This window comes from Schistocerca gregaria, chromosome 6 (genome assembly GCF_023897955.1).
Source record: "Schistocerca gregaria isolate iqSchGreg1 chromosome 6, iqSchGreg1.2, whole genome shotgun sequence".
NCBI lineage: Eukaryota > Metazoa > Arthropoda > Insecta > Orthoptera > Acrididae > Schistocerca > Schistocerca gregaria.
In genome coordinates, this window is record NC_064925.1 from 462,355,694 (window position 1) to 462,932,409 (window position 576,716).

At 43.7% G+C, this 576,716-nt stretch overlaps 1 protein-coding gene, 1 long non-coding RNA gene and 1 other non-coding gene across 9 annotated transcripts; 1 reads left to right on the plus strand and 2 right to left on the minus strand.

Annotated features, from left to right (window-relative positions):
* Positions 1 to 9,536: 9,536 nt before the first annotated feature.
* Positions 9,537 to 461,855, minus strand: LOC126277991 (A disintegrin and metalloproteinase with thrombospondin motifs 1). 7 transcript variants are annotated; one of them, XM_049977657.1, is made up of 17 exons: positions 461,166 to 461,718; positions 356,628 to 356,806; positions 221,331 to 221,394; positions 180,436 to 180,644; positions 137,288 to 137,386; positions 71,298 to 71,574; positions 60,760 to 60,886; positions 57,841 to 57,970; positions 56,997 to 57,139; positions 47,690 to 47,745; positions 38,767 to 38,893; positions 33,191 to 33,355; positions 24,475 to 24,601; positions 20,237 to 20,341; positions 19,767 to 19,921; positions 13,276 to 13,883; positions 9,537 to 10,657 (listed from the first exon to the last, which is right to left on the minus strand). In XM_049977657.1, the coding sequence occupies exons 2-17, from the start codon at positions 356,748 to 356,750 to the stop codon at positions 10,491 to 10,493; spliced, it is 2,682 nt and encodes an 893-aa protein (XP_049833614.1). In that variant the 5' UTR covers positions 356,751 to 356,806; positions 461,166 to 461,718; the 3' UTR covers positions 9,537 to 10,490. The 7 variants fall into 7 exon arrangements, with proteins under 7 accessions (XP_049833614.1, XP_049833616.1, XP_049833615.1 ...); XM_049977659.1 differs by lacking the exon at positions 47,690 to 47,745 and adding an exon at positions 48,182 to 48,234; XM_049977658.1 differs by lacking the exon at positions 461,166 to 461,718 and adding an exon at positions 454,945 to 455,050.
* On the plus strand, positions 44,041 to 53,889 carry LOC126277992 (uncharacterized). The gene is made up of 3 exons (XR_007550631.1): positions 44,041 to 44,215; positions 45,503 to 45,639; positions 53,147 to 53,889. It is a non-coding gene; the product is annotated as an uncharacterized LOC126277992 (long non-coding RNA).
* Positions 94,248 to 94,319, minus strand: Trnaq-uug (transfer RNA glutamine (anticodon UUG)). The gene has a single exon. It is a non-coding gene; the product is annotated as a tRNA-Gln (tRNA).
* Positions 461,856 to 576,716: the final 114,861 nt, after the last annotated feature.

The window sequence follows — 576,716 nt, forward strand, 5'->3', positions numbered from 1 at the left end:
ACTGCACCACTAGACATTAGTTTTGATAATCCAGTGCACTCATCACAGCTAGTGTTTATATCCTTGGTGACATTGGTTCTCTGGGCATTAAAATGGATTGCGAGGGCTTTTTCAGTGCCTGACATTCGTCCCCTACTGCAGGAGACATCAAAAGAGACTATGAAGATACATTTTATTTTCAAATTAAACTTATTCAGATGGGCAAACTCTGAGTTACATAAGATTGTGGAGTCGCACCACGTGTCATGGAGCGAGTTCAGCAGAACTCGAAGCTTGTGTGTTCTAATCATGTTGAGTTGTTATGAAATTTTCATTTGTAGAAGCTGTAGGTGAGTACATCAATTTAATCAGTTATCAAATGATCAAACATAATAGGACTATCACTTTCTGCTTGAAAAAGTCAACTAATGCAGTTTTATGGAGTGATTAGAAGTGGAGGTAGGGTGGATTGCAATTGAGATTCATTGGAAGAGCCCTCAAGAAATGCAGTCCAAGAGCCCTCAGGAAATGCAGTCCATTAAAAAAACTGAGGTAACTTATGAAACACTCTTTTGAGCAATACTTGAAAACTGCTCTTCAGTCTGGAAGCTCGACCTGACAGGATTGATAGAGGAACTGCAGAACATACAAAGAAAAGCATGATGTTTCATCATCGATTCATTTAGTAAGTGTGAAAGCGTCATGGAGATGCTTGGCCAACTCCAGTGGCAGATGCTGCAAGGGAGGCATTCCGCATCACAGCATGGTCTACTGTTCATTAGAGAGATTTGACTCACATGGAGGCATACCAGTGATCATTCTTCCCGTGACAATTAGAAAAAGGGGAAAGTGACACTGGTACACAAGGTACCCTTCACCACACACTGAAAAGTGGCTTGCAGAGTGTAGAAGTAGATGTAGAAGAATTGGTGCTGTTTGCTTTAACTAGCACTAACCTAAGACCAACAGCTTGTCTAATTTCAGTCCTCCTCCATTTCTGTTAAAGTTGTTATGTTTTTGAATTTCTACGTCTCCCTATACATCCTGGCATAATAATGATAAAACTTTATTATTAGAGAATCAAATTTGGTGGTTCCTTGATCACAGAGCATAATCTGCTACTTCCGACTGGCTTTTCCACGTTGCCCAGTTGACAGTTGCTTCTTGTGCATAGTACAAGATTTTTTTCCCCCCCTTGTGGAATAATGAGGGTATCTGAGATGTTTACACAAGTAAAAAAGAATTTGTTCACTACAAAGAAATTATAACACATATGGAAAAGAGAAGTCAGAACTAATGAAGATCAACAGGGGGGTGGGACAAGGGTGTAAACATTTTTAGACTGTGGAAAAGGGAAGTTATACAAGGTGTGAGGTTAATACCAGGGCACAAATACTAAACTTTTTGGAGATGATCAAGTAATAATTTAGAAGACAGCAAATGACCTCCAGTTTTCAATAATCACTTAAATCAAATCTACAGGGTGTACATAAAGTCCAGGAACACTTTCAATTATTTATTGCACAAGAACTAAACATTGTACAAATGTCACACATATTGCATTTTGAAGAGAAACTCTGAAAGTTTTTTTTTTTTTTTTTTTACAAATATTCGATAGGCGAACAATGAGTGACCCGGCAGACATCAATACAGTAATCAAATTGTTGCCATACCCATCCCCCCATGACATTGTGGACTGTGGCAGTTGCTTCCCCTATTCTCCCCTGGAGCTCGGCTACATCACATGGTAGAGGTGGTATATACACCAGATCTTTAATGTGTCCCCACAGAAAAAAGTCACACAGAGTGAGATCTGGTGATTGGGGACGCCATTTCATGAAACAGCTGTCCCGTTCTGTAGCACGGTCGATCCATCAATGTGACAGCTCAGTGTTCAGGTACCCATGAAATTCACAATGAAAATGGGGTGGAGCTAAAAATTAAGTGATCAACAATGCCATCCCCAAGCTCATTCAATTGTTGCAACTGTGATCAAAACTTGAAACGGTTGTCTTTGTTGTTGTTACTGAGCTTCTGCACTAGCTTCAACTTGAATGGTTTCATAGACAGCTTCTGTGTCACAGGACTTTCCACACTGTCATTGGAGCCATTTTGAATTCACAGGATTCACGACACACCAATTTCTGTGGACTCCTTATGACTGTCTCTTGTATGCCCTCAGCATTCACTTCACTCACACTGGGATGTATGCTTCTCTTTGCTGGGCACAAGCAACCCGCCATAACAAATATGTTGTGCCAGTGGTAAATGGCCTTCCTTGTTGGTGGTTTCTCACCATACTTGGTTCTAAACATCCGTTGAACAGCTGTAGCACACTTGTATTTGTCAAACACCAACACACAGAAAGCTCACTCCGCACTTGAACTCGCCATGTTTGCGACTAGCGATGACTATCAGCAAATTACCAAACTACGCTGTGGTGGTATATATGGAGGGAAAAAAAGGCCTTTCAGTGTTTCTCTTCAAAATGACATATGTATGATTTCCGTACAATGTTTGGTTCTTGTACAATAAATAACTGAAAGTGTTCCTGGACTTTATGAACACCCTGTAGAACCATTATCACCTAAAAATTTAAGTAGAAAGAAAACTAAAGTAATTGCCTTCAAAGAATAACTTCCTGCATAAACTAAAATAGTATTGGGTGAACAGGGCAGTCAAGAGAACAGGTGCAATATTTTCATCCGTGAGGCTGCAATATTAGCCATGAAAATGAAAATAACATCAGTAATAAATTATGAGAGTGTCAGATGATATGTGGCACACCTTACGCATAATGCTGGGCAACAGGACAAGCAAGGATACTAAGCAAACATTTTACAAAGCAATGTTTACTCTATTCTAATATATGGAAGCAAATCTTGGATGTCCACTAGCAAAGACAATGGAAGAGCACAGTCAGCTTGAATGAAATTCTTCAGGGAAGTTAAAATAGTGCATACAGAGATCAAACACCAAACAATATTATAAGATAAGAACTAGCAGATTTTATACACTACTGCTGTGCCTGGCTCACAGATTCTTTTACCCTGGCTCACCAATGCCTCAATTACTCCTCTTTTCTGTACGAGATGATTTGAGTAAGTGGGTTTTCTGTACACTTTTTGCTCTAGTTCCATCAGTTTTTGTGAGTATATGTACATTGAAAACTGAAATGGAATCATCTTTCTCTTTTTCCATTAAGAACTTTGTAGACTGAGGATACCTCCAGCAGCAGGCGGCAAAATTTTATGCATAGAAATGTACTACTCAAACCAACATCACCCAAGATACATCAGTTTTGGCAACCATTTGTTAGAAAGCTTACAAAAATCATTGTATTACTGAAAAGTAGTAACTCTTCTAACTATAATGGTATTTTGACAAGGTACCAAAACTTCTGGTTACCCAACTTTACTCCTGTTGAGTCACTTTCATAAGCATTTGTTCAGTCAAGGCCTATTTCCTGAAAGACATAAGTAAGGGGCAGTATCCCTCATTTACAAAAGTGTAGGTAAGCAAATGACATGTAAAAAGTTTACAACAGAATACTGAAAGACCTCTCTGATTATGCATGTTATTAGCAGCTCAGTTTGGTTTCTGTGAACGCTTCTCTATTGAGAAAGATCTCACTAACTTGGCTTGCACTGAACTAAACAGGAAAAATTAGCCTGTGAGCATTTGCTGTAATATTAATGAGGCCTTTTATTGTGCACACACACTGATGTGATAAAAGTCATGGGATACCTCCTAACGTCAAGTCAGACCTCCTTTTGCTCAATGTAGTGCAGCAACTCTACATGGCATGAACACAAGTCATTGGAATTCTCCTGCAGAAGTATTGAGCCGTGCTGCCTCTATCCATAGTTGATGCCTGAAATTTGGTGCTCTCGGCACACTCTTTACACTTTGGGTCTTGGAATATTGAATTCCCTAACAATCTCCAAAATGAAATGTCTCCCGCATCTTGCACCTACTACCATTCCATGTTCGAAGTCTGTTAATTCTCATCATGTGGCAATAATCCCATCAGAAATCTTTTCACATGAATCACTTGAGTACAAATGACAGCTCTGCCGAGGCATGCCCTTTTATACCTTGTGCACATGATACTACTGCCATCTGTATATGTGTGTAACACTATCCCATGACTTTTGTTACCTCAGTGTAGATAACAAAGTTCAGTTGTATTGAATTATAGGCATTACTGTTGCAAACCTAGAAGGGTTACATTGACAAATATACAAAAGGAATCAGACTAAATTTGGAGTGGGGAGATATTAAAAGTGAAATACGGTGTCTTGCAAAATTCCTATGCTTATTGGTCTAAGTAAGTTTATTTACCTGGGGAAATGAAGAGCTCTTCAAAAATTGTGATGTATGCTGGTGACAGTATTATACTGATAAATGGCTGAAAAGTATCCATATCAGATACATTCAGGAGAATAATGGACAAGGCTTACAAGTGATTCACAGCAAACAGGTTAACCGTTAATCTTATGTCGATTCATACATGCACTTCAAATTATATCAAAATGTTTATCAGGACCATGGGCGGAGATCAGAGGGCACTCACTGGATGAAGTATCTTGACATCCAGATGGATAGTAGACTGAGGTGGCACCAGCATTGTAAAGAGTTAACTAAAAAGCTGATTTCTGTCTACTTTGCACTTAGAAATCTCTCTCACTGTGGTGACCTTCAGACAGGATTGTTAGTATTGTTTGCATACTTTCACTCAGTATTGTTACAGCATAGTCTTTTCAGGCAGTGCCGTTAATGTTATAAAGATATTTATTTGATACACATGTGCTGTAAGAATTTTGTGTAAAGTTGGTAACCGAATATCTTACAGAAGCCTCTTCAAGGACTTAAGGCACTCATGCACTTATGTGCCATTACAAATATTCCCTACTGGCATTTGCACTTAGTGTGAAGAGCGAATTTAGTATGAACTGAACAATTTAAAACCATGCCACTAGAAGCAAAAATAATTTTCAGATAAGCTATGCATCCTATCTAGAGCTCAGAATGGAGCTTTATATTCAGCGTCAAAAGTCTGTAACAGGTTGCTTACAGACAGACAGACAGGAAATGAAAATCCCCAACATTTAGGAACAAGAGTGAAAGAGTACCTCATTACCCTCTCCTATCCATGGCAAACTATGATGATAGCTGTCGAAAAAAGTTTCAGTGTATGTTTGTTGGCTTTCCAGAAAATAAGTCATTTCTCACTAAGCATTAAGTGCATATAACCTTCAACAACTTGTCACAAACTGTAAATACTGCTAAACTCCACTGTGGACAAATGATTATTTTTATTTTTTAAAGCAACACAACTCATGTGGCAAGCAATTGTTTGTTATGAAAAACAAGAATTTTATAAATGTGTGCCTTAGACACAATCCCCATTCAAGACCTAGTACATCCTGAGGTATTGATTTATGACCATTGTTTCCTGTTCTTTTTAGAATCCTTTACTGTCTCTTTAAATTTGACCCTACGTGACTGGTATGCCCCATATTCATAAGGAATAAGGAGAAGGGATTGGTTAGTTTTAATAATCCAAACATGCTAATATTGTCAGAGGCTGCCTGACAACAGTCCAGAAATTACCCTAACCAGTAGTAATTCTTTCAGTATGGCTAAGGAAGTAGCAGTGTAGTGGAGCAGGTGATGATTTGGGAGAATACTTGCCTCACCACACATACACACAGTTGATTTGTATCATTTTCTTCTTCTTCTTCTTCTTCTTCTCCTCCTTCTCCTCCCACCACCCCACCCCCACCCCTCCCCCTCGTTCCATGCTCCTTACTTCTTCAAAGGTCTTTCTGAGTTGTCAGAAAAACATTCTCAGCCGAGTCGGAGATTTTATCTGCCCAGGGTATGGGTTATGTTGCATTCTCCTTACAATCATTTCATCATCACTACTGCTCAAGTCTACCCCCATGAACCATGGACCTTGCCGTTGGTGGGGAGGCTTGCGTGCCTCAGCGATACAGATGGCCGTACCGTAGGTGCAACCACAACGGAGGGGTATCTGTTGAGAGGCCAGACAAACGTGTGGTTCCTGAAGAGGGGCAGCAGCCTTTTCAGTAGTTGCAGGGGCAACAGTCTGGATGATTGACTGATCTGGCCTTGCAGCATTAACCAAAACGGCCTTGCTGTGCTGGTACTGCAAACGGCTGAAAGCAAGGGGAAACTACAGCCGTAATTTTTCCCGAGGACATGCAGCTTTACTGTATGATTAAATGATGATGGCATCCTCTTCGGTAAAATATTCCGGAGGTAAAATAGTCCCCCATTCGGATCTCCGGGCGGGGACTACTCAGGAGGATGTCGTTATCAGGAGAAAGAAAACTGGCGTTCTACGGATCGGAGCGTGGAATGTCAGATCCCTTAATCGGGCAGGTAGGTTAGAAAATTTAAAAAGGGAAATGGATAGGTTAAAGTTAGATATAGTGGGAATTAGTGAAGTTCGGTGGCAGGAGGAACAAGACTTCTGGTCAGGTGACTACAGGGTTATAAACACAAAATCAAATAGGGGTAATGCAGGAGTAGGTTTAATAATGAATAGGAAAATAGGAATGCAGGTAAGCTACTACAAACAGCATAGTGAACGAATTATAGTGGCCAAGATAGATACGAAGCCCACACCTACTACAGTAGTACAAGTTTATATGCCAACTAGCTCTGCAGATGATGAAGAAATTGAAGAAATGTACGATGAAATAAAAGAAATCATTCAGATAGTGAAGGGAGACGAAAATTTAATAGTAATGGGTGACTGGAATTCGAGTGTAGGAAAAGGGAGAGAAGGAGACATAGTAGGTGAATATGGATTGGGGCTAAGAAATGAAAGAGGAAGCCACCTAGTAGAATTTTGCACAGAGCACAACTTAATCATAGCTAACACTTGGTTTAAGAATCATGAAAGAAGGTTGTATACGTGGAAGAACCCCGGAGATACTAAAAGGTATCAGATAGATTATATAATGGTAAGACAGAGATTTAGGAACCAGGTTTTAAGTTGTAAGACATTTCCAGGGGCAGATGTGGACTCTGACCACAATCTATTGGTTATGACCTGTAGAGTAAAACTGAAGAAACTGCAAAAATGTGGGAAATTAAGGAGATGGGACCTGGATAAACTGAAAGAACCAGAGGTTGTACAGAGTTTCAGAGAGAGCATAAGGGAACAATTGACAGGAATAGGGGAAAGAAATACAGTAGAAGAAGAATGGGTAGCTCTGAGGGATGTAGTAGTGAAGGCAGCAGAGGATAAAGTAGGTACAAAGATGAGGGCTGCTAGAAATCCTTGGGTAACAGAAGAAATATTGAATTTAATTGATGAAAGGAGAAAATATAAAAATGCAGTAAATGAAGCAGGCAAAAAGGAATACAAACGTCTCAAAAATGAGATCGACAGGAAGTGCAAAATGGCTAAACAGGGATGGCTAGAGGACAAATGTAAGGATGTAGAAGCTTATCTCACTAGGGGTAAGATAGATACTGCCGACAGGAAAATTAAAGAGACCTTTGGAGAGAAGAGAACCACGTGTATGAATATCAAGAGCTCAGATGGAAGCCCAGTTCTAAGCAAAGAAGGGAAGGCAGAAAGGTGGAAGGAGTATATAGAAGGTTTATACAAGGGTGATGTACTTGAGGACAATATTATGGAAATAGAAGAGGATGTAGATGAAGACGAAATGGGAGATACGATACTGTGTGAAGAGTTTGACAGAGCACTGAAAGACCTGAGTCGAAACAAGGCCCCCGGAGTAGACAACATTCCATTAGAACTACTGACGGCCTTGGGAGAGCCAGTCATGACAAAACTCTACCAGCTGGTGAGCAAGATGTATGAGACAGGCGAAATACCCTCAGACTTCAAGAAGAATATAATAATTCCAATCCCAAAGAAAGCAGGTGCTGACAGATGTGAAAATTACCGAACTATCAGTTTAATAAGCCGCGGCTGCAAAATACTAACGCGAATTCTTTACAGACGAATGGAAAAACTGGTAGATGCAGACCTCGGGGAGGATCAGTTTGGATTCCATCGAAATGTTGGAACACGTGAGGCAATACTGACCTTACGACTTATCTTAGAAGAAAGATTAAGAAAAGGCAAACCTATGTTTCTAGCATTTGTAGACTTAGAGAAAGCTTTTGACAATGTTGACTGGAATACTCTTTTTCAAATTCTAAAGGTGGCAGGGGTAAAATACAGGGAGCGAAAGGCTATTTATAATTTGTACAGAAACCAGATGGCAGTAATAAGAGTCGAGGGGCATGAAAGGGAAGCAGTGGTTGGGAAAGGAGTGAGACAGGGTTGTAGCCTCTCCCCGATGTTATTCAATCTGTATATTGAGCAAGCAGTAAAGGAAACAAAAGAAAAATTTGGAGTAGGTATTAAAATTCATGGAGACGAAGTAAAAACTTTGAGGTTCGCCGATGACATTGTAATTCTGTCAGAGACGGCAAAGGACTTGGAAGAGCAGTTGAACGGAATGGACAGTGTCTTGAAAGGAGGATATAAGATGAACATTAACAAAAGCAAAACGAGGATAAAGGAATGTAGTCAAATTAAATCGGGTGATGCTGAGGGAATTAGATTAGGAAATGAGACACTTAAAATAGTAAAGGAGTTTTGCTATTTAGGAAGTAAAATAACTGATGATGGTCGAAGTAGAGAGGATATAAAATGTAGACTGGCAATGGCAAGGAAAGCGTTTCTGAAGAAGAGAAATTTGTTAACATCGAATATAGATTTATGTATCAGGAAGTCGTTTCTGAAAGTATTTGTTTGGAGTGTAGCCATGTATGGAAGTGAAACATGGACGATAACTAGTTTGGACAAGAAGAGAATAGAAGCTTTCGAAATGTGGTGCTACAGAAGAATACTGAAGATAAGGTGGATAGATCACGTAACTAATGAGGAGGTATTGAATAGGATTGGGGAGAAGAGAAGTTTGTGGCACAACTTGACTAGAAGAAGGGATCGGTTGGTAGGACATGTTTTGAGGCATCAAGGGATCACAAATTTAGCATTGGAGGGCAGCGTGGAGGGTAAAAATCGTAGAGGGAGACCGAGAGATGAGTACACTAAGCAGATTCAGAAGGATGTAGGTTGCAGTAGGTACTGGGAGATGAAGCAGCTTGCACAGGATAGAGTAGCATGGAGAGCTGCATCAAACCAGTCTCAGGACTGAAGACAACAACAACAATGCTCAAGTTACTGAAGTGGCATCAAATAAAAGGACTAGCAGTAGACAGCCTAGCCACCCCAGATGGGGTCTGCCGGCCAATAATGTCCTATGTTCATTCATTTTATGTTTAAAGAAATTTGATTGTTATGTAATCTGGTGTGTAAATAAAACTATTTAGTAACTTAAATGTTTCGGTCAGCATCACAGGAGCTATGTTTTAAGTCCTGGAAATCTAATTTGTCCAAAGGTTTTAGTCACAAAATTTTGTATATGGATAGGAGACAGGAATACTCTTATACATTTATACACATTTATTAAGGCAGTGAAGATAATTAATTCATCATACATAATGAAATTTCTTAATTTTATTTCTTAGGCCTTTCAATTTAAACAAAGTACATTCACACAGCATAAATCATAGCTCTTCTGAATACACTGTACATTAGCACTCATAAATAAATGATGCTAAACACTACAACACAGTTTTTATGAACTATATTCTGAGTGTGTCAGAAAACAGTCTTTCAAAATACTTTTTCAGCATTTTATCAATTTAAAGTGAAATCTGTATCACACAATATCAGAACTGACAATATTTTGTACAATAACTTGTGTTTTGTATCCTGATTTACATAACTAGAGACATCAACAGCACTCTCTTGAAGCTGATTGACAGTGCTGAAAGCAGACAAAATGCACAGCACAGTCACCATTGACACCTCTATTGATGTGAGTGAAAATAAATCACAGGCATATCACAATGACTTTACATATTTGTAAATCATAAATTAAATTTCTTCTTTTCTCTTTCTGTGCACACATTGGCTAGTCTTGTAAACAGTTATTTGTGTCTTTCAGTGTCACTATGACACAACTTAGAACACTACATCATTGTCATAAAATGAGATCACTCATATGTCCAACTTCTTATTTCAAAGTTCACTAATACTTCAGTTTATACAGACACTGTTATGAATCTATACACATAAATGCTCATGGCAGTCCTATTGTCTTTTGTATCAAATGAGAAACACAAATCTACTTCATGAACAAATTCCAGAGGTGACTGATTTTTGCCCACATTAAGATGTTCCAATGAAACTATTTTGAGAAATATTACTTCACTGGCTACTTGGGAAATTCTTGTACGTACATCTCTTAAGCAAAATTTCTCTAATTGACACAGAAATAAATTATGTTACCCGTGAATGACGTCTGCTTGAATCAAGCACACTAGTCACTGACTTAGTTTTTGTTTTACAGTCACAACCTCTTGATTTAGTCACGTATTGTGACACCTCAGCTTCTTGTGTATTCTTGTCGGCAGATTGTTTTATGTGATGCACAGCAGCTTTCCCGAAGGTACTGGTGTGAACAGTATTGATAACCATAACGTGTGAGGAACTCATGGCATGTAAGACTTCCACTTAAATTTGTAACTTTGTCAATACATTCAGTGTCTCCCACTGGAAACAGAATGATAAAACATTTATTAAATAAATTTTATGGAAAAAGAGCACATACACTATTCTAAAAAGGAAAGAGTATTTCAAAACTATTTAAGTAAAAATGCTGTACAGAAAGTAGTTTGTAAATACTTAATGATAAAAATTACTTTTTTATTTTTTCAACATAAAACCTGTTCTTTTTCTTAAACATAAAGTTTCATGCTGCAATTAATAAAATAAAATAAAATAAAATAAAATTCTTAAAACCCATTTACCACAGAATTATAATGGTTATTACAAAGTTAGCATCTGTTTGATGCAAAAAGCATTATGTAATGTTATCAGGAATGCTGCCTCCGTCACCATTTTATTTATATTAGTAATCAATTATGCAAGTACATTAAGAAAAAGTGTTAGTTATTTTCAGTGTAGTCAGTTATGACAGAATTAAAATATTGTAGTCACATCACAGAGACAGATTTAACAGAGGTCATTACTTATCTCTCTCTCTATTTCTACAGTATATTGGTGCTTCTTGGCAGCAGAAAGGACTATTGGGTATCTTACTAGATAAAACTTCTGAAATTGACAATTTTTTGATATCTGAAGCAACATCATCAGGTGATATACCCAAGAATCCTTTCTTCAGTTTTAGTTCTAACAGCTTCTTCCCCCTTTTAAGACCATTATTAATTCTCATCTGTTCTGGAGCTTGCTTCCTTCTGACTCATAAATTCATGATAAAGAAAGGATGTTAGAAATGTTCTTCAGATTCAGCATATTTTGTGTTACACAAACTGCCTTCTACAGAATAAAGCTTTTCCTGTGATATGTTAAGTTGTAAATTACTGGTTAACTCTGTTATCCTCTTAGTTCTGAGTCACTATGTTATAATTGTCATGCATTCATATATTACCACCAATAATAGGTGTTTTGTCTGGACTATGACCTAAAGACTTTCTGCAAAGTGCTCCAGTTTCCCTGCTTGGCTTGTTAATAATTCTCAGGTAGGCTACAAGGCCTTTTAAGATATTGCCTAAGCTACTATTTAGTCTACAGGAGCTTTCTGTTTCAGTGAAATTTCTGGCAGAAGTTAATTAGTGTCACAGCTACATGGAAAGTGAAAATATACCTTCCAGTAAAGCTAGCATCTTCCACTTACAGAGGTAATACATTGCTTATAATTGGTCATACATATTACATAGTAGAGCCATTACTATTATATCTACATACTCTAACTTTTCAGGACATAACTGTATACTCAAAACAAGCTATTAAATGAAAACTCATATAATATTGGTACCAGATTCTGCCATTTTATTTAACGTACATTTTCTATTTGTGCAACTTTCTTTTGTTTAGTTCTATTTATATTTGCGTGCCTTCTGCTGTATTGTACTGCTTCTTCTTTCAGTCAAGTTCATATGTCAATAATTCTCATTCCTTTTTCCAAAACTTTCTCTTCTCTCCTCATTTCTCCTTCTACAACATTTTGTTTATTCATAATACCTCTTCCCTGTGCATAGTCATGGCCCATCATTTTCTGTAATCTTCACTAGTGCTGAACTGTTGCTTCTATATTCCACATCTTTTTGGACAATTGAAGTTTGTAATCAGATATGACTCACTTCTTTGTCACAACACTAAACATGAACATTTCAATTTCCTCTACACTTCTGTCTTTATAAAGAAGATGCACCAATTTAAAAACTTGGTGATTTATTATCTGCTTTGTATTCTTTTCGCCATCTTAATGCTTCTTCCTGTTACAGCTAGTAGTAATCTGTTTCATCTCTACAGACTTAGTCATTAACATGATGTTTAATCCTACTCTTCCTTCTTTTCCTTAGTCTTGAATTAATTAATTGACAGGAACCAATTTTGCTCCAAAGAAGGAATGGGCACATCCTTCACCACTTTATCTGCAAACTCTGTCTTAAGCTGTTACACTTCTTCCATCTTTAAAATTCTGAGCCACCTCTGTGCTTGTATGATAAACCTCCATATTTCTCTATTCACGGAAGTCTGGAGTTCAGCTTTCAGGTGTTTACTCTTTGTAACATCAACTGTAACATTAAATGTGAGTATGCTGATTTTTGATGCATCATGTAAGTCACTTGCTAAGTTTAAAAATTTATCAAAATCATAACATTGTAATTTTTTGTTAAAGCCCAAATAATTTATCAGCATGTTAATTGTGTCCACATGCTGTTTTTAAATCACTGCTAAACAGTTACGTGAATATAATGTCTAGTTTAGCTTTGGAAAACAAATCTTCATGTGAAGGGCTGCATGGCTGGAATAGTAAATTTCATGCTGATAAAAAGAGTGTGAAGAGTATGGTTATTTGATCAAATTTTTAATTTTTGTATGAATTGTAGGCTCCACAAGCTTCATATTTAATTTTTATCTTTATTTGATAATTTAAAACATTCATACTGAAGCATAAATAGTAGCATTTACAGAGAACTGAGAAAAGGTTGTGCAACTTGTAATACTTATTTATTGCTTTCTGTTTAAAGCTTTATTTTTATGTAGTTTGTCACAGTGTGAAGGAAGTTCTTTCTGACAGTTGATCCAAAGCGAGAGACTTGGAAGAAGATGTTTGCTTTCTCCGTCATTTCTCATTGACTTACCATGTGTTAAATTTGGTGCCTGATCATTCGTACTGTTGCTAACTATCTGATGGTAACTACTTGCAGCAAAACTGAAGTATGGAGGATATTTATTGGTTGTTGTTACTGGGTTCTGATAGATGAAGTTCCCATGGTTTTTGAATGCAGAAAAATAAGTAGGCCTTGTTGTGGTGGAGGTAGTTGTTGTAGACGTGTGATAACTGTATGATGTGCTTGAATAAGATTGGTAATAGCTGTTAAGATTGTGTGGGTTCCTGTTAGTGTCTGTGTATTTATTGTCACTGTTGTAAGGATTTGGGGTTGTACTTGACCCAAATTTTGATCTGTAGTAATCACCATATGTACTTTTACTTGAACCATAATTGTGAAAAGTACCAAAACTGTAAGTGCTTCTTGGTGTTGTAGTGAAGAACTGGTAGAAGTTATTCACAGTTTTTGTTGTTGGTGTAGTATAATTTGTTACCGATTTTGTTGTATGATAATAGTTGTAATTTTGTTGGCTGTTAGTAGAAGTCGTCTTTTGAGTATAGAATGGGTATTTCTGGCTGACAGTGGGAGGGAGAGGTGTGGATGAACTCCCCGTGCTCCAGATATCTTGCCAGGCTGACCTGTATGTGCATGATCCATGTATTAAATTAGAACATTCCAGACAAATACAAATGTTATTGTGTTCCACAATTATTATTCATTAATGAACTGTAATAATTTTAAATTGATTACTGATGCTTATAAACATGTAATCCAATATACAAAGTAAAATATAACAAATGAATTAAAAACATTACAGTTATTCACAATAAAAATAGATCTTTTTACAGGTAAAAGAAAACATTATGTCTACCAAATGACATTTAACGCCTGCTCAGATGACAGAGTTTGTCGCCTTTCTTGCAATTTACCATTACTTCTAATAGTTGGTATTTTCTTTTTTTTACCACTTCTAAGCAGAGTTTCATACTATTCTCTCTTCAATTTAATTCTGTCAAGCTGCTACATGACAGGCTATAAAGTTCCAATTACTATAAGTTGAGATCAAAAGAAACTATTTAGATGATGTAAACACGTTTGTGAGTATAAAATTGCTTAGCAAAATTCATTATTATGAATATTGCCCTTACTAACTTCTTTGAGGATTCCCGTAAAATTATGATTAAACATTAAGTTAATTCCCTTGCTTTTGAAATGCTATCTGAAGTGATAGGATTTAACTCTTCATAGGCACCAGGGCAACTGCTTAAAGGCAAGTACATTATTTTCAAACAAAGGTGTCCAGCAAGCAATGCACCTCGTCATTTATCATTACTGTGATATTATTATACGAAAAATGGCTGTTTAAATGTATCTCCAAGAAAAATATTGCTTTTGTTATATTTCTGCCACATAGAACACAATCAATATTGTGGTTTCAAAAGTTAATTAAAAAATTATTGCTCATCTGTTTTCTACAGGAGTGAAAACTGTTCAATTTTATAATGTGTGGGTTACAAATCTCTAAGCCTTTCATGCATGGTCAGTTAAGAACAGAATACAATATACAGAATAATCACTTGCGATATACAGAATAATTGCTCGTCACAACCAATGTGTAGCAAAAATACTGTAATGAACTACATTATGTGGATCATCCAAGTACAAAGTTGTTGGATAAGTTTTGGCAATGGTTATGTATGAATGCTGCCTGAATGTATGCCCAAAGGAAGAAATTTAATGATGTAAGATGAAGTAAATTGAGTTTTATCTCAGCTTACAACACATCTGAATCAGCACTGAGAAAGCACATGGTTTAGAGACCATCAGGAATTTGTATTTAAAAGGTAAATATCTGCCTACCTGAAGGATGTAAGCTTCACAACCACTACTCACTTTGAATGACAATCAGTTTTATAACATGTTGGGTGTAGTTTAGTATTGAATAAGAATGAGACAAACACTCTTCTTATTAAATAATGTGCAAGAGACATTCATTTTCTCACAACAGTATTGTATTATTACATGTGATTGCTCATTTCCCAGATATTGATATAGTCGGTTAATCTTTCTACTATTGTTGACACTAACTTCACAGTCTCGACAGGGATAAACCCATGCCTTTACTGAAACATGAACAGAATTCCACTGTTAGTATCATATTCGATACCCAAACAGCGGTGTGTAAAATAGAAATATGGTGCCTCAGTGAGCAATGGAGGTGAATTACAGCTACAGACAATAAAAATTCCTTTCAAGGCCCTCAAGTGGTGTATTGTCAACTCCTTTCTGCCAATATAAACAAGATGAACTTCATTCAGTTTTTCTCCATCTATAAAGATGCGGGGGCATATAGTAATGGACAGTTACAGATACTAAATACATATAAATTCTCATGTCTCCATTTATCCTCCAAACTACATTGGGAGCATATAATTCACACCACAAAGACAATGAACTTGGCTTCTAAAGCTCCAGAAATAATTTATTTTGATTTTTGCAAATATGCCAATAACATTAATATGAGGGCCATTCAATAATTTAACAGAGAAACATAACTTGTGAAGGCAACACCTGACAGGAAACTAAAACTTCTGTGTTAGTTGGCATCATTGCAAAGTGTGTTATAATATAAGTTAACATGCATGTGGTTAAAAACTAGATGTAAGAAAACAATTGCAAATACATGGTCCAGTCACACTAATGTGACCACCACCTACATTCGACATCAATGTACGATAACCACTCGAAGTCGGCACATATCAGCACTAGCAGTGGAGGAGGTATAAAGCGTGTTGGTGGGGCGGGGGGATGGGGGACACAGAAAAAGTGTAGTAATAGTTGTATTGTGGACATGGAGTGATTTATCTGCCACCCAAAAGGGCATGATTAGCAGCTTTCAGGCAAAGGAGCATTTCCAAAACAGCAAGTTTGCGTTTGAGTATCGCTGTGGTTAAAGTACACTGTGCATGACAAAATGGCACCATCCAAAACCATTACCGAGGCAACTGTGGTGCACCATAGGCCATGGATGACACAGATGAATATGGCTTCTGAGATGTGTATGGGTGAATAGAGGTGAAACTCTGAGCAACTGATCACCCATATGAGCCAAGTGTCTCTTCAACTAAAGTTCAGCGAATTTTGCTGCGTATGGACCCCCGTAGCAGGTTCCTGGTTCAAGCACCCATGCTGACTGCTATTCATCAATGCCAAAGGCGGGAATTTGCAGGGCAGTACTGCAGTTGGACATCTGCTGAGTGTCGACAGATGGCCTCTTCAGATGAATCATGTTTTGTGCTCCATCAGACATATGGCCACTGGCAAGTATGGCATGAAACATCTAAAAGCAAACACCCTGCATGCTTTATAGTCTGGGGAATGTTCTCATGGCATTTTGTGGGTGATCTTGTCATTCTGGCAGGCACAGTACAACAACACAAGTATGCATGTATCCTTGGGGACCATATCCACCCATACATGCAATTTATTTCTCTTCGGCACGATTGCATCTACCAGTAGGACAATGTAATGTGTCATACAGCTGACAGTGTACGTGTGTTATAAAAGAGCACCAGGATGAATTTACTGTACACCTTGGCTATCAAACTCCCAAAATTTAAACCCAATCAAGAATTTGCACCATGGTTCCTTAACCGAGAAACCTAGTGCAGCTGGCCACAGCACTGGAGTCGGCATGAATCCTCATCCCTGGTGGTACCTTCCAGAACCTCAGTGACTCTATTCCTGCAAGTCTAGCAGCAGTCTGCACTGCAAAAGGTGGGTATTCAGGCTTTTGACAGGTGCTTACATTAATGTGAGTGGACAGTGTAGTAAATAATGAATGCCATGAAACAGAAAAGAAAATTTGACCAAGAAATGTAAAAGTAAACAATTAAGGAAACCTAAATGATATACAGGACGTATCATAAGTAATGGTGCAAAAGCATACAATACATGATCCTAGAAGTAAAAAAGTCTCTGTGAACATTGGCTCTAAAATAGTTTAAGAGCTACGAGCACTTCTTTGTCTTCGATACTGTGGAACAAATCTCTTTTACTGCAAGCTCTTTGTTTCCTATATCTTGGGACAAAGTGATATGGACCAAAACAAGAAAAAAGTCCAGTAAATGTGAGCTATAAAGCGTATACCTTAAGAGCTGTGGGTACTCGCTCACCTTCGCTACTTTGAAACATATCTCTTCTACTGAACACGTGCTCATAGCTCTTAAAGTATGCACTTTAGAGCCCATGTTTACTGGACTTTTTTCCTTGTTTTGGTCCATAGTGTGCCCTCTCAAAATATGGAAAGCAAAGAGCTTGCAGTAGAAGAGATTTGTTTCACAGGATTAAGGATGAAGAAGTGCGCATAGCTCTTAATGTATGTGTTTTAGAGCCCATGTTTACTGAGAATTGTTTGTATCTAGTATCATGTACTTTCAACTATATGCATTTACACCATTAATTATGATGCACCTCATATTTAGGTTTTTTTTATTTTTTCTTGAAGAGCGGCAATAGAAAATGAACAGAAGTCCAAAACTGATTGTAGCAACATAAAGGAAATTAAAAAAATTACAGTCAATCTTTGTGGTTTCTGCTCATAAGGATTATCAGAAATGGAATGCCAATACTGTGTTTGAAATAAAATTGAATTATTGGTCATTTATTATGTTGAGATACGTTGTACACGTAAACTTTTGTAACAATAATACTGACATGTTCCATGTCCAGGATGGTATCATTTTATGGATATGTGGAACACATGTACAGTAAACAACATAAGAAATAAATAATTATAGATATAAACTTCACAAAACGTTCATATCTCACTGTATGAAAAACCATTACTAATGTCTGTCTCTTGTGTAATCACACATTAGGGAAAACCCTGAAATACAGTAAATCCATTACAACTCTTTAAGCCAGATTAGAAACATTAAGTACTCAATAATATAACTGTTAGTAATGATACACTGTTCCACACTAATTACTAACCTGTACCAATTATTGACTGTATATACAGAGTGACAGATATAAAGAAACACCACTTCCAAAGCTTTGTTTCAGTCCTGACAATATGATGCAATGAAAAACTATTAAATACATTCAAATTTGGGAGTATTACTTAAGCACTTTTAAATTGGAGTACTGTATATGAATGATATTCCTGTGTACATCCCTTAAAAAATTAAGGATTGGTGTTGACGAGGATTACATAAATGCCCTGTTTGTAGTGTACTGATCTTTGTAATGTGTATATCTCTGTCTAGCAAAATAATAAAGCTGTAAAACAATATATGGTGTCCTGACAGTTAATATAAAAAATGTAAAATGATGACAAAATCTGGGAGCATGTAACTGGTGGTGAAGAGGTGAAGGAATCTGCTGCAAGAAGGAAAAAGATGAAATTACATCAGCTTCTTTCCTGTCCTTGAAATGAGGTATGAGCAAACACAGCCCATAACAGGATGGCCTATAGTCATGTAACCTCATCACTCATAACTGAATAGTAAACTTTCTTCCTCGCAGGGGTCTTTTAACTGACATGACAAATATTGTGAGCTACATGCACAGACTTAGTAGTGACACCTTTTTAACATTATATATCGGAATGCCAGCGGCACCTTTTACTGTTTGTTGAACTACAATCTTTGACTGTTACTCCATAGCAGTAATATGAGAAAGCACACTATTGACAAGTCCTTGTATGAAATGCTTTGACTGTTTGTATATGACATCAATTCAAGGTATGCTGATGGAGATGGATACAAAAATGCATTTATGCAACTTGAAAAGGAAACAAAGGTATAAAAGAACAGCAGAATACAGCTCAATTTGGCAATTGATGAAGGAGAGCCCCCATTATGGAAGTAAGAGTAGAGAGAGATGGAACAGTGTTTACCTTAATTCTCTGGATCCTGGATGGAAGATATATCACTCAGTCAAGCAATTGGTCATTCCACTGAAAGTCGACCAGGGTGGGATGGACCAAGGTGCTTTTGGGGTGTTGAGGGTTAAATAAATACTTTGTTACTGTTTTATTAATCTTTATGATATGTATATCTCTCACTAGTAACATAATAAAGCTATAAAATGGTATGTGGTGTCCTGTCAGTTACTGTTATCATATGTAAAAGTTTTTAACATATCATCCACAATTGCACTGTGCACTCTGTTTAATAATACTACTTCTGGATGTATGCAAACTAAATGACCAATCAAGCATTTCAGATGATTACTTTTTTACAGTTTTGCATACTTCACATCTACTGTTGGCAATCACTATTTCATTTGCAAGGAAGTGGTGTTCTTTTTTTGTCTTCAATGATTGTTTATGTATACTGTTTTCTAATATTTTTATGGGTGAAATGATTTTACTCTTCCAACACCAACCATAAATCACTTTGTGGATGGAATATTGTACTCTAACCTCTATTCACATAAGGCCCACATTTTGATACAGGTGTTTCAATCTAAGCAATTTACAGCAGTTTCCTTAATGTGCAATTGAAGAGACATACCTCTGTGTTGTCGCATTAGGAAGAGCAGCATAAACAGGTCTCGACTGAGTTGCAGCAGAATCTGAATCACTTCGCCTGATATAGGAAGCAGTATTTTGAGAATAGTCAGGTATGATATTTTCATGTTCAGCTACACAGCGTCCATTCAAGCAGTACTGAAATTTTCAAACATAAAAAAAGTTTATGTAATAAATCAAATATATTAAACTGAAATAAAATAAATGTTATCATGCAGAATTGCAGGAAGTTCCTTAAATTGGAAATACTTGAAAAAATACTAGGCCCTAAAGTTCCTGTAGCATATTTATTTGTTTATTAGAAGTGTTGTGTTCTCTTACAAATAGAGTATTGTAGGTTTCCTTTAACTGTTATAATCCCTTTACATTTGATCAAAAGACTTTGACTATAAGTACAGTGTTTGAAACAAATACTCATGCGATCTAATGGTACCAGTAGATGAGTAAAAGTACCTGTCCATCGCCACAAGATGAACCTTCAGCTGCAGGCCTGTAGGCTACACAGTAGCCAGAGCCAGAATCGAAACAGAACAGCTGTGCACAAACTCGATCATCTTTCTGCAACACAATTTTATTGCAGTTAGCATTAGTGTATTTTGCTTGTAATCAATGTCATAAAAACAGAAAATTAAACAAACTTGATTATTTAACTGCTGAAGCAGTGTCCTTATACATTCTTTCAGTATTTTCTGTTTTCACTTACAGTGCTTTAGGCTTCCAACGTTAAACAAAACCAATAAAATTCAAAACCCTTTGTTACTATTACATATAACTTTTTGCTCACACACCACGTCTCTCCCAACACAGAATTCCAAATCCCGTGCCACTTTCCTTGATGTTGATCTCGTACGCACTGAAGGCCAGTTACACACTTCTGTCCACATTAAACCTACCAACAAACAACAGTACTTCAATTTTGACAGTTGCCATCCTTTCCACATCCAACGTTCCCTCCCATACAGTCTTGGCATCCGAGGCAAACGTATTTCTTTGGATGCAGATTCTTCACAACAATACACCACCATTCTCATCTCAGCCTTCACTGCATATATTGACCCCACTAGCCTAGTTCAAAGACAGATTTCCCGAGCCATCGTATCCAATCCTGGTAATTCTGATGCCTCCAAAACACATCTTCAGAGCACACCATTGGTCATTCAGTATTATCCTGATCTGGAATGTGTTAATCAACTACTTCGACAGGGCCATGACTTCCCCTAAAATCATGCCCTGAAATGAGATCCATTATGTCTGAAATTTTGCCCAGCACACCTAGAATAGCTTTCCATCACCCTCCCTATCTCCACAATATTCTTGTCAGACCCTATGCTCCTTCTGCACCCATCTCCCTACCCTATGGCTCCCACCCCTGTGACCGTCCGCACTGCAAGACTTGCCCTGTTCACCCTCCTACCATCATCAATAACAGCCCTGTAACCGGCACATCATATACCATCCAAGAGAGAACCACCTGGAAAACAACACGTCACATACCACCTGTTATTTAAACACTGTTTGGCCTTCTACAACAGCATGACTACCACCAAATTATCAATTAGGATGAATGGGCATAGGCAGAGGGTGTATACTGGTAACTTGCAATATCACGTTGCAGAGCATGCTGTACAAAATGACATTCGTGACCTCAGTGCCTGTTACACCACACGTGCCATCTGGATTCTTACCCCAGGCACCAGTTTCTCAGAATTTGACAGGTGGGAACTAGCACTACAACATGTCTTTGGTTCTCACCTTTCACCTGACCCTATTTTATGTTAATTTCTTCCTCTTCGCTTCACTCCGTTTTAGTTTTCACATCTTTCATTGACTTTCCCGGCTATTTTTCATCCCCCCCTCCCACTTCTGATACTTACAATCCACTTAGCTTTTCACTCTTATTAACTCATGCATGTTGGTTAAGCAGTAATCTCTCTCTGCATATTACCCTGTCTTACACCTTTAAGCTCTCAAGTTTTCATATCTAGTCCGATGCAGTCCCCAACAATCAATCTTTTCTTCTCATCCCATATGGTCACTCCTCCCCTGAGCCGTGGTTCTCAGTCACTTTCCCAAAATCTACCCCTTTTTCTAGACCTCTCCAGTCCTTTTACTTCACCCCTCTTCCCTCTCCTTCAACCCTTCTGCTTGAAGAAGGAGTCACTGGCTCCAAAAGCTTGAAAATTACAACCTTCTTTTATGTGTGTGTTCTGCCACTGCTTGGTGAGTAGATTTTTTATCTATTCAGTTACAACATTTGGGTGACTCCTATATCTGAAAATATGTATGAACACATGAAATTGTAAGCTAGGTATAGCCGAATAAGGTAGTATATTTGTCGAGACACTGGCCTCAGTTTTGAGAGGATGGAGGCTCATGTTTTGTCTCTCCATATTGATTACTCTTTTTCCTAAATTACTTTTGGCCAATGCTGTGATCATTCCTTCAATAAAGCTATGGCCAGCCACCAGTCTTCTTCCCAGACCTCTCCAGTCCTTTTACCTCACCCCTCTTCCTTCTCCTTCAACCCTTCTGCCTGAAGAAGAAGAAGTCATTGGCTCCAAAAGCCAGATTGATGTATGTCATTTGTCTGTATGTGTGGCTTGTTTTTTCTTGTATTAAGCTGACAAATCCTATGTCATTGTAAAATGATGCTTGGATGAAGAAATTATTAATATCAATATTTTTATTTCATTTGTATGTTATTTAGTCTTGCACCCAACTGTTTCTGTTTGGACAGCTGTTACACAGATGTTGTTCAACTGTCTCAAATATTGTTAATATTAATTTATGCTATTGATATGTCAGAAAAAATACACTGTTCTTCTTGAATAAAGACATTAAGTACTTTCTTCATTTTTCTTGAGGTGAGATGCACACTTTTTATTTACTCCTGCAGTTTTATTTTTAATATGCACTCCCATAGTCACTAAAAATGCTGGAGATTGCATTGGAATCCTGAATTATTCTCTTAGCAAAAGCTACAATTTACTTATTTACAGGACCAACATAACTTAACAAGAACATATGCAGTTTTGAGCTAGCTACAGTTTGTCTACTACCAAATCTTGTATTCAGTCATATTATGTCTGTGATGTCAAAACAGCAAACACAAATTATTGAATTACTTCAGCTGTCTTGGTTACAGAAGTACCCACCATACGAGAACCAACAATTTGCCCACATTAAGAATCACTTAGGTCCAACATAATGCACCCACAACTACACTGAATACTGTTCTGACCATGACTGACACTTGCATAGCATTGAGGACATGGCACAGGTGCTATCTGCGGTCAAATACAACAGCACAACCTGCAGGCCTGGCTAGCACCTGCCATAAATTTAATAACACATACATTTATAAATCTTGCCTAGAACAGCATATGGAAGCATGGGCAACAGGAGTAGAGTTTCATCATAAATCATTCATAATAGTAAGTGTATATTGACTGCTAGCAGGTAATTTCAATCTATTCACAAGTCACTTTGAGGATCTGTTGGCTTATTCAACAACAAAAAAGAAAGAACTAATGGTTGCCAGTGGTTTAAATGTAGATTTTCTGGATAAACTCTTCCAGCAAGAGCTTAACGCCATTAGTAGTATTGTCATTCAAATTAATTCATACTGTTAACTTTCCAACTAAAATAGCTAAGGGCTCAAAAGTGGCCATTGATGTAAATGCTATAGATCATTACAAAATATACTGCAAAATATTGAAGATAGTAATATGGACATGAAAGCAAATGCATTATCAGAAAAGGGTAGTCACATCATATAACAAAAATAAAGACAATGTGGAATATAGTGAAGGAAGAGACTGGTAGAACCAGAGATGAAGAGAAGCACATAGCATTAAAAGTAAATGATACCCGGATAACAGATGTGTGCAGTGTTTGTGAACTTTTCAATAAGCACTTCATAACTGCTACTGAAGAGATAGAGTACTCAGATTCAGTAGATGTGGATGTAATGTGCTGTTCCAGTCTCTTCTGTACCTAAGGTCCATCACCGTTCCCTTTGGATCCCTACGTAATTCGGTGCTCTTCGATACACACTATCGAACAGCGGAGGTGTGGTACTCAAGGTCAACTTTAGGTTACAATATCTCTGGATGTAATTAACATTTTACAATGCAACAAATGGCACTGATTACGCATTTGTTTATATGTTCAGATGTGCTAACAAAACTAACGTGGTTCCATTAAAAAAAAAAAAAAAAACAACGTAGGTTTGTGTTAAGAAACATACTTCTGTGCATTTTTGTATGGTTTGTATTAAACAATTACACTAGCCCCTCTCCTCACGTTCGGTCTTTGGAATCAGTTCATCAGTATTTGATGTGGTTTACGAAATATATACAGTAGTAACGTTAGTTGACTCACCCTGTATATCACATTTAATTTAGAAGTCATTCCATAATTATCAGTAAGAGTATATATTAGTACCAGTCATAATTTATTGTTAGTAAATTTTTACAGTAGCCTACAGTGGCTGCTTCTGTCAGTAAATGTATAACTTGACTCAGTCTACATCTCTGAAAGGTCGCTACCATCGTGCGATTTACACAACATCTTGTACGCATATAAATGAATGAATGGAATAACTATATTTAATAATTACAAAAATTAATGTTAGCTTATATTTATTTGATATAATAACTATTTGGTCCATTTATATTTAAACAACTTACAAAACAAGCACTAGTTCCTCTGTCCTTTCGGCACTGTGCATCAAGTGTTAATAACTTTCCAGGCAACACTCGAGGCAAAGACTCATCTTCATGAGGAGAGTTGTAGAGGCATGTTGCAGTATCTCCACTGAACATAAAATAAATAACAAAATTGAAATTGCTTATATGGCAACACTGAGCTCTACAGTTATGAACATAAGCAAATTATTGATGTGTTCTGTTTTATAGGCTCTGCATTTAATTTCTTTAATAACATAGAATGATACAATACTGAAAAGACTCTGCAGGGATTATATTATGATTTAGATCCTTGGATAGTTGTAGGACCTAAAAGTAATATATGTGGCTTCATAGGAAAACAATTTGTACTACTGCCTTTTCCATGTTTTGATGAAACATTATTTAGGTTTTATAGTAACTGCTTTTGGACCCACTTTCAGACTTACTTTATTAAGGTTCTCCCATTTGTTGTTGAACTTCATTTGCAATAGTGGCTGACAATAGAGTCTACAATGTTATCAGCAAGAACAAGGTGACTCAGGTTTCTTCTGTTAACATATATTATTTCTCTTTACTAATTTAGGAATTTGAAATCTTCTTCTAGGGCTACTGAGAATACTTCTGATAGTATGGAATCTCCTTTCAAATCTGAATTTCCCAGTATAACGGTGGGTAACAGAAGATATAGCTCTGATACAAATATATTCCTTAGTATATTAACATGGGTTGAAGCAATGCTTTGTTTATAAGTAGCTGTCAGGACACTTTTAGCTCAATGTGAGTCACGAGCTCTTTCACATCCTGCAAATCGAAGGCAGAGTCATGATTCACAAAAATTGCCTTGGGGTAATCCCAGTCCTAATGATGATATGGTAGAGGATGGAAATCACCAACAAGTGGTTTGTTATCAAAACCTCTAATGAAATGTAGAAGCACAATACAACTGAAAATCTATTAATGGTATACAGACACAAAGACAGAGATTATCAATGATGAATTATAGTGTTCTAGTGGTCGATGTTCACCATAGCCTCATTTTGTAGTTTAGTTGTTCACTTGCAGATGATCTATTGCATTTTATCCACTTTTAAAGCCAACTCCTTTCTTTGCTTCATAAAAATCCTATGCAGTAGGACTATTAGCCTCCTCTTGACAATGTATAAGACTTTCACTGAAATAATCAACCCACTGCAGGAAAAATGTACTATTAATTACTTATGCTTCTGCAGCCAGTGTCAAGATGATTAAAATTCTTCTGGCTGTTGTGCTGTGTCATTGTGTAAAACAACAGTCACTCTATTTCCACACACTCCAGGGAGGAAACATGATTACCAGAAGCCAAGTGCTAATTTGCAGACAGACGCTGACCTTCAACAAGTCTAATATTTCACAAATAGCTTCTTTCCTATGCTCTCCCTCTCATTACAACTAACCTGTTATATTCTAGGTCCAATCAAGTTCCAGAAATGTGACATATTGACACTGACAGTGTGCAATAAACTGGGGAGCCTTACCACCACCAGTAAAACCATCACCTTTGACCCCTACTGACATGAATTCGGATTAATTTATTTTTCGATGATTCCTGGTCCTGATGACCAACGGCATGGTGGACATGTAATATGATCTACCCATGTCTCTGTTGTACACCTCACAAGTGATTCTGCATGGTCCTTCAGTGTTCTGTTAATGTGTTATGAATTTTACATTTACGAACAATGATGCCGCACAGCACGGTAATGGCTAGGTTACTGTTGCTATAGTATGTGGTCCTAAAGTAGAAAAAGTACCAGGGCTAGAATCGTTTAGCAGTCTTGATTTTATTGCCTATCATACATTTCAAATTTGTGAGGCTTTGCCCTGAGGGAGGCCATTGCAATATGACCAAAATGTCACTTTTATGGTTTAAACTTTAATGTATTTCATACTTTATACAATCAGATGGAACAACATCCAGAGGAATTTTTAATCATTTTGTATTTGTATACCAGGCTTTTCAATTCTTTTCAAAACATTGGTACCAATATCTTTTGGTCTATAAAACTGTTTCAAAATTTGTTAAAATATTTAACACAAAAGAGGAAAGATGTTACCTGGAGGTCTTAAAGGGATTACCCTGCTTTGAATGCATCCACAATCTCTGACTACTACACAGGCACTAATATAACATATTTCATGAATGTATTAGGCATTCAGTCTAAAATATGCCAATCAGTCGTTGCAGAGCTTTGTAGCTGAAGTGCTGTGGTGATTGAGTTCTATTTGCGTATCTACACAATATTTTAGTGCTTCCCCAGAGAGTAACATTACATGAAAAACACCCCATTCCAATGTTTCACTGAATCGGAACAGAAAATACAGTTTGATAGTAAATAAAACAAAATGTGTTATGCACATTCCTCAGCCATACAGTTTCTGTAGTCTGTATTTGTTCACTCAAAGAGAAAATAGGGATCCTTAAAAACACCCTCAACCCAATGGATTTTCGTCAGCTAAGAATATTCCTATGAATTGTTGTTTTCAACTGCCAACACTGCCGGGAGCAACAGAAATACATGTACTGCTGGCAGCAGCACCAACAGGCAACAATGTCATGGATGAGCACCCCCTGCCATAGGCTCCAGTGATACAACACACCATTGAAAAGGTAAAAGCCAGCATACAAAAAGCAGTTCTCTTGTCTCACCCAGTCTGTAATGTGCTGTTAACAGTGGTGGTAGATGCTATGCAGCATGTGATCAGTGTAGCTCTCAATCAGTATTTTGGAAGGCTTAATATTTTTTTCTCGTGCAAACTACTGAGGCACATACCAATGGGAGTGCATATGGCGAAGAGCTGCTGGCCATATATGAAACTGTGGGTCACTTCTACTCTTATGTAGAAGCCAGACCATTTGTACCCCATTAGGACAACAAACCAATTATGTTTGTTTTCAGGAAACTCAAGGAAGTTTCCTCTTCCCAACAATTTTATCAACTCTAGTTCACTTGTCTATTTAAGACAGGGTTAAGATAACATAATGGTCTAGTTCACTTGTCTATTTAAGACAGGGTTAAGATAACATAATGGGGGCAGAAAATGTAATGATAGATTTTTTTTTTTTTTCAGGATTGGTGCCATTTCTTGTACAAGAAATCACAACTGGGTTTCTGCAAGACAAACCACAAATAAATAGCAACAGGAGTATTCATAAAGCAAATCAACTGACCTCCTGCTTGAACAAGTACAGTTAACAGGTACCAAAGACCTTATTTGGTGCGATGTGTCTTGACCCTAACCCAGACCATTTGTGCCTGAAGTTTTGCATAAAGCAATGTTTGACAGTATTTGTAACCTTGCCCATTCCAATGTAAAAGTCACTGTTAAGCTAATGACAAAGAAATTTGTATGGCCCAGAATTTACAAAAAGATTGTTGCCAGTAGTTGAGAACAAATCACCAGAATATAAACACATATGCTGCCAAAAAATCCTAAGTTCACATCACAGAGAGACATCTATGATCAGCAGTACATTTCAAACTCTGCATATGTTTTAAGCTATTCATAAGTCACAGTTATTTCACAAAACCAATTTCACCTCTATCCAATAATTTAGACAATATTTGAAAAGGACAATTGCTACTCACAATATAGCAGAGATGCTGACAATCTTTCTGTTGTGCCTATCTGCAACTCTGCTGAATGTTAAGTACCTACTGTCCTTTTCATAATATTGTTACATTCCATCCTGGAATTTCCAAAGTTAAAAGAAAATCGTAAATGTTCATTGAAATTTTTTTTGAACAAATGTGGAACACAAGTGTATCATTGAAACAGTCTCCCTGTTATTCAACACGCTTTTTTGCCCCACCTGCTGCATCTCTTCATCAGAATGAAAGAGTGATCCAAACATGGGGCAGTTTCTAAGTGTGAGGTCTGGTGAATATGGTGGATGTGGTATGGTATCAAAGTGAGGGTCATCAGTGCTGCTGTGGCACCCATCTTATGTATTTCATGAATGATGTGATGTCCTGAGCCATGACCAATGTTCAGATTCGTGGGTATTTCATCCACCATCACATGGCAGATTTCCATCACAGAGCTTCAACTGCTGCATTAGACTCTGGTGTCACAATGCAGTGTGCCTGACCCAGGTGCTGAGTGGCTTGTCACAGAAGTCACACCATTTCTGAACTTTCTGCTCTACTCATACACTTATTGTAGTGACATACATGCGCCACCATACTGGACCTCCATTCTCTGATGGCTTTCAAAGCATTTTGTACCTTCCATACTCAGAAAATGTATGACAAAATGCTGTTCTTCCTTGGTGCATGCTGCAAGTGGAACAACCATTTTGAACTGGTATTATGGCTGTGTTCCACTTGTCAGTAGCATGCTGCTCCCTGTCTGTAGCATGGTGCCACCTGCAGGGCATTCGTTAAATAACTGATGACAGTACTGCTAACTTACAGAGCAATGGTGTGATATATTGATTTTTAATTACACTTTACAAGTTTCCACTTGAGTCCCCCTCATATACCATTGAATTTATTACAAGCAACACTATTATAGAGATACTGGAAGTAGAGATCAGTGGTGACACGCTGGTTGAGCCTTTGGGTGTGACATTCCTGGGCATCCAGGTGGATAACAAACTGTGTTGGCACCATCAGGTAAATTAAGCAAAAAGCTCAGTTCTGCCTGCTTTGCACTTACAAATATTTCTCATTGTTTTGGCCTGCAGATGGAATTGTTAGCATACTTTCATTCAATATTGTCTTCTGAGGCAAAGCAGCCAAGGTCAGATAAGCAGATATTCTACAGAAGTGGGCAGTAAGAATACTGTATAAAGTTGATGACTCGACATCTTGCAAAAGACTCTTCAGTGGCCTACAGCCTACACATCCCTCCTCAGAATGGAGTTTTCCAACCTGGTGAAAATATCTGTAACAGGTTGCCAGTAGACTTCAGGCAGGAAACTGAAAATTCTGAGTATTAAAAAATCAACTGAAAGAATAATTTATTCGCCACATCTATAATTTATCAGAAAATCTGCACCTGTGGATGCAAATTCTGTATAGCTCTAATGCTTTCATTAAACATTTCTTGACTTCAACTACATCTATAATCTACAAAACACTATAAGGTGAATGGCGGAGAGTACATCCCATTCATGTATGGAGCAGAGGAAGAATGATTGTTTCAATGCCTCTGTGCTTATCCTCATGGTCCCTGAGTGAGTGATATATGAGGGGTTGTAGTAAATCACTAGAGTAATCATTTAAAGCTATTTATTGCAACTTTTTTAGCAGACTTTTTGGGATAGTTTCTCCAGTATCTCTGTGACACTTTCCCATGGATTAAACAAACCTGTGACCATTCATGCTGCCCCTCTTTGTATACATTCAATATACCCTGATAGTCTAATCTGGTACGGGTCTCACACACTTGAGCAGTATCCTAGGACGGGTCACATGAGTGATTTGTAAGCAGTCTCGTTAGTAGACTGATGGTATTTCCCTAGTGTTCTACCAATAAACTGAAGACTACCACCTGCTTTAGCCACGACTGAACCTATGTGATTATTCCATTTCATATCCCTACAAAGTGTTACACCCACATATTTATATGAGTTGGCTGATACCAACAGTGACTCACTGATATTATAGTCACAGTATGCTATATTTTTTTGATTTTGTGAAGTGCACAATTTTACACTTCTGAATATTTACAGCATGTTGCCAATCTCTGCACTATGTTGAAATCTTATCAAGATCTCACTGAATATTTATGCAGATTTTCTCAAATCCATTTTTGGAATCCATGCTGATTTGCATTGAGGAGGTCATTCTTTTCAAGATACTGCATTATGTTTGAGCTCAGAATATGTTCTTAGATTCTAGAAGAAATTTATGTCAAGGATGGGATGGCAGTTTTGTGGATCACTCCTACTACCCTTCTTGTAGACAGGTGTGATCTGTTCTTTTTTTCCAAGAACTGGGAATGGTTTTTTGTTTGAGGGATCTTCAATAATTTATAGTTAGAAAAGGGGCTAACATAGATGCAAATTCAGGACAGAATCTGAAAGGGATTCCATCAGGGCCTGGAGAATTTGATCAATTTTGATGATTTCAACTGTTTCTCAACACCACTGACACTAATATGTATTTCATTCATATTTGCAGTGGTCTGAGGATTAAATTGGGGCAACTATCCTGTGTTTTCCATTGTAAAGGAACATTTGAAAATGGAGTTAAACATTTCAGCTTTTGCTTGCTACCTTCAATTTCAGTTCCTATCTCATTCACTAATCACTGGACACTTACTTTGGTGCCAATAATGACCTTTACAAATGACCAGAATTTCTTTGGACTTTGTGAAAGATCATTTGACAATATTCTGCTATATTAGTCACTGAAGCCATCACACATTGCTCTCTTGACAGTCAAATGCTTTTCATTCAACATCTCTCTATCTATACCCCCTACACCTATTGTGTAGCAATCACTGTTTCTTTAGAAGATTCTTTACAGTGACTGTATTCCATAGAGATTCCCTCCCATTAAGAACTGTTCTTCTGGGAACAAATCTATCCAGTGCATGGGCAACTATTCTTTTAAACTTGAGCCAGAGTTCTTCTACATACTCCTAACCTGTGCTGAAAGTTTCAAGTTCCTCATTGAGATAAGACATTACTGATTTTTTATCTAGTTTACTGAACTTGTATATTTTTCTGCTTGTTTTAGTTGTCCTTTGTACTTTGGTAATCACTGTTGCCACAACTGCATCATGGCCACTGATATCAGTTTCGATATGGACATCCTGAAAGAAGTCAGGCCTATTTGTTGCCATTAGATCTAATATATTTTCATAATGAGTAGGGTTCCCAACTATCTCTTCTAGGTAGTTTTCAGAGAAGGCATTTAGCAAAGTTTCACAAGATGTCTTAACATGCCCACCACTAACAAAATTGTAATTTTTCCAATTAATTGTTGGATGAATAATGTCTCCACCAATGATTACAGTATGACTGGTGAACTTCGTAAAAGTGAACAGAGGTTTTCTCTGAAGTTTTCGGTTTCATCAGAAGAAGAGTGTGGTGGGTGATAGAAGAATCCAATTATCATTTTAAGCCCAGCCCTGATACTGAGTCTCGCCCAAACAATCTCACAAGCAGCTTAAATTTCTATCTCGGTGTGTTCGAGTTTTTTGTGCACTGTCACATAAACACTGCCTCAATTTCAATTTGCCTATCCTTTTGATACACACTTAAATTTTCCTCAAAAATCTCACTGCTATCAATTTCAATTTTCAACTAGCTTTCTGTACTTAGTATTATGTGAGCTCCACTGTTTTTAATGAGTGCTTCAAGCACTGGCACTTTGTTACAAATGCTTCAGCAGTTTACCATTAGGATTTTAATAATCTCTCCTGCGGGCAGCATTTGTTTCAGTCTTATCTTATACTTCTGGGTTTCCTACAGCCATTGTTATCTGGATTGGAGGAGTCGCCTAATCTAAAAACCTTTGTATGCAGCCCACACGCAGCCAGCTATCTGACTAGCAGCCTCTGATTTGTAGTCCATAGCTGACCTATTTAGGGGAACCCTACAGTTCTAAACACTATGGTACAAGTCCAGGAAGTGGCAGCCTGGCTTGTCACAGAACTTTTGAATTCTCTGGTTCAGTCTTTCCACTCAACTCAGAACCAAAGGCCCACGATCAGTTCTGGGGATGATGCTGCAAATTGTGAGCTTCAATGAAACTCCACACGCAAAGCTGGTCTTCTCGACCTTCTCTGCCTCTCACTGGAATGACCCAATAATGACTTCGGAGCCAAAACAACAGGCATCATTTGTTCCAATGTGCACCATAATCTGCAGTTGGTTGCGCCCTGTTCCCTCAATGGCTGCTGGAATAGCCTGTTTAACATGTTGAATGAGGTCCCCAGGCATACACAGTGAGTGCATCTGGTGTCCTGTTCTGCCCCTTGCTGGCATTTTCCTAAGAGGTACCAACATTCGCCATGCATCTGAACTGCTGTCAGTTAATAGATCCATACCTTTTTGCATTTGCCTCCTCCAGACACCCATCAAAACAGGTTTACCCAAAACAGGTGAAGTGAGTCTCACTGGCTCAGTTTGAGTTTCAGTGAAATACAGCACCTCAAACTTGTTGGTTATGGGGGTCAGTACAACACCATCAGTCCTCCCTGGTCCCTGTCCATCCTGTACAGGATGCCTAGATCTACCATTGATGCGCCACTCGCAATCAAGTGGACAGGTTATGGCAGATTCTGTACTTTCTGCAGAGGAGACAGGATCCACAGGAGAGGAATGTACTTGAGTTACCTCTGGTACAAGTATCACAGGTACATGACTCTCTGGAGCTCTTCCAACACACCAAATTGCAGCAGCTGTCAATTGTAGTCAGGGCCATTTTCAGCTGCTTACTAACGTCAACCAACTCATCCCGTCTTTGAGGACAGCATCCACAGTGGGGCTTCATTTTGGTTGGTGCAATGTATTACAAGGCACTGAACAAATAATTTTAAAGTAAGCCTGCTGATTATCTTTTAATCTATTCAATGCTTTGCCAGTATAAAGACATGTAATAGTGGTCTGTGTAAAGTGAAATAAATGCTTTGTGCAGCTGTATTCAGGAACAATTTTCTAAAGATTTTCAGTTTTAATTCACAAAGTGACTCAGCTGTTTCTAGTTCCTAAACAACTCACTTCAGAAAATGGTGAAAAGATGCAACGCTGCACGATGACCACCGGAATCCTTTTTCAGTGTGTCTCAAATCACTCATGATGTAGCCATCCTCCCATCGGCACTTCTCTGCTCCAGGACCACCAAGGTAGCTTGGAGGGGGTGAACCATCGTGAACTGCTCCCAGCCTGCAAATGGCGTAATATGAAAGAAAAATTCAGAGCAACTTATCTACATACACACTCCGAAAAACTGTCTGAAGTATTATTTTCATTTCTTATTTTGCTTTTTATATTTTAATAATTATGAAGAAGAAACTACAGTAGATATGAGTTATATATAGTTATAAAGGCCTCTTTTTTCATGTTCTTGCTTATACCCAGTCTTTAATGGCCTCATCAGCTACGAAATGTTAAATCTTAAACTTTCTCATTTTCTATTTTTTAATGAACTCCACATTTAATCACAGTGTAGTACATACCTCTTGAACAGAGAATAGTTTTGGGTAGATGAAAGAAAGCAAAATCCAATCTTATTTACAAAAAGACTAGCAGAACAGATTCAATAACATATTCCAAGTTCAACAGTCAATCTTTCTCACAGACAGCCAGCAGAACTTGTACTATGCACATGATATAACTGGAAGCTTATGAAAGACAAATATATTCACATAGCTAGTTTTTCAAATGAACTGATTTTTTTTAGAATCAAAATGCAGCATTTAATTTTGGACAGAAACTTAAGAGACAGAAGAACTACCATTGGCTGCATTGAAAGAAGTATGTAAGACTGCCAGTGTTCATTTTACGAAATTCTGTGATTAGTCTGGAAGGGACATAAAATGCAGTAACAAAATGCATAGCTTTCCTTAAAACCATTTAAGGTTGTGAAATGTAAGTTCTAAAAATGGTGGTAGGAGAAAGATTCTACCAGAGCCCTTCCTTACCATAAAGATTAGTGTACAGCATTTGAATTTCTATTTTGGCTGTGTCTGCTAAAAATACTGTGAGTAGTCAGAAATGGTAACAGGCACGTCAGGCTGCAAATCAAACAAAATATTTCCAGTGAAGTGTGATAGTGAGAGTCTGCTTGGGCTTTGTGATGAGTAATTGCCCTGTGTAATAGGATAACTTGCTAAGAATAGAGATCAATAATGGATGAGATAGCAGATCAAAATGAAGTTGAATAGTTAGTATCAAACAAGTTGTTGAGATAAAAATTATGGAATGAAAGGAAACCAGCTGAAAAGTACTGGAATAAGAATGTGTTACTCAAAAAAGACTGAAGATCATCCTCATCTGACTGACTGCACCAAATGGAAAAGTTGAATTACTTGGTGGACAGTTTTAACAATAAATGCAGATTTCTCACATATATGTGATAAAGAAAATGATATTACAGGAATAGAGATAGAAGGACAAAAAAGTAGTAAAAAACTATTCTATCTTTTGGATCTGTCAGTTTCTTCCTTTGGGAGGAAAGGATGATAGATTGGTGAGGCAGGGGGGAGTGGGGGAGAGGCAGGGGGGGGGGGGGGGGGGGTTGGCTGGATAGGAGGGGCAGGGCACTTAGAACACAGGAGGACAGGAAACTACCAGTTGTGTGGACTTGATAAAGGTCACTGCAAAAGTATACAGACAACTTCAGTAACATTTCATCCCACTGCAGTGTAAAAATAGTGTAATGTTGCACACTTTATTACATATTAATATAAATGCAAGATGGCCAAAATAAAACTGGTCTAGAAAATGTATATAAGCCTGACAAGGAAAGAGCTACCTCATTTAATTAGTGTAGCCTGCTACTCTCATATGCAATGGTGTCTGTGCCAGTTCCTGATAGCCACTTTTCTGAATAAATTCTAATGGTCACTTTTCTGCACAGATTATGTTGCCACAAAATTGTACTTTGAGTACCCAGTTTGTGTGCCACTATGCAAAATTTGAGAATGACTGTAAGCTGTTCCAACAATGCGCTCTTGTAATTTTCAACAATACGATACTTTTATGAAGGGTGGAAAGGTTTTGATTAATCTGTTTGACACAATATCTGTTATGTCAGCCAGACAATAAAATTAAAGATGTCCAAGGAATGACTTTTTACAATTTCAAAATACAGCTCAGTGAGTTCCCTCGGCAATTATATTTGGCATTATGGGATTCTTCTCTGTGTGACCATGACCAGGAAATACAGACAATAAAAGTAACTGTTCTCAGTAACAGCAAGTAAGAGTAATTGTACATTAGCTTATCACAGGAGAAAATCTGAAAGTTCTAAGTACAAAATAACATAATCTTAAATGAAAACTCAAAATAGCATCCTAATGTAAATTCACAATACAATAAAATGAGAAAATTGCAAAAGGTAGTAACTATCACAATAATTAAACAATTTACTGAACAGAAAGTGGCTGAAGGCTGGGCAAGAGAAATTTAATGATGCTAAGAAATTGGAAAACTGGCACAAAGCCACCATAATGAAAAATTTCTAAGTGGGATACAAATAGTGGATGGACCACTCAATACCTAAACTATATTATTAGTAGTTACTTTTACCACTTACAGTAGTTATAATTATAATTAAAAATTAAACAGGCTTTCTATAAAGGGGGTTTGTCTGTAAAATCTAAAAAGCTGGTACACCCCACATCTAAGTAGAATAAGAATCTTAATTCTACTCTGACATGATAGATCCAAGCACAATAATGCTGACAAGGAAATGTATATGAAAGTGAAAAAAAATTACAGGTCTGAAATCAAGGCAGCTAAGTGCAAAACAAATGATACATATATACTGAACTCAGTGAATAAATGCAAATCTGCATGAGAAATTATTAAAACAGAAACTAACTGTGGTGATAAAGTATACCAGACACCAGTTCCATCTCATATTCTAAATGAAAATTTTGTCAGTCTTCAATCAGATAACAGCATACTGTAGAATGTAAGTAAGGCATAGGCACTGCTGCCGGCAAACAGACAGCTTTCACTGGATTTGGGTAACTGAGAAGATGGTAAATGAATCAATAGATAAGCTCAGTAATTCTAGAGCAGATGATTACTATGGTCTCTCAAATTATGTTATTAAGTATATCAGAAATGAAATTGTAATGCCACTGACTAAAATAATCAACAAAAATTTTAATGAAGGTAATTATCCAAGATGTTTAAAAATATCTGTAGTTAAACCAGTACATAAGAAAGGAGATACAGCACCTCCAGATAACTATCGACCATCATTTATACCCATAATATCAAAAATAATAGAATACTGCATGCATAAACAGATGAGTCAATATTGTGATACACTCCCCTCCTCACAGTATGGTTTCAGACCCAGCTTCTCTATAGTCAAAGCAGTTGAGAGTATTGTAGCAAAAATATACAATTGTTTTGAAAACAAAGATATAACCTGTGCAACACTATTGAACCTCAGGAAAGGTTTTGATATGGTGTCCCACATTATTCTCATAAAAAAGCTCTACCACTATGGAGTGAGAGAGAATGCTCTGTGTCTAAGGCAGTTGTACTTGGTCAATAGAAAACAGTTAAGGTAAATAATCAAATGTCAGAATGCCTCCCAGTTGTAAAGGGCACACCTCAAGGATCTGTTCTTGGACCTTTCCTTTTCATTATTTATATAAATGGTTTATCTGCAGTTGTATCATGTGATGCAGTGCTATATGCTGATGACACAACACTCATCACATGTGATGCCCAATCTTGAAAATGTGCAACACAGCATGGCAGTGACAATGGAGAGGTGCACTACTTGGTTTGAGGCAGTTGTACTGAAGACGAATGATAGTAAAACTGAAGCTATTGTATTTAATCTGAATGCTCCTAGTCATCATAACAAAACAGGAAAATTATAAGGATTTCCTATAGATAATAAGCTCAGCTGGGATACTCTCACAGGGAGGATATGTGGCAAATTCGCACATGCCATATATCTGCTGTATAAGCTGAGGAGCAGTGTCAGTAAAGAACTTACGTTATATGCATATATTGCATTCTTCCATTCACACCTGAGCTATGGAATACTATTATGGGACAATTCCATAGGCTCAAAATTAGTGTTTAAATGGCAAAAGAAAGCCATAAGGTGCATAGTAGGACTTAGCCCATAAGAATCATGTTGAGATTATTTTAAGAAACTAAATATAATGACTGTGGCTCATCTGTATATTTACAACTGTCTTGTTTTCATTAAAGAGAATGTGAGTAAATTTGACTTAAGGAGAACAGTTCATGATCATAACATAAGAAGTGGACATACAATTAATATGCCATATGCTAGGCTTGCAAAGACACATAACAGTTACAAATAACTTGGTCCTGTCTACTTCAGCAAATTACCTGAAAATGCCTACACAGTGCTGGTAAATAAATTTAAAACTAGTCTTTTGAGGTGCATGAAAAGTAAAGTAATTTACCCTGCTCAAGAGTTGCTTGAGTATGTGACAAATGACCCACTTTCCTTATGAGAATTAAAAATTAACTGCAAACTATATATATATGCCACACTGTGCAACTATTTCATTACTATTTCATGTATTTATTGTTGATTAACTGTTTTATTATTAATTTGTCATTCACTGAACAATGTAGTTCATTTATCTTTTAACTGATCTGTTAGGAAACTTCTCGCTGTTATTGACATTTGCACAACTATGTGTTGCATCCAGCTTGGATTATTATATTGTAGTTAATAACATTTGTCATGTTGAAGTTTATATTATTATTATTGTGTTAACACTGAATGTAAATATGCTCAATGGTGTAATAAAATATTTGTATAACCCCACCACATTCTAAATAATATACTGTAGTATTAATATTAAATATGGTTCAGAGAATTACAATAGTTTGGTAATACAAACAACTATTCACTAGTTGTCCAGGTGAATAATCAACTGGTGTGTGGGTATGTGTGGCTATCTTAGTGCAGACCAAAAATGGGGTGCATATATTTTCAGAATTAATTGTCCAGGACCTCAGAAATGGAAAAACAGAACTTGGAAATGCAATTAGGCAAGGGTAAAGGCTTCCTAATGGAGGAGCTGAATGTATTGGACTATTTACTTTTTAGTCTCTAGCTCAAATTTTTGACTTAAATAGTGTACACAGTCTATTATTAGCACATATTTAGAATTTTGGCTGTTACAAATTTGTATAAACAATTTTTGTTTTTGTTCCCAAGATTTCAAGTAACTTTCCTTCCCTTCACATGCACCTCTTTCTGAATTTTTTAAAATTTTGTTCTAAAAAGTAACTGCTCTTAAAGTACTGCAGCTTGAGATTTGCAACTTTATTGATCCTCCAAGCATTCCATTTCATTTGTGCACTTGTATGTCTTGTTGTTATTCTTTCTGTTTTCATCAGTTTCTTAAAATTTATAGTTTCATTTCCAGTTCACATCTGTAGATATTTAAAAAAAAATTATATCTATATTCAGCATGTAGCCATATTTAAAAATTAAGTTGTGATGTGTATGTAAAATGACTTGTTCCACATCATTACGATTTATTGTGCCAAAGATCCATGGAATATGAAACTAACTAACTATATTCAACCTTTCAATAATGCTAGGTACTTACAAGTGTCCAACTTCATGTGCACCAACAATGATTCCTGAGAAGCCACCGGTATCTTCAATAATGGCCACACTGTTAACTTTCTCAAGCCTCTTGTTCACAACACAAGCACCACCAACATAAGCGAAACCTAAATAAAGTAAAATAATGAAATTAAGTCTTGCAAAATGTCCTCAGATGTATTTTAAGTTATACACACAAGGTGTCAGCTAAAATCTTACTTACTGCCTCATACCTAACTATAGTATGTTATCATCAAAATATCATAAATTTCCTTTCAGATTAAGTCATGAGCAGTGAGCAGAATGAACTGAACACAATCAAGGAGGTTTCAATTTTTTTATTGTGTTATAACTATTTATTCCTCAAAAGATGAAAAGATTATAATATACACATACTTGATTATGCTTGTTAAATAAATGAAATCATTTTTAATATTGTATGGCAGAAAGAGATTGCCTCATGATTTACATTAGTGTGTGTCTGAAATAAAGGATGAAAATCAGTGGACCAATATAATGCAGGTAACAAGGAGGAGAGTATAACTGTGGCACATATTATGTTGTATCCAAGTCACAGGTGTCTTATTCATATGATCATCTCTTTCTTAATGTCAGCACATAGAAAGAAGGTAGATGAAATAAAAAATGAATTTGGAAACATTGAGTATGTAGTGTTTATACAGGGTGTTTCAAAAATGACCGGTATATTTGAAATGGCAATAAAAACTAAACGAGCAGCGATAGAAATACACCGTTTGTTGCAATATGCTTGGGACAACAGTACATTTTCAGGAGGACAAACTTTCAAAATTACAGTAGTTACAATTTTCAACAACAGATGGCGCTGCAAGTGATGTGAAAGATATAGAAGACAACACAGTCTGTGGGTGCGCCATTCTGTACGTTGTCTTTTTGCTGTAAGCGTGTGCTGTTCACAATGTGCAAGTGTGCTTTGGACAACATGGTTTATTCCTTAGAACAGAGGATAATTTCTGGTGTTGGAATTCCACCGCCTAGAACACAATGTTGTTGCAACAAGACGAAGTTTTCAACGGAGGTTTAATGTAACCAAAGGACCGAAAAGTGATACAATAAAGGATCTGTTTGAAAAATTTCAACGGACTGGGAAAGTGACGGATGAACGTGCTGGAAAGGTAGGGTGACCGCGTACGGCAACCACAGAGGGCAACGCGCAGCTAGTGCAGCAGGTGATCCAACAGCGGCCTCGGGTTTCCGTTCGCCGTGTTGCAGCTGCAGTCCGAATGACGCCAACGTCCACGTATCGTCTCATGCGCCAGAGTTTACACCTCTATCCATACAAAATTCAAACGCGGCAACCCCTCAGCACCGCTACCATTGCTGCATGAGAGACGTCCGCTAACGATATAGTGCACAGGATTGATGACGGCGATATGCATGTGGGCAGCATTTGGTTTACTTACGAAGCTTATTTTTACTTGGACGGCTTCGTCAATAAACAGAACTGGCGCATATGGGGAACCGAAAAGCCCCATGTTGCAGTCCCATCAGCCCTGCATCCTCAAAAAGTATTGGTCTGGGCCGCCATTTCTTCCAAAGTAATCATTGGACCATTTTTCAGATCTGAAACAATTGCTGCATCACGCTATCTGGACATTCTTCGTGAATTTGTGGCAGTACAAACTGCCTTAGACGACACTGCGAACACCTCGTGGTTTATGCAAGATGGTGCCCGGCCACATCGCACGGCCGACGTCTTTAATTTCCTGAATGAATATTTCGATGATTGTATGATTGCTTTGGGCTATCCGAAACATACAGGAGGCGGCGTGGATTGGCCTCCCTATTCGCCAGACATGAACCTCTGTGACTTCTTTCTGTGGGGACACTTGAAAGACCAGGTGTACCGCCAGAATCCAGAAACAATTGAACAGTTGAAGCAGTACATCTCATCTGCATGTGAAGCCATTCTGCCAGACACGTTGTCAAAGGTTTCGGGTAATTTCATTCAGAGACTACGCCATATTATCGCTACGCATGGTGGATGTGTGGAAAATATTGTACTATAGAGTTTCCCAGACCGCGGCGCCATGTGTTGTTGACAAATGTAACTACTGTAATTTCGAAAGTTTGTCTGCCTGAAAATGTACTGTTGTCCCAAGCATATTGCAACAAACGGTGTATTTCTATCGCTGCTCGTTTAGTTTGTCTTGCCGTTTCAAATATACCGGTCATTATTGAAACACCCTGTATAACTGATTGTTTGTGATGGACTCAGAACTGAAAATGGTTGTATACACTGATTCAGGCTATTTTACAATAGATTTGCAATTGCAATGACACATAAACTTATTAAACAGAAAAAAATGTTACTCTCTCTGGAAAGCATTTTTCTGTAATTAATTGCTTGCAGTATAAGAGATGTAATAAATACTGTATAAATGTAACAATAACAATATGATGAATTTGAAAAATGTAATAAGAAAAAATTGAAATACAATAAACAATAAACAATAAATATGGGTAGCTTAAAGTGGAGAAAGATGTGGATAGAAACCTGATTTTTAAGAGCATTTTGGTAAGACATCATATATAAAAACATATGATATGTTGGAGAAATTCTGAAAAATCTGGAGAATTATGCCACATTTATGATGTCGTACTATCATAGTAAGGGTTACAGAGCATTGTGCAAGATATTTCCCTCAATTAACATCAATGCTGGGAAAATCTTTGTTACCATATTAATAATGAGTGAAGTAAAAGCTGAAAGTGTAGATAGTTTTGACTTTAGCTGTGAAAATATCATTCTACTAGAGAAGGAACTGCATATAGAATTTTGAAAGGTAAGCATATCATTATGTCAATGAGAGACACAAATCTTTTTTTTTTATCTTTACATTCTTTCTTCCATCACCAGCCTTTCACTTAGCCAGTTTTGTAAGAACTTTTCTCTAAGAAATTCATTAAGACATTTTGCATTTATATTCTATTCATCTTGATTGATTTTGAATACTCCCCTCACCCTGTCCATTCTTTTTTGTAGTCTCAGATTTTGAAGAAAAACTGCTACATTCAGTATCTGCATGACCCACTGAGTATGTTCATGATATTCTGTTCACTGTTTGTAACTTTGAATGTAAACTACATGTCTATACTCATCTCTAAAATTGTTTATTGAAATTCTGTAGCTGTTCTGAAGTATTATATACAAAACTTTCCCATCAACAGATCACAGAAAATAGCTTTATCTCAATTAAAAAATACCTCTGGAAAAAAGTAATTTGACATATGATTACATTGTTTTATGGCAGTTTCTGTTGGTTTAATATCTCAATGTTTAATTGCAGATTTGAACACACATGAAAACTGATACCTTTATTTTCACATTACAAATCAAACAAATAAATAGGGTTAGTTTTTTAAAACAAACTTCACTACAAACCAACAATAGAATGGCAGTACTTGAAAGATGCATATTATTTGTTATATTGTTAAAATATGTTAAATGGAAATTTTGTTAATTGTTAATATTTAAGCCACGCAACTTTAATATCCAAAATCTTTAGTGGTTACTTTCTTGTTTGCATATATTGACATAATATATAAAATTCTACTGAACTACTTGAAAATATATTTATTAGTTTAGAATTTATAAGGAAAAATGCTTTTTGATCAATAGTTTCTCTTTCGAAATTCAGATGTTTTGCACTGGTTTGTTACCTAACGTACAACTTATACTATATTGGTAAATTTGTTCCTTAAGATACACTAACATAATTCATTTCCAAAACTCACATTTTTGCCCCAATAACAGAACAAGTAACAAACAACTGTGGCCATATGATGGTAAATATAAACTGGAAGCTTTAATGAAATAGTCAGTAGCCTAAACAAGGGGGTCTTGAACCAAAATTTGTATAATTCTTTATGAGCTTCAGGTTGTTGCACACATTATCTACTCTTATTTATTTATTTCTTTTTCTGGAAAGCCCATAGTGCTCATGATGCTACGAACTGAAAACTTTTATTATTATTATTATTATTATTATTATTATTATTATTATTATTATTATTATTATTTAACACTCAAGAGTAGAGATGATCATCCAATAGCAAAACATGTTGCTGAGTGCAAAATGTTCAGTTTGATTTGTCTCCTTCACAATCCTTCCCATCTAGATTCTTACCCAAACACCAGCTTCTCTGATTTACCTAGATAGAAATAGCCTTGCAACACTTCCTTCAATTGCATAATCCTCATGGGGCCAGTATACACTTTCCCCTGCCCCACAACCACATTCATCCTTGTCCCATCAGCCTGACTTAACTCATCCTGCACCCACACCTCTTTCTCCGAAGGCTCCTTTTTCTGCTGTTCAGTCTTCTTTTACCAATCTACTTCTCCGTGTCACTGTGCATTGTGTGCAACACCACCTACTTGTGGCCAGTACAAGCTCACCACCTGCTACCTCTCCCTCCCAACTGTCAGCAACCCTTCCCCAATCCTCGGTTCAGTATTATTTGAAGAGTTATTATCTTTACTCTTTAAATCACTCATATGTCCATGCCCAATGCTTTTAGTGTTATAATTCATTTCAATTTTTCCTCACATGAGGAAGCAATTTACAACATTTTAAGAAGTGTATTTTCCCCCTTTTGTATCTTCAGACTTCTTAGTCTTTATTTTTTCTTTTTTTCTTTTTTTTAATGCGTTATATTAAAAAGTTTTTTATTTTAATAATTATTTAATTTAATTGTGGTACAGTAAATGGCAGACAAAACAAATGGAATCTGGTACAGGTGTATGTGGATGTGCATTTGTTGATGTGTACACTGGGTAAAATCAATAACATGCTCAAAGTGTAAAAGTGTACCTGACTGAGAGAACAATTTTATGTGGATCCTATTGTGAATGACAGCCGTTTCATACACCACAGAGAATCAAAGTGCCTGTGAAAAAAATTGTTGCTGCTGGCCCTTGGTCCAAAGTGACTGCATGACCCAGTTGAAGACCCAAAAAAATATAATCAATTAATATGTTGGGGAAAGTTTATATAGTCACAAAATTAATGTTATTTATCTGTGAAGGGAGCAGCATACATACACAAATTAATTATAGATAATAAATAAAAGAGGACAAGAGCTACAGATGTGTACTGTGCTGATTATCTAAATATGTTGGAAAAATTATGGGTTGTTTCCTTTGACAATTATGGGAAAAATAGACTTTTTCCTTGTACAAACTATTACTTACAGAATTCAATGGAAAAAAAGAAAGCCATCCTTGAATAAAGCTTGAGGGTGTTTACCTAGACACTAATTCTGAGAGTAACATGGAGGCAAGTTCAGTTATTCAGTTGAACAAGCATTTAAGTGCTTATCTCTGACCTATTGATGTAAGGGACATGTAAGTCAGCAGTAATGGTGTAACCCATCATGTCTGCAGTGCAATCACATGGACTTTGGAGGTAGTATTACTCATTATTCACATTTTACAAGCATTTTTCCTGCATTAATATTCTGAATAATTTGTTTGAAATGTTTATTAAATAACAATGCAAACAAGAAGACAACCTCATGCAAGGTTAAACACAACTTTTATTTCCACAATAGCATTTAAGAAAGCCATTTTAATATGTTAAATATTTTTTTAAAAAGTCATGGAGTATCAATAAGAAATGAAACCAGACAAAACTGTCACACCCATAAAAAATAGTTGCAATCAGCTCAAAAGACATGATCAGAATTTTCTTTTCTTTTACTAAAGAGAAAAAAAAGATAACTGTGTGGAAAGATGATATGAATCCACACAGAATACATAATTGAATTTAATGAAACCATCTGCTTTCTACTGATTATAAAGAACACATTATAGGTTTTCATATCCAGACTTGAACATCTTTACTTTCCTGACATTTTCCCTGGCTTCTTGGAAAGTAAAATTGCTTCAGATTGCTTAACAGTCAGCAGTTACATCATTTAGACAATGATCATTATTTGCATGGGTGTGGTTGTTTTATCTGTCTTTTATTTTTCTATTAACAATTTAGTTGACAGTAGAAAAAGTGAATCTTACCTTATACTTAATGTCCTCATGCCATGTGTGAACAAATAAAAATAAGAAATTACAGTAATTTAATAATTTATAAACAAATCTAAGTCAGTCAGTCTGTAATACATTCTCTGTCCATGTGTTGGTTAAGAATTATCATGGTTTTTTTTTTATTGGGAAGGGAAAACATTTTCAGCATGAAATGGACACAATCATTCTACCTTTCTTTCCTTAAAGTTAGAATGTCTGTTACTCACAGGAGCAAAAATCACAATGCATACTCATTATCTCTTGGCCCAAATTTTGAGAAGCAGGAACTGCAGTCAGTTTAACAAATGCAAAAGTTGACTGAATGATTAACTCCACTTGATGTGTAATTAGTATTTTTGCGCTTTTCAGCATTGTCACATTTGTTTCAAGACCAAAAAAAAAAAAAATATTTAGGTGATTTTTGCTACTCCTCAAACAGCCAATGGAACTCCTTTGTAGTCACAATTTTGTGAACCCTCTCAGTACCAGTAATGATGTGATGAATTGCCACTGAAGTAGCTGGAACATTTGACTACTTCCATTTTTTGACAATTATGCTCAATTTTTAAATTCATTTGCTTTAAAAACTATTTCTGTTTGAACATACATTTTAATAGCATGAAATTTTTAAAAACATGTTTTGTTGCATTAGAGTGATAATTATGTTGCACAGTGTGAAAGAGAAGAAATGAAGAGATCTTCCATGAGAAAGGGCAGTGTTCTTTCCTATGTAAATGCATATTGTGATTTATCAAGGCAGTGCAAGAATACATCCCATATATTAAATGAAACTGACAGAAAAAATGGAAGGTGAGTTAATCATGCAGAAAAGTGATGGCAGGTCCTTGAGGAATGAGATGCACAAAAGAATATTGGTACCTCATTAGATCACCCCATAATATTAGTTGATCAGCTGTGTGCTTGGCAGCCTGGAATGGGATGCACTCCGCACCCAAAGAACAACTGAGGAGCTACGTGGAGGAGAAACAGAAGTTTAAGTTTGGATAAGTTGACAATAACAGCTAGGAGAGTGATGTGCTAATCAAATGCTAATCCGAGTGGCATCCAATAACACAGTTGGTAGAGGATGACACAGCTCATGGTTCCCACAGCCCAGCTGCACAGTAATGATCTCAAAACATCCTTCAATTCACTGTTTATAAGTATTTCAAATTTAGCAGTTTCCTTCCATGCTCTATGGTGTCAGTGAGATGTAAAGATTTTTTACAGGCAGCTTACAATTACCCATACCATTGACAGTCCTCAGCTTTAACAAATCATCGAGCAATTCAGGCAGCACTGTATTGGTTCCCACATTTCTAGTCGTGTTAGCATCTTACCTGGATACATAAATTGGAAATTTCCTTTGTAATTGTGGTGTTGCTGTTTTTGTGACTACTGGTACAGAGAATAGGTGGGCTCTAGTTTCTGAATAACTGAAAAACTTGCACAAATTATTTAGGAATAAAAGAGATGACCCACTGAAAGGCAGAAGCGCTGCGTTGTCAGTAGGTACACAAACAAAAGGTACAGAGCTCTGCTAGCTTTCAGAATGAACTCCCTTTTTCAAGCTTGTTTTTCTACAAGCTTGAAAAACAAAGTTCATTCTGAAAGCTCTCAATGCTCTGTTCTCTTTGTGTGTGTACTTATCGATGACACAATGCTCCTGCCTTTCAGTGAGTCATCTCCGGTATTCCTAAATAATTCATAATTCTCAATCAGAACTTTCCATAGATATTGAAAAACATGTACAACATTCTTCCAGGGCCTTGTTCAAATTTGATTATTTCAGATACTTTCCAGTACAAGAAATATGGCTGCATTATTTAATCCTGAATGGCATTCTAGCTGATGAGCAGGTTAAGATTACTGTCTTTCTGCAGGTCATGAGCTTCTAACTTAATAACCAGCTTAGATATGAGGAGTGATGAGATATTAATCACATACAAATTTGTGAAAACATTTACTGGAGCTTAGTAAAAGGTGAATGTGATAGGAAACAGCTATGGTAGATTCGAAATTTCCCAGGGATTATTCAACAGTTAAAGTATCCTGATCAGTATATAATGGTTGATAGTTCACACTTCATTTCAGACATGTTGAGTAACAAGTTTCTTCAGTCTCTCTCTATTTTTTTTCAATGAGGTACAGCAAAAATTTAGTTACTATTAGCACAATACAATTGTATAAGTCTTCTGAAGATATTTTCATGGGTATTTTCCATGCTCATTTTGGGTATTAAAATTTAAAGAAGGAGATCTGCCATCACTTTTCATTATGATACAATGTCTTTGTCTTTTAATTACGTTTTACATAATTTTGGTTCTTTCTTTGAAGAAGAAATATTGTTAAGTGTTCAGATGTGAAGAAAGTTTCAGTGTGGAAATGTCAAAATAAATTTTAGGCCCAAGGTATTTTACAGTCTTATTTATTGAAATTTTACATTTTTAATGATTTATTGTTAAATTATTTAGTCTTCTGTTGTTTGTCTCGGGGAATATAAATGGTGATGATAGCACAGCACATTTTTTGCACATACAGGCATTATATTCTCAGGCTGCAATCTAAAAAGAAGTGACAGCAGTGGCACAAAGTTTCATTATCTGTCACTTTGGCAGTTACTTGAAGTTTTGTAGCTATCTTATAACAGATTCCATTTATATGCATTAATAATGAATTAAAGTTTACTTTTGTAAATTTGTTCTGAAAGTAAGATATTACATTTTTTATAAATTACTCACAATTAATGAAATAGCAAATATGATATATATGTGCTCTGCATCATCACCATTTTGTTTACAGAAGACTAGCCATGCAAAGTGAAATCTTGATTGTATTAAGGTCAGTCACTCAAACCTACCTGCGGTACCTCTGTTGCACACGTCATTAGCAAATTGTCTCCTGCACATGTCTAATCTGTAATTATAATAAAAGTGAAATTGTCTAAAATATAAACAGTTTTTTAAATTCATTCAGAGGACAAAACATCTTTAGAAATAACACAGTCACAAAGATATTAAACATATGTGAGGGTGTGCAAAAGATTACTGTGACTTTCTAAATGTAGCTTGTTACAATGTCTTGCCTAATTTGCTTGTTATAAGAAATTTTCTGCAAATCCAGAATGGGACCACCAGCTCTGCACATTACAACCAAACACCACAGCATGTTAAAATGGGGATACACAGATAAAAAAAAAAGAGAAACAATCAAATGAACATTGAAAACTGCAATTACTTGCTCTCATAATCATATCCCATCACCATCTGCTTCCCTTCACATTTTGTACAGACATACTATGAAGCTATATACAAAAGATGTTTCTGGAGGACGTTGAATGACAATCACGTACCGGCTGTTCCTTTGGTACAACGTCCTCCTTTCCTCCGTCGACACATATCATACCTACAGAGCAAGGAATATGTTACAGAACAAATTGAACATTTAATGAACAACAATAATTTTTAATAAAGTACTTCAGAATTCAGATAGTTTATTCTTGAAGGTGATGATCAACTGCTACATTTACAGCCAATTTTAGAATTCTATAATGAGGAGATGAAATAAAATTTTGTGAAAAGATGTAGAACTTTAAGTATTTTGTGTGTATGACTGAAGCTTTATTTCACTTCTATTCGGTGATGCAAAATAGTTATTTAAGTTTTCTATAAGAATTCGTTACTTTCATTTTATTTCCTATTTTACTATGTTTTCTTTCTCTATTTTTTTCAATTCTCAAGACAGATTGTTGTATACCAGTTATGATGTTGCCTGACTTCAATGTCTTCATACATGTCTTAGTAACATACACTCACATCCAAAAAAAAAAAAAAAAAAAACCCCAGAACATCTTGAACAACTAGTGATGGACGTTCATATTTGCATTTCAGTCAACTCAGTTCAGCATGGGTCCTGTTGCCTAGTAGGCACAGGGTCTGCCATGATGGCATTGACGTGTATAAAGCACAAACATTGTCCAGTGATATAGCCATACATGCTGCATTCACTTGGTTCCAAAGTTCATCTGTGGTTGTTGGCATTGGGTCACAGCACTGCACTCATCATTTCACCATATAACACACATTTTTGATTGGCAATAAGTCTGGAGATTTGGCAGGCCAGGGCAAAAGGCTGACATCCTGTGGCACCAGAAGGCACGTGCTTGTGCAGCAACATGGGGTCGTGCATTGCCTTGCTGGAAAATGATGTCTGGGGTGTTGGACAGAAAGGGTATGGCTATGGGTCACAGGATGTCATTCACATAGGTCACACTGGTCACACTAGCCTGGACACGCACCAGCCGTGATTTGTGGTTATACCCAATAGCACCCCACACCATAAGGCCTTGCGTTGGCACTGTATGTCTTGTGCGAATGCAGTCGTTGTGATGCTGCTTCCCCTGTCTGAGGTGGACCAAAATGCAGCCATCATTTTCAAATGAACAGAACCTGGATTCATCTGAGAAAACTACCTGATGCCACTCCTGTCCCCAGAGATGTTCGTCCATACCGTTGACGTCTAGCATGTTTCTGACATTCGTCAAAAGTAGGCGGAGAACTGGGCGACGCACATATAACCCGTGCCATAATAAACAGCAACAGACTATCACCCCTGAAAAAAGTGAACACTGTGTTACATTATTTCACTGTTGTGCCAAAACTGAGGATGATACAGATCTGTCTTGCAATGTTATTTGGATGGGGTGTTGATCTTCTCAGGGGATGGCCTGGATGGTGCAACCCGACCCATTTCATTGTGTTCTAGGGCTTTGCATGAACCATTTGGTGCATCCCTGTCACACTGCTGAAACACTTTGCCCCACACAAGTAGCAATTTCTGGGATGGATGACTCTCATTCTCTCATGCCAATAATGCGCCCTCTTTCAAACTCACTGATTTGATGGTACGGTTCACACATATGTCTGTGAGGCATCCTGCACATCTTCTCAAGTCACACTGATCCATTGCCTTTGATTTATAGCAACAATGAGGGATGCAAGCACATTTTACCAGTAGGTCGTGTTGCACCACGATATTGATGTTGCCCCTCTACCTGCAAGCCAGCATGGTTCAAATGCTAATCGTTTCTGCAGAATATACTAATGTGCATGTCCTGTGAATATGAATGTTCTATTTCTAGTCATTCAAGGTGTCCTGTCTTTTTTCTGAACATGAGTGTATTTGTTACATGTGGATTGTCATATTTGTTGTACAGTTTATCTTCACGTTATCATGAATATCAAGTGCAAAATGGAAATGTAAGAAATAATTTCAATGGAGGAACAAGGCCAATATTGATATCATCATGCAATGTTCCCAGCATTGAATGGCTCTGAATGAAAATGTTCACCCTTGAACAAGTGTGCAGTAATATGAAGCGTTTATGGAAGGACAAAAATGGTGCTGGAACTTATATGAAATTCTGATCCCTTTCTGTAGCTATTGGTAGCCAGTGCATTAATATGTGCACACTTCATGGAAACACTGCCAGCTGCTTTCACTTTCCTTTCTTGGTCTTCATCAGTATAAATCTTGCTACTTGTGAGGAAATACTGTTGATTAGTTTAACGGTCAGCTTGAAGTAGTTTTTTATGCTATAGTTTTTCTCAGTGTTGCTAATCCTCCATGTAACAGAATAATCTCTCTCAAGATGCAAAATACTGAATAAATGGAAAAACAGGAACTGCAGGTGTAATACAGGCTTTGAGATTGCTGAGATGGTGCTCTTCGTACCCACTTTTAAACTAGAATAAAAAGGGTAAGTAACCATTTACCAATTTTTTGTTATTTACTTTTCTTGTGTAGTTTTCATTTAAAATTACTGGAAGTAAGTGGATCATAAGTGATAATTAAATAGTTGTCAGGTCCACTGGTTCAGCCAAGGGGGTTACTGATTGTACTTTACAGAATTGTTTCTAGAGCAGACGGACTGCTTGTATTGCCATTTTGCACCATTTTAATGCAACAGATTATTTGTTGCAGTTGAAACATGCAGATTTTTAAAGCATTACTTGACTGACACCAGTACCCAGCTAAGTTTGCCATCTAAATTTTATCATAAAGCTGTGAATGTGCTTAGCACACTGGCTACCATGAGCTTGACCACAGATGACATTAAAAGTTGTAATTGCAACTTAATGGTAATTGAAGTGACCAAAGACTTTTTCGTGATTTAAATTTTTACATTTAAATTTTTCATTGTTAAACCACAATTCAGTGCACTATTAGCTGCAGTGATTTTACATGCAGTGCACAGAGAAAGCTGTGTATGAATTTTGTTCAATAGAAACTTCCTTGATAATTACAATCTGAAAAGTGTGTGTTGTAAGCTTCTAAAGCAGTTGAAAAATATTCCATATTTTATTACATGCATCAGTTGGTGCACTTTTCAAGCAATAATGAGTGTTTTAATTACATAACAGTTTTCTTTTTAATAACATGTGCAAATAATAAAAAAAATACAATAAGAAAAAAATGTATAAAACAAGGGAAAGGAGAGAAGATGAATTTGTACTGGAAAAATATAAGAGGAACTGAGGTTGTTACATGATCCTAGCTGGGGGAAAAAAAAAAAAAAAAAAAAAAAAAAAAAAAAAAAAAAAAAAAAAAAAAAATTCCCACACGTACAAGTGTGTGTGTGTACTCCTACTACAAAAAGAGCAAGAGCCTGAAAGCTAGTGTTAACTGTTTTTTTATTATTGTTGTCACACACTATGCACCAATCCTCTGTAGGTAAGTGTTTGCCTTTCCCTTATTTTATGTGTTTTTCAATGGATGAATTTCCATTATTAACAAGAAAAAAATGAATATTTAAAGACAACAGGCTACAAGCATAACTATTCTTTTAAAGTATTACAACAATGGCATGCAAATGAGCAGATACAGTATACATCTATATGAGTAATGCAATAAATGAACTATTACATTTCTGTTTGGATCTCTTTACTTCTTCTGCACAATTATTAGCACTATTGCCTTTAATTCTCTCTCTTCATGCCAGTATGGCAACTTAATGTACTTTCCAATGGAAAAAAATGCTCCTACACTTCCCCCACTACAGCTGCTGTAAGGGGAGTCTGCCCCAAGTACCCATAATCTGAACATTTCTTTAGTCAGTTGTTTAAAACCTCTGTCATATTGTCTGTATACCACTACATATGTACATATATGTCCATACCATTGTGAAGTGCATGGCAGATGGTACTTCCCACTGTAGCAAGTGTTAGGATGTCTTCCCGTTCCATGTAGCAGCATTGAAACAATACCTGCTTAAATGTATCTGTGCATACTGTAATTAGTCTAATTTTATCTTTGCAGTCCCTGTAGAAGTGATATGTAGAGGCAGTGATGTAGAATAGATTCCTCACTGTGAATCAACTTCCCAACATGCACTTTGATGAAAGTTTTAAAATGAAGTCCAGCTATCCAGTTATGATGTAACCACTGGCGAACACACTACAATGTCCCATTGTACTACTTTCTTTAAATCCTCATTTCTTTTTGCTGCAAATACAGAATTACATTTATGTTAAGTTTTGCTATATCTAAATACTGTGCTTCTCTACAAGTTATCAGACCTTCAGAGATAGTTTAGTACCATCCTTCTAAAATTCCTCCATTACATAAAGTTCAGTTCTGTCAAAAGATGTAATTTCTATGGAGATTCTTGTTATTTCCTAAATGTAGTATAAAAAATAATTCAAAAACTGACTTTGTGACCCCTAACTTGTCAAAACTGGCAGAGTTGAAAATTAAATGAGAGAGAATAATCAAATTTTTAATCACTGGAAGTAAACATATGTGATTAGTGGTACTTCATAAGTTAAATGTACTGTTACAGTTGCCTAGCTGTTTTTATAATCTAATACAAACATAGCCAGAATGTTACGTGAGTGCATCGAAAGCAGTGAACCTATTGACTGCCCTATATCAGTTACTACATAGAATACAAATTTTATGAATACCATAAGCAAGAAATAACAGTTCTGTCTATATGACTGCCTATTGACAGAAAGACATTAAAAGGAAATTTATGAAAATAGAAAATACGCAAAACACACATATTTACATTCTCTCTCTCTCTCTCTCTCTCTCTCTCTCTCTCACACACACACACACACACACACACACACACACACACACAAATTGAAACAGTTTCATAACATATAAATAAAAATGGAAGTGAAATAAAAATCTATAATAATATGAAACAATGAAAGAGGGTAATTTGCTGTTACAATATCAACTCACATAGAGAAAGTTTCATATGTTTGTGACCGTAGTTGGTACAACTAAGCAAGTTTCTTTGTTTTTGCAGTTATGGGGCCACAGAAGAAATTTAAGAGATTTATTTGCAAACCTGAGAAATTAGAAGTTACAGTAAAGCAAAGACTGGAAATACAAGGGCAGATGAGCCAAAGGACACAGTTGAGGAAAAATACATGAATACTAAGCAGTGGAGGGAGGAACACCAAGAAAGTGAAAAATGTGAAACCAACAGAAACCGGAAAACTGCAATAGAGAGAGAAAAAAATTTACCTATAAAAGAATTTAAGGAATGTGAGTATTATGGATAAAAAGTCATTTCACTTTTTTTCTCTGTTCTCAACCCTCTCTGTACTGATTGAGGACCTGCAAGGTTAAGAAACTGCACCTCTATTTATAAAAACTGTGTTGTTGATCCTCATGCTGCCATCTTTTGTAAAGGTTTTCTGTTGTTTCAGACAAATGCACAAATTGTTCCTTCAACATTTAATCTCTTTTGTCATTCAAATAGACAGCACTCCACCTCTAACAATCTGGAATGTGACATAACATTAAACTGTAACCTCAGTGCCATCTTTCCTCGTGTCATCAGTTTTCAGTTCTCAGTTTTTCCTCCCTTATGTGCAGATTTTGCAATCACATCTGTTGCTAATATTTAATCATCTACTTCTCTTTAGACAGGAAAAAAGTTTACCAAGCACTAACAAGTACTGAACCCACTGATCAACTGGCACCTAGCATGCAGATATTTTTCATACATTTTTTTAAAGGAAGCTTTTTTAAAATATAAATATTTTTTAAATATAAAAGTTAGTTATCATAAAGGATCACATTACACATGTCTCATAAATGATGTTTCTATGTCTTCCCTCATTTCTCATTAGCTCACAGACATTTCTTTTCTTCTTGTTTTTTTCCCCCCCCTTTTGTTCTGTTTCTGCCTTTCACTTTTATCCTATGTTACTGAGGTAGCCTTGGATTTTTAAGTCCATATGTTTTGTCAGCAGGACGTATTTAGGTACCAAATCATAATTATAGGTTTTCCTTTTTCTTCCACTTTAATCAAGCCACTGATATGGACAGCTACTGAATAAATTAATTTTAATAGAGAGACTTGTGGTCTCTTACTTTATCCACATACATAACAGCATACAACTTTAGAACATACATAATTAACTTTTTACTCTTCACTAATGCATGCAAGAACATTCGATAAAAGAAACTTAAGTGAAAGCACTGAACTGAAGTCATTAAGGCAAAGATAAAAAACTCAGCATGTCAGAGAGTTCACACATACTTCATTATATTCTCACAACACTCAGGTATTACTGTCACACAGGCCCTCACCTGCAGTGCAGAGCACCTGGAATGTCCTGGTACTTAAACTTGATTTTGCGACAGGCTCTAGTGTCAGTCAGGTGTTGTGGCAACAGTGATGCTATTGGCTGCAGCACAAGAATGTTGTGCAGGGTTGGTCAGGGTTAGGGAGTTATTTATTGTCCTGTGACTCTGGACTGATTGTGGTGTGACATGTTTGGTGAGGAATTCAGGACTGTCAAGGGCAGAATCCACACTGGTTAGGCACATTCAATGGATACTTTCAAGGGTGTGCCATTGTATAGGATGTACATGGTGCAATCCTCTCTACTCAACACCAGGAAAGGGGCAGTGTTCAGTAGCTGTAGTGGACATCTGACTGAGTCTGTACATAGTTTCACACGTGAACAATTGTGCAAGACTTTGTGCACAAACACCAGACAGTTTCCACAGTGAGAAGGAAGCAGGCAGTGGGTATTGGTGCAGTGGTATTTTAATTGCTCCACTAAATGTGGAAGTTCCACTGTGTCACTAAGGCACTATTTAGTTTGCTGGAGGATGTAGAGGGTTGCCATAACACCATTTTGGCCACAGACACACCAATATCAAGTTTGTACGTCATTCAGAGGGCTAAAAAGACTAAGGGAAGTGCCTTTGTCCACTTTTCTTGGTGGTACTCTAGCAAGCCTTTAAGGTACTATGACACCATTCTACTACAACTTTACTAGTGAGGTTTTATCTGGTTGTGTGGTGTTGATGAAAGCCACACAGTATGGCTAGTTCCTGGAACAGCCAATTCTGTCTAGCAACCTTAATCATTTTTACTGTGCAGAGCACAGCCGAAACACACAATCTAGTACATATAACTGTTGTTGATGTAATAGATGTCAGTCATCAGGGTTGCCTCACCATTTACATATGTCTACAGCCATGAAAATGTGCCTGTATCTGTATCCATCCAAAAGTGGAAAAGGTCTGACAAGGTTGATGTGAACATGCGTGAATCTAGTTGATGCACCTTAGAAGTTACTGTTGGCACAGGATGCAGAAACAGTCACACATGCATATGTCTTTCTCCATGCTGCTCAAGTGAATGAACAACATCTGTAAAAAGTACACCAACGGCTATTTGATCATGGAATAACAGTCTGTAAGGAATCTGACCATGGCATTGGGCACCAAATGAGATAAGCTGTGGAGCTATCTTGTGTAACTACTGTGAAATGTATGGGTGTCATTTGTTCTGAGAGATGTCACACTATGTCTTCAACATGGAGTTGGTCACAGGAATGTGGTGAAGGCATAGCCCTGTAGGTGGGTCATTCAACATTTGTTGTAACTGTGGATCAATGGCTTGCTCTACAGTGAGCACACCACACGACAAATACAAAAAAAAGTAGTTGGGCACCAAATTTTCAGCAGCTTTTTTTTTGGTATTTAATATCTGTTGAAACTGGCTTATGAACTCAGTAGGTTGAAACTGCCTAGGTGAGCACTTGTCACTAATGTTCTTGAATGCTGAAGTGATGGGTTTGTTATCCATAAAAATAGTCACCAGTCAAGCTTCTATTTGAGATCGCAAGTATCTAACTGCTCATAGACTTCTAACAGCTGTCTATTGGATGCACTCCACTTCTGTTGGGCTGGCTGCAACTTTTTAGAATACAACTCAGTTGGCTGCCAGTGTCAGTCCACTTGTTGATAGAGTGTTGCTCCGATTGCTGACTGACTTGCATCAACAATTATAGCTGGGTTTGCTTGAGATACTGAGTGGGCGAGCAACACTGCATGATTTAAACTCGCTTGGAGGTTGTGGAACGCCTTGTCCATTCCAAGTGTCCACTTATAAGGTCTGTGTCCAGTGGAATCAAGGCCCACAAGTGGATTTGTAAGTGGTGTCTGTACAGCCACAATTAAGGGGAGGTGAAGGTGGTAAAGATTCATCGTACTCAGGAATCATATCAATTGCTGATAATCTGCTGGCCTCAGTAGAGGTTGTAGTGTTGTAATCTTCTCTGCCAATAAATAAATCCCATCAGTCAAAAGAGTAAGGCCCAGAAAGGACTTCCCAATGATACACTTGTTTTAGTTTAATGCTATTCCATGCTCCATAGTTTGCGAATAAACTTATGAACAAGGTCATTGGCCATCAGATCAAAATAATGATATTATGTATTTATTTTAACCTCCTATGTATGGTTTCTTTTTTCCTTTCTTTTTTCCCAAATATAACAACTTGAGGTAAATCTGTGTAAAGTCCAATCCATTCACTGATACTGATGTACTACTCAACATGTTCTTTTTCTTTTGTCCATCAAATGTGTACCATCCAATTTCCCCACACTCCTTGCATGATTCTTTTGACAGTTACACATTACTGGTTTTACCATACATGAGTACAGCAATGATAACTTGGTTTATTACTTGAAAAGAAATCTTAAAAAACAAATGAAATTTAAACAGAACATAGTAAGATCATTGATATATTATTTAGCATGCAGTAAGACAAATTTTACATCGGTCATGCATTTCAAAAGAGGGAGTAAAATGTGCTTTTCTTCGGAGAGAATGTAAATTCTACTTACTTTGTGACAGCAACAGCAATATCATAGACAGGCAATCTCCTTTCTCGGAACAGGTACTTGCCCATATCTGTGAGAGCAGCTGCAGAGTCAATGGCATCACGACCCACACGGTTTCTCTCCAGGTATGGTGTTGCATCACGGCCCTGTGATAATAGAACATGGTAGGGTACCTTTCTGTGCAAGTAGGGAGCATAAAATCTTTCTGCCATAATAAACTGAGACTCTGGCAAGTACCTCCACTGCCGGTTTGGGATAAAGATCTGAAGACTGTCGCAGCCATTTACTTATTTCTTCTTCTTCCTTTTCTTCTTCAATAATAGATGGGTTTACAATATTATTATTGTGAGTTTGATGCATTTCTTTTTAGTTTGAAGATCTGTGAATTTTATTATCTGTTATTTATTAACAAATGTGTAATCTGTGAGAGCCACTAACAACAGTGCACTCACATCACTAAGAAGGGGTCTTCTAAAAACTGCTGAGCTCGTGAGTTTTATTTTTCATTAGTTTGCTTCATATGAAAAACCTGAAGTGTGTATGAATATTATTAAAATTATTTCAACAGGATATCTTTACATCTCTATTAGACCAATTATTTGCAACTGTTACTTTTGATGGAAAATTTTAATTTCTTAGAGTATTACATTGTAAAATATTATTGTTATATTGTCAGACATGAAATGCTAGCGAATATCTGTGGGATATTCATATAATATACACATCATAATGTGAAAAAAATAATGAATGTTATAAATGAACAACATTGAATTAGACTTCTTAACAGTCCCACAACTTTCACAACATATTTCTTTAAGGAAAGAAATGAAGAACTTTCCTCACTTACCCTAGATATAATAATTCCAGCAATGCTGATCCGTATCTTTGGTCCCTTCAGTAATTTGTATCGTAAATCTACTCCATTCCAGAAAGAAACGAAATATCTCTTAATCTGCACATTATCGCCACCATGTAACCTGTGAAATAATTGGTTTTTGAATAATGTATTTATAATCAATGTAAATTAGGACTAAAAGCTAGGGCAAGAGCAAATATGCAGTAGCCTATCTATAGTTATGGCAATTCACATAATGATTATTTTAAAAATCATATGCCCACTGAAAGTCAAAAACAGTTTTAGCTGAAAGGTCTAAAAGATGATGACTGTGATTTTGAACAAAGTGGTTTACTAAAATATTTCACTAGTATTAAAAATAATTTACTGTGTTCACTGTGTGTACAAATACTATAAATAAACATCTTATACACAGAACAAAACAGTTGCTGATTTGTGAAAGCTGCACTTTCTTTTGTTAAATTGTGCAATAGCTGTTTTTGCTACTGCTTTCTGCTTGAGAGTACACTATAAAACATGATCTTAGTTTGAAGAATGATCTTGTTTGTGCAATTTTTAAAAGCAGTTATGATGTGCATGTTTTGTTCAAATGGTTTATGTCTATTGAGAATGTAAGCTCATCCAATGCTGGTGTGGGATTACAAAGATCTCCAACAAAATTTTCAGCAGTTAATGAATGAGTGACAGCATAAATATGGCTGTAGTGAAATAACAGATGAAAACATTCGCAAATGCACAATATGGTATTGGACAGTCAGTGCTTAAACACACTCATATATGAAATAGATGACAGCATAAGGATTTTACTTAAAGAAAGGGAAGAGGGAAAAGGCCTTGATCTCCTTACTGTTTTGAAGCAGCCCACCACTATTTCCACTCCTCTACCAATTTTTTAATCTCCAAGTAGCACTGACATTCCTCAATAGTTTGTTTAGATATTCCACAAATACGTCTTGCCTGCAGTTTCTTCTGTTAACACAAAAGTTATAACTTGATGTTTTATCACATGCTATCATGTTAGGTTTTTGTCCAAATATTCCTTTCCTCCCTGAACCTATGAAGAACTTCCCCATTTCTTATCTATGAGTTCACTTATTCTTCAGCACCCTTTTATTACACTAAAATTCGGTTCTCAAGAAGACAGAATGATTGGCCAGTACTTAACTTCAGTTGGTGAAATTCCAGTACTGCTTTCCTCTCCAAGGAAGGAAATAATAATTCTGAAAGCTACGAATGTTTTTCTATTTTTAAATGTGTTTAAAAGCAGTATGAAATTTAAACTCCTAAGGGTAAGTCCTGGTGAGCCATTCCATCTCCTTGTAATGTTACAGTTTTCCTGAGATTATCCATCTCATTGTGATATGCCTTGACTTATTTTCCCCCACACAAGTGAATCACGGACTGTGGTAAAATCAAAGGTATATTATCAAAAAACAGTCCATTTGATTTTACATTTAAGAATGCATTACGAGAAATCTACGCGCAAGTTGCATTTGCTGAAAGCTGATTAAAAACAAATGTGCAACTGAGGTACTTAACAAAGGTTGTATCATTCTGAAAGCTAATCCAAATGATTTTGTGCACCAGTTTGTTGCTTTGTGTGCTTTTCCTTTCCGATTGCCTTGAAAAGGTTAAAACAATAGCCAGCAAATACTGTACTAGTCTTCTGGGCTAACTGGATGAAAAATACCTGAGAAAGAGCCTAGTGGATTTCATCAGAACCACAAAGCTGCTATTTCAATGGGATAACTGGGGGAAATACACTACAAGTTGGTGGAAAATTCATACTGGTCACCAGATTTGGTACCACATGTGTGTCTACTATTTCCAAATTCAATGAAATTGGTATCTGGATAAACTTTTTAATAAGATGAAGAGGTTATTCAAGTTGTGGATTAGGGTTACACAACTTCTCATAATAGCACTTCAGAGAGGGAATCTATGCAGTGAAGAAAGTGCATTTAAACCATGTTGAAAAACAGGTTCATTTTTTGCCTAAAAAACATGGTCCTTCACTATTAAGCTAAACCCCTTCCAGCTTGTTTTTTGTTTATGAAAGAGGTTTTAGACAAGTATTACTACATATATCTTCAGTCATTAGCTGATTACGGTAGGATAAATACAGCCCTGTCAGCAGTACAAGAATTAATATCCAACTAGAATCACTGGTTGAGAACTATGAATTATTTAAGAATAAAAGAGATGACTCACTGAAAGGCAGAAGCCACTCTTTCCAGGGAAGAGCTGGCAGTCGACTGAGCACAATGTAGGGAGACAGGCATGTGCATGTGAGTGATGGTGTGTGTGTTTGTGTGCATGTTTTTCCTACAAGCTTGAAAAACAAAGTTCATGGTGAAAGCTAGCAAAAAGAAGCTCTGTACCTCTTGTTAGTGTACCTATCAAAGTTGCAGCACTTCTGCCTTTCAGTGAATCATCTCTTTTATCCATAAATAATTCACAACTAGAAACACTGACATGACTGGCAGACTCATATTCTTCTTGTACAAGATATTTCAGAGGTAAAAGGCAGTTAAGTCAGATAGAAAGAGCAGACCTGTGACACCCTCTGGGGTTACGGTGTCACTAGATGTTAGTATGGAAGGGCACGCATTTATCACATTGCTCTCCTGGCCATTAGTATCAACTTTCCCAAACTGTAACTACTACCTCTTCTTTAAACAGATCTTAATTTGGTTCAGCACCCTCTATGGAAGCCCTCCAACAAAGGAAAAACAGATTCAAAACTGAGCCCAATTGTTCACTGTCATAAACTGTTAGGCTGATCGACAACCTACTGAGACGCTTTGTAGCACAAAAACACAAATGAAACAGAAGGGGCTCTGAAAACTTGATTCAGCCATCAGATAACACTATAGAGTTTGAGTTAAGAACTAAATACTTGGAACTCACCTGTACCCATCATAGTCTACAATGACTAGAATCTCTGGGTAGATCACATAAGGAGCTTCCCTCTTGCTGACCGACCGTGTCGTGCGCCTATGGTATCGTTTTGCCAGTCGGTCGGGCTCCATAAATGCTGCAACAAATTGAAGAAAAAGTTTTTAAATCATGGAGCTTCTGTAATGTGTTGATGGATTAAATGTAAATACCTGTGCAATTCTTAATAAATTAAATGTCATATTTTGAGTGAAAGTAAATGAATTATACTAAACTCTCACTAATCCAGCCATTCCTTGCATATATTTATGCTGTGTCAGTGGAAATGTCCGATTATTGAGAGTGTCTTAAAATTAGCATAGACATATAAGGATTAACACTCACTATGAAATATGTCCCAAATTTTTAGTTTTGATATGATGATACACAATGGCAGTAAGCTTCAGCAGACATCTGCTTTACAAACATTACGTTGGTACTGTGTGTTTCTGATTGTTGTATAATGTACTCCAGGAAGATATCTGCAGCTTCAGCACTAGCAGTGAGAGATATCCTCATGTTCTCTCCTCCTGTGTCCTCTTCTTCATCACTTTCATGATAACTTTCCTGTATGCTTTTAATTATCTCTTTGTCTCATAAAGTTTGGTCATAAATTGTTCATCCAACACTGAACTTAGCAGCAATAGCTTTATGTAAAGAATCTCAATTCAACTTATATATATATGTAGATGTAGAATTCAACTTACCTCTAATTTCAAGTTACTGCTTGAGATCTAGCACGACATGTTTCCTTTTGGAAGCCATGATACTGAAGCAAAGCCACAATTTTGAACATGTGTACATTGTTTACATTTTAATTAACTAACATCATAGTTACACATTAAAATTCATTACTGCGTGTGTCATTTCTGCTTGAGTGAACATAAGCTGGTTCTTGGCCAGATTACTGAGAGGCCAGACTACAGAGGGCCAGACTAGTGAGAGTTGGACATCACAGTGCCTTACTTGATGGAAGGTGTTTCATGAGATCTGAGTGGCATCAAGTGATGTGAGAAAGTTCACTTTGTAAATAAGAAGTACCAGTAGGCCCACGTCAGGCAAAGTTCAGCTTACTGGACTGCTACATGGAGTAATGTCAAGATACTTGTCGTAAAACCAAGACTCAATTTTTCCAGCATCATGAAGCTAGTGTGACACAAAATTCTGACAGCTGAATTATGATGCAGTCTTAGCTTGGTCTCTCAAACAGTTGACTGTTCGCCCGTTTTCTTGCCCTGCTACTTCAGGGTCTTGTAACAAACTCAGCCAGGATGTGAAAAATCCAATATGTGTATAATAGATGAGCACCACTAACTAAGCTGATTTAACTAATAGATTTATTTCCAACTACAAAGCTAGGTAGGGTTTTGTTCTCATTGTTTTTGAGCTCCACTGCTACCTGGGACACTAAAAATTAAAACAAATGAAGAAGACAAAAAATCTGAGGGCAAAAGACCAAGAACTGCCAGAATTTTAGTTGCTGTCCATGTCTTCTTACATACTTTTGATCTTTTCATGTTTGTTTATCTGGTGTAAGAAACAACAGTCTGCTCCAGTTTTGTTAGTGCCTGTAGACGACAATGGCCATATCCAGAACATAATCCAAAAGCTGACATTTTTAACATTCTTTTTCACGGTGTCTGTCTATGACTTAATTCCTCTTCTATGTGGTGAGTAGCAATCTGTCCTTTCCCAACTGTTGTTACTATATAAATTCTTTGCAGATGAAGATCTAAGTTATATAAAAATGAAATAATAAATATGTAAAATGTTTCATAAATCAGTTAGACCATTGTTTATCCAATACTCTGAATTTAAATTTCAAGAGACAAAACTGGCAACATGGAAAAAGACAAAAGACAAAATTTTAAAAAATTCTGAGTGTTTGACACATGAGTGTGATGAATGAATGGCCAGCATGAAATTCCCCTTGTTCCTAGTGCTGTACTAATGTTTCAAATTGTTGTCTATGAATAAGTTATGTTTGTTGCCAACAAAAATAATCAGTTATAGATGTACAAAAAGAGGGCACTTAATATTTTTAAATTTCTTAACAGTCAGGGACTGTATGCTTTTGATTTTGCATTACACATATGTCTAACAACTGAATTGTAAATACAATATTCTAATCGTTTTGCTTTTGTTATCCCAAAAAATAATGCCATACCTTACAATTAACTCAAAATAGCTATGGTAAACTATTTTTCTTGTCTCTATGCTAGCTGAATGTGGTATAATCGTCACTGAAAAAGTCATGTTGTTTAATTTATTTGTTCAGTACCACACTTTATATGTGAAGACCATGATGAATTATGGTATAGATGCATTCCTAAAAACTTAACACAGCCTGCTTCTTTCAGTTCTTGGTTTCTATGATTAATGTGGGTTTCATTTGTCTTAGAATTTTTGGGTTTAAACTACAGTAAATGTGTCTTTCCAATATTCAGTCCATGTAGGTAGAACCAGTTTTCTAAACTGTCTAAGAGATTTGTGATAGTTGAGGGAATTTGTTCCAAACCATTGCTTTCGACAAGGGCAGAAGTATCATCAGCAAATAAAACTGAGTTTAAATTTATGCTGAAGAGCAAGTCATTTATATAAAATAGAAATAAAATTGGAGCCAGAATTGAATGTTGTGGAAGGTCTTATTAAGTAAGCATGTATCCAGAGAAGAAATTTCCCATGATTGATGATATAACTACCCTTTGTTTTCTGTTTGTGAGATATGATCTAAACTCCTATAAAGCACAATCCTCAATTCCATATCATTCCATTTCATATGGGAGCAAATGCTTTTGTGAGGTGCAGAATAATTCTTCATCTTTTCCCTATTTGTCTAATGTGCATTTGCTTTTTTGAGAGCTATATAAATTATCTGAAGTTATGTATGCTCTTTCTATATTTTTTTAAAATTTGCATTACCACCACTTTTTCAAATATTTTTGAAAATATTGGAAGAATGGAGTTTGGGCAGTTGTTCCCCACGTCTTCTCTTGAGTCTTTTTTAAACAAAGGTACTCCTCTGCATACTTTAAGAGATCTGGGAAGTGACCTTCTTCAAGTGATTTATTAATTATTGAGCAAAAGGGGTGAGCTGTTATCCTGACAACTGTTTTAACTGCTTTGGTAGGTACACCATCTCACCTTGCAAAATTTTTGTTTTTCAGTTGTAATATAGTTTTCTCTACATCTTTGGCTGAAATTTTCTCGAAATCGTTAAAGTATTCATCTGCCTTCTGACCTAAATGTACTTTCTCTGTATTAGCATCTGCATCTACATCTAATTTCACTACATTTATAAAAAGTTATTGAATGATTCTAACATTTGAGCAGGATTTGTTACACTTTCATTTCCCATGTTAATTTTGGAAATATCTTTGCTGTCAGTTGTAATTCACATTTATGATTTTACAACAGACCATGCTGCCTTTGGTTTTTATCTATTGGTCAAGATGTAATAGTTAATCACTATTTCTTTTGTTTTTACACTACCCTTTTAAATACAGTTTTATACTGTTTGACATTATTAATGAAAATAGGGTGTTTGCTGTATTTCAGTTCCTTATGTAGTTGCCTTTTTCTCTCACTGGATATTTTTATTTTAGCAGTGATACAGTTTAGCGTAGTTGACATTTTTGTGTGGTGTACTCTAAGTGGAAATATATCACTAAATACACTTAAATTTTTTTCTAAAAATATGTTAAAATTCACAGGTATTGGGATATCATTTTCAACTTACGACTTCACATCTTCTAAATTAGAGCAGGACAGTTGTAAAGTTTCAACAGTAAAACGTCTTGCTAAAAGTTTTTGTAGTGTTTGGTTCATTTGCACTAGTTATTTCAATAAATAGAGCAGAATGGGATGAAAGTCCTAAGTCTACACATAGCTTCCTTGCATCATCAAATTATTATTAGTTAAAATATTATCAATGCTGGTTCCTGTATTTTCATTTTCTCTTGTGGCTTTCATGAAGGCTGCCAGTCACTGGTTTCATGTGATAAATTTATATTGAAATTAGGAGTTATTCAAACCCTTCTCTTTTTCTCATTGTAACTTTCTGTAAAAGAGCCATCAACTTTGGTAAAATTAATTTTGTTGCCTCTACACCTGGGATTCTGTATATTGATACAATAACGGACATATACATCAAGGTATATCAGTCAGCTACATATCTCTAGCACTCCAATCAAAGTGCGTAACTTACGATCCTTCTGTATGTGGATGGGAGTCACAGGGCATTCTCACATTCTTAGGATAAAATTAGAGACCGAAAGATCTCCTCACATTGTCTTCGACCAACGCTCCATGCAGCTGACCAGAAGTAGACCGCTACATTCCATGTTTCGTGTAGGAACAGTGTGAACCGAGGCTGTAACTGCTGTCGCGCACCCATCCAAGACCACAAGATGTCTCCAGATGCGTGAATTTCGAGGATAGCACCCCTTATCGCTGTACAGTAGATATGAAACTCTGATGATACAAAAGACAGTTAAGAACAAGAAACGGGTGGTTTTTATGCATGATAGAGTTCCAGGCAGATGGTGTTTGCTGCGTTTTACGTAAATCAGCTGCGATAACAATTCTAAAGTATTTTTCTTGTGTCTTGGGTCAGTACCAAGAAGGTATTGGTAAGAGAGAACATAAACACATTCACCCCTACGGCTACAATGTTCTGCAAAACACACTATAATGTTAGATCGTTGCGGTTTATGACCTATTAGTCGGATGGAATGCAACACTGTTACTATCCCAGTGTAAGAAATATATTCCCTGCGTATGACATACATTCTCCTTGCAGGTTTCTTTACGATAAACTATGGTGATAAACTGTAAAAATGAAAAACTATTTCCTTAAAACATCGATTCCTTATGATACATGTACAATACAGCTTTACAGAAGTGTATAGCCCCCACTATTCACATCCGATCACGGTTCAGAAATTATACTATGCTTGCGTCAGTCCTATATAAAAAGATCGTTAGTAACGGGGAATGCCTCTTACAAAGAGAGGGACAAACGCGTAGCAGCGGTGTTTGACATGTGAAATTACACGTCGGTCCTCCACTAACTCAGTAAACACGACATTGTCAAGAAGATGATTGTAGTACCTCAAATACATCTATCACTAACTTGGAATCACCGTAGTTATGAAACTGAAGACTCGTTTTTATGCCCAAGATGCGGCAGGGGAATGGAGCACGGCGCATAAATCTTCCTTCGTCTAGAGGAATGCGTCGAAACAGGATGGAAGTCCTCTGATGACAGAGAGGTTTGCTGTTAACGATTGCGAGTAGGCGGTGCTCTGCGTCACGCACAGAAAACACAACTGGCGCATCCCGACAGAGGAACGGAAAAATATGGTCAAAAGACTGCAGCAACATGTCCCTCTCTCTCTAAAATGCATCATCAGTCTACCATTAAATCCTGCCTCGTTACAGCTCCATCTCACCCTATCACTCCATCCACTCTCTGTCATCCTTTAACGCAAATGCAAGTAAGTTTAGAGGCAGATGGTTCTCTCTTTTTCCAGAAAAGCATCGAAGATAGCAGTCAACTCGCGCGTCTCACTATTACCTCAATAAGCATACATTAGAATGCTGCCTCGACGAAAAATAAAAGATTGTATCCCCGCTTTCCGTTGCTTCCATCTCACCGTTTTCCCGCATTCCTCTAACTGTCGTAGACTCGGTCCTATATACAAGAACTGTTCTGCACCAATCAGAAGACATGTAAATACTCCCCCAATTTCCCCGCATTTCGGTGTATTTTCACTTAATTTATACGTATTTTCCGTAATTTTATTGATTTTATGTGCTTCTATCCATGCGATCACGACGTCACTTATCGTTCCGTGTTCCAAAATTGCTTGTAAATGTAGTACAGCTGCCAACACCTAGCTCAAACGCACTCTTTTTTTTTCTGGTCGGGAGGCATAGTATAGCACTGTACTCGAATGCAACCAGTCACCTCCAACCGCATATTCTACAGTTGCAGCACGTTTGCTATGTTTTCTGCATGTATGTATCTGTGCATGGGCCGCGAATGGCTCCCAGGTCCCACAGTTGACCCGAGTAAGCGTTTGCGTGTGAATCCGCCGAGCGCTATATCTGGAGTGATGGGATGCCGATCCACAATATACCACGTCCGGAACAGAATTTTAAGGTGGATCCGTCGCGCATTATATGGGATGCGGATCCACAAGAAGTCACATGCGGAATTGGGCTCGAAGGTGGATCAATCACGCTTTACGTCAGGAGACGTGTTCTATATTCGAAGCTGGATCCACCAGCGGAAACGTCATGGGAGCCTTCTGCGGCCATGCACGGATACAGACATAAGAAAAACAGAGCAAACGTGCTGCAATTAGGCCCGATCTTTGTGATTAATTACGTATTAAGGATCGATATTTGCGTCAGTTTCGAGCGGTATTGCGAAAGTTTTTCCCAGTAGGGTAACACCAGTTGTATGGTAGCGTCAGTTTTTGAGTTGTATTGCGATTTTAAGCCGTCCTTGTGTAGCACTATGCGCGTGGTTGTGTAATTATACCCGATCTTTGTAATTAATTACGTAATTAGGATCGATCACTGCGTCAGTTTCGCGGCCAAAGTAAATAAAGTACACTAATCTAACCTTCCTCTCCCGCATCTGGACAGTTTCCATGTGTTAGGGGGTGCACTTGGGCTTCCCATCCAGAAGAATCACGGTTCGAGTCCCAGAAAGGGCAAGGCCATTTTTTCATTTCCTGTCAATTCCAAGCGCCTCTGGTGGTTTAATTGTGTTGCGGGGGGGGGGGGGGCTTTCTACCCAGGTGGACCAGGGTTCAAGTCCCGGAAAGGATACCGCCAATTTTAATTTCCCCCCAATTCCCAGGTGGGGAGGGGGGTGGGGATGTCAGCACAGCCCTGGGACAAAGAAATTCCCACCAAAATTTAAAATTTCCGCCAATAGGGTAGGTTGAGGGGAGGGGGTGGTGGTGGGGGAAGGGGGAGCAGGGGCTGGGACACACGAGTAGCTGAGAAAACACGTGACGTCATCTGGGGTCGGGGGTGGGCATAGTCAGGGGCAGGAGTGGGTGGGGCTGGGCGGGGGCAGGGATGCTTAATTGATCAATTTAATTAATTTCATATCAATTTGATATCAAAAGTAAGCTACAAACCCCACTACCCTACTACTCACGCTCCACACCATTACAGAGCCTCCACCAGCTTGAGCAATCCCCTGCTGACGTGTAGGGTCCACTGGATTCATGAGGTTGTCTCCACACCCGTGACTCTATACGCTAGATACAAATTGAAACGAGACTCGTCCGACCAGGCAACGTGTTTCCAGTCATTAACAATCCAACGTTGGTGTTGACGGGCTCAGGCGAGGTGTAAAGCTTTGTGTCGTGCAGTCATCAAAGGTACACGAGTGGGCCTTCAGCCCATATCGAAGATGTCTCATTGAATGGTTCGCACGCTGACACTTGTTGATAGCCCTGCAATGAAATCTGCAGCAATTTGCGGAAGGGTTTCACTTGTGCCACGTTCAACGGTTCTGTACAGTCGTCGTCGGTCGCGTTCTTGCAGGATCTTTCTCCGGCCACAGCGATGTCGGATTGATGTTGTACCAGATTCCTGATATTCGCGTTATACTCGTGGAATGGTTGTATGGGAAAATCTCCACTTCATCACTATCTCGGAGGTTCTGTGTCCCATCGCTCGTGCGCAGATTATAGCACCACATTCAAAAACACTTAATTATAGATAATCTGCCATCGTAGTAGCGATGTTGTTGTGTACATAGTTTCATGTAGTCAGCGCGTACACAACTTTCCCACTAGAGCGCTCCCCGCTAAGCACAACAGCGCAGGCGCAGTGCTCGTCCGTCCGTCTCCGCACTACGACATGGCACTGCCATAGAGACGGACCAAATTCTGCTTCCGCCGATCCGTGTATTAATATGTAACGCAGCCAGTGAGATTGCTGCTCCTCGCGGATCACATTCGCGCAGTGATACATGAATGCGCGAGGTATTATAACAAGTGTACAGACCTCCGATTAGTCAAAAAAATGTTTCAAATGGCTCTGAGCACTATGGGACTTAATATCTGTGGTCATCAGTCCCCTAGAACTTAGAACTACTTAAACCTAACTAACCTAAGGACATCACACAACACTCAGCCATCACGAGGCAGAGAAAATCCCTGACCCCGTCGGGAATCGAACCCGGGAACCCGGGCGTGGGAATCGAGAACGCTACCGCACGACCACGAGATGCGGGCTCCGATTAGTCAGTCTGCATTTGTCTTCACCAGTCTGTACGAGTTCTACATTTGTCTGTACCAGTCTATAGTCAAGTTTCAGTCTGCGCCTAATAAGATTACCATATTCCTGTAATAGCCATGAAGATAAATGTATAGACACTTTTGTCAAGTATCAGAGATATATGCGAGAATAAGATTAACGTACCAATACCAAAGGAACTTCAGATTGTCAATTGTAAATAACATCCAGAACCAAGTTAAGTAAATTTTATTATTTTAATAAATGTGTGTGAAAATTAATCAAGTTCTGTTTAAAGTTGGTCACCGTCAATCTGCTACTCTAAGCGTGCAAGCGGCATTTCTATCGTCTGACCTAACGGCAGAAGATAAACGCGCCACGATAAGACCACGAGACATATTGTTGACAATCGCCTACTTCGTTAGAGCGACAAGTAAAATAATCTGATGGTGTGTGTACTGAAGGTCTTACAGTCCGCACACCACAGATGTCCAATCTAACAACTGCACCAGACACTTGTCTTATATAGGCGTTTCCGACCGCAGCGCCGTATTCTACCTGTTTATATATGCCTGTATTTGAATACGCATGCCTATACCAGTTTTTTTGGCGCTTCGGTGTATCTGATAATGGGGGGAAGTGTGGTGGTGTTGCTGGTTGGAGGGAGAAACACTGTACATTGTTTTCCTTTAATGGTGGGCCATAGTGTACCTGAGATTCCTTCTCGGTCACTTACCGAGCGAGTTGGCACAGTGTTTATCCCACTGGATTTGCCTTCGGGAGGACGACGGTTCAAATTCCCTGCCCAATCTTCCAGATTAAGGTTTTTTTGTGATATACCTATATCTACATCTACATCTACATCTACATCTACATCTACATCTATACTCCGCAAGCCACCCAACAGTGCGTAGCCGAGGGCACTTTACGTGCCACTGTCATTACCTCCCTTTCCTGTTCTGGTCGCATATGGTTCGCGGGAAGAACGACTGTCTGAAAGCCTCCGTGCACTCTTTAATCTCTCTAATTTTACATTCGTGATCTCCTCGGGAGGTATAAGTAGGGGCAAGCAATATATTCGATACCTCATACAGAAACGCACCCTCTCGGAACCTGGTGAGCAAGCTACACCGCGATGCAGAGCGCCTCCCTTGCAGAGTCTGCCACTTGAGTTTGCTAAACACCTCCGTAACGCTATCATGCTTACCAAATAACCCTGTGGCGAAACGCGCCGCTCCTCCTTGGATCCTCCCCATCTCCTCCGTCAACCCGATCTGGTACGGATCCCACACTGACGAGCAATACTCAAGTACAGGTCGAACGAGTGTTTTGTAAACCACCTCCTTTGTTGATGGACTACATTTTCTAAGGACTCTCCCAATGAATCTCAACCTGGTACCCGCCTTACCAACAATTAATTTTATATGATCATTCCACTTCAAATCATTCCGCACGCATACTCCCAGATATTTTACAGAAGTAACTGCTACCAGTGTTTGTTCCGCTATCATATAATCATACCATAAAGGATCCTTCTTTCTATGTATTCGCAATACATTACATTTGTCTATGTTAAGGGTCAGTTGCCACTCCCTGCACCAAGTGCCTATCCGCTGCAGATCTTCCTGCATTTCGCTACAATTTTCTAATGCTGCAACTTCTCTGTTACTACAGCAGCATCCGCGAAAAGCCGCATGGAACTTACGACACTATCTACTAGGTCATTTATATATATTGTGAAAAGCAATGGTCCCATAACACTCCCCAGTGGCACGCCAGAGGTTACTTTAACGTCTGTAGACGTCTCTCCATTGAGAACAACATGCTGTGTTCTGTTTGCTAAAAACTCTTCAATCCAGCCACACAGCTGGTCTGCTATTCCGAAGGCTCTTACTTTGTTTATCAGGCGACAGTGCGGAACTGTATCGAACGCCTTCCGGAAGTCAAGAAAAATAGCGTCTACCTGGGAGCCTGTATCTAATATTTTCTGGGTCTCATGAACAAATAAAGCGAGTTGGGTCTCACACGATCGCTGTTTCCGGAATCCATGCTGATTCCTACAGAGTAGATTCCGGGTTTCCGGGTATCGCTCGAATCAAGTGCCGGGATGGTTCCTTTGAAACGGCACGGCCGATTTCCTTCCTCATCCTTCCGTAATCCGAGCTTTTGCTCCGTCGCTGATGACGTGGTTGCCGACGAAACGTTAAAGCCCAAGCTTGCTTCCCTCAGCTGCGGCAGCTTACCGTAGTCAGAGAGGTCGTCGCGGTGGTGTCCCCCGGCGCGTCGGTACACGATGTGCGGGTGGACGCCGGCGGCGGCGAGCTCCCGGGCAGCGCGCGGGGAGCGGTCTGCGGTGGCGTTGGCGCCCAGCGGGAAGCCCGACGCGACGGCCACGTCGTCCTGCAGGTCCTCGCCTTCGGCGTCCAGGAACATCTCGTCGTCGTCGACGGAAGGGCCGAGGTGCTGCCGCACCGCCGCCGGCACCGGCTTCACCACCAGGTCGTGCCCGATCGTCCCCTCCTGTCAAAACAGAACGTCGAGAATGAAGCAGAGCGCGGCTGAACACCGTAGAATGTGGCTGCCTGCTGTACCACTTTAACTACCGCGGTCGGAGAAAAAGTTGTTTGCTGTGCCGAATTAAAACGTAGGGCCGGGTCGGGGATTTTCTCCGCCCGGGGACTAGGTGTTTGTGTTGTCCTCATCATCTCATCATCATTCGGAAAGTGACGAGACTGGAATTGGAAAGATTGGGAAACTGTACGGGCGCTGATGAGCACGATGTCGAGTGCCCCACAAACCAACATCATCATCATCATCATCTAAAACAGTCCGCCCCCATAGCTGAGTGGTGCCGGCACGGTAGCTCAGCGTGTTCGGTCAGAGGGTCAGCTGCCCTCTGTAATAAAAAAACTGAGTTAATCGATCAGCAACGAACTTAAACGGATGTCTTACGACGTCCGCCCCGAGCAGATGCAACGAACAAAAGCGAACAAAAGGAGATTAAAAAAAAAAGTGGTCAGCGCGACAGACTGTCAATCCTAAGGGCCCGGGTTCGATGCCCGGCTGGGTGGGAGATTTTCTCCGCTCGGGGACTGGGGTGTCCTAATCATAATCCTTTCATCCGCATCGACGCGCAAGTCGACAAAGTGGCGTCAAATCGAAAGACTTGCACCAGGCGAGCGGTCTACCCGACGGGAGGCCCTCGTCACACGCCATTATTATCATCATCTAAAACGTAGAAAATCAAGTTACACAAATTTCAGTTATGACATACACCTGTAGTCTGGCTTTATCAGACAATCTCACTTTTCATAAAAACAATAGATCAGAAGCCAAACTTGGCCTGGAGAAGCTTCACGAAATGTCACAGAAAACTGGCCTACGAATCTCCTACGAAAGAACTCAATACGTGGAAAGGAAGCCTGCAGATAACTTACCAGGAAGTGTCACAAGTTACGCACTTTAATTATAGGGGAGAGATCATCCAACCATCTAGATTGAACTCAATAGCCAACCAAGAAAGAATCTCAAAATAACATAAAGCATGTAAGCTCACCTGCAGTCACTACAATAAAAACTATATCAATGCAAAACTATGGCATTACAACAAAGTTGCTCTACTAGAAGCACTCTACGCTGGTCAAACAAAAATAAGAGATATTGAAAATCAGGAAAGCGGAATCTGAGGAAAATATTCGGGCTAGCTTTTCGTGAACGAATTTGGAGAATGTGGCCGGCGAGAGAGATCAACAGACAGAAACAACAGCAGACAGCTTTAGGAAACGAAGGATGAAATTTTAAGGACAATTCCTGAGGATGAACAGAAACGAGATCACAAGCCGAATCTGCTAGATGGCAAACACTAGTAAAAATAAGACAACATGAATCATTGATACAGAAATGGGAAACGCAGAGGATAACTTAAGCAATCGAGTACAGGTCAGAAACACTATAAAAAATATACACTTACACGGAAAACCACAAGCGAACAGAAAATAAACCGTCGGAAGAAGGCAAGAGAGAATAAATATAGCAAGCGAATGAGGAGAATTTGGGAAGAACGAAGGAACAAGGCAAGATCGTGATTAAGGTGTACACGCTCTCTCGAACTCATTTGCTGTGGTGGCCGCTGGCGCAGCCATCGAGTTAAAAGGGAGAACTCGGCTTCAGTAGTTATTAAGGATACTTAAAAAAGTTTCATCCGACTTTGCAAGACCATATCTTCTACATGAATGAAGATCGAAAATTTTGCATCGAAAGTAAAAGTTTGGCTTGGTCCCGGTCGTAATTTTCCGGTAGGGTCTCCTCTATTTCCTCCACTTGCCCCGTAAATGTTACATGAATCATGCCCTGGAAATGTTGGAGATCTGACATTTTCCACAGCTGCGATAACGGAAGATTGTCATTTTCTGCGGGGGGGTGGGAGGTGGGAGGGGCATGGCGGAGGACATTGGTTACGTGTCTCCACTAGCAGCATCTGTGGTCGAACTGCGACGCATCAACAACAGCAGCGAATGCTGTAACTTCAGGCATGATCTCATAAATGTTGGACGAGGCTGACTATGGGTGTTAGTCGTGCGTCCAGTAGAGAGCACATTAAACATTTGTGAAAGTTAATTGAAATCTATGATCTCTAAACTTTGTTATAAAAGGCTTCCACTCCTCCCAGAATTGTATGTGCACGCATGTAAAAGATATGCCCTCGTAAAAGGAAGGTTCACTTCAGAATAAAAATTTTGTAGCCCTATGCATAACGATTCTGCATATAAGACTTCGTAGAAGACGCTTGGTTATGCACCACAGCTGGACGTCCATTGAGTGGCGACAAGTGGCCTTTCCAGATGATTCACCTTTCGTACTCCATCGGACTGAAAGCAAACTTTCTGCAACAGTCGTCGGAAGGGCCAGGGCCGGTGGAGTGAGTGTTATGGCCTGGGAAATGTTTTCGTGACCTTCCCTGGATGATCTCGTAATTTTGGAAGTCATAATAGATCAACACAAGAATGCATCTATTCTTGGGGAACATGTCCACCCCTACATACAGTTTTTTATTCCTCGCCATGATGGCATCTACCATTAATGTGTGTAACAGATTACAGTGTATATGCGTGGTTCGGAGAGCACAAGGATGAGTTTGCCGTACTCCCCTCGTCAGTAAACTCCCCTGATTTAACCAAATTGAGAATCTGTGGGGCTGCCTCGATCGGGACTTTCGCGCCGTGGATTCTCAACTGAGAAACCTACGGCAGCTGGCCAACTTACTACAGTCGGCACGGCTCTACATCCCTGTCGACACCGTCCAAAACCTCATCGACACACTTGCTGCATGTTTCGGAGCGGTCCATTTCCACTCATGTAGGAAATATAATCTTATGAAATCGGAGGAGTTTTTCTGGAACACCGTATTGTCCACTTCAAATTTAGTTGTAACTGCAATGATATGAGTACCCCTATCTGCATACAGGCGTTGAAAGTCAACGGGGACAGTTGAAAATGTGTGCCACGACCGGGACTCGAACTCAGGATCTCCTGCTGACATGGCAGACGCTCTGTCGATCTGAGCCACCGAGGACACAGAGGATAGTGCGAATCCAGGAACTTATCTCTGGCACGCCTTCCGTGAGACACACATTTCCAACTTATTGTCCCACACTACATTCATAGTGGCCCTGCCCATTCTACTCATTACTCGCAGCTTTTTGCCGATTCCCGTAAGATTTCGGGCACTGTGCACCCGCACAGCAGAAGAAGATGGTCAAATGACCGGTGAACCTTAACTAAACAGGGTGTTACAAAAGGTACGGCCAAACTTTCAGGAAACATTCCTCACACACAAATAAAGAAAAGATGTTATGTGGACATGTGTCCGGAAACGCTTAATTTCCATGTTAGAGCTCATTTTAGTTTCGTCAGTACGTACTGCACTTCCTCCATTCACCGCCATGATTTCATACGGGATGCTCTACCTGTGCTGCTGGAACACGTGCCTTTACAAGTACGACACAACATGTGGTTCATGCACGATGGAACTCCTGCACATTACAGTCGAAGTGTTCGTACGCTTCTCAACAACAGATTCGGTGACCGATGGAATGGTAGAGGCGGACCAATTCCATGGCCTCCACGCTCTCCTGACCTCAACCCTCTTGACTTTCATTTATGGGGGCATTTGAAAGCTCTTGTCTACGCAACCCCGGTATCAAATGTAGAGTCTCCTCGTGCTCGTATTGTGGACGGCTGTGACACAATATGCCATTCTCCAGGGCTGCATCAACGCATCAGGGATTCCATGCGACGGAGGGTGGATGCATGTATCCTCGCTAACGGAGGACATTTTGAACATTTCCTGTAACAAAGTGTTTGAAGTCACGCTGGCACGTTCTGTTGCTGCGTGTTTCCATTCCATGATTAATGTGATTTGAAGAGAAGTAATCAAATGAGCTCTAACATGGAAAGTAAGCGTTTCCGGACACATGTCCACATAACATATTTTCTTTCTTTGTGTGTGAGGAATGCTTCCTGAAAATTTGGCCGTACCTTTTTGTAACACCCTGTATATATATTAGAGGTAACTCACCAAGTGCATTGTCTTTGGCGATCTCTAAACTCATGAGCTCATCCTCTCTGACGTGAAAATAAAGAACTATGACTGACGCCCGAACAATAGGGAACTAACACGTACTGAGACTAGAAAATAGTCCATTCATAATGGCTAGGCACTTGCCAAAATTTGGATTTGCCAAATAAAACCTACAGAAAAGGACGACTGATTGCTGCGCTCTATAATTTATATAAAAAAGACAATTCTGTTGCACCACATTTGAAAAGCGTCTATTCCCTTCTGGTCTGAATCGCTTGCAGCCCACGTTTCTCTTCCGTTACAGTCCATACAAATGCCTTCAGAAAATACTTTCTAACATTTAAATTTATATTATAAGTTAACAGATTTCCCTTTCTAAGAAATGCTTTTCTTGTTATAGCCGGTCTGCATTTTGTATTCACTCTATTTTGGCAATCCAGTTAGTTTGCTGCTCAAATGGCAAAATTCTTCTAACTTTTAATGTTTCATTTCCTAATCTCATTCTCTCGACGTCGCCTGATTTAATTCGATTACGTTCCATTATCCTTCTTTTACTTTGGTTGAAGTTCATCTTATAACGCCATTTCAAGATACTAACCATTCTGTTCAGCTGCTCTTCCAAGTCCTTTGATGTCTCGGACAGAATCGTAATGTCACCGGCAAATCTTAAATTTTTTAAATATTTTCCTTCCTGAATTTAAATTCTCTTTCCAGATCTTCCCTAGGTTTCCTTTACTGCTTGGTCTGCGTGGTAGTACATTTATACCACTATTAAATGCCTAGATATATGTCTACCCGATCATGAATTTCACCTCCAATAAGAAGTGGTGGGAACTGCCCTTATTTCCTGGACAGTGTATTCGAAGTGCTCAACGCGTTGTGAGCCGAGGAAACCCGTACGGTTTATTTTGATCACTGTATGATATTTTATTTTTAGTGGCGGGAAAGATTAAATTAATACCAAGACTACAGTTACCGGATAACTAAAGACCGAGGATAATACTTCAACTCTTTCGGACGTAACTTGTTCGGTACTCTCGTAAGTTTACAGGGCCCGTGAGCGATGAAAACGTATCTGCGAAGTGTATTATGTGAGGCGAAGAAAAGAAAATTTAGTGTAATAATAACCTGACCTAGAGTGAATCATCTCGAAAGATTTCTGGGTGACATTAGATTAGTACAACTGGAGCTATATTATGAGCACACTGTTCTGAAATTATGTAAGTTAAAAAAGAAAAATGTGTGCTGATGTAACTCCGTCATACAGCAAGCCGCCGGGCATTCAAACAGATGTTATCAAACTCAAAAATTGTACAGACGGGAAAGGATCATAAACTGAGCAGTATGAACTGAATATTTCATGGTGTACGAGTTTATGTATGAGCAGTGCACTGGAAACACTTATCTGTATACTGGTTATGTTTCATAAGGTGCAGCTATGTGCTTGCCTCAATAGCCATGTCTGGGGCGATGAAAATCCATTTGTATGAGAGTGGTTTGAAAAGTTCTCGGAATCACCAAGAGAGGTTAGCGCTAGCGCAACGAGTTGTTCACGTGAGATTCATTAGACTGTTGCCTGTAAACACGTGCCATGTCAGTGCTCTTGGAAGAAAACTGTGGCAATGACGTGGCTCTGTTGTTGTTCCCCCGTAGTGCTTTGCGAAGATCGAGATCCGAGCAGTGATTAAGTACTTCGTAAAGAAAAGTATGAAAGCAAAGGACATTCATTCCGATTTCCAAAGTACATTGGGGGACTCAGCACCTTCATATTTAACTGTTGTTCAGTGGACAAATGAATTTCAATTTGGTCGGGAGAGTTTAGATACTGATCCACGCAGTGGTCCCCAAGATGAGTCACTATCCCAGAATGGCCATGGAGGATCGCCCATTGAAAAATGCGTGAATTTGTTCACACTTGCCAAATGTTATCTGAAAGGGCATATCACGTTTTAACTGAAGAATTAGAAATGAAAAAATTATCTGCAAGATGGGTGCCGCGACACTTGACGCATGATCAAAAGCATGTACCGTCGCCATGGCAAAATTACATGAACTGAGGTATGAATTGTTGCCACACCCGCCTTTTCACTTGATATGGCTTTGTCAGACTTCCGTCTCTTCCCAGAACTTTGTGGACAGAGATTCACTTCAAACGAAGAACTGATACCTGGAGTTGACAACTATTTTGCAAGCCTCGAGGAAACTCATTTTTGAGATGGGATCAAGACACTGAAACATCGTTGGACGAAGTGCGTTAATCTACAAGGAGACTACATTGAAAAATGAAAACGTTTCAGTGATGTAAGTACATTTTTCTATTATGCTCCGAAAACTTTTCAAACCACCCTCATATTAATATCGGTAAGCATCTAAACAGTAGATACCTTCAATGTTCCATTGGAAGCGAGGTCCTGTCCTATGGCTAGTGCGGTACCCATGTCTCCTTCCTGTGGTTTATTTTCTCTATGAGGCTAGATGAAGTCGATGGAGTAAGAAACATCAGTAGAAAGCGAATGAGGACTTGTTGCTAGAGTTCTAGCCGCCTGTCGCATTGTGTAGCAGATTACAGCGATGTTTGGAAGAGCGCGATTAAATTTTTCGCGCCGTCGTAATGCATACATTTTGAGACGCGTTTCATTTGTTACTTATAAGGCGTGTATGTTAGTTTAGAATTAAATATTTATTACCAACTATTAGTTTCTGTTTTCAAAGTATTTAGCTTTTAATTCTCGGCAGCCAGAAGTATGTTAACTCCAAAGCTTTGGGTCGCCCAGAGTATGATCTTTTCTTTCCTTTTCAACCATTGCTTCTGGAGACACCGCATTCATCCGAGACGCACTCGTGCTCGCGACCTCCGGTTGTTTACGTCGCTTCTGCTAGACAACGGAAACCGGCACTACTTGATATTCTCTTTTTTCCTTCCATTACGCAGTCGTCTTCAGACAAGATGCGTGCCGTTGTGTTTTACCGCGACGACCCGCTGCTTATTATCTGTTGCCGCTGTCGGCAAGATGCAGATTCTTGTGGCTCCGTGTCAAGGCTGCTGGCCCATCATCGCCTTCACCCGCAGGCTGCGACCTTCAGTCCCGTTTCCTCATCTAATGACATTACAAACGACACCGAAAGCAGATTAATTTACGGAACATAGCGATGGCGTTTTTTATCTTTTTGCCCCTTCTCCTGACAGACAGAAGATGAAACGAATCTGCAGCCTCATCTCTCCAAATATGAATACTGTGCAAAATGACGATGTTTTGCTTTCAGTGTCTTGCGAATTGAAGAGTGCTGGTTAGAGGTGAACACCAGGACACATAAGAAGTGAGGCTCATTATTGGCCGGCTGGTGTGGTCGAGCGGTTCTAGGCGGTTCAGTCTGGAACCCCGCTTGCCGCTATAGTCGCAGGTTCGAATCCTGCCTTGGGCATGGATGTGTGTGATGTCCTTAGGTTAGTTAGGTTTAAGTAGTTCTAAGTTCTAGGGGACTGATGACCTGAGAAGTTGAGTCCCATAGTGCTCAGAGCCAACTCATTATTGAAAGCACTCCTACCTTTACGTCATTACATTTAGCACGATACTCGACTGAGTGCATTAAAATTTAAAAAAAAATTGTTTCAAATGGCTCTAAGTACTATGGGACTTAACATCAGTCCCCTAGACTTAGAACTACTGAAACCTAACTAACCTTAGGACATCACACACATCCATGCCCGAGGCAGGATTCGAACCAGCGAGTGTAGCAGCAACGCGGTTCCGGACTGAAGCGCTTAGAACCGCTCGACCACCCCGGCCGGCTATTGATATAAGGATCGTAACTTCTACGGGTTCCAGAAAAATAAAGAGCAAAGGCTAATAACACCTGGTCACAGGATAGGGAGTAATTCTGAGGCGAGAAGAAGAGTCAAACCAGGGACTGTATTGTTTTCTGGTGTCCGGTGCAAATTGACGGTGATGTAGAAGGGAATCACGGGGTGGTTGGTGAAGAGCTAGCGACTCCAGTGCAGTGGATAATATCAACAAAGAACCCTACCTCTCATGTTTCTCTACCCGAAGAATCTCTGACTTAAGCATCCATATGGGTATTTCATTTACGGCAGAGACAAACTGCCGGTTATCAGTAGAAGACTGTTCCAAAATATATACTCCCGCCTCATATAGCAGGATTGCTGCCGTGAAGCGCTGGCACGTGTCCAGCAAATGACCCCATTACCTTAGGAGGACGTCGTGGGAACGCCAGGTGAGAGGCGAGGTGAGGCGCATCCCAGCCGTTGCGCAACTCCCCCAGTGAAGGGGACGGAGTGCTGCGGCCGCAAGGTTACTCCTGTTGCGGCCACGGGGAGAGCCGGCTGCCCGCACCTCGTCTACTTACTTTGCCTGGCTCTGTAAGCTTATGAGCAGGCGTTTAGTGCACTGCCTAGCCGCTCACTGTCTCGTAGGAGCGTCCCAGACCCTGGTGTTTCAGCTGTGCATGGGCGTACTCAGCAGGTGGGGGTGGGAGGGTGGGGGTGGGGGGAAGGGGAGGGGAGATATCTGCCCGCTCCCTTTCCCACCTAGGAAAATATGATCTTCACAGACCGAATCCAGCACCTCTCGTCTCCGCCACACATACAGACGTACCAGTTCAGTATATGTGACAAGTGTTCCCTGAGCCATATGTCGTCAAATCCCGAAATTATTTCGCCATTCACTGTGAAACTAATATGACATCAATACGGAGTTTGCTGATGACATAACACCGGTCGCCGAAAGTGAACAGCAATGTATCATCATTCAGCTAGAACGTGTTCTGTATCATACAATCCACACAAGAAAGAAAGAAAAAGCTAAAGTAATGGTGTGAGCAACAGGTGGATATACACTATTTGATCAGAAGTATCCGGACATATGTTAGCTGATGTCAATATTACGTGCGCCCACACTTCGCCCTTATGAGTACTAGTATTCTGTTGGAAACACTTTCAGTGAGGTATCTGAATGTCTTTGGAAGAATGGAAACCCATTATTCCTCAAGAGCCGAAACCAGGGAAGTCAGCGATTATTTATTTATTTATTTATGACCCTTCTCCCTTTGACTTCATCAATGTATGCATTCGACTCACATATTCACCACACCTCCTCCTCCCTTCCCTCCCCCGTGTCCACCTCTTCCTCCCTCTATCTGCCCTTCTCATCCCCCCATCTCTATTGTCTTTCTCCTCCTGCCCACTCTCTCTGTCTCTTCATCTCCTCCTCCCCCTCTCTTTGTCCACTTCCTCCACTCTCTCTCACTGGCCATGCCCTTCTCCACCCCCTCCCCCTCTGACCATACCGTCCTCTCACTCTCTCTTTCAATCACTACCTCCCCTCTTCCTTTTCCGCTTGCCCACTACCCCTTTACACCTCTCACCTCCCTCATACATCTCTCCCTCTACCCCAGTCCCTTTGCATTTCCTCCTGCCTCTTCCTCTGTCCATCACCTCCTCTGTCCATCTCAATCTGTCCCCAGGCCATACTGATCGGCATGTTTAGCCTCTGCAATACAGTTCAGTGAAGCAATCTGATTCTACTTCCACATCACACCTATCACACATGGTAAGCTAAACACCAGGGGTTGAAATTCATTTATTTGCTCTTGACATACAGCATACCATGCGAAGCAGGTCGATAAAGCAAATCGATACTATTCCACCACAACACGCCTGTTGTGCAGGTCAGCTTACATGTCGTAGCCTGGGAAATCGTGAAATGTAGGTGTCCAGTAACGTTTATACTGTGACCACACAACTAGACTCTTGTGCAAAGCAACCTATAAGTCAGAAGCTGGAAAAATACGTTTTTGCCTGTATCCCCCGCCCCTATTGGAGGAAGGAGGCTATAAATGCCACAGTGCTGATACTCGTGAGACCTGCTGTTTCTGTGCCAAATTTGGTTGAGAGCGATTGAGAGGTTTGGGAGGTGTTCCCAGACATGCACAAATACCCTTTGCTAGAGGTGTTGCTCTTTACTCCACCTCGAGAGTCATTTAGCACTGATTACAGAAACGTCTGGCTTATGATAAGCTGCTCGACCATTGTACCAATTTTTTTTAATCCATCTATACAAAGTCATTGTGCAAGCTGAACTGCTGTTAGCACTTTGTAACTCATGAGTGATTCCTTCTGCTGATTTCATGTGATTTTAAACAACCACCCTCCACAATGCTCGATCGTCCCTAGTCTTCACTACATGAGAGTGTTCGTTGTTGGTTTACCTATGGTTGTTCCTTTGCCTTACCACCTCATTTTTTATTAGGGCTGACATATCTCTAAAGGATTCGTTACTGACGTGACATCCATTGATCACTACACATTCGAAGTCACTCAGGTCTTCTAACTGACCCACTGTGCTGTTACTGCATCTCTATTGAAAATGCAATAGTTCTCACGTCCTTTTATACTGGATGGTCTGTATCTCATATCATCTGGTGGAGATTTCTGCATTACATAGGGCTGTTTGATACTTTTCATCAAATACTATATTTGAGTAGTAAATGTTAAACTTGGATAGAGCACTCGCCTCAGTAAACGTAAACAATATAACTCGAAAACACAAGGAAATCACATGGTTCAAATGGCTCTGAGCACTATGGGACTTAACATCTGTGGTCATCAGTTCCCTAGAACTTAGAACTACTTAAACCTAACTAACCTAAGGACATCACACACATCCATTCCCGAGGCAGGATTCGAACCTGCGACCGTAGCAGTCGCGCGGTTCCGAACTGGGCGCCTTAACCGGATATTACATGTTTATCCATCTCTCTCCCTTGTTCTATTCGTGTCGTGCGGTATGGGCAAACTGTATATAGAGCACAAACATCCATCTTGTGAAGTTACAAGTGATCAGTTGAAGGAAAAAAGAATATGGATTGACCAAATACAACTAGAGTGAGATCAAAATGTAAAATTTGGACCAGAACTTGTTGACACAGAGCATATTGAATACCATCGAATACCATAAATCGAAGAGGGAAAGGTTAGGAGAACCCTTCTGGCATTCCGTGAAGTTATATTTCGAGACCAAGGAAATAGTTAAGTCGGCGTACATTTACAGTGCGTCACGGGAGGAACGATCAATATTCAGGAATATGACAGGAACGATCATTCGAAGCAAAACTGTATAGTAAACATGGACTCTAAAATATATACTTTGAGCATTTCTTCATTTTCGATACCGCGAGACAAAACTCTTTTACTGCAAAGCTCTTTGCTTTCCATATTTTGGGAGGATGTACAATGGACCAAAACAAGAAAAAAGTTGTCTAGTAAATATCGGCTTTAAAATATCTACCGCCGGCCGCGGTGGTCTCGCGGTTCTAGGCGCGCAGTCCGGAACCGTGCGACTGCTACGGTCGCAGGTTCGAATCCTGCCTCGGGCATGGATGTGTGTGATGTCCTTAGGTTAGTTAGGTTTAAGTAGTTCTAAGTTCTAGGGGACTGATGACCACAGCAGTTGAGTCCCATAGTGCTCAGAGCCATTTTTGAAAATATCTACCAAAGCTACGAGCCCTTGTTCAGTAGAAGAGACGCGTTTCTCAGTATCAAAGAAGAAGATGTGCTCATACTGCTTAAGGGATCATTTTAGAGCTCATGTTTACTTGACTTTTATGCTTCGAATGATGATTCCTGTCGTATCCCTGAATACTGATTGTTCCTTTTGGAACATCTGTAAAGCAAGCGAATCACCTTAAGTTGCGCGGTGGAGAGTACTTCCGGCACCAATATTATTTCATTCGTGTCCTTTTCGAGCCTATAATGGTGCGGGGGAATAAAATCATTCAGTAAAACTCTATTTTGCGAGATACCAGACGCTCTTGTAGCGTCTGCCACCGGAATTTGATGAACATCTCCGCTACGTTCTCGCGCATAGGAACGATCCCATGACGAAACGCGACGCTCTTCATTCTACCTTTTCTATATGCTCTATTAAGGCAACGTGATAAGCGTCGTGACTGACGAGCAACTCAAGAATCGGTCGAATAAGTGTTTGGTACGTCATATCTTTCGTGGATGAATTTCATTTCCCTAAGATTCTAATTGATCTCAGCTTAGCATCAGCTTTTCCCGCAGCTAATTTTATACTCTCGCCCCACTTTACATTGCTCCAGATAACTAGCTATTCCTTACTCTCTCAGGGAGTAGAGAAAATAAGTCTTCCATGGACGATGACAAGGATGACTGAGTTAGTATAAATGATTAAATTCAGAACTATGCAGCTATTCAAGCTTTATTTCCTTCTCTTCGTAGAAGACTTTCTGACTCTCCTGGATAATTGCGAATAGAATAAGGTCGAAATCTCAAAAGAGACTAATTATGAGATCTGCAGTCTCATGAATGAAGGCAAGGCAGTAGAAGTTTAACGTCTCGTCGACGTGAAATCATGCCGGCTTTCACCTGAAATTATCTGGGCAAAAAATGGCCGGACGGTGCCTCACACACTGCTCTTCCAGAATATGTGCGTAAGCATGCAACTCTCCAAGGCGAGGTCGCAGCGGTTATGTGGTATTACCTGTTCACTTAAAGGGAAAGCAGCAGGCAGCCACGTAATTACGCGTAATCGCATTGGAGATTGTGCACTCCTGCCTTCTTTATTTCTCGAGGACCCTCCGTTTAACGTGTATTTAGAGTCGCTATCGAATTACAATTTAAAGCACATACAAATTTTAATCACAGCGTAAAATTTAAATAGCAAAACAAAGAAAAAAGAACTTGGGGCAAACCCAGGATCGAAAAATGAGTGTTTGGATCTGTCGCAATCGATATAACTGCAGCAAATACAACTATTGATAATATTGCCACTGTTGTTACCGCCACCAGTACTACTACTGCGGCCATGCTGTTTACTATTATCTACCTCCTCCTCGGTCATTGTTATTCTTCTTCCGTCACGCTGTTCTGTGTGAACAATTTTACTGCTGGGGTAAAATTTTCCCAGGATAGGACATCGGCCTCTGGCCAGGAATGGGGTTGCCATTTTGAGGACTCTAAACGTATCTGATTTTTCTGTTCGTGTTTTCTTCCTTTATTATTATTATTATTATTTCAGTTACTATTATCACTAGGTTGCAGATTATGTTGCGAGAGTATGCGCTTCTGACGTCGCCCATTTCGTATACACCATCCATGCAAAAAGCTCCGAGACTGATTTTATTTGTGCCATGTTACAGACGTCAGCGCAGTAGCTACTGTGGGAAGAACTAAGCATTGTGAACAACAGATGTACATTTGATCAGTCAGTTGTGAGCAGGAAGTGTTAAGTAGCTGATGTGCAACTGTAGTGTGTTAATGATGTTGTGGCAATGGAGCAATATCTTTGAATCCAGTGTTCAAGACATTCTGCAGAATTTTTGTTTGGACGAGCAGTTTGTCCTATTACTTTTCGCTGTTTTTGCTGTACAAAGTAACTTACGCTCCAAGCCTTTCCGTTAGTATATGATTACTCTCATTGGACAAGAAAGGCATTTTATGAGAAATGTACTCAACAAAATGTTAATGGGACTGACGTTGTTCTTTCTTCGTTTTCGGCCATCTCTGGACCACGTGATGGTGTCGTCTTTCCTGATTTTCGGTCTTTCCAATATTCCTTCATTCTGTCATTGTGTTCTTTTCTTCTTTCACTTGTCCATACAGAGATTTGCTTTCTGACAGAGATAAAAACTGTTCATAAGCATAACTAACAACTGCCGTAATATTAGCCATCAGCCACAGAAGGCTTATTCTTAAAACGTTTTTCATTTACACAGCGGATAGTACTAAACGAGAAATGGCAGCAACAAAACTATTGGTTGGAGGGGCAAGTAAGTTACGTAGCATATTCCCTCCACCTATTTTGTTTGGCTCCTCCACCGTAAATTTTTGGAAATTTGTGGTAATGCCGGCCGCGGTGGCCGAGTGGTTCTAGGCACTTCAGTCTGGAACCGCGCAACTGCTACGGTCGCAGGTTCGAATCCTGCCTCGGCCATGGATGTGTGTGATGTCCTAAGGTTAGTTCTAGGAGACTGATGACCTCAGATGTTAAGTCCCATATTGCTCAGAGCTATTTGAACCATTTTGTGGTAAGGTCTTATGAGACCAAATTGCTAAGGTCATCGGTCCCTAACCTTTCGCACTACTTAATGTAACTTAAACTAACTTAAGCTAAGGACAACACACACACACCGATGCCCGAGAGAGGACTCGAACCTCCGACGGAGGGAGCCGCATGGACCGCGCAAGACGCCCCAGACCGTGCGGCTACCCCGCCGTCACGTCGGCAGAAAGACCCAAAAATGGGGTCTTCAGTCTAATGGCGAACTTGCTTCTGCATCTGCCAGCTACAGGCTCAGATCCTGCAATACTGCAGCGAATTAGCAGGAAGAACTCCATTGTTGAACATGAACGAGCTTTGTAGGCGGGCAGCTGTGTGAACCGAGGGCGCTGTTGCCACATGAACCACTTCAGCGAGAGACGTCTGGTGAACAACTACTTTGACGAAATGACCCTGCGACAAAGCGTGCGTTTACTGTCGTGGATCGAGGAAAAGACATCTTCTCATGGGCGGAGGATAAGCACAAGAGGGTTAGGAGAAATCGTGTGCGTCTCTTCGTTATTCTTAAACCGCCTTGCTTTCTTGATTTTTTGGTGGGATTTAGCGCCCCCTCTGTGCCTGCATCCTTGGCGCGGGCTATCCAGCCACGTCCACGGTACTCCCGTGATGGTATATGTGAATATAATAATTGGGAACCCGGGGGCGGGGAGGCTTTGTCAGGAAAAATAAGTCCATAAAGAAATAAAAAAAAAAAAAGCAATGGCAACCTGACACCTCGTTGCAGCCTGTTAACGTCATGCGCTGTCGTTACTTGAGCTGCCGAGACACCGTTACTGCACGCTTTTAGCTCGGGGCGTGGCGAGCAAGAAGTGTCGCAGTTTGTGAGTGTCGGGGCGCGCAATGCAGACAGCGGAACCGCGCGGCGAGGCCGCCCCCACAGGCCACTGCTTGGCGATCAGCTGAGTAACGGTGCCTCAGGAAAGTGAGAGTGGGGCGAGTGGAGGGGGGAGGGGGAAATGTCAGCGGCGCGGCGGACCGGTTGTCTGCCTTCGGGCCAGCAGACGGAGTCGCCGGTCGCATCCACTGCAGGCGTGTGTGTGTGTATGTGTGTGTGTGTGTGTGATGAGCCGCGGTGAAAGGCGGCATCGCACGCCACTGCCGTGACGGCCGCAGAGCGCTCTATAGGGGGCTTTCTTTGTGTACCCGTCCATACCGGTATTAGCACTGCCCAGTTGCTTTTCTTACACTGTCAGCTACGCAGTGGCGATGTTAGAAACTCTAGAGATTTCTCTGATCGTGCACCGCTGAGTATCTGCAAGCCACATACTTTTGTGATGCTTGGGGCAGGCGTGAATGTAAAGCGAGAAGGGCAGGGAGATGGACGTTGCCCTCCTTCCAAAATTCATTTCAATAGGCGCGTTTAATAAGTCACGGTTGCAAAATACTGAAACAAATTCTTTACAGGCGAATGGAGAAACTGGTAGAAGCTGACCACGGGCAAGATCTGTTTGGATTCCGTAGAAATGTTGGAACATGCGAAGCAATACTGACCATACGACTTATCTTAGAAGTAGGTTAAGAAAAGGCAAACCTACTTGTAGACTTAGACCTACTTGTAGACTTAGAGAAAGCTTTTAACAAACTGGCGGTTTTTTTAGGTCTTTGTAAAGTCACTTTGGCTCGCCACGGATTCCTCTTCATCTCAGAACAGCACTTGCAGCCTACGTCCTCAATTACTCCTGTCTTCCTATACAGTTTTTACCGTCTGCAGTTCCCTCTGGTACCACAGAAGTTATTCCACGATGTCTTCACAGATGTCGTATTACCATGCCCCTTCTCTTTGTCAGTGTTTTCCACATACGTCTATAACATTACATCTCAGTCGCTTCGATTCTCTTATTTTCGGATTTCCTCACAGTCCACGATTCACTGCCACACAGTGCTGTGTTCCGAAAGCTCATTCTCAGTAATTTCTTCCTTAGATTTAGGCCGATCGTGCTAGACTTCTTCTGGCCAGGAATCCCGTCTACGCCTGCGCTGGTCGGTTTTTTGTGCCCTCCTTGCTTAGTTCCGTGATGTGGTTTTTGCTTCCAAGGTAATAGATTTCATTAAGTTCGTCTACTTCGTGGTCCCAATTTTGTTGCTAAGCGTGTCCCTAATTTTATTTCTGCTATTCCTCGTTACTCTCATCTGTCTTTCGTCTTTGCAGTCCATATTCTGTATTCATTCGACGGTTCATTCCATTCAATATGTACTGTAGTTCTTCCTTATTTTCAGTGGTAATAGCAATGTGATAATCGAATATTATCAATGACATCCTTCACCCCGAACTTTAATTCCCGTCTTGAATCTTTCTTTTACTTCCGTCGCTGCTTCTTCGATGTATACCGGGTGATCAAAAAGTCAGTATAAATTTAAAAACTTAATAAACCACGGAATAATGTATATAGAGAGGTAAAAATTGACACACATACTTGGAATGACATGGGGTTTTATTAGAAACAAATAAAAAAAATATTGCTAGTCGCGTGAAAGATCTCTTGCGCGCGTCGTTTGGTGATGATCGTGTGCTCAGCCGCCACTTTCGTCATGCTTGGCCTCCCAGGTCCCCAGACCAGTCCGTGCGATTATTGGCTTTGGGGTTACCTGAAGTCGCAAGTGTACCGTGATCGACCGACATCTCTAGCGCTGCTGAAAGACAACACCCGACGCCAATGCCTCACCATAACTCCGGACACGCTTTACAGTGCTGTTCACAACGTTATTCCTCGACTACAGCTATTGTTGAGAAATGATGGTGGACATAGTGAGCATTTCGGGTGTAAAGAACATCATCTTTGCTTTGCCTTACTTTGTTATGCTAATTATTGGTATTCTGATCAGATGAAGCGCCATCTGTCGGACATTTTTTGAACTTCGATATTTTTTTGCTTCTAATAAAACCCCATTTCATTCCAAGCATATGTGTCAATTTGTACCTCTCTATTTACATTATTCCGTGATTTATTCAGTTTCCAAATTTATACTGACTTTTTGATCACCCGGTAGATTGAACAGAAGGGTCGAAAACTGCATCCCTGTCTTACATCCTCTTTAATAACAGCAGTTCGTTTTTGGCCTACCATTCTTATTATTCCCTGTTGTCTTCTGTACATTTGTGTATTATCCGTCTTTCGCTATAGGTTACTTCTATTTCTCCCAGAATTTTGAAGATCTTTCACCATTTCACTTTGTCTATTGCTTTTTCCACGTCGACAATCCTGTGAACGATGAGGCGACTTAGCATGTCAGAAACCTGTTATTAATTTTTTTTTTAGAAATAGTTGAAATACTCCCGTCTGGGAAACGGTTTCAAACGTATCATGTCATACCTCGAAAATTGTTGAATTCATTGCAGTACATTTTTCGTTTATTACCAACGTTCACTCGCCAATTGCCTCTCCACAGTTTCCTATCGCATTGCGTTTGCTATTTATAAGCTTTTCCATTTTCTCAGTATTTAATTTGTAACAAATCTCCTATAAAAATAAAGAATTCTGGAATTCTAATCATATAATGTCTCTAAGCGTGTGCGAAATTTGTTCTTAATTTCAATAAAAGCTGCAGTTATATTTTTTCTTGGAATACGCAAAAATATTAGCTCCCGGAAAAGTTCGCACTTTGAGAACTCGGAGGCACAATGCTTTCGCAGCGAAAGTGGCAACACGGTGGGAGCCGACAGAAAGCTATGTTTATGGCTGGTGGAAGCAGTCCAGTCCCGCAGTTTAAATAGAACTGCAGCTCTCGCTTCACCTTATTACATCTTCGCGTCGGCATGCGAGAAGTTAGTGAGTTGTGTGAATGCTTTCGACGTGCTAATTTGCAGTACTTTTAGTCGTGTCCTGTTTTTGAGATAATGTATTCGTTTGCCAACATGGGAAATGGCAAAGGAAACAACGCCACTGCGTAATTCATTTAAACTTAATAAATTGGAAATGGAAGCTCCACAATAAAAGAAAGCGAGAAGGTGCTTACACATAACTGGTGGACAACGAACGGGTGTTCTCCAGTTGAAGCTATGCTCATAACCCAAGCTGAAGACCTCAAGAGTGTACTATGGCGTCTGTGCAGGAAAACACATACAGGCAAACCTGTACAGGTGCACCTTACAGGTAAACTGGAAAGTGTAGGGGCCATTTCGAGACTCTCCAACCCTCTTGCAGTCATAACACACACGAACACTCTCTCTCTCTCTCTCTCTCTCTCTCTCTCTCTCTCTCTCTCTCTATCGAACACGCATGCACTGTTGTCAAACGAGTTTGCAAATATCAGCCTAACGCATGAAAAGAATATAATGACACAACTGAATTTTTCCTCTTCTGTCAATAAACATGCCAGCGCCTTTTGCACACAGTGAAACACTTTGTTGTAGGTTTTTATTCACGGAGTAGAGTTGTTGCCTTGTAAAGCAGAAGCAAGCAGTAGGAGTACTCCATACTTCGACAGATGATAATATGGACCACAACAATAAAAGAATGTCGTTAAGCATGGACTCTAACATTTGCCCATCTTCGATATTGTGAAACACATCTCTTCTACTGCAAGCTGTTTTCAGTTACGAACGACCCACAGAATGCAGTAAACAAATGACATACTTCTCTTTTACTGTCAATGTCTACAGTATGCAGGAACGTCTATTAGTGTTGTTACTGTAAACCGTATTATGAATACAGTTATGGATAACTACAGCGCATATGTTGATTCGAATGCCGGCCGCGGTGGTCTCGCGGTTCTAGGCGCTCAGTCCGGAACCACGCGACTGCTACGGTCGCAGGTTCGGATACTGCCTCGGACATGGATGTGTGTGATGTCCTTAGGTTAGTTAGGTTTAAGTAGTTCTAAGTTCTAGGGGACTGATGACCACAGATGTTAAGTCCCATAGTGCTCAGAGCCATTTGAACCATTTTTGATTTGTATGGAATCAGTCTGTGTTTTGATTCGTTTATGAAATGCTTCTACATTGTAGTTTTATCTTTCCACTTGCCGACCTAATTCGTTACTATGCATGAACAGCGTAAAGGATACAGGCTCTCCAGAAAGAAATAAAATCAATAAAATCGTCAACGTATAGGATACAGGCTCCCCAGAAAGACACTTCGATTGTATTGAAGTGTCTCTCTGGGGAGCCTGTATTCTCTACATTGTAGATTTTATTTATTTATCCATTTATTTCACCTGGCATTACGGCGTTATCAAAGTTGTGTTTTTTGCTGTTATAGTTCTTAAATCAATTTCATAAAACACGTACTTCTCAAATTTTAGGAAAGTGCTTTTCACATGATATATTTTTATGAATTGCTATTTCATGAAATTTATGCTAATGAGACGTACTACGCACTGATGTAAACTACTTACTATGACTATATTAAAGCATTTCATATATTTTATTATTGTTATTATTATCATGATCATCATCATCATCATTTCATCATTTGGTCGGCTCCTGTGCTATTGGGAGTGGTCTTGGTCTGACCTTTGAACTGTCTTCCCCAACCATTTAACTAGGGTACAGTCGTGGACGTTACTGCGAAGCGCAGTGTATCTCGGTATTTGTCACACTGGCAAATCACTGCTAAGATAGAGGCAGCGATAAGTAGTGAGAAAGAAAATATTATCCTAGAACGAACTGGGGATTAAATCCAGTGCTTTTGAGGTCATAATCTGGCAGTTGCCCACTCAACCACAAATTATACATCTCTTAATTAAATTCACTAAGTGGATTTCCTAAGGTGCCCTGCAGTTGTCATGAAGTATCTCTCAGTGTTTTAGATTCACGAATTCTGTCTTCCTACGCTTTTTATATCAATTTCAGCTGTTATCGGAACATTACATTTTTAATGTTTTATTGAGACAGCATTCTACAAAATTAAAATTACTAAGGTCCCACCGAGAGTTGAACTCGGATTGCTGGACGCAAAGTCCAGAGTGCTAACCATTACACCATTTTTTTTAACCACTGAAAAAAGCATGGAAAATTGTTCTTTCTTTTCCCTCTCTAACTGTTGAAATTCAGTCATTAGTTTCCTTTCTTCCTTCAGTATTTGATGCTCTTGTGTAATTAGCTGAACATAACGATCCGCTCCTCTCGTTCTATTATCCATGGCAGCATCTATATCCTTCAGTTGGCTTTGAATTTCTGTTACAGCTTTATTTGCTTCTCTTTTCCTTTCCTGTGCAGCTATAAATTTTTCTTCAGCTTCAAGTACCCTAGTTTGTGCTCGCCTGACATCATCCATTCCAGTTACTTGTTCATACCACTTCACTAAGTCTGTTAATTTACGTTCAACAGACTTTCATGCTTCTCTGTTACTTCACTGATCGCTGGTTGAGTGTTTGATAAAGTTTTTTTTAAAAAACTATTGGTCTTCTTGCCTTTATCCTGAATAATTCGCTGACAATAGTACCTCTACAAAGAGCGCCAGCCATACCTAATTTTTCTGTATATCCAGGTATAAAACAGCTGTATGAAGGTTAGTAAAATATTTACACACAGAACTACGGTGTCTGTCTGATTTGGGTAAGGCACATGACGCACGTAGAAGCTATAAGAAATTTACTAGGCAAATTACAATTTTATGCTGTCTTTTGCACCTGACTCGGTTGGATTACGTTATGGTTCTATACCTAGTGCCCACTCTCCAGTGCTATATGAAATGCTATTGCGGTCCATTACCGGTTTTTATTAATATATGGAGCTTCAAATATAAGCAGTTTTATGACACGCCCTTTCTCCAAGTCAAACATTATTTACAGTGTCTCAAAAATGGTTGGCTCAAATGGCTCTGAGCACTATGCGACTTAACTTCTGAGGTCATCAGTCGCCTAGAACTTAGAACTAATTAAACCTAACTAACCTAAGGACATCACACACATCCATGCCCGAGGCAGGATTCGAACCTGTGACCGTAGTGGTCGCTAGGCACCAGACTGTAGCTCCTCGAACCGTACGGTCACGCCGTTCGCTTACAATGTCTCATTATTGCCCATGTCACTATCACATGTGATGCAACTCTTATCACCATGGGACCACGATGAGTTGTAGCATCTCGATACAAGATCTAACTATCTACAATGAAGTAGCGGTGGCTACTATAAGTTGAGACAGCTAGAAAGAATGCGGGCTTAACAGACAAGTACACGCGACTGGCGCTAGATGGATAAGCGATTGTAGCCTGATTAGGAATCATTCAGCAGACTGTTCACTTGTGTTGTAACCCTCACATCTTTGCACAGGACGTGAAAACAAATCGGACGTGGGAATGCCCTCTGCATAACCGGTTCGGATTGTGGAAGGGCGCTGCGGGCGACGTCTCGTAGGAGCCGCTCCTGCTGGCTACCTTCCTGAGACAGTAACAGCGGCACTCTGGTTGCCTAGCATCTGTAGACGCCGAGAAAGGGGAGAACCACTACATCGTCGATAGGATACGCAGTTACTGTAGTGGTTATCCTGCGTCTTTCGCAGAGTACGAATTAAAAATGGAAATCAACAATTTCGATTGTGAGCTTTGCAAACGTTTCATAGCTTCGTAAACTGTTTATTCCCCAGAGTTATTGTTTAATTATTGAGAAGTGTTACACATTCAGTATTTTACTATTTACGTTCGTGACAATGCATCGTACTGAGAAGAACACAATGCACGAAGAACGCCGGTGGCGCCATCCACAATTAAATCCACTAAACACACAATACACAGCGGTATGATCATCTAATGATGTACTCAATAGTGGTTTCTTTTTGTAACTGTTTTAGACAGCACGCCCTAGAGCCGTCCTACATATTCTCGTCTCGTTTTTAACAGAGGAAAATCGATTCACAAAATTATCGGTTTTATTTGTTTACAATTTTGAAATAAACATAAAACTGTTCATAGGGAATCATTCACGGTTCCGTCATTGGCAATGCCCATAAAGTTTGCGCCACAATCATTCTTAGTTCTAACACTGATAATAAGTTATTCATATCTATGGGACTAACTGTGGTGAAGAATGCACCACCTTCCGCGACAGTCTGCACGGTGTTCAAAATGTAATCTGTTTACAGTCTGAAGATGAGTGTGTAAGGAGTGAAGCTATTTCATACAGGAACAATTTTTCAGCAACATAAATAGCTACTTAGTTATTTTTCTGGTAGAATTATCATCTGACAACACAACAGCGATCACCTCTGCAGTCACGAAGATGAATTTAGTGAAACTTCTTTCATTTGATATTGTTTTCTCCATCCAAGAGAATTAGGAATCCAGGTGTCGATTTATTTCAGAGTGGGAGATCCGACAAAAATTCATAGTCGCAGTAAAATGTACAAACGAAAATCAGCATTCTGGGATATTGTAAGAACTTCATCTAAAGTAACGTATAAAGTTTTACTAAATGCATTTTTTAATGCGCTTAGCAACTAACATTTGGTATACCTCTGTGTTTGCAATCCACGAAATCAGATTTCAGTTCGCTTTATGTATGAGTTTCAGCTGTTATCGGCACATTATATTTTGGTTTTGTTATTAAGACTGCAGTAAACAAATTTAAAATTCTGCAGGTCCCACCGAGATTTGAACTCGGATCGCTGGATTCAAAGTCCAGAGTGCTAACCATTACACCATGGGACCGCGATGAGTTTCAGTTACTTCATACAAGATGTACTGTGCACTACTATCGCCTGAGTCAGCTGTAACGAAAAGATAAGGAGAACTTAACAGAAACGTACATCCGACTCGGTCAACGGTCACTCCGATAAAATAAACCACACTAGCTATCAGAAAACAACCTTTAAATCACTCACATTAAATAATGAAGAGTGAAACTACCGTTAGAGAATTTAATCAATGATAATAAAAAGGGAAACACTACAAACTAATATACATTCGAACAGACATAGACTGCAGGTTTTTTTAAACACCACCATACAGGTTTTCTGTTCAAACCGACCGCAAGAAACAAAATGCTGTGCTGCGCTTCGAAGATGCACGGTTTCGTTTTCTTTCTCGCAGTCGGATCTAACTACAATAGGTGGGCATTTAAACGATTACACAAACTGTTTCTCTCACATATATCGTTTGTCCGTATATAACATGATTTTAAACAAAAATTGTACACTCAACAGTGTATTGTTTTCTTTTCTTCCTCGCAGTCGGTTTTAACAGAACACCTGTATATTACGATAATTGTATTTATAGTTTATCGGCTAACGATTAGAATAGAATGTACAGTCTTACTACGCAACCTCAATACTCTGGAGTTCTATAGTTGTATTGTGTACAAAAATTAAAGAATATCTTAAATAACAAAAACTATAAGACAAAAGCAAATGAGTCTATTTCGTTTGTATTCTATACGATGTGTTGTAATTTCAAGTTCTATTGTTCCGTACACAGTAACATACCACAGTCCACTATTATTTCATACATTTATGTGAAATGTCAGGGGTCTTCACCATGGCCACCAATTAAAAGCAGGTACAGCGTCTTACATCTCTAGTGATACCCATAAAAGTTTGCTTTGTACAAAAGCTGTAATTTAGCATGTTTCTATATGAAAATAAATAAAGCAGCACCGATATTTGTTGGCTGCAACATTCAGTGTCAAATACACTTCATAAAAATTAAAAATGTTTTGTTTCCCAGGTACTTGATGTAGATTTAATAAAAATTTCGCGATCATAAATTTTCACATAAAATGTATAATCTCTTGAACTTTTCAGAAACAACATTTTTGTATTCCAGTATGTAGGTAATCTCTTTGCTTTCTTTGTCTCATCTGTCATATGATTACTGAGTCTTTCCATCACAGAACAGCCCTAACTTCCTGCAATATTATTTTCTGGAAAGACAGCAGAGTATTAATAAAATGGAGATAGCGTGACGTACTGCATATGCACTAAGTGGATTCTGTATAGCGCAGTTTCTTTACATATTGTCCTAGGATAGAATCTTTTCTTACACATTTAAAACAAATATCTGTTAATGTTGTGGTCTTAACCCACATACATCTCTGAATGCTTTCTGTGTTAAAGCTTTGGTCTCCCTCTACAATTTTTACGCCTACCCTTCATTCCATAAGCAAATTGACAATCCCTTGACGCCTCAGTTTTGATAGGGTTGGCTGGCCCAGGATCTCAATAATTCTGAAGATATGCCATTTACCCCAGGGGACTTTTTTCCTTTAGGTCTTACAGGGCTCTGCCAAACTCGTTTCGCAGTATCATATCTCCCATCTTATTTTCATCTACTTTCTTTTATCTTTTTAAATATTGTCCAGAGATTTGTTCCCTTATAAGGACACTCTCTATACTCCTTCAACGTTTCAACTTTCACTTCTGTACTTAATACTGGCATTTCAGTTGACCTCTTGATGTTTATCCAGCTGTATATCGTTTCTCCAAAGGCCTCTTTGAGTTTCCTATAGGCGGTACCTATCTTCCCGCAGGTATACTGTACATGCTTCTACATCTTGCATTTATTCTCTAACCATTCCTGTTTAAATGTCTATATTCCATTTCGTCTGCTTCATTCGCTGCATTTTTATATTTTCTCCTTTCGTCAGTTAAATTCAATATGTTCTATGGTATCCATGGATTTCTGCTGGGCTTTATTTTGTTTTACCTTTGTGATCCTATGCTGCATTCGCTATTTCATCTCTCAAAGCTACCCATTCATCTTCTGTTACATTCCTTTTCCCTGTTTCAGTCCAACGTTCCATAGTGCTGTCTCGTAGATTCTCATATACGTCTTTTTCCTTCAGTTTATTTAGGTTTAATTTCCAATTTTTTTGCAATTTCTTCTGTATTGATCTGCAATTCATAATAAATTATGGTCGAAATCTGCCGAAATTTATAAGGAAAGAAAACGCATCATATTTTAATCTAGAACGGTTTGAGATCTCCCCGACTTTGGAAATGTAACAACGTGGAAAATGTTGCAAGCAGCCATAGTTGCTGTATGGGACTAATTTATACAACTGTAACAGTGTGCGACTTAAATCCATCTTCAGACAAAGCATTACATATCGCTTAGAAGATAACTACTGGTATCTGTTAAATTCGTGTTTCTGTGCTTGTAGTCAGTAACATCTGTCCAACGGAATAAAAACGACAGGTCGCACCGAGATTTGATGTCGGATCGCTGGATTCAGAATCCAGTGTGCTAACCATTGCATTCTTACATATATTTTTCCCGTTTTTATGTCTAACCACCAAGGGAGGAGCATTTTATTCCCTTGTTTTGTGTTGATTTTGCAATACGAGACTTGCTGCTTGATGTTACTTTCGATGAGATTTGACCAAAGTTAGCTAAATCTCCCGTGAAATAAAACCACTTCGTATACCTCTTCAAAGGCTCCGCGTACAAGGAACACTAATAATATCGCTTCATCTCTCCCACTGCCGATTGTTATGTACTCGGACTTAATTCTGTCGACAGTGGATTACAACAGACAGAATAAGGTCACTCCCAAACATATATTTGTACTTGATTGTCAGTAACATCAAAAATTTCGTTTTGAAGCATGACGATCATTGTGAGCAGGGCATGTTTTTGTGGACACCGCTTGTGGTTGCATGTCGTACAGTAGTGTTAATTGGAAAAGTTTCGAGAATGTTCTGGGTTTGCTGTAGGCGTCATGAATCAAAATGGACAGGGAGCTACTGTTCTGCTCTCAACATTAGCACGTGATGAGGAAAGACAATATCTCTGTCACCGACCTTGTTATTATGTGCTGCGTGAAACTAGAAAGGCGAGAAAAACGTTTATCTAACTTCGGCTGCTTTTGCTGGTGCATTACTGAACGGATGCGTTCACTCTCAAAATATCCGGCTCAGAAGGCCCTAACAGCGATGATGGAAATAGTAAGGGACGGTGAGGCGGTGATGCAAGCGACGAAGTTTTTATCTGCCAATAAACAGCTGTCGCGAAAAGTTTTGATGTCCAAATGATTCGCGACGAATGAAAATTTGTGATAATAGCAAATTTCGCTTCACATAACTTATGGAAGAGGACAGAAGAAGTATCCAAGGATGCTGTACTCAGTTCGTGTAACAGCCGAAATTACCTGTCTTGTACGAGAGTTAAAGTAAAAAAGGAAGAAGCGTGGGAAGGAATGTTAACGTCCCGTGGACGAAGACAAGGAAGGAAATCAGCCGAAAATCTCCAAAGGCGCAATGCCGCCATTCGCCTTAGCCACCTAGGAAAATTACAGCAAAATGTCCGGACGGGTATTTGAACAGCTGTCATCCCAGAAACAAGTCCAGTGTGTTACCACTGCACCATTCCGCTCGGTGGTAGCTACAGTGAGAACATTGCCAGGCAGCTCATGTGTACAAGCAGAAGCTAGATTTTTACGCATTAAAAAAAAGTCCAGAGCCTTAACTGCAAGATTTTTCTGCCTGAAATGTTGATCACTCGTGCAACCTGCGATAAACGTCAACATAAATTTCTCGCACTGTTCCCCGTCAAGGCGTGGCTTGCCCTCCGCCATTAGACACACGGCAGACGCGACTAATGCCCAGGAACAGAGATGCCAAGTCTGGTGCTGCGAAATGCCACGTCACACAGCGGCCTGAGCTTCAGGCAATTACGAGGCACTGCCGCCGCGCAGGGAGAGCCATTTATGGGACGAGCTGTGGGAACTTTCCCTCCCAGAGGTCACAGATGTGCCACTGCCGCGTCTGTCGTGAGAGCAATTCCCTTGCGATTATTACTTGATTCGAAAAATCCATTCGTCCATATCGCTGTCTCCTGTGTTACCATTTTGTCGTTACCAATCTTTTTCTTAGCAGTGGCCTCTCCACTAGCAGACGGCAGATTTCTGTTGCTATTTAAATCGTTGATTCTGTAGAGCTTCACTACACGCTTCACAACTTAATCGTTTCTATATATATATATATATATATATATATATATATATATATATATATATTTTTTTTTCAATTTGTGGAAAGGCGAGACCATGTTTGCGCATATGCTCAGTAGCGCTTTGGAAATGACTTGCATGTTCTAGCCAACAACTGATTTGTGAACTGCAACTTAATGCATCTTTTACTAATACAAAAACCTGTTAAACGCAGTTTGTACAATACATTGAAGAGTACGCATATATTAGTTGGACCATTGTTGACTGGCAACCGTTATACATTTGCGTAAAACATCAGAATAGTTTACTGAGAAAGATAAAGTTGGGAGTTTTAAACTTTTTATTGCCATCGTAATAGTGGGGAGATCCCAAGACGCCTGTAACTGTGTATGTAACCGTTTTGAAATGTACAACGAAATTTTGTTTGATTTACTACAGTCCGAAACAGAGTAGGTAATATCTGAAAACATAATCATGTTAGACATGGAATAGAAGAAAAACAATCAATAGAAAATATTTCCAGCCACTGATTGGAACTGAGGTACAATATTGAGCTGGAGAAAACACTAAATACACTAGAAACAAATGGAGGAATCACGTTGGACTTAGAGAACGACACCTCAATAGTGACACTAGGTTGCGACTCACATGGTCGGAGAAATTAGGTATCTTGTTTTATCACATTGATGGCGTTTCAGAAATCGTACTTGACACTGGTATAGGCTAAAATCAGTAGTGTAGTGCTATGGGCGGGTTTTAGCGTGGTCTGACCTGTATTTCTTACAGAATTCAATGAAACCTATGGACCATGGCAGTACTGACCATATTAAAATTTTCCTAGCTATTGTGCTTTGACTGCACACAACTTTCATTTCGTGGACGTGAGGAGAGTAGAGTGTGTGGCAGAAGGGCGGGGGCAAGGGAGCGGCGGACATGGGGCCTGCATGTCATGGCTCGTAATCAACTGAAGTAAATTGTCGTTGCAGTATAGTAGTGTACTCCTGCCTAGATTTGTGGTTGACCAATTCCTGTCGTCTCTCCGCACGATCTATTCTCGTTCCAGGTCTTGCCAAACAGCAGTTTCCTAGCTGCAAAGTGTGTTTCGGTGCAGGCGATTTCTTAACAGCGACAGTATTTACAGTTTCTGCTACTAATAAGTAAATGTGTAGAATCAGGACAAATATGTGTACTATTAAAGTTTGGTCTTGGCGTCAAATGCCGGCCGGTGTGGGCGAAAATTTGGAGTAGCAGTCCTTCAGATAGCGATCGTTGATGATACTTTCTTCGTATGGTCTCAGGGAGAAAAAGATCTCTCAGAATTTCTACATTTTCTGATTGATATTAATTCTAATATAAACCCGCCCGGATAGCCGCGCGCGTTAAAGTGCCGCTTGCGGGACGGGGAGATGGTCGGCCCCAGATTGAATCCGCCAGGCGGATAACGACGATGGTCGGTGTGCCGGCCGGTCTGCATGTGGTTTTTAGGCGGTTTCCACCCAATACTAGGCGAATACTGGGCCGGTAACCAAGTCCCGCCTCAGTTATTACGATTTGCATACATTTAGAAAACATTCACGTGAATTACGCTACGCGCAGACTGTTGGGGTACTATATTCCATCCTGAGGGGTAACTGGGTGGCGTTGGGAACGGAATCTGGTTACCCCTTAAACTGACCATGCCAAATGTGTTCATAACCATGCCGACCCTGCGCTGAGGAGGGACAAAGGCGAAAGATAAAGCAGAAAAAAAGAAGATATTAATGCTAATACAAAGTTAATCGTGGAAAAAGAGAAAGAAGGTCAGATTTCATTTTGGATGTACAGGTACTTTGAAAACCCGACGGAACTATAGGGCCCAAAGTCTTCAGAAAGCTCACTCACTTGGATAGATACCTTCATAGAACTTTCTACCACAGAAAAAAAAAAAAATAATTCTCTGGGATTTATCGGCCGGGATATCCCCGTCGGGGTTCGGTCGCCGTATTGCGCGTCTTTTTAGTTGATGCCACAACGGCGACTTGCGAGTCAATGATGATGAGAATGGTGATGAAGGACGTACAACACCGTCACCTGACGGGAATCGAACCCGGGCCCCCTTGCGTGGTGGGCGGTAAAGCTACCGCTGCGCTACGGAGGCGGACATTCCTACCATTATCCTACGCAGTAAAGAGGAGTGATAAACTTTATTGATGGACCGTGCTAAGGAAATATGTCCTTGCAGGGTGAGCTCGATCATTTGAGAACGGGTACTCCGACAAAGACATAAAAAGGGCACTACACACTAAAAGATCTGGAGCTTCTAATGAAAAAGAACCATGTAAAGGGAAAGTTTTTCCTCTACAAAACGGTCACAGATCATATCAGCAGAATGCTCACAAGACATGGTACTGATCAGTGTTTAAACCAACAAGAAAGGTTCCGGAATATTTGAACACCGCTAAGGACTTATGCCCCGAGATTGCCACAGCAGGAGTATATAAAATCCCTTGTACATATTGTCAAATGTACAGAGGAACTACAAAAAGAAGCAAAAACATACGCCTTAAGGAAAACAAGAGCTGTTGTCGTTTGGGAAATAAAGATGAATCCTTGGTAGAAGATTGTCCACACGGACCAGGGAACAACCAAATTAGTTTCTCTAAATCTATAGTTCTATCAAGATTTAATCAATGCCATGCTAGGATGTAAAGAGAGGTCATGGAAACTCAAAAGCACAAAAAAGCATTAACAGGAAAAAGCGTCATTGAAATCAGACAAATTGCGGGCCTTAATACTACATGAAGACTTGCGCGGAAAACGGGCTAACTCTCAAATGTAAAATCTTAGAGATAAGTGTTGCAATCTGTTGCTGTGTGTGAGACCATGTCAATTTTGTTAGTTTCCGTACCCAGCAACAGATAGCAACACTTACCTCTAAGACTTTACATTTGAGGGCTACTCCGTTTTTCCGCACATGCCTTCAAATAAAACAAACAACGCCAACTCTACCCCATTCTAAGCTTCTCAACACACATCACTGTTGATCTTCTCTGGTGATGTGCTTGACCTCTCTGGCGAACTGTCATGACTCTACTTCTTCAGTTTGTTGAAACAGAGGAGGCTGCAAGATCTTCAGGGGCAGGCTTCATCCTGCCTGATCGCTACTCCTCCTTCACCCACTTCTCCGAGACGTGATAAATGTGCTCCCAGTCCTGAAGGCTGAAGATCGGATTGGCGCTGATTATCCGTAGTTCCTTCCGCGACACCATATCGTACAACATGCTACGAATGTGGCAGAGGTCGTACTGTTCGGGCGGAAGGGGAGGCGTGGGGGGGGGGGGGGGGGGGGGTGTCCCCTGGTGCGTAACACGCATTGGCCCGACTCCGTGATCTTCAGGCATCGGCCTGATGACTTCACGAAGTGACCGCTGTGCTGGTACGTGTAAACAGCTCGGCTTGCTGAAGTTGTTTGAGACTGGAGCTGCTCCCTGAGTCGTTAGAGCCTCTGATGGTGTTTTCAGCATTGTAAGACGAAACGTTAAGCAGAGGAATGAGCCTCGGACCACTGCCTGATGCCCATATAACTAAAATTATCAGTAATCAGTGCAAGACTGATGGCTTACTGTATATCGGAAATTACGTAAGGTTTCGGGTTTACTAGCTTCACTGTCATAGAGACAACAATCTTAACCGCCGCACAGTGTGACCACAAGTGTTTGACAAACGGACTTGACGTAGCCTACAACCACACGTGGCAATCGACGAGTTAGTTAGTCGCCGATTCGAATGCGGAGTGTCAAGGAGCCATTTCTAGTAGGACTGTGCATAGAACAAAGAACCACATTGGCTTCTGCAGTCGACGGCCGAACATCACATCCTGTGCCTCCTCATGACTTTAAGAAATGTATAAGAAGGCAAGAAGGAAAACTGATGTTTACAGGACCGTCGAAGTCGAGGCTGCTAGAAAGAGAGCACGAGCTCAGACTTTCAAAGGAACCACCCGGGCGTTCGCCTCAAGCGATTTAAATAGACAACGGACATTAAAATCTGGACGGCAGGACGGGGATCTAAACCTGATCCTCCCGACAGTGATTCCGTTTTCCGAGCTATTGTGCCACTTTTCTCACATATCGTGTACTCGGACCGACTATTCTTAAAGGGTCTATAGCTAGAAGCGGTAGCAGCATTTTATGCTGATAAGTACGTTCCTTTAGGCGTCACGGAGAGCTGGTAATACACAATCTACCGGAGAGTTTATCTCGGCCCATCAATCATCGCTTACGCCGTCAGGGCATGACCTCGAGTCAGTTTCACATTTCTTGCGTCACAGTCAGCGCTGTAAATGCCTTCCCGAAAGACAAACCTCCTTTTTTTCTTAGTTTGTTATATCTTGTGTTGCATAAGCCGGAAGAAGGTATTCCGCGAGAGTCGAGGCGACCCATGCGTTAGAGGGTCTTCTTTTGAGGATAGCTTGTTGCCCGCGCCAAATGTCAGGCGGTGCAGATAGCCCGGAAGTTTGCGAATGTGCCACTTCGTGCCACGCCGTTGTCGCCTGCATGGCACGCTGTAGGAACACAATGGCGATTCACAAATTATCGTCCTAAAAATCGTAACACCGAGGCACATAAAAACAACAAGAATCTGACGATACACGAGCAACACAGAAACTGTACGTCACTATAAAATATAAATCAAAACAATAATTATCCGTGTCATTAACTTTTTTGTTTTCTACCACGACGTGACTTGAGGGCGTACACCTGATCTCCATATGTATCAGCGAATTACATTACTTCTTTTTTGCTAGATGTAAGCAGTTGTCTGTTTTGAGTTTCATTTCGCAAGAAATAAGGTATGATCAGCAGTTGTCAACGTATACTTATAAATATACATTTTCATCTTTAGCCGTGCCGCAAACACAAACTAATAGCATAATCAGTCCAGAGATTGTGCAGAAGTAGAAATATAGTGCCTTATAAGTCAGAGATTAATTACCAGCTTTCATTGCGAATGAAAGATACAGATAAGAAATAATGAGTTTAACTCTTTACAACGTTTTTGCTTAAGAATGTTATTACGGCCTTCAGGCCAAAAGCAAAATGAAATGTTAAATCAAAAACTAAAAGTAGAAAAAATAAAAACTTTCAGCTAAATTACTTGTTAATGTAACGGTTTGTGGATTTCGGATTTTGTTTCATTATTTATTTCTCTTAGAAATAGATAGTATTTTTTGATCATAACAGAAAATTTGGGCGCTACCTATCAGTGACAACGCATGATCTTTTTAAGGAACTTGTGAAACATGTACAGTAACTTTTACTGCTAACTATCTTTGAGTGACTAAATGACTCGCTGAACTCCAGACCAATATATGAACAAGTAAATATACGGAAATGTAGGTTTATAAGTTTTTTGCATTAACGATATTCTTAAGGAAAAAGATTCTAAAGTGTTAAACCTTTCTATATTTGTTATCTATATCTTTCATTCGCAATGTAAGCTGGTAATGAATGCTTTGTGACTTATAGGGAACTGTACTTCTATATCCGCACTGTGGATTGTTTGTGTTACTAGTTCGTATTTGTGGGACGTCGAAAAATTAAAAGTAATATTTATGATGACACTCAGCGTTCTTCCTGCTGGGACATATTGTGCGTAGCTTTATTATAAATCAGATTTGTAATTTCACTGTCATATTACATTAACAAGTGCTGATTATTCCTTATTTATAGCGAAATGAAACTCAAAACAGATAACTGGCTACATACAGCAAACAAGAATGTAATGTAATGCACTGATCCCCTGAAGACGAGGGTATAGGCACTTGAAACGCTTCATGGCAGAAAATAAAAGGTGACTGAGATAATTGCTTTAATTTATCTTTTACGTCACAAACAGTTTCCAAACCACAATCCAACGTAAACGATATAAAGCAGTTCATGGCTTCTGGCTGAACTAATATACGTTTGTACCTTGCACGTTGTCGTACGGTGGATGGCAGAGGGCACGAATATACCGAATCAGCCCCCCCCCCCCCACCCGTTTTCTTCCCCTATTTCATTAGCGAATGTTTCGTGGGAAGAAAAGATGACGACATCCCCCGTATAAGCCCTTCCCGCATTTCCCTGATTTTAGGCTCGTGGTCAATACATGAAATGTATTTTGAAGAAGTAACTTTTTTTGTTTTTCAGAATGAGTGGTTCACTCTGCAGTTGCGGTGTAGGAGAGAGGTACTAGCAGAAGTGAGGTTACGAGGGCGGGCCGTGGGTCTTGCCTGGATGTCTCGGCCGAGAGCAAAGATTTAGAGATCAATTATGCCGTGCATCATTGTGATTTTCCACACCATAATACCTGAACCACCAAAAAAAATCACGTTTTCAATGCTCCTGGGTGCATTACATATGTTTTCGTTTTGATTCCCTGCCTGGCATACAGTTTTAATCTGCCAGCAAGTTTCAACGTGCCTTTTTCTACTCGTTTTGGGTCTCGGTCGAGAAATTTCTTAAAGGCTCCCCGCAATGCACAGTGCTTCTGTTGTCATGTCTACCACTAAGTTTGTTGAGAATTTCTCTCAGGCTGACTAAACGAAGCCGTGACGAAGTTGTTCGTTGAATATTTTCCGTTTCCTCCGTTATTTCAGCTTGCTAACACATATAGATTTAAGTGTCCATTATCGACTAAAATCTCTCTGGACACTTGACGATTGTTGCTAACATAAGTGTTTGGTCATAAGTTGTAAAGCAAACGAGATGAGATTTTTACATTACATAACATTTACTGTTGAGGATCAGTCACCAAACTTCACGTCAGGCGCTGAACATCCGCAAGAGTCTCAAAAGAGTTACATACGCTACCCACAAGTCATTTACACGCTTCTCTGAACGGCAGTCGGGCAGTGCAGCACTTTGAAGTAAGCTAGGTGCTACCCTTACCTCTGGCGAGGCTCTCCTATTGTGAATGACATACGGAGTTTAGTTTGCTAGGGCGTCGCTCAGTCCAGTCGCTCATCTGTTTGGATGTTCCGTCTGCGCGTAACTCGTTGACTAGACGACGGTGCATGACGGAACCGAAGGTTTTCCCGAAGTCAAGTGATTCGGTAACAACCTAAGCTCCGTAATACGCTGTCCTCTGGATCTCGAGATTTTCATACAATCGGTATTTGCAGAAACCATGTTGGTTTATACGTAGGAGACATTTGGACTTCAGAACAGTCGTCATACACGGGCACAAAATGTGTTCCGTTATTCTAAAACACAAAGAATGTAGGCTGCAGCAGTTGCACAGGATAGACCAGTGTGGAGAATTGCATCAAGCTACCGTTCGGACTGAAACCAGCAAAAATTACAATTTTAGAAAACACAGGTCCATAACTGTACGGGTCCTTTGATCCTTCTTACACATGGAAAAGAGTTTCGCCTTTCTCTAGCCACGTGACACGCTTCATTACTTCAGCGACGTACCATAAATGCTTCCGATTTAGCGCCCAGTTCTTTCGCATGTCGATACCAAATCTAACGGGTTATCCATCAATCCCAATGGTCTGCCCTCTGATCCGATTCTCAGTTCTGTGCTCGTTATACGTATGTGTGCCATTTTTCGAAGATGTGCACCGATCGTAGCTAGGAACTGTTTTCTGATCTTATTCGCTGAAAGAACTTCGAAAGACTGAATTTACGATTTCAGCTTTCATTTTACTTAGGACCAAAGCTGTTCGTGGTTTTTTGACAGTTCAGCAAGTAAGATATTGGTTTAGCAATCACCGAACGCTTCTCGCATTGCTATCTTTATGCTTGTTTTTAGTTCGTGGAGCTCTTGTTTCTCACAAGAATTCCGTTTCGTTTGAATCTACCGTGCAGTTATCACTCCTTTCGTAGTAAATTCCTAATGACAGTATTGAACCATGGTATGTCCTTTTCATTCCTCACTACGTTCCACGGTACAGACGTACCTACAACATGACCAGAAGCTGACTAAATTTGGGTCGAACACCTTCCACATTAATGTTTTGAATAGGCCGTCGTTGACAGGATTAACGTACTGCTCCATGGTATTAGAAATAAGAAACCATACAGAATATTTCCGTGTTGTGTAATCATCATATCTAATATTATTTCATATTTTGGAAGAGGTGCCAGTGTGTGAAGCTTAGCAAGTTACTGCTTATACAATGAGGCGAAAAAAATCATTGGATTTCTCCTAATATCGTGTCGGACCTCCTTTTGCTCGGCGTAGTGCACCAACTCAACGTGGCACGGACTCAAAAAGTCGTTGGAAGTCCCCTTCAAAAATACTGAGCCATGTTGCCTTTATAGCCGTCCATAATTGTGGGAGTGTTATCGGTGCAGGATTTTGTGCACGCACTGACCTCTCAATTATACCCCATAAATGAACGATGGGATTCATGTCGGTCGATCTGGGTGGCCAAATAATTCGTTTGAAATGTCCAGAATGTTCTTCAACCAAATCGTGAACAGTTGTTGCTCTCTGACATAGAGCATTTCATCCGTAAAAATTCGGTCGTTATTTGGGAACCTGACGTCATAGACGGCTGAAAATGGCCTCCAAGTAGCCGAACATAACCATTTACAGTCAATCATCGGTTCATTTGGGCCAGAGGACCCAGTCCATTCCAAACAAACACAGCCCACACCATTATGCAGCCGCAACCAGCTTGCACAGTGCCGTGTTGACAACTTGGCTCCATGGCTTCGTGGGGTCTGCACCATACTCGAAACCTACCATCAGCTCTCACCAACTGAAATCCGGGCTCCTCTGATCAGGCCACGGTTTTCCAATCGTCTAGGGTCCAACAGATATGGTTACGAGCCCAAGACAGGCGCTGCAGGGGATGTCGTGCTGTTAGCAAAGGCTCTCGTGACTGTCGTCCTGCTGCCGTAGCTCATTAACGCCAAATTCCACCGCATTGTTCTAACGGATAGATTCGTCGTACGTCCCACATTTATTTCGGTGGTTATTTCACGTCTGTATCTTGTCTGTCAGCACTGACAACTCTACGAAAAAGCCTCTGCTCTGTGTTGTTAAGAGAAGACCGTCGGCCACTGCTTTGTCCGTAGTGAGAGGTAATGCCTGAAATTTGGTATTCTCACCGCGCTCTTGACACTGTAAATATCGGAATATTGAATTCCTTAACGATTTCCGAAATGAAATGTCTCATGCGTCTAGCTCCAATTACCATTCCGCATTCAAAATCTGTTAATTCCCGTCGTGCGGCCATAATCGCATCGCCTGAGTGCAGATGACAACTCCGCCAAATGCAGGGCCCTTTTATACCTTGTGTACGCGAAACTAACGCCATGTCTGTATGTGCATATCGCTTTCCCATGACTTTTGTCGTCCCAGTGTACAACCTCATGAGGATCCTAAGCTGACCGAAATCGGTTGTTTAATAAAGTAAAGGTGTAAACATATAATGAAGTTTCTCTAGTAACTGTTTTGTTCGAATGTTCAAGTCATTTCCAGCCTACTTTTTTACACTAATTAAGCAGAAATAGCTTTCTGTGTTCCTTAAGTTTTAGTTCAACTCCAGTGATCAACGATGCTACGACAGCCTTATGTTAGCTGTAACTGATTAATATCTTTATGTTCACGATCGTGTCAACATCTTATCCTTTACTATACTCTTCGGTGGTTTTGAAATACAGACTAGTGATCGAAGAAAAAGTGCTTACGCCCAGGTTTAGGAACGAAAATTGTGCTTGACTGCAAAATATTTTATTCAGAAAATTTCGTCCCTTGCCACTCGGTAATTCTAGTGTCAGGTCATTTCTAGCAAATTATCAGAGCCATCACGAGGATTCCTTTTAATACTACGGTACCATCAGTCTGCAAGTAAATTTTCCTGGCTGTTCCTCTTAAATCCAGGAAGAAAAATCGTTGCATTAGTTTCCTCAATGCACAGGAGAGTTTTTTAAAAACATGTTTGGTTTCTCCTACTACCTTTCTGTTCTTAGCTAGCAAGAGTGATCTGCGGAAGCGCTTTATCCTACTGCTTCCGAATTACTTCCGTAACGTCTCTGATGCAATTACCGACAAGTTCACGATCGCAAAGCGGAATAAGCAATTACAGAACTTTCGGCCCTCCAGCGACTGACAGTTTTAGCGTGTTGTTAATCTTGCACACCGTAATTTCTCTTTCTCATTTTAAAATAAAGACCCGACTGTCATCAAGACTTCAGGAAAAAAAAGAAAATCATTGAACAGGTGGGTGATTTTCACTTGGTAAATAAAGAGTCTTTTCCCTTCAGAGAAGAGTTAGAGATACCTTCACATTCTTACTAGGGAACCTGGAAAGGTGCCAAATGGTAATGGGTAAAATGTTAAAAACATAAATTATTCTTTGGTCTGCCTCTATCAGAAAGCTTCAGAATTCATCTTCCAAGAAGGTCACTGAATACGAAAGACCTCTGCTTGGATTTGCAAAATTACCACAGAAACTCTATTCTGATTTTCGTAATTTAAAGATTTGTGGTTTTGTCTACAGCGCTGAAGAAGCAATTAAAAAGGGAGAGAGACAGAACAGAGTAAGAATTTACGGTGTACTAAGAGAACGTTGGCAGTGATTTCGGTCGCTGATGGTAATTGTGAAGGCAGAATGTGTATTATTTCCAGTCGTATTTGAGTAATATGGTGCATACAACATACTTCGTCAGGGTTTTTTCTTATATCTGTCTAACTTAAGCGCTGCAACGGAGCCGTACTGTGATCTTGTGGTTCAGAATCGCCCTTTTCAGCATACGATTTTTCGATGGATTGAGGGCTGATGTACCAACATCCTTAGTTAAAATTCATCAGTAAGTGGAGATGACGGCCGTGTTAAATGCTTACGTGACCGTCTACTGCCCCCAACTGTACGTTTTACGGTGTCATCTCTACCACATGTTGATCTTGCCTGACCGCTGTCGGAATGTCATAACTTTTTTTTTAACGCTGAAAAGGATGGATGTGTCCTAACACCTCCGGAATTCACCAAATAGCTTTCGATGCTTTGTTTGGGTGTAGTTTCCTAAAGCCATATAAAAAGTGAAGAACCAGTACTATAACTTTCTTTTGTTATTTCGTGGCTTGTCTGCAATTTTACTTGTACAGTTTTTACAAAAATGCTTCCATAATTTATCTTCCGGTGTCAACGATCGTAGCGTTAAGGTTAAGAATAGCAGCTCGTGGGAAGGAATTCGTGCCTTCAAAAAATACTCTGCCAAAATATTTATTTCAACAGTGCTAAACCTACACTATTATCTTTATAAATTGTAAGAATGCAAATCTATTTACTATTGTGTAAGCATGCTATGTCAATTTATTGTCACAAAGGCCGAACTTGTCAGTTAATATGGATTGTGAAGTATTTTCTAGTTTATATTCCTGTTCACATAAGAAGCTAATATGTATGTTACTGACATGCATAACGTATGCGGAAGTGTGCTACACTCAGAAATCTTTAGAGAAATTAATAGTACTAGACTTGCTGTATAACCTGGTACTAAGTCGGCCTGTAGTGGTCGCCTTCCATTAGGTGATAACTTTAGTTAGCAGACATTACTGTCACAGTAGCATACATTAATAGCATTGTGTAATTTTAGGCAACAAGCTGTCGATTATATAAAATCATTGAAACGATATTTATCTTCACAGAGTCACCTGTGTTTTTGTAGAGACACTGATGCATGATTGTTTTTTATGCTGCTTGCCCTGCGAAAGTAGTGTCTGTGGAAAGCAGCGATGCCTCCCAACATCAAATGACTCAAATGGTTCAATGGCTCTAAGCACTATGGGATTTAACATATGAGGTTATCAGTCCCCTAGACTTAGAACTATTTAAACCTAACCAACATGAGGACATCACACACATCCATGCCCGAAGCAGGATTCGAACCTGCGACCGTAGCAGCAGCGTGGTTCCGGACTGAAACGCCTAGAACCGCTCGGTCACAGCGGCCGGCCTCCCAACATCCCCCACGCGAATTACGAAGTTACATTGTGCATATAGTACTTACTGATCTGGAGAATTACAGACGCAGCACAATTTTTATATGACAATACCACAGAAGAAAATCTCGATGAACGTCTGTCATACTCTAGGTTCACGTTACATATTTGAAGTCACATTACACGTACTTCCATTGACAGGGAATTCGTTAGAGACGAGGTGTAGTTGTGAAAAGGAGACTTCAAGAAAAGAATTAGTAGCGACTGAAGTAAGAAATTATCATGTTATATGCTGCAGCTATATTTGTATCGAACGTTTAGCTCAGGGCATTTAACCCGGGAACTGAAAACTTGTGATTGCGGGAATGAATGCAGAGCGTTTATCGCCTCGCCGTTTCACTCCGGAAGTAGATTTGCGCTAGGGATTCGCGCCGTAACTACCGCCGATCTCACAGAATTCCGGAGAGACGACTTCCGACCACGAGTCAGAGAGACCGGAACGGCAGCTGCAGCCCTAGTGGCAATTAGAAAGCCGTGAGGCGGCGCGGCACCTTAATGATGTCATTAAGGGCAGACGAACAGCGCGGATCTGAGGCGACGCGCTGGCCGAAACTGCTCCTCCGCAGAAGCTGCGACAAGGGGAGGGGGAATAAAAACACACAAGCAACTAAAGTGGCGCCACTGCTCGCGGCGAACCACAGCGGCACTGCAGCTGCATATGTGAAAACCTATTTGTCGTCGGCGTCACTAAAGTGGTGCCACTTTCAGCAGTGACGTCATTAGAATTCCCCCACCTATGAATATGCTTCCTAGTGGTTGTATTTCTAAACTTCAGGATTCTATCTTGTGGTCCGTTCGATTTCAATCTGTTTTGAGTTTCTTAGTGAAAAAAATGTGTAAACATGACAATTAGGGACATTTACGCTGTGTCTGTGAATGTACGAAGAGGTACTTGATATTACTGTTTAATTTCCCGTAGGAGTAAAAGGTAACGTGTGTATGGTGGAGGGGGGGGGCGGGGGGGGGGGGCGCGGGGCATACATGATATTTAATAATCTGTTCATATACCCCAGAATCCGGAAGGACTGAGCTGCGCGATCAAGTCCTGAAGAGCACTCAATAGTGAACCGATCGCCGTATCATCCTATGTCATTCATAATGGGATGCGGTATGGAGGGGCAAGGGGCCAGCACACCGTATTCCCGGCCGTTGTCGACGTTCCTTGCTTGAAGCCGTACCTATCAGTTAGGCAGCTCCTCAGTTGGCATCACAGGCTGAGTGCTCCCCTTCCAGTCCTCCCACCAAGGAAAAGTCCCTGGCAGTACTACCGGGAATCGAAGCCGGATCTTCCGAGTGAGAGACGGTCGTGTTGACCGGTCGGCTAGGGGGCGGACTTATGGATGAATTAATAAATTCAAAAAATGTCGATCAAAAGGGGATAGTCCTACGACCAAGCACCGTAGAAGTTGAACATTCTATGCTGGAAATAGCCCCAGTTGTGAAAGTAAAAATTAGAACTATTCGCCATGCTTGCATTAAAGAATACAGTAAAATTTTAAAATCTTGGTACAGCGGTGCGTCTACAGACGATATTTAAAACTGTTGGCGCTTGCAAGTGCGTGTTTTGCTCTCATTTTATTACTGTATGAAATCAGTCGGATCCAACATCTGAGTTTTTCCTTGAATTTAACTGTTACTTCAGCTCGAATGACATATCCTGCTGTATAACGTGAGCACGTGTCCGAGTCACCTCATCTGACCCCGCTGTCTGGAACTTGTGGCACCATGTGTGAGCTTACGATAGCTCACGGTGCCACTGCAGTATCCTAAGAGCCGCGGAATTAATTTAGCTGCGTGTGTGAAAGCAGCTTAGTATGCTAACACCTATGGAAATTGTAAGATCCAGAAAGAATTATCCGAATGAACCCCAAATATATAGCAATGTGCAGATAAAGTCCAGTTTCCACAGGTCCAGCATTGAAAACTTGCATATCCATATCCACACCACCACCTGTCGCAGCCAGTGTACATGTGGAAGATCCCTACTCGCATAATGGCATAAATGCACGACAGACAGAAAAATTAACACCCATTTGACATATTGCTAGCTTGTCACTTCTCTGGTCTGCCCGTTCACCCGTCATATCGCCCATCAACAGGTCCGGGATATGGTTTGTCGGCAACTAGTTTATTGCGGCCCTCCAACAGCTGTTTATGCTTTGTGGCCTCCTACGCGAACTGCCTAGGTCTTATTTCAGTGACACGACATGCAGAGGCTCTGGATGCAGCACGTCGGAGCTGCACACTATAGAAAATCCTCAAAGTTAAAGATCATTCTCACTTCCGTAGTTCTAAACATCTAGATTTTGTAAGGTGCCTAATCGGCCGCAAGAAGTTCATTTCAGTCATATATTAACGGAAAAAATCGCAACACCAAAAAATAATTAACGTACAGTAATGAAAATTGGGAAATACATTTGTCTAGGTAACATGTTTAAGTGATTGACATTGCAAGAACACAGGTTAATGAAGCGTGACACAAGCCATTGCAAATTTGAAATGGTGGTTCATTAATAGCCGTTGTAACCGCCAGAATTTTGAATGCAAGCCTGCAGACATACATGCATTGTGTTGTTCTGGTGTCAGATGTCATTTTGTGAGATGGAGTTTCATGCTTGTTGACTTGGCCGGTCCATGCAGTGACGGTTAATGCTGGTTGTGGATGACGCTGGAGTTGTCATATACTGATGTCCATGTGTGTTCGGTTGGAGGTAGATCTGACGATTCAGCAGGCCAAGCTGGGTTACAATAGCGGAATGTGGAAGAGTGTTATCCTGCTGGAAAACATCCCCTGGAATGCTCTTCGTGAATGGCAACACAACAGGTCGAATTACCAGACGGATGTACAAATTTGCAGTCAGGGTGCGTGGGATAACCACAAGAGTGCTGCTGCTGTCATACGAAGTTGCACCGCAGGCCATAACTTGAAGTACAGGCACAGTGCGTCTAGACCGCATGCAGATCGGTTGCGGGTCCTCACCTGGCTTCCTTCTAACCAAGACACGACCATCAATGGCACCAAGGCAGATCCAGCTTTCATCAGAAAACACAACAGACCTCCGCCCTGCCCTCCAATGAGATCTCGGTTGACACCACTGAAGTCGCAAATGGCAGTGGTTTGGGGTTAGTGGAATGCACGCTACAGGGCGTCTGGCTCTGAGCTACCATTGAAATAACAGATTTGTAACAGTTCGTTGTGTGACTGCGGTGCCAGCTGCTGCTGCTGCAGGTGCAGTACGATGCGCTAGCGCCATACGTCGAACACGATTGTCTTCCTTCTTGGTAGTGTCACGTGGCCGCCCGGTGCCCGGTCATCTTGCGTCTCACTTTCTCTTGACCATTGCTGACAGCAGTCTTGTACAGTCGCTACATTCCTGCCAAGTCCTTCTGCAGTACCGCAAAAGTGACATCCAGCTGTTTGCAGCCCTTTACATAACCTCGTTCAAAGTCAGTGAGGTGTTAATAATGGTATCTTTAACGTTTTAAAGGCGTTCGTGACTAACATCAACTCACCACGTCCAACCTCAAAGGCAACTAACGCTCACCACCGTTACAGCCTGTATTTAATGCAAACCTGATTTGCATCATCATTGTGCCACTACTGCCGCCACTCTCATGCGACTGGCGCGAGATTTTAATAGATATCATTTTTTAGTTGTAGAAGCACACCTACCAACTCCTCCTTGGCGCTGCGATTTTTTTTCCCGTCAGTGTACGTTTGCTTCTTAGTGGTACAGAAAAATGGTTCAAATGGCTCTGAACACTATGGGACTTAACATCTATCGTCATCAGTCCCCTAGAACTTAGAACTACTTAAACCTAACTAATCTAAGGACAGCACACAACACCCAGTCATCACGAGGCAGAGAAAATCCCTGAACCCGCCGGGAATCGAAGCCGGGAACTCGGGCGCGGGAATCGAGAACGCTATCGCACGACCACGAGCTGCGGACTAGTGGTACAGTTCAGACAAACTTCACTGCACATTTTATATGTAACCTCAGTGACGTTTCCTTGCGTAGCTAGGTGTTTCTCAGTGGCACTGATATTCCGAAAGTCTCTTCTTTGAAATCATGGTCACGGTGGACGGTGATGCATGTGCGAATTAACTGAGAGTAGCAGGAGACAGTGTGTTCACATATGGTAATTAAGTCGCACAGCATGTGACAAATATTAACATGGCAATTATGAGATATTTATGTAGTAGTCATGCAGGTAACATCTTCGGGCTAATGTGCTAATATGATTGGAGTGGAATTTACGGAATACGAAACTTGTAACAATAATGGACCCACAAACCGTAGCGTTTTATTGCCTGCAAAAATTTCTACATCTACATCTACATGGATACTCTGAAAATCGCATTTCAGTGCCTGGCAGAGGATGAATCGAACCATCTTCACGATTCTCTATTATTCCAGTCTCATACAGCGCACGGAAAGTACGAACGCCTATATCTTTTCGTGCGAGCTCTGATTTCCCTTATTGGACCATGGTGATCGTTTCTCCCTATGTAGGTCGGCGCCAACAAAATATTTTCGAAATTCGGAGCAGAAAGTTGATGATTGGAATTGCGGGAGAAGATTCCTCCGCAACGAAACACGCGTTTGTTTTAATGATGTCCATCCCAAATCCTGTATCATTTCAGTGACACTCTCTCCCATATTTCTTTATGAGTCCGTGGTATTCAAAAAAAGCTGGTATCACTCATGATTTTGGAACGTATCTCCAAAACAACATATCTGTAATGTTCACACTTAAGCTGCTATGGTTATGCATGTGTTGCCATAATGGGTGTAGATTTACTAATCGGTATTCTCAGGAGACATACAGCATGCGTAATCTACAACCTTATTTCTGGCCAAGAACCAGTACTCTCTTCTGAAGATACGAAATCGGCCTCGTAAAGTCTACAGTTTTGTAAATTGTGAACTATGTTATCCAGAATATGTGCTTTGGTCTCATACTCTTACAGAATCAACTCCCGAAACGATCGCTTTCTTGCAAAGAATGGACAACTCTACAAGTTCGTTGTGCGGAAAACTCCGACTACTTACGTGAATGGCGGAAGATTCGTCGGTGTTATACCATAGGGCAGAACACTCGTTGAGCTTGTACAAATTTCTCTTAAATCTCCTCGGAAGTAGGCAATCGAGTTCTGGTGGTAGAATTTCGTGACAAAAGAAAAAGCGCAAAGGGAGAAGCGATTGGGGTAAGCAGCAAACCTCTTTGCAGCGTCTTTCGTGGAGAGAGCCGGTAACGGTGATGATTCAGCTTGGGACTCCCCTCGATACTATTCGTGAGATGTTGACTATTGTTGCCAGCTACACACGTGATACAGAAACTCTCAAGACACGTGAAAGGTAAGACATGTAAGTGGGTTCAAGACAGGCTTGGATCAACCCGTGAGCTACGTGGCACTAATTATACCTCTTCTTAAAAATATTTGCGACAGAAATCATTACTCTTTGTTCTCCTGACGCAAATATAAAATTAAAACTCTAATGAGGCGAGCAGAACAACGGGGAAGTACGTCTAGGGGAATAAAATAAGAGCCAGAGAGCGCGGCGCGTGACATCACACGTTTCCTGCAGGCGCCGGCGGCCTGAGAAAGCGCTAACATTATGAATGCGGCCCCGCTGTCGCAACCCGACGATGCGCTCACGCGCTTTCGCTTCACGGCCGTCGCTTTTGCGCCGGCGCGGGGCTCTCTGAATGTCATTAGGTATCAATGCTGCGACGTAGCCGCCGGCACCTTTCGTCACAAGAAGGGGAGTGAAACTGACGTAAACATTGCAGGAAGTAGCCCAGGAGCCTCACAGGCTGCAGAAGGAATTAGGCCTTCGACATACAGTACTTTCTTCCGTATTCCCAAGAAACCTATATTTTGATTTTGGACTGATTTTTCTAGTCGATTTGTTTTCTGGAAGACATGTGTGTCAAATCCAACCCAAAATGGGACCATTAGGGTTTATAAAACACTGTTCTCCAAACAGCTACGTGTATTGTTGTCTGAGCGTAGTCGGGTTCAGTAGATAAGGTTCTACTGTCAGAAGTTGGAGCTCCTTTACAGTTTCACGAATGTGGTTTATCTATAATTTTATTAGTCATTTTTCCGATTCCTTTCAGCGAACTTACTGCTGTCCTCTTCAGTTGTTCCACATCCTCAGTGGATCTTTCGATTCGAAAGAAAAGGAAGGAGATTTAATATCCTGGTTGGGGAGGGATAGAGGGTCAAGTCACACGTGTCTTTTTTTTTAAAGGAACCATCTTCAGTAATTTAGAGAAACCACGGGTAATCTAAATGTGCATGATCGCCCTGGGACTTGAACCGCCTTCGTCTCAAGTCGAATGTTTTAACCAGTGCGGCACTTCGCTTGATCTTTAACGATGCAGGAATTCGACTAAAGCGACGCTACTGAGACGACACATTTGTAGTCCAGAATTGTTATGAGGGCTGGGTCCACAGCCTCAACGTGGCAATTATTGACTGTAGTTAGTCCTCACACGGCTTTTAAGATATTTAATCTTAAATATATTGTACTCCAGACGCCATGTTGGCTGCACAAGCGATTCATTTCGGTGTATACAGTGGCTGTAGTTTTTATTTTTATTCAAGCCGATTGCTGCTATGATGTTTCCCACATGGCTCGTGCTCACGTGTGTGTGGAAGCGCGGGTACACATACCTATACCGCCATATATATTTAGATTCAGACTGCAGATAACTGTGTTCCAGCATGTCATGGCTTAACGTTGCACAATGATCATTAACATACCCCTATGCTTGGAAATGACAAAATACTGAAAATACAGGCTATCTGCAGAATGACTGCATTCAGTATTTTAACCATTAGCGGTCTACGTGGAGCAATGAATATTTGCGACTAGTTAGGAAAGGGTGCCGTACCAGAAATTAAATACGCCTACCTGTCGCTCGTGAGCGGTGTGCTGCCAGCTCATGTCCAAACCTGAATCACTGAATGCACCGTTTTTATGCCACTTATCCCGTGGAGAGAGGTCTCTGGTATATGGAAAGAAGCCTGATGTACACTCCTGGAAATGGAAAAAAGAACACATTGACACCGGTGTGTCAGACCCACCATACTTGCTCCGGACACTGCGAGAGGGCTGTACAAGCAATGATCACACGCACGGCACAGCGGACACACCAGGAACCGCGGTGTTGGCCGTCGAATGGCGCTAGCTGCGCAGCATTTGTGCACCGCCGCCGTCAGTGTCAGCCAGTTTGCCGTGGCATACGGAGCTCCATCGCAGTCTTTAACACTGGTAGCATGCCGCGACAGCGTTGACGTGAACCGTATGTGCAGTTGACGGACTTTGAGCGAGGGCGTATAGTGGGCATGCGGGAGGCCGGGTGGACGTACCGCCGAATTGCTCAACACGTGGGGCGTGAGGTCTCCACAGTACATCGATGTTGTCGCCAGTGGTCGGCGGAAGGTGCAGGTGCCCGTCGACCTGGGACCGGACCGCAGCGACGCACGGATGCACGCCAAGACCGTAGGATCCTACGCAGTGCCGTAGGGGACCGCACCGCCACTTCCCAGCAAATTAGGGTCACTGTTGCTCCTGGGGTATCGGCGAGGACCATTCGCAACCATCTCCATGAAGCCGGGCTACGGTCCCGCACACCGTTAGGCCGTCTTCCGCTCACGCTCCAACATCGTGCAGCCAGCCTCCAGTGGTGTCGCGATAGGCGTGAATGGAGGGACGAATGGAGACGTGTCGTCTTCAGCGATGAGAGTCGCTTCTGCGTTGGTGCCAATGATGGTCGTATGCGTGTTTGGCGCCGTGCAGGTGAGCGCCACAATCAGGACTGCATACGACCGAGGCACACAGGGCCAACACCCGGCATCAAGGTGTGGGGAGCGATCTCCTACACTGGCCGTACACCTCTGGTGATCGTCGAGGGGACACTGAATAGTGCACGGTACATCCAAACCGTCATCGAACCCATCGTTCTACCATTCCTAGACCGGCAAGGGAACTTGCTGTTCCAACAGGACATTGCACGTCCGCATGTATCCCATGCCACCCAACGTGCTCTAGAAGGTGTAAGTCAACTACCCTGGCCAGCAAGATCTCCGGATCTGTCCCCCATTGAGCATGCTTGGGACTGGATGAAGCGTCATCTCACGCGGTCTGCACGTCGAGCACGAACGCTGGTCCAACTGAGGCGCCAGGTGGAAATGGCATGGCAAGCCGTTCCACAGGACTACATCCAGCATCTCTACGATCGTCTCCATGGGAGAATAGCAGCCTGCATTGCTGCGAAAGGTGGATATATACTGTACTAGTGCCGACATTGTGCATGCTCTGTTGCCTGTGTCTATGTGCCTGTGGTTCTGTCAGTGTGATCATGTGATGTATCTGACCCCAGGAATGTGTCAATAAAGTTTCCCCTTCCTGGGACAATGAATTCACGGTGTTCTTATTTCAATTTCCAGGAGTGTATTTTTTATCCTAGTGCAAAACAATGAAATGAGTCATTGTTATAAAAATATTACAATAATATTATGGTATTATAACCTAAGCCATAAATTTCAAGTCTTGTGTATTGAATCTGAAGAGTCTGTGAAAATACTCTTCAATGCAGTATTAGCAAATGCCCAAGAGGAAATTTTTAAATTGTCTTAAAGTCCGTCACACATTTAACATGCTCTTGCAGGCTGTTAGATATGCTTGCCCATGTATCTGACTACATTCCATGTTAAGGGCTTGGAGACTTTGTAGAGGTTGTGTATTCGTAGTCATAGAGTATTAGCAGTAGTAGTGGTGGTAGTAGTAGCAGTAGTACCTGCAATTGTATTATACAGGTTGAACCAGAACGCCATCGACAAACTTCAGGGGTACTTTGATGTGAGGGACTACAGTCTCCGGCCTAAGTACGATTCACTCGAGTTGTCAACCCATTTCTGTGAAAATACCTTCACAACAGCGAAAGATCCAATAATATTCAATCATCAAAACGTAAAGGACAGAACACAGAGGAAGGAAATAATCCTCAGATGGTGCAAACGTAGTGTGATGTGGCTGCCATCACTGCAGGAAATGTTCAGTGTAACGTCATCCATTTCACACCGTAAATACATACGTAAGGTGCATATCGGCCAGTTCTTCATCAATAAGCCTAACCGTGCTGCTATTTATCACTGTTGACATACAACTATCGCTCCCAGAAAAATATACTCGAAACGGAACTGAGCAGTACTGCAAGCAAACTTGAGGGCGAAGAATAAAATGTGCGATACTCGCGTCAGCAGCAAGCACCTTGGATGAATTGTATGTGATTGTTTCCGAACAGAACACACTGTGCAGAGCATTGATATCTGCACTGTTCTGCAGATGTTTTCACTGCGATATAGAGACAAAGCTCATTGTGGCAAGAAACCAAACGCAGTGCAATAACTATGTAACGAGGCGCCACAGATCACGGGCTCTGATAACAGATTAGTCAGAAGGTATCCCTGAACAACTTTTGAAAGTTTGTCGTTATAGTTCTGGTCCACCTTGTATATTCATGGTTTTCGCTATTTTTTGAGATAACAGAAATACTTACAATGAGAAAGGATTTTAGTGCACACATATTTAATGAAATGGTTGTCAAGATGTTTGAAGATATCTCTGCAGGATGTTCTAAAACTAACACCAAATATAATTCGTATAACACACTTCTATATGTTGAAAATATTAGCCTCGTATTTTGAGTTAAAAGTAACTCAGTGAATACAAATATGCAGAATAAGCTAGTTCCTTCATTTTCAAATTGTATGAAGTAATAGTCAGTGATCTATCTGTAGCTCCAGATCCCCCGCCCCTATCCTTTTTCAGACATTTGCAGTCTATTTTTTGTGCTTCTTTGTTTCTGTACACAATTCTTTTAGCTTGTCCAAAAATCTTGTACAAAATCGGTTGTACTGATTCTTATCCAAGTTTCCAAAATCTGCCCTTCAACTAAACACTATTTATGTACTTCTAACTTTGCACGGGGCTCTGTTTGGCAAAATCTCGTTAAATCGAGCCGTCTGTACAGCCATTGTAGATATACCCTATTTTTTAACCTTTTAAAATTATTGTTTTATCCACTTGGGTCTTGACTGAATATTTGAAATGACAATGCCGCTCTGTTGTCTGAACATTTCAAAAACCGAGACCACAGTATGAATAAATATCAGTACCTAGTAGAGTCTACAGGTATACGACACTGCCGCGAATACATGCTTACATCAATATAGTCGATCTGATTAGAAACGTGAAACACAGACCAGCTGTCAGTAATTAATAGAGATTCATGGCGGCATTTTGTACGTACTTAAAAAAATTCATGGTCGCTAGAAAAGATACCGAATGCGTTGTCAACGAAGATAACGATTAATCGAGACGCGATCGATAAAACATAAATGCGGCGCGTTTCAGGAGTTACGGCAACTCTGACCTTTTACACGGCCACCGGATGCCTTTTATGTTACGTTAGAGCGAAGGGTACGATAACGGTGGGCTGCTTATGCCTTAAATATTCGACCGCTTTCCATAGCAAGGCCGGTTACTCCCAGCAGATCATAAAAGAAGAAGTAAATATCAAGTTGTCTGCGCGTTCGCCATAGATGGAGTGCCGTAATATGATCACGGGAGCTCCATAGAGCAGAAGGGTTGACGCTGAAGCAGGGAACATGTTCCTTTGAGAGCATGAAGAGGTACTTCATTAAGGTGGTACCACAAAAATTAAAGAAAATAGAAGGAATGGAAGATATGGGAACATGATGTTCATAGATCACTGAAAGTGGTCTTTGAAGGACACCACTGCAAGTGAATTTATTAGAAGGGATGTTGTGACAGTAGTGTGTCATTCTACAGAGCAGAACCGAGAGGTATTCATTGCAGCAAGACGCCACTAAAGATGTCGAACAGTTATTTGTTTCGATGAAATATTGTGGGACCTGCACAGCGTTATCAAGTGATAAACCCGAGAAGTATATTTGCAATAGATCCTCCGCGAAATCCTAAAAAGTCATATGCTTTAATTTAGTTCAATAGTCTTCGTGCGCAGTCATATTCAGGTTCCATCGTCCTGTACAGAGTGCACTCTTAGTTATTTTTTTAAAGTGCTTGCGTGCTTTGGGGCAGCATCTGTAGAAATAGGTGTAGAAGTTTGCTTTTGAACACGGTGAACGACGCCGAGTGAATACTGTTTAGATTATCGTGAACTGGCCAACAGACGTGGGACTCAGAACTAACGCTGAAAGCATTCCAGACAAAGCAGATTTCTGGTATTGCCGAAATGTCTGTTTTACCCTTGCACATGAGTCTGGAGCTGTTGCAGAAATGTTTTTATCGTGATTAGTATTCACACCATGCAATAACTACGGCAGAAGTCTCGAGAACAATTCTTGTAATGTGTAGATCACGAGAGTTGTTGTAAGCGTTCTATCATCAAGTAAAATCATGTAGAGGTTGACAAAGCGAAGTGATGCGGTCAAGATGCTAGACTACAGATTGTCAGAGGATGTTGTTAACTGGCGAGTAAGTCGTAGTTTCCGAATAGCATGCTGTCTTCGTTTATCTCCGGTATTTCCGTAGGAGGCGGCGAGTGAATCCGAAGCTGGATGAGTAAAGGGCGGATGTGATCATTTAAAGAAAAGCTGCGGACGGACTTAAACACTGTTTATCTGAGTATACCTTCCGTGGCGCGCAGACAAGTGCAAATCGTATTGTATTTGTAACGAGAAAGTAAATTATTATTTCATATAGACCGATGGCGCGAACAGACACTAGTAAAAATATATTCAATGGTGTTATTCCGCTCACAGTTGAGTAAGTACAGGGTGAGGCAAATAAAAGTGGCCCAGAGAACGGAGTTCCAGGGTACAAAGAAACGCAGAAGAGGAAAGGAAATACAATACTAACTTGACAACAGCAGTATTTGAAAGTGAGCACCATTTATCTCTTGGTACTTTTGGGGTCTGTTCAGCAAGTTGCCGAAGGCGGATCGAAGCTGGACTGCTGGAGCTGCTGCAGTCTAATCCAAAATGTTCTGCTGCAGTTGTTGAACACTATGAGGGTTGTTGCCATGTACTTTAGACTTGAGGGCTCCCCACACAAAGTAATCGCACATTGACCGATCAGGTGACCTGGGTGGCCAGTTGGCTCCGCAACCAGACTGACATATTTTGTAGGCGTCTTTACGTGCTCATGGTGTGCTCAGAATTGAAAAGAGCGACATGCAGCGACTGAAGAGCATACTAGAGATACTGCCCAACATATCTATGGAAAACTTCATCGGATTTTCACAATGGTTTCCATTTCGCGACCGATAGGAACTCGAATAGCCCTCGTTTACGGAAGTTCAGCGACGAATCAGTATATTCGTGACATTACGAGTTGTTTACAGATAGTAAAATTCGGAATTGTATGGAAAAATAAACAACAGACACCTCCTAGGAGATCCTCAAGCTCTATAATATAATAACAGTCTATATTTCCATTACTAGCTTGTATCGGTCGCCGGAAAGTTAAAGATTGGCGTGGATGGGAAGTGCAAAGTGCAGTTCATCCTCGTACAGGCCCGTAAGAATATCGATAACTTTCTGTCCTAGGTCCGATATAAAGTAAGGCCTGTTGTTTACAGAGTTAGTTATCTAACTACGTAACTGTTCTGTGCGGTGGTAGTGCGTGTCAGCTATCGAGAAGGAGGTCTCGCTCGTTAAACGATAATTGGCGGTGCTATCGACGGTCGCTTGACTGCTTTATTAGCGTGCGGCGCTGACAGAATACGCAAGCAGACAGATCAGCAGGCGAGGCGGCTACGGTGATAGTGCGGGAGGAAGAGCGCCAGCCATGAACCGGCGTCTGGGGCGAAGGACGCCGCCTCACATCCCAATGGTCGGCCTTCTCTTCCTCACGGCGACACTGCCGCCTTCGAGCAGCAGTCACACAGCTTGTCTCACGCTTACCTGCCGCTTCACCTCTCGCCACTGTCTCGGTTGTCCACTGTCCCCATGACCGAGACAAAAATCTGCATTTGCATCTGTCCCTGTAGAAGCAGCTTAGAGGTGGTTCCATGAACCCTCCGCCAGCCACTTAATTGTGAAATGCCTGTAGATGTGTTATTTTTGTTAAATTACTGCATACTGTATCGGAATGGCAGCAGGTACATTGTATGGATGTATATTGAAGACATGCGTGGAAAAAAGAGCAAACCCACAAATTTAAAAACTTAGACATAAGGGTTGCCATGTGTTGCTGGGTACGGGAACTATCAAAATTATCCCCGTATGATATTTAGGGGTGGGATCAATGTCAATTCTGATAGTTCCCGTACCCAGCAATAGGTGGCAACTCTTATCTCTAAGTTTTTACATTTGAGGATTAGCCCTTTTTTCCGCGCGTGTCTTCAATATACATCCATAAAATGTACCTGGTGTCTTCTATTGTGCTTCTATGCATACGAACTTGGTTGTGTAGACTAGTTTAGGGCAATAAGGTCCTCTCCAACAACAGACTTTATATTTTATTATTACATTATTTATGAAACGTGCTGTTTCTGTTACAATAAATCTTAATTGTGTATGGAATCCAACACTTAAGAAGTTTAGTAACACATAACAGAATCAACTATGATAGAATCAGCTCTTTCCCTTCCCAGTTCATTCTCGTATTTCGGCCTGAATGACATCTCCCTGGCACTTTATCACTTCGATCTTTTTTGTGACACCTACGTAGCCCGCAATAAACTGTTATCAAAACCTTTCGCGACCAAGTCCGCGATATTTTAATTGCAGGTCTTTACCTGTCGACTGCCTGCCCTGTCCTTGCCAAACTAGACCCGTGCGCATGTAAATGCCTATGTGCATGAATGCTCAATAAGACGAAGTTTCATTTTATTCATCTCATGAGTAGCAAAAATTGTTTTCGCTCAATCAAACACAGCAGTATAAGCGACTATGCCTCCCGACAACTGTTTATATCTATCGAGCAGCACGATACTTTCATTTTCAAATTTATAATATTTTTATTTTATCAGATTACATTTTTAAAAGTAGCATACCGTATTTTTTGTATTCTATAGAAGAAGAACGGAACTGTGTTTTGATGTGACTATCCAGATATCGGATGGTGTGATTTCCAGCTGAATGTAAGTTGAGGTTTAATGTCCCGTTCGCAATAAAGCCATTAGAGATGGCGCTCGCTTGAAGAAGCATTAGGCAGGAATGTGCTCGTGCTCCTTCCGAAGGAACCAATCTAGAATTCGCCTGAAGTGATTTAAGGGAACAACGGGAAACCTAAATACGGATGCTCACAAGGGAATCTGAATCCCGATGCTCCTCTAACGCGTATTCGTTGCATAAATTCTGCGTCTCTTCCCTTGGTGGTCTGTAGTAGAACTAAACCAAATTGTATGGTCAGAAAAATCTAAATACAGCTCCATAGTGTTGTCTCAAGTATAAGCAAATATATCTTCTTTTTAGAGACAAATTTACTTTTTATTTGTGAATATTGAGATCAGTTAACGCAAAATCCTGTTTACGTTCTCTTTTAACACTTCTGTGGAATCGTAAAACATACCTGCAATGCACTGCAGTAGGTGGAACTCAAAATTTCTGTTACACCCATGACACTTCTTATCCCTGTAGCGCAGTATTCTGTTTCGTAAAATCTGTTTTACTGTACTTTCAAAAAGTAAAGTAATCAGGTTTCCAAGAACGCGTAATTCAATTATTTTACACAAACACTGTATTACCTGACAGATACTTCTATTTGTGTGGCCTGAAATCCCAAAGTAACCAATTTATGCTAATAATACCAACGAACAAAATAAATTAAATTGCTCTAAAAAAACGAATACACAGGGAGAGCAAAAAATGTGGTATGGTGGACATTTGAGATTATTTTACTCACTCTATTATACGAAGTGTTGAATGCGTAGCAACGCGCTGTCGACACGCTTGTCAGAGAGTACCTGGGGTTTAGGCAACACGCTTCACACATGCGGCAGGCTGGCTGCGGGACCTGTAGGCTTGCTGCGACAGCATGCGTCCTTCAACGTCTGTTGCACGGCGTTTCCAGGTGTTAAGCAGATACGTCGAATTTGCACGTCCCCAGGTGATAACCCGTTGCCACAGCAGTGCTTACGCAAGACGCACTCTTTGTAGCAAGAGTAGGTTTGTGGAGGACTAATTAACCATAATTTATGCAGCTCTACGTAAGTTATTTGACGAAATAACAGTCAATACCTAATGTCCACCTAGAGTAGTCATCGTCCATCAGTTGGACCTCGTGATGCGCGTCGTGCTGGCGAGAGGTTCGTACTAAGAACTAAAACAGTAGAGGATGGATAACAGCCTCTAACATAGCGCGTGACGTTTATCGTTCGCCAGGGGTAAAATACTATAATTTACGAGATCGGAGGATGAACCGCCCTTCGGCAGTCTGCAACTACATGTCAAGATGCTATCGCCCTCAGGTTATGTCACATTCCACTGCCGCTTCTTGTTGCTCACAGTTCTCCCACTCGTCTCAACGCTACTGTGCCAAGGTTTCTAAATGTCGCGAGATGGTCATTTTGTGACCTTTTCTAGACTCATGTCTGTTAACCCCGTAATCTTTCGATAAATATTAGTGAGTTCTTTTAGTACAAAATATTTGTTTACTTAAGTAAATTTAACTCTTTGCGCTCAGTATACTTATATTTCAGTTAAAGAAATCAAATTTTTCTTCCCAGTGATATAGTTATAGTACGGCCCTTTCCATCCACCCGCGTCCTCATGACAAACCTCGATATATCAGTGTGACCATTCACTGTTTGAAGTATCCCAGTAAGCAGGAACATGAGCACAAAACGAAGTCTCCGTCCTTGGACTCCAACTGTTAAAGGAACGCAGCGAGGGGCAGCTGCACCGTCGCAGATTATGCCTCGATGCTATGGGAACAACAGACTCTGAAAATGAACGATAGGCAATCATAAAGTTTTAATTATCACCTTGAAAAAATAAAGTTTAGTACCTTCATTATTTACTTGTTTACGGGCATATATCGAGGTTCTAGTACTCTCTGAAATCTCTGCACAACACTACCGTAGCAAATGATTAGAAGAACCAAAACAAAATGGCGCAGATCATTGATAAAAGCAACTATTGTACGGTGATCGGTTTGTCGCAGTTGAAGGGATCAACACTGCAAGTCTGATGGATTTGTACGTAAAAAATGCACCATTATGTGACACAGTGGTTATGTGGCGCAAAGGCTTATAGTGAGGTCTGTTATGTCTGAATGACAAAGAACCAAGTGGAAGACCATATCTCAGTTAAGCACCGGGAATCGCAGGCTAAGTGGAGGTCCTGATTCTCAAAAACTGACAAAAAGAGGAATTCAGACGTTGATCAGTTTCTAACGTCTTTCGCGACATGTTGAACACGACTAGGTCGCCGCCTGCTATTTTACGCAACTGCTCGCACCCGCTGAGAGAGGCCGCCGAAATGCTGGAGCTGTGTCAGGCCAATCTAGAGGACTTCTTTAGCCGCTGAATGACCGTGGACGAGTGCTGAGTGTATCACTACGACCCGCGACAAGGAAGGAAAGCAAGCAGGGCGAAAATGCGGATTCGCCACCGCGAACCATCATTGGGCAAGATGATGAGTATTTTTTGACACTGCCATGGTGTGGTGCTAACAGTGTTTGTCAGGGCAAGAATTTACTACCAATACCTTTTGATCAGATTATAGAAGGCTGTCAAGGTGAAGTGATGCAGGAATAGCACAAGATTCTTTTGTTTGTACGGCAATAGTCTAGCTCATTTTGTACAGGACACAGCCACACATACCGATTTTTCTGCACTATCAAATCTTGCCTCATCCAACGTATTCTCTTGATTCGGCAAACAGCGATTTCTTCCTGTTTCCTAGGACAAATAAACCACTGCATCGTAGACGTTTACAAAATTTTCAAAGTGAAACGTTTGCTGAGCAGCCAAAACGCAGACTTGTACAGCTAAGGTCTCCGTCGAGTTCACATCCGCTTGCGTCTTCGTGGAATTTTGAAGGGATGGTCAGGAGCCAAAGGCAGGATGCGGCTTACTCGGATGGCTTAGCTGAAAGACCATTCCTTAAACAGTTTTAATTTCTCTCAAAACTTCAAACAGATTTTCATTTTAGATCACCTTGTTAGAAGCTAATACACACGGTTTATAGCTCAAGTGCTCGTCGGATTCTTCCATTTGTATTTGAAACAATCTCTATCAGCCGCGGCACATTACGTTTCTCCTTTCCCTTCTTGACATAGTCCCATGAGATGGTTCTCAACAATTTTCCACAGTCGTTAACTACTCACAGATGCTTCTAGAATTACTCCAGAAACAGAGACGTATGAAGAAAGGTATTCATTTCCTTTAGTAATGATTCCAACAAAGTGGTATCCTGCTTATGGAATTAGTCTATCCTTAGCTAATGATATAGATCGTGCGGTTCACACACTGCTAATTTTGCGTCTCTACGTCGACAAGAAACGTTTCATTATTATAGTATTCTCTTGTAGGTACAATGTTATTTTCCTAAGGCTTAATTTCAAGTCCACAAGGGAAATGAAGACCTCAAGTTTATTCAAGATGTAAAAAAGCACTTTGCATTTCAGACTAAGACACAAGAGAAGTCCTTGATGAATCGCGGAAACAATGTTTACGAATAAGTAAGATGAGGAGAAGCAGAAAAAGAAAAACACCCGAGGTGAGTTTTTGTCGCGTGCAACATTCCAGCGTAAACTGCAGTGGTTGGTATGTGAGACGGTCGCCGCTTTCCGCTCAGTGGCGAAGCGGCAGGAAGCGCGATTGTTTTGTTGTCTGTGGGAAGAGACTCAGACTGGTGCACGTTTCTCAGAACAAGCCTAAGTTCGTTAACCGTGGAGTAACCTGCAGGAAAGTGGCGGTCGTTGAGCTAGTCATCACCAGCCACTGGCAGGCTCGCGCCCGCGGTTCTCACTCATGACAGCGCGAATTGACCAAAGTTTCCTGCGTAATGGTAGGGAGCCTGTGCAGTACGACAGGCGCTGTCGAAGATGTAAATTTACAGGGGATTCTGTAGCGTAAGTCTGTTATCGTTTTCTAGCGAAGCGTTAGTAACTCATATCCCTCCGTAGTTTATCTACGTTGTCCTTCCTTTCGCGAAGTACTTTATTTCTGACGCTGTCAGGAGGGCCTGACTGACTAACTTCGCCTTACGAATGAAGAAAAATATTGTAGCTACTGCTTATTTGGACATGTTAGTCATCCCCTCAGAGAGCACACTCACCGCTTTGAAGCGCTGCAGATGGTGTACAATGGTAGCAGTCGGCCCCCGCTGACGTATGTTACGGCAGTGAAGCGGTGAATATCTAATATTCAGTTGCATGGAATCAGCGCAGTAAGGAGGGATCGAGACATGGAGACGCGACACAGTAGCAGAGATGAGCTGTCACTTATGAACTTGCCGTTGACAATACCGTGGAGTTGGTGTACTAACGAAGGTTGTCCAAAGTGTCAACGAGGAATGGTGTACCACTGTAAAATAACTTACCAACACTGTTCGCAAAAAGATCCTAGCACACAGGGACCGTAGACAAACGTCACGCCTTGTCAGTGACAATCGGTTTGAAACCCGACAGTAACTGCTGCCGTCGTTGGCTGCAGGTCCATCTCAATTAGTTTTAAAGAGGACTTTTCAGAGGGAATTGCATGGCATGGGCATTTAGAGTCGGGACTTAACATCTGAGGTCATCGGTCCCCTAGAACTTACAACTACTTAAACGTAACTAACCTAAGGACATCACACATATCCATGCCCGAGGCAGGATTCAAAACTGCTACCGTAGTGGTCGCGCGCTTCCAGACTGAAACGCCTAGAACAGCTCGGCCACACCGGCCGGCCCGTGACTATGATCCAAGATGTTCATTTCAGTATTCTCGGTGACGAAGTGTTGCTATTGCTTCTGCAGCTTAAATATGAGTTTGTTGTGGTCACTCCCGACTTCCAAAATGACGACAGTCGAGTTCACAGGTTTGCTGGCTCGAGGAACATTCAGACGCCCAATCATACCTTGACTGGCAAGGCAAATCATTCTACCTTATTCCCACAGAAAATTGTTAAATATGTCTTTAATGGCCAGAGGATGCTCAGATTATGACGGAAACTGTTTTTCAAATTAAAAATAAGTGTAGCTGTGTGTTCCATCTTACAGTTCCTAGCCTATACTAAAACTGTCCAATACTGCGTACACAAAATATTTCCCATAGAAAGTGCGTAGGACTATTTAGAACGGTGCTTGAAACATAGCAGTCAAAATCGCCGCAATTAGAAGAACTGGAAATGACACGCTAGAAGAAATGTTTGACTCTCTTTCTCGCCGATCTGATGGCATTATCGAGTCTGTAGTCTTTGGTACACGAAACCTGGGAGCGACTGATTTTTTGTCCGTCGCGCTTATGTCAATTTGCGAATCGTGGCACTACACTAATACATGGTCAATTCACATTAATGTGACCACAGCCTGTGTTCGAGCCGGCAGAGATGGCCGAGCGGTTCTAGGCGCTACAGTATGGAACCGCGCGACCGCTACGGTCGCAGGTTCGAATCCTGCCTCGGGCATGGACGTTTGTGATGTCCTTAGGTTAGTTAGGTTTAAGTAGTTCTAAGTTCTAGGGGACTTATGACCTCAGCATTTGAGTCCCATAGTGCTCAGAGCCAATTTAACAGATACGGCCCAGTTAAACAGTCCCCAACAACACCGACCCACACATTAACGAAGAACCGCACTTGATGAGCGCTAGTAACTGAGGCATGTGGGTTATCCTCACTCCAAACATGCGAATTGTGCATGTTGAAGACTTCACGCCCGAACGTTGCTCCATCGGTAAACAACACAGAGGATGGAAACGTAGGATGCATTTCACAGTGTCCCAGGTACCACTGCGAAAACTGTGCTCTGGGTGGATAATCAACTGGTTCCAGGTGGTGGACACGCTGTAAGTGAAATGGACGTAACAATTGCTCTCGAAGGACTGTTCTTACATTAGTCTGATTCGTCCCCATGTTACGTACAATTGCACGAGTGCTGATTGAAGGATCCCGCTCCACGTGCTGCAAGACAGCTTCCTCAAATTGCAGCGTTCTTACCGTGCGACGGCGTCCCTGTCCAGGTAATCTGCTAAATGACCCGATCTCACGCAGACGTTGGTACACAGCAGCAAAGGTCGCATGATGCGGGATACGACGATTAGGATATTGTTGTTGATAAACCAGCTGTGCGGCTCGTCCGTTGTGGTGCGGTACGTGGTACGCACGAAGCACGTCAGTGTACTCACTGCAGGTGTATCGCTCCATTAGTAAACAGAGAAAATGCACTACTACACTGGTGGACAGCAGTTGCCTACAACTGAAGAGCGTAATACTCCCTCTAACAACTGAAGATCGTAATACGGCCTCTAACAAATGAAGAGCGTAATACGGCCTCCGCCGGTTTAAATAACCCTCATAGGAAAAAATGATATTAGGAAAAATATTTGTTTTGATATCCCCTACAACCTCCTAGAGTTTGTCGGTTTAAATACTTTTCAGCCTGTATAATGGAAGGGTTTTTTAAATATGTAGAAGCCTTGACTGAAGAGCCCACCTTTCGCCTGCTTGTTGGGGAATCGATTTGATGGAACGTAAAGAAGCCGGGCTCCGGTGACAGTTTAAGCGCGCTGGGCCGCCGCGGTATGCTTTCTCCAGCGCCGCGGCCTCGTCGCGGCTGCAGGTGTAAAGTGTCGCCGCTTCCTGCGACCGCAGCGCCGGCCACAGCCGCCTTGACCCGAAAATACGCCAGGCACTGGGGCAAGATGATCCAGCAGACTGGCCGCCTGCTCTCCTTCGTATGTCACGGGCGCCCGATGGGGGTAGTTCGACGCGCAGGTGTTGGGCGGTAACACAGGAGCCCCGTCCGCCGGAACGACTGTGTCACCTAACATCTGCAGCTACGGTGCTTTTCTAAACTAGCCAACCTCGGGGTTCGACTGCAACGGTGCCAAGAAGACAAACTGTGCCTATGAACACATTTCCTACGATGTCCTAATACTGAATTGCACACTGTTCTGTTACCTGACGTACAACACATCTGCAAATGCAAGTTTGCATTTCATTTCTAGAAGGCATCACTTAATACTTCAGGGCTGAGATGGCGTAGTCCGAACATAAGACTCTCACTTGACGTTTCGCCTTCGACTGCGGAAGGCATCCTCCGAGGACAATCGGCGAACTGCAACGAGAGCACGAGTGAGCGCCGTATACAGGGCGTTACAAAAAGGTACGGCCTAACTTTCAGGAAACATTCCGCACACACAAAGAAAGAAAATATGTTATGTGGACAAGTGTCCGGAAGCGCTTACTTTCCATGTTAGAGCTCATTTTATTATTTCTCTTCAAATCACATTAATCATGGAACACACAGCAACAGAACATACCAACGTGACTTCTAACACTTTGTTATAGGAAATGTTAGAAATGTCCTCCGTTAGCGAGGACACATGCATCCACCCTCCGTCGCATGGAACCCCTGATGCGGTGATGCAGCCCTGGAGAATGGCGTATTGTATCACAGCCGTCCACAATACGAGCACGAAGAGTCTCTACATTTGGTACCGGTGTTGCGTAGACAAGAGCTTTCAAATGCCCCCGTAAATGAAAGTCAAGAGGGTTGAGGTCAGGAGAGCGTGGAGGCAGTGGAATGGTCCGCCTCTACCAATCCATCGCTCACCGAATCTGTTGTTGAGAAGCGTACGAACACTTCGACTGAAATGTGCACGAGCTCCATCGTGCATGAACCACATGTTGTGTCGTACTTGTAAAGGCACATGTTCTAGCAGCACAGGTAGAGTATCGCGCATGAAATCATGATAGCGTGCTCCATTGAGCGTAGGCGGAAGAACATGGGGCCCAATCAAGACATCACCAACAATGTCTGCCCAAACGTTCACAGAAAATCTGTGTTGATGACGTGAGCACAGAAGTCAACATTACCTTCCTTCAATTGGGCCAACTGGCGGTGAATCGAGGAAGTACAGTACATACTGACGAAACTAAAATGAGCTCTAACATGGAAATTAAGCGTTTCCGAACACATGTCCACATAATATCTTTTCTTTATTTGTGTGTGAGGAATGTTTCCTGAAAGTTTGGCCGTACCTTTTTGTAACTCCCTGTATATAAACCATCCAGAGTGCGCCGCTGTCAATCACGTGACGTCGGCTGTGCTATGATCTCTGGTACTGCCAACTTTCTCAATTGAAATTAATCGATAGTCACGCTGTTGCTGCAATGTTGACATCCATATATTATCGAGCTTAATGCCTTCATCTTTTCTATTAAAATTATTGCAGTGTTTGGCAATCTTAATGGTCTCATTTGTGGAAAGGTCTATATAGGCACAACAAACAGAAGCGTGAACACCCGCCTGTGTGAACATAAAAGGAACTGCCGCCTCGGACATATTGATAAATTGGCTGTGTTTCAGGAAGGTGATCATGAAATAAAGTTTAGTGAGACGACCGTCATAGCAAAGACGTCGCATTATATTTACGCAATTGTACTGAGAGGCCATTAAGATTGCCAAACATTGCAATAATTTTAACAGAAAAGATGAAGGCATTAAGCTGGATAAGATATGGATGTCAACATTGCAGCAACAGCGTGACTATCGATTAATTTCAGTTGAGAAAGTTGGCAATATCAGAGATCATAACACAGCCGACGTCAAGCGATTGACGGCGGCGCCCTCTGGATGGCTTATATATATGGCGCTCACTCGCGCTCTCGTTGCAGTTCGCCGATTGTCCTCGGAGGATGCCTTCCGTCGTCAAAGGCGAAACATCAGGGGAGAGTCTTACGTATGGACCACGGCATCTCAGCCCGGAAGTGTTAAGTGATGACGACACCTGCCGTAAAAGTCTTCATTCTATGATTAATTCTAGAAGGACTTCTCCATTGAACATTCCACTGAACATTTCACGGACAGAGAATTAAAGCAACAGAATGAAAACATTTGACAAACTACGATTTTGTATGCGTCTAAGTCATTGTCCGTTTTTAAGGTATAATGAGTACGCAGAACATTTTGTGTTTTAATAATAGGAAGAAGAAGTGTCATGTTAGATAGCTCACGCAGTGCTCATAACGAATCTACATGTGGGCGGGGGCCATGTTACCGCTTGTTATAAGAGTACAGCGTCTTTATCAGTTGCACTCTTTGATGAAGCATGCAGTGGCCGGCGAGTCTTACTTTCAAGTTTTCGATATTACGACACTTCTTTTCTGGCGGGCCGGCCGGAGTGGCCGAGCGGTTCTAGGCGCTACAGTTTGGAACCGCGCTACCGCTACGGTCGCAGGTTCGAATCCTGCTTCAGGCATGGATGTGTGTGATGTCCTTAGGTTAGTTAGGTTTAAGTAGTTCTAAGCTCTAGGGGACTGATGAACTGAGAAGTTAAGTCCCATAGTGGTGAGAGCCATTTGAACCATTTTTTTTCTGGGGCACTGTCCGAGTCGGGCCGACAATACTGACAGCAGCCAAAACACGGAGCCAGCAGTGGTGCAGAGGCAGAAATTGAGATAGGCCGCGTGAACATCTGATCATAGCGTCGCGGGGAATGAACGCGTGAAAATTAAAGCCGGAAGTGTTTAAGTAGTTATATCGAGCTGTTTATTATTTGATATAAAAAGGCTGATTAGAAAATCAAGAACCGGATAAAGCTTCACATTGAGCAGAAGCAAATTTATGGGGCAGATAACAGGTTAAGCAAATCGTGTGAACAGCAGTTGTTAGTGCGGATGCCGGCTCGAGGAATGACTTACAGCCAAACTTACGATACTTATAATCATATGCGTACTGAACCATCATGAACGAACTGTGTCTTTTCTGGATTAAATGCACTTTGATTTGTGAATAGTATCAATGTGAATGAGAATGTTGTAGTTAAACGTGTTCTATCGTTTCAAGATGAATAAACTATGTCAGTGGACATCGTCTTTTGTCGTAGAGCATCCTTGTCATCGCTGATTATTAATTTTTTGTGCCATTTAATTATAGGCACATAACGCTCAGTAGGCACACAATTTCATCATTTTTCCGGACGTGATCTCTTTGTATGTTGTCTCCCTGGGAACGATCCAAGTGCCTTCACATTAAATGTCCTGCGGTATTACGTGAAAAATGGAGGGAGAGCGTGCATCGTGCTCCACGAGGTTCAATATTGGGACATACATGACGACACAATCACAATCCTTTCAACTCGAGTGAAGACTTGATTATTTTAAACGACCTTGCAATCAGCAATACCTGGAGTTACCTCATATTCCAAAAACTAGAACAGGTGGTAAAATTATGATGTGAAAGAGCATTGCCACATAAGACGAAAGGAAGTTGTCGGCACAGCGGTAAAGATGGCAGTGCGCAGTGCGAGAAAGTAATTACGACCAGGTTCTGCACGTAGACCTACTCCACATGGGCGGCTACAAATTAGAACCAGTTGCAACAGTAAACTGCGTGTTTCATACCAGTACATGGGGCGTCGCTATGCGGAAATTATCACGAACATTCCACCACGGCCATGAAATGGCTGTGGCGTGTATCGCAGTAGCTTTCACGGTACTATGTTTCGTTTTCGCTTAAAGCAAGTCAGATCTAGGCAGCACCTTCATCTACTGTAGAGGACTGAACCACTCCTGTGCGAGTGCGGGCACCAAAGCATATCAGCATCGCGTGTCCTCGGCAGTCACAAGAAACAATTGGTACACCCACAGCGTGTAGTGAAGTGTGGACAACAGAAGCCCAGTAGTATGAAGACTTCATCAGCAACAAATGTTATGGTGTTAAGCAATGGATTCCTACTTCCGGAATGAGTCTTCCACTCTGCAGCGGAGTGTGTCCTGTTTTGAAACTTCCCGCCAGATTAACACTGTATGCCGAACAGGGATCGCGTATTTCTTGGAGAGTGATGTTACTTAATGAGCAATCCAGGCTCTGAACGACCCGTCCACAGAGCTTCAATTCCACTTGTACATTTCTCCTACTTTCCAAATTACATGCCGGCCGTGGTGGTCTAGCGGTTCTAGGCGCTCAGTCCGGAACCGCGCGACTGCTACGGTCGCAGGTTCGAATCCTGCCTCGGGCATGGATGTGTGTGATGTTCTTAGGTTAGTTAGGTTTAAGTAGTTCTATGTTCTAGGGGACTGATGACCACAGATGTTAAGTCCCATAGGGCTCAGAGCCATTTGAACCATTTGAACCAAATTACATACAAATTGTCTTGCGTTCTGCACTGTAATAATGCTGTTGGAAGGAAGACTACATGGCGGAGAAATGGTTTAGGCACAGCCTATTGTTTTTTTTGTCTTTTACTGCAGAATGAAACTTTCACCCTGTCGCAAAGTGTGTTATGGTGCACTGACAGAATGTAAGCCATGAATGACGGGGCTCGTGCGTCAGTCGCTATATATATATATATATATAAAAGACTACCTTAAGTTTTCATCTGCCAGGGCGTTTCACATGGCCAACGGCCGTGTCGCAGTGGTAAGGGCGGTTGCCGTCAAATCACCGATGTTAAGCGCTTTCTCGCTGGGCTACCTCTTGGATGGGTGGCCATCCAATAGGTAGCGTATGTAGCGTATGTACTCCGCACTATACTTTTCAGTGCATGACCGAGGGTACTTCGTTACAATATTATGGATTTTCTGTTCATTCCATTTGTGTATTGAGGAAGGAAAAAAAGACTGTCTATATATCTCTGTGGTCACCTAATCTCTTTCATCTTATTCGTGATGCCTACACGAGATATTCGGTGCTGACGGCTTAATGATCGCATGTTCTTTTAGATTCATTTTCTTTACACTGATGCGACAGGATTTCGCGATAATTGCACCGTCTTTCTTGTAAGGACTCCTATTTAAGTTCCGGGCCATCCCTGTCAGACTTTAATACGGGTTATACCTACCTGTTACGATCCTAGCAGCGATTCTCTTAGTTCGTTCGATGTTTGTTGTCATGAGTCCTGATATCGCTGGAACAATACTCTTAGAATTGGACGCTCTAGCTTATTTTACTGATTTCCTTTACAGAAACATTTCTCAATTTCAGAATCATTACAACAAAACTAAGTCTTCCCTTCGCTTTTACCTCTAAATACTTACACGATGTGTTGTGCTGAATTTTTTCCACTAGTATTCTTGTTCATTCTCTTTGTTACGGACATTATGTGTGTGTGTGTGTGTGTGTGTGTGTGTGTGTGTGTGTGTGTGTGTGTGTGTGTACGTGTATGCGTTTGTGAGCAGGTGTTATGCTTATCTCTGGAATGTAATTTGTGTAATACATTATGTTCGATCTTGATCTATTAATGGCATGGTGAATGGGTGATGTCCGAGGACCAAGAATGAAGATAAAAAATCTCACATAACGTAACTGATGTTAGCTTCCATCCGGCCGGGCTACCTGTTCCTTTCATTTCAGTTATAACGTGCACATGTGTCGTCGTCCCGTGGTAGACATCACAAAGACGACGGCGCAGTTCTGGTACCGTTGGAAGTTTGGAATTAAGTCATTAATGATTTCGTTTGCTCGCAGCAGCTCATTATTAGGGCTCGGTGCGGATATTAAAACTACGCCCGCGTGTTGCCATTACAGTGCTGTTCCCCTTGGAAGCACGATGTGAAGCTCGCCGGCCAATAGCGGGCTGTACTCACCAGCAGGAGTTTGCCGTCGGCGGCGTCCCGTCGCAGCAGAAGCGCCGCCTGGTTGTCCTCATCTTGGAACACGTCTCCCAGCGGCTCCTCATCCGCGTCCTGAAACGTGAACGGCACACCGTTACTACAAGAATAGCTGGAGAATAAAACTAGACAGTAGCGTTCAGGGAACTTCAGCCTAAATGTCCCCTAGAACTTAGAACTACTTAAACCTAACTAACCTAAGGACAACACACACATCTATGTCCGAGGTAGGATTCGAACCTGCGACCGTAGCGGTCGCGCGGTTCCAGACTGAAGCGCCTAGAACCGCTCGGCCACACCGGCCGGCAGCAGTGACATCTGCAGCAATTTGAGGAAGGGTTGCATTTCCGTCACGTTGAACGATTCTCTTCAGTCGTCGTTGACCCCATTATTGCAGGATCTTTTTCCGGCCGTAGCGACATAGGAGATTTGATGTTTTACCGGATTTCTGATGTTCATGGTACACTCTCGAAGTGGTCGTACGGGAAAATCCTCACTTTATCGCTACCTCGGAGATGCTGTGTTCCATCACTCGTGCGCCGACTGTAGCACCAAGTTCAAACTCACTTAAATCTTGATAAGCTGCCACTGTAGCAGCAGTAACTGATCTAAGAACTGCGCCGGAGACTGGTTGTTTTATGTAGGCATTGCCGACCGCAGCGCCGTATTCTGCCTATTTACATATCTCTAGATTTGAATACGAATGCCTATACCAGTTTCTTTGGCACTTCGGTGTAAAACTTCATGACTTTACTGACAAGGGAACTTCCCCATCGCACCCCCGTCAGATTTAGTTATAAGTTGGCACAGTGCATAGGCCTTGAAAAACTGAACACAGATAAATCGAGTAAACAGGAAGAAGTTGTGTGGAACTATGAAAAACATAAGCAAAATATACAAACTGTGTAGTTTATGCACAAGATAGGAAACATCAGGGACAGAGTGAACGCAAGAGCGCCGTGGTCCCATGGTTAGCGTGAGCAACTGCGGAACGAGAGGTCCGTGGTTCAAATCTTCCCTCGAGTGAACGCCGGCACGGTACCTCAGCGTGTTCGGTCAGATGGCTTAGCTACCCTCTGTAATAAAAAAACCATGAGTGAATGGATCAATAACGAACTTCAACGGGCGTCAGGTGACGTCCGCCACGAAATTGAAACGAACAATAACGAAAAAAATGATTATAAAAAAGAGTGAAAAGTTTAATTTTTTATTTTCAGACAACTATTATCTGTCCGTCCGTCCGTCTGATGCGAGGTAACTGCGCCGTATTATGGGGACGCTACACCTAAACAAATATCGAAACAGAACATGTTTTGACGGAGCACAGGGAAAACTGTTTAACTGTGAAACTGTTGCATTCATTTGTTGCAGTTTATGTGACAAACTGTTATGTTTTCATCACTTTTTTGGAAGTGATTATCACATCCACAAGAAAACCTAAATCGGGCAAGGTAGAAGAATCTTTTTACCCATTCGCCAAGTGTACAAGTTAGGTGGGTCGACAACATATTCCTGTCATGTGACGCACATGCCGTCACCAGTGTCGTACAGAATATATCAGACGTGTTTTCCTGCGGAGGAATCGTTTGACCTATGACCTTCCGATCAAATGTTTTCGGTTCCCATTGGTGAGGCACGTCCTTTCGTCTACTAATCGCACGGTTTTACGGTGCGGTCGCAAAAGAGACACTAAACTTACTGTAGTGAACAGAGACGTCAATGAACAAACGGACAAATCATAACTTCGCGAAAATAAAGAAGCTAAATTTTTCACTCGAGGGAAGACTTGAACCAAGGACCTCTCGGTCTGCATCTGCTCTCGCTTACCACGGGACCACGCCGCTCCTGAGCTCATACTCTCCTTGATGTTGTCTATCTTGCCCATGGACTACTCAGTTTGTACACTCCTGGAAAAGGAAAAAAGAACACATTGACACCGGTGTGTCAGACCCACCATACTTGCTCCGGACACTGCGAGAGGGCTGTACAAGCAATGATCACACGCACAGCACAGCGGACACACCAGGAAACGCGGTGTTGGCCGTCGAATGGCGCTAGCTTCGCAGCATTTGTGCACCGCCGCCGTCAGTGTCAGCCAGTTTGCCGTGGCATACGGAGCTCCATCGCAGTCTTTAACACTGGTAGCATGCCGCGACAGCGTGGGTGTGAACCGTATGAGCAGTTGACGGACTTTGAGCGAGGGCGTATAGTGGGCATGCGGGAGGCCTGGTGGACGTACCGCCGAATTGCTCAACACGTGGGGCGTGAGGTCTCCACAGTACATCGATGTTGTCGCCAGTGGTCGGCGGAAGGTGCACGTGCCCGTCGACCTGGGACCGGACCGCAGCGACGCACGGATGCACGCCAAGACCGTAGGATCCTATGCAGTGCCGTAGGGGACCGCACCGCCTCTTCCCAGCAAATTAGGGACACTGTTGCTCCTGGGGTATCGGCGAGGACCATTCGCAACCGTCTTCATGAAGCTGGGCTACGGTCCCGCACACCGTTAGGCCGTCTTCCGCTCACGCCCCAACATCGTGCAGCCCGCCTCCAGTGGTGTCGCGACAGGCGTGAATGGAGGGACGAATGGAGACGTGTCGTCTTCAGCGATGAGAGTCGCTTCTGCCTTAGTGCCAATGATGGTCGTATGCGTGTTTGGCGCCGTGCAGGTGAGCGCCACAATCAGGACTGCATACGACCGAGGCACAAAGGCCAACACCCGGCATCATGGCGTGGGGAGCGATCTCCTACACTGGCCGTACACCTCTGGTGATCATCGAGGGGACACTGAATAGTGCACGGTACATCTAAACCGTCATCGAACCCATCGCTCTACCATTCCTAGACCGGCAAGGGAACTTGCTGTTCCGACAGGACAATGCACGTCCGCATGTATCCCGTGCCACCCAACCTGCTCTAGAAGGTGTAAGTCAACTACCCTGGCCAGCAAGATCTTCGGATCTGTCCCCCATTGAGCATGCTTGGGACTGGATGAAGCGTCATCTCACGCGGTCTGCACGTCCAGCACGAACGCTGGTCCAACTGAGGCGCCAGGTGGAAATGGCATGGCAAGCCGTTCCACAGGACTACATCCAGCATCTCTACGATCGTCTCCATGGGAGAATAGCAGCCTGCATTGCTGCGAAAGGTGGATATACACTGTACTAGTGCCGACATTGTGCATGCTCTGTTGCCTGTGTCTATGTGCCTGTGGTTCTGTCAGTGTGATCATGTGATGTATCTGACCCCAGGAATGTGTCAATAAAGTTTCCCCTTCCTGGGACAATGAATTCACGGTGTTCTTATTTCAATTTCCAGGAGTGTATATTTTGCATATTTTATTCATAGTTCCACACAACTTCTCCCTTCTTTCTCGATTGATCTGTGTTCAGTTTTTCAAGGCCTATCCACTGTGCCAACTTATAACTAAATCTGAGGGGGGTGCGATGGGGAGGTTCCCTTGTAAGTACAAGGTGACAACTAGAGAGGTTCTCTCGCGCGTGGTTTTGCGGATTCCGACGTTTGCTTCGTTACTTCATTACGGAAGTGAAGAGTCTCACGTGAGCGGGCGGAGCGACGACAACCCGACAGCGCCGCGCTCGCGCAGCCGTCGGCTGCCTTTTCGCCGCCTCCTCGCCTCGTCCCCCTGTCCGCACCAGCGCCTGCGCGCAACCTCCCCTGCGTTTGTTTCGCCCGAAGCCTGACAGGCGACGGCCAACTGGGCGGGTGCCGCCGTCATCGCGATACCACGCCGCTACCCGGACTGCCGTGCCGTGCCGCAGACATAACTTTTTTGTTTTAACGGTTCCTTTTGAAGGCTGCGCCGGCCGTCACGTGTCTGCTCTACAGCGCCGCGACCGGTCCTATTAGCAGTTATCGCTATCCGCTACGATCTGCAAATACGGTTTTCGCCCTTGCGGCGAAGTAATTTTTGTTTCCTCTTCAAACACAGTGGAGAACAAGTAATGCTACACTACAGACAAGGAAATCGTTCGATCCCAAAAAGCTCTTATTTTTTTCGAGATGCCAGTAGAGACTACGATTGTTTAATGACTAGCCCCGGAAACTTACTTAAGTTAGATAATAAAATAAATTTTCATCGATTAATGAGAAACATTATACGAGCTGATTAGTGGAAGACAAGAGAAGTCAGAAGCCTTCATCATGGGCACAACTACCTAAAGCGTAAAAACAATTAATAATGAAACAATAGTATTCAGTATCTGACAAAACGCGGCTCTTCCCGCCGTCTTTTACATCGGACTAGTTTTATTCGTACGAAACATTTTGCGTTACAGCTTCATCAAATAAGAGTAATGATTGTAAAGCGTAGTTACATTGAAGCGCCAAAGAAACTGGTATTAAAATACAGAGTTGTGAGAACAGGCAGAATACGGCGCTGCGGTCGGCAACGCCTATTTAAGACAACAGGTGCCATGCGCAGTTGTTAGATCGATTACTACTGCTAGAATGGCAGCTCATCAAGATTTAAGTCAGTTTGAACGTGGTATTATAGTCGGCGGACGAGTGATGGTACACACCATCTCGGAGGCACCGATGAAGTGGAGATTTTCCCGTACGACAATTTCACGAGTGTACCCTGAATAGCAGAAATCCAGTGAAACATCAAATCTCCGACGTCGCTGCGGCCGGAAAAAGATCCTGCAAGAACGGGACCAACGACGATTCAAGAGAATCGTTAAACCTGACAGAGGTGTGACCCTTCCGCGAATTGCTGCGGATTTAAATGCTGGGCCATGAACAAGTGTCAGCGTGCGAACCGTTCAACGAAACATCATCGATATGGTGTGAGTTCCCTCCAGCACTACTTCAGACAGCAGTCGAGTCCACTCCATATCGTGTTGCGACACTTTGCGTGCTCGTGGGTCCCTACACGATATGAGCAGGTGTAGCAATTTCTTTGGCTCTTCAGTGTAGTAATAATAACAGTAAATTGACAGGGACAAAAAAAACCGAAGGAGATCAGAAGCTTGTACAGTCCTAAATGAGCTCGTTCGCTCTAAAATCTGAACATATAATTTGATTTCTATTCTTCGTTCAGTCAAGGATCTGAAGAAGTGCGTCTCATTTCCGAAGGGTGAAACTTACATTTTATAATACCTTATCTCAACGATTTCAGGATTAACACGGGATAACATAGGCAAAAAAATCTATGATGATTGTTGAGAAAACTAACTCATCTTAGCGTCTGCATGTTCACGTTTAGTTGTGGCGTATCTGAAGTAGTCAACTTTTCGTTACCTTCCCTTTGTTAGTCGTTTTTAGCACTACATATGTTATATACAGTCAGTTCCACAAGAAAGTGTACGCCGTTACCTACATGAAATAAAAGACAATATTATAAATATATGTTTACATGAAAATACATATTATAACTAATTGGATAATTACCTAATAATTAATGCAATTGCCGCCATTATCCATTATAGCAGCTTAGCCCTCTCTCAGGTAAATTATCCACGTTTCCATCCTCTAAATATCGTTTGACCCACTTCGCAACGAATGCCTTTGACTTTCTAAGAATGTTAGCAGCAACTCCATATGAGAGCTTTGGTGCCTTTTGATGATTTACAAGGAACACTGTCTCGTGACGTTTCAGGTACTTTCCACTCACTTTAAACTGCAACCTATAAAACAAAACATTCAACTGTCACACTATTTATCTCTACGCCGTGCAAAAGCGTATTGATTACAGATTAGAGACCACTACCAGAGATGTCGCTGCGAACGTTACATTCGAAATTATGGCGTACACCTTATTGTGGAACTAACAGTTTTATAACATGTTCGGAATAGCTCAGTAAATCGTGACAGTGTGAAATTGCAAAGAAATATGTTTTTTAGTTGTTGTTGTTGTGGTCTTCAGTCTTGAGACTGGTTTGATGCAGCTCTCCATGCCACTTTATCCTGTACAAGCTTCTTCATCTCCCAGTACTTTCTGCAACATACATCCTTCTGAATCTGCTTAGTGTATTCATCTCTTGGTCTTCCTCTACGACTTTTACCCTCCACGCTGCCCTCCAATGCTAAATTTGTGATCCCTTGATGCCTCAGAACATGTCCTACCAACCGGTCCCTCCTTTTTGTCAAGCTCTGCCACAAACTCCTCTTCTCCCCAATTCTATTCAATACCTCCTCATTAGTTATGCTATCTACCCATCTAATCTTCAGCATTCTTCTGTAGCACCACATTTCGAAAGCGTCTATTCTCTTCTTGTCCAAACTATTTATCGTCCATGTTTCACTTCCATACATGGCTACAGTCCATACAAATACTTTCAGAAACGACTTCCTGATACTTAAATCTATACTCGATGTTAATAAATTTCTCTTGTTCAGAAACGCTTTCCTTGCCATTGCCAGTCTACATTTTATGTCCTCTCTATTTCGAGCATCATCAGTTATTTTGCTCCCCAAATAGCAAAACTCCTTTACTACTTTAAGTGTCTTGTTTCCTAATCTAATTCCCTCAGCATCACCCTACTTAATTCGACTACATTCCATTATCCTCGTTTTGCTTTTGTTGATGTTCATCTTATATCCTCCTTTCAAGACACTGTCCATTCCATTAAACTGCTCTTCTAAGTCTCTGACATAATTACAATGTCATTGGCGAACCTCGAAGTTTTTATTTCTTCTCCATGGATTATAATACCTACTCCGAGCTTTTCTTTTGTTTCCTTTACTGCTTGCTCAATATACTGATTGAATAACTTCGGGGAGAGGCTACAATCCTTTCTCACTTCCTTCCCAACCGCTGCTTCCCTTTCATGCCCCTCGACTCTTATAACTGCCATCTGGTTTCTGTACAAATTGTAATTAGCCTTCGGTCCCTGTATTTTACCCGTGCCACCGTCAGAATGTTTTTTAGTAATATCTCAATATTATCGAGATTATGTGGTACAACCGTTAAATGCTGCAAAACAGAAACTTTCAAGGCGTTCACGAATAAAGAATTTCGATTTAATACGATTGAATCGTATTTCAATAGGCACTGAACACTGAAGAAAAACTATTGTAGAACACAATTAACAACTGCACAAGGCGAAGATCGGCAATGAAAAACTCAAGTAGAATGCAATTAACATCGACCACGTACGGTTGAAAAGGCACATTTTAGTGTCAAGTGGCCTAATAACCTCCAATTGCAGTTTACTACATGTAGCTTGTTCTGGCTTAACCACAAGCGCCGGCACGAAGATGAAGAACGCAAGAGCAGAGAAGGCTGTGACATGACGTCAGCCAATAGTTCGCTCACTAGGACCGCACCACATTAGGAGCGGCCTCTATCCGAAAAGAATACAAGCGCTGCTCCTGCCAGCCTTGGCCGGACTGTAGAAGACGGGCACTAGTAGATCCGGACTAAAAGAGTGCACCAGAAGAACTCTTACTTCTGATCCGTATCCATTAATTGCATGGATATTCTATATAGCGAAAGACATTATTTGCATGTCACCAATAGTTTGCGACACGACATTGTAAATCAAAGTTAGGTATTGTCAGTCTACTTTATTGTAATTAAAACCATTAATGTGATTTGCTTGAATTGTTGTATAGCTATCTATTGTGTACATAGTTCCACGTAGTCAGCGCGACACAACTTTCCCGCTAGAGCGCGCCCCACTAAGCACAACAGCGTAGGCGCTGCGCTCGTCCATCTCCGCACTACGAGATGGCGCTGCCATAGAGACGGACCAAATTCTACTTCCGCTGATCCGCGTGTATTATATGTAACTCAGCCAATGAGAATTGCTGCTAACGTAGAACCTTTCCTCCTCGCAGATCACACTCGCGCAGTGATACATGAACACTCAAGGTATTATAATGAGTGTACAGACCTCCGATTAGTCAGTCTGCATTTGTCTGCACCAGTCTGCATTAGTGTGTACCAGTCTGTATGAGTTCTACATTTGTCTGTACCAGTCTATAGTCAAGTTTCAGTCTACGCCTAATAAGATTACCATATTCCTGTACATAGCCATGAAGATAAATGTATAGACACTTTTGTCAAGTATCAGAGATATATGTGAGAATAAGATTAACGTACCAGTACCAAACGAACATCAGATTGCCAATTGTAAATAGCATCCAGAACCAAGTTAAGTAATTTTTATGCTTGTTATTATTTTAGTAAATGTGTGTGAAAATTAATCAAGTTCTGTTTAAAGTTGGTCTCCGTCAATCTACTACTCTATTGTCTGACCAAACGGCAGAAGGTAAACGCGCCACGATAAGACCACGAGACATATTGCTGACACTCGCCTACTTCGTTAGAGCGACAGGTCAAATAATCTGATAGTGTGTGTACCGAAGGTCTTACAATACACACGCCACAGTATCCGAGAAAGCAGCATCCATTAGGCACCCTATAAGAGATGAGTGGGCAGGACCTCACATAGCTCTACTTTTTTTCCATTGCGTAGCCTAGTAGAGAGAATGTCTTACAGTTTCTTAAGGTATGACAAGTGTTTTTTTTTACGGTTTGGGCTGTCATTTTTGCACAGGCAAGCATAGTACCAACAACAGTGCTACTTCGTAAAACTGACGACTGTTTATCAATATGGTTCCGCATGGGAGAGAAGCTAATTTACTCATTGACAGTGGATTACAGCCTCAAGTATACCTATGGTACGTTAGAGAAAGGGACCTCATGCACAGAACATGCCTTGTTGATTTACACATTTCCTACTCGTGGAACAGGTACGAATTCGAATAAATGATTGTGGACTTTCAGTTCTTTAGAGTCAACAGTCTCATTTGTTTCACTTCTTCCTGCTGTGAACGAGAGTTAGAAGAACTTCAACAGCGTGTGTTATACAGCGCTGATCTGCCAGAGCGACTTCTTGCAGATACCTGCTACAGAGAAACCAGTTACGCCTCGATCAAAGGTGCAGATCCGCGCAGGACGAAGAAAACGACTGGCCATTCCCTGTGCAAGCTGTTTAGATGTAATCTTTTCAACTGTGGTTCCAATCTCGAAACGTGAACCAGGCAACGCATACGGCGTTGACAGTTGCTTTTCGTGGTCTATTTTTTCACAAAGAGTTTCAAAAAACAAAAAATAAATGGTCCTTGTCTTTCTTTCGATCTGCTTGTAGTAACTTCAGGGTGTTAAACAGTTACTGTAAGTCCTTGACGAAGGAAGTGCTGCGCCATATGATCATGAGCCTTACAATATAGTTTTGTTTTTTGTAGCATGTACTGCAAATTTCTCACCGTCTCCTCTTATACTGATGCTGTGTTTTTTTTATGCAGAGAAGAAACTGAATGGCAGCTGTACGTGATAGAATACCTCGATGTGGTAAGCGAAACACAACGGAAATCTACTCGACATCATGGATGTGATGAGTAATAGTAGTTCTTTTCGTTCAAGTAATGATAAATTAAGTTACTCGATTTTACAGTATGGTTGTGGATCTGTGAATATTCGTCGTCTAACTATAGTATGCATCCAGGGAACTCTTAACTTGCACATAACATGAAAAGAGAATAAGAAGAGAGCGTACAGGTCCCAAAGTGACAGTTCTGTAGAGACATTAGAAGATAAGACGAACCATAATTTTACAGAGATCCAAACTCAGGAGTCCCCCATAGTTCGGAAACTGAGCTGCAGGAGCTTCTTAGCACAGTATGTAATGCAGTAATAAACAAGTGGAATGTAACACGATGGCAAGCCTCTGGTACTATAACGTGCAAACTGTTCCTCCAACAAGATCGTTGTTTCAGGTTAGACATGCAACAGATGATGTATAACGTCAGCGGTGAAGAGTTTTCATCGCGGAAACATCCCCTGTCACCTTCACAGGGAAAACATTAAGAGACACACTAACCTGGTCGTGATATTCAACATGATACGTTGATTTAACTAATATATTCTTTTCGAGAGAGTTGTATGGCGAACAGCAGTCACTTTGTGTAAGAGTAAGCATTTTGAAACATCAGTTTCCCTCTAATATTAAGGCTATCAACGAAACATAAAAGGCAAAATCTTGCAAAATTATAATGGACTCTTAGAGGTAACATTAATGAATAATTGTCAGTTAGCCCCCTCCATATTCCCAACCACACATAAAGAATATGCTGTGATATCAAGTTACCAATCCGAGTAACACTACATTAAAATCTAAGACGCGTTAGAAAGAAGGATGACCGTAGTTTAACGCCCCGTCGACGACGTGGTCATTAGCGAAGGACCCAGACTTGTATGGGGAAGGATGACGGCCTTGTCCTTTTCAAACGAACCCTCGCGATACTGTAAATGGAGCCAACTAATGAAATGGGGCGAAAGTTTGGTTATCTTCAAATAGGTCGAGTTTCAAGTACCCAGGTCCCGTGTTAGCGATGCTACTTTCGAGGCATTAGCACTAATACCAGTAACTGCACTATTCGGCTGCTGATGAAATTAACCGATGGGTAACATTCAGCTGTAAAGAATACTGTGGTACAACCGATGGCATATTATTTTGGTAACCGTATTCTGCCCAGAAGGCACTGATCACGTAGCGTGGCATCAAGAACCCAGTCAGTGCTCTGTGGAACAGCGGAGGAAGCGGTGATTCACAGCACAGGGCGTGGCTGTCAGTGGACAGATTCCTTGCGATCGGTAGTCTGTTTCCCAGATCGTGATATGTCGACGGTAAATTTCAGCGGACGCAGACAATCAGTTTAAGTCGATTTCAAAATTTACACTGGTGTTTCTGAAACATCCTAGACAGTAGCACGGTTCAGGTATTGAGACAACTGTTTGTATTCCAACATGAAGTGTTGCTCCTGACAGCGAAACAAAGAAACTACGTCGTGACACGAACAGAAAAAAATGCTTGCCCTCCTCAAATTAGCGACCTGAACCGCGTAGTGTATCTTTGCGAGGAAACAGAATATCGCTCGAGTAGAAAATCACCTGATCCAAAATACCGACTAGAAATACTTGTGGGAGAAGAATGGAAGTAAATATCGCCTGCGGCGTGTGAGAATTCAGGGAAATCCTTACTCGAAGATGAAACGGTGCAATAGCAGCAGAAGGATGCTACATGTTGTTTTAGTTACGTAGGCGACATCTTTGCCACCAATCAATGTCCGAACCATTTGGTCACAAAGTGTATGTCTGTCAAATAAATGACGAAATCGTCAACTGCATGTCTATACAGACAAGGGTTCATTAATCAGAAGTAAGCTTAGCCATGGTTAAGCAATGCAAAGAAAAATATTATTGCTAAACGGGGAATTAACTATAAGACGAAGATAACAGTGGCTGATTGTTGTATTTCTGAAAATAGGATGAGGGTATGTTATTTTTCATGTCGGGCAATAACAGTACGGTAAGGTATCTTCATTTTGTTTCTATTGCCGTTCCAGTTCACTTCAGGATCATGCCATAATCACTCTATTAACCTCGCCATGATCGATTCGTACCCTTGTTCTTATATCTTTTTCTAACGCGTACCGGTCTATGCTACATAAAATTCACGAAAAAATTAACATGCTACCACATATACCAGGTTGATTTAAGCAGAAAGTATGACTAGATTTGATTCGGTTGACTCTATTTCAATTTATTGCGTGTTAAACAGGTTCATGTTGAGGGGAAAGGGTGGAGTGTTTGTGTGGACACGGCGACTCGGCGTTACACAAGCAGCCGCCGTTTTTCTGACCGCTCCGATTCGTTAACGCGATTTCTTTCGGTTTTTATGTCAGATACGAACCCCTTTCACTCGGCCTGCCGCAGCGAATGTTGTCGCTCTCGACGCGGCGTACGAGTGGAAGTTATCGGACGAAAGCATAGACAAACAGCGTCAACCTAGTTTTGCTCAAGGACAAACTGTGGCTGACATTTGAAAGAGTTTCTTTCAAATATAATTTATGAATAACTTATCGAAAGATTAGTGGTAAATGTTCTAATATGTCTGCTTATAACGAATCTCCAGATTACACAACAGTTATGGAATCCTTTAATTAAGAACTCAAAGTTATTTATCATTAATTATAGCATACCGTTTAAGCCCAAGTTTCTCCAATAAGTAATTACCTCTCCGTAGGGGCAAGGGTGAGTCTATTTACTTTAACGAGTCTTGCTGTGGAAACTATTAAAAAACCGCTACAGTGTAGAAAATCTGAAGCAGACAGTATTGCATAACGTACTCTGCAGCTTTAATTAATCTTCATCATCGAGCCGTGTGACACCGTGGTTAAGACACTCAACTTCCATTCGACGATTCAAATTACCATCCTGCCATCCAGATCTAAGCTTGCCGTGGGTTCCCTAAGTAAGTCAAGACAAATGGAGGTTTATTTCTTTTGAAAATATCACTCTAGAATTCCTTCCCCAACGCAAGCTTGCGCGCCTTCTCTAATGGCCTCGTCTTCGATAGGAAGTTAAACCGAAATATGCCTTCCTTCCTGCCTTACCTTAAGCTCTACATCTACTTTTCTACTCTGCGAATCACACATAAGTGCCTGGTAGGCGGTTCATCGAACCACCTTCACAATAATTCTCTATTATTCCACTCCCCAACAGCGCGCGGAAGAAACAGATACCAATATCTCTATATGTCGAGCTCTGATTTCCCTTGTTTATTATTATGTTCGTTTCTCCTTATGTAGGTCGGCGTCATCAAAGTTGGCGGAGAAAGTTGGTGATTGAAATTTCGTGAGAAGATCGTGCTGCAACGAGAAACGCTTTTATTTTAGTGAATTCCACCCCAAATCTTGTGTCATGTCCGTAACAGTCTCTCCCCTATTTCTCAGTAATATAAAACGTTTTGCCCTTCTTTGAACTTTCTCGATCTACTCCGTTAATCATATCTGATAAGGATCCCAGACCACGCAGCAGTACTCCATAAGAGGACGGACAAGCGTAGTGCAGGTAGTCTCTTTAGCAGCTCTTTTGCATCTTCAGAGTTTTCTGCCAGCAGAGCGCAGTCTTTCGTTCTCCTCCCCCACGACATTTTCTCTGTGTTATTTCCAATTTAAGTTGTTCGTAATTGTAATACTTAGGTATTTAGTTAATTTGCGGCCTTTAGATTTGATAGCTTTGTCTTGTAACCGACGTTTAACGCATTCCTGTTAGCACTCATATGGATGACGTCACAGTTTCCTTATTTAGAATCAATTGCCAATTTTCGCACCTTACAGGTATCATATCTAAATCGTTTTGCATTTGGTTTTGGTCTTCTGATGACTTTACTAGACGATAAAAGACAAAATCATCATAAAAAAATAAGACGGCCGCTCGTATTGTCTTCTTAAATCGTTTATATAGATAATGAACAGTAGAGGGCCTTTGACACTACCTCGCGGGAACGTCAGAAACACTTCCGTTTTATTCGATGACTTTTCGCCAGTTGCTACGAACTGTGGCGTCTGTGACAGAAAATCGAATAACTGAGACGATATTCCACAAGCACGCAATCTGATTACAAACCCCTTGTGAGGTAAGGTGTAAAAAGCCTTCTGGAAATCTAGGAGTAGCGAATCAAGATATTGTTTACACTACGTTACTGCCAAATGTTTCCTGAATAGGTAAGGCTTTAGCTCTCTTAATAATGACGCAAAACCGGCCGAATTGAAGGTTCCAAAGACGCTGCTATTATTATTTAAATTTAGCGACATTAAAACGGAACTCGTTGAATTTTATGAACAAGACAGTGAACGAGGGCGTGATGAAAAGTAATGCTTCCGCATTTTTAATGTGAAAACTCTTAAAGCATTTTAAATAACGAAACCATTATTAATATTCTACAGCTTCATTCCTTATGTCTACATATTAATCCTCAAGATAGTCAACCCGGCGACGAATACATTCCTCTCAGCGAGAGAACAGTTTGTTGATACCGTTACTGTAGAATGTTTGACTTTGTTGACGGAGTTACTACCTCACCTCTGCCTTCATCGCTTCAGCGCTATGAAAGTGAAGTCCTCGAAGGTGTTCTTTAAATTTAAGAAGCAAATGAAAATCGGAGTGGGCAAGTCGGCACTGTATGGAGGATGATCGATGACAGTGAATCTAAGGTGTCGGATTGTTGCAGACGTCGCAGCACTCTTATGTGGTCTGAACGAGAGGGTGCTTCATGTGTGGACGAAATCCTCGAATTCGAAACCCGTACTCAGTTACCCATGCATCGACATAGTTTCATGTGACATGCCATCTTACACGCTACAACTCGGAACCTCCTACCGACAGATGGCTGCAAATGTGTAGACATCAGGAATATAGATGTAGAATATCAATCCCGTTCGTTTTGTTTAACGAGCCTTAAGGGTTTTCACGCAAAAAATTCGGAGCCATTACTTTTCAGCACGCCCTTTACATCACTTTTAAAAAAATTAACTGTAATTATCGGTTTCGGCTAGTTATGTGATCTTCAGATCTAAAACGCAGGGCGGTTGCCACCACCAGCTACAGCTGGTGTGCGTCTTTACAACCCAACAGCGTTTCAAAGTTTACTAAACTTCTCAGGTTTTCTGTTTATGTCACTTCTACTACCAAAAATAATTTTTCACCGTGCATCTGACAACGCGCTGCCATTTTCTGACGCTCATATGATAATTGTCATCATGTGTAATGCGTACTTCTTTGAAGCGCAGGCGTCAGTATTTCACTTCAACTAAGCGATACACTTTCTGCTTATCGATAAAATTATGGACACCTGAAGTTGGTAGTATGTTGGCGAAATACGTCGTCGCAAATTATTTTCGGTTATAGTTGTAGCTCAAGGAAAAGACTTTTGAAGTTTTGTTAATTATTGTTATTAATATTTAATGGTTGGTCGTTTAAAGAGCACGTTGAGCCATTTGTTAGCTGCAGCCTTCTTATTCTTTTCATCTTCCCAAAATTTCTTCATCCTCCTTTCGGTCCGTTCTTTGAGCGAGAGCATATGAGAATTGGTCTCATGTCTATAGTTAGTCCGAGTAGTTTCCTGTAGGTCATCAGCGACTTCTGTGAGAGGCTTTTAGTGTCGGCTAGCTATAATTGGTTTGTCGAATCCAATTTGTCGTGTGGCATATTATAGATTCTCCATTCGTGCTTTCAGACTTCCGTCCGTAACCAAATACTATGGTCAGATAATACACTTTTCTGCCCTTTATTTAATCTATGTATCGCTTTAAACCATTGAGTGCAAATAGTTTTTCAATATCTGTCGTTCTATTTTGTCAGTGACGTTGACTTCCACGATTTCTGATAACCTCGCAGTAGGGCAGAGTGCTTCTGGGAAAACTACATGTCCGATAACGGCAAAATTTGTCTTTGGTGGACACGAATTTCCGGTTGTAACTGTTCTGGGAGATTATGTAGACTTAATGCAGTATTTGTGTACAGATTTTTTTAGCTACTTTATCACAGTCAGTTTTTCCAGTAATTTCATTTGAGAACTGTTATTATTATTATTATCTACGGCCTGGCCCGATAGTCGCTCGCGTTAGCACACCGCTTCTGGGATGTTCGGAAGTGCGCCGGGCCCGGATCGAATTCGCTCGAATGATTAACTACGAAAGACTGTGTGCCGGTCAGCCTGGATGTGGTTTTTAGGCGATTTCGCACATCAGACTTAGTGAATACCGGGCTGGTACCCAGGTCTCGCCCCAGATGCACGATTTGGAAACATTCAGATGACGTTCGCACGTCTAACATGGATTACACTGGACGCAGACAGACGAGGCACAGGAATTCCGACCCAGGTGGAAAAAGGGTTGGCGATAGGAAGGGAATTCAGCCACCCTGTAGCACTATCATTGCAAATCCGAAAGTTAACATACCGACCTCGTGAAGCTAGGGGATAAAGGCCAGGAAAGAGAAGAACCGAGATTAATATTATCTGCGGAATGGCTTGTCCATCGCATTAAACAATGAACAGTTCCAGAGATAGGCCATCAACGTCAACATTTTGCGGCCACGTTTCTGTATTTCTCTTTCAGAGGCTTGGTAGTAATAGAACTGTCCGACTGTTTTAGAGAAGTACGTTGCCCGGTACCAGTTGTCGAGTTCTGCTGATAGGCAGTATGCAGTAACGCTGGGGATTTCCGTATTTGGTGCTCATAAAATTTAAATACGCCGGCCAGCGGTTCCACCGCATTTAGGTTGACGAGATAGCATCTATCGCTCGCTGAATGTAAGGAGCGGAACAGCCCGCAGGGACGCAGAGATATGTGTAGCGCAGTTACAAGAAGTCGCCGATCTGCGCGCGGTGTGGACTGACTCCAGCTGCCCGCTGCTAGGGTGGGCTACTGAGCAACTGACTTCGTAGGAATTCTTTTATATCTTGGGGAATATTCGACCCGTTCCAACTCTCCGCCTGTATGTAAATATACACTATGAGGAACCGGTGCCTTTTATTCCTGTGCCGCAAATCCAGTTCCTGCCTTTTTAATATCCCTGTCTTCCGTATCAGAGGTAGGAGCATTAAGGTGACGAGCAAGTAATCTCACATAAGAAATCAGCACGAGGAAAACAGTGAGGATCGACGATCTCATTAGCAACGAGGCACTACTATGAGTGAGCTTGATAAATATTATTAACTGCAATCTCAGAGGTTAGTTAATAGTTAGTTACGTGTGACACAGATCAAATTCGCAATAAATGTAAGGACGTGGGACGTGCCAACAGAACAAACGTAGAACAGTTATACATTGAAGCGCTAGAGAAACTGGTATAGGCATGCGTATTCAAATACAGAGATATGTAAACAGGCAGAACACGGCGCTGCGGTCAGCAACGCCTAAATAAGACAGCAGGTATCTGGTGCAGTTGTTAGATCGGTTACTGCTGCTAAAATGGCAAGTTATCAAGATTTAAGTGAGTCTGAACGTGGTGTTATAGTCGGTGCACGAGCGATGGGACGCAGCATCTCAGAGGTAGCGATGAAGTGGAGATTTTCCCGTACGACCATTTCACGAGTGTACCGTCAATATCAGAAATCCGGTAAAACATCAAATCCCCGACATCACTGCGGCCGGACAAGAACGGGACCAGCGACGACCGAATAAAATAGCTCAACGTGCCAGAAGTGGAAACCTCCCTCAGATTGTTGCAGATTTCAATGCTGGGCCATGAACAAGTGTCGCGTACGAACCATTCAACGAAACATCATCGACATGGGCTTTCGGAGCCGAAGGCCTATTCGTGTACCCTTAATGACTACACGACACAAAGCTTTACGCCTCGCCTGGGCCTGTAAACACCGACATTGGACTGTTGATGACTGAAAACATGTTGCCTGGTCGGTAGAGTCTCGTTTCACATTGTATCGGCCGCATGGACGTGTACGGGTGTGGAGACAGTCTCATGAACCCATGGACCCTGCAAGTCAGCAGGAGACTGTTCAAGCTGGTGGAGGCTCTGTAATGGTGTGCAGCGTGTTCAGCTGGAGTATATGGGACGCCTAATACGTCTAGATACGACTTTGACAGGTGAAACTTCTTGCGTCCTGTCTGATCACCTGCATCCATTAATGTACATTGTGCATTCTGACGGACTTGGCAATTCCAGCAGGACAACGCGACACCCACCACGTCCAGAATTGCCACAGAGTGGCTCCAGGAACACTCTTCTGAGCTTAAACACTTCCGCTGGCCACAAACTCTCCAGACATGAACATTACTGAGAATATCTGGGCTGCCTTGCAACGTGCTGTTCAGAAGAGATCTTCACCCCTTCGTACTCTCACGGATTTATGGACTGTCCTGCAGGATTCATGGTGCCAGTTCCCTCCTGCACTACTTCAGACATTAGTCGAGTTCATGTCACGTGGTGTTCCGGCACTTCTGCGTGAGCCCTACACAATATTAGGCAATTGTGCCAGTTCCTTTCGCTCTTAAGTGTATATAGCTAAAAAATAAGTAAATAATAATATTTATGTTGGTACATCTACAGTTTTTCCTTTAAAAGGACTGACTGTCTCTACACAAGAATTGCTCCAAGTTATAGGGGAAGTTATTAAGGAGAAACGTCTGTAATCTATATTTGAAAACAATTCTGCCATCAATCAGATATTTTATTTCTATGGATAGAGTATCAACGAGTTGTATAGCTGTATAATTCGCTCTATTCTGTATCAGTGCTAGATTCATTAAAAGGGACTTAGAGCATTTTTTCTTTTTCTGCTGTACTTGTGAATATCTTTGCTCTTCTCAAACTTAGGTGGGCTGGTGATAACAAATTTCGTAGGTGAATAAATGCAGTGTGAGATTGTGGTTAATATTCCAAGCTGCTTAAAGAGATACCTCCAAAATGCATGTCCTTGACGTCCACACATAATTATAATTTATCTCTTTCGTGCAATGAATACTTTTTGATTACACAAGTAGTTACCTTGAATATTATCTAGTAAGATAACAATGAATTAAATTACGCTAAATATGTTAACTTACTGACTGCCATATCCCCAAAGTTGGCAATTATTCTGACGGTAAAAGCAGCCAGACCTACACATTGTAGCAGGTCCACTATATGATATTTCCAGTTTCCGTCAATAAGGACACCTAGGAACTGACAGTTTTCTATTCTATTTAGTATTTCTTGTTGGTAGACTAGGTTAACGGGAGGTGGGTTATTTATGACAGTATAAAACTTATTGTTTATAGTTAAATTATATATGAGAAAGTTTTATCCAGTAAAAATTTTGATATTCTCCAAGTAAACACCTTGGTACATATAGTGGTAGCTATCTCTTAATGTAAACAAATAAGTGTTGTGCTCTTTACGAGACGTGAAAGTGCAATATTCATTGCTTACAGGATTATGAGGCACAAAGAGTGTCAGTCATGTCATATAAATACCTGGCCGAAACCATTTTATGATAGATGAAATGCAACGTTGACATAAGCTTGGTACTGTTGGGTCACTGGAATATTACAGTTTCTCTTCGGAAGAGGTCACTTACAAACAGAGTTTAAACCTAGTATGGCAAGCTCTCTCTTTCTTTCTCTCTCTCTCTCTCTCTCTCTCTCTCTCTCTCTCTCTCTCTCTCTCCCTTAATTTTGATTTACACGTGTTGATGCTTAGCGTTTATCCTGTCGAGCAGGATCTACTGTTTTCATCATATGGAAAATTTATTTAGTGTTTATTTTATTGCCAGACCCTCTTCCTCTCACCATTCGTGAATACTGTGATTCCCGTAGGGTAGGATATCGAAAGTACACAAAGAAGGACGCTGCGAATGGCGCCAGGTTTGTTTGACTGGTGGACGAGCACAGCGATGGCGAAAAATCTCAGCTTTTCAGCACTAGAAGAGCGAAACTGAATATCTCACGAACGCTAGGTATGGAAACTGCAAGAAACAGATTTTAAGGTGGAACTAGAACTACGCTTCACTCCCTGCTCATCGATCTCGTAGACAGTGAAGAAAAATAAGAGTGGTGTCAGTTCGCAAGAAGTCGTCCAACTAGTAATTTTTCATACGCCCCACCTGTGAATGCAATGGGAAGAAACGAAAAAAGAAAAGTATTTTTTGGCGTCTTCCGTTGCACACTTTATAGAGATTTCAAACGGAGATCCATATGCAGAACGGCACGAGGATGGGGAAGGACCTAGTCAGTTTTGAACGACATATCCCAACATCCAGTTTCTTTACAAATATTTTAATGATTGCTTCTCCTAGGCTTGTATAAGGAAAAATTACTTCCACAGAAACACCACATCTGCGTTTATAATTTTGTTATACACGTGTTAGTGCTTAGCGCGTCGTCAGGAAATAAAACATTTTATTTACATCTGGACTATATTATTTCATTAGCAATTGTAAACAACGTGTATTATTCGCTGATAACGAGAAAAGTCCTAAACAAGTCGGATGACAAAATTATGTAAATGTAGCTGAGAGGTGTCTCTTTGGAAATGAGGCGTCGTTCATGACATTTTCTCATGGTATCCGACAAAAACAAGCAATTTCAAAAACCAGTTTATGGATGCTACAGGAAACGAATACTTTGAAAACCTGACAGAGATTTGAATCATGGCTCTCCCGAAAATGAGTTTAATATGTTGAGCAGTGCGTCACCTCATTTCGACGTGAAATAAGTGCATAGTAACGGAAATGGTAGTTTGTGGTTCACGTGATACTCCGCAGATGGAGGACAACCGACATAAACACTTCACGTAACATGAGTCGCTGTATCCCGCGACTATATTCTCCACCGAACGATGTGTGTATTATTCGCTGATAACGAGAAAAGTCCTAAACAAGTCGGATGACAAAATTATGTAAATATAGGTGAGAGGTGTCTCTTTGGAAATGAGGCGTCGTTCATGACATTTTCTCGCGGTATCCGAGAAAAACAAGCGATTTCAAAAAGCAGTTTATGGATGCTACAGGAAACGAATACTTTGAAAACCTGACAGAGATTTGAATCATGGCTCTCCCGAAAATGAGTTTAATATGTTGAGCAGTGCGTCACCTCATTTCGACGTGAAATCAGTGCATAGTAACGGAAATGGTAGTTTGTGGTTCACGTGATACTCCGCAGATGGAGGACAACCGACATAAACACTTCACGTAACACGAGTCGCTGTATCCCGCGACTATATTCTCCACCGAACGATGTCAGGAAGGAATATGTTCTATACCGCGATTTAAAATATAAAATTTATTTCTTGTATATGCCACGGCGTAAAGTTAATTTTCATTTTCCGCGATGATCTTTGTTGCCGTTCGTTATTCATATTCACATGTTCGTGAACTTTTACAGCGTCGTTTTGTGGAAAAGTTGTTGAAAGCGGTATTTAGATGTGATCTAACATACTAATTAATGATTTCTCCTTATTGCGTCAACTGCCAAAAATATATCTGGTAAGTTCCTAAAAACATTGGCGTTCGAACAAACACCAAGTCAGATGCTGTGTGACGGCGATTTTGCATCAGTCGGGTCGATGATATCGCTTGGAATAAGAACAGAGTATAAAGCACACCGAGGAAATAGACCACTGTTTGAAGAAACATTTAAATATGCAACGGAAGGATACGACCGTGCGGACTATCTTCGCAAACATACGATTGATTCTACGTTTATTTCACGAATAGAACCCAGTTCGCTACACTGGCTAGCAAGTACTCTAAAGAAACGTCGGGTGTTGCCCAAGGAAGCGTCATATAGATGTAACGTTCTCAATATACACTCCTGGAAATGGAAAAAAGAACACATTGACACCGGTGTGTCAGACCCACCATACTTGCTCCGGACACTGCGAGAGGGCTGTACAAGCAATGATCACACGCACGGCACAGCGGACACACCAGGAACCGCGGTGTTGGCCGTCGAATGGCGCTAGCTGCGCAGCATTTGTGCACCGCCGCCGTCAGTGTCAGCCAGTTTGCCGTGGCATACGGAGCTCCATCGCAGTCTTTAACACTGGTAGCATGCCGCGACAGCGTTGACGTGAACCGTATGTGCAGTTGACGGACTTTGAGCGAGGGCGTATAGTGGGCATGCGGGAGGCCGGGTGGACGTACCGCCGAATTGCTCAACACGTGGGGCGTGAGGTCTCCACAGTACATCGATGTTGTCGCCAGTGGTCGGCGGAAGGTGCACGTGCCCGTCAACCTGGGACCGGACCGCAGCGACGCACGGATGCACGCCAAGACCGTAGGATCCTACGCAGTGCCGTAGGGGACCGCACCGCCACTTAGCAGCAAATTAGGGACACTGTTGCTCCTGGGGTATCGGCGAGGACCATTCGCAACCGTCTCCATGAAGCTGGGCTACGGTCCCGCACACCGTTAGGCCGTCTTCCGCTCACGCCCCAACATCGTGCAGCCCGCCTCCAGTGGTGTCGCGACAGGCGTGAATGGAGGGACGAATGGAGACGTGTCGTCTTCAGCGATGAGAGTGGCTTCTGCCTTGGTGCCAATGATGGTCGTATGCGTGTTTGGCGCCGTGCAGGTGAGCGCCACAATCAGGACTGCATACGACCGAGGCACACAGGGCCAACACCAGGCATCATGGCGTGGGGAGCGATCTCCTACACTGGCCGTACGCCTCTGGTGATCGTCGAGGGGACACTGAATAGGGCATGGTACATCCAGACCGTCATCGAACCCATCGTTCTACCATTCCTAGACTGGCAAGGGAACTTGCTGTTCCAACAGGACAATGCACGTCCGCATGTATCCCGTGCCACCCAACGTGCTCTAGAAGGTGTAAGTCAACTACCCTGGCCAGCAAGATCTCCGGATCTGTCCCCCATTGAGCATGTTTGGGACTGGATGAAGCGTCGTCTCACGCGGTCTGCACGTCCAGCATGAACGCTGGTCCAACTGAGGCGCCAGGTGGAAATGGCATGGCAAGCCGTTCCACAGGACTACATCCAGCATCTCTACGATCGTCTCCATGGGAGAACAGGAGCCTGCATTGCTGCGAAAGGTGGATATACACTGTAGTAGTGCCGACATTGTGCATGCTCTGTTGCCTGTGTCTATGTGCCTGTGGTTCTGTCAGTGTGATCATGTGATGTATCTGACCCCAGGAATGTGTCAATAAAGTTTCCCCTTCCTGGGACAATGAACTCACGGTGTTCTTATTTCAATTTCCAGGAGTGTACAAAAACGATAAGCCAGATATCATTGGCAGCATTGTAATGGTTCAAATGGTTCAAATGGCTCTGAGCAGTATGCGACTTAACTTCTGAGGGTATCAGTCGCGTAGAACTTAGAACTAATTAAACCTAACTAACCTAAGGACATCACACACATCCATGCCCGAGGCAGGATTCGAACATGCAACCGTAGCGGTCGCTCGGCTCCAGACTGGAGCGCCTAGAACCGCACGGCCACCCCGGCCGGCGCAGCATTGTAATATTATTCACTGACGAGGCTGTTGTGACAAGAAGTTGTTGCTGTCCGCCGATCGTAAAGATGTAGAAAGACTTGGGCGAAATTTCCACTTGGTGTAATGAATGGCAACTTTTTCTAAATGGGGAAAAATGTAAGTTAACGCCTGTAACAAAGAAAAAGGTTCGTATGGTATCCGCTGAGAGCATTAGTGTTCAGCGGTTTGAACACAGCACATCGCACAAGGATTTAGTGACAGCGTTAAGAAGCGATATGAGATGCAACAATCGCGTAAAATGAGAATTACAAAAGGCGAATGGAAGACAGATTCGTTGGAAGGGCTCTAGGAATGTGCGGTGCATTTTTAATGCAAACCGCATGCATGAAACTAAGACGACTAATTCTAGTCTGTATCAGGTAGGCGTAACAACAGATGTGGAACGGTTTCAGAGAGGTGCTGCTAGGATCATAACAGCCCGGTACAGTCCGCAATGAAATGTGACAAGAACATATGGGGAACTTAAATGAGAAGAAAGGCGACGTACGCTTTGTGAAACCGTGAGAAGCAAGTTTGAAGAACGTGTATCCGAGGGAGACTGTACGGCCGTTCTGCTGCCATCATCTTGTATGTTGCATAAGGAATAAGATATGGGAGATTAAGTCGCTTATAGAAGCTTGTATCCTTCGCGGTTCTAGGCGCTCAGTCCGGAACCGCGCGACTGCTACGGTCGCAGGTTCGAATCGTGCTTCGGGCATGGATGTGTGTGACGTCCTTAGGTTAGTTAGGTTTAAGTAGTTCTAAGTTCTAGGGGACTGAAGACCACAGATCTTAAGTCCCATAGTGCTCAGAGCCATTGTCCAATTTTTGAAGCTTATAGACAGTCATTATTCCCTTCCTCAATACGCAGATAGAGTAGTTCAGGTAATCGCCAGTATTGGGGGAGGCATCCTCTGCCATGCACTGTACAGTAGTTTGTGGAGTGTAGATGTAGATGTAGAAGTGAATGAGGGAACACCTATAGCTTCGCTCAGCAGAGTCACGACCTGACACCGTTAACGCCTCTATATCAAAGCAAACAACTTTAAGCACTCTTCCACAAGCGGCAGTAACGAAGCGGTAACGAGCAGACGATGTAAACCAGAAGACGTCGCTTAGGGCAATGGACGGTGACAGCGCTGTGGTACAGGAAGTCCGCGACAAGTCGGGTACGGGGCCACCACCGTTTCCCAACGAGCTGTGTGCGGTGCGTGTCCGTGCGCGAGAAACGAGGTCAACCCTCGCCGGCCAACGTGTGCCCTGGAGCGAGTAAGCGCTTGCCTTCAGCCCACACCGCAGCGGAAGTCGTTCCGCCTCGAAGGACGGCCGAAAAATTTCCCTTAGCTATTCCGTACACCCATAATAATTGGTCGGCGCCGGATATGGAATTTAATCAAGGCTGCCTCAACACGAAGAGGGAGACCCAATATGAACAAAGACAACTAAGATTTCAGTCACCTCTCAGAGCAGGTGGAGCTGGAGACTGGAACAGTACTGGCGCTGATGACGTCAGTGGACGTTACTGAGGACATTGCCCCCATCGTGTCCGGGTCATGTTGATAACCTAACGGATTCGGCGAATGTCACGACGTTCGCGTACTTTTCGAGTACAAGGAATAAGAAGTCTTCGAAACATTGCGTTTTGTTAGTTGTTCGCCTGTTTTCTGAATCATAAATGCGATCTCTCTCTGGATATGATTTCAGACTTGTAAGTTTACAAATGTAAAATTTTTCTCAGAGTAAAATATTGGTATAGGGTGACTATTTATGCGATGATCTTTTATAAAAATGTTAGGGTGTTTTTATCTTTTTTCAGTGGTATCTCTCTCCATCACACACACACACACACACACACACACACACACACACATAGACACACACACTATGGTATTACATAGGAGCAATCAAGCAGACATGAATTCGGGTTTGTTGCAAGTTAATTTTACTACACTCCTGGAAATTGAAATAAGAACACCGTGAATTCATTGTCCCAGGGAGGGGAAACTTTATTGACACATTCCTGGGGTCAGATACAACACATGATCACACTGACAGAACCACAGGCACATAGACACAGGCAACAGAGCATGCACAATGTCGGCACTAGTACAGTGTATATCCACCTTTCGCAGCAATGCAGGCTGCTATTCTCCCATGGAGACGATCGTATAGATGCTGGATGTAGTCCTGTGGAACGGCTTGCCATGCCATTTCCACCTGGCGCCTCAGTTGGACCAGCGTTCGTGCTGGACGTGCAGACCGCGTGAGACGACGCTTCATCCAGTCCCAAACATGCTCAATGGGGGACAGATCCGGAGATCTTGCTGGCCAGGGTAGTTGACTTACACCTTCTAGAGCACGTTGGGTGGCACGGGATACATGCGGACGTGCATTGTCCTGTTGGAACAGCAAGTTCCCTTGCCGGTCTAGGAATGGTAGAACGATGGGTTCGATGACGGTTTCGATGTACGGTGCACTGTTCAGTGTCCCCTCGACGATCACCATACGTGTACGGCCAGTGTAGGAGATCGCTCCCCACGCCATGATGCCGGGTGTTGCCCCTGTGTGCCTCGGTCGTATGCAGTCCTGATTGTGGCGCTCACCTGCACGGCGCCAAACACGCATACGACCATCATTGGCACCAAGGCAGAAGCCACTCTCATCGCTGAAGACGACACGTCTCCATTCGTCCCTCCATTCACGCCTGTCGCGACACCACTGGAGGCGGGCTGCACGATGTTGGGGCGTGAGCGGAAGACGGCCTAACGGTGTGCGGGACCGTAGCCCAGCTTCATGGAGACGGTTGCGAATGGTGTTCGCCGATACCCCAGGAGCAACAGTGTCCCTAATTTGCTGGGAAGAGGCGGTGCGGTCCCCTACGGCACTGCGTAGGATCCTACGGTCTTGGCGTGCATCCGTGCGTCTCTGCGGTCCGGTCCCAGGTTGACGGGCACGTGCACCTTGCGCCGACCACTGGCGACAACATCGATGTACTGTGGAGACCTCACGCCCCACATGTTGAGCAATTCGGAGGTACGTCCACTCGGCCTCCCGCATGCCCACTATATGCCCTTGCTCAAAGTCCGTCAACTGCACATACGGTTCACGTCCACGCTGTTGCGGCATGCTACCAGTGTTAAAGACTGCGATGGAGCTCCGTATGCCACGGCAAACTGGCTGACACTGACGGCGGCGGTGCACAAATGCTGCGCAGCTAGCGCCATTCGACGGCCAACACCGCGGTTCCTGGTGTGTCCGCTGTGCCGTGCGTGTGATCATTGCTTCTACAGCCCTCTCGCAGTGTCCGGAGCAAGTATGGTGGGTCTGACACACCGGTGTCAATGTGTTCTTTTTTCCATTTCCAGGAGTGTATTAGCTTCTTCGCATTTCTAAGTAAATGTTCAAAAATTTTTTGGCTGAATACCTCTCTCCATTTGGTGTCACACTAAGACTGAGTGATGGATATAAAAAGTAATTTCTCCTTCTGTTTTTATATTTATGAATGTTATTGTCGTTAATTAACTTCATAAAGTAGCAAGTGTAATCTGAGGTGACTGTCAGTAAGCCCAGCTGTTTCATCAAGTCTACGAGTGGTTAAAAAGTAGCCAATGCATATTACTACTGAATACTTGGTTTTTCGCGCCAACATTGTTTGATCCCTCATATCTTCCAAATAGATAACCACTTCGTCTTCTATCAAGTAAACAGACAACTCTTTCCTTTAGAGGACATCAGTATGCTCGCTCCGCCTGTACGCTCCCTCTCCTCTGCATTTAACTGCACCATTCATTTTGCACACCTAGAGTTGACGAAACCCTTATATGAAACGAAACGTCCTGACAGATTAGGACTGTGTGCTAAACGGGGACTCGAAACTCGGACCACTGGCTTCCGCAGACAAAGTGAGATACTGGCGGAAGTAGAGCTAGCGAGAGGGTCGTGAGTCGTGCTGGGATAGCTCAGTCGATGAGCACTTGCTCGCGGAAGACAGTGACCTATGGTACGATTCCATCCCGGCACACAGTTTTAATCTGCAAGGATGTTTCAATTCAACCATACTCGATTATGAAAACTCTTGTTATCTGTGTCAGACTTATCAACCAACATAAACTGCAGGCTCCTAACTAAGGTACGAGCATATGGGATCGGTTCCCAAGTATGTGAGTGGCTCGAAGACTTCTTAAGTAATAGAACCCAGTATGTTGTCCTCGATGGTGAGTGTTCATCGGAGGTGAGGGTATTATCTGGTATGTCCGCTGTTGCTTTCTATCTACATAAATGATCTTTTGGATAGGGTGGATAGCAATGTGCGGCTGTTTGCTGATGATGCTGTGGTGTACGGGAAGGTGTCGTCGTCGAGTGACTGTAGGAGGATACAAGATGACTTGGAGAGGATTTGTGATTGGTGTAAGCAATGGCAGCTAACTCTAAATATAGATAAATGTAAATTAATTAAGACGAATAGGAAAAAGAATCCTGTTATGTTTGAGTACTCCATTAGTAGTGTAGTGCTTGACACAGTCACGTCGATTACATATTTGGGCGTAACATTGCAGAGCGATATGAAGTGGGACAAGCATGTAATGGCAGTTGTGGGGAAAGCGGATAGTCGTCTTCAGTTCATAGGTAGAATTTTGGGAAGATGTGGTTCATCTGTAAAGGAGACCGCTTATAAAACACTAATACGACCTATTCTTGAGTACTGCTCGAGCGTTGGGGATCCCTGTCAGGTCGGATTGAGGGAGGACATAGAAGCAATTCAGAGGCGGGCTGCTAGATTTGTTACTGGTAGGTTTGATCATCACGCGTGTGTTACGGAAATGCTTCAGGAGCTCGGGTGGGAGTCTCTGGAGAAAAGGAGGCGTTCTTTCCGTGAATCGCTACTGAGGAAATTTAGAGAACCAGCATTTGAGGCTGACTGCAGTACAATTATACTGCCGCCAACTTAAATTTCACGGAAAGACCACAAAGATAAGATAAGAGAGATTAGGGCTCGTACAGAGGCATATAGGCAGTCATTTTTCCCTCGTTCTGTTTGGGAGTGGAACAGGGAGAGAAGATGCTAGTTGTGGTACGAGGTACCCTCCGCCACGCACCGTATGGTGGCTTGCGGGGTATGTATGTAGATGTAGATGAAACCAAGAATTCTTCATTTCCAGTTAATCCGTGTCCGTTCGAATATGATACAATTATTTCTGGTCACTTCCCTTTGCTACGTAAACGTAGAAGCGAAGAGGCGGTTATGTACATTGCTAGTGGAATCGATACTTGAACAACTACTTGCTGTAGAAGTACTGTCCGCAGTGACGCGAAAACGTGAAACGCGCGGCAGGAGCGAGTTGGAGGCTACCCGGAGCAGGGGCGAGAGAGCTGGGGCTTCCGCTAGAGATTACGCCCGCATACGCTGGGGCGCCGCGGTGTCGAAACGCGGCCACATTCCGGTTCCGGCTCGTCCCAGAGCCGGCGACATTATTCTCTGTTGTTTCCTGTATGCTAACTGCCGTCTCACCCACTCACCCTGACGCAACCACCCGGGCACTGGAATTTCCGTAGAGAAACTACTTACGCGCTCGTGGTTTCCACACGACCTGACGTAGTGTTTCGACCACTGAAACTTGTATGCCCTATTACGATTTACGAAGGAGACTGCAAAAGGGGTATCGTATGTTACGGACTATAAGACGCACTTTTTTTTCGGAAAATTGAGTCTTAAATTCAGAACGTCTTATACTCGCCATTAGTATAAAAATGTCCAGTGTTTGATTTAAAATTCACGCCGGTCTTAAAAATGGCCATATATTCGATGCCGCGTGAAACCTATCTCTATGTGGCAACATTGTATTCGACTGGCCGCAGCAGCAGTGCACCGATGCTAAAATCAGTGTGGAACTAAGCCAAGTAGCGAATGTGGACGAAACTACTCTGATAGTTGATGTGCCGAGTAACAGAGGTTGCCGTGAAAGGCGCTGAAACTGTAACTATAAAAAACAAGTGGACACGAAACATTGCACTACATTGTTGTTCTTTCATGTTGTCTTGATGGTACAAAACTTAATCCAATGATTATTTTCAAGCGCAAAACAATGCCAAAACCTTCTGAAATTCCGCTATGTGTTGTTCACGTACCGGGTGATCAAAAAGTCAGTATAAATTTCAAAACTTAATAAACCACGGAATAATGTAGGTAGAGAGGTAAAAATTGACACACATGCTTTGAGTGACATGGGGTTTTATTGGAACCAACCCATATTGCTAGACGCGTGAAAGATCTCTTGCGCCCGTCGTTTGGTGGTGATCGTGTGCTCAGCCGCCACTTTAGTCATGATTGGCCTCCCAGGTCCCCAGACCTCAGTCCGTGCGATTATTGGCTTTTTGGGTTACCTGAACTCGCAAGTGTACCGTGATCGACCGACATCTCTAGCGCTGCTGAAAGACAACACCCGACGCCAATGCCTCACCATAACTCCGGACACGCTTTACAGTGCTGTTCACAACATTATTCCTCGACTACAGCTATTGTTGAGGAATGATGGTGGACGTATTGAGCATTTCGGTTGTAAAGAACATCATCTTTGCTTTGTCTTACTTTGTTATGCTAATTATTGGTATTCTGATCAGATGAAGCGCCATCTGTCGGACGTTTTTTGAACTTATGTATTTTTTTTGTTCTGATAAAACCCCCTGTCATTCCAATCATATGTGTCAATTTGAGAGATTCTGTTGTTTCTGTGCTTGCCTTGTAATAATGGGCAAAACATTACGTCCATTGCAAAACATAAAATACTTTTCTTTTAAAATGTTGTAAGCAACATGTTATACTGATGTTTGAAGATGGCGGCAACGTAGGGTGTCAATATGCAACACACAGAAAAACCTCCACGGCACTGTATTTCCTCCTAAGAACGTAACATTCAATTGTCTGGATGTCATCGCAAAAAAGAAGTCAGTGAATCATGGGCTATTGTGGGCAGTGAGCAGTACGGCGATATTTTGCCGGTTTACTAAGCGTACTGGAGACCCTCAGAAAGCCCACTTGAGAAAAAAAAGTCCACCACTAGATAAGTGTATTATTAACGAAGTCGGTACAGACATGCAAGGTATCTGCACGAACGCTCCTTTGTTTACCGATTTGTGCATTGCAGGAGACACTTCCATGCAACAACTGCAAGGTGCAACAAAGTAAATTTAATATAGGGGGTTCACACTCAACGTCTATGACATTAGGCAATCCGCGCAGAGTGGCCGCGCTGCTATAGGCCCCTTGTCAAGGATTGCGCAGCCCCTCCCGCTGGAGGTTCGAGTCCTCCCTGGGGCATAGGTGTGTGTGTTGTTCTTGGCATAAGTTAGTTTAGCTAGCGTGTAAGTCTAGGGACCGACGACCTCAGCAGTTTGGTCTCTTAGGAATTCACACACATTTTTGTCATTAGGCAAGGTAGGGACATTTTAAAGCCATTATGACTATATTTCGACCGTGACTGTATCAAAAATTATGAAAAAGTTTATTTAAATAACCGCTACCAGTCACAAAATTTGTTACTACTGAATTATTTATTGAGCAACATGTTTCGGGGAATACCCCATCTTCAGGCTCAAAGGCCTTACAAAAACATATTTTAACATTAAAGTCATATTAAAGCCTTTTATAAGAGCTTTTATAAGAGCTAAGGCTTTAATATGACTTTAATGTTAAAATATGTTTTTGTAAGGCCTTTGAGCCTGAAGATGGGGTATTCCCCGAAACATGTTGCTCAATAAATAATTCAGTAGTAACAAATTTTGTGACTGGTAGCGGTTATTTAAATAAACTTTTTCATAGGGACATTTTTCTGTGATCTTGAAACATAGTATGTAGTGTCAGAAAAACGAGGTGCCATGTCAAAGTCGGTACATCACGAAGGAACCACGAGTAAGAACACTCCCTGCTTGACGCAGCAGCGATTGAGAGACGTCCGCGGAGACGCCCCTGAAGAGTTTCCATGCGCCGCCGCTGCCGGAAGCTTGCTTACGTCAGACAGCAACGCCGCTGACCTCTCTCGGTAATCATCGCCAACGATAACAATATCGTCTTAGTTCATCATCTCCGAAACGACTTAAACAACTATTACCCAGAACAGTGTACCGAAGTCTACTGTCAGTTGTACCTTGAGATGCGACTATGATTCTGCATTTTATAAGGTGACAACATTTAGTGTTCAGCGATGGTAACAAATACAGATTCTCATTACTTTGACCATGGATTGTTTGCAGGATAAGTATTTTATATTTTTCATATAAAAATAAAGTGATCTAACGTTTTTTTTTGGTATTATAGTATCCGCTAGATTTCCTCCAGAAGTAAATCTAGACTTGCAACGACACATTACAGAGCCAGCGAGGGTGTCACAAGTGCTTTTTCGTCTGTCACTACACAATAAATGCAGCATTCATCAAAACTGCGTATAGTTTCAAGTGTCATTTTGATAATATGTATTGTCTTGTTATCGAATCATATGCAACAATAGTAGATGTCTCGATAGAGCGTGTATCACAAGGCGCACGGTTAGAGTCTTTTAATAGTGTGATGGGTGTACGTTGGGCATTCAGTCTGCCCTACAGTGCTGTCATTAACTATCAGTTCTGATGCCAAACAATACCGACAGGAAACTAATCTGAACGATCACGCCAACGATGACGTCAGGGCACCTATGAAACAGGGTGGTGTTTGCCGGGTAGTGCAAATCCACAGTCACTGTGTGCACAGCCACAAACGGCGCAGTATGGCACATAAAGACGTCTACCAGGCTCTCTGCGATGGAGGGACATAGGGAGAATGGAAGCAGGAGAGTCGCAAATTGGTGTGAAACGTTCTGTTGTTTCTCGTATGTGGCGACAGGTTTATAGAGACTGGAACTGTATTCCGAAGACTAAAGCAGAGCCGAGCACGCATGACATCAGAACAGAGGACCATTATTTGAAGTGCTTGTTTCAGTAGTGGTACAAGTCCATTTTTCTTCATATTGAGATACAGAGTCCTAAAGATAAATGAGCGCTGATAAATCTGCACTTGAGATACCAGAAATATTCAAGCATATGGCTTCTTAGTAGAGATGAAACTTTCTTTCTGTTTGTTTGGACCATTAATTTCAGAAGCATTATAGGCAGAAAAGTGGAGGTAATGGACTTGTACCACTATTCATTTCGTTGTAAGAAAACGATGGTACCAACTTACTACTGCACAGCAATTGGCATCTGACTTCGCTGCTCCCACCGGACTTGTTGTATCGAGGCAAACGGTGTCAGCAGGCTTTGGCAGAGCGGCCTTTATTGCCAGACACCTGCTGTATATGTACCTGTGACGCATCTTCACAGAAGGGAACGTCTAGAGTGGAGCCATCAACATGTCACCTCGACGGTCGAGCAGTGGGTTCAAAAATGGTTCAAATGACTCTGAACACTATGGGACTTAATATCTGTGGTCATCAGTCCTCTAGAACTTAGAACTACTTAAACCTAACTAACCTAAGGACGTAACACACATCCATGCCCGAGGCAAGATTCGAACATCCGACCGTAGCGGTCACGCGGTTCCAGACTGAAGCGCCTAGAACCGCACGACCACAACGGCCGGCCGAACAGTGGGCCAATGTTATTTTCGCATGTGAGTCCCAATTTAGTCTGGAGAGTGATTCCTGATGTATTCGCATCTGAAGGGCACGTGGAAAGTGATTTCTGGAGCCAAATATTGTGGAAAGAGACCGATATGGAGGAGGATCGCTAATGATATGGGCAGGGATTATGTTGATCACTCGAGTAAGTCTTCATGAACTTACAGGTTAGAATCAGGAAGGTTTAATAGCTGTCAGGTATCGTGACGGATTAATGGGCGTTATTGCCTCCACATCTTTGTGAGGCCTGTACTGTAGCCAGAGGTGGTCACACTTCATACTGAGCACATTAACCAGTGCTGACGTGGGGTTGTTGCGAGGTACTGTGGGCTCAGACTTCGTACTGATGGACGATAATGCTCGACTTCATAGAGCATGAGTGGTTGATGTTTCCTTGGAAACGGAAGAAACTGCACGCACGGAATCCTATAGCGAATGACTTAGATGCACTAGGGACACGGGTTGCACCACGTCAGCATCCACCATCCACTCTCTTAAGATTTGCGAGCATCTCTGCAGGAAGGATGGGCGTTATTGCCTCAACAAGAGATTGATGACATCATTTACGGCATACCTCATCGTTGTGAGGCCTGTACTGATGCCAGAGGTGGTCACACTCCGTACTGAACACATTAACCAGTTGTCGGAATATGTGTTTAAACCAGTTAAATTGGGAAAAAACGAACAACATTTTTGTCTACCGTTACCCATGTTGCAGTTGTTTCATCATATCAGCAGGAGGCGGAAACGATCTTCTTGAATCATAACAAAAAGAACGCGTGGTGATTAACGGGAACAGTGATGCACACAAAGAAAGAGGGTTCAAATGGCTCTGACCACTATGGGACTCAACATCTGTGGTCATAAGTCCCCTAGAACTTAGAACTACTGAAGCCTAACTAACCTAAGGACATCACACACACCCATGCCCGAGGCAGGATTCGAACCTGCGACCGTAGCAGCCCCGCGATTCCAGACTGCAGCGCCAGAACCGCAAGGCCACCGCGAAGAAAGAGGGAGTTTATAAATACACTACTGGCCATTAAAATTGCTACACGAAGAAGAAATGCAGATGATAAACGGGTATTCATTGGACAAATATATTATACTAGAATTGACATGTGGTTATATTTTCACGCAGTTTGGGTGCACAGATTCTGAGAAATCAGTACCCAGAACAATAACCTCTGGCCGTAATGAAGGCCTTGATACGCCTGGTCATAGAGTCAAACAGAGCTTGGATGGCGTGTACAGGTACAGCTGCCCATGCAGCTTTAACACGATACCACAGTTCATCAAGAGTAGTGACTGGCGCATTGTGACGAGCCAGTTGCTCGGCCACCATGGACCAGACGTTTTCAATTGGTGAGAGACCTGGAGTATGTGCTGGTCAGAGCAGCAGTCGAACATTTTCTGTATCCAGAAAGGCCCGTACAGGAACTGCAACATGTGGTCGTGCATTATCCTGCTGAAATGTAGGGTTTCGCAGGGATCGGATGAAGGGTAGAGCCATGGGTCGTAACACATGTGAAATGCAATGTCCACTGTTCAAAGTGCCGTCAATGTGAAGAAGAGGTGACCGAGACGTGTAACCAATGGCACACCCATACCATTACGCCGAGTGATACGCGAGTATGGTGATGACGAATACACGCTTCCAATGTGCGTTCATCACGATGTCGCCAAAGACGGATGAGACTATCATGATGCTGTAAACAGAATCTGGAGTCATCCGAAAAAATGACGTTTTGGTATTCGTGCACCCATGTTCGTCGTTGAGTGCACCATCGCATGCGCTCCTGTCTGTGATGCAGCGTCAAGGGTAACCGCAGCCATGGTCTCCGAGCTGATAGTGCATGCTGCTGCAAACGTCGTCGAACTGTTCGTGCAGATGGTTGTCGTCTTGCAAACGTCCCCATCTGTTGACTCAGGGATCGAGACGTGGCTGCAAGATCCGTTGCAGCAATGCGGATAAGATGCCTCTCACCTCGACTGCTAGTGATACGAGGCCGTTGGGATCCAGCAGGGCGTTCCGTATTACCCACTTGAACTAACCGATTCCATATTCTGCTAACAGTCATTGTCAAGTCAATGTCGCGATGCGATAAACCGCAAACGCGATAGGCTACAATCCGACCTTTATCAAAGTTGGAAACGTGATGGTACGCATTTCTCCTCCTTACACGAGGCATCACAACAACGTTTCACCAGGCAACGCCGGTTAACTGCTGTTTGTGCATGAGAAATAGGTTGGAAAGATTCATCATGTGAGCACGCTGTAGGTGTCGCCACAGGCGCCAACCTTGTGTCAATGCTCTGAAAAGCTAATCATTTGCATATCACAGCATCTTCTTCCTATCGATTAAATTTTGCGTCTGTAGGGCGTCATTTTCGTGGTGTAGCAATTTTAATGGCCAGTAGTGTAGATTATATAGGAATGGCCGCCTAGTCTTAGCAGCGATGTACACGGAGAAAGTGGTAGTTTATAAGTTGACCGAATAACTGTGAGTGGTTTGTATCTTCAGATATGTAAGAAACTGCTGTTCTGTTACACAGTCGCCGTCTCGTAATGCCTGTTTCTGGCGCACGTTCTCGGCCCTACGTAAGACTACAGTGGTGGACAGCTGGACCGTCACCGGTCCGGAGCGTGGTCAGTGGCTTCACCCGGAAGGCGGCCGGCCTAGCTGAGCGCCGGGGCGAGGAGACGCTCGCTTTTTCCTGCGGCCAGAAGAAACGGCTACCGGCCGGCGCCGCACTGACCAAATCGATTTCGATTTCGGTTCGGTTCGGTTTCGCGAGCGGCGTCAGCGCAGCGCAGCGGCGCCAGTGAAAGCTGAGCTGCGCCGTGCTTTACGCTAGCAGGCGGTGCCAGGCGCCGAGTGGAGGCGAGGCGGGTGCGGACGGAGCAGGCAGCGGGGCGTGAAAACGTCGCCGGCGCCGTCGCCGGCGTCGCAGCCCGGCAGGAGCACTGGGTCGCGGAAGTTGCGGAGCCTGGCCACGGAGCTCTTCCTGCCGGCGAACCCCGGCTTCCGCGCGCTGCCGTGTCTGCCGGAAGGAAGGAAGGGCGGGAGGGAGGGAGGAACACTGCAACTTCACGTCACCTTAATGACCGCATCATAAGGGACGGTCGAAGAAAGACTCTGCACACCTGTGCACTCTTAGCTATACAACACTCAAACAGCGATAGATGTAGGATCTTTCAAAAACATTCATCCGAAGTCCCCGTACCTAATACGGCGCAGGAAACCCGTTCGCATTCAAAACACCTTCCAGGCTTTTCGTAAAAAAGCTGTGCGATTTTCAAGCCGCATTTGTGCCATTATTCCGGCAGAATAGTGACAAGATCGGATGTTGTTGTTGTTGTTGTGGTCTTCAGTCCTGAGACTGGTTTGATGCAGCTCTCCATGCTACTCTATCCTGTGCAAGCTGCTTCATTTCCCAGTACGTACTTCAGCCTACATCCGTCTGAATTTGCTTAGTGTATTCAGCTCTTGGTCTCCGTCTACGATTTTTACCCTCCACGCTTCCCTCCAATACTAAATTGGTGATCCCTTGATGCATCAGAACATGTCCTATCAACCGATCCCTTCTTCTAGTCAAGTTGTGCTACAAACTCCTCTTCTCCCCAAACCCATTCAATACCTCCTCATTAGTTATGTGATCTACCCATCTAATCTTCAGCATTCTACTGTAGCACCACATTTCGAAAGGTTTTATTCTCTTCTTGTCCAAACTATTTATCGTCCACGTTTCACTTCCATACATGGCTACACTCCATACAAATACTTTCAGAAACGACACCCTGACACTTAAATCTATACTCGATGTTAACAAATTCTTTCTTCTTCAGAAACTTTTTCCTTTCCATTGCCAGTCTACATTTTATATCCTCTCTACTTCGACCATCATCAGTTATTTTGTTCCCCAAATAGCAAAACTCCTTTACTACTGCAAGTGTATCATTCCCTAATCTAATTCCCTCAGCGTCACCCGATTTAATTCGAGTACATTCCATTATCCTCGTTTTGCTTTTGTTGATGTTCATCTTACATCCTCCTTTAAAGACACTGTCAATTCCGTTCAACTGCTCTTCCAGATCCTTTGCATTTTCTGACAGAATTACAATGTCATTGGTGAACCTCAAAGTTTTTATTTCTTCTCAATGGATTTTAATGCCTACTCCGAACTTTTCTTTTGTTTCCTTTACTGTTCTCTCAATATACAGTTTGAATAACGTCGGGTAGGCTACAACCCTGTCAAACTCCCTTCCCAACCACTGCTTCCCTTTCATGTCCCTCAATTCTTACAACTGCCATCCTGTTTCTGTAGAAATTGTAAATAGCCTTTCGCTCCCTGTATTTTACCCCTGCCACCTCCAGAATTTGAAAGAGAGTTTTCCAGATTCCAGTCAACGTTGTCAGAAGCTTTCTCTAAGTATATAAACGTAGGTTTGCCTTTCCGTAAAGCCAGCCGGTTTGGCCGTGCGTTTCTAGGCGCTTCAGTCTGGAACCCCGTGACCGCTACGGTCGTAGGTTATAATCCTGCCTCGGGCATGGATGTGTGTGATGTCCTTAGGTTGGTTAGGTTTAAGTAGTCCTAAGTTCTAGGGGACTGATGACCACAGATGTTAAGTCCCACAGTGCTCAGAGCCATTTGAACCATCTGAACCTTTCCTTAATCTATTTTCTAAGATGAGTCGTATTGTCAGTATTGCCTCATGTGTTCCAACATTTCTACGGAATCCAAACTGATCTTCCCCGAGGTCGGCTTCTACCAGTTTTTCCATTTGTCAGTAAAGAATTTGCGTTAGTATTTTTCAGCCGTGACTTATTAAACTGATAGTTTGGTAATTTTCACATCTGTCAACACCTGCTTTGTTTGGGATTCGAGTTATTATAGTCTTCTTTAAGTCTGAGGGTATTTCGCCTCTCTCATCGATCTTGCTCACCAGATGATAGAGTTTTGTTACGCCTGTCTCTCCCAAGGTTGTCAGTAGTTCTAATGGAATGTTGTATACTCCGGGATAACGGTGATGAATGTGGGTAGCGATCACACGTCATTTTCTCGAATGTAGACCCCAAATGTTCAATAACACTGACAAGCGTTGACCGTGGTGGCCAGGGGAGATGAGACGATTCATCCTTGTTCTCACAAAACCAGTCCTGGACGACGCGAACAGTGTGAACAGGGCCTTGTAGCCTCGGAACACAGCATCACCAGTGGGGAACAAACACTGTACCGCCGGATGGATCTGATCTGCCAAAATTGTCGCATAACACTTGGCAGTAATGCGACCTTGCAAACTAGCCATGGTGTCTGTGGTACACCAGGATATCGCTGCCCAGATCATTACCGACACTACTCTTGGGACATAAACTCGGCCAGAAGTTGGAAACAGTGTAAAACAAGAATCAACCGATCAAATGACGTTCTTGTGTTGCTCCATAGCCCAGGTTTTAATGGCTTCGGCACCACGTGTTGCTGTTACGGGTATGAGCATCACCGATGTGATGTTTTGGAATTCCAACTCGCCCGGCTTATGGAGATCTATTCACGTTGTTTTTGTGCCGACAGGGTTCCCGAGTGCGTCCTTCGGTTGTGTAGTCACTTTTGCAGCTGCCGTCCTCTTATTTTTTTTGTCTCAAACGTCACTATCACTCAAGACACACATTTGCCCACGTTGTGAGTTGGCAGAAGATTTTTTGCCGTTTTCCTTGTATGAGGTATAAATCTCCGACACGGGGCCTCTTGAAACACCACAACGCTCCGGCCACCTTGATTACGGAAGCACCCACCATACAAGTAGCTACAATTTGCCCACGTTCTAAGTCACTGAGCTCGAACATAATGCACTCACAACTTCACGGAACACGGTTCCGAGCACGACCTTCACTTGGAACGTATTCACAGGTGCCGTTCGTGGTCAAATGCAACAACGCTCCCTGCAGGCTTGGCTAGCATCTGAATTTGTGTTCATACGTGCGTTTCTGGCGGTGTTTCCATTTTATTGTTGAACCCCTTTATCTTCTACATGAATGAAGATGGAAACATGTGTTAAATTTTCAATTATGACGAAATGTTTTTTAAAAAAGTTGTCGTTCACAGTTCTTATAAACCTTAGCATTAAAGCGAAGGTTTAGAAGAACTGTCAAACTCACTGGTTTCGATCAAAGGCCATTTTATAGCAGCTCCAAACCTTGTGTACGCACAGTCCGTCGCCTTCCTGCAAATTTGTCATTCTGAGAGCACCCCCGAAACGGGCTTCAAATGTTGTGTGATGTGCTCGATGTCGGTACTTGTTTTGCTACAGCCGTGCTGCCTCTCGACCGTTTTCATATGCTTGGCCGTTCACAGACACCATCTCGGCTTGTTCCCGACATGAATACCGTACCATTCTGTTGCTTACATTACGCCGCGTCAATCACAGAGCCTGCAATACACAAGAAAGACATGGCACTTGGTAAGAGCCCCTTTCATTCGTCAGCGCCATCTGCCATGGCAACGAAGCATTTCCGGACACATGTTCATAGGACCTTTTTTCCTCCATTTTCAGTCAGGAATCCGTCCCTGCAGTTTGCCGGTTTTATTAATATTCATCCTGTATACAGCCGACGTAACAATACCAACAGGACTCAAAGACAAGATGGCCCTGTATGCCGACCACACCGGTTTCTTGTATCATGCCCAACTGACGCCCGGGTAATGAATCAGCACATAGCCACCGTACAACAACGGATGGAAAAGTGGCACATACGCCTAAATCAATCAAAGTCGCAAATAACGTCACTGTATACTGAAATCTATTCTAGTATAAACCCACAAAAAAACAAAACGGAGCAGTCAGTTTATTGACGGAGAGTGTAAGAGCTCAAAACACGGCAAAATAGGTAACACCAAACATAAAATCGCGGCCGCAAACAACAAAATAGCCAAAATCATACTAATACAACATTGAATAGGGTGGGGGGAGGAGGAGGAGGAGTAGGAGGAGGAGGAGGTACACCCATGAGGATGCACATATACAAAACGTTTGTGACGCCTATCCTGGAATACACTGCGCAGACGTGCTTAGGTCACGAAGCACGAGTAGCACTGATGATGGTTCAATGGTTCAAATGGCTCTGAGAACTATGGGACTTAACATCTGAGGTAATCAGTCTTCTAGAACTTAGAACTACTTAAACCTAACCAACTTAAGGACATCACACAGCCGGCCGGGGTGGCCGAGCGGTTCTAGGCGCTTCAGTCTAGAACCGCGCGACCGTTACGGTCGTAGGTTCGAATCCTGCCTCGGGCATGGATGTGTCCGTAATGAAATGTGACAAGAAAGTATGGGGAACTTAAATGGGAAGAAAGGCGACGTACGCTTTGTGAAACCGTGAGGAGCAAGTTTGAAGAACGTGTATCCGAGAGAGGCTGTACGGCCGTTCTGCTGCCCTCATCTTGTATGTTGCATAAGGAATAAGATATGGTAGATTAAGTCGCTTATAGAAGCTTGTATCCTTCGCGGTTCTAGGCGCTCAGTCCGGAACCGCGCGACTGCTACGGTCGCAAGTTCGAATCCTGCCTCGGGCATGGATGTGTGCGATGTCCTTAGGTTAGTTAGGTTTAAGTAGTGCTAAGTTCTAGGGAACTGATGACCTCAGATGTTAACTCCCATAGTGCTCAGAGCCATTTGAACCATTTTTGACATCACACACATCCATTCCCGAGACAGGATTCGAACCTGCGACCGTAGCGGTCCCGCGGTTCCAGACTGAAGCGCCTAGACCGCTCGGCCACAGCGGCCGGCATCACGGATGATGTCAGAAGATGAGAGAATTGTGCGTAGTGCAGGAGAACTCCGATACGAGCCAACAACATGCCTACAAACGGCACTAAACTTCGAAACTATCCTCGACAGGTCGATTAAGCAGGCGGAGAAATTCTGGGTAGATAGACTGATGTACAACGAAACAGTAGCTAAGCTATTAACAGAATCTTCACTGCAACTGCCAAGAGCGAGGGTCAAATAGTCATCATCTCAATAGTAGTCAATAACAAGGAGCCAAGGGAAAGCGACTAAATCATGCAAACAGCCAACATATCGAATATGCCAGCATATCTACAACAACTACTAAAGGCAGAGCAAAAATAAGCTGTATGAAAAGCACTAAGAACAAAATACAAAAATAAAGAGAAATGGAATCAATGCACCCAATATCAGATGAATTTTTTAGGAGGGTTTATCTCGGCTATAAGTGGAATTCCGGGGTTGTGCTCTTCCCCTCACGTAGAAACCTAAGCTAACCCTAACAAGCTATCCGAATTGAAAATACATTGCGTCCCGATAGCGAGCTAACCCTCCAGAGGTCGTTGAAGCCTCCACGACCCTACTGGTGGAGTGAAAGATTTTTGGGGAGGGACGGCTGGAGAAGCGTCGGACAGACGGTTCGTGTGAGGAGGTGGCGGCGGGCGCCAGCCGCAAGTGGGACGCGGCGGTTGCATCTGCCGCTGCCGCTGCCGCCGCGGCGCGACAAAAGTGAAACTCGTTACAATGCGCTGCCAGGCAGTGTCATAAGCCGCGGCGGCGCGCTCGCCGCTTTCGCAACGGCCTTTTCTTGCCTCCTCTGCTCTGCTCTGCTGGGTGCTGGGCGGCGTGGCGTGGATGTCAGAGTAGACACCCAGCAGGCACACCCTACAACGGGGCCGCGGCTCGCCGAAAGGAAACATCCGTGTTGCGCCGTGCTTATTGTGTCGCACGCATTATGAGTGTAACAGAACCGGTGTATATGCCGATTTTTCTGCTTCTGTCACTGTTGTTGTTCTGGTCCTCAGTCCTGAGACTGGTTTGATGCAGCTCTCCATGCTAATCTATCCTGTGCAAGCTTCTTCATCTCCCAGTACCTACTGCAACCTACATCCTTCTGAATTTGCTTAGTGTATTCATCTCTTGGTCTCCTTCTACGATTTTACCCTCCACGCTGCCCTCTAATACTAAATTGGCGCTCCCTTGATGCCTCAGAACACGTCCTACTAATCGATACCTTCTTCTAGTCAAGTTGTACCACAAATTTCTCTTCTGTAACGCCACATTTCGAAAGCGTCTATTCTCTTCTTGTCTATAATATTTATCGTCCATGTTTCACTTCCATACATGGCTACACTCCATAAAAATACTTTGAGAAACGACATCCTGACAGCCGGCCGCGGTGGTCTCGCGGTTCTAGGCCTGCAGTCCGGAACCGTGCGATTGCTACGGTCGCGGGTTCGAATCCTGCCTCGGGCATGGATGTGTGTGATGTCCTTAGGTTAGTTAGGTTTAAGTAGTTCTAAGTTCTAGGGGACTAATGACCACAGCAGTTGAGTCCCATAGTGCTCAAAGCCATTTTTTGACTTCCTGACACTTAAACGTATACTCGATGTTAATAAATTTCTCTTCTTCATAAACGCTTTGCTTGCCAGTCTACATTTTATATCCTCTCTACTTCGACCACCATCAGTTATTTTGCTGCCCAAATAGCAAAACTCCTTTACTACTTTAAGTGTCTCATTTCGTAATCTAATTCCCTCAGCATCACTCGATTTAATTCGAGTACAATCCATTATCCTCGTTTTGCTTTTGTTCAAATAGTTCAAATGGCTCTGAGCACTATGGGACTCAACTGCTGTGGTCATTAGTCCCTTAGAACTTAGAACTACTTAAACCTTAGTAACCTAAGGACATCACACACATCCATGCCCGAGGCAGGATTCGAACCTGCGACCGTAGCAGTCGCACGGTTCCGGACTGCGCGCCTAGAACCGCGAGACCATCGGGGCCGGCTGCTTTTGTTGATGTTCATCTTATATCCTCCTTTCAAGACACTGTCCATTTAGTTCAACTGCTCTTCCAGATCCTTTGCTGTCTCCGACAGAATTACAATGTCATCGGCGAACCTCAAAGTTTTTATTTCTTCTTCATGGATTTTGGTACCTACTCCGAATTTTTCTTTTATTTCCTTTACTGCTTGCTCAATATACAGATTGAATAACATCGGGGAGAGGCTACAACCCTATCTCACTCCCTTCCCAACCACTGCTTCCCTTTCACGTCCCTTGACTCTTATAACTGCCATCTGGTTTCTGTAAAAATTGTAAATAGCCCTTCGCTCGCTGTATTTTACCCCTTCCAACTTCACAATTCGAAAGAGAGTATTCCAGTCAACAATGTCAAAAGCTTCCTCTAAGTCTACAAATGCTAGAAACGAAGGTTTGCTTTTCCTTAATCTATCTTCTAAGATAAGTCGTAGGGTCAGTATTGCCTCACGTGTTCCAATATTTTTACGGAATCCAAACTGATCTTCCCCGAGGTAGGCTTCTACCAGTTTTTCCATTCTTTTGTAAAGAATTCGTGTTAGTATTTTGCGGCAGTTGCTTATTAAAGTGATAGTTCGAGTCCAAAAATAGTAATTCTTAAATTCGCGAATCACACATCGTCAGTTTGGCAAGCAGTTGACCAGGAAGTGGACCCTGGCACATGCGCGTTCACTCTTACCAAAGGGCACACCCGTTATACGCGTCTCAACATGTGCGATTCGCGCCTAATCGTGTCACGTCACGCGTGCTACACGATTCTCAATTTGCGTTAGCGTTAGTGTCAGACTGTGGCGGAAGATGGCGCGGCGCGGCGCGGCGTGTGTTTACCTGCGGCAGCTCGGTGTAGGTGACGTCGGCGGACCCGTTGCCGGCGGTGGCCTCCCAGACGCGCAGCCGGCCCGCGCTCAGCAGGCCGGAGTGCGGCCGCAGGTGCAGCCGCAGCGGGCGGCCGAACGCCGCCAGCAGCACGCGGTGCTCGCCGGCCGCGGGGGCGGGCAGCGGCCGCTTCCACACGCGCACCACCTCGTACTCGGGCACTGCAACCGACACAGAGGGCGCGCAGCGTCAGCACCGTCCACACTCCAGCAGTCTCTCCCTCACCTACACTACCGGCTATTAACATTGCTACACCACGAAGATGACGTGCTACAGTTACGAAATTCAACCGACAGGACGACATTGCTGTGATATGCAAATGATTAGCTTTTCAGAGCATTCACACAAGGTTGGCGCCAGTGGCGACACCTAGAACGAGGTGACATGAGGAAAGTCTCCAAACGATTTCTCATACACAAACAGCAGTTAACCGGCGTTGCCTCGTGAAACGTTGTTGTGATGCCTCGTGTAAGGAGAAGAAATGCGTACCATCACGTTTCCGACTTTAATAAGGTCGGATTGTAGCCTATGGCGATTGCGGTTTATAGTATCGCGACATTGCTGCTCGCGTTGCTCTATATCCAGTGACTGTTAGCAGAATATGGAATCGGTGGATTCAGGACGGCAATACGGAACACCGTGCTGGATCCAAACAGCCTCGAACCACTAGCAGTCGAGATGACAGGCGACTTATCTGCATGGCTGTAACGGATCGTGCAGCCACGCCTCGATCCCTGATGGGGACGTTTGCAAGACAACAACCATCTGCACGAACAGTTCGACGACGTTTGCAGCAGCATGGACTATCAGCTCGGAGACCATGGCTGCGGTTACCCTTGACGCTGCAGCCGGCCAGAGCGACCGAGCGGTTCTGGGCGCTACAGTCTGGAACCGCGCGACCGCTAGGGTCGCAGGTTCGAACCCTGCCTCGGGCATGGAGTGTGTTATGTCCTTAGGTTAGTTAACTTTAAGTAGTTCTAAGTTCTAGGGGACTGATGACCACAGCAGTTAAGTCCCATAGTGCTCAGAGCCGTTTGAACCATTTTCAACCTTGACGCTGCATCACAGACAGGAGGGCTGCGATGGTGTACTCAACGACGAACCTGGGTGCACGAATGGTAAAAAATCAGTTTTTCAGATGAATCCAGGTTCTGTTTACAGCATCATGATGGTCGGATCGGTGTTTGGCGACATCCCGGTGAACGCACATTGGAAGAGTGTATTCGTCATCGCCGTACTGATGTATCACCTGGCGTGATGGTACGGGGTGCTATTGGTTACACGTCTCGGTCACCTCTTGTTCGCATTGACTGCACTTTGAACAGAGGACGTTACATTTCAGATGTTTTACGACCCGTGGCTCTACCCTTTATTTGATTCCTGCGAAACTATACATTTCAGCAGGATAATGCACGACCTCATGTTGCAGGCCCTGTACGGGCCTTTCTGGATACAGATAATGTTCGACTGCTGCCCTGGCCAGCACGTTCTCCAGATCTCTTAGCAATTCAAAACGTCTAGTCAATGGTGGCCGAGCAACTGGCTCGCCACAATACGCCAGTCACTACTCTTTATGAACTGTGGTATCGTGTTGAAGCGGTATGGGCAGCTGTACCTGTATACGCCATCCAAGCTCTGTTTGACTCAATGCCCAGGTTTATCAGGGCTGTTATTACGGCCAGAGATGGTTGTTCTGGGTACTGATTTCTCAGGATCTATGCACCCAAACTGCGTGAAAATGTAATCACATGTCAGTTCTAGTATAATATATCTCTCCAATGAACACCCGTTTATCATCTGCATTTCTTCCTGGTGTAGCAATTTTTATGGCCAGTAGTGTAGTTGTAACCGGGGACAAGTCACATGTGGAGTTCCACAAAGTTCTATTCTAGGTCCACTAGCGTTAGTCATACAGGGTGGTCAGAAACAATCTGAAAAGCTTGTAAGGTTGTTGGGGGTTATGCTGGACTCAAAAATAATTGTTAAGAAAAAAAGTAGGTATTTTGCACCGTTTCCGAAGTTAGCCAATCACACGATTGCGCGCAAATTCATGGGGCCCACCAGACACGGTGTTGCCAAACGTATTCTTTTAGTTTCGTAAAATCAAAAAAGAGAGCAATACAATAATTGGACTTCGGACCTCAGTAAGGCACCAACCTGAACCAAATGCTGAATTGCCTCGCGCTCCATCGTCTACGCTATCTGGCGGACCGCTCGAAATTTCGGGCGCAGACGTCTGATATCCTTATTCAGTGCTAGTTAACTATGAAACGGCGCAACATATCCACTTTGTTTCTTAACGATTATTTCTCAGCTCAGCCTACTCTGCAACACCCTTACAAACGTTTCTCTTTCTGACCGCCCTTTATATTTAAACGACTTCTGGACTGATATACAGCAAGCAGTATTACTTCTTTTCGTAGATAGCACAAGTACTGTAATCAGTCCAACCATACATAGTACGGTAAATAATGTTCTTAAAATTGTTGTTGACTGATTTTCTGCAAATGATCTCTTTCAGTTTCAGAAAAGACACGACATATTCAGTTCTACACCTCCAGAGTTGCTACACTGATCATAAATCTGGTAAGGAAGCAATGAGAAGGGTGAAAACTTCAAAATTTTTGGCTTCTGTAGTGACGAGGATTTAAATTGGAGGAAAACGCCATTTCTGTACTCCTAAAACAACTCGCTTCAATCATATTTGCACTTCGAAACACTGCAGATCTTGTGGAGGGACAAATCAGCAAATGGTAACCAGCTCTGTATTTGCCTGAAGGAATGTGGAAAAGCGGATAGAGCCACGTTTAGTGTAAGGAAACTATTGTTCTATGAGCATATCCATAGAATGAATCCTAACAAAATCAAATGGTTCAAATGGCTCTGAGCACTATGGGACTTAACTGCTGTGGTCATCAGTCCCCTAGAACTTAGAACTACTTAAACCTAACTAACCTAAGGACATCACACACATCCATGCCCGAGGCAAGATTCGAACCTGCGACCGTAGCAGTCGCGCGGTTCCGGACTGAGCGCCTAGAACCGCTAGACCACCGCGGAATCCTAACAGACTTGTAACTGTACATTTTGAAAAAGTGCAAGGAGACCTAGAAGAAGAAAATAATGACACAAAAATACTAGTATGAAGAAGTAAAATTTCGAAGACAGTTCCAATACAGCAGGGAAGAGAATGGGCTGTAGAAATGAGGAAAGAACAGACTAATAAGTGAAAGTGTTTTGCAGAAAGCGTAAAACTAATTTAGTGACTTCAATTTTGCCCTCAGCTGGGCTGTAATGCAAGAACAATAATAACTTTGTTGATTCCTGTATTGGATTGTCAGATCGCTATTGTTGAGTTTCAAATAATTACTTAATTTTGCTATGTGTTTATCCAACTACAGCAAGCAGCCGGACAAACATACACGGTTAGAACGATAACGAAAGGCAACGCCTTCTCACAATCGTGTGAAACCAATCATTTTCTGGTAAATTACAGCTATCAAGGAATCCTCGCAAGTGACAAGGTGTGATATAAAGAAATCTACTCACTGCCACCGCTTGTTACCTTACAAACATTTTACATGCCAGTAATCGATCGATAAACCAGTACCTACTGAAAAGTACCCAGTTAGTTGATAGATATTTGATTTATAAATTCTAGATATGTCTTCGTTCGTACCGTTCGCGAATGGCACTGTCTATGTTTCTATGGTATGTCGTCGTCGTCAGATGCCCATATATACAAGACGGCTGACATATCCAGTAGCTTTCTTAATTTGTTTTGGTAGTTATGTGACACTTTTGGCTGTGCAGCTATACTATACGTTTTAGGTTCTACGTTTGATGAGGTACAGCATCGCTCCCTCTTATACTCGACCGACGTAGCCATTTTCTAGATATATACTTTTGTCCCTGCTTATTTTGTACCTTCGCGTTTTCCTTGTTGTGCAAATACAGTAATTATGATGTAAAAAGTAGGCGCGCCACACCCATAATAACATGGCAAGACCTTTGTTGACCGCAGAGTTACTTTAGGAGTGCGAGCAAGTTTCTCGTAATGCTACTCCAGTAAACTTGTTTGTCAGGTTACGGAGTATGTTTTCGTTTCTGGGAGCTGGCGCTAGACGCATTGTGAAAAATAGACTGTAAACGCTTTTAGCAATAGTCGTCTCAGGGAAACAGAGATACAGTAGATCGAATATTTCATTAGTTTGTAAATGTGACAGGAGCTGTAATCCACTAAAGACTGAAAATTAATCTTGCAATAATGGAAGTGTTTGTCGTCACTGAGGTTAGAAATCCACAAAAATAATTACAAAGGATGACCTAAAACTGATTGTCAAAAGCGATCATTGTAGAGCTTACATCGTGCCCGAAATACATAACTATTGGCCGTAGTGTCAACATTTCAGTTCAATAATGCAACCAATAAATTGAAGGATACTTTCTTATATTCGAGGCTATTTTCTTTAGCTAATAAGTTGCTGAATCAATGAGTGATAAAATTTGCATAAAATTATCTTTGTGTCCCTAGATAAGAGAGATACAGACAGAAATCATACCATATTTGTCAGATACGAAAATATTTTTGTTGTAATTCCCATTCAGTTTATATTTATTAATTTTCACTAATTTGTGATCTTCCTTGCGTTATATTTGTGGTACGGTCCTTGGTGTATACAGCTTCCTTGGCCAAGAGCACGTCCGATTTGTTCTCCATCTTTGTCCAGCTAAGTTCTTAAGCCAATGAGTTGGGTAATGACAGGAAGATGATATCTAATCTTTCTTTGAAATGTGCGACGAGCGTCGTTACATAAATATCGTGCCTAATGAACTGTTAATCATAGAATTTACTGTAGAAGGAAACATTCAGGTGCTACGACAGTTCTAAGATAATCTACCGTAGCATAGCAGAAAAACAATATTTTGTGCCAAATTCCTTTGGATTCAGTGCCGGTATTCTTTGACTTCAGCTGAATATCACGAGATTTTTTAATCTATTGCGAGACTGTTCACAACAGCGAAGAGATTTTTATATATATTTGACACGTCACTAAATACTGTGGAGAAAGACTTCGTTTTCGTTTTGATAAGAATCTGTAACTTAGATAATTTTGTGGTTCATCCTCAACTAGTACAAGGAACTTCGTTTGTTTACGTTCACTGACGCAGGTAAGTCTCGTTCAGTTGCCACTAACGAAGTGAGCTTTTCTATGATGGGATGGGCTAGAACGGGGTCATAAAGCATCGTGTGACCAAACGATGAGCTTCTTCAGTACAAACGCAACGATGTAGACGTACAGCGACGTTTTTAGCCTGTTTACTTCCGTTAGTTGATTTTTTACTAAAATTTTACAAAATATATGTACAGTGTACTTTCTGTAAGGTATCAAGCCACAAAGCGATCTGTAACGTGAGTGGGTAGCAAATTCCTCAAGATGGGATCACCTTACTGTTGACTTCATGAAGTTCAAAAGTAGAATTTTTTTGGAAATTTGTGGTAAGCTAAATAGAACCAAACTGCTGAGGTCATCGGTTCCTAGGCTTACACACTACTTATTCTAACAATCGCTCCCTCTCATGTCCACCTGACATGCAGCAATGATGCACCCAACCCCTACCTTTCAAGCTACTGATGATAATAGTGACGCTGATCAACGATCGTCCACTAGACGGGGGACCGTCTCCGTACTGAGTTAAATACATGCATTAAACTTCCAGGATACGACAAGGTACGAAAATGGAAACCCCATTTGTGACACTTGTGAACAAGCTGCAGAAGTAATTAAAGACAGAGCGAAGAACAGGATTTCAACGATCGGAGAAAAATAGTATGTTCTAGGAAGATATCCTAGGAGGATATAAGATTTGAAAAACGTTCTTCCTACCAAAATCGAAACATTTACACAGCAAAACTGGATCATTCGCAAGTTTACCGATACCGTTTTGAAATGAAAAATGGCAATCAAATGGATTAAGTCAACACGAGACGTCAGTTTGATGAATATAGATGAAGGAAAAATTTATGAAACTGTGGAATCAAGTGACAACAGACGTGGGTGCCTAGCTACCTGCGACAGCTATTCGGTGCTAGCCAGGAAGGCGCTTTGCCTCATCGCCGATCAGGAGCTCAAAGAACGGGAACTGCGCTCGTCTATCGGCGCCGAAGGCGAGGAAGCTGCCAAGGCCTGCGCGAGGTCGCAGTGGCTGGAAGGGCGCGAGCGGCGCTGGAAAATGCTAACGCCTCTGGTGCGGCCCAGCTCCAGAAAGACACCTGCTGGCTGGCCCCGTTCAGTTCGTCGACTCTTTGCCGAACTCCCTACGCAGTCCAGGCGAGCATAGCAATACCATCTGCACATCTAACGTGGTTCAGATGAGATCGCGAAGGCGAAAGAGTAAAGGGTGCCACGAAGGCAATGGATGAACGAGCCAAAACTGTGCAGCACACCGTAACATGAAAACATGGGAAGACGTCGATTGTGATTTAGGGCGGACGTCAGGCCACTCCTGCTGATGCGAGGCGCTTGCCTTCGTGAGGACGACGGTTCAAATCCTCATCCGGCTATCCAGATTTACATTTTCCGTGATTTCCCCAAATCGCTTAAGCCAAATGTCGAGATGGTTCCTTTGAAAAGAACACGGCCGATTTCCTTCCCAAAAATGGTTCAAATGGCTCTGAGCACTATGGGACTTAACATCTGAGGTCATCAGTCCCCTAGAACTTAGAACTACTTAAACCTAACTAACCTAAGGACATCACACACAGCCATGCCCGAGGCAGGATTCGAACCTGCGTCCGTAGCTGTCGCGCGGCTCCAGACTGTAGCGCTTAGAACCGCTTGGCCACTCCGGCCGGCGATTTCCTTCCCCTGTTCTTCCGTAATCCCGACACTTCCACCTCTAATGACTTAGCTATCGACGGGACGTTATACTGTAACATTCCATCACATGGGATAGCAAAAGTGAACAAGCTGTGAAAAATCAAATTGACTCTAAAGACACATCTTTCGCTCAGAATGTTGATCCAACATAGTACGTCGTGAAAGTACAGTGTTTGATATTTTCTAGAGAACAGTGGCATACAGTATTGTAGTTGTTACTAAAACGGCTACAGGGACGTTAAGGGACCACATTAACATCTAGAGAGTATTATATCTTTATTTTCTAAAAATACTGATTTGGTCCAATAGCTGTATGTCGGTTTTTTAAAACTGGTGTCTAAGGTGTTACAGTAAACCAAGTTTCATCTGAGAATATCACAAGAGTCAGCCGCCGATGATTCCAGCCATATTTTTCAGCACGCCTCTGTTGTGAGGTGTTGGATGGAAACCAGTGGATGATAGCGTACGGATTTCTAACACCCAATCGTGCAAATGTCACACTCAAATCGGTAGCACACGTTGTAGAACGAGTATCAATCAAAACACCGATTTAGTTCGTGCTATGTGCTGTCGTTCGGTAGAACATACGTAAATGGTAATTAAAAATAGCACCAGAACTGCGACCGGGCGAGGTGGCGCAGTGATTAGCACACTGGACTCGCTTTCGGGAGGACGGAGGTTCAAAACCGCGTCCGGCCATCCTAGTTTAGGTTTATCTTGATATTACTAAATCGTTTCAGGCAAATGTCGTGATGGTTCCTTTGAAAGGGCACGGCCGACTCCTTCCCCATCCTTCTCTAGTCCGATATGACCGATGACCTCGCTGTTTGGTCCCCTCGCCCAAATCAACCAATCAACCAGAACTACGAAGGACAGTAAAAGGGTATCGTTGAGCGATTGTTTGTTCGATGTCCCGTGAAAGAGTTGGTAGAGCGTGCGGTCGTTGTGTCATAGGTCCCTCGTTGAGACCTCACTGATGATAATTTTTTTAACAGTTTACGAGTGACACTGCTACATGAGAGAACATTTTCCTGACATGTAAAAGAATTTTTCTGAGTTCGTAGCAACGCAGTTTTGACAGTCTGCTTTCGCTTCGGTAGTTGACCGTTATGTACTTATGATTGATCTTATTATTTCTGGTATCGATCTGACTGTAGGACATCTGGGGGTTTGGGTGTAAGCACACTGCTCCGTGCTTCAGTCGTCGTGAAATGCGTGGTAGACTTCCATGATGGACCATTGACGTCACAGTCCCTTTGATTAAAGCAAGTTACACCAGACATAGATAATACGTATTTCCATTTTCTTAGCACTCGCAACATTGATGATACTTTGATCCGCTTCAATCCTGAAAGCGGCAGTTCCACAATCATTATTACACAGTGAATCCTTCAGCGTTATTATGCAGTGTGTAAACCAATTTCACAATACAACTATTTCCACTTTCAGTAGTCTCTTACAACTGCAGGTGGCAACGTATTTTCCCTGATTGGTACTCTCTGGCAAACCGCTGGCACAGACCGCTCCTCGCGAAAGATCGTAGTACGGGCGCTAAAGAGATTGCCGTTGTGCACCCAAAACGGGGCATCATCGCTATCGAAAAGCTTATAGGAAATGAGCGATGAGGGCGGCAAGTGGCCCTGTTCGTAATGATGCAGACTGATATATTCCTTAGCCTTGAATGAACGAACTTGTTAAGCGAGCAGACAAGAAGTCCTTGATGGGGAAGTGCACTCATTAATCATCATCTTAGGTTTCCCACTGGTATAAAATAATATAAATGCACAGGCTAATGTTATGTATATCTTAACCCTTAAGGAAAACTGCTCGTGAGAATGTATTAAGCAACCAAAACATTCTTTTCATAGCACTTTATGTTTAACGTATCAAATAACCTTTACACGTCAGGCTCTCCATATCTACACGAGTACATAAATGCTAGCAGGATTAACTTGCAAATCATAAAATAAGATGCTAACCTTTGTCTAGATATATATTTGTCTTGACACAATATTTTACTTATCAGTCTTTCAGAATGTAAATAACTCATTCTTGCAGAATAGTGGAGACAGATGTAAAAGCGTTATTGGTTTTCTGAAGTCACTCATCACAGGCTGTATATCGCACTCTAATACGCCTGGAGTTGCGAGAGGCCGACATTCAGTGTTGTTGCACCATTAGCGATGCAGATATGTTGATGTATGCTGCTGACACGTCTAGCGGTTCGCAGTCTGAAATGAGATCAGAATAACCGGCAGTACTTAGCAATTCAGGAAGCTATCGTCAGACTCCTTTACATGTGTGACGTAACAGCACAGCGTTCTCTCCGCTAACGAACGAGGGCAAGCTTGTGACATCACTTTGCCATCAGTTCTGCAGTCGCATACTTCCTAATTTCCCGATGAACTTCAGTGACAGAGATAAAATACGTAACTTATTGTAAATAACGAGAAATTAAGTAATAATCGCTTGTGACTAGTTAGTTATGGTACTGTTCGTCAGAACACAGCAAGGCTAGAAAGTTAACACAGTGACTTTTTCCTGTTCGATATTTGTCTCGCATATCTTTGACACTTATCACTTCATTTCTTAGACAGCAAAGAAAGAATGGGACTGTAAAGATGGATTTCACTGGGGAAACATTTTAACATTTAGTGCAAGCGATTTTCGAGAATAACGTAAAAATAAACCGAGCAGAGGACACTATGATTGAAGTTTGTGACTTTCGAACGACACCAATGTTCACTGTCCGTCCCTGGAATTTATTTTAAGAAGTATATACAGTAACTAACACTAATGGTTTTGCTTGTTATAATTGCTTTGGTGTCTCCCTTATCTTTGAAATGAAACACAGTTAAGAAAGTAATTTTATAGAAAGTTTTTCTTTGCAAACAAGGCATCGATTGTCAGTAATACTTTTATTAGATCATAGGACCAGCTGCACCAGAGTTTCTCCACGACCAGTATCGGTCCTCAAGCTATTTCCCAGCGTTTACACCTGAACAACAGGAGCACTTCTGTTAGTTGGCATGCACCACAAAAACACTGGCTTGCTAAGCTGCGAAACTTGAAAATGAGGTAAGGGTCGAAGCCGGCCATGGAGAATTTTCATGCAGCTGGCCCTGCGAATCAATAAAAAACCGCTAAGAAAAAAACATAGCCATGGCGGGCAAACTGCGGCGGAGAAATATGAATGGTAAAATAGTAAATAATCATTCAACAATTAAGGTTCGAAATTTGACTGTAAACCTTTAGTCTGATAGGTAATATTAAATACATGTGTTAACCTGTGTAATTCGTAATGAATACGTCATATTTAATAACGTGCTTCTGCCTCTTGCGTTGATAGTTCGGTTGTTACATGATTTCACTATGACAAGAACTTTAAGACACTGTAGATATTGGTCACATGGATTTACCGAATTAGAAAGTACCGAAATTGAGTTGAAATACGTTTATGTCTTATCTTGCTCGACATCCTCTACCATTATTTGTGAAACTGCAGCACGTGGAAGGAGCAATATTACGGATGTGCAGTTTCAGTGACTGTGTGCTACTGAAATTTCCCGACTCACTGTAACGACGAGAACGCTAGCGTGGTTACGCAAGAGCGACCAGAGCGCCCACCGATTACAGGAATTAATGGCGGCTAAGAGTGGAAGCTACGACCAGTGCAAGGTTAGCTTCCTGTTCACAAGGGTGATCCTTGAATCAGACGGCACCGCAGAAGCAACTGACGCAGTGTAAGTGTTGAGACGTTATTAGCCGCTGGTCTCTCATCTGTATGGGATTTATTCGCGCTCCAGTTATGAAACGTACTCAGCTGAGGTTTGTGCACATGAGCAACATTTCTTCCTTCTTTCCGCTTTATTCTGTACGTCTCTCGCATGTCAACTGCGTGCTTAACTAAAAATAGATAAAACGATTGTCGGAAGACCAATAGATTTATATGCTTCTCTTCGGTTTTCCCTCTGGCTTCTCTCTCGTCGTCAACAACAACACAGAGACTAGAGTAAAATTACAAACGTACTCATGTCTATCTCGTCCATTCAACTGATATGTTGAAATCACTCTCTCGCTTCCCGTAAGATATGTGCCACTGTGTGCGAAGAAGGAGTATGTCCACAGTTAGTGATTAGAATTATTCAGCATTTGGTTTAACGTTCCGCTGGTGACGATGTCGGTAGGCACCGATCAATGACATTTTCAAAGCAACCATGTCGGAGTCCGCGGTTGAGGGAAACGACGGAAAACTGAAATATGGATGACAAGATAGGGCTTTGAATCGCTGGCGTTGTGAATGCGAGTGTAATATTCTACAGTAGTAATCACGTACCGTCCCATGAGGAATGGTCGATGTACAGAGATATGATATTAATAAGTACAAAAATCTGGTAAATATGGGCTCTAAAATGCGTTCCTTTAGAGTTAGGAGCAAATTTTTATCTTCGACACTGTGAAACGTCTATTGAGCAAGACTTTTTTTTTCATTTTGGTCTATACTACCCCCTCCAAAAATGTGCAAAACAATTAGCTTGCAGTAGAGGAGACTTGTTTTACAGTAGCGAAGATGAGCAAGTGCTCACAGCTGTTAAGGTATGCACTTTAGAGCCCATGTTTACTAGACTGTTCTGTTTTGAATTATAGTTCCTGTCGTATCCGTGAACACTGGCGATTCCTCCTGGGATTGGATTGTTTTGGGGGAAGAGACCAAATATCGAGGTCATCGGTCTCATCGGATTAGGGAAGGCCTGACAAGGAAGTCGGCCGTGCCCTTTCAAAGGAGCCATTCCGGCATTTGCCTGGAGTGATGTAGGGAAATCACGGAAATCTAAATCAGGAGGAACGGACGCGGGATTGAACCGTCGTCCTCCCGAATGCGAATCCAGTAATTCCTCCTGGGTAGCTCTGCACAATAACAGAAGTAAATAGCCCTGTTCTTCGTATTAGGTTTTTGTAATCTTATAACAGAAGCCGCAAGATACAAGAGCTTCTACTGAAATATTAGACTCCACAAAACTTCGTAAAAATGGAAAAAAAGAAAAATATATTTAGTGCATCGTCGACAGCAAGCTTATCAAAGACGGGTTTCTAAATCGGTTCACAAGGTAGGAAGAATGGTTAAGGTTTAACAGGTCGTCGACAATAAAGTCATTAGTGACTGAGAAAACGTTTGGATTTTTACAACGATGGGGAATGAAATCGCTAGTGTTCCTACCGCATTAACTATTACCGCAATCACTTTAAGCGAATCTGTCTAAAATTCATTTAAGCTCTGATAGGGGGGAGGGTGAAGAAGGGATTGGGGCGTGTTCTGTTACACGGAACCAGTCCGACATTTCCCTGAAGCGACTTGGGAAAACTATGGTAAACCTACACTTTGGTGGTCGGACGAGGACTTGTTCCGCCATTCTCCCGAACGCCAGTCCATTGTCTTACCATGGCGGCATCTCCCTCGGTCTTTCCATTTATGTGGCTGTGCTTGCCCTTAGGGGTATTGTATGTTAACCGGGGACCTAGAAACGACGGAGAGGTTCCGTCCCCGCTGCAGCCGCAGTGGTCCACAACCCCACGACGACTACCGCAGTCCACTTCAACCCTTCGCCGCCCCACACCGAAGCCAGGGTTATTGTGCGATTAGGCCCCCGATGGACCCCCCCCCCCCCCCAGGGAACGTCGCACACCACACGAGTGTAACCCCTATGTTTGCATGGTAGAGTAATGGTGGTGTACGCGTACGTGGAGAACTTGTTTGCGCAGCAATCGCCGACAGAATGTAACTGAGGCGGAATAAGGGGAACCAGCGCGCATTCGCCGAGGCAGATGGAAAACCGCTTAAAAACCATCCACAGACTGGCCGCTTCACCGGACCTCGACACAAATCCGCCGGACGGATTCGTGCCCGGGACCAGGTGCTCCTTCCCGCCCGGCCAACCGGGCGGGCGCCCTTAGGGGTACCCCAGCCAAAAATATCTTCTTGTAGGTGTCTTCTGAACGGTTCGCCAGGAATTTTTTTTCAGCTAAATGCAGTACTTAGTGCGCTCAGGCGGTTTTTGTCAAATCTGAATGCGGTGGACTACAGGAAGTAGAAAATCGCCTTAGTTCCAGAGTTTCCAGTCACTCTGTGGTCAGTGACTGCTAGTGTTATCCGACGGCGGAGCTCCGTGGGCCTGGTGACGCGGCCCGCCGCAGGATTACGTGCGCCGAGCCGAGCCGGCGGCCACGCCCCCTGTCGTGATCCGGCTATACCGTTATACGTGCACCGCGGTACAGTGCCGCACCAGCGCCCTCAACAGAGCGGCGCCGCTTAAAGCAAGCCGTCCCAGCTGCCGATACTGCCAGGACTCGTACACTGCAGCGTATTTGCTGATGACGAGTCGGTACAGATCTAAATCCGCAAAAACATGTTAAGTGCGTGGCCGAGGGTAGTTTCCACTGTAGCTTCCAGTAAAGCTTCCCCTCCATTTTGATGCACAGACGGAAAACGGGACGCGTTACTACTTACGTGACTCTGTGCAGCTGATATTAGTGTCAGATTTACAACCTCTTCCATAGGCGGTACGTGGCGAGCTGCTCTAGAATTTTTCTCCATTCCTCGTATCTGTTTTCCTGTGACCGGCGTTGCGTGGGTAGCCAGTACCAACGAGGTAGGTTCCGATCATCATATACACTACGTCCCGCTCCTTGGACTCTAACAGGTGGCGCATGGATTGTAGCTGATTGATTTGATTTAACCAAGGAGACGAAACAGCAGTGGTCCCAGCCACCTGTAGCCCACAAAGAATCTAAGTTTATTGTTTGGCATCGCCCTGTCATTTTAGAAAAGCGAACCAATGCCCCTTTGCTAGTTCCCTGGCACCGAAATTTCTTCCCTAATTAATGATCCAAATGTTTTGTGTCTTTTGGTCTCCACTGCTTCAAAATGGTTCAAATGGCTCTGAGCACAATGGGACTTAACATCTGAGGTCATCAGTCCCCTAGAACTTAGAACTACTTAAACCTAACTAACCTAAGGACATCACACACATCCATTCCCGAGGCAGGATTCGAACCTGCGGCCGTAGCAGTTGCGCGGTTCCAGACTGAAGCGCCTAGAACCGCTTCATATTTCGAGAGTAAATGTGGTGTGGTTTTGTTCCCAGTGCCACATAGTCTTCACACCGGGGTTTCTTTCTCTGTTGCTGTAGAGAGAAAGTGTGTCTTCGTGTTTCGATGGCCAGTCGCTAGACCTACCGTGAGGTTACACTGCCGTCTGTTCAAGCCAAGAATTACAGAACTCTTTAAACGTAGTTTCATTATCATTAGTTCGTCATGTTTTATTTCTTTTTGAGTTTTAGTACAGTGTTGTACAGGTTCCCTCCTGATCCAGCTACGTAGTTTAGATTTTACCGTTGCCTTAGTGATGGTTAAGACAGGTTCTGATCCAACAAATGGAGCCAGAGCCTCTGCCTGGTCAGCCTATCCGATGGATCGTTACCATTAATTCCTGAGTGTCAGGGCCCCACAATAAGTTTACCCTATTGCTTTACCCTAGCCTCGCCAGGTTTTCACGGCTTTCTGCAAGGATCTTTGACCTCCGTGCGATGACTGATAGAGATCTCAGATGTCTGACTCATTGGAGATGTTACGCTGCTTGTAATACATACTTACATCCTACTCCGCTCATGATGTGACAGCTAGTTCTCTTCTCCTGGGATACCGTAGCCAGTTTTCCTAGAGAGACTGCGTTCTCTATACGAGGCTGCGCCGCGTATGTCCTGGTCCTAGCACCTTCGACTGTTTTCGATCCTCCAGTAAAGGAGACTACGTCACCTGAACGGTATTGTGGTCTTTCTTCCAAATGGTTCAAATGGTTCTGAGCACTATAGGACTTAACTTGTGACGTCATCAGTCCCCTAGAACTTAGAACTAATTAAACCTAACTAACCTAAGGACATCGCACACATCCATGTCCGAGGCAGGATTCGAACCTGCGACTGCAGCGATCGCGCGGTTCCAGACTGTAGCGCCTAGAACCACTGGACCACCCTGGCCGGCCTTTCTTCCAGTTTCAGTCAAACTGGACAAGCTATTTTAAATTTTTGTTTATTTATCAGCTTCTATGTTACCACACGAGGTACTTGGTCGTGGAACGAGTGAGTATATAGGCTTCAGAATGTTGATTAGAAAATCAGACAAAAGAATTAAAGAATTAAAACACGAAAAAACAGAGTATGGGAATAAATCATACTGCGAATAGGAACTCCCTTTTACAATAGATAGCGTATTACACAAGAAATCTTACATCTCGAGTTTAAATATGTGAGGTTTATCACTCAGTTATTTCCTGTTATGTTGGAAGCCTATTGGAAGTGCAGAGGCGAGACTTAAATTTATTTTTAAGTAAATTGTCTCGAGTTCGGAAGACAGGATTTCGAATCCCCATCCGGCTGTACAGCTTTAGTAAAATGTTCCCTGGCTTCCAGTCGCGTCATGAGGTTACAATGCCACGACTTTTCGACTAAGTTCTCTTTGACCACTGTCTATTGGAATGACTGCCGATTGCCTGCGATAGCACTTAAAACTGTTGCCGGTTGTGACGTTACTGGTGCCCTCGGAATCGCCGTATATGGGCACACATGCATTTCACGTCCGATGCTCCCGCTTCAACCTCACGACCGCAGATTTTAATTATCGTGTCCCAGATGTTGTCAATGAGAGGCATGATAAAGATGTAGCCAAATTTGACGTGGTCACCATTCATTTTCTGCAACTGCAAGATGTTTCAGAGTACCGTGCACGATAAAACCTTTCTGAGTTGTTCTACAGCGCGCACTATTTGTCCGACGTGTTTTCTGACACCTGGGTTCGCAAGACATGTCGCACCTTCAACTGGTCTCAGTAATTGCCGGATGCATGAAGATGCACTTGACTACTTGTTTATTTAGCAGGTGGCTTATCTTCTTCTGCGACAGTGCGATTAAAGAAACCAACAAATAAAAATCACTGAAAACACTTTTAATAGAGGCGGTGGCCTAATGCTCAGCTCGGTGAATGTGACGTTGAAGTAGGTGCATCGAGCGCCGAGTCAACGTATGCCAACATCTAGCTACACGGCTGGCGTGGGGCCAACTGGCGTGGGGCCAACGAGAAGTACGGGACCTGTGGTGTACGTCACAGCACGTGACACTACAGGTCTTGGCGAGTTGCAGCAACCGTCTCCAGTGGGGAGCGAGTTACTCTGTAAGCCTGCTTTAATGCTTCTCACCTGCGCGTTTAAATAGTCTCACGCTCTCATTAACTCCGCCTTCAGGCCACAAGTGGCCTACCGGGACCATCCGACCGCCGTGTTATTCTCACAGGAGGATGCGGATTGGGGGAGGGGGGGGGGGGGGTGGCGTGGGGTCAGCACACCGCTTTCCCGGTCTTTTGATGGTATTCTTGACCGAAGCCGCTACTATTCGGTCGAGTAGCTCCTCAATTGGCATCACGACGCTGAGTGCACGCCGAAAAATGGCAACAGCGCATGGCGGCTGCATGGTCACCCATCCCAACAACGCTTAACTTCGGTGATCTCACGGGAACCGGTGTATCCACTGCTGCAAGGCCGTTGCCCACGCTCTCATTAACACATGACAAAATAAGGACATTATTGGGTATCTTTTCAATGTGTACTGATTTCCCGCTTGGAGCCGGACGGGGCCGGCGCTCGCCGCCATGCATGTCGGGTAAGACAACTTGAGCGACGCCACAAGTTCGTTGCGGGGTCCTTATTTCGTGCGGTCCCCGGGCTGGCACTAGTGACGTCGCAGCCTGCAGCAAGATTGTATGAGGCCGTACCAGCAGCAGTCATTCCATTTGACAACGGTCTAGGAGTACTTGGTCAAAAGCATGCGGTATTTCCACGACGCGACTGGAGGCCGATAACATTTTGTTCAAAGTTACCGCCGCCAAACTCTGCATTCTTACATCCGGATTTACATTTTCCATGGTTCCACTAGACTGCAGACATCGAGAAGGTTCCTTTGGAAAGGGCGCTGCCGATTTCCTGTCCTGTCCTTCCCAGATCCAGTCGTAAGCTCCGTTGACCTCGTCGTCGACGGACGTTAAGCCCTAACTTCCTACCATCCTTCGGAAAAGAGTACACTTCTGGCCATTAAAATAGCTACACCACCAAGATGACGTCCGAGAGACGCGAAATTTAACCGACAGGAAGAAGATGCTGTGATATGCAAATGATTAGCTTTTCAGAGCATTCACACAAGGTTGGCGCCGGTGGCGACACATACAACGTGCTGACATGAGGGAAGTTTCCAATCGATTTCTTACACACAAACCAGTTGACTGGCGTTGCTTGGTCAAACGTTGTTGTGAGGCATCGTGTAAGGAGGAGAAATGCGTACCGTCACGTTTCCGACTTTGATAAAGGTCGGATTGTACCCTATCGCGATTGCGGTTTATCGTATCTCGACATTGCTGCTCGCATTGGTCAAGATCCAACGACTGTTAGCAGAATATGGAATCGGAGGGTAATACGGAACGCCGTGCTGGATCCCAACGGCCTCGTATCACTAGCAGTCGAGATGACAGGCATCTGATCCGCATGGCTGTAACGGATCGTGCAGCCACGTCTCGATCCCTGAGTCAACAGATGGGGACGTTTGCAACACAACAACCATCTGCACGAACATTTGGACGACGTTTGCAGCAGCATTAATTATCAGAACGGAGACCATGGTTACCCTTGACGCTGCACCACAGACAGGAGCGCCTGCGATGATGTACTCAACGACGAACCTGGGTGCACGAATGGCAAAACGTCATTTTTTTTCGGATGAATCCAGGTTCTCTTTACAGCATCATGATGGTGGCATCGGTGTTTGGCGACATTGCGGTGGACGTACGTTGGAAGCGTGAATTCGTCATCGCCATACTGACGTATCACCAGGCGTGATGGTATGGGGTGCCATTGGTTACACGTCTCAGTCACCTCTTGTTCGCATTGACGGCATTTTGAACAGTGGACGTTACATTTCAGATGTGTTACGACCCGTGGCTCTACCCTTCATTCGATCCCTGCGAAACGCTACATTTAAGCAGGATAATGCACGACCGCAGGTTGCAGGTCCCGTACGGGCTTTTCTGGATACAGAAAATGTTCGACTGCTGCCCTGGCGAGCACATTCTTCAGATCTCTCACCAATTGAAAACGTCTCGTCAGTGGCGGCCGAGCAACTTGATGAACTGTCGTATCGTGTTGAAGCTGCTGGGTACTGATTTGTCAGGATCTATGCACCCAAATTGCGTGAAAATGTAATCACATGTCAGTTCTTGTATAATATATTTGTCCAATGAATACCTGTTTATCAACTGCATTTCTCCTTGGTGTAACAATTTTAGTGGCCAGTAGTGTAAAAGCTGCACTGCTGCAGCTATGCTAAGGATAGATGCAATGGAAGAAAAAGATGAAATCGTTTATTTTTCCTTTCAAGAGCCAGGGATACCAGTAAATCAGGAACAATGCGACATCTTATCTCTCATCAGTTCCTTCCGTTCCTTCGCACGATGTTACGCGACCGTATAAAATATACTGCTAATTTTGTCGTTGTTTTCCGGCGATAGATTCCTCCGTGGCGACCGTGACGAGGCTCTGGTAATTAGCCGCTTCAGCTTATCTTGCCGTGGCGTGCCGGCAGTAGCGAGGAGGCGACGTCTGCTTCCGCCGTTTCGGGTCAGGGCCGGCTGCACTCCCACGTATTTGCATTCGGAGGTCCGCATTTCCGCGGCGTCTTCCCTTTGGACCCTCGCTCCAGCTTCGACCTTCAGCTGCTGAGCCGCCAACGGTGTCGAATGCTGTCAGATTTCGTTTCTAACGCAATCATGACAGTATTCTTACTGTACCCCCGACTGTGACTTGAACGTTTGAAATGAAGGAACTAATTTTTCTGTCACCCAAAGACGACTTATCTCAGCGGCCTAATGGCAATTTTCCGTTAATCTCGACAGTAACGCATTCGGCTCAGGTACATTCCCCATTTAAAAAAATACTCTAACATTCTAACCCAGCAGTCTCCAGGACCAACATGACGTGTGACTGATACAAACCCGTAAAAGCTTAGTTTCGAAGAAGTGTTGTAGCAAACTAAAATCAGTATTATCACTGAAGATATACGCTTCTTGTGGAAGAAATTACGAGGGTAATCCCAAATGTAAGGTCCCCCATTTTTTTTATAAGTACATAGACCTGTTTATTTCCACAATGGTTTACATCAGTTTACAGCTTGAACATTTAGCTATTTTTCGACATAATCACCACATTTCTGTCGATGCATTTTTGTAGACGCTGCGGCAATTTTTGTATGCCCGTCTCATACCAGCTCACCGCCATGTTGTTCAGAAAGTTATGAACCTCTTCTTTCACCTCGTCGTCGGAGCTGAATCGCTTTGCGGCCAAATGTTCTTTTAACCTAGGGAACAACTGATACTCTCTGGGCGCCAAGTCAGAACAAGAGGGTGGGTGGGTGATTATGTTTCACTGAAACTGTTGCAGGAGAGCTACGGTTTGCCTAGGGATGTGTGGGCGAGCGTTGTCATGGAGAATGTGTACGGCCTTGCTCAACATTCCTCTCCTTCGGTTCTGAATTGCCCGTTTCAGTTTTTTCAGAGTCTCACAGTACCTGTCAGTGTTAATTGTGGTCCCAGCGATTCAGATCCGACGACGAGGTGATAGAAGAGGTTCATAACTTTCTGGGCAGCATGGCAGAGCGATGGTATGACATGGGCATACAAAAACTGCCACAGCGTCTATAAAAATGCATCGACAGAAATGGTGATTATGTCGAAAAATAGCTAAATGTTCAAGCTGTAAACTGATGTAAAACATTGTAGAAATAAACAGGTCTATGTACTTATAAAAAATAGGAGACCCTACTTTTGGGATTACCCTCGTATCACTGGTTACGGTGATTTTGTTTACTTTTTTTGCTTAACAGTCGTAGGACTTAATTGATACTTCGAATAACCACCTTATGGCGATAATGTCATTCTTTACCTTTCAGAGGTAGCGAATTTCAGCCCTGTAATGATTGCTTATAACAGCCCAGATGGTCGAATTGTTCCCTCTTCTCAAGGAAAAGCTAACTGAGTTTACGGAAACAATACTCAGTAGTATTTATCTAGATACTGCAAAGACTGTACCTCAGGATCACGGGCGTGTACCGGAAATGGTCCGCATATGTCGGCACTACACGCTGAAGAGACAAGAAATTGGTAAAAAAAAGAGAAGCGTCCGGAAATGGGTTAACGAAAGAATCGAATTCTCACGCCGTCCTTAAGGAGACGGTGAGGTGATAGCTTCGTGGTACAACTTATTAAAGAAGAAACAGGTTGATAGAACACATTCTGAGACGTAAAGGAATAGTTAATTTTGGAACAGAGGGAAGTTGGTGTGAGTGTGTGTAGAGGGATTATAAAAGAAGAGTAATACTTCAGTACAGGAAGGAAGTTGAAACGGATGTGGGTACAGTTGTAACGCAGTGAGAAGTATAGGTTAGTGTCGAGAGCTGCATCAAACCTGTTTCCGTAGCGAATACCACACCAACAAGTACTTGCGACCTCCCTCATCCCTGGACCCTTATACTACTAAAACGAACCTTATGAATCATGCAGCAAATACCAGGGTAGTTAAACGTTAACGCAGGATAATTACACGTAACTGCTGCCGTCCTTTATGTTTACGAGATTCTCTAAGGAATCATATTGGGTCGTAAGCTTTTTGAACCAGGTAAACGTTATTTAGACCACAACAATTCCGTACACATTAACAAAACAAATATGGCTGTCATCGTCTTTTAAATATGATTGCGTCATTACCAGACTAATGCTCCTATGAAAGAATAGGAGAACATGCTTAGCTTATCCCAGTAACGCTCGACACCGCTACCAGTTTCAAACTCCTGATTGCCTAAAAAATGAACCACAGTGTGAAGCGTGTAAAACCTTTATGTTTCAAGATGAGACGTTCTAATTATGTTGGTTTCATCAGTTTCGGATAGTTCGCTTGTACATTAATGAGAAAGTCAAAACAAAAACTGACACTTTTTCTTCAAAGTTAGTTTTCCTACTAAATTATGCGTCATACAATGATATACACTGAAGAGCGAAAGAAAGTGGAACACCTGCCTAATATCGTGCAGGGCCTCCTCGAGCACGCAGAAACGCCGCAACACTACGTGGCATGAACTCGACAAATATCTGAAGCAGTGCTGGAGGGAACTGACACCAGGAATCCTGCAAGGCTGTTCATCAATCCGTAAGAGTAAGAAAGGGTGAGGTTCTCTTCTGAACAGCACGTTGCAAGGCATCGCAGATATTCTCAATAGTGTTCATGTCTGGCGAGTTTCGTGGCCAACGGAAGTGCTTAAACACAAAAGAGTGTTCCTGGAGCCCCTCTGTAGCATTTCTGGACGTGTGGGGTGGAATTGCCCAAGTCCATCGAAATGCACAATGGGCATCAATGGATGCAGGTGATCGGACAGGATGCTTACGTACTTTTCACCTGTGAGAGTCGGAAATAGACGTATCAGGGGACCCATATCACTCCAACTGCACACGTCCCACACCATCACAGAGCCTCCACCCTGCTGACATGCAGGGTGCATGGATTCATGAGGTTATCTTCTTACCCGTATCCGTCCATTCGCTCGATACAATTTGAAACGAGAATTGTCCGACCAGGCAACATGTTTCCAGTCATCAAAAGTCCAATGTCGGTGTCGACGGGCCCAGGCGAGGCGTAAAGCTGTGTGTCGTGCAGTCATCAAAGGTACACGAGTGGGTTTTCGACTCGGAAAGCAGATATCAATGATGTTCTGTCGAATGGCTCGCACGCTGACATTTGTTGATGGCATAGCATCGAAATCTGCAGCAATTTGCGGACGGGTTGCATTTCTGTCACACTGAACGATTATCTTCAGTCGCCTTTGGTTCCATTCTTGCAGGATCTTTTTCCGGCCGCAGATTTGATGTTTTACCGAATTCCTGATATTCACGATAGACGCGTGAAGTGGTCGCACAGTAAAATCCCCACTTCATCACTATCTTGGAGATGCTGTGTCCAATCGCTCGTACGCCGACTATAACACCACGTTCAGACTCATTTAAATCTTGATAATCTGCCATTTCAGCAGCAGTAATCGCTCTAACAAGTGCGCCAGACACTTGTTGTCTTAGGTAGGCGTTACCCACCGAAACGCCATCTTCTGCCCGTTTTCATATGTCTGTATTTGAATACACATGCCTATACCAGTTTCTTCGGCGCTTCAGTCTAATTTTGTAGGTATTTTCAATGGTATAGGCCTATGCGGGTATTGTCAGTGAAATCTGTGGCGAATAGAGTTAGTAATAAATATATAATAATAGATTATGACATCATGCTTGATGCTAAAGTTTCACCGCATCAACAAGAAACATGAAATAAGTGCTAAATTGTTTTCGTCTCATTACTTGCTGGTGCTGTAAGGGAAAAAAGTTTATAAATTGTTTGATAGTATGTTCAAAGTTCGTTGGAAGTCGCTGAGTGCCCCCATTATCAAGCACTGGACGAGTGTAGTCTGGGTAATTTTCGCACCGTGCGTTACGCTACCTGAAGACAAGTGCGTGGTCCCTAACTTCAAAACTTGACTTATTGTGTTAAATCATTAACGTAAGATTATACCTCTCAATGAACAGATTATGGCAGCATTTTGTTTTGCTTAACAGTTATATGGAACTCTGAAAATCGTATTTTTGGTGCACCTGTAATCCGTTAGATAGGGAACATGGAACTGGAACCGGTTTTAGTCGTTTATTAATGTAAGGACTTGTTGCAGAAAATGAGCGTTTATTGTAGTGAAGACTGAATGGACGTCGGGCGCCTGTTGCGGCGCTCAGTGGTGGATGTTGACGGTTGCAGGCGGACGACGTTTTGCTGCTGCCGCGACCGCGAACCGTGACGGCTTACGGCAGTCCACGTCGCGTCGCGTCACGTCACGTGAAGTCACGCCTGGCTTTCGCTGCGCACGCGACTCGATTTGTTCCGTCCGCAGTTCGTGACGTGACGCGCTGCCCCGAGCCACTCCCGCTATCACGTGCGCACGCATGCGCACACTTCTGCGGACTGTACCGTGTAGAAGAGGTAGAGGGGGACACACCGTTGAGTGCTAAAGAGAGGAACAAGCGACGATTAACGTAAACTAAGCGGTAGAGAATGTCCCAAGAATTCACCGGAAATTGCAGTCGAAGTCTACCAGTGTATCCGCCATAATCTGTCTTCTGTGACGTCCCTAGCCGGCCGGGGTGGCCGAGCAATTCTAGGCGCTTTAGTCTGGAACCGCGCGACCGCTACGGTCTCAGGTTCGAATCCTGCCTCGGGCATGGATGTGTGTGATGTCCTTAGGTTAGTTAGGTTTAAGTAGTTCTAAGTCTAGGGGACTGATGAGCTCAAATGTTGAGTCCCATAGTGCTCAGAGCTATTTGAAACTTTTTTTTTTTTTTTTTTTTTTTGACGTCCCTTGCTGGCGATCAACCAAGGCAAAGCGACCAGGCAAAAAATTAATCATCTCCGAGACACACCCCGCTAATACCCTGAAATATCGTCTCTAGCCTCGCTAATGGCCTAAGTCGGGGAGGAAGGGAATTCGTAAGTTTCTTCAGGCATGCCACTTGTAGGCACTAACTGATGGTTAGATCCTGCAGAGGTACGAAACGGTGAGGATGTTGACTGCGACGTTTCACACGCTGCTAAGAACAGTTCCAGACATTTTGTATTGCCTTATTTAGAGAGTCAGTCGAGACACTATAGGTTCAAATGGCTCTGAGCGCTATGGGACTTAACATCTGAGGTCATCAGTCCCCTAGAACTTAGATCTTCTTAGACCTAACTAACCTAAAGACATCACACACATCCATGCACGAGGCAGAATTCGAACCTGCGACCGTAGTAGTCGCGTGGTTCCGGACTGAAGCGCCTAGAACCGCTCGGCCACCGCGCCGGCACACTGTAGGTTGTGTGACTGTACTTCAAACCGGGAACGTAGGCATGCACCCCTGTGAGCAGAGGTGCCATCGTCTTGAAAGGCAGTAATCACAGATTACTCATCTTGAACACGTGGCCACCGAGAATGTTAACATTTTGGTGGTTCACGTTCACGGAAATATGAAAGTGTGAGCCCATGCCGACCGCTGTGGGCGAGCGGTTCTAGCCGGTTCAGTCCGGAACCGCTCTGCTGCTACGTCGAAGGTTCGAATCCTCCCTCGGGCATGGATGTGTGTGATGTCCTTAGGTTAGTTAGGTTTAAGTAGTTCTAAGTCTAGGGGACTGATGACCTCAGATGTTAAGTCCCATATTGCTCAGAGCCATTTGAACCATTTTTGAATTCTTATTCATACCGGGGGTTCTGACAGCCATTCTTCGGCGCAGCCCGGCAGCAGAGCGGAGCAGAGCCCGGTTGCCGCGGCCGGTCCTTGGGGGCCGCCCTAGCCCGCGGCACGCCCCACAGCCGCAACCAAGGCCGCGCTCTACCGTTATGCCGCCGCGGCCGGCAGCACAGCGCGCTGTACTTAACGCCCACCCGCCTACCTGCCGACTGCACTGCTTGCTGGTCGCCACAGGGCTACTGCCTCCAGTCACAGGGTGGCTGCGATCCGCACCAAACGAGAGCCAGCTCCGGAAGCGGCCGCGTCTATCGCGGCTCGTGAGACGCCGAGTAATCACTAGTTTCCATGCACCTCAACTCAGAAGAACGCATTCACGTCCTTCTTCCTATTAGGCCTACGGACTTGACGGAGAAACTGCAGCAGTCGACGTTTACCACTTTCCAGTAATACAACTTGTGTCCAAAATTAAATCATCATACCTCTACTTCCTTAATTCACGATATAATCAGACCGTCAATCAGGTGTCCGTGCGATCATGTCTTGCACGGAAGATAGCATTCCGGTGAACGGACAACCACCCCAAAAGCGGCGTCAAAGAGGGTAGTACACTACTGGCCATTAAAATTCCTACACAAAGATGAAATGCAGATGATAAACAGGTATTTATTGGACAAATATACTAGAACTGACATGTGATAACATTTTCACGCGATTTGGGTGCATAGATCATCAGAAATCAGTACCCATAACAGCCATCTCTGGCCTTAATAACGGCCTTGATACGCCTGGGCATTGAGTCAAACAGAGCTTGGATGACGTGTACAGGTACAGCTTCCCATGCAGCTTTAACACGATACCACAGTACATCAAGAGTAGTCATTGGCGTATTGTGATGAGCCAGTTGCTCGGCCACCATTGACCAGACGTTTTCATTTGGTGAGAGATCTGGAGAATGTGCTGGCCAGGGCAGCAGTCGAACATTTTCTGTATCCAGGAAGGCCCGTACAGGACCTGCAACATGCGATCGTGCATTATCCTGCTGAAATGTATAGTTTCGCAGGAATCGAATAAAGGGTAGAGCCACGGGTCGTAAAACATCTGAAATGTAACGTCGTCTGTTCAAAGTGCAGTCAATGCGAACAAGAGGTGACGGAGACGTGTAACCAATTGCACCCCATACCATCACGCCTGGTGATGCGCCATTATGGCGATAACGAATACACGCTTCCAATGTGCGTTCACCACGGTGTCGCCAAACACGGATCCGACCATCCCGATGCTGTAAACAGAACCCAGATTCATCCGAAAAAATGACGTTTTGCCAATCGTGCACCCACGTTCGTCGTTGAGTACACCGTCGCAGGCGCTTCTGTCTGTGATGCAGCGTCAAGGGTAACCGCAGCCATGGTCTCCGATCTGATAGTCCACGCTGCTGCAAACGTCGTCGAACTGTTCGTGCAGATGGTTGTTGTCTTGCAAACGTCCCCATCTGTTGACTCAGGGATCGAGACGTGGCTGCACGATCCGTTACAGCCATGCGGATCAGATGCCTATCATCTCGGCTGCTAGTGATAAGAGGCCGTTAGGATCCAGCAAGGCATTCCGTATTACCCTCCTGAACCCAGCGATTCCATATTCTGCTAACAGTCACTGGATCTCGACCAACGCGAGCAGCAACGTCGAGATACGATAAACCGCAATCGCGATAGGGTTCAATCCGACCTTATCAAAGTCGGAAACGTGACGGTCCGCATTTCTCCTCCTTACACGAGGCATCACAATAACGTTTCACCAGGCAACGTCGGCCATCTGCTGTTTGTGTATGAGAAATCGGTTGGAAACTTTCCTCAAGTCAGCACGTTGTAGGTGTCGCCACCGGTGCCAACCTTGTGTGAAGCTCTGAAAAGATAATCATTTGCTTATCACAGCATCTTCTTCCTGTCGGTTAAATTTCGCGTCTGTATCACGTCATCTTCGTGGCGTAGCAATTTTAATGGACCGTAGTGTATTTACCGGGTAGTCCCACATCCACAGTCGCCGTGCACACAGCCACAGACGGCGGAGTATGGGAAAGAGAGTACGTCTACGAGATACTCTGCGGTGGAGGGCCATAGGAAGAAGGAAGCAGGGCAGTCGCAAAACTGATTGATGTAGCTCTGTGGCTAAATGTCAATCGTTCTGTTGTTTCTCGGAGGTGGCCACAGCTTGTAGATACCGAAACTGTATCCCGAAGACCAGGACAGGGCAGACAACGTCTTGCTGTAGGGCCATGACTGTACCCCCTTAGTACTGCACGGCAACTGGCATCTGACCTCGCAGCATCCACTGGACGTGTTATATCGATGCAGACGGCGTACAGAAGGCTTCGCCAGAGTGGTGTTTGTTGCAATCGACTTCGGCACCTTCAGAACGGATGGTTGAAATGTCTCTGATACAGGAGGAGAAAATTGTTTAACTTCCCGTCGACGAGGTCATTTGAGACGGAGCAAAAGCTCGGGTTAGGGAAGTGTGGAGTAGGAAAGCGGCTATGTCTTTTTGAAGGAACCATCCCGGCATAGGCCTCAAGTGGTTTCGGGAAATCACAGAAAATCTAGATCAGGATGACCGGAAGCAGGTTTGAACCGTTCTTCTCCCGAATGCGAATCTAGTGTGCTAACATCTACGCTACGCCGCTCGGTGTATTCTTGATGGATTTGTTTCTCAGATGACATCCAATGACTAGCCAGTGAGCTTTTCTTACCTACTCATTCTTTTCTTACTGCTTGTCTACTCGTCACACAATAATCTTCGCATCCTTTTATAATCACGCACCGAACTATTGTGACATATGGTGATCATTTCCCCATTACCTAAGGATTTACGCATATATTTGGTCAGATAGAGTATACGCAATTACACAGCAAAAATTACTTTCACTACAAGGAATTGCTGACGTAGATTCCAACACATGAAAATACCATCTTTGCATAGAAAAGCGTAATCCATTGTTAATCGGCCTTGTGAAACTACTATGGTAAAAAAAAAACTCCCAAAAGAAAGTAAAATGAAGTAGTCGATCACTTAGTGAAGGCAGCCGCTAGAAACCACCTCCATTAGACTTAAGGACTACGTTTTGTAGAAGAGCAACACGCTAATGAGAAGATGAATGTCGAGAATGGAAACATAGAGAATCGAAATATTATGGACGAAAACACCCGAATATATCTCAAAAACTGTGGTTCCACGCTGTCAACGCGAATAACAGGTTTATAAGTTGGATACAACTCATGGAAATTTAATCATGTATCACTCTCCAGACATATTTACATTGTCAAACAATCCTTTTTGTGAATGTGATGGAGGAAGAACTATATGAAAGAAATTTATCACATTTAATTAGCATATTTCCATCCACACGAACCAGAAAACGGATTTCGTACAATTAGTTAGACATAACCGTTTAATATGGCAATACTATCTCATCAGAACGCTGCATTAAAAAAATAATGACTTTTATATATCAGTATCATTGCTACGTCTTGTCATAGTAAATTCTTACAAGACTAAGAGAAAGCAGAGTGGCCCTCGCTGATAATGTGAAACTTAACTTGATCTTCTCGTTCAAGTGATCAGAACGCTGTAAATAACGAATATCGCTTTACTGCCGTGTTAGGTGACTTCCAGAAAGCCGTAAAATCAGTTCCGCGTCGTAGCCTCGTTAACAAAATCCATGTTTATGGAACCTTGGAATAACTAGGTGATTGCCCTCAAAACTTCCCAGCAAACAGAATACAGAACGCTATTCCCAATGTGTAAACATCGTTACAAGCGCGAGTAGCGCCTATAGTGTTCACATTATATAGGCCGTTAAAAATATCCAAAACAACACAATATGTCCAGTGAACATGGTCTCTAAAATGCATACGTTAAGAGCTATAAGTACTGTTTCATCTTCGCTTTTGTGAAACACTATTCTACTCTACACAATGTAGTAAACAAATCTATTATTGTCCATCGATACATCACGCAGTAAAGATCTATTCGTTTTGGTCCATAGTACCGCCTCTTAAAATATGGCGTATTTAACATGTTGTATACAAGTATGCAATGTAATGCACGAAACCTGGACAGCCCGAATGTTTTGCAGACCATTCCACTTGTCGAAACGAAGTTTGCAGCAAAGTAGTACCCAAAGGCATAAGTAGCTAGTTGTACTGCTAACAATTTTTCTTCCTTATCTACCGAGTTGTTGAAGCAACACTGTTTTTGATTAAATGATGTACTTCCTGTTGTTAAACCATTGCATAAAAAAGGGGATAGGTCTGATGCTAACAACTACTGCCCAATATCACTTCTGGCAGCTTTATCCAGAATTATTGAAAAAGTAATGTATTCACGAGTAGCATCACATATTTGTAAAAATGTATTAACAAAATGTCAACTTGGTTTTCGGAAAGGCTTTTCAATAGAAAATGCTATATACGATTTCACTGATCAAATGTTAAATGCACTGAATAACCGAACATCACCCACTGGGATATTTTGTGATCTCTCAAAGGCTTTTGACTGAGTGAATCACGAAATTCTTATAGATAAGCTTAAGTATTGTGGTATGAGTGGAACAATGCACAAATGGTTTAATTCATACATAAGTGGAAGAATGTAGAAGGTTGAAATTAACTGTGCAGAAAGTCTGTAAAAATCAGCAGAGTCCTCTAACTTGGAAGGTATCAAGAATGGTATCCCACAGGGTTCAGTCTTGGGTCCCTTATTATTCTTAATATATATTAACGACTTGTCACTCTATATTCATGAAGATGCAAAGCTAGTTCTTTTTGCTGATGATACGAGTGTAGTAATCACATCCAATTAGCAAGAATCAGCTGAGGAAATTGTAAATAATGTCTTTCAGAAAATTGTTAAGTGGTTCTCTGCAAATGGACTGTCACTAAATTTCGAGAAAACACAGTTTATACAATTCTGTACAGTAAATGGCATAACACCATTGATAAATATAGACTATGAACAGAAGTCTGTTACTAAGGCAGAATACTCAAAATTTCTGGGTGTATGCATTGATGAGAAATTGAATTGGAAGAAACACATCGATGATCTGCTGAAACGGTTAGGTTCAGCTACTTATGCTGTTACGGCTATTGCAAATTTTGGTGATAAACATATCAGTAAATTAGCCTATTAAGCCTACTTTCATTTACTGCTTTCATATATTTCTCTATGGCTATTTTCATTTACTGATGTTTTTCTTAGTGTACTGTTACAAGACTAGTTACACTTGTTTTTAGCCACTAACAGATTGGTTTCTGGCTCCCCACACAAATTGTTGAGCCAGCACTGATTTGCAAATTACAGTTACTGTACTAATTTTATTGCATTTGTGTGCTATAACTAGCAACTGATTACAACTATTCACACTATGCAGATTCAGGGACCACCTGTTTCTTTTGTATTCTGCCTAATATAAAGAAAGGAATGAGGCCTGAGAAAACAAGTGGTAATAAAAATAGAGAATATAGTTATTACAAAACCATTTCAGTGACAGTAGTTCCCAATAATTAAGCTGATATCAGAAGCCCCATGTCCAAGTTAGTAGTGCTACACCATGGTTCATCAGTTACCTGTAATGATCATTTTTCTGATTTAAAATAGAAATAGTAAGTGATACTGAAAGCCACTTGTCGCAAAAACGGTTAATATTCCTTCTGTGTTATTCATGTCACACCACAAGTACATTTGCTTGCTGAAGTGTGCTACTACCTCTTGTCCTATAACAAAAAAAATTGAATTCCAGTATCAAGTAGCGATAGTTAACTTTCTTTGTGGCCAGTGCTAGCTCTCGGTATAACTTTGGCGACCGATTTCTTTTACATAATTGTAGCTTACTTGTAACTAATAGAACCTTGGTTCAAATGCCGTTTGTTCTGCTACTGCTTCCTTTCAATTGAAATATTTCGGGAAACGAAGTTTAGTCCGATGCCTCATTCATAGCACACAGTCATGGTCAAATTAAAATCCTTTCACGGGAGTAACTTTATAGGCGAATTGCTAATTTAGTAGTAGCTCATAGTAGGAAAGGAAAAGACAAGAGCTACAAGTATTTGTGCTACAAGTTTCCCTCATTTAACTAAGTTACCGTTCAGCTTTAAAAGGTTCCATTACCGGTAAGATTAGAGTACAGTGTATCAATAAAGCACTAGGGCAAACGTTCCAAAGTTGTGGATTCAAACGAAATGTGTCTATCGCACGGACAGCTATATGTATCAGGTTTGCCTGTTGGACAGTGGTAAAACTTATCCGTCTTAATACCCAAAAGCAAAATACCAAATGCAGTTAATACGAATATAAGGTTTGAATAAGTTAGATTATATGCAAATGACACAATTAATTGCACGTTTCTCGATTTAAAAAAAATGAAAATGTCCAAGCGGATCTTATTCAGTGAGTAAATAAATGAAATAAAAATTCTGTGGGCAGGCGTCGTTCACTGAAGCGCCAAAGAAACTGGTGTAGGCATGCGTATTCGAATACAGAGAAACGCACACAGGCAGAATACGGCTCTGCGTCGGCAACTCCTAATTAAGAGAACAAGTGTCTGCAGCAGTCCTTAGATCGGTTACTGCTGCTACAATGACAGTTTATCGAGATTTATAGTCGGCGCACGAGTGTTGGGGCACAGCATCTACGATGTGGCGATGAAGTGGGGATTTTCCCGTACGACCATTTCACGAGAGTATCGTGAATATCAGGAATCCCGTAAAAAATCAAATCTTCGTCATCGGTGCGGCTGGAAAAGCATACCGCAAGAACGGGACCAACGATGGCTGGACAGAATCGTTCAACGTGACAGCAGTGAAATCCTTCCGCAAATTGCTGGAGATGTCAATTCTGGCCATCAACAAATGTCAGCGTGCGAACCAGTCAAAGAAACATCATAGATATGGGCTTTCGGAGCAGGAGGCCCACTCGTGTACTCTTGATGACTGCATGACACAAAGCTTTACGCCTCGCCTGGGCTCGTCAGCACCGACACTGGACTGTAGATGACTGGAAACATGTTGCCTGATCGGACGAGTCTCCTTTCAAATTGTATCAAGCCGATGGACGTATACGGGTATGGAGACAACCTCATGAATCCATGGACGCTGCATGCCAGCAGGGGAACGTTCAAGCTCGTGGAGGCTCTGTAATGGTGTGGGGCATATGCAGTTGGAGTGCTATGGGACCCTTGATACATCTAGGTACGATTCTGACAGGTGAGACGTACGTAAGCGTCCAGTCTGATCACCTGCATCCAGTCATGACCATTGTGCATTCCGACGGAGTTGGGGAATTGCAGCAGGACAAGGCAACACCCCACATGTCCATAATTGCTACAGAGTGGCTCCAAAAAAATTGTCCTGAGTTTAAACACTCCCGTTGGCCACCAAACTGCCCAGACATGAACATTATTGAGCGTATCTGGGATGCCTTGCAACGTGCTGAGGTCTTCACCCCCCTGCCCCCTCCCCCGTACTCCTACGGAATTCATGGTGTCAGTTCCCTCCAGCTCTACTTCAGACATTAGTCCAGTCCATGTCACGTCGTGTTACAGAACTTCTGCATGTTCGCGGGGGTCCTATTCGATATTAGGAAGGTGTAGCAGTTTCTTTGGCTCTTCAGTGTACTTCTGTCTCTCATCCGCAGCTCACCGTTTCCGTCTTACAAAAGAGTCCTGTCAGTGATGTTAAAATCAAGGCAGGTGACAAGAAAAGATGTCTTGTACCTAGGAAACTACGTACTGTTTACGATGCCTGCACTGACTTGTTTACATTACGAACGTATTCTGGGACCGCTCCGTCCAATTTCCTAAACTCTGCAACTCCTCGCTCTATCGCTTTGTATGTAATACGGCCAAAGTTTTTGTAAATTTTCAAAGACATCTAGCAAAGATATGTCTTCAGCGTTCGTTATAACGAAGCCAAAATAAATATTTGATTTACTGTTCACTTTTAAAGTACAGTATATGTCTAACTTGCTTGCGGGTTTTGCTTATAGTCTGGCACTTGGAGTCAGTTTTTGAGCCGGAAGAAATAACTTTTATGGCTTAAAGAGTCTCACATGATATACTTAAAGGTTTTGTAAGGAACGAAAATAAAAGCTGGCTTGAGTGCAGGTTTAAAATGTACACAGAAAATAAGGGAGAGTAGCTAACATCTATGAGGTGTGTTACATATATAATCCTTCCCGTTTGAGAAAGCTGACCGTCGTTAAGTGTAAGCAGTTGCAAAATGTGGACTGGTACAACGAGACTGCAGAGCGATGAAGCAAAATCGTTTCTAGAACCTGTCTGCTTTGATTAGGTGTCTGTGGGGTGTTCTACTGAGCGATCCATGCTGAGAAGCATCTTTAAATTTGACACCATAACGGATCACGATAATACTACAACGGAGAGCAATTGTTACTGATATATTACAAAACAGCCTTCGGCACTGTTAAAGATGCTATGACTGTGTGCAGTTAGGTAAGGTCAGTACATTTCATAACAGCTGCTAGACTTTCGGCCACCTTTCACTCACAACAACAACGTGTGACTTTACTACTACCGCGAAATTACGAAGGACTTTTTAACTTTATTGTAAAATACGTCCAGCATAAGCAAGGTGTGATGTTCAGATTGTACCACAGTAATAATTGCTATGTTCTGGTAAAAATGAAAGGTAATTACCCAGCCAGGTTCAAGTTGCCTATCTTTGCAGACGTTTCTCCAGACACTCGGTGCAGCAATTTTGAAATAATGCGTTCTATGAGTACTCGTGAGTAAGAAAATTCATTGTCGATGAAGCAACATTGTCGGTGATTGTCAGGAAGGGTCGCGCCCTGTGAGAAGCAACCTGTTGTGACCTTGGACTCCGAGAAGGTGCGCTGAAGGCCCACGGTTTTCGATATCTGAAGCAATTTGAGAAGCGTTTCTGTCTTTTTCCCAACAAGTCGCCCGATGAAATATTTCAATAGTTGGAGGATGTTTCAAAGTGCTGTATTCTACCAGCCACTATGAACAGTAGCTAAGCAGAACATTGTGCGCAGGCGGAACCTGAATGCCGAGGACAACGTGGTGGACATGTGGGTGACCCTGCAGACCAGTTGTAAGTAGGCTGTTTAGGTTTTTATGTTGGTAACGCCATGTAGCGCTCTATATGAAAATCACTGACTGTGCTGTGTGCAGCCTGTGGCTGGTTTGCATTGTTGGAATTTGCTATTGTAGTGTTGGGCAGTTGGATGCGAACAGCGCGTAGCGTTGCGAAGTTGGAGGTGAGCCACCAGCAGTGGTGGATGTGGGGAGAGAAATGGCAGAATTTTGAGAGCGGAAGATCTGAACGTGTGTCCACCAGAAAGAGTAAATTTCTAATACTGGATATCATGAACTGATATTTATATTATGACTTTGGAACATTATTAAGGTAAATACATTGTTTGTTCTCTATCAAAATCTTTCATTTGCTGACTATGCCTATCAGTAGCTAGTGCCTTCAGTAGTTAGAATCTTTTATTTAGCTGGCAGTATTGGCGCCCGCTGTATTGCAGTAGTTCGAGTAACGAAGATTTTTGTGACGTAAGCAATTCATGAAAGGTATAGGTTGTTGTTAGTCAGGGCCATTCTTTTGTAGGGATTTTTGAAAGTCAGATTGCGTTGCGCTAAAAATATTGTTTTTCAGTTTAGTGTTGATCAGATTAAGTAAAGAGAGTAATGTCTGAGTACGTTCAGTTTTGCTCAGCTGTTTGAAAAGCAAATAACGTAAGAGTTTTTCCAGCACAGTAATTCATAAATTTTTCTAAGGGGACGTTTCACAGTTAACCGTGCATATACAATGAAGCAGTGAAAATGTTCATTTATAGGAGTCTAAAGGTATTAGTTTAATACGCCAGTCACAGAATACGAAACGTGAAGAGTGTAGACAACTGAACGGTAGGGAAAATGCAGTACAAGTGAGATACCTAACTAAAACTGTCAGTGTCCAGAAAACGCTTGTCTTTGTTTGGTGTGTGTAGGTGAATTCAGCAGGAGATTCTTTGACTCAGACCGTAACATAAACTATAAATCTGAGACATAGTACAGTAACGTGGATGCCCCACAACAACGCTGTTTATCCTCATTATCCTTATTGGGAATGTTTGAAGGTTAGTGCTTAACGTCCTATCTACGTCGATCGGATTAGCGCCAGACAACTCAGATAACTGTTAGATAACCATTTAAACGCGCACCTGATTATTATTATCATTATTATTATCGTATGCAACAGAAAAGTAAAAGAAAACTGTGATACTAAATTACACTACCTGATCAAAAGTATTGAGACTCCTATTAGCGAAGATTAATACGGGTGTGTCCGCCCCTCACTCTTATGACGGCTTGAATTCTGCTGTGACGCTCTTAATGAGGTGTCCTGATGTCTTGAGGAATGGTAGCCCATTATCCCTCAAAAACCGAAATCAGAGAAGGTAGTGACATTGGGCGCTGGGATGTTGAAAAGTCGATGTTCTGACTCATGCCAAAAGCGGATGTCAAATCAAATATCTTTCAGCCATTAATTTTCAACCTTATTTTATTTGGCAACCTGACTTACGTGTAGGAAGAATTTATGTTGGTTGTGATCAAAGCAGGAACCAGCAATGCTGATATTAGTAGATGTTTGCTACAGTGATCACTTCAACCATCACCTGCTGATGATGCCTCAAGAATGGCCAATTAAGGGCATGTGGAGTATGCGTGATGGAGTGTCTGAGGCCGACTGCCGTCTCTCCCCCCCACCTCCCCCCTCCTCCAGACATTTGTCTGGTTCATTCGGTAGTCCGTCGTGTTGCACAGCTTCAAAAGTTGCGGTGGGCGCAGGTGAGTTACAATGAGGAATAAGATGTCTGTTTTATACTTGCTGATGAAGTCTTTCAGTTCATGTCTCTTGTTTTATACGCCATTGTCGTTAAAATAGATACAGAAAGGGTTCCATCCTGTGAGCTCGAATCGCCATCGTTGGGCTCAAAGATCCTTATCGCTCCCTCAAAGAGAACAAGGAAATTTGGGATGGTGTCTGGAGAGGCGCAGATTTTGTGGAAGGTCTCCTTGGTGATATCGATGGTTTTGACAACAGCAGTGTCTTGAAAAAATCTGTAAAGCTGGAGAGGATGGCCAGTATCATCTGAAGATTGAAGACTGATGGTTGGGCCTGCAAAGGGAAGGTTGCGGTTGTGTGGAATTCCTGATGGTGATGTGTGTCGATGTTGCTGCTGGGTACTTCGTCAGGAGTGGTGGATAATGGTTAGTATCATTCGGAGGGGTGGTGCTGCAGTGGCTGTTGTTTGTTGTTGTTGTCCTTCAATTGCCCGGCCTTGTGCTGTATATGTTCGGAAGACTTACTGAAATGTGGGTCAGCCTCTCCAGATGGCGGGATGATCGCCCTGGCATCTTACACAGTGTGATTTCTGTACCAGTGGTTTGGTACAGTTCTTCGAGGGGTGAAGACCAATGCATTTGACACACCGTAGCTGACAATAGTTGGAAGTGTGGAGGAACTGCTGACACAGTTTTCACTGGGGCGGTTCTCCCTTGGGGCGATATGTTTCCATTTGGACTGTGGTGTCCAAGATGGCTTTGATGTCATAAATCGATGACTTGTCATTTTCTGTTACAATTATTTTACTCTTCAGACATCGTATAATAATAACGGCGTGGCTTCCCTACAGTTAGGGAATGGGACGGAATAGCTAGACTTACATGTCGAGAGCAGGTTATCGAGCATGCCGTTTGTACACATAAACATATACATCCACAAACACACTAGGCTTTCATATTTTTCCTTGGAAAATATTGCCTCAGAATTAAAAAAAATAGTTTCTGTTCCTCAGTTCTGACCAAAGTTTTCCCTCGAAAGGCATATGCTAGGACTGGAAAAATCCTTCTCAAATATTCCCAGTTAGGACTTCCTTTGCCCACTATAAGCTTGCCCGGTATTTGGCTGCAAAGTCCCTTACTCTCCAACGAGTCAATATTCGAACAAAAATTCCTGTATACGTTACACAGACATTACACACACATACACATAGGCACTCGATTTTAATTTTTGACTGATACAATCAAGAACTTTGTCATAGGAACAAAAATAGTTGCACATGTGCTGTTACGAGCAAAGCTTCCGCAAGGTTTCCCTACGTCATCCAGCGATTGCTGAAACTGGTAATTCTCTCCAAAATGTTCTTAGTTAGGAACTCCTTTGTTCCACTCCCAGTTTACTGCGATTTGGCTTGAAAAACAAAGTTCCACGACAGCCTCCCCTGCTCTCAGTAGAAGGGAAAGGAATATGTAAATAATATCTGGTTGTCTTCAGCGATTTTCTGGCACTTACTTAAGGCCTGTCCGACAGGAAATGTGTCTGAAGTTCGTAAGTTTTCTGCATTCATTCCTAAGTACAGTTGACTTAAGTTTGATATTCGTTCAAGCACTTGCGCCGAGCTACTGGGCGGAAAGACTGAGAGAAATTTTCTCGGAGAAACGACATGTGATGGGTGAAGCACGAATAGAGATATATCAAAGGTGACGGCAGCCGGGACTGAGAGTCGTGACAAGCTCGTACGCTAGCGCCATGCTGCCGACAGACTGCAGGTAATTGAGCGGCCTGATCTTGATTTCGATCTCGTGCCGAGTATTACACGGGCAGCCAACGACGACGCAAAGGTTAGCGTGCCAGTCTTAATGAGTCAGTGACCGAGAGCAATATGTCGGCACATTTACAGATGGCAGGAGCCGTACAGATTTGTGCGACACGCTGTCTGCAGAATTATTGCGGTGGCCGATCCCAATATCGGCCTTACTCTGTTACGAATTCTGTCAGCACCCCTCGTTTGTGCGCAACAGAGAATAGTCTTGGTACTAAGAGCAAAACTACGGATTTTAATAAAGTGTATTGGAACAGTTTCGTCTGGTGTCAGCAATTCAGAGGATGTGCGAAAACACGTAATTTGTACTTGGTGCGATGGAGAAACTGTAAGATCTGGTCACAATAAACCAAGGAATCAGACAAGTGAATAGTTTTTACTGTATTTCGTATCTACATCGACGATATTAGTCGCAGATAGAGTTTTGAAGTAGACAATGATGGGGTGCAGATATATTATTTCTCAGTATTAAAATTAGTGACGATCTTTCACTGGTTTTCTAGAAACGAAAGTGGTCAGCAGATAGGAGCTAATGAATTGAATAAAAAATGGCTCTACGCACTATGGGACTTAACTTCTGAGGTCATCAGTCCCCTAGAACTTAGAACTACTTAAACCTAACTAACCTAAGGACGTCACACACATCCATGCCCGAGGCAGGATTCGAACCTGCGACCGTAGCGGTAGCGCGGTTCCAAACTGTAGCGCCTAGAACGGCTCGGCCACCCCGGACGGCTGAATTGAATAAATACGATCCGAATTTTGTTGTTTTTGTGGCCCTGAGTTCGAAGACTGGTTTATGCAGGTCACAAGATGATATATCCTGTGCAAGTATCTTCATTTCTGCGCAGCTACTGCAACTTACATCCATGTATGCCTTATTGTGTAGTCAAGCCATGGTCTTCCTCTACATTATTTATCCCACACGCTTTCCTCTGTTAGGACATTAACTTTTCATTGATGCCTCGCGATGCCACAAGTCAATGTATCCCTTCTTTTAGTCAGGTTGTGCAATAAATTTATTTTCTCCCCGATTAGATTCAATACCTCTTCTTTTGATATTCTGTCTGTAGAATGCTAAATGTTGACTCTCAACTCGGACTGAAAATGAAATGTCGTGGGGCTAGGGGCCTCCCGTCGGGTAGACCGTTTGCCTGGTGCAGGTCTTTCGATTTGACGCCACTTCGGTGACCTGCTCGTTGATGGGGATGAAATGATAATGATTAGGACAACACAACACCCAGTCCCTGAGCGCAGAAAATCTCCTTCCCAACCGGGAATCGAACCCGGGCCCTTAGGATTGACAGTCCGTCACGCTGACCACTCAGCTACCGGGGGCGGACCGAACTCAGACTAAATCTACGTTAAGAATAAAATAAAGGACGCATCAATTACTTCACATATAGTGCCTGTGATAGAACCATACAAAAGAAGGTGAACAAGTTTAGTAACAATTTCGGAAAAAACAGCAGATATATGAAGAATAAAACCTACGAATGTTTTATAAGAATTTTCTCTGGCACGCTGTTATATGGAAGTGAATCCGACGTTGTAAAGGAGAAGCAAGAAATGCACATCCAAGAGTACACAGATGAGTTTCTAAGTATAGTCAAGGCATGTGAAAAACCAGACTTATTCCGAAATGTTGAAGTTGGTAATGAATTAAACGAACATACGTAGCGTAAAAAAAAAAGTTGCAAGGAAACAACAGCAGTTGGAATGAACTTTTATAAAGTTTGGATCCAGATAGTTTACCCGTAAAAATAAAAAATTGCAAACCAGAAGCAAAACGAGCCGTGGAAGACCGATGAAAATATAATTATATATTTTTTCATTTTAATTAGAAATCGCAGTCGTCACAAGAGAGTCCGTATCGAATGAAGTGTAACTGTACTTCTCGTTATGGACTGAAGTTCCAGAAACAATAAGTAAGCCTGTGTCTGAGTCGGAGAGGATCAAAGTACACTCTTGGAAATTGAAATAAGAACACCATGAATTCATTGTCCCAGGAAGGGGAAACTTTATTGACACATTCCTGGGGTCAGATACATCACATGATCACACTGACAGAACCACAGGCACATAGACACAGGCAACAGAGCATGCACAATGTCGGCACTAGTACAGTGTACATCCACCTTTCGCAGCAATGCAGGCTGCTATTCTCCCATGGAGACGATCGTAGAGATGCTGGATGTAGTCCTGTGGAACGGCTTGCCATGCCATTTCCACCTGGCGCCTCAGTTGGACCAGCGTTCGTGCTGGACGTGCAGACCGCGTGAGATGACGCTTCATCCAGTCCCAAGCATGCTCAATGGGGGACAGATCCGGAGATCTTGCTGGCCAGGGTAGTTGACTTACACCTTCTAGAGCACGTTGGGTGGCACGGGATACATGCGGACGTGCATTGTCCTGTTGGAACAGCAAGTTCCCTTGCCGATCTAGGAATGGTAGAACGATGGGTTCGATGACGGTTTGGATGTACCGTGCACTATTCAGTGTCCCCTCGACGATCACCAGAGGTGTACGGCAAGTGTAGGAGATCGCTCCCCACACCATGAATCCGGGTGTTGGCCCTGTGTGCCTCGGTCGTATGGAGTCCTGATTGTGGCGCTCACCTGCACGGCGCCAAACACGCATACGACCATCATTGGCACCAAGGCAGAAGCGACTCTCATCGCTAAAGACGACACGTCTCCATTCGTCCCTCCATTCACGCCTGTCGCGACACCACTGGAGGCGGGCTGCAAGATGTTGGGGCGTGAGCGGAAGACGGCCTAACGGTGTGCGGGACCGTAGCCCAGCTTCATGGAGATGGTTGCGAATGGTCCTCGCCGATACCCCAGGAGCAACAGTGTCCCTAATTTGCTGGGAAGTGGCGGTGCGGTCCCCTACGGCACTGCGTAGGATCCTACGGTCTTGGCATGCATCCGTGCGTCGCTGCGGTCCGGTCCCAGGTCGACGGGCACGTGCACCTTCCGCCGACCACTGGCGACAACATCGATGTACTGTGGAGACCTCACGCCCCACGTGTTGAGAAATTCGGAGGTACGTCCACCCGGCCTCCCGCATGCCCACTATACGCCCTCGCTCAAAGTCCGTCAACTGCACATACGGTTCACGTCCACGCTGTCGCGGCATGCTACCAGTGTTAAAGACTGCGATGGAGCTCCGTATGCCACGGCAAACTAGCTGACACTGACGGCGGCGGTGCACAAATGCTGCGCAGCTAGCGCCATTCGACGGCCAACACCGCGGTTCCTGGTGTGTCCGCTGTGCCGTGCGTGTGATCATTGCTTGTACAGCCCTCTCGCAGTGTCCGGAGCAAGTATGGTGGGTCTGACACACCGGTGTCAATGTGTTCTTTTTTCCATTTTCAGGAGTGTATATTCCCCTGGGAAATGTTATCGAAGTTCAAATTCCATTCTACACGAGCAGACCATTGTGCCACCTTAACGACAGCGGAGGAGGTTTTGGATTTCTCTTCGGTTTTTTATATAAATCAGAACGAAGCTTCTGAACCATCGACGAAATTTGAAAATAAATTAACCATCCTATCTCCCATTCAAAAATCCAGTTACTCAAACCCACGACGAAGCGCAGTGAACTGTGAGATTTACCTACATCCTCACTTCATGCTTACATATATGCATTACTAAAAATTTCACCAAGTCTGAAATTAGGCGCTTAAACGTAACACTTGTTCCATAGGCACTTGAAGATAAAGGACCGTAGTAAAAAGTGGATGTATTTTCGAAAATTTGTTATTGCTTTATTGAAGCAGTAAGTAATTTCGCCTTTCTTACGCAACACATTGTAAATAAATCACAACAAAGGATATTTGTCGAGCTGTCTCAGTATTAGGAAGAAATGCAGTATCCGGTCGCTTACCTTCATCGTGGGACTCCACGTGGAACACGGACCGCAGCATGTCCTTATCCATATGGTGGTGTATCTGAAACAGCAAAGAAAGCCACATTGTTAGCCTATTTCAATCACGTGTTACACAGCCGATCTTTGCTCGTAGCTTCTGTTAATAATAAGTCGTTGCTCGGGTTAAGAGAATTTACAGTCTCTGCATTTTGGTGCTTGGAATGCCAGTCTTATTGAGGATTTTGATCCACAGTTGTGGATTCACATGTAATTTATTCGCTCATAATCTGTAAGGCCATTATAGGTCATAATATTTTATTTATTTATTTATTTTTTTTTTTTTTTTACTCTAGAAGTGACGGGGCCGGCACAGATTCATTCCTTTATAACAATAATGTTAACAGCACCATATATCACCAAACTCTGCTGCTGATACGATTCAACCACGGTCCATTGCAAATTTAGAGATGCCAATTATCATAAACATATTTCGCTGAAGGCCCTACTTAATTGGGCTTTAATTGCTCTAAGATTTTTATAAATACCCAAGACCTACTTTTGCTCTTGGTGCTTACCGATGTTAATGTCTGTGCCGTAATGGTCTTACCCATCTATAAAGCGGGCGGATAACAGAAGTGACTGCTGGTGAACTCTGTGCAGCACAGAGGCTGAAGACAGGCAGCTTCTTTGAGCAACATCGGCCAAGTACCCACGCCACCAGTTCTTCAGAACCTTGGGAACACGATGCAGGAAGTGAACTAAGCAATGACACGGCAATTTTTGTACTGTAAGGCAAAGCGGCTTTACTTTTTCGGTGTTGTAGAAAGCTACAACGGAGATTGCAGTTTTTTACTTCTCGGAAGAAACGTGTTGTGGACTTTGTGAACAGGAAAAATGACATGAAAAGAAGATCAGTCATTACGTGTCGATAGAAAATCTCATTTTTACTGTTTGCTTGAGAAAGGAATTAGTGTATTCTTTTTAATAACGCGGGAGTTATTCAGTAGGACAATACCTGGAACGCTACTTACCGAGATGAAACTGATTACTGCAGAATTTGCATTGGAAGTTTAAGGATTATTTTTTAATCACGATGCCAAAGCCACTTTTGGGCTAAAAATTACTTTGAGCGGTTGAATCAAGCATTATGTTTTTGTCGTCCAACCGAGGGCATTGCTTGCCAAACTTCAGTAATACTTAATTGAAGAGAAATTGTACTAATTCCTGCAAAGAACGCAAATGATAGGAAACGTGGCTTATTATAAGCCGAAAAATGCGAGGCGCGAGAGTAAAAGCAAGTTCTTTCGACTGCAACTTCTGCTAGCACCGAGGGAAAAAAGTCGACTTCAAAATATGTAACAAGAAACAATAAACACCATGAGTAAATTATACACCACATTCGTAAAAATAATCTTTTTTTGATCTAAAAGGATCGAATTGTAGAAACGTATTATGTATGCAGTACGTACAGAGCCGGCGCTTATGATGCTATGCCAATAAAAGCGAAACACGTTTGGTGTAACAGTCTCTTAAACTGCAGCACACTTTCATTTATACCTATGCTCTGCAAGCCACAATCGTTGCGGAGGGTACTCTGTGTAGCGTTGTCCCTTCCCCGCTCTCCTGTTCCAGTTGCCAATGGTTCGCGGGAAGAACGGGCGTTATTAAGCCTCCGTGTGTGTTTGAACCTCTTTAATATCGCCTCCATGTTCTTTCCGCGAGATGTACGTACGAGCAAGCAATATACGGGTTGACTCTTCCGGGACTTTACGCTCTCGGAACTTTCACAGTTATCTACAATGCGATGGAGAAGGCTTCTGTAGCAGCGTTTGCCACCTGAGTTGGGCTAGTACTCGTATTTCTGCAGCACTTAAGCGCTTGCTAAATGAACCTGTAACGAAACGCGTTGCTCTTCTTACATCTTTTTGTTCTGTCAGTCCTGTCTGGTACGCATCCCCAGACTGGCGAGAAATACTGAAGTATTGGTCGAACGGAGGTTTTGTGTTACCTCCTTTGTGGGTGGACTACACTTCCAATGGATCTAAGTCTGACATTTGCCTTCCTTGCGATTAGGTTTATGTGGAGGTTCCACTTTAAACTGCACCGTACGCATCCTCCTCGGCCTTTTATGGTGTGACTGTTCCAGTGATTATACTAAAATGGTTCTTTCTGCCTATTTATAGACAATACTGACACCTGCACCAAACGTCGATCCGCTGCAGGTCTTCTTGCCTTTTGCTGCAACTTACTAGCGTTGCGACTTCTCTGCATGCAGCAGCATCATCCGCGAAATGCGCCATGGAAATTCCGACGTTATCCACAAGGTCATTTACTTATATTAGGAAAAGTAATGGGCCTGCAAAACTCGCTTTGGCTACGCCAGAAGCTACTTTTACTTCTGAAGTTTTCTTCCCGTTGAAAATGGCATGACGCGTTCTTTAGCCAGAAATTCTCCAGCGCAGTCACACAGCTGGTGTGATATTCCGTACGCTCGTACTTTGTTCATTAGGTGGCATGCGTAACAGTATCGAAGGCCTTCCGGAACGAGGAACACGGCATGAACCTGGACGACGGTATCCTCTGGTTTCCGGGAGTAGTGAAGGAACAGAACGAGCTCGGTGTGACACCACCGTTGTTTTCGGAACAGGTGTTGGTCCCTACAGAGGAGATTTTCGGCCTCCAGAAATGTAATAGTACTCGAGCATGAAACATGCTCAAAAATTCTACAACAGACCGACGTCAGAGATACAGACCTGTAGTTTTTTTGCGTATGTCGGGCGAATCTTCTTGAAAGCAGAAATGATCTGCGCTTTTTTTTCCAGTCGCTAGGAAAGTTTCACTCTCCCAGCGACCTGCGATACTCTGCTGTTAAAAGAGGAGCAAAATCTTTTGCGTACCATACGTAAAATCGTTGTTGGCCTCCGTAGCTGACGGCTGACTGCCATGCGGGGGTCCCGAGTTCGATTCCCAGCACGACCAGGAAGTTTTCCTTGGTGGGAGGACTGTCACTGGCGTGCGCTGAGACCCACGAGGCGAACTGAGGGGCTTCTAGACGGATTAGGGGCGGTTCCACGGTCCGAAACCACCCGGAGAGCCCCTCCATAACGCATCCGGTGACGCCATTGGCGGAGGACGACATTGCAGATTGTGGGATCCGATTGGCCCGTTTAAGGCCAGAACGCGGGACTTTTACAGATCTTTTGTGGATCCGTATCACTATCCCGTCAGTTTCATTACGAAAGGCTTCAGCTTTTGTTGCGCATTACGTTTCCACGATGGGATGCAACTGGCCGTTACCCACAGGGCGTTCCGTACCCGGAAAACGGAACTGCCGGGCGCGTCTAAGCGTAATTTCCTGGAGTCGCCGGCGATGACAATGGCACGGGACAAGCACCTTATGTTTTTTGAGGGAGAAGCTCGCGGCCGTATCGACACTTTCACTGGGCTCTCAGTTTCCCTCGCCTCGTGCAACACGACGGAATTTTCTTGTCGTGTGTTCCGCTGCGGGGCCGTCGCAGTACTGGGCGCTTGTCCATTGTTATAGCGGCTCTTTCTGAAACACCACTAAATCTGTCACGATTTTCTGAACCGAAATTGTTACCACTTCCATGTATCTTGCGGTAACATGTACCGCGACTGCTTTTAAGATGGCGAGTAGAGCAGGGTGAACTTCTGTAACACAGGGTGCTTCAGATAGTTTGTCCCGAATTCACAAGACTATACTTTTGCTTCACTAAAGGTAGAGACTTCGGTTTGATTTTAATATAAGCATCGAAACTAAAAGTTTATCTCGACGCAGTTTATGCAGTTGCCGGTAGAGTTTTCCTGATAAAGATAGCTTGCTTGTTCGTAAACCACTGTGCGTCGATTAGAGACGGCGATAACACACCAACAAAAGTGCCTTTTCTCTCAGTTGCAACAGGTGCAACATTGCGCCTTCTAAAACTGAAGGAGCGTACTGATCTTTGGCTGTGAATCTTTGAATGAAGGACGACGCCACATAGCAACAGCAGTGAATGCAGTACTCCAAAGATGCCCCCAAAAATAATGGACGACTTTGACTATCGTCATGATGTTCGTCGTGCATCCGGTGGAGAATAAATACAAAGTTCAGTATTAAACGTAACTGTCAAAAGTACCCCCAGGTTGCTTGTGCGCGCATGTAAAAGATATAATCTTGTAAAATGGAACGATTCTGTTGAAAATAAACACCTTTCTAGTGGTACCTGTAAGTTAAAATTCACCCCAAGCTTCTATCTTCATTCACATACAAGATATAGTCTTGTGAAATCGTATGAATCTTCTTGAAGCATCCTGTAGATTTTTTTCCCCATGTTATCTCGTTGCATTTGGAACATCTAAGCCGTACACTATTACACGTATTTTCGATTTTACAGAAACTGGATGAAAAGTAGGCTAGAATTACACCACTTGGTGCTACAAATCTGCTCTATTACACACATCCACTATACCTCACTACTCTGAAAAATTGTTAGTATGTTACGTCCGAATTATGAGCCATTTTGTTTCCTGGTTATACCATGCTTTAAATATTTGAACACGATTAATGCCATAGCAAAAATGAAAACTAACATTGATTCAGTTCTCATTAAACTAAGCACTTTAACTGAAGGTTTATTCAGAGTATTCAACAGTGCACAACGTGACTCAGTACCCATAGTGGCCATCTTTTGATATGTCAGGAAAATAAATCAAATACAGCTACTGGACAATATATATATTGAAAACAATAAATAATAAAAACGTATTTGTTTCATATAGCATGAGCTTGCAACAAATACGAACACCGCGGTCCACAGTAACAACAGGCCAAGTTCTTGTTATTCAGCGCTACACCACACTTCCTAATGACAAAGATACTTGACACTATTATTCGACATAATCATCATTTCTCTGTAAACAATGGACGGAAGGTTCTAACAATCGTTCGATTCCTCGACATTAGAAATCCGCCTGTTAGTCACGAAGCGATTCGAGGATCGATGAGCGAAAGTCCTTAGTGTTTGAAAATATGTGATTACCCCGAATCGTTTCTGCGATATCCTGGACATTACCGTCTGTGCTCGATGTCGATGGCCTTCCTTCCCGGTCGGCACCTCCCACGTCTGTGCGGCCATTTTACGTTTGTTGGTACCATAGCACTACGACTGAACGCAGAATTCCACGAAGAGTTGTACTTTCCCGCTACTTCAACTCTGGAGTACGTTTCCACTTGCCGTGTCATTTCACTCCCACACTGTGGCCTCTGATGTTTCTGGTAACTGTACTGTAGCGGAAGTGCATCTGCAGGAAATCCATTACAATTACTTTCTTCTGACTATGCGTTGTTCTTGTTGCGTAATGCTCTTGGCGTGCGACTACATACGTAACTTGCTTTTTGAAGTCCCCTCTCACCTCCCCTTAGAATCTCACACACACGATAGACGTAATGTTTTCTTGTTTGCCAGCTTTTAGCTGTCTTGTCAGGCTTCATCTTTCCAACTATTTGTGGTGGTTTATCTCTCTCTTAGCCATTAGGATCTCGTAGCCTATCTAACAGAGTCGAAAACACCGAGGCGACTGGCGGTTTTGGGAAGGCCGACGAGACAGGATAAAATTCGGGCAGCAACATGTCGCTAACAATATTTGACTATTGAGTGACCAGACAGCGGACACACCGTAGGTAATCGCTCGCATCAGCTTGCGAAGATGACTTGAAAACAATTTTATCTTCAGTCACCGCCGCATACAACTTTAACAGCCGTTAGCGGTTTCGAAGTTTAAGCCGTCTTCAGTTAGCCAGTCCTGTTGTGATTCTTGATCCAACTGCAGAGCTAAAGTGACGATTACTGCAGGCGACGTCCGCAGGCGGATGGAGAGCCACGAGAGGGCTGGCCATCTGAAAATGATACGGACCTCGAAACCGGGAATGGCTGTGTAAGTTGTTCGTGGTTGCGACTGAAAATGAAACTGTTTAGCGACTAGTGACAAACATTGACGCTCCACTTGCATATGATTGTATTAAATTAAATATGAGTAGGTAAGTTTCGATTGTCAAATATTATACAGAAAGATGTAGTTGTCAATCTCTATGAGTGCATGTGCATTACCTTCTTTCGATTTCTTTGTCCAGTTTTGCATCGATGAGCTTAGTAGATAACGTTATTCTTCAACATAATATAAAGATTTGATGTGTATATACTATTCTAAAAAGCACAGTGGTTTCCTTCCCAATAATTTCTAATACCTGACTTTAGCCAAACAGATGATACTTGTTATACTTAGCTAACTCATTGTTCGTTATTACGTCTAGTGCTAGCACTACCGAAGGGGTGGATACATCAGGGAACTTGATTTCCACACAATCTGTATCGTAGCTGAGATGAAATTATCTAACTGCCGGCCGACTATATATTGTTGAAAACGTTTATGAAACTCTAAGAAACGATGTGCTGCTTCACTTTACCGGCATGATGGACAAACTGAGCCGCACCTCGCACAACCAATGACCAGTGGACAGTTTAATTCGCATCTATTTACTACGGTGAACAATCGAATCAAACTCTGTCTTTCGCCTCATCAAAAATCCTCCGCCATCTTCCCTGTCATCTTCACCTATTACCAGCTTAGAAATACCTTTTCTGGTGTTATCGAACCATATTTGTCCTGTTCTTTCCCAAGATATTACTCCACACGCTATCTTTCAGATCTTTTCGTACAATTTCTGCGTCTCTTCAGGTTAAGTACCAACACCAAGACCGTTGCCTTTGTTTCATTTGTGCTACTTTGTCCCATGTTCTCCTGTTACTCTTCCACAGCTCTCCATTTTTCCTTCGTCTACACGTTTCCTTTTCTCTAATAGGTACACTTTATCTGCTGAGACTTGCGTTTTCAAAGCTCGTAAGTTTCCTTTCCGTAATTTGGGTTAACATCAATGTCTCAGCTACATATGAAACTACTGGTTAGTGTAATGCTTCGTATAGTATGGTCCGGGTTGTTCTGGAAAGAATCTTGCAACTGAGTGACTTACCGAATGCAAAGCGTGCTCTGTTGCCTGTTTGGACTCTGGCCACTGTTTCATGATGCATTAGCTTTCTATGATGTAATGGATTCCTTTGGTATGTGAAGATTTCAAAGGCTATTTGATCGCTACAGAATTTGCTGTTAGCCCTGCTGCTTCTACCAATAGTGAGATTTCTCGTTCTCATTTGGTTTATTTGCAGGCCGTCTCCTGTAACCTTCTCCATTAACATTCTCACTGCTGTGAGAGCTCTCCTCCATTCTGTCCTATAAATACTACGTCATCAACACAATCTAGAATAGTTATCTTTCCACCTCATCGACTCCGACGTTCGACTTTGCCGTTTCCCTCAACACTTTCCTTAGGACCAAATTAAACACAACAGGGAAAAGACTGTCGCTTTGTCGGGCTATTTACTTTAAACTCAAATCCCTCTGGCATTTCGCCATTTACCCTTCCCCTGCATTTTGAATTCTGCATCCTCGCTTTTGTCAAACTCAAAAGCGATTTTAGCACACATCACGACATCGCTTTTCTTTTGATAGTGTTATATCACTAAACTCGACAAAAAGGCGTCTTTTTTCAAGTATCTGACTTGTACAGGGTGTTCAAACCTCTCTTGCCTGTTAAATAATTTTTCTAAGAGTTCCTGAATGGAAATTTTTATTTGGACATATTGCAAACGTGGTTAACAACTCAGCTAGGAGGCAAGGGAGTCATGGATCACGTATGGTTAGAGCAGGATGGAGCTCCAGCAGATTTTGCTCTTATGGGTCGTGTGACTTCCCTAATGAACAATTAGGAGACTGCTGCGTTGGACGACATGTCCAGCCCCATTGAAATTCCCTCCACGAAGTCCGGCCCTTGCCACGCCAGACAAATCGTTATGGGGAATAATCAAGTCCCAAGCGCCTCAGCATCTAATGAAGTAGCAGTTCGGAGCAGAACTGAAACTCTCTGCAAGATGTCAGAGAGGACATCACCGCTTACAGATCTCTAACCTGATGACTGTGGAGAAACATATCCACTGGATACATATGGGTAGGTTGAATTAGTTCTGCCTGTCAACAAAGAGAGGTCAGCAGTGGTACTAGCGCAGCATAGCGGATAGCGACACGTGGCCTGTTTTAGAGTAGAAACATTACGCTTTCAGATCTGCGTGTGACTTTGCAGTGGCGTCGAAAGAACATACCTGTTTAGTGCTTGGAACGTGTTGGGTTTTGTTCTTACAAAACAGCATTTTGGGAAAGTCTCAGTCTTCTGCTTTCACCTCAAGAAATCTGCTGCGGAAAGTAATCGTTTGCTACTGCAAGCGTATGGATAACATTCTCTGTCGCGAACAGTGTGCAGAGATTGGGCCCGACGATTCAAAGGCAGTCCGCAGCTCGTGGTCGTGCGGTAGCGTTCTCGCTTCCCACGCCCAGGTTCCCGGGTTCGATTCCCGGCGGGGTCAGGGATTTTCTCTGCCTCGTGATGACTGGGTGTTGTGTGATGTCCTTAGGTTATTTAGGTTTCAGTAGTTCTAAGTTCTAGGGGACTGATGACCATAGATGTTAAGTCCCATAGTGCTCAGAGCCATTTGAACAATTCAAAGACAACGATTTTGTAGCGCGTGACAAAATGCAACCTGATCGGTGTGGTGTACCATGTCCCTGTGCAACCAGCTCAAACGATGAGCGCTGAACGCTACGAAGCACAAGTACTCAATCTGAAGCCCGCCCGGTTAGCTGAGCGGTCTAACGCACGGCTTTCCGGAGCGGGAAGGAGCGCCTGGTCCACGGCACGAATCCCCCGGCGGACTTGTGTCGAGGTCCGGTGAGCCGGCCAGTCTGTGGATGGTTTTTAGGCAGTTTTCCATCCGCCTCGGTGAATGCGGGATGGTTCCCCTTATTCCGCCTCAGTTACACTACGTCGGCGATTGTTGTGCAAACAAGTTCTCCACGTACGCGTACACCAGTGTTACTCTACCACGCAAACATAGGGGCTACACACGTCTGGTGTGAGACGTTCCATGGGGGAGAGGGGTGGGGGGACCGGTGACCGAACCGCACAATAACCCTGCGTTCGGTGTGGGGCGGCGGAGGTGTGAAGTGGACTGCGGTAGTCGTCGTGGGGTTGTGGACCACTGCGGCTGCGGCGGGGACGGAGCCTCTCCGTCGTTTCGAGGCCCCCGGTTAACATACAACATACAACTCAATCTGAACCGCACAATTAGAGATAAACGAATGCAATATACTCAGGGACGTGACAAAGTCATTCTGGTACGTGAAAGAAAAAGCCAAACACCATGTTGCGAAACGAGTGAAGGAGATAGCATATTCGGCCACTTTGGGTACCATTTGTTCTGGGCTATGCATCATGGCGCTTCTGAACAACGCTTCTCATCTTTTTACGACCTTGAAAACTGGCTCCATTAGTGGATTACCTCAAAAGGGTCTGATATCTTCAAATTGTGGAATCCATTTGTTATTCGAGAAGTGGATAGAGGTTTTATCTGCCAAAGGACACTGCTTTCAGTAATTGATCGTGTACCATTGTGCAGAAATAAACAAATGTTTTCTGTTCAACAAACAGCGAAATATAATACAGGTTCCCAATAGTTTCATTTGTAACTACAACATACTGTTTCGACCTAGGGTTAGAGGGACGTCGTGGAGTTCTTGGATAGTGCGCACATTTGTTGTTGTAGATTTTTCTCTTCTAAAGTCTTAATTTGTCGCATATGATCAAACGAGATACGCGTGAATTATACACTACTGGCCATTGAAATTGCTACACCAAAAAAAAAAAAAAAAAATAAAAAAAATGCAGATGATAAACGGGTATTCATTGGACAAATATATTATACTAGAATTGACATGTGATTACATTTTCACTCAATTTGGGTGCATAGATCCTGAGAAATCAATACCCAGAACAACCACCTCTGGCCGTAATAACGGCCTTGAGTCAAACAGAGCTTGGATGGCCTGTACAGGTACAGCTGCCCGTGCAGCTTCAACACGATACCACAGAGTATTGACTGGCGTATTGTGACGAGCCAGTTGCTCGGCCACCATTAACCAGACGTGTTCAGTTGGTGAGAGATCTGGAGAATGTGCTGGCCAGGGCAGCAGTCGAACATTTTCTGTATCCAGAAAGGCCCGTACAGGACCTGCAACATGCGGTCGTGCATTATCCTGCTGAAATGTAGGGTTTAGCAGGGAAGAATGAAGGGTAGAGCCACGGGTCGTAACACATCTGAAATGTAACGTCCACTGTTCAAAGTGCGAACAAGAGGTGACCGAGACGTGTAACCAATGGCACCCCTTACCATCGCACCGGGTGATACGCCAGTATGGCGATGACGCATACACGCTTCCAATATGCGTTGACCGCGATGTCGCCGAACACGGATGCGACCATCATGATGCTGTAAACAGTACCTGGATTCATCCGAAAAAATGACGTTTTGCCATTCGTGCACCCAGGTTCGTCGTTCAGTACACCATCGCAGGCGCTCCTGTCTGTGATGCAGTGTCAGGGGTAACCGCAGTCATGGTCTCCGAGCTGATTACCATCCTGAACCCACCGATTTCATATTCTGCTAACAGCCAGTGGATCTCGACCAACGTGAGCAGCAATGTCGCGATACGATAAACCGCAATCGCGATAAGCTGCAATCCGACGTTTATAAAAGTCGGAAACGTGATTGTACGTATTTCTCCTCCTTACACGAGGCAATACAACAACGTTTCTCCAGGCAACGCCGGTCAACTGCTGTTTGTGTGTGAGAAATCGGTTGGAAACTTTCCTCACGTCAACACGTTGGAGGTGTCACCACCGGCGCCAAACTTGTGTGAATGCTCTGAAAAGCTAATCATTTGCATATCACAGCACTTTCTTCCTGTCGGTTAAATTTCGCGTCTACAGCACGTCATCTTCGTGGTGTAGCAATTTTAATGGCCAGTAGCGTAAGTCTAAGTCGATTCGTACTTTGTGACTAGACAGACCAGTAGTCAGTCGAAAATAAATGGTTCAAATGGCTATGAGCACTATGGGGCTTAATATCTGAGGTCATCAGTCCCCTAGAACTTAGAACTACTTAAACCTAACTAACCTAAGGACATCACACACATCCATGCCCGAGGCAGGATTCGAACCTGCGACCGTAGCGGTCTCGCGGTTCCAGACTGTAGCGACTGGAACCACTCGGCTACTCAGGCCGGCAGTAGTCAGTCGAAAGAAGTCGCTGTCTGAATACTCCCGAGGTGATGCAACTTTGACTGAAGCAAGATGCTGGCCTTTCACGACTGTTTACAATATTCCGACCTGGACGGTAGATCTAGATTTGGTACGTGTGCGTGTGGCGCAGCCGTAAAACTGCGCAGCGGCTGTGGAGCGATTGTGAGGTGGCGGTGGCGACCTCTTGGGAAACTGCTCCGGCGGAGTCCTGCCGCCGCCGGGCCGGTGTGCGGCGGGCGTGTCTCGTGAAAGTGTGCAGGCGCAAGGTCGGCCCGCCACTGCGCTGCGGTTCAAGGGCGCACCGCACCGGGCGGACACTCGGCCCGAAATCCGGCGGCCGCGGGCGGCGCCCCTCCCACTGGGGTACGGGCGCGGTCCGCTTCACGATCGTGACCTTTAATAACGGGCTGGCTGTGTACAAAGAATCCCATCCGCAGGCCCAATTTCCGACGTACTTAAGCCCCGGTGCCCGCAACGGCTCCGTAGCCGGGGTCAGTAACGAACAGTTGCTTGGGGCGCTCGAATCGCAGTTAGCCGGCTACGGTGCTGTAAGCAGTACTGCGGAACTCGTACGCTGGAAAGTGGCATATCGGTTGTAGTCGACAGTGGAACCACATAATTTTTTTTCTTTAATTACACTCGATGACCACAAAAATTGTTAGGCTATCGGTTTAGGTCTGTAGCGGCCATCTTTAGATGAGAGATGGTCACAGAGCCATTTCAGATCTGCTGTGTGGAATCCTCTTTCTTTCTTTATTTCGCTTACGCCATAGTCTCGCAGCGATCGCAGGGTCGGCGTGGTTACAACGGATGTGGCAATGTTTGTTTTAGGGATGGCCGGATGCCCTTCCTGCCCCCAGGACGGAATCAGTGTACCCGAACTGTCTGCGTCCAGTGTAAATCGTGAAATAGTGCGGACGTGTTTCAAATGTCTGCGAGCCGTGGAACTGAAGCGGGATGCGGGGACCAGCCCGTTATTCTCCTAGGGAGATGTGGAAAACCGCCTAAAAACCACATCCAGGCTGGCCGGCACACCGGCCCTCGTCGTTAATCCGCCGGGCGGATTCGATCCGGGGCCGGCGCGCCTACCCGAGTCCAGGAAGCAGCGCGTTAGTGCTCTCGGCTACCCTGGTGGGTGCTGTGTGGAAGCCTCATCTTTGGAAAAATCTGTTTCTCTCAGACGTTGTTCCTCCGTTACCTGAACACTGCCCTCTGTGGTCCTCCTGCTCGATCAGGAACACCTGTGTTTGCGCAGCCTCGGTGGAACTGTCGACTGAACACGACATTGCATTTCGTCCATATACCGCCAGAATTTCACGCTGTATCTGAGTGCAATTTAGACGTGCTGCCCGCAAGAATCCATCTGTCTCGCGTACTTCAGCTTTGCAGAACCTGTACACTAACCGCGCCATTTCTGTCGCACGATGTCATCAGCACCGCAGCAGAAGTGTGTCTGCACGAAGCTCAGAGCATGTACAATCTCCAGACTATGCGGCGGTCTTCTTGCTCAATGATCTTAGTGTGGGGTGACATGCATAATGTACCTTCTGAAGTCCCTACGTGTACTGAATAGCAACATTAATCTACGTCACTCTGAAAATCACACTGCTTAGGAGTGTGATGATACCGGGGTTGCCCAGAAACTAATGCACCACATTTTTTTCTTCAACAATTCTTTATTGAACATAATGAGAATTACACACACGAAAGAATAGTGTTTTATCTACACACCCTATTTTTCCACGTAATCTCTATCCCGTTCTATGGCCTTCCTCCAGCGCGAAACAACAGGGTGTATGCCCTGTCGGTACTAATTCCTGTCCTGGTGCTTCTCTGTGTGAATCACCTCCTCATCGTTCTCAAAATACCCTCCACGAATGGCATCCTTTAATGATCCAAATAAGTGGAAGTCCAAGGGGGCTGCAACATGTCGGGTGTAACAGCCGTGTATGGTCTCCCCGATCGCTGCAAACCGTGCAGCTCCGCCGAACCGCCTTCTGATGACCTCGCACTCCGTTCCCTTAGAGTAACTATACTTCCGTCGACAGCAGATGCTCCATAGACTTTGCACAAGCGTTTGTGAATATTCCGCGCAGTTTCTTTCTCTTCAATGAGAAATTCAATGACGGCACGTTGCTTGTAACGTACATCGCCTACAGACACCATTCTGAAACTGTCCTGCAGTTACACTATCTGTAGGAAGTGACGGAAACATGGCGCGCTCGTTCAGGAGACTTCAAATAATACATACGTAACGTTTCGCATTCGTAGCAATGTTTTCGGCTGAGAAAAAAAAAGCGGTGCATTACTTGCTGGGAAACCCTCATAGAACCGCGTTTAGACTGTTTCTCAATCGTTCCAGTGTCGAATAACATGTTGCGGGAACGAACGTACATCTTTCCGTTCGACCTCAGATTTCTCTCAGGTTAACATGACAGTCGTTTTGACTGAATCAGTAAAATATTTTGGGATTCGGTGGAGAAAGTTAGTTACTGAGTTTCTTGCGGTTTAGCGTCAGTTTCCTTTTTTCGCATCATACAGCTATCTTGTACATTCATTTTGGAATTCTTTTGTGATGTTCTGATAACGTTACTAGGCAGTGAACGACAGTATCATCTGCAGAAATCTAAGACGGCTACTTAGACTGTCTGTTAAATCGTTTATATAGACTAATAGCAGCAGAAGGCTTGTAGTAAGTGGGATCCTTTCATATAGGTACATCATTCTTACTGGCTAATGTAAGAACATTCCTTTTCGAATCCGGTAGCGCGTAAAAGTCACAGCAAAATTTCCTGACACTTTTACATGCAGGAGAGCAGATGTATGTTTACTTTTGATTATTTACGACTTATGGTTTGCAGAACACTTACTTTCGTGGTAACGTGTGTTACGCGTGAAGTATGTATAAGGCACGTACTGGAAGTTAAATGGTCCTGAAACATATTTTCATTTTTTTCGTCTTGGGGTCGGTGCACGTATGTTGCACGAGAGATCGTCCGAAGCCGTGCGATACCAGCCGGCTACCGGTTCCAGAGCGGACAGCTCCGTGTCGTTCGGCGCTGACCACTCCAGTGCGATGACGTAACTGCGGCCCTGCTGCTGGCAGTAAAGTTACACCGCGCTGCCGGACAAAAGTCTTTCTTTCTCTGTCCTTTTTGTGGACCACTTTTTGCGCAACGTTCTGCCGCCGCCTGTCATGAATGTTACGCAAATGTGTGCATGGAAATGCTTTCCGCGATTGAATCAACAGTTGTGGAAGTGGGTTGGGGAGCTGGCGGAGAGCCGTTGTTTACCATCCATTAGCCAACGCCCAGTGCTCGGACAACTGGCGCAAGCTTTAATTCACGCCAAATGTGTAGCAAGCGTCGTCCTTCTCTGATGTTGAGGTGATCTGGTCGTAACAAATTGCTGTAGCGGATCTTATAGTGTCATAGGTGACGATAAATGTTATTTGCGAAAATGGTGGCTCCATTCACATACACGCAATAGTAAATGAAGTTTCCTTCGTCTCCGACAAGTGATTTCTGAGCCTGTCTGATATTTTGGTATAGTGAAGGCATCGTCAAAAACGTCTCCCCCATTGCCGGAAAGAGAAATGTCACAGTCGCAATCACTTAGCAATTACAAAACCTCTCACTTCAGCGATTTTATGGATCTATTAAATAATTATTTGAAGTAAAAATGAATTTACAGCGATTCTGAGCTTTGTAGTGGAAATACTCTAACGTGTGTGAAATCTTTTGGGACTTAACTGCTAAGGTCATCAGTCCCTACGCTTACACACTACTTAACCAAAATTAAATTATCCTAAGGACAAACACACACACCCATGCCCGAGGGAGAACTCGAACCTCCGCCGAGACCAGCCACACAGTCCATGACTGCAGCGCCTAAGACCGCCCGGCTAATCCCGCGCGGCGGAAATACTCTGACGGGATGTGAAAAACGATGAGATATTTTTGATGGTGTGGTATTTCTGTAAGTTAATTAACTCCGTAATGAAGTTCATTCTCATCATGGTTTAATTATTAAATATTCCAATGTCTTTTCTGGTAGGGAAAATCTATGTCAACCAATCTCAAAATGTAATTTAAAAGTAACACAAGCTAATTTATAATGTAGATAACTTGGCTTATGTATTGGAACTGGACTTGAAAACAGTAATGCGCCTGTGGTATGAAGCGGGTGTGCACTTGCCGAGGTGAGTCTTTGTGTATCAGAAATGAAATTGAAAAAAGAAACAATATTTAGGCCACGTAAAACGAAAAAGGACGCTGACGATCTGTTTCTCGCTAACGTAAGTTAAACTGAAGTGAAATCTCGGCACCAAGCTTCCTTACGGTGTTACGGTTGCATGGTTAGTTGACAAAGCCTACAGTTACAAATATGAAGAAAGTAAATCTTCAAGTCTGTCACTTTATGCGCCACAAACACACTATTTCAATCGTCATACCGACGTCTTAACCAGAAACACAATCACAGAATTAAGTCGGGTCATACGGTTTTTTCGCATTCAGTCATTAAACTCCAAACTAAACTAATTTTTTTAAAAAGTGAATGACTCATAAATACGTACATGAATCTTAGGACTTTTGTAGTAGCCGAACGCGCATCCAAAGGCAGCAGTGAAATTTCCTTTCGTTGAAATGAAATGATCCTACAGCTTCTGCAGTCACCATCTGGGTTTACTCGACCACCAGGTGCATGTCTTTCTGTCTGACGCCACTTCTGTGACCTGCGCGTCTTTGTGACGAAGATTAGATCAAATGACTTGGACGAGACAAGCACGTAGTCTCAAAATGAACAAAATCTCACAACCAATCTGGAATCGAACCCGGGGCTCTGACATCCAGCTTCAGCTGCGGTAACCACTAGAGCAAGTGGTGCGAACTCCCTTTCGTTCCTTGACACTTGCGTCTCGGCAGTTTATTTACTACACTGGCGAAAGCGCAGTTTGACAGCTTTAAGTATTGTCTAGCAGGCACTTATTCGGTCATTTACGTCGGGCTTCTTAAGTACAAAGTAGAGATCAGAGTTACTGGTGGATCAAAATGATGCTCCCCATAGTGTGATAAAGCAAATCATGAAGAATTCCCATTATGCTCCTACCTTCACTTTCATCGCCATTCTTATCAAAATAAATATTTTACAAAACGATGTTAATAAATAGGCAGCTTTTCTTTGCCACGATTCTCTACGAAATATAGTGAGGGTCGCTTGAACTAGACTAACTCGTTCGAATTCTGCTGGCGCAGAACATTTTCATCACCAGCAGTTGACTGGGGTGGATAGGCGTTGATTCCGTACAGTTTCTGATCACCAAACTGTGTGCCGGTATACTTCGTTAAACCCAAACCTGTTCATCGTGTCTCAAGGAGAGAAACCAAGTAACACACTGTTGATGGCGATCTGACCGTCGGATGGGTACGTTAAGCTGGGCTGATCCTTTGGTCTATCAAAGACAGCCAGACTGAGTTTCAGACTCTTTTCATTTCACTTGCTTATCATCCAGATCCTATCTTTTTAATAGAAAACAGTGTGTGTCTGTATCAGGCTTACCACATAACAATAGTCATTCAAAATATGAAACCATCTGACAAGCTGTGCCCCAGGGCTCTATTTTAGGTCCCTTGTTGTTCCTATTATATATTAATGACCTTCCATATGCAGTGTCACAAAATGCAAATTTTGTCTTAATTTCAGATGATACAAGTATTTGAATAAGAAAGAGTACACGTGAACTCACTGAGAAATCAGCTAATGAAATATTTGTAAGTGTCAATGGGTGATTCACAGCAAATGTATTGTCACTGAATTTTAACATGACCCAACACATACAGTTTAGTACCGCACAAGGAATACGTACGTGACTCTATACGTATAATGTATTCAAACAATGAAGTTTAAGCTGTAGACAGTGTCAAATTTTTAGGGCTACAAATTGACCATAGCCTAAATTGGAAAACTCACATTCTAGACTTAATGAAACGCCGTAGTTGAGCTACATTTGCAGTACGTATGATAGTAGAAATGGGTGATGTAAAAACGAAGAAGTCAGTTTATTCAGCCTACTTCCATTCATTTATGAATTATGGGATCATCTTTTGGGGAATCTCCGCTCACAAAGAGAATATTTTCAGAATTCAAAAACGAGTCATTAGAATTATATCTGGTGTCAGTCCTAGATCATCATGCAGAGACCTCTTTAAGAAACTTGGTATTCGAAGTACTACTTCTCAGTACACTGATAGCCTTTGTAATTTCCAACATGTCTCTTTTTACACAAAATAGTGCAAAACATTATTATAATACTAGAACCAAAAACAATCTGTATAAGGACTATATAAGCTTAACATTAGTAAAAAGGAGTCAGATATATGCGTACTCGTATATTCAATAACTTACCAGAGTATATCAAAGCTCTTGTAAGTGATAAAGATCGGCTTCAGAGTGAATTAAAGAATGTCATGTTGGCCAATTCCTACTTCATCGATGTACTTCCATTAGAATTGTAAAAAAAAAAAAAAAAAAAAAAAAAAAAAAAAAAAAAAAAAAAAAAATCCCATAGATTCCTCTCCCAGGTCTCCATAGAAAACGATAAATGTAGTGTAATGTAATGTAACAAGCACAACAGTACGCTGCACAAACACTCATCACAGTCATGCAAAATATAAACGAATTGAGAATCGTCAAAATAAAAATCGGGCAAGATTAACGGCTTTGAAGTTATACTACGATCAACTGTCTCTCGTGGAAGCAAATCGTAGCCCATTCTAAACAAAGATGTTAAAAAATCTGGTAGTTCCCTTGCCAAATGTACTTGCTACTTCATTCGCCTTTGTAAACGGCAACTTACGTTAAAATTTTGTGGATTTTATGGCAATGTTGCAGTCAGACTCATATAATTTGTAGAATAGTTGTATCTTTTAATTATATTCTACATTATGTGATGAAGTCAGACGAATGTGCTGTTTGTATCATCGTGTGCAATAATTTTATTTGCTGAGGTTCTGCCCGGAAAACACACACACACACACACACACACACACACACACACACACACACACAACTCTACGCGTCACTGAAATGAAGTTTTTGGGCAAAACTCCCAGATTTAGTCAGCTGGCTCATAAACGCAATGAAACCATAACCAAAGAGTTTAATGTAGCACCTGTGGCACACTGCTTCCTAGAATACAGGCATAATTAGCATGAGCGTGTTACATGTTTGAAGTAAGAAACGTTTGAGAGACTGGAACTAAAAATTGTTTATACATACCACAAGGAAAGAGATCAGTGAGTCGGTCATATATAAGACGAAAGGAGACCGTAACAAGCCATCAGGTCTGTGAATTAATGACAATGATGATAGTGGTGGTGATGATGTTGACACGTACATGTGACCATTCTCGGAAAGTCAGAGGTAGGCAATAACGAACCTCTCGAACTAGGACGATCTTGCCAACAGATATCATGAGATGGCATGTATACTCAATGATTGAGTTAGTTATATAAGACTAGCGTGATTGGTTTGTTAGGACCTCAGCTTTGCTGTCGCTCGCAAAAATGAGAATCCCTTACGGACTAACTCTGAGTATTGAGTTACGAGATGCATACAAAACAGTCGACTGGCGTCATTGCATCTCAAGAAACCGTTACACTGGTTCCACGAGGGAACGCTGGACAGCTGCAGCTGTATCGGTTGCTACCGCCTGCCTCCAATAGAGAGTCAGTGGTCAGTAATCGACTTTGAGTCCGGACGACCTTGTCTCGCGGCACCTTACACAACCCGGCTAACAGCCACTTTAACCTGGCTACTGTTCTGCAACCTGGTGCACGCTTAGTACTACAGAAGCTGCTCATAATTAGAGGTAGTTAACAGAGCAGCGATGCTCAAGCGTGTGGATAATTCCGAGATGATAAGTACTTCCTTGTGTTACATTGCTCTTTATCAGTGGCCCTGGTGTCGGGCACCGCATAAAATCACTTCTGAAAAGCAATCACATAATAAACGCTGAACATTAATAAAACAAGATTTCGCGATGTATTAGTGTTTGCCTTTGCAAGCAACGTTAAATGGAATTGAAGCGGTGATTGGAAAAAAGTAGGGAAATCAAAAGTCCCGTCGGGATATAGGATATTGCACAGGTAAATATAACTCAAAAATATTTTGGAGAGAACATTGGCCAAATCCTCAATGAAGGTCTTTGCATTATCTGAAGAACTACAGAGAAACAACGGAAAACCCAAAACTGGACAGCAAAGGAATAATTCCATTCTCGCTCCTCCTGAAGGCAGACCTGCATTGACGCATTCGTTGTGGATGAAAGGGAGTACAGTGAAGCGTCACTGAAAACACGAACTTATGGACTTTGTTGTGCTATACAATGGCAAACTTAGTATCATTTGGAAACTATTTTACAAATTCACTTTCTCATTTTACAAACAATACCTATTCGACTCTCAGTTTCTGCATTATTTTGTTTCATTGTTGTTGTTTTGGTTTTCAGCCCGAAAGCTGGTTTTATGTACCTCTCGACGCTAGGCTCTCCAGAGTAAGCTTCCTCATGTGCGTACAACTAACTCCTACAGTCTGCTTACTATGATCATCCTCTGGTCTTCCTCTACATGTTTTACACCTACAATTCCCCATTATCAAACTGACGATTGTTTGATGCCTCAGGATGTGTCCTATCAACCCACCACTTCTTTTAGTCAAGTTGTGCCGTAAATTTTTTTTCCAAGTTCGGTTCAGTATTACCTCAATCTTTGACTGAAACAATACTTACTAATTACTTATCCGACCTACCCGTCTTATCTCCAGCATTCTTCCGTAGTAGCACGTGCCAAAAGGTTCTATTCTTTTGTTGTCTGATCTGCTTATCACCCATATTTCACTTCCGTACGAAGCTACGCTCCAGACAAGCACCTTCCTTAGCACTTAAATTTAGATAAAGATATTAAAAATTCCGTCTTTTTTCAGAAGTGCTCTGTTCGATATAGCCAGTGCAAATTTTATATCCTTTCTACTTCGGCCATCATCCGTTGTTGCTCGAATAGCAAAATCTACTAGTTTCAGTGTCTCACTTCCTTTCTAATCCATCAGCATCAATTGATGTAATTAAACTGCATTCCATTACTCTTTTTTTACTTTTATTGATGTTCATCTTATAACCTTTTTTGAAGACACTTTCCATTCCGTTCAACTGTTCGCCGATGTCCTTTGCTGACTCTGACAGAATCACATTATCATCGCCAATCTTCAAGGTTGTTATTTCATCTACCTGAACTGAAATATCCGTTCCAAGTTTCTCGTTGGTTTGCTTTACTGCTTGCTCGTTGTACAGATTATTAAAAGCTAAACACAGAAGAAGTAGCTCTTGACTTTTGTTTCGAAGTACGAAGCAGAAGAGCAGGAACATTGTTGCTGTCAAAGTACTAAACAGAGGAACAAAACAATCAATGCAGTAAAAAGGAATGGAAAAAATAGCGGACAAGAAGTACAACTTAATTTCTGATTCCCCCCCCCCCCCCCCCATTTGAAGCTCCTGAGATCACTTCGGACGTCTCGGATTCCTAACAGTGTCACAGGTGTCCTATATTAGTGGGACTAAAATCCAAGATAACAACCACATAAATTTTTTTTAAAGTGTCAGTTTTTTCTGAGATGAATTGTATGAAAGTAAGAAATAGAACAGATTCGAGAAACACTTGATGCGCTTTTGAATGGTATTCGAAATCACATACATAAAATGAGATGCCGACTGAGAATCTAAAGTTCGTCGTTTAACTTAGAGTTTTAAAGAGTACTAGAGGATATTAGGCTGTTGAGACACTCTTGCTGTACATGATTCAAAACATCAGTCAAAAGGGCGCGAAATGTTTATCTAGTCTATTTTATTTCTTACATTTACTAAATTCGCTTTACTATATATTTGACCTTTTTTTAAAAAAAATTCATTTTATCTTCATGTTTTTTTCGTAAGTGCTCTGATGACATTCAAGCAATAAAATCCGTATTTTCAAAAGTAGACGTCACAGTCGTCAGTTGGATGCTTCACTTGTGCATTTCCCATTCTTCGTTTTGCTCTGGATATTCGGACAAAAATAGATTGTGCTATTTCTATGAAGCTCTGTTTTCGCTCTACTCAGATATTCAACCAAAAAATCACAAAAACAAAACGAAGTATCAGAGGAACATGGTACAATGATTGATTAAAAAAAATAGCGCGAACCACCTGTAACTGGTATCGAGAACATTGATGACCGCTGAGATGGAACCTAGGCCAGGTTGATATAAACATCACAAAATTGGCATTTACAATATTCCCGATGACACCCAACTTTTGTAAAAAATTAATAAACCTCCATCTCTCACAACTAGAAACGACTATTCAGTTTAATAGACTATAGAGGAATTTATGTAGCAAAAATTACAGCGTGAGAACAAGAGTAAATATAACAGAGGACTAAAATAGGGAATAAACCGAAGAAATGAAACTACGGATCAATAAGTTAACATCAGTATAATACACAAACTGAGTCGCGATCTCTCAAAGAAAGTAGCAAGCCAGACAAGAATTTCACCTTCGTAAAGCGTTCGAAAAACTCGTAAATCGTAATCACTGTTTCGCCCATTGCGAGAACAACCAGAGATAATCTCTGACTGATTAGGTGCGTAAGCTCGTTAGCGAGTGACGTCACCTATTCCAGCAGAACTGCGTCAAGCCTCAAGGCGCCGTGCAGTATCGAAGGCTCGAGTTGACCACACCAAGACGAGGCAGAGAGCGTCCGTCGTTAATATGATATGTGTGTGTGAGGAATAACACGGCGGCTGCTGCGGTGTGGGGGCCGAGAAAGCCCGCGCTTGGTGGGAAAGCGCCCAGCTGCGCCCGAGGCAAGGACGAGGCAGCCGAGCTGGCCGGCCGGCCACGTTTCCCAACCGTCGCGCCGGCTCATTACGCTCTGCTGCTACAGGCGGAACGGAATAAGTACTGGCTATTCTTGGCAATGCCGACACAGCGAAATAAATGGAAACTGACAGTGAAATTCATCTCATGTCTTTTCAATGGCTTTTTTACTGTGTCAGCCTACATTCCGAAGTCGTACCTTCATCATCAGGGCTGTGCATCTCATGTGAGGATCGGCATAAAACTGTACGTGTTGATATAACAGTGTGAACAAAATGTAGGAGTTACTTCATTGTGAGTCATACATAAAACAAATAGACAAAATTCGTGGATGCTGGTTTCTGGCATAGTTTTATCGCAGTGAAGGTTCTAACCGCAATCCTGATGATGAAATAGGGTTGGAAAAACCGACCAGTTAAAGGCGGTGCTAGTATTTTAGTTCTGAATAACCGGTATTTTTCGATATTTATTTGGTCTTGGTTATAACAGGTGCTTTTATTTTTTTTGCTAATAACCGGATTAAAAAACAGAAATATCAATTCGCCGTATCAGCAAGACTACAATTTTTGGTTTTACAATAAACTTTTTTTTAAAAAAAGAGTAATTTTTTTCGTAAAATTTCCATTTCTTTGAATTATTGTTCTATTACAGAAAATTATAGAAAAATGGGGAAATCGGTCAGTGCTATTTCAATAACAATACCGACAGAAACGAGTAATAAACACATTGCATAATGTTACTGGCCAGGTTTCCTTCGTTGACCACTGCCTCAGGTCATGTTATTATGCTCGATGATTTGAATTTCAGGATCATCTCTTGCCATTAAAGGAAGAGGACAATCCTCCACCAAATAAACTTTAAGATCTTATGGATATGTTCTCTTTACAGGAGATTCTTTTTGTGCCTTCGCTATTGCTGCTATCCGGCAGTAGACAGTTCCGAATAAACACCGCACTTCACTAGCTGACAGATTCATGGGTCGATGCTGCCACAGGACAGATAGCGGCTACCATGTTGTGAATGGACCATGAAGCGAGCAATACGATGCCGACTTAACGGGTAATACAATACAGTAAGATGCAGCGACTGATTAAAACCGATTAAATTATAAGGTGCGTTTGTTACTTTCGATTGTGTCAAGAACGCTCTTTTGCCTGCATACCAATAATGGACAAAGGAGCAACATCAAACGTCTGGTCTTTATTCCAGTACGTACAGCTACAGTGGCTAGCCAATGCCAGTTTCCTGACGAGTGCCAATAATGAAAACCTTTAAGTATGTCCTCTTAGACAGTGCAGACTCTTGACCAGATTTGCCTTTTACCCATTGTGGTGTCACCGCCAGACACACACTTGCTAGGTGGTAGCCTTTAAATCGAACGCGGTCCGTTAGCATACGTCGGACCCGCGTGTCGCCACTATCAGTGATTGCAGACCGAGCGCAGCCACACGGCAGGTCTAGTCTAGAGAGACTCACTAGCACTCGCCCCAGTTGTACAACCGACTTTGCTAGCGATGGTTCACTGTCTACATACTCTCTCATTTGCAGGGACGATAGTTTAGCATAGCCTTCAGCTACGTCATTTGCTACGACCTAGCAAGGAGCCACATTTAGTAATTAGAATGAATTCTGAACAGACAATATAGTGAATCATATACCGTCAAGAGCGACGTTCATCATTAATGGATTAAAGTTAAGTATGAAATTAATTACGTCCGCTTTCTGAATTCTAATTGCTTGTCATGTTCCAGCCCTCACGTCAGTATAGTTCTTCCCTCCTCACGCTAGCCTGCGTGAGCTAAAACGCGCACATTTCGGCCTCCTCTAGTAACACAGTGTTGGCTCTTCTGCCAACCCAATACCCATTATGTCTTTGAATCTATTAGCTACGTAGATGGCTGAATAGAGAAGCCAGAAAGGCAATAAAATAGCCTTTTTTTCAAAAATGGGAGTTGTCCCTCGTCAAAGAGCTATTTTTTCACACCTCTTCTTGTTTTGCCGGCATGCATCCGGTATATTCACAGATTCGGCATGGTAATTTTGGAACATGGGAATGTTTCTTAGTAGAGGATGGCGCGAAGCGCTTCCTGAGCCACCCATCTCCGCCCTGACGGTATTTGTGTAGACAAACTGTCTGCGTCTACTGTTATCGCCGGCCGGAGTGGCGGAGCGGTTCTAGGCGCTACAGTCTGGAACCGCGCGACTGCTACGGTCGCAGGTTCGAATCCGCCTCGGGCATGGATGTGTGTGATGTCCTTAGGTTAGTTAGGTTTAAGTAGTTCTAAGTTCTAGGGGACTGATGACCTCAGCAGTTAAGTCCAATAGTGCTCAGAGCCATTTTTCAATTTGAATCTAATTTGATCATATGTAAAAGTGTGCTACTATTGTCGAATGTTTGTGAATCGTGTAGACGAGGCGGAACTTGGGTAGCAGGTCGGTATTCACCTAGTCGGATGTGGGAAAAGGCGTGAAAACCACATTCAGGCTGGCCATCGTACCGACAGCCCTCGCCATTAATCCGCCGAACGGATTCGATCCGTACCTAAAATGGTTCAAATGGCTCTGAGCACTATGGGACTTAACTTCTGAGGTCATCAGTCCCCTATAACTTAGAACCATTTAAACCTAACTAACCTAAGGACATCGCACACACCCATGCCCGAGGCAGGATTCGAACCTGCGACCGTAGCAGTCGCGCGGTTCCAGACTGTAGCGCCTAGAACCGCTCGGTCACAACGGCCGGCGATCCGTACCTCCCTGAATCCAGGAAGCGCCGTGTTAACGGGCGCGGCCGTCCAGGCGGGCCTGTTCTCTGACACGAAGTGCAAACTCGAGCGTTGCTCTGCACCGGCTGAGAGCTGGGAAGGACTGCCCAGGCAGCAGAGTGTGTGGTGCGGCGCACGTGACGCGTCGTGTCGGTCCGTTCCGCCCGCTGGCTCGGCCAGTTGCCACGCTGGTCGTCAGCCCTGGGATCTCATTCCGCCAGAGCTCATCGCTTCCGCCGCCACTCGTCTGATCATCCGCAGTCGTGCACCGCCGCCCCCCATCCTCGCACGTCGTGCTCTCGCCGCTTCCCCACGCGGTGAGAGGTCTGCTGCACACGTGCTACAGCTATTCTGTGGTTTTCTCTGGCACGCAGTTGCGTATCCTTCTGTCTGAGCGGGCTGGAGTAAGCAATTAGCCTTTAATCTCCGTATATCCATAATTGAAACGGACGACTTGGGACGTCAGATAGTATAATATATGTTAAAAATTACGAAATTCCTCCAGCTGTATTAAGGTGTTGGTTTTATTGGCAACTAGTTTCGATGTTGTTACATCATTTTCAGGCCCATACTTGTTGACAGCAACCGTATGTGTCTAACACTAGTAGTCAGTGGTGAGAAAGGCGTGTTCCATGCGGAAGGCAGGTAGTAACTGATCAGTTACTAACAGCCTTCCGCATGGAATACATCTCACCACTGGAGGAGGAGGAGGAGATTAGAGTCGACTGCTACGGTCGCAGGTTCGAATCCTGCCTCGGGCATGGATGTGTGTGATGTCCTTAGGTTAGTTAGGTTTGAGTCGACTGCTACGGTCGCAGGTTCGAACCCTGCCTCGGGCATGGATGTGTGTGATGTCCTTAGGTTAGTTAGGTTTAAGTAGTTCTAAGTTCCAGGGAACTAATGACCACAGCAGTTGAGTCCCATAGTGCTCTGAGCCATTTTTTTTTATTTTATTTTTTTTTTTTTTGAGGAGATTAGTGTTTAACGTCCCGTCGACAACGAGATCATTAGAGACGGAGCGCAAACTCGGGTGAAGGAAGGAAATCGGCCGTGCCCTTTCAAAGGAACCATCCCGGCATTTGCCTGGAGCGATTTAGGGAAATCACGGAAAACCTAAATCAGGATGACCGGAAGCGGGATTGAATCGTCGTCTTCCCGAACGCGATTACCATGCAGGAGCGAGTTATAAAGCAGCCCAAAGATGTGGTTACGCGGCTGTCGCGGCGGCTGCCCTTCTGGGAGAGTCGTGCCAACGCCGGCGGTTAGAGCAAGCGCTTTGGAGGCCGCCGCTGCGCCGGCGTCCTCGCCGACTCGACGCTTCCGCGTTCGCCCCCGGTCCGCGCGCGCTGCTGCTCGCACGTGGAGCACAAGCGGGCCGTCAGTCCGATAACGGCCGGCAGCGGCTAGAGCTCCGAACCCCAGGCGGAACTGGGGTCACACTGGGCTTACCCCGAGAGCTGCTGACGTCAGGTGCGCGTGGCGGGGACTTAATTTGTTAATCACTACCACATTCATTAGTCGAAGCCACTGTGGCCCCGTAAACGAGGGGTACCCGCGAACTCGTTTCGGAAAAGTGTGACAGATGGTCGCCATATTTCGCAGACGTCGCAGTGAAACCATTGTATTTTCAATCATCTTTTTTTTTTTTTTTTTTACAAAATGTCGTTTAAGTAATTTAACCTAATTACATCACAAAACAGGAAAGCCGGCCAGGATGGCCGAGCGGTTCTAGGCACTACAGTCTGGAACCGCGCGATCGATGCGGTCGCAGGTTCGAATCCTGCCTCGGGCATGGATGTGTGTGATGTCCTTGGGTTAGTTAGGTTTAAGTACTTCTAAGTTCTAGGGGACTGATGACCTCAGCAGTCAAGTCCCATAGTGCTCAGAGCCATTTGAACCAACCAAAAACAGGAAAAACAACTGAATTTACACGTAACCGCGTACGTTTTAATACATTCACACTGAAGTATCGAAATTGTTGCAGTACACTTTCCGTTTCTTCTGCATCTTATTTATTAAACAACCCAGAACTTCAGGCATCCGAAGGAGAAACCTACCGCTTTTTTTCTCTCTATCTTGTTTTATTCGTCAAAATAACGAACGCCCAGATAGTTTGGTAGCGACCTAGACGAAGTGATGATTTATATATATATGTGAGCATTTTGGAAACATTTATAGTGCTTCTTGATACTGATTCTGTATTTCACCTTTATTTAATCATTACAGCGTTTTAATAGAGACTCGCAGCTGATTACAGATATAGAGTACCAGATTTGGAAACGTAGGCAATCGACTTTGGTGACATTGGAACAACTATAGCTCTTGTAGGTAAAAAAAAGAGGGATATATATATATATATATATATATATATATATATATATATATATATATATATGTGTGTGTGTGTGTGTGTGTGAGTCTGTGTCAGTATATATATATAGTGTGATGTCCTTAGCTTAGTTAGGTTTAAGTAGTTCTAAGTTCTAAGTTCTAGGGGACTGATGACCCAGAAGTTAAGTCCCATAGTGTTCAGAGCCATTTGAACCATTTTGAACAGAGAGCTCACTGGACAAAGTATTATTCCCCCCTCCCCACCACCCATCAAACGAGTCCATTAGTCGCTCTGTAGTACTGCAGATAGTACAGAACTCGTAGCAAGCGGCCACATCACCCTCCACCGATGACGTAAGTCGTGGCAGTGAAGTGCTGTGTATCTCCCAGTTACTCGCGTGGAATCACCGCTGTAAGCTGGGTTGACGTGGAGACATAGAAAATCGCAGAAAACAGCTACCGCGTTGGGACGTGTTCACGAATAAAGTTTCCCGACATCTTGGGGTATTAGTGTGGCCTACCCAAACTGTCTACAATGAATGGTGTACCACTCAGAACCGTGTAACATGACGTAACGACAGCGGTTATAAAAACATCCTAACCGACAAGGACCGGACTCAAGTGTCACCACTTGTTACTGATGTTCTGTTTCAAACCCAGTAGAAATGTGTGCTGTCAGTGAATGCAGGTACATTTCAGCCACGTTCCGAGGGAACAACTCGAAAAAAAAACTGCTTACAATGGGAGTCACGTAGCTCGCAAATGGCCGTGTAAAGCTACTCGGAACCGTACGGAACTGACTGCAGGCGCGCACTGTGGTCCACACAGTCGCGCATCTGCCTCTTTGCAAATTATGCAAGGCGTCAGGTTCACCGAACACACAATGAGGTAGTGTGTGTGGGGGGGGTTTGTTCACCACACGCCAGAGGTGGTTTTTGGAGTATTTTCTGTCCCAAGACTTAGCCTGACTCATTAACGATGCCGTGAACGTGAACCAGGATGTTTATTTCAATATTCTTGGTGAGTAAGTGACAGCTTAATGGACTGTGGACACTTCCGTCTTCTAAGAAGAACGGAGACTTGTTCAAAGGATCGTACGTTCCTGGCTTCACGACCGGGCTCCCTGTCGCACAGCGGCTGGTCCGTTAAATCACCCAGCCTTAATCCCACAGAAGGTGCTATCCAGAACGTCAGTACAAAGTGCTTTGTAATGAATCTTTCTAAATGTCTCAGGGCAGATCCGCCGAAATGACACGCTTATTACGAGTGTTATCTTGCTTTATTATCTAGCTGTAAGCCGGTATTTTTGTTGCTGTGCTTCGTTTTTCGTTTTTTGTTGAATATTTCACCGTGTGCAATTTATATTAAGTGTTTCACCATGTGGAGAGTCAAACCCAAACTTCCTAAAACCGAAGTCAGCAGTTTCCAAAATGGTTCAAATGGCTCTGAGCACTATGGGACTTAACATCTATGGTCATCAGTGCCCTAGAACTTCTTAAACCTAACTAACCTAAGGACAGCACACAACACCCAGTCATCACGAGGCAGAGAAAATCCCTGACCCCGCCGGAATCGAACTCGGGAACCCGGGCGTGGGAAGCGATAACGCTACCGCACGACCACGAGATGCGGACAGCAGTTTCCACTTAAAACAACAGACTAGTAGCCGGCCGCGATGGCCGAGCAGTTTAGGTGCTTCAGTCCGGAACTGCGCGAATGCTACGGTCGCAGGTTCGAATCCTGCCTCGGGCATCGATATGTGTGATGTGCTTAGGTTAGTTAGGCTTAAGTAGTTCTAAGTTCAAGGGAACTGATGACTTTAGATGTTAAGTCCCATAGCCGGCTGTAGTGGCCCCTGCGGTTCTAGGCGCTATAGTCTGGAACCGACGGGCGCTACGGTCGCAGGTTCGAATCCTGCCTCGGGCATGGATGTGTGTGATGTCCTTAGGTTAGTTAGGTTTAAGTAGTTCTAAGTTCTAGGGGACTGATGACCTTAGAAGTTGAGTCCCATAGTGCTCAGAGCAATTTGAACCATTTGAACAGAATAGCAGACTACAAACTGGAAGTGCGTGTGAATGACATAGTGTTTCCGTACCAGAATCGCCCAGATTATCTTGGTTTGACTCCTTACAAAAGCTTGCCTTCAGGAAGCGAGCCGAAAAAACTTCTTGATGTTAAGAAACAGTCTTATCCAAATACTGTACTGTACTAAATGGGTAGCTTCAGCAGATACACTTCGAACTTTAGCGCTCAGTTTGGTGTTTTTTTACGGCTGATTATTGTGCTTCGTTGTGCCACGCAAATAAGAGACACACACAGCTCAGTACAACCATAAGAATCATCTCTTTCTGCATAAAAATTACTGCACTATACTGGCTTGCAACGGTCAGCCACGTAACACCTACTCTCTTTAAAAAAACGTGAAATAATATTCCAAATTAATGAATAATCTTCAACGCATCCAGTAAGATGGTTCAGAAAAGCTCCCTTGCGGCTGCTCACCAGCTTGCTGAGATGACCTTCAATATTGACAGCAAATGGTTTGAAACGTGGACTACCAATTCTCCATCTGAAGCGAAGCATCCTATTGGCCCTCTACAGAGACCTAAGAGCCTTGAGTGGAAAGATACAAATAGGGCCTGAACAGGACACTGAGTGTGTGTTTACGATCTGCACAAATGTGGTAAGCAGTACAGCCCAAGCTGTGATTGTCGAAGCCGGCCGCTGTGGAAGAGCGGTTCTAGGTGCTTCACTCAGGAACCGCGCTGCTGCTATGGTCGAAGGTTCGAATCCTGCGTCGGGCATGGATGTGTGTGATGTCCTTAGGTTGACTAGGTTTATAGATAGTTCTAAGTCTAGGGGATTGACGACCTCAGATGTTAAGTCCCATAGTGCTCAGAGCCATTTGAGTCATATTTGTGATTGTGGAGCGGCGAACCAGAGAGTCTGTCACAGTGTCATGAAGTGTATCTGGCTGATCCGAACGACTTTTTCATGCCTGCAGCGACAAGCCTTGACTGGCTGAGGAGACGAGACAACTGATTTTCATGTGTTGTCATTATTCATGTCTATACATCTTATTCTGTATGTGTTTTGACTATTTCATGTGTAGTGCTGTTCCCTAAGTAAATAAATACTGAGTCAAAGTACACTCCTGTAAATGGAAAAAAGAACACATTGACACCGGTGTGTCAGACCCACCATACTTGTTCCGGACACTGCGAGAGATCTGTGCAAGCAATGATCACACGCACGGCACAGCGGAGACACCAGGAACCGCAGTGTTGGCCGTCGAATGGCGCTAGCTGCGCAGCATTTATGCACCGCCGCCGTCAGTGTCAGCCAGTTTTCCGTGGCATACGGAGCTCCATCGCAGTCTTTAACACTGGTAGCATGCCGCGACAGCGTGGACGTGAACCGTATGTGTTGACGGACTTTGAGCGAGGGCGTATAGTGGGCATGCGGGAGGCCGGGTGGACGTACCGCCGAATTGCTCAACACGTGGGGCGTGAGGTCTCCACAGTACATCGATGTTGTCGCCAGTGGTCGGCGGAAGGTGCACGTGCCCGTCGACCTGGGACCGGACCGCAGTGACGTACGGATGAACGCCAAGACCGTAGGATCCTACGCAGTGCCGTAGGGGACCGCACCGCCACTTCCCAGCAAATTAGGGACACTGTTGCTCCTGGGGTATCGGCGAGGACCATTCGCAACCGTCTCCATGAAGCTGGGCTACGGTCCCGCACACCGTTAGGCCGTCTTCCGCTCACGCCCCAACATCGTGCAGCCCGCCTCCAGTGGTGTCGCGACAGGCGTGAATGGAGGGACGAATGGAGACGTGTCGTCTTCAGCGATGAGAGTCGCTTCTGCCTTGGTGCCAATGATGGTCGTATGCGTGTTTGGCGCCGTGCAGGTGAGCGCCACAATCAGGACTGCATACGACCGAGGCACACAGGGCCAACACCCGACATCATGGTGTGGGGAGCCATCTCCTACACTGGCCGTACACCTCTGGTGATCGTCGAAGGGACACTGAATAGTGCACGGTACATCCAAACCGTCATCGAACCCATCGTTCTACCATTCCTAGACCGGCAAGGGAACTTGCTGTTCCAACAGGACAATGCACGTCCGCATGTATCCCGTGCCACCCAACGTGCTCTAGAAGGTGTAAGTCAACTACCCTGGCCAGCAAGATCTCCGGATCTATCCCCCATTGAGCATGTTTGGGACTGGATGAAGCGTCGTCTCACGCGGTCTGCACGTCGAGCACGAACGCTGGTCCAACTGAGGCGCCAGGTGGAAATGGCATGGCAAGCCGTTCCACAGGACTACATCCAGCATCTCTACGATCGTCTCCATGGGAGAATAGCAGCCTGCATTGCTGCGAAAGATGGATATACACTGTACTAGTGCCGACACTGTGCATGCTCTGTTGCCTGTGTCTATGTGCCTGTGGTTCTGTCAGTGTGATCATGTGATGTATCTGACCCCAGGAATGTGTCAATAAAGTTTCCCCTTCCTGGGACAATGAATTCACGGTGTTCTTATTTCAATTTCCAGGAGTATATTTTTGTTGGTAAAATCACTTCCCAGGGGCCAACCAGCGACACGGGAGAGGGCGCAGCGGCGGCCTGTGCGCCACTGCTTCGAGAACCGACACCTCGACCCAGTTGCAGCGCAGACTACGGTTGCGCTCACGCCGCCCTCGGCTCATTAACTCTGCTCTGAATCATACGCGCCTGTCGTGAATAAGCATTCACTTGACGTAACAGACCCTCGGCAGCTACGTTATTCGCGTCTTGTCTGAACAAACCTAGGCTGATTCATTCCCGTAAAGGAAGCAACAGTTCCTCTATTTCACTCTGCCAAGGGTCCGGATTCCGCGATAACGGTGTTGCATTATTTAAAGTGTAAAATACAGACTTTTCACAGATTCAGACTAATGAACATTTCGTGACCAAATGGAGGTGATATACTGAAGCAGACACAACGCGCTAAACACGATAATCTTCTCCTTGAGGATGGAGCTGTAGTCCAGAAATACCGAATGCTCAAAAAGTCAGTATAAATTTGAAACCTGAATAGATCACGGAATAATGTATATAGAGTGGTACAAATTGACACACATGCCTGGAATGGCATGGGGTTTTATTAGAACCAAAAAATACAGAAGTTCATAAAATGTCCGACAGATGGCACTTCATCTGATCAGAATAGCAATAATTAGCATAACAAAGTAAGACAAAGCAAAGATGATGTTCTTTACAGGAAATGCTCAATATGTCCACCATCATTCCTCAACAATAGCTGAAGTCGAGGAATAATATTGTGAACAGCACTGTAAAGCATGTCCGGAGTTATGGTGAGGCATTGGCGTCGGATGTTGTCTTTCAGCATCCCTAGAGATGTCGGTCGATCACGATACGCTTGCGACTTCGCGTAACCCCAAAGCCAATAACCGCACGGACCGAGGTCTGGGGATCTGGGAGGCCAAGCATGACGGAAGTGACGGCTGAGCACACGATCATCACGAAACGACGCGCTCATTAGATCTTTCACCCCTCTAGCAATATGGGATAGAGCACCATCCTGAATTTTGGTTCTAATGAAACCCCATGTTATTCCACGCATGTGTGTCAATTTTTACCTCTCTATCCACATTATTCCGTGGTTTATTAAGTTTTGAAATTTACACTGACTTTTTGATCACCCGGTCTGTTGAAGTAAAGCAGGAGAATGAAGCATTGACGGCAGCGTACTAATAACAAAAATCTTCTAATCTGCAAGTTACAGGTCACTGCCAATGCATGAAAAATTTTTTTTTGTCAATAACATAAAATGAAAGAGCATTCTTATACTGCTCTATGGCCGTGGGTTCAATGCTGCAAAATGTTCAAATAATATCCCTCAACAATCCCACTAAAGCCGGCCGTTGTGGCCGAGTGGTTCTAGGCGCTTCAGTCTGGCACCGCGCGACCGCTACGGTCGCAGGTTCGAATCCTGCCTTGGGCATAGATGTGTGTGATGTCCTTAGTTAGGTTTAAGTGGTTCTAAGTTCTAACTGACTGATGTTTAGTCCCATAGTGCTCAGAACCATTTGAACCATTTTTGAAGTCCACGAATTTTGCAAAACCGATTCAGTAACACCTTGTGTAAGGATGGTGCGTTTGATTCGCAGTCTTTCTGAACACAAGGGCTATTCAGGAAGTAACTCTTATTTCGAAGCTGTGCGGCAAGAGATGGCTCTAGCGTCTCCCTCTTGGTGTCGGAGTGTCCACTGAATAATTACGCATCGGCTTACGCTTCCTTGCGGTGCGTATTGGCTCTGCTCCGTTCACTGTGAACGTTTAAAATGTGAACCGCAGTAAAAAATCTCGCCAGTTGTTAAATGTGATCAGTGATTATGTTCTCGTATGCAAAAAAACTGAGACCAACTGAAATCTCGCGGGAAATTTGTACGGTGTATGGCCGAAACATGGGGTACACGAGTTCTCTCATGAAACGGAGGAAACATTTGCAATAATCAAGATATATCACGGAGTTTGTTTTTTGGCGTGGAGAGGCTGTGCTTCTGGTGGATTTTATCGATCATAGAGAGGCAGTAAATAATGAGAGACGTCACAAATCACTGAAAAAATAGTTCAAATGGATCTGAGCACTATGAGACTTAACACCTGAGGTCATCTGCCCCCTAGAACTTAGAACTGCTTAAACCTAACTAACCTAAGAACATAACACACTTCTAAGCCCGAGGCAGGATTCGAACCGGCGACCGTAGCAGTCGCGCGGTTCCGGACTGATGCGCCTAGAACCGCTCAGCCCACAGGCGTCACTGGATGCGGATATGGAGGGGCATGTGGTCTGCACACCGCTCTCCCGGCAGTATGTCAGTTTACGAGAACGGAGGCGCTACTTCTCAAATGGTTCAAATGGCTCTGAGCACTATGCGACTTATCTTCTGAGGTCATAAGTCGCCTAGAACTTAGAACTAATTAAACCTAACTAACCTAAGGACATCAGACACTGCCCGAGGCAGGATTCGAACCTGCGACCGTAGCAATCGCTCGGCTCCATACTGTAGCGCCCAGAACCACACGGCCACTCCGGCCGGCGCTACTTCTCAATGGAGTGGCTGCTCAGTTTGCCTCACAAGGGCCGAGTGCACCCCGCTTGCCAACTCAATCGACAGACCGGATGGTCACCCATCCAAGTGGTAGCCCAGTCCGACAGCTCTTCGGTGATCTGAAGGGAACCGCCGTTATCACTGCGGCTTGCTCGTTGGATCTTTGCAAAGAAAGTAATAAAATGTGTTTCGTTTCATTTGATTTTTTATCTATTTTTAAACGTAAGTTCTGAATAGATTTCCGACGTTGAGACGCTGATGTCGCATCCAGGATAAGCAAGCTTCAAGTCTCATTATTTCTCCCTAATCACTTGGAATGAATGCTGGGACTGTTTGTCAGCAATATAGAGACCTCAATGCATACCACCAACGTCCGAAACAAAGAGCCTTCGCGGTCAGAGCGTGTGGCCGCGCACAGTGGCTCGAGCTGGTGTTGACACGTACGGCCCGCGACCTCGATTCACTTTTCGTGGAAGTAGGTGAGGCGCGACTGTTGAGGCGACCTTGCGGCCGCAGTCCGCCGGGTGCGGAACGGCGGTGCGCGGCGGCGGTCCCGTGGGCAGAGCCGCACACTTGCGCCACACCGCAGGCAGGCAGGGAGAGACGTGACACCGGCCGGGGCTGCCGAGACAAGGTCGGTCGGCCCCTGGTCCACTGACTGACTGACACCGGCCCACATATCAGCGTCCGCCGCGCCTCCGCTGTCAGGCCTACGGCAACGGGCGCCACCCCACAGGATCGGGTGTCCCGTTCGCGATAGCAAAGCGAGCGTATCGTTCTCCTTTCCACAGACAGCGAGCAGGTGGCGGCGACCGGGTGTTCGCAGACATACCTGCCCTGTCAAGTCATATGTGATGGCAGTCCAAGGGATGGTGGATACAGTAACTGTCGTAGGTACTATGTAACCCATAGCTGTGGATCGCAGCTTTGTTGGTTCCGGGTTAGAACTTATTTAGGGGCCAGATCGTGTTGTACTCATCTTCCGTAGTAACAGTACGTCACGGCTAGCCTTACACTCCTGCATCCTCCAGTAAGAGAGTCGACCAGTACGAAGCTGCCGCAGCGGCACAGTTGTCAAACTCGTCATACTCTCCGAGCCACAGCGGAAAGGAAGGAAGCCCGTTAGCAGCAATCGCGGCGCCTTTATTTGTGAGGTATGCAGCCCAAAACATTAGACTCTTACTCGCTCCGTTTCTGATCTCCAGTAGTCTCCATTTTCCCAGTGTCCTACCAGTGAACAGAGGTCTGCCAGCTGCCTTATATACCACTGACATTGTGACTCGACGATGCGGTCACAGGATACTAAGATTTTTATTTTTTGCGTGAGTCAGTAATAAAATTGGTTCAATAGTGGCCAGGTACGGTGCGTCGCAGCGCTGCAGCAGCGCCTGCTGGCTAGTCGCGCTGAGTCACCAGTTAGCCGGTGTCCGGCCTTTGTCGGAACCAGAGCCGCGGCGTATCCGCCACAGCTCTATCCGGCTGTCTGAGAGGTGAACGGAACCGCCCAAGGGAACTCGCCGACTGACTGCGAGCGCGCTGGGTGTGGTCGCCGCTCCGTCGCGATTTCGTAAAGGACCGCCCAGCAGCGGGTCGCGAAATGTGGCCCTCCGCCCGCAACAAAACACGTTATCGGCGAGGTCTCGTGCTGCCCTCTGTATTGACGTGTTGGCACCCTTCTCTACGTTACAAGTAATTCAGTTCCTCGACTGGTCTGATGTCATCCTAACTCTCTTTCTACCTCGAGAAAATCTTATCTTCGTCACACATCTGCCACACCCAACGATCTCGATAATCTGTTTAACATGTAGTCATTGTCTTCCCCTACAGTATATCCGCTCTGCTGCTCCTTCCAGTGTCAAGAGACCCGAAGGTCGTACTAATGTATTACCTGTTCTGGTAAGAGTTTTCTATGGACGCCTTCCTCTCCCTATTCTTTCAATTATATTTAAATCTTCGACCTTAATTTTTGACATACTTCAAATTCTAGTTTCTTTATCTTCGCTTTCCTCAAGTTTCATGTTCTACAGCTTGAATACAATACCGCTAGACAGAAGTAATGTAATACAAACATCTCACTTATTTTCGTGTCAATGTGAGATACCAGTGCAGCATTTATGTCAATAAAAGCTTTCTTCACCTTCACCAATTTCCATCCGATGTACCCCTTGCTCCAAGGTTCTTCTGGAACCTCCTGTTTATCACAATTGTTTCATTCCCTCTGTTTCTGAGTTTTAGTGGTAATTCTCCTCTCTACCACCCTTCAACACTCTTTTTCTTTATTTGTTCGTACTTAATCCGAATCCTGTGCTACGTAAGTTTCCTTCGCTTGTTTTTCGTATTTCATGCGCTACGCTACACGGACTGGCAGGATATCTTGTTTTAGAGCCCTCAGCCAAGTCCAAATTATTTGAACGGAACGGATTCACAACAAGAAAAATATGGGAAAGCTGCTACAGGATGGGTATTTCTGTTCTAACCATGGGAGACCTTCCCGAAACCTTTCTTTGGAACCAAGGGAGTCCACATATTTCAGGTTACTGTTGGAGCAATACTGTCCAATTTTAACAACTTGTAGCGCTAGTCTGTTTACATGTGTGTTCAAGTGGTTCAAATGACTCTGAGCACTATGGGACTTAACATCTGAAGTCATCAGTCCCATAGAAGTTAGAACTACTTAAACCTAACTAACCTAAGGAGCTTGTGGCACAACTTGACTAGAAGAAGGGATCGGTTGGTAGGACATGCTCTTAGACATCGAGGGATCACCAATTTAGTATTGGAGGGCAGCGTGGAGGGTAAAAATCGTAAAGGGAGACCAAGAGATGAATACACTAAGCAGATTCAGAAGGATGTAGACTGCAGTAGGTACTGTGAGATGAAGAAGCTTGCACAGGATAGAGTAGCTTGGAGAGCTGCATCAAACCAGTCTCAGGACTGAAGACCACAACAACATCAACCTAAGGACATCACAAACATCCATGCCTGAGGCAGGATTCGAACCTGCGACCGTAGCAGTCGTGCGGTTCCGAACTGAAGCGCCTAGAACCCCTCGGCCACAACGGCCGGCTACATGTGTGTCATAGCATGTGTGTAAAGAAGTATGGCGGATGAGTTGTTCCACAAATGCTGGCGCGTTATCTGTCAGCGAAATGAAGCATTACATAATCAGATCTATGAATGCGCTGAAAATACAACAAACATTGTGCTCAAGAAGATTTTCTGACCTTGTCAGACGTTATTGCACCGTAGGTTGGTATTATAAAATGGCTTTTCACATGCAGTATGAAGTCTATCTGATTTGACACGTAGAAACCAATCAAAAAAGACACATCTCCCTAAACCTTTGTTATAGAGAGAATGATCTTTCAAACCATACTAATAATATCTTAAGGTGAATCATCTGAAGTAGGCAAGGGAAATGAGTCTGCGTAAATCTGGAGTCAGTCAGAATCGAAGTGCTGCCGAAGTGTGAATCACAACTGACAGTATAAACCTGTTTTTAACATCACTGCAAACAGCGGAATAGATCGACGGTAATCATCGCGCTTTCAGATTATATAATCCGGGAATTGAGAGAAAGAAATCGTTTGTCGTGGATGACTATTAGCTCACACGTAGAAGTACCCAGTTATCAGCTTTCGATTTCTCCTCGCATTTTTCACGAAAGAGCGAAAAGAGAAACGAGCAGATGTATGGCGAAACTAATTCACGTGGCGGATGGCTGTTTCTTCTTCAGCAGCCACAACCGCAACCTGGAGATCTGTGCAGACAGAACGTTGCCGAATAAGGCTGGAGCTGCAGCGGGTGCTGAAGGTTTTGCCGCCTGAGGAAGCGGTGTAAGAAAGCGCACTTAGGTGCTGGTTTCACCGATACGGGCTGCTGTAGAACCACTGTTTTCCCTGAATGTCTGCACGAACAGTCCAGTCAACGTGGCCAGTTAATGTAGAGACGGTCGCTCGCCTTTTCTTCATTGACGGTGAGATGAAGCCACAAGTCACTCAGTACCGGTGAAAAGATAGCAAATGTTCCGTAATGCGCTCCAACCACGTGTCGACGAAATGATTTGCGCACCTGGTGGCAGACTAGTTGTTCGAACTCCTTCTTCCTTAGAGTACATTTTTAGTCCCCTTTTTTTGTTTGGGACCGCGCGACAGCCTCTGTTGCGTGCCACTAGGCGACAGGGCGGGGGTTGGGGGACGAGACGACGGTGTCAAGCGCCAACCCTTCCCTTCCCTCCCTCTTTTTACTTAGCAACACAAGCTGTTGTTACGGGGGGGGGGGGGGCAGAGTCTTCTGTTTTGGAAAGATCTGTATCGGAGCTGAACTCAGACACGAGACTGTAGCTGAGGCGCTACTGAAAGTGCAAGTTGTGACCCTGGATTCGAAGGCCGGGAGCGGTGTGCCAGCGGCGTGCCCATCGATTCTACCATCCAATTACGCCCGAGCCAGATGATGAGGCAACAGTCGGTCAACATCGCGTATCTCATTGGTCCGATCCACTGGAGAGCCTGAGTGCCGATTTCAACCTAACTGGAAGTGGGATTTCCAGTACAGAAGGAGAGACGCGATGTGTGTGTGGTCTATTGCGAACAGAGTGCGCTTTCACAACTAGAGGCATAGGGCATGGGAATGACAGTCTCATTCTTCGAATCAGAATATATATTAGATCATTTTGGAGTAGGGAGACTAAACGTAGTTGCTACAGTTAGAACAGCTTTAAATGAGTAGCCACTTAAATCAAGATGCCAACTGGTACCCACAATAAATAGGCCAGCTTGACACACAGTGTAATACAATGAGAACAAATTGTCCAATGTACATAAAATATTGTTGTCACTTATATCGTGTCGTGCTGAATAACGAAGATCTGAGGTACATTCAAGTGTGATAGCATAAGTGAAACTGTCCACTCCAGACATATTTTAATTACAAAATACGTGGGTTGTTAAAATGGGCAAAGCCCGAAATTAGTCACCCAGTAAATAAATAGCATTTTTGATGTCAAACGTTTAAAATGATTTTTTGTTCAGTCCCATATTACTTTTATGTATTTTCTGGTGTTATCCGCACACATTCCATTAGGCGGTCGTTTCGGACTTTTCTTATCCATCAGAATCCAGCAACAACGTATCTGACCTAGCTCAATTGAATTTTCATTGCAGTCAGAAATCGTCTTCGGTTAAGTTTATTCCCTGAGCCATTTGCTGTTTTTCCTTCTAAATATCCCTTCGTGTTCCCCGTCATGGAACTAGAGATTTTAAAAAGTATTAAAATGTGTAACGCGCATCGCACAATGAAAATACTCTGAAGCACATGAAATTCATAGTCGGCACAGTAAATGACTTTTTCCCATCTTTCATTTCCTACTCATAAGAGCAAGGCGTACTGTTGCAGAAGTTCGTTGCTTTCCGCCAACTATTCCAATGGGCTGGGAGTGGCCAGAGGGAAGCCCAAACGCGAATATTTGCAAGGAGATTTCCAATTCCGAAATTCGCCCTATCACAAAAGGTAAAAGTTTGGTCGGAACCAAGGCTTGGGACTTCATTGTTGCCTATTATTCCAGGCAAAGATTAAAATATATATGTGCTTGTCGTATGAATGTAATCGACTAATATAACCATCCTGCCTTTGATCAATTACCAAAACGGCACAACAAATTTCAGGACGGAAACAGAACTACGTCATTATTAACGAGAAATAAAACAAGAACTTTTCTAAGTGCCTCCGTGACGGACTCGATAGTTGCGAAGTAAGAAAAAAAATTATGCGAACGTTGTAGCCGCCTTACTATTCGTATACACGAAAAACACCAAAGACAGCGCCTCTTGCGCTAGTAGTTGGGCAGTTGAGAGATAGAGTTTCGCCCTTGCGTTGTTTCCTGCTAGTAATCTTACGCTGTGTGTGACATATAACAGCACATTAACAAGAGTGTGGTATGTATTATTACACCATACATATGTTCTGTTGAAGATGAGGTTGTAAGAAATAGAGGAGCTAGATGAAACCTGGTATCAACAGGTAACCTCACACTCGTCAAAGGCATCGTGGTCGGCGCTTTCTTAACGTAATACGTTGGGCGAATTTCTCTCACAACAACAATTTTAACATCCTGTCATCACAAAAAAACAGGAAAAAAATATTTTGGGTCTCAAACAGACTTGTTTCCGTATAGAAGGGTTTCCAGGAGCTTTATGGTTTTTACATTTGTTACGCTATTAAACGGATACTGACGAGAAAAACTCGTCTTGTCAGCGAGATCGATCTAAGTTCCAGCAGAACAACAACACGAGGAAAAATAAAGAATAAGGCAGAAGAAATTAATATCTGGAACAATAGGATGGATTTTTTGTTCTCAGTAACTAAAAAAAAAAGTGATTCATATTGGAGTCTTAGATGATCCAAAATAAGCTTCAAAATGAGGGAACGTAACATGAAAAAGAGGTGTTTCGAATGTCTTCTTGGCAGATGGCCTATATGAGCGATATCGGAAGTAGGACTAAATTAGACCAAACAGGGACACCACAATGTTGCTACGATGGATAGTATGTTGTCTGTGTGGTTGCTACACAGAAATGCGTGTAGATCGAAGCAGAGCTACAGTGTGTCAAATATTAATGATTAACGAGCGATCTTGCAAATTAGAGTTGACCAAAAAAATATATTATAGAAATGGAGCACAAAAAAGGAGTACTCTGTAGAATTCTTCTATTATTCAATTAAATATTCAAACATGCAGTGAAATTAACGTAGCAACGAAGAACGCTGGAATAACCTTCCTCCTAATATCTATCAAAGTATCTCTGATTACACCTTTCTTTTGTGTTCGTGCCTACTTCGCGCTAATATGAAGCAGATTAAAATGAAACTGGGCCGCAGATGACAAGTAAGGGAACAGCGTCCATGCGGGCAAAACATATCGAACATATCGCTGTCCCATACGCGCTGTCGCATTGGTCACGGTCCCAGGTATTTGGGTCACCACTCGTGACGTAATATCTAGGCTTGTGTCACACGACACAAAAGGTCCGGGTTCGAGTTCCGTAGGTGTTTGCCGCCCAGCGTCCTGTGCACTACTAACGCGCGTTCTTTTATAATAGACTACTGCATTGAATCTAGCGTCCTGTAAGAATTCAGTCATCATGCGCTTGTCCGTCAGAAAGATATGTAGTGAAAACCACTTCCAGTAAAACAATGAAATCGCCTTCACCACTGAACTTTTCCCACGACTTCTATGTTTTTGTTAACATTGTAAAGATGGGTACTGTTTTTTTGGTGTAGTTTTACTATGTGAATGGGTCCATCCTAATGGTAGAGACGGCACCTCCATCTTAGAAAGGCGTAACAAACTCAACGCAGCATACCATCTGTCCCACAATCTGTACAACAGGAAGTGCATTTCGAAGAATGCTAAGGTCTGTCATTACAGAACTGATGTTAGACCACAGTTTCCGAATACCGCAGAGACCCTCTTGATGGACAGAAAAGGCATGATGGATGACCTGGAGAAGGCCGAAAGACGTATTCTCAGAAAAATTCATGGCTCGAGATTGCTCCCAGATGGAACCTACATACTGAAGTCTAATTCTAGAATAAGCCAACACCAGTATGCGACGTGGGAGGCTCAAGTTCTATGGGCACCTACAATATGCTTAGCAAGAAGATCTTCTCATTGGCTACAACCTACAAGACAGTAAGCCTGTGGCTTAGTGAAGTAATAAAGGACTTGGATTCGGCTGGGATCTCTGATCTTGAGGTAGAACATCGCTCCAAATTTTGTGCTATGATATAGTCTTGGACCCCACAACCTAGGGCCCCACAAAGTCAGAAGCCCCTTTCTCTGGAGAGGAAGAAGAAATTATCAGCAGGGCTCAAGAGATATTGGGAACGGAAGAGAACATCGAAGAAGAACTAGTCATAAGCGCTCCTTAGTGGGCTTAAATCAATGGCAATAATTTAATACGTATGTAGCAGTATCTTGACCTATCCAATCCTGATACTTAAGGAAGAGGATCTGTAATAGAAAGTCTTTCTTTGAATGAATGAAATGTTACTCGTATGTCACATGGTATCGGAATTATCATGAAATTCAGAGGAGAGAGGAGATATAATAAGGATTCCTACTGTAACAGAACACTGTCTTAATACGAGGAATGGCCAATAAGCTGTACAGACAAAAACCGACACCGACAGAGATGAAAGCACACTTCAGTGATAGTTGGGAATACTTTTAAAGTGTTATGCAGAACTGGGTTACGTACAGTTTGGATTTTTTTTCAGCTTGGATACCATATTATACATTCATCTTCCGAAACGAAATTCACATAGGTCTACTTTAAACATCGTGTCACCAACAAAGCATTATTACTGATTCTTGAATAGAATTCTAGTGTCATACATTATCTGTCTTGTACCCTTCTGCATCATAACGTAGGAACATACATTGAAATATTAAATAGGTTGGTAGCTGTTTCGAATTTTGTTCAATGAAGATTAGTTAAAATACTTGGAGGTTTATTGGCAGCATATTCTATTCTCTTTGTTATTATGCATTGGCCGAATGCTGTAGACTCATCTTGCAGTAATTGGTTTAGATTTTGATTCCAGTGTGCTGATATGTAACGGTTTACTCGAGAACACGTAATAATACTTTGGGTGAAGTTGGTTATAATGCCAATGTATTTATGGTCTGTGCGGTTTGGACGGACATACTGTCTACTCCTTGTTGCCTAATTAGTAGACGGATAAGTAAAAAAATTAGTGAATTTTTAAAAGTTACTGCTTAGATATATGACAGATGCTAGCAAAAACGTAAGGTTTTTTTACGTTTAGGAGACTTTTACCTCTTGAACAACGATACTTCAGTCTTCAGTAGCGTAACATGTGCTGGAATGTTAAGGTTTAGTTTCTGTTGAGTGAAAGCTTTACGTCTTATTTCTGTGATTAGTGTGATGAAGGACGGTACTAGGCGCTTCAGTCTGAAACCGTGCGACCGCTACGGTCGCAGGTTCGAATCCTGCCTCGGGCATGGATGTGTGTGATGTCCTTAGGTTAGTTAGGTTTAAGTAGTTCTAAGTTATAGGGGACTGATGATCTCAGATGTTAAGTCCCATAATGCTCAGAGTCATTTTTGTGATGAAGAATAAGAAATAGATATACTTTTCAGATGTTTGCTTGATGTACCGTCATGTAAGCGCATCGCTGTCGAATAGTACAAATAAAAAAAGATTGTTCCAGACAGGGCGTGTAGTGTTTTGGGAACAGAAACAGTAATACTTCATACCTGAATACAGAACCGAGATATTTCTTGGCAGATGTAAAGAATTTGTGTTGTCTGGATAGCTCGGATAATCGTGTAGTGTCGTGTACAGCATCATCGGCTTAGTAGGTACAAAAGTTATAGGCGAATTATGCAAGCCTCAGCTATTTACGCTTCATGCTTCACTGACGTGAAAATTTGTAGCGATGGCTATGTTAGTATGCCCCTCCTCTCGATGTGTGTATAGTTAGTGAAATGACTGTCATAAGAACTCTGTTTGTAAACAGAACAGGTGAAATGTAATTACTTTACTTTCGGTAGAAGGATTAAAGAATGGATCATAAAAGTTCAAAAATATTCGAATCGAAAGATGCTGTCGACTTACAACCGCGTACGTGATCGAACAGTTGTTACCGAGTCATTCGGCAGCGTGGGAAATGCTTTGAGGCCGTACCTGTGGACAATGTGCAGTGGGTCGCGAGCACGTGTGTGTGTGTGTGTGTGTAGCGGAACTCGGCGTCGAGTGAAGCGATGGAAAGATCAGGGTCGTTCGGGCCGGGCAGAACCCAGCACGATGGCCACACAGCCGCGGAGGAATGCCGGCCACCGTTGTTGGCGTAGAACAGCGATCCTGGAGCGCGATCTAAAGAATCTGACTATCTGCTGACGATTGGAAGTCGTATTGATGTATGAAATGCATGTTGTTGTTGTTGTTGTTGTGGTCTTCAGTCCTGAGACTGGTTTGATGCAGCTCTCCATGCTACTCTATCCTGTGCAAGCTTCTTCATCTCCCAGTACCTACTGCAACCTACATCCTTCTGAATCTGCTTAGTGTACTCATCTCTCGGTCTCCCTCTACGATTTTTACCCTCCACACTGCCCTCCAATGCTAAATTTGTGATCCCTTGATGCCTCAAAACATGTCCTACCAACCGATCCCTTCTTCTAGTCAAGTTGTGCCACAAACTTCTCTTCTCCCCAATCCTATTCAATACCTCCTCATTAGTTACGTGATCTATCCACCTTATCTTCAGTATTCTTCTGTAGCACCACATTTCGAAAGCTTCTATTCTTTTCTTGTCCAAACTAGTTATCGTCCATGTTTCACTTCCATACATGGCTACACTCCAAACAAATATTTTCAGAAATGACTTCCTGACACTTAAATCTATACTCGATGTTAACAAATTTCTCTTCTTCAGAAACGCTTTCCTTGCCATTGCCAGTCTACATTTTATATCCTCTCTACTTCGACCATCATCAGTTATTTTACTTCCTAAATAGCAAAACTCCTTTACTACTTTAAGTGTCTCATTTCCTAATCTAATTCCCTCAGCATCACCCGATTTAATTGGACTACATTCCATTATCCTCGTTTTGCTTTTGTTGATGTTCATCTTATATCCTCCTTTCAAGACACTGTCCATTCCGTTCAACTGCTCTTCCAAGTCCTTTGCCGTCTCTGACAGAATTACGATGTCATCGGCGAACCTCAAAGTTTTTACTTCGTCTCCATGAATTTTAATACCTACTCCAAATTTTTCTTTTGTTTCCTTTACTGCTTGCTCAATATACAGATTGAATAACATCGGGGAGAGGCTACAACCCTGTCTCACTCCTTTCCCAACCACTGCTTCCCTTTCATGCCCCTCGACTCTTATGACTGCCATCTGGTTTCTGTACAAATTGTAAATAGCCTTTCGCTCCCTGTATTTTACCCCCGCCACCTTTAGAATTTGAAAAAGAGTATTCCAGTCAACATTGTCAAAAGCTATGAAATGCATATGATTGTACAAAGGCTATTCTCTTGCTTTGAGAGGCGGCAGTGTGCGCATTACACAGCTCCCGTAATCGTTACGATACACCTATTGTTCTTCAAGCAAACGTATGAGGCTACTTCAGAAAGTAAGTGACACATTATCATGGCAGGCCAAGTAACATTTGTTGAATGCTGCACTACACTCCAAAGTGACACACGTACATGACACTGTTTTTCAACATAGTCACCAAGTCCTAGTCGGAATAGGGCAGTTAATAAAATATCGTTATCCAAAGGGAATATCGATATATATATATATATATATATATATATATATATATATATATATATATATATGCGCCACCTATCTACAGGACATATTGATATCGAAATTGCATATCAAGATCCGATATTTTTATTTTATAGTGTATCTTTCGCTATTTTCGATAAATATTTGAAATCTTTTTTTTTTTTTTGCAAATGTAGTAGAGCATAAATTGAATGCGGTGTGAATGGAATAACAAGATTGCCGATGGGAAGAAGTAGCACACCCGTTGCGAAAAACAAAAATAACGTAACTGGTGCGATATTTCTTGATATCAGCGTTCTTCAAAAACAGTTGCTGAAAATGATGAATAGAAATCTAAATGACAAGATTTGTCTATGCAGTGGGCAGAGACATGTGAGTGGAGATGCTGATGTATCGGCGATCGGTGCTACCAACAGAAACTGCAACGTTTAACTTCATCACGCAATTTTTAGACTACAACTGCTAGGTCGCTGGAGTTGGAGGGAACGAAAGAAACAGGGAAGTCGTCATAAAGTGTTCCGGACAGATGCGGTTTTTGACGAAACCAAATGACGGACATTTTTTATTGCGTCACCTACGTTCAGTTACGATTGTTAGCAACGTGGTTATCGCCAAGCGCGCACGTGGATCTTTTTCCTTTCAGTTTTTGCTCTAAGGGGGATAGCAGGCTGCTAGCTTGTTGATGTACAACGTATCTAATTATAAATCAATACTTAAACATACAGTTCTGAAACTGGCAGTATATTTACAATGTGCACCCGATTTTTTTATTGGCCAGTTGGTTGATATTTCTTCTTTGATCTGTCGATATTTTTTCTCGATATATCGAAACCTGGTAATGATATTGTTTTAAATATCAATATATCAGATTATCCATATTTTTTTAAAATGTCAGGAGTGTTAGTCGGAACGCCACCAATCGCGTAATTCCTGGACAATAGCAATTTGTTCTTTGCTCACTCAAACATACGCAAACGGCTGTGCGAACGAGTCCTTCGTTGGCAAAAATCTCTTTTACCTCTAAATGTTCTTTGAGCTTGCCTAAAATATGAAAATCAGACGGTGCAAGATCTATAAGTCCCGATCAGCACCACTGACGTCTGTGCTTTCCTGGTATAGTTGTTGCAACATTTCACTACGGCCGGACGCCACATTGCGTTTGGTCCGTAAAACGTAAGAACGTGTGCAGTTTAGACGCTTTGCGCACGTGAATCGTACTGTCCCGCATACTTTAATTATGGAGTACGTTTCCAGTTTCTCGGCTACTTCAGACGGTCTCTGTGACCCACCTGTTATCAGTACTGCAACAGAGGAGCTGGAAACATGGAACATGTACTCTCTTCTGTGTGTTGCTCATTGCTCTTAGCGCGGGTCGATACGTGTAACTTACTTTTTGAAGTCGCCGTATAGCTTTCGTGTTGGAGAAACGCTGTTGTCGACGTCACGACGAATGGAATGGTTTAGCGTGTCTCTCAAGTGAGACGTTATACTCGCCGTCAGCAAGACAGTTTACATTAGTACTGCGCAAGCCTTCTTACGGTGTGTGGCGGCGGGCGCTTTGTGTGCCCCTGTCACTTTCTTTTTTGTTCAAGTCGCGAATGGTGCGTGGTATGAAGGATAGTTGGTAAGACTCCGTGCGATCTTGAATCTCCATAATTTTACCTTCATGATGTCGCCACGAGATATATGTAGGAGAAAGCAATGCACCGGTTGACACCGCCAATGAGTTTGTGATAGGATAGTTCCTTCCATAGAAAATATCTTGTAATACAGTCATAGAGACATTATCGGTGGTGGCTCTTGCATTGTTATACGTGAAATAAGCGATGGTCTTTTTGTTAGTGTTAGTGCTCAAGAAAAAGTTTCGGTATGTTGTTCACATAGCAATCAGAAATTACGAGTAAAACAGCTTCAGAGGTTCCAAATTATCTTTCAGATATGTTGGAAGTCGCTAAATGCTCTCATTATTAAATACAGGATGAGTGTGGTATCGGTAATTTGAACTTCGTTTAAGAAAAGCTAGGTTTTCACGCCTCTCAGTGTTTAGGAAGTGGCATCTTTCGGATTATTTGTAGTACATTGATATAATTTTGGAGCTATATTCAGTGATATATGTGGATTGCGTCTACAAAATGTGTTTCGAGTGACGTTAGTAGTAGAGAAGTAATAAATTAAAACGTCCTGCCTGATGCTGCAGTTTCACTGCATGAACAGCGAAAAATGTAGTAAGCGATAAGGTTTTTTCATTGCATAATTTTCTGTGTCAGCGAGAAAAAGTTTCGAAAAGGTATGAAAATGTCTTTAAAGTTTGTTGGAATTCGCTAAGTGCTTGTTCTCAAATACGGCGTGAGTACAGTCGTGGTAAGGGTAATTTGCAAGCAGCGAGTTACGCTGCTGCAGGACATACGACATGCACAATTTCTAACTTTCTAACTCTAGTACCTCACTTATTGTGTTAACGATTTTAATGTTTAAATTCGGTCAATAATTATATGAAGTACTGAAAATCAGAAAACTGATACGGCTGAAAGCTGTTACATAGACAAACTGCTAGTGGAACTATGTGAGCGATATATACATGTGTTTACTGGTGTAGATGGCTTGGCGGGGAATGTTCGGACCAGTAATTGGTGTTGCTCTGTCTGCACACCGGACTGCTGCTTCCACGTTACGCAGGGAGTCTTGACGTAAATGAACAGGATTTTTCAGACCTCGACCGTCGAATATTCTGGGGACCCATCCGGATGGTGAAGCATGCTAAAGCGTCCGCTTTCGGTACACGTGGACGTACGCTGGCGCCAAGTCAAATCCGCCGAGAGGATCAGCGACGAAGAGCAGTGTGCCGGTAAGTCTGGATGTGGCTTTAGGCTGTTTCCCACATCCGAATAGGTGACTGCCGGACTGGTAGCCACGTTCTCCCTCAGTTACACGATTGGCAAACGCAAGAGAAACTTTCTCACTCTTGCAGTGGACTCATCCCTGACAGGTCGGCTAAGTAAATTCCGTCCCGGATAGCGTCAGCAAGCGAATCCGGCCATCCACTGCCACTAACATTGCACTGTATGAATTAGCATGCTCACAGAAGAAGAGGAGGAGGAGAAGAACGTCGATTATTCTGGAAGTTCACGTTCTCTGATAAAGACAGCCATGTGTTATCGGCGAAAAGAGAATTTCAGGTTCAACCTCTCCGCCCCGCACACAGACTGTAATAAACAGTTGTACTGCTGACGCGGAGCAACAACACCTGTATCGGACAGTGGCTGTGAAAGTTCGAAAGCTTTTGCACAGGTCTTCAAGGATACTGCTGACACACCAGTCTGAAGCGATAAATGAGGCAACGATTTTGTTTCTTGAGGCCCCTCTTAGCTCGCCAAGTTCGGCTAAATTTATCCGCCGCTTACAAGAGTCCGAGGAATGCGTCTGAGCGTATGCGACTATCAGGGTGCTCCGCCACACGCGACATCAGACAACGGCGCTTCCGTCCTACGCTAACAGACACCGTGCAGCTCGTGACGAGAGGAGAAAGCGACGCACTGCAGCCCGCGAGGCGGGGCAGGAGCCCCTGGACGGAGGCGACCGCCACCCTGCGAAGGTCCGCGCGTGAGCTGCAGACACCCGCCGCGGCGGCCCGGCCCGCTGACCTAGACCTCAGCTGCCGACGCCCTGTCCACAGTTGCGAAACACGGCACTCAGTTGTCCGCTGTTTCCCTACTCCACCGTAAGTTCCTTTCCACCGTGCATTGAGGTCGATCGGGGGACACTATACGATATTGCATACGAAGTGATTTAAATAATTCCACGCCGGCCGCGGTGGTCTCGCGGTTCTAGGCGCGCAGTCCGGAACCGTCCGACTGAAACAGTCGCAGGTTCGAATCCTGCCTCGGGCATGGATGTGTGTGATGTCCTTAGGTTAGTTAGGTTTAAGTAGTTCTAAGTTCTAGGCGACTGATGACCACAGCAGTTGAGTCCCATAGTGCTCAGAGCCACACAAATAATTCCGCCGCCGTCAAAACACTTGTCGTTTCGATCTACGCCACGATCGTGACTACGAACGTGTGTGGGGCTTTGATTCCAGGTGGCCAGGGAATGGAACATAAAGCTCCACTGTCTAATAAAATAGTGAAACATGCAGAAGACATGCTAGGATTTCAATGTAACTGGGCACACCTACACACCATTGGCAGGTACACTACTGGCCATTAAAATTGCTACACCACGAAGATGACGTGCTACAGACGCGAAATTTAACCGACAGGAAGAAGATGATGTGATATGCAAATCGTTAGCTTTTCAGAGCGTTCACACAAGGTTGGCGCCGGCGGCGACACCTACAACGTGCTGACACGAGGGAAGTTTCCAACCGATTTCTCATACAAAAACAGCACTTGACCGGCGTAGCCTGATGAAACATTTTTGTGTATAAGGAGGAGAAATGCGTATCATCACGTTTCCGAGTTTGATAAAGGTAGGATTTTAGCGTATCGCGATTGCGGTTTATCGTATCGCGACATTGCTGCTCACGTTGGTCGAGATCCAATGACTGTTAGCAGAATATGGAATCAGTGGGTTCAGGAGGGCAATACGGAACGCCGTGGTGGATCCCAACGGGCTCGTATCACTAGCAGTAGAGGTGACAGGCATCTTATCCGCATGGCTGTAACGGATCGCGCAGCCACGTCTCGATCCCTGAGTCAACAGATGGGGACGTTTGCAACACAACACCCATCTGCACGAACAGTTCGACGACGTTTGCAGCAGCATGGACTATCAGCTCGGAGACCATGCTTGCGGTTACCCTTGACGCTGCATCACAGACAGGAGTGACTGCGATAGTGTACTCGACGACGAACCTGGGTGCACGAATGGCAAAACGTCATTCTTTCGGTTGAATCCAGGTTCTGTTTGCAGCATCATGATGGTAGCATCCGTGTTTGGCGACATCGTGGTGAACGCACATTGGAAGCGTGTATTCGTCATCGCCATACTGGCGTATCACCAGGCGTGATGGTATGGGGTGCCATTGGTTACACGTCTCGGTCACCTCTTGTTCGCATTGACGGCATTTTGAACAGTGGACGTTACATTTCAGATGTGTTACGACCCGTGGCTCTACCCTTCATTCGATGCCTGCGAAACGCTACATTTCAGCAGGATAATGCACGACCGTATGTTGCAGGTCCTGTACGGGCCTTCCTGGATACAGAAAATGTTCGACTGCTGCCCTGGCCAGCACATTCTCCAGATCTCTCACCAATTGAAAACGTCTGGTCTACGGTGGCCGAGCAAGTGGCTCGTCACAAGACGCCAGTCACTACTCTTGATGAACTGTGGTATCGTGTTGAAACTGCATGGGCAGCAGTACCTGTTCACTTCATCCAAGCTCTGTTTGACTCAATGGCCAGGCGTATCAAGACCGTTATTACGGCCAGAGGTGGTTGTTCTGGGTACTGATTTCTCTGGATCCATGCACCCACATTTCGTAAAATGTAATCACATGTTAGTTCCAGTATAATATATTTGTCCAATGAATACCCGTTTGTCATTTGCGTTTCTTCTTGGTGTAGCAGTTTTAATGGCCAGTAGTGTATGTAAATGAGTATACCTGCGATTCTCTGTGACAGATAGAACGTCCACCACAGCGCATTAGTGCTGTTGACAAATCTGGTAGGGTACACCATGAGGAGACAAAAATCACAGGATACCTCCTAATATAGTGTCTGACCTCCCTTTGACCGGCGTAGTGCAGCAACTCGGCGTGGCGTGCACTCAACAAGTAGCTGGAAGTTCCTTGCAGAAATATTGAGGCTTGCTGCCTCTATATAGCCAGCCATAGCTGAGAAAATGTTGCCAGTGCTGGTTTTCGTGCGCAAACCAGCCTCTCTATTATGTCCCATAAATGTTCGATGGGATTCTTTTCGGCTCATGTGGGCGGTCAGATCGTTCTCTCCGATTACCCAGAATGATCTTCAAACCAGTCGCGAAGACTTCTGGTACGGTAACATTGCGCACAAAGATCTATAAAAATTTCCTCGTTGTTTTAGGAACATGAAGTCCATGAATGGCTGTAAATCCAGATAGCCGAACATAAACATTTCTAGTCAATGATCGGTTCAGTTTCAATGATCGGTTCAGTTGGTCCGGAGTCCGCCCCCGGTAGCTGAGCGGTCAGCGCGATAGACTGTCAATCCTAAAGGCCCGGGTTCGATTCCCGGCTGGGTCAGAGATATTCTCCGCTCAGGGACTGGGTGTTGTGTTGTCCTAATCATCATCATTTCATCCTCATCGACGCGCAAGTCGTCGAAGTGGCGTCAAATCGAAAGACTTGCACCAGGCGAGCGGTCTACCCGACGGGAGGTCCTCGTCACACGCCATTATTATTAGTTGGTCCGGAGCACACAGTCCATAACATGTACCCACAGCCCACAGGCCACTACCACCTGGACAGTGCCTTGCAGACAACTTGGCTCCATGGCTTTGTGGGGTCTGCGCCACACTCGAAGCGTACCATCAGCTCTTACCAACTCAAATCGGGACTCATCTGACCAGGGCACGGTTTTCCAGTCGTCTAGGGGCCAACCTATCAGGTGACGAGTGCAGGAGAGCCGCTGCAGGCGATATGCTGTCAGCAAAGGCACTCACGTCTGTAGTGTGCTGCCATAGCTCATTAACGCCAAATTTCGCCGCACTGTCCTAACGGGTACGGTAGTCGTACGTCCCATATTGATTTCTGCGGTCTTTTAACGCAGTATTGCTTGTCTGTTAGCACTGACAATTGTACGAAAAAGGAGCTGTTCTCGGCCGTTAAGTGAAGCCATCGGCAACTACGCTGTCCGTACTGAGAGGTAACGCCTGAAATTTGGTATTCTCGGCACACTCTTGACACTGTGGATCTCGAAATATTGAACTCCGTAACGATCTCCGAAATAGAATTTCGCGTGCGTCTAGCTCCAACTATGACTCCACCTTCAAAATCTGTTAATATACGTCGTGCGGCCATAATCACGTCGGAAACTTATCACATGAATCACCTGAGTACAGATGACAGCTCCGCCAATGTACTGCCCTTGTACACATTGATATGTGCTTATCGCTACCCCATGACTTTTGTCACCTTATTGTTTAAAGCACCTGGACAGCACCAGATGTTGAGTGACAACGTGAAGCGTACGCGTGCGAAAGAGCGTTATCAGCACCTGGCAGTTTGAAAGCGGCCTCTTTGTTCGTCTCCGTCTTCCTGGTTGACCTAATCGAGTAGTATCTACATTGTGGGGCATTCAGGTGTGAAACTGGATGAATATTGTACCACCTGGGATTGTGAGGCCACCCATACTCATCGTTAAGATTCCGGTCGACGTCCGATCGCCGCGGGGAGGACAGCTGTCCCCATCATAATCCCGTCACTGCTGCGGCTGGCATCCGAGAACAAGTAATGGACTCCCTGCAACAATTTGTACCTTCCCGCGCTATTGGTCGGAGACAAGCTGCAGACAGACTGCGGAAATACTGCCCCAAGCGTAGGCTACCGTTAACACCTCAGTACGAATGGGAGCGTTCCGAGTGGTGCTGTAACCGTCAAGTACGGAATACTGATGTATGGCGTCGCATTGTGTTCAGCGATGAATCACAGTTCTACGCTACCTCGAATGACCACAGTCGGCCCGTGTGGTGGCGACCAGAGGAGATGTCCCTTTCTTCTAATGTTTTGCAGAGGCACAGCAGTGCTACGCTTGGCGTGTTAGTGCGCCGAACAATTGCTTATGACCTCAGGTCACTTTTGAGAAAACTCTGAAGGCACAACGCTATGTCACAGGCATCCTGTGTCCTCGTGTTACCTCTCGTGCTACAGTATGGTAGTGCCACTTTTCAAGCGGCCAATGCTCCACCACACATGGCACTTGTCTGTGATGTGTCTGCACGATTTTGAGGTATTCTCCTGGCCAACAGCATCACCAGCTCTGTCCCCGATAGAACATGTATGGGACCAGCTCACATGTCTCTTCTGTCTCAGTGCCAGTATCCCGGATATCAGGGACTTGTTACTGTAGCTGTGGTCCAACTGCCCTAGGGCGAGGATACAGCTGGTTTGCGACACACTTCCTAACCGAATGAGTGCAAGTATCAGGTACAGAGAGCGTGCAACGTTACGCTGCCAAGAGGGCACATACTACCAATACCAAGTTGTTTGTAATTTAACACGATTTTGTAATAACTTAGTAACATAACAAGCTTTGAAGTTTCATTTTGTTTGCTCCTTTTCCTTTGTATGCTTCACTTTTTGTTAAAGGAAGTAGTATAACGAAGTGCACTAATCGTGTACTTGAACGAAGACTATCATTTTTCTTTCACCAAAAAATTGCTTTACCGCGGCATACAATTGTCCGGCTGACGCGACACTCTCACATCGACGTGTGCAAGCGCTCACGCATTCGCACACAACTGAGCGAACCAGCGTGGTAGTTAAGACTTTAGTCTTCCATTCGGAAATTGAGCATCTCAGACCTCCGTCCAGCCACCCAGATTTTGGCTCTACGTTGTTTTCTGATATCACTAAAAACGTATCCAGGGAAGTGTTCTTTGATTAGTTCATGTCCAGCTTCTTTTCCTATCCTTGTCCAATGCGAGCTTGTGTTTCTGCTCAACGCACGATGCCAACTCCGAATATACTCTCTCTCTCTCTATCTGTCTGTATGCCTCTCTCTCTCTCTCTCTGTCTCTTTCTCTTGCTTTGTCTCTCAAACTCACACACAAAAAAATGGTTCAAATGGCTCTGAGCACTATGGGACTTAACATCTTAGGTCATCAGTCCCGTAGAACTTACAACTACTTAAAACTAACTAACCTATGGACATCACACAACACCCAGCCATCACGAGGCAGAGAAAATCCCTGACCCCCCCGGGAATCGAACCCGGGAACCAGGGCGTGGGAAGCGAGAACGCTACCGCACGACCACGAGATGCGGGCAAGTCTGTGGAAAACTGTTTGGCACTCCAGACCAAATTAGTCACAGAAATTAGAAATTAGCTTGCCTTCTGCAGCCGGCAATCGATAGACAGTGTAAGAGGGAAACGATATGGAGGGAAGTACTCGTGTTTCAGTATCGCGTTGTCGGCGAGATTACCCGAGACTGTGGCGAGATTACCCGAGCCTGTTTGCATGAGAAAAAAATCGGTTTGGACATGTCCTGGCTCTCGAGTAAACAGCACTATTCTCGGGTTCGAGCCCACTGTACTAATCACTACATCTTTCCGCTCAGTATGTGACGTACCTGCTGAAAGTCCAAATGGCTCTGAACACTATGAGACTTAACATCTCAGGTCATCAGTCCCCTAGATCTTAGAACTACCTAAACCTAAATAACCTAAGGACATCACACACATCCATGCCCGAGGCAGGATTCGAACCTGCGACTGTAGCTGTCCCGCGGTTCCGGACTGCAGCGCCTAGAACCGCTCGCCCACCGCGGCCGGCCTGGTGAAAGTGTTTACGTCGTTAAGCCTCGACTTGTGTAGTTTACAGAGTACTTACGGCCGCCATGTGGATAATGAGATTGGTTCAGAATGAAAAGAAATGGGTAAGAACGTCAAATGAGTCAAAAGAGTCGTGACTTCAGAATAAAATATACTGATAAATTTTCTTCTGTCTGGTCTTGTTAAAACTTTTTGAGGTTTTCACCACACGCACAATACATAATACTCAATCGACACGCAGATGTGAGTACATATGTCCATATAAAACTGCTGTAATGACGTGCCATCTGCGGTAGCTCCACTTCCGCGCAGTTCACCGCGATTTGTGAGGCTCCTGGGACAGCTTTAGTCTCGGATACTGGAAGATATGTTCACTGTTCCTTCGTCTGACTTCCTAGCCGTGCGGCGGGCTGTAGTGTGAAAGCCACAGGTTTTTCGGAGAAGTATCGCCGGCGTAAAATTTGTTAACCGATGAAGTCGAGCAGGAGGAACTTTCACTCGCCAAAATTTACTCGCCGACGCCGAGAGAATCGGCAAAGAGGGCCCGGGGCTGCGAGCAAACGCGCAAGAAATCGCGGCGCCTGAGTTACGGAGCGCCGGCTTCCTGAGAGAGCTGTAATTACCGCTGGCCGCCGTGCAGGAAGTGCGACCGCTCGGGAGGACAACCGGCCGCGCTACGTAACCGCCGCTGACCGCTGGACGGCTGCAGCCGCTGGGTGTGGCCCTCCGCCACTGAATCGCAGGTCCGCCCCAGCACAAAGAGAGAAACAAAAGTGGTCCGCGCCGTGTATTCGCTCTGGAAAGCGGCGGCATTGAGCTGAAAGCTAACCCCCCCAGTCTCATCACGTATAAGCTAGTGAAAAGACAAAAATCTTTAGCGATAAAGAGAAATACTGTACGTTAACGTCAAAGTACTTTCTCAGAGTACCAGGTGTAGAAGTACGAAACCGGAATTTCCCTATAGATGGTGCTAGCCGTCAGTGTAAGACCTAGAGAGCCTGTATAGGGAGAGAGTGGCCAACCGGACGATACTGCGTCCATTTTTCTGCCAAACTGCGGGCGGGACTTTTGAATGGCCAGGAGGAGGAGGAGGAGGAGATTAGTGTTTAACGTCCCGTCGACAACGAGGTCATTAGAGACGGAGCTCAGGGTCGGTTAAGGGGAGGATGGGGAAGGAAATCGGCCGTGCCATTTCAAAGGAATCATCCCGGCATTTGCCTGAAGCGATTTAGGGAAATCACGGAAAACCTAAATCAGGATGGCCGGAGACGGGATTGAACCGTCGTCCTCCCGAATGCGAGTCCAGTGTGCTAACCATTGCGCCACCTCGCTCGGTGGCCAGTAGTGGAGTACGCACTCACTGAATCAAAAGCACAGGACAACATAGCGAAATCATTCTTCAAATGCCTTTGTTTATAAGAATAATGTGTTATAATAGCCGGCCGGTGTGGCCGTGCGGTTCTTGGCCCTTCAGTCTGGAACCGCGTGACCGCTACGGTTGCAGGTTCGAATCCTGCCTCGGGCATGGATGTGTGTGATGTCCGTAGGTTAGTAAGGTTTAAGTATTTCTAAGTTCTAGGGGACTGATGACCACAGATGTTAAATCCCATAGTGCTCAGAGCCATTTGAACCATTTGAACCTTTTGTTATAATAATTTTCACACAGCCAATTTATACGTCTGTTTTCAAATTTAACTATGTATATTGCAAGTTGTTTTATATGTAGTAAAAAGCAAAAACGACTTACTTCGCGTAGACTGCTTGGTTGGTTTCCACAATGCTCCTGTTTGATTTATGTCAGCCCTGTTGACTGCGACTGCCCACTGCTTTCGTCTTTCTTCATTGCGTGGAAATGATAACATGCGAAATCCCCTTCGCCTCTATTGGAACAACCAAATGCAGCCCAACCTGGCATCGTTTACGAACGTCTACAGAACGAATTACAGATGTCAAAAACAATACTGTCCAATTGCTGACGTGTTTACTTCAAACATGTAGGCCTACCGACTTCATCACAAAACGCTTCATTATTACAACTCGTATTTAACATCGCAAACGCTAATTACGTACTAAAAACGATGTACAACTAAATCGAACATGCATGCACAACGCATAACAAGTCTCACAATAATTCAAATACCTTTTAATCGTTTCCAAAAGTCATCTGAACTTCAATTCAACTCAAAAGCAAGGCGAACATAGGAAGCGCGAGAGACGTTTGGGGCCATTTTTCTGCCAAAACTAATCAACCAATCACGGGCAACTTCACCAGGCTCTCTAGTGAGAACGCGTCTGCAGAGCCATCTGCTTCCTGTATCGACTGACGAGGAATATGAGCACACTGTAACCCAAGTTCCATACATCGGTATCTGATTCAAACACGTAAACATGTCGAATTTTGTGACTACGAACTACGTTTTGCGGCCAGCATTGGTTTTCTGTTATCATTCGAAGAGAACTGCTGCAGAGTCGCATCGAATGCTTGTCGAAGCTTTCGGCGAACATGCTCTTGGGAAAGCACAGTGTTTCGAGTGGTTACAGAAATTCCAAAGTGGTCATTTTGACTTGAGAAACGACGAGCGAATGAAACCACTGAAAATGTTCGAAGACAATTAATTGCAGGCCTTATTGGATTAAGATGATACTCAAACTCAACAGGGACACGAGGAACAACTGAATGTTGAATTGAATGAAAGATGGCAAGCGAATCGAAAGACCACTTGTGAAATGCTGCTCGCCAGATACAAAGGAAAGTCGTTTCTTCATCAAATAGTGACATCTGATGAAAAATGGATGTATCTTGAGAACCCTAAGCGTTGTAAATCGTGACTAAATCCAGGCAAACCATTAACATCCATTGTAAGACCAAATCGCTTTGGAACGAAGACAATGCTCTGTGTATTGTGGGATCAAAAGGGTGTCTTCTATTATGAGCTGCTCAGACCTGATGAAACGGTTAACACTGATCGCTACGAACAGCAAATGATCAATTTAAATAGAGCATTACGTGAAAAACGACAGGAATATGGAAAAAGGCAACACAAAGTCATAATCACACACAGCAAAACAGGTTAGGGAAACGGTCGAGGGGTTCAGTTGGGAAATGCTGGGGCATGCGGCTTATCCTGCAGACTTGGCTCAGTCCGATTAGCATGTATTTGCATCACTGCGACACTCTCTAGCTGAGCAACGCTTTATTTCGTATGAAAATATACGGAAATGGCTCGCTGACTGGTTGATTTCAAAAGAAGAACTGTTTCTTCGGCGTGACTTTCATACCCTGCCGGAGAGGAGGGACAAACATATGAATGGCAATGGAGATTATTTTGAATGAAATATAGTTTATCGGTTTCAAACAGCAGACGTGTAATTATTGCAACCTAACTACGGTTTGATACTTCTACATCTGGTATTTGTTTGCTCATATGGAGCTGCTACGTGGACGATGGGTAATGCACATAGGATCGGAATAGGAGTTTTTGTAAATGTGATGTTACGGAAGAATGCTGTGGATTAGATGAATAGATAGAATAACTAATAATGTACTGTATTTATTTGGAGAGAAAGGAGTTCCATGTACTGTTTGGCCAGAGGAGGAGATAGGGCGTGTCCATATATAAAGGTTCCTAAGACAATAACTGTTCCCGGATTGTATTCGTTGTCGTCATATGGCCTTCACCTGAGGTGATGGCATTGGGTCCACAAGATGGTAATCTCCGATTTCCATAGCCGGTAATTTGGACAGCAGGTGCTAAATTCCTGATGTGTTCAGGACGGCGAGTGTGCCTTATACTATAACAAAATGACGCAATACCGTATGTTCCATGTGCTGCCATGAACTATCTCGAGGTTGATCAATTTTTGCCTTTGTCAATATATTCTCTATATCTCTCACCCAATGATAATATCTAGTCACAGGTTACTGAGAGATGGCACTTCATCACTCGCCAGCCACTGCAGCTGTTTAACTCTGATTCAGAGTTGAAGCAACATGGAATGATGTACCCCTATCTGTCAGCCAAGATCAGTTGGACTCGATGCTCAGCCGGTTTCGAGCTGTTTTTGTTGCCAGAGATGAAAGCCCTGTGTACTAAACTAAGCACCCTTTATACTCTCCACATCACATATACGTCTAATAATATATTCTCCCTATTATATCGCACATGCACAATAACCACACTTTCGGTATTTGAGCAGGACACGTCATGAGGCGTTATCTTTTTCTCCTGGCCTTATCTTGTACCTTCACGGTGTCGGCATGTTAATATGTATTTGACAAAGTTAGTGGTAGAGCATACGCAGATGCCCTTCCTGTTGCTAGGTGCACGGTATAAAAAGAGTGTTATTGTCTAAGAAGACGTTCAAGTGCAATAGTTATCTCCTGATAAATGTAGTAGATCTTATATTGTTGATAAAATTCAGCTAGAGAGTAGCCTCGGTCAACACGTCCTGACTTGAAATTTGTCAGCGATAGTTCTACGAATTTCACAACCACTCTGTATTACAGCAGTGTTAGAGCTGTATGTGTGAAGCCTGAATAGTCATCAAAGTCTTGCGCTAGTTGAGATAACAAGAAAATAAAAAGAAATTACAGTCCAGATTAGAAACAAGCTTCAGCCATAGATGGTTTCGACACCTTTTATCCACTTCACGGTACAGGCACGACGCATGTTTCGGCCTCATCCAGACAGCTGCTCTTGTATTTTCCGAGATCTTCTAACGTTTCCTCGTCCTTGGTGGTAGTATTAGCTTAGAAACTCTTCTCCTACCATGCTGTTAGAAGTGAGATTTTCATTTATTCATGATTTATTACGGGTTTGTTCCAATTTAATAAGATTTAATTTTGTTCCTACATCATTAATACTTATGCCAGGGGTCTCCAAACTACGTCCCGCATGCCGAAACGGCCCGTCAGGGCCGGCAAACCGGCCCGCGTTATAGCTGGCTGGACATCCCCGGTATCCGGCTCGCCAGATATTTGAGGTGGTACCTATACTGCCAACAATTGAGTTTCGAGGCCTATCGCGACGAATACACCGCGACATTGGCTCTGCTACTCGCTACAAGACTACATAACTAAACTTATTGTTGCGCCGCTTGAAATAACAATGCGTTGACATACTCTACCTCTGTTACGTCTTGCAGTAATAGTGTTGCTAACAATGATTTTGAGATTTCGTTAACTTTGCAGGACGCTTTCGTGAAGAATGTGCAGTGACATACTTTTTTGTCGGCGAAATTCGCCAGAATAAAATCCGCCAGAATTTCGGTCAGGTACGTCCACCAATCAAAATTATGTAATTAAATAAAAATCGTAGTTCGTTTCAGTGCTAGCTATTCCCACAACATTAGTTTTTTGCGATTTCATCTTTCCTTTAGCCTTACATTACGGTGATCATGGAGGGCTAGGGTGCTTTAATCCCACTAGGTAGATCTTGGCCCTTATGACGTCGTGGAGGAGTCAATGTGGCCCGCGGACTAAAAAGTTTGGATACCCCTGACTTATACTATAAAACTTACAGAATCCTCTTACTTTCCTTATCTCATTTCCGCGGTATGAATCTTGTTTAATTGACACTGGAAGAGGAAACACGTCTCGTTAACATGTGTCGGAATCAGTGCCGTCATTATTTCGTACATTTCTGGTTTTGCATCTTTCCTCGCTTTGTTAATCAGCGTTCTGCTAACAGTCCCATATATACCGTCGAAGCGTTGTCACTTTATTTCTACGTCTCTAAGCTCGCTGTAACCTACATTGTATTAACTTGAAAGCAGCGAAAGGTTGGTATCTGTTCTGTTCAAGTGTCAGAATGACCGTCATTTACGTAATAGGGTATTTAACATGGAAAGCACACGCTTTAGATTTTGGGGCTAATATACTCTTACCATCTGTTCTAATTTGTACACATATCGTGCGAGGTATTCAATTTTTTTGTTCATTTGGTATTTCTTAAGAGAGAAGAATGTCATGCGTTCTCGAACACTTTATTTTGGGCATTCGCAGTGTTTCGCGTTCATTTATTAACAGTTGTACTTCGAGTGTGTTTGCGATGCGAGTCTAGAGGGAACAGGTGCCGCAGTAGCCTTGAACCGTGAGGTCTTTCGACAGAGTTGTGGGCGCGGTCAGTTTCATTGCCGTCACCTTCACTAAGGCGAAAGAATCCGTCCCCTGCGACACGTGCGAGGGACGCGCAGAGAGCAAATATAAGCGACGTCAACAGGTACTGTTTTACGAGTAAGCGCCCGGTAACAAAGCAATGTTGGTGGGGATTGATGGCGTTCCGCTAGAGGACATTAACGCAAACCGCAGGCAATTGTACCAGTCAGTCAAAACTGGAAGCTAGCTTATGCAAAGAACAGTTCCGTGCAGAAGCACTGCGCTGAATGTAAACGACAGAACACATATTACTGTTATCATTAACAGTAGTATCGTGGAACGCTCGAAGGAAACCATGTTAAGCTAGTTGAAAACGGAATTTTGAGCCCTAATACCAGAAAAGATCAGTCTGTGAATTGGTTATGCGGAAATGCTTAGGCTGCTATAATTTCGGAAACATCTAGTTTCTCATACATTCCAGTAATAATTTCAGAATATTATAGAGACAAAATGGTTCAAATGGCTCTGAGCACTATGGGGCTTAACATTTGAGGTCATCAGTCCCCTAGAACTTAACTAACCTAAGGACATCACACACATCCATGCCCGAGGCAGGATTCGAACCTGCGACCGTAGCGGTCGCGCGGTTCCAGACTGAAGCGCCTAGAACCGCTCGGCCACCGCTGCCGGCATTAGAGGGACATTGTGGCCTTAAACTTCATTATTAGCATCTAAATTCTGCATCACTGAAAACTTAATTTCAGTGTCATTAAGGTGAGTACTGCACTGTATAGGTCTCAAACTTCAGTTGTCGGTAAGGTGTATACTGCACTGTATCGGGCTCAATATTCAGAAGATTGTACGCTCCTCAAACTTCAGCCGTCGTTAAGGTGTATACTGCACCGTATCGGCCGCAATATTCAGAAGATTGTACGCTGTGACAATAAACGTAGTCTGCTGCTTCAGACCGCTATTGAATTTTATAATGTTCCTTGATGTACATGTCTTCCCTTTTGCGAAAACCGTTTTGTCAGTCAAACAGTATTGACATCTAGGATACAGGAACGCAGAGTAGTCGCACAATGCGACTTGTATAGAATGTCGACAAGATTTTCCCAGTGGCGTTATCGCGTTCGCATAATGAAGACTGTATCGCCCTGTAGCACAAAACAGTCTGGACCTTGGAAATTCTCCACCCGTGCGAGGAAAATCTCACTCTTCAGTTTCCTACGACAATGAGAGGAAAAGATGTGTCGGCTGCCTCGCCACATCCATCGCACGTAATGCCTTGTCACTAGGAGCTAGCAGCGCTCTGCATAGCTATTTATCGTCCTCGGAAATGTCAGCGCCTTATCCAGCATACTATAATACTTGCGATGAACGGTCGATTGTAATTCCATTATTTACTCTTTTTTTCTTACATCACTTCCCATTTACTTCTGAAGAAGCGAACCCTCCTGATGGTATCTACATCTACATCTACATCCGTACTCCGCAAGCCACCTGACGGTGTGTGGCGGAGGGTACCCTGAGTACCTCTATCGGTTCTCCCTTCTATTCCAGTCTCGTATTGTACGTGGAAAGAAGGACTGTCGGTATGCTTCTGTGTGGGCTCTAATCTCTCTGATTTTATCCTCATGGTCTCTTCGCGAGATATACGTAGGAGGGAGCAATATACTGCTTGACTCTTCGGTGAAGGTATGTTCTCGAAACTTCAACAAAAGCCCGTACCGAGCTACTGAGCGTCTCTCCTGCAGAGTCTTCCACTGGAGTTTATCTATCATCTCCGTAACGCTTTCGCAATTACTAAATGATCCTGTAACGAAGCGCGCTGCTCTCCGTTGGATCTTCTCTATCTCTTCTATCAACCCTACCTGGTGCGGATCCCACACTGCTGAGCAGTATTCAAGCATTGGGCGAACAAGCGTACTGTAACCTACTTCCTTTGTTGTCGGATTGCATTTCCTTAGGATTCTTCCAATGAATCTCAGTCTGGCATCTGCTTTACCGACGATCAACTTTATATGATCATTCCATTTTAAATCACTCCTAATGCGTACTCCCAGATAATTTATGGAATTAACTGCTTCCAGTTGCTGACCTGCTATTTTGTAGCTAAATGATAAGGGACCTATCTTTCTATGTATTCGCATCACATTACACTTCGCTACATTGAGATTCAATTGCCATTCCGTGCACCATGCGTCAATTCGCTGCAGATCCTCCTGCATTTCAGTACAATTTTCCATTGTTGCAACCTCTCGATACACCACAGCATCATCTGCAAAAAGCCTCAGTGAACTTCCGATGTCATCCACCAGGTCATTTATGTATATTGTGAATAGCAACGGTCCTATGACACTCCCCTGCGGCACACCTGAAATCACTCTTACTTCGGAAGACTTCTCTCCATTGAGAATGACGTGCTGCGTTCTGTTATCTAGGAACTCCTCAATCCAATCACACAATTGATCTGATAGTCCGTATGCTCTTACTTTGTTCATTAAACGACTATGGGGAACTGTGTCAAACGCCTTGCGGAAGTCAAGAAACACGGCATCTACCTGTGAACCCGTGTCTAAGGCCCTCTGAGTCTCGTGGACGAATAGCGCGAGCTGGGTTTCACACGATCGTCTTTTTCGAAACCCATGCTGATTCCTACAGAGTAGATTTCTAGTCTCCAGAAAAGACATTATACTCGAACATAATACGTGTTCCAAAATTCTACAACTGATCGACGTTAGAGATATAGGTCTATAGTTCTGCACATCTGTTCGACGTCCCTTCTTGAGAACGGGGATGACCTGTGCCCTTTTCCAATCCTTTGGAACGCTTCGCTCTTCTAGAGACCTACGGTACACCGCTGCAAGAAGGGGGGCAAGTTCCTTCGCGTACTCTGTGTAAAATCGAACTGGTATCCCATCAGGACCAGCGGCCTTTCCTCTTTTGAGCGATTTTAATTGTTTCTCTATCCCTCTGTCGTCTACTTCGATATCTACCATTTTGTCAACTGTGCGACAATCTAGAGAAGGAAGCACAGTGCAGTCTTCCTCTGTGAAACAGCTTTGGAAGAAGACATTTAGTAATTCGGCCTTTAGTCTGTCATCCTCTGTTTCAGTACCATTTTGGTCACAGAGTGTCTGGACATTTTGTTTTGATCCACCTACCGCTTTGACATAGGACCAAAATTTCTTAGGATTTTCTGCCAAGTCAGTACATAGAACGTTACTTTCGAATTCATTGAAAGCCTCTCGCATAGCCCTCCTCACACTACATTTCGCTTCGCGTAATTTTTGTTTGTCTGCAAGGCTTTGGCTATGTTTATGTTTGCTGTGAAGTTCCCTTTGCTTCCGCAGCAGTTTTCTAACTCGGTTGTTGTACCACGGTGGCTCTTTTCCATCTCTTACGATCTTGCTTGGCACATACTCATCTAACGCATATTGTACCATGGTTTTGAACTTTGTCCACTGATCCTCAACACTATCTGCACTTGAGACAAAACTTTTGTGTTGAGCCGTCAGGTACTCTGTAATCTGCTTTTTGTCACTTTTGCTAAACAGAAAAATCTTCCTACCTTTTTTAATATTTCTATTTAAGGCTGAAATCATCGACGCAGTAACCGCTTTATGATCGCTGATTCCCTGTTCTGCATTAACTGATTCAAATAGTTCGGGTCTGTTTGTCACCAGAAGGTCTAATATATTATCGCCACGAGTCGGTTTTCTGTTTAACTGCTCAAGGTAGTTTTCAGATAAAGCACTTAAAAATATTTCACTGGATTCTTTGTCCCTGCCACCCGTTATGAACGTTTGAGTCTCCCAGTCTATATCCGGCAAATTAAAATCTCCACCCAGAACTATAACATGGTGGGGAAATCTACTCGAAATATTTTCCAAATTATTCTTCAGGTGCTGAGCCACAACAGCTGCTGAGCCCGGGGGCCTATAGAGACATCCAATTACCATGTCTGAGCCTGCTTTAACCGTGACCTTCACCCAAATCATTTCACAATTCGAATCTCCGTCAATTTCCTTCGATACTATTGCACTTCTTATCGCTATAAACACGCCTCCCCCTTCACTGTCCAGCCTATCTCTGCGGTATACATTCCAATCAGAGTTTAGGATTTCATTACTGTTTACGTCTGGTTTCAGCCAACTTTCTGTTCCTAGTACTATATGGGCGTTGTGACCGTTTATTAATGAGAGCAGTTCTGGGACCTTTCTATAGACGCTTCTGCAGTTTACTATTAGCACATTAATATTGTTATTCCTTGTTGCATTTTGCCTACTCCTGCCTTGCCGCGTCTCAGGAGGCGTCTTGTCGGGCCTAGGGAGGGAATTCTCTAACCTAAAAAAACCCCATGTGCACTCCACACGTACTCCGCTACCCTCGTAGCCGCTTCCGGCGTGTAGTGCACGCCTGACCTATTCAGGGGGACCCTACATTTCTCCACCCGATAGCGGAGGTCGAGAAATTTGCACCCCAGCTCTCCGCAGAATCGTCTGAGCCTCTGGTTTAAGCCTTCCACTCGGCTCCAAACCAGAGGACCGCGATCGGTTCTCGGAACGATACTACAAATAGTTAGCTCTGATTCCACCCCGCGAGCGAGGCTTTCCACCTTCACCAACTCCGCCAACCGCCTGTACGAACTGAGGATGACCTCTGAACCCAGACGGCAAGAGTCATTGGTGCCGACATGAGCAACAATTTGCAGTCGGGTGCACCCAGTGCTCTCTATCGCCGCCGGTAGGGCCTCCTCCACATCTCGGATGAGACCCCCCGGCAAGCAGACAGAGTGAACACTGGCCTTCTTCCCCGACCTGTCCGCTATTTTCCTAAGGGGCTCCATCACCCGCCTAACGTTGGAGCTCCCAATAACTAATAAACCCCTCCCCCCGTGTGCCTGCTCGGACCTTGCTGAAGGAGCAGCCACATGTCCACTCACAGGCAGAGCGGGCGATGCCACACGGCCAGCCTCCACATTGACCCTCCGCCTCGTGCGCCGCGAACGCCGCTGAACCCGCCACTCCCCTTGGGGAGAGGGTGGCCCAACCGCGCCCGGTACCCGCGAAGATGTCTCGACAGCAGGGACAGTGGGTGAAGCATCTAACACCTGGGGTGCACCATGCGACGCACCAGACTCCCTACTGCCGCTACACTCCGAGGCAGCAGCCTGAAGACGGCTGACCGCAGCCATCAACACGCTCAGCTGTTCGCGAAGAGTGGCCAGCTCCTCCTGCGTCCGTACACAGCAGCCACACATCCTAGCCATCCTAAGAAATCAATTTACTATAGAGTGTTAATCAGCTTTTAACTAGACTGCTAATTCACTAAAGGCGGTTGATTATTGACTAAACTGTGATTGCTAACCACTTCTTGTAGAAACAAGGAAAATAGCACTACCTGTCTCTGGACGGTATTGAAAACAAACACTAGCACTACGAGCACTATGGCTGACTAAAGGGACTCTCTGACTGTATTCGAAACAAACACGAGATCTATGGAACACTTAATAGCACTCTACTATTAAAGCTTCCTAAAAGCAAAAACACGCAGAAGAAGTAGTGACAAGTAAGAAAAATACAGATAATACTTAAATTAAGGTAGCTCGCTGCACAGCAGACGTGAAGCAGACGGCGGTTAGGGCGACACTGAGGTTTCTCAGGTGCACAGTTACTCGAGTCCGCTTCTGAGAACTAATTTCCTCTGCTTGTTGAGTTCTGTTTACTTTGTTCTTTTTTATGTTGTGTTGCACAATTATTTCGCAAAATTTAAGCAATCACAGGTGACGGTCGCATAGAGGCAGTAACATTGTGAATTGTTCAACTAGAAAAGTTATTTTTCTTTATTTGTTAAGACGGGTCTCACTAGCCTGTCTGTTATTGGATGAAGTGGTGATTGGGATTTGATATGCAGATTCTTTGATCCAGAAAACCAGAAATTTGCTACTGAAGTGTTCACGATAATTGTGTGTGTGAAATCTTATGGGACTTACCTGCTAAGGTCATCAGTCCCTAAGCTTACACACTACTTAAGCTAAATTACCCTAAGGACAAACACACACACCCATGCCCGAGGGGGGACTCGAACCTCCGCCGGGACCAGCCGCACAGTCCACGACTCACGATAATTACCATACCTTTTTACACTCTGAGGACTTTTGCATGTATCATTATTACAGCCCGCATCTCGTGGTCGTGCGGTAGCGTTCTCGCTTCCCACGCCCGGGTTCCCGGGTTCCATTCCTGGCGGGGTCAGGGATTTTCTCTGCCTCCTGATGGCTGGGTGTTCTGTGTTGCCCTTAGGTTAGTTAGGTTTAAGTAGTTCTAAGTTCTAGGGGACTGATGACCATAGATGTTAAGTCCCATAGTGCTCAGAGCCATTTGATCCATTTTTTGAATCATTATTACATTCTGTTCAGCTGGTAATCAGTGCACATTTACTCCAATTTTCTTATAGATGCTTTGAAAATTTTGCTAGCTTTATTTTGTTTACAGTACTGTATTCTCATGAAGAGGCACCGTACCGAGTGTAAATATCCCTGCAGGAAGACCTAGTTTCAGTTAACAACTGTGAGGTCTTAAGTTAAGTTATCCGTATTTTCGCAACGCACTTTATCCTTGCTGTGCACCTTGTGATGCACTTTTTGGGAAGTAAGTAGAAACTAATAAACACTAGTGTATTGAGTAAACTGCTTTCTGCAGAACTTAATAGACGAAACGATAACTCCGCGAATAGTGAGTCACAACTGGGTACTTGGAGTATTAGATAAATGTACCATGAAATCTCAGATACCGGTTTGTCCTCGGGAGCCAAAGCCGTCAGTAATTTAATGTCTCATACGGTCACCAGTAAAGTGTTCCTAGTGATCTACAGACAGAATACTTTCTACTTAGAACATCTTGGATAGTAAACCCTGCCGTTTTATGACTACACAGAGCCTAGGAAGCAGAAGTTGCAGAGTCGTCAGCCGTTCAAGGCTAGCCTCTGAGGCCATGCACGTGTGCAGCTTTTCTGCATGACGTAACTTAGCGAACAACGTTTTCTATTTTTTTCCTTTCTTTCTTTTGATTCGTCAACATCAAGTAGATGTCCCAGCCTCAGAGGATTAACATAAACGATTCCTAGGTGTAGAGTCGCATTACATCATAAAATAACTGTCAGTAGAAAAGATAAAACCGCCGATTCGGCCACAGCTGCAGATCAGTTCCTCTGAGCTATGGCGTCACGTAACAACTTTGAAAACCGTTATTTTTGCTCATATTGAATGAGACGACAGGCAGCAACAGATCCCCACTCCTTCCACCACGTGAAACCAATTAAGCAGTGTTTCCACTGCATCCATCAAAGAACGACCATTAATTCAATAGTTATTAAAACTGTAGCGTGAAGCGATATGTTGGGTGGAATGAAAAGTCTAATGAGTGCACACTATGGGTTGAGAGTAAATCGAAAAAAGACAAAGGTAATGAGATGTAGCCGAAATGAAAATAGCGAGAAACTTAACCTAAAATTGTGGATCACGAAGTAGTCAAAGTTAGGGAATTCTGCTACCTTGGAAGCAAAATTACCCATGATTGACGAATCAAGCAGGACACAAAAAGCAGACTAGTACAGGCGAAGAGGGCTTGCCTGACCAAGGGAAGTCTAATAGTATCAAACATTACCCTTATTTTGAGGAAGAAATTTCTGAGAATGTACGTTTGGAGTACTGCATTTTATGTTAGTGAATCACAGAGAGTGGGGAAATCGGAACAGAAGCAAATCCAAGCGTTGGAGATGTGGTGCTAAAGAAGAAAGTTGAAAATCAGTTGAACTGATAAGGTAAGAAATTAGGATGTTCTCCGCAGAATCAACGAAGGGAGGAACATATAGAAAACACCGATGGACAGGAGGATAGGGCATGTGTCGAGGCATCAGAGAATTATCTCTATGGTACTAGAGGGAGCGGTAGAGGGTAAACACTGTAGGGGAAGGCAGAGATTGGAATGGTTTCAGCAAAGGTAATTGAGGACTTAGGTTGCAAGTGCTACTCTGAGATGACGGGTTTCGCACAGGAGAGGAATTCGTGGGGGGCCGCATCAAACAAATCAAAAGACTGATGACTCAAAAATAAAAAAGTATTAAAAATGTGAAGCGTACGCACTTACTAGGAAATTTCAGACGTGAGCGAAGATAGTATCGCAATAGATGGACTGACTCGTATAGACATTGTAACAGCACCTCACACGTTTATTTCGTTTTCTGTGGTCTACTTGGGACTCTGTGACGCTGCCACAAGAACGGAGCAGCGAAAAGAAGAGACAAGCGAAACAGTAGGACCCAAATTTCTTCAAGCTAGTGACAGCACATGGCATCTGTTTTCCAAAAACACTTCACTAAAATAAAACATAAGTGTGAAGTGTGACGTTGCCGTTCTAGTTATTTGAAACCTAAAGTTAACGTGATAAATAGCGCAGAATTATTGTCATGGTCACTGTCTCAAAATGGCTCGGAGAACTATGGGACTTAACATCTGAGGTCATCAGTGCCCTAGAACTACTCAAACCTAACTAACCTAAGGACATCACACACAGACATGCTCGAGGCAGGATTCGAACCTGCGACCGTAGCAGTCGCGCGGTTCCGGCCTAAAGCTCCTAGAACCGCTCGGTCTCAGCGGCCGGCTTCCGCATATCTAATTACATCTTACTATGTATTAGTAATAGATGTATTTCTGAATACCGAAATCTTGGTATTTTGTGCGCAAGGGTGTATTGTTATATTTTGATCTAATAATATGTACGCTCGCATTTATTTTCAAGATATTTTACTAGAAGGTTTGTTATAACGTTGCTTCGCTTTGTTGTAAGTACCTGTTTTCGGCACTGTACCATTTTAATACTAAACTGCATAAATACGTCTCGTGGTTTGAACTGAACGGATCTGATAAACAAGAACGAACATAAGAAAAAAATTGCTCTAACATGATTTCTTACCTCTATCAAGCGCTACTGTCTTGTATAGATTTACTTACTGCTCAACCTCACTATGTTTAGCAGCTTTCTTTTCTCTTATGTCACAGACTTTCTCTTGAGTTTTAAGGAGTTGGGAGGTGGGTAGAAGTGGATTGTGATATAAAAACGTTTTGAAGCCAGGTTGAATTAATGAACATTTAACGAGTAAACTGCTGATATCTTCCAGGAATTAACATTTCACAGAAGTGTATTGAAGGATGCTACATTCGTTCAAATAATAGCTCACGGCTCAACTGAGCAGTAAGTGCCAAACACCAGTCTACGGCTGAAATTTTCTTCTTGCTCTATTCTTTCGAAAACTCGTGTCGTTCGGGGTGTAAAGAGAAATGTCAGTTGACATTTAGTGCTACAACGGTAAACGTCAAGTACTTGTCCTTGTACGTACTTCTTATGAAGTTCAGTGACGCTACCGTCTCGACAAACGGTCTGTAAAACGAATATACATAATACAGGATTCGATGTACTGTACGTAGACGCTGTGTAACCATGTCCCTTTGACTGAAGCCCTTTAATGTAAGAGAGCGTCACCATGTACTTAACCATCTAATGAAATATTATCGAAATTGATTTCCCACCTCGGTGTGAACCACGTACGATTTGTTTATTATTGATGAAGTGCACTTAACATGATAATTTGGGTTTGCTTGAAGGCGTAAGGTGTAATTACACAACTACATAATTAGCTTGTTATGGTATATTCCTTAGCAATCATACGTCTCTGTAGTTGACGCGGACTGGCTCTAGAATACAAAAAGTTTGTGGGGCGTTGCAATTACAAGCGCGCAGAGCCAAGTCGCCGCACTTTCTAAATACATTTTAAATATTATACTCTCCAATCGGACGAAATATTTACATGTGGCATTGCATAATTATTACAAGCGCGTCCTGAGAAGTAATGACTCTGAATTTCTTATGTGAATACTCTTAGATCTTTTTAAATAAAATAAACTTTATTAACAGTCTGTATCTGTTTGCTTCATAACAGGGTGTTTCAAAAATGACCGGCATATTTGAAACGGCAATAAAAACTAAACGAGCAGCGATAGAAATACACCGTTTGTTGCAACAGGACAACAGTACATTTTCAGGCGGACAAACTTTCGAAATTACAGTAGTTACAATTTTCAACAACAGAGGGCGCTGCAAGTGATGTGAAAGATATAGAAGACAACGCAGTCTGTGGGTGCGCCATTCTGTACGTCGTCTTTCTGCTGTAAGCGTGTGCTGTTCACAACGTGCAAGTGTGCTGTGGACAACATGGTTTATTCCTTAGAACAGAGGATTTTTCTGGTGTTGGAATTCCACCGCCTAGAACACAGTGTTGCTGCAACAAGACAAAGTTTTCAACGGAGGTTTAATGTAACCAAAGGACCGAAAAGCGATACAATAAAGGATCTGTTTGAAAAATTTCAACGGACTGGGAACGTGACGGATGAACATGCTGGAAAGGTAGGGCGACCATGTACGGCAACCACAGAGGGCAACGCGCAGCTAGTGCAGCAGGTGATCCAACAGCGGCCTCAGGTTTCCGTTTGCCGTGTTGCAGCTGTGGTCCAAATGACGCCAACGTCCACGTATCGTCTCATGGGCCAGAGTTTACACCTCTATCCATACAAAATTCAAACGCGGCAACCCCTCAGCGCCTTTACCATTGCTGCACGAGAGACATTCGCTAACGATATAGTGCACAGGATTGATGACGGCGATATGCATGTGGGCAGCATTTGGTTTACTGACGAAGCTTATTTTTACCTGGACGGCTTCGTCAATAAACAGAACTGGCGCATATGGGGAACCGAAAAGCCCCATGTTGCAGTCCCATCGTCCCTGCATCCTCAAAAAGTACTGGTCTGGGCCGCCATTTCTTCCAAAGGAATCATTGGCCCATTTTTCAGATCCGAAACGATTACTGCATCACGCTATCTGGACATTCTTCGTGAATTTGTGGCGGTACAAACTGCCTTAGACGACACTGCGAACACCTCGTGGTTTATGCAAGATGGTGCCCGGCCACATCGCACGGCCGACGTCTTTAATTTCCTGAATGAATATTTCGATGATCGTGTGATTGCTTTGGGCTATCCGAAACATACAGGAGGCGGCGTGGATTGGCCTCCCTATTCGCCAGACATGAACCCCTGTGACTTCGTTCTGTGGGGACACTTGAAAGACCAGGTGTACCGCCAGAATCCAGAAACAATTGAACAGCTGAAGTAGTACATCTCATCTGCAAGTGAAGCCATTCCGCCAGACACGTTGTCAAAGGTTTCGGGTAATTTCATTCAGAGACTACGCCATATTATTGCTACGCATGGTGGATATGTGGAAAATATCGTACTATAGTGTTTCCCAGACCGCAGCGCCATCTGTTGTTGACAATTGTAACTACTGTAATTTCGAAAGTTTGTCTGCCTGAAAATGTACTGTTGTCCCAAGCATATTGCAACAAACGGTGTATTTCTATCGCTGCTCGTTTAGTTTGTATTGCCGTTTCAAATATACCGGTCATTTTTGAAACACCCTGTATGTTCATATTCATTTCTCAACACAGTCACCCTAGCGACGAATACATTTCTCCCAACGAGAGACCATTTTGTTGATAGCGTCACAGTTGATCTTTGATTTTGCTGACGGAGCCACAACCTCATCTTTGCTTGCACTGTTATATCTCTATCAAAGTGATGTCCTCGAATGTGTTCTTTAAGTTTTTGAACTAGATGAAAATCGGACGGGACCACATCGGGACTATATGGAGGACGACCGATGAAAGTGAACCCAAGGCGTCGCATTGTTGCAGACGTCGCAGAGCTAGTGTGTGGTCTGGCATTGTCATTCTGAAAGAGGAGGGGGGGTGGTGGCTGCACTGTGAGGAGAAACTCTTGGAATTTGTACTTTCAGTTTTATGAGGAATTGCATTATGCTGTGTCTCACACACCGACATCGTTACAGTATACACCAGCACATTAAATGCCACAATTCGGAGCCCACTAGTGGCAGAGGGTTTCAGCTTGCGTCAGCGAAGTGAGAAAGCCGGACGAGTAATATACATGACATGTAATATCTCAACCGGTATTGAGAACGGAATAAAACATTGGGTGGAATTACTTTTCACCATGCTCCCGTACTTTCACTCGACTCTTTTGAGAAGGTGCTATTTTAGAGGTCATAAATCTTTTCAATAATGACGATTATCCGCTAAATTACGCATTTGTAGACGATTTTGACCTGATTTTATCAAAATAAGTAAATGTTAACACCGGAATGTCGTACAGATTTTCTCTCTTCATGCGAAACCTTGGAAAATATATTACCGTTTTAAATTTTCAGAATAGACGTGTTTTGTGTCGCCCGTAGGGAAGATGTACCTTTAACCATAAAGCTGATATGGAGTTTGGTGCACAATTTGGGGTCGAAAGGCTTATTGTGCAGTTGCATGTTGTTATTCCCAACTCTACTGTATGCAGAAGGTGCAGCTTAGACCAGAGGTATTGTTCTCAATTGGCGTAGATACCCATAGCACCTCATTCCTTTACCATAATCCCTCTCATGGAATGACACAGCGCTCTTCTACCGCGTTATCTACTCCAGTACTTCCACCTTCGTCATCCAGTTCGAGCGTTGTACGTTCAGCAGGTCGCAGTACCATCCATTCGAGTGTGCACTCTAGGTGGTTACGATGAACACGCAAAAGATAGGAGCGCATCTGTATGGTCCTGGAAGTGTGCTGACATCGCCCCTGCAGGGCACACGTGCAATTCCACCCAGAGTGATGTGTATTGTTTTGGGCCACATTCAGTCCCAGTACCCGTTTTTGAGGCGACTGTTGAGTGATCATGGATCATCCTGGCTCACCACTGTATCTGTTGTTTCGTGGGAAAAAGAAAGTTAGAGTTATTTGGATTTCTGGGCCACGTTGCGGTGCTGCCAAGTTCATGACATCATAGGCGACATCCCTACTGTCGTGGTGTTGCCAAGTTTCTGACGACATCACTTCCGATAAGTGAAAGTGGTCTGCAATGTCACTTTCAGCTGGGGAGAATAAAGTTTGCTGATGACATCACATGTAGCAGCAATTTCAGATACTGGTGATAAAATAAAACTATCAGAACGATATCAGAAACCTGACAATGCTGTGTTATGAAACGACATTACGCAATGCTGTATTATGAAACGACACTACGTACATACATTAATTCATTGAAGCTCTGTTGATTGGTTATTGAAAAAGCGTTGCCATAAAGCGAAAGAAGGTTCTAACAAGGAACTGTGTTTTCAGTATCTCTGTCCCATCGTTTTTCGTCTGTATTTGTAGATAAGAAAGGTGTTACATAAAAGACCTTGGTATCCGTCTATAGCTGTTGTTATTTGTGGTATTTTATGCCGAAGAGCTGTGCTTAAATGTTGACGTGTAGTAATTTGTAATCATTTTTACGATAAATAAATAAGTGTAGAGAATTTAAAAATGTTTCGTATCGGATATTCGCCTTATAAATAAACAATCGACGTTAACATTGAACGAGGTGGTGCGGTGGCAACAGGCTGGTCTTTGGACGACTCCAGTTCGGCCATACAGATTTGGATTTTTAGTGATATGTCGAGATAGCTTAAGCCAAAAGGCAGTATGGTTGCTTTGAAAGGCCACCGCTGGTTTCCTTCCACATCCTTTTCCAACGATAGCTTGTACTTAATGTCTGGTCACCACGTCTTCTACAGGAGTCTACACCTCAATCTATTTCTTGTCTTTCTTCGTACCTTAAGCACGAATCTTTGGCCCATTGCTGTCTTTGCCAGTACAGCCATATGGAAGACCGTGAAGGACTCCTTCGAGTGACACACCGTTTCGAAACAGCTGTCACCGTCCGCTGCAGAACAGAAACAGAGTTTCAGCGCGCCCACTGGTCCGTGACAGAAAGCCACGATTTCTCCGGCACGGCCAATATTGGGCAAGTGGCCGCTAGGGCGTCTCGCAACCGCGGCGCAGAGCCGGTCAGCAAGTGGGGCCACGGCGCCCGGGTCCCGGGTTCGAGTCAGGTCACCCACCGCCGCAACCCCTGCCAGCTCTCGCCTCACGCAATCCGCTAAACTGGCTTCCAAGGTAATATTATGGCTGAAGATGGATTACCATACAAAAATATATCCCTAACCTAGAAGTAAAAATCTCGAACGGGCCATTACTTAACGTCTATTTATAACGAAAATTCACTCATGTTCGGAAAAAAAACAGAACACCTTGAATGACGAGAGATAGAACGTTCATATTCACAGGACATGTACATCAGTATGTTCTGCAAAAGTGATTAGCATTTGAACCATGTCGGTCCGCGGGTTCAAGGTCAACATCGATAGAGCGTCGCAAAACCACCTGACGGCAAAATGTGCCTGCGGCTTTAGTTGTCGCTATAAACCGTAGGTAATGGATCAGTGTGACTTGGAGCAGACGTGCAGGATGCCTCGCAGACGTTTGCGCGGACTGTCCTGTGTTTAAAAGAGGGCGCATTATTGGCATGAGAGAATGTGATGCATCCATCCGGGAAATTGCTGCTCTTGTGGGACGAAGTGTTTCGCTAGTGCAGGGGGTGTATACAGGATGGTTCACGGAAGGGCGTAGAAGCCGTAGAACATGCTGAGAAGGGTAAGGCCTCACCACTCTCCCCCCCCCCCCCCCAACCCAACCCCCCCCCCCCCCCCGAGAAAGATCGACACCTCATCCCAATGGCATTAGAGGACAGATCTCCGTCCTCCTCGGTGGTGCTGCAACTGCAATAATAGTGTGACACTCGAATACTATCAGAGGTGATAGTTTATTACGGCATGGGTTATGTGCGCGTCATCCACTTCGCCGCGTACCTTTGACGAATTTTCAGAAACGTGCTAGACGACAATGGTGTATGAAACGACGTCACAGGAGACAGGAATGGCGTCAGATACTGTTTTAGGACGAATCCAGGTTCTGTTTGTTTGAAAATGATGGCCGCATTTTGACTCGCCATAGACAGAGAGAGTGGCTTCACTATTCGCTCAAGACATACAGCGCCAGCTCGAGGCCTTATGGCGTGAGACGATATTGTGTACATTCACAAATCATAACTGGTGCGTGTTCAGGGCAATGTGACCAGTGTGACTGACCTATATGAATGGGATCCTGCGACGCGCAGCCATACCTTTTCTGCACAACATTCCAGACGCCATTTTTCAGCAAGACAATGCACGACCACATGTTGCTGCACGAACACGTGCCTTCTCGGTGTCACAGGATATCAGCCTTTTGCCCTGGCCCGCCAGATGACAAGACTTGTCGCCAGTCGAAAATGTGTGGGATGTGGTGAAACGACGGGTGCAGCGCTGTGACTCAATGCCGACCACCACAGATGAACTTTGGAACCAGGTGAATGCAGCATGGATGGCTATACCGTTGGACGGCATTAGAGCCTTATACTCGTGGATACCATCACGCATGGAACGAGTTAACAAGCCCCCTAGTGGACCTGTGGCTACCAGGCAACAGGACACATGTTGATTCGAGGTGATTGAAACGCTAATCATTTCTGCAGAACATACTAATGTACACGTCATGTGCTTATGAACGTACTATCTCTAGTCGTTCAAGGTTTTCTGATTTTTCTGAACACGAGTGTGGAAGTGTGAAAAAGGCCTGGAGTTCTTATGGTAAACTAAATAATCAAAGCTTGCAATGTGCCCGGAAAGGAAAGTTAACAATTGGTGTGTACGAGCACTTTGACGATATGGACTTTTAATGCAACTGAGGGCCATTCAACATAGCCTGCTGGTTATTGCCAGGAGGGACAGAAAAAGAAGAACGAATGCAGCAGGAAGGTGTAGCTGTTGCCGTACATATCATCAGACGATCGTGAGAGTGACTTGCACCTAGTGAATGTGTGTTATTTGCGAATCAAAAGAGATAAGAGACAGACACGACATTAGAATACACCCAGGAGCAAGGTGAATGTATGTAGCTGTGGATTATAACGCATGGAAATGTCTACAGGAAACGTTTATCCTATAGTGGATGTAAAAAACAAATGATCTGGGCTCTAAAAGGGCGGGGTTGGTGATAAGAAGCTTCCTCGCGACATACACTCACAGAAATTTAAGCTTAATGTAACTGTCAGTAGGCATAATTCAGTGTACTGAGCTGATGATGATACATTATTGCTGAGAAGGCTGTGTATTTACCTGATGTAAACGTGTGGTATGGTTTGTCTCCTAGGGGACTCATTGGGCCTTCATTTTATGAAGGAACTGTAACTGGAGAAAATTGCGTAAGAGTGCTGGATGTTTCCATTTTGCCTGCCAAACGCGCAGTCTCGGTAATGACAGGTTTCATTACCAACAAGATGGTGCCCCCTTCCATTATCATAGAGATGTGCGAGTATAACTGTAGCAGACCAGTGTGTGTGTGAGGAAGGGGACCAGTCGAGTTTCCTGCACGCTTCTCATACAGTACTCCACACGATATTTTTCTTATGGGGCACAGTAAAAGATGTGGCGTACTGTCGTAACCCACGTAACCCAGGCACGCTTAGGGATGATATTCAAGTGGTGTGCGCAGAAATGCCATTGGACAATTTGATGCGAAATACGGAATAGTGACGATTCGTATTCAGAGATGTATCGATGCTGAAGACTACATTTTCAACATTTACTTTATCCATCATTTGGAATATTCATTTTGACCAGGAAATTCACTCACTTTCGAAATTTGACAATAGCTTTGCTTTTTTCATGGATTTAACCTTGTAGGTCGCAAAATGAATTTTCTGTAACCGTTCAATATATAATACCAGTGTCTGTTCCTCCGGATATGGCGAAAAGAACGGACACCACACAGAATGCCCAGCTGTGATTCATATTATGTAAACTGAAGTGGAGGAGGGACAAGGGAAAGGAAATCGAATCGAAGGAACTATTGATGTCGGCTGCATCGTGACTTTATGCGGAATCAGCGGCGATAAAGGATTCGAATCCAGAATTTCCTACTTACTGGACAGTAACAACCGCTGTTGTGTGTGTGTGTGTGTGTGAATATTATTAAAGGAAGCCCGTTTCTTAGCAAAAAAAGAACTCTGGGCTGACGGAGAAGAAGATGCGAGATTTATGTGATCATTTTGTGGTGTGTGAGCAGTGGAGTTGGATAGGTGATATCGGAAGAGCGGGGAGGAGTAGGTGGAGGGAGTGGGAGAATGGGAGGAAAACATGAGACTTGCGACAGGCTGGTAATGGAAGCTGGTCGATTGTTATGAAGAGGAAAAGATAGGCTTGGATGGTAGAGAAGGCCACGAAAGGGGAAGGTGAAGGAGTGAGTCAGGTCTTATTTCACTTCTTGGCACCGACAGTCTATTTAAGATGCGTTGGAGAAGAAGATAGAATGCGCGTAGGTGCAGCGTTTGAAAGTCAGAGAGGAAGGAGGCGAATTTGATAAACGTAATCTTCGTTAGCTGAGTCCTTGAAACATAATACAGATTTCTGTGCGATAGGCGATGCCAGCAGCGCAAAGAAAATGCCGGACACGTTCTCAGCTAAGACGCAACTTTTGATGACCGTCAGGCTGCAGTGACAACCGCGATGCGTGGTTGGTTGCGGTGCAGCCAGCCCTCTTCTGGGCCTGAATACCCGCCCCGCCGCAGCAGCAGCCGCTGGCAACTGCGGGCCCCCGACACGTCCCGTCCTCCCGCGCTTCAGCAGTCACGCAAGTGTGGCGGGTGCCCTTTGCGGCCGCGCCGATGATTGAAAATAAGCGGCTGGCCTTCGCGCCGCTCATTAGTCGCAGCTTTGTTTCGTTTCCGCAGCCGGCAACTTTCCTTCTGTAATGCGCGTGGGCCGGCACGTGAACGCGGCGCTAGCGGCGGCTGCACGCAGCCTCCTTCGCTCTTCACTTTACGAGATGCAGAAGAAGCCCAAAGTGAAGCCGTGTTTCCCCTCTTGTGGAAGGTGTCTGATACTGTTCTACACTGCCGCCTAGTAAGCAAATAGGTGGTTACTAAATGTCAAACCAGGCATGACAGTGGATGAGGTGAGAAGAACTGGGAACCATGTTCTCGTTATGAAGTTGGTTAGGGCAAATACTGACAGGGGAACCTTACAATAAGCAAATTTTGACTATTGTTCGACTGCGTTATTGGTGGCGACAAGCATCTACAGCTTTCTAGCGGAAGTGAATTAAGACGGAGAGACGATGCTAATCGATACGGAGCTACGTGCCATTCTAAGAACGTGTAATGCGTCAACGAAACAAATTCGTTGCAAAATTCTCGTTATATCGATTCTTATATTTCGTTATTCGAAGAAAGCACGAAAGATTATTACCCCCTCCCGTATATTTCGCTTAGCCCTCTCACTATCACGTGTCCCACGATGTGTAGTATCAGAGAACCAGTGGGAACTTTTTCGCTCTATATCATGCTATGTACCAATGTCCCAGTGGTAAAAGGAAGCTATGGCTTGAAGAATCCTGACAATTACAGATAGTCCCTGTGCTTTGTGCTGTCTTCAAGTCTTCCCTTTGTCCCTGTAGGTAGGCAGCCCCGAGGACAGATTTGGAAAGCGGTCTGTTGTCGCGCCTATCCGGAAAATTTATGCCGATCATCTGCGGGCGCGTATTGACGTTTGATGCGTCGCAAACGGTGCCCATATTTAGCACCAATTAAAGTGAATTAAAAACTTAGAGAGAAGCTCTGACCACTGAAGTGTGTCATTCTTCTGTATGTCTCGTAGTTTTTGCGGAGTCTCTTCTGGAACCTCAGAGGTACTACGCCCCAAACCTCCCCACGCTGAGAAATATTTTTTTTCAGATTGTTACTTCTAACTACGACATTAATTAAAATTACGACACATAATCTCTATCACTCCGAAAAAGAAATTGGTAGTAAAAGGGTTAATGGTCAATCAGATACATCTGGGAGTGTAAAGAAGAGAATCGTGAGCTAGTCTTGATGTAGACTACCTGCGATTCGAGTACGATGTATTTGCGGAAGGGGAATGATAATGGTACACTATCTAGAAGATAGAACTTACGTGTTGGGGTAAACGTGTCATGGACAAAGAACGATTCAAGCGGGAATGACAAATATTATTTTTGTCTCTTTTGCTCACAGCGGCTTACGTTTTTTGAGCTTGCTACCATCTTTTTATTCGTTGCACTTTTGTAAGAGAAACATTTAAACGCAACAAAAAGAATTTTTTCTAACCGTCATTGCCTCACATTTCGACAAACTGGCACTACATGTGGTCAGTTTGCAAGAAAGAAACTCGCGATATCCAACAAATACAACGCTAATATACCAGAATACTGAGTGACTAAAATCGTAATAGGGCGTATCCGCTACGGCGAAACAACATGCACGTGAAACAATTTAATTGTTTCAGCTCCAGCCGTTGCTTGCGCAACAAAAATGGTAATATTCATAATAACAGTGATCCGAGCTGCCGTGTGTATGCCACATTATTTGTGGGTGCCTTGGACTCATTTACACCAATTTATGTTCTTATCATTCTAGACACAAGAACGCATACGAACAATTCCCCCCCCCCCCCCCAAAAAAAAACAAAACAAAAAAACTATAAAAACGTCAGGAGCGAATAACTGAGACGATAAAATTTTTTCGTGCCTTGTGTATGTCTGCTGAAGCTGGAATAGGTTGCATACATAAAAAGATTAATCTTACTAGCTTGTTCGCTTTCCAGAAATATTTAAAAGCTGTGGGACACCAGTAGGTAGAAAAGATAAATAATGGTCTACATAAATGCTCAAAGAGATATGACATACAATTTTATGGAGTCACGAAACCACCTCGTGTTAGCAGTTGAGTGGCAGCATCATCGTGGAACAACATGTCAACGAATATCCATCTCATTAGTAAAGACAATAAAGTCCTTGAGTGAGTCTGCGATCATTATGAATTTTTAACAATAATTCAGTCTAGATAGTTTTCAGACCCGTTCTTACAGCTTAAGGCCCAGCGCGCTAGCTTGCGAGACGGGAGCGCGGACCACACACAGCGGATTAATAACCGCTGCAGAAGAATGTTGAAAATTAGGTGGACTGATAAGACAGGGAATGAGGAGATTCTCCGCAGAATCGGCGAAGAAAGGAACACATGAAAAACACTGACATGAAGAATAGACAGGATCAGAGGAAATGTGGTAAGACAGCAGGGAATTACGTCCATAGTACTAGAATGAGCCCGTGAGGGTAAGCAGGCCAAAGTGGCCGTGCGGTTCTAGGCGCTGCAGCCTGGAACCGCGAGACCGCCACGGTCGCAGGTTCGAAGCCTGCCTCGGGCATGGATGTGTGTGATGTCTTTAGGTTAGTTAAGTTTAACTAGTTCTAAGTTCTAGGGGACTAATGACCTCAGAAGTTGAGTCCCATAGTGGACAGAGCCATTTGAACCATTTTCGTGAGGGTAAAAACTGTAGGGGAAGACAGTGATTGGAATACATCCAACAAATGATTGAGCACGTAGGGTGAAAGTATTGTTCTGAGATGGAAAAGTTAGCGCAGGAGAGGAATTAGTGGCGGGCGTTATCAAACCTGTCAAAAGAGCTATGTCGTAAAAAAAAAAAAAAAAAAAAAAAAAAATAATCGTTTTTACTAAGATGCGGAACACTAAAAAAAAAAGGTCTGATAGACTGGGCAGCCTGTAGTTTTTAAGCGTTTTCCACGCTCGCTAAGGCCAATGCTAGACTGATCGCCTATATCCGGCTCAGAAAACCCGATTTACAAATACTTTAAAAAGGGTAACCTGTCGCCAGCACAGCGGCCGGAAAAGAGGCCGAGGGAAAATTTATAGTAAGCGCAAGCAATGCGCCCATCAGGAGAGAGGCTAAGTAGAGACTCGCAAGCAACGCGCCAAGTATTTAGATAGCCGCCCACTCACTCGTTCAGTGAGTCAACAAGTCGAGTTATCAGTCGCAGGCAAGTGAGAGTCGCAGTGGCAGTTAGCTCGGCCTCTACCTCAGAGTCAGCCAGTACCTAGCCAAAGTAGTGCACACAGCGGACTTATACTTCACCAGCTTCGAGGCTAACGTGCACTATTGCGGAAGAGGTTGTACCACAACTCATGGACTAGCTTAAGATAAGTAGCTCTCTGTTTATGTAAATGAAGATCTCTGTTAATACATGCGTGCAGTTGTCTTGTAGAAAGAGGATACCGGCCTCCAAATAACATCCCCTCCTTGATTCCCATGATACAGGCCTACAGTGACAACGAGACGACATAAAAGGCTCGTTCGTCAAGGCAAATGCTAGATTGATTTCCTATATCCGCCTCAGAAAACCCGATTTACAAAGGGTTTAAAACTCGCAGAACAAAGTTTGCTTGAATCACAGACAGATGGGGCACAAGACTTCCTCCCCCTCTCTCCCCCTCCCCCCCCCCCCCCGCCCTCCTCCCTACCTTAACTGACGACTGCGGCGATAGTAATGGCGTCAAGCCACGAATTTGAAGTAAAGCAGAGTTCAGTACGCAAGTAAAACGGCAGACTCTGAACGACGGGATAAACAGTAGGAAAGAAGGACCAACGAAGACGAGTAGGTACTCACTGTTGCTTCAAGGCAACGCTACGGCCTTTCTAATACTCGTAAGTTGAAAACCCTTTCACAGAAACAGCGTACACCCTTATAATTGAATGTGTCCTTACAAAAGGAGAACATTCACTTAATAGATTACGTAGTACTGTCGGTACACGTCTGACACGCGAAACTGATCGGTTTCAACATCCTTTTCATTTTCGGTTTCATTTATATACAAATTCTAGTGTAATGTACGACTTCCGGCAGCTACACGGTTTTGGACGAGTGCCCGTCGCGACGGAGAAGAAGGACATCGACTTTGCTGAACGCGGAAGTTCGCTATGCAGTGATTGAACAGCTACACCAGTCGCCTCCGCACTCGCCAGGCGGTCGCCTTCGAATGAATGAAGAGCTCGAGAGAAGATGCGACTAGTAGGCGCAGAGTGGGCAAGTGCCATCGTGCATCTCGCGTGGCTGTCTTCATTGGTCGCGCTCGTCGGGCACGGCGGCGGGGAAATCGGCGACGTGTACGCGGACTAGCTGCGATCCAGTGAGCCTTGTGAATAATAACGCCGACTGGCTGGCCTTGCTTCGCGCTCCGTACCAGGGCTGCACAAAGGCGACGCCCGCCCCGCCGCGACACGGCAGCTGCCGAGTCACGGGAGGTGGCGGCTGCGGGGAGAAACGGCAAGAGGGACAGAGAGGAAGAGTGAGTTAAACGAGCTGGTGAGTAACGCAATAACTGCTCGAAGAGAGCAAACCCTTACAAACGCGCTGGCTTTGACGATTTCCTAGTCTCGCTGGTGCGACAGGAAAACGCTCTTGGTAGGCGGACGGTGTTCCTAGATCTCGCGCGAGGCACACTGCAAGCAGTCGTACATTAGGCTAGAATTTGTTCGTAAATGAAACTGAAAATGAAAGAAATGTTGAAACCGAACAGTTTGGCGTGTCAGATGTGTACCAACGGTACTATGTAACCATCTAATTGAAAGGTCTCCTTTTGTAGGGAGACATTAAATTATAAGATTGTCCGCTGTTTCTGTGAAAGGGTTTTCAAGTAACGAGTATTAGCAAGGCCGCAGCGTTGCCTTGAAGCAACAGTGAGTACCCGCTCGTCTTCATTGCTGCTGATGGTCCTTCTTTCCTAACGTTTACACCGTCCCTGGCGTACACAATTTGAGAGTGCGAGAACGTCACTCGAGCACAGTTCGCCAAAGTCAGTCATTTTTGCGTCGATTTACACTTAAAACCAGAGCCAGTTTAAAGCCCAAGCGACGCAAGCGACCGTTTGTGGCCCAAGCTTAGAGCAGTGCAAGAGCCCTCCAAGTGCAAAACCCGCAACAGGACAGATAATATTTAGCAGCTAAAGCTAACACAGGTGAGGGTATAGAAGCCAAAATATAACGCCAAACATGCATTTGGGATATAACTGGTTACGAGCCGCCACTGACATCAGTATCGATTATTGTCCTAGTTAGTATAAACATATTTCAAATGTAAACTATTAGATTTAACTCCCATCTAATGGTGCTGAAATTTCACCCAAGGATTACTTTACCTAGTGCGACGTATAAATTATAAATGACTACATTAACAGAATACTTATCGTTAGTATCACACACAAATTTGTATTTTCCTTGTCAGTTGCACACATACAAATTTTGACTTTGTTTATCAATTTTGAACCACTGACGTGTCAAATTTTCCACACTTTAACTACTTGCTGGTGACGTTTCTTCACATTTAAGAACCACAGGTGGCAGGGGTAAAATACAGGGGGCGAAAGGCTATTTACAACTTGTACAGAAACCAGAAAGACGTCATAAGAGTAGAGGGGCACGAAAGGGAAGCAGTGGTTGAGACGGAAGTGAGACGGTTGTAGCCTACCCCGGATTTTATTCGATTTATTTATTGAGCAGTCAGAAAAGGGAACAAAAGAAAAATTCGGAGTAGGTATTAAAATCTATGGAGAAGAAATTAAAACTTTGAGGTTCGCCGATGACATTGTAATTCTGTCAGAGACAGCAAAGGCCATGGAAGAGCAGTTGAACGGATCGGACAATGCCTTGAAAGGAGGATATGAGATGAACGTCAACAAAAGCAAAACGAGGATAATGTAATGTAACCGAATTAATTCGGGTGATGCTGAGGGAATTAGATTAGGAAATGAGACACTTAAAGTAGTAAAGGAGTTTTGCTATTTGGGAAGCAAAATAACTCATGATGGTCGAAGTAGAGAGGACATAAAATGTAGACTGGTTGTGGCAAGGAAAGCATTTCTGAAGAAGAGAAATTTGTTAACATCGAGTATAGATTTAAGTGTCAGGAAGTCATTTCTGAAAGTATTTGTGTGGAGTGTATCCATGTAGTGGAGTGGAACATGGACGATAAAGAGTTTAGACAAAAAGAGAATAGAAGCTTCTGAAATGTGGTGCTATAGAGGAATGCTGAAAATTAGATGGATATAGCACATAACTAACGAGGATGTACTGAATCGAACTGGTGACAGAAAATAATTGCGGCACAACCTAACTAGAAGAAGGGATCTGTTGGTAGGACACACTCTGAGGCATCAAGGGATCACCAATTTAGTATTAGAGGTAATCGTGGGCGGAGTAAAAATCATAGAGAGAGACCAAGAGATGAATACACTAAGCAGATTCTGAGGGATGTAGGTTGCGTGAGTTACTCGGAGGTGAAGAGGCTTGCACAGGATAGAGTAGCGTGGAGAGCCGCATCAAACCAGTCTTTGGACTGAAGGCCCTAACAAGAACAACAAGGACCAAACACTGTCTCATGTTTAACACATAAAAAACACTGGATGATATTTCTTGTATACCTGTCTGCCTTTTTGCGATGCAAAGTAAAAGAATTAGTGAGTTATAGAATTAGAAAGTTACATTACTAAATTAAGAAGAAAACAGAAATTTATATTTTCCTTCTTCCGACTCACTACACTGCGAAGGCGAAGGGCCCGGTAAGTAACTGCCCACAAGTTACAAACATACGATGCCTATATTCTGATAGTGCTTCGTCTAAGGTACTCAGTTACACGTTGCACAGCTCTATGCACACTGATTTACTGGTGACTATGGCAGCTTGTTGGGAGACCATTTTATAATTATAATCCCCATATATTCCATGGTAGTTACGTGAAATTCCAACGTCTATTATCTAAGTCGCACTGTCACTAATTCAGTCCTGACGTGGTTGAATAAATTTTTTTTAATCATATTACGGAAATGTTTCAGAGTTCATCCTGTTGCTGCCCTGGGTGGCAGTCGGAGGGGGGGGGGGGGGGGGGGGGCGGAGGGCGAGAGTGTCGAGTTGCCCCCATCCTGCAATCCGGAATACAGAGTTTTTACGTACTACACAATTCTCATACACTTCTAGAAATGATTTTCCGTGGCTACGCTAAATATTATTGTGCCTTTGGCTTTCTAAATCCGACAACAAGATTTTCTGTTATTACAACTAATCAGAAATGAAGGAATACGTCATAGTTTTCGTGTGTGATTCAATTACGAATTACACACATGTCAGTCGTTAAGAAGTGACAAGAAATGAACGAGTAGAAAGGTACGCAAGAGTTGAAGAGGGCAATGAGATGGAGAAGATGCAACTAGTGTACTGTTTGCACACAGGTATGTCATTAATTTTAGAAAACAATACCGAGTATCGAGACTACAGTCTGAGTACGAAACATTTGTCGGATTCAAAGAATATCGAACAGGTTCTTAGATCTTCAGAATTCATAATAAAAACATTTTCAGAGGATAAAAATGAACAACAAGTGTTGCCAAAGAGACATGTTGGCAGCACATGGAGGACGATAAGGCGGTGTGTCGTATGAGAGGATCCTTTCCAAACTCTCTGCGGTTTGTAACAATATTACGCAGCCGAAGTAATTCTGTTTATATCTCTGGGTCAGTATACAGACCGCAAATTCCGTTTGTAAATAGCAGTAAAAGCCATCTGTGAGTATTTCCGCGACTCTCGTCGTGGAAAGAGGCGTGTGTGGAAAGCAGTCCTGGCACCCATCCGCACGCACCTGCGCAACGCACACGTAACGGTGCCGCTGGCGCTTGCAAGATTCAACTTCCGCCATCAGAGCTCCGAGGCTGCCACGTGGCGATTTTGCTGTGCGTGCAACCTGTCGCACAGAGAGATAAGCACTTTTTCCGTACTGACGAAAACACTTTTAACTTTTTCTCCGCGTATACCGCCAAGTGCCAGAGATTCCCAAAATACCGAGAACGCATTTTGCAGTATCCAGAGACAGAAAAATCATTCGCGCACGCAGGTGAAACCGTAATCAGAGTTTGATCGTGGTGCCATATCATATCTAAGTGGACAATAGTGGTTTGTCAAGGCCTTTGCCACTATGACAACCATCACTATCTCGTTATGCTGTGAATTACGAGTCATTAGGTTTTATAAAGGGATGGCATCCATTTGAGCCTGTGGTTTGACGTAAAGACAGAATGCCGAAATATCTTTTAAATATTCAGACCGGTTCAAATCAGGATTTATAATAAAAACCATCATATTTTCGTCGTGTATTTACTCTTCCACACACCATGCAGCACGGATAAAGCCATTGCGTAACAGCTGAGCGATGATAGACGCCAAGCAGGTGAAAAAAAAGGTTCAAATGGCTCTGAGCACTATGGCACTTAACATCTGTGGTCATCAGTCCCTTAGAACTCAGAACTACTTAAACCCAACTAGCCTAAGGGCATCACATACATCCATGCCCGAGGCAGGATTCGAACCTGCGACAGTAGCGGTCACGCGGTTCCAGACTGAAGCGCCTAGAACCGCTCGGCCACTCCGGCCGGCGCCAAGCAGGTAAACACGCCTGTTGTAATACTACCGCTTACACACCCTTAGTTTCCTAAACATTTTCTTTATGACATTCGTGGTTTCTCAACGAGACTAGAGATGTGTTAAATAATTCCTGATCATGCGGAATGCATTTCAATTAGCTAAAAGTCTTACTAAATTACTCGAGCACTGTAGTTATGTGGAATAAGGTTACATTGCCGTCTTGGAATTGTTGGTTGTGAAATGACTGAAATCTGGTTATCAGTGCAGACGGTTATTGTTGTTTTCTTGCTGTGGCATTCAGTCTGAGGACTAGTTTGATGTAGGTCTCGCTAGGCTGTTATGTGTAAACCCCTTCATCTCTTCATAACTGCAGCACCTACATTCATTTGAACCTGATTACTGCAGTCAAGCTTTCGCCTCCCTTACAAATCTTAATCATCGCACTGTCCTCCATTATCAAAACTGGCGATCTCTCGAAATCCTAGGATGTTTTCTATCAACCGATCCCCTCTTTTAGTCAAGTTGCGACATAAATTTTCTGTTCTTTCCATTTCGATTCAGTACTTCTTCATTTGTTATCCGATCTACCCATCTTCCATCTAATCCTCTGCATTCTTCTGTAGCACCACATTTCAAAAGCTACTGTTCTCTTCTTGCCTATACTGTTCATCGTCAAAGTTTCACTTCAGTACAAAACCACACTTCAGACACATGCCTTCGGAGATATTTTCTAAGACTTAAATTTATATTCTGTGTTTACAGATTTCTCTTTTTTAGACACGTTTTTCCTGCTGCTCCTATTCTGCTTTTTGCTCCTGTCTACTTTCCCAGTTGTCAGTTATTTTGGTCTCTAAACAGCAAAACCCACCTCCTACTTTTAGCTTGTTATTTACTCGTCTAATTCTCCGGAATCCCTTGATTTAACTCGACAACTTTTCAATACCCTTGTTTTACTTTGGTTGATTTTAATGTTTTATTACCCCGTATCAGGGCTCTATCTATTGCGTTTAAGTGATATTCTAAACTCCTTGCCGTCCTTGACAGACTTATATTGTCATTGCCAAAGCTCAAAAATCTTATTTCCTTGCTCTGAACTTTAATATCTTTTCCGAATTTCACCTTGGCTTAATTTAGTGCTTGCTCAACGTACAGATTGAATAACATCTGGGGATAGGCTGCAAAAGCTGTCTCACTCTCCTCTGAACTTCCGCTACCCTTTCATGTCCTTCAACTCTTACAACTGTCTGAATTAAGTTCACGAAGGAAGCATGTAAGTAGATTTGTTGTTGCATGAACTTCCCGATTTCGGTGCCACAGCTCCAATAATATCCTCTCTCTGTAATTATGTTGTTTATCGTCTAAACTGCATACTTTTGTACTGATTCATTGTCCATGAAGAAGAAACGCGCCACGGTCCATACCGAAAAGACAAAATAAGCCACAGTTTTCAGAAAATAGATATCATTTTACAGTTCAGATATCTATGCTTTTCTGCATTTTACATTTCACCCTAGATCTTTCTTTTATTACTCCTAGGCTATGTCATCGACAATGTGTGTAACCCTTTTATATTTTTAGTGAGCATATGGCAAAACTCCAGTAAAATGTGATACATCAAAAACAGAAAAATTGATTATAAAATTAACATGGAAAAATACTGACAGAGTGCTACAAAACTAAAGCAAGTGAATGTTTAAAAACGTTTCACAGTTCCATTGTAGCTGTATGTCCAGAGAACTTAACCGTTAACCATTTAACAGCCTTGGGGGATGCCTTTGTGCAATCGTTCCAGTCAATTTAAATCTTCTTATTGTGCATTAAAGGTTAAAATGACCTACTGTTCTCTACACTGCGCCATACCCAGTTATAAAAAGCCCGCGACATGGAAAACGAGAAAGAACTTTGTTGATATGGGAGTTTCTAGGAACTGACCAGCTGTAGAGCATTCTCTGTTTTCGGTCCATTGCCAATGGTCGTCTGAGTTCTGGTGGTGCTAAATTAGACATGACGTGAAGCCAAAGAACTGGTGATGATGTTAGAGTACCAGTGACAATGCACACACTGTTGTTAAGCTGGACATCAATCTTTCTGCCATGAGTGGTTGTAGCCCACAGAAGAAAGGATGTAAAGTATCTGCTTGCGCTTCTCACCTTATCCTACCCATGTTTCTGTAAATCTTATTTCTGTTTTGTGTCCAGTCGTATGCAGATTTTTCTTAAGTGAAAGAGAACGATCAAATATTACGCTCAGATATTTAGGATACGGTTTGTGGTTTAAGTGTGAACCACAGAAGATGATATCAAGTTTTACGTTGGCGAGCGTGTTCCTTGGGCGAAGTACACCTGCTTGTTTTACTGAGGTCAGCACAGTGTCTCCACTGTCTGCAACAACTGTTTTGCTTATCAAGCACCTCTGAGTGGATTTCTTCTTCTTCTTCTTCGATAGATTTACTTTGCTTTGCTAGGATAATATCAGCTGTATATGAAAACTTTCGAAATGTTGTTGCCGGCATATTGCTAGTGTCTACCACAAATAAGAGTGGAGCCAGTACTGATCCGTGGGGCAGTCGTGGCTGCGCGTGCAGAGACCGAAGCGAGGCCCCGTTCAGTGTCCCGCACCCACTCTTCGAGCCGCGGTCCGCGCTGCCCAAATATTAGCTAATCTCGCGGGTCCACGCCGCCAAGGACAGCACCTGCTGTCGTCCTCATTCACTTCAGTGGCTTCTGGGACCGCTGACGGTTTGGCGCCACTGGGGCAAGGACAGCCGAGCCCCGCGCCCAGTACGAATAGATGGAGGAGCGCAGGAAGTGCTGGTCATCAGGGCTCGGATCTGCCGGTACGCCCCGGCTCACGGCTGTGCGGCGGCGTGTTTCTGGACTGACTAGCCTTTGTCTCGAGAAGGGTGACCAGTGATGGCCAGATAGGAGGAAGCGGATTTCACATGTGGCTGGTCTCGCTCTTTCCGCAGAGATCGCGATAGTACGCAACTGTGCCGCTTGGTGATGCTGTCGAAACTGACGTTTCCTGGATGTGAAGTTCCACGAAGCAGAAACAAAAGGCGCTAGTTCTATGGCGACAGGCATTCGGTGTTGGGCGGTGGCACAGATCCTAAGCTCTCGGACAGCTCCTCGCGAATGTAGTTATCGACAGTGAATTTGTAAATGTCTTCTTGCAGTCTGGAATGGAAGACAAATGCAAACGAGTAGTTTTGTAAAATAATCAGCTGAAGACTGTTCGGTTTCAGAGAAGTCACTCGAACAATTTGCCACATGGTTTGTCAGTTTTACTGCCGGACACCATCAGTACTATCTTTTCACGTGTCGGCAGCTTCGCTCATCTTGGTCGACTTCAGATGCTGCAAACAGTACATCTACATCTACATATCTATATGTACATACATGGTGCTCAAACCACCATAAGGTGCATGTCGGACCGTACCTTTTACCACTACTAGTTGCCATTTCCTGTTTCCGTCACAACTGTCTACGTGCCTTCATACGCGTCCTAATTTATCTTGTCTTCGCGGGCCTTATGCAAAATGTACGCTGGCAGTTCGCTCAGCGTCTTTGTAAGACTCAAGTGTGGATCACGCCTGCTGGTAACAAATGTAGCAGCGCGCCTCTGAATTTCTTTGGAATCTACCACTTTCCGTCTGTCTCCATGTCTCGGAGACAGAACCGTACTACAGTTATTTGAGGAGAATTTTAGTGAACTCACATTGATTTCTTCGGAACCAAATTCATCTATTGTAAATTCTATGGAACCCATCTGGTTCCTATCGGGTGCCATCATCAGCAAATCAGCGGCCCGTTTTGTAAACGAATTACATTACCTGTACGTAGACATCTAATGCCACAAACCTCCAGAAACCTACCAACAAACTTTCGGATCTCTGATGTCCAGAATGAGAAATGTTTTTCGTTTCGAATAGGGACAAACAAGCTATTAAGCAGATGGTCATAATGTTTTGGCTCGTCAGTGTATCTACATATATACTCCGCTAGCCACCAAGCGGTGTGTCGGTGTGTGGCGGAGGGTACAATTCGCGCCAAAGTCATAATCTCCCCCCCCCCCCCCCCCCACCCCTTTTGTTCCACTCGCGGATTGCTCGAGGTAAAAACGACTGTCTGAACGCCTCAGTACGAACTCTTATTTCCCTTATCTTTGACTGGTCATCATTGTGCGATTTGAAAGTTGGTGGTAATAATAGATGCTCTACATCCTCGGTGACGATAAGATTTCGGCATTTAGTGAGCAGCCCCTCCCGTTTAGCGAGCCGTGTATCTGCAAGAGTGTCCCACTTCAAACTTCCTATGAGATTTGTAACGCTCTTGCGGTGGTTAAATGTACCAGTCACGAATCTTGCCGCTCTTCTTTGGAACTTCTCAATCTCCTGAATCAGACCCAGCTGGTAAGGGTCCCATACAGACGAACAATACTCCAAGACTGGACGAACTAACGTATTGTAAGCTATTTCCTTTGTTGAAGGACTGCATCGCTTCAGGATTATACCAGTAAACCACAATCTAGAGTTCGCCTTACCCTTTACTTGTGTAATCTGATCATTCCATGTGAGATCCACACCCAGATACTTGACGGACGTTACCGCTTCCAAAGAATGGGCATTTATTTTGGACTCGTACATTAATGTGGATTTTCACCTTGTTATACGCACTAGGTTATACTTACTAGTATTGAGAGACAACTGTCAGTCATTACACCACGCATATATTTTCTGCAAATTCTCATTGATTTGTTCACAACTTTCGTGTTATACTACTTTTCTGTAGACTACAGCATCATCAGCAAATAGTCTAAGGCCGCTGTCAATACCATCAACCAGATCGTTTATGTAAACCGTAAAAAGCAGAGGACATATTACGTTGCCCTGGGGCACACCTGAAGTTACGCTTGTTTCTCTTGAAGTCAGTCCGTTCAAGACGGCATACTGCTTCCGCTCTGTTAGAAAACTTTCTATCCAACCGCATATGTCATCGGATAGACCTATATTGGCGATTTTGTCACAAGACACCTACAACACAGGAAGAGACCGTGTAAAAGTGATTACAAAACGAGGCGTGGCAAGTTAACAAAGGTCATCTTACCAGGAAGCGGCTGCATAGAGTTTGCGATCTCTGCATCACGAAATCGTGACGACCAGAAGCCGATCAGAAGCAGACAAGGATGCTCGCCGGGAGCTGCGTGTTTTCTCTCGTTAAACTAAGGGTTTTCTCGGGCCTGGACTATAAATAAGAGGCGACAGGAGCCCCAAAGTGAGGCGTCAGTGGCTGTCTTGGCCTCTCACGCTCCCAGCTCTCCTGATCGCCGCTCCATATATCTCGGCAGGTCCGCCTCGCCTTCACCCTTCGCCTCTTTCGTAGACACTCGCCTCAGTTTGATCCGGCTGACCTGCTCGTTGCTCCAGTTTCACTGTGTGATTTGCTGGTCACGACAGCATGCTGCTCTGCAAAGCCTTTTTTGTGATGGCAGACCGCACATAGGATTATTTCTCGAAGGGAGGGGAAGGGGGCACGCCAAATAGGAACGTTAATTTTACATAGTCTGGCTTTTTATACTACACTAAGAATACAGATTCGATTAAACCTTTCAGTAGGTCAGAGAGGTGGACAAGAACTGATTTGATGCTTTCACTCGTGTTAAATGATCCGTAAATGAGTTAACAGCTCAAATTTCCGCAAAAGTACTAGGTAAACATTTATGTACTTTACAACAGTGAAGTATCGCCGTGCGGGGTAGCCTCCCTGTCTAGGGAGCCTTGTCACGGTCCGCGCCGCTTTCCCCGTCGGAAGTTCGAGTCCTCCCTCGGGCATGGGTGTGTGTGTTGTCTTTAGCGTACGTTAGTTTAAGTTAGATTAAGTAGTGTGTAAGGTTAGGGACCGATGACCTCAGCAGTTTGGTCCCATAAGGCCTTAACACAAATTTCCAAATTTTACTGAAGTATCAGTCGCTCACAGTACACATTAGAAAAGCAAACACCTCGAAAAATTCCAAGAAACTAACAGAAGCTTACAACTTGACTTGCAGCCATAATCAAGAATGAACAATATTATGAAAGTATTTTGGTACGAGAAAATTTGCATTGTATCTAGTATAAGCCCAAGCATTTGGGGGCGGGAGCGTGGGAGGGGACGTCGCCGCCTCCTCCCCCCCCCCCCCCTTTCCCGTACGTGCCGGCGTTTTGATGATTATTGTTCATGGCGGGACCAGCAATTCTATGAGACCTTCTTCAGTTTCACTATAATTGTATTCCGACAGAAGAGAAGTGGTAACATAATGCGGTTAACGTGACACATTGCCGCCAACAATAACTGAAGTACACTTTTCAGTGTCTTGATACTGGACAGCAGCTTTTCTTCGACGATATAAGTTCAAATGGTTCAAATGGCTCTGAGCACTATGGGACTTAACATCTGTGGTCATCAGTCCCCTAGAACTTAGAACTACTGAAACCTAACTAACCTAAGGACATCGCACACGTCCATTCCCAAGGCAGGATTTGAACCTGCGACCGTAGCGGTCGCGCGGTTTCAGACTGTAGTGCCTAGAACCGCTCGGCCAGCCCGGCCGGCGGCTCTGAGCACTATGCGACCTAACATCTGAGCTCATCAGTCCCCTAGAACTTAGAACTACTTAAATATAACTAACTTAAGGATATCACACACTTGTATGTCCGAGGCAGGATTCGAACCTGCGACCGTAGCGGTCTCGCAGTTCGAGACCACAACGGCCGGCCAGTGCCTCTCTTCCAGGCAGCAGCACATGCTTTATTTCAGCAGGACAGTACCCGGACACATTTGGCGAGGAATGAATAAATCTTCTTCGAAGAACGATTTGCACTTTCGCTTGACGTGCCGTCCATGGAACAGGTCTGAGATATAGTCGGTCGGCAGCATGTACGTTCTGTGTGTCCTGCAACCAGTACCGATGCTTTGTAAACGTGCCTGCAAACCACATGGCAATGTGTTTCCAAAGAGCATATACAAGACTTGTATGGTCGAATGCCACGACGTATGAGAGGCTCTGTCGGCTTCATACCGTACTGAATACTCATGGCGAGAGTGCACGTACATTCCTGTAATTCTATTCATTTCTGTATTGTCATTGTAGTATTATTTCGACAGATACTACTATAACGCCGCGCCAACACAAGGTTGGCAGCCCATCGTCTGCCGAGCGCAGCGCACTCTAGCGGGCTGTGCAGCTCGACGGAACTGCCTCGTGCAATTCTTAGCTAGATTTCAACCTAGGCAGACGCACTTTCGTAATCGGCCCTCAGCCAGTTCTGTAATGTTTGCATTGATTCTCTGAGGAGGGCCCATCAGGCTTAGTCCCTGAGAATATGTTGTATTAGTTCATGGTATTCCATGTTACGAGATTGTCAGTTCATAGCCGCAGCTGGAAACTACTGAAGATAAGTAATTTCATTGTACTATGTGTTTCTTGAATAATAATACTTCTCTCTGCCAGTGTGCCGTACCGCATATTATTGCAGCCTGGACTCCTTCAGCTCCTATCAACTCGGCCTCCTACTTATTTGCATTTAGTAACGAGCTGAAAACACCCAGGCGTTTTGTGCCTCTAAACAGTGAGACACAATAGTCATGACACTAATCTGTGGGATAAATTTCATTGTAATGAAATGTCTCCTTGGTACTGCAATTTTCAGGAATAGTAGTGTAGATGTCGCTACTTCTGCCTACGTTGTGAGGTCCCGCTGCAGTGCTAACCGTTTGCGTATCCGAACATGTAGTACTCGTCACACCAATTGGACATTTGTCGCGTCCGGCCTAAAGTGTGTTGCAGATTTAATGGTCTGTGGTAGAGATTTGGAAGTCCGCAGCTCGTGGTCTCGCGGTAGCGTTCTCGCTTCCCGAGCACGGGGTCCCGGGTTCGATTCCCGGCGGGGTCAGGGATTTTTCCTGCCTCGTGATGACTGCGTGTTGTTGTGTCGTCAGCATCATTCATCCCCATTACGGTCGGAGGAAGGCAATGGCAAACTACCTCCACTAGGAGCTTGCCTAGTAAGGAGGCGCGGGTCTCTCCTACGCTCTGTAAAGTAGTGTGGGACTCATCATCATCATCGTAGATTGGAAACGCTAGTGCTGATAATGAAGTGGAGATGGTGGGGGCAGTGGAGGACTTCCGGCCTGTGGGGGTAAAGGGCAGCGGCGGGAAGAAGCGGCGGGTGGAAAGGGGTCGGAGAAATGCGAGGCGGCCAGAGGTGCGCCGCGGGGGCGTAGCGGCCGGGGGCGGGGGCCGGGGGCGGGGGCCGGGGGCCGGCGAAAGCTGCCGCCGTTGCGCAACGCCCGCCTGCCGGCCGCCGTCTTGTCATAGGTCGCGGCAGAGTCGCCCGGGGCTGGGGGCGGCGCCTGTCGGCACCCGCACTCTTACCGTGTAAACACTGTACGCGACGCGGGCCGCAAAAGGAAAGTGATGCCTGCTGTGACGTCACTTCTTCGTGTACATTTTATGTGTAAATATATGCAGCCTCGTTTCTTACTATATTTTAGCTGGATTCACTCGACACAGCGGTCCGTAGATCCAGCCGTAACGGGAAACGACTTACAGGGAAGCCGCACCTTCTCATCAACACCGATTTCATCCAGATTTATGATATGTGCAAGCGCTTGACCACAAATGAAAGAGACACAAATGGGAACTCGAGATGGCCCAGCGTTTAGAAAAAATAGCTTTACTGGCGCGGGTCGGTTGCCGCATGAGCCATCTATGTTACCGTAGTTTCCAGGCAGCGGTTGGCGCATTGGAAAGAATACAGAACGGCAATCTAAGAAGTCATGGGGCTGAGTAAGCGCGTACTATTTTTTCGTTTCCACTGTTTTCGTTGCATTCCAAATAAACCGAAACACAAACAAACTAACTCATTTGTATACGGCACAGTAGGCTACAATCCTTTATTGGAACCCCGCGCCCGCCATCCTGATTTAGGTTTTCCGTGATTTCTCTAAATCGATCCAGCAAATGCCGGGATGGTTCATTTGAAAGGGCCCGGCCGACTTCCATCCCCATCCTTCCCTAATCCGATGATGGTTCAAATGGCTCTGAGCACTATGGGACTTAACTGCTGTGGTAATCAGTCCCCTAGAACTCAGAACTACTTAAACCTAACTACACACATCCATGCCCGAGGCAGGATTCGAACCTGCGACCGTAGCGGTCACGCGGTTCCAGACTGTAGCGCCTAGAAACGCACGGCCACTCCAGCCGGCCCTAATCCGATGAGACCGATGACCTCGCTGTCTGATCTCCTTCCCCAAACAACCCAAACACTTTATTGGAAATTATTTCGAGCAATTTACGTACGCCTGCCAGAAAGCACTTGTTCTCTTGCGCCGAGTATCCAAAAACCGACAGCTGAGGACTCGGAAAATATAGGATGTCGATATTACTTCGCCAAAATCTGGAAAACTTACAACAACCAAACTTTCCTATTCATGTGATGAACCCTCCGCTCGAAAGAACAAATTTCTTCTATTATTTGACTCTGGGGGAAGACAAACAAATACCCCATTATACGACGAGATTTTTCAAGATGAAAAAGGACTGCCATCGTGCAATATTATACTGATTTCCCCCAAATGCACTCCGCTATTGAAAAGCTGCCATGTCTATTTTTATCATCAGGTAAAGAATTTGATCAAGAAGCTTGAAAACTGCTCATATCTCATCCCGAGAAGACTGCATCAAAACATATTCCACTGTATATCACCAGCTAACCTCGCCAATATTTGACGAAATGATGCGTACTCGTGGTTTGCTGCCCAACTGTGAGATGAAAGACAGCCTTCTATGAACGTAATCCAAGTTTTTTTGTGAATAGAAACTTTTAAACACCCATGTTACTTTTTCCCAACGCTTCGCCATCTGGAGCTTCCACTTTTGTCACCTTCATTTCTGGCCAGGCCCTGCATATACCACAAATTAGGACGAAATCGGTGACGACGCGTTGGTGCGGCCCCCCCTGTTAGTCACGTGACCAGGCAAAGCCAAGTTACAGCTGAAACCAGCGCACGTTGTTATCTCGCAGCCCTAGTAGGGAAAGCGATCACGGAAGTAACTAATCGTCGTGTCAAGAAAAAGGAGTGTAGCTAGTAACTGTCCGATTATTTGCTGTTTTGCACCATGTGACCCTAGAGAGAACGTTAAATGTACCTATGATATTGAGATATGTGGCGTTATCTTCGACCCCGAAACCCGAATGAAACTGATGCATTGAACAACATAAAGGAGAGGCAGACTGCGCTTTATACTTTTAAAATATTTCAAGTCTGTTATTTACAGGAAAGAAATACCGACAGGCCTTTCAAAGGCAGCATTGTGAAGAGGACCGCTGACGCTATGATCTGCACTAAATTCGCTGACATACGTTCATTATAAAATGTTATATGACACATAAGCATTATTTTTTGATCCACTCTAATATGCCATTGTGCACTCCATTACTCAGGAAACTGCAGTACATTCTCGCAACAGCAGAAGTTACATGCTGCCGAAACCAACCATATTTTCTAAGAGGATATCCTGACTCATTAACTGCCGACTGTCCAAACGCTGTTGCTAGCAAATCTATCGTTGGCTCGCTCAGTCTCCCGACCTCAAGCCAAGTGGTTTCAAATTTTATCCACGGATAAAACCGTTTCTTAGTATCCTGATTTTCGATAGCACGTCATTGACCCAGGCACAAGCTCCACACCTCTCCTGGCAACATGGCCGAGAATCCCATCTGCCAATAATTCTCACACTTTTCAAAACTCCACAGCTCCTCTTCTTCGAAAAGGCCAAGGATTATTCACGAAATAAAATTATTCGCGAAACCAAATTAATTGCGAAACCAAATGCTTGCTTCCAGAGCATGTCGACTGGAAAACGTTACGAAGTTGATCGTTTTAAATGTATTACTTACAATTAATTTGGTAGTTAGTCAGACATCGAACTTGACAGTCCTGGAAGTAGTACAATTTCTTCACACAAGCAAAATCTGTGGATATTATCGTACCCCTGAGAAGAGGCTACAAAGTCGACAGTAAAAGAGTTAAGTACCAAATTTGATTGTTTAGAACTGTGTGCGCGTCTTCCAGTTTCATTCAAAACTGGAAAACATCCGTACAGTGATGTAATGTCTAAGTCATTGCATAAACTGTACTGAAAGAGGCAACTTCGCGCAAAGAATAAATTAATATTAAAGGACAGGATATTGAAATTGTGGACAACTTTAAATATCTAGGAAGTATGATAATGGAAAATAGAAGGATGGAGGCAGAAATTAACAAAAAAGCACAACAGAACAATGTTTTTGTGTGAGGGGCTTAGTATGGGGATTGGAGTAGTCACTGAACTGGAAGGAAGTGCTGTACAAAAACTTACTTTATACCCATATTGACATATGCATCGGCGATTTGACTGTGGCAAGAAGAGTGGAGTGCAGAATCAATCCAGTGAAATGAAATTCGTTAAAAAAAGTATATCAGGGAAAACAAGGTGACAGAGAGTGAGAAATGAAGATGTTAGGAAGGAAGCTGGAGTAGAAAAGTCAAATGGTAGAACTGAGAAGATTAAAATGGTCTGGACACGTAAAGAGAATGGAACATGGAAAGACGAATAATGGAAGACACAGTTTCAGCAAGAAGGAGACCCAGAGCAAGAGGGATTCTGTCGATCAAGACCAGTTTAAGAAGAAGGAATCTGAACTGGAGAAAAACAGTTAAGAAGAAGCATGCTGGAAAGGCAGAGAAAAGTGGAGAAGAGCCATAAATGTCCCAATCCGCACTGATGCTGGATAAAGGGGAAAAGAAGATGACTCCGAGTTTTAATCTTGTGGTATTATAACTTTCGTTCCATGTCGCGGTTGCAGAAAACTGAGTTGGTCGTAGTTTTAAAATGGCAGTGTCGCGTCGAAATGCCACTGAGTTGCCAGCGAAATCCTAGGCGGACGTCACGCCACATACCTGGCTCGGTTTTGCGGCCGCTGGGGCGAAGAGGTTGCTGCAGTTCTTTGGCCCCGACACACGATAGCCTTGCGCACCGACCGACGTGTCCGGTTACTCCCACAATCCTCGCACGTCACCTGCGTTGGTAGTCTGTGCACATTCCTTCCTCGTATAACTTATCACAGTTCAGTTGACTCAAACTTCTACAGCGATTTATTCCCCAGTCTTGACACTGACACTAGATGATGCGATTCAATGATGGGTCATCGAACTAAGTCATTTGGATCAGATAGATGGAGCGATCGAATACGACTCTAGCTGAAATGAATGTGGTTTACTTCTACGCTGAGATGTCTGGGCCGGCCGCGGTGGTCTCGCGGTTCCAAGCGCGCAGTCCGGAACCGTGCGACTGCTACGGTCGCAGGTTCGAATCCTGCCTCGGGCATGGATGTGTGTGATGTCCTTAGGTTCGTTAGGTTTAAGTAGTTCTAAGTTCTAGGGGACTAATGACCACAGCAGTTGAGTCCCATAGTGCTCAGAGCCATTTTGAGATGTCTGGAGCCTAAGTACCATCGATGATGGGGAAGGGTACATTGTGTAGGGGTACCCCTCTTATTACCAAACAACTACAGTTTTTTTGGGAAAGAGTGTTACTGAGCATTATCAGCGAGTCTAAAAATTAGTTAATAAATATACTCGCAGTAAAACTCTCAATTCAGCTTTTACTAAACAAGTATTTCGACAGGTTTAAAGGTTTCAGACCAGAATTCTTAATCTTCGTTTCGATTTGGTGCACACTGTCGAGTGGAGTGCAGGCTGCCGAGGTAGCGCACAATGTTCGATTTTATGATAGTTCACGTTCCGATTCGTTCGTCATCGTTGAAATCGTCTCCTCAACAATAAGAGACATCTGCCAGAGATTGAAACAGGAAATTAGTGTAGCTCTGAAATATTTTTCAGCCCGTGAAGTCTTTATGAGGTAAATGCCGCGACCTGCGGTGTATGTGGTGTGGTTAATCGGTTAATGTCACTGGCTGACGTCTGTCTACATGTCCGTAGTTTACAGAATACTTTGCTCCTTTCAAGCAGTCTAGGGCATCATCATCGGACGGCGTGGCGGGTAGGAAAGGGGGGGGGGGGTAAACATCTTCCTTCGTGATCTTGTTCAGCCGTCGGTAATCGATGCAGAAACGCCATGTGCCCTCCTTCGTCTTTACAAGGACCGCATGATAGGATGAACGACACTCTGAAGGTTCAGTGATGTCTTCTTGCAGCAGCTTCTCCACTTCCTCCCATATTATGCCGTTTAGCCGGCGGCAGTCCGTATGAGCGACGGCTAATTGGTGGATGTTTCCCAGTGCGAATCGCTTGGTCTGTCTTTTCTCCACAGCGAATTTGAAAGCAGAACGGCTGTCATTCCCCGACGTTGCTCCTCGTTCAGGCCAGATACTTTTGACAGTTCGATAATAGCTCCCTCCTCTGCGTCGTCTGCAATGGCAGCGGAGCACGATTCTTTCTCGATGATACTAAGCTGACATTCCGGAATTGATTCGTCTGTCCCTATGCGTATACCTTTATAGAGTTTTGGCTGCTCGAGACAGTTAATGATAGAGAGTTCTCCTTGACGACCTACAATGCTTGTGATCGTCGGTGGCATGTAAATATCTTTTGTGAGCCATAGTAGCTTTCTGCAGACAAAAGTTTCACAATTTAACTAAGCATAACGACTGACGATTGGAACACGTCTCATTGACGATGGCACGACAACAACGCCTTCAGTGGCAACAACAGCCGTGGGCAATCTCTGTTGTGTGTGTTTTATAGAATAGCTTCGCCAGTGTGCAACTCTGGTCTCCGCAGTCCATGACTGCTTGTGATGCCTGCAAAGAAATCCCACCCGAGAATAACTTTCTGACTACTTAGTGTTCAAAATGACAAAGTCTAAAATATGTGTTCTGACAACGATGGTTATTCTTGCAATACATTTACCTGTCGGCTGGACGTATTTCCCATTTGCAGCTTTTAGCACAGTCGATTTTGTGTAACTATATACATTCTTCTTTATCTGACGACGATAGGCATCCGACATTACAGAAAAGGAAAACTCTGAGTGGGCTGTGTAATGCCTCCGTTGCCTTTCACATCGGCATGCAGTTGACCATTGTTGATTCTTCTCCTTGTAGGGGCAGTAATATTTATACTAGTCGCTTCCCTTCCCTCCTACATTATAAACCTCCGCAATATCGTTTTTGAATAAGTTGTCTGTGATGTATCTGACAGAAGGAAGAAAACTCGTCAAAAAAAATGTCGACTAAGGATTTCCTTCTTAGTGTGGTGCACCACGCAGTTTAACTCTGCGCACAGAAATGAATAATTCTTTCTTTTTACTGGCGTCGTACCCTTTTTGGAGATCAGCATGCGATCAAGAATAACTCATACGGGGTGAGCGAATATTTCTTAAAATCTGAACTAACGTTGTTGTACTGTGAAAACAGAAAAAAATTTGACAGCTATAATTATTTTATAAATATGTTGTTAATGAATCTGATTTAATATGTTCTTACGCGATGCTAATATGGCGAGATAATAATTTTGTTTCATTTAAATTTATCATACATTAATATTCCAACAAAAACACATAGCTGGCCTATGTGGCCGAGCGGTACTAGACGCTTCAATCTGGAACCGCGCGACCGCTACGATCGCAGGTTCGAATCCTGCCTCGGGCATGGATGTGTGTGATGTCCTTAGGTTAGTCAGGTATAAGTAGTTCTAAGTTCTAGGGAACTGATGACCTCAAAACTTAAGTCCCATAGTGCTCAGAGCCATTTGAACAAAAAACACATAAGATAAAGAAAGCAAAAGAAAAGGGCTCTGTCAGCTAATTTCAGATTTCTACATATAAAATAAGATCACAGCAAACGGAGGAGTACTGATCTGAATGTACGTAACAACGAAATCGCCACACGGAAAATGTACCATGCTGTTCTAAAATTGGTTGACTATGGCCTCCTTGTTGAAATCTATTAGAGATTATTTTAATATGAACTTCAAATTACAGTAGCAAATGGGCTTAAAAGCGAAATTAGAACTATATAAGGAAGGAAAGTACGGATGAGTTGCACTTTTGAAACCATTTCGTTCATAAACTTGAAGACTTTTTCCCTAGAGCATTCCATTTGAATGAAATATATTTTTTTGGTGTACGAGGATTGCGCAGAAAGTAATGCTCCGCATTTGTTTCAACAGTTCTTTACTGAACATAATTAGAATTACACGCACGAAAGAATGGTGTTTCATCTAGACACTCTACTTTTCCACGTAACCTCCATCCAGTTCAATGGCCTTCCTCTAACGCGAAACAAGCCCGCGTATGCTCTGTCGGCACGAGTCCTTGTTCTGGTGGCGGAGCTAGTGCCTCACTGTGTGAATCACCTCCTCATCATTCTCAAATTACCCTCCACTAATGACATCCTTTAATGGCCCAAACAAGTGGAAGTCCGAGCGGGCTGCAACATGTCAGGTGTGACAGCCGTGGATGGTCTCCCCGACCGCTGCAAATCGTGGAGCTTCGCCGTGTCGCCTTCTGATGACCTCACCCTCCGTGCCCAGCGACTAACTGTACTTCCGTCGACAGCAGATGCTCCATAGACTTTGCACAAGCGTTTGTGAATATTCCCCACTGTTTCTTTCTATGCAGTGAGAAATTCAATGACGGCACGTTGCTTGTAACGTACATCCCCTACAGACGCCATTTTGAAACTGTCCTGCAGCTACGCTATCTACACTCCTGGAAATTGAAATAAGTACACCGTGAATTCATTGTCCCAGGAAGGGGAAACTTTATTGACACATTCCTGGGGTCAGATACATCACATGATCACACTGACAGAACCACAGGTACATAGACACAGGCAACAGAGCATGCACAATGCCGGCACTAGTACAGTGTATATCCACCTTTCGCAGCAATGCAGGCTGCTATTCTCTCATGGAGATGATCGTAGAGATGCTGGATGTAGTCCTGTGGAACGGCTTGCCATGCCATTTCCACCTGGCGCCTCAATTGTACCAGCGTTCGTGCTGGACGTGCAGACCGCGTGAGACGACGCTTCATCCAGTCCCAAACATGCTCAATGGGGGACAGATCCGGAGATCTTGCTGGCCAGGGTAGTTGACTTACACCTTCTAGAGCACGTTGGGTGGCACGGGATACATGCGGACGTGCATTGCCCTGTTGGAACAGCAAGTTCCCTTGCCGGTCTAGGAATGGTAGAACGATGGGTTCGATGACGGTTTGGATGTACCGTGCACTATTCAGTGTCCCCTCGACGATCACCAGAGGTGTACGGCCAGTGTAGGAGATCGCTCCCCACACCATGATGCCGGGTGTTGGCCCTGTGTGCCTCGGTCGTGTGCAGTCCTGATTGTGGCGCTCACCTGCACGGCGCCAAACACGCATACGACCATCATTGGCACCAAGGCAGAATCGACTCTCATCGCTGGAGACGACACGTCTCCATTCGTCCCTCCATTCACGCCTGTCGCGACACCACTGGAGGCGGGCTGCACGATGTTGGGGCGTGAGCGGAAGACGGCCTAACGGTGTGCGGGACCGTAGCCCAGCTTCATGGAGACGGTTGCGAATGGTCCTCGCCGATACCCCAGGAGCAACAGTGTCCCTAATTTGCTGGGAAGTGGCGGTACGGTCCCCTACGGCACTGCGTAGGATCCTACGGTCTTGGCGTGCATCCGTGCGTCGCTGCGGTCCGGTCCCAGGTCGACGGGCACGTGCACCTTCCGCCGACCACTGGCGACAACATCGATGTACTGTGGAGACCTCACGCCCCACGTGTTGAGCAATTCGGCGGTACGTCCACCCGGCCTCCCGCATGCCCACTATGCGCCCTCGCTCAAAGTCCGTCAACTGCACATACGGTTCACGTCCACGCTGTCGCGGCATGCTACCAGTGTTAAAGACTGTGATGGAGCTCCGTATGCCACGGCAAACTGGCTGACACTGACGGCGGCGGTGCACAAATGCTGCGCAGCTAGCGCCATTCGACGGTCAACACCGCGGTTCCTGGTGTGTCCGCTGTGCCGTGCGTGTGATCATTGCTTGTACAGCCCTCTCGCAGTGTCCGGAGCAAGTATGGTGGGTCTGAGACACCGGTGTCAATGTGTTCTTTTTTCCATTTCCAGGAGTGTATTCGGAAGTGACGGAAACTTGGCGCGCTCACTCAGGAGATTTCAATACGTACGTAACGTTCCACATTCATTGCATTGTTTTCGGCTGAGAAAAGAAATGCGGATCATTACTTTATGGGCAAAACTCGTAACGTATTTTTTTTATTGTAAGAAGTTGTAATTTTCAGTATTGCTGTTGTGAAATAGAAGAGATATCTGATCGGTTCTATATTGCCAGACACGATACAGCATGGTACTATCGAACTGTTCTGTGAGATGATAGCAAAATACTAGTTTAGAAACTGGATTATAGGGCACTGGACAAACGCAAACAAGAGGGTGCGGGAGCCATAGTTCATTTCGTATGGACATTGCATCATTTAAAGCAGGTTTCATGTTGCGACGCAGTGGCAAAAGACCTGCGCTGCTACTGTGCGTAACTGCCGCGAGAACTCAGAGTGGTGGTTGCGTGGTTACAGCCGTTCACAGAGACGGCCGCGGCGGTAAGCGTATAGCGCGGGCCGCAAATTGGCGTGTTTGTAATGCAAGGCGCGGGTCCTTGGCCGGCCCGCGGCGCACAATGGAATTGCTGAAACCGCTGGGGAAGCACGCCGCACATATGTGCCCCGAGTCCACGCACTGCCCGGCGGCCTTCAGCGTTCTCAATGGCGGGCCCCTCTCGCTCCGCGGCTGTCCCGCTTCAAACAGACTCCAGGGAAAGCGTTCGCAGCCTTGAGAGTGCAGATGCGCGCCTTTCCTCGCGGGTCTTCCTGAGCAACAAAATTTCCAGAAGCACACAACTGCGTTCCCTGCATTTTATGGGTAAACAAATAGTGCCGATTGTGTGGGTGTTTCAGAACCACTAACAAAACTCATTTGTTTATAATTTTGTCTATGTCAGGATATCTTCACCTCAATTTGTACAATGGAAATAGTCATACAGGAAGGGTGCAAAAAAAAAAAGTGGCCCGGAGACAGAGTTACAGGGTACAAAGAAACACAGCAGAGAAAAGGAAATACAGTACTATCTTGACTATAGCATACGTTGGAAGTAATCACCATTCATCTCTTGGCACTTTGGGGCCCTGATAAGCATGTTGCTGAAGGTAGATTGAAGCTGGACGACCGCTACGGTCGCAGGTTCGAATCCTGCCGCGGGCGTAGATGTGTGTGATGTCCTTAGGTTAGTTAGGTTTAAGTAGTTCTAAGTCCTAGGGGACTGATAACCTCAGCTGTTAAGTCCGATAGTGCTCAGAGCCATTGTTGAAGCTGGACGGCTGGAATTGCTGCAACCTCATCCGAAGTGTTTTACTGCAGTTCTTGAAGACAATAAGGGCTCTGCGATACACCTTACATTTGAAGGCCGCCGACACAAAGTAATCGCACACTGATAGATCAGGTGACCTGGGTCGCCAGCTAAGGCCACGACCAGACTGACCTCTTCTAGCCCGCCGCGGTGACCGAGCGGTTCTAGGCGCTACAGTTTGGAACCGTGCGACCGCTACGGTCGCAGGTTCGAATCCTGCCTCGGGCATGGGTGTGTGTGATGTCCTTAGGTTAGTTAGGTTTAAGTAGTTCTAAGTTCTAGGGGACTGATGACCACAGATGTTAAGTCCCATAGTGCTCAGAGCCATTGGAACCATTTTTGAAGCTCTTCTAACAACTCCTGTTAGGCGTGAAGACTGTGCAAACGTGCTCTAATGTTCGGCCGGCTGCCAGTGCAGTTGCTCCATCCTGTTGGAAGTGCTGTACGTCTTTTCATTCCCAGTTATACGGGGTGATTACAATCAAAGTTAAATTTTCAAATCGCTGTAGAAATAACACCACCGGTCAGAATGACTTCAAATTGCAACGGAATATTACCGGAGAAGGGGGAAAACGTACAGCAGAAGAAAAACAAAATAGTGTGAAAATTGACTAATAGACGGCGCTGTATGTGAGAGAATACGTAAATTAAAACACCTGTCATGCCCACGACCCATTGAATTTGGTATAAACACGCCGGGTACACGGCTTTTCCTTCTTTCGCGTCTGCAACATTTGCCATGACTGTCTCAATGCAGGATCGCACTCTGCTTGTGAAGCTGTATTACAGGAATGATGACTGTGGAAACGTCGCTGTGCAGAGGTTCCGGACACTGAAGGATTTGAAGAAAAGCGTTAGTCGGATGACTGCCGTGTTTCCAGAGAAAATGATTCGGAAATTCGAAAATACGGGTTCTTCTGGTGTGCAACCTGGTAGAGGAAGGAAACGAATTGATTCGACGTCAGTGGAAGCGGTGGCCACAGCAATGCAGGAGGAGACGAGTGGTGGTGTGCAAACGTGTAGTGCACGGAGAATTGCCCGAACATTGGACATACCTGTGAGCACGATGCGTAAAATCCTACTGAACATCCTTCTTTGCTATCCATTCAAAATTACCCATGTGCACGAGTTGTTGCCTGTTTATCTGCCAGCAAGAAAGACCTCTGCTTTAGAATTTCTTGTTCTCGTGGAACTGGACAATGATCGGACGTGGAAGGTTTTGTGGACAAACGAAGCCCACTTTCATCTGACAGGATACGTCAATACACAGAACTGTCGAATATGGGCAACGGAAAATCCACATGCAAATCAGCCAGTACCACTTCACCCTGAGAAGGTCACTGTGTGGTGCGGGTTTACGGCATCATTTATCATAGGGCCACATTTTTTCGAAAAGACAGGTGCTTCCGGTCCTGTTACCTGTACCGTCACTGGTAAGCGCTGCGAGTGTCTTTTGCGCAACCACGTCATTCCAGCTCTCCAACAGAGTTAATGTGTGGATGGGATCATTTTTACGCAAAATGGCGTACCTCCGCACTTTGCAAGTCCAGTTAAGCTGCTGCTGAAGTGCCATTTCGGAAATGCTAGAATTATCAGCTGCCGTTTCCCTACAGCCTGGCCGTCCCGACCACCTGATCTTAATCCGTGTTACTTCTGGATGTAGGGCTATCTGAAAGATGTTGTCTTCAGTGTTCCGATTGCAAACGTAGCTGCATTGAAGGCACGTTTTGCGCCACACATTCTGAACGCGACCCCGGAAACACCCCGATCAGTTGTGGAGCATACTGTTTTTCGATTTCAACTTGTTGCAGAAAACGGTGGACAGCATATTGAACATGTTTTGCGCCAGTCACACGGAAATTAATAATCCGATTTGATTTTGATTCATGCTTTTTATGGGGTTTTGGCCTCAGGACGATTAAAAACCATTGAGAATAATGGTTTTTATGGGGTTTTTGGCCTCAGAACAATTAAAAACCAATGTGAGTGATGCTTTTTTATGCGGTTTTTGGCCTTAGGGCAATTAAAAACTGATTTTTCCCATTCTATGTGATATGACCATGCCGTGCTGGATGGGCTTACGTTCAAAAATGGTTCAAATGGCTCTGAGGTCTATGGGGCTTAACTTCTGAGGTCATCAGTCCACTAGAACTTAGAACTACTTAAAACTAACTAACCTAAGGACATCACACACATCCATGCCCGAGGCAGGATTCGAACCTGCGACCGTAGCGGTGGCGCGGTTCCAGACTTTAGCGCCTGGAACCGCTCGGCCACACCGGCCGGCTGGGCTTACGTAACTAACACTATTACACCCATGCACACTGAGTTTATACAGTTTGTACATTTGTACAGTTTGTTGTATGATTCATTTGTCATTTGTAGTCGACCACTATTAAATTACGATGCTTACAGCGTCATCTAATATCACTTTTTGTAACTATTTTTTTCATCTGCTATACGTTTCCCCCTTTCTCCGATAATATTCCGTTGAAATTTGACGTCATTCTGACCAGTGGTGTTATTTCTACAGCGGTTTGAAAGTTTAACTTTAATTATTATGCCCCTGTATTTACGGAATGGATGACAAGAGACTAATTGAAAAGATTTTCAAATATCTATGGAGAAAAAAATCGACAGCCATTTCTCTTACGATGCCAAGAAAGACTCGGAAAGAAACTACGTAAGCGACGAAGACGTAACGGAAAAAGAAATGATTAGAAACATAGGTTTTCAAGAGAGGAGAAAAGGAAAACTGGTACAAAGTAGTCTGAAGAAACGAGAACCAGTTCGGTGACAATGAAGGAATACTGAAAGAAAAGGAAGGAACAACGGAAAATGAAGAGTTGAAATTCGTGGGCTGTAGAGGCCACGTCAAGTCACCCGTGTTGTGTTTATCGAGGATTAGAAACAGCAACAAAAGATAAAAAGATATAAAAAGCCGTTTACCGTGAGCTCTCGTTATTCACACCCGGGAGCAGGTGACGCGTCAGGTTTCCCCGTGAAAAGGATGCGGTTACTGCGAGAAAGTCTGAGCTGCGCACGGTCACTCGCGAGACTAACCCCGAGACCTTTGTAATGGCCGCCCGCGCATCCCGCCTGTATTTCTTTGCACGCCGCTCCGGCGCGAACGCAAGTCAGCACTCTCGCCAGTCTCTCGAGTGCGCACCCCGGCGTTTCTTACGAGATCGGAAGACGCCCACCGCCGGCTCGTGCGTTGCGTACCGTCATCGCGGCTGGACGCGCAGCCAGCTTTCCGGGTTCGAGTCCCGGGGGAAAGTAAGAGTGAGCGTGGATCTCAAGGTCAGTGCTCTTGCCGCAGGCGGGAGAAAGTTGGCGCGCGCGGCGCGGGCGCCTTGGCGAGGCACGCGGCCGACCAGCGCGTCCCGCAGGAGAGCTACGCTGCTCTGCTTCTCAGAGCGGACGAAAACTACCCGATACTTAATTCCTGTGTGCGAGCAAGAATATCTAAACGCTCTTCTTCCAAAAGTCTGCAGCTTTAATGTCATATTCGTGGCATAAAAACATGCAAGGGTCGCTCCACAAGAAATGCAGACTATTTTTGTAAAAATATAGTTTTCATTCTGCATGTGTGAAAGTTTTACAGTGTGTAGATACATCCTTCCCACTTGTTTTCAAACTTAGTTCAACCTATTGCCATGAGTGGCGCCGTTACAGCCTGTCTTCATGGCTGCTACACTTGACGTTCGTCAGAAGCAACGTGTTGTCATAGAATTCCTGTGCTGTAAAAAAGAGACAGTGGGATACATCCACAAGAGGTTGAAAAAGGTGTATGGAGATGCTGCTGTCGATCGCAGTACGGTTAATCGGTTAAGTGATGAAAGAGGCCGGCCGGGGTGGCTGAGCGGTTCTAGGCGCTACAGTCTGGAACCGCGCGACCGCTGCGGTCGCAGGTTCGAATCCTGCCTCGGGCATGGATGTATATGATGTCCTTAGGTTAGTTAGGTTTAAGAAGTTCTACGTTATAGGGAACTGATGACCTCAGAAGTTAAGTCCCATAGTGCTCAGAGCCATTTGATGAAAGCGAGTACGGCAATATTGAGGATTGTCCTCGCAGCGGCAGGCCTCGAACTGCACACACACTCCAAACAATGCGCAGAGAGTTGACGAATTGGTGACTGCTGACAGGCGCATCACAGTGAACGAATTGTCACGCTACGTTGGAATAGGGAAAGGAAGTGTTTGCAGAATACTGAAAGTGTTGGCGTTAAAAAAGGTTTGTGCCGTGTGGGTTCCGAGGATGTTGACAGTGGCTCACAAAGAAACAATAAAAACGGTGTGCAGCGAACTTTTGGAACAGTACGAGAATGGTGGAGATGAATTTCTTGGAAGAACTGTGACAGGTGATGAAACATGGCTCCATCATTTTTCACCAGAGACGAAGAGGCAATCAATGGAGTGGCATCATCCACATTCAGCCAAGAAAAACAATCCAAAACCACACCTTCTGCTGGAAAAGTTATGGCTACGGTGATTTTCGATTCCGCAGGACTCTTGCTTGTGGACATCATGCCAAGTGGAACCACCATAAATTCTGATGCATAAGTGACGACACTGAAGAAACTTCAAGCTCGACTGAGTCGTGTTCGACCGCATCTTCAAAAGCAGGATGTTTTGCTGTTGCACGACAGTGCACGGCTACATGTCAGTCAAAAAACCATGAAAGCGATCACAAAACTCGGATGGACAACACTAAAACACCCGCCTTACAGACCTGACCTGGCTCCATGTGACTATCATCTCTTTGGGAAACTGAAAGACTCTCTTCGTGGAATAAGGTTTGAAGATGATGACTCCCTTGTGCACGCTGCCAAACAGTGGCTCCAACAGGTTGATCCGGAATTTTACCGTGCGGGTATACAGGCGCTGGTTCCAAGATGGCGTAAGGCAGTTGAGAGGGATGGAAATTATGTGGAGAAATGAATATATTGTTCCTGAAGAATGTATCTACACACTGTTAAACTTTCAAACATGTAGAATAAAAGACGGATTTAAAAAGAAATAGTGTGCATTTATTTTGGAGTGACCCTCGTATCTTCCGATGTGTAAGCAAAAACTATCGCTGATCACGCCGGCCACTGTGGCCGAGCGGTTCTAGGCGCTTCAGTCCGGAACCGCGCGACTGCTACGGTCGCAGGTTCGAATCCTGCCTCGGGCATGGATGTGTGTGATGTCCTTAGGTTAGTTAGGTTTAAGTAGTTGTAAGTCTAGGTAACTGATGACCTCAGGTGTCAAGTCCCATGCTGCTTAGAGCCATTTTTTTTAACCTTGGTCACGTGAGCAAATGTTGAATCATCTCTGTTTCTCAGCTTTCAACACCGGTCATCTTGGGAGTAGTCCCACTTGACCACGTTTCCTTTACATTTAGTGACTCCTGTTCCTGGTCTGTTCAGTGCTCCCCATGTACTATATTGTAGCTGCTCCCCTTGTGTGATTTGCTCGTTGGGGTGCAGGTTTGTATTTTGCAGAGGGTATGTTGCGGGTCGCAGGTAGGTCTTCTAGCGGTACTGTCCGTTGCTTAAAGCTCTTCGTTGACTTACGGCGAGAAGGATCTGTCTGGTTGTTATACATTACGTGCCGTGGGTCAGTTTGCGGTTTTTTTCTTCGCACTATTTCGCTGGCTATTTTACGCCTGATATTTGGTGGTGTTATGGGCGCAAATGGGTCAGTTCTGAGGGCAGGTGTGGCCTCAGGTCCCATAGAGACGTCTACTTGTTTGGAGTACCTACAGGGTGCGGCTCTTAAATCCGAACAAATGAAACTTTTTTTTTAAAGCAAATTTACTAAAGCTAGATAGAAATGAAAATGAAAATCCTTTCATATATAAGTAGAGGTATCTTTCAAGAGTAACATTATTCGATGTAAGCTCCTTCAGCAGTAATGACCGCCTTCAATGTTGTCCTGCAGCGATTGCATGCACTATTTAAAACAGCGCTTTCCATATTCGCGAATGTTGCTTCGATAGCGGTGCTAGAGACGCTACATTAGGGTGCTCGTCTTATTGGTAACTCTTTCAACTACGCTCCAACCATAGTAGTCGAGGGAGATCAAATTCAGGCTATGCGGGGGCCAGAAGTCTTTTAACGAGAACAAAAAAGGTTCAAATGGCTCTGAGCACTATGGGACTTAAAACATCAGTCGCATAGAACTTAGAACTAATTAAACCTAACTAACCTAAGGACATCACACACATCCATGCCCGAGGCAGGATTCGGACCTGCGACCGTAGCAGTCGCGTGGTTCCGGACTGAAGCGCCTAGAACCGCTCGGCCACCACGGCCGGCCTTTGACCAGAACATGCCACCGTTATCCGAGAGCCAGTTTTGGACTAAATGGCTCTTGCGAGACATTTTGTCTCACCGAGACCACAGATACCATCCACGGTTTCACGACATTCGCCAAAACGTCGAGAGAAGCTTCTTTTGTGACAGTTTGTCCGTTTTCAAAGAAATGTGGTGGCATGGTATCACCCTCACTGGACACAACACCTAGGACGTGAACCCAAGACTTCTCTGAAGCATTGTAATTGGCCACAAATGGTAAACAGTTGATCTCGGGTACCCGAAGAATCGAACTATTTCCTTGGGCGAACGCCCAGCGTCAAGAATTTCGATAATCGTGGCTCTTCGGTTGTACTCCGCACGTGTCCGTAACGTCTCGGCCATTCTGAGGTACATATTGTGCGTAAAAGGGGAAAGAGCACTCCATTCTGGTAATCCATTATTTTAGCCTCTCCATACACTTTCTTCCCTTCGAAGATTACGTGCCGCGCGATATTAGCCGAGCGGTCTCAGGCGCTGCAGTCATGGACTGTGCGGCTGGTCCCGGCGGATGTTCGAGTCCTCCCTCTGGCATGGGTGTTTGTGTTTGTCCTAAGGATAATTTAGGTTAAGTAGTGTGTAAGCTTAGGGACTGATGACCTTAGCAGTTAAGTCCCATAAGATCTCACACATTTGAACTTCTTCTTTTTTTCTTTTTTTTTTTTTTTTTTTTAAAAAGATTACGTAGAATCTTCGATATTGCTGCATGCCTACTAACATGTAAGCCAGTCGAGTATCCTTCGTTACTTCATAGATTTTAGTTAAGAGTCGCTTTTGGTTCACTGTATTGTACGTAGCAGAAAGATCAGCAAAGATAGTTATTAATCCCCTTTCGAAACTTCCTCAAGCGAGTTGAGTCAGATGTAGTATTTGACTACAACACGGTGTCCATGGTGTGAAACCAGCACGTTCAGGAATAAGTTTTGAGTCAATTTTGTTTCCTGTTCTTGACAGAATCATTCCTTCGAGTAACTTATATACGTGGCATGATAAGAAAAAGGAAGATGGAGACCAACACTTGAATACAGTAAGCTGTTTCAGACGGAGATAGGCTGCAGTAGCTATCCATAGGTGATGAGACTTGCACATAGGATAAATCAGGCTGGAGAGCTACATTATAGCAGTCTTCGGACTGAAGACCTGAACACATAATGAAGGTAAATCGTTTAACCGGCGAAAAATCATATAAGCTTATAAAGCCATAAGAACTGGAAGACGATGAAAAGAGAAACTCACAAAACATATTCTAAAGTTAAGTCTGGTCGCAGCAACTCTTCTCTGTTTTGTGGGCATTTACGGCGCCTCCGCGGACACAAGCGGCCCGGCTGTGTCGCAGAGCAGAGTGTGACGCAACACGGACTTGGCTGTGATTCAATGGACAGCTGGCTCTGGATCCAGAAGTTGTGAGCAGCAACAGGGTGCCGTCACTCCCAGCAGCTTTGCCCGTTGAGTAGGTGCAGCAGTGGCGCTGATTTGGACCCGGCTGGTTTCAACGCCGCACCTCGCCGGCAGCTGCTTAGCCAACCCGTCACCTGCGAGAACAATGCGCTCTTTGCTGTCGGGAGCACGGGCGTCAACCTCTCGCGAATGGCCCGCCTCGCCAGTGTTTACGCGCTCTTCAGCTTTCTAGCGCGTCGTGTCGCGTCCGGTTACGCAACCGCCGGCCGAAATGTAGCGCGTGCATTATGTATACAATAGGTTTTCTCGAGCAGTCCGGTGGCGTATGCCTCCAAGCGAGGAGAACTACTATTCTGTCCGCGGTAGCGTCGCTGCTTCTGCGACTCCCGTCTACACACGGCCATTAAACATTTGCATCTACATCACACGCCACAATCCGCCTAATGATGTGTGACGTAGGGTACTTTTTGAACCAGTAACTGACCCCTCCAACCCTGTTCCAACGCGAATAGTGCGTGGGAAGAATGATTGTCAATAAGCCTCTGTACTGGCTCTAATTTCTCGAATTTTCTCCTCGTGGTCAATACGCGAGATGTATTTGGGGGGAAGTAATATGTTGCCTGACTTCTCCTGAAAAGTCCTGCCCTGAAATTTCAGTAGGAAATCTCTCCGTGATGCGCAACGCCTCTCTTGTAACGTCTGCCACTGGAGTTTGTTTAGCATCTCCGTAAAGCTCTCTCGCCAGCTAAACGATCCCGTGACGAAACGCGCCGCTCTTCGTTGCATCTTCTCTGTCTCTTCTATCAGTTCTACCTGGCAGGGATTCCAGAGAGATGAACAATTCTCAGGAATCGTTCGAACAAGCGCTTTATAAGCCACTTCCTTCGTGCATGGGTTACATTTCCTTAAGATTCTGCCTATGAATCTGAGTCTCGAATGTGCTTTTCCCACTATTTGTTTTATGTGGTTATTCCATTTAAGGTCGCTCTGGATAGTTGCTCCTACATATTTTACGGTAGGTACTGGGCCCAGCGGTTTGTCATCAGTAGTGTAATTATGCAGTAGTGGATTTCTTTTCCTGTGTATGCGCAATATGTTACATTTATTTACGTTCAGGGTGAACTGCCAGAGACTGTACCATTAATCAATTCTGGATGTCATTCTGCATATAGTTACTACCTTCTGGCGTTGCTATTTTGTTATAGAAAACCGCATTGTCTGCGAACAGCCTTAGAGAGCATCCGACGCTTTCTATTTGATCATTTGTATATTGCATATCTGAAGACTAGCAACATTATTATTCTTCATTCTTTTCAAAACTTGTTTTCTTTTTCTTAGGTAGAAAAGCCTCGTAAGTAGCCAGATTGTTAGCGGCAGAATGGGTAAGAACGGAAAAAGAAAACAAATGTGTCCTTGTCAAAGAACCATCTCGATATTCACCTTAAACTATGGATGTAAACGTAACTGGGTGTCTAGACTGAGATTTGAACTCCACTTCCACATAATTCGAGTTTGGTACCTTACCCACATCGTCATTTCACTCTGTATGTTGTTCAACTACTTTCTGTAGCGTACTAGGACACGACACATTTCTCATTCCCTTGACTTGAACAATAGGACATCGTCTCATTACTTGCTATATGTTGCAGTTTAACTATTACGCAATTGCCTACCATTCACAGCTATTATCAATATGAATAAAATCCTTGAGGTGTCACTCCGTGTCATATTGAAATCAACTGTCAAGCAGGTCTTTAGATTGTCTTCCCAGCTATCCTCTAAAGGTGACTACTCGCGGTTAATTTAGTGCTCCATGACACGGCCTATGACGAAAAAGGATGGTATGCAAATAAACCATTATCTCTGTGAGGCGTTAAATTATAAAGGTCAGAGATAAGCTCTAGTCACAGTGACTGAGCTGCAACTGAAGCTATAATTTCTCCAACTCGTTTCAGTGGAGAATTCTCCGACATGATATTGTCATCTTATAGTGCTTCACGTAATGGATTATGCTTTATGTCTCTTCCGCCATCACGAACTGCGTGCCACGTCTTGTTAGGTCTTCCTGCACCCTCCTACCTGCCGGTGTGTAAGTTAACGCTGATTCTGGGAGTCTGGTGCAGACTAACCTCCGTATATGATCGATACATGCTTTGCGATATTTACACATTCTAAATTCTGTTGGTTCTACTTCCAGTTTTTACCGCATTGTTTAGATCCTTATGAGGTCTGCTCCAGAGTAACCGCTTATTCTCATAAATTTAAAGTCTGCCCGTGTTATTTGTGCAGATATTCCATATTAGACCCCATGCTGAAGTACCTGGCAGAGACATACTTTGATAAAATTTTACTCTTGTGTCATCTAATTTTTGTAACATGCTTTGTGTGTTGCTCCATACATTTATCTTGTTTATTTCTCAGTAGTATTGCCATTTTTGACCAACACTGTCTGCCTGGTTGTACTTTATGAAGAAATGACAACCAAAGTGTTTTCGTTGAACTACAGTTGCAATACTAGTGAGAAAATAAACAGTGAAATGATATAATCAAGACATTAGTTCTTGGGAACTCTAGTACTGTATTTTTAGAACATTTGTCCTTATAATAACGAGAAAAGGCAAAATCTCAGTGGTAACCAATTGAATGACTTGATTGTATGTAATTGTTAGCGAGATGCAATTAGGATTGCGTGCTGAGACATATGGTCTGACAGCCAAACGGAACTGCTGACATGAAGCTGACGTCAGTTGTATTTATATTTACAAATAACGATACTTTTATGCAATAACAACCAAGAACCAATTTTAGTTGCGCAAACAGTCTCTATAAACAAGTAATAGATCGTGTAAAAGACACTGTTCTCAGACGACAAACGAATCAGTTCGAAAATAAGAGCGACATCTGATGTGAAAGCGTGACATTCCCACTCTGAACAAAAGAATACGTAGACTAATTAGCCTTCAGCTGTACGCATGGTTTAAAGACAATGCGTTCGTTAGGATACTGCCTTCTTCTGACGCTCATAACATTTGTGTAAATCTTTCTCCTTTACCTTATATTACTGCAAATAAACATTGACCTTTTTGTCGAAACACATTGTCTCTGTACGCGGAAATCGGAATGCTCGAAATTAAGCAGCAGAATAATCCATAAATTCAGCTTCATTGTAAGTCATTGGTATCTGCTGGCGTTGGAAATTATAACAATACTATGGAATTGGAGGGGGAATACTACGTAACTTTTAAAACTGACTGCGGCAGAAGAGTGACTGATACGTATACCTTTATCTGTTGAGGAACTGAAAAAATTGGTCGTGTTATGGAGAGAGAGTACTGAGGAAATATAGTGATAGTAAATTATATCAATTAGCACGAAAAATAATGTACGCCAAATTTGGTGAAAGTAAGCAAATGACTTCTTGCCTTGATTTCTCTCTCTTCATGTGCCCCTCAACTCGTTTAATTAAATGTACACGTTTATCATTAATCCATGGTGGGATATCTGAAATGAACAATGCTTTGGAGGGCTAACAAGGTTAATTGGCAGTTTTTATGCAGTTTATGGCAGGTGCGTGGTATATCGGAGCTAGATTAGGATGAAGTGTAATAATACTGAACAATGACTGAATATTCGACATCGGAAAGATTTCAACAGATACGAAGTATTTGCTCAGAGAGACATCCTTAAAGAGACCAAAAGGCAGCCAATATCTTTCGAGAGTGTTGTCCGTATGGTCCATGAAAGTGGTTTGAGCTTAATGAAAAGTATATGAGAAAATACAAAGATCGTCAAAATCAAGATGCATAAACCAACTGATACCGAATACATTCTCTGCCCTCAGAAATTCCGTCACCTATTTGATTCGTAAATGATATGTATATGTTAGTTATCTTGATTGAAGATCGTATTACGAATCAGTTATAACTAAAAAAGTATTGGATCTAAATGTATCGACAGTATTCATCATCATTAGTGTTCTGCCAAAAGGCTGTCCGGTTCTCTGCCATCCTCTTCAGGTCCGTATAATTTTCTATTCCCTTTATATCCTCTATCATCTTGTATCTTCTTCTTCCTCCTCTCAATCTCCCCCACAAACCTGTCCTTCCAAAGCATCTGCTAGCAAGCGCTCCCTTCTCAGTGAACGTCCCAACCAGTTTTCTTTCCTTTATCTTATAACCTTCAGCAGACATCTTCTCTCACCAACCCTTTCCAATACTCTTTCATTACTCACCCTTTCCATCCAGCTTATTCTCTCCATTCTCCTCCACATCCACATCTCAAATGCTTCTAACCTTTTTTCATCCTCTCGTCTCAGCGTCCATGATTCTGCCCCATATAGTGCCACACTCCAGACAAAACATTTGCCAAGCCTTTTCCTTAGACATTTATATAATTTTGCCTGGTTAGGTGTAAGAGAGGGCCTGAAGGCCCTAATCTTGCCAAGCCTTTTCCTTAGACATTTATATAATTTTGCCTGGTTAGGTGTAAGAGAGGGCCTGAAGGCCCTAATCTTGCTAGGTAAAATAAATACATAAATAAATAAATAATTTGCCAAAATGTTGTTTACTACGGCACAAATGTTGTATCAGGCTGAGTTTGATGTCAATGACTCACTGAGCAGCACTGATGCAAAAAGACTCTGTTCGACCATGGCAAAAATATGCTGCATATGAATACTGTTCCTGGGTCATGTGAAAGATTACGGACAGTGTTCATATATAGCATATTTCTGCCATGGTCGAACAGTGTCTTTTTGTATCAGTGCTGCTCAGTGAGCATCTACATCAAACTCAGCCTGATGCAACATTTGTATTGAAGTAAACAACATTTTGGCAATTGGTCTGAGAGTAATGAAATATGAGAAAAGTTAAAGCTGAGAAATTACTATCATGGCGGTATCATGATCTTTTTGATTGTTACTATGACAACCGTGCCTGGCAATACAGTAGAGGACCTACAGTAATTGTGTGATTGCTGCGAATGAATAATTGTTTAATGTCTCAAAAGCCGACTTGTTCACAAGAATTCTGCAAGTGTTGAACGATTTATGTATAAATGAAGCTGTAAGTTCTTGAGTAGAAACGTGAAAGGCACGGGAGAAAACCCCAAAATTTCCTATGACGTCTAGACGTAAATATGATGTTAAAGTGGAAACCATAGGTGCAGTGAAAAAACCGGTAAAATAGTTCAATATATATATATATATATATATATATATATATATATATATATATATATATATATATATATATATATATATATATATTCTAGCCAGGATCATGAGTTTACGCTTGTTCCAGTTTGCACATCAGCGAATTTGTTGTACCTTTCTCCTAGATAGTACTCTCGTGTAAAGTTGCCACTGAAACAGTTAGCGGTTTCTTCATCAGAAAATGCTATGATCTGCTTGTGCGCATTTCCAATGAGACCCGCTTCTACGAAATCTTTGTGGGTGCTGGAGGTGCGGCCTTCCCGAGAACTACTAATGCTGCTTCATCGCACTCCACTGTCGTTCGCAGCCGACTGTAAACTAATGAGCTGAGAATTAATACGATGAGTCAGGATTAGGGGCCAGTAGGTGAGTTCGACTTTGCAGTGTGACTGTTAAAACCGTTTAGGAAAATCCAGACTGAAACCCACTATCCTTGCACCCTTTCTCCTTGCGATTTCTTCCTTGAATTGTTGAAACATTCACAATTTTATCCATAAATTATCACGGCCTATTTAGGTCGCTCCTGCTGGGGCCGCTCACATGCGTTTCTTGGAACGAAACGCTGTCGCATAAAGCAGAGTGTGAAAGTCTAATCGTGTTCCACACACCTGCACAGCAACTGCCCGGTGACCGGACGCAACACATTCTCCGAAAGCAAAGAAATTGTATCAGGTGTATACTACTCTTGGAAGCAAAGTCGAGACATTTATGCTAGATTGTTCGCTTAAACCTTGAAGACTACATGTATCATACTCGAAACTGAAAAGATTATCGATCTAAAACTTTCTTTAGTTAGATATTGGTCTCAAGTTTTCAGCTGTCATTCGTTTCGGTCTTGTTGTACATAACTATAAGCACAATTTTACCCTATATTTGCAACCAAACAGGATGTGACTAGGTGGCAATTCAGAGCGCTGTGGCGGCAGCTTTGGGTCCACATCAAGAAGTTTTTTTACAGTTAGTTTTATGAAACGTCTCACAGTATGCATTAATAAGAATTATGCCGCTGTATGCATATTTTTTTTAAGAACGGCGTTATTGGAACTATGTTTTTTGCTCGGATTGTACCCAACAGATCGTAAAGTTTTGAAGAAAGTCATATTTAAGAACCACATATTTAGGAAATAAGCTTTGCTTACCCGGCTGTGTGGTGGTGTTATTATTGTGGTTGTTCATCTTCTTCTTTCTGAGAGTTTTCTACACCTTGCAGCGTCTCTCGCATCCAGGTTTCCGCCTCCGTACATTTTTCCAGTCCTCGACTTGCCTGGCTCTGTGCTGCATCGCACGCCTCACTGCATCGTTCAGTATAGCCAGGGTCTTGCTCTTTTTTGTGTAGTGGACCTCCCGTGTGTCATGTTTTAGAAGGCCATGTGTCCTCTGGTGTTCTAAAATGTACAGACCATGTTACGCATTTGTTTTCAGCTGTTTCTACAATATGCTTGTTAACTGCCATCTGTTTTCGTACCACGTCATTTCTTATTTTGTCTATTATTATTACGTCACAACTTCGTCTCCGAAATTCCATTTCCATTGTCTTTGATTTCTTCTTACTGAACCTGGAGACATTCCACAGCTGCCTCTTTCAGCAAGTAAAAAATCCCTAGGCGTCACTGAAACAAAATACTGAAGAATTAAATGCATTACTGGTGACGGCAGTATCAGTGACGCAGAGTGGTTTTCTATTTAATTTTTTGAAACCAAAGCAAGAACGATACCACTCAGGTTAATTTAAATAATTTGATGTTATTTAATGATGACCAGATGGCCGAAACTTGTACGGAATTAGAGCTTGTTTGATATCCAGCACTTGTTGGAATTAAATATCTCTTTCCTCAAACCGTCGAACTTTATTGTATAATGGCTCGTCGCAAACATTGTTTCAATATCCTTAACGGTTTCTGAAAAATTAAAAGTTGCTCCATTGTGGAATATTAGTAGCTATATGTCGGCATCAGTGTGGTTATTCCTTGTGATTTAATATTTGCTCAGGATTTATATCTTGTGAGATTGAAATATAATAAAGGTTTGGTATGTACAAGGGAACTTCAGGCTTCAGATTTATGTTCTAATGTTGCCTCCTATAGCAAAGAGTTTTCTCAACTTTTCCACTGCATCTTCTGTGAAATGTGCCGTTTAGCAGGTTGCTGTTCGCCTTCTTCGCCACTTTCACTGAGTGAGGTGTTGCATTGATGAAGAGTAGAGGCAGAGATGACATGAGATTCAGCCTCGGAGATTTAGGGTTCTCGTTGTTTCTTAAGATCCGGTCAGACTAATACTCTTACCACTGTTACGACTTATTTCTTTGGAGATACTTGTTCGAATGTGTTGTGTACAACTTTGTACACAATGGTAAGGAGAGGTGAGCTACAGAGTGGTGCAACAAGTGTCGTCACAGGAAAGCTGGACAGGAGCAGAAATGATTAGCGAACAAGTAACATAGCAAACAGGAGATTTGCATTTCTCCAAGAGTACGGAAACTCAGCTATCAATGTCACAGGGAAGAAGAACGAACGAAGGTGCTGTAGCTTAATGGCTCAGAGAGCAATTGGCCTGAGTGGTTCCCACCGTCCGTCCTATACTGTGGTGACAAGGTGCGCTCGTAGTACAGAGCTGTTGGAGGTGTGGCTCAGCGGAGGCGCGCCATTGGGTCCGCAACATCCAGCGTGACCGCTGTCGGCGTCAGACGGAAACCTCGATATGCCGTGGGGTGGTACCGGTATATGATACCACAGAATGAACTTGTGCTCTGTGTCTAAGGACATCAATGGTGACAAAGCATTAAACTTTAGATTTTCTTCCTTCATAGCTTTCTTATGTTTGTCTTTAACCCAAATTCTGTGCTACCTACGATGACTGTTCCATTCCATATTCTAACACTTCGCTAATTTCGTACAGAAATGTTGTCGTCATTTTGCGAATCTTAGCATAGATGTATCTCGTCCTCTCGCACGATTATTCCCCTCGTGAGATTTGTTTTCACTTTCTTCACTGCGTGCTCGGGAACAAGTTGGCAATATCGGAGCCCCATCATCGGAACCACAACGATTTGTTGACTTTGCGTACACTCATTTGACTGTGCGGGACGGCCTAATCGCGTCGTTTAGCGCGGGTCCCAGGGAGACGTAAGTGTCCGTTGCCGCGAAGCGCGCTCGCCTACAGGTCAGAGGTGAGGATCCAAACGCGGCGAAAGCGGACACTCCGGAGTACGTGGTGCCGCTTCTTTCTGGCAGAGGTGACTCCGAGGTGACCCGGCGCGGAGCCAGCACTCGCCTGCGGGGCTGCCCTTCCAGCGCTGAGGAGCAGGCGCAAAACTTTCTTCCTGGTCAGACACACTCGGAAGATGGCCAGGCGGAACTGCGGCCGCTAGCGCCGGGCGCATCAGTTGTGATGACCACCTACCATCGAGCGACGTGGAGCAATTGAAAAAAAAAAAAAAAAAAAAAACTGGAGGTTGCACAGTAGGGTGAAAAATGGTGTTTATGGACAAAGGAGCAACCTGGTGAAATAGGATTACACGGAAGACGACAGATGCGACTGCAAATAAATATAGACAATGGAATATCCTCTCCTCTCCCCAAATCGAACCAAAGCTGCACATCAGTAATACCTGCTTTTTCACAATAACAACGCCAAAAAGCGGAAGAATGTTGCAAAACTGAGATTTAGTGCACTTTGGTCTCGAGAAGTGAAGTAGCAAAAGAAGATATCACCAAACACTTGATACTAAAAATCAGTCTTTAAAGCCAAATGCCCCGTACGACCGCGTGATTTTTTTCTCATCCACTCCTATGTGACCGAAAATTCTCTTATCTGGACAACTAATGTGCAGAAATTGTCTGAATCCATGTGTCAAATCATGTGTCCTGACCTTCCAGTCATACAATGACAATAACTGAAATCAGAAGCAGTACCAGAGTGAAAAACGAATATTCATTGTTCACGCTCGTGTGACATTTAATGTCACGCTACATACATTATATTAAGCGGACACAGAGTAGTGATTTATATTGTCGACCTAAAGGTTAAAACAAGGTACCGAAAACGAGCACCTCTCTCTGGTTAAGTCCAAAGCTACTGACAAGAATCTGGTTGAGTTTAGTGCGAAAAAAAAATTGTTGTTGTTGTGATCTTCAGTCCACAGACAGGTTTGATACAGCTCTCCATGCTACTCTATCCGGTGTGTTCATCTTCAACTATGAATAACTGCTACAACTTAACATCCTTCTGAATCTGTGTATTGTATTCATCTCTTGGTCTCCATCCACAATTTTTACCCCTCTCCCCCCCCCCCCCCACCACCTCACACTTCACTCCAATACTAAACTGATGATCCCATGATGTCTCAGAATGTGTCCTATCGATCTATCCCTTCTTCTAATCAAGTTGTGCCACAAATTTCTTTTCTCTTCAGTTCTATTCAGTCCTCCCCAGTAGTTATGTGATCCACCCATCTAATTTTCAGCATTGTATTGTAGTACCACATTTCAGAAGGTTCTATTCTCTTCTTGTCTAAACTGTTCATCCCTTATATTTCAGTTCATTACTACACGATTGTTAAGAAATTATACGATGAGCCTTTTAGTACTTGTTCAAAAATGGTTCAAATGGCTCTGAGCACTATGGAACTTAACTTCTGAGGTCATCAGTCCCCTAGAACTTAGAACTACTTAAACGTAACTAACGTTGCAGACAAGCGAACCAAGATCTCTGTTTTAAACATTTCTGGAAGATGACTGCCGACAGCCGTTAAGTAATGTATAAAACGCATATTTTAACCATCAGCTGTTTGTATCTTAAACCAAAATTGTACCGGTTTCGATCTTGGCCCATCTTCACGGATGAAGGATTAAAATGGTTCAAGCCGCCATATTGCATTAGTCATTAGTTAAAATGTGTAGTGCGTTTCATGAATACAATTACATAACACAGGACTGCTCTGTATACAATTTGTATTTGGATGTTTGCTTTTAAAGTCAAAATACAAATTGTATACAGAGCAGTCCTGTGTCATGTAATTATATTCGTAAAACGCACTACAAATTTTAACTAATGAATAATGCAATATGGCGGCTTAAACCATTTTAACCCTTTATCCGTGAAGATGGTCCAAGACCGAAGCCAGTAGATTTTGGGTTTAAAATAAAACCAGTTGATAGTTCAAATACGCATTTTATGCAAGATCTCTGTACTTAGATAAAGACTATCTCGCACTCCATCAGGAAAATAGAGCATGTTCTTCGGATACCAAGGGAGCTTGACGTAACAGAAAAGGAAATTTATTATGTACGAGAGAACCGAAGTACGCTCCTCTGAAGGGAATGGAAATATTGGAAACGGACATTACAACATAACGGCTTTCAAATGAAGAAGTCAGCCTGCTACAGGTTTGGAGGACAGAATTAGACAAGGGACAAAAAATTGTCATGGACAGAAGAGTGAATCAGGTTGGAAAGTATGAGAATTAGATAGTATTAGACAAAGATAAGTACCAAAGAAACAAGGTGATACGAATTAACACGTTCCTCCGATGGCCGAAACGAGAAGAAGAGGAAGTAACGAAGTTGGTGGGTGGTCCTCGTCAGTGGATAAGCTCAAGCGAGTGCAGACCTATCGACAGATCGTTATGCAAGCGGCCTGCTGGGCGGAGTTTCGCAAGACGCGCCGCCCGCCGCTTTCTATACAAACAGTGATGGCTCACACGAGCGCGCCGACAAGTAGCTGGTCTCCACCTGTCCGGCGCCTGCATTCTCAGGGAGGCGTTCGCATCTCGTGTAGCTCTCTGGCTGTCCAATTAACACGCCTCTACCCGCACCGCGCCCTCTGTGTGTTGTGCTGCGCTGATATTTGCCAGCCAACTTTCACGAGACGTCTCGTTCGACGAGTCGAGCTGTCCTTCCACTCTAGACATTTCCTACCCCTTCTCCAAAAGAAGGAAAAATTCGGACTAGTGACAAGGGAGTAATGAATAACTGCCTCTGCACATGTGGCTTCACTGCACAAGCCTGGGAAGGAACCAACAGATGCCAAGAACTTTCCTCCTTTTTTGTATCACCTGTGCAGTATCTTCGAGGTGGATTGTTTGCAACAGTATTGCGGCTAGTGTTGATGAAATGCTACTTCCTGAAGAAGAGGGTATGTGGCCTGGTAGGGTATGTTATGGTGAAATACTAAATTGCAGCCAAGATATCGATGATGGAGTCGAGAAAAATCTGGTGCAATAAGAGCATGAAAGGAAGAAAGAAATGCTCGGTCCCAAGTATCGCATGTACAACCACGCTATCATCACTCAATCTCTGATAATATATAACTGAACAGGGTGTTTCAAAAAGTACTTCACAATTTCAAAAATTCATATAAATCTAGTGAAAGAAGTTATAGAGCTGGGGTTTAGTGTTGTTTTGCAGGGAAACACATCAAGTTCTTTTACCTTACACTAAAGATGTTGTATGTGGCTTCCGTTGGTTGACCCGCACACATCCCACCGGAAGTCAATTTCTTCCCGAACTCGCTGTAGCATTGCAGGTGTAACTTGCTCAGTGGTGGCCCTACGAAATCGATGAGGATGACCAAGAACGAAATGTTTACTTCATGGAAGATGGTGCACCACTCCACTACCTGGCTGACGCCAGGGATTTTCTCAGTGACCGCTTTCCACATCAATGGACTGGCCGTGATGCGCCAATTGCCTGGCCCCACGTTCTCCACACGTTACACCACTACACTATTTTATGGGGATTCAACAAGGATATTGTGTTTGTACCTCCTGTACCAGCTTCTCTACATGAACTTAGAGCAAGAATTTACACCGCAACGTTGACTAATCGTTGTCTCACTCGCTCAACGAAGTCGTCACATGTGATTGGACGACCTGATGACTTCCCATGTCTTACCGAGCACCCTGTTGTTACGAAACATTTATGCCAGTGAAGGCAGCCATCTTTAACGCAACTGTCGCTAGCGCTCTTTACGGTGTGATTCGGCACTAGAGAACTACGCAAGTCAAAACTTGATGTATTTCCCTACAAATTGACATTACAATCCCCTCTGTAGGTACTGTTGTTGTTATTGTTGTTGTGGTCTTCAGTCCTGAGACTAGTTTGATGCACCTCTCCATGCTACTCTATCCTGTGCAAGCTTCTTCATCTCGCAGTACCTACTGCAACCTACATACTTCTGAATCTGCTTAGTGTATTCATCTCTTTGTCTCCCTCTACGATTTTTACCCTCCACGCTGCCCTCCAGTGCTAAATTTGTGATTCCTTGATGCCTCAGAACATGTCCTACCAACCGATCCCTTCTTCTAGTCAAGTAGTGCCACAAACTTCTCTTCTCCCCAATCCTATTCAGTACCTCCTCATTAGTTATGTGATCTATCCATCTAATCTTCTGCATTCTTCTGTAGCACAACATTTCGAAAGCTTCTATTCTTTTCTTGTCCAAACTATTTATCGTCCATGTTTCACTTCCATAAATGGCTACACTCCATACAAATACTTTCAGGAATGACTTCCTGACACTTAAATCAATACTCGATGTTAACAAATTTCTCTTCTTCAGAAACGCTTTCCTTGCCATTGCCAGTCTACATTTTATATCCTCTTTACTTTGACCATCATCAGTTATTTTGCTCCCCGAATAGCAAAACTCCTTTACTACTTTAAGTGTCTCATTTCCTAATCTAATTCCCTCAGCATCACATGAATTAATTTATATGAATTTTGAAAGTTGTTAAATCGTTTTTCCAACACCCTGTATTAACGCAGCAGATCGTATTCGACCGTCTTCGAGGAAGCTGAATTCGTCACACATGAATAAATTTTTGGTGGGCAGCAGTTACCAGACGCCAACTGGATAGCACTCAAAAGGGTGAGAACAACGGTTTGTGATAGGGGCCACCGGGTGAGACAGGTGTACACTGTGGGGAAACATGCTACTGCGCACAGATCCAGAGTCTGGAGCATCTTCTTCACTGAGCAAATATAAACGAAACTGTAAATAAGCATGAACTGCTTTTATCACAGAAAACTACTGAAACGGACGGCGGAAATTGGAAAACGAAGATACAATGGACTTTGGACTCGGAAAATAAAGTAAAGTAGCAAATGATGAGACTACCTGACGTTTGATTCTTATAGCAGATGTCGTCAAACGCTTCGCACAACCCTGCAGTTCTTCCGCATCCAATCTTATATGGTCTAACATTCTTCTAGACAACTTACGCGCAGAAAAATTTATGACTCTGCGTGTCAGATCGTGTGTCCTGATTTTCTAGTCATAGCACAAGGACAGTTTAAGACAAAACTAATAAAGTGAAAGATGAATATTCATTGTTCGTGATCACATATAATGCCACGTGACACACACTACAATCAAGTGAGGTGGAGTAATGATTTATGACGGCAACTAAAGGCATAAAAGCCGGTGCCGAAAACAGAGGCGCTCTTTCCGATCAAGGCCAAAGCTACCGAAGAGAAATCTTATGATTGAGGTTAATGGGAAACAAATTAGGCTGTGAGTATTTTGAGCGATGATGACACGCTGTTGCATAGAAGGGTACACATTTATTTTGAGGTACTTATTGCATGTGCGTAATGTGTCCAATCTTATGCTGTATTCTTGTGTCTTTTTTGTTTTGTCAGCAAGCACGAATCAAACTAATCAGCTTCTATCAGCTCTGATACACTTTTTCTGTGAGCACGCACAATTCAGTTACCTCTGGAGTCATGTTTCAATCGAAAAACCTTAGTTCATCTTTTTACAAAAGTGTGAAACACTTACTACTCCATTCCAGCTTTGAAAATTACAGGAATCACATTCTTTATTTTTGTTTTGTTTTCACTTAGCATAACTTCAGCAATAGTTTCGTTGATTGAGTGAGGTCTGCTCTGTTCTTATTGAGTATTTAGGAGGAGTATTTAGGTAGAAACAATGCCCTAAAACGATATACGTTCCTCTATATTTACAGGCATAAGTTAAGTCTGTAAATAACAATATAGTGCATGGGCCAGGGTATTCATCGTACCTTTCCCCTAATTGCTATTCCCATTACATTATAAACCGAGGATTGGAAGAAAATTTGACAACACCCATGACATAACTAATTTAATTCCTTAACTGTGGAGGACCCCATTTCAATTCCAGGCACTGACAGATATTTTTGTTGTGGGGGAGGACTGGAAATGGTTACTGTTAGCAGCCTGATGCTAACAGTCGTCAGAAGTAGCGGCTCCAAGATGTCGCAAAATCATAAAGGCCTGCAGGAAGTTGCGCTGCCCTCGCATCCTCCATATCGCAACCGAATTAAACCTTTGGCAGAGGACGACACGGCCGCCGGTCGGAACAATATGGTCCGTAACGACTGGAACGCGGGAAAGTCTGTTTCACTTCTCGGTGGCCGGTGAAGATTTCTTCCTGTGTTCTTGGGACACGAATTTAGCGTCCTACGATCTGCGTCATTTCGCACACTATTTCTCTAGATATGGAGCATTTTGCAAGTCTCTGTCTGAAGATAAAATGTTATTAGCGTCAGACAGTGTACTTTAATTAATATATTTCATTTTCACTCTGCCGTTGAAAATGAGGCCACCGTTTAAGAATTTTCAGCAAACAACCAAAGTGATATGTAGCATCGTCCCTAATGAATTTCATCAAAAACATTCCCACCACTTCGTCCGCAGCTCGTGGTCTCGCGGTCGCGTCCTCGCTTTCCGAGCACGGGGTCCCGGGTTCGATTCCCGGTTGGGTCAGGGATTTGCACCTGCCTTTAGATGACAAGGTGTTGGTGTTGTCCTCATCATTTCATCATCGTTCATGAAAGTGGCGAGTTTGAACTGAGCAAAGGTTGAGAATCTGGACGTGCGCTGAGAACCGCGCACTTGAGCGCCCCACATACCAAACATCATCATCAACATTCGTACCACTTCACATAAGGCGCGACCGAGATCACGACCCTGTTTATCACTCTCTATCCAGAATGATAAGTTGACAACTGTGGCCTCAAGATGAAAAATTTCAGAACACCAGGTCATCTGGTACTTTCACACAGTAAATGCCAAATTCTAGTCCCATTATGTATCTTTTTTTTCAGCTTGCCTTTCACCAGAGATGAAGCATTAGATCATACCAGACTGACGACAACGGGTGGAACGTACTAGAAGTCGTTTACAGAAATACGTTCAAGATTTCACCTGCATTTCTTAAAGAATTACATTAACAGAGGTAAGATTTTTCTCTCTCTGCTTTAGTGATTAATGTCTCTTTTATGCTAGTTTTTCTATACTGGTAATTAACACTAACTTTGGGGGTCGATTGTTTATAATATTCCTTGTCTTGTAACTAGTCTCTTTTTGTTCATGCTAATTGTTAGTGTTCATTCATTGCTTCGTAAGTCTTAGTTAGACTCATGTTGGATTTTGGAGCATGTGATTTTTTGCGAGACGGTGCCCTGCTACATTTATGTCTTTCTCTTTCCTTAGTCTCAAGTCCATAGGGCATAAGTACACCGTCATTTGCTATTATTTGGAATTAAAACCTTACATAAAAATAAACCTTCGGTGCAAGACTTACCTAAGACTGCAGGGACTCGAGGCTAATCTGTTTCGCGCTTACAAGGTGCGGCGCTTAAATTTGGACAAATTTAAAATGGAATTTTCGGCCATATCTTAGTTCCGCCGAAGGTCGCGATTTCCGTTCTTGAAATCCATAGGCTTCTAATAAACAGCCAGAACCTCAAAATGACCGAGATATTACAAACAGGTGCGGAGTACAGCCGAGGAGCCGCGATTATAGAAAGATTTCGCGTTGGGCGTTCGTCCACTGAAACAGTTCGATTCTTCGGGTACTCGAGATCAGCTGTTTTCGATATTGTCGCCAAGTGTAATGCTTCGGAGAAGTCTGCGGAAGATTCCACTAACCCGAAGAGAAAACCTTATTCGAGGAAACGTGTGTCACGAACTGTGACAGTCACAGAAAAGGCTCAGGCGCTGATTTCGGAGGACCCGGGGCAATCGCTGTGGAAATAGGCGTCAATATTGAATGTCAGCGAGCGCACAATGCGTCAGATGGCATAGGAGGATCTTGTACGAGCCATTTAGTCCAAAACCGCGCCGGATTAGCCGAGCGGTCTGAGGCGTTACAGTCGTGGACTGTGCGGCTGGTCCCGGCGGAGGTTCGAGTCCTCCCTCGGGCATGGGTGTGTGTGTGTGTGTGTGTCTGTGTGTTTGTCGTTAGGATAATTTAGGTTGAGTAGTGTGTAAGCTTAGGGACTGATGACCTTAGCAGTTAAGTCCCATAAGATTTCACACACACATTTAGTCCAGAACTGGCTTTCGGATAACGTTGACATGTTCTGTGGTCAAAGGAGTTCCGGCCCCCGAATAGCTCGGATTTGAACCCCTTCGACTACTGCGTTGGCAGCGTAGTCGAAAGAGTTGCCAATTAAGATAAGGCACCCTAATGTCGCTTCTATACGCACTACTATCGAAGCAGCATTCGCGAATATGGACAACACTGTTTTAAAGAGTGCGTGCGATCGCTTCGGAACAAGATTGGAGGCGGTCATTGCGGCTGAAGGGGGTTCCATCGAGTAATGTTACTCTTGAAAGATACCACTACTTATACGTAAAAGGATATTCATTTTCATTTATATTATGTTTTAATAAATTTGCTGTTTAGAAAGTTTCATTTATCCGAATTTAAGCGCCGCACCCTGTACACACCACACGTTCCCTCGGAGGCAGAACTGACCCAATGGCGCCAGGGGCTGCCAGTCTGCACTGCGGAAGAGGTCCCGGAAGTGCTTTACGGCCTTTTTTGTACGGGAAGCGGCGGCCGTTCCCAAGGTCTAGTTCGCACCTCTTCGCGAAGCGACACGTGTCTGTTCCTTTTACGATGGCCCGCACCAGCCCACCCTTGAGCCGAAGACAAGTCGGGGGGTAGAGATTTCTCGCGGTCGGCCGGTTCGCCCGCCTTACGTAACGTGTAATTTGTCGACGAAACAGCGCTAGTGTTACACGCGGGCACGTCAACACCGAGTGTTATGTTCTGGAGGCTGCCGGCTTCCTGTTATCTAACCGAGTTGTCAACTGCGTGGAGCGACGTAAGAATTCCGGGCCTCTAGGTCACAGCTCACGCGTGGTGACAGGCTGGATTCCGGGCTGAGGTACGTGTCAGGTGTTTCCGGCGAGGCTGGAACCTGTGTGAAACTTTTTGTGTTTCAAGCGTCATTATGAGCGTTGTAATGACCTAACAGTTTTATGTTACTTTTCTTACCGCTTCCGTACTCGAAAGGTTAACGTCGCTGCCTTCGTCGCGGAAGGATCTTGGTTCGATTTCCTGTACCTCCTCTGATTTTTCTGACAACGGAAACTCCCCATCGCACCCCTCTCACATTTAGTGGTAAAATGGCCCATTGGACAGCCCGTCAAAAGCTGAACACAAATAAAGCATGAAAACAGGAAGAAGGTGTACTGAACTGTGGAAAAATGAAGAAAAATAGAAACAGCGAACGGTCCATCCTTATTATCTGCAATATCCAACTACGTCATAGAGTGTAGTGTCGTGGTTGTGTGGTCACGGTATTAAACTGCGAAGCAGGAGGTCTATGTTCAAATCTCCCTCGTGCCCTATACGTATTTTTTTTTTTCACGAAATTACGAACTGTGCGTCCCGTCATTGACATATCTATTCGCTATATTCAGATCTGTTTATGTGTTGCGGCGTGATGTCCGTTTTCAACAGCGACGTATAACGAAGTGACCTCCAGACGTACGTACCTCCTTTTTTTCTACACAGGTACCACATGTATGCCTCTTGCGTGCCGTTTTGGAAGTTTTGGCTCTTTAATTCCTTCGTTGTAACACAGTTCACACCCATTTATTTCTTATTATAATTTCTGTGAGAGGTCTGTGAGTCATCTCGTCCGCTCTCACTGTTCATCACAGAATATGGATCATCTGGTAAGAATATATCACCGTCGCAAGTAAATGGTGATGAAAGTCAGAGCAGCTGAGATGCCGCATAGAACTGTCATAGATATGAAAACAACCAATGAACTGGTGTGGACTATGTGGCAACGAAGGAATTCAAGAATCAAAACTTCCACAAGTGTAAGAATCATAACACGTGGTAACTGCTTGGAACTAATAGGAAGTACGTACGTCTGGAGATCTCTTCGTTACACGTTGCTGTTTCAAACGGACATTACGCCACGACACACACACGCACGCACACACACAAACACACACACACACACACACACACACACACACACAACTTTGAATACAACAAACAGATACGTCAATGACCAGATGGGCAGTTCCAAATTTTGTGAAAAAAAAAGAGGTGCGAGGGTGACTTGAACCCAGATCTCCACCTTCGCAGTCAGGATAATATGAATGATGAATCTGAAATTGTAAAGTTCACTCGGCTCTGAGCTTTATTTATATTTTTGTTATTTTATTCGCATTCTTCGCGCGGGCGAGTGTTTCACCAGCAGAAATTTCCAATCTTCGTCCATGTCATAAATGAAGAAAAAATAACAACACAGTTTTGATTTAATAACATCTGATATTGAAACATTCTTAAAAAATGATGTTTTCTCGAGCAATGGGTCAACACCCTGTATAAATTGTTTGAAAGACTTCATTTACACTTGTGGTTTTCTATATTTTATGATGTGCTATCGTAAATTCCGACATTAGGCCATTTACAAGGACAATTCATTTGTTAGATTGCACCTATGACTTGATTCATATTGTGCAATGGCACTAATTGTGGCAGTATGCTATAATTTCCGTAGCATAACACGAAATTTAAACAGCTATAAGCGGAAATGACAACTGGGCTGATGATCATATAATGTTATTGCGACAATTGTTGTTCTTGCATCATGATGAAAACAGCGATATTGATAGATGTAGCAGTGTATGAAATGAAGAAGTCGAAGTGGGACGATAGGGGTTATGCGGTTCATTGGGGATTCCGAGTGTGAGGGCGCAGAAGAGAAAGACGGGACTCTAATTTCGAGGTAGGTGTTTTGGTCAAGAGTCTTTTTGAAAATGAGATTTGGTGCCTGCGGTGGCACAATGGAAGCCAGGCCATATTCATGGGACAGTGAAGAAGAAAAGAAAGGAGAAGGTGCTGTTGGTTAGCAGCTGCGTTCGTTAGCTGCGTAATTTACGTACTGGAAGTTGGAAATGGCAAGAAACTCAGGGGAAACGAGTCAGAGGGTCTGACATGCGAAGTTGACGGTGTGGATAAGAAAAACAAGTAGTTAAACAAGTGTGCCTGGTTGTGGAACTGCACTGAGCGCTAAAGAAACTGGTATAGGCACGCGTACTCAAATACAGAGATATGTAAACAGGTAGAATACGCTAAAACGACTATATAAGGCAACAAGTATCCAGTGCAGTTGTTATATCGATTACTGCTGCTACAATTGCGGGTTATCAAGGTTTATGTGAGTTTTAACGTGGTTGTATAGCCGGTGCACGAGCGATGGGACACAGCATCACCGAAGTAGCGATGAAGTGGGGATTTTCCCGCACGACCATTTCACGAGTGTACCGTGAATTTCCGGAATCCGGTAAAAGATGAAATATCCGACATCGCTGCGGTCAGAAAAAGACCTTGCAAGACCGGGATCAACGACAACTGAAGAGAATCGTTGAACGCGAAAGAAGTGCAACCCTTCCGCAAATTGCTGCAGATTTCAGTGTTGCACCATCAACAAGTGTCAGCGTGCGAACTATTCAACGAAACATCATCGATATGGCCTTTCGGAGCCGAAGGCCCACTCGTGTACCCTTCATGACTGCACGACACAAAGCTTTACGCCTCGCCTGGGCCCGTCAACAGCGACATTGGACTTTTGATGACTGGAAACATGTTCTGGTCGGACGAGTCTCGTTTCGAATTGTATCGATCAGACACGCGTGTACGGGTATGGAGACAACCTCATGGATTCGTCGAACCTGCATGTCAGCAGGGGACTGTACAGGCTGGTGGAGGCTCTGTAATGGTGTGGGGCGTGTGCAATTGGAGTGATATAGGACCCCTAATACGTCTAGATACGACTCTATCAGTGACACGTACGTAAGTATCCTGTCTGACCAGCTGCATCCATTCATGTTCATTGTGCATTCCGACGGACGCAGGCATTTTCAACAGGACAATGTGACACCCCACACGTCAAGAATTGCTACAGAGTGGCTCCAGAAACGCTGTTCTGAACTTAAACACTTCCACTGGCCACCAAACTCCCCAGGCATGAATGTTATTGAGCATATGTGGGATGACTTGCAATGTGCTGTTCACAAGAGATTATGGACACCCCTGCAAGATTCATGGTGTCATTTTCCTCCAGAACTATTTCAGGCATTTGTCGAGGCCATGCCACGTCATATAGCGGTACTTTTGAGTGCTCGTTGGGTTCCTGCATGATAATCGGCAGATGTATCAGTTTTTTGTTTTGGCTCTTTAGTGTATTTATTCGATTGCACCTATGAGTTGATTCTTATCATGCAATGGCAGTAATTGAGTATGTTTGAAAACTCAAATTTCAGTAGCATAAAACGAAATGTAAACAGCCGTAAGCGGAAATGACAACTTTCAAACGCTGAACTGATGATCGTATAATGTTATTGTAATAGTTGTTGTTCTTGTATGATGGTGAAAACAGCGATGTTGATAAATTTAACATTGTATGAAATGAAGAAGTCGACCTGGGAGGCTAGGGGTTATGCGGTTCAGTGGGGATCCCAGAATGAGGGCTCAGAGGAGCAAGGCGGGGGGGCTGTAATTTTTTAGGCATGTGTTTGTCATGAGTCTTTTGTTAACCTGAGCTTTGGCGCCTACTATGGTACAACGGAAACCAGGCCATATTTATAGAACAGTGAACAAGAGAGGAAAGGAGAAGATGTGGTTGATTAGCAGCAGGTAGGAAAACTGTGTATTTTACGTACTGGAAGTGGGAAATAGCCAAAAACTGCAGGGGAAATGATGAGGGTCTGAGTTGTAGAATTGAGGGAATGGGTAAGAGAAAGGAGTTGGAGAAGAGTGTCTAATGGCTTAAGAGAAAGTGGGCCTGGTCGTAGAACTATTTGGCTCGTACATTAGGAAGGAAAGTTCGACGAACGGCAAGGGTGATCTGATGTAGGGCGCACTGTCTTTGGTTGAGCCAAGCGAACGCTTATGAAGGCAGTTTTATCACCGGTAGCAAGACTTGGCGAAGCATAGCATAGGCGGAGGCCTTACTCACCGACGGTGACTTTGGTGACTCCTTAGCGGGCTTTGACTCTTGGGCGGTGGGGGACGCACTGGTCGCTGCCAGGAAGTGCAGGATCAGCGTCGCCAGCGACACGGCGCTGAACGCGGACGCCATCTTGCGTCTCGTTGTAGCTGCTGGTGCTTCTGACGATCCAGCTGCTGCCCGTGCGTCTGCAAAGGAAAACCGCAGCCTGAAGATTACGTTTCGAAGACACGCCGAAACGTTACGAATCGAAGATAACTAAGCTCTACTGCAGTTTGCTGTTCTGGAATGTGCCGGAAGAGGAAAAGCGAAGTAAAGTAATCGAAATGTGCATGGGTAGGTAAGCATAATATAAAGAGCCTTGCACGACATTTGCTGCTGTTGCAAGAGGAGTGAATTTAATTGCTGCTAGTTGCCTCACGGAACCGCTATCTGCTTCATCACGCTCGTTCGCCTTATTAACTCCAGCAATACCCATATATCTTTTAGCAGGCGAGCTAAAATTGAGAAAGAGAAAACATAAGAATACAATAAAATAGAAGGAACGAAATATAATAAATCCAGTACTACAACCAGTTACCCCATGAATAGCATTATTAAGTAGCACTGTACGTTCACTGTGCTTCATTGTAGGACGTAAGCCTGTTCAGTAATGATCGACCACATTACTACTGTATATTATGTGTCTCTGCTTACCCACATAAATTTTCACACTAGAATGAAATGAACTCATAATGGATTACATGAAGCATTTCAGAAGTTTCGTTCACGCTTATTTTAATTTAAAAATGTATTTATAAAATCGCCTTCGTAAGCATCGTTGCAATCTCTGGTGTGCTGTTGTGCTAACGTAAGAGCAAGTTTTGTAATGTGATCGGAACACCTCATCTAATAATTCGTAATCACCGCAACAGAAGCTTCCTCAAATATACCCAAAGACATCCCAGAGGCTGGCACTGCCTCTTATTTATATATATTCGAATGACTTTATTCTTGATTTCAGAACTTCAGGATGGGTGAGAAAACGTTCTCTATTCGAACATACCTAAGATTCGTGGTAATATCCTGGTACTGTGGCCTCACTAATTCGCCCAAACTAAGTACTCCAATTGCTGGTAAACAAACATAATCAATCGATTCGAGTTATTTCACGGGAGATGGTTCAAATGGCTCTGAGCACTATGGGACTTAACATCTGAGGTCATCAGTTCCCTAGAACTTAGAACTACTTAAAGCTAACTAACCTAAAGACATCACACACATCCATTCCCGAGGTAGGATTCGAACCTGCGACGGTAGCAGTCGCGCGGTTCCGGACTGAAGCGCCTAGAACCGCTCGGCCACCAAGGCCGGCTTCACGGGAGAGGAAAGTGGATTTTTCTAACAAGAACATTTCAGGCTTACAGCACAATTCTACAAAAGCAATGTCAAATTTGCTTAGATTATTTCGTTTAAGTTTCCTAATTTTTTGTGATACTTCTGGCTAGGAAGTGATTTTTAACCCGAATAGTTTTATTTTTGTAATTTACATTCATACGCACTTAGAACGGAACGAATAACTCACGAAAATATACCGTCTGGCTAAACAAAATGGCTATAATGATTGCACTAACTCGCCGTTGTATTGTGAAAGGAAGCAAACGATGCTGATTCGTGCCGAATGAAAAATGGGACCCTAAACAGGGAATTTGACCATTAGCATTATTGTACTTCCTGTGGAAAGAGGACAAAAGTATATGACTGATATAACGTATGGAAATACAGGGTATAGCGAATAAAGTAGTTTAGCGATGACAGGGAAGAAGGCAATCATGTTGATAAACTGTTCATGATTCAATCACCAAGAGCTGGAATGAAGAAAGGAAGCTTATGGTGTAACATCCAGGCGACAATACGATCATTAGAGACGAGCACAAGTTCAATTAGGAGAGGCAGTCTGCCCCCGCATATCGAATTAAGCATCCGATATCCTACTCAAGCAATTTAGGGAAATAGTGCAAGATATAAATGTGGATGGGTGGACTGGAATTTTAACCGACGTCTTCCCGAATGCGAGTCTAGTGATCCAATGACCGAATCACCTCTCTCGATTGAGCATTGGCTCTAATGGGGAAATCCCGTATTGTCAAACTGGACAGTGTCCTCCTCCTTGTAGCTTGCTGTTGCCTTCCTAAGACCTGTTATGGTTCACCGTACATCTGTGCCGTCGATAATTGCGCCGAACGCATAGTTACAGGTCATGAATCTGGCGATAAGGACAGCACTGTTAAATGTTGTGTTTCGAGGAAAAGGAGCTATTGCTAGTTATATACACAAGGCAAGCGACAAATGCAATTCGAAGAGGTATCTTTAACTGCTGTGATATTAAATAAGTAAATAAAATAAGAAAAAAGCGAAGAAGTACTTTAACCTAAATAGTTCCAAATCTGTTCACCCGTATCACCTTCTCGGCCCTTGCCTCCGATGCTGTGAATCGTATTGATCTGCAACTGTATAAAGACAGAAACGCGTTTAGAAACTTATAAACGTGTGTGGGGCGACCACTGAACTTCCTGGTTGACTCGGACCTTTATTACACTATCACCAATTTGTTCTGCTCATTCGCGGAGCTCACCTCACCAGAGTAAAGTCATGATAACAAATAATGTTACTTCGCACCTACTTGTAATGTCTGCAACAGTTCTGCAAGGTCTTCGTAGTCGACTAAACTGAAACCGTGCCGTGTTCTAGCGTCGCACTTATTTACAGTGTTGTCCTCATCATTTCATCATCATTCATGAATGTGGCGAGTTTGGACTGGGCAAAGGTTAAGAATATGTACGGGCGCTGACAGTCTCGTAGTTGAGCGCCCCACAAACCAAACATTATCATCATCATCATCATTTCCAGTGATACGCTACTGTAGACTCAATCATGCTCTGCATCTTCATCTGTACTCCGCAAGCCCTCTTACGTTGTGTGGTGGGAGTATTTTTCGTGTCGCAGTCATGTTCGCTTCTTCTGTCCTAGAACGAGTGTTGATAATCCTCCGCATGAGCTGGAATCTAATTTTACCTTTACGCCCTTTTTCGCCAGATATACGCCGGAGGAAGCAACATACTGCTTGACTCTTATGGGAACGAATGTTCACGAACTTTTAACAGAAAACTACACCATGATGCAATAACATTTCTCTTGTAGCGTGTGCCACTGGAGTCAGGTGAACCCTCCGTGACACTTCTGCGCTTAGTAATCGAATCTGAGACAAAACGCTCTGCTCTCCACAGTGTTTTCCCTCTCAGTTCGGATGGTTCCTTTGAAAGGGCACGGCCGATTTCCTTCCCAATCCTTCCCTAACCCGAGCTTGCGCTCCGTCTCTAATGACCTCGTTGTCGACGGGACGTTAAACACTACCCACCACTACCACCACCTCTCAGTTCCTATTTCTTCTGTCAGTCCTATTTGGTAAGCGTCACAGATCGTTTTATTTTAAATCGCTGCTTACGCACACTCTCTAATATTTAATGGGTGTGATAGCTTCCAGAGATTGACGTGCAGTCGTGGAGTAATACAATAACGGTCTTCCGGCCAATTTATATGCAATATCTTGCATCTGTTTGAGCTGAGGGCCCAATGCCATTCCATGCACCAAGCATCATCCTCTGCAAATCTTCCTGCGTTCTCTCGCATCGAGGCATCTTTGCTTGTACACCGGCATCGTCCGCGAGCAGTACAATGGACTTTGGTCACGCTTCAACACAAGACGCTAGGCTCAGACGCATTTACAGCTGTCATCGCAGCAGTCATCACCCTATAAGGGCTGCACACTTCAAACGTTCGGAATGACGTCTGCAGCGATGTCGTTGAAGAGCTGCAACATCCGCTTTCCATTGCTGTGCAGCATGTACACGCCGCAGGTCTACCCAGACTGCGCACGCCAACTTGCCAGAAAAGTGACAGTACGCCTAAAGTGTAGTTCCTTCTTTGGAGAAGGCAGCTAGTAGAGAGAAAAAACATCCTACGCGAATGATAACAAGGTGACTTGGCCAAATGCCGAGGCATTACCACTACCAATGTGTCCTGAGCAACAGGAAACGGCGGGCGGAGAAACCGCGTCGCCCGTGGCCCTGCGGTGGGCATTTCCTGACAACCTCGCAAACCGGTGATGCCCAATCGCGGTCACTGAAAACCTGCTCGAGCGGAACCACCGCCCAAGCACAGTGGCAGGGAAATAAATGAGCAGCTTAATTTTAGACAGTCGTCGGGCTGGTTACAGTAATGAAACGCGCTCATTTGACAAATGTGGCGGATAAAGCCCGTCAATGCCTTCTTAAAGGAACTGTGTTCATGAAACTTCTTTGGGTGGCGAGGCAAATATTGTGCCTACTCAGCTATGCAAGCGCAACCAGTTGTATCCATTCTTGCAGGAGGGTCAGTCCCGGAAGGTATGCAGCAGGAGTTCTGTGAAGTGTGGAAGGTAGGAGAGGATCTACGGGTGGAAGTAAAGCTGTGGGCGTTGGCCGTGAGTCGTGTTTGGACAGTTTAGTCGACAAGCTTTCCCATGGGAGGCAAAGGTCCCAGGTTCAACTGCCAGTCCGACGCACGGTCTGGAAAGCTTCAGATCAGCGAACATTCCAGCTGCACAGTGAGAATTCCTTCTGAGAACAATATTGACGTTCATAAGTTGAAGGGCTCTTGGAGACTAACGAAACAAAATTATGAGCAAAGACAATATATGCACTTCATAGTGCAATCTCAACAATGTGACATGAGACACAGCGATAGGGATGTAAGTCATACCGTGCTCATGGCCACTGGTGACACGAGATGTGGACATCTTCTGGCACATACGGCAAGACAACGATACTGCTCGGATTTAGCTCATGGTCAACTTTGCCAGAAATGATATGGATTGTTTCGCAGCTTTCGAAATCTTTACTCTGACTGTGAAATATCGCTACGAATATTTAACTCACGGCAATTCATCTGTCATCGTCTCTTACTGGTGTACGACACACGATTCTACAGGCTGATCATTCAATTTACTTTATCCCCCTACAGTATCCCGCAAACGACCAGTACCTTCATTATACGAGAACTTGTCGCTCCCGGTCTGTGTCATGATGGTCTGAAGAACACATCACATACAACAGAGTGCTCTTGTGGCCCCCAAGGTCAATTGCCTGCAGTCCTACGGGCCATATCTAGGATGTCATCGAGTGAAATGTGTCTCCCAGTTATGCAAATTCTCCGTGGATTGTGGGGAGTGATTTAGTAGTCACGGATTAGGATGTCTCCCCATGAAATTAGGTGTGTCGGGGAGTCACCGGCATCGTCAAGGTGAAAGGGCGAGTTAGATGCTGTTCATTAGGAGTGTGTAATGCAATTGCTGCGTCTGTGGCGTGTGCAGAAACCGCAAACGCGAGGGTAGACGAGGACGTCACACCTGGCACGGCGGTTGCAGTACCCCGGGGATATCTAGACCGGCGCGGCGACAGGTAACGGCGACGTCCTTGTGTCCGCGGCAGATGGACTGAATTCCTGACCTTATTTGCGGACGTGCGACGAGACAGCGCGGGACTCGGTACAGACGCGTGTGGAGCACTCCGCCTTACGAAACGAGAGCACCCGCGCTCCGGCTTACGTCACGGCCTGCTGCACGGGACTCTGAGCAGTCTGACAACCAGAGCAACTCGTTCTATTCCCGTACTCATGCTCTGCACCCAATTACGAGTTCCTTTATTTATGCGTATGTGCTTGTGGAAACGCATTACCCGGTAGTTCAGGTTGGGCATGATTGTTATCAGTAATAATAATAATAAGAATAAATACTCAAAATAATAAATACTCCTAATGCTAGCTCTCAGACAAAAACCTGTAGTAGGCACATTTGCAGATGTCAGAAAAGCATACGATTCGATAGACAGGCCCTCACTATTCCAAATTTTAGAACAGAGGGGATTAGATCCCAAAGCACGAGAAATCATAAAACAAATACTAATTGGCACGAAATCCAAAGTAAAATTTATGGAGGAGATCTCAGAACCCTTCGACATTCAGACAGGTGTGAGGCAAGGTGATGAACTCTGTCCTATTCTGTTCAACGGAGTTCTAAACAACGTTATGGAAGAATGGGAGAAAGAACTCAAGAAATGTGGCGTTTGGAAGCCAATGCGAATGGGTGCTGCCGAAAACAGCCTCCGCATACCATATCATGCATGTGCGGACGACCTGGCAATACTAATAGAGGATGAGCAGACTGCAATCAAACAGCTGGAATATAATGTGCAGAAAAAGTAGGTTTACAAATTTCATTTGAGAAAGCTGAATTCACTTGTTCAGAAACTAAAATTGCAAGCTTGAAAACAAAACATGGTAAAATTAACAGGGTTCAATACTTAAAATACCTTGGAGAATTCACTGAACCTGCAGGTATTGAAAAAATCTGAAATCAACATCGCCTCGAAAAAATAAAAAAAGGGTTAGGGTTAACGCAAAACCTCTATAACAAAAAATCAGTGTCAAGACGGGCAAAAAATTTGACACTACAATACTGTCACAGATCCAGGACTCCTATATGCACATGAAACACTACCCCTTGACAGAAAAACAACAACTTGAAAATGGTTCAAATGGCTCTAAGCACTATGGGACTTAACATCTGAGGTCATCAGTTACCTAGACTTAGAATTACTTAAACCTTACTAACGTAAGGACATCAGACCCATCCATGCCCGAGGCAGTATTCGAACCTGCGTCCGTAACAGCAGCTCGGAAACAACTTGAAGACATCAAAAAAGAAGAGAGAAAGATCACCAGGAAAATACTAGGAGGAAAACATATCCAAGACGGTTATAGGCTACCATCGATGAAAACCACAGAAAAGTTTTCAAACATCGAAACTGATATCAGGAAAAGGCGAATGAAAGTCTTTGGGCATCTCAGCCGACTACCAGATAATCGATTGACGAAGAGAATAATAGATTGTGTAGCCTCACTTAAGAATTCCACACCTTGGGTAGACGAAATTCGAAAGGACCTAAATAATGCAAACATAAGGCCAGCCGACATTTTAGAAAGAGGCACCTTCAGACACAAAGTAGGCAAATGGGGAGTTATATCAGAGCAACCAAAATAAAAACAGTAGAGACCAAAGTGAGCGGATGAGCGTAAACAAGCCTTTTTGGAAAGAATGAAAGCCTACTGGAATAACAAGAAGAACTCAAAGAAAAATTGAACGAGCTATTTGCTAAACGTTTTGCGTCGAAGAAAACGATATATAGACAGGTGATTCAGAAAATGTCGTTCTTGCGAAACACAACTGCCTTTTTGTCCACACAAAGTAATAACTGCTGTCGGCAGGGCATTTCAATTTGATTCCGTATTTATAGATTTCCAGAAGGCTTTTGAAACCGTTCATCACAAGAGGCTTCTTGTCAAAGTGTTTGCCTGTAGAGTATTGTCTCAGTCGTGTGATTGGATTTGAAGGGCAGTTAGTTCTGTGATATCGCGAAACATGGGAGAGAGTGTCGCGGGTATGATACGCGAGTTGGGATCGCAATCACTGCAAAGAAGACGTTTATCATTAAGACGATATCTTTTGACAGAATTTCCATCACAAACTTTCTCCTTCAAATGCGAAAATATTTTGTTGACGCCACCCTACATGGCGAGGAATGATAATCCTAATAAAATAGGTAGAACAGACTTCACACAGGAATATTTGTTTATTCGTCCCACGTGCTGTCTGGAACTGGAAAGGTGGAGAAACAAGTTGAAGATGGTTGAGTGAACCCTCCGCCAGACACTTATGCGTAGATGTAGATGTAATATTACGAGGGCTATCCATAAAGTACATTACGTTTTAGACTTAAAAATAAATAAAGTATTGGAATTTTTTTAATTATATACAGATGAAAGCCACACTTAAATACTACTTTTCTACATAGTTGCCATTTAAATTAAGGCACTTATCGTAGCGATGGACGAGCTTGGAAATTCCTTCGTCGTAAAATTCGGCCGCCTGCGCCTTCAACCACGTGGTTACGTCTTCTTGAAGCTGTGCGTCGTCATCAAAACGCTGCATAGCCAACCACTTCTTCATTGCTGGGAATAAGTGGAAGTCGCTCGGTGCCAGGTCGGGACTGTACGGCGGATGAGGAAACAACTCCCACTTAAAAGATTCGAGAACTTCACGAGTGGCATTTGCCGTGTGGGCCCGGGCTTTGTCGTGAATCAGCAAGATCTTTGAGCCCAACTTTCCCCTGCGCTTGTTTTGTATTGCTCTTCTGAGGTTGTGCAGAGTTTGGAAATACCTTTGAGAGTTTATTGTAGAGCCTCTTTCCAGGAAATCCACAAAAATCACACCTTTTCTGTCGCAAAAGACATTCGCCATCACCGTCCTCGCCGACATTGTCTGCATGCATTTCTTGGGTTTTTGGGGGGAATCCGTGTGCCCCCACTCATTGACTGCAATTTTGTCTCGCAGTTCACGTGCTTAACCCATGTGTCTTCACCAGTAACGATGCGATCGAGTAATGAGTCGCCATCTTTCTCGTAAGCTTCCAAAAACGTTAACGCTGCAGCCATTCGCTGATTTTTGTGAATCTCTGTCAAGATTTTTGGTATCCATCTTGCACAAAACTTGAGGTAACCAAGCTTTTCGGTAATGATTTCGTGCAACAAACTTCGTGAAATTTGTGGAAAACTCATAGAGTGTTCCGTTAATGTGGAATTATGGTTTTCACGGACCGCAGCATCGACTTTTTCGACAAGTTCGGCAGTCGCTATGCTGGGACTTCCACTTCGCTCTTCATCATGAACGTTAGTTCGACCATTTTTAAATTTTATTACCCATTGACGCACTCCACCTTCAGTGATTATGTTGTCCCCATACACTTCACAAAGCTGCCGATAGATTTCTATCGGTGTACAGTTTTTTTGCAGTCAGAAACCTTATTACAGCACGCACTTCACACTTCGCGGCATTTTCAATTAACGCTGACATTTCAAACTGTCACAGTAACTCAACGGAGTACAGCACGAACCTCTCACCAGCACGGCAGGACGCCGACTGAGCGGCGGAATGCCGTGACACCAAGATGGCCGCGCTAGCCCCGCCCCTAACGGACGCAAACGAAAACGTAATGTACTTTGTGGATAGCCCTCGTATATTGACGTCTGCGTTTGTTGTCGCTAATACCTGTGGTGCTACCTCGGTGTGGCTGCAACCCAACTGCTATTCGCGGACACCTTTTTGTTTTCACTTGCACAACTTTTCGATCGGACTGTAGCAGCTCACCCGAGGAAGAGCAAGGAAGGGAAAGCTGGGCGCCGGACAGAGCGCGTGTGCGTTCTCGGCTCGGCAGGGGCGCGCCAGCACCACCAGAGTGTCTGCCGCTGCCGGCGCGGTGCGCAGAGTCGTTACGCAAGGCGTCGATCGGCGCACACACAGCAGACGCTGCCGCGGCGGCGCCGCCCCTCATTAGCATACAGATTGCCCTCCAGTGGCCGCTCCGCTCCCCCGCTTCCGTCCCTCCTCGCGCTTTTTTTTTTTATAACACTCGCCGCCCCGGCTTTTCTTAGCCTATTTAAATTTGTTTGGATTTCTTCCGGTATCGGCGGGAAGTAAAAGTTGAAGCCGCTTGGCACCGTGTGCCATTAGCATAGCGACGAGACGCCCGCGAAACCCTGCCCTCCCCCTCCCCTCCACTTTTAAGTAACTGTACGGGTAATCAACCCATCAACTGCCGATAAGTGGGCAATCGAATTCCGTCGTCAGCGAAAGGCGCGCCAGCTGCTAACAACCGCACGGACTGTTTCGGAAGATCCGGGTCCTGTTCTCTGAGACTTCGTTGCAATTTAAATGTGTCTCGTAAATCGTCTACGACATTGCCAACTCATTTTTAAAGCTATGATCTCAAGGCCCATGAAAATTGCATATTGCCGACTACATAGCCCGACTGCATAGCCAGACAACGTTGCCCGGTAGCACTGCAGCCCCAGGAACTGCAGCCACAGCCAGATGTAAGACAACTGTTGACCGGCAATGTTTGCGTAGCACATTTAGGGGCCACAAGTGTTTACACGGGCCACACTAATTTCACAAAACAGGCGACCGCGAGCCACTGGAAGTCAATCTACTGCTTTTGTACCACACAAGGAATAAAGTTAGGACCATCAAGAGAAATCGGGTTTTGTGTATGCGTTCTTTTTTGGATATTTCACTCGTGAAATGATGCTTGACCCGTACCTTTTCCCAGAATTTTCCGGAGCGAGCTGGTGCAGCGGTTAACACAGTGCACTCGCATTCGGGAGGACGACGGTTCAAACACGCGTCCGGCCATCCTGATTTAGGTTTTCTGTGATTTCCCTAAATCGCTTTAGGTAAATGCTGGGATGGTTCCTATCAACAGGCACGGCTGACTTCCTTCCACATCCCTCCCTAATCCGATTGGTCACCTCCGCCGAATCAGTCAACCAACTAACCAACCAGAATTTTACCAGAATGTCGAAACACGCTGTCGAATATCTCGTACAGGAAATTAACCTGAGAAATGCTAAAACCCATACAAATGTGAGAGAGCGAGTACCAGTTACAACCGAATTGGCGATCGGGATACTGGTGATTTGTACACAAGCTTAATGTACAACTTTGAAGTATGCTATACGTCAATAAGCTTCTTCTTATTAGAAGTATGCAGTACTTTGGTAGAACAACTGAAGGCTTTGATAAAGGTAAGTTTCCAATAAGAATTCAGTGTTTAAATGTATTTTCTTTTTATTCAGCTTGCTACGGTGACACACAGCAAAAGAATGGGTATATGCGATCTCATCGGCAACAGCTCGCCAAATGTCCTTCTTCGGAATGCGACCTCTTCATACATTACCTTCGTTTCCCACAGCTCTACGAATTACATTTATGAAATTCGTAGTTCTCTCGTTTTTTCGCTTTTCAATTACTGTACACAATACACTCACAATACCAAATAATTAAGAAATCAGTTGGATGCATGCGCGAAAACTTGCGAACAAAAGCGAAACGGTATTCTTTTTTCTAATACGCGACTACAGCGCTGTCGGTGGGATAAGTAGGAAACAAAGGTCAGAGCGAATGGGAAGCATTTACCTTGGAGGTAAAAAAAGAAGAGATAAGGGAGACGACACTATACACTTACGCTGTACGTTGTTTTGAAGCCAGAGTGGGCGGGGCCTGTTGCAATTTTAAATACGCCAAAACACTACCAGACTACTGTTTACAACCGCTTCTCGTTCATTATTTATGTCGTGTGCAGACAAGATTTCTTTTAAATATTGAAAATTACAGTGCTTACCTGAACAACGTAGTGTCAGGAAGGCAGTTTCAAACGTTTTTCTGCTCTTAAATGCATATTTACTCCAGTAGTACGACACATTTGGCCTCGTTCATGTAATTTGTTTTCTTTCTTGATCTATTTCGAACAACAAAGAAGAGAAGGTTGAGATGTGAAACTGATAATTTCGTAATGCATGTAATTTCACTTTTACTGTATTTGTGTCGGATGCAAATGAAGCTGGAACTACGAAACCAATGCTTGTTTGCTTACTGGTACTGCTTATTGTTCGTTACATTTTCAGCTTTCAGCTCGCATGCACCACATTTTTAATGTCGCAGGTGATGCTCCAAAAACGACCAGCTTTGCGAAAGAAGCGGCGACAATTTCTGCGCAACCCATGCATCATTTTGCACGACAATACGCGGGCGCATACAGCGCAAGCTGTGGCTGCTCTGTTCGGTCGATGGGACTGGGAAGTACCGTGCCATCCACCATACTCCCCGGACGTAAGTCCTTGTGACTTTGATTTGATTCCGAAGATGAAGGAACCACTTCGTGGCATTCGCTCCAGAATTGTTCCAGAGATTCGACAGGCAGTAGACTGCTCCATTCGCACCATCAACAGAACATGTTCTGATAACGGTATACTACGCCTTCCACATCGCTGCCGACGGGCTCTATACAACGCTGGTGACTACTTTGATATACAATAACAGGTGCAAACATATAACTCTTTTGTATCGGTTATGAATAAATAGGTGCCACTATTTAAGTTTCAACCTACGTGTAATAGGAAGTCATTTCTGAAGGCATTTGTCCGGAGTGTAGAGTTACATGGAAGTGAAGGTAGATAGTTCGGACTTACAGAAGAAAGCTGTTGCTGCAGAAGAATGCTGAAGGTTTGTTGAGAAGGTCGAATAACAGCAGTGAATATGATTGGGGAGAAAAGAAATATGTGTCATAATTGGACTAAAAGAAGAGATCGGTTGATAGGACAGTTTCTGAAGAATCAGGAAATGCAGAGTTTAGTATTAGAGGGAAGTGTAGGGTAGCTATTTGAAGATGAAGCGGTTTGCACAGGACAGATTAGCTTGGAGAGTTGCATCAAACCATTCTTCGGACTGAGGACGAAAAGAACAACAGGAACGCCACTTTAGTAGAGTTTTCGTGGGTGCCCACAACAGCTTGAGACGTATTCCCAGTTGAATCCCTTCCCGAAGGACTCGGCCAATTTCTTTCCGTCAGTCCTACTAGCTTGTACTGTGCTCCTAGTCACCTCGTCATCGGCGTGACATCAAATCTTAATCTTCTCTGCACTTGAGGAGGTTCTCTACCCCTGAAAGTAAGAGGCGCAGCCATGTACTGCTGGGGGCGCAGGCGGCCCACCGCTCACGGAGCAGGCGACTGGGCCGGCAGCTGACGCGCCGTCGAGGCCAGCGAGTTATGAGGCGCTGACCGGCGCCCGGTTCCTGACCTTGTCTGCTCAAAAGCGGAACCGACGCCGCGTCTGCTCTGTATTTATGGAAGTGCGCTCTTGCGAGAAAATCCGTCTCTCCCTCCTGAACACTGTCAGTCGCCGCGTATTGTCCTATTTCTCCACTTTCCAATACATATGACGGTGCGGGCGAAGAATCTTCGTTTTACGTAACCATATTTACACAGTCTGCATCTGTCACACTGTCGAAACTATACGAGGAGTAATGATTCTTTTAATTACGCACACGGAAAAATAAATTTACGTAGTTAATTTTTTTGTATTTTCCATCGTTCTTTAGTTGCTTCTATATTCTCGAAGGTGTTCAAATGGTTCAAATGGCTCTAAGCACTATGGGACTTAACATCTGTGGTCATCAGTCCCCTATAACTTAGAACTACTTAAACCTAACCAACCTAAGGACATCGCACACATCCATGCCCGAGGCAGGATTCGAACCTGTGACCGTAGCAGTCGCGCGGTTCCGGACTGAAGTGCCTAGAACCGCTCGGCCACAGTGGCCGGCCCGTCACTATCAGTCAACACGAACTTTCGTTCGCCTAGTGAATTAACGGATACTGTTTTTCTGCTTCACCTGTGTGAGGTATAAATATTCGATACAATATCTCTTGACAAAAGCAAATGGTTTGGTTACGTTCATCAGGAAGCACCACCCACAATAACGCACGCAGTAATGATAAACACACAGCGGCAGTCGGAAGGACTATGTTCAGTAAACACACACACAAATAACACAGACTGACCGTGAAGTGTTGAATTGCAATATCTTCAAACACACCGAAAAACGGGCATCATTGTGTACGCATCCACGAGTGTACCGTGAATTCACGAGTGTACCGTGAATGTCAGGAGTCCGGTAAAACATCAAATCTCCGACATCGCTGCGGCTGGAAAAAGATCCTGCAAGAACGCGACCAACGACGACTGAAGAGAATCGTTCAATGTGACAGAAGCCACAGGCAGATTGCTGCAGATTTCAGTGCTGAACTTAACTTCTGAGGTCATCAGTCACCTAGAACTTAGAACTAATGAAACCTAACTAACCTAAGGACATCACACACATCCATGCCTGAGGCAGGATTCCAACCAAACCAAGGAACGAAACATGAGCGATATTGGCTTACGGAGCCGAAAGGGCACTCGGGTACCTTTGATGACAGCACGACACAAAGCTTAACGCCTCGCCTGGGCCTGTCTACACTGACATTGGATTGTTGATGACGGGGAACATATTGCCTGATCGGACGAATCTCGTTTCATATAGCAACGAGCGGATGAACGTGTACAGGTATGGAGACAACCTGATACCGCTGATACGTCTAAATACGTTTAAATTCAGAAGATCGTTCCTGGAGCCACTCTGTAGCAATTCTAGGCGTGTGGGGTGTCGCATTGCTCTGCTCGAATTCCCCAATCTTTCGGAATGCAGAACGGACATGAATGGATGCATGTGATCAGTATGCTTACGTATGTGTCACCTGTCAGAGTCGTATCTAGACGTATCAGCGGTATCAGGTTGTCTCCATACCCGTACACGTCCATCCGCTCGTTGCTATATGAAACGAGACTCGTCCGATCAGGCAACATGTTTCCCGTCATCAACAATCCAATGTCAGTGTAGACAGGCCCAGGCGAGGCGTAAAGCTTTGTGTCGTGCTGTCATCAAAGGTACACGAGTGCCCTTTCGGCTCCGAAAGCCCATATCGATCATGTTTCGTTGCTTGGTTCGGTTCGAATCTTGCCTCAGGCATGGATGTGTGTGATGTCTTTAGGTTAGTCAGGTTTCCTTAGTTCTAAGTTCTAGGTGACTGATGACCTCCGCTCTTCTGAATTTAAACACTTCTGCTGGCCACCAAACTCCCCAGACACAAATATTGTTGAGCATATCTGGGATGCTTTGCAACGTACTGTTCCGAAGAGATATCCACCCCCTTGTACTCTTACGGGCTTATGGACAGACCTGTATGATTCATTCCCTTCAGCATTACTTGAGGCATTGCATTTTCAACTTCGCGCGGCGTAATGAATAGTCTATTAATTTTCGGGCATGAAGCCGTCCAATTTTTTTTTGTCGTGTCGTCAGTCTTGTCACTCACTCTGAGGATGGCCGGACGATACCTGGCCGAAATGTCAGTGGAGGAAATTTTATTTGCGCCGCTGCATGCCCGAAACTTAGTGGACTTGTGACATTAGTCGAGTCCATGCTACGGCCTGGTGCGGCGCTACCGCATGCTCTCGGGGGTCCTACACGATATTAGCCAGATGAAAGAGTTTCTTTGATTCTTCATTGTACACTCCTGGAAATGGAAAAAAGAACACATTGAGACCGGTGTGTCAGACCCACCATACTTGCTCCGGACACTGCGAGAGGGCTGTACAAGCAATGACCACACGGACACACCAGGAACCGCGGTGTTGACCGTCGAATGGCGCTAGCTGCGCAGCATTTGTGCACCGCCGCCGTCAGTGTCAGCCAGTTTGCCGTGGCATACGGAGCTCCATCGCAGTCTTTAACACTGGTAGCATGCCGCGACAGCGTGGACGTGAACCGTATGTGCAGTTGACGGACTTTGAGCGAGGGCGTATAGTGGGCATGCGGGAGGCCGGGTGGACGTACCGCCGAATTGCTCAACAAGTGGGGCGTGAGGTCTCCACAGTACATCGATGTTGTCGCCAGTGGTCGGCGGAAGGTGCACGTGCCCGTCGACCTGGGTCCGGACCGCAGCGACCCACGGATGCACGCCAAGACCGTAGGATCCTACGCAGTGCCGTAGGGGACCGCCACTTCCCAGCAAATTAGGGACACTGTTGCTCCTGGGGTATCGGCGAGGACCATTCGCAACCGTCTCCATGAAGCTGGGCTACGGTCCTGCACACCGTTAGGCCGTCTTCCGCTCACGCCCCAACATCGTGCAGCCCGCCTCCAGTGGTGTCGCGACAGGCGTGAATGGAGGGACGAATGGAGACGTGTCGTCTTCAGCGATGAGAGTCGCTTCTGCCTTGGTGCCAATGATGGTCGTATGCGTGTTTGGCGCCGTGCAGGTGAGCGCCACAATCAGGACTGCATACGACCGAGGCACACAGGGCCAACACCCGGCATCATGGTGTGGGGAGCGATCTCCTACACTGGCCGTACACCTCTGGTGATCGTCGAGGGGACACTGAATAGTGCACGGTACATCCAAACCGTCATCGAACCCATCGTTCTACCATTCCTAGACCGGCAAGGGAACTTGCTGTTCCAACAGGACAATGCACGTCCGCATGTATCCCTTGCCACCCAACGTGTTCTAGAAGGTGTAAGTCAACTACCCTGGCCAGCAAGAACTCCGGATCTGTCCCCCATTGAGCATGTTTGGGACTGGATGAAGCGTCGTCTCACGCGGTCTGCACGTCCAGCACGAACGCTGGTCCCACTGAGGCGCCAGGTGGAAATGGCATGGCAAGCCGTTCCACAGGACTACATCCAGCATCTCTACGATCGTCTCCATGGGAGAATAGCAGCCTGCATTTCTGCGAAAGGTGGATATACACTGTACTAGTGCCGACATTGTGCATGCTCTGTTGCCTGTGTCTATGTGAGTGTTGTTCTGTCAGTGTGATCATGTGATGTATCTGACCCCAGGAATGTGTTAATAAAGTTTCCCCTTCCTGGGACAATGAATTCACGGTGTTCTTATTTCAATTTCCAGGAGTGTATATTTAGAGATAGCTGCCATTCGTCACACCACCTAGGAATTTAGTCCAAGTCATCTTGTATTGCAGTCGAAATTTTACGACTGCCTGTCGTAGGACTGTGGCTTGAAATCGCACCACAACTGTGCGTTTCCTCGGCGAGAGCGAACAAGTGCCAGCGGCGCTTTCCCGCGCTCGGGCGTCCCACGGCGGCTGTGTATGCGCCGGCTGCTCGCTGCTGGCACCCATTGTTGGCACGGGCGCGTGGGCAAGTACGCGCGCGCGGCGAAAGTGGCTGGCCGCGCCGGGGAGCTATGGCGGCCCCTGGTGCCAGAGCCGTGGCAGGGGCGAGGGGGGGGGGGGGGGCAGTTACTCAGCTCTGCTGGGCTGCGCGACGCCTGCTTCAGCGTCTGTTTACACGTTCCCTAAAGAGCGCGACAAATCGCGCCTCGCAGTGTCAGTGGGGAAAGGTCGCGGCAGTTTCGACGCGCCGCAGCGCGCATATCAGTACTGTACACAGAGAGACATTTACCGTGGCGTCGAGTACTGAAGGGAGACTAGCAATTCTCGCTTTCTCTGCCGCCGTTGCAATATATGCCTTGGCAGTGAACAATACGAGAAAGCACGAAACTGGGACTGCGTGACTCAAAATGCATTGACCGAGGAAGGGAGGGATGGGCACAGGAGGAATGTTTGAAACAATATTTGAGACTTAATGAGGGTAATTACTAATTCCTACCGGAAAAGATATGTCATGACACATATCGATAGCAGCCCAACTCGTATCGAGGTTGGTAACGGAATGTCAAGTTTCTGTCAGGCGCCGACAGCGGTCACGCGGGATCTGCCAGACCCAATGGTGCGCCCCCACTGAGCCACACCTCCAGTTGCTCCGTACCACGAGCGCCCTCTGATGCTGCGATATAGCACGGTTGGCGGCAGCCGCTCAGCCCACTTGTGCTCGTAGCCACTGCGCTACGACACCTTCATTTGTGCTTCATCCTTCTTGACATTACACCGAGCGAGGTGGCGCAGTGGTTAGACACTGGACTCTCATTTGGGAGGACGACGGTTGAATCCCGCGTCCGACCATCCTGATTTAGCTTTTCCGTGATTTCCCTAAATCACTCCTGGCAAATGCCGGGATGGTTCCTTTGAAAGGGCACGGCCGACTTCCTTCCCCATCCTTCCCTAATCCGATGAGACCGATGACCTCGCTGTCTGGCCTCCTTCCCCAAACAACCCAACCCCTTCTTGACTTTAAGATCTGGACTTTATTTCTTGCTGCAATTTTTCTAATGAGTCTTCGTGTCCTTGGAGAAATACATGTTAAAGAAATCTTCTGTTTGTTATGTTAAACTTGTTCGCTAATAGTTTCTGCTTCTGTCCAACTTTCCTCATACAACAGTTGTCACACCACACTGTAGCCCACCTCTCCTTATCATTCTGTACTAGGTAGTGCACAACAACAAATTTATGCCACGACTTAACTAAAAGAGGGATCACTTAATAGTACACTTGCTGAAGATTCAGAGAATCAAAATGGCTCTCAGCACTATGGGACTCAACTGCTGTGGTCATTAGTCCCCCAGAAGTTAGAACTACTTAAACCTAACTAGCCTAAGGACATCAAACACATCCATGCCCGAGGCAGGATTGGAACCTGCGACCGTAACAGTCGCACGGTTCCGGACTGCGCAGCTAGAGCCGCGAGACCACCGCGGCCGGCATTCAGAGAATCGCCAATTTGAAAATAGCGGAGAGAGTCGAGGGTTGCGGATGCATGACAGCAGTAAGCCAGTTCAAATGGATGGCTACAGTACTTACACAGATATGAAAAGGCTTGTGCAGGTTATGTCTGCCTCCTTAGCTGAGGCCGGCCGGGGTGGCCGAGCGGTTCTAGGCGCTACAGTCTGGAACCGCGCGACCGCTACGGTCGCAGGTTCGAATCCTGTCTCGGGCATGGATGTGAGTGATGTCCTTAGGTTAGTCAGGTTTAATTAGTTCTAAGTTCTAGGGAACTGATGACCTTAGAAGTTAAGTCCCATAGTGCTCAGAGCCATTTGAACCATTTTGAACCTTAGCTGCCGTGCGGGATGAGCCGAGCGGTCTATGCGCAGCAGTCTTGGACTGTGCGGCTGGTCCCGGCGGAGGTTAGAGTCCTCCCTCGGGCATGGGTGTGTGTGTTTGTCCTTAGGCTAATTTAGGTTAAGTAGTGTGTAACCTTAGGGACTGATGATCTTAGCAGTTAAGTCCCATAGGATTTCACACACATTTGAACTTTTTTTTTTTTGAGCCTTAGCTGGGTGGTCAGCCAGGTTGACTGCCATGTGGAGGACCCGGGTTCGAATCCTGGTACTTCCAGGGATTTTTGCTTGGTGGGAGTACTGGTACGCGGCATACTCATGAGCCCAACTGAGGAGCTGCTCGACAAAGTAGTAACGCTTCCAAGGTCAAGAAACCTGACAACGACCGGAAGAACGGTCTGATGTCCATATGTCCCTGCATGCCGCGTCCGATGAGCCGTTAGCAGAGGAAGACACGGTGAACGGTCGGACCCGATAGGCTGGTTTCGGGCCACAACGCGGAACTTGTTCAAGTGAGACTAGCTTCAGGAACTACATCAAACAAGTTCAAATGGCTCCAAGTACTATGGGACTTAACATCTGAGGTCATCAGTCCCCTACTTAAACCTAACTAACCTAAGGACATCACACACATCAATGCCCGAGGCAGGATTCGAACCTGCGACCGTTGCAGCCGCGCGGTTCTGGACTGAAGTACCTAGAACCGCTCGACCACAACGGCCGGCTACAATCACAAGTCTATACAGCACTACTAAATACGTCCATCACCTACCACACTGCAACTAAGAATGTATCAGATTGCGTAAAGACTGTGCCAAGACAAGACCAAAGATTGTTTAACTGTAATGCAACTTGTTCTCTCTCTCTGACGTGCACACTTATAACATATAAATATCAAAATCACATGACTACCTAACGAAGGAACTATGTTTTTTTTTAACGCTTTGCAGAGCATGTGGTAGCACTGTCTCCTGGAGATGTTGCCAGTGCTGTGTGCAGGAGCCTCGGTTTTCCTCGCCTCTCGCCAGCGTCCAGTGCGAGGAGCCGCCCGCCGCCTTTCACTTTGTGGACGCTCGCCGCTGGACGTCCATGCTGCTCCTCCTCACACAGCCAGGCTACCACTAAAGCCGCGGCGTACAACGACACGTCAGAGCTCACGACTGTACAAAGTACGGACAAGACATTACGCATCTGTATGCACCTGCAGCGCCGGTAAGTTTCGTCTGTGAAGCTTTTTGTTCCCTCATTTGCCAGAGTATTCTGTCGGCAGACGCATCAGACTCCCGTGTCCTTCAGTAGGGGAGAGCGTTGAACCAGGGGGATAGATTACCCAGAAACATATTATGTTTCCTGGTGTGTGACCGATTGTAGAATCGCACGAAAGAACGCTCACTAGAGACCGCCATAAGCAGTTTTCGGCGTCTTTTGCTTCTTTTGTTGTTATAACACATCAGGTTGTATTTTGTGCAGCGTTTGTAAATATTACGAGTTCTACCTGTTTAAGCGCTGTGCAAAATGTTAAATGTATATTGCGGATATCGTTAATTCCCCAGTTAACGAGTGGTCATGTTGAGTAAAATTCTGTATATTTTGAAAACTAGTTAAATAACGTGTGGATATCGTCAGTCGTTCACCATCTTTTACCATGGAACAAATGATTTTTGCAAATTAACTGAGCTTTTTTAATGTCTTAAAAATTTTCCCTCTCTGGAAATGGTAAGTTGTGTACTTGCCATTACCTTCTATTTCAAAACGTTTTCAAGCTGAAACTGGTTTTTGATAATCCTTCTCCTTAATTTTATTTCACTTATAGCTTATTGGTGTACAGTAGGGTAATCACGTAACACATAAACTACTGAATACAGTACTGGCAAGATTTTCTCGATTACAACGCTTCTAAATTTGAATAGAACATTTGTTCCTAGCTACATGACCGTCTTGTACCCTGTTGCGGTTTGTTTCGTTTGGGAAAACCCTTACTTTTTCGGAGTACTTTCTGCACATTCAGAAAAACTCTGCAGCACACATAAAATGGATGCTATCGTCCCGAAATGGAATAAGAAAATATGTTAAACTTATATTGCGAAGGTGGCTAGAGGTGGAAGTCTGAAACGTTTACAAAGGTAAAACAATATCCCATTTCCGTCGTTCGTCTTATTGGTTGTTGCCACAAAATTAGTAATTCCGCGTCACATAGAATTCTTTGACAGAGAAGAGATGAGGGACACTGATTCACGTTTGCTCCTCCTGTTGCTACGCGTGTTGCAGATTGAGTTATAGTGACCCTCTATCAATCTATAGTCTTTCTTTAAGAGGAAAAGTATGATGGCAAAAACAGAAATCTGGCATAGTTAGGCTGATTACATTGACTTTATAAGCTGCAGTTACAGAGGCGAGCGACCTTTCAGAAACATTACAAGGTTAGAACTTAAGTGTCTTGTGGATTACAGAAAAAGATCACGATAACGAAAACATATTACTAACGCTCAAAGCTAAAGTAGAAAGTTAAGAAAAATGTTATAGTTTCACCTCATCGATATCGAACTCACCAGAGCCTTCCTTGTTTTTATTTTTTTAAGACAACACTGGTAATTGCCCTAGACGATCTGTCGAAACCGGAACTATCAGACGGCAATGTGACCTTCTTCATCCGAATATGATTTCAAACTCGGAAGCACTCCGCCTTTTCCCTGGGTAATTCGGAAGGAGCCGGCAGCCACAAAGCGTTGCCGCAGATTCAGAGTTCAAGAGCATTAGAATAACGTCTTTACTGTAGAACACTTTCTCAGTCTAATAACGAAACAATCGTACCCCACCCCACACAACATCCATTGCAAAATGAATCCACAAATAACTTCCTCTGAGGCAGCAAAAATGTAAAACTCGCGCATCGAAATATGCCACCTCCAGAATAGACATTGAACTACACTCCAACCAAACATCTAAATCGCATTTATCACATGTTTTGATATATGTGAGCAGGAGCTATCATCGAAGGAGATAACGGCACCGCGTATCTAATAGTGTCCTTTTTAGCGTTGCTCCTTGCTTGTAACCTTGCTCGCGCCGACCTTGTGACCGAGCGGTTCTAGGCCATTCAGTCTGGAACCGCGCGACCGCTGCGGTCGCATGTTCGAATCCTGCCTCGGGTATGGATGTATGTGATGTCCTTAGATTAGTTAGATTTAAGTAGTTCTAAGCTCTAGGGGACTGATGACCTCAGATGCTAAGTCCCATAGTGCTAAGAGTCATTTGAACCATTTTTTGTAACTTTGCTTGATAGATCTTGCAGACTAAAAAGTTCACCAGTCCACCATTTCCAGAAATTTTGTCGCAGGCTTTGAAATTTTGTTTGTGGAAAAGAATTTGTGTAAGTCTGTTTTACACTTTGTATTTTGGTTGCCGGCTGTAAATGGTGCCAAATCTGTTACTACCGATTGCAGTATAGAGTAGCATGTAATGTAGCGTTACTGGTTTTCGTGATGTGATAAGTTTAATAGTAGAGGTGCGGGCATTAATCATGGGTCGTCTTGCTATGACACGTCATCATTTTACGTTCGTAGATGGCACTCGAACACTAGAGAACTTGGTTTCTAGCGTTCCAAGTACTGAATGGACAACGTCCTGCGCCACCCTTAACAGTATTGAACTATCGATATCTGTTACGCTTTATTCTTCGCCGTTTCTGTTGCTAAATAAATACGTTTAGCGATGAACTTACTTCTGTTGCAATAAATTCGCTTGTTAAAGAGCTGTTCCCTTTGTAGCCATGCAGATACTCTTCAATTAGTCAACTAACGACCCGTGATAACTTATTGCCATTCGTGTTCAGTAGACTGTTGTCATGATCACTCAAATAAATAAGCAATTTATGTGCAAATTTGCGTGCGTGTGTGTGTGTGTGTGTGTTGTCAGAAAGAGGGGGAGGGGAGGGAAGAAAGGAGTAGTGGTGGCGAGGAAGAGGGGGGTGGGGTGGTTGACAGGAAGGGGGCAGGGGGAGTGAAGACTGTGTTGCTGACGTAACAACTACTGCTAATGGCAGGGAAAATCTGATTCATGTTTGCCTCTAGAACGTAGCCCGCTGAGAAAGCTAAGAAGTGGACATTCCCCGTTTACGAAATATGGCTCCCTTTCTTGGAAGATGCGCGCGCAACTTCTTAGCCGCAGGCAATGAATCTGGTTATGGCCTCAGAACAGAACCCGCCCACCGCGACCGTGTCCGGGAAGTTTCAGCAAACATAACGGTACGAGGGTTACGACTTTTCCGTCTGTATTCGTAATCATCTTCCTGCCCACCGCAGCCCCCTTAGCCCACATCTTCACTTGCGCACAGCGCTAAACCTCAAAAACAAGACCGGTATGTCATCAAAAGTTTAAGCCTAACTGTACCCGTGGAATTGTCAGAGAGCTCCTCAACACTTGCTACGTTTTATTATGTAATTGTATCGAGGTTCACGCAATCAGCTACTAAGCCAGAACGTTAGTGTGCGCGCCGTATACAGTCAACAAATTTCCGGGTTACCTGTTCCACACCATAGAAACCTCATCATATGAAACATGTTGATTTACCAAAAGTTGCAGTTGTATTCAATATTATTTGAAGAAGTGCGTAAATTTTGTCTGTGATACAGAAGCTGTAAAGCAGAAGCATTATATTTTTGTCTTCAAAATTAGTATTCACCTCCAAGACCATAGCTGTATAATATTTTAAGCTTCAGATATAATTGCATTTCTGCATCACAAACATTAATTTTACATTTACTTACTATAATAGATTTCCTTTTTTCCCTCTGTACGTGTGCCTTATCTGTAAGAAGCAATAATTTACAGCTTTGTGATACCCGAAAAAAATCAGGCTTGCCATGTATATCGCCAAATGAAAGGTTTAGTTGTCAAATGTGAAATGTGAAATAAATGTGTTACTTAATAGAGCCAAAAGAAAGTTTTTTACGGAACCTCTTTCTTGCGTCACCCGCGCCATTCTTAGAGAGTATATTCCGCTGTAGCGCGTTATCTCTATGTCATGTCCGAGTAGCACGTTGTAAACACTGAAGCATGAAACGCAGCTCGCTGTAAGTCGGCTTCTGTCGTCGTGCTTAAAAACAGGCACTTTGTTTTATTTTCGTCGACAAAAAACCTGACAATACACTCAATAAACTGTTTTCATAACTGTTACACTACACTTGTGACTTACAAATGGCCACATACTGCATGGTAACTGGAAAGAGATTGAGTTAAAACTGTATTTCTTTTATCACGATTAGCGCACAGTGACTGCGAAGTATAGGGGAAGACAGATTAAGCATGCAAACAACATTTGTTCGTAGCTTCATACAATGATGTAACTCAGCGGATAATGGCACATGATGGTAAAAATGCCCAACACCATTTACTGCACAAAGGCTTGCGAAGTAAATGTCCTCGGTGTTTATTCAGTCTGTACATTGAATATCCAGTAAGGAAGACTCAGGACAGATTTGGAAACGGATTGAATGTTAGAGGGAAGAAATAGAAACTTCAATGTTTTCCGATGACATTGTAGTTCTTTCGGGACTTGGAAGATGAGATCAATGCAATGGGTAGTGTCTTGAATAAATTATAAGATCAATATAAAAAAAGCCAGACGGTGGTATTGGAATGTAGACGAATTAAATCAGATGATACTGACCAAATTGAACTTGGAAATGAGACACTGAAAGTAGTAGATGAGTTTCGCTATTTGGGCAACAAAATAACTGATGATGGCCAAACTAAAGACGATATATATTGTAGACAAGCAGTAGCAAGAAAAGCATTTTTGAAAAAGAGGAAATTGTTAACATCGAATATAAATTTAAGTGCCAGGAAGTCGTTCCTGTAGATATTTGTACGAAGTATAGATCTGTACGAAACTGAAACATGTATAAGCAGTTCTGACAGGAATATTGAAGCTTTGGGAATGTGGTGTACAGGAGACTGCTTGAGGTTGGATGGGTAGAGTGGATAACTTATGAGGAGGTACTGAATTGAAGTCGCGCGAAAAGAAGTCTTTTGCTCGGTTAGACTAAAATGAGGTCTCGGTTGATAAGAAACGCGGTAAGGCACCAAGGAATCGTCGACATGGTAGTGGAGGGAAGTGTGTGTGTGTGTGTGTGTGTGTGTGTGTGTGTGTGTGTGTGTGTGTGTGTGTCTGTGTCTGTGTGTGTGAAAGGGGGGGGGGGAGGATTGTAGAGGGAGGACGACGTTTAACTACAATAAGCAGATTAGAATCGATTTATATTGTGCAAGTAGATATGCAGAGATGAGAAGGCTTCCAGAGAATTCACCAACGGAGAGAGTTGCAGCTGAGCGGCCTTCAGACTGCAGACCACAACGATGTAGAGAAGTGGTTAAAATGGCATCCTGTTCGAGGAGGCGTCTACAACATGGTTATGCATGAACACCGTTTGTTGGGTGCAAACTGAAGGCTACCCAACATGAACGTTTTCTGTGTATGGTAACGCATCATATTGCCAATAACTATCACTGATCAAACCAACATTTCGGCCACAGTTACAGTCTTCGATAAGCTTTTTCACAAACTGGAGACTTTTCAATTGGACACTGAAAGAAACAGTTCAATAGCAAGTTAATGTTAATGAAAATAACATGTTTCATTCAGAACTATATGCAAAACTGCCAATTGTGATAACAAATAAATACACAGTAATAATTGTTCACTCAAGTAGAATGTATATTTCAAGTGGCCAGTTCCAACAGGTTGTAGCCTGTAAATAAGGATGCAGAAAGTGTGTTTGAATATTGACCACATGAAAACGAAGTAAACTATACTAACATGCGATTTCGCACCGAGCTAAAGCAAGTGCACATATCCCGAACGCAGAACTAAGATGTCTCTATTAATGTCTATGACGCCCAGTTATCTGAATATCATTGTATGTCCGTGGAAGACAAGAAAGTTGAGAAAGAACTTCGGGTTTTACCATTATACAGGGTGAGTCAGGAGGAGAGGTACATGCTTTGATGTGTGATAGTGTTGGTGACTCTCATCAATAACCTTCAATGAATACATGTTCTGTTCTTAACAGTTTCCGAAGACAGCAATGAGAAGAATGGGAAACAGGAAAAATGTAGGTGATAATAAATGAAACATTGTGACCTAATGTTTGCTTAATTGCATACATTTCCTCATAAAAGATATTTAAAAAGTCCACCGTCAACTGCGGCGCAGTATGCAGCTCTTGTAGACAGCTGCTGTATACTTGAACACTCTATTGCTGGATGTCATTCGTCACCTTTATGATACAGCAGTTCCTGTGTTACTAAGAAGAACGATGCAATGTTCCTTCGGACACGCATGCATGTCTGAAGGAAAAGGCACTGCGGTGACTACAGCTGTAATTAAATATATGAAATGTATTCGCATTTTCGGTCAGGAACAACCATCAGCTGTATATTTGTGCCGGAGCGGAACTCGAACCCCGTATTTCCCGCTTTACGCGAGTGGCCGCCTTAAACGCTTTGGCCATCCGTGCACGACTCACGGCCGGCCCAAAGCACACGTCGTCGTTCCTGCGTCACAGCCTGTGCTGGTACACACATTATGTAATTCCCGTTCAGGGGAGGTCATTTTAATCGAAAGTCGATGCCTGGTATCGCCGGATTGATACGATATTGCAGTGCCTGTATTGTTACGAAGAACATTGCAATGATTCTGTGGACATGGGTGCACGTCTGAAGGAACAGGCACTGCAGTGACTATAGCCATAATGAGGCGTAAATTGGGAAGTCCGGATTCGAGTCCCAAATTTTCACTGTCTTCATTTTCTTATACAGCTGATGGTTATTCCTATTCGCAACTGCGAAGACTTTGCATGTACCTTACTGATCGTTTGCATGTGAAAATACACATGTGCGTTGCCACAAGAGGAAGGCATGCTGTGTGTTATTCCAACTGTTTGGGTCCTCTTATGAAACGTCCGCTTTGAAAAATTTATGAATTACAGTGCTGGTAAACCCCTTACGCTATTTGATTTTTAAACAGCAGAGCAGAACTGAACGCACTCAGACATTTCTCTCTTTACTTAGTCTAATCAACACTAAACTGACACACAATACTTTTAGCGCAACGCAATCTGACTTTCAAAAATCCGTACAAAAGAATGGCCCTGACTAACAATAACCTATACCTTTCATGAATCACTTACCTCACAAAAACCTTCGTTACTCGAACTACTGCAATACAGCGAGCGCCACTACAGCCAGCTAAATAAAAGACTCAAACTACTGAAGGCACTAACTACTGATAGGCATAGTCAGCAAATGAAAGTTTTTGATAGAGAACAAACAATGTATTTACCGTAATAGTGTTTAAAAGTCATTATCTCACTCCCCACAGCCGGCCGGTTCTAGGCGCTTCAGTCTGGAACCGCATGACCGCTACAGTCGCAGGTTCGAATCCTACCTCGGGCATGGATGTGTGTGGTCTCCTCAGGTTAGTTAGGTTCAAGTAGTTCTAAGTTCTAGGGGACTGATGACCTCAGAAGTTAAATCCCATAGTGCTCAGAGCCATTTGAACCATCACGCCCCACATCCACCACTGCGCAACGCTACGCGCTGTTAACAGCCAACTGCCCAACAATAGCAAATTCCAACAATGCAAACCAGCCACAGAGTGCACACAGCACAGTAAGTGATTTTCATATAGAGCGCTACATGGCGTTACCAACATAAAAACGTAAACAGCCTACTTACACTCTTTATTGTCAAACTATTTCATTTGATTTGAATTTTCTTATCTTGTACTGCTACAGTGAGGAACTTCTTTCACCACTTGTCAATAAAATGAATTTGTCCTTGAGGGTGTTGCATGTTTTTCCAGCAGTGTGTTTACAAGCACCGCACCCCGGAAACTTCCACGTTAAATGACTCTGGCCGCGGAGGTATATGCAACTATATCCGCAGACTGTCTGCTTAAGAGACTCGGGTGGAGGTGTTTAGCTCCTGCAGCCTGTCAGGTGCCTACAGTGCGTAGGCGAGATCCGGGAAGAAATGGAGCTGAAGTCCTCGCCTGAGTGGACGCTATCGACATGGCGCAGGCCGGGTTTCCCGGCATCGCATCGCATCGCAGTCTGCACGCGCCCGCGCTCCAAGGCCGCCACTTGTGCTGCCGAGCTGCCGCCGCTGCTGCACGTGACCCAGATGCTGCACATTTCACTCTCGGACTCAGCTGGTGGGAAAGCGGCGGCGAAAGTGAGCCCCGCTGCTGCCATCCCGCCATCCAGCCGCGCGGCTCCGCGGCGAGGCGGAGGCGGTGGTAGGCGCCGGCAGCGTAACTCGCGGGCCCACACGCACGGTTCGCGAGCTGTTACATGGGCGCGCCACACCCCCGCCAGGCAGCCGCGCTTATTCGCGTTTAAGCTCGGCAGATTCGTCCTAATACCGTCTCGACCTCCAGGAAACCCGACAGCGAGTTTTTTCTCGGTGGCATTGTCCTATAAAATCTGCTCGGCGTTTACGCCGCTCACATAGTGTAAGATGTCAGGCAAATCCAACACCTTCGATGAAATCCCTGACATGATAAGCAAATCCAGCAGTATGTCACATAGCTCCGAATAAATCGTGACATTAAATTAACCAAAGTAATACGATCAACGAGTGAGCAAATGGAATACCACAGACTAACACAAGAACGGCTAAATGCATGTCATACCTTCCCACCGTGAAACAGACGCAGTTCCGAGGGAAGAAACAAGAACAGAAGCCGAGAGCAGAACCGTGTTAAGCTAGAAGGCCCTACGATAACGGACGGACACCCACATCGCCTGCCGACCACCAGGACCACCCCCCAGCCCATGTTAAAAGCTAAAGCCCTCAAGAAGAACAATATAGATCTTACGATAACACTAAAACGGCCACACCAGCTGCAAGTTTTAGCATGAGACTTTTTCGCGTCTCTGTTACGTTCCAAACGTTAAAAGCATTGCCCCACCACGAAAAGTTTAACGTTTCTCATTGGATAGACAGAATTTTTGTAGGCGAAGCTTAAGATTAACATTGAGACCCTGATTGGTCAGATGAAAACACAGCCAGATAGTTTTTTTTAAACAAACTTCAGTAAATTGTAGTAAGGAGAAGTTAGGGGACAGTTGCTTCCGAGACGGCGAGCTGTAGGGAGCTGCGCCGACCGCCGCCCCCTGACGCTGCCTAACCAAATACAAGGTAATGAACGCACGCGATGCCACATAACAGCGCATAAAGCTTCACTCAGAACTGCAGAAGTCTCATCTGTTACACCCCTTTTTGCGTAATACTAGTGTCGATCGTCAATTAAAGCTCATAGTGTTCACATTTGCCACTTGAAGTAAAAATCTGAAACGCGATGATTTTTCTTTTATATAGTTATTGAGAAGCCACATCAGCCACTGTAATTTACGACAAGTTAGATGAGTAATTTAAGATAACTGAGGGTCACTGTAGACCATTTTGATAGTTTTCTCTCTTGTGAAACTTAATTTAAACTTAGATTATAGATGTGAAATGCCATAGGTCATCCTTCGATCCATTGTAGAACTTGGAAACCCATTCAGGGAATATTCGTTTACATTTTTGTTGAACGAAGTTGGTTTTTATCATCCTGTATTAAAATATTTTCTTTTATCAATTGTGTAATTTATTAAGAAAGTTTTTTGAGTAGAATAAAATTTCCAATGGTAAACTTAACTGCTTTTCGACGTTATTTTACCAGCTAACTCAACATAGGAAAGCCTTGAACACCTTCCACTAAATTTAGTTAGTATTAAGATTCTTTTACATGGAGTGCAGTGGAGCTGACGCTGAAATCATTAAGTATTTGATTATATCATCGCTAGTCTCATTGAAGTCTTCTGAACTCTACATGTCATGTGTGGTCTGGCGTCCCAGGTTCAAATTAGTTAATTCCCTAAAAAACACTCTCAGAGCGTCGTTGCGCGAAAATGGTAGGGAGACACGACTTAGAACAAACAGACACCACGCAGAATGTTAGAATTGGAGACCGGAATTAAAACTCGAGCTTTCGGGTATTAACACTGTGTTCTTCGTCAGGAGACGACTGTCTGCCGGGAGCGGAGTCTGCTTCCATTATAATAGCCGTCAAGCTCGTACTTAGTCTGGTGACTTTTCTTGGAGTCTAACTTCTACTGACGATGACGTCATGTGGAGGGCAGGATTCGCATGCAGATTGTCTGCCCTACGTAATTTTCACAACATTGAAGTGGCACATTGCAGACATCAGGTATTCTTAATACCGGGCAGTCTTTCACTTAATTTTCCGCAGAGGTCCCAATACTGGTTTAACACAGTACCATACACTGGTGTGCAAAACTTAAGGACGAAAGTAACTTTCGCACAATGTGCCACTCACAAGTAACATAACTCGATAAAACTTGGACCATATTTAGAAATAACTGCTTAGTACACAACATAAATGGAAGAAATACGCAGTGAGACGAACAGGAATGACACTTGTATTCGAAGACAATGTTGTTGTGGCCTTCAGTTCCAAAACTGGTTTGATACAGCTTCCCAAGTTTTCTGTATAGTACGAGCCTCTTCATCTCCCATCCTACTGCAACCTACATCCTTCCCAATCTGGTTACTGTATTCGTCTCTTTGTCTCCTGTCGGGAACATTCCGCAAATGTGTGAATCCACTATCGAGTAAACTTCCGCATGTCACTTGTAGAAGCCACGTCTCCAAGATCCTTCACCTGGAAAGTCTTCCAGCAAGTCGATTTCCGTAAGTTTAGTCAACTTCAAGAGGTGGATTTTGCAAGTTATTGCAGACAGTTAGTTGTATTTTGCTGTGATTTATTGCCATAATTGCCAGTTGCTGCAAATTGTTTTGCAGACTTGTGGGTAGAAGATTTGTGTGTTCAATGCCGATACGAAAAAGTCAGTGTTGAAAACTGTTAAGTACGTGTGGACCAGTGAAACAACGCAGATGCTAACTAAAGCAGAGGAGTGCTTTCCTGTATTGTCGGGCACGAAACACGTGGCTTTTAAGAATGGGATTAAAAAGCAGGGCACACAAGAAAATATTGCTTCACATTTTGAAGTAATAAATGCTGTAATATGCAAAAAATTCACGATTTGCGCACTCAGTATGAACAAGAAATTAATAAAGTACTTCTTGAAAACTGAAATATGTACGCCTCTATATCTGTTTCTTTAACCAGGCACTTCTTTTTATCGTAACTTTTTGTTTTTGTCACGATCGTTCTTTAGTAAAAATAATGCAACCACGTGCGGTAGCGCGGCATAGTAAACTTCCACTCGCCTATCTCACCACGCTACAAGGAACACTAATGCAGCTAGTTGCAGCCAGTACCTGTAATCTTGTGCAAGTTTTTTAAACACATCAGCAAGTACTTACAAAAGTTACTTTCAAAAATTAGTTGTTAGTGGACACATCTCTTAAAGTACAATGTCATCAGTCCGAAGGTTCGATCCAAAGCCACAGTGTTTCACTAGGCACCGTTTCTATAGTATGTGTTATGACGACCGATCGGATACTATCAGATACTTTGTCTTTGTTATGGGATTTGTCGTGTATTTATCCACTTTCAAAGAAAGTTCCTATAGAAAAGTGTTAGTACCATTTAGTTGGGGACAATACGGGCTGTAGATAGGATTCGTAAGGTATTGCCGTCTGGGTCGTAAACGAGCTTAGCTGACTAAAGGAGATCTATAGCAAAGCTGAAAGCGAAAAATCCGGAAGCGCCTTGACTTAGCAGGTCTCCTGTCGTTGCTAATACACTTGCCACAAGAAGTGAGCGTCTACTTTCATTTACATCTACGTGACTACTCTGCAGTTGACACATAAGTGCCTGGCAGAGAGCTCTTCGAACCACCCTCTAACAAAGAGTGGAAAAAAATGAACATTTAAATCTTCATGTGCGAACTCCGATTTCTCTTGTTTTATTGTCACGATCATTTCCCCCTTTGTAGGGAAACATGAAATATTTTCATATTTAGAGAAGAAAGATTCTGAGTGAAATTTCGTGAAAAGGTCTCGCCGCAGCTAAAAACGCCTTTATTTTAATGACGGGCTTTCCAGCTCGCTTAACATATACGTGACACTGTCTCCGCTATTTCGCGAGAATATGAAACGCGTTGCCCTCTTTTGAACTTTTTCGATGTCTTTGGTCAATACTGTCTGGTAAGGAACCCATACAGCACAGCAATGTTCTGGTAGATGACGAAAAAGCCTAATGTAGGCAGTCACTTTAGCAGACCTGTGGCATCTTCTCACTGTTCTGCCAATAAAACGTTGTCTTTGGTTTGCCTTCCCCATAACATTATCTATGTAATCGTTCCAATTTTAACTGTTGGTATTAGTAGTTCCTAGGTATGTAGCCGAATTCACAGTGTTTCAATTTGTGTGATTTTCATGCAAACGAAATTTAACGGATTTCTTTTTGTACTCATGTAGGCGATCTCTCACTTTCCCTTACTGAGAGATATTTGCCACATTTTGCACCATTCAGATATCGTGTCTAAGTCATTTTGCAATTCGTATTGATCTTGTTATGACTTTACTAGGCGGTAAATGACAGCACCATCTGCAGACAAACTAAGAGAGCTGATAAGGTTATCTCCTAAATCGTTTGTGTTGATTACGAACAGCAGAAGACCTATAACACTTCCTTGGGGAACGCCAGATGATTTTTCCGTCGATTAATACGTGATGTGACCTTTCTGAGAGAAAATCTCGGGTCCAGGAGCACACCTGAAGCGGTACCCATCTGTTGTCTGACACATCAGGTATTCATACAGTCATGTTCTTAAGGAGCTCTGTTGAGACAGTTGACAGGTGAATCATATTTTTATTTTCCTTCTCCTTCTTCTCGCTGTGATTATTTGGCCATATGTGTGCATTTTTGAATGAAGCCTCTTCCTCACAGTTCTGTATCAGTCGTTTCTGCCGCCAGCGTCTTCCGGAAGTCTTCTTAACCTCGTTGAGACTTCTCTTCTCGTCGTCTTCCGAAACACGTTTGGCAGATGCCCGTTCTCCTCAGAAGAGGAGGCTGCCTGCCAGACAAGCCTGCTTTTGTTGCTAAAGTCCTCGCTCTGCCTGTGCAGTCCCATGTAAATACTCGACAAGCGAATCGCGCTCATGGCAGAGAGCGTAAGCGGGCCAAGGCGAAAAAACAATGACGCGATTGAAAATAATACGGCTGTAAACTGCAGCGTAACGACGAGGGAGATGGATGTGGATATCTGGGGTCATTTTTTACGGCCCAAGTGGAACGGCACGATTAGCATTTACGCGTTAAACGTTGCGCCACGCGCTTCAGGCGTCGGCCTGCGCGTGTCCTGGAATGCTGGCGCACCAACAGTGGGGGCGTTGGTCCGAATTGTTATTTAAACAATTATTACATCTGCAGCGTAGGCAGATGTTGAGAAGATGTCCAGTAGATGCTGTTTTGTGTTTTTTAACAATAATTGTTGTTCACTGTTTTCTTGTTTCGTTGGAAGTTTGGAAGGAAAAGATAGACATATGTCAATTAGATCTGTTGAGCAGTATGTATTACACAGTAGATTAGGAAAAAGTATTTATATATTGTCAAAAAAGTGGAATGCTTTTTACGATACCGATGAAAAAGAAATTACAATTAAATTTTCGAGTTAGATGCCTGTTCTGAAAAATGGTCATTGAACGTGCTATTTGAGGGAAAGGTAGATGGAGAGAGAGAGAGAGAGAGAGAGAGAGAGAGAGAGAGAGAGAACAACCGTATTGGTCCTTCAGCAAATATTACAATATTAATAACTTTCTCGTAATAAGAGATATCTTCACTCTAAGACAGCCCGCCCCCGGTAGCTGAGTGGTGCTGGCACGGTAGCTCAGCGTGTTAGGTCAGAGCGTTAGCTATCCTTTGTAATAAAAAAGCTGAGTTAATGGATCAACAACGAACTTAAACGGATGTATTACGACGTCCGCCCCGACATATGCAACGAACAAAAACGTACAAAATGAGATTAAAAAAAAGAAGAAAAAGTGGTCTTCGCGACAGAATTTCAATCCTAATGGTCCGGGTTCAATTCCCGGCTGGGTCGGAGATTTTCTTTGCTCAGGGACTGGGTGTTGTGTTGTCCTAATCATCATCATTTCATGCCCATCGATGCTCAAGTCGCCGAAGTGGCGCCAAATCAAAAGACTTGCACCCGGCGAAGGTCTATCCGACGGGAGGCCCTAGTCACACGACGTTTTTACATTTACTCTAAGACAGAAAGAAAGCAGCACCACGAAGGAATCATACAAGTGGGACACAAATTGACAGATGTGATGTACATGTACACATAAACAAATGATTACAGTTTCACAAAAATTGGACGATTTATGCAAGAGAAAGAGCATCACAAATTGAGCAAGTCAATAATGCGTTGGTGCAGAAATGGTTCAAATGGCTCTGAGCACTATGGGACTTAACATCTGAGGTCATCAGTCCCCTAGAACTTAGAACTACTTAAACCTAACTAACCTAAGGACATCACACACATCCATGCCCGAGGCAGGATTGGAACCTGCGACCGTAGCGGTCGCGTGGTTCCAGACTGAAGCGGCCGGCAATGTGTTGATGCAATCTGGCCCTTATGCAAGCTGTTATTCGGCTTAGCATTTATCGACAGAGTACTCGGATGGCTCCCTGATGGATAACGTGCCAAATTCTGTCCAACTGGCACGTTGGATCGTCAAAATCCTGGGATGGTTTGAGGACCCTGCCCAAAATGCTCCAAACGTTCTCAATTGGAAACAGATCTGACGACCCTGCAGGCCAAGGTAGAGTTTGGCAAGCACGAAGACAAGCAGTAGAAGCTCTCAGCGTGTGCAGCCGGGCATTATCTTGCTGGAATGTAAGCCCAGGATAGCTTTCTGCGAAGGACAACAAAACACGGCGTGGAATAGCGTCGACGTAGTGCGGTGCTGTAAGACTGCCGTGGATACCAACCAAATGAGTTCTACTATGAAAAGAGGTGGAAGCCAGGTGCATCGCTCCCGGTTGTCGGGCCATATGGCGGTATACTGTAATGCTGGTATCCCATCGTTGTCCGGGGCGTGTCCGGAGACATCTTCGCTAGTCTTCGTGGCCCAGTTCGAAGCGTGATCCATCACTGAAGATAATTCTACTTCAGTCAATGAGATTCCAGGTCGAAGATGTCTCTGGAGACAACCCGGGCAGGTTTGGGGTATCAACATTGCTGTCGACCGCCATACGGCCCGAGAACCGGTACGTCGACGATATTCTGCGCCCAGTTTTGCCGCCCTTCATGGCAAACCAACATGGACTTACACTTCAGCAAGATAATGCCCTCTCACACGTCTTCGTGCTTGTCAAACTCTACACTGGCCAGCAAAGTCTCTGGACGTCTCCTCATTTAAGAATGTTTGCGGCATTATGCGTAGGTGCCTCCAAGAATGTCGGGATTTTGACACAAAGAGACACCCAATAACTACATCATCAGCGCCAAGTTGAATAACTGCTTGCGTAAGGGTTGGAAGTGGACCAACGTGACCTGCTCAATCTGTGAATCTCTTTCTCTTGAATAAATCATGCAGTTTTTCTAAATTTTTAACAACTTGTGTGCATGTACGTCACATTTACCTATTTCCGTCCCATTCGCATGATTCGTGTATTTTATCCTACAGTGTGTCTCTTGTAAGAATCGTCAGGTGCAATTACCTCTGGTGTTTCGGGATATATTGGCAGTTTACTATTTGCAAAGTTTAGCTGGTGTCAGCCGAGACAAATACTGCTCATTGCGTCTTTCGTGCACTCTCAGTGTCGATGGAAAGTGTTGGTATGTTTCCCGTTACAAACAAAATTGTTTTTAAAGAGCAATTTTATGTGCCTATTTAATAGAGTGGTCCCACACTGATCTAGTGCTATATTCATGTTACCGATGTGTAGGACGAAGAATGACCGGTACTGCAGCAGCGACAGTGCAGCCTTGGCCCGTGCTGACTGCTACTGCCATGCAGCAGTGCTGCTCAGTCGCTTTTGGAGTACTGGCTATTCTTCGTTTTTAACTGTTCCTGTTAATACATATCTATAAAACGAACAATGCACTCTGGTGATCTGGCACCACTCTATGGAATGGGGACGTAAAATTCCGATTTAAATTTTTTTTTTTATGAGTAGGAAACAAACCGACGCTTTCCGTCGATGCTTCGCGACGTACGACTGACGACTCATAAGAGGGACACTCGGTAGGTTACGAAAAAAAAACCTGTACTGCATTTTTCGATAGTGATGAAGAAGATATTGCAAATAAATCTTTTTGTTAGTTATCTGCCTACCACTACAATACTCTTTCAGCCAATATTAATAACCTGGGTGTAATAGGAGATGATAATGGAGTAATTGGAAATATCAGTATAAAAAGTATACTGATATTTCTAGTTACTCCATTATCATACGTATAGTGAGAGAATTATTGCACTTTATCCGCTATCAACGTGCTGAAACACGTCACATGCGTTACATCAACGTTTTAAAAAGTACTTCTTACTACATTTCTCGTCAAAAGCAGCTAAACACGTCCGATGTTAAGTGACCACGATTTACGAGACATTGGCGCTGATTTGAAAGAGAGGAAGTCATGCTGAACACACATCATTAGCGAGAGGTACTGGAAAGTCATTTCGGTTCCTGCAAAAAAATTTGATTCTTATATGTTTCCAGCTGTTATTTTGATGACTGCCCGTGACAGTCGTCTTCGAGTTACTGCGCTGCTGCCACCGTGCGTAAGCGCCTTTGTGCTGGAAGCTAGAGGTTTCAGTAACGTGAGAAAACACGTACTGTATTTCTAAAGATAGAATCGTTAGCACAAAGTTAAGTATCGGACCTTGACGAGAAAGTGTCGTGCAGTCCGCAAAGTGCCGGACGGACGTTCTTCCCCTAAGTGGCGTGAGCAGCGCCAGGAGAGGAAGAGGCGAGCCTGCCGGTCTTTTTGCCCGCGGGCGCTCCTTTTTATATCGCCGAGAGAACGCGCCGCTCTGTCAGCACAGCCGCTTCCGACTTTCTTCTCGCGACAGTCGTACGTAAACTGCAGCGCCGCTCCAGCTTCTGCGACTGCGGCCCGCAGGCTGCAGTCAATCCGAAATAGGCCTGTTAGTTTTGTTCAAACGTATTCTTCTCTCACCTGTGGCGTCGTCGTTGTACGGGCACTATTAGTGGCGACCTTTAGATTCATTCTCAGGAAACACAATTCCCACCATAAAGAAAAATTGCCTTACGATGTACTACACTGAAGAGCCAAAGAACCTGGTACATCTGCCTAATATCGTGTAGGGCCCTTGCAAGCACGCAGAAGTGCCGCAACACGGACTTAACTAATGTCTGAAGTAGTGCTGGAGGGAGTTGGCACCATGAGTCCTGCAGAATGCCGGACATTTGCCACGCCGGACATTTGCCACACTTGCCCCTTCGCCAGGTAGCTATCCCTCAGCTAAGGGACGCCCTTCCTCGTACTTCTGTCCGCTTTCAAACCGCCGTCTCCACATCTTACTCGATACAACCAGTACGTAAGGGACGTTCTTCTTCGACATCTTAGCGAAATACAGAGCTTCTTTTCCAAAATCGAAATATTTATATCTTTTGGGAAACGAAAGCAATTCCGACGATTATGTCAGCATGTAATTAGTTCTGCCAAGTATAAATATGGATCCCTCTGTCTGTACGGTAGCTTCTTTTCACGCTTACTGATTGCGATAGAAACAATCCATTGCCATGGGAGCAACAAGAAAGGAACCCTGTAAAGCGAATGCGAATGTACGCTAATCATTTCTTTTTGATCGCTGCATTTGTGCCTACTTTAATTACTACAATTGCATGCCCAAAAGACAATAAGGAAAGAAGAAATGGGTATGTGAATGTTTGAAAAGAAGAACGACATACTGCATATAAATTTACTCTCTAAAACCCGATATCTCTTGCGGCGAAACATTAGTTAATAGAGTGTAGCGGGACAGTGTTTAAAACATGACTGAAACTACGTTCATAAACAGAGTTAAGAACATCTATGATTGACATGTCACCTAAAGTCCGTAACAAAGAAATTCACCAAAACTAAACGAGAAATATATATATTTATAAAAGCGACTAAAAATTCGGTTGAGGTCTTTCTATAAGACAGTCTCCAATCCTTCCAAACTATGCAGGTGAAGACCATATGTGGCTTAAGTTCAAAGAAATAGTATCAACAGCACTCAAAAGATTCATACCAAATAAAATATCAGACGGAACTGATCCCCCATGGTACACAAAACACGACAAAAAGCTGCTTCAGGTGCACCGAAAAAGGTACGTATAATTTAGACGAGCGCAAAATCTCCAAGATTGACGAAGTTTTACTGTGGCTCGAAATTTGGTGCGGATTTCAATGCGAGATGCATTTAATAGTTTCCACAATGAAACTCTCTCTAGAAATGTGGCGAAAAATCTATAGAGATTCTGGTCCTATGTTAAGAAAACCAGTGGAAAGGCTCAGTAAGTACGTTTACTGCGGGTCGGGCGGCGAGTGAGGAGGCGGAGGAGGAGGAGGAGGAGGAGTAGGAGGGGGGGGGGGAGACAAGGGCAGGTAAAATCGTGGCAAATGTCCGCACACCGTCCTGCAGGGCTGTCCGAAAATACGTAAGAGTGCCAGGGGATGAAGATCTCTTCTGAGCAGCATCCCAGATCCCAGATATATTCAATAATGTCCGTGTCTGCGGAGTTTGGTGGCCAGCGGAAGTGTTTACATTCAGAAGAGCGTTTCTGAAGCCACTTTGTAGCAATTCTTGACGTGTGGAGTGTCGCGTTGTCCTGCTGGAATAGCCCATATCCTTCGGAACCCACAATGGACATGTATGGATGCAGCTGATCAGCAAGATGCTTAGGTTCGTGTCACCTGCTAGAGTCGTATCTAAACGTACCAGGGGTCCCATATCACTCCAACGGCATACGCCCCCTCACCACTACAGAGCCTCCACCATCTGTAGTCCCCTGCTGACCTGCAGGGTCCATGGATTCATGAGGTTTTCTCCATACCCGAACACGTCCATCCGCTCGATACAATTTGAAGTGACTTGTCCGACCAGGCAACGTGGCCCCAGTCGTCAACAGTCGAAAGTCAGTGTTGAGGGGTGCAGTCGAGGCGTAAAGCTTTGTGTCGTGCGGTCATCAAGGGTACGCGAGTGGCACTTCGGCTCCGAAAGCCCATATCGATGATGTTTCGTCGAATGATTCGCACACTGACACTTGTTGATGGCCCAGCATTGAAATCTGGAGCAATCTGCAGAAGAGTTGCGCTTCTGTCACGTTGAACGATTCTCTTCAGTCGTCATTGATCCTGTTCTTACAGGATCTTTTTCCGGCAGCAGTGATGTCGGAGATTTGATGTTTTACCGCAATGCTGATATTCGTCCTACTCAAAAATCATCACCTCATTGCTACCTCGGAGATGGTGTGTGCCTTCTCTCGTGCGCCTACTATAACAGCACGTTCAAAGTCACTTAAATCTTGATAACCTGTCAGTGTAGCAGCAGTAACCGATCTAACAACTGCACCAAACACTTGTTGCCTTACATAACCGTTGCCGACCGCCGTATTCTGCCTGTTTATATATCTCTGCACTTGAATACACATGCCTATACCAGTTTCTTTGGTGCTTCACCGTGTTACAGATAGTTATCTATTATTACCCCGATACGGTGACTGGCGCACTACCAATCCTAGGATTTTTGGTCATTTCTCCCTTCTTTTATTCCTGTCAATTATTCGTCAATGTGAAAAACTTCGAGTTACACCAATCTTCACAGCCATTTTAAACAGTCGGTCCTCCTCCAACTGGCAACGTAAATTAGAACAATGCTCGAAGAAGACGACAAAATGTCAGTTCCAGTAGAACCATAAGTAGTAAACCATGGCGCTGTTCAAATAACTTTCGACTGGTTTATAACTATTTATAAATTAAATGCCATATAACTAACTCTGTTACTCATTTGCACCTTATTCGTCCGATTTTCGCTTTTATTCGGTAGATGTAAATATATTTTCTTTCAAGACCTCCAATATGCCATATTATCTTGATATCAAATAACTGGTAAAAAATTCCTTGCATATTCGCCTGAAATTTATCTTTAAGAAAACAAAAACCTAACGTGAAAAATATGAATACACGAACTTTAACACCAAGATGACGAACGCATAAAGCAACAATAAAAACAAAGGTGATTTGAACGTCGATGTTCTTGACACACAGAAATTTCATATCACCTCGCCCAGAAAGTTACGGAGTTATTAATAATTTAAGGTAAATCCGAATCATTGTACAACAGTACTTACTATACATGTGAAGTATTGTCAGAGGACGAAAAGCGACCAAGTCTGAGACGCAATGTACAAAATCTGAAGGTAATCTTTCAAAGAAATAAAATATCTTCGTTTGAAAATATAGCAGAAAGTCTTCAGATTATTTTAACTGCACGAAAGCGTGGATAAAGATATTAACTGTTCTAGCATCTGTCGTCACCGAATTTATGTATACACGGGACAACGTGTTTTACTGAACATTCCCTTTCTGAAACGATCGGCTATCAGGGGAAGTGTGTAGAACTGAAATGACTTTTGCTATAATATGACCTGACGCATCACCTATTATTGCGCAGTGCACACAGTAAAAAATGCCTCTCGATCATCCTGATTTAGAATTTTCACATTCTCCGTAGCCAATTCATTCCTTCTTCCTTATCAGATCACAGCTAGATAATCACTTTTAATTAATACGAAATCGGTGGTATATGAGTCTCTATCTATTCTTTTTTTCTCGAACTTTCTTCAAGTGGATGTTGGTGGATGTTGCAATAGTTACCTTACTTGGCCTACATTCTCTTTCTGCGAACGTCATCTGATCGATAAAGAAACGTTTGCTCTAACTTCTGAATTGTACCAAATATCTTTGAAATATAGTCAGTGGTACGTTGGTTCACTACCGCATCTTCCCTTGTGTATCGTGTGACCACTCAATGGCGGTTTCTGCTTTCCTGTAAGTAGCCCGCCACAGGGAAATCCAGCAGTGGCTTTCAGTAATGTGCTTCCTCCAATTAGGAGTTGATAAAGGTTCTGTTAGGAACGCGTTTCTAATCTGCCGTCACGTCCGCGAAATCGATTCCCAGCCACCTTACATAGTTTCCATGTCAACTGTATGTCCCTATGGGTGACAGAACATAATGTTCTATATATTTCGATGGCCACTAGTGGTAAATTTCGGAAGCACTGTCTATTTTTAAACACAACTTTCATTTTTCTTCGCGGTAGGCATCACTGCAATTTTTAATGAAACTTCTTATACATTTTTCTGCCATGTAATATATTACGCTTATCTATCTTTTCAGTGTATCGTGTTCTTGGCTAATGCATTTATTGGTATTGCAATGGACTTAATGTAAACAACCCGTGGCATGGAATTACTGTAATGGAACATATCTGTGAGAATGGAGGTATTTACATAGTAACTCAGAGATACTACGTGATTCAAAAGCTGCGAAAAACTGCTTAATCATTTCAATTGCTGCAATGAATTTAACCAGTTATTGTTCTACAGAGCCAGTATAGAATAATTCTGAATGACGCCAAAGAACTGACGAGCATGCTAAATGCTCAGAGTTGAAGTACATAAAGTATCCGGCAAAGAAACTAACACTAGTTTGAGGGAAAGACTGCGAAACTAGGACAGAATTCTTCACCGCTATTAATTCCAGAGCAGCAGTAATAGTAGGAGTAAGTGATAAATCATTAATACACCATCTGAAAATCGTGACTGGTCCATTATTTCGGTTCCACATTGTTTACGGTATATTTTTCTTTCTTTTTTTAGTGATGCATTTAACTTGGTAATATTTGATTCTTTTTCTCTTCCATTAGCATAGGAGCAAGGCACACAGACTTCAGCTTTGTAGTGTTTAAACCTCCTCCTGTTTCATACATTACCTTTTGATGCTGGATAGGTGTGATCTCGCTGTAAGATCGTTTCAAAGGAAGTTTCCAGGTAAAAGGAAATAAATTGAAGAAAAAGTGTTAGATGGGGTGGACAGAGAATTTTTCTTTGGTGCAAACGAGTGTCTCTGAGTTGTTGCAGTTGTTAAAGATGTTAAGTTCGAAGTCAGTTAAGACGGTCTGCAGAACAGATAAATGGATCACGATAAGAATTAAGTGTCAAAAATTTTGGTTTCAAATATCAAGTAATTGAGTGTAGGAAAGCAGGGCATTCATTAGGCAGCGGGTCCCGCTATGAGATGTTAAATGCAGCAGCGTACTTTCTCCTTCTGACAGATGTGTTTTACGTCTCATTCGGCGTTAAATTCATGAATCAGGCTGCATCACTGCTTCAGACTGTCAAGATTTGAGAAACCGCTGTAGTTGTACCAAATAATAATTTCAGTTATCCCACACTGATTTAAGAAAACGTAAATTACTTGTCAAGATCCGATAAACAGTTCTGATTACTCCTGAGAATAACTGCAGCATTCGCTAGAGCAATTCGGGAGAAACTCAAGTGGTTCGAATCAGGTTATCAGGACTTATTATCAAATCGCTGTTTCTACTTTTCTTCTGGGAGCATTGAATCTCAAATCCTTACGAAAGATGTCCTATAAGATTATATTACTGCCCGAATAAGCAAGAAATATTCGTGTTCTGTATCTGTTTAGCATGTGTAAACAATTCCTTATAGCCCCTGGAGGCGAATCTGCTAGACTCAGGGAATGAACCATAAGATATTAGCACCAAGTGGCAGGGCGATCCTTAACGAGCGAGAGGGGAATGCATAAGGGAGAAAACCAAGATCGATCTCTTCCAATTTTTTGCCCTCTCAAGGTCGAGCAGGGTGGCACAAAAGGATAGCTCCTTCAAGCTCCCCTCAGCTTTCCCTTTCTCAAAGCGGAAAATATTTCCTGGAGGAATACAGGTCCACAAGTCGGAAATTTAAAGAGTCTGTTATCAGTCGCAAGTGTAATGCATACACGTGTTACGGTGCCTCCTGTTTTGCAGTGTCTTCTTCTATAGAAAATCCCTTCCCAAAACACTGTGTATCACCAATATATTTTATAATATTTTCAGTGACACCTCGTTGGCAAATACTTTCAATAGAAACGTTAAGAATTATTTTCCTTTCACGTTTTTACATTTACATCGTTGGCAGAGTGCACAGACCCCATAAGTCTTTCTCTAACAGGATAGGCTTTTGGAGCTCTGTGGACTCTGTCAACGAAGTATGTATAAAAACGTGAGAGGAAAGTAATTCTTAACGTGTCTGTTGTAAGTATTTAGCAACTAGCTGTTAGTATATATATATATATATATATATATATATATATATATATATATATATATATATATATATATATATATATTTGAAACGCGGCAATGAGTTTTCAATGACATTTTTATGAATATTTTCAATTTCTGTAAATGCCGGTTGTATTACATTACACCAGCTATCCCGCGAACTGACTGTAATTTGTGGCGCAATTGTGCGTTTTGTAAGCTGCGAGATCATTCATTTTTAATCGTTCAGTGTGGAGGCTAACTAAATACATCACGGAAATTGGTCAGCAGATAGCAGTGTAAAAATTTTTGCTCTATCGATTTGTAAATTTGTTATTCAAACACAGTACCAGTTTCTTAACATACTGTGCTGGCGATTGCCAAAAGGTGTCACGTATTTTAGAAAACGCATTACAACCGTTTTCGTTTATCAGCCATCTTCGCAATATATTGCTTAGATGCAATGAATTAGAAGTTACCTGTAAGTGCCTTTCCATTTCGTAAAAACGTTAATGAACTGTTTTTAAATCTATAACCTAGATGTGAGACCATAACTTATGTGTAAAAATGGACAAAGTATGTAATATTTCAGGACACCCACTGCAGATGCCTTGTAAAAAAGGTGAAACGCGTCTGGGTGCATAAATAAAAATAAAAATTTCGATGTGCAGCATGCAAAAATGGCATTTTCTTTGAAATAACTGCAATTTATATACAGCTGCTGCGAAAATGGCCGCTACAAGAAATGTGTTATAAAAATATCTTTTATTAGTTACGTGCGACGTCTACATGGTTTCTTTTGTCGTTAAGATGGTTGATACCCGGGAATGATTATAATAATAAAATAAATGTAGGCAGCAGCGTGTGATGCAATTCCTGAATTAGGATATTAAAGGAACACAATTAACATTTGGAAAGAAAGTAGTAAAGGAGTTTTGTTATTTGGGCACCAAAATAACTGATGATGGCCGAAATAGAAAGTACATAAAAAGCTAATTGTCTATAATAAGAAAGTGTTTCTGGAAAAACAGGGAGTACTTATCACGGAATATAGCTGAAGTGTTAGGAGGTATTTTCTGAACGCATCAGTATGGAGTGTAATCTTGTACGGAAGTGAAACGTGGATGAAAGCAGTTCAGACAAGAAGGGAGCAGAAGCTTTCGAAATGTTGTGGTACAGAAGAATGCTGATTATTAGGTGCATCGATCACGTAACTAATGAGGAGGTACTGAATGGAATTGGGACAGAAAAGAAATTTATAGCACATCTTGACTAAAATAAAAAATCAAGGAATTTTCACGTCGCTATTCGATGGAAGTGTGGAGGTAAATATTGTAGAGAGATGCCCAGGGATGAACACAGTACGCAGGTAAAAATGGATGTAAGCTGCAGGGCTTATTCGCGGGTGAAGAAGCTTGCACGGGATACAGTACCACGTAGAGCTGCATCAAACCAGCCTTCGAACTGAAGGCCACAGACAACGAACATTCATCCTGCTGCTTCGTTTAGGCAAGCAGTGTGCAAATTAAGCATTCAGCAGGGCACACGACACAGAATGATGTTGCTCTTTGAAAGCGTTTGAAGTCAATGTGTTTTTCCAAAACTGAGAGCTATTTACGGAAGGTGAAAATGAGTAAGGTAAATACGCCCATTAACACTCCCCACAGTTCGGTGGAAACGGGAATTCTAGAACAACTCTGGCTTTTAGTCTCTGAATGAGCCCTTTTTGTCGTAATAACAAGAGAAATGCGTTCCTAATTTTAAGTCAGGGAACGCCGTGCAATGAAGAAACACACACGTAATTTAACGATAGTTAATTTGGTTCAGCGGGGCTGTCAGATAAATGCTTTTAATTTATTTAGTGTTCTGTAGCAGTTACAGCCATCTCTCTTTCTCTCTAGTGGACTGGGAGTACCTCGTTCCTGCCACCGTGTACACAGATATACATTTACGTCCACATATGTACCCTGCAAACCATAGTGAACAGCATGGCAGAGGATACTTAGCATGGCTTCACATATTATGGTTTCTTCCCGTTACAATCACATATCCAGCGCAGGAAGAATGACTGGATTCCATTGTACCTGCTGTAATTAATCCTAACTTCATGGTGATGATGATGATGTTTCAACTGCGCGCTCATCAGCGTCCGTACGAAGTCCAAATTTTTCCACACTCCAATTTGTTATACAGTCCAACCTAGCCACTATCACGAATGATAACGACGATGATGATATAATGAGGATAACACAAACACCTAGTCCCTGGGCAGAGGAAATCCCAATCCGGCCGGAAATCGAACACGGACCTCGTGATCCAGAGGCAGCAACGCTATCCACTAGACCACGAGCTGCGGACTATCTTCATGGTCCCTACTGGGATCATCTGTAGGTGGTTGAAGAGCAAGTCTAGATTCTTCAGCTAATGCTGGTTCTTACACTTTATGAAGGATAATTGGCTCTACTTAACAACTGGTCATAGGGAATCTAACTCAAGCCTTCGTGTTAGTAACCAGTAGAGCCAACCAGAACACCACGAACACGAGAGATTACACGTGTTCGACTGGAATGGGCAGAAACCACGAGACATTCATACTTGAGTACGAATGGAGATGCTATCCGGGCCTGCTCTCTACTCTAGTATTTGGCAACGAGCGGCACCTGTGCAATGTCGCCAACACATTGGAATGTCAGTCGTGGTCATAACAGTGTTCTATGTGGTTGTGTGTGCATTACGCCGAAGCTAAGTTAACTCGAACGTGGGAAAATTGTTGGTTCTCGTTCGCTGGGTGCTTCCATAGCCAAGGTAGTCTACGCATTTGGCGTTTCAAGAGGCACCATATCAAAGATTTAAACCGCATGCACGAAAAGCAGAAGAACGTCATCCGCTAAGTCTAAAGTGTGTGTTGCGTGTTCGTGACAGACATTAATTGAAGAAAATTATGACGAAAAATTAAAGGACGATAGCTGCGAAAGTCGATGCAGAACTGAATATCGAACTCGCGGTCCTAGTGAGCACCCACCAACGCAAGGGAGCTCTTTAAGTTGGAAATTACAGGGTGCAGTGGAATTCCGAAACCACCTATTAGTGTTTCAAATGTCCATAACAGGGAAACGTGGTGCACTGTTCCAAAGTTCTGACCGAGTTTCCGTCCCAAACGCGAAACATGACACGGGTTCGGTGATGATTTGGGGATCCATATCGTGCCTTTCCCTGGACCTCATGGACACCCTGCAATGTCACATTACTGTCAATGATTCTGTGACCATTTGGGCTGATCAACTGCATCCTATAGTACAATGTTTGCTCCCCAAAGGTCATGCTGTGTTTCAAGACGACAGGTCCTCTGTTCACAAAGTTAATATGGTGCAGGATTGGTATTGTGAGGATGGGAATTAATTGTCGCATCTTCTCTGGCCACCACAAAATTACGTGATCACAGTATTATTGAGACTTTGTGGTCTACTTTGGAGAGAAGGGTATGTGATTGCTGTCCACATCAATTATCGTCTCCTGCGCTTGCCACAAATTTGCGGGAAGTATGCGATTCCCTTGAAACCCTACAGGAACCGTATTTATCCATTCCGAGACGAATATAAGCTCTTTTCAATTCCAACATTTGTCCTAAACCGTTTTGGGCATGGTAATGTGTTTTTGGTGTTTACATGTTTTTGTCCACTCCCTAGTAGAGAAGAGCGCTGTGTGGGAAGAGAGCAGACATTGGAGCAGGCTGGCCACGGCAACGCGAAAAGGCTAGAAGTGGCGCCATTCGCAGTGTTAGCTCGGGTAGCTGTGTAAAAAAACAGGGATCGACGTGGCAACCCCTTCATCGACCGCGCTACCCTGTTACGCCCCGCACCTGCTGCCGCCTCGTCACGGGAGCAGGTAGAAGGAGGGCGTGCCAGAGGGAGCCTCCACGGGCGCCACCTGCTCGGAGAACAAACATCTGCGAAGAAACACAGCCCTGTGTGTGACTTTCGCTACAGAGTTGGTACATCAGACACAGTTTTCTTACCGCTATCCAAAAGTGGACAATGCACGTGCAACTTGCAGTCGACCTTGAAGACCGTATGCAGTTGTAAATAGTAGACCTAGCCGGCTGAGGAGTTCCTCCACAGCTCTAGTAGCATTGCCTCGTCGTCGATAGACTGCAGGACGAATAGGTCGCTGAATCCGTCAAGAGTACATGGAACGCCGTTCCGAAACAAGTTATGCCCAAAAAATCACTTTGATTTATACAAATACTTGAGTCGTTCCATATGTAATGCCCCACATGTTTCAAAAGCCAATAATATACACTACTGGCCATTAAAATTGCTACACCAAGAAGAAGTGCCGACGATAAACGGGTATTTATTGGGCAAATATATTATACTAGAACTGACATGTAATTGCATTTTCACGCAATCTGGGTGCATAGATCCTGAGAAATCAGTACGCAGAATAGTTCTGGCCGTAATAACGGCCTTGATACCCCTGGGCATTGAGTCGAACAAACCTTGGATGGCGTGTACAGGTACAGCGGCCCATGCAGCTTCAACATGATACCACAGTTCATCAACAGTAGTGACTGGCGTATTGTGACGAGCCAGTTGCTCGGCCACCATTGAGCATATGTTGCCAATTGGTGAGAGATCTGGAGAATGTGCTAGCCAGGACAGCAATTGAACATTTTCTGTATCCAGAAAGGCCCGTACAGGACCTGCAACATGCGGTCGTGCATTATCATGCTGAAATGTAGGGTTTCGCAGGGATCTAATGAAGGGTAGAGCCACGGGTCGTAACACATCTGATGAAATGTAACGTCCACTGTTCAAAGTGCCGTCAATGCGAACAAGAGGTGACAGAGACGTGTAACCAATGGCACCCCATATCATCACTCCGGGTGATAAGCCAGTATGGCGACGAGAATACACGCTTCCAATGTGTGTTCACCGCGATGTCGTCAAACAAAGATTTGACCGTCATGATGCCGTAAACGGAACCTGGATTCGTCCGAGAAATGACGTTTTGCCATTCGTGCACCCATGTTCGTCGTTGAGTACACCATCGCAGGCACTCCTGTCTGTGATGCTGTGTCAGGGGTAACCGCAGTCATGGTCTCCGAGCTGATTACCCTCCTGAACCCACCGAAAAAATGACGTTTTGCCATTCGTGCACCCAGATTCGTCGTTGAGTACACCATCGCAGGCGCTGCTGTCTGTGATGCAGCGTCAAGGGTAACCGCAACCATGGTCTCCGAGCTGATCGTCCATACTGCTGCAAACGTCGTCGAACTGTTCGTGCAGATGGTTGTTGTCTTGCAAACGTCCCCATCTGTTGACTCAGGGATCGAGACGTAACTGCACGATTCGTTGCAGCCATGCGGAAAAGATGCCTATCATCTCGACTGCTAGTGATAGGAAGCCGTTGGGATCCAGCACGGCGTTCCGTATTACCCTGCTGAACCCATCGATTCCATGTTCTGCTAACAGTCATTGGATTTCGACCAACGCGAGCAGTAATGTCGCGATACGCTGATGACGCGATTGTACCGATCTTCTTCGGGTTTTTCTGCCAGTCCAGCTGTAAAGCCGAGAATTTTCTGCCTAAATATTCTCCTGTCTTTTATATCGTGTTATGCCTGTTTCTTTCAGTTCTTCCTTTACTGCATCCATCCATTTTATTGTTTCAACTTTTGCTTTACTGCAGGTTTCGAAGAATTCCGTAACCTGTCTAGTTAATCTCGTTTGCTCTATTCTTGTGAAACACGTATAGAATTTTAACCTGAGGTTTTACAGTTTCTGAATATCCTTCGAGTGAATTCCAGCCAGGCATCTGCTTTTCCTACAATTTCTTTGATATGTTCATTCCACTTTAGGTCACTGCTGGTTGTTACTGCTAGGTACTTTACATTAGTTTCCATTGATCTGCCGTTAAAATTGTAATCACACAGTTATGGATCTCTTCGCTTGTTTTCTCCCACTACATTACGTTAATCTACATTCAGGGCCAGCTGTCAGTCCCTGCACGAGATAACCGATTCTTTGTAGGTCTTAATAATATGAGGTGTTCACCCGTTAGCGTCATGTAGGTAGTGTTTGCAGGGGCTACGCATTTTAACTGCGCCGTCACAATACATATATTCATTAATGAAATTCGTCATAAATAATCTACCACAATGTCGGTACCTACAACTCTAAAGGCTGTCAATGTTCAGGAAAGGAGTTCAGTATGCAGCAACAAAAATTTTGGATCATTTTCCCAATAGCATAAAATATCTATTTCAAGTCTAACGTAAAATCATTTGCCCTGGAAAGCTCCTTCTTTTATTCCACTGACGAATTACAGGAAAAAAATCTCCACTTCATTTCGATAAGATGTAACTATATAACTTATTGCAATTCGGAACAGTGTTCTGGCGTTCCTACTTCCTTTTAGACCACAGCATCATCTACCGACGTTGTACTCTATATCATTCGTTGTAAACTTAAATTTATAAACAGATCTGAGACGGCAACAAACACGGGAAGGGGAAGAACGTCGCCGTGAAAAGTTGCTTTCGCACACTGTAACTTGCTCTGTCCCAGATTCCTTAGGTCAACAACATGCCAGCAGCCGGAAACAAAACCTACGGCCAACCCTCGATAAACCGCTGACCTTTGGATCTGTAGCTCGCAGTTAACCGCAGAGCTACACATTTTGGCGCCGTGGGAAGTGCTCGACTCGCAACATGAGAGTGACATTTAGAGGCGCGTCCCACGAGGCGCGAGTCCGGAAGGGAACCTCTCACTTTTGCTCGGAGTGCACGCATGCCTGGGTCACGTGCTGAGAACGCCGGACTGGACGGCGCGGCGGTACCGCGACCCTGACCTTTGACCGGAGTGCCGCACGGCTCGAGGTGCAGCGCCACAACGGGACCTGGAGTCGCAGGCCGCTAATTGCGGGTACGGTCGGCGGCTGGCTCTGCAGGGCTCCCGTAACTACAGTGGCCGGCCACCTGTTTGCCAGCACTGGCCAAACGTCTCTATGGCCGCCTGCCTGAGACGCCTTCCCTGGGTGGGCGGCTTCTCTAACGAGAGCTGTGTGTCAGAAAGCGCCGACTGGTGCAGTACCGTTCTCCGGGACTGCTCACGTCCGTGCGAGGAGCAAGAAAAATCTTTAGGCCTGTCTTGACCTCAACGTACTTTTTGTTTAATGGGGAATACTATGAGCAAACGGATGGAGTCGCAATGGGCAGCCCACTCTCGCCGGTGGTCGCAAATCTGTTCATGGAGTACTTCGAGGACGAAGCCTTGGCGTTATCCAATCGGAAACCTACATGTTTCTTCCGTTATGTCGATGACACGTTCGTCATCTGGCCCCATGGTAGGGACAAGCTCCTGGATTTCCTTACACACCTTGTAACAACAACGACGCTGTACACAAAAGTAATTTTTTCCTTCTGATTTTTCGATAAACTTGTGTAATCGATGTCCTGATTTCATTTCTTTTTTGTTTCATGCCATTGTGTTCAGAAAACTGTAAACAAGTTTCAATGTGGATATTAATGTTTATGTCAAATGTCAAGCAATTTTGTAGTAGAATTGAAATGTAACAAATGTTGAAACTGTTGTAAGATGTTTAAAATTGTAACTGCGCATCTGGTCCATACGTAGGCAATGTGTTAGGATATGTAGAATGCAAAACCTCGAGTGAATACCCGGCGTGTCAGGGAGCGGTAAAAGGTGGATGGCAGGCGAGCGCGGGAAAATGCTCGCGGGCACTGCACGGCACAACGGGCTCAGCAGTAGTAGTTGGAGTTTGGCACTGGTTTGAGCAACACCTTCTGGAGCGAGGAGGCAGTCCTGGAAGACATAGCTTCATTGAGCCTCGGGTCGTCGTTCCAATGACCACACAGCATGGCAAAATTCCAATGACACTAAATGCAAAAGTATTGTGGCGCTAAGAAGAATTAAAGTGCCGATACGTCACGAGCCGTAGCTGTGGTTGTATGTGTGCTCTGTGCCTCGCCACCTCGCCGCCCGCCAACCGCCACATCGATACAAGCAGGTTGAAACTTTTAGTACTGTATCCGTATGGATCAGTGAGTGAACTGTGCAATAATAACCTAAATTATACCAGAATTTTCCCATCATTTTATTATCCTCATAACTAACCTAGACAGGGTCCTTTCCAAATATTGTGCAATCCGAGTGTCCCAAAATGAAAATCAAAATTTGTGTTAATAGTAATTATTTGCAGAACTAGCTATGTTAGAATGGTGTTTAAAGAAATGTTTTGTTAATGATCCAGTAAATGAATAACGAAGGTCTAACGAAGTTGAAAGATAACTTTAATATTGATATAGTAATGAAGTTTATTATTTCGAGACAGATATAAAGGTATTTAAATGAGCAGTAAATAAGATGAAAAGAGTAGTAACTTATATACTGGAAATCTTGAACGCATAATAAATTCAGTAATCATTTTTTTTAAATACAGCGATCATAACAGTTTCAGGGTCCCCCCTTAATACATTTGAATTCTGAAGTGTTCTAAATTGGTTTGAACAGCAAAAGTTAAAATCAATATAAAAGTCGAAATTTATCAGTATTTTATCTTTATCAAAATTGACATTTTGTGTGTGTGGCACGAAAGTGCTATTTCTAGGGTAACCTATGCCCGATTTTAATCAGATTAATAGACAGTATAAAGTTTTGTAGTATACATTACAGTGTAGTGTTATGTATTCATGGTTTTTCCATATCAGTACAGAACGTGAAACTATCAGTTCAATAGACTTTCTGGTTCTAAAATTGTACTAGATTATGCAGTGTTACTACTTGTTGTTTTGCATGAATATATACCAACTTATACAGGGAAGAAACTCAGTTAATGCCTGATTAGGCTGGAGACAGTATTATTATCAAATTGGTATCATCTTCAGTATTGCTTTTGGTCCCTCCTGACGTGTAATTGCATTTCGAACTTGCTTGACGGATCATTGTTATTACGAAGTGGGTGTACGTCTGATTTGTCACCATTCAGGTACACGCGGTCCATATCTATACAAAAATCTTTTCTCATAAAGTGAACCCCGCTCACTTACCATAGTACAAGCTTTAACGAGTACTGTGTCATGCGGAGGTTACAGCTTAAATTCCATACATCCAAACATCACATTCACTATGGAGACCGAAGCAGAAGGAAGATTACCATTCCTGGACGTCATGGTCAAGAGAAGAGCTGATGGTACCCTGAGCCACGGTGTGTACAGGAAGAAAACGCACACTGACCTGTACCTGCATGAATACAACTGCCACCAGCCTTCTCAGAGGAATGGAGTACTAAAAACACTAGTACACAGGGCGCGCAGCATCTCCGACGCAGAGAATCTGCCCCAGTAATTGGAACACCTCAAAACCGTGTTCCGAAAAAACGGGTACTCGGAATGGCAGATTAGACGCGCCCTCCGTCCCACCACCACAGCACAACCTGTGCAGACGGACGAAGTCACGGAAGAAAAGGTAGCCACTGCCTTTATTCCGTACAATGGCGCACTATCGAGGAAAATCTGCCGTATATTAAATAAACACCGAGTTAAAACCGTCTTTTGCCCGCCCAATAAAACACGGGCATTACTGGGAAGTGTGAAAAGTCGGCGGTAGCAGAGCACTGTTTGTCCGAAAAACACGAGATGGATTATGAGCGTACCAAGATCCTGGCTCAGACCTCTAAATATTGGGGCAGCTTTATAAGGGAGGCTATCGAAATTCGCACGAGGGAAGATGTCATCAACCGAGATTGCGGCTACAATCTCAGCAAGGCTTGGGACCCGGCATTGAATGGTATTAAGAAGACTCTCAGCAAGAAGTACGAACTGGCGACCAGGGCAGACGTAGCAAGCACATCGACGCTACGACAGATTCCGACGCCCACGTCTTCGTTACCGCAGGCGCGCGGGCGCGGACGGCGAAGAGAGCGGCCCGCGGGGGGAGGGGATTTAAATCGGCCGCCCTCAGGAGCTCAGTTTGGTAGCGGACCTGACGATCGCGACATGTCTGATCGCCTAAATATTGTGCCCGTTGGAGAGTATGAACCGGCAGTATACCCATGGTCTGTTCGAGCAACAAATACGCCGAGAGAAACTGAAGAATCACAAGAAAAATCTGGTTTGGTGTTTGCTAGAATACATCTTCTAAACCTCATTAGCTGCACTTTAAATGTTTCTTTGCCCAACCAGTATTCGGGTGTATAGTCTATCGTCAGTGACATCCGATGCTGAACACTTCCCACCACTTCCTCTTCATTGCCAACTGTATAAAGCCTTGGAAAGGCCGATACTCAATCGCACCTCACATATTGACAAGAACCTTTTACATGTGCAATCACGTTTCCACTCAGGAAAGTCATCCTGTGCTCATGTCTTTAATCTCACTCAGCACATAGGAGGTGGACGCGACAGAGAACAAGCTACAGCAGTGGCATTCGTAGATCTGTCAGCAGCGTGACGCTGTCAACCAAAGAATCTGATTAGAAAGTTGTATTCAATCACAAAAAACTACCATTTAATACTGTTTATGCTGTATTTGCTGCAAAACGGTACGTTTTTTGTCACGCTACGTCACGCTTCCGATGGAGGACCTTGAACAATGGTCTTCCACAGGATACTGTATTGCCACTCCTGCTGAACAATATATGCACCAACGAACAACTAATTAACATCCGCTGTGGCCGGGCGGTTCTAGCCGCGTCAGTTCGGAACCGCGCTGCTGTTACGGTAGCAGGTCCGAATCCTTCCTCGGGCATGGATGTGTGTGTTGCCCTTAGGTTAGTTAGGTTTAAGTAGTTCTAAGTTTAGGGGAATGATGACCTCAGATGTTAAGTCCCATAGTGCTTAGAGCTATTTGAACTTAATCAACATCCATTATTCTTACGACACAACAACTGCGCCTTGAGGCAAAACTTTTTAGCTGCCCTCGAAAATCTCGGCAAATATTATGAAGATATCTACATAAAGCCAAACTTCGGAAAGACGCAGGTTTGCGCTTTTTGCCCGAGCAATCGGAAAGCCAGAAGAAAGTTAAATTTTATCTGGAGAGGACAATGACGGTGCCACTACGATACTTCAGTATACCTGGAAGTAAAGTTGGATCCTAGCCTCACACTCAAAGATAGTTGCCAAGAAACAAAGGAAAAAGTATCTGCCCGGAACAATATGATCCATAAACTTACTGGCACCATTCGGAACGCGCAGCCAAAGGTTATCCGTTATGTCTGCCCTGGCACTACGATTCGCCGAGACAATACGCAGCATTAGTCTGGCGAAATTCTGCGCATGCCAAACAGGTAGACACGGCGTTGAATGGGTCTTGACGCATTGTGACTCACTGACTACGACCAGCTCCTGTCACAGAATTTTTCAAATTATGGATATAGAGCCGCCTGACTCCCACAGAAGAACAGTCGTAGAAATGCAGAAAAAGAAGCAGGACATCGAACCGTGAGCACTCCTGTTTGTATACGGACCACAGAAGCCCCGACTGAGATCATGCTGCATGCTCACATCATCAGCAATGCCATCAGCACTTGGGACCCGCCGAACCGAGCTGGGGCGAAATTCATTAACCGAAACGGTAAGGGAGAACATCAAAGAGGCACCTGCTGCGGGTTTTCATCTGCCATACGTGACACTGAGAGCACCAGAACGACTGAGGATAGGAGAGTCATGGTGCAAGGCGAACCTCAGGCAATGGACTTCGTGACTGAAAACGAGTCCTGTTGAGTGCAGGACCCACATCATCTCCTGGTGTGCAGAAATCTGCCCTATCCTCGCATCACAGAAAATCTGTATGAAGTAAGTGATAAGGCCATAAAGACAGCGGAATTCTGGAGCTTGCGGACCGACTAACAGAAAATCATCAGTGCCTGGCAGAATTTTCTTATTATTTTCATTACTTTGGATTACCTAAGTCCTGTGGCACACAAAATAAATAAATAGATAGTGACCTCTGATACAGAGGACAAAAGACATTGGCGTGTACACCGATATTCACAACATAACAACTGAAACATAAGTGTACTTACATTATGTCAATGACATGCGTGTAAATTACGAATTCTTCATCATGGTCAACTCGATATTCATCTATAAACCAAACAACCTTGTAGATAACTAGAACCCAATTGTAACTAAGTCTATGGTAGTACGATAGGATATGAAATCCGTCTTACCTCACAGTACACAGGTTGTTCTGTATGTTACTGCTGTCAAATTTAAAGTGGTGACATTTCTTGCTCATACTGGACACAACTGTCACATAATGTGAATATGGAACTGACAGAGAGGCCAAAGAGTCTACATTACATGTCTATTGTTATTTCTGAGATCATATTTGTGTGTATCTCTGATACAAGACATATACTCTTTGGCCTGTATATCAGTTCCATATTTATGTTATATGGCAGTTGTGTCCAATGTGACCAAGAAATGTCACCATTTTAGATATCACAGCATTAACATTAACGACAACCAGTGTTCTGTGAGGTAAGACGGATTCCATATCCTACCATATTAATATCCAAGTTTCATGAAATATGATCTTCAACAGCAATAAACTGTGCTATTAAATGACACAGAACCCAATCTCTTATCTTAGAAATTTGTGTACGTTGTTTTTAGTTGACTATTGGTCGAATTACAGTACAGTAGTCCTTTTTCTTACATTGATTTTTTCTGTAGTGTACCTCTACAAAGGGGAAGGTTCACAACAACCAAGAACAGGTGTACAAGAGAAATTAATTAATACTTGGATTTAAATCGTGTGTGTTAATGTATAAAGCGCAACTAAAACATGAAGTGCCTACAAAACCGTCTGGGGCCGATATACCGCAAAATCAGTATTGCTAAACGAGACCGTCGATTACTGGAGTTAAACTGCTAATTAATGATATTTAAAAACAGGAAAGAAAATCAGTAACAAACATTTGTGTTCCAGAGCACATAAATGCAATCTGAGTTAATCGAAAATCATACTAATTTCCGAAGAACTGTCCCAAACTTTTAAGAAAATTTGACAGGAAACATTTATGAGAACTTGACGGAGATTTTTATGGCCTAAGTAACAGAACGTGGAATTTTAATCTGTTCAAACTAACGCTCGTGCTTTTCCTCTCAACGAAAGTTATCAGCTGCTAGTTACCTGAAATGAAATAGATGTTCACGAGACAGACCTAACAGGGTATACTGTACAAGACGAAATTAAATTAAGAATTCTAATTGGTAATAAGCCTTCTGTGAGATTATCCAAGCATTAAATCTAATAAGATCTAGAGATATAACGATGCTAAAAATAAAAAAAAGTTGTTGAATTACTTGAGATTAGTGAATGTTCAGGCACTCACTCATATTTCCTGACTTACTCTATTTCATTTTGCAAAAGAATTTCGCATTACGCATTTCTTCAGCACTTTCGAATCTTAAGGTGTGAAATATGACGTTAATGCATTTCTTACTGTAATACACAAACTGGCAACGTTGTGTCAAATCATTTTTGCAAATAAAAAGTAACTGGAGCAAAAACTCTTATGAGACTTGTTTCTCATGTTATTACGATATCGCAAGTATTCATTTCGCATCTATGTCCACCAACTCACTACACGTCTCCTCGTCCCCTTCCTTCCTACTCACTAATCGAGTGACGTAAAATCACTAACCGAGTGACGCAAAATTGTCAGTAAGCCTCAGCACGCGCCTTATGTTCAAATGGTCCTTGCGCGAAATGCAGCATGGAGGCAGTGCAACGGTAATGCAGTTGTTTCAAATACTGGATATCCAAAAAATAATGAACAGCAGAATTTAAGTTCCGTGAGCATCTCATAACAATGTCTCGTCCACCGATTTGCATCTGAATTCGGCCCCTCTCTCCCTTTAACTTGACCTTGTGGGGAGTCTGCTGGAAAAGAACTAGTGTACCTTGCAGAAGCGCTACTCTTCCACGGATTTATACTTACGAACATTTAATAGAGATGACTAAATTCAGCAGAAAACTAATAACTCTGTACTCACATGGCTCTTCACAGTACACTTTTTTTATAACCTCCCATACCAGGTAAATGTTGTTTTCTAGACATTTCCGAAAATTACAGGAAGCTTCTTTTGTCATCTTCTATTCTAAACGCAAGAACGCTTGTGTACGGTGGAGCAACAATATTTCATTCTTCTGAAAATTTTCACTGTCTTTCTTAACTAACTGCTGTGACTGACACGAAATGCGTTTTCTTCACGAGTGGAAGTACATTCGCATACAGTTATTGTACCATTTCCTACTGTATTTTGACAATGTACAATTTTAATTAGCTGCAGTTAACAAATGCACTAGCAAAAGAATCAAGATCGGCTTGGCGTTACGTTGGTGGTTGTTTCCTTTGCTACAGAGAGGCTGAATAACGAAAAGTCATACCTATTAAGGTGTCTGTAACGGCAGCAAATTTTACTGTATTCATGAGCCGGAGAAAACGAATAAGGTAACTGTGTTCATTAAGACTTCCCCTTTACGACAGCAATCGAAAGGTGAAAAGTGAGTCCTACCTTTCCATCCGGAATGAATACCGAAATATGAAAGCTGTTCCGGCATGTCTGACGACAGCGGATTTTTCCGACACAAGAGGTATTCATGCATCAGGGAAAATGAGTAAGGTAACTATGCCCATTAAGACTTCCCACTTACGACAGTAATCGAGAAGCAAAGAAGTGAGCTCTACGTTTCCACCGTTAGGTGGTGTTAATGGTGAGAAATATTAGGGCTTGCTCACCTTCTTGCGGATGAGAGCTGGAGAGCAATTGCACGTAGGAACAAACAGGAAATTCATCAACATAAAATCCGTTCAGACAGCCGATCACGGAAAAGACCTCAGCTTATTCTATACTCAACAAGTCCCTGAGCTAGTCGGGAAATTCTATTTACCTGTTCTTGACCCACTTATGACTGCGCGCAATTTTTTTAAAACAAAGAACAGAACGTTGTTCTGCAGACAAATTAACGAAATGTGTTAGGCAGGCGAAAACAAACATCAGGCCGTAGTACGTGTGAGAACAAGGAAGCGCAAAACTGTGACCGTATTCGAACTGTAACTCTGACTAGCTGTGCTGTGAAATGTTATTTTAGTCACAACTAGTTTGAATCTAGTAGAGAAACAGATTTGTAAATACTTCATTTAAAATGGGGCGCTGGCGATATCACCGTAAATCAGGACAAAGATTATATAGCGTATTTTGTTGCGGACTTTTGGAAGAGGTCGTAAACTAAAATCGGAAGCTATTTTGGCTTCATTTTGCTGTTTACTCCAGGAAAATTTGCCTTTGCTTAAAGGCGAAAGGAAAAGCTTGCTCGACCACATAACGTAACCACGACAATTTATTTGTTCCCTCCAAAAAAATTACTTTCTAGTTCGATATGTGGTTATTCCTTACAGGTCTTATTTAGTCACGTACTCCGTCCGAACAGCCCTCGAAAGGTGCAACGGTGCCGACCGGCCGCCGTGTCATCCTCAGACCACAGACGTAACTGGATGCGGAAATGGAGGGGCATGTGGTCAACACATCGCCCTCCCGGCTGCTGTCAGTCTACGTCATCGGAGCCGGTGCTTCTCAGTCAAGTAGCTCCTCAATTGGCTGAGTGCATCCCGCTTGCCAACAGCGCTCGGTAGACCCAGACGGCTACCCATCCAGGTGCTAGCTAAGTCCGACAGCGCTTAACTTCAGTGGTCTGACAGGTACCGGTGTTACCACTGCGACAAGGCCGTTGGCACTTGCTCACAAGATTAGATGAATTATAGTTAACTTCTTTGAGGGTACATTACCTGCAGTCTGGTCACTTCCGCTTTCGTGGAGTACGGTTCATCTGAGTAGGAAAAGTGGGGCACTGTCTTCGGATGTGACTTTTTTTTTCTTTTTTGCTTACAAGATCGAGATACGGGAAAACAGCGAGGGAGATCAAACCTCAGAAGCATGGATTTTGCCGGTCGCGGTGGTCTCGCGGCTCTAGGCGCTCAGTCCGGAACCGTGGGGCTGCTACGGTCGCAGGTTCGAATCATGCCTCGGGCATGAATGTGTGTGATGTCCTTAGGTTAGTTAGGTTTAAGTAGTTCTAAGTTCTAGGGGACTGATGACCACAGATGTTAAGTCCCATAGTGCTCAGAGCCATTTGAACCATGGATTTTATAAAACGGTATTTCCTGTAAAAAAAAAAATGGTTCAAATGGCTCTGAGCCCTATGGGACTTAACAGCTGTGGTCATCAGTCCCCTAGAACTTAGAACTCTTAAACCTAACTAACCTAAGGACATCACACACATCCATGTCCAAGGCAGGATTCGAACCTGCGACCGTAGCAGCCGCACGGTCCCGGACTGCGCGCCTAGAACCGCGAGACCACTGCGGCCGGCCGGTATTTCCTGTAAGAGAGAAGCTCAGTGCCATCCATTAAATATCGGAGAGTATGCGTACGACCACATAAAACTACTCTAGGAGCGGCAGATGTCAGAATGAGATTCAGTGAAAGAATTCCCAGAAAGTGTAGTCCACTCACGAAGGAGGTAGCGTACAGAACCATCGTTTGACCGATAATTGAGTGTATCTCGTCAGTATAGGACCTATTCAAGATAGGACTGACTGAGGAAGTGCAGAAGAGCCAGAAAAGATCAGCCCGACATTCGTTACAGGTTGTCTAGTAATTGAGAAAGTATCGAGGAGATGATCAACCAACTCCAGTGGCATACGTTACAGGAAAGTTATTATGCATCACGATGTCGTTTACGTAAGCTCCGAGAAGGACCAACGAATAAACGAGTATTTACTCCTCCTATTTATATCTTGCGAAAAGACCGTGATGGTACAGTGGGAGAGACTCAACCTCGGGCGCATACTTAGCAATACTTGATTCTTGCCGCGAACCATTCTGAGAGACGAAAGGGCAAGTGACTCGTACATGAAGTACCCAGCACCACACACTGTGAGATGGCTTGCGGAGCGTAGGTATAGTTGGAGTTTGTCAGTCGACGAAAATATGAGAAACGTCATATACACTGCAGAGCCAAAGAAACTGGTACACTTGCCTAATATAATGTAGGGCCTCCGCGAGAACGCAGAAGTGCCGCAACACGATGTCGCATGAACACTACTAATGTCTGAAGTAGTTCCGGAGGAAACTAGCACCATGAAACCTGCAGAGCTGTCCATAAATCCGTAAGAATACGAGTGAGTGGAGATCTCTTCTGAACAGCAAGTTGCAAGGCATGTCAGATTTGCTCAATAACATTCATGTCCGGGGAGTTTTGTGGCCAGCGGAAGTGTTTAAACACAGAAGAGTGCACCTGGATCCACTCCGTAGCAGTTCTGGACGTGTGTGTTGTCGTATTCTCCTGCTAGAATTGCCCAAGTCTTTCGGAATATACAATGGACATGAATGGATGCAGATGATCAGACAGGATGCTTATGTACGTATCACCTGTCAGAGTCGTATCTAGACGTATCAGGGGTCCTATATCACAGCACCTGCACACGCCCCACACCATTACAGAGCCTCCACCAGCTTGAATAGTCCCCAGCTGACACGCAGACTCCATGGATTCATGAGGCTGTCTCCATACGGTACACACCCAGTAACTTGATACAATTTGAAACGAGATTCGTCTGACTAGGCCACATGTTTCCAGTCATCAAGATTACAATGTCGGTGTTGACGGGCCCAGGCGAAGCGTAAAGCTTTGTGTCATGCAGTCATCAAGGGTACAAGAGTGAGGCTTCGGCTCCGAAAGCCCATATCAATTATGTTTCGTGGTTCGGACGCTGACACTTATTGATGGCCTAGCAATGAAATTTGCAGCAGTTTGCCGAAGGCTTGCACTTCTGTCACCTTGAACGATTCTCTTCCGTTGTCGTTGGACCCGTTGTTGCAGGGTCTTTTTCTGACCGCAGCAATGTGCGATATTCAATGTTTCACCGGATTCCTGATATTCACGGTACACTCATGAAATGGTCGTACGGGAAAATCCGCACTTCATCGCTACCTCGGAGATGCTGTGTCCCTTCGCTCGTGCGGTGACTGTAACACCACGCCGGCCGCTGTGACCGAGCGGTTCTAGGCGCTTCAGTCCGGAACCGCGCGCCTGCTACGATCTCAGGTTTGAATCCTGCCTCGGGCATGGATGTGTGTGATATCCTTAGCTTAGTTAGGCTTAAGTAGTTGTAAGTCTAGGGGACTGATGACCTCAGATGTTAAGTCCCATAGCACTTAGAGCCATTTGAACCATTGGTAACACCACGTTCAGACTCACTTATATCTTCATAACCTGCTATTGTAGCCACAGTATGCGATCTAACACTTGCGCCAGACACTTGTTGTCTTACATAGGCATTGCCGACCGCAGCGCCGTATTCCGCCTGTTAACGTATCTCTGCATTTGAATTCGCATGCCTGCACCAGTTTCTTTAGGTCTTCAGTGCACACACAGGGTGTCCCAGGAGAAATGGTCAGTGTTAAGAGATGACAGGAACGACCATTCGAAGAAAAAAAAAAGTCGAATTAACAAGGCTCTAAAATTCGTATATTTAGAGGTATGAGCACTTCCTCATCTTGGATACTGTAAAACAAATCTCTTCTGCTGCAAACTCTTCGCTATCCATAGGAGACCTGTTGTATAAACCAAAACAAGACAAAAATGTGTAGTAAAAATGGGCTCTAAATAGCATACCTTCAGAGCTATGAGCACTTGTTCATCTTCGTGACTTTGAAACACTTTCTACTGATGAAATACTCATGGCTCTTAAGGCATGCATTTAGAGACCGTGTTTACTAGACGATTTGATTCTTGTTTTGGTCCATACTACCGCTTCCCAGATTATCGAAAGCAGAGAGCTTGTGCTAGAAGAGATACGTTTCAAAATATCGAAGATTAAAAATGCTCGTAGCGTATAAGGTATGATTTTTAGGGCCGATGTTCACTAGACTTTTTTGTTTTGAATGATGGTTCCTGTAGTATCCCTGAATATTGAGCATACCTCCTGGGACACCTTGTATATGTAAGTTAGATTATTATATCATGTCGACATCTAGGTCATTAGAAAGGTCGTAATAAGTGAGGCGAGCGTGGGAGGACGTATCCGATAAATTCTCATAGGCTAAATGTCCAAGCATTGATCCTTATTGAACTGGCAAAGTACCCTACGCAAAAGAGAGTTTAACATTCAGTACGATTTCGACTTAGAGATTATTAAAGACTGAGTACTACGGCGGACTGTTAAGGAGAGGGAAGGAAGGCTGATACCGAATTTGGCCTAACCAAAGGCATAATCTCAGATTACGTTGGAAGAGACTAAAAAAAGGGATAGCTAAATCAGGGATTTCGGTAGGTGATTCGATTATCGCAACTTCAGAATATGACCCCACTGAATTACGGATGTGGAGTCTGTATCAATCAAAAGTATGTAACCGAGAGACTGAAGTTATTCGTGGGGAATTTTGTTGTATCGGAAGGCAACAGCTGTGTGTGATCTCTCATCATTACCTTAAGAACAGCTCAGCTGACACGAGAGACATCTTCTAAAGTATCCACTTATTATCATATTCAGTTCTCATTTTCATCTCATGATAATCGACTCATTAATGGTATCATACTGTCTGCTGTGGAAGTCTCAATGCAAAGCCCATGACATAACGTACTGTAATGAGCAGATTTTCCTCTCCAGCACGTGAGCTGCGTATGATGAGAGATCATTTGTTTGTGTTACGCATTTCTCGGGCCAAGGCGACATTAGAGAGGTGAAAACTTTCCGATCGTTTTGAGCGGAACCAGCGACATTTGTGATTCCCACAAATTGAGCAACAGTGCAATCAGCGTCTGGCTCAATTCCAGAAAGCTATCGGAGAGCAGAGCCCTCTAGCCAATTGCTCGCACGTGTTACCCACATCCTTTCCCTCAACCTACTGGTAATCGCTCTTTCTGCCAATGACCTTTGCTACAGGTACCCTGGCTCATATAAAGGTGTATGTTACTTCAATGACAATATTAGAATCCGTGACAGAAGAGACGAAGTAACTAAATTAAATATTAGTTGTGCAGTAAATGCAAAATTCACGCAATCTTCTGTAAGCGAATTCAGGAGCCATAAACATAACAGAGTTGTTGAAGAACAAAGGACAGTAGATTTTACAAGTAAGTTGCAAGTGAGTGCATGAAAGATTCAGTACAGGCAAAAATGAACTGACACAAGTTGCGATGGATAAATTAAAAAGTACATTAACTATTGAAAACTTAAACTAAAGGAACAGATACCTATTCTGTGAATTACATCTTTTTTGGTCACAGACGCAGGTCACTGAGGGCCAGCCATTCCGATGCTTCGGTGCTGAGGTCTTGGACATCTTGCAACCTGAAACACCTGTCGGAGCAAACCAAGGCCAGACGAGCGACTGTTTGCTCTTGTTTCAGGTACCATGGTTTGTGCGAATCCTGTTGATGTTGCGCCACTGTCTTCTGGGAAGAGAACGTCCTGGTGCTTTCAAAGTTGGATATGTCACGAGAAGGGAGTTGGTGATATGCTGATCTTGCCAATGTGATAATGTCCAGTGATTATCGATACGGAAGTCGTTGAGTAGGTTGGCAGCTGCTACAGCTGGATGTCTTGACTTCAGACTCAGTTGCCGCCGTTTATGGAAATCTATATCGACACGAATGGGAAGTAATGAGTAGGCATTGCATTTTTTCCAGCTGTAATTTGGGGGCTGCCAATCGTTTAGATTGGGTACGTGCGACATTACTCTGCACCCAAGTGAATGATCAATACACTAAAGTGTGCACAACCGGATTGATATCGGAATCCTACGCGGTGCATTTGTCACAGATCTTGTAACAATGGATTCCAGACGCTCCAGAATCAAATCGGAGCTATCTAGGTCACGATAGATCATCGATTACTCTGCGGACGCGACACGGCGTCCGTTCGTCACATCAAACACTAGTGGTCATTCCTTGCGGTGGTCTACACGTGTGAAAGCGTCCTCGCTGAAGATCCACCATTTTCGCCCGCTTGACCTCGGACACCTTAACTGTTGTGTAATCTTCGATACACTGTGGCACTAGCGACATGCGGCTATTATCATCCCACGTTCATAGTCGGTTAATTCGTCATATGGTCACTACACACCTGTCTATAACAGACTGCTGATAACAAGTGATCAACAGTTAGTCCCCTATGAAAATTAGTCTGGAGACAGTGCGTTTCCCTGAATTTAATTCTCCGTCCTCGCTTTTACACAGCGACTCGGAGTCCAGTTCCATAAGCCACGTACCCGGCGCCCAGCTCCCGGTAGCTGACTGGTGCCGGCACGGTAGCTCTGAGTGTTCAGTCAGAGGGCCGATTGGCCTCTGTAATAAAAAACTGGGTGGAAGGATCAACCACCGAACTTGAACAGGTCAGCGCGACAGAACGTCAATCCTAAGGGCCTGGGTTCGATTCCCGGCTGGGTGAGAGATTTTTCTCCACTCAGGGACTTGGTGTTGTGTTGTGCTAATCATCATCATTTCATCCCCATCGACGCGCAAGTCGCCCAAGTAGCGTCAAATCGAAAGGCTTGCACCAGGCGAACGGTCTACCCGACGGGAGGCCCTAGTCACACGACACTTAATAGTTCGGTAATACTTCAGTATTACCAGACAGAAGCAGGGAGCATAAAAATCGGCAGCGTTTCAAGGGTGGTCAACTGTACGACTGCATTTTTCCCTTGCCTATTGTGACGCAGTAAGAACTTTTATAATTTTATTTTTATTACTGATGCGATACTAACACTTGTACCGTAAAAGCTGCGATAGCAATATGACTTTGCCTGATGTAGATCGTTTCGATGGAAACTGGTAGCAAATAAAAGTCTGTTTCATCCACGACTTTTGGTGGTAAACAAATATGACTTTTTTCGTATATATCTAAATCGATCGAGTCGGTGCTCCATCTCCCGTTAGACCGGAAGCAAATTTTCGCACCTATAAAACAAAGACTTGACATTCACTCTGAGTTGTCACCCAGACTATGTACATAAGCTGAAGTAAAATAATCGGAAGTGTCACTGACAAGTGGCAAAGCATTACAGGGATTTCATGCATACATCGAAATGATTCGTAAAACAAGGTCCATACTACTTTTCTTCCTCCAGCTGTCCAATCCTAGGTACTGATCTGTCTCTAATAACATCAGTGACGACGGAACGCTAAAATCTAACTTTCCTTCCTGTTTTATACTAGCTTGCTGCCTCCGACATTCAATATAGGACAGATGCTACATTCTTCTATGCACATAGACTAGGAAGTTTTTTCCTTTTATTGTCCTATTAGCTACTGACTAAAGGAAAATACTGACTTTGAGTATTCTGGACTGTATAGTTATTTTTATTTTTGTATTTTTTTTTAAATAAAAATAAGTAGGCAAAATATGTTACGGCACACGCTAAAGTAAAGGGACATTAGACTATTAAAATAGCTTTTGTATACATGGGTCAACAATCACTGCAAGTTTATTGAGTGAAGTCACTTTTCTGCGTGGATTGTTGTTATGTTTGAAATAATCACTTCATTTAATGCTTTTGCTATAGCTAATTTCGCCGCCGTAGGGCATTTCGAAGTACCTCTGTCATAATGTGAAACTGTTGTTGCGTAATATCTTATCTCTGACACATTTGTGCGTCGGATGAATCATTTAATGGTGCCCTAATGAAAGGTCACTTATGATGACGGTGGTAACGGACAAACTCTCACAGGTGTGAATTCCGTATGCAAAATCAGTAAAATGGAATCATTAAGTGGATTGTCGTCGTTTGTAAGAGACGTTGACCACGTCATTTCTGTTTGAAATGTAAAACTAGCGTACTTTAATGTGGGCTACGCTGCCAGTGACAAAATTCCACTTAAGGCTGCGTTTTACTCGTATTCCATGTGGGATTTACATCTGTGAGAGTTATACCTGTTACCAGTGTGATCGTAAGTAACATTTATTAAGGGCACTGTTAGAGTGAGCTTCCTTCACAGATGTGTGGAAAATGATATATTACGTGAATATAGTTTTTCACTGTGATTGAGGCAGCATTAAAGTGCCAAAGCTCGCAAAATTAGCTAATAGATTAAATACGTTGTATATTTCAAAAATAAGAAGACCCTACGCTAAGAAGTGACTTCCATCAAGAAGCTATTAAAATACTTTAAATGGCTCTATGTATGGAGAAAACAGAGAAGTATTTTGATTCAGGACACATGTATATCTACATCCATCTCCGAAAAAGCACCTTTCGGCGGAGGGTACCCTGCATCACTTCTTGTCGTTTCCTTTTCTGTTCCACTCGCAGGTAGAGCGAAGGAAAACGAGTATCTATATGCCTCCGTATGGACCCTACTTTCTCCTATCTTATCTTCGTGGTCCTTGCGCAAAATGTATGTTGGCGGCAGTAGAATCGTTCTTCAGTCAGCATCAAATGTCGGTTCTCTAAATTCTCTGAATTTTGGTCCTCGAAAAGAACATCGCCTTCCCTCCAAGGATTCCCATTTGAGTTCCCGAAGCCCCTCCGTAACACTTGCGTGTTGTTCGAACCTGTCCGTAACAAGTGTAGCAGCCGGCCTCTGCACGGCTTCTATGTCTGCCTTTAATCCCACTTGCAGTGGATCCCAAACACTTGAGCAGCACTCAAGAACAGGTCACACCAGTGTCCTGTCTGCCATCTCCTTTGCAGATGAACTACTTTCCTAAAATTCTCCCAATAAACCGAAATCGACCATTGGCCATCTCTACCATAGTTCTCACATGCTCGTTCCATCTCATATCGCTTTGCAGCGTTAGGGCCAGATATTTAAACGACGTGACTGTGCAGGACACTGTTGATGCTGTATCCGAAAATTACGGGTTTGTTTTTCCTACTCATAGGCACTAGCATATATTTTCTATATTTAGAGTCATCTGCCATTCATCACAGCAATTAGAAATTTTGTCTAAGCCATATTGTACCCTCCTACAGTCACTCATCTTCGAAACCGTCCCATACACCACAACGTCTTCAGCGAACAACTGCAGATTGCTGCTCACCCTGTCGGCCAGATCATTTACGTATGTGGAAGATAACAGCGGTCCTGTCACACTTATCTTGGGCGTTCCTGACGGTACCCTTGTCTTTGATGAACATTCGCCGCCTTGGGCTACATACTCGGTTGCTCTGTTAACCTATCAGAGTGACCGCGCGGTTAGAGGCGTCATGTCACGGATTGCGCGGCCCCTCCCGTCGGAGATTCGAGTCCTGACTCGGGCGTGGGTGTATGTGTTGTTATTAGCATAAGTTAGTTTAAGCAGTGTGTAAGTCCGGGGACTGACGACCTCAGCAGTTTGGTCCCTTAGGAATTGACACACATTCTATTGCGTATGAAGCCTTCGAGTCACTCACATATCTGGGAACCTAGTTGGTATGCTCGTACTTTCGTTAAGTTTTCAGTAGGGCACCGTCTCAAACGCATTGCGGAAATCTAGGAATATGGAATTTGCGTGTTGCCATCATCCATATCCCGCAGTGAATTCCGCAAGAGCGATGCTCTCTGAAACTGTGCTGATTCGTGAACATAAGCTTTTCGGCCTCTAGGAAACTTATTATATTCGAACTCAGAGTATGTTCAAGGATTCTGCAGCAAACCGATGTTAAGGATACTGGCCTGTATTTTTGCGGGTCGGTTCTTTTACCCTTCTCACATACAGTGCCCGCCTTGCGCTTTCTAGCAATTGCGCTGCTCGAGAGTTTCGTGATAATGCAGGCTAAGTAAGTGGTGGACTTTTTCGAAATTGCAGAGAGGGGGGAGGTGGCGGAGGGGAGGAAGGTGAGCGCCCTGCCGTCCCGCCGGGGCTGACCTTGGAGGGCGATCCTTCGGCGATTCCGAGTGCGACACCTGATCCCTCAGCGGACAGGTCGTTGCCGTCTGCTCGCGACCAAACACGGCGGCTGCCACACCTCTGCCGCAGACGTTTGCCGCGGTGCGGCACTAATCGTAAGCAAATATTGCATTAGGGAAAGATGAAGAGCGGCGGCAACAGGTTTGACTCAGCGTGACGCAGCGCCGTGACCCAGTACCGAAGAGCGCCGGCCGGCGTTTCCCTCCCAAGTCGCGCGCTGTTTCAATGAGTAATGCATGCGAGTACACCAGGGCTGGCAGCCTCAAGATGCGCACAGGAGGAGACAGCGCCATGTTCTCCGATGGGAACGGATCCTAGTCAGATCAACGAATCATGGAAGCACCACTGTTACATTTAAATCCAGCCATTCTGCAGACTATCTTTTATGGCGCTCTCGTATCGCACTCAAACCAATCCCAAAGAAAGCTTACATCTCGTGTCTCATACATTTCAACTGTGATTTCACATTTTCACCGTAATAAAATCCAAGAACATTACTCTAAATCGGGGTATTCACAGTAAGACCAACAATCGCTACGCGCTTTGAGAGACTGCTTCAAACACTGTGCTAGATTTATTTGTTTATCGTACACTGAAGAGCCAATGAAACTGGCATACCCGCCTAATATCGTGTAGGGTCCCCGAGAGCATGCAGAAGTGCCGCAATACGACGTGGAATGGACTCGACTAATTTCTGAAGTTATGCTGGAGGGAATTGACACCATGAATCTTGCAGCGCTGTCCATAAATCCGCAAGAGTACGAGGAGATGAAGATCTCTACCAAGCAGCACGCTGCAAGGCATCTTAGATGTGCTCATTAATATTCATTTTTGGGGAATTTTGAGTCCAGCGAAAGTGTTTAAACTCGGAAGAGTGTTCCTGGAGCCCTCCGTAGCAATTGTGGACGTGTGTTGTGTAGCATTGTCCTGTTGGAATTCCTCAAGTCCATCAGAATGCACAATGGACATGAAAAGATACAGGTGATCAGGCAGGATGCTTACGTACGTGTCACCTTTCAAAGTCGTATCTAGACGTATCAGGGGTCCCATATCACTGTTACAGCACATGTACCACACCATTACAGGAGCCTCCACCAGTCTGAACAGTCCCCTGCTGACATGCATGGTCCATGGATTAATGAGGTTGTCTCCATATCCCTACACGTCCGACCACTCGATACAATTTTAAAAAATGGTTCAAATGGCTCTGAGCACTGTGGGACTCAACTGCTGTGGGCATTAGTCCCCTAGAACTTAGAACTACTTAAACCTAACTAACCTAAGGACATCACACACATCCATGCCCGAGGCAGGATTCGAACCTGCGACAGTAGCAGTCGCACGGTTCCGGACTGCGCGCCTAGAACCGCGAGACGATACAATTTTAAACGAGCTGTGTGCGGTGCAGTAATCAAGCATACACAAGTGGATCTTCAGCTCCGATAATCCAGATCGATGATGTTTCGTTGAATGGTTGCCACGCTGACACTTGTTGCTGGTGCAGGATTGAAATTTGCAGCAATTTGCCGAACGGTTCCACATCTTTCACGTCGAACGATTCTCTTCAGTCGTCGTTGGTCCCTTTCTTGCAGGATCTTTTTCGGGCGGCATCGATGTCGGAATTTTGTTGTTTTACCGGATTCCTTATATTCACGGTCCACTTGTGAAATGGTCGTACGGGAAAATCCCTACTTCATCGCTACCTCGGAGATGCTCTGTCCCATCGTTCGAGTGCGACTATAACACACTTTTCAAACTCACTTAAATCTTGATAACCTTGTAAGGTGTCAGGCAAATCCAACACCTTCCATGAAAACCCTGACATAATAAGCAAATCTAGTAGTATGTCACATAGCTCCGAATAAATCGTGACATTAAATTAACCAAAGTAATACGAGTAACGAGTGAGCAAATGGAATACCACAGACTAACACAAGAATACCTAAATGCATGTCGCACCTTTCCACTGAGAGACCGACGCAGTTCCGAGGGGAGAAACGAGAACAGAAGCCGAGAGCAGAACCGTGTTAAGCTAGAAGGCCCTACGATAAGGGACGGACTGGACACCCACGTCGCCAGCTAACCAATAGAGCCACACAACCCGCACGTTTTAGCGTGAGACTTTTTCGCGTCTCTGTTACGTCAAGGAACACCCCCCCAGCCCATGTTAAAAGCTAGAGCCCTGCAGGAAAACAGTATAGGTCCTACGATAACATAAAAGGGCCACTACCACCCGCAAGTTTTAGCGTGAGCCTCTTCGCGTGTCTGTTACATTAGGAGCACTCCCCAGCCCATGTTAAAAGATAGAGCCCTCCAGAAGAACAGTATAGATCTTACGATAATGCTAAAAGGACCACACCAGCTGCAGGTTTTAGCGTGAGAGTTTTTCGCGTCTCTGTTACGTTGCAAACTTTAAAAACATTGCCCCACCACGAAAAGTATAACGTTTCTCATTGGATAGACATAATTTTTGTAGACGGAGCTTAAGGTTAACATTGAGACCCTGACTGGTCAGATGAAAACACAGCCAGATAGTTTTTTTAAACCAACTTCGGTTAATTGTAGTAAGGGGAAGTTAGGAGAGAAGAGTTGCTTCCGAGATGGAGAGGTGAGCGGAGCTGCGCTGCCCGCCGCTGCCCTCACGCTGCCTAAACACCGACAACGTAATGAACGCACGCGATGCCGCATATTTGAGCGCATAAAGCTTCACTCAGAACTGCAGAAGTCTCATCTGTTACACCTCCTTTTTTGCGTAATACTAGTGTCGATCGTTAATTAAAACTCATGGTGTTCACATTTGCCATTTGAAGAACAGATCTGAAACGTGATGATTTTTCTTTTATATAGTTATTGAGAAGCCACATCAGCCACTGTAATTTACGACAAGTTAGATAAGTTATTAACGGTAATTGAGGGTCTCTGTAGACCATTTTGATAGTTTTTTCTCTTTTGTGAAACTTAATTTAAACCTAGATTATAGATGTGATATGGCATAGGTCATCCTTCGATCCATTGTAGAACTTGGAAACACATTCAGGGAATATTCGTTCACATTTTTGTTGAACGCAGTTGGTTTTTACCATCCTGTATTTAAAACATTTCCTTTTATCAATAGAGCAATTTATAAACGATGTTTTGTGAGTAGAATAAAATTTCCAATGGTAAACTTAACTGCTTTTTCGGCGTTATTTTACCAGCTAACTAAAAATAGGAAAGCCTTGAACCCCTTCCACTAAATTTAGTTAGTATTAAGATTCTTTTACAGGGAGTGCAGTGGAGCTGACGCTGAGATCATTTAGTATTTGGTTATATCATCGCTAGTCTCACGAACTCTTCTGAATTATACATGTCATGTGTGGTCTGACGTCTCCTTACCAGCAACAGGTTCCAGGTTCAAACTAGTCAAGGTGCTGTGCGTGACTGAATATTTTCATTAGTTCAGACAGTTTCATCTCTCGGCCAATATTAGAACATAGCAACGTAATCAGGCATTTCCTACTGTTTCTCTCTCAACTATTTTATTTTTCGTGATTGCTACCTTCATTACGTTTCCAAGATGCTATGCTTATCTGAAGTCTTGTTTAACATTAAAAGTATCGTGTCTCCGGTGCCGCGAAATAACCAGGAATGGGGACCCACGTACTGGACTTCCCCTGACGTGTCCGTTCAACTGAAATGTTAATTGAACATAACGCAACTTTTTCCTTCTCACTATTAAATATGAAACTGATCTACCAATAATATATAATAAAATAATGTTTCTTGTATTGCAAGAAAGTGCGCCAAAGACGGAGCATATAGAAACTAATAAGTCATTCTACAGCAAACATATAACTAAAACAATTACTTTATACATAAGAAATTAACTTCTTCGCTCCAAGATACTGCTTAACAGCGAGAAACATTTTCTTTGTGTTTTTTACTCTATTAATGCTTCTCGTACGAGTAAAAAATTCTAAGTAGGAATCTGAAGATTTAATAGTTCTTTTTCTGTTTATAAGCAATAAAGGAAACTTTGAAACCATTGTTTAGTAACTATCGCCCATTTCCAGTAATTGATCAAGGACCAATAAAACATATTATTACAAGTCGACACACATGTACTACATATTTAGAAAAGAAAGTTTGAACATATGAGCTTTTCTTCTGGCCATGACATTAGCTGGCATAAAAACTGCGTCGGAGAGGTCAGATGTGACGAATGCCTTGAACCGCATTCGACCTACGCCGCTGCAGGCACCGTTTGAGAGGTGATGCGGTGATTCGTCCTACATACCGAAGGTCTCGAAACTTCCAGGCCCTGTTTAATAGTTTCCATTCCTCACCGTGATACATTATTAGGGTCAGGGGTATTGCTATAAGCTCGTCAAAAACCACATGAAAGGTCGCCTCATCTCATCTAATGTCATAATTCACCCCTATGAAAAACTGTGTTAATACCAGAACGAATCTTTAACGGAGTTACCCTGCGACGAAGTGTTTGCCATTGGGGCTCGAAACTAGAGCCTTGTCTTTGGCACGCAACGCTCTTGTCGATTTAGTTGCCCATTTTCGCCTCAGTTTTAGTCCGCAGGTATCCTTTTTCAGACGGTAAGCTGTCGCCTAACATCAGTTTAATGAATCTCTTTAACCACAAAGTGCATTACTAAAATATGCTGCTCAAAAAATGTTAGAAATGTAATAAACGATGAAGTATTAGTACTTTCGCCCTACAAATTTTCTGTCGATGGACCGAACGATGCACTCACTTCACGGCATGCAGATTATCCCGGAGGATCTACATTTTCGTCTACATACACACACCGCAAGCCACCGTACGGTGCGTGGCGGAGGGCACCTTTTACCACTACCAGACATATCTTTTGCTGTTCCAGTCGCAAAGAGAGCGAGAGGAAAACGATTGTCTTTATGCCTCCGTACGAACCCTAGTTTCTCTTATCTTATCTTTGTGAAACGTGAAATGTACATTTGCGGTAGAAGAAGAGTCAGCTTCAAATGCCGGTTATCTAAATTTTCTCACTTGAGTTCACAAAGCATCTCTGAACCACAAGCGTATTGATCGCACCTACGGGTAACAAATCTAGAAGCATGCTTCAGAATTGATTTGATGTCTCCCTTTAATCCGGCCTGGTGAGGATTCATAGCACTCGAGCAGTACTTAAGAATGGTTCGCATCAACGTTCTATACGCCGCCTCCTTTACAGAAGAACCAAACTTTGCCTATTGTCTCCTAATAAACCGAAGTCGACAAATCGTCTTCCTTACTACCACTCTCACGTGCTCGTTCCATTTCATATCCATACGCAACGTTGCGCCTAGATATTTAGTAGACGTGACTGATGCTATATCTGAACGTTACGGGTTTGTTTTTCCTACTAATCCGCATTAATTTAGAATTCTCTACATTTATAGCAAGCCGCCATTCACCATACCAACTAGAAATTTTGTCCAAGGATGTGTGCGGTTTCTCTCAAAGACCCCCAGCGGCGGAACATCTCTGATAGTGATGGCACTTTGTGGTAAAGCGTGCAGTAAAATGCTGCGCACTTTCACTTTCCGGTTAACTATTTTTGTCATCAGGAAACATTTCAGACATAGCTCCCTTGGGAATATTTTTGCCGTTGGCGTCGTGTTGATGCCGTCGAGGTGATCTCATTTCTAACGGGCCACAGAGGCACTTTATATATGTTTGAGTTGACAGGGTAACACCTATGCTTTTTTTTATACTGTTAAACATTTTTGTCCTAATCCATTACGGCGGGTCGGAATCAGTTGAGTCAGTTGAAACGCCATCACTCATAATGCGACGCACATTACACTGCTTCGAGACGGACCATCAACGTACACAGGAGTCTGACCAGCAGAAAACCCTGCGTGAGAAGTTTGAACTGACAAAAGGTGACGCGGTTGAGACATTTATGCTGTGTATAGGGCTGCGGTCGGAGCAGATTAGGATTTAACGTCCAGTAGATGGCAGCGTCGTTAGAGGGGGACCCCAAACTAGAGGAGGAACCGTCCCCGTACTCATCTTAAGCGTTTTACGGGAACTACAGAATATCTGAATGTGGATGACCGGACAGCTTTTTGAACTGCCATTCTCTTAAATAAAAGTCCGTTGACTTACCACTGGGCTACACAACCGGCATCTTTGCCGTCTGAACGCCGCATCCTGTGAGCTGAGTCAGTCCTTGTTCTGCACGATTTCAGCATATTATTCAGTTAACTTCGGCTTACATTCCGTCAGTACACTGAAAATTCGCGAAGGAAATATAACAGTGGCCTTTGCCGTAATTGCTCCATTTCTCTGTTTGACTTTTTTCTCATCTGTTGAACTGAAAGACAAGTATGTGACAATAAAAACGAAGGACTTACGAAACAGCAGCATCTTTTGGTCTACTCGGAAAGAAGATTTCGATTAGAAGATCAGAAATGTATGAGAAGCAGAGAAATGAAAACGGAACATCCGCCACGGCGGGTCCGTCTAACAGCATTCGGACAGCCCGAGGGAAAACGTCAAAGCCACCAGTGGAAACATCCCACAAATCCCCCCCCCCCCCCCCCGCCGAAGATCCAAAGCTGTTCACACAAGCTGACCTCCTTCTCCGACTGCAGGGGCTCTCTGCTCCGCCACGTCTTCGAACGCGGAACCAGAATCCATGCGGATCGCTGTGACGACACTTTGCAGAAAGGGCGCGCGCCATAATGTCAAAACGCTCAGAAATAGTGTCGGACAGTATCATCCCGTTGCACAATAACGTCCATCCCTACTCTGCCAATCGGTCGATGGCTACGCTTCAGCGATTTGGTTGGGAAACACAGCAAATCCTCGATTAAGCCATGATCTTGCATGTATGATTTTCACATCTTTGGCGACTTGAACAAACACGTGTGTGGACGTTGGTTTCAGTCGGACGAGAAAGTGCAAGAAAAACTGGAAATTTGTGGTAAGGTCTTACGGGACCAAACTCCAGAGGCCATCGGTCCCTAAGCCTACACACTACTTAATCTATCTCAAACTGACTTACGCACACCCATGCTCGAGGGAGAGGACTCGAAACGTCGGGGGGGGGGACCGCGCCCTAGGACGCGCGGCTACCCCGAGCGGCGGAAGTGCAGGAGTGGGTGCGATTGTGGATCCGTTAGCAGTCGACCGCGTTTTATGAAACTGGGCTCTATCGTCTCGTCTCCCAGTGGGATAAATGTCTTAACGCGTCTGGTGATAAATTTTGAATGGAACCACTCCATGGTCCCGCTCTGGCAGGTGTTAGGTTTTCATTTCACTTCCTCTTATAGCTTGAATTTTTTACAACTTACAAGCGTACTTGGCTCTACCTTCTGTTGATTTATTTATTGTCTGAGAGATATGTATCAAATGTTTATCAATTCCAGACTGAAAAAAAGTTTTAGTAGTATGGAAACAGAAATATCTGTGTGAAACGATTTGCTTTCAACACTAATTATCTGCTTTAGACGTGAGATATAACTAGTTTGACTGTCGCACAGTCGAGTCTCTAATTCTTTCTTCTTTTTCCTGGCCTTTAAAAATCGTCCTGGCAGCTTATGCACAGTCGACCATCAGAATACCAAAACAGAGGTTCGACCTTACAGCTCGGGGAATATTTTGTAAATATGAAAGAAGTTGCACTGCTGTTTCGATACCATGTTAAACTTTAGTTCCTCGTGTGACAGGCGAGGCTAGGCGAACCGGTTTTGTGGTCGCATTAAGATGAGTTACAGTCACCTACCTACAAAAGCAGTATGCTGCTCTCGATCTACCTTCGATGTGAGGACAACTTTACTTTACCTAAAAACTGGAAGAGCGGATGCACACTAATATTTCAATAAAGGTGAAAATGCTTCACAGAGGACTGCAGAGCCCAGTAATTACTTTCAAGAATGCTGGAAAATTACCAAGTGTCTTGGTTTTTAATTGCCAATGCGAATATCCCAGTGCCGTCTGGACAAACACACGCACGCTCGTACCGTACAGGAAAGTACAGGAGGCTGTCCCAGGAAGTGTGTGTACAGCGCGAGAGCTAAATTACTGAGCTGGGTGCTCGCGACAGCGCGCATAATTGCAGACACTCGGCGGGCGGGGAGGAACTGTGGCAACCAGGAGGAAGTTTCTTCACGTCCCGGAACGGTAGCCGGCTGCCGGGCCGAGCCGCGATGACGCATTCATTTACTCGAACAAAAGACTGAAGGCGACGCGCATTACTCTAATGGCGTAAATGTATCACCCTGATAACAGGGGGAAAAAAAATATTCCTCACTCTTAGCATGATTTAGTCTTTCAAATCGTGGAAAACACTACCTTTATCGGCAAAACGTCTCCATGAAAACCTTCTATAAGCAGACAGCGAAAAAACACGCAGAATGCCACGTCACTTCAGAGGTCTAGTGCAACTATCGTACAGATGTTGAAACACAGGCAGCGTTTTCTCTTTGACTTCTGTCCGTATTTTTCATGTCGTTAATAATGAGAAAACCGTGGAAGCATAAGAAAAATCTTCAATTATCCTACTGTCATCTTGTCCAATTGCAACTGTGGAACACAGAGTTTTCACTTCTAGGTTGACGGGAAAAAATTAGTAACATAGGAATTTTACGGAACGTCAAAGGCACACACACAAGAAATATAAGTGACGAATTTTATAGTATATGAATCAGTTGAAGATATTTACGTCACTTTGCCACTGTGCTTCATATTCTGCACACTATACTGCTTTCGTTATTCCAGTATGCAACACAATGTTCTTTTAACGGAACTCACTAAGTTCTAGGCGACTGATGACCTCAGAAGTTAAGTTCCATAGCGCTCAGAGCCATTTGAACCATAACGGAACTCAAACTTTACGATGCATATAATAAGCTTATTTTACAATTATTGGAGACCTTTCGGGGAAAAAAAATTTCGTTTTTCATTAGTTGTAGAATAATCCTGGCAGAACGGTAATTAACGATAGGATCCCAGCTAAGTTTTCTTATGTAAGGGAAGAGCAACAGGTCTGGAAGTTTTACATGAAGCCACCAGCTCTTCGAATAGAGAGAGTGTAGTAAATCATGATAAATTGAAAACCTTGTCGTGTGGAAAGCTCAGTAATTGTTCCATTAGGAAATCGCGTCCAAAGTTTCGAGAATACGAGGGAGGTCCCTTGCACGTCGAAGTCATAAAGTACGGTATTAGGTCGGCTGGACCAGAACGTATGAGGACTTGTGTAAATTCGAATCCCTGTATTGACCAAAAGCGAATTAGGAAAATCACAGAAAACATAAATCAGGATGACCGGAGTGGAGTTTGAACAGAGGTCATCCCGAATACGAGCCCTGTGTGTTAACTGTTAGTCCAATTCGTTCGGTCCCAGCCGGTCTTTTTTTTTTTTTTAAAAAAAAAAAAGTAGTCCAACCCAAATAAGAAATGTGCACATCTCAACTGCTGGTATCGTCTCACCATTGTTAGTAAACGCCGCAGACACTGTGCGTAACCAAAGAACCTGGCCGCTAGCTGTGTATCTGTCTGGACTTCAGCTGGTGGTCGGCTCGGACGGAGGAGGGAGGAGGGCGCTGCTGCCTACCATCGCGGTCACGCTTCGTGTGCCGCGTCTCGTCCGCGGTTGCGGCAAGTGAAGCATAGCAACCGCGGATTTGACTTTCGCTTCCACGAGTAACGGCTCTGGCGCGATTCTCTCTGCCCGCCGTCCACCTTTTGTCAGCTTCTGGCGTGATTTTCCCCGAGGGTGATGCATCGCCTGAGTGGCGAGATTTTACCGTCATTCAGCACTGCTTGATTCGAAGCGTTAAACTGTTAACTGAATGCATTACGGTTCACGGCTGATTCTCGGATGAAAGAAATAATTTTCTATCTTGCATCTGTTTCTTTCAAACATTTTGATACTGCTGGAACGAACGACGTACTGGTTACGCTCAACACGTCAGTGATTGCTGGAGCAGGCCGGTGTGGCCGAGCGGTTCTAGGCGCTTCAGTCTGGAACCGGGCGATCGCTACGGTCGCAGGTTCGAATCCTGCCTCGGGCATGGATGTGTGTGATGTCCTTAGGTTAGTTAGGTTTAAGTAGTTCTAATTTCTAGGGGACTGATGACCTCAGATGTTAAGTCCTATAGTGCTCAGAGCTATTTGAACCATTTTTGATTGCTCGAATTATTTTTAGAAACAGCCATTTTCTGGCACAATCGCATGTGCCAGAGCAGTAAGAGCACTGACCTACTATCGATGTAAACGCCTCCAGTCGATAGCAGCGTCACCTGGCTAGGAATGACTGCTAGTCAGACACATGCGTGTTGTCCGTGTGTAGGAAGGGAAAGGCCCGCGATCTATCTGAATTTCACCGTGGCCAGACTGTGATCGCCCAGAGGCTCGGAAACTGTACGACTTGTCGGGTATCTTTGGCACATGGCGAAACCAAGCAGAAACCACGCCCAGACGTCGTTGGGTTGGGGGACCATCTCTCATTGCAGATGTCGGAAGTCGTAGGCTGGGAAGACTGGTAAAACAGGGCAGGCGTCGAATTGCGGCCTAACTAACCTCAGACTTTAATGCTGGGCAGAGCGTAAGTGTGTCTGAACGCACAGTGCACCGAACACTCCTAACGATGGGCCTCCGCTGCCGACGACCCATGCATGCGCCAATGTTAACACCACGACATCGACAGCTACGACTGAAGTGGGGACGAAACCGTCGCCACTGTACGTTGGCGCAGTGGCAGACCATTGCATGGTCTGATGAATCGCGATATCGTCTTCCCATGCCGATGGGAGGGCGCGAATCCGTCGTCCTCCAGGGGAACGGCTTCTTGACACCTGTACTGCGGGACAGAGACAAGCTGGCGGCGGCTCCATTATGTTGTGGGCAAGATTCACGTGGGTATCCATGGATCCAGTGGACCCCGTGTAAGGCACCATAATGGTCAAGGAGTATCGTACACTGGTTGTAGACCACGTACACCCCTTCATGACGATCGTCTTTTCCGACGTCAGTGGCATTTCTCATCAAGATAATGCGCCATGCCACAAGGCCAGGAGTGTGATGGAGTGATTCGACAAACACAGTGGCGAGTTCCAGTTGATGTGCTAGCTCCCCAACTCGCCAGACCTGAGTCCGATCGAACACATATGAGATATAATTGAACGTGGTGTAAGAGCCCATCGACCCCCTTCCCGGAATTTACTGGAATTGGTTGACATGTGTGTGCAGATGTGGTGCCAGCTCCCTCCAGTAATCTACCAAAACCTCATTACTCCCATGCCACGAATCGTCGCCGCTGCTATTCGTGGCAAAGGTGGACATACCGTCTATTAGGTAGGTGGTCATAATGTTCTGACTGACCAGTGTAATTTCCACAAGGAAATACCGGTTACAGCCTGGAACCGCGCAGCCGCTACGGTCGCAGGTTCGAATCCTGCTTCGGGCATGGATGTGTGTGATGTCCTTAGGTTAGTTAGGTTTAAGTTCTAGGGGACTGATGACCACTGCAGTTGAGTCCTATAGTGCTCAGAGCCAAATACCGGTTACGGTTTTTTTTTATGATCTGAAGATGGCCAATGACGACTGAAACTGGTAATTTCGTTCGAACGTTGTACGTGATTGTGGCAGAAAATAAACTGCTTATGAAAACCAGTTAATTTTATGCTTCAAAGCAAAACAGTGGGAGAAATCAGTGATAGTCATCTCTGTAAAAAGGGCATAGTTTGTCAAGTATTACGTTACGCTGAATATATACGCTGTGTTTGTTGTTGGGTGTAAGATGATAGTTATTTTTACGTCGATTATGAAATGTTGTCTTGACATACTTTGAATGCTCTCCAGAACTAGCTTAGGGAACACAAGGAAACTTAGTGATATAACGTTCTGGTTTACCGTTACTGGAGTATTCTTTGCCTGGAAACTTTCTTAGTTTTGCCCGACCAGTTATTGTTGGCAACAGTCTTCTGGAAATCCTTGAAGTTGAGAGTGGATTGGTATCGTAAACTGTACCCTGGCACAATCTATAATTCTTAGCATAACTATCGCATTTTGTTTGCCGTTACCAGTGTTCATAGTCGGATTACGACGACTAATAGAAGATTACACACGAAACAATTTTTAATGAGAGGTGTATAAATGCTAATGCTTAGCTTTAAGGGAAAAGCGAACTGTAAATCGTATAACTTGCATTACACAATGAAGAGCTGTTGTGGAACCAGTTAGTGTGCAGGTTTATGAATGCACAAAATCGTCAAGAACCAATGCAATATGTTCGACGTAGCGTTAGCCAGTGAGTTCGCGCTAGCAAGTTAATTCAAGCTGAGCAACGGGACACTACAGTTAAAGCATACAGTTTTCCTTGGAAAATTTGAAAATTTGTGGTTAGGTCCTATGGGACCAAACTGCTGAGGTCATCGGTCCCCAAGCTTATACACTATTACTTAATCTAACTTAAACTCACACACCCATGCCCGAGGGAGGACTCAAACCTCAGACGGGGAGGGGGGGGGAGGAGGAAGCCGCGAGAACTGTGACAAAGTGCCTTAGACCGCGCTATAGTTTTCCTACTTACCCTTTAGGAAATGTAGGATAAACCGCATAACATCCCAAAAAATGAAACCCCCCAACATAAAATTATTGATCGTGGTAGACTAAACGTCGGTAGCAAAATTAAGGTAAAGATACCTATTTTATAAATAAGAGTCTTCAGTTGTTTTAGATAAAGTCTTTGTGAGGTTCTTAAAAATAACGTGTTCATATCTTCTCCACACAGAACATATGAAAATATGTATTGGACTGGTTTAACGCTGGAGACTTCGACGACCGTAGAGAACAGGAACTCGACTAACAATAAGTAGCCCCATACCGGTAAATAAGTCGTTAGACACTAATAATGGACACTCGAAGAATCACAGTGGATGAGTGTGATGAGATAAATAAGAGGACCAAAGCCGCAGATCATTAGCATACAGGAGATGTAGCCGCTAGTAGGGTGCTAAGAAGTAACACTGATTTGCCATTTTACCTGTTATGCGTCAACGATAATTACTACTCCTAAAAATTAGGCAACTACAAATACTAGTAGTGTACAGCCTGTAAGAATATTCTCCAGAGTTAAAATGAATGGTAAACAAATCGTAAATTAGTATAGTAGGAAAATGAGACTCGTTTGCTGGACATGTCCGTAAGTCCCTTGTTACTGCCTGGACTAATGGAGAAAGCGAAAGATTAGATAAACACGAAAATGGGAGCAGGATGAAGTTGTTCTTGTGTTGTAAGAGAGAAAAGTTGTAACCAATGATTAGTGTGTACTTAATTTTGTACGAGATAGGAATTTAAAATTCGTTTCGTGTAGCGGCGGAAGAGCTCACATTTATCAGATTCATCTCAGCTGGAAACTGTGATCTTAATAGAGGATTCAGATAGAACCGACAGTCCTATCCACTCTGTGGTTAGTGCCGACAGAAAATAGAGGTGTGGCGAGCCGAAGTTTTCTGCATCTGTGATTAATGAGCGCGGCTGTTGGCATCGTGTTTGGGCTCTCCGCGTTTCGTAAACACAGCTGTTGCGTCGCTTGGCCCGGCTCTCAGTCGACGTGTGAGTTGTGGCGTGACAGGAAGCTCGCTTGCTCGAGCTACTATCTAAAGTTAACGCGTGACGTAAAGGAATCACTGCGCTGCTAATGACAATATATCGTGCCCATAAACTGAGTATGTAACGTTTTGAATTTTTCCGTCACCAAGTAAATAACCTAATTTGGGAGGCATATTGAGAACAGCAGTGTTGATATGAAGCATAATTAGCGCAGGTTTTAATCTAAGCGGAATGTTGCCTGCAGTTATGGGTCTAACGGGACGTGTTGTTTTACTTTCGACAATGTTTTCTCAAATAAAAAAAAAATAAAAAAAACCTAACGTACTGTCGGTACCAAGATCATCAGATACGTTTAGTGAGAACGAGAAGGTGTTCACCTGGAATATTTTCACGAGATGGTAGAAGACGAATGTGAGTACAACCCACGTAATTTAGATGAGGCTTTTCTTCAGCGATGCAATGCAGTCTTTGTCGCCTTATAAGGAGGAAGTGCAGCAGTGTTGGATCTTACGTGAGACATTGAAGATAGAGGTACCAACAAACTTGGTCGTGTTTGTTTTCGATGTTAGGGTTTTCGATGCTTATTTACGCGCCAGTACCATCTGCCTCTCGCAACACTTTGAAAACTGTGATATGTAAATACAGACCAAATTTAAGGCCACGAATTTTGACATAAAGGCGAAATCGTTAATATTCTGAGGGAACAGATGTTTCAAACTGTTTACTTGGGTTTTTGGTCTCTACAACAGAGAATTTCCACTGTATTAAGGAAGGAAATCCCGAATGGCATACCCTAAATTTCTGTTTGGAGTATCTAATGCGGCCACATGGCTGCCCCACATATAATTATATTCTTAATAGTAGTACGGACTATCGTTCTTTTTGTCAGTGGATTAATACTATAGTCCAAATCGATGCATTTTAAAACCACCAAAGGCCTTAAAGAAGGATGCAGTGTCCTCAACACATGCAGATAACAAGCGCTGGAGGCATGATGCGAATGTTCACGAATGGGTGTGTTAACAGGACAGGACAGAAGGCATTCGCTGCTTTTTTGAAATGACCAAATAATTTTCGCAAACAGCTGACAAGATACGAAACACGTGCTGGATAATTTACGGAAGAAATCCAAATGATGGGGTATAAAAATTAATTTCTGAAAGACAGAGTGCATGTGCATTGCTAATGAAGGAACAGATTTAGTTCTCGGAGATGACAAAATTATTGTATAAAATGCATATTTGAACCATCAACTGTTTTTATTTTAAATCCAAATTCTTCCGGTTTCGGTCTTGGATCATCTTCACGGATGAAGGGTTGAAATGGTTTCGGCCACCATATTGCATTAGTCATTACGTAAAATGTGTAGTGCGTGCCATGGGTGTAAATATATGGGACAAGACTTAAAAATAAAAAAAAAAATGGTTCTCGTGGCTCTGAGCACTATGGGGCTCAACATCTGAGATCATTACTCCCCTAGAACTTAGAACTACTTATACCTAACTAACCTAAGGACATCACACACATCCATGCCCGAGGCAGGATTCAAACCTGCGACCCCTGGCAGTCGCGCGGTTCCGGACTGAAGCGCCTAGAACCGCTCGCCCACCGCGAACCACCAAGAATATAGTTACTTGTGGGGCACTCATGTGGCCACATACGAATAAAGGAAAGGACAATATCAACACAGTGGAATTACATTTTATTAGAAGGCGCTTGCAGATCACTCAGATCATAAGATCATAACATCACAAACACGAGAAAAAATTTAAGTGACACAATCCATAGCGAGCAGATTGGAGAGCAAATGTCTTCAGTATTTTGCAAATCCTAAAAGAATGAGCAATGGCAGGTGGCCAGAGAACGTGTTAATGCTTGGCGCAAGAAGAATTAAAAGGCGACGGCCGCCTTTATCACGAGACTTATTAAGGTGCATTCAAAAAGAAACGAGCCGGAGGCAGTGAAATCAAAACCGCTGAAGGTGTCGTAATGCCACTGCATACGGGAGAAGGTGTAGTCTTTTTAAGAACACTGAGGCCACAAATTGACGGCTAGAGGGACACGGGCGCGCTCTCACGCGAGGACAGAGGCAGCTCGTGGCGCAAGTCGACCGAGCACTGTGCACAGTCGCGCTGCAAACAGACAACCTGACGCTTCGAAAGAAGAGGAAAGGGGTGTAGTGCGTTTGCCGGCAACGGAAGGAAGTGCGGGAACGAAAATTCGTCAAAGAATGGCACAAGTGTACGAAGAGCACCGCACGTCTGTTACAAGGATCAAGGCGCGGCTCAAAAGATTCAAGGAAGGATGGATATCGTTGGCTGATGAACCACGGTCTGGAACGCCACACCGCGTTACCGGTACCATTTTCCAGCAGGTGAGTGCCTTCACTTTTGTAGACCGCCAGGTTAAGCTGGCAGCCATTGCCCCAGAGGTCGGACTGAGCTTCAGAATTGCAACGGACATGCAGCACTCTCCGCAGGCATGTGCCATTCATCGATGAACGTCCGTTACCCGCACTCCTTCCGTTTAAGGAAACGCGCTACACCTCTTTACTCTTCTTTTGCAGTTTCAATGTCTCTGTTTCCAGCACTAGTGACGCTTAGAACTCTACAAGTGCCATAACCCGAATTCCCAGAGACTTCGCTCAGTGGCAGAGGGGTGAAAATAAGCCAACACATGTCTCGGCTTGTCAATTGTTCTAGTTTTTCATTTATTAACCTATGTCCGTATGAGATTACTGCACGATTTTCCCCCAATGTATACAAATTGTATCTCTGGTGAATGAATTGGAAAAAGCAACAGATGAATGAGAAAATTATTTGAAATTCAAAATTGTTAAGGCTTTCGTGGCCACTTGTTGACAAATTACCTGTTGGCTTCTGTCTCGGGTTCTTCGGCAGACGTTCATCTAATGATTTTTCTGATGTTTCACCAGCACGAGTGGCTGGCATTGTCAAAGCTTCACCCTGCATTGCCGGCAACCCGAGACAGAAGCCAATAAGCAGTTTATTTGAAATTGTTTTCGGCGAATGTCCTGTAGTGTGTGTTCGTTCAAAATTAATTGCAACCGCCATTTTTCGGAGAAGTGATCCGTTACGCGTGGTCTGCTGCGAAATTACTGTCAATGTTCGTTCCTTTCCCGAGTGAGATTCGTACGAAAAAATGTCGCTGTGGAAAATCTGCTTTCCGCAGTGCTCGTGGTGTTCGGAACTTCTATTTTTTGATAGTTTCTACGTTCGGTTTAAACCAAGGGAGTGCACAAAATCTTCCGAAAGAAAACACATAACAAAGAATAAAATATGAGAATTAGTGCAAGAATTGATATAAGAATTAAATATTAGAATGAGAGAATTTAAAAAGATTTAAGGCCTTGAAAATAAAATATACACACATATTATGCCAGTACCATACGTATGACATTTATTGTGAAACACAGTTGTATTTTTACAACTAATATAACTCCCTTGTATCCCGTAACTTTATAAGAAACATTCATGTTCAAAAATGGTTCAAATGGGTCTAAGCAGTATGGGACTTAACATCTGAGGTCATCAGTCTCCTAGACTTAGAACTACTTAAACCTAACTAACCTAAGGGCATCACACACATCCATGCCTGAGGCTGGATTCGAATCTGCGACCGTAGCAGCAGCGCGGCTTCGGACTGATGCGCCTAGAACCAACATTCATGTAGCAACCCTCTACGAGCAGGGGTAAATAAATGAAAAATAAGTAAATAAAATGAAAACAAATTAGGGGTTTCGAACACTGGCCACAAGAACTGGAACACTAGCCACTGCAACAACATTTCCGCTGACGATACCGCGTGCTTAAAGCCGTAATTTTCTCAGGAACGTTTGAGTATCTAGGGATAAGTCGACACAAGTGTTCGCTTATTTTGATTCCTCTTCTACTGAGCGAAGTTTCTGGGAAATCGGTTTATTGCATTTGCCTAGTTTCCCTCGCGGGCGCAGTGGGTGATCGGCGAGTGCACGAGCTCCCTCTATCGTCACGTGGGTTAGCGCCCGTGGCCCTCTAGCGGCGAGTTTCGGGTCTTGGCGCTCTTACAAGAGGCACACTTTCTCCTGAAAGCGATTACATCACGATCCCTTCAGCGGTTTCCGTTTTAAGGCCTCCGGGCTCGTTCCTTTTTGGATGCATCTTGTGTGTGTCGATGTAGCACTGGAAGAGTATGGGTTTACAACGTCCTGTTGGAGTTCAAAAAAATGGCTCTGAGCACTATAGGACTTAACGTCTGAGGTCATCAGTCCCCTAGAACTTAGAACTACTTAAACCTAATTTACCTAAGGATATCACACACATCCATGCCCGAGGCAGGATTCGAACCTGCGACCGTAGCGGTCGCGCGGTTCTAGTCTGTAGTGCCTAGAACCGCTCGGCCACCCCGGCCAGCCCGGTTGGTGTCACCGAGACTTCTGGAAGGAGAAAATGATTGAACTCTAATGTGAAAAGTCGAAGAACAATGGTAAGAAGAATATTGTCGTCTGAACCGCCCTTGTATTGTGTCGGTATGAAAGGAGCGCCGGTGTCAGCTGAGGACGTGCGAAGTGGCCTGGGGTGGGGTGAGGTGAGGCCCTCCTGTTATGCAAGACTAAGGAGGCGCCTGGAGCCGCGCCACGGAAGCCGAAAGGGAAGACAGCAGCAGGGGTATGGCGACCAGTGGGGGCGACTGCATGCGAGAAAGCGACGCAGGGGCTCTCTCGTCTCGTACGTACTCCGTTCGCCGCGCCAGTCGGCTGCGCTCTGCTCGCTTTCGCCGATCCCCCCTCAGCCTCCACCACCACCCACTCCTCACCACCAACACTGCCGTGGGCGGCCGCGGCCGGTTGCGAAACAGCGGCGTGCGCTTCGCCCGCCTTGTCCTCGACGTGTGGGCGTTCTGTCGCCTGCCCATGTAGCACGCCGACCGTCTCACGCCCCGAATCAGAGCCTGCTAGCCCCGCAAAGAAATGTATTTGATAGTCTATTACTGTGTGCCTCTCAACAAATAAAGTAAATACTGTACTTGTACATCACCTCTGTATCATTGTACTGCCCAGACTTGTTGATTGGTTGGTTGGTTGATTTGGAGGAGGCGACCAAACATCGAGGTCATTGGCACCATCGGATTAGGGATGGATGGGTAAGGATCTCGGTCATGCCCTTTCAAAGGAACTATCCCGGTATTTGTATGAAGCGATTTAGGGAAAACACGGAAAACCTAAATTATGATGGCCAGAAGCGGGTTTGAACCGTCGTCCTTCCGAAAGTGAGTCCAGTGTGCTAACCACAGTGTCACCTCACTCGGTACTGTCCAGTGTTCTCGATCATAGGTTCACCTACTTCTGCTTTATGTATTTTGCGTCTATTTTCGCATTCAAGGCTATCCACTTTGATATGAAGGGTAGTCATAAAGTTTTAACCATCACCTCAAAAAAGAGAAGTGTGATAATTAACTTCTTCGTACACACACACACACACACACACACACACTCACACACACACACACACACACACACATATATATATATATATATATATATATATATATATATATATATATATATATATATAGCGGTGTGGGATACGTATCAGCTGGGACTGACGGATGAAATCGAAAAAGTACAAAGAAGGGCAGCTCGTTTTGTACTATCGCGAAGTAGAGGAGATAATGCCACAGACATGATACCTGAATTGGAGTGCCAATCATTAAAACAAAGGCGTTTTTATCAAAACTAGACATCATTGTCTCAATGGGAATTCCGCGATAGTTCAATAAATAAAATATGGCGTTTCAGTCTTCGATCGCTATTGTTTATTTTCAATTACCGGTTTCGGGCTAGCTGCCCATCTTCAGGTGAATTTTTGATGTAGAGACTGGCAAACAACGTTCCATCATTATAGCAATTTAAGCACTCAGTATGGAACAGCCATATTGAGTGCTTAAATTGTTGTAATGATGGAATGTTGTTTGCCAGTCTGTACATCAAAAATTCATCTGAAGATGGGCAGCTAGCCCGAAATCGGTAATTGAAAATAAAGAATAGCGATCGAAGACTGAAACGCCATATTTTATTTTATTTAAAGGCGTTTTTCGTTGCGACGGGATCTTCTCATGAAATTTCAGTCACCAGTTTTCTCCTGCGACTGCGAAAACATTTCTGTTGGCATCCATCTACATGGGAGAAATGATCATTACGATAAAATAAGAGAGATCAGCGCTCGCACACGTGTGTGTGTGTGTGTGTGTGTGTGTGTGTGTGTGTACTCAGACAACAAGCGTAGGGGGAGCAGACACAGGAATCTTGCGCCACCGTTCTGGGCAGACCACTAGTGGAGGTAGCTTGCTGCAGTGAAATATGTGAAAGCATCTTTTTCATTTAAACTATTTAGCAGGCTACATTTTTCTGCGGTGTGTAGGATTGACAGGCATTGTGTTATGTCACTAGTGAAGTCTTCTTTTTAATTTTTTAAGATATGAGCTAAATGAAAATAGGTTCAATCCAGTGAGATTCACACAGTCTTTGGGTCTTGGTACGAAATTTCTTCGTGTCTGTTTTATTTTCTCTCAGTTATTGCATTTCAGCGCATAAACGCCTGAACGGGTAAATATGTACGACCGGTCTATGGAACGACAGATTCATGATCGTATTATGTCGCGTCTTTTGAAGCTTATTCTCAGGCTGCTTTTTGGAGTCCAAGTTAGGTTTTATCTGAAATACACGCACTTCGCTACCGTAGCCAAGGGATTTTGATGTGTTCCAAGACTGCAGGTGCCTACCTGTAAACAACCGACAATCAAATTACTTAAGTTTATTTTTTCGAGGTGATAATTAAACCTATATGGCTACCCCTCGTAGAGGTATTGAATATGCTTCTCCCTTGTCTCGTGCCATTTATAACACTACCAACATTTTGTGCTCTGTAACAATTAGAGATAAATAAACGCCTTCTAGTAACTGCTTCGAGACATTCACTGGAATCTAAACCAATACCTTTGCATCCTACAGGCAGCGACGATACAGCGCGAAACTGTGGAAGCAACTTTCGGAGATTTGGAATTTAAAAGCATACTACAATCTATATTTTCCTTACTAGCATAGTAAAAACTCCGATTTCTTGAATTGTGGCTTCGCAGAACATAGGAAACAATAATCGGTGTCACAAAAAAAACAGAGTATTTACGAAAATCAGGTTGTTCCGTTCTCTCGTTTTCTGCGCTGAAATAGGTTTGTTGTGAATAACGAACTGTCTTAGCTCAAAGGCGATTTTTTTAGATTTACTTTTTGACATTTATTTCGATAGCTCCAATATACTCCAACAGACGTGGATCCACACATTTCTTGTCCTTTGCACTAAATAAAATTAAAGATGAATCAAAGATGGCTGGCCGTAGTGGCCGTGCGGTTCTAGGCGCTTCAGTCTGGAACCGCGTGACCGCTACGATCGCAGGTTCGAATCCTGCCTCGGGCATGGATGTGTGTGATGTCCTTAGGTTAGTTAGGTTTAAGTATTTCTATGTTCTAGGGGACTGATGACCACATACGTTAAGTTTCTTAGTACTCAGAGCCATTTGAATCATTTTCTTTCTTTTTTTTCTTTTTGAATCAATGATGCAAGCTCGGAGTCGAATTTTCACTAGTAAGTTCAGCGTTCCTTACTCAGTGTTGATAAAAACAATACTGATGTGCACAGTCTTTTTGTTGTAGTAACACTACGCTACAGAAATAGTTTTAATTTTAAGAAAAAAAGAGCGCGTCTACAAGCCACCATAGTCGCTATGTGTTTGTCGCCAAAGCGCCGAAGAAAGTTTATCAATCAAGAAGTAACGTCTCGTATGAAGAAAGCTTAAAATTCTGTCGACGAGATTTTATTAGATCCAAACTACAACTACGCATTATACAAAGATGCGGCCTGTTTCGAAAAAAAATACGTATCCCTGCACTTGCCTGCAGTGATTTAGCGAAACTACAGAAAACCGAAATGTGGACAGCCGTATAGGTATTTAAATACGCATCATTCGAACACATCTCTAGTGAGTTTATCCCTTGCTCCGCCACGTTTATGTTTACCTCCATGCAAAGAAAGTGGAGGAGGGTGTCTGGACACATCAGAGAAAATCTGGTTCAGGAGAGTTGAAACCCAGTGTTTTAGTACTTTGAATATACATTCCAAATGGATATATAAATTAGAAAACAAAACGATGACGTGGTTTTACTCTGTTTTCTGCTAAGTAAATGTAGTCTGTTACCTGATATCTATTAATGAAAATAAATGGGCGTATATAACAAATAGGAGCAAATTGAATTGTTCAGAATACTTTATTTGATGATTGTGGATATGTTACATGTCTAGAAAACTATGATAAACGAGTTTCTCTGGAATTGTAGATACAATTTGACAAAACCAGAGGGCAACATAATGTCTCGCTTATGTCATTATTTTTAAATAAAGTCAGCATCTTATGTTTTCGTTATAACTAACGACCAGTTACAAATCAGACCTTTTTGGAAGGAGAACCTTATCAAGATAAGCAAGTCTGCATTTATCACGAAAGAACTGACTCCAACTGTAGCTCTGGCAAACAACCGGAAAACGGAATTCATGTTTAATACTGTAACTGTTTGAATAGAGGGATGTGAAAAATGAGAGTGATTATAATAAGCGTGAGAAATACATTTAGTGGGATTGTACAGTGAAGTGACATGCTCTATACGACGTACGTAATTTTTGACAGCACTGGTATTAGACAAGTGGTTCACATTTTACACAGCGACATTGATTCACCCATACATCTGAACGTAGTCGAAGTACGTGGGTTATCCCTAACATTGCCGATTTAGTACTAACGGCGGTTATATTGTAGGTACAGGTATCTAATCTCTGAAGCTCCAGTGAAACCCACGGTAATAAACATTCAAAAATGTTTCTAGTTTTTTTTTTGCTTGTTTTCAAATCTTGTGACTGGAAAGCAGCGCGACACAGTTTCACTTCCCTCGGCGGATTAGTGTCGGAAAGGTGGCACTCGGAGAGGCCGTCCGTGTTTCACGTCTGTCGCGGACGATTACGCCGGAAACGACTTTTTCTCGGAAGCACCCATCAGAAGCGAACCGTTGTCACTCTGACGAATCTGTCATTGAAATGGAAACCGTGGTTCGGTCTCATCTTCCAAGCAACAGGCGGAGACTAGACGTCCGAAAACTGTACCGATCTTTGCTGAAAGCAGTTTACATGTAAACAAGACTACATCTGCAGCGCTATGGCATTAAAATAAGTATACTTTTCACAAAGCGTAGTAAGTACCTAAGAATGTCTTTGTGTCGCCTCCCTTAAGCTTAGAACGCTAAAGGGGGGAAAATATTACACTGCTACTAGGCCGTCGTGAAGTTTACCACTATAAATTTTATTCAAAGGAAATCATAATTTATAGGTTATGCATTAGTTTATTACCATTATGAGATATCCAATAGTGTGTTACATACAAAATTAAGTAAAGAATGTCCTGTTTTATACTCTACTGCAATCGTAAATTTTCCGAGGGTTTAGTAATCCAGAGTTAATCAGTGTTATACAGCGAACGAATGAGTGGTTAGTCGTCTAGACCGAAAATGGGAACTATGTTTGTCGTGAGAATTTCAGACCTTCATTCTTGTTACTTTCACAATTCCTATTACAGACTTCTGGAGGTTGTAGAGGGGAGTTAGTAGTTCTAACGAGGAACCCACGCCCGGTAATAGACCGCCGGATATAAAATGCTTGAAGATCGGATAACTTTCAAATCGCCCGCTTCGCACTACGCACACAAACTGAGAAGAGGGTTCCGTCGCCAGCCCCTGTTTCAATTACGGCATCACACATACGGTTTTCGTCCGACTACAACAGTTGCTGCGAGCATCAGGTACGTGCCCAACCAGGCGGGTTGTCTGCGGTGCTCCACGGACGGAGCGCCGCACTCTCGAGGACATCTCTCGCCACGCAGAAGTGTATGTGACGACGAGTACTCTAAACATTGACCATGCCGCCGGCTCCTATAGAGCACACACATCAGGGTTCTGCTGTGTGCGTACCGTGAGGCGGGAGATTTGAAAGTGGTCCGATCTTGAGACTTGTTTTACATGGACAGACTGAAAGGTGTTCGCCTACTGACCAGTCGGCACGTTAGCTCCACAAACTCACTCACTCGTTCAAGAGTCTTGGAATGTGGGTTTATTAGAGACAGAAGGCACAGTGATACTAATTTTTCCTGTGAAATTCGCAAGTTTGAAAAGGTTTTCTCACACTGTTAGTGACTGCACAATAGGCTAATAGGAGGACAGTGTGTCCAATTTCGGCTCGAAATTTGGGAACAGAGAATGCAGCCACATGCGGAATATGCAGTTCTGAGATAGTAGTAACCAAATGTTGCATCGAAGTGCCTTATGTAGCGGTTTCCAAAGTTATCATATTCCCGTCTTTACTTTGATGATGCTAGAAGATAATCTAATTCATTTAAGAGAACCTCAAAACCAATTTTACGTACTAAAATGACAAAATGGAAGGAAAAATGAGTGGCTTGAAATTTCTTTCTACATCTACATGACTACTCTGCGATTCACATTTAAGTGCTTGGCAGAGGGTTCATCGAACCACAATCATACTATCTCTCTACTATTCCACTCCCGAACAGCGAGCGGGAAAAACGAACACCTAAACCTTTCTGTTCGAGCTCTGATTTCTCGTATTTTAATTTGATGATCATTCCTACCTATGTAGGTTGGGCCCAACAAAATATTTTCGCATTCGGAAGAGAAAGTTGGTGACTGAAATTTCGTAAAAAGGTCTCGCCGCGACGAAAAACGTCTATGCTGTAATGACTTCCATCCCAACTCGTGTATCATATCTGCCACACTCTCTCCCCTATAACGTGATAATACAAAACGAGCTGCCCTTTTTTGCACCCTTTCGATGTCCTCCGTCAATCCCACCTTGTAAGGATCCCACACCGCGCAGCAATATTCTAACAGAGGACGAACGAGTGTAGTGTAAGCTGTCTCTTTAGTGGACTTGTTGCATCTTCTAAGTGTCCTGCCAATGAAACGCAACCTTTGGCTCGCTTTCCCGACAATATTATCTATGTGGTCCTTCCAACTGAAGTTGTTCGTAATTTTAACACCCAGGTACTTAGTTGAATTGACAGCCTTGAGAATTGTACTATTTATCGAGTAATCGAATTCCAACGGATTTCTTTTGGAACTCATGTGGATCATCTCACACTTTTCGTTATTTAGCGTCAACTGCCACCTGACACACCATACAGCAATCTTTTCTAAATCGCTTTGCAACTGATACTGGTCTTCGGATGACCTTACTAGACGGTAAATTACAGCATCATCTGCGAACAATCTAAGAGAACTGCTCAGATTGTCACCCAGGTCATTTATATAGATCAGGAACAGCAGAGGTCCCAGGACGCTTCCCTGGGGAACACCTGATATCACCTCAGTTTTACTCGATGATTTGCCGTCTATTACTACGAACTGCGACCTTCCTGACAGGAAATCACGAATCCAGTCGCACAACTGAGACGATACCCCGTAGCTCCGCAGCTTGATTAGAAGTCGCTTGTGAGGAACGGTGTCAAAAGCTTTCCGGAAATCTAGAAATACGGAATCAACTTTGATCCCATCGGAATTCTCGCAGCCGGGGTAGGTGGTCAAGAGCGCTAAAATGTTTGCATTCGAATCACGATTTTGATCCAGTTACTACGAAACGTGAGTCGGTAAGCGTGCGTTAAGAGGAAGCGCCCGCCTGGCTCACGAAGCATCAGCCGCAGCTTCACTGTTCATGCTCATTGTTCTCAGCCGTGGGCACGGCTTTTCAACTGCGGCTCTATTGTCTCTCCCGGCGCGTGTACACCCACGGAGTGGGGGAAGCCCAGACTGACAAATCCGAGGTGCTATGCGAGTTATGTAACGTAAACTTTCTATGACCAAAGAAGTGTTCTCATATATGTTTTCCTTCCCGCTCTGTTTTCTTGACATAGAGTGTCTGTCACAATACCTTTACTACATCCAAGTTTCGCCACGCAATTTGTCCCATTTGTATTTATTCTTCCGTCGACACCAAAATACCGACGATAGGAAGCGGAAGTCTGTAACAAACTATTCATCAGATGTATAAATGTGACCTACAGCGCATATGTGGACCAAAATATTCTTCGTGCTGAAACTTTCTGTCAGATTAAAACTGTGTGCCGTACCGGAACTTGAACATGGAACCTTTGCCTTTCGCGGGCTTATCATTATGGAGGTGTTATGTATGTGAAAGAATGCGTTTAATGATTTTTGAATCACTTTTGTTTTCTATAAGAGTAAAACAGTGTTTCATACACAACTGTCTGGAGGAAGCATTTTGTGTACTGTTTGCAGTGAGATGCATAATTCTCACATTGTAAGGCTAATCGTATTTGTACTGATATTCGATAAATAATTTCTACAAAATAAAGTCCAAGTATGACTCACGACCCGCGTTCACAGCTTGACTTCCAATTAAATGGCTCAAAGCACTATGGGACTTAAGATCTGAGGTCATCAGTCCCCTAGACTTAGAACTACTTGAACCTAACTAACCTACGGACATCACACACATCCATGTCCGAGGCAGGATTCAAACCTGCGACCGTAGCAGCAGCGCGGTTCCGGGCTGAAGCGCCTAGAATAGCTCGGTCACATAGGCCGGCGCTTGACTTGCCAATGCCTCATCTCCTACCTTCATGTCTTCACAGAAGTTCTCCGTAAATTGCGGAACTAGCACTTCTGGAAGACAGAATACTGCGGAGACTTAGCGAGGTCACAGCCCGTGGCTCTGATTCGAGTTCCTGTCCGTCACCCAATTTTAATCTGCCCAGAAATTTCATTTTAGGACACACTGCGCTGAAGAATGAAAACTGGCTCTGGATTCTTTATCTTCTTCAGAAAATAAGTGAATGACACTGCCATACATAAAATAAAACTTTATTGTACTACTTATGGAGAAAAACAACGACCTCCCGTATAGTACCTGAAATTAAGCTAAAACAAGAGGATATTAATATTCCCGCCAGTATGTTCACAAGAGTCTTATCACATTCAAGACTAAAATTAGCAAATCGCTATTTGTCCATTTTCTGCACTACTCAGCTAAATACCTCGTTAAGACAAGCAAGGATGACCAGAAATGGATCAGTGTGTAACGCTAATGTGTGCCTTTATTCATAAAGTGTACTCCCAATACGAATTTTACTCTTCACGCACGCATGCTCTGTGGAATTTGATTTTCTGTAATATTTGCATACTACTTCTGGTTGTTCTCGTGTAGCTCACTTTGAACCGAATCCTGAGCATACACAATGCGAGGTCACTGACATACAGAACGAAAAACTTGTTTTAAATATTTTGTATCAGATAAAAAAAGAGGGATATTCATTTTTCCGAGAAACTATTACTTCGTAACATGATTAGGGTGAGAGACTTCAATGCATGGTTGAAACAGAAACTTTATGGTGGAATGATCATTCTTTGCAAATAGATGCAAAGTCTCTCTGTTCAGTTTAGCCTATATTTATCGTCTCAAAATCTGCGCTGTTTGCATGTAAATCAAGCAGATAGAGCTAAGACGGTTTCAGAAACTTTCCAAACCATATAAATTATAGGTAAAACCGAAGACATCTACCAGTTTTAGGAGGGCGTGCTTACATCCTCAAGGACTCGCAGCGTTCTCGAAATTCCAACAGACGAGAATCGTAGCCTGGTGAGCTTACGCGGGCTACACGGAGGAACGCAAACACGCGTCTGCAGCTGAATGGCGATAGCGAGCTATTGCAATGCTGGCAGCCGTCCTTGGAGCTGGGATACGCATACAGATGGCCGCTACGGACACTGCGTGCGACGCGTGCGGACTCGTCTCGCCGCTGCTTCAGCTGGCGAGAACGACAGCCTGAGGTGCCCAACAAGGGACGCCTTTACCGGTGACGCTATTTTTCCACCTATACGTTGTTCTGCGATAATTCTGAACTTATATTTCTACATCTACATTCCGCAAGCCACTTTATTGTCTGTGGTGAAAGGCACATTTTGACCGCTAAATCACGCCCCTGCCCCCCTCCGCCCCCCAAATCCCAATCCCCTTTCCCTGTTCGTCGCGAATGGTGCGAGAGAAGACGCGTGTTGTGTTTCTGGAAGTTTATCAAATATTCCATCACTTTTCGAGCGTGCACCCGGGATATTTTGAATTCATGTTCCGATATTTCGGCACACAACCTTTCAGCCATTCTCAGAGGGAGTACGTTGCAAGTCATTATCGCTTCGATTATTGCTGAAAGGTTGTGAGCGGAAATATTGTAATATGAATTAAAAATGTCCCGGGTGCACGCTGGATTGCTGATTAAACTCCTTGTGAGGTCGAATCTCTCTGATTTTACCTTCATGGTCTTTTCGCGACTATACATAGGAGGAAGCAATACATTCGTCGATTCTTCCAGGCACATTCACTCTCGGAAGTTTAGCAGTGAACCACATCATGATGCACACCGTCTGTCTTGTAGCTTCTTCCACTGGAGTTGGGTGTGACGCTTTCGCACGTTTTAAAGGAACCTGTGACGAAACTCCCTACTCTTCTCTGTTTCGTCTATCAGCACTATCTGATAAGGGTCCGAGACTAACGAGCAGTATTCAAGAATCGGTAGAACGAAGGTTTTTATAATCTGCCTCCTTCGTGGGTGGACTACATTTCCTGAGGTTTATTGCAGTCAATCTAATTCTGGTATCTCGCTCCATTTTCATTCACTCCCTAGACACAATCCCAAAGTTAGTCAATGTGACTGCTTCCAGTGGTTGTCAATGAAATTCAGCAACAGCCGTGTAATTTAGATGTTATTTTATTTTGATTACCGGTTTCAGCATTCCACTACGCCTTCTCTAGGTCCTATATGCATCTCTCAAAAATAAACTATATTGTCATACAGTGCCATATATTTCTGGATATCGTGAATTCAAACCGTATCCCAGGTGCTTCATTCGAAGACTTAGTTGCATTCACTCAGTTGTTTTCTGCTTTTATTAAGGCGAATGTCAGACACTAATTTTAAGCTTTTTTATAACCTTCTTTGGTTCTCCTTTCGCTTTTACTAAAACGCTGAGTTTTGGCAGTTGTTACTTTCTCGACCGAAGGTTTTGATGTATATTTCAGTTAGCTGATTTCGCATTTCAGCAACAAGAACAGTGTGCTGCGTATAGTCGCTCCTGAAGATTACGTGCAACTACCTTGTTGAAAAATTTTGTAGTTTCCACGATAGAATCCGACGCAACATCCGGGAACCTTTCAAGCAAGAATCGTATTATCAGTTACCTGAAATTACATTAGACACGTAAACCCCCTTACTACCCTTATGCTATACACTACATGACTTTTTATGCGGATTTATAAGTTTCGAAAGCTAGCGGCAGTTAATAATAGTGTATCTAAAATAACCGCAGAAATAATGTTTGCAAGTTTAATAGACATTCGGGTCACTGATGACGCCTCTGTTAATAAAACCGACAAAGTTGCTGGCGTAGCTGTACACCGCTGTTTTGAACTGCACATGTGTTGACAATCAACTCATCGGAACTACGCTGCATCTAGCTACATTTTTTACAAAATTCCTGAAGAAGTATTTTCGATAACAGCAGATCCTGGCTTGCAAAACGAACTTTCTCAATCATTTTTTTTTTAGCTGCACTCATTCAGTCTCTCTCTCTCTCTCTCTCACACACACACAGATAGAGAGAAAGAATAACTGCAACTTTCGCGATTTACTGGTCAGATTCAGTGTCTATTTTCTTTATTATTATTATTATTATAAATGAAGAACACAAAATTGTCGGTGTTCTATAGTATTAGTTTATTTCGTCCACTGGTTTTCGGCTTATAAGGCTGTAATGAAACTAACGGACCATTGCCGTCAAAAAATTTTATTTGTTACATAACCTGTTACGTTGTTTTCACACATGAAGAAGTAGTCTTCAAAAAATGATTCAAATGGATCTAAGCACTATAGGACTTGACATCTCACGTCATCAGTCCCCTAGAATTAGAACTACTTAAACCTATCTAACCTAAGAACATCACACACAGACCGCTACGGTCGCAGGTTCGAATCCTGCCTCGGGCATGGATGTGTGTGATGCCCTTAGGTTAGTTATGTTTAATTAGTTCTAAGTTCTAGGGGACTGTTGACCTCAGAAGTTAAGTCCCATAGTGCTCAGAGTCATCTGAACCATTTGAACATCACACACATCCATGCCCGAGGCAGGATTCGAACCTGCGACCGTAGCAGCCGCGTGGTTCCGGACTGAAGCGCCTAGAACCGCTCGACCACAGCGGCCGGCTAGTAGTCTTCTGTTGAGTGCAGTTCTTTGATAATGTTGTCCCTCTTTCCTTACACTTTTACATTTCATCCTGTGTTCGTAAACACAAACACACACACACACACACACACACACACACACACACACACAGCGGCCCACCTACCCTCTCACTCACACACACACACACTCACTCACTCACTCACACACACACACACACACACACACACACACACGTTCAATGTTTATTTTTTTCATTTGTTCCCTTAATATTTATTTAGTATTTAACATTTTATATTATGTTATCAGCACTCTTTCGAATATGACGTATACTCCGCGTTGGCAACTCTCCATGAGTAATACCTTAGTTCGTCAGTTTTTATCATCTTTGAGGACTATAGCCAGTTGCAGTCTGATGATGTCCTTGTAACCATAAAACAGGTTAATGAAATAAATACTCTACAGCATCCACAATTGTGTCCTTTTCAATTATAATTATGACGTTATTCTACCAAGAAGCGACGGAAGAACCAGATAACATGTGAACAATTTATACGGGATATACAAGAAGGACCATTACTTACAATCAGCGCCCTTCCCGGGTTCTGGGGAGAGCTATTCCACAAACGGCCAGCACAGTCGCGTCCAGGGCGCTGTGCGGTGGTGCACACGACACTGAGACACCCGAGTCTCGGCGGAGACTGGTGGCGGGCGGGTAAGAAGTGCGACCAGAGTGGCACTAACGAGAAAGTGACTGACTGGCTCATTACGAGAGCGTCGCTAACGAAACCGCCGGCGCCGTCAGCGTCTCGAAACTGTCCACGGCCCGCCAGCTAAGGCGTCCGCCCGCTGCCGGCTGAATCACCACCCGCTGGCAACAGCTGGCGGTCTGGGACAGTGCACAAACGCGTATGAAATTCCGCGGTTGCAGTTAACCATCAAGGCACGACAGGTTGCTCCGAGTAGAGTTTTTACACTAGTCACGCACTGAGGCGCTTTCGTATTGCGTCTGCATGACCCCAAACCCTATTATTCGTTCGCTAGTTTCAGTACGTCTCACGTAGTGAGAACTGACAGGTATCGTCAGCTTACAGATCTTCCTGTTTGCTAGCGTGGGAGATGTCGTCGCTCAAATGTTTTAATAATTTACGTTTCTCATGAAGACCCTGGAGCAAGTTACAAAGAGAGCCTAGATCAAGCCCAACGAAAAATTAAACGCCTTATGAAGAGCGTAGAAGTTCAGTTCCATGTACAGCCATCCAGAGTCAGGTGTTCATGAAACGCTTCCGGAAAATGGAGAGATGTTCCTCCAACAGATCACATCATTGTCCTCTCTCCCCACCTCTTTTCGCCAACTGAGCTTGTCTTCTGCCTGTACTCTCGAGGAGTTCCCTTCTTTCCATCTGCGTGACGGATGCAACAAGTCTTCTGTGGCTATTACATGCTCGACCGATATGGATTAGGATTTGGGATGAAAGTACGAAACCCCCAGGAACTTCTTACAACAATTTACTGCCGGAGAAACAAGTGCAAAATGTGGCTCATCAAGATTTTCCGACACGGAAGTTAGATAAAGAGTTCGCAAAGAACGACTATGTTGTTGTTGTTGTTGTTGTTGTCTTCAGTCCAATGACTGATTTGATGCAGAACTCCATGCTACTCTATCTTGTGCAAGCCTCTTCATCCCCGAGTAGCTACTGCAACCTACATCCCCCTGAATCTGCTTACTGTATTCATCTCTTCGTCTCCCTCTACGATTTTTATTACACACGATTCCCTCCAGTACTAAATTGGTGATGCCTTTATGCTTCAGAATGTGTCCTACCAACCGACATCATCTTTTGGTCAGGTTGTACCACAGAGATCTCGTCTCCCCAATTCTGTTCACTATCTCCTTATTAGTTACGTGATCTACCCAACTAAGTTAGAGTAGCCTAATGTTTAAATAAGAATACAAATGACTACGGACGTTGATGATACGGAGTTTATCGCTCTAAAACACTATCACTAGAAGCGCTCGTAGAACTTCCTAGACACAAAAACAGTAATCGCAATATATGACCGGTCGAGAGGCCTTAACTACTTCGAGTTAGTGTTGTCCAAAGCTGCGCACCAATATTTTGATGATTTAAAACGAACGTACATTGAAATAAAAAGCATAAGGAAATCGAGTAGTTTTCCACAAGAAACAAAGAAACAAAGGTGCTATTTCCTTCCAGTGAATATTGTTAGGGACAATTTAGAACAGGTGTTGTTTTGGACGAACGAAAAGGTTATGGATCGCTGTAAAATACTAGATCGGAATTGTAAATAATCAACAAATATTCAGTTTGCCATAGTGACCACCCATTCGTTTCATCAGCCTGTATCATCTAGGAGGAAGCGTCATTTTATATTCCTCGCTCTGTGTGGAAATTTGCCCACAATTAGCGATAAGATACCGTGAATGAACACCCACAATCAAAAGTACCATAAACGTCTAAGGTGGAGAACAGTGCAATTGGATAGTAAAATTAGTGATTTTGAATGGATATTTCAGAGTTTATAAATTATTTTAGACTTTCAATGGCAATGATTACTATCAAAATCCTTTGCCGTTCTAAATAGGACTGAAATTGTAGGGACATTTGATATCTAAGATATTTAATATAGCGATATGTAAGATGGCAATGGATAGAACGTCCATAGTAACTAGATCTTGAAGCCATACGACAGAACACAACTGAAAAGTGAAAACAAAAGTTGCTGATAAATGACTAAAGATGAACAGCGTATTTCACGTTTAGAAAGGCACCAGTAGCTGACAAGAAATTCTTTCATGCTTACTTATCCGGAGAGAATGTTTGTCGGAAACGAAATTACTGAAGTGTTTCAATTTGGCAGTGAAAGCTCAGAATAACGTGCAGCGAACAGGAGTCATGATGTTTCACTAAATGGCAGATCAGTTGCATTAAAAAATTATTACGTTTCTACTTAACTGTTTGGTTAAATAGCATCTCCAGTTACATAGAAACTTAGTAATTTATTTTAGTGCAACTGGACCTTCTATTTAATCAAATGGATAATGCAAGTGTCCTCTGACGGAAACGAGATGTGTGTTGACAAAATAAATTCAACAAAGGCATCAGCTGCAGCCGATGCTGCGAGGGTTAGGAATTAACGTGCACATAAATCGCCACAAATCACATGTTCCTTGCCTCGTTCTCTCTACAGACGATAGTCTGAGTGGAGAGTGAAACAAGTAATAAAGCAAATAGAATAAAGAACGTAATGTTAAATAAAGAACGTAATGTTTCCTGTGTGAAGCCCATCCTTATCCAGATTGCATCTGCTGAGAAGTCAGATTATAGTGGCTAGTGGAGGGCTTGTCCCAAGTTCCTGACAATCACTAACTAAAGAGCCAACGCTTATGTTACCATAGTGCACGTAGATGATTTACAATTATTAAAGCTGTTTTAAAGTCCTTCTTAGTGACTAGCGAAAAGCGAGCATCTACTTTCCCATTACGTATTCTGATTTGTTGATTTAAAACATACTCAGGAGCAGCCTTTTTCTCTGATTTCCGGTTACATCTTCAAGTGTCGTTCATTCTGCAGTTATTCCTGCGGTTGGAACTGGGTTTTTGGACTAATTTCACATTGAATTACAGCACAACATATTTCTTGGCGTGAGATTCGATAAAAATATTGCATCATATTAACAGAATACTCCGTCGATTCTTGGTAGAACAACATTATAATAAATGAAAAGCACCAGTTTGATTTTGTTTTACAATATTACTTTTATCGTTAACCGGTTTTCGACTTACAAGGCCATCTTCAGACATTTACTGAGTATTATCACTAGAGAAGTTACTTCTCTTCCAATGTTGTTTGCTAACATTTAACTTCTTGGGTGATAATACTCAGTAAATGTCTGAAGATGGCCTTGTAAGCCGAAAACCGATTAACAATAAAAGTAATATTGTAGAACAAAAGCAAACTGGTGCTTTTCATTTATTAAAAATATTGCATCACTATTGTTTATTTAGAGCTTTTTTCTGTTTAAACGTAAAGTAATGGAACAATAGATGAAATTCAACTGGCCGCTGCAGCTGAAGTTCGTTGATTTTTTTTTTTCAAACGCAGTTAACAGTACACACCGAGAATCATTCCGAATTTTGTAAGCCTATATGGAGTTGCTAACCATCTCACTGCTGTTTTTAGAAACCTGTACCTAGATTCAAGTTGCTGAATAGAATAGAAGATGGGAAGACCCTTCCTTAAGTATTCTTAAAGGTGTCATCAGACAAGGCTGCAATTTGACCATACATTTTCATATTAGTCGTAGATTTCATAATGAGAAAACTATGGACAACTGCAACATGGACATACGACTGAAAGATCAGTCTAGGGTTTCGGATCTGGATTTTGCTTATGACGTCGTTGTTGTGGCAGAAAATCCAAAAATTTTACAACTACTGACTAGCAAGCTGGATGAATTGAACAGTTCAGTGCGGTTAAAAATAAATAGTGATAAAACAAAAACGATGTGCACCTTCTCAGATTGTAGTGTAGCATAAGAAACTGCAAGATGTTGACCGATTTCCGTATTTCGGCAGCGTTATCTGTAATAACGTGGACGTATATGCAGACATCACCATGAGTTTTGGCAGACCTTCTGTAGTTTTCCAACGAAAGAGATCCATTTTTCATTTAGACTCTGTAAGTATGTTCACAAGGTTTCGGCTATACTCTGTCATCGTCCCAATGGACAATACACACACGTGAGACCTGGAAAATGTCAGCAGAATCAGCGCACAAGCTTGATGTTTTTCACCAACGGTTATGGGGCGAGTTCTGAAGACCAGCTACCGCTCCTCGTTTCAGATTATGACGTGCTGAGACGACGTGTTCTACGCAACCTGGATAGTATATTGAAAAAAGAAGACTGAAGATTGCTGGGCATCTTCTGCGCTCGAAAGAAGGATATATCGCGAAATCAGCAGTGTTGTGGAAACCAATGGATGGATACGCAAGTAGAAGAAGAGCTCGTAGCACCTAGAAACAAACTTTTGCAAAGGACCTCCAATGTGCGGACGTGAACTGGGAGGAAGCTGAAAACCTGGTAGCTGATCGAGTTCGCTGATGGAAACTTGTTGCTCGATATGCTGCCTAGAATTGGAGGAACTGAGTCCAGGCGTTTGTTTAAGTTCACAACTTTAGCCAAGAGAGACGTAAATGAACACTGATGTTGCAACATTTTTGTATTATTTCACGTGAATAAGTCTTTTGTGACGCATGCCAAAGCGAAATTACTCCAAAAACATTAGTGCCATGCTCGAAAGAGGTAGTAGTTATTAAAGGGGACATAAAACAGCAGCTCTGGTGGGCTGTCACTACAATGCATTTATACAGGGTGTACCCGCCCCCCACCTACAAAAAAAACCGCAGACAAGCCTTAGAGACAGGTTTCTCACATCAAAACAATAACAATGAAAAATGTGTAGTAAACATTGAGTTTAATACGCATACCTTAAGAGCTGTGAGCACTTGTTGATCTTCGCTACTGTGAAACAGGTCTCTTCTACTGCAAGGATTTTGCTTTCCATGTTTTGGGAGAAGGTTGCATGGACCAAACCAACGAACAAAAAATGGTTGAAATGGCTCTGAGCACTATGCAACTTAATTTCTGAGGTCGTCGTCTATAACTTAGAACTAATTAAACCTAACTAACCTAAGGACATCACACACATCCATGCCCGAGGCAGGATTCGAACCTGCGACCGTAGCGGTCGCTCGGTTCCAGACTGTAGCGCCTAGAGCCGCTCGGCCATTCCGGCCGGCCTAAACCAACAGAAAAATGTCTAGTGAAGATAGGGTTTAAAATGCACATCCTAGGTGGTATGAGCACTTGTTCACCGTCATGGTCATAGCTTTTAAAGTATGAATTTTAAAGCCGATGTTTACTACACATTTATTTCTTGGTTTGGTGTAAGGAACCTGTACTTAAAACTTGTAGGTGTTCTTTTTTGGCCGGTCGGAGTGGCAGAGCGGTTCTAGGTGCTACAGTCTGGAACCGCGCGGCCGCTACGGTCGCAGGTTCGAATCCTGCCTCGGGCTTGGATGTGTGTGATGTCCTTAGGTTAGTCGGGTTTAAGTAGTTCTAAGCCTAGGGGACTGATGACCTCAGATGTTAAGTCCCATAGTGCTCAGAGCCATTTGAACCATTTGTTCTTTTTTGGGACACCGTGTATAATCTGTTGCTACAGAACAGCATAGAAAATATGTATTCAAGAAGTTACCTAACGAGGCCGTAAGTGCTGTGCTACTGTACAAGGAACGCAAATTAGGGTGATGAAAACCATCGAAAGTATAAAAATGTGTGTATTGATGATGGCTTGATTATATTTGGGTACCGCCTGAAAATGAGTCGCGCTCGAAACCGGTAGCAATAAATAGCAAAGATACTGAAAAGCAGCTTCGGTGGACTGTCATTACAATGTATTTTAAACGCCAGAGCGCCTTAGGAGTGTAAAGCAGAACAACAATTGCAGATGTAAGCGAAAATCAGACAAAAATGCTACCGCTGACGATGAAACGAGGCGGATATGGAACTGTAAATACGCATTTTTTAGTAGTTACAGAGCCGAAATGTAAATACTTTGCGTAGTTGTGAGTAGAGAGTGTGTGAGGGCGCGCGCGCGGAGCCGCAGCGGACAGCTGAGTGCCGCGTCAGCCGGCGGCTGTGCCAGTTCGTGCAGATCGGCACCTTGGCTTTTAAAAAGTGAAACTCGCTCACGGCTCGGTCGAGCTCGCTGGCTTACCTCTCGCTGCGGCGCTGGCCGTCCTGTCGCCGACGCCTGTGGCTGGTGGCGGCTCAGAGGACACAGTGGCAGCAGCTCAGGCCCACATGTCTGCAGCGCAGTCCCAGTAAAACGGCGGATCCCGGACGGCGTATGGCACACGAAACTCTCGCTACTCGGCCGCTCCGCGGAACATGTCCTCGAGAGATGTGTAGTGAAAGTATATAGGTAATGGCACCGGTCGAGTCCTCCGTGCGGCGGGAGTAGCTGTCGGAACGATTCCCGTGTGACGACTGGCGGCTGTGAGTGCTGTCGACGCTCTGTTGTGGGCGCGCTGGAGGCCGCGGTTGGTTAACAGCTGGTAGCGGCAGGCGGTGGCGGGGCCGCGTCGCGGTTGCTGGTGACGGTGACGGTCGGTGTCGCAGGCGGGGGGCCGCTGGTCATCTTCCTCTAGACGACGAGTTGAGCAGTGTCGCGTCGTGTAGTGTAGTGCGGTGTGTTGCAGAGGTGCAGAGGCAGCAGAAGTGAGGTTCGCCACTGAGCGGCGACCCGCGCACCGCCCGCTATAAGAGTGAGAGTGAGCCAGGCGGCCCGCGGCCGCAGGCCCGGCCGTGTGGAGGGAGGGCGGCCGCTGGTGGGAGGAAGGGCGGCCGCGCGGGGCCTCCGCCGCAGTGCAGTAGCCGCCGCCGCAGCCTCTGGGACGTCTCTGGCCAGTAGCGGCTACAACCGTGCTCGCTAAACCACTGTGCAGTGCGCGGAAGAGGCTACCTCGTACTGTTTAGATGTGCTGTCCCACAAGGATCCATCTTAGGTCCCTTACTTTTTCTTGTGTTTGTTTTATTTCCAGATCATACAGACACTGCTATATTCGGGGGTATTCACCTGTAGATGCCACGAAAGGAGGACCCCGCCAGCATAACAGGAGACTGGCAGTATTGTATCATCAGTGGAGAAGCAGTAACGGCATGAGACCTCGGTGTGTCTCTGACCAGTAGCGGCTACATCTGTGCTCGCTAAACCACTGTGCAGTGCGAGGAAGAGGCTACCTCGTACTGTGGCCCTGGTTAGATGTGCTATCTCACAAGGATCCATCTTAGGTCCCTTACTTTTTCTTGAGTTTTATTTCCAGATCATACAGACACTGCAATAAATGACTCTGATTAAAATTATCCGGACACTGCTACATTCGGTGGTACTCACCTGTAGATGCCATGAAAGGAGGACCCGCCAGCATAAAATGAGACTGGCAATAGTGTATAATCAGTGGAGAATCATTGTCAGCATGAGACGTCGCTGTGTCTCTGGCCAGCAGCGACTACATCTGTGCTCGCTAAACCACTGTGCAGTGCTTGGAAGAGGCTACTTCATACTGTGGCCCTCATTAGATGTGGTATCCCCCGAGGATCCATCTTAGGTCCCTTAGTTTTTGTTGTGTTTGTTTTATTTCAGGATTATACAAACACTGCAATAAATAGGCTATCTGATCAAAAGTATCTAGACACTGCTATGAAAAGCACTCCGTCTTCAGGCCACCAGTGGCCTACCGGTACCATCCGACCGCCGTGTCATGCTCAGAGGAGGATGTGGATAGAAGGGGCGTGGGGTCAGCACACCGCTCTCCCGGTCGTTATGATGGTGTTCTTGACCGAAGCCTCTACTATTCGGTCGAGTAGCTCCTCAATTGGCATCACGAGGCTGAGTGCACCCCGAAAAATGGCAACAGCGGATGGCAGCTTGATGGTGACCTATCTAAGTGCTGGCCACACCCAGCAGCGCTTAATTTCGGTGATCTTACGGGAACCGGTGTATCCACTGCGGCAAGGCCGTTGCCCCAGACACTGCTATATTACGCGTTCACCTTTAAATGCCATGAGAGGCGGACCTGCCAATATAAAAGGAGACGAGCAGTATCGTGTAATAAGTAAGAGAAGCAGTAACAGGAGACCTCGGTGACGTCGAAATTGGACTAGTCGCTGGATTTTACCTGAGTAACAAATACAGCTGCGAAAATTCAGCTCTTCTAAAGATGCCCATGTGGACTGTTGGCGATATGACTGTGAGGTGGAATCGCGAAGAAAAAACCACAATACAACCAGAACCAGGCAGGTCTCGTGTGCTGACGAACGGGAGCTGCAAAGCATTGCGGAGGGTGGTTCTAAAAGAACTCATGAAATCAGTGGAAGGAATCACTCGTGAGTTCAAAGGTGCTACCAGCTGGTCATGATTGTGCGTAGGGAGTTACAATGATGAGGAGTTCCTCATAAGCCACACATTTCCGTAGTCATTGCTAAACACCGAAACCACTGGATAGAGGATGGCTGGAAACCAGTTAGTTGCAGTGACTTATTACGCTATACCTTGTGGCAATCCAGTTAAAAGGTTTAGGTGTGGCGAATGCCTGGAGAACGTCATCTGCCATCATCTATAGTACTAACAGTGAAGTACAGAAGAGGTGGTGTTACTGTATCGTATCGTTTTTCGTGGCTACAGTGTTGTTCCCTTACTATGCTTATGAAACCGTTGAACGCGGAAGAACGTGATGCAGTTACAGCATTGTATACTGTGTACAGTAGAGGAACAGATTGGAGACGATGGTTTGTATCGAAATGACAGTGCGCGGTGTCGTAAAGAAACATCTGCGAGGCAAAGGTTGTGGACATTAAAATACCTGCAATGGACTGGTCTCGCCAGAGTCCCGAACTGAACCCAACGGGACATCTTTGGGATGAGTCATAATGTCGACTTCGCTTCCCAGCGCCCAGTGTCACTACCTTCTCTGATTTAGGCTCTTGAGGAACAATTGGCTGCCGTTCCTCCACAGACAATCAGAGACATTATTGCATTATCCATAACAGAGTTCAAGCCGTCGTAAAGATGGACGGTGGTCACACCCTGTATTAATGTCCAATAACAGGTGCCTCCATACTTCTCATCAAATATTGTAGCAAATCAAGCATAGTTTTAGAAAGATGAAATTTTAAAGCACAGTAATGAATGACTCCCAGTCAGTTGTTCGACATAAAACTTTGAAAAAACACAGTACATGCAGTTCAGAACTTGTAAAAGGTTTACTCCAAACAAATCCTGAAATAGGACAAGAAGCAGGTAGATAGGGTTGACAGTGTTTAATTCTTTAGATTACAACGTGACAATAAAATCAAGCGGATGGAGAATCCCACAGACCTGCCGAAGCGCCTATACAAGTGGTTGTTTGCAATTTGGGTGCTGTCGGACATAGGGGATTAAAAAAATAAAGAAGCTATCATAATTCTTTTACTTTCATTGCATAATGTGGCAGGGATCATTTCTTGGGTAACTCATCACGTCAAGATATAGCTTTTCGACTGCAAAAGCTTTAAAAGAATTTGTTATTCTCAGAAACTACTGTGGCGTACGTGGCAGAGGGTGCTTCCATTCTACTACGTGCGAAGTGTAATCAGAAATTTTTCATTATCATGACCACACTGAAGTGCCTTCCACGCAGTACCATAGCGAGTCGCATTTTCTTTTTATTTCCGTCATGTCTTCTGACTGGTTTGACAGGGTCCACCATAAATTCGTCACGTGAGCCACTTTCTTCATTTCAGACTAGCACTTACACTCATCCCATTCAATTATCTTTTAGATATTTTCTGTCTTCCGCTACAGTTTTTACCCTCTGCCACTCCCTCAAGTATGTAGGAAGTTATTCCCTGAAATCTTAACTCATGTGCTATCATCCTTTCCCTTCTTCTTGTCAGCCTTTTCCCCATGTTCCTGTCCTCACCAATTCAGCAGAGAAGCACATCATTTCTTACCTTATTAGTCAATCAAATTTTCAACATTCTTTTACAGTACCACATCTCAAATGCTTCGATACCCTCTTTTACGGTTTTCCCACAGTAGATAGTCCACTTTCTATGCTCCAGGCGTACATTCTCAGAAATCTTTTCCTCAAATTAATACCGATGTTTGATAACAGTATACTTATCTTCCGCAGGTAAGCCTCGTTTGCTCGTGCTAGTCTGCTTTTTATGTTCTCCATGCTTTGTGCGTGATGTGTTATTTTGCTTCGAATATAGCAGAATTTCTACGCTTCGTCTACTTTGTCGCCCCCAACTTTGATCTTAAGTTAATCGATGTTCTCATTTCTGCTATTCCTCACTACTTTCGTCTTTTTTCCGTTTACTTTCAATCATTATACTGCTCATTCTGTTCAACAGATCCCGTAAATCTTCCTTGCTGTCAATTAAGATGGCTATGTCATCAGCGAATCTTACCATTGATATCCTTTCACACTTAATTTTAATGCTACTCCTAAATTTCTTTTTTAATTTCCCTCCACCACGGCGTTAGGAGAATTAAAACAAAACGTGTCAGTCCACTGACAAGTGCCGTATCTGTGTGTTGGTTCAAATGGCTCTGAGCACTATGGGACAACATCTGAGGCCATCAGTCCGCTAGAACTTAGAACTGCTTAAACCTAACTAACCTAAGGTCATCACACACATCCATGCCCGAAGCAGAATTCGAGCCTGCGACCGTAGCAGTCGCGCGTTTCCGGACTGCAGCGCCTAGAACCGCGTGGCCACCGTGGTTGGCATCTGTGTGTTAGTTTCTTTTGCAGCGACAGCGGAGCTACGCCACTCCAGTCATCTAAAAAGTCATCTGGATTAGCCTTACACAGCTCCCCCCTACCCCCCCCCCCCCCCCCGTGATAAATCGAGTCACCGCATTATATTCCACTTTATCAGTGGCCTGCAGCACTTTGTTTTGTCTCCCCAAGCGGCCTGCTTCTATACTGTGGAGCAGGGATTGCCATACGTATCAGGAGTGCACAAGTATACCTCCAAACAAGGAAGAAACTAATTGTATAACTCAATTTTTTCAAAGTGATTAAACTTCATGACTTTCCATAGTATTAGGGTTTCTTCCCTTTCAGTTCAGGCATTAAACCCAGCAGAAAAGACTGCCTGTACCTCTCCTTGTGCGCCGTCATTAGTCAAGGCTTGTCTTCACATTCCCCACGAGAGAAGCGTGTGTATCAAAAACACAACACACTGGCACCCCTAATACAATGTAGGAAAACCGTTCACATTCACAAGAGCTTCCTGTCGTCTCCTAATTGGTAAATATAGGTCTTGTATGCTTTTCAGTTGAATCTAATACCTTTCTTCCTTCAAGATAGTCGCAAGTTCGGGCAACGATGATGGGAGTCGGATAGCAGTCGTGCACCCTTCTCTCGAAAGTACACCACAAAGACTCAATAATGTTATTGTTTGCTGAGTATGGTGGGCAGGGGAGATGCGACAAGTCATCCCCCAGCTCACAAAACCAGCTCTGGATGATGCGAGCTTTGTGAACAGGGACTCTGTCGCAGGGAACTCAGCGTCGCCACTGAGGTTTTAACATTGTGCCACGTGATGGACCTTATGAGCCAAAATCGTCACATGATCCCTGACAGTAATGCGACCTAACAAAGTAACCTTTCGGCTTATTGAATACCACGATAGGGGTGCCCAGATGATCACCGAATCCACGCCGCGCTTCGCTCTTGGGACGAAAACACCACCAGAAGTTGGAAACAGTGAGCAACTGACCAAATGATATTCAGTTTCTGTATGTCATCCCTTGCGATTGGAGGTCTGAGGGACTTCGGCCTTCACTTATGTAGAAAATGAAACACCTACAGCCGTTCTTATGATGCCAATTATTGTTTGGTTATCAGTTTTGGTGCTTCAGTGCACCACCTTCAGGCCTTAGCTGATGCTAAGGAGGCTAACACCATCCGTATACACGATGCATCAGTGGCAAACATCTATGACTGGTTTTCGTAGACTATCTGTAACCGCGGTGTTGTCTCCCCAACCATCAATTATCAACTCAGCCATACAATAAGTGACATCATAAGGACGGCTGTAGGTGTTTCATTTTCTTACACAAATGACATTCTTCCATTGCTCCTCCTTATTCCAGACCTTATGCCTTCGGCAGCATTGCAATTTTCCGGCCCCTTAGAAATAGAAATTTTCCACCTTCTCTTCCTGCAACTGTGACTACGTGCTAATTCCATATCACATCACCACATATTAACACACCCAGCTATACATATCACTTAACTGACTCTAATTCTACATCTACATCGCGTAAACTACTGTGAGGTACATGGCACAGAGTACTTCGCACTATGCCATTTACTTGAGATTCTTCCTGTTATATACTCGTTTGAGTGTGGCAAGAGTAGTTGCTTACATGCCTCTGTTCGCAATGTAATTAGTCTAATTTTGTCTTCGGGATCCCAATGCCGCTTGTACATACGACGTTATAGTACATTCCCAGATTCCTCACTTAATACTTGTCTTCTAGAAACGCTGTAAGTAGGCATTTTGGTGATAGTTGCCTTCTATGTTCAAGCCTGTACCAGTTCAGGGTCTTCAGTACCTTTGCGTGTGCAAATCACCTTGGCTGCTTTATCATTCTCTCCTGCGGCTACATTATCATTCTCTCCGCCCCATTCGCTTCTTATTCCATGCGCCACACGTGTTATAATTTCTGCGATTTTCTCGCCTCTCTCATTTCACGAGACATGCGCTGGAGGAACTAATATACTTTCAGACTGTTCTTGGAACTTACGTTTTGCGGACTTCAGTAGTAAATCTCTGCGTGGCACACAACTTGTAGCGACTGCCATAGAGGTTTTCTTAGCATATCCACAATGTTCTGGCGCCAACTAAAATCCTCAGTGACGAAACCTGCAGCCCTTCGTTCCATCTCGTTTATATTTTCTATTAATTCAACCTTGTAAGCGTTCCAAACTGACGAGCAGTACTGAAGAACCTGTCAAATAAGTGTATTTAAGTCACTTTTTCGTGCAAGGATTACACTTACTTAACATTGTCAGCCTGACATCAGCTTCTCCCACCATTAGTTTTACTAGTTCGTTCCACTTTAGGTCGCTACAGGCGATTAGTTGTAGGTGTTTTATGGTTGTTACTAGTTCCAACGGTTAATCACGAATAGCGTAATGGAACAGTAATGGGTCTCTTCGACTGTTTATGCGCTAAGCGATACGTTTATTAACGAGTACGTTCTGCTGCCAGTCTCGGCACCAATAGGTTGTCGATGTCCCTTAAATTTTCCTGCATTTCGCTACAATCGACTGTATTTGCAACCTTGTTGCAGACAACACCATCTTCTGCGATTGTCTTCATGGAGCTTATCTTCGCGGACCCTTATTATATTCCTAGATTCCTCACTCAATACTCGTTCTTGGAACTGTGTAAGGTTTTCGCGAGGACTTGGTGTCTTTTTCTTAAGCAGCAGCAAATGTAGTTTTCTTTATCCTCTCTGTAATGATCTCCTACTGTCCTCCTTTTATACTTTCAGTACCCCCTATTACTCTCATCTGTTATCGATACATACACTTTAGCTATATTCTAGGATGTGATGGACAATGGTTTGCAAGCAATCTCCTTTATGGCTTAGCAATGACCCGAAGTCTACCACCTGCTAAACATACATCTACATCTACATTTATGCTCCGCAAGCCACCCAACGGTGTGTGATGGAGGGCACTTTACGTGCCACCGTCATTACCTCCGTTTCCGGTTCCAGTCGCGTGTGGTTCGCGGAAAGAACGACTGTCGGAAAGCCTCCGTGCGTGCTCAAATCTCTCTAATTTTACATTCGTGATATCCTCGGGTGGTATAAGTAGGGGGAAAAAATTTATTCGATACATCATCCAGAAACGCACCGTCTCGAAACCTGGACAGCAAGCTACACCGCGATGAAGAGCGCCTCTCTTGCAGAGTCCGCCACTTGAGTTTGCTAAACATCTCCGTAACGCTATCGCGCTTACCACATAACCCTGTGACGAAACGCGCAGCTCTTCATTGGATCTTCTCTACCTCCTCTGTCAACCTGACCTGGTAAGGATCCCACACTGATGAGCAATACTCAAGTATAGGTCGAACGAGTGTTTTGTAAGCCACCTGCTTTGTTGATGGACTACATTTTCTAAGGACTCTCCCAATGAATCTCAATCTGGCACCCGCCTTACGAACAATTAATTTTATATGATCATTCCACTTCAAATCGTTCCGTACACATACTCCCAGATATTTTCCAGAAGTAACTGCTACCAGTGTTTTTTCCGCTATCATATAATCATACAATAAAGGATCCTTCTTTTTATGTATTCGCAATACATTACATTTGTCTATGTTAAAGGTCAGTTGCCACTCCCTGCACCAAGTGCTTAACCGCTGCAGATCTTCCTGCATTTCGCTGCAATTTTTGATATGCTGCAACTACTCTGTATACTACAGCATCATCCGCGAAAAGCCGCATGGAACTTCCGACACTATCTACTAGGTCATTTATATATACTGTGAATAGCAATGGTCCCATAACACTCCCATGTGGCACGCCAGATGCTACTTTAACGTCTGTAGACGTCTCTCCATTGAGAACAACATGTTGTGTTCTGTTTGCTAAAAACTCTTCAGTCCAGCCACACAGCTCGTCTGATATTCTGTAGGCTCTTACTTTGTTTATTAGGCGACAGTGCGGAACTATATCGAACGCCTTCCGGAAGTTAAGGTTCAAATGGTTCAAATGGCTCTGAGCACTATGCGACTTAACTACCGAGGTCATCAGTCGCCTAGAACTTAGAACTAATTAAACCTAACTAACCTAAGGACAGCACACACATCCATTCCCGAGGCAGGATTCGAACCTGTGACCGTAGCGGTCGCTCGGCTCCAGACTGCAGGGCCACTACGGCCGGCGGAAATCAAGGAAAATGGCGTCTACCTGGGAGCCTGTATCTAATATTTTCTGGGTCTCATGAACAAATAAAGTGAGTTGGGTCTCACACGATCGCTGTTTCCGGAATCCATTTTGATTCCTGCAGAGTAGATTGTGGGTTTCCAGAAATGACATGATACGCGAGCAAAGAACATGTTCTAAAATTCTACAACAGATCGATGGCAGAGAAATAGGTAGTTTTGCGCATCTGCTCGACGAGCCTTCTTGAAAACTGGAACTACCTGTGTTCTTTTCCAAACATTAGGAACCTTCCGTTCCTCTAGAGACTTGCGGTACACGGCTGTTAGAAGTGGGGAAAGTTCTTTCGCGTACTCTGTGTAGAATCGAGTTGGTATCCCGTCAGGTCCAGTGGACTTTCCTCTGTTGAGTGATTTCAGTTGCTTTTTTATTCCTTGGACACTTATTTCGATGTCAGACATTTTTTCGTTCGTGCGAGGATTTAGAGAAGGAACTGCAGTGCGGTCTTTCTCTGTGAAACAGCTTTGGAAAAAGGTGTTTAGTATTTCAGCTTTATGCGTATCATCCCCTGTTTCAATTCCGTCATCTTCCCAGAGTGTCTGGGTATGCTGTTTCGATCCACTTACTGATTTAACGTAAGACCAGAACTTCCTAGGATTTTCTGTCAAGTCTGTACATAGAATTTTACTTTCAACTTCACTGAACGCTTCACGCATAGCCCTCCTTACGGTAACTTTGACATCGTTTAGTTTCTGTTTGTCTGAGAGGTTTTAGCTGCGTTTAAACTTGCAGTGAAGCTCTCTTTGCTTTCGCAGTAGTTTCCTAACTTTGTTGTTGATCCACGGTGGGTTTTTCCCGTCCCTCACAGTTTTACTCGGCACGTACCAGTTTAAAACGCATTTTACGATTGCCTTGAAGTTTTTCCATAAACACTCAACATTGTCATCGTTTTGAGCTGTTAGGTAGTCTGAAATCTGCCTCCTATTACTCTTGCTAAACAGATAAACCTTCTTCCCTTTTTTTATATTTCTATTTACTTACATATTCAGGGATGCTGCAACGGCCTTATGATCACTGATTTCTCTGTTCTGCGCTTACAGAGTCGAAAAGTTCGGGTCTGTTTGTTACCAGTAGGTCGAAGATGTTGTCTCCACGAGTCGGTTCTCTGTTTAATTGTTCGACGTAATTTTCAGATAGTGCACTCAGTATAATGTTACTCGATGTCACTGTCCCTACCACCCGTCCTAAACATCTGAGTGTCCCAGTATACATCCGGTAAATTGAAATCTCCAGCTAAGACTATAACATGCTGAGGAAATTTATGTGAAATGTATTCCAGATTTTCTCTCAGTTGTTCTGGCATTAATGCTGTTGAGTCGGGAGGTCGGTAAAAGGAGCCAGTTATTAACCTAGGTCGTTTGTTGAGTATAACCTCCACCCATAATAATTCACAGGAACTATCCACTTCTATTTCAGTGCAGGATAAACTACTACTAACATCGACAAACACAGCCATCATCGGTTGCATGCAATCTATCCTTTCTAAACAGCGTCTGTGACTTTGTAAAAATTTCGGCAGAATTTATCTCTGGCTTCATCCAGCTCTCAGTACCTATAAAGATTTCAGCTTCGGTGCTTTCTATCAGCGCTTGAAGTTCCGGTACTTTGCCAACGCAGCTTCGACAGTTTACAATTACAATACCGATTGCTGCCTGGTCCTCGCATGTCCTGACTTTGCCCCGCATCCTTTGAGGCTGTTGCCCTTTCTGTACTTGCCCGAGGCCATCTAACCTAAAAAACCGCCCAGTCCACGCCACACAACCCCTGTTACCCGTGCAGCAGTCTGCTGGGTGTAGTGGACACCTGGCCTATTCAGCGGAACCCGAAACCCCACCACCCTATGGCGCAAATCTAGGAATCTGCAGCATTGAACATATGTCATTCCTTTTCATACCCCAGCAAATTGTTATAACCACGTATTTGTTTGAGTTAACTGAATCCAATTCTAAATCAGTGATATTTTAATCATAGCATATGACGTTTTTGGGTTTTGATTTTACTATTACGAACGGCGGTGGTACAGAGTATGCCTATTCCCATGTTCTGCTACTTCCTATTCCATACGCTTACGGTCAACTCACGATTCCTCCCAACATACACCGATATTGAGACGGTTCCTTCAGATCCCCCTCATATATCTACGGAGATCCTTTTGCCTATATTCTGGAATCTGTGACTTGCTATTTTGCTTGCCACTAGCCTCTCGGAGGCAAGTGTGTCGTTTACATGGATATGTCTTTTCGTTTCTTTATTATGATACAAATAAGTGGACATCTGAATTACTCCCACATCCTTGTTCCATCATATAACCCTTTGTGCTTGACTGAAACGAGTCAATGTGCGTTTGCGTGAAAATTCAAAAATGGTTCAAATGGTTCTGACCACTATGGGACTTAACATCTATGGTCATCAGTCCCCTAGAACTTAGAACTACTTAAACCTAACTAACCTAAGGACTTCGCATAACACCCAGTCATCACGAGGCAGAGAGAATCCCTGACTCCGCCGGGAATCGAACCCGGGAACCCGGGCACGGGAAGCGAGTGCGTGAGAGTAACCAGTAGCTATCTGCTATGTAGTTTCGTCTGCTTCTCAAATGGCTCTGAGCACTATGGGACTCAACTGCTGTGGTCATTAGTCCCCTAGAACTAGGAACTACTTAAACCTAACTAACCTAAGGACATCACACACATCCATGCCCGAGGCAGGATTCGAACCTGCGACCGTATCAGTCGCACGGTTCGGGACTGCGCGCCTAGAACCGCGAGACCACCGCGGCCGGCGTCTGCTTCTCCAGTTTTGCCAATAGTAAAGGGAGAACGGTCTAGCTTGGTTGTCAGAGCTGGTACAATAGCACACAAAAGAGTTAGGTTGGCAGGTAACGACATCCGCATGTTTGGTAGTCACCCACCACAGAGTTAGCGGAAGCAGTTAGGCTAGATGCTGAAAGGTTTACTGATCTCCTGGAGCTTAGTGAGTACAGATGGATCTGTGGTTAGCCCAAGGATGATGGATTTATTTTTGAATAGGTTTAATCATATTAATTAACGTGGGAATAAATTTGGTGTTAGGTTTAAAAATCTTTTTTTGTTTTTTGTTTTTTTTTTAGTTTTGGCAAGAATGCTGTGTGCATGAATACCTAGGTTCCACGTCTGAAGTAGAACAAAAAAAAAAAAGAGATTTGGTTATGCAGACCGGAATGATGGAGGATTAGTTCTAAAAATGTGGAGTAGGTTTATTAAACGGAATTGCGAGAACAGCGAGTTCGAATTTCAATTCTTTCGTGAGTTTGGAAATTGAAAGTTGGTGGCTTTGTCCAACCACACTGCCACGTGTTTGATGGTGAATCTAAGAACATTCCTTGGTAAGTCATAGTGAATGTGTATACCATCAGTGCGTGACTATTGTGTGAATTTTCCGTTTTAAATCGATGTCTTTTCGTTGTGAGATACAGGATTCAAACAAGTGTGAACAGAGTAAAAGAATACTAACTTATTCAATCAATTCATAATATCGAATATACAGGGTGTACATAAAGTCAAGGAACTCTTTCAATTATTTATTTCTCAAGAACAAACATTGTACAGATATCATACATATGTCATTTTGAAGAGAAACCATGAAAGATTTTTTATGTGTACCGTCACAGCGTAGTTTGGTAATTTGCCGATAGTCAGCGCTAGTCGCAAACATGGCGAGATCAGGTGCTGCACGAGCTTTCTGTGTGTTGGTGTTCAACAAAAACGAGTGTTACTGCTGTTCAACGAATGTTTAGAACCAAGTACGGTAAGAAGCCACCAACAAGAAAGGCCATTTACCATTGACACAACAAATTCGTAAGACAGGTTGCTTGTGCCCGGCAAAGAGAAGCGGACGACCCAGTGTGAGTGAACTGAATGAAGAGCGTACGAGAGACATTCATAAGGAGTCCAAAGAAATCGGTGCGTCGTGCATCCCCTGAACTCGAAATGGCTCCAATGACAGTCTGGAAAGTCCTGCGACAGAAGCTGTCTATGAAACCATTCAAATTGGAGATAGTGCAGCCGATCGTAATGGCCGAGCGGTTCTAGGCACTTCAGTCTGGAACCGCGCTACCGCTACGGTCGCAGGTTCGAATCCTGCCTCGGTCATGGATGTGCGTTATGACCTTAGGTTAGTTAAGTTTAAGTAGTTCTAAGTTCTAGGGGACTGATGACCTCGGATGTTAAGTCCCGTAGTGCTGAGAGCCATCTGAACCATTTTTGGAGCTAGTGGAGAACACGGAGCTGCCGCATCGATGGATCGGCCGTGCTACAGAAGGAGACAGCTGTTTCATGAAATGGCCTCCCCAATCACCGGATATCACTCTGTGTCACTTTTTTCTGTGGAGACACATTAAAGATCTGGTGTATGTATCGCCTCTAACGCATAATGTAGCAGAGCTCCGGGAGAGAATACGGGAAGCGACTGCCACAGTCGACGATGCCGTGCTGGGACGGGCGTGGCAATAATTCGATTACCGTATTGACATCTGCCGGGTCACTCATGGTTCACATATCGAACGTTCGTAAGAAAAAACCTTCAGAGTTTCTCTTCAAAATGCAATATGTATGACATCTGTACAATGCTTAGGTGCAATAAGTAATTGGAAGTGTTCTCGAACTTTATGTACACCCTGTATTTGCTTAGCTACATTATTTGGCGCTCCGACAATTGACCGGTTTAAAGTATTTTCGCGATTAGTGGTAGTTTCTCGCATTTAAATCACCTTCTTATGAAATTTTCGGTGCATGCTCACGCCTTTAACGTTATTGTATCGTTTGTATGCTTGACATGCATTTTTTTCCAAATTTTGACAGTGCTATAACCGGTTTTTTTTAGGCCTTGTGCCTTATGCGTCCATGTGTTGGTCATTTCACTTTCTGTCTCTTATACTTACCCAGATACTCTGCTGAATAGTTACTGGATTTCGTGGTAGTTTTAGCAGTAGCAGTACGATACCTATTCGGGTTGTTGTGCAGCGAGTATAAGGATGTTAGATTCATTTTACGAACTATTCTTGTTTCCTTTCACCATACTATTCACCCAGCAACACTGTTTAGATGTGATACATTAAGATAATTCTTTAAACGTTCGTGTACTGTAGAGGATCACACTAATTTATTAATATCTGAATGGAATTGTCTTGTCTGCACTTGATGCACAAACAGTCAAGTTGTTGAATAAACTTTCGGGGATCATATGCTAAAATATTTCATGGTTTCAAGATTGCTGTCCCACGCACCATCTTTAGTGTATTTGTGGAAGAGCAAGTTGAAACATTGATTGATGAAATTAGACGCCATATTCCCTTGATTAATAAGCTAAATACGGAAGTTAGTCATCCGTTGCACGTTTCTTTAAGTTAGTATCAGACACAAGTAGTGATTAGAGCCTAAAGGAAAGTTAATGTTAAAGGATAGTTAAATGGAGAGTAATGTTAATCTTAAAGGAAAGCAGATGGAAATAAGTATATATATTTTCCACGCCACTGTAAAAGTAATCCAATCCTCCGCCAATCCTCCACCCCTTTAAAAGTAAACTTTTCAGTGTGCAAAACTTAAGGACGAAAGTAACTTTCGCATTATTTCTCACTGACAGTGACAAATAAGATACCTCAATGACACTTGGACCACATGTAGAAAGGACTGCTACGGTGCAGTAGATATTTCAAAGAAATTCGCAATGAGATGAACAAATGTGACAGTCTTATTCAAAAACAATAGTTACACTGCGATTTATGATGGTCCCCTAGACATTACAAACGATGGGACATGGTTCTTAATAGGCTGTGTGAACCCCACAGATAGACACGCACGCTGCGCAACGTGCGCCCATGCTGGCGACAAGGTTGCTAAGTAGTTCTCTTGACAGGGCACCCAATTCTTTCACCAGCGCGGTTCGCAACTGCTGCTTGGGGGAGTCCTCCAGTTCGTCTCCTCAGGGCATTCCGCATGTGCTCAACGACACAAGTAAGTCGGCAGCAGACCAATCCATTCGCCGAATACCCTCTCGTTCGATGCGATCGCCCATTGTCATCCATGAAAATGAAGTCAGCACATGGGGAAGGAGTACAATGTACCGGTGATTGTACCGTTTACAAAGATTTGGTGGTCAGTATCCCCATGTAACATTATGCCTCCTCACAAGATAACACCTGTATCACCAGAACGACCATGCTCGAGAATTCTGGGCCTACCCTCATATGGCGAGAGGTGGGATCACGTCATGCCAGAAACATGACCGACAATGATGGTTTCGGAGGTCCAGCTGTTATGGCGCTAGAGGCATAATGCTGCATGGGCACACTGGCCTCCACGTCTTTGAACGCCATACACTCACCGGTCAACAATATCCTCTCACGGTACCCATTCCTAACTTGCGGCTTTTCATGGGTCCATTATCCCCTTCACTTCGTTTTTATGGGTGACAATGCGCGACCTCATCGAACGGCACAAGAGAAAGAGCTCTTGGAGCCAAAGGATATCTGTCAGATGGAGTGGATTGTCCGTTCCCCCGACATTAATCCCGTACAGCCATACGTTGGGGCCACTTATTGCGATACGTCCATATGCTCCAACGACCATAAAGCAGTTTTCAGTCACGTTCGCTCTGCCGCAAAAGGTCCCTGCAGTCTTGTGCGAGCCAAGGAAGCGCGTTGCAGGATGAGCATTGCTGTCCGTGGTGATCATACATCCTGTTAAGAAATATGTGCCGCAGTTTGCAATGTCGAAGGGACCATCGTGAATCGCGGTCACTCCAGCGTAAATATTGTCTTTGAACAAAAGTGTCATATCTGTTCGTCTCATATTTATTTCAGTTAACCTCCCCAGCGTATCACGCCGTACTCTACAGTACTATAATATACACTGACTTACCAAATGTCACAGGATAGTGGGGTGCAGATGGCGCAAGTGTATTGTAGGCGCACCACATGCCCCCTGGTTCAAAATGGTTCAAATGGCTCTGAGCACTATGGGACTTAACATCTGTGGTCATCAGTCCTCTAGAACTTAGAACTACTTAAACCTAACTAACCTAAGGACATCACACACATCCATGCCCGAGGCAGGATTCGAACCTGCGACCGTTGCGGTCACGCGGTTCCAGACTGAAGCGCCTAGAACCGCACGACCACACCGGCCGGTACACGCCCCCTGTGTGAGCTGCAGATGTATAGGAGACCTACTGTGAAGTGATTGTGCAAGTGATTTACGTAGCAAGCGAAGTCGTCATGAGATGACGCTGTTCGAAAGGAGTGTGGTGGTTGTTGTGGTTGGCAGGAGAGCCAACCGTGTTCGTAAATGAGGCCGAAATGCACGCGTTTTAGTTCACGCAGGCTGGCGTGAGGTCTGGAACATGACAAGGGAAATAGAATTGAGAAAAACGGACGTAGCTGGTGGAATACTTAATTTTAATCCATTAACGGAGAACGTCGCTTTTTATGGTACATGATTTACAATATCAATAGAAACTGATCATGGCGCCTTGCTAGGTCGTAGCAAATAACGTAGCTGAAGGCTATGCTAACTATCGTCTCGGCAAATGACAGCGTAGAAGTCAGTGAACCATCGCTAGCAAAGTCGGCTGTACAACTGGGGCGAGTGCTAGGAAGTCTCTCTAGACCTGCCCTGTGGCGGCGCTCGGTCTGCAATCACTGATAGTGGCGACACGCGGGTCCGACTTATACCACCGGACCGCGGCCGATTTAAAGGCTACCACCTAGCAAGTGTGGTGTCTGGCGGTGACACCACAGTGGTCGGCAACCTACGTATGAAAATTTCAATTTCTTCAGTGGTACACGAATTCCGCTTCTCACGTTCAACCGTGTTCAGCATGTATCGCGAATGGCTGAGTGAGGGTGTCACAATCACCAACGCATGAACTACTGGCCGTCCGGCCACCCTCGATGACGGATCATCAGTAGTGATAGAAGGACAATAGCGCAACAAATTACGGCTTAATTCAACACAGTATGCTAGGCACGTCTCCCCAGTGGACAGTCTGTGGGAGCCTGCACCGTACATGGATGCCACTGTTGAACCAACGCCATCTGGGACAACGGCTTGCATTTGTCACCAATCACTAGCGATGGACACTGGAACAGTGGCGTAATGTGATATGGTCGGGCGAATCACGATGGGAGACACCGTATGTGGCACAGACCACATGAATCGCTGGATCCCGCCTGCCAAGAAGGTGTGGTCCAAGGCGATGGTGTCTTTTTTATGGTGTGGGGGGGGGGGGCATTTTTCTGGTGCGGATTGGTCCCGCTAGTTGTTCTGGAAGAGACATTGAATGGACCGCGGTATGTTGAGTTGCTCGGCGTCCATGTCCACCCGTTTTTGGACTTCCTACACACTGACGGTTCTGCGGTGTTTCAAGACGATAATGCTCCGCCACATCGCTCTCACGCCACCCAAGTAGGGTTCGAGGAACATGCAGGAGAGGTCCAAAGACTGAGATGGCCACAACAGAGCCCAGATATCAACCCTCATCGAGCATATCTGGGATGTCATGGAACTCAGCTCGGTGTCATGGATCCTACTTCCACGAACACACCAGAATTGGTTGCCGCTCCCAAACGATTTGGTGTCAGCTACGTCCAGAGGTGTATCATGGACCTAAGACTCACTTTCACCGTCTCGCTGCCGTCTGAAGGGCTTAGGAGCCCCCGCGCGATATTAGGTCACTTTACCATGACATTTGCTAAGTCAGTGTATTGTAGCAATTCTTTCTACGTACAGTCCAAGCTTCATCGAACTGAGTTGCTTGATAGTGACAAATAATGCGAAAGATACTTTCGTCCTTACGTTTTGTACACAAATGTGGTTTTTGCAAGCATCGGCCTTGTGAAATGCGCCCCCTCCGTTCCTTCATGATATGCAGATAGTGGAGCTCAGGCCGATGTTGTCTTTATTGGCTTTCAGAAAGCCTTGAACACGCTTCCGCACCGTCGCCAAGTAAACGAAGTACGTGCATGCAGTATATCCGCTTAGATATGCAGCCAGATTTGGTACTTTCTAGCCGTCGCCGCTAATACTCTCCCGATGGTGCATCCATATCGTGCTTGTGGTGCCTGTGGTGGATAGTACGTACTGTGCCGACTACCACGTCACGTCGCTTTGTGTTCCAGTTCCGTACGGTGCAGAGACGAAATGAATGTCCATACGTATCGACGTAGATCCCGGGAGTACAGATCATCAAAAACCTCATTTGCGGTCGTTGCCACATTCTGTCTCTCTCTCTCTCTGTCACACAAACAAACAGACACCCACACATACACACACACACACACACACACACACACACACACACACACACACACACACACACACACACAAAACTGTTCGCCATATTGTTTTCGTATCTTGTAAAGAGCGAGACAGTGCAAGTTTAAAGTGCCGTTTCACAGAGAAGACAATGTGGAAACCTACAAAAGTAAGTGTAGGTATATTGCACACACACACACACACACAAACAATCTTTTCATGCAGAAGAAAATAACGTTAACTAGAATAGTCTAACATTCCCAGTCGTAAATTTTCAATATAAATAAGTTTTCTACATTAAGTTCTCTAAGGTTGCAGACGACAAACTGTAAAAGATGTACCGAAAAATACAGAAAGCCAAAGAAACCACAGCACGTGTTAACAAAATATACATTCCTGGAAACTGAAATAAGAACACCGTGAATTCCTTGTCCCAGGAAGCGGAAACTTTATTGACACATTCCTGGGGTCAGATACATCACATGATCACACCGACAGAACCACAGGCACATAGACACAGGCAACAGAGCATGCACAATGTCGTCACTAGTACAGTGTATATTCACCTTTCGCAGCAATGCAGGCTGCTATTCTCCCATGGAGACGATCGTAGAGATGCTGGATGTAGTCCTGTGGAACGGCTTGCCATGCCATTTCCACCTGGCGCCTCAGTTGGACCAGCGTTCGTGCTGGACGTGCAGACCGCGTGAGACGACGCTTCATCCAGCCCCAAACATGCTCAATGGGGGACAGATCCGGAGATCTTGCTGTCCAGGGTAGTTGACTTACACCTTCTAGAGCACGTTGGGTGGCACGGGATACATGCGGACGTGCATTGTCCTGTTGGAACAGCAAGTTCCCTTGCCGGTCTAGAACGATGGGTTCGATGACGGTTTTGATGTACCGTGCACTATTCAGTGTTCCCTCGACGATCACCGGAGGTGTACGGCCAGTGTAGGAGATCGCTCCCCACACCATGATGCCGGGTGTTGGCCCTGTGTGCCTCGGTCGTATGCAGTCCTGATTGTGGCGCTCACCTGCACAGCGCCAAACACGCATACGACCATCATTGGCACCAAGGCAGAAGCGACTCTAATCGCTGATGACGACACGTCTCCATTCGTCCCTCCATTAACGCCTGTCGCGACACCACTGGAGGCGGGCTGCACGATGTTGGGGCGTGAGCGGAAGACGGTCTAACGGTATGCGGGACCGTAGCCCAGTTTCATGGAGACGGTTGCGAATGGTCCTCGCCGATACCCCAGGAGCAACAGTGTCCCTAATTTGCTGGAAAGTGGCGGTGCGGTCCCCTACGGCACTGCTTAGGATCCTACGGTCTTGGCGTGCATCCATGCGTCGCTGCGGTCCGGTCCCAGGTCGACGGGCACGTGCACCTTCCGCCGACCACTGGCGACAACATCGATGTACTGTGGAGACCTCACGCCCCACGTGTTGAGCAATTCGGCGGTACGTCCACCCGGCCTCCCGCATGCCCACTTACGCCCTCGCTCGAAGTCCGTCAACTGCACATACAGTTCACGTCCACGCTGTCGCGGCATGCTACCAGTGATAAAGACTGCGATGGAGCTCCGTATGCCACGGCAAACTGGCTGACACTGACGGCGGCGGTGCACAAATGCTGCGCAGCTAGCGCCATTCGACGGCCAACACCGCGGTTCCTGGTGTGTCCGCTGTGCTGTGCGTGTGTCATTGCTTGTACAGCCCTCTCGCAGTGTCCGGAGAAAGTATGGTGGGTCTGACACACCGGTGTCAATGTGTTCTTTTTTCCATTTCCAGGAATGTATATAGAAGTTTCTGTATTCAGATTTGTGAGTACTTTACTTAAATAGGAAACGTTATATCTATAAATAGTAAAAAGCAATTTTTCTATTTTCTTAATCCAAAGAAAAAAGTACCACTGACAAATATGCTGTAACTTCAACGAAATACTTCTTTGTCGAAGAAAAAGGAAAGGTGGGCTTGCTCAAGGCAGAACCAATCCAGGAACAAATTTATTCTGTGAATTGTTAATAACGTGTCATCGGCCTTGCCGCAGTAGTAACACCAACACTGGCTCCCGTGAGATCACCGAAGTTAAGCGCTTTCGGGCTTGGCTAGCACTTGGATGGGTGACCGTCCGGTTTTGCCGAGCGCTGTTGGAAAGCGGGGTGCACTCACCCCTTGGAGGCCCTTTGAGAAGTTGCTTGATTGATAAGTAGCGGCTCTGCTGTCGTAAACTGACAAACGGCCGAGAGAGTGGTGTGAAGACTACATGCTTCTCCTCATCCACAGGCAGTGTCGCCTGTCGGCTGAGGATGACGCGGCAGTCGGTCGGCCTGCTTGGACACGGTTTAGTTTTAGTTAATAACTTAATCAGTGAAATGGAGTCCTACTGTTTGACGCTGGGAATAGGAGGCATTGTGCCTTCTAGGGTTTAGTCAATGACCTTAATCGACAAGCACGTGCCATGTACATTAATGACATCGTCAACACCGCGTTGCACTTGAAAAAATGCTTCAGCAACTTGCAGACACGAGTTCATTAGCAACAGGAACAGAGAGCACACTGCAGTCATCAGCGGACATGATGAAACGAGTGTTGGGATGATCAGCAGATAATCTGCTGTAGATTATCCTGCATCACGTGTACGGATACTGAAGAGATTATCTATCTCTCGCGTGGTAAGTTCTGTATGTACGGGTACTGAAACTGCGAGTGACAGCTGAAACAACACAAAACTACCATGCCAGTTTACAGCCCTGCCGATGGATTCTATGTCAGAGCGATTAAGATCCCAGTCCACAGTTTGCGTAAACTGACACAACAGCCACATGCGGGAATATGTACAACATCTAGCGACCACGGGAGGAAATTGCGCTTTGGTATCAACGTGTGGGCAAAGACTGTAAATGACAGAATCATAGGAAAAATTTATTTTATCGGAGAAATTAACAGACACTGTGCATGACCGATGACTGCGCGACATGTTAACTGCGTTATTTGAGCGTCTTAGACTTGTAGAAAGGCAACGGGTGTTGTTTATGCTCGACGGGGCACCACCTAACATAAACGTCTAATGAGCAGTGCACTGGTCCAGGAGGACCTTTTCACCCGACCTCAATCCCCTAGATTTCAGGCTATGGGATCATTTATTGACATTAATGTATTCTACACACATCGACAACGAGCACACCTTACAGTAGCCTTTGTTTCTGGGATATTCCAAAATCCTAGGACAGTCAGATGCGTTCGCACGAGATCTTGATCTTTTGAGAAGGGCTGAAGATTCTGTGAAACTGAGCAGTAACTATACTGAGCAGCTCCTGTTGAGCACCGCAGCGAGCGCAGACAGTGGCTGTGATAAGACAGAGCGACACGTATTTTGTTCTTTTCTTTCATTAAGGCTTCTGTAGGGCCGCAGGTAGCCCCATTCATGATTTGGGTTTTCGTCTTTTCCTAGAGCCTCTTCGTGTTTTCCATCTTTCTCTTCCACCGTCCTGGGATCATCAGTATGCTCTTGTCTTTCCTGCTGCCCTGGTGACTTTATCCATTTCTTTTATCCTTCTCCATCGTTGATCTCTGCAGTACTGGTTGACGTTTAATTACTTCTGCAAGTTTCCTCTCCTTCCACCTTGTTCCTCATCCAATATTTTCTTTTAACAGTCCAGTTGCTTCTTATTTTTATGTTGTCCTACACATTGTTTCACATGCTCTTTTAGTCATTTTGCCCACGATCATCTTGATCACATAGCCTATTTCGCAAATCTCCTCTCATTTTCCACCTGTTTCCTCTTTATGTTTCTCTCATATTACGATACAGTTTTTGGCTAGGTCTTAGCATCCAATTTTCACGGCGTCTTTTAGGGCCCAGTATTTTCTTCTGTATTTTTTCTCTCTGTCTCTCTCTATTTTCCGTTCACCATGTATTCCTAGTGTTACAGTCGCAGCCGTATAGAGTACTGAAATCTTTACCGTTGCCTTGTAGTGTCTGATTTTTGGGTATTAGTTATATTCTTGTTATTGTACACTTCTCTGCTCACAGAGAAGGCTGACTTCATTTTATTCACATTTTCGTTATCCTATCGATCTTCTTTTTCTTCCTCACATATACTCTTTCCGATATTTAAATCTTTAAACCTTAAGGACGGTGCCTTGGTGTTTTTTAATCTACTGTGGTAGGATATGTTGCACCATATCTCAACAAGTACATTCTTTTCGGGCATATGTATAAAGGACATTTTTTCTAGTTTATATCAGAAATATTTACTGTAATAATGCGGGATACTATTTTAAACACTCTGTATGTGTCGAGGACAGCCATGCCCTCATAATTTTCGCTTGAGCCGAAGTTACTGTCATGTCTGACAACAAGTCCGCACAAACGACAAAATAAGAGAGTTTAAGATAGTCAATCGCAGGATAGAAGATCAACTGAAACGGCTCAACAGATTGTGACTAATAACTTGTACGATTCTACAAAAACCGAACAAAACCAACTGCTCTCTTCTAACATCAGTTTATTGTGAGTTAGTATGTGAAAGATCGATGTACTAAATTCTGTCTGCCATGAAGACTTAAATCCCATCACAAAATTTGTGCGGCACTCCGTAAACTTGAATTCACATGCCAACTTACAGTAAACTGATGTTAGAAGGGAGCAATATGTTTTGTCGAATTTTTGTAGAATCGGACAATTTCCTCGTCACACCCAGTTTGGCGGTTTCTATCCCTCGATTACCTATCTTAAACTCTCATGTTTTGACGTTTATGCGTAGATTCAACACAGCAATCATAGTTCAGTCTAAATTAGTGGAGCAATTTCGTTAGATGGAATTTAGTACTTGGACATTTTCTCTGTCGCCCTTCGTGTCGGTGCCAGTAAGATTAGTGGGACATACATTATCTGATCGTAGGCATCCATACAGTACTAATTTCTAAGTGGAACTACCACTAGATGTCAGGACAGACGATCCACCAGTTCAAAAGGGGCAAAAGAGTATATTGTTGTGAGAAGAGCAGCAGTGGAGAGAGTGGGTTGCTCAGTAGAGGCCCAGTGGCACTGAATGTGGACTAGTCACTGGATGTCGCCTGAGCAACGAATCCATTGAGGGCACTCCAAGGCTTGTGAAGCTGCCTAAGTAAAGTATTGATGAGCCAGTTGTTAACTGGAAACGCGAGGAACAACCACAGGTAAACCAAGACCAGACTGACGTCATGGAGACCTGCAGACGGACAGGAACTGTCGAACATTGTGGAGAACAGTTGTAAAAAAAACTGCGTGAAATCGAGGGAAGAATTTGCTCCTGAGTTCAAAAACATACCAGCAGTCCAGCTAGCTCAATGTCTTGCGTAGCGAGTTCAAAAGGAATGGGGTAGAATGATCGAGCTGCTGCTCATAAGCCACATGTTTCTGCAGTCAGTGCTAAGCGGCGCTTGAGATTCCGTAAAGAGCAGTGTCACTGGACTGTGGAGAGCTGAAAACGATCGCCGTACTCTGTGGCGATCCGGTTAATGGATTTGGGTTCGGTGAATGCCTGGAGAAAGTTGCCTGACGACAGTGCCAGCTGTGAAGTACGGAGAAGTGATGTTACGGTATGGGGGCGTTTTTCGTGGTCAGGTTGTCATCCCTTATTGCACTTAAATGCGCAGAGAAGTGAACTCATTTCACTGCACTGCGTACGGCGTGCAGTAGAATAACAGTTTGGAGGCGATGGTTGTTTGTGTTAGTATGAGAATGCTCACTGCCATAAAGTAGCATCTGTAAGAGAATGGTTTGTGGACAACAACATTCCTAAAAGAGACTGGGATGCCCAAACTACCGAACTGAACCCAACGAGATAGAAAGTCGACTTCAATCTGTTTCCACGCGCATTAGATACAGGCTCCCAGGTAGACGCCATTTTCCTTGACTTCCGGAAGGCGTTGGATACAGTTCAGCACTGTCGCCTGATAAACAAAGTAAGAGCCTACGGAATATCAGACCAGCTGTGTGGCTGGATTGAAGAGTTTTTATCAAACAGAACACAGCATGTTGTTCTAAATGGAGAGACGTATACAGACGTTAAAGTAACGCCTGGCTTGCCAAAGGGGAGTGTTATGGGACCATTGCTTTTCACAATATGTGTAAATGACCTATTAGATAGTGTCGGAAGTTCCATGCGGCTTTTCGCGGATGATGCTGTAGTATACAGAGAAGTTGCAGCATTAGAAAATTGCAGCGAAATACAGGAAGATCTCCAGCGGATAGGCACTTGGTGCAGGGAGTGGCAACTGACCCTTAACATAGACAAATGTAATGTATTGCGAATACATAGAAAGAAGAATTCTTTATGGATGATTATATGATAGCGGAACAAACACTGGTAGCAGTTACTTCTGTAAAATATCTGAGTGTATGCGTACGGAACGATTTGAAGTGGAATGATCATATAAAATTAATTGTTGGTAAGGCGGGTACCAGGTTGAGATTCATTGGGAGAGTCCTTAGAAAATGTAGTCCATCTACAAAGGAGGTGGCTTACAAAACACTCGTTCGACCTATACTTGAGTATCGCTCATCAGTGTGGGATCCGTACCAGGTCAGGTTGACAGAGGAGATAGAGAAGATCCAAAGAAGAGCGGCGCGTTTCGTCACTGGGTTATTTGGTAAGCGTGATAGCGTTACGGAGATGTTTAGCAAACTCAAGTGGCAGACTCTGCAAGAGAGGGGCTCTGCATCGCGGTGTAGCTTGCTGTCCAGGTTTCGAGAGGGTGCGTTTCTGGATGAGGTATCGAATAAATTTTTCCCTCTACTTATACCACCCGAGGATATCACGAATGTAAAATTAGAGAGATTTGGGCGCGCACGGAGGCTTTCCGACAGTCGTTCTTCCCGCGAACCACACGCGACTGGAACCGGAAACGGAGGTAATGACGGTGGCACGTAAAGTGCCCTCCATCACACACCGTTGGGTGGCTTGCGGAGTATAAATGTAGATGTAGATGTAAGTCACTATCTTGTCTGGTTTTCGTTCATGAGGAACTTTGGTATCTTATTAAAAGTACTCCAGCAAAGTTCAAGCCGTAGTAAAGGCGAAGTGTGGCGACACTCCATATTAGTGTCGAGCAATAGGTGTCTGAATGCTTTCGACCGGATAGTCCAGATGATCCATCTTCACATCAGACCAAAACCTAGTTTCCTCAGATAGGTAGGCAGAATCGTACTTTCTAACTCAGTGACCGCTTCTCGCACTGGTGTCCTTGCACTAATGTTGTATTCGGTCAGCTTAGTCTTTATTTAAATCTGCGATGAAGTTCTCTCATCTTCCGCAACGATTTTTTTAACATGGCTATAGAATAACTTTGGAATTTCAATTCGCCGACTAAGGAGGAGGTCACAAAATCATCGTTCGACCAAATCGTATCTTCTTCGACGAGGGGACATATTCACCTTGGATTAACGGAATGAACGGAGAATACTCAAAGAGATGCGCACATCGTCGTAGGATTGTCGGTGCGAGAGCATAATTTTTTTCCCCGCTGGTGATGTCGCATCATTGCACTTAATTAATATCTGGTTTTCGGTATCTGGGCCGGCGAGAGTGGCCGAGTGGTTCTGGGCGCTACAGTCTGGAATCGCGACCGCTACGGTCGCAGGTTCGAATCCTGCCTCGGGCATGGATGTGTGTGATGTCCTTAGGTTAGTTAGGTTCAAGTAGTTATATGTTCTAGGGGACTGATGACCTCAGAAGTTAAGTCCCATAGTGCTCAGAGCCACTTGAACCATTTTTTGGTATCTGGCACTTATCTCTATATCCGGACGTCCGAACCTATGACGCAAATGGGACCCGTAATCCAGCCGCAAGAAGGATGTTTTCTTGTAAGACATGTGCCAGAGAACCGTGTGATCTCAGCTTCGTGTTTGAAGTATTTGCTAGGCGTGTTCCTGAGGTGTTACACGGAGAATTGACGCTGCTTTCGCCTTAACGGAAATGAGAAAGTCGTTAATGTGGCTCGCGGTTTCGATGCGGTTCTGAGGCACCTCCCAGTATCGCAATTAGCCCTCTTCGCGTTAAGCCACAAACCAGGTCATGCGTCCAGTACAACACTGTATTTTAAACGTTACGTATGACTTGCCGAGAGAAAAAAAAGCAGAAATATTACATGCACTTCTGTATATTAGAAACGCATCAAATTGCGTTAAATTGATTTTGCGTAGCTATATGACTTAAAATTTTGAAACGTCGTTAGGACTTACCTGTACTCAGCGTTCGCTCATTTCCTGGCACGGAATAACAGGCGTGATCGTGCAATTGTAGACTGCGTTTCCGGTAGAAATGCGATAGTTACGTTCGCAGTGTCGAAATGAAACGGATGTGAAAGCGAAGCTGGACGTATCAACGGATGTAGCCAGTTGTTTACTCTTTGACAAATATTAGCTGCCCTTTAATCATCTGTCATTCATTTGTCATTACTTATAGCTGCTCTCTCTCCCCCCTCCCCCCCCCTCTCTCTCTCTCTCAGCAGTTGACTGAGATGACAATGTTGCTTGTAATACCGTAACGCAGTTAAACATTCTGCAGCTGCATCTCGTCTGAAAAGACGCCACAGATACGGTGGCGCCGATTATTCGTACTCTTTAAGGCAATCTGCTGCTGCGTTTGACGGATAGTAACTTTTGATAGAACCTTCACGGTGGTGCCTCAGCTAGAAGCCAACATTAACGTCTGTCCAGAAAACCTAGAGACAGAGTTCTTTTCTTGGACCATAAAAGTCTGACTTTCTCCACGTAAAAGGGTTTGATGACGCCAGGCTGCGAATAGCCTCTCGGAAAGAGATCGAAGTCTCACAACAAAGATGGCACGCCAACAGTACAACAACGGATGTTCACCATAAGGAACAACCGGAAATCGTTGCAAGATACTGAAACAGTCATTGCTGTTCCGCGTTGTGATTTTACTAAACTTCCCAGCTACTTGAAACTGTGCGCCGGACGGGGATACGAACCTGCGTCTCTCTGCCTTTCGCGGCTTAGTGCTCTACCAACTGAGCTATCCAAGCAAGACTGACGACTCGCCCTCGAAGCTTTACATCCGCCAATATCTTGTCTCCTACCTTTCAAGCCTCAAAGACAGTTCTGCTGGATGCCTTGTGGGACTAACACTCTGCGAGGGTGTCGTGAGCCGTGCTCGGGTTGCACACTCGCTAGAGAACTTACCTGCGAAAGGCAAAGGTCCCGAGTTCGAGTTCCGGTTCGGCGTGCGGCTATAACCTGTCATGAAGTTTCAAAACAGCGCACACCCCGTTGCAGAGTGGTAGTCGATTCTGGATTACTCCTCTACTTCACAGACTAAAGGCAATAAGCGAACATTGGAACAAGTACAGTTGTTGCATGAAGTTCTCTGTTGACTTTTTGAAACACAGCTTAACATATCTCTTCCTCCAACTTCGCTAAATCCTCTCAACCACATTTGAACGCTTCCCACATTGCGTGTGATATTCCACTCTCCCATTTCCTTTTGTAATTTTGTGCACATTTACACTGAATGTCTAAAACACGATTCGACATATTTCGTGCAGGTTGTGCTGCACAACTTAAAAGTATTTGAAAATGAAAAACATGACAGACCGGAATTTTCCATACGACTTTATTCGCTGACTGTCTTATAGCAGCATTAATGTCACTTGATAGTTCTGTACAACATCATCTTGATATAGAGAGTGTACAGAGATGTATAGCTGGCAACATCGAAAATTTGATAGCAAAATACCTAATTATGCCGTACTGAGTGAGTATGGCGAACCTCTGTCATCATGTGCCGTGTGAATGGTTAAACATTATAATCAGCTGCATATATACCAACAAAAAGAAATAATAAATTATAGTATGTAGAAACTTACCTGCTTTAGACACATCGAGAATACGTATAAAATCAAGTGTTACATGCCACCAGAACCGACAAAGTCTGTGACATTTGTAAATTTGAAAATAACGGGGTTATTTAAAAGTAAATTCGAAATACATCTGTAAATTGCAGGTGTATATTGGATGCAAGGCTCTTTGGGTCCCTACAACAAAATAAAATATTGCTCCCACAGCTAGTGATAACATGTTGTCATTTATTCCCATCGTAAGCAAATTCCCCTGCGTTCATGCCTTGCAAATAGATTGTTTAGTGGAAGAATCTAGCCACGCAGGATGAGCCGAGCGGTCTCAGGTGCTTCAGTCAGGGACTGTGCGGCTGGTCCCGGCGGAGGTTCGAGTCCACCCTCGGACATGGGTGTGTGTGTTTATCCTTAGGGTAACTTAGGTTAAGTAGTGTGTAAGTTTAGGGACTAATGACCTTAGAAGTTAAGTCCCATAAGATTTCACACGCATTTTTTTTGGAAGAATCTAGGTCTAAAAATACTGGCCTTTTGTTAATGTTTCCAGAACAAGTTCTACTTCACCTAACATACATTGCTAAACAATTCAATTTAAAGAGCAAAACAATTCTTTTAAGACCTATACATGGCTGTTTAAAATTGCATTGATTGTTACTCTCTCTGAACCTCTCCTATAGTATGAAGAATAACCGAAGAAAATGAGTACATCCAAATCTAACTTAATGGGCAATCTTAGTACTCTGACTACCAACAACAAGAAAAAATATAATTCAAAACTTACACAAAATTTACCATTATTATCAAAAGAAGCAAGGAATACAAGGAGAAATTGGCAAAAAGTAAATAATGAATTATTTTGAAGAGACGTTTCCACTTTGGAACCACTCGTACGTACAGTTTTCAAGCACCCAACATTTCATGTAATGTATTTAAAAGTAATTTCGCTTTTTTTCCAGACGAAATCCCACATCTCGAAACTTCCAGGAACTCATAATGCGTAGAACAAATTATAATCCTAAATAACAAGAAAATGGGCCTAAAATTTAATAAATTTACATCAGAAGTACATAGGGCCTAGTGCCCTAATGGTTTCATTTTGAAACCACTCATAAAATGAGTAATACAAACTTAAATTTACATTACAATAACATTAGACACACTTACCTTTACAGTATCCTCAATATGATCACTGAAAAAAAAAAATCTCCGAACCAGGTGTTGCTTTGAACGCAGTAAGTGACTGTTACAATGCAGTATAATCGTTGAAGTACCTCATTGTACCACTAGATGACACCGTCTTGTAGTATCGTAGATGGCTTTGTGCGAAATACACAGGTATGTCATAGCAAGATTAATAAAATGGTGTTTTGATGATCCACTGATACTAAAAGAGTTAAGCTACTGCCTCTGTATTTCCTTATGGAAATGCTGAAGCAGAGGCTATTCGGGAATGAACTAACCAAACACGAAGATTCGGACAGCTGAAACTGCTGCCTATGCTGAATCATAAGGTTACAGAACTGTAAAGAGAAAGTGAGAAACCTATGTCAGTGGGTGGGGTGATGCAATGAGCGCATTTGTATAGCGAGGAATATAACCGATAAAAAAAATCACTTGAGCAGACATAGGTTGCGAATGAGAATGTTTCATTTAAATAGAAAGTAAAGAGCCTTTTGCCGCTGGTCGAAATGAAATGGTACGAATAAGTACAACGCTGTTTCTCCGTCTGTCATGGTGGAGATCCCAGCGCTAGCGACAGTGTCTATTCCTAGACCTAGAATCAACAGTATCGGAGGTATGACACTTGAAACGTCCCCTTAGAAAATTTATACAAGACTGTGCTTAAACTGACACACAATATTTTTAATGCAACGCAATCTGACTTTCAATAATCCCTACAAAAGAATGGCCCTGACTAACATTAACCTATACCTTTCACAGATCACTTACTTCACAAAAATCTTCGTTACTCAAGCTACTGCAATACAGAGAGCGCCACTACAGCCAGCTAAATAAAAGATTCAAACTACTGATGGCACTAACTGCTGATAGGCATAGTTAGTAAATGAAAGATTTTAATACAGAACAAACAATGTATTTACCTTAATAGTCATAATATATATAGCAGTTCATGACATCCAGACTTACAAATTTCAAAACTCCGCCATTTCTCTCCCCACATCCACCACTACTGGCGGCTCACCTCCAACTGCGCAACGCTACGCGCTGTTGACATCCAGCTGCCCAACACTACAATGGCAGACAACAATGCATACGAGTCACAGACTGCACACAGCACAGCCAGTGAGTTTCATACAGAGCGCTACGTGGCGTTACCAATAAAAAAGCCTAAACAGCCTACTTACACACTATTTATAGCCTTTCGTGACTAGAGACTTTTACAGTAAAATTTTGCTGCGTATGTGACCTTCAGGATGCTATAGAAGTGCCGACATTTCGGCTACTATCGCTGGCTGCCTTCAGGAGGCAGATGAAATATATTTATTGAAATACAGGTGGCATTACCATTAGAATGTCAAAACACACAGAACTATGTCCATTGTTCACAGGCATATTACACTGAAGCGCTAAAGAAACTACTATAGACATGAGTATTCAAATACAAAGATAACTAAACAGGTGGATGTGGCGCTGCGTTCGGCAATGCCTATAAAAGAGAAAAAGTGTCTGCCGCAATTGTTAGATCTGTTACTATTGCTACAATGACAAGATTTAAGTCAGTTTGAACATGGTATTATAGTGGGCGCACGAGCGATGGGGCACAGCACTCCGAAGCTGCGATGATTTTCCCGTAAGACCATTTCTCAAGTGTACCGTGAATATCAGGAATCCGCTAAAACATCAAATCTCCGACATCACTGCGGCCGGGAAAAGATCCTGCAAGAACGGGACCAACGACGACTGAAGAGAATCGTTCAACGTGTCAGAAGTGCAGCCCTTCCGCAAATTGCTGCAGGTTTCATTGCTGGGCCATGAACAAGTGTCAGAGTTCGGACTATTCAACGGAACATAATCGATATGGGCTTTCGGAGCCCAATGTCATCTCGTGTACACTTGATGACTGCACGACACAAAGTTTTACGCCCCGCCTGTGCCCGTCATTACCGACATTGGACTGTTGATGACTGGGAACACGTTGCCTCGTCGGACGAGTCTCGTTTCAAATTGTATCGAGCGGATGGACGGGCACGGGTATGGAGACAAGCTCATGAATCTATGGACCTGCATGTCAGCAGGGGATTGTTCAAGTTGGTGGAGGCTCTGTAATGGTGTAGGGCGTGTGCATTTGGAGGGATATCGGGCCCCTGATATGTCTAGATACGACTCTGACAGGTGACACGTACGTAAGCATCCTGTTTGATCACCTGCATCCATTCATGTTGATTGTGCATTCCGAATGACTTGGGAAATTCCAGCAGGAGAGTACGTCACACCATACTTCTAGAATTGCTGCAGAGTGGCTCCAGGAACATTCTTCCGAGTCAAAACACTTCCACTGGCCACCAAACTTCCCAGACACGAATATTATTGAGCATAACTGGGATGCCTTGCAACGTGTTTTTCAGAAGAGATCTCCACCCCCTCGTACTCTTACGGATTTATGGACAGCCCTGCAGGACTCATGGTGTCAGTTCCCTCCACCACTACTTCAGACATTAGTCGAATCCATGCCAGGTCGTGTCGCGGTACTTGTGGGTGCTCGCTGGGGCCCTACACGATATTAGGTAAGTGTATCTGTTTCTTTAGCTCTTCAGTGTACATAGAAACTCTTGAGGAAATTCGTTGCTTTAACTGACGCTACAATAAGCCGAAATCGACAGCTCCTGATGGTGTACACGATTTGGTTCCTACTGTAGGCGATTACAGTATCTCAGCCAATTCAGAATATTCCTGGTATTGTCTCTCTCTGTCTCTCTGTATAGCAGCGACCACCGTAGTTTATTAAAGTGCTGACATTACTGCGAATATTTTTGGTATCGTAGAAACTTCTAAACACTTTTACTACTGGCATCACTTTCAACAAAACCTTGACATTTTTATGCAACAATGAAGAGTATAATTGACTGTACTAGCAGTGTCATCGTAAGCACCTTTACTTCCTCTATGTATTGCTTTTTCATAAAGAACAATGAAAGGCACATAACGCATATAATACTGTGGTCGGGTGAGCGTAGCTCTCTCCATTGGTATACTCTGACTTTCTCCAAAAGTCGCTGTCTAAGCTTCTTCTTCGAGCGTTTTCTGTTTCAGAGTTTTTATAAAGATTGTATTTACGTGTGTGAAGATGAAAGGAACAGCATGTGCTTCAAATACACTCTGAGATTAAAAAAATTACCAGTTAAGACTTGGATTCGCAGTCAGAAGGTTCCGTACAAACTCAATTATACGCCTAAACAGTTCAGCCACCCCTGGAATCGAGGTCCACGACATTTTTTTGTCTCTTATCTACATTGAAACTGGCAAGATATCGGTTCCTGTGATTCCAAGACTACCGGGAAAGTTTTAATTTAATGTATGAAGTCAGATTACAAATGACAAAACAAATATTTTTTTCGTGTCATGCAATGAAATATTGACAATTTTATGGTTTTTCTGTACTTGTACTGTGAAACCTTGCTTCTTGGCAAATTTAATAATTCTAGGTCAAAGGGAAGTACCCTATATCCTTTTTTTTGTGAGTTTGCGAGTATCAAAATATGTGACTTAAACGGGCGTACCTTTTGATTACGTCGACTTCGAAGCTAAGTGTCTTACATCGCCAAGGGTCCATATACCTAAATTTCAACTTGATACGTCTACCTGTTCTTGAGAAAAATTGTTTTTAATTGTATGACGTACAGACAGATGGAAAGAGAGCGAAGTGGTCCTACAAGGATTCCGTTTTTACCAACAGAGATACAGAAACCTCAAAACGACGAACCACGAAGAAATTATCCCAATGGTTCGGAAATCGATATTGATGTATTTATTCCAACGGCTCGGAAATCGATATATTGATGTATGTGTGCCGACAAGCAAATGGTTAGAGTTAGAGAAAAATTGTATGATTTATTCTAGAGAAAGCACTTCACAAATTGAACAAGTCAGTAGCGCGTTGGACCACCTCTGGCCCATTTGCAAGCGGTCATTCCGCTCGGCATTGACTGATAGAGTTGTTGGATGTGAATCATGGGGGTATCGTGCCATATTCTGTCCAAATGGTGCGTTAGATCGTTAAAATCTTGATGTTGTCGAAGGCCCTGCCGGTAATGCAGCACACATTCTCTATTGGGGAGAGATCTGGCAACCATGGTGGCCAAGGTATTGTTTTTACACCTTGTTTTCTTCGCCTTCGTGGTTAGCTATCCTGCGCTTACATTTCAGCAAGATAATGCCCGCCAGTAGGCGGCAACGTGGTCGCCGGATCTCTCTGCCATTGAGAACGTTTGCACCATTATGGGCAGGGCCCTCCAACGAGCTCGGGATGTTAACGCGCCAATTGGATAGAATTTGCACGACGTCCCCCAGGAGTACGTCCAACAATTCTATCAATGAATTCCGAGCCGACTAATTGCTTACATAACGGCCAGAGGTGCACAAACGTGTTATTGACGTATTCAATTTGTGAAATACTTCCTCTTGAATAAATGGTACAATTTTTCCGAAATTGTAATCATTTGTTTCTCGGCATAGGCACATCACATCCGCTGATTTTTGCCCCATTCGGATGATTACTTCCTGTTGCGTCATTTTTTGTCTTATAGTGTACATTTGGCAAGGACTTAGAACCGTTTGTTAGCTGCAGTATAGTTACATGACGTGTGCTGCGAATACATAGAAGGATAGATCCCTTATCATTTAGCTACAAAATAGTTGGTCAGCAACTGGAACCAGTTAATTCCATAAATTATCTGGGAGTAGGCATTAGGAGTGATTTAAAATTGAATGATCATATAAAGTTGATCGTAGGTAAAGCAGATGCCAGACTGAGATTCATTGGAAGAATCCTAAGGAAATGCAATCCGAAAACAAAGGAAGTAGGTTACAGCACGCTTGTTCGCCCACTGCTTGAATACTGCTCAGCAGTGTGGGATCCGTACCAGATAGGGTTGATAGAAGAGATAGAGAAGATCCAACGGAGAGCAGCGCGCTTCGTTACAGGATCATTTAGTAATCGCGAAAGCGTTGCGGAGATGATAGATAAACTCAAGTGGAAGACTCTGCAGGAGAGACGCTCAGTAGCTCGGTACGGGCTTTTGTTAAAGTTTCGAGAATATACTTTCACCGAAGAGTCAAGCAGTATATTGCTCCCTCCTACGTATATCTCGCGAAGAGACCATGAGGATAAAATCAGAGAGATTAGAGCCCACACAGAATCATACCGACAATTCTTCTTTCCAAGAACAATACGAGACTGGAATAGAAGGGAGAACCGATAGAGGTACTTAGGGTACCCTCCGCCATACACAGTCAGGTGGCTTGCGGAGTATGGATGTAGATGTAGATTACAAAATGCTAAAATGTGTTCTTGGGAGCAGTATGTGATGTAGAAGACTATACCTATAAGTTCAGGTTTTCGAAGTATGTGGTTGTGAGTGTGTGTGTGTGTGTGTGTGTGTGTGTGTGTGTGTGTGTATGTGTGTGCGTTTTTGTAACGAGTCTCTTTTAATCACGTATATCAAAAAGCTTTTAAATATACCACACATATTTACTAGAGAACTATAAATTATATACCAGCAATTATAATATGCTAATCATAACGATGTTAACCCCCCCCCCCCCCCCCCACCGCTATGAACCATGGTCCTTGCCGTTGGTGGGAAGGTTTGCGTGCCTCAGCGATACAGATAGCCGTAACATAGGTGCAACTACAACGGAACGGTATCTGTTGAGAGGCCAGACAAACGTGTGGTTCCTGAAGAAGGGTAGCAGCCTTTTCAGTAGTTGCAGGGGCAACAGTCTGGATGATTGACTGATCTGGCCTTGTAACACTAACCAAAACGGCCTTGCTGTTGTGGTACTGCGAACGGCAGAAAGCAAGGGGAAACTACGGCCGTAATTTTTCCAGAGGGCATGCAGCTTTACTGTATGGTTAAATTATGATGGCATCCTCTTGGGTAAAATATTCCGGAGGTAAAATAGTTCCCCATTCGGATCTCCGAGCGGGGAATACTCAAGAGGTGGTCGTTATCAGGAGAAAGAAAACTGGCGTTCTACGGGTCGGAGCGTGGAATGTCAGATTCCTTAATAGGGCAGGTAGGTTAGAAAATTTAAAAAGGAAAATGGATAGGTTAAAGTTATATACAGTGGGAATTAGTGAAGCTCGGTGGCAGGAGGAACAAGACTTTTGGTAAGGTGAATACAGGGTTATAAATACAAAATCAAATAGGGGTAATGCAGGAGTAGCTTTAATAAAGAATAGGAAAATAGGAGTACGGGAAAGCTACTACAAACAGCATAGTGAACGCATTATTGTGGCCAAGATAGTTACGAAGCCCACGCCTACTACAGTAGTACTAGTTTATATGCCATCTAGTTCTGCAGGTGATGAAGAAATTGATGAAATGTATGATTGATGGCACAAAGGTCATCTTGTACAAAGAATTCGACAGCCTATGGTGGATAGAGAAAATGATTTTATAATTCAGAGAACACATTGATGAGCGAAACATTTTGCTCACTGTCCACCACGAGACTGAATGCGGCCTGGTGACGTCGCGGTCATGTGACGTGGTTACGAAAGTTTATAAGCGGAGAAGGGACGAAGAAGTTACCGTTCCAGCGATGTTACGTCGCCAATAGGGAAATCCTGTGACGTAATCGACTCTGACAAAAGGCCGGTGGCTGTGGTCCAGCACCTGGGGACGATCACCTCGGAAGCGGCGAAGATGGTCGGCTGTTCGAGTGCGGATGTCCTCAGCATCAGTGGGAAGTGGTTGAAAGACGGTGAAGCCAGGAGAGGCGACGAGGTGTCGGACAATGTGAAGGTCGGAGGTTCGCTCGCTGTGTAGAGTAGAGCAGGCGGCGATCTGTGGCGTATCTGACGACTGAGTGCTGCTGCAGGCACCAAGTACTTTTGAGTACACTGTTCAGGGTACAGTGTTGACACTCGGGACTTGGCAGCATACGACCTATTCGTAGTCCCATGTTGACACTACAACATTACCAGGAACGACTGCATCATCGAGACTGGGCGGTGAATTGCTGGGAACGTGTCACCTGGTCGGATGAATTACACTTCCTGTTACACTAGGGCGATAGTCATGTCTGGGTACACCGTTCTCCAGTTAAATGGCTGGTCGAAACTTGCACTGCACCACTGACGAATGCAGATGGGACAGTCTTGTGCTAAGGGGCATATTTATTCACCAGGGTTTCCATGGGGCCTGTGGTATAGCGCGCATAAAAATATCGTGGCCAGTAGATGCGCAGATGGCACGGCATGAATAAGGAGAATGGAGGGGGAGGGGGGACTGCAGGTAGGCACTGTAGGGGAAATGCCGAGGGCTGGAGGGGACGTGCCGTTTTAAACTGAAGTTTGTTTTCGCCTGGTTTGTTAACCATTTGTAACTTTCAGAGAAGTGTGGCGAGTGGAGAATTTTGAGTAAAACCTACACATTTCTCTTGTTGGCACGTTAAGATATGCTTCTTTTGCGAAAACTCAGTGGAGATTACACAGTCTCACCTCACTAATATGTTGTGCAGATCCAATTGGGAGAGAATTCTGAAACAGTGGTTTGTTAATTGATGAACTGAGGAAAAAAAGGTCACCATCTTATGAAAAAGTACATCTTTGATACAAAATAAACGCGTAATGAACTCACTTATGTTGTTCCAAAACCCATAGCATTTTTCGTTTGACCAGCTATCGATGGCTCTAAAAAATTACATTCTTTCATAAAAAAGTCTATAGTTAGTAGAATAACATGGTAGATAATGAAGTTTTGCATAATAACCATACAGCAAAATACTCTCCTCCTAGTGTGCTATAATTTTCCAAAATCTCATTTAGACATCTCATACCGCTTATGAAGTGTAAGGAATGTTGTGGATACTTCGCTTTGCTTTTATCACTGGCATGGTGCGACAGCAAATGAGTGCGCTACTTCTGATCAATTTTCTAGAGATTGGTGACAGACAGAGACCTCCATCCAAATCCGAAGAAAAATTCAGTATGTTAGCTAAATTTCATATGAGGCAACATCTTATTTAATATGCACCAAACCCAAATTCATAGCGACTCCTATTTTGGATTGCAAACTCTTTCGAGTTTTGCACAGAGTCTTACTTCCACGTGAAAATGACAGTAACTATGACCATTAAGGAAATGACGTATAAAGGTAGAAGCAAAGTATCTACATCTACATCTACACGGATACTCTGCAAATCACATTTAAGTGCCTGGCACAGGATTCATCGAACCACCTTCACAATTTTCTATTATTCCAATCTCGTATAACACACGGAAAGAATGAACACCTACATCTTTCCGTACGAGCTCTGATTTCCCTTCTTTTACCGTGGTGATCGTTCTTCCCTATGTAGGTCGGTGTCAACAAAATACTTTCGCATTCGAAGGGGAAAGTTGGTGATTGGAATTTCGTGAGAGGGTTCCGTAGCAACGAAAAACGTCTTTCTTTTAATGATTTCCAGCCCAAATCCTGTATCATTTCTGTGACACTATCTCCCATATTTCTCGATAATACAAAAAAAAGCTGCCTTTCTTTGAACTTTTTCGATGTACTCCGACAGTCCTACCTGGTAAGGATCCAACACCGCGCAGCAGTATTCTAAAATAGGACGGACAAGCGTAGTGTTGGCAGTCTCCTTAGTACGTCTGTTACATTTCCTAAGTGTCCTGCCAATAAAACGCAGCCTTTGGTTTGCCTTCCCCCACAACATTTTCTATGTGTTCTTTCCAATTTAAGATGTTCGTAATTGTAGTACCTAGGTATTCAGTAGAATTTACGGCTTTTTGATTAGACTGATTTATCGTGTAACCGAAGTTTAACGAGTTCCTTTTAACACGCATGTGGATGACCTCTCACTTTTAGTTATTTAGGGTCAACTTCCACTTTTCGCACCATTCAGATATTTTTTCTAAATCGTTTTGCAGTTTGTTTTGATCTTCTGATTACTTTATTAGTCGATAAACGACAGAGTCATCTACAAACAACCGAAGACAGGTGCTCAGATTGTTTCCCAAATCGTTTATATAGATAAGAAACAGCAAAGGATCTATAACACTACCTCGAGGAACGCCTGAAATCGCTTCTGTTCGACTCGATGACCTTCCGTCAATTACTTCGAACTGTGACCTCTCTGACAGGAAATCGCAAATCCAGTCACATAACTGAGACTATATTCCATAAGCACGCAATTTCACTACGAGTCGCTTGTGTGGTACAGTGTCAGCAGTCTTCCGGAAATCCAGAAATACGAAATCGATCTGAAATCCCTTGTCAGTATCACTCAACACTTCATGTGAATAAAGAGCTTGTTGTGTTTGACAGAAACGGTGTTTTCTAAACCCATGTTGACTGTGTATCAATAGACAGTTTTCTTCGAGGTAAATCATAATGTTTGAACACAATATATGTTCCAAAATCCGCTGCATATCGACGTTAACGATATGGACCCGTAATTTAGTGGATTACTCCTACTACCTTTCTCAAATATTGATGCGGTTTGTGCAACTTTGCAGTTCGAGCGAACGGTTGTACATGATTGTTAAGTATGGAGCTAATGCATCAGCATACTCCGAAAGGAACCTAATTGGTATACAGTCTGGACCAGAAGACTTGCTTTTATTAAGTGATTTAAGTTGCTTCACTACTCCGAGGATATCTAAGTCTACGTTACTCATGCTGGCAGCTGTTCTTGATTCGAATACTGGTATATTTACTTCGTCTTCTTCTGTGAAGGCATTTCGGAAGGCTGTGTTTAGTAACTCTGCTTTGGCAGCACCGTCTTCGACAGTATCTCCATTGCTATCTCGAAGAGAAGGCATTGACTGTTTCTTGCCGCTAGCATACTTAACATACGACCAGAATCTCTTTGGATTTTCTACCAGGTTTCGAGAAAAAGTTTCGTTGTGGAAACTGTTATAAGCATCTCGTATTGGAGTCCGCGCTAAATTTCGAGCTTCGTTCAAAGATCGCCTATCTCAGGGATTTTGCATCTGTTTAAATTTGTCGTGTTTGTTTCGTTGTTTCTGTAACAGTGTTCTCACCCGTTTTGTGTACCAAGAAGGATCAGCTCCGTCGTTTGTTAATTTATTTGGTATAAATCTCTCAATTGCTGCCGATACTATTTCTTTGAATTCAAGCCACATCCGGTCTACTCTTATACTATTAATTTGGAATGAAAAGAGATAGTCTCTCAGAAAGGCGTCAAGTGAATTTTTATGTGCTTTTTTGAATAGGTGTATTTTTCGCTTATTTTTGGAGGATTGGGGATTACAATGTCCAATTTCCCTACGACAACCCTGTGTTCAGTAATCCCTGTATCGGGTTTGATGCTGGTTATTAACTCAGAATTATTTGTTGCTAAGCACAATCTTTTACTATTCGCGTGGGCTCATGAACAAACTGTTCGAAATAGTTTTCAGAGAATGCGCATAACAGAATTTCGGATGATGTTTTATGCGTATTTCCGGAGTTAAACATGTATTTTCGCCAATATATCAAGGGTAAATTAAAGTTACCACCAACTATAATCGTATGAGTCGGGTACGTGTTTGAAATCAAACTCAAGTTTTCTTTGAACCTTTCAGCAACTGTATCATTTGATTTGGGGAGTCCTATGACACTTCCCTGTGGTACTCCGGATATTACCTTTACCTCTATCTATTTAGTTCCGTTAAGAGCGACATGTTGAGTTCTACCTTCAAGAAAGTCTTGAATCCAATCGCAGGTCTGCTCCGATACTCCGTAAGCTCGTGCTTTTTCATTAAACGGCAATGCGGGACGGCGTGAAATGCCTTATTGAAGTCAAGGAACACGGCATCAGCCTGAGCGCCATTGTCCACTGCGCTGTGGATCTCATGGAGGAACACAGCGAGCTGTGTTTCGCAGGATCTCTGTTCGCGGAAGTTGATTTTTATAGAGGAGCTACTCATTTTCCAAAAACGTCATAATTCTTAAGCATAAAACATGTTCCATAATTCTACAACAGATTGGCGCCAACGATATAGGTCTATAATTGTGTAGATCTGTCTTACAGTCGTTCTTAAAAACGGGCAAGACCTGCGCTTTTTCCCAGTCGTAAGGCACCTATCGTTACTCAAGCGATCCACGATAAATTACTGGTAGAAAGGGAGCAGGTTCTTTCGCATAATCTTTATAGAATCTTATGGGTATCTCATGGTATTGATCAGACTCGTTCTATGAATCATAAACCTTCTTGAAGTCTCTGAGAAGAAGATGCAATCCTCGCCTGTATTCACATTTTCTCATACATCTGTTTTAGGGCAAATATCTGGTCAGGGGTTTATCATCCTGTTTGAAATCCTCCTTGGTACTCCCGAAACATATCTGTTGCCAGGGGTTGAATTTATTGTGTCTCCATGCCCGTCAAATATGTGGTGTCTAGGAAGCCTGCTTACCCGGATCGCTAGACAAACATTCCAACAAATCGTATTAACGAATTTTATTACAAAATGAAAAGATACAATACTTAACTTTTGCAATTACACAGATGTGTCGCCAGCAAAGGCCGACATATGAAATAATGAATCTTCTTCAGTATAAACAATTCCAAGTTTACGCCACATAGCGAGGACAAGCAAGTGATCTAGAGCTGACCCTTCTATCCAGCTGCCCAATATTGAAGCTGCTACTGAACTGAGGCGTCACCAGTCGGTCGCGGCTCTTATGTCCCCTTCACATAGGGGCCGCTGCTGTCGTGTTGTCTTCCTGGAGAGGTGTCGTTCAGTGTGTGATTGGCTGACGTCTTCTCACAGCCATTTCTTCTCCAACGTTCATGACAGGTGTGCCGTAGCTTGACTTCAAGCCGTAACAGAATTCGTCCTAGTAAGACAGTTGGAGAAGATCTTGTAGCTAATACTGAATAGCGCTGGTCGCTACAGTTGTCACATACTGATTTATCTCTCTTTTTATGTATGGGGCATATTACAGCCACCTTCCATTCCTCTGGTATTGTCTGTTTTGTCTAGATTACCTCAATTAGCTTTTAAATTTTGGAGTGGAGGGCTTCGTCTCTAGCTCACTGGGTATCCCATTCTCTCCTGCACCTTGCCATTCTTAAGGTTTTCTTATCTTCTCAATGGAGGGTGCAGAATTTTCTGGATCCACTCCTACTGAGTCGGTAAGCTCAAGTAATCCACTTCGTTCTTCGCAATTTGGTACGTCTCTGAAGTATTCCACCTGCCTACGCCCATTCGTTTTAGAATTCTCCACTGGCATCTTTTATGAATCTGGGTTGGTGGTTTGATTCTCCTTTAAACTTCTTCACTTTTCTATATTGTCCTTTACACCTATGAATGGTGATGAGTTTCAGCACTTGCTATAGTCAGGTTGAAACGTCCCCTTTGAAAAATTATACAAGGCTGTGCTTAAACTGACACACAATATTTTTTTAGCGCAACGCAATCTGACTTTCAGTAATCCCTACAAGAGAATGGCCCTGACTAACATTAACCTATATGTTTCACAAATCACTTACCTCACAAAAATCTTCGTTACTCGAACTACTGCAATACAGCGAGCGCCACTACTGCCAGCTAACTAAAAGATTCAAACTACAGAAGTCACTAACTACTGATAGGCACAGTTAGCAAATGAAAGATTTTAATAGAGAACAAACAATGTATTTACCTTAATAGTCATAATATATATATCAGTTCATGACACCAATTCTTACAAATTTCAAAACTCCGCTATCTCTCTCCCCACGTCCACCACTGCTGGCGGCTCACCTCCAACTGCGCAACGCTACGCCCTGTTAACATCCAGCTGCCCAACACTACAATGGCGAGTATTACAACAATGCCAACCAGCCACTGACTGCACACAGCACAGCCAGTGATTTTTCACACAGAGCGCTATGTGGCGTTACCAATAAAGAAACCTAAACAGCCTACTTACAAGGTTAGTACTGTATTTCCTTTCCTGTGCTGTGTTTCTTTGTACTCTGGAACTCTCGACTCTCGGAAACTTTTATTTCCCCATTCTGTAGAAATGAATCCTATCCGAGGGCCCCACCGTTCGGTAGTTGAGGCTCGTCCCACGATCAGAGCAATAAAGGAAAATTTTTGTCTGAATTTTCGTAGGCAAAGGGAGACTGCAAGTGGACAAATGGGGTATTAAACTGATGAGCCTGACGTGCAGCTTTGCAAAATATATTTAATTGCTTGAAAGTAATCAGGGTAATTAAGAAGATATTAATCACTGATTTGAGGAAAATTACATAATGGATTTTTTCCGAATTTTCATACTGAAATGAACAATTGGAATATCAAATTCAGTTGCTTGAGGTCTAATTCTAAAAAAAAAGTAATAACAATTGCTAGGAAGTAGTCAGAATAATTAAGGAATTTGAAATATTGTTGGCTATGTAAATGAAGTGTCAAAAAATTCGTCTCTTCAAGGTCCAGCTGTTTTGCTCACAAATTGTGGTATTCTTTCTTTCGCGTTGACAAAATAAAATATTAGATTGGTGCGTAATTTCACAGACTTTTCGTTTTGCATGTTGGTATTCCGGTTGCCATGGGTTTATCTTTGATGATGATGTTCCATTCTCCGAGGAGCGTAGGGAACAATGCGGGAGACCCGAACCGCAGACTAGGCAGTGTCCTAGTTGAGGTGGTTTTCCATTGTCTTCCTCCGACCGTAATAGGCATGAATCATGTTGATGAAGACAACACAACAACACCCAGTCATCTCGAGGCAGGGAAAATCCCTAAGACCGCCTGGAATCGAACCCGGGATAGCGATAACGCTACCGCAAGACCACGAGCTGCGGACCGGTTTATCTACAGATTTTCAATTTTCATCGGTAGTTCACTGTTGGTATTTGAGTTTACATATTGTTATTTGGAGATAGTGAGTGGAGCTGTGGACGTTAGAAATTGAACATTTCCGACGCATTCTTCTGTTTGATTCCAGTAGAGGGTCACAGCAACGGAGGCAGCCAGAAATACAGACATGAAAAAAAGTTTTGTATCACTTCGCTTCCGAGAGTTCCGGAAACTGTACAGAAAATTAGAATAGAGATTAACATAAACATCATTTCCGTCCTTTTTATTGCTCATGAAAACCACACACTGCATGTTGTAACACCATACAATGAGGCATTCAGAGGTGTCAGTCCTGACTGCTGTACACATCGCTACCTCTAATACCCAGTAGCACGTCCTCTTGCATTGATGCATGCCTGTATTCGTCGTGGCATACTATCCACAAGTTCACCAAGGCACTGTTGGTCCACCTTGTCCCACTCCTCAACGGCGACTAGGCGTACATCCCTCAGAGTGGTTGTTGGGTCACGTCTTCCATAAACACCCCTTTTCATTCCATCCCAGGCATGATGGATAGGGTTCATGTCTGGAGAACATGCTGGTCACTCTAGTGGAGCGATGTCGTTATCCTGAAGGAAGTAATTCACAAGGTGTGCACTATGGGAGCGCGAATTGTCGTTCATGAAGACGAATGCCTCGCCAATATGCTGCCGATATGGTTGCGCTATAGATCGGAGGATGCTGTTGCTGCTGCTGATGATGATGTTTGGTTTGTGGGGTGCTCAACTGCGCGGTTATCAGCGCCCGTATAAATTCCCAACCTTTACTCACTCCAGTCTCTCCATGTTTATGAATGAGGATGAAATGATGAGGACACACAAGCACCCAGTCATCTCGAGGCAGGTGAAGGTCGGAGGATGGCATTCACGTATCGTATAGCCGTTACGATGCCTTCCATGACCACCAACGGCGTACGTCGGCCCCACATGATGCTACCCCAAAACAGCAGGGAACGTAAACCTTGCTGCACTCGCTGGACAGTGTGTCCAAGGCGTTCAGCCTGACCGGGTTGTCTCCAAATAGGTCTCCCACGATTGTGTGGTTGAAGATATACGCTACGCTCATCGATGAAGAGAACGTGATGCCAAGCCTCCATTCGGCATGTTGTAGAGCCCATCTGTATCGCGCTATATGATGTCGTGGTTGCAAAGATGGACCACGCCATGGACATCGAGAGTGAAGTTGTGCATCGTGCAGCCTGTTGCGCACAGTTTGAGTCGTAATACGGTGTCCTATGGTTGCACGAAAAGCATTATTCAGCATGGTGGCGTTGCTGACAAGGTTCCTCCGAGCCATAATCTGTAGGTGGTGGTAATCCACTGCAGTCGTAGCCCTCGGGCGGCTTGAGCGAGTCATGTCATCGGCAGTTCCTGTCTGTCTGCATTTCCTCCATGTCCGAATAACACCGATTTGTTTCACTCCGAGACGCCTGTATACTTCCCTTGTTGAGAGCCGTTCCTGACATAAAGCAACAATGCGGACGCGATCGAACCGTGGTACTGGCCGTCTAGGCATGGTTGAACTACATACAACACGAGCCTTGTACATCCTTCCTGATGGAATGACTGGAAATGTTCGGCTGTCGGACCCCATTCGTCTAATAGGAGCTGCTCATGCATAGTTACTTATGTCTTTGGGCGGTTTCAGTGACGTCTCTGTGCAGTCAAAGGGAGCGTGTCTGTGACACAATATTTACACTCAACGTCTGGCTTCAGGAGTTCTGGAAACCGGTGTGCTTCAAAACTTTTTTTGATGTGTGTTTTGCCCCGTGGAAAGGGGCAATGCCACTGGAAAGAACACGGCAAGAAAATAGTTTTATCATTTTAGGCAGGACTGTTATGACATTAGTGACTCTCTACGTTCGGGGACCTTCAGGGTTTGATGAAGATTTTTTAAAGGCAGTAATCCTCAGCGATTCATTTCAGTGTACTCAAGAACCGACAAATGTGATGAACTGTGTTTATTTCACGACCGTGCGACGTTTGCATGCAGCAACAAAGTTCAAGTATCGGGTGTGTGGGTTCCGCATGCTCTGAGCCGAAACGACAACTATCAGAGGAGGAATTTTATCATTATGAGAGAATCGAAACGCGACTGTTTTAATTGTTAAAAACCACTCAAAAGCCAAGATCGCACAAAATATTTTTTATTCAAGACAACCGGTTTCAACTGTGTAAGCTGTCATCTTCAGGTCTTAAACATCATGTAACAAGCATCTGTGAGCAATATGTATAAGGAGCATTCAAAAAGAAACGAGCCAGAGGCGTAATTACAGAAGCCAGTACCTGTATGCTAGCAGTATTGAACCTGGCTGTTGAGACACTTGCCCCGCTGTGCCACAAGGCGGTGAAAGGCTGCCTTATAAAATTCTCGGGGCTGCGATGTTAACTAGTTCCGCACGTACAGCTGGATGTCGTCATCAGAGGTGAATCGTTTGCCTCTCAGAGCCTTTTTAAGGGGATCAAAAATGGCGTAATCACAGGAAGAGTGGTCCGGACTGTATGGAGGGTGGCCGAGAACCTCCCATTTGAATTTCCGCAGGAGTGCCGCGAATGTGTTGGCCCCAAGGGTGATATTGACTGGTCGTTTTGATTTTATCGCTTGGCGAAGGGTGGTCAGGGTTTGCGAGTAACGCTGGGCATTCACTTTGTCCCGTGCTGCAGGTAGTGAATCAGAAGAAATGAATTTTTGGTCCCCCTGTAAAGGCCCCCTTAAAAAGGCTTTATGAGACAGCCATTCATCGCCTTGTGCCACAGTACAACAAGTGTCTCAGCAGCCAGGGTCAATACGTCTAACATACAGGCACTGGTTTCTGTAATTATGCCTCCAGCTCGTTTCTTTTGAACGTCCCTTATGTATGGACATGGCCATTTGGAGAATGTGATTTGTATTTTTAAATATTCAGCGATGAAAAAGTTTAGAATGTGCTGAATTTTACCGCTTAACATCATCTGCTCCAGGTTCAGTGTAAAATGAACATGTTTTACTACAAAAAGATGTTTAAGACTTGAAGATGACAACAAAGACTGTTGAAGCCGGTTGTCTTGAATAAAAAATATTTGGTGCAATCTTGGTTTTTGAACGATTTTTAACAATCAGCGGGTGGCTATATGTGCTTCTCTCCTTGTTCGTCACCAATTGGCTCGTGAACAACACCGACCATTCCTATCCTGTATCGACGCTGGTGACGAGGAGTGGTGTCTTTGTGCTAACATAAAGAAAAGAAACGAATGGCTGAATCCAAACAAAGCTGCAACTCCCCGTGCAAAGACCTGCACGCACATACACAAAAGGTAATGTTATGCGGCGGTGTGGTGTACTTCGAATTGCTTCCCCGAGGGGTAACCATCATTGCTAACATTTCTTGTCAAGAACTGAGACCCACTGCAGACGCAGGCCAAGAACAACGACCAGGATGACAGCGTGAAGTGATTCTACTCTACGACAAAGCCCGCCCGCATTCTGCTATCCTGGTAACAAACACTGAACAGTAGATGGGTTGGATAGTCATTTCTCATCCACCCTATTCATCTGATCTTGCGCCCTCAGATTTCCAGCTTCTTCGCTCTCTCACGAACAACCTACAATGAACTTCCTTTCCGGATGAAAATACGCTCTGAACACGGCTCGACGAGCTATCCTCAAAGTGATTTCTACAGTCGCGGAACCGAGAAGTTACCCCAGCGTTGGCACACTGTTGTAAATAGTGAGGGTGAATAAATGATTAAAGTCTCTGTTATGTGTATCTGTTGTGTTTGTTAAACTTATGGAGAAACGCTACGGACTTTTGCACCTACCTAATAAATATCAAATTACAGAGTAGGGTGAAACTGCCCTGCTTCGTCTTGATCTACATACTCTTACTAAAAATAGAATACCGATCCATATTTTAATATATTATACTTCATGATTTCTGAAAAAATATTAGCAAATAAAAAGTTGGGGAAACATTTGACACGCCTCATTTGCTGTACATGATTTCGAAAATCATACAGAGGCGCGTCTTCCCGCTGTTGCCTGCTTCTTCCACCCACTTGCGTACGCACCGGCGCTGTGCTCTGTCTTCACATCTGCCACAGATCTCTTACTGTCATACTTTACAGACCTTTACGCTCTGTCACGAGATCCATACACCCAGTACCTTGTCGCTACACGTAGTTTCACCATCCTTCAGATACCTTACGTAGGTGGTCACGCCAACAAGACATGAACAGCCGACGAACTTCCCTCGTTCCCAGGCACTGGGCCATAACACTCTGTCCTTTATCAACGTCACTACGTTAGTGTCACGTATCGTTGCAAAAAGTGGTTCGCTACTCGTCTCTGTTTCTCCATATCCCGACGTTCAGCGGAGTAACAATGCTTTGATGTTTTAACTGCTGAAAGGCTTGTTTGGAGCGGGGGGGGGGCTTTGGTCTGCATTATTTTTTATACTAGATTCTTTTATAGTGAAGTGCCAAAAAACTGGTACAGGCATGTGTATTCAAATACAGAGATATCTAAAGAGGCAGAAGAAGGCGCGGCGGTCGGCAACGCCTACCGGGTGATCAAAAATTCAGTATAAATTTGAAAACTTAATAAACCACGGAATAATGTAGATAGTGAGGTAAAAATTGACACACATTCTTGGAATGACATGCAGTTTTATAGAACCACACCATATTGCTAGACGCGTGAAAGATCTCTTGCGCGCGTCGTTTGGTGATGATCGTGTGTTCAGCAGCCACTTTCGTCATGCTTGGCCTCCCAGGTCCCCAGACCTCAGTCCGTGCGATTATTGACTTTGGTGTTACCTGAAGTCGCAAGTGTATCGTGATCGACCGACTTCTCTAGGGATGCTGAAAGGCAACATCGACGCCAATGCCTCACCATAATTCCGGACATGCTTTACAGTGCTGTTCACAACATTATTCCTCGACTACAGCTATTGTTGAAGAATGATGGTGGACATATTGAGCATTTCCGGTAAAGAACATATTTGCTTTGTTTTACTTTGTTATGCTAATTGTTGCTATTCTGATCAGATGAAGCGCTATCTGCCGGACATTTTTTGAACTTTTGTATTTATTTTTTTTTGGTTCTAATGAAATGAAATGTCGTGTGACGAGGGCCTCCCTTCGGGTGGACCGTTCGTCTGGTGCAAGTCTTTTGATTTGACGCCACTTCGGCGACTTGCGCGTCGATGTGGATGAAATGATGATGATGAGGACAACACAACATCCAGTCCCTGAGCGGAGAAAATCTCTGACTCAGCCGGGAATCGAACCCGGGCCCTTTGTCTGTCGCTCTGATCACTCAGCTACCGGGGGCGGACTTTGGTTCTAATAAAACCCCATGTCATTCCAAGCATGTGTGTCAATTTGTACCTCTCTATCTACATTATTCCGTCATTTATTCAGTTTTCAAACTTATACTGAATTTTTGACCAACCGGTATATAAGAAAACAAGTATCCGGCGCCGTTGTTGGATCTGTTACTTCTGCTACAATGGCAGCTTATCAAAATTTAAGTGAGTTTCAACATGGTGTTATTGTCTGCGCACGAGCGGTGGAACACAGCATCTCCGAGGTACCGATGAAGTGGGGATTATCCATACGACCATTTCACGATTGTAGTGTATCAGGAATCCAGTAAAACATCAAATCTCCGACAACATTGCAACTGGAGGAAGATCCTATAAGAATGATACCAACGTCGACTGAGAAGAATCTTTCAACATGAAAGAAATGCAACCCTTCCGCAAATTGCTGCAGATTTCAATGTTGGATTGGGTTGGGTTGTTTTGGGGAAGGAGACCAGACAGCGAGGTCATCGGTCTCATCGGATTAGGGAAGGATGGGGAAGGAAGTCGGCCGTGCCCTTTGAAAGGAACCATCCCGGCATTTGCCTGGAGCGATTTCGGGAAATCACGGAAAACCTAAATCAGGATGATCACCTTCATTCAATCATGTCCATTACGCATTCCGAATGACTTGGACAGTTCCAGCAGTACAATGCGACACCCCGTACGTCCAGAATTGCTGCAGAGTGACTACAGGAACGCTCTTCTGAGTTTAAAAACCTCCGATGTCTACCAGACTCCCCAGGCATGAATATTTTTGAGCATAACTGGAATGCCTTGCAATGTGCTGTTCATAGGATATGTCCAACCCCTCGGGACAGCACATTGCATGTGCAGCCATGCAGAATTCGTGGTGTCGGTTTCCTCCAGCACTACTTCAGACATTAGTCGAGTCCATGCCACGTCGTTTTGCGGTACTTGTGCGTGCCCACGGGGACAGATGTACCAGTTTCTTTGTCTCTTGAGTGTAAATTACACTCTGGGGGTCGGTGAGAGGGGTCAGGTTTCGCGCCTGCTGCAGCATCCAGTGTGCTACGCACTCCGCCACCACTGTTCACCGCAGGCACGAGGGCCGTGTCTGGGCCAGCCGGTGTGTGTGCCGCGACGTCGGGTGCTGTTAGAGTGTGAGTCCACGCCGCGCCACTCTGTCTGCAGCGGTCGGCGCCGAGGTCGACGGCCGGCGCGCCGGCGCCTGCGCGGCATCGCCGATCACCCTGGCGACCCTGCCAGGACGCGCCAGCTCCCCCTGACCAGTGGGCACGCAGCTGCCCGCGGCTTCCAGCTGGCGGTATCCGGCCCCAAGGTGAGGCCCGCCGCCCGTCATGCACCGCGCGCTCGCCTCTTGATCCTCGCCGACTCGCTATGTGTTACAAGGACCGGACCCTCGAGACAGCGCGCGCTGGCTCCATGTAAACACACGAGTATCGCCCAGTGTGACTGACAAATGTCTTCCACGAAGGTTTTTCTTCAACTCCGAATGTGATGCGAACAACGTAGAGAGCTTGTGACAAACCTATGAACATCCTGGTTACTTGTTTCGTAGCCGGCCCGTGCGGCCGAGTGGTTCTAGGCGCGTCGGTCTGGAACCGCGCGACCGCTGCGGTCGCAGGTTCGAATCCTGCCTCGGGCATGGATGTGTGTGATGTCCTTAGGTTAGTTAGGTTATGTAGTTCTAAGTTCTCGGGGATTGATGACCTCAGATGTTAAGCCCCTTAGTGCTCAGAGACATTTGAACCAACTTGTTACGTAAATAAAAAACGCCTTCTCTTGTTGCAATGTATTCTAGTCTCCCGACCCGTTTCGCCATTTTTCACTTTAAGGTGTCATTAGTGGGCTGTCCGCCCCTGGTACCTGAGTGGTCAACGCGGCGGAATGTCATACCTGACGGCCCGGTTTCGATTCCCGTCTGGATCGGAGATTTTCTCCGTTCAGGGACCGGGTGTTGTGTTGTCCTTTTCATCATCATTTCATCTCCATCGACACGCAAATCGCCAAAGTGGCGTCAACTCGAAAGACTTGCACCAGGCGAACAGTCTACCCGACGGGAGGCCCTAGCCACACGGCATTGACTTATTAGTGGGTTCTATAATGACACAGTTATGATACACGTTTGTTCTGCTTCGTATTATTCATAGATTACAGAACATTTAATTTCTCGCTTTTTATGTAAATAAGTGATCACTTAAGGTTCTTCGCGCTTTTAGTTGGAATCTGCGTTTCCTCTCATCTGATCAAATGCTGGAGGTCGCACTACCGCTCTGTTTGCTACGAAACATGAGCATATTTTTATATTGTTGTGATGCACTTTCAGTCTTCTGTCACTAATATAGACGTTCGATCGAAAACTGCGGCTTCAATACGTAACTACTTTGAGTTCACAGTGTATCTCATCCTGTTTGCATTGTTTACGTACATGTTGCCAACCTAACGAAATATATCTTCAAAGCTAACACCTATTCATTTCTGTGTGCGCGGGTGCAGAGAGCAAATAACCGCGTATCGGTCGCCTCTGGCCAATGTCTTCCATTTTCTCCCTTGTCCTGACTTTCATGTGTATGTACCAGTTTCACTAAATATTTAGCAAACCCACCCTACAGCAGATAAAGCGACACCAAGTTCTGTAGACACTGCACGAAAAGTCAAATCTTCCTGCGGTAATGTCACAGTGAGAACACGTTCTGCCTGAGTCAGATGTCTCGTGTTGGCTGATGAAACGTTGCCGGCCGGTGTGGCCGTGCGGTTCTAGGCGCTTCAGCCTGGAGCCGCGTGACCGCTTCGGTCGCAGGTTCGAATCCTGCCTTGGGCATGGACGTGTCTGATGTCCTTAGGTTAGTTAGGTTTAAGTAGTTCTAAGTTGTAGCGGACTGATGACCTCAGATGTTAAGTCCCATAGTGCTCAGAGCCATTTGAACCATTTTCGATGAAACGTTCATAAAGAGTATACAGGCGCACTCGTTACTTACACTCACCAGACGCCACAGTGAGACATTGCTCGTCCATTTCACTTTTAGGCATAGCACGAGGCATTTAAATACTGCCACTAAGCCATGGATTTTAAACGTATTATGGAGGATTGTTCTCATTATAAAACATGTCGGAAGACTAAGAACAACTGTATATATCTTAAAGGTGGAGTACATACATGGTACACCCTGTCAAATTCTAGTCCCTGTGATTGTTTTGAGCAGTGTAGGAAGTAGTGGGACAAGGCCGGCGTCAACCCACTCTCCATTATTGCCAAATGTATTCAAGATGGTGGGTCCAAGATGTCGGCGATATATATGGCAGTGTCACAATGAAGTCTTGGTGAGAAGTTCAAAGTTTGGCTGGAAAATAGGTCAGTTGGACTAACTCTACTAACATAACCCCCTCCCCTCCCCTCCTCCCACCCTCCCCTCTCCCAGAAAAAGGCAGGACGTTCACATTCCAGCAGGACAATGCAACACACCATGGCTACCTCCACTAACCTAAGAAAATGGCGCGAAAATAGCTCATTTGGGCTACCTCCACTAACCTAAGTCATCCAGCCACCACCTTTTCATAGAAATTGGTGGGAAAAGGAACAGATTGTTCTGGATAAGATGGACCTAAGTCTTATTTTTCAGTCATTATTTAAACAATCTGAGGCAGTAGCTCTATCCACGTGAGGTCTGGAGTCCATCTGACCTAGTACACAGTACTGCCACCATAGGGCACCGTCGTCCCTCCCATGATGTAATCCAAGTTGTCAGTCTTGGGGGGGGGGGGGGGGGGGGGGGGGGAATTGTGAGAACCAACAGGGACCTTCATCCAGTCGCGTGTTACACTTCATCCAGTAGGATGGCGGTATCTGGTAACGTCATTGGAGGAGATATAGGGCAGGCTCAGCAGCTGTGAGATCTTGCTCAGTCAGCAGCAGCAGCAGCAGAAGAAGAAGAAGAACTATGAAGCGTCAACACCAGTCGCAGTCCAACACAGCCCTGCAGAACAGCCAACCATGGTGGCCAAGCAGTTCTAGGCGCTACAGTCTGGAACCGCGCGACCGCTATGGTCACCAGTTCGAATCCTGCCTCGGGCAGTGTGATGTCCAGATGTGTGTGATGTCCTTAGGTTACTTAGGTTTAAGTAATTCTAAGTTCTAGGGGACAGATGACCTCAGAAGTTAAGACCGGTAGTGCTCAGAGCCATTTGAACAATTTTGAATCTGCAGAACACGAAGAAAGGGAAAAGTAAGTATCCCATATCATATCTTTCTCTGTGGTTAACATTATAATTATTATTATTGTTGTTGTTATTGTTTGTTTTCGTGTAGTGGTCCATAACTAATGCTTCCTCGTCTTTGTTCGGCAGTAGCCCTCGATGCGTCCAAGCCCACAGGGTCGAGCGCGAACTTGCCGATCTCTGCCGCGCCCGGATCTGTAGCAATCTCAGCTGCCATCTTGTCGAGACCTACACCGACCTCTGGACCTACGGCTGCAACGACCTCCACCATATGTGAACTTGTAGCGACCTTGTGGGATCCTGTAGTGCACATAGCCCACTTGCAAGGGCAGTAAAAGGAGCTGTTGTTGTCTGTCCCACTCATCGATTTGTGTGATGAGGACACGCGATCCGCTCCCACCACACATCGAATGCTGGTGGTGAGACCCATCCCAGCAGAACATCCATGTGCTAGTGCAGGCACAGAGTGGAGATGCTGTGGATAAGAAGGCATCGAGTTTAACCCATGCCTTTCAGATCTACATAAAATTTAATCCCCAGTGGAACGAAACGTTTAAATGTTGGTATTGAAGCGCGTCATATGTGCGGTTTGCATGCGAGAATAGAAATTGAAAATGCATCGAAGGGTGTTTAAGTGCCAATTTCTGAGTTGGTCAGGGACGAAATATGTCATACAGAGCGCTACATCAATCATTAGATTATTATCCAACTCGTTCTCCCCCAGAAATTCGCCTTACTGGTGTGACACTATCTATTACAACAGTGTATGATGTCTGTGCGCTATGTGTGAAATCGGGTGACAACTGTGTTTATCTAAGGCACGCCTCATTTATGAACTTATATGATCTGGATACAGCGCTACGTCTTGCTTTGGAAGATTGTGCCGTTGATTTCGAAGTATAGACTCTACATACAATGATGTTGTAAACTTCGTACGTGTGTATAGTGCGATGTTGATGATTTGGAGCAGTACCTTTGTTTGCACATGAACGCTGAACCACAAGAGAAACAGATTAAATGTGCGTGCGAAAACACGAGTACTGTGAGGAGTCCATTGGCTTGAGGGAGATACGCGTGGAATTTATTGCATATCAAAAAGCTTTGTTTGGGAAATACTGTACAGGTGCGAAGAAGAAGAAGAAGATACGGAAAGAATCTGATGATTTCCTTGAAATACTGCATCCTACTTATGATATTTAAATAAATAAATAATGTATGAATATATAATATCAAACGGTGTTTGTGCTTTATTTCATACCTCTCTCATTATAGTCAAAGTATTACGTTTATTAATATCATTATTATTTCAATGTTACAGCTATAATGATGCAGCATCAGACAATGATCCCAAACATCGCCTCATCAGTTATTGATTATTGACATAATGAATGATCAAGCTACTCTTCATGGGTTATATATATAGCTGATTACTCTCTGTAGCCAATATAGCTCAGTCAGTTAAGTGATGGACCTATAGTGGCTACACATACTATTACCGTCCCTTCAACTGTATCTTTCTATATTATTACCTGGCGTAGTTACTATCATGGCAGGGTGGGTGAAACATCCCCATCACAAGGACTTTGTTGTCGGTTACTGGACCTGTATAGATGCAAAGGAATACCTGAAGAAGAAGAAGAAGAAGAAGAAGAACGGACTTCTCCTTCCTGATAATATACGAGCAATTATTGTAGGTCCATACAATTGTGGCAAGACTAATGTCGTCCTGACGCAGCTAACTCATGTAGATGGAGTCCGATTTGAACATGTTTGAATATTCTCAAAGACACAGTTTTAACCAAAGTATCAGCTATTCAGGAGTTGTTGCGCGGTGTAGATGGTGTTACATACACGACATTCAGTGAAAGCGGTGATGTCCCTGAAAAAGCAAAGCCAAACACTGTCTTCACATTTAACGATGTTGCTGTTGAAAACCAAGAACAAAGTCGAAAATATTTCTGTTTCGGTCGTCATATGGGTGCTGATGTATTTTATCCAAGCCAAACATATTCCAGAATCCCAAAACAGTTGTTTAGGGATAATGCAAACCTCATTATAGCCTTCAAACAAGACAATCTGAATTTAAAATACATTTACCAGCCACATGTCGTTCAATGATTTTGTAAAGATATGTGTTGATTGCTGAAATCATTCACAGTAAGGGTTTCTCGTTACTGATAAAACGAGAAAACTGAGAGATGGTAGGTGCAGGCGAAACTTTCAAGAGTTTATCCATATATAGCACGGTAAGAGAGTTTAGTACATCATTATACGCTGCACCATCGACAAATTCGCGCGCATGTCTGGCTCACAACCCGAGAGAATGGGTGTACACAGACGGAACATTCGCCTGCACACGGATGCGAAAATTCAGGCTATTGTGCACAAACTTCGAGATATGCACAGGGACCTAGAGACATATTACCAAACTCTTCTGAGAATGGTGAATGCTTTAAATGAGTTAGTTAATGAAAGTAACAGACTTAACTGAAAAGCTCGAGGCTATTGAGGGGAAAATAGATCTAGAGTTCCTTGTTGTTGAGGAGTGGGAGCAGGCACATAGTAAGAGGAAGAAGAAGAGCGGATATATATAAAGCCTCACGCTGCGGAGATGTCCGATTTGTATACACCGAGATATCAACGAAGCAGAAAGTGATTCAAGCGCGGAAAGCAGTTCGAGAGAAATTACGGTTGCTGAGGTTGTGGCATATGGATCGACAGCAAACACTAAGCGAGACTTTTAAGCCGTTTACTGAATCTCTCAGACAGCTCTCAGTAAAAACAAAAACTCACGATAACGATGGTGTTGTCATTGACGAATTCATTATCCGTCACGCCCGTGGCCGGATAGAACATACGGCGTTAGAACGGGAAGACCGTACATGTTGGGCATGCATCCTATAACTGTAACTGATGACACAATACAGATTGGTGATAGGCGATTTGAGAGAACACCTGGCTTAATGAATCTTATTTTTCTAAGACTTACCCAAAACCTATAACTTATTCAGTTAACGATAGGGAAACGTAGAAACGTACCGTGAAATACTGCACATGACTGCTGTGCATAAATCGCGAAAAGCCCGAGCAACGAGAAATATAAAATCATTATGAAACCAATGCTTGATGGCGAAATCAACAACAACAGCAGCAGCAGCGGTGATGGTATTCACTTTGAGCATAAAGCAGTGAACAAACGAATCCCGCAATATATATATATATATATTATGACGACACCAACGAGTTAATACATCGACTACGGCTGCTCATGGCATGAGCTGCTGCAGGTAATACAGCTCATTCGAATGAAGCTGTTTCAGTAATCTCTGAGCTTAGAGAGCGACGTATCGTCGAATAAGTATGGAGACAGTAGTTGGAGAACTGCACAAACCAGCACGTGAAAGATACCCTCGTAGGCATGTTATGATTAAAGGTTTGAATGACTTATGGCATGCTGATCTTGTAGATATGAGGGAATATTCACATGGATTCAAATATGTTTTAATGGTTATTGATACATACTCCAACTCTGCCTGGGTATTTCCTGTTAAAACAAAAACGGGTAGAAATGCCGCGGATGTTTTTGAGCGTTTGCTACAGACATGGACGAATCGATGCCCAGACAACGTCCAAGCCGATCATAAAGGGGAGTTTTACAATAGGCATTTCAAGACCGTGATGCAGCTGTACGGAATACATCATTACTCAACATTCACTCACCTGAAGGCAGGTATCGTGGAGCGTCTGAACAGAACAATAAAAGGTCGAATGTGGATGCGGTTTAACCTTCGCGGTTCATACATATGGACTAATATCCTTCCAGAAATAACTGCTCCGTATAATCGAACCAAACATACCACAATAAAAATGAGACCAATCGACGTTCGTGATAATGGACTCATGGATAGCGTGCACTATCGCATTAAAACGCTGGATCCACACAGACAGAAATTTAATATAGATGATTTGGTACGTATCTCAAAATAAATTTACAGTTTCAAAGGTGGGGAGAACGAATCCGAGAACTTATATATTGAATGATAGTAAAGGTGAAGAAATTGCAGGCTTCTTCTACACCGAGGAGTTGCAGAAAGGCTCAGAACCGGATGTGTTTCTCATGGAGAGTCATAAGACGCCGTGGAAATAAAGCACTACCCAAATGGCTTGCTTTTCCTGCTGCACAAAACAGTTGGATTTACGCTAAAGAGTTGCTATATAATGGGGGCGCACAGTCCACAATCACCGCAGTAGGATAACGTGCGTGCTAGGAGACGCATTAGAGAAGGTTGCGGTATTCTAGACAAACTGCCAGTGGAATTACACATCCCTGGGTATAACTGTTGTGGACCTGGGACAAAGCTTCAGAAACGCTTGGCACGAGGTTATAAGGGCGTTAATCTGCTCGACGAAGCTTGTATGGAACATGACATTGCGTTCGCTGCAAATTAAGATCTATCAAGTCGTCACATTGCAGACAGGATTTTAGCTGATAAGGCTAAGGCGATACGGAGAAGAAAGGATATTCGTAAAGGTCAACGCATCACGGCATTTTCAGTTGATAAAACCATGCGAGGAAAAATTAAGATGGGTTTAGGAATGATGAATTTCAAGTGAGTTAAGAATGCTGCACGTTGTACACTAAACAAGAAGAAGGACAAGAGCAGGAAGCAGAGCTGTCTAAAGAACTGTATCCTGACAGCGATGTATGCAGTTAAAACGCACTGAAGTAGAAAGGTGCTGGAAGAAGAAGAAGAAGAGGATCGGTTAAAGCACCTCAAGTTCTATCATTACCCAAGACGTCTGGCCGTTTTCTTCCATTTTTCATGCCGGCCCTCTCCGCGCTCTCGATGGTAGGGTCCCTCAGAGGTGGTGCGGCAGCTATTGCTCGAACGGTCAAGAACGCGGAAAACTCCCAAGCACAGTTAGAAGAGGCAAGAACACATAACCACATGATGGATGTCGCCGCCATCGGAAAAGGACTACACTTGAAACCGTACAGGAATGGGCTTGGTCTATTCATAATTTTTTTAAAAAAGATGCCCATTAGCGGTCCTACCAGATCGACCATTCACAAATACTGATCTTCTGATGTTTGTCAGAAAGAAATAAAACATTCCAAGATTCCGTGCTGTGTTTATGTGGGATACATTACCGAAGACTATGTGGAAAACTGGTGAATGTGGCAATGTGAATTTAGATGTTGCTGGAGGCCCCGGAACACACTGTCATATGTTATGAAAAATTTGGATACCGTCTACTGTTTCGACTCATTTGGTGACCTGAAACCGCCAAAATAATTACAGCGATATTTCACTCACAGAAGACGTGTGTTCTGCAACTATCTGAGCTACCAGGACTATAGTACATACCTCTGTGGACATCTATGCATCATGTTTCCCTTGACGTTTTCAACGAAGAAGAAGAAGCAGCATGCTATATAAGAAGGAGCTTTAAACATTCCTTCATCAGTTGAGGTTCAGATGCACTGTCATACACTTTGACATTAAAAGAACGACCATCTGTATCGCATGCAAATTACTTCCCGCCAATTGATTTGAGCATTGGTAAATGAAGTATTGCATTGATTGGACTGGAGGTGTACAACAGCATCCCAAGTATCAGTGAGACTAACAACAATCTGCATCTGGATATTAATGATGAAAAAGACATTGTGAAAATAGAACTGATGTAAACGAAGTCTTAAAACTGTCAGGGAAAGGTAATGAGCTACGCGCAAACATCAATACTCTCGAATCTGAAATAAGGACTGTAAATTCAACAATTGACTTTAACCAGAAAGGTTCAACAGGGCGCCTACCGGGTTTCACAAAATGCAGGTTTTGAAGAACGATCTAAGTAAATTTTACAAGTCAGATCAGATTGTGGACATACTTCCTATCAGCACAATATTTGTCAAGTGTAACATTGCAACGAAGTCCTATCTCAACGACAGTCTGATTCCGGATTCTTCCCCTCAGTTGCATCTTGGTATAAGTTTGTTGAGATTCCTACCAATGCAATATACCTTCCAGTGGCTTAGACATTGGACCGTTTGGAGCTGAGTATTGTGGACCAGAATAATCAAACTGTTGACTTTTGTGGTGAGGAAGTCATTGTATGATTACACCTAAGGCATGATGGGCGTACAGTATAACACAAGTGCGCGCAATCCACAGCACATCACTTCGCTACTGAACTGTAAAGAGATAACACATGTGAACTTCGAGTTTCTTAAATCAGTTGGCTTGAAACCTCGCAATGACGCCCTCACTCAATATAACCAACCCAGTAGAGTACGATGAGAGAATTATAAGTCAGGAATAGTTCTCTCATAAACCTTACGCTTCAACCACATTTAGCAAGAACGATGAAATTAGAATTGCCATCCTGCGCCATACTCACTGACGCTTCCATGCAACAGTTTCATATATCTAGAGTGGTCATTCACGAAAACCTATGGCAGTGATACAGCGGGATCCAAGCTTACACGTAACGCTTTAGCATTCCTGTTCCAAGAGATACGCTAGGAACTCAGTGGGTCTGAGATCGGTCGTGCATGCAATGTCAGCACAACATAAACCCTTAAAACATATGTCTCTGCATCACCTGTGGATTTGCATAGGTTAGAAAATGCAGGGTCTTTCATAGACGATCTGGAGGATAGAAAAGTTGCAGAGTACAAGCGATTTACTGCATGCTTACCTCTAAAAATGCGTATGGCCTACTTTGAGGACATGAGACAGATTATTATGAACGCTAAACAAGAACTCATTCTGGTACCGAGTGCAACGGATAATAACTCATACATTCAAGGAGCTCAAGAAGAGAATGTGATCACAATCAGCAAGATACTATGGAAAATGCCTCACATCACTATCACTGACATTTCGCTCATGGGAAGTTTTCGATTACCCAATGTTACCGACTGCGAGCAGACAGACATGGGCTATTAAAACCTCCTCGCAGCTAGAGACACCTAGATTCATCATACTGGCGTTTTAGACTGATAGAAGAGGTAATGTAGCAAATGATTCCACCGTGTTCGACAACTGCAAGTTAACTAATGCCAAAGTCTACCTGAATTCAGAATTCTGCTCATATGACAATTTACACCTGCAATGGAATGAAAATGTATACAGTCTAGCATGTATGCAACACTTTTTGCCTTTTACTATGAAATTGCTGATGGAGAGGGAGGAGGGTGTCTACTGAGTCCACGGAAGTTCAAGGAGCTTTCACCGATCATCGCAATAGACTGCTCAAAACAGAACGAGAAAATTAAGTCTGGACCTATAGATGTGCGAATTGAATTTGAATCTTCAACAAATTTCCCAGAACACACTGCCGCATATGCTCTAGTTCTACATGACCGTGTGATCAACTACTGCCCACCCACCAGTGTTGTGCAACGAACTGTATAAATAAACAGGTGCTGCATCATACCTAAAGCAATTCACAATGGCATCTCAAGGCACGAACATCATTGTAGACACTCAGCATTTCTATGATGGTGAGCGTAGACAGTTCATATTTAAAGATATTGCATTCACAGTGTACATACAAGATGCAACAGTAATACAGACATCTCAGCAAACATTGCATCTCCGAGATCTTTCAAGTATGTGAAGTGTGCTGAGACATGGAAGAGTGCAAAGTGGTCAACACATTTCTACCATGGAATTCACTGGGATGATCCTGGCATACCCTATAAAGATATGGTGAAGCGCTTAAATTATTCGATCACATGGATACCATCATCTACGTGAAGGGGAAGCAGAAGATCTCATGGATGCGTCGAATGTTTAAATTTACTGGTATTCAAGTCCTGGAATTCTACGGTTGTCCTTCTCTCCATTGACTTAAGAAGCAGCAGATGTATGAAAATAGTGTTGTAGTGTCTGCTTATGAAAACGTAAAATTGCTTTTAAATTGGATAAGATATAATTGAATTGTTACCTCCCAACCTCTGTGTTCGTTTTTTTTTTTCAACCCTGTTCCCACTTTGGCAGTGTACAGTTACATGTCTGCTATATATCTTTGCAAGCGGACACGGTTACGTGCCTGCTGCTCCCATAACCTAATTTGTGCTGCACGCTAGGCATAATTCCATGCAAACATTCTAAATATTTTGTAATATTCCATCGTAAACTTAACCTCCTTAATAGCACTCATCTTCACCAAAACTAATGTCATTTGAGACCTGCACAGCCATTATATACATATACATACATAATGCAATAAGAGATAAGTTTTTTTGTAAATAACAACAACAAAGATGTATGGTAACTAATGTTTTCTTCGCTTATTCAGTTCACACAAATACAATATAGTTCTTGAGGTACAATATGATTCTTGAAGTACAATGTAGTTTTTGAGGTACAAGATAGTAGTCATGTGGTATAAATTGACTCTTACTATTCCAGTGCAAAAATACTTTTAACTTACACGTTACAACAGAAACACTGGCAGGATTTTTTTTTATAAACGAATGCGGAGATACTTTCTTCACTACAACTAAATTCCACAGCCCCAATAGCATAGCTTTTACAATGATTCTGATGGACTGTGCACGCTTAGAAACTAATTTCAGCAGTCTCCAATAGCAGAGGTTTTTACAATAACTATTCTGATGGACTGTGAGCTATATATATATATATATATATATATATATATATATATATATATATATATATATATATATATATATACTTAAAAACTATTCTGATTTCGATGGCTAGCGGCAGGTGAAAAACTTAAAGGCTATTCTATTTACAAGGAGCATATATTGAGTATGAACAAATATATAAATGTATAATTTTTTCTGTTCATGCTTTTTTAATATTTTTTGTTTATGCTTCTTTTTAAATTTTTCTTTCTTCCACACACATTATGTCCATATATAATTGTTCTTTTTCTTTTTATCCTTTCTTTTCCACACATTCTCTCTATGTATGTATTTACATGTGTACATAGTACACAAAAATATTTACATGACACACACACACACAAAATTACTTACACTGTGATAAAAGGATCATACTACTACTCTCCAGACACTTTCTCTCTCTCTCTCTCTCTCTCTCTCTCTCTCTCTCTCTCTCTCTCACGGAGAAGTTTCAGTTCCGTCATCACAAATGACCCTTTTATCGTCATGGGGCGACAGACCGATTTTAGACTGCAGCACAGTGTACACCTCATTTCCTCTTGATCGAATACTGGTCTGCTGTACCATATGCGGTGGCTGCGGTGCAGCACCGCAAACACCACTGCACAGGCACAGCAAACAGTTTTCTATAGAGAGAGCTCCCAATGGCATACAAAGCACACTCTCAGCCTGCCTCTGGGTGGCACCTTCAATTGTGCAGTTCGCATACATTTTCGAGTGTAGACCTACAAACTCCACATTCGCCTCATCCTTCATAAGACTGATTACCTTCATGTTATGTGGAATAATGTTATAAGGATTATTGGCTGTGTATGAGAACGTGGCGAATTCATTACTGTGGCACCTAATTATTTCATGTGGATCACAGTACTTCACCCAACTGATGAAGTTATCTGTATCCATATAAAGTAATTTAGGATCTGAAAAATGTGAAATGAGTTTTCGCAAACTAGTGAAAGTGGTACATGTGGAGCTTGGACAGTTCTAGTATGCACATCCCCACATAAATACGATTTGCAAACTCTACTGCAGTCTTTGCCATCTCCACTGCAACAAAGTTCTTATTGAATATGGTGACCCGCTTAAAATTTGGTCTGGCAATACATATTTCTACGGCATGACGCCCATCCCATAAGGTTCTAATAAAAATGTCACGTTTTCCCTCATATTCTCCATTGTTTTACTGAAAATTGAATTATTCATTAATTTATAAAAATCTTTCTCAAAGCAACACATCGCTGAAGGTCTCTCTCTCGTACTCAAATCAATATACTCCTTCAACCATGGGGATTGCTTGAAGGAGATAGCCTGCATGTTTCTAACCAGCTCCATACCCAAGCTGAGACACTGCTGAAGATTACAACAATGAATAATAATCTGCGCTTGTCCCCCAGTGATGTCATCAGTTTTGGCATGGAGCCTCCTCGTGGAACTAGTTGGTCTGGACACAGCGGCAAATCGGCATGCATATAATGAAAACTAATAGGGTATGTGAGTTCTACCTCCATCATATACCCTACATCAAAATCAGCTGCCATTCCCCCCTCCCGTGATTTTTCCACCTAATCCCTTACATTCATCTTCGGGCACCTATCGAAACTCACCAATCAGCATTGTTGCTGCATGGAGTGACTGTATAAGTTGTTTACTTCCAGGTACATTATGTAACTCGAATCAAGGGATGCGCTGAACCTCTCACCCATCCATGGGTTAGCTGCCTTCACTTGCCTGTGGACATATTAGCAAAGTCCCCCACGGATCCCTCACTCAAAGAAAAGAAGAACATCAGCATCAGTCAATACTTCAGTGCTGCACTTAGTTTTCTTGAACACTACATCCCAAGACAACCCAGGTGCCATGTAATAAAAAAGCGGGAGCCAGAGAATATGTGGTTATGCACAGACTCCGGAATTTCTCGAAAACGTCCGCAAGCAAGCACACATCTGCGTCAATATAAAGCCATGCATATTCTCCTAATGTGGAAGTACTGAATTCCCGCCAGACATTCACGACTTGCTCATACTCTGCATCTGTTATGGCATCGCCTGTAAGGTTGCTGAAGAATGCAGTAATGTCGGGTAGCCTGGTTTCGTTGAGTTTCGCCATACTGTCCACATGCTTGTATGGGAAAACCCCCTCCCTAGTCACAAGTTGAAACTTTTCCTCGTCGGGAAATGTAGCTTGAGTGATATGAATATCGTCCCAAGGTAGAGTTTCAACGAGTTTCTGGAGTGGCGCCTGCATAAAACATAGCGTATCAAGGAACCAGAACATAATTCTTGGTATCATTCGTATGGAGAATGAAATGGTTTCTTGACACTTTCAGGCAGGTCACTGGCCTGATCTTTCTCGAAGGCGAAATCAGCCAAGTGCTCAACTAGAGAGTGAGTGTCATACCCGCTCAAATTGTGGAAGAAAATGGATATGTATTGGTAGCTGGTACTTCAAACTGCGTGCATTGTGAGTGGCGCCACGGAACTTCCCAGTAAGATGACAATGGTCCCTACGAGAAGTTTCTGCTTTCCTGCCTAATGGCAGCCTACAGATATGGCAGTCAACCGTGTTATTACAGAAATCTCAATTCTCCTTCGATTTTGTCACGAGCACGTTGTTGCTGTAAAGCTTATCAACCACCCATGAAAATTTTTCGAGCTCAGTGAGTAGCCAAACCACAGGATTAACCCCGACATTTGTTGCAGTTAAGACTGAAATCATAGGACAATATTATTTGGCACGCTGCCACATATGGTACACGCTTTTCTGTGAAGGTGGTGTGTGAGGCCGTAAAGTCACCTTCAGAGAAGGTCACGGGAGTGAGGAGGTATTCAAAGTCGTCGTACACTACGAACAGGCATCGCTCCTGGTGGTGAACATTCTTGAACTTTGGGATTTGTTTCCCTCATAGGCATAATAACACATACCGGATCCTTGGAAGCTCATTCTACTAGATGTGCCGTTAATAACTTGTCTGAGGAGAAATAATTGAGACACCTTAAGCAAATATGCTGCTTATGCTCATGTTTATTCCTCTGGGTAGAAAGGAATCGGGAAATGTCTTTGATTCAAACATAGTGATAATTATCATTTTCAGAGAAGAGTAGCATTTTCCATACAACTCATGCTCACTAACAAATTTTGAGAAATGGAGAGGCCCGATGACAATATGCTTGTCTTGTTCATCTGACTTGCATTGCTTCTCTAGGTCATAAACATGAATCGATTTTCCAGTATTCTGCGCTTCAAATTTAGGTATGTCCTGGATCTTGATGGGGAAATGGATACCATCAAAGTTATAACACCTACGAATATTACCACCTATAAGATATGTACTCGGACACTAAGGAAGATCTCTGTAATTGTAATTTGTTTCGCAAGCCAAGATTGACCACTCAAAACAAGCCTGATCGTTTCTATTTTCGACATCAATGCGTGCCCTCTTAATAGCTGTATCGTCAGGGAGCTTTATATAGCTTGACCCTCCATTTACCGGATCTTTAGACATGTGTATGCCGGCCGGGGTGGCCGAGCGGTTCTAGGCGCTACAGTCTGGAACAGCGCTACCGCTACGGTCGCAGGTTCGAAGCCTGCCTCGGGCATGGATGTGTGTGATGTCCTTAGGTTAGTTAGGTTTAAGTAGTTCTAAGTTCTAGGGGACTGATGATCTCAGAAGTTAAGTCCCATAGTGCTCAGAGCCATTTGAACCATTTGAACATGTGTATGGATGTCCAGGTGTAGTATTCAGCTGAGTGCTTTAGCTGACCCTCTGACCTCCATCTCGGAAAACCGGGCCAGTATGGCACTCAAGGTGGATTTACGAAACCACTCGGCGACTGACGTGCTTCGCGTTATCACGCCTTTCGCTCCCCACCAAAGATGATGAAGAGTTGTCTCTTCAGCACCAGACTCAACTATGGCAGGGTGCGATAAATCGATGCAGACCACAACACTGTAGTTAATGGTGGGATACCACGGATCATTGACTATCTTGAGGAGCTCCGTTCCCACGACAGGAAGGCACGGCCTTAGAAAACCAACAGGGTCGCTGTACCCTCCTGCTGGGTTCTCGATCCTGGTGAACAAGATAGTCACCCTCTAAGTCTGTGGCGCCATCCCCCTTCGTTATACCTTCATGGGAGCGACAATTTAAATATTATTGCTGAATGTCTAATGAACGCTATCAACAACTACATTAAGCAACTTGACACAGAAATTTTAACCAGAAGTACTGAATTCTCGAGAGACGAATCTGCATACAGTCAAATACGTAAAGAAGTAGTAGTGTACATATAGCACTAGAAGGTCGAAGTAAACTCCAAATTCATTATTATTCGTAACGACGTTACATGGCTACGTGTAATAACACTACATGCTGTATTTTTCGTGTGGTGCAAGACAGTCAGGCAGGCGAGTAAACTAACGTTTAGACAATGCGCTCGCCTTGTACATGTTTGGCGAACCTTATATGCCAGTTGGCATCACTGAATATTACGTCCAGACAGAGCGTGGCGGCGGAAGATTGCGGAGTGTAAGTGTAATTTTTATCCAGTAACTTGGTTTTGTCTCATTCGGTTACATAGCAGGCAAAACAAAGAAAGCGACTGATTCTGGCATGAAGTGCGTGGCGCTGACCGCCACAACACGCGTACAAAGCTTCGTAACCGCGCAGTTGCCCGTTGGTAAGTGCTGACCAGCCTGTAGCGTGCCCGGCAACAGCCCAACAGTCCGCGCCGGCCATTGTCTCTGCGCCGTGAGGGTGAAAGCCGCCAGCGGGTGGCGTGAGGCGACAATTAGCGGGCGGCCGAAGCGGCGGCGGCGGCGGCGGCGGAGGCGGCGGCGGCGGCGGCGCCGGGTGGCGATTTCGAGTCTCCCAGTCGCCGGCCGAGCGCGGCGCTTTGCGTAATTTCACGGTCCGCCGCCAGTGGAGCGGGCGGCGCTGCACGAGCTTTTTACCGCGATTGGCCACGTTTTGCCGGCTGCGCCCATTCAGGCCATGCACGAGGCTGACAAAGGACCGAAGAAAGTGCCGAAAGCTTCTTCTCCCCGTGACACCTCATTGTACCGTTACGCCACGATTTTCTGCCAATTACCCAATCGCTGCCGTGAAGTTATTGTGTAACGTACACTTCTATCTCGTCGGGGAAAGGGTACGTGCTCGGGTCTATCGCCCTTCGCCTATCTTAATTAATCTTCTCAAACACTATTCGTGTTTTCAGGGTCATATTTACGCTAAATCTGTTTTAAAAAATTTTGTAACTAACCCCCCAAAATTTAGAACAGTTTCCTATTTAAAAGCCTATAACGCAAATTTAAGGTTCATTATATAATTGTATAAAATTTTACTGTACAATTTATGATTCAGTGAAGTGATGAGATGAAATATACGAAAAGAATTAAAGTATTCAACATCATTTATTAACATCCGCATGAAAAATTACATTTTTAAAGAAAAGAACAAAGTGTTGAGATTCATATCGAGACAAAATCAGTTTTTCTCGGTGTGATTGATTAATGGTGAGATTCCAGGTGCTTTGTCGAGTTGTTGTTTCCATTTTCTGCACTGTATTTCGATGACGAGAATTTTGCTATTACATGTACTCGCTGCCTGGGCTCCAGGCAGACTGTAAACCACTGGTGGTTACATGTCACTATTTATAGCTGATTTTGGTTCCTGACGTGATCTATGCCCTTTGATGCTCTTTTATTTTACAAAGCCCACACTGATATTCCGTGAAGGGCAAATTCTCTCGGCGTTTCATAGCTGTTGTGGATGTGATGGCCTGTGAGGTCTTCATAAATTGAGTGGCGGACATTAAGCGTTATTGAATTTGAAATCTCCGCCTCTGTTTATTAGGTTTTCTGACTCTTTACGAGGAGCATTCAAGTTCTAAGGCCCCGATTTTTTTTTCTCCGGACTGGAAAGAGATAGAAACATGCGCATTGTCTTAAAATGAGGCCGCGTTCATTGTCAATACGTCCCAGAGATGGCAGCACCGTACGGCAGATGGAATTTTACCGCCAGTGGCGAGAATGAGAACTGTTTTAAATACTTAAAATGGCGACGTTTTACTTACTTGAACAGCGTGCAATCATTCGTTTTCTGAATTTTCGTGGTGCGAAACCAATTGAAATTCATCTACAGTTGAAGGAGACATGTGGTGATGGAGTTATGGATGTGTCGAAAGTGCGTTCGTGGGTACGACAGTTTAATGAAGGCAGAACATCGTGTGACAACAAACTGAAACAACCTCGGGCTCGCACAAGCCGGCCTGACGACATGATCGAGAAAGAGGAGAGAATAGTTTTGGGGGATTGCCGAATGACTGTTGAACAGATAGCCTCCAGAGTTGGCATTTCTGTGGGTTCTATGCACACAATCCTGCATGACGACCTGAAAATGTGAAAAGTGTCATCCAGGTGGGTGCCACGAATGCTGACGGACGACCACATGGCTGCCCGTGTGGCATGTTGCCAAGCAATGTTGACGCGCAACGACAGTATGAATGGGACTTTCTTTTCGTCGGTTGTGACAATGGATGAGATGTGGATGCCATTTTTCAATCCAGAAACGAAGCGCCAGTCAGATCAATGGAAGCACACAGATTCACCGCCACCAAAAAAATTTCGGATAGCCGCCAGTACTGAAAAAATGATGGTGTCCATGTTCTGGGACAGCGAGGGCGTAATCCTTACCCATTGCATTCCAAAGGGCACTACGGTAACAGGTGCATCCTACGAAAATGTTTTGAAGAACAAATTCCTTCCTGCACTGCAACAAAAGCGTCTGGGAAGGGCTGCGTGTGTGCTGTTTCACCAAGACAACGCATCCGCACATCGAGCTAACTTTACGCAACAGTTTCTTCGTGATAATAACTTTGAAGTGATTCCTCATGCTCCCTACTCACCTGATCTGGCTCCTAGTGACTTTGGGCTTTTTCCAACAATGAAAGACACTCTGTGTGGCCGCACATTCACCAGCCGTGCTGCTATTGCCTCAGCGATTTTCCAGTGGTCAAAACAGACTCCTAAAGAAGCCTTCGCCGCTCCCATGGAATCATGGCCTCAGCGTTGTGAAAAATGTGTACGTCTGCAGGGCGATTACGTCGAGACGTAACGCCAGTTTCATCGATTTCGGGTGAGTAGTTAATTAGAAAAGAAATCGGAGGCCTTAGAACTTGAATGCACCTCGTATTTCGATAGGCTCCTTCATTGTGCTGTCTCAGTACTTTGGCGGTTGCACCGAAATACTGAGATACTGGTCTCACCATATTTCATTTTACGATAATATTCGATGCAGAGTTTTGCAACAGCTGCTGTGCTTATTTGTTTTGATCGGGTGTGGCACAGTACCCTAAGAAGACGACTGGGTATATTGATCACAAAATGGAAGTAACAACTAGGCAGAATACGCAGAACCTCATCATCAGTCAGTATTTCAATTTCAGAAGTAACATACTGTAACTATAGGTAGATATGTTTGTTAGGCAAATGCAAGATAACAAAATAAATGTAACAACCATGATAATTTAATTATACTTAACTTAAATAAAACACTTCCCCAAACAATAATCTTTAAAATAGGAGTTTCAGATAACGTTACTGGGTAATAGGTTTTCGACCTATACTTCATAAAAATGAAGCTACTTGTAATGTCTTCACAACTTGGTTGTTTGAAAATATTACCTTCAGGACTAAACAAAGACAAAACCTTTAATCTGTCTTCTAACATGCAAGTTGGAAACTTGTTTTTAACCACCTTCTATTCTGAAAACACGTTCTTCATTGCCCTTAGTGACCGGAAGTGACAGGTGCTTTTTTAGAGCATCCTCGATATTAAGAAAACATTACGTTAGACTCGAAGCTCTTTAGGAGATCTGCGAACATATTTTGCGCTAGTAAATTACTCCTTTCTTGGTCACCAAAAATTTTTTTCATTTTTCACTCCTTATGACGAGCTTCGATACCAGCATCATCATAGCTGTGGTACAGCTATGATGTAAGACGAGATGGAGAACAATTTTCTGTGCAGTGACGCAATGTCAGTCGTATACCCTAATCTATACACAGTATTTACTCAGTCATAAATACTCCTCCGTAACATCAGTGCCCAAACTAGCTCATGCCATACAGCAGGTTACAAAGTAAACACTTTTACCACACGATGGAAGTAGAGGCATCATCAATACGAGGACAAAAAATAGCTGCAAGATGTGAATGCTTATTTCAAATAATATGGAAGCCGTGATTACATTTTCTGCAGTACTTAAATAATGCATTACATTTTATATGATCTGCATCGACACATGCAATCGAATCTATACAATTTCTGTAGCTAAGACCTATGCCGTGATAAAAATTCCTTCGTATTTCAGTTAAAAACTGCAGCCCTGATGGGTTGACAAAGCACTGTATCTTCATACATCTGATGTCAGTCTTAGCTACAGAAATTTTGGCGGAGAAGACAAGAGCATTATTAGCAAAACAATCATTGACGTTTTGAAGGTTTTGTTGTACTGATGTGGGGTATGAACAAGTAGTGTCACACGTCTGACCAGGCGCCACTGGGAATTTGATGCGAGGAAGAACGAGGAATGAGAGGTGGGTGAATGCTCACTTTATTCATACCTGCTTTCGACTGAAAAATTTAGTCGATTAAGCCCGTACAAGAGGGCACGTATCACAGCATTTAAACAAAGACGTATGTTTAATTTTGCTTTCTTGTTCTGCGGACAGCGATACGGCGCCTAGATACAGTGCGCGTAATGTTGCTTTCATGTTTTACATTGGAGGTTGTTGTTGTTGTGGTCTTCAGTCCAGAGACTGGTTTGATGCAGCTGTCCATGCTACTCTATCCTGTGCAAGGTTCTTCATCTCCCAGTACCTACTGCAACGTACATCCTTCTGAATATAGTATATTCATCTCTTGGTCTGCCTCTACGATTGTTACCCTCCACGCTGCCTTCCAATACTAAATTGGTGATCCTTTGATGCCTCAGAATATGCCTTACCAACCGATCCCTTCTTCTAGTCGAGTTGTGCCACATTTTTCTCTTCTCTCCAATTCTATTCAATACCTCCTCATTAGTTATGTAACCTACCCATCTAATCTTCAGCATTCTTCCGTAGCACCACATTTCGAAAGCTTCTATTCTCTTCTTGTCCAAACTATTTATCGTCCACGTTTCACTTCCATACGTGGCTACACTCCATACAAATACTTTCAGAAACGACTTCCTGACACTTAAATCAATAGTCGACGTTAACAAATTTCTCTTCTTCACAAACGCTTTCCTTGCCATTGCCAGTCTACATTTTATATCCTCTCTACTTTGGCGATCATCAGTTATTTTGCTCCCCAAATAGCAAAAGTCGTTTACTACTTTAAGCGTCTCATTTCCTAATCTAATTTAATTCAACTACACTCCATTATCCTCGTTTTGCTTTTGTTGATGTTCATCTTATATCCTCCTTGAAGACATTGTCCATGCAGTTCAGTTGCTCTTCCGGGTCCTTCGCTCTCTCTGACAGAATTACAATGTCATCGGTGAACCTCCAAGTTTTTATTTCTTCTCCATGGACTTTAATTCCAACTCCGAATTTTTCTTTTGTTTCCTTTACTGCTCCCACAGAATACATATTGAATAACATCGGGTATAGGCTACAACCGTGTCTCACTTCCTTCCCAATGTCTGTTTCCTTTTCATGCCCCTCGATTCTTATAACTACCATCTGGTTTTTGTACAAATTGTAAATAGCCTTTCGCTCCCTGTATTTCACTCCTGCCACCTTCAGAATTTGAAAGAGAGTATTACAGTAAACCTTGTCAAAAGCTTTCTCTAAGTCTACAAGTGCTTTCCTTGATCTATTTTCTGAGTCGTAGGGTCAGTATTGCCTCACGTGTTCCATCATCTCTACGGAATACAAACTGATCCTCCCCGAGGTCGGTTTCTACCAGTTTTTCCATTCGTCTGTAAAGAATTCGTGTTAGTATTTTGCAGCCGTGGCTTATTAAACTGATAGTTCGATAATTTTCACATCTGTCAACACCTGCTTTCTTTAGGATTGGAATTATTATATTCTTCTTGAAGTCTCAGGGTATTACGCCTGTCTCATACATCTTGCTCGCCAGATGGTAGAGTTTTGTCAGGGCTGGCTCTCCCAAAGCTGTCAGTAGTTCTAATGGAATGTTGTCTACTCCCGGGGCCTTGTTTCGACTTAGGTCTTTCAGTGCTCTGTCAAACTCTTCACGCAGTATCATATTTCCTATTTCATCTTCATTCTCTTCCATTTTGATAACATTGTCCTCAAGAACGTCGCCCTTGTATATACCCTCTATATTCTCCTTGGAGGTAGACCTTCGATTACTTACTGGCATGTGGAAGCCGTGTAGCGGATTTCCAACAAAATTGATCTTTTTTTATCTAACATAAAATGAAATAATAGTAACTCCGCGGTCAGACTTATAAGACCACGTAATGTTTTACGTCGCCGTGACACCTTTTGCCTTAGGGCGTTGTTTGAACGTGGCATGGAGGAACTTGAGCTTAGCTTATAAATCTCCAAATCTTTTTCATTTCCCTGGATTTCGCAGAGGCTACTTCTCATTCAAGTAATTCCCCAAATGATCTCAAGATGCTCAGCGCACCCCATTCCAGTGTTTTCGCGAAGGAAAAATCCCTGGCAGTACCGCGAATTGAATCTGACATTAGACGAGGTGACTGCCTAGCTGTGGAAGCTCTCTTAAAATTCACACTAATATTATAAACGCAAAAGCGTGTTTGCTATATTTTCACGTCTAAACCGCTAAACCGCTTTTGATATAATTTGGCATGGAGATAGTTTGAACGCTGAGGAAGGGCGTACGATACTTCAGAAGGTGAGAAAGAAAAAGAAAGTCGACCCCTCTAAGAGGGTCAGTGAACAGCTGATGTTATTGCACGTACCATAGCTTACTTACTGGCCGTCACTCGTCGTAACAGAACTACTGGTACGCAAGTGAAGCGACGAGTAACAGCTAACAGTTAGTATTTAATAAGCAATTTTCATTGTAGCCATAACATACCGTTTTTCCAAAGAATTTCATTTCGCGTGATTCGCAAAATTTGTCAGGTTCAATCCACCCAGCTGTGTTTTAATTTCCTTTTAAGTAGTTACTACTTCTTCCATTCTCAAAATTATGCAGCTAACAGAAAAAATGCATACTGTGGGACCCGGGTCCAATGAATGAGACGTGTCACACAACGTATTATGGCCGGTATTTAACAGCTTCCCTGGGCCGCTAAAAAACTTGTATAATACACCGTTGTAGTGTTGAAAATTTACAGTCTTCTTATTTACTGTTCTTGGAATTTACGTTGAATATGCTGGTTGACCGTATAGGTTCCAAGGAATCAGTGAATCTTTCTGTAACATCCTCTGTTTTTTGAAGATCTAAACACTGATGTGCTTGGAGGAAGAGTATAGAATAATTTCCTCCTGTTTTGCAGAAGATCAGTCCTTCTACTTTTTCTTGCACGAATGTGTTTCACAATATCTGTGCCATTATCTGCAGATCCTTTCTTTTACTGCATATCTGAAAAAAGGAAAAGTTTTGCAGTAACAGTGACAATGGGAAAACTGATCTAAATGATATGTTCTGTCTATTGCGATTTTTTGTTTTCGTTTTTTACCTTTTATTACTAGTATGTTAGGTTATATGCTATAAATGATCATTAAATGACGGGGTAGTTTGTAGTCGGCAACAACAAACAAAAGTAAATGTATACACACAGTATGATAGGTACAGAAATTCCACAACTAGAAGTGTACCATCATCAGTGCACTAGTGCCCCATAAACAAGAGAGATTCACGTACATACTCCACATATTAAAGATCAGCCAGGAAAACTGTATGCAAAACAAATTCCACCAAACAAATAACGTTAGAAAATCAGTTTATTATAGATAAACTCAGTCACATAGTATGCAAGCAGACAACGTAGGAACACACGAAATTCTACACAACGCATGAAAACCCAACACACAGGCAACACCAGACAGATTCGGCAAAACAGGAATCATTCCGCTGTTTTATCTTTTGAAATCTAGCGGAGGACGTCCTCTCTCCATCCGTCTAGCTACAAGTCTCGATAGCTGAGCTCAATTTAAATTACAGCCATAATTACGTGTTCTGTTCCAGCCTATTCTCTGATTGGTTTCTGGGTTTCTCGCTTCTCCTTCTAATGCTCAATATGCTCCTCTGAACGCTTGCTAAGCAATCCCAGTTCTCACTGCCACAAGTCCATTCTGATGACACACTCTGGTCGTGAAATTTCTATTTATGTACTAGAAACTTACATTTGGAAACAATACTTTGACAACAGGTTTGCATTTTACTCTTCTATTCATTCTGTTCCTGTCCATACAGCCATCACCTTCAACTTTTCCCTTTTTCTCTGACTGGTTTGATGTGCTCTACGACAACAATAGTTTTGCGTATAATTTTACTCTTCTGTCCATTCTTTTACTGTCCATCCAGCCGTCGCCTACAACCTCTCCCATTTTCTCTGACTGGTTTGATGTGGCCTACGACAACTTCCCCTGGTGTGCTAAGCTCTTCATATCAGAGCAACACTTGCACTCTTCGTCCTCAATTATTTTTTAAATGAATTTTAATCTCTGCGTCACCAACAGTTTTTACCTTCTAAGTTCTCTCTGGTACCATGGAAGTTATTCCCTGACGTCTCAACAGTTCGCCTATCATCCAGTCCCTTTTTCTTGTCAGTGTTTTCCATAAATTCCTTTCCTCATCGGAGAAGCTCGTAATTCCTTACCTTATCAGTCCATACATTTTCAACATTGTTTTGTAGCGCCACATCTCAAATGCTTCGATTGCCTTCTGTTCCAGTTTTCCCACAGTCCATGTTTCATTGTTACACAATTCTGTGCTCTAGACGTACATTCTCAGAAATTTTTTCCTCAGTTTAAGGCCATTGTTTGATATCAGTAGGCTTCTTGTGGTTAGAAATTCCCTCTTTGGCAGTACTAGTCTGCTTTTTATGTTCTCCTTGCTTCGTCAGTCATGGGTTATTTTGCGTCGAAGATAGCAGAAAGTTTTAACTTCGCTTACCTTCTTGTCACCAATTCTGATGTTAAACTTCTGGCTATTCTTATTTTGCTACCTCTCATTACTTTTATCCTTCTTCTGCTTACTCTAAATCCATATTCTCCCTTCTTCGCTTTCACTGAGGATTGCAGTGTCATCAGCGAATCGTATTACAGATGTGCTTTCACGCTGAACGTTAGTCCGACTCCTGAACATATCTTTTGTTTGCATCGTACCTTCTACGGTATACAGATTGAGCAGTAAGAGAAAAAGGCTGCATCTCTGTCTTACACCTTTTTTAATCCGAGCACTTCGTTCTTGTTTTTGATTCTTACTGCAAGTATAAAGTCTCATCAACTAGTTCTGTGACATCTCTGTAATTTTGTAGTATATTGTTTTACACATGATGGTTGCACCTTTACGAGCCTTATTTTAATTGATCTTCCGTCATGCTTTCAAATTGCTCTTGTTTTTCTATTCGTTGTAGAAGATTAAGTGCGTTACTGGTGAGCAGTACAATGCCATAAACAAAACGAAGATGATACAAGTGTGTTCTGTTTTCAGGTATAATCTAGTAATGTGTATTATTTTTTCGTTTCGCCAGTTGTAGGATTTGGAAACTTCATCTAGGACTGCTGAGAACGCATTTGGTGATGCGGAATTCTGAATTTCTCACTATGCTGATCAAGCCAAATAGAAGATGCAGCACTAGTGTACATACTGCAATTTACGGAACAATAAAATAGGTTGAACGAAGTCCCTCTTTCTCAGAAGTGTTAATATAGACTAAGCTGAAGTCAGGTCACAAGATTTCGCAGATTCTATGAATAAAAAAACTAAGTTGTAACGTTTCCCCTCTGTGATTTCGTTGCCCTCTTGAGCAGCTAGTTTCTTTGATTAAAATTGATCTCTTTCAGCTATAATATCGTAACATACAAATACATTGCCATATGGCACGCAACTGTGATATGCTATCAAGTTAACATCTTTTAGCTCTATGGTATTTTCACCTTCTTGGAGCCTAGAAAGCTCGTAGAATAGACGACAAATTATAAAGTGCATTAAGATGACAAAAGACATGGGGTAGCGGTATGTACAGACACAGATGGAAGTAGTATCGCGTAGGCATAAAAGGACAGTCCATTTGCGGAGCTGTCGTTTGTACTCAGGTGATTCATGTGAAAAGGATTCAACGTGGTTACGGCCGTAAGACGAGGATTGACAGACTTGGAATGCGGAAAGGTAGTTGGAGCTAGACGCACGGGACAGTCAGTTTCGGAAACCGTTAGGGAATTAAATACACCGAGATCCACGTTGTCAAGAGTGTGCGGAGAGTACCGAATTTCAGGCATTACCTCTCACCACGGACAAGGCGGCGGTCGACGGCCTTCACTTAACGGCGGAGAGCAGCGGCACTTGCGTAGAGGCGTCAATGTCAACAGACAAGAATCACTGCGTGAAATCAGTGAGGAACATACGATGAAAGTATCCGTTACGACGGAGTTTGTCGTTAATGGCCTGTGGCAGCAGGCGACCTACACGAGTGCCTTTGATAACAACACGGTAGCCTGCAGCGCCTCACCTGGGCTCGTGACCATATCGGTTCGACCCTAGACTACTGGAAAATCGTGGCGTTGTCACGTGAGTCCCGCTTTCAGTTGGTTAGGATCTGACGGTAGGGTTCGAGTGTGGCGCATACATCACGAAGCCATGTACTCAAGTTGTCGACAAGCCACTGTGGAAACTGGTTGTGGCTCCATAATGGTGTGTGATGTGTTTACATGGAATTTGCTGGGATCTCTGGTCGACTTGAACCGACCATTGACTGGAAATGGTTAGGTTCGACTACTTAGAGACCATACGTATGTTTTTGGATAGGGTCTGCCTTTAGCAAAACACAATTTTGTTTTTTAACCCAAACATGTTTCACTGCAGTTGCAGCAGCTTCAGTGGGCTTTTATTTTAAGGCTGTTAAAGATAAAGAATGATCTTTACTGTTTGTATACATGTAACTATAAGTTTTTAAATCATAATTACAGATATTTGAAAAAACACATAAAATTATGAATTCATACATTTTTACCACATGGTGTGGTTTTTCTGATGTATTGTTTTTCTGCAGCGGCTGCTTTGTTTCACAGTTTTTCATCTGCAACCACTTACACCTTAAAATAGATAAATTGTTTAAGCCAAAATTACAGTTGAAAATTGTTATTCCTATGCCTGAAATTAATTAATTCTATGTGTGTGTGTGTGTGTGTGTGTGTGTGTGTGTGTGTGTGTGTGTGTGTCTATTTACATTATGTTTCACTTACGTTTTATTTTTTCCTCATCTTCATCACTGTCAAACACTATATATTGAGCTGTTACTGTCACTGTTTCACTGTTTACCTGCTGTAAAAACAAACATGGCGGACAGTGGAACAGTTAAAGGTGTAAAAACATAATGGCTGGTAGTGGAACAGTTGAAGGTGTTCCTGCCGGTTGCTCTGAATCTTTCAGAGGTGTCTGTGCATTTTTTTTTTGTGTGTGTGTTTGTGTGTACGTCTGTGTGTGTGTGTGTGTGTGTGTGTGTGTGTGTGTGCGTGTGTGTGTGTGAGAGAGAGAGAGAGAGAGAGAAAGAGAGAGAAGTGGTTCAAATGGCCGGCGGGTCGGTAAATGTAAGTCGCAAGTAATTAGCGAAGTCTTGCCCATATTTCTTATGTTGTTGCAGCTACGTGTGTCCATCCAGAAGAAAATGCCAAAAATAAATTTTGTCCTTTTCCGATTCGTTACACATGGAGCCCACCACCATTCCCCGTACCCATGTCAGTGCATTGGTTTTTTTGGACCGGAAAATAAGATTCTTGGGGAAAAAAAGTGGGTCTGATTAAATTGTGTGAGGGGCGGAGGGTAACAGGAACGCCAATATCTGTTGTGCCAAGTGCCACACTGGGGCCGTCCCACTACAGGCTAAACGATGTTCATCAGTGTCCACTGTTGCGCAGTCTAAACATAGTGGAGTGTCTGCCAAATGAATCGCGTGCCGCCGTTGATTCGTTGCGAACTTCCTATTTACCACCACATACCATGTTGAGTGTACCGAAGTTGGGAGGTAAACGTTCCGTATAACGCGCCATTTCAATCGCCAGTTCTTGTCTGGGTACTTCTTTTCCAGGGTATTCCAGGGGCGCAGTAAGAGATGATATACATCTCGCGTCGTTGGTAGTCGTGTTGTTGGGAAGGAAACTCTGACATAGCTAAGTTTAAAAAAAAAAAAAAAAAAAGACTTGAAATGTGACAGCTTTGGTGAGATATGGCCCACATTGAGTGGGGGCAGCATTGAAGTGGGCGCTAGTACATCGGCCAACTCACCCGAGATATTGCGAAATTGACCGCGCCACTGTCGGAAAATCGTACTGACGAATAACGCCCGTACCTTTTCATATACGTTCACTAGACGAAGTCAACCCTCTCCAGGTGGTAGTGTAAGCGTTGTGTATTGGAATAGCGCAGTAGGCAACACAGTTGAAGAGGAATGGACGTCTCTAAAAAGGGCCATCACAGAAGTTGGGAAGGAAAACATAGGTACAAAGAAGGTAGCTGCGAAGAAACCATGGGTAACAGAAGAAATACTTCAGTTGATTGATGAAAGGAGGAAGTACAAACATGTTCCGGGAAAATCAGGAATACAGAAATACAAGTCACTGAGGAATGAAATAAATAGGAAGTGCAGGGAAGCTAAGACGAAATGGCTGCAGGAAAAATGTGAACACATCGAAAAAGATATGATTGTCGGAAGGACAGACTCAGCATACAGGAAAGTCAAAACAACCTTTGGTGACATTAAAAGTAACGGAGGTAACATTAAGAGTGCAACGGGAATTCCACTGTTAAATGCAGAGGAGAGAGCAGATAGGTGGAAAGAATACATTGAAAGGCTCTATGAGGGTGAAGATTTGTCTGATGTGATAGAAGAAGAAACAGGAGTCGATTTAGAAGAGATAGGGGATCCAGTATTAGAATCGGAATTTAAAAGAGCTTTGGAGGACTTACGGTCAAATAAGGCAGAAGGGATAGATAACATTCCATCAGAATTTCGAAAATCATTAGGGGAAGTGGCAACAAAACGACTGTTCACGTTGGTGTGTAGAATATATGAGTCTGGCGACATACCATCTGAGTTTCGGAAAAGCATCATCCACACAATTCCGAAGACGGAAAGAGCTGACAAGTGCGAAAATTATGGCACAATCAGCTTAACAGCTCATGCATCGAAGATGCTTACAAGAATAATATACAGAAGAATGGAAAAGAAAATTGAGAATGAGCTAGGTGACGATCAGTTTGGATTTAGGAAAAGTAAAGGCACGAGAGAGGCAATTCTGACGTTGCGGCTAAAGAAAAATCAAGACACGTTCATAGGATTTGTCGACCTGGAAAAAGCGTTCGACAATATAAAATGTTGCAAGCTGTTCGAGATTCTGAAAAAAGTAGGGGTAAGCTATAGAGAGAGACGGATCATATACAATATGTACAACAACCAAGCGTGTATAATAAGAGTGGACGATCAAGAACGAAGTGCTCGTATTAAGAAGGGTGTAAGACAAGGCTGTAGCCTTTCGCCCCTACTCTTCAATCTGTATGTACATCGAGGAAGCAATGATGGAAATAAAAGAAAGGTTCAGGAGTGGAATTAAAATACAAGGTGAAAGGATATCAATGACATTGCTATCCTGAGTGAAAGTGAAGAAGAATTAAATGATCTGCTGAACGGAATGAACAGTCTAATAAGTACACAGTATGGTTTGAGAGTAAATCGGAGAAAGACGAAGGTAATGAGAAGTAGTAGAAATGATAACAGCTAGAATCTTAACATCAGGATTGATGGTCACGTAGTCAATGAAGTTAAGGAATTCTGCTACCTAGGCAGTAAAATAACCAATGACGGACGGAGCAAGGAGGACATCAAAAGCAGACTCGCTATGGCAAAAAAAGGCATTTGTGGCCAAGAGAGGTCTGCTAATATCAAATACCGGCCTTAATTTGAGGAAGAAATTTCTGAGGATGTACGTCTGGAGTACAGCATTGTATGGTAGTGAAACATGGACTGTGGGAAAATCGGAACAGAAGAGGATCGAAGCATTTGAGATGTGGTGCTATAGACGAATGTTGAAAATTAAGTGGACTGATAAGGTAAGGAATGAGGAGGTTCTACGCAGAATCCGAGAGGAAAGGAATATGTGGAAAACACTGATAAGGAGAAGGGACAGGATGATAGGACATCTGCTAAGACATGAGGGAATGACTTCCATGGTACTAGAGGGAGCTGTAGATGGCAAAAACTGTAGAGGAAGACAGAGATTGGAATACGTCAAGCAAATAATTGAGGACGTAGGTTGCAAGTGCTACTCTGAGATGAAGAGGTTAGCACAGGAAAGGAATTCGTTTCGGGCCGCATCAAACCAGTCAGTAGACTGATGACCAAAAAAAAAAAAAAAAAAGAAATTGGATCTTAAACAGGTGTCCCACACTCACGTAGGTTCCGAAAGTTGCTTGTATCCGTGATGCCATTGTGCGCGTTAAAGGCAGGACATGCGCTACGTGAGTGAGTCTCGGTGCTAGGTATACGTTAACATAGGTCACCCTCTGAATCATATCCAACGCTCTTAATTTCTGTAACAGCACCATTGTCCACATCAGCTTCAATATGCGTCGGTAGTTATCCGCTGCTGTCCGCTGCACATCCGTGTGGAATGTAACACCTAGACATTTTATGGTCTTAAATAACATGAGCGGGCCTTCCTCCCCCGGTTGTAATCCTCGACCGACATTCATGCAGCGTGATTTCTGTAGATTAAGCACTCTTCCTGCCGCCACCCTGTATCGCTGTATCCATGCCAACGCCGTACGTACTTCGTCGCCTGTCCTTGCCACGAGCATCACATCGTCAGCATAAGCGCGGCAATGAAAGGTCAGTTGTGGCAACGGCACTCCCCCCAACCGTCTTCGGAGACCATATAGACAGGGTTCCAAAGCCATTGCATACAAAAATATCGAAAGGGGACAACTTTGACGAACTGACCTTGAAATAACAATGTAGTCAGTGCCCCGCTCATTCACCGAGACCTTCGATGGCACGCCGTGTAACAGTTGCATGCTCACTAGAACGAAGGCCTGTGGGATTCCCAATCTGCCCATCACCGCATGCAAAAAGATTTGATCCACTCGGTCGAACGCATGATCGAAGTTAATAGCGACGAGTGCTCCATTCACCCGGAATGCCGCTGCTAATGCGATGATATCTCGGTAGTCACCGAGCGCCGTATGTACGTTACTCTTACCGCCGAGGCAAGTTTGATCTATGAGGAGTCTATCAGAAATTGAAGACCGCAGGCGAGCCCCAAGGTTGCGCGCGAAAATCTTATAGTCACAGTTCAAGAGAGTGAGTGGTCTATAATCTCCTGGCCTTCTGCCACCGCGTGGTTTGGGTACTGGGATGATGATACCCTCCGTGAATTTGGTAGGTATCTCAGTCTGTGGCAACAGGAGTTCGTTGTACATCTGAATCCAGGTCCGTCCCATGAGGTATGCAAAGGCGCGGTAAAATTCAATTGTGAAGCCGTCCTGTCCTGGGGACTTGTTCGGAGCCCCCCCCCCCCCCCCCCCCTGGCAATGGCATCTGTCAGCTCGTCCTCTGTTATCGCTGTGATGAAAGTCTCTGCATCCAGTGGTGGTCCTCTATCTGGCATTTCCGAGATGACATCATGTAGTGTCTCGTGGTTCACTTGTACAGGTCCATATAACTGGCGGAAATAGTCAGTAAACACATGTGCAATATCACGCTAGTTCACAACTGGCTGGCCAGTTTCAGAGATTAATTCCCTGATCAATGTCCTGCGTCGTCGTTGACGTTGACGTACTACGTGGTGCATGGAGGGGGTTTCGGCAGCAACTGTGTCCGCCAATATCGCCCGGACCATTATACCTTCCATTCTTAGTCTCGTCAGCTGTAATAACTTGGATTTTATCCTGCGCATGGCCATGTGCCTTTCCGGCGTTGGTTGTTGGGTCATCAGCTCCCTCAGGGCTGTAAAATAAAAATCAGCCGTCGTGCGGTTACACTGCGATTTGTCCTGCCCGTATCGTATCAACGTTCTCCGTAACGTTGGTTTTGCGCATTTGATCCACCACTGGAGAACCGAGGTGTATGCTCGTTCGCGGCGAACGCCGGTCTCCCAGGCCGCCTCTATCGACCGGCGACATGCAGCGTCACGTAAAAGTGCTCAATTCATTTTCCAGTGACCCTTACTCCGCCATATGTTCTGACGCGTTAGTGAAATCGTACATCCGTACGCCATATGATCCGTAAAAACCGCTGGCCAGATTTCGGCATCCAGTATCGCCGTCCGTAAAGCTCGTGTCACATACACTCTATCACGTCTACTCGCCGAGAGTCCCGTTACAAACGTATAACCCGGTCTGTCACCATGCTGCAGTTCCCAGGTATCCAGAAACTCCATTTCGGTAATCAACGCACGTAGTTCCATGCATGGCACATAATGAGGTACTTGGTCCTTTTTGTCGACGACACAATTAAAGTCGCCGCCCACTATATAGTTATCATAGCGCCCAGCGAACAACGGTGCTATCTCTGTGTAAAAGGTCGCCCTTTCTCTTCTTTTTGTGGAGCCAGATGGTGCGTATAAATTGATGAAACGAACGCCGTCGACAGTGATCGCTATGCCATGTGCCAAAGGGAGAGACATGACGTCCTCCCGTCCTATTCCTTCCCTGGCGAGAATCGCCACACCGCATCCACTATCGTCGTGCACTGAATAATGTGCCTCGTAGCCGTAGAACTCTGGCGGCGATGTGAAACGCACTTCTTGTAGCAGTACGATATCCACGTCCACAGCGCGTAACATATCTTTCAGCATTTGAATTTTAAGTGGTGTCCGAATGCCATTAATGTTTATCGTTGCAATGCGGTACGCCTGGCGTGTGTTCATCAGGTGTACGGCGGTGTTATTAAGCGTCTATCTGCAACCCCGGCGCTGCTCACCGCACTAAGTTGTTCAACATTTCCCGACCCCACCCGGCGTCTGGCCAGGACTATCCTCAATCGTCGCGTTCGTATCTTCATTCCGTTCCTGTTGGTCCATTTCTTGCGCCCAGTTCCCCAGCATATTTCCGGAACTGCTCGAAGGATGGGAAGCAACGTTGTCACCGCTCTCATGTTGGACAATTGTCATTTCCACCTCTGGCTTCCGGTCACCAGAAGGGGAGTTCAAGGTATCGTCGCTGTGCAATTCCTGCACCGTCATCTCGGCATCTGTTGAATCCGCTGGTCTCAGGTCGATACTGTCGTTGTCGTCCACTGTCCCCTCGGGACTATGGCTATCGTCAGCAGAAGTCAGTCGACGCTTCTTTCTTCTCTTCGGCGAACGCTGTTTCCGTTGCCTTGCTTCCGCATCGGCTGGCCTGGCCTATCACGCTCTCGGTGGAAGCCACCACGGATGAGTCAGGAGCGGCCGTCAGCTGCGTCTCTTGTGTGGTGTCCTGTGTTTGCTGTGCTGGAACCGGTGGTCGGAGCTCCAGTCCGTTGGTGTCCATGTTCTCTATAGGGGGCAGCTGCTGGTGCCCATCGGAACTCTCCCTCGCGTCGCCTCTCAGGGCTTCCACAAAGGTCAACAGTAATACAGTCATCTATTGTGGTGCCTGAACGTCACCCCGTGGGGTTTGCACTAAACGTCGCTGGAGGCATCCCGAGCGGACGTGACCTTTCCCGCACCCCGAGCAAGTGCGAGGTTGCTCATCATAGATTATAATCGCTCGACAACCTCCTATGTACAAATAAGAGGGGACGTGCTTTCGCAGTTCTATCCGTATTTGTCTCACCCCATTTAGGACAGGGAACGTGGTAAAACTCGTCCATTTTTCGGCTACATGGAATAGAACTGTATCGTATGGTCGAAAGGCGTCGGTAACAAGTTCAGACGGGACCTCGAACGGAACTTCGAAGACTCGTATAGTGCGGATCCCCACTGCCGCGTGATCGACCGTAACCGCACCAACATTCCCGTCGGCATGACAGAAACGATACCCGTTCGGTGATCGTTGCAGAAGTCTTTCGCAAGCAGCCTCGTCAACAAGCTTGACGTAGACATCGCTAGAAACGATCGATAAATTTATTCCCACGATTTCCTGTGGATCGATTTTTAGCTCTTCTCTTAAGAAACGTTCGATCTCGTGTGCCTTTGGTCGTGTGTAGTCGTTCGCAAAACTGAACTTCAAAGTCGTTTTTCGGTACAAGTGTGCCATCTCATTCTACACTCACAACACCGCACACGCGAAGCTGCCCGTGCGTAAACAAACAGGCGCGCGCTCCACAGTGCGGCCTGCACGCAAATGATAAACGGCAAATGATAAAACTGATCCTCACGAATAAAACGTAAAACTAAAGCTGCTGTTGCGGCATTGTCGCCCAACACCGAAGGTAGGGTGCTGGGAAAGCTAAAAGTCCGCCGCAGAGCGAAGTCGGCAGTCCAGCAAGAGGTGGACGACAGTCATTCGTGAGCCACAGCGACACCGGGGTGGGTCCTCACGACAGAGGAGGTAATCATGTGTCAGCGACGTATGGCCAATGCGGAGCCGACAGAGAACCACTGAGTTCCTTCGAGAGGTGCGCACGGAGGTCTTCCACACATTCGTAGTTTCCTTAATGGCAAGCAGCATGTTGTGCGTTCTGAGGTTAAGCCATTCCGTCTCCCAAAGCCGCAAAACCTTGCGGCGTAATACTGAACGCAGGTCAGTTTCAGAGAAGCCGATCTCCATAAGCGGTTTCCGTGTAGCCTGTTTGGCCAGCCTGACGGCAAGTTCGTTGACTGGGATTCCGACGTGACCTGGAGTCCAGACAAACACCACTGAACTACTGGACCTTTCTAGGGCGTTGATGGACTCCTGGATGGTCGCTACCGAAGGATGAAGAGGGTAGCACTGGTCGATAGCTTGTAGGCTGCTCGAGGTGTCAGTACACAGGAGAAATGATTCGCTGCGCATGAGCGGATGTCCTCAAAAGCACGAGAAATGACAGCCAGGTCTATAGTGAAAACACTTCAGCCATCTGGCAGGGCGTACTGTTCCATATGTCCTCCATAAACTCAGACAAAGCCAACGTGACCATCAGCCATCGAACCATCAGTGTAAACCACTTCATGGCCCCGCTACATGCCGGGAATCGAGAGGAAGTGATAGCAGAGAGTCGCAGGGTTAAATGAGTCCCAAAGGCCATACGAAAGATCCAGGTGAAGCAGCGGACTAGGTGTACACCATAGAGGTGTCCGTGAATGAACCTCAAGTATAGGTGGTAAAAGCAAGGACTCCAGTTCGGAGAGAAGGGATCGCACACCAACTGCAGTTGTAAGCCCTGACTTGGGCCGCCGATCGGGAGATGAGCCGCCGTGGGCGAGAAAAGGAGACGATAATTCGCATTCGGATGCGCAGGAGAACTACGAACGTGTGCAACGTAACTGGAGAACAAGTGGGAGATGAACCGCTATAGGCGAGAAAAGCGGACGATAATTCGAATTTCGGATGCGCAGGAGAACGTGTGCAATGTAACTGGAGAGCAATTGCGCACGCCTAACTTGCAATGGAGAGTCTAGGGCCTCCATCAGGATGCCGGTCACAGGACTCATCCTAAAAGATCCTGTCGCTAGGTGAACGCCACAGTGGTGCACTGGGTCGAGTAAACTCAACGCTGAGGATGCCGCCGAACCATAAACCAGACTCCCATAGTCTAGGCGGGATTGAACAAGGGCTCTGTAGAGCTGCAGCAGCGTAGAGCGATCTGCACCCCAGTTAGTGTTTCTCAGGCAGCGGAGGGCATTGAGGTGCTGCCAGCACTTCACTTAAGCTGACGGAGGTGAGGAAGGCAAGTCAATCGGGGGTCGAAAACCAGTCCTAAGAATCGACACGTATCCACTACAATAAGTGGATCGTCATTACGGTAAAGTTCTGGTTCTGGATGAACGGTACGACGCTGACAGAAGTGCATGATACACGACTTTGCGGCTAAAAGCTGGAAACCATGGGCTAGAGCCATGACTGCACCTCCCTGGCTCCCTGTAGGCGCAGCTCAGTAAAACCAGTACTGGAGGAGCAGTACGAAATCCAGAAGTCGTCTTCATACAGAGACGGTGAAACGGACGGCCCTACAGCTGCTGCTAGACCGTTAATGGTCACTAAAAGTATACACTCAATATGGAGCCCTGCGGGACCCCATTCTGCTGGATGTGGGGCGAACTATGGGAGACACCAACTTGGACACGGAAAGTACCAAGCGACAGGAAACTTTGGATAAAAATCGGGAGCAGGCCTCGGAGACGCCACACGTATAATGTGGCAAGTATATGATGTCGCCAGGTCGTGTCATACGCTTTTAGTAAACCAAAAAAGACGGCAACGATGTGTTGGCGTCTGGAAAATGCTGTTCGGATGGCAGACTCGAGAGATGCAAGATTATCAGTGGTAGAGCGACACTGGCGGAAGCCGCCCTGACATGGAATCAGTAGGCCACGTAACTCCAGGACCCAACCCAACTGCTGACACACCATATGCTCCAGCAGCTTACAAAGAACGTTGGTGAGGCTGATGGGCCTATAGCTATCTACATCAAGCGGGTTTTTACCGGTTTTAAGCACTGGAATGGTGGTACTCTCCCACCACTACGATGGAAAGACGCCATCGCACCAGATCTGGTTGAAGATGACGAGGAGATGTCGCTTCTAGTCAGATGAGAGATGTTTAATCATCTGACCATGGATGTGATCTGGCCCAGGAGTTGTGTTGGAGCAATGTGGAAGGGCACTGAGGAGCTCCCACTCTGTAAATGGGGCGTTGTAGGGTTCCCTGTGGCGTGTAGCGAACGAAAGGACTTTTCTTTCCATCCTCTGTTTGAGGGTGAGAAAGGCCCAGGGGGTAGTTCTCCGACGCATAGGCTCGAGCATAGTGCTCAGCAAAGAGCTCGGCAATCGCGTTTGTGTCGGTAGACAACACGCCATTGATGTTAATGCCAGGGTCACCCGTTGAGGTCTGGTACCCAAAAAGACGTCTGATCTTCTTCCAGACTTGGGAAGGTGACGTATGGCATCCAATGGTCGAGACGTCTCTCTCCCAACACTCCTGCTTCGATCTTTTGATAAGCTGGCGAACGCGGGCACGGAGCCGCTTTAGGGCTATGAGGTGCTCCAGGGAAGGGTGCCGCTTATGACGCTGTAGAGCTCGCTGACGCTCCTTAATTGCCTAAGTGACTTCCGGCGGCCACCAAGGGACCGCCTTTCGCTGGGGCATCCTAAAAAGTGAGGGATCGCGTTTTCAGCCGCATTAACGATTGTTGTAGTCACCTGCTTAACCCTCACATCATGCTACGGTGACCGCAGAGGTGAAAGTTTCCCAGTCTGCCTTGTTTAAAGCCCATCTGGGCAAGTGTCCTTGGGCCTGACGCTGGGGCAGTGACAGGAAGACAGGGAAGTGGTCACTACCATACAGGTCGTCATGTGCTCTCCAGTGGATAGATGGGAGAAGTCCTGGGCTTCAAATGGATGAATCAGTGGCCGAGTAACTACCACGAGCAACACTGAAATGTGTGGCGGCCCCAGTACTTACGAGGCAGAGGTCGAACTCATACAATAAAGATTCGAACACTCTGCCTTGACCAGTAAGCACGGTGCCATCCCACAAGGGGCTATGGGCGTTAAAATCTCCCAAAAATAGGAAAGGTTTAGGGAGTTAATGAGTCTGTGCAGCTAATACATTCAGGGGTACTGCAGCATCTGGAGGAAGATATACATTGCAGACAGTTAATTCCTGTGTCGACCTTATTCTGACAGCCACGGCTTCTGCAGGGGCACTGTTGCACTACAGACTGAGTTTAGGACATAGACTGAAACTCCACCTGACACTCGATTATAGTCGCTACGGTTCCTGTAATATCCCTTATAGCCACAGGGGTCACGTGTTCGCATTTCCGGGAACAAGGTTTCCTGGGGGGTAATGCAGAAAGCAGGTGTAAAGCTTAACAGATGTCGTAGCTGAGCCAGGCTGTGGAAGAAACCGCTACATTTCCACTGGAGGTTGACATAGTGAGACAGGGAAGGCATAGAACATTCAGTGAGGCAGTTTAAGCCTGAGGGTCACCTGCCACCGAATTATTGCCTGAGCAGTCTATATCCATTGTATCTGAGGGTCTGGCGAGATCTAGGTCCTCAGTGGACGCCAGAATCTCCACTCACCCCCAGACGCACAGCTTGTAGGTAGTGGGGATGTGGGTGCCACCGTAATTTCCTTGGTCTTAGGGGTCTTCTTTTTGGACTTTTCTCACTGCCCCTTGGGTTTCTCTCACTCAGAGGGCTTCACTGATTCAGGCGCCAGGACTGAGGAGGATCGTGAAGCCCTACAACCAGCTGCTTTTGGGCACTTCAGCCACTGGTGGGTGTCATATTTCCCACTAGCAGAAACCTGGGAAGGGAGTGACCCAAGGGAACCCTTCCTGGGGAGAGGAGCCGAAGAAGACTTACGCTTCTCCAGCTGGGAAGTGGGGACAGGTGTCCCTGATGGTTGGAGGGGAGGTGGCAGTGCTCCCAAGGTAGGTATTGTGGGAGCAACAGGGGGGAATTGCCCCCATCATCAAGGGGGCAGGTGTAGTCTTGTGGCTCTGAGAGCTGACTGGGATTCGCACAACTGATGGGGCTACAAAAATTCACTTAGCCTCAGTGTAGGGCAGTTAGTCCAGGGTCTTGTATTCCATGATTTTCCTCTCTTTCTGTAAAATCCTGCAGTCTGGCGAGCAAGGTGAATGATGTTCCCCATAGCTGACACAGATGGGAAGCAGGGAACATGCAGTATTGGGATGTGATGGACGTCCACAATCTCGACATGTGACGCTGGAAGTATAGCGGGAAGACATATGACCAAACTTCCAGCACTTAAAGCACTGCATTGGGGGAGGGATATATGGATTTACATCACAGTGGTACACCATCACCTTGGTTCGCTGCGATCCTTAGCGTTTCTCCCATGGTGTGACAAGGGAGGTGAATAATTTAGGGTCGTGCTTTCTTGCATTGTCCTGAGACTTGGAACGCTTGGAGACTGCTGGTGTCTTATGACCAGCAAGTGATGACGTGGTACGCTTCATCGTGCGTCATCTGCCCTTATGCCACTCACTATGACCAGTGGCTCTCCTCATAGGCGTCACCCAGCTACAGTAAAACCCACCTGGCAGGATGGCCTTTGCTGAGAGTCCCAATGCCCTAGGGTGACGGGAATCTACTCATTGGCATAACAGGGAGTTAACGGCACAAGCATCAGCTGCATTGTCAGGGGGCTACAACAAACAGTGTACATGCCGGCCCCACCACAATGGACTGGCTACCGTGATGGACATGAGGTGCAAGGAAGTCCATGGTCATCGTCGGGGCAGAAAGCGACACTGCGTAGTGTATGGTGGAAAACGCACTCGGGAAGGTGTCCTCTCACAAGAGATGGAGAATGAGCTGGATTGCAATGTGACAGCGAGAAAGTGGGCTGAAAATCTCAAGGCACGATGGACACGATGCACCATGTAAGGCGCCCTTCCCCAATTGGCTCGCTCTTCGGGAAAATTTTGAAAAATGGAGGTCAAATCCCACAGGGGACCATCACATAAAGGCCGAAACGTGTGAGACACCTCTTTTGACAGGCAGGAATACCTCGGGCCTATTCTAATCCCCGAACCCGGAGGGGGGAATAGCACTATGGCGGCGAGCATAAAGGACTTGTAAAAAGCTGTTTTTGTACTGGTAAAACACACGTAAGAAATGGGAATAAACGGATACCTTTAGAGTTTTGACATAATGATCAATATATGCGTCGTGTTTGACTGTAATTTTTCGTACAGCAGATGGAAGATAACAGGGATAGGAACATGTCTCAATGCAAGCATAACTAGAAACATCTAACGTATTTTTGCTTTTTTACTATATGTAAGCCTAAATAATCACATTACAGTTTGTCTTATCCGAAATGCCGGTGGTATTTAAATAGTTTATGTGTATTTTAGAGGGCTTAATAATCTGGTATTAACAGACGCAGCTTAATAATGTGCTTTTAATCAGTTTTAATCGATTTAGACTTTTCTTCGAATAGTATGCTCGTTATGAAAGCCCTCCTATAAGTATAACGTGCTACTTGTCGTTGATAACTAGTGTCTTTATTCATTTGAGTGTTCCTACAAAAACTACTGTCTGCTTTAAACGTGCATATATATAAACTGATGTCCGTCTCGTAACATGGTTCTACATCGTGTGTGTGAAACTCAGCCACTGCGGAGATGTTTGCTTGACTCCAGAAATTCCTCAAGTTACCTCGTAAAGCTGAAAACACAATTTCATTTCAGATAATCGTGTTAGTACCACACACAAACTTCCTGGCGCCGCCATATTACCTCACCAAACGTTAGGCTTCAGTAAAAGGTATGTCTTTGCCGGTCTATAATGTACGGTATGTCTGTGGCAGGACGCCAACGGTGTCGCCATGGAGGTACGGTAAGGGGAGATGGCGCTGCAGACTTACGTTATACGTTGCCTTTAAGTTGGCAGCACTATGTTAGACACCCAAAAGCATTAGGAAACTACTGGTCACGACTGCTTCTAGATCTTAAATTTATCGTGTACGCACGACAGTTGTTTTTGATAGAAAACGTTGCAGTACTCTCGTGAATAAAACCTGAGGACGGGGGTTTCAGAAGTCTTTCTGGTCTTACACGCACATGTAACCCAATAATAGGACGAATTATGCCTTTTTGATATAACTTGGTCAATGTTATACTCTTGAAAACGGTAACCAACAAGAGCAGTACGTGATGTGAAAAGCTGCTTTCGTAACCCAGAATTTTCCTTAATACGAATAGCTGAAGCTGAAGTTCTGTCAATGTCCGCTTCCCGGAAATGGCGAGAACGTATTTTATCATGTTTGGTTGGATTCCATTTATTTTACCCTTCTCACAGTGTTCACCCAGAGAGCTTTTGGAGTTGATTTGATCGGAAATCTGAAGTCAAACGACAGAAGTGAACCACCACAGTAAAAGTAAACAGAGCAACAAAAATTCATGTATATAAAAGAAAATATCGCTTGAGCGAGTGCACTTATGAATGAAATGTGATTCCTTTACACTTGTAGACTATAATCAGAATGATTAGTTCTACAGTAAATGAGGCTAGCTGTCATTTTTTATCAAAACACTTCCACCAGAAGCTAACGTTTGGAGAAGCCAACAAGAGGGACAAGGGGGTCGTCAGCTTCACGTTTCTGACGTCATGACAACTCCCCTGATTATACAGCATGGTAGGCGCCGAGACACCATGCAGCTTGCACTGCCTTCCCGCGAGTTGCTTCTCCCACTAGTGGACGAGTGTATCGATGTATTCCACTCCGCAAGTACACAAGATAGGGCAGTGTTAAATATTCTGGCCGGTTTTATCGTCCTTTCAAACTTAAAAAAATGTGCTACCACATTGTAAGCAATAATCAAGTACTTTTTCATGTAAAATGTGAGGTTTTTCTCTTTGTACACAAGCTGCTTGTGGCTATTGATCACGCCAGAAACGGCGGGTGGAGCTTCTATTTTATAACCCCAAGCGCTCGCAACTTGGTTAGCATTTCTTGACGAGCACCAGTCGGTACCACACAGCAACTCTGTGCAGTGGCTGCTCACGTCAGGCGTGTAACACATGCTTTTATATCGTAACTTACGTTAGGTTTTAAGTAATAACGCTAGTTTAGTTTTGTTGTACAGTATTACTTTTATTGTGTAACCTGTTATCGACTTGCTGGGCCATCTTCAGACATTTACTGACTATCGTCGCCAAAGAAGCTCTAGTGTTTGTAGCCGACGTTGGAAAAAAAAGTTACACATCTAGATACACGCAGAACCGTACAGTAAATAACATCTTTGACAGCGTGGTGGTAATGCAATATAAAAATTAAAAAGTTGAACGGTGAATACATATAAAAGGAGTGGAAATGAAGTCCCATGCTTCTTGACAGAGAGTAGGAGAACGATGCGGGAGACCCGCACCGCCGTACTAGGCAAGGTCCTAATGGAGGTGGTTTGCTGTTGCCTTCCTCCGATCGTTAAGGGGACGAATGATGATGATGACACAACAACACCCAGTCATCTCGGGGCAGGTGAAAATCCTTGACCCCACTGGGCATCGAACCCGGAAACCCGTGTTCGGTAAGCGAGAACGCTACCGCGAGACCAAGAGCTGCTAACTATATAAAAGGAGTAAACAGTAAAAACTTTAACACAAAACTCAAACAGTACATAATAGTTTATATTAATAAACCAAAGTAATAAAACGAAATAAAATTACACTCCTGGAAATTGAAATAAGAACACCGTGAATTCATTGTCCCAGGAAGGGGAAACTTTATTGACACATTCCTAGGGTCAGATACATCACATGATCACACTGACAGAACCACAGGCACATAGACACAGGCATGCACAATGTCGGCACTAGTACAGTGTATATCCACCTTTCGCAGCAATGCAGGCTGCTATTCTCCCATGGAGACGATCGTAGAGATGCTGGATGTAGTCCTGTGGAACGGCTTGCCATGCCATTTCCACCTGGCGCCTCAGTTGGACCAGCGTTCGTGCTGGACGTGCAGACCGTGTGAGACGACGCTTCATCCAGTCCCAAACATGCTCAATGGGGGACAGATCCGGAGATCTTGCTGGCCAGGGTAGTTGACTTACACCTTCTAGAGCACGTTGGGTGGCACGGGATACATGCGGACGTGCATTGTCCTGTTGGAACAGCAAGTTCCCTTGCCGGTCTAGGTATGGTAGAACGATGGGTTCGATGACAGTTTGGATGTACCGTGCACTATTCAGTGTCCCCTCGACGATCACCAGAAGTGTACGGCCAGTGTAGGAGATCGCTCCCCACACCATGATGCCGGGTGTTGGCCCTGTGTGTCTCGGTCGTATGCAGTCCTGATTGTGGCGCTCACCTGCACGGCGCCAAACACGGATACGACCATCATTGGCACCAAGGCAGAAGCGACTCTCATCGCTGAAGACGACACGTCTCCATTCGTCCCTCCATTCACGCCTGTCGCGACACCACTGGAGGTGGGATGCACGATGTTGGGGCGTGAGCGGAAGACGGCCTAATGGTGTGCGGGACCGTAGCCCAGCTTCATGGAGACGGTTGCGAATGGTCCTCGCCGATACCCCAGGAGCAACAGTGTCCCTAATTTGCTGGGAAGTGGCAGTGCGGTCCCCTACGGCACTGCGTAGGATCCTACGGTCTTGGCGTGCATCCGTGCGTCGCTGCGGTCCGGTCCCAGGTCGACAGGCACGTACACCTTCTGCCGACCACTGGCGACAACATCGATGTACTGTGGAGACCTCACGCCCCACGTGTTGAGCAATTCGGCGGTACGTCCACCCAGCCTCCCGCATGCCCACTATACGCCCTCGCTCAAAGTCCGTCAACTGCACATACGGTTCACGTCCACGCTGTCGCGGCATGCTACCAGTGTTAAAGACTGCGTTGGAGCTCCGTATGCCACGGCAAACTGGCTGACACTGACGGCGGCGGTGCACAAATGCTTCGCAGCTAGCGCCATTCGACGGCCAACACCGCGGTTCCTGGTGTGTCCGCTGTGCCGTGCGTGTGATCATTGCTTGTACAGCCCTCTCGCAGTGTCCGGAGCAAGTATGGTGGGTCTGACACACCGGTGTCAATGTGTTCTTTTTTCCATTTCCAGGAGTGTAGTACTTGACAAGGCTACTTCAGGAGGTATAAATAGGGTAACCAGATTATCTAATGGAAATGTAGGACACATTGGCAAAAAATGTAGGACATTTGTCAAAAATGTAGGACACCATGGCTCAATGAAAAAAAATTATGTAAATTTCAAATTTAAGTGCTATACTCACAGACATATGCATTAACATATTTTTTTAAAAAATTCTGACACATACAATGTTAAATATGATAATCAACAGCAGCCAGTTATATTTCTCTGAAGAACTAACCCTGTGCAAAACATTTAGCTTGCTTGAAATATAATAAAAAAATTCCAAACAACTGAAGTTTTTAAAATTATACTTCACAAAAACGATGTCTTTGGCCGAATCAACAGATAATCTGTTCCTTTCATCTGTCCACTCTGCTCTGAGCCGTGGTAAAAACTGCTGTTTTGAAGAGCGCACCGCAGCGCGTAGTGTGAAGCAGTCGTCCTCAGTTTCTGGCGGTGGCGCCGCTGTGGCAGTGGCAGCTTTGGTGTCTGCCTCTGGTGGAAAAGGGGAAAGGTTGCCTGTTCACGTGCATTTAAGGGGCGCTATGAGCTCGCCAGTCAGTCAGTCTGGATCAGTCTCTCGTCCCCAGCTTGCTAGTCTCTCTCTCTTCCGCATTTGTTAGGCAGTTAGTGTCTGTCTGTCGTTCGGAGTGCTAGTATGTCTTTCGTTCGGATCAACCTTTAAAGCCGGCAAAATGAGAGTCTTTCCACTCCACCAGTAAGAGAACTCAGCGAGTGGTCGCCCGGTCGGGGCTTAGTTCCTGCACCTGAGTCTGCGCGTTAGGCCGCCAGTCTGATCGAGTTTGCTGAGGCAATGGTCATTGGCGGTTGGATCGATCGGTTGGTCGGTCGCGCACTGAGACACAAGATGACTTGTCCGTCTTGAGCGTCGGCGCATGTGAGGTCGCCACTAAGTCCAGTGGGCCGCGGCGTATAGCGAGGGATAGCGACTTCGCGGTCGACACAAGAGCAACAGGAGTCCAACCCACGACATCAGTCTAGCCGGTGTGAGCTGCGACGCCGTGAGACGGGAGATCGGCGCGCCTTCCTGCGTCCGTTGAAGCATCTGGCAGCGGACGGTTCGGGAGAGCGATTTGGGGGGTGCTGCGCCAGGTCTTCTCGAGAAATCGCAGTTTATTAGAAGTTAAGTGATTGATGATATGTTGTTTGATTTACTCTTGTTACATTCTACTTGTTTTCTTGGTGAGGTTACCAGCCGTTTTGCTTTGGGGTCGTCCCACCATTCTTCTCCGTTTGCCCACCCGCGGGAAGGTGGTTGTTTATAGATTGAGTGGTCCGTTTTTCCCTTGTGGAGTAGGAGCGGGTTAGAGCTACCTGCCGTTCGTGCTGTTCGGTAATCTCCCCATCAATCTACCATACGTTACTAGCTGCCTCTGTCATGTTTGTCGGATTTGGTGTGTTAACGAATTTATTGCTTGGAGTGTAACGGCCTAGTACCTGAAATACGTTTTGATCTTTGGAAACTTTGATATTATTGCCTATGATCTTGAGAGGTGGTATCTGTGTACTGTAGAGTATCTTGACTATTGTTTGGCCAACCTTGTAGAATTTTATATAAGATTGCATTTCATGGGCCTTTATTTAAATAATCATTTTAGTACATAAAGTTGCTACCCTTTCACCGTAAGACTTTTCTTAGAAGTTAAAATCAAGTTGCACCTTCGGTGGCAAGGTTAATATTTTAATTGTTAGTTTTTTGTATCATTTCCATCCCTCCTACGGGGGGTGCATAGTTGTTTGCTTGTGTAAATTGTTAAAACTCTCAGTTTAAAGTTATCTTGTGTGTTGCAGATTTGCACCAGTGTAGTCTTTCAGAGGCTGTTGTGAGCGGTCGTTAACTACGGCCGTGTCGAAAGGGAGCGGCAAGGTTATCTGCCCGAAACCTCATACAGTCGAAACTTGTTTCTTTCTGCCGCTGAATAAATTGTAACTTTGATATTTAGACGGTGCTTTCCGATTATAATTTTAAATCTGTTTCTTTTTAAAAATGCTTTTAGACACTATTAAAGTGAATAAAATTCCCATTTGTTCAAATGAATTTGGTTATGATTTCATCAGTTACTCCCTGGCAACTACTTCGATGCTTACATAGTGTGATTAAACGTATTAATGTTCTTGATGAATCGCTAGTAAATAAAATAAATTCTTAAGAATATTCTTTGAAAATAAATCACGGTTCACTCTCATTAGTGAAAATACACTTTCAACGTTAGCATTACGTGCAGGAATAGCAAAAAAATACTGAATTAGTTTCAGCAGTTCAGAATGGCAGGCCTCATGCTTGCTACCACTAAAATATCTAACCCACTTATCATTACAGGACAATTTCTCGCGTTCAGAGCTATGATGCTCCATAAACTGGTTCACATTACATATTTTGTGGTGTCACCGCCAGACACCACACTTGCTAGGTGGTAGCCTTTAAATCGGCCGCGGTCCGGTAGTATACGTCAGACCCGCGTGTCGCCACTATCAATGATTGCAGACCGAGCGCCGCCACACGGCAGGTCTAGAGAGACTTCCTAGCACTCGCCCCAGTTGTACAGCCGACTTTGCTAGCGATGGTTCACTGACTAAATACGCTCTCATTTGCCGAGACGATAGTTAGCATAGCCTTCAGCTACGTTATTTGCGCCATATTCAGTTACTATTGATATTGTGAATCATGTACCGTCAAGAGCGACGTTCGTCATAATGGATTAAAGTTAAGTATTCCACCAGCTACGTCCGTTTTTCTAAATTCTAATTTCCTTGTCCTGTTCCAGACCTGACGCCAGCCTGCGTGAGCTAAAATGCGTACCTTTCGGCCTCCTCTAGTAACACGGTGTTGGCTCTCCTGCCAACCACAACATATTTCATCACAATACTTGACAACATATATTACAATGCCTTTATCACTCAAGAACTGCACACACGTATGTTCATCATCCATGCATACTTTAACATTTAAATTTAACCACCCAAAACAATTGAGTTCTGAAAAGGACACAAACCATTTATCTAAATAGCCGAGACATTCGCCATACAACGAAACAGCCTCCTGCTCAAAATTATCAGCTTCTTTGTCGTCAAGGCCCTCCTCCCTAGCACTTATCAAGGCCTTTTTCGTCTTTAGTGCAGTCCATGGATTTGTATGATGCGTGGTGATTAACAACGCGAAATGCAAGCGTTGCCTCTGCAGCGCTAACACGATATGCTGACTGTGTGGGCTGAGCAAAGACACCTTTAATATCTGAAGTACCGGCAGAATTTTGACATGTTTTATGAATCGTTGTCTCGATTTCCCGTCATTCATCGCACCGTTACCAACATCTGCACAGCACGCAGACACCGCCGAGACCGAACCCCATTTTAACCCAGAGTTCAAATGCTGTGTAGCCACATCCATCGTTCTTTGTTACTATGGAATGTATATGCTGATCACTGTAGCTGTGTTGCCATAGTGACTTTGCAGTTGCAGCTAATAAGCAATTATGCGTTTCTATTTTCACAGCTGCCAGTTCATTTCTAACGTTCACTGTTTGTTTCTGAAAATGTAGAACATTAGAGACTTTTCAAAAATTCCCCCCGGACGCCGGACAAACGGTTAAAATGTAGGGTATGCCCGGGAATTTCCGTACGTCTGGTAACATTAGGTATAAAACATGGGAACTGAAACACAAACCTGTTTAAAGAAAGAATTATCAATGCAAATACAGATTATATGAGGAACATAAGCAATACCCATGAGATAAACAGAAATGAATAAATGCAGGAAAATGGAGGAGTGTGAGGGACTATACAGTAAATGGTTTTAAGATAGCTAAGTGTAGACCTATGTCATACATTACTCATCATAAATGCTAAGTATGTATTTCGTAGCTTTGCCCTGAGAATTGTCTTAAACACCGAAACCGGTACCCAGAAATAAAAATATGTACTGTTTTTTTTTTGCAATATGGACTGCTCTTACACTGAAGCGCCAAATAAACAGCTATAGGCATGCGCATTCAAATACAGGCAGACTACGGCGCTGCCGTTGGCAACAACTATGTGAGGCAACAAGTGGCTGGCGCAGTTAGATCGGTTACTGCTGCTAAAACGGCAGCGTATCAAGATTTTAGTGAGTTTGAACGTGGCGTTATAATCGGCGCACGAGCGATGGCAGACAGTATCTCCGAGGTAGTGATGAAGAGGGGATTTTCTCGTATGACCATTTTACGAGTGTACTGTGAATATCAGGAATCCGGTAAAATATCAAATCTCCGACATCGCTGCGGCCGGAGAAAGATCATGGAAGAACGGTACCAACGACGACTGAAGGGAATTGTTCAACGTGACAGACGTGCAACGCTTTCACAAACTGCTGAAAAAAAAAAAAAGGTTCAAATGGCTCTGAGAACTATGCGACTTAACATCTATGGTCATCAGTCCCCTAGAACGTAGAACTACTTTAACCTAACTAACCTAAGGACATCACACAACACCCAGCCAGCACGAGGCAGAGAAAATCCCTGACCCCGCCGGGAATCGAACCCGGGAACCCGGGCATCGGAAGCGAGAACGCTACCGCACGACCACGAGATGCGGGCAAACTGCTGCAACGTTGGGCCATTAACAAGTGTCAGCGAGCGAACCACTCAACGAAACATCATCGATTTGGGCTTTCGGAGCGGAAGGCCCGCTCGTGTACTCTTGATGATGGCACGATACAAAGCTTCACGCCTCGCCTGTGCCCGTCAACACCGACATTTGACGGTCGATGATTGGAAAGATGTTGCCTGGTCCGACGAGTCTCGTATCAAATTGTATCGATCGGATGGACGTGGACGGGTATGAAGACAACCTCATGAATCCATGGACCCTGCATGTCAGCAGGGGACTGTTCGGACTGCTGAGGGCTCTGTAATTGTGTGGGGCGTGTGCAGTTGGAGTGATATGGCACCCCTGATACCTCTAGATACGACTCTGACAGGTGACACGTACTGAAGCATCCTGTCTGATCGTCTGCATCCATTCATGTCCACTGTGCATTCCGGCGGACTTCTGCAATTCCGGCAGGAAAATGAGACACCTCACACGTCCAGAGTTGCTGTAGGAACGCTCTTCTGAGTTTAAACACTTCCGCTAGCCACCAGACTCCACAGAGATGAACATTATTGAGAATATCTGGGATGCCTTGCAACGTGTTGTTCAGAAGAGATCTCTACCCCCTGGTACTATTACGGATTTATGAACAGCGCTGCAGTTTTCATGGTATCAGTATCCCTCCAACACGTCTTCAGACATTAGTCGAGTTCATGCCATCATGCCACGTCATGTTGCGGCACTTTTGCGTTCTCGTAAGGGGGGGGGGGGGGGGGGAGCTACACGATATTAGGTAGGTGTAACAGTTTCTTTGGCTCTTCAGTGTATCAAGATATTAAGCACTATCGCTGTGCTAAATTATTTTCGTACATTAAATCAGTCGAGGAGTCCTGACCCTCTCAGGCATGCATTGTGGCACATGGGAGGCAGCCCTAGGTCTGTCGAAATGCGGTGCCGAGCCAAAGGTCTCGGGGTGTCGGGACCCCGCCCTCGCACTGTTGATCGGCGGGACAGATTTGCTGGCTGGGGTCACGTAGCGGCGCGAGTCAAGGCCGCGAGCCGCCTCGCCTTAACTAACTCGCCGCTTCCGTCCCCTGGCGTTCGGCCTCAAACAGATCGCTGCGACGCGAAGCTGTGCCCAATGCCTTCGCCCGGCCTTATAACACTTGGCGTGCGCACGTCGGTCGGAAGTCCGTATGAGGCTCGTGTCACCTTATAAACAACTTGTGCGTAGTGTCTGGCTGATGTCTCAGAGGGTCACAAGCTTATATCATTTTATCACAGGGACTTAAATGGACAGAAAAAGAACCTTTTTTTGGGTCAGTTTTTTGCATTATTTTACTAATGTGCGAGCTACAGACGTGAAGCGATGAGACTAGCGTTTTAGGACTCTAAAGGCTGGGGTCATCAACGTCCAAAACATGCAGCCAGAACCGGGCGGACGACTTGGTTTCAAATGCTAATGTGAAGTTTGTTCTGAAGAAGACGGATTTAAATAAGCCGAAACCATGGTCAAGGTTATTTGGAAACTACCATTTATTGCAACTGGTTGGCTGGGTTTTGTTACTGCAGTTCTGCAACCGTTGCTGAAGTGCACCCTTGTTCAAAATATGCCGGCATGTAGCCACTAACATGGCCTGTTATTGTAAGTTAATGATTTTACTGAGGTGACAAGTCCTTGGTTCTAGGGGCCTTAGTTTTTACATATGACGTACTGATCGTTGCCGATACATGTCATGTGGACACAGCTTTTACTGAATGAATTGGCGATACATATCATTTGGAGACAGTCTTTACTGAATGAATTGCTAAGGTGAAGTTTGTTTGTCCTTCTACATGGTTACTCTGCAATTCACACTTAAGTGCCTGGAAGAGGGTTCATCGAACCACTTTCATACTACTTCTCTACCATTCCACTCTCGAACGGCGCGTGGGAAAAAGGAACACCTAAATCGTTCGGGCTCTGATTTCTATTATTTTATTATGATTATCTTTTCTCCCTACGTAAGTGGGTGTCAACAAATATTTCCGCATTCGGAGGAGAAAGTTGGTGATTGAAATTTCGTAAATAGATCTCGCCGCAAAGAAAACTTCCTTTGTTTCAGTGACTGCGACCCCAACTCAGGCATCTTATCAGTGGCACTTTCATCCCTATTACGCGATAACACGGAATGAGCTATCCTTCTTTGGAATTTTTTCGACGTCCACCGTCAGTCCTATCTGGTAAGGATCCCACACCGCGCAGCAATATTCCAGCAGAGGATGGACAAGTGTAATGTAGGCTGTCTCTTTAGTGGGTATGTCGCATCTTCTAAGTGTTCTGCCAACAAAGCGCATTCTTTGTTTCGCCTTCCCCACAATATTATCTATATGGTCTTTCCAATTAAAGTTGCTAGTAATTGTAATTACTAGGTATTTAGTCAAATTGACAGCCCTTAGGTTTGTGCGATTTATCGTATACCCAAAATTTACTGGATTTCTTTTAGTACTCATGTGGATGACCTGGCCTTCTGAAGAAGTGGCTTTAAATCCGTCGAAACCGTGGGAAAAACTACTCCGTCTTCAGGCCACAAGTGTCCCATCGGGACCATCAGACCGCCGTGTCATCTTCACTTGAGGATGCGGATAGGAGGGGCATGTGGTCAGCACACCGCTCTGCTGGTCGTTATGATGGTTTTCCATTACCGAAGCCGCTACTATTCGGTCGAGTAGCTCCTCAATTGGCATCACGAGGCTGAGTGCACCCCGAAAAATGGCAACAGCGCATGGCGGCTGGATGGTCACCCATCCAAGTGCCGGCCACGCCCGACAACGCTTAACTTCGATGATCTCACGGGAACCCGTGTATCCACTGCGGCAAGGCTGTTGCTTGAAACCGTGGAAAGGTTATTTGAAAAATCACGAACTATCGCAACTTGTTGACTGTCTTTTATTCCAACGATCTGCTTCTTAGTAGCTGGTGGCCTCAGCGTCTAACCTAACATTTCAAAGACATGTGGGACCTGGAACCTATAATCTTCCCCCTCGTTCATTCTTCCATCTATTGTATTAATTAAACAGTGCCCTGTCCAAATGATTAATAAGCAAAGTCTTTTATGAAGATATGAGAGGATCAAGTTTACTTAGCTTGTCATGTTTGGATGGCTCCAGTTCTTCTTGTCCAGGGGGTCTGATTCTTGAAGCTGAAAATCTAACGCCTGGTCCTCACGGTTGGTTTAAAGTAAATAAGTTGGGAAATTGTTGTTGCAGAATTTATTACGTAAATATATTTTCCACTGATTTCCTCACATTTTAGTATATCCTACAGTATTTTGATTTTTCACATTAACATCGCCTAAATTACATTTTTCGCACCTATTATACGAAAATACGTCCGATCACATCAGAGGTAAGCTTACCACTCTCACACTCTGCAGAAATAGCAATATTCCAAAGGGTTTACAATTTTTCTTAACAGTGAATTCCTACTTGTTTTCCTTACGTTATTAATATCGATTATTATTTCATAAATGAATGGCGCGCGGAGTGGCCGCGAGGTTTGAGGCGCCATGTCGCGGACTGCGCGGCCCCTTCCACCGGAGGCTCGAGTCTTCCCTCGGGCATGGGTGTGTGTGTTGTTCTTAGCATAAGTTACTTTAAGTAATGTGTAAGTCTAGGGACCGATGACCTCAGCAGTTTGGTCCCTTAGGAATTGACATTTTTGAACATAAGTGATTGCATAAATAAACATAGTAAATAGTAAAGGATTGCATAGTTAATAATAGCAATTTTAAGTTGCAAATAATTAGTAATTTCAAAAGATTGTAAAAAAGTAGTTTTTATTGTAGACTCAGAGCTATGGATAACATTGAAACTAAATTTTTTTTTTTACAAAGTAATACCTTTTCATAAATTTTAGATTTCAATATAACATACTGTGTATAAAATTATATGAAAATTTTCAGAAAAGCAAATGAGATAAGACTGACCTGTCCAAAATTCAAAAACAAATAAATAAATAAATAAATAAATACTGGTATCGACAACTACTGATGAGGAAAAGTAATGCTAGAGGAGGATGTTCCGCTACAAGCCCTAATTGTAAAGCGCTTGTCTGCAAACCGATATCTCCCTCGGACAACGGAATATTTCAGTCTGTCTTTAACCTGACCATCACAGCTGAGCTACACTATCTGATCAAAAGTATCCAGACACCTACGAGGGTCACTCCAAAAAAATGCACACTATTTTTTTTTAAATCCATCTGTTATTCTACATGTTTGAAAGTTTTACAGTGTGCAGATACATCGTTTAGGAACAATATTTTCATTTCTCCGCATAATTTCCATCCCTCTCGACTGCCTTACGCCATCTTGGAACCAGCACCTGTATACCCGCACGATAAAATTCTGGACCAACCTGTTGGAGTCACTGCGTGGCAGCATGTACAAGGGAGTCATCATCTTCAAACCTTGTTCCTCGAAGAGAGTCTTTCAGTTTCCCAAAGAGATGATAGTCACATGGAGCCAGGTCAGGACTGTAAGGCGGGTGTTTCAGTGTTTTCCATCCGAGTTTTGAGAATCGCTTCCGTGGTTTTTTGACTGACATGAGGCCGTACATTGTCGTGCAACAGCAAAACATCCTGCTTTTGCCGATGTGGTCTAACACGACTCACTCGAGCTTGAAGTTTCTTCAGTGTCGTCACGTATGCATCAGAATTTATGGTGGTTCCACGTGGCATGATGTCCACAAGCAAGACTCCTTCGGAATCGAAAAACACCATAGCCATAACTTTTCCAGCAGAAGGTGTGGTTTTGAATTTTTTTTTCCTTGGGTGAATTTGCATGATACCACTCCAATGATTGCCTCTTCATCGCTGGTGAAAAATGATGGAGCCATGTTTCATCATCTGTCACAATTTTTCCAAGAAATTCATCCCCACCATTCTCGTACTGTTCCAAAAGTTCGCTGCATACCGTTTTTCTTGTTTCTTTGTGAGCGACTGTCAACATCCTGGGAACTCACCTGGCACAAATGTTTTTAACGCCAACACTTTTAGTTTCTGCAAACACTTCCTTCCACTATCCCAACGTAGCGTGACAATTCGTTCACTGTGATGTGTCTGTCAGCAGTCACAATTCGTTAACTCTCTGCACATTGTCTGGAGTGTGTGCAGTGCGAGGCCTGCCGCTGTGAGGACAATCCTCAATATTGCCGTGCCCGCTTTCATCACGTAACCTGCTTGCCCACCGACTAACTGTACAGCGATCGACAGCAGCATCTCCATACACCTTTTTCAACCTCTTGTGGATGTTTCCCACTATCTCGTTTTCACAGCACAGGAATTCTATGACAGCACGTTGCTTCTGACGAACGTCAAGTGTAGCAGCCGTCTTGAAGACATGGTGTGACAGCGCCACTCACGGGAACAGGTTGAACAAAGTTTGAAAACAAGCGGGAAGGATGTATCTACACACTGGAAACCTTTCACACATGCAGAATGAAAACTATGTTTTGACAAAAATAGTGAGCATTTCTTTTGGAGTGGCCCTCACACTACTGGACACCTATTATGGGATGTGCTCATCCTTCACCTTTATGACAGCTTCAGATCTACTGTGTACACTTTCAGTGACGTGTCTGAGTGTCTGTGGAGGAACGGCGACACATTCTTCCTCAACAGCCTACACCAGAGAAGGTGCATATGTCAGTCGCCGGCGTCTGGAGCGAAGTCGACATTCAGACTCATCCTAAAGGTGTTTCATTGGGACACCCACACATCGTAACACCTTCTCCACCGAACGTCACTGTTGCCGTTACAAGCGATGGCAGGTAACATTCTCCAGGCTTTCGGCAAACCCAACCCTTAACTCGGACTGGTGCAGACTATACGTGACTCACCAAGCCAAACTGTTTCTAGACATCCGTTGTCCCATAACGTCGCTCTTCACACCGCCTCAAGCCTCGCGTGGCACTGACAACAGAAATGTGTGGCTCATGAGGGACCACTCGAGCATTGCACCCCAGTCTCGTCAACTCCCGACGCACGTTCATTGTACTAAATGGCCTTTAGCTTACACCTTATAGCCTGCTGACTCTTGCAAACAATACACAGCTATTGACAGATCGTTACCGATAGAATGTGTGTTTGCACGCACACACACACACACACACACACACACACACACACACACACACACACACACACACGTCCGCAGACAGAACATACTCAGGTAGATGAAATGTATTCCTAACTGCGAACTTGGGCAATCGTCAACTGTATAACCGAATGACGGCAGTGAAAATTTGTGGCAGACTGGGAGTCGAACCCGGATTTCCCGCTTATCGCGAGGAGTCGCCTTTCTATTCGAGCACGACTCAGGGCGAGACCCATAGTTCCATATATACCTAATCATGTGTTTACTACATGCACTCTTACATTAATTATGTATATTCCCATATAAGGGAGACATTTTAACTGAAAGTCGCTTGTTCGGTGTCGGAGGATAAATACGATATTTCAGTCCAGAATGAATTTTCACTCTACGAGGTGCGACAATAAAGTAATGAGACTGATTTTCTTTGCAAGATGTGGCAACGCTGCAGGCTTGTATAGGCACAATGTCTTCCACCTTGGTCTATAAGCTGCTTCTAGTCCAGCCGGCACATCGATGCAACTGCACAGTCGTGAGTTGTCCTGTAATAAGTTAACACGTGTTTTGTGGCTTTCGTCACGGAAATGGAACCGCATAATATTGGGCAATGGTATGCCATTTCTTTTTGCGTTAAATTGGGTGAAAACGCGACAACAACTTACGGTAAGCTTCAGAAGGCTTTTGGAGAGGAGGTTATGTCAAGAGCTCAAGTTTTTCATTGGCATAAAATGTTTAGTGAAGGCAGAACGAATGTTGAAGATGAAGACCGCAGTGGACGACCAAGAGCCTCACGGACGGACGTCAACTTGGCCAGGGTCGGTGAAGTCGTACGATGTGATGGAAGATTATCCGTGAAAATGATAGCAGAAAAACTGAACATCAGTCGAGAAACGGTTCGTCTAATAATAACTGAAGATCTTGGTATGAGAAAGATTTGTGCAAAAATGGTCCCCAAAAATATCACACCACAACAGCGAGAAACGCGGTAAAACCTCCAAGAGCAAACGGAAATCAATCCAGAATTGATGAGCTGTCTGATCACTGGTGATGAAAGTTAGTTTTTTCAATACGATCCAGAGACAAAACGCCAATGTTCGCAACGGTGCTCAAAGGGAACATCCAGACCAAAACAACCTCGCATGTCAAAGTCTAAAGTGGAATGCATGCTTGTGTGCTCCTTTGTTTCCAAAGCAATTATTCATAAGGAGTGGGTGCCTCCTGGACAAACAGTTAACCAAATTTTAGAAAGACTTCGTAAAAGAGTACTTCGTGTCTGTGCCAACATTGCTGACAATTAGATTGTGCATCACTATAATGCACCATCCCATACTGCTCTGTCAGTACAGCAATTTTTAACGTCACAACAAATTTCAGTACTACCACAGCCACCTTATTCACCAGACTTTTTTCTATTTCCAAGAGTCAAACAACACAAGATGTCCAAAAAGCTGTGACGAGGGTCTTGGAAGATATTACAGAAGATGAGTTCCAGAAATGTTGCCAAGTGAGTGCAATCAGAAGGGAACTACTCTGAAGGAAAAAAATGGTTCAAATGACTCTGAGCACTATGGGACTAAACATCTGGGGTCATCAGTCCCCTAGAACTTAGAACTACTTAAACCTAACTAACCTAAGGACATCACACACATCCATGCCCGAGGCAGGATTCGAACCTGCGACCGTAGTAGTCACGCGGTTCCGGACCGCGAGACCACCGCGGCCGGCCTACTCTGAAGGAGACAACACTAAACTTGACTAAAACGGTAAGCAACTTTTTTTTCACATCAATCTCATTATTGTCGCATCTCGTACATGGGAGGGTGCGCTGGTATGAAACTTGCTGGTACATTAAAACAGTGTGCCGAACCGAGACTTCTCCGCGAAAGACAAAGGTCCCGAGTTCGAATCTCGGTGCGGCATATAGTTTTAGCCTGCCAGGATCGCGATAATGCAGTACGATATTGAAGTACGATGCAATGTTCTTTCCGAAATGCATGCATGTCCTAAGGAACAGGCACTGCGGCGACAACAGCCGTTATGTGATGCATGAAATGTGTAACGGAATGAATCGGCCAGGAATCTCATTCACTGGAATAGAAATGTCTTCAGTGGTGAGTCACGCTTTGACCTGAGCCCCGGTGACCAGCGAACGTATGTGAAGACGCCTCAGACATGCTGCCCGACAACCAGGAATGATGGTCAAGCGTGCCATTCCCTTTAATGGTAGGACGTCTGTGATTGTCGCCCGCAGCGCCCTTACAGCACAGCAGTACGTCGACGATACACGTGCACTACGCACCGTTTCGTTGCCTTTAATGTCAAGCCATCCTGGGCTTACATTTCAGCAATTTAACGCCCGACCGCACGCGTTGAAAATTTCTACTATTTGTAATGCTTGTTTTCGTGCTTGCCATACCGTATCTTGGCCAGCGAGCTCGCCGGATCTCTTCGCAACTGAGAACGTTTGGCACATTATGGGCAGGGGCCTCCAACCAGTTCGGGAGTTTCACGACCTAACGCGTCTTCGTACATCCATAGTTGAAGTGGAGGGCAATGGGACGTCAGCTGGTATAAATTTATATTAAAAATGAAGAAATTCCTCCAGCTGTATTTAGGGTGCTGGTTTTATTTTGGCGACTAATTTCAACGTTGTAACAACGTCGTCTTCAGGCCCATACACCTGCTGACGTCAACTGCGTGCGGCTGATACTAGAAGTCAAGGGAGAGATACGGACGTGCTCCGTGTGGAAGGTGGTTAATAACTAGTATAAGTATAGTATAGTGGAAGGTGGTTAGTAACTAGTATAAGTTACTAACCACCTTCCACACGGAGCACGTCCGTATCTCTCCCTTGACTTCTAGTATCAGCCACACGTAGTTGACGTCAGTAAGTGTATGGGCCTGAAGATGACGTTGTTACAACGTTGAAACTAGTTGCCAAAATAAGATCGACACCTTAAATACAGCTGGAGGAATTTCTTCATGTTTAACGCGTCAGTCGGACTGAATTTCGTACGATAACCCTTAGGAGGAAATATAACAACTCTATCAATCGATGCCAAGCTGAATCCATAAGGGTCAGACGTAGATCAACGAATTATCGACTTGCTCAATTTGTGAAGTACTTTCACTTGAATAAATCATCTAATTTTTATGAAATTGCAATCATTTGTTTGTCTGTACATGTACATCACATCTACTGATTTCTGTCTCGTTCGGGTAATTCCTCCGTGGAGTGTCCTTTTCTTTTTTTTCTAAGAGTGTTTTTCAGTCTATGTACTGATTGTAAGTATGACTCTGGGTGTGTCTGTGTTTCGTGCGGATAATTTCAGTGAGGTGTAAAGAGAAAAGGGAGCTGGCAGATATTTGCATCTGCATATTCTCTCAATTTGGAAGCTTTCCTTACTTAACTGATTTTGACAGAAGGGGCGTAGCATCTCAAGTTATATTTAGCCAGCAAGGTGTTGTGTTGTATGCATTACGTGCTGAGCTGTTACAGTACAGTATAGTCTGGGAATCTGAGCTTGCGTTCAAATCAAATGGCTCTGAGCACTATGGGACTTAACATCTGAGGGCATCAGTCCCCTAGAACTTAGAACTACTTAAACCTAACTAACCTAAGGACATCACAAACATCCATACCCGAGGCAGGATTGGAACCTGCGACCGTATCGGTCGCGCGGTTCAACAGTGAAGCGCCTAGAACCGGTCGGCCACGCCGGCCGGCAGCTTGCGTTCAGTACGGAAAGAGTTTTGGCGACTTGGGGACGCACATATTTGTTGATTACAGGGGGAAAGTATTGTAAAGCACGTTAAGTGTTTACAAACTGTCTTAACCCGAACCCTGGTAGTTAATCAGTCAATAGGCAGAGAAGAGAGAGAGAGAGAGAGAGAGAGAGAGAGAGAGAGAGAGAGAGAGAGAGAGAGAGAGTAGTTAGAAATGTTTTAATCGATCTATAATCATCTGGTGCTTTTGGGTTATCTTTGTTGATTGACTTAAGCTTTGGTTCCGCTCAGTAAGATACGTACTACCAAGGAGGGAGAGATGAAAGGTGCCTGTGAGAGCCGGCAGCGGTGGCCGAGCGGTTCTAGGCACTTCATTCCGGAACCGCTCGCCTGCTACGGTCGCAGGTTCGAATCGTGCTTCGGGCATGGATGTGTGTGATGTCCTTAGGTTAGTTAGGTTTAAGTAGTTCTAAGTTCTAGGGGACTGATGACCTCAGATGTTAAGTCCCATAGTGCTCAGAGCCATTTGAACCATTTTGTCTGTGAGAACTGAAGTAATAATGTCGCCCCCGTCGGAGGTTCGAGTCCTCCCTCGGACATGGGTGTGTGTGTTGTCCTTACTTGAAGTTAGTATTAAGTTAGATTAAGTAGTCTGTAAGCTTAGGGACCGATGACCTCAGCAGTTTGGTCCCATAAGAGCTTACCACAAGTTTCCAAATTTCCAAATAATGTCTACAACGTTTATAATCATATCTACTGCATACATACTCCATCATTACCTACTGCCTTGCGAGGTAGGAGTACACTCTGATGACTGCTTTCCGAACTGCCTGTGTAGAAACATCTTTTAAAAAAATCGTGTCTGTCGAGATGGTGCTACCTTGTGGCTGGTAATTTTTGCAGCTTGAGGGTGACTGCTGTTCAGAAAAATTCTTTCGTCTGCAAATAGTTGAAGTTTGAGATTTTGCCTTTGTTAAGCCAAACCTGTGCGGTTTTTGCCACAGTGGTGCCGCATTTCGCCACGCTGCGTGCAACACAGCAGGCGCGCCCACTTTGGCGTTGCGCACGTTTTGTTTCCGGTGTTTCACAGCTTCCTGTACACTTCGCACAGATCAGGTTGACGATTTCGCTTCAATCTTCTACGTGCAGAATCACGTTTATTCATTATCTGCACAGTCTCGAAGTCGGTCATGGACGAGGAGCTTTCTTTCCTTGGACAGAACGTTTACGGGTATGGTTGTAGACAGTACAGTAAAATGGCACTGAGCACAATGGGACTTGACATCTGAGGTCATCAGTCCCCTAGAACTAAGAACTACTTAAACCTAACTAACCTAAGGACAGCACACACATCCATGCCCGAGGCAGGAGTCGAACCTGCGACCGTAGCGGGCACGCGGTTTCAGACTGAAGTGCCTAGAACCACACGGCCATACCAGCCGGTCAGTACAGTAAGTCGGCGACATAATTCCCGGACTTTACCGTCTAATGTCGGCTCATTGCATACATCCCGCTACCGAATATTTGAACAGTAGTTTTGCAGGGCATTATGGGTTACTCGTTTTATGTTTCTGTAGGTTATTAGGTGAGATTTTTCTCTGGTGATCTGCAATGAGTGCGATAAGAATATCGCACCAGGAGCAGAAAGTCCACTGGCGTGATGGGCGAGATTTACTTAATGTTCCTGTCATATCTGTAAGGCTGCGGCTTTGTGACGCGTGATGAGTTGTAGGTATAATATGTCTATCGTTAAACAGGAACAGTCGTCTTGATTCTCTGTAGAGCAAGAACTTAACTGCAGGTCTGTATTTGTTTCTCCCATAAAGATTACACGCGAAAGGTAATACGCTGAGGTGACGAAAGTCGTGGGATAGCGATATACACGTATACAGAAGGCGTACACAAAAGGGCAGTGCATTGGCGGAGCTGTTATTTGTACGGAGGTGATTCATGTGAAATCATTTCCAACGTGATTATGTCCGCACGACGGGAATTAACAGACTTTGAACGCCGAACGGTAGGTGGAGCTAGATGCCTGGGACATTTCATTTCCGAAATCATTAGTGACTTCAATATTCCGAGATCCACAGTGTCAAGAGTGTGCCGAGAATACCAAATTTCAGGCGTTTCCTCTCACCACAGACAACGCAACAGCCAATGGTCTTCAGTTAACGAGTAAGAACAGCGGCGTTTGCGTAGACTTGTCAAGTGCGACCAGACAAGCAAAACTGCTTGAAATAATCGTAGATATCAATGTGGGACGTAAGTCTAACGTATCCGTTACGATAACGCGGTGAAATTTCGCGTCAGCGAACTATGGCAGCGGATGGCAAGTCGAGTTCCTTTGCTAACAGTACGACATAGCCTGCAGCCCCCCTCCTGGGCTTGTGATCTTACCGGTTGGTACCTAGATGAATGGGAAACCGTGTGCTGGTCAAATGATTTCCGATTTCAGTTGGTGAGAGCTGATGGTAGGGTTGGAGTGCGGTGCAGTCCCCACAAAGCCATGGATCCAGGTTGTACACAGGACACTGTGCGAGATGGTGGTGGCTCCCTAATGAAGTGGGCTGTGTTTAGTTGGAATGGACTGGTTCCTCTGGTGCAACTGAAGCTATCATTGACTGGAAATGGTTATGTTCGGCTACTCAGAGACCATTTGCAACCATTCATTGGCTCCATGTTCACAAACAGCTATACATCTTTTATAGATGACAATGATCCATGTTGCCGGGCCTCAATTGTTCGCGATTGGATTGAAGAATATTCTGGATAGTTCAAGCGAATGATATGGCCACGCATATCGCCCGACATGGGACATAATCCTGCACCGTAACACTTTCGCAGTTATGGACGGCTAAAGAGGCAGCGTGACTCAATATTTCAAATGGTTCAAATGGCTCTGAGCACTACGGGAGTTAACATCTTAGGTCATCAGTCCCCTAGAAGTTAGAACTACTTAAACCTGTCTAATATAAGGACATCACACACATCTATGCCCGAGGCAGGATTCGATCCTGCGATCGTAGCGATCGCGCGGTTCCAGACTGAAGCGCCTAGAACCGCTCGGCCACACCAGCTGACTCAATATTTCTACAAGGGACTTCCAACCACTTGTTGAGTCTGTGCCACATCGAGTTTCTGCACTTTGCCGGACAAAAGGAGGTCCGACACGATATTAGAAAGTATCCCATGACTTTTGTTGCCTCCGTGTAAAGCATCGATTTTGGATGGCATATAGGCCAGTTTAAAATTTCTCATTGTTTCGAGAAACGAGAACTCTGCTTCTCGTTCACCATTTGCATCCGATGTGGTTAGTACATGAGTCAAATGAAAACCTTAAATATTTTTTAAATTTTATTAATAGGGCAGAAGTGGCACAAAGCTGCATCACTTTTCAACATAATCGCTCCCACGCTCAATGCAAGTCCTCCAGCTCTTATAAAGTGCATACATTCCTTTAGAAAAAAGATTTTTTGATAGTCCGCGCAACCACTCATGTACCACATGGCGAAACTCTTCATCAGAACGGAACTTCTTTCCTCCCATTGCGTCTTTGAGTTGTCCAAACATATGGAAATCACTTGGGGCAATGACTGGTGAGTATGGTGGATAAGGAAGACACTCAAAATGCAGGTCTGTGATTGTCGCACTGTCATGTTGCAAAAGGACAACTGCTAACAGCAATCCACGTCGCTTTGATTTGATTTCAGGCAGCAGATGATTTTTAGGAGATCTGTGTATGATGCACTGGCGACAGTTGTCCCTCTAGGCATGTAATGCTCCAAAATGACGCCTTTTTCGTCCCAAAAGAGAGTCAGTATAACCTTCCCTGATGATGGCTCTGTTCGAAACTTCTTTGGTTTTGGTGATGAGGAATGGCAACATTCCTTGCTCGCTCTCTTCGTTTCCGGTTGGTGGAAGTGAATCCATGTTTCATCCCCAGTAACTATTCTTGCAACGAAGCCATCACCTTCTCGTTCAAAGCGGCGAAGAAGTTCTTCAGAAGCATCAACACGCCGTTCTCTCATTTCAGGAGTCAACTGCCGTGGAACCCATCTTGCAGACACTTTGTGAAACTGGAGCACATCATGCACAGTTTGGTGTGCTGACCTATGACTAATCTGTAAACATGCTGCAATGTCATTCAGTGTCACTATAGCTTCAACTGCTGCAATGTTTAGTGGAGCCACAACTCGTTGTACCTGACCTGGACGAGGAGCAATTCCACTGAAGTCACACCATTTGCGAACTTCCTACTCCATTCGTAGACTTACTGCTGTGACAAACATGCATCACCGTACTTAACCTTCATTCGAGGATTAATTTCAATAGGTTTCACGCCTTCACTACGCAAAAACCAAATAACAGAATGCTGTTCTTCCCTGTTGCGAGTCGTAAGTGGGGCGGCCATCTTTATACTGATACTGCGACGGTATGTGTGCATCTGCACTATGCTGCCACCTGCAGGCCATTCCGCACGCTGTTTGTAGCACGCTTACCAACTTACACAAGAACGGCACGAAATTTCGATTTGTTATTACAAATTTAAGGTTTTCATTTGATTCACCCTCGTATTTCTGGTTTTAGATCAGGCAAAATATACACGCTCATACTGCTCCCACGAAGACTTACACGATCGGCTCTTAGAAACGTGTAGCCTGTGAAACAGCTTCGGAAGAATTGTGGTTTGAGTCACGTCTCCGAGAGAAATGCGACTGGTGAAACGGGTCGTAAAACTCGTCAGGGTGAGCCGTCGAAGACTTCACGTTAGCGTGATCGACAAGCAGCTCGCACTGTGATAGCCCTCAGACTTTTCTGGATAACATGGTTGTGGAGAGAAGCAGCGATTAGTATAATTAATCAACAATTAAAGAACAGTTTTAATCGCAGTTATTATTGTTATAATACCGTCAACCGGTTTCAATGAGACATAGGGGTCATCTTCTGGGGTTTTACACCACTGGTCGATTGCTGGTGGTGTCACAACGGCCGTTATGTAGACAGCAGTTACACCACCAGCAGTCGACCAATGGTGTAAACGCCCAGAAGATGACCCCTACGTCGGGTTGAAACCGGTTGACGGTATTATAACAATAATAAATGCGATTAAGACTGTTATTCAATTACTGCGACTTTTCGTTGTACTAGTTGCCATGCTTTCGAAAATCACAATTGATGTCTTCGCAAACAGTCCGACTGCCGCACGGTACAGTCATTGGAGTCTATCAGTAAACCGCATACGTGTCACAGCGTACTGCTACGTTTTCTACAATGCGTAATTACTGTCGCAGTGACCTAATTATAGACTTCTTTGGGCGAGCTGTAGTACTTATACATTCGCCGATTTGGAACGGCCCACAAGATACTGTATAGAAGACCGTTCGCTGCAACGTTGAGCGCAACACCCTTCGAGCCGACGACGACTGGGAGCAGGCGGTGTCGCAACGGGAAGCTGGAGTGTTATGTCTGAGACACCGCGATGTTTTGAGCCAGTCGTTAACGACGGGGGCCGGTTCTCTCGTGTCGTCAACACTCGCGCAGCCGGCAGCGACTGCAGTTGTAAAGCCTACGCCCGGCGCTTACGCTGCTACAAATTACGGCCCTGGCGCAGGCTAGGCCCGCAGACATCCGCCGCCTCTTTTTCGGTCTGTGATTCCGAGACTGGAGCGCTGTTTTCCGCGGCCCGAAGGCCGTTGGGCAAGGCGCGAGGCGAGAGGCGAGGACGGCGCCAAGGACGTGGGCCGCGGGACCCCGTGGTTCCTCCGACGCGATCGCCGCCTGGCAGGGACCGACGCCGCCGCAGCCGAGGGCGCCGGCTCCCAGTCCAGTTTGCCTCTTTAGCCCGTCCCTATTAAAAACTAATTCACGAAAGCGTTTTGTGTAGCGATGACCGCGCCACGTTACATTCTCATTTTTGTGGTCGGCCTCCAGACTGGGCTGATGCGTTCCAGCACGACCAATCCCGTGGAAAGCTCCTCCTCAGTACTCGGATTGGGAATGATAAGTTTTCAGACCGGACTGAAGTCTCCCAACACAGCCTCATGATTATCTTCCCTTAGCAGTTTCGTCCCAGAGAGCCGAATGATGGATCATCTACGTCTACATCTACATGATTACTCTGCAATTCACATTTAAATGCTTGGCAGAGGGTTCATCGAACCACAATCATACTATCTCTCTACCATTCCACTCCCGAACAGCGCGCGGGAAAAACGAACACCTAAACATTTCTGTTCGAGCTCTGATTTTCCTTATTTTATTTTGATGATGATTCCTACTTATGTAGGTTGGGCTTAACAAAATATTTTCGTATGCATTCGGAAGAGAAAGTTGGTGACTGAAATTTCGCAAATAGATCTCGCCGCGACGAAAAACGTCTTTGCTTTAATGGCTTCCATCCCAACTCGCACATCGTATCTCCCATACTCTCTCCCCTATTACGTGATAATACTAAACGAGCTGCGCTTTTTTTCACCCTTTCGATGTCCTCCGTCAATCCCACCTGGTAAGGACCCCACATCGCGCAGCAATATTCTAACAGAGGACAAACGAGTGTAGTGAAAGCTGTCTCTTTAGTGGACTTGTTGCATCTTCTAAGTGTCCTGCCAATGAAAAGCAACCTTTGGCTCGCCTTCCCCACAAAATTATCTATGTGGTCTTTCCAGCTGAAGTTGTTCGTAATTTTAACATCCAGGTACTTCGTTGAATTGACAGCCTTCAAAATTGTACTATTTATCGAGTAATCGAATTCCAACGGATTTCTTTTGGAACTCATGTGGATCATCTCACACTTTTCGTTATTTAGCGTCAACTGCCACCTGACACACCATACAGCAATCTTTTCTAAAACGCTTTGCAACTGATACTGGTCTTCGGATGACCTTACTAGACGGTAAATTACAGCATCATCAGCAAACAAACTAAGAGAACTGCTCAGATTTTCACCCAGGTCATTTATATAGATTAGGAACAGCAGAGGTCCCAGGACTCTTCCCTGGGGAACACCTGATATCACTTCAGTTTTACTCGATGATTTGCCGTCTATTACTACGAACTGCGACCTTCCTGGCAGGAAATCACGAATCCAGTCGCACAACAGACGATACCCCATAGGCCCGCAGCTTGATTAGAAGTCGCTTGTGAGGAACGGTGCAAAAAGCTTTCCGGAAATCTAGAAATACGGAATCAACTTGAGAACCCCTGTCGATAGTATCCATTACTTCGTGCGAATAAAGAGCTAGCTGCGTTGCACAAGAACGATGTTTTCTGAAACCATGCTGATTACGTATCAATGTATAATTCCCTTCGACGTGTTTCGTAATGTTTGAATACAGTATATGCTCCAAAACCCTACTGCAAACCGACGTCAATGATATAGGTCTGTAGTTCGATGGATTACTCCTACTACCCTCTTTAAACACTGGTGCGACCTGCGCAATTTTCCAATCTGTAGGTACAGATCTATTGGTGAGCGAACGGTTGTATATGATTGCTAAGTAGGGAGCTATTGTATCAGCGTAATCTGAAAGGAACCTAGTCGGTATACAATCTGGACCTGAAGACTTGCCCGTATCAAGCGATTTGAGTTGCTTCGCAACCTCTAAGGTATCTACTTCTAAGAAACTCATGCTAGCAGCTGTTCGTGTTTCAAATTCTGGAATATTCCATTCGTCTTCTCTGGCGAAGGAATTTCGGAAAACTGCGTTCAATAACTCCGCTTTAAAGGCACAGTCGTCGGTCACAGTACCATCGGCACTGCGCAGCGAAGGTATTGACTGCGTCTTGTCGCTTGTGTACTTTACTTACAACCATCGTTTAGACTGGAATGATGCGTCCTTACCCAACCTCATGGTCTCCTCCAACTTGACAGCCCATCCTGAAGATCTGGATGGGGAAACAACAGTTCTCAGCCTGGACTGATGTGTCCCAATACGACCTCATGGTCACTTTCCTCTTTCCAGGTCCCCTCCTGGATATCCGA

Bases quoted from the DNA above. Each gene is read 5' to 3' on its own strand.
- LOC126277991 (XM_049977657.1), bottom strand. From the start codon at position 356,750: ATGGCGTCCGCGTTCAGCGCCGTGTCGCTGGCGACGCTGATCCTGCAC. The intron at 33,356-38,766 runs GTAAGTACCTAG...CGCCATTTGCAG, and splicing joins GCACATGAAGTTGGACACTT to GCTGGGAGCAGTTCACGATG. The intron at 20,342-24,474 runs GTAAGTTGTTTA...ATTGTGTTGCAG, and splicing joins GAGGAACTAGTGCTTGTTTT to AAAGATGATCGAGTTTGTGC.